Source organism: Capricornis sumatraensis, chromosome 4, assembly GCF_032405125.1.
Source record: "Capricornis sumatraensis isolate serow.1 chromosome 4, serow.2, whole genome shotgun sequence".
Classification (NCBI taxonomy): domain Eukaryota; kingdom Metazoa; phylum Chordata; class Mammalia; order Artiodactyla; family Bovidae; genus Capricornis; species Capricornis sumatraensis.
The window spans coordinates 163,448,718-163,996,633 of record NC_091072.1 but is presented as its reverse complement, the minus strand read 5'-3'; the positions used below and the strand labels follow the sequence as shown (position 1 = coordinate 163,996,633).

Below are 547,916 nucleotides of genomic sequence, written 5' to 3'. Positions count from 1 at the left end.
CCCAGGTTCCCCCCGCGGGAAGTGGGCAGAAGCCCTGGCGTGTGCACCATAGGACAATAAACTCGCTGCGCCCCTCGCGCCCTGTCCTCGCCCCCGCGCCCTGTCCTCGCCCCCGCGCCCTGTCCTCGCCCCCCTTGGGTGTTGCGGAAAGCACCCACCAAGAATTGCACACAGATGGACCAAGGACCGCTGCAAGGAGCCTCGCGGTCCCCTCCTGAGAAGTACAGCTGTTGGGTGATCTGGGCTTGACGCTGGTCAGGGGCCGTTCTGCCAGTGGGAGCCGTCTGCACGCCCCATCCCTGGCTGCTGCTTCAGTTCAGTTCAGTCGCTCAGTCGTGTCCGACTCTTTGCGACCCCATGAATCGCAGCACGCCAGGCCTCCCTGTCCATCACCAACTCCCGGAGTTTACTCAGACTCACGTCCATCGAGTCCGTGATGCCATCCAGCCATCTCATCCTCGGTCGTCCCCTTCTCCTCCTGCCCCCAATCCTTCCCAGCATCAGAGTCTTTTCCAGTGAGTCAACACTTTGCATGAGGTGGCCAAAGTACTGGAGCTTCAGCTTTAGCATCATTCCCTCCAAAGAACACCCAGGGCTGATCTCCTTCAGAATGGACTGGTTGGATCTCCTTGCAGTCCAAGCGACCCTCAAGAGTCTTCTCCAACACCACAGTTCAAAAGCATCAATTCTTAAGCGCTCAGCCTTCTTCACAGTCCAACTCTCACATCCATACATAACCACAGGAAAAACCATAGCCTTGACGGACCTTAGTTGGCAAAGTCATGTCTGCTTGCAGCTTAGATGTGATAAATTCCTGGGGGACTTGGGTTGGGTACTGGGGAGTCAGGGCTGCAAAGAGGGCCCTGAGGCGGGGCTGCCCCACCCTCAGCACTGGCCCTCAGGGAACACGAGGCACAGCTGACACCCGGACGACCTTTTCCCTACATTCGGCTATTTTTAGTTCAAATGCCGCCCTCCTCACGTGAGCCCCGTTGGGCACCCCCAGGCTCCCAGACCTTTGAGAGAGCTTCAGCTTGCAGAAACCCGCTCTGCGTCCCCACTCCTGATTCTCGTCGTGAGGCGGGGGTAGATTGTCGTTGCGCCCCGTATCTGTTCTCAACCCAAATTCGGGAGTGGGTGTCAGGTTCCTGGCGAGGGCGGGTCTTAGGTGGCCTGCCCTGAAGGACGTGCGGACACGGGCCAGAGCGACTGGCCGCACAATCGAACAGGAGCAAACCCTAGCTGTGAGTGGAGTTGCGGGCTAGCTCGGGCCGCCGACCGGGCCCAGGGCTCTGAGCTCGCGTAGGGGTGGGGGTGTGGGGGAAAGGGTGGGTGGAGGCTGGTGCCAAGGTCCCACGTGACACGGCTAGGGGTACGCACACCCCGCCTCACTCCAAACCAGCCCTACTCCGCTTCCGAGGCCACTCACCCCCACCCCCGAGGCCGCCCTTTGCTGTCCTCGGGGTTGCTGAACTTTTCAAGGCCTTGACCCCCTTGCCGACCACCGCACCATTGTGCGAAAGTTCTGAGGCGGTTGGCGAGGCTGAAGGACCGACCTGCGGCCAGGGGTTGGGGGAAACCAGGACACTACGCGGGGCTGGCCCAGGGAGGGAGGTGGGGGCGGGCCAGAAGCGCGGACAATAGGGGGGGGCGGAGCCTCGGCTCGGCGGCTGAGCCTGCCCACGCCCCCTCCTGCCGCCTCCCAGGTGCCAAGCAACCCCCAGGATGGCGGAAGCGCACCAGGCTGTGGCCTTCCAGTTCACTGTGACCCCAGAGGGGGTCGACTTCCAGCTCAGTCGGGAGGTGCTGAAACAGATCTATCTGTCTGGGGTCAGGTCCTGGAAGAAACGCCTGATTCGCATCAAGGTGGGCGCAGGCGGTCCTGGCCTCTATCTCCCAGCAGGTGCAGAATCCAGCCTTCCAGGGAAGCAGAGGCCAGGTGTCAGCTGCTGCCCGTTGTCAAGGTCCTCCTCCCCTCCCTGGGCTGGCAGCTCTGCTGAGTGACAGGCTCCAGCCCTGCAGAGCCCAGAGGGGTGTTCAAGGTGTGGGGGTGGGGGGGAACAGGAGCAGGAGGTGGTCCTGGGGCACAGCAGTCAGGTGCTGCAGGTGTGGGATTTGGAGGAGTGAAAGCGGGCAAAGGCCTCACAGGTCTCCGCTCACCGAGCCCTTCCTGCTCTGTGAGCATGCCTGTTTCTGCCCGCAGAATGGCATCCTCAGGGGCGTGTACCCTGGCAGCCCCACCAGCTGGCTGGTCGTGGCTATGACAACAGTGGGTTCCTCCTACTACAACGTGGACGTTTCCATGGGACTGGTCTATTATATCCAGAGATGGCTTCCTGAGGGGTAAGAAGCAAGGCCATGAGAGAGGGCCGGGTGGGCTCTGCGGCCGGGACTCCTGGGCCTGCAGGACACTAGCCCCTGGAGGCCACAGCACAGCCCTCCCTGGAGGTGGCCGCCGGCTCGGTCCCTGCTTCTGGGAGTTCGCGTGTGAGGCTCTCAGGCGCTCAGTTGTGAGTGTATCCAGGAAGTTTCTCCGCCTCTGGTGCCTACCCCAGATGGCTTTATGTACATCAGGGCTGCAGAATCAGAATTTCCCTGCAGGTGGCATCCAGTGGAGCCGCTGCAGGCCTCTCCTCTTCTCTGACAGACGTCCCTACCGGACCCCATACACCCGGACGCTCCTCAGCATGGCCGTCTTCTCCACGGGCGTCTGGGTGATGGGCATCTTCTTCTTTCGCCAAACCCTGAAACTGCTTCTTTCCTACCACGGTTGGATGTTTGAGATGCACGGCCAGACCAGCCACTTGACCAGAGTCTGGGCTGTGAGTGGGAGCCGGTGGAGGGGTTCAGGCATCTGGTTTGAGACCGCGGGGCCTCACTTTGGGTTCTGAGCTGGAGGGGACAACCAGGCAGGGCCCTGGTGCCCGGCGGGATGGGTCCCGGTTCCGAGGGGCTGGGGCAGCCCCTCCAGCGTTTGCTACTTTCTGCTCTTTCCTACAGCCTCCCCCTCAACATTCTCCACTCTGCATCCTCAGGTCTGCGTCCGCCTTCTGTCTGGCCGACGGCCCATGCTCTACAGCTTCCAGACCTCTCTGCCCAAGCTGCCGGTGCCCAGCGTGCCAGCCACAGTTCATCGGGTGAGGGCCTGGGTGCAGGGCAGGCTGGACTCAAAGAACTCACTCAGACATGAGACTGCCACCTGCAAAGAGTCAGCCTGAGAGGGAGCCGTGAGGCTGGGCTTGGAGGAAGGTCAGGACACAGGCGGCTCCTGCTGCCTGGCCCTCACACTGATGCTGACTTGCCTGGACAGTACCTGGAATCCGTGGAACACTTGTTGGATGATGAGCAATATTATCGCATGGAGACGCTGGCCAAGGAGTTCGAGGAGAAGACTGCCCCCAGACTGCAGAAGTACCTGGTACTCAAGTCCTGGTGGGCAACCAACTACGTGAGTTCTACCTGCTAGGCTTACCCTCACCCGGCCTGTGTGCTGGCTGCTCACACCCCACCCTCTGGCCCGACTTTAACCTCCCATCCACCCCCAGGTGAGCGACTGGTGGGAGGAGTACGTCTACCTGCGGGGCAGGAACCCCCTCATGGTCAACAGCAACTACTACGTCATGGTAAGAGCTCTGTGTTCACTGTGTCCCCACTCTCGCCTCGGGGCAGAACCTGGAGGACAGCTCAGAGCCGCGGTGGTAGTTTCCATGAGCAAGTGGAGGTTCTGGAGTGAGGCCTGAAGCAGAGGGAAGATGGGGGTGCATGTCCTACAACAGCCGTCAGGAGGCTGCTTACAGGTGATGGAAATACTAGGGATCCGGAGAGCCGAGCCGACCCCGCAGCCTGATGCTGTCCCCCGGGCTCCTCTGCCCACTGCCCTGCCCAGCTCGGGCTCTGTCACTTCCTTCCTTGCTCTCCCACTGGCTTTCCAGCCTTGACTTCCCAGCTGTCCTGACAGCAGGGAACTTCCTTAAGTGCGTCTCAAGCAGACCCAGAGTCGCTGCTCTTAGGGCTCAGGTCCCTAACCTGCCGGTCCCTACCCCATGGGAGCGGCCCTCTTCCTGCTCCCAGGCCAAGGCTGCACAACCCACCGGGGGTGCCGCCCAGCCACAGACCTGCTCGCCTTCTCCTCTCCTTCTTCCAAAGCACATTTCAAGTAGGGTGCTGCCATGCCCCTCCTCCACAAAGCTATCTTTCTAGAAACCTATGTGCAGCTTGTCTAGGCCAGAGGTCTTAAGCTGTTCTGTGGTGGCAGAAGCTCTTCCTCCAAGAAAAATAAATAAAATATCAACAGCTCCAAGGGGTTTGGAAAAGAAGCTCAGGTGGAAGCCAGGGCAGGGGGTGACATGACCAGTCATGCGTTTCACCTCTGGTACTTGGCCTCAGAGAGTGTGCAGGATGGACTGGGGAAAGGGGCCGAGACACCCCAGACAGAGGGCCCCCTGTGCACACGCGCCACGGCCTCCCTGCAGGCTCTGCTGTCTCCCTGCAGGACCTCGTGCTTGTCAAGAACACAGACGTGCAGGCTGCCCGCCTGGGAAATGCTGTCCATGCCATGATCACGTATCGCCGTAAACTGGACCGTGAAGAGATCAAGCCTGTGAGTTGTGTTGGGGGTGCGGGCGTGACCGGAAGAGGGGCCGCCATCTGAGCCGTGCTGGGCCTTCCTCCCAGGTGATGGCACTGGGCCTTGTGCCCATGTGCTCCTACCAGATGGAGAGGATGTTCAACACCACTCGCATCCCGGGGAAGCACACAGGTACGGGGTCGCACCCGGGCGCCCGTGCGGGGGCATGGGTGGAGGCCCCTCCCTGCCAGCCGTGGGCCCACCGCGCCAGTGCCTGCTGCCTGGTGCTCCCTGGGCACCCTCAGCATCTTAGGGCCGTGACACTGCGGAAGATAATCAGCTTGTGGCCGATAGTAGACACCTACTGTTCACAGGCACGATGCTACTGCTGGGGCCCTGAGAGGCCAGGACGGAGCCCCGCCCTGCAGAGCTCCCGGCGCACGGGAAGAGTCTCCTGCACCAGAGCAGGAGGGAGCCTAACGGGGCTCCTGCCTTGAGGGGCCTGTAGAGCAGGAGGGCGGGCTTGCCCAGGGCCACCCGAGCGGCGCCTGCATTTCTGGCTCCAGCACAGCCTGTGATTTCCTAGAGCTTCAGGTTCCTTTTCTGTGAAATGCCTCATGGGACTGTGGTTGGCATTAAGTGAGAGACGGGGAAGCTCTGCTCGATGCCCAAAGGTTGGCGGAAGGCAGGCCAGGCGGAGGTCCTCGTGGCCGCCTGGTGTGGGGCTGGGGGCCTTCGGGGAGGCGTGTGGGGCGGGGGCCCTGCTTCTGCCTGAGTCCACCCTGGCCTCTGCCACAGACATGCTCCAGCACCTCCCGGACAGCAGGCACGTGGCCGTCTACCACAAGGGCCGCTTCTTCAAGCTGTGGCTCTACGAGGGCTCCCGCCTGCTCAAGCCTCGGGACCTGGAGATGCAGTTCCAGAGAATCCTGGACGACCCCTCCCCACCCCAGCCCGGGGAGGAGAGGCTGGCAGCCCTCACTGCAGGGGGAAGGTATTGGGGCCCACGCTGGGGCACCAGGAGGAGAGGCGTTCAGTCCCACGTGCCACCCTGGAACTCAGGCAGGAGGCCTGACGGAGGGACGTAGGCCCAGTGTGCCCGGTGTTGACCAGGACCTGCCGTCGTCAGGAACACCGGTGGCAGCAACAGGGAGTCGCTGCTGTGACCTCTAACTGCTGCTGGCTGGATGGGGGTGTGCAGAGGCTGCAGACACAGGTCCTGGGCAGGGCTCTCATCCTGCAGGGGGCCCCGCTCACTCTGCCCTTGTGCCCTCAGAGTGGAGTGGGCGCAGGCACGCCAGGCCTTCTTCAGCTCTGGCAAGAACAAGGCTGCCCTGGATGCCATCGAGCGTGCTGCGTTTTTTGTGGCTCTGGACGAGGAGTCTCACCACTACGACCCAGAGGACGAGGCCAGCCTCAGCCTCTACGGCAAGGCCCTGTTGCACGGCAACTGCTACAACAGGTGCCACGCCCCGGCCCCCCTGCACGCGGGCCCCGGAGCTCCCCCCGCCTCCCCCAACGCCCTTCTCCTCCCACTGCAGGTGGTTCGACAAGTCCTTCACACTCATCTCTTTCAAGAATGGCCAACTGGGGCTCAACACAGAGCATGCGTGGGCAGACGCCCCTATCATAGGGCATCTCTGGGAGGTAACAGGCTCCGGGAGGGGCCCTGCAGCGCAGGCCTGGGGTGGGGTGGCAGGGCAAGGACAGCCTCTCAGCCCGGCCTTCCCCTGCAGTTTGTCCTGGGCACCGACTCCTTCCATCTGGGCTACACAGAGACGGGGCACTGTCTGGGCAAACCCAACCCTGTGCTGCCCCCGCCTCAGCGACTCCAGTGGGACATTCCTGAGCAGGTGTGTGGGCCGAGAAGGGGCAGGGGTGGCTGTGTGAGAGTGGCAAGGGCCTGAGATGCCCTGCAGGCCTCCCCTTTGTCCCAGCCCCACTCTCAGGGGGAAGGTCCGAGTGTCTCTTATGGTCCAGACCGACTCCAGGGAGAACAGAGACCCCAGGACCGTCTGGGGGCTGGAGAAAAACGTGAGGTGTGAGCTCATGTCTGGGAAGCACCTGTCAGTGCCCGCTCCCCCGCAGAGCCCAGCCCCGCCTCTGCGCTGACGCCCCCAGCCTGTCTGTGGCGTCTCCTCCTGAGGACATCGAGGCCTGCCCAGCCTTGCCTTCCTCCGTTACTAACCCTCAGGCCTTCTGGACATGACCCTGGAGTCCTGCCGGAGAGCTCTGCCCCCAGCTGACCTCTCCGTGTCTTGGCAGTGCCAGGCTGTCATCGAGAGTTCCTACCAGGTGGCCAAGGCTCTGGCGGACGACGTGGAGCTGTACTGCTTCCAGTTCCTGCCCTTTGGCAAAGGCCTCATCAAGAAGTGCCGGACCAGCCCTGACGCCTTCGTGCAGATCGCCCTGCAGCTGGCGCACTTCCGGGTAGGAGCCCCGGGCCGCCAAGCGGGCGGGGCGGCACCCGGGCCCACCCCAAGGTTCACCTTCTGTGTTCCCCAGGACAAGGGCAAGTTCTGCCTGACCTACGAAGCCTCGATGACTAGAATGTTCCGCGAGGGCCGGACAGAGACCGTGCGCTCCTGCACCCGTGAGTCCACAGCATTTGTTCAGGCCATGGTGCAGGGGCGCCACCCGGTAAGCCCCCGCGGCCTCGTGCTGAGGCGACCGCTCGGCCTCTGTGGGTTCGGGGCCAGACCCACTCTTCACGGCCCTGTTTCTGCCCCCAGAACGAAGACCTCCGGCGTCTGTTCCGGAAGGCTGCTGAGAAGCACCAGAACATGTACCGCCTGGCCATGACAGGGGCGGGCATCGACAGGCACCTCTTCTGCCTTTACGTGGTCTCCAAGTACCTGGGAGTCGAGTCCCCTTTCCTGGCTGAGGTCAGTGTGGACGGGCGTGTCTGTCCGCAGGCCCGCTCCTGGTGGCTCTGCCTGCCCCACGCCCCTCCCAGGCCTGCGGACTGGCCGCGAGCAGCAGCCTTCCCCTCGTCGAGTGGGTGTCGGCGTGAGGGGGGATGGACGGACCAGCGTGACGTGTCGGGGCGGCAGCGCCCATGAGGGGAGTGCAGAGGCTCGGGGACGGGGGTCCGGGCGGAGGGAGCCTTCAGTGCCCAGACAGCCACTGAGGCCGCGGTGTGGGATGTGGAGCAACAGCTCGGGGTGCGGGTAGAGGCAGGGGCAGGACAGGCAGGTCCTGTGACGGAGGGTTCTGTGCAGATGCTGTGACGGTGAGAACAGACCCCGGGGACCAGGGCCGCGGGCAGGAAGGCCCTGCGTCCGTCCCTTCTGCGTCCTCAGCCAGGACGCCGCAGGCACTGCCTGTCCGCGGGTGTGCAGAGCGTCTGACTGCAGGCCTCCCTGTCGCAGGTGCTCTCAGAACCCTGGCGCCTCTCCACTAGCCAGATCGCTCAATTCCAGATCCGTATGTTCGACCCAAACAAGTACCCCAAACACCTGGGTGCTGGCGGTGGCTTTGGCCCTGTAAGTGCCCTTGAAGGTGGGCAGGTGGGCGGGACCAGGGGACGGGCGTGTCTTTGGAGAGTACAGGGACTCAAGGGGGTCAGACCAGAGGCAAGAGCACAGGCCTGGACCTGCCTGGCATGGGAACAGAATGGGTACCTATAGACCTGTTGGGAGGAAAGCGGATGGGAGCTCACCCCTGCTGGAGTGACCCTGCCTGAAGCTGATGCGCCCTCTGAAGGGGGCTTACAGAGAGTCCAGCTCTCCCACTGAGATTCACACAGGCTAGCTGGTCAGGGAACTGGCGACGCCGTGGAGAGAGGCGGTGCTCTTGAGCCTCCTGAGGGGACGCAAGGCCGTGGGTCCCTTGGTGGGGTCTGCAACCCTGTTTTCCCACGGTTTCCTGGGGGTGGGCCCCTTCCTGTGAACCTTGTGGGCAGAGCAAGGATAACATCAGCTTGGCTTTCAGATCTGCAAGGTCAGCTCACCTCTGCTTCTTTACCCTCCACGCTGCCTCAGGTGGCAGATGATGGCTACGGTGTTTCCTACATGATCGCAGGTGAGAACACCATCTTCTTCCATGTCTCCAGCAAGTTCTCCAGCTCAGAGACGGTGAGTCTGCCCTGCTGCTACTCCGCCTGAGGAGGGTCGGCCCAGGGCGCGTCGGGAAGGACCCTTGCTCCTGTGGCCAGGGGGCGGGGGCTCACCTGGAGGTTGGTCTGAACTCTTAACTTCCACAGAATGCCCAGCGCTTTGGGAACCAGATCCGCCAAGCTCTGCTAGACATCGCCAATCTTTTCCAAGTTCCCAAGGCTGATGGCTAAGGGCTGGAGAGATGCCAGCTGCCCTTCTGTCCCCACAGAGTGGAGGAGGGGGCCTGTGGTCAGCCTTCAGGCACGGGGGTGGCAGCGCATAGGTGCCTAGGCTCCAAGAACATCTCCGGAAACAAGTGCTCCCCAGCGGACACTGCTCCCTGAGGGCTCAGGTGGCAGAGGCAGGGCTGGAGGGAATCTTGATTTTTTTTTCTTGCTAGATGCTAATAAAAATAAGGCTGTATGGTTCTGCTTTAGCCCTTAAGTACCTATGGGTTTTTTGGGGGGTGGGGGACTAGGAGGCCCTTCCCTTGCTCTAGCTCAGGCCAGTGGGGTGGCCAGGGAAGGGCTAGGGCTGGAGACTGTGAGAGGCTTCTGACCTGCTTTAAATACGGGTCTCTGCTGTCCACAGCCACATACGCACTTGGAATAAATTCTTGCTTCAGAACCTCTACCTGTTCCCTGGTGCCACTGTTTGTCTGCTGGAGCTAGGGCCCACCTGCCTCCTCTGCACCGACATGCCCTCTGCACCTCCCTGGGCAGGAGCACAGCTCTGTGCAAGCCTTGGCACAGGAGGAGCTGCAGTCCCAGGCCTGAGTCTGGGTGCCAGGTGGTCGTGTCTGTGAGAGGTCACAGGATGATCTGGAGCAGCAGGCACTCCTTCCTTCAGTCCAGCTTTTTATTAAAATAATATCACCAGTAAACAAAAAAATTAATGTGAAAGTATAAGTGGGTACTCAGTGACCACTGCCGCGAGGCTGAACAAATCTAGATCCCATTGCTCTGCTAGGTGCTGAGAACCAAATGTGCATTAGACACAGTCCTCGGCCTTCTCCTATTAGCCAGTGTCTACCGAGCAGCCGCCGTCTACTTGGCTCTGTGTGGGAGATTCCATGGTGAACAAGGCACCGCGTGCCCACGAGGATGTCACCACTTGGTGAGGCAGGCACGGATCCGGGGACGAAGTGGCTGGCAGGGACACCAGGAGGCTTTTGAGTAATCCATTTAGCAAGAACTTACTGAGCACTCAGTGTGCTAAGCACTGGGACACAGTAGTGAGCGGAACTGGCAAAAACAATCCCTCCCTGTGGGGCTTCAGAGTCTAGTGAGGGAGAAAGGCAATAACCAAGAAGAATGAGCAAATTACATAGTAAGTCAGATGGTAATCAGTGCTAAGGAGAAAAATAAGTGAGGGGAAGGAACAAGGAAGGGATGGGTGGCAATTTCAGACAGAGTGGCAGAGCCAGGCCTTCCCGAGTGGGGCCATTTGACTCAAACCAGCAGGAGAGAAGGGTGCAATCCATGTATATACCTGAGGGCAGAGTATTTCAGGCCAAGAGGGCGGCAAGAGTCAATGCTTCATGGTGGGAGGAGCCTGCTGGGGTAGAGGAACTGTCCCTGAGGCCTGTGGCTGGCGTTAAGTCAGGGGAGGGGCAGGCCAGGCTCTGGCTTCTTGTCATGATGTGGGAGGCCACTGGGGTTTGAGCAGAGGATGATATAATCGGTTGTAAATTTTAATGGGATCACTCTGGCTAACCAGAATAATATTAGAACAAAGTAGGGCACAATACTCTGGCCACCTGATGAGAACTGACTCATGAGAAAAGACCCTGATGCTGGTAAAGATTGAAGAGGGGAGGAGAAGGGGACGACAGAGGATGAGATGGTTGGATGGCATCACCGACTCAGTGGACATGAGTTTGAGCAAGCTCTGGGAGCTGGTGATGGACAGGGACGCCTGGCGCGCTGCAGTCCATGGGGTCGCAGAGAGTGGGACACGGCTGAGCGACTGCGCTGAACTGAGGGCACAGTGAGCATAGGGCAAGCAAGCGCTGCTCCAGGTGACGGTGGGGTTGGGAGAAACTATGGGGCTTAACTAAGGGATGGAAAGCCAAGAGACTAGGGAGCTGGCAAGGGTGGTTCACATTTTATTTGGGTGATTGGGTGATTAAAATTTTTAAGTGTTTGAATCTGGCATGACTGTAAGAAACGTTTGTGAAAATGCCTAAAAATCTTGAAAATATAAATTGAAAGAAAGGAGAGTTAGGCTCCTGATAATAGCTTTGAAGCTTGTCAGAACCCTGAGAGCATGAGATGATTCCCAGGACGAAGAGTCCTAAGCTCTTTTTTTTTTTTTTTTTTTTTCACTTCTAATTTTGTATTGGGCTGAAGTCCATGGGGTCGCTAAGAGTCAGACACGACTGAGCGACTTCACTCTCACTTTTCACTTTCCTGCATTGGAGAAGGAAACGGCAGCCCACTCCAGCGTTCTTGCCTGGAGAATCCCAGGGATGGGGGAGCCTGGCGGGCTGCCGTCTCTGGGGTCGCACAGAGTCAGACACGGCTGATGTGACTTAGCAGCAGCGGCAGTGTAACCAGTTAACAAACAAAACCATGATAGTTTTGGGTGAACAGCAAAGGGACCCGGCCATGCATGTACACAGAGCCTCTTCTGAGTCTTATGAGAAGCTCATAAAAATACAGCTATGCTCACAAAAAGGTGCACTCCGTTTCAGAGCTTTCTTGGGCTTCCAAAAGTGCTTTCACAGACCTTTGCCTCTCAGGTGCCTGCATGATCTACCCTGGGAAACGGTCTGGATTTGGTTGGCCTCTGGGAGACATCAGCTTGCCCAGCCCTGGGAGAACAAGCTGGCTTTTAATTCAGGTTAAATTCAGTCAAAGTTCTTTTATCTCATCTGTTCTTGGTTGAAATAAGAGAAGAAACCACAGTGCTAAACCAGGTGTAAACTTCCCGATAATTACCCACCGGATGCAAGTCTGTATTGGGAACCCACAGATGTATGGATCTGCACCATTAGCTAAGGCTGGCAGCCATAGCACACAAAGCCGGAAATCTCAATGGCTTAGCCCAACTGAAGTTTACCTTTTATTCAGTTGGCTGATAAGCAGACTCTGCTCCATACCATCATTCAAAAATGGGCTGTTAGAGGTCCTGCTTTCCTCAGGTAGCTCTCTAGTTGCCTTGGAAATCAACATCCCTCAGGTCCATGGAGGAGAGAGAAAGAGGGCTCACTCGTAGGAGGCTTTTATGGACTTGGCCTGGTAGTGATACAGAGCATTTCTCCCCATATCCCGCTGGCCAGGACTCACACTGCAACGGAGGCTGGGAAATGTAGTCTAGCTGTGTGCCCAGACTATAAAGAAAGCATTTGCTGAACAGTTAGCCAGTTTCAGATGCACAAGTGCATGGGCAGATAGATGGCTCTGGACTCCCTGGGAGTCCATCCTTCTTGGCATGGTCTTTACAGGGTGTTTCAGACACCCACCTCCACTTCCAGGCCCTCACATTTCAGATCAACTGATTTCTAGTCTCTTACACTCCCCCACAAGAACCCTGAACCCCAACTTCACTCTTCATTTCTTAAGGAGGCAGGCAAATCCACACCTTTGCCTTTACTGAACCTCCTGTCTGGAATCCTGTCCCCTTTCTCAGCCTGGTAAACTCCTTCCCTGAAGCTGTCTTCATTACCCCTCAGTTATTCCTGATCCATGTTTTTCTGGGATGCTATAACAGAAATCAGCTCTAGAAAGTCTCAGGAAATGGTGGAGTGATTGGAAGTGTGCAAGTGGCTCACAGGTAGGAAGGAACAGCCAGAGAACCAGGTTAAGAAGGGGCAGGAACCTGGCAGCCTGGAAAGGGGATGTGGCCCAGACAGAGGACTCAAGAAAGAGACATGTCCTTACTCTGTGCCCAGAACTGTCTGGCTCAACTCTAGATGTATTTCCTACTCTGCTAAGGATCAGAATCCCTGAGAGTGGGTCGCAGGTTTGTCTGAGATCGCAGAGTTCAACGTATTCAAGACTGAAGTTAACAACCTCCTAAACTGCCTTCTCTGCCGCTCCTCCCCATCTGAGCCGGTGGTGTCCGTCTGCAGCTCCTCATCCATGCCTTCTCTCTCCCACATCACCAAGCCTTGTCAAGTCAATCTTCTAAATGGCTCTGACTCTGTACTTCCCTCCACCATGACCACCCCCTCCCCTGTGCCTACCTCCATCATCATGCACCCCAACAGCAACAGCTGCTCCATTTCTACTCTCCCTCCAGCAGCCAGAGAGACCCCTTCACCTTGCCACTCTTAAGCTTACCACCCTCCTAAGGTAACTCTATGTCCTTGGACTGACTTATAGGGGCCACAGTGATCTCTTTAGCCTCCTCTTGACCAGAGCTTTATGTACAGCCTCTCTGGAGTTGAGTAGCACTCTCACTTGGCCTTGCTTGGTGATCTGTGCTTTACTGCCTGGAGGCCAGGGTACCTGGCAGACCGTGGCTGGAACCGGTGCCCACACCTCCCAGATGGGGCCTGAGCTGGGCCCCTGCCTCATCTCCTTGAGCCTCAGCACCCTCTTCTGTGCGGCAGTTGTAACAATGTTGGCAGTGCATGGTAGCTGTGAGAAAAAATATTTGCGCATTCACTACTCACCCAACAGTGGTTACTAGCACTTGCCGTGCCAAATGCCTCCTGTATACTGGAGACACAGTGGTCAAGCAGACTGCCCAGCGTCCTCAGATTTACAATCAGGAGCAAGGGGGGAAACATTCCCATCAGAATGGGGGTGTCCCCTTCTCATCTGAGCTTTGCCGTGCCTCAACCTCAGCCACCCCTCAATCCATGCACGCCGCTCGTTTGAGATGTACCCACTTGAGCAACCAGCCAGGGCAGCCCCTCCCCTTCCGCCCTCAGCGACCGGCCTATGAGACCTCAAGGCCAGGACTTAGGACAGGCCTCAGGCGCGCGTAGGCATGAGCTCGTAGCCCCGCCCGTTCCACTCCAGGAGAGCAGCCAATGAGACCTCAAGGCCGGGACTTGGGACCCGCCTCAGGCACGCATAGGCATGAGCTCGTAGCCCCGCCCCTTCCACTCCAGGAGACAGCCAATGAAAGCTAGAGGTCAGCTCCGGGGGCAGGTCTGGTAACGGAAAGGGGAGGGGCGTCACTCTGAGGAGAGGCCTCATGCCTCAGGCGTCAGAGGCGGGTAGCTGAACAGGACCCGAGCACAGGCAAGTGAGGGTGAGAAAGGCCGGCCCGCCTGGGGGTCCTGTACTCTCCCTTGGTGCCCCAACCCCCAAGCCACGGCATCCCACGCGGTGCTCACCGTCTGACGCCAGACTGAAGGTGTGGCAACTACCAGTTCCTCACCCCGGTCTTCTCACCCTGGGTCACCTCATCCTGAGTCTCCTCATCCTGAGTCTCCTCATCCTGAGTCTCCTCACCCGTGTCTCCTCACCCTGGGTCTCTTCACCCTGTCTTCTCACCCCTCACATCCGGCCCCTCACAGGGTCTCCTCACCCATGTCTCCTCACCCTGGGTCTCTTCACCCCGTCTCCTCGACCCTCGCAGCCGGCCCCTCTCCGAGGTCTCCTCACCTAGGCCCGCCGCTCACCCGCACCTCCTGCAGATCCTCACGTTGCACACCCTGAATTCCATACGCGTGAGCCGCTCACCCATTACCCCACGCCTGGACTCATATCACACAGCTCGAATTCCCACACAGCTCGAATTCCCTCTCATCTGCACACCAGGCGTGGTCCCAGACTCCCCAGGACCACCGCCCAGAGCATCACTCACACATTCTATTCCCATGCTGTTCACACCACCACACACACACACACACACACACACACACACACACCACACAGAAAATCTCTGATCCAAGTACCTCTCTCATCCTCTCACATTTCTCACTCCAGCAAGGTCCCAGATTCCATTAAAGCTCTTCTTAGTGGGCAAGACCCTCAGACCACAAACAGGGCCCCAGGTCCCTGCAATTCTTATGCCTCTGAATTCTCAGTCCCCAGGACCCACGTTCCCTATGCCTCACACCCTAAGGTGGTCCCTCAGTCCCTTCCCAGCCCCACTTTACGTCTGCCCACCTAACCCCTACGGTTGGCTGTTACCCTCATTCCCCTGGGCTTTGGCACTGGCCCAGGTCTTCTCTCCATCCTCAACCTGCTGTCATCCTAGACAACCTCCCAGAAAGGAATGCATGGACCTTAATCCCATGGTCTTCTTCTTCCACTTCAGCTCTTTTCCTGGATCTACTTTCCAGACCTTTCCCTCCTCTGAGATGCAAGCTTACTCTTGCCACAGGCTCCATCCTTCTAGCTGCCTCATGCTCTAGCCCCCAGTCTACCTGCCCCTCAACTCCATGTCCCTTGAAGCCTCTGCTTTGTGTCCACCTCCATCTTACACACTGCTTACTTGTGCCTCCACCACCCACACGTTTCAGCTCCCAGGCCAGTTACCCTTCATCCTGAGGATACTATGCAGCCATGTGATCTCAGTCATACTACCACTGCTTCTCTGCTGCACGTCTGTGTGCCTCTAGTGAGGCACAGAGTTCTGCCAAACCTTCATCCTCCTCAAACCAAGATAGTCTATTCTTGGGTGGGGGGACTCTTATTGCCATCCATAGGCAAGGTAGAAACTTCAACTTTGAACATGGACTACCTGGACACTTGCCTACTACACTGCACCCTTATCTCTTTACGTTCCCTTACCTTCATAGGTTAAGGCGACCCTTTTCCTACCTGGGGTCAGTCCCTGCACCATCCATGACCCTTTCTCCTTAGTCTTCAGCCCAGTGGAGGCTACTCTCTAGTTTCGGTGTGTGGGCTTCTCGTTGCACTGGCTTCACGTGTTGTATAGCATAGGCTCTGGGGCTCTCAGGCTTCAGTAGCTGTGGCACTTGGGGTCTAGAGCATGTGGGCTTCAGCAGTTGTGGTGTGAAGGTTCAGTGGTTGAGGCTCTCGGACTCTATAGAGTGCAGGCTCAGTAGCTGTGGCACATAGGCTTACTTGCCCCCTGGCACATAGAATCTTCCATGACCATGAATCGAACCCATGTCCCCTACATTGGCAGGCAAGCTCTTAACCACTGGACTACTAGGGAAGTCAGGTTGTCTGTCTCTCTTGACTAGAATGAAAACTCCACAAGGGCAAGTTATTATCTGTTTTGTTTGGTGAAATATTCCTAAGCACCTAAAACAATAGCTGATATTCAATAAATATGAATATTTTTTGACTACATGAATTAATTTTCCTCCTTTCCTCCTCTCTTCTGTTGGCTTCAAGTACACACTCACCAGTTCCCTGCATTTCTGACTGCTTATCAGCACCTTTTATGGTCTTGTTTCCTTCTTAAGTGCTGATTTTTTGTTTATTTGGCTGCACTGGGTCATAGTTGCGGCATGTGGGATCTAGTTTCCTGACCAGGGATTGAACCCAGGCCCTCTGCGTTGGGAGTGTGGCATCTTAGCCACTGGACCACCAGGAAAGTCCCAGTGCTGATGTTTTTAAGGGCTTCTTCCTAGTCCATTTTCTCTTTTCCCTTTATATATTCACTGTGAATGATTTCATCTCTTCCCATGATTTAACCACTATCAATTCTTTTATTTTCAGCTTAACCTCTTCCTAGGATTCTAATCCTATTTTTCAGGTGTTTGTTGAATAGCTCTGCTAGGATCCCTGATAAGCACCACACACTCAAGCTGCCCCAAATTGAACTCAGTAGCTTCTCCGTCCCATCCCTTCACCTCCATTGCACCAGTTATCCTGATAGTCATTCTCAAAACTACCCACTGAATTGTCTGAGGCAACTGGGAGAAAATGTAGTGCTATGGAGCTCTATCTCCCAGACAAGACTAAGTTTCAATCTAACATTTCAAACAGTAGAATGATAAAAGCATGAAGGCAAGAGAGAGCATGATGAGTTCAGCTTTCTCAATGACGTGGCTATGATGGCCTTTTTATAGGAGAAGTCTTTGGTGAGAAACTGAGCAAGGACATTTGGCTGAGTGACTATTGCAATTTGTAGAATCTTGCTCTACAAGTTTCTTTTTACCAAACTGACTCCTTGATGACAAGATGGTGTACTTATCTTTTTAATCCTTACTTTTTGTGGTACTGCTTGACATATGGTGAAAGTGAAAGTGAAGTCGCCCAGTCGTGTCCGACTCTTGGCGACCCCATGGACTGTAGCCTACCAGGCTCTTCCCTCCATGGGATTCTCCAGGCAAGAGTACTGGAGCGGGTTACCATTTTCCTTCTCCAGGGGATCTTCCCGACCCAGGGATCGAACTCTGGTCTCCTGCATTCCAGGCAGACGCTTTAACCTCTGAGCCACCAGCTTGACATATGGTAGGTACCCACATTTGCAAAATTATGTATTTAATATGACTGAAGCCTAGGATATATATGAGGATGTGGCTCAATACTGATAAGTGTGAGCTTTTGTGACTTCAAAGGCATTATTTAAACAGAAAATTTGAATGTTGTTGTTTGAATATTTGAAATGTTTGAATGTTTGTTGTTGTCATTCAGTTGCTAAGTCATGTCCGACTCTGCACCCTCATGGACTGTAGCACACCACATTCTTCTGTCCTCCACTGTCTCCTGGAATTTGCTCAAATTCATGTCCATTGAGTCAGTGATGCTAACCGTCTCATCATCTGTCGCCCCCTTCTCTTCCGGCTTCAATCTTTCCCATCACCAGGGTCTTTCTAATGAGTCGGCTGTTTGTATCAGGTGGCCAAATTATTGAAGTTTCACCTTCAACAGTCCTTCCAATGAATAGTCAGGGTTGATTTCCTTTAGAATTGACTAGTTTGATTTCCTTACAGTCCAAGGGACTCTCAAGAGTCTTCTCCAGTACCACAGTTCAAAAACATCCATTTTTCAGCACTCAGCCTTCTCTATGATCCAACTCTTGCATCTGTACATGAATACTGGAAAAACCATACTTTTGACTATGTGGACTTTTGTCAGTAAAGTGAATGTTTACTTTGATTTTAAAAATTAATATTTATTTTTTAAAGTTACTAATCTAAAATTCTAGTTTTCCTTGAGTATTTAAGCTTAGTTTATAAATTTTATTCTAAATGAGATTATTTATTAGATTGTTTATTCTAAATAAGACTATCTTACTCTAAATTTTTAATCTTATTCTAGCTCTAGCATATTTTTAATAATAATTTAATGTTTTTGTTCCATTTGCAAATTTAAATTATAAACTTAATGGATCCTATTTCTTTAAATACCTCAATTGTCTTAATAAATTTTCCTACCTTCTTATATATTCTTATAAAAATCATAAATAAAACTCATAAATAGGGTAAATCTCAAGTTCTCTTAAATATCCTAGTACTCTTATAAACTTACTAAGATTTTTACTTAAAATTAAAGCCATATTTAAACTCACATTTAAACTCATATTTAAAATTCACATTTTAAACTCCAATGACAAAGCTAACCAAATTCTCATAAACATTCAAATGCATATAATATCAGAGTCATGGTACAGGTATCCCTTGCTTTGCAAAGTTCACTTTATACCATTTCACTTTTATGAAAAACCTACAGCAGTACCTGTTTTACTAACAAAGAGAAATCTGAAGCGGATTTTCTCTTGTATGGGAAGAAAAAAAAGGGGAAAAATAGAAGTGGCATCCAGGATTTTGTTTTGCAACAAGTCATATAGAGGCAGTGTGCACCCCACACAGTGAGAGTGGCAACGCCAAGCTCATTCTCCAGGAACTGCACTCTGCTCAGCACCAAGGTGTCACAGCTTGGAGCTTTGTGAGCATCTATGCTTTATCTTGATTTATTTTGTGTATTTGTTAGCGAGATATGTCTTCAGGTAATTACTTCTTTGCCTTATGCCATTTTGGTTTATGAAAGGTTTTGTACAGACACTCTACTTTTGGGCAAGGAGGCAAAACTGTCGTTTTATGCTTTCAATATTTCTTACTTTAATTTCTTTTCTTCTCAGAATTATAATTATTCACCCATATGATTTTTAGGGTTTCATTATCTTATACTTTTCTTTATTTTTAAATTGAAGTATAATTGATTTTCAATGTCATGTTGGTTTCAGGTGTACAGCATAGTGATTCAATTTATGTACATATATTTATATCCATTTTTAGATTGCGTTCCTTATAGGTTATTACAAAAAATTGAGTATAGTTCCCATTGTCTTATACTTTTTAGAGGTGTCTTTCCAGCTTGTTGAGATGTCATTATGATCAGAGGACACTGGCTGGGGTTCAGTAACTCTCTAATAGTCTGCCCGTGGCTTCCAGATCATTACTCTCCTGTTTCTCCTACCTCTGTGCCCCCTCTTCATCAGCATTTTAGGCTGGTTCCTTTGCATCTCCCCAGTCTTGATGTTGAGCCACTTCTCCATCTGTGTTTTCTCCCTTGATCTCACCCATTTTTATGTCTTTAAATATCATCTATATGCTTATGACTCCCACATTTCTATCTCTCCCTTGAATTCATTTATTCAGCTGCCTACTCAGTATTCCCACTTGGATGCCTCATGAGCATATGTTCAAAACTGGATTATTTCTTTCTCATGCAAACTAGCTTCTTCCAGTCTTCCCCTGTCTCAGTTAATGGTACCACCATTTCTGGTTGCCCAATCAAATGCCTTAGGATTGTACCTAACTCCACAATGACTCATCAGTAAATCTTGTCTGCCCTCCCTCGGTCCTCCTTCACGCTACTTCCTTCAGTCCTATGCTGATCTGAGCTGTTATTATCTCATTTCAGTTCAGTTGAGTCTCTAAGTCGTGTCCAACTCTTTGTGACCCCATGGACTGCAGCATGCCAGGCTTCCTTGTCCATCACCAACTCCCAGAGCCTGCTCAAACTCATGTCCATCGAGTCAATGATGCCATCCAACCATCTCATCCTCTGTCATCCCCTTCTCCTCCTGCCTTCAAGTCTTTCCCGGAATCAGGGTCTTTTCCAATGAGTCAGTTCTTCACATCAGGTGACCAAAGTATTGGAGTTTCAGTTTCAGCATCAGTCCTTATAATGAATAGTCAGGACTGATTTCCTTTAGGATTGACTGGTTTGATCTCCTTGCAATTCAAGGGACTTTCAAGACTTTTCTCCAGCACCAGTACCATAGTTTGAAAGCATCAGTTCTTTGGCATTTAGCCTTCTTTATGGTTCAACTCTCACATCTGTACATGACTACTGGAAAAACCATAGCTTTGACTAGACAGAGCTTTGTTGGCAAAGTGATGTCTCTGCTTTTTAATATGCTGTCTAGGTTGGTCATAGCTTTTCTTCCAAGGAGGAAGCATCTTTTAATTTCATGGCTGCAGTCACCATCTGCAGTGATTTTGGAGCCCAAGAAAATAAAGTCTCTCACTGTTTCCATTGTTTCCCCATGAAGTGATGGGACTGGATGCCATGATCTTAGTTTTCTGAATGTTGAGTTTTAAGCCAACTATTTCACTCTCCTCTTTCACTTTCATCAGAAGGCTCTTTAGTTCTTCTTTGCTTTATGCCATAAGGGTAGTGTCATCTGCGTATCTGAGCTTCTTGATATTTCTCCCGGCAATGTTGATTCCAGCTTGTGCTTCATCCAGCCTGGCATTTCACATGATGTACTCTGCATAGAAGTTAAATAAGCAGGGTGACAACATCGTACTCCTTTTCCAATTTGGAACCAGTCTTTTGTTCCATATCCAGTTCTAACTGTTGCTTCTTGACCTGCATACAGATTTCTCAGGAGGCAGGTCAGGTGGTCTGGTATTCCCATCTCTTGAAGAATTTTCCACAGTTTGTTGTGATCTACACAGTCAAAGGCTTTGGTGTAATTAATAAAGCAGAAATAGATGTTTTTCTGGAATTCTGTTGCTTTTTCTATGATGCAGCAGATGTTGGCAATTTGATCTCTGGTTCCTCTGCCTTTTCTAAAACCAGCTTGAACATCTGGAAGTTCACAATTCATGTACTGTTGAAGCCTGGCTTGGAGAATTTTGAGCATTACTCTGCTAGCATGTGAGATGAGTGTAATTGTGTGGTAGTTTGAACATTCTTTGGCATTGTCCTTCTTTGGGATTGGAATGAAAACTGACCTTTTCCAGTCCTGTGGCCACTGCTGAGTTTTCCAAATTTGCTGGCATATTGAATGCAGCACTTTCACAGCATCATCTTTCAGGATTTGAAAGAGCTCAACTGGAATTCCATCACCTCCACTAGCTTGGTTCGTAGTGGTGCTTCCTAAGGCCCACTTGACTTCTCATTCCAGGATGTCTGGCTCTAGGTGAGTGATCACACCATCGTAGTTATCTGGGTCATGAAGATCTTTTTTGTATAGTTCTTCTGTGTATTCTTGCCACCTCTTCTTAATATCTTCTGCTTCTGTTTGGTCCATACTGTTTCTGTTCTTTATTGAGCCCATCTTTGCATGAAACATTCCCTTGGTATCTCTAATTTTCTTGAAAAGATCTCTAGTCTTTACCATCCTATTGTTTTCCTCTATTTCTTTGCATTGATCACTGGGGAAGGCTTTCTTATCTCTCCTTGCTATTCTTTGGAACTCTGCATTCAAATGAGTATATCTTTCCATTTCTCCTTTACCTTTAACTTCTCTTTTCTCAGTTTCTCAGCTATTTTTAAGGCCTCCTCAGACAACCATCTCTCACTTCCATTATTCCAATGACAATCTAGTGATTTATTAACATGTAAATCAGATTATCAACTTCCAGGCTCCCATCTCACTCAAAGAAAAAGTCAAAGTCTTGGCCTATAAGGCCCACCTCAATTTTGCCCCACCATTTTTTGACCTTTTCTACTTAACTATTCATTTCACTCTGTCTATTCCAACTACACCACCCTAGTGGCTCTTCCTCCCACTCATCCAGTAGGCTCCTAGCTCAGGGCCTCTGCTTTTAACTATTTGTTCTGCATGGGATGCACTTTCCCAACATATCTGTATGACTCAGCATCCTCTCGCTTCCTCCAGGTCTCTAGTCAAAATCACTTCAGGAAAGCCTTTCCCTGCACACTTATCTAAAGAGCAGTCACTGCTCTATACATATTCTCTCCCACCTTCCATTTCTGGTTGACTTTTTTTCTTTAGTACTTATCCCTACTTTTATTTATTTCACTTATTAATCTTGTTTATTTGTTTCTTCTCCTCACTAGAATATAAATTCCATGAGACCAAGGATTTTAAAGTTTTGCTCAGCACTTTATCTTCAGAATCTAAAATAATGTTCAATAAATAACTGTTGAATGTATAGATAAAATAATGTTAGTGAAACTTTATAACTTAATGAATTAAGCAAGCAGTCCTGACAACTTAGATATGAATTATGTCATTACCTATTTCTTTGCTTTCATGTAGGTTTTTGTAACCACCCACATGATAGAATTATTTCATTCCATTTTGTACTTATTTTGCTGTTTTGTAAGAAAACTGTAGAGATTTTTTAACTTTCCAGAGTTTTGTGTTAGTTTCATGGATAGTTTTTCATTACATCTCTTGTAAATACACAACTCTTGTAAATTTTAAATAACATCTCATTAAATGTTGGGTCTCTTAAGGCTTTCAGTTATTTGAAACACATATCTTGGAACCAGATGAGAATAGTGGCAGTGAGGAGTTAGATTATGAAGGCTCTTATATCTATAGTAAAGAGGTTATATTTTATCCTGAAAGAAATAGGAGCTATTGAAGAGTTTCAAGCAATATGACATGGTTCGTTTTGCATGTTAAGAAAGGTCACTCAGGGCGTGAACTGGAAAATAGATTGGACATGAGGAAGCTGCAAGCAGGGAGACCAGTTACAATTCTAGGACAATAGTCCAAGTGAAAGATGAAGAGAGCCTGTACCATTAGGTCCAAGCTTCATATTTTCAGCTCCAGCCTATCTCCTGAACTCCAGGCTGTTGTATTCAGCTGCCTATTTGGATCTCCAATTGGAGGCCTGGCTTCCCTCATAGCTCAGTCGGTAAAGAATCCGCCTGCAATGCAAGAGACCTGGGTTCGATTCCTGGGTTGGGAAGATCCCCTGGAGAAGGAAACGGCAATCCACTCCAGTATTCTTGCTGGGAAAATCCCATGGACAGAGAAGCCTGGCGGGCTACAGTCCATGGGCTCGCAAGTCGTACATGACTTAGCGACTAAACCACCACCAATAGGCATCCCATAGTAGCAACACGTTCAGAATAGAGCAGCTGGAAACTCCCCGATGAGCCAACAGTTACGACTCCATGCTCCCCTACAAGGGGCCTGGGTTCATCTCCTGACTGAGGCACTAAGATCCCACTAAGGTCCCACATGCAGCACTGAGCAGCAACTCCGCCTCAAAAAAGTGGAGCACCTGGTTTTCTTCTAATCTGCTCCTCTCCTGGTCTTCCCTATTTCCATTAACAACACCACCACCTTCCAAGTTGTTCTCATCAAAATTAGGGATCATTTTAATTTTTCTCTTCCCACCACTTGCCCCTGAAAACCTTGACATAAGTCCTCTACCCAGTGCTGTTGGCTCATCCTCCACAGATTAACCAGAACACTTCACTTCTCAATATTGATAGTATCACTGAAGTTCAAGTGCTGTTATCTCTAGACCACTTTAGTGCTCTCTTGACTAATAGATCTTCCCACTCTTTCCTCCTCTCAACCTCCTGCAGCAGTCCATTATCCAGACAGCAGCTGAAGTGTGCTGTTACCCTATAACGTAATCACATGATCCCCTGCTCCCTCAACCTCCAGTGGCTTTTCATCACTCTCAAAATAAAAGCAAAGTTCTTGACTATTTAGTTGATTTCATGTCCTATCACTCTCAACAGCTCCATTCTCTATCCCTTAAAACACACTAGGGTGGCTCTCACCTTTTCTTGAGCCATTTCCTCTGTCTAGAACTTTTCCCCTCAATCTTCAGAAGACAACTCCTTTTTATCTTTCAAGTGGCAGCTCAAATGCCACTACATTAGAAAGGACTTCTCTGACTTTACAGGCCAGAGCATCACTCTTCTGAAAAGTCTTCTTTATTACACCATCTTTTTCATTTCTTTGTAGCAGTGACCACAAACTCAAGGTATCTTTATGAATCTGTTAACTTGGCTATTTTCAGTCTCTCCCCCTAGAATGGAAACTCCATGACGGCATCCAGTCTGTTTGAATCCTCAGATACACTACAGTGTCCCCATAACCATAGCAGATGTCTGGCAATTAGTAGACACCCAGTAAAGCTGTAATCAATAGTGGATAATGAAGTGGACCTCTATTAAAGCAGCAGCCTTGGAGAACAGAAAGGAAGAAGGAAGAGACGTCAAAGAGCTGGATCAGGCTGTGATCTCCACAAGAGCAGGGTTCAGTTCAGTGGTGGCTTTCAGGCACAGTCGCCCTGACCCATAGATGATTTAATGTTTATTCCATGAAAAAATGAAATTGGCGAGTTTTAGTGACCCCTTAGTTCAGGAAGGGGCTTTGCTTGTGGCTCAGAGAGTAAAGAATCCACCTGCAAAGGAGGAGACTAGGGTTCAATTCCTGGGTCAGGAAGATCCCCTGGAGAAGGGAATGGCTACCCACTCCAGCATTCTTGCCTGGAGAATTCTATAGACAGAGGAGCCTGGTGGGCTACAGTCCATGAGGTTGCAAAGAGTCAGATGCTACTGACTCTTTAGGTCAGGAAGATAAGAGGAGTTAAAGACAACGTAAGTTTTCTGGCTTGGGTGCCCCGCTGTGAGGAGTGGAGCTAGAATTGAAACACGAACCTGTCTCACTGCATCTCCTCTCTGTGCACTCCCTAGATGGCTGATCCTGACCCTGGGGAGAGAAGCTATGACAACATGCTGAAAATGCTCTCAGACCTGAATAAAGACTTGGAAAAGCTGTTGGAAGAGATGGAAAAAATCTCAGGTAGGATGTTTTCCCAGGCAAGGTACCTTCCTCCTTTCCAAGAGCTCAAATCTTCCTTATACTTCCAAGCTCAAACCAAGTACCTCCTCAATCAGGTCTTCCCTGACTACTCTTCAACTTCTTCACCATGTAGCTACTATACCACAAGATTTTATACTAACCACTGATATTGCCTTGAATTGTTTTCTGATTATTTTTGTGTGTTTGCATCTTATTCCAGCAAATGGACTATTATCTTCTTGAGGGCAGAAATAGTAACTCCTTCTTTTGTAACTGGGCACACAGTACCATGAAGAACTAGTAAATGGTTAGTCGCTCAGTCGTGCCCAACTCTTTGTGACACCATGGACTGTAGCCCGCCAGGCTCCTCTGTCCATGGGATTTCCTGGGCAAGAATACTGGAGTGGATTACCATTTCCTTCTCCAAAAGCAGCAACAGAATTGAACTAATTTCTCCACTTTTGGAAAAGAATGTTAGTCTGTTATTTTATTTAACATGTTTCCAGTAAGCAGTAACTAGCAGTGGTAGTGATACAATTATAATTTCTTTAATTTGTTCTTTACTAGTTCGGAATATATGTAATTCTTAAAATTGTGTTATCCCGTTTTATTAGAGAAAATTACAATGTGAAACAAATTTTAGAGTGCCCAAATACTCTACTTAAATGAAAACAAACTATTTTTAATGCATTATTAGTTTTTAAGTAATCTCCACTTACTACAAGTCTTCAGAAAATTTCTACTTAAAAATGTTCTCAATTTCGTGCCCACATACTTGGAAGTTTTAGATATACCTTTTTAAAAAGTTCTAGAATTCATTTTCCACTATAAGTTGTTTGATTCCTTCAATCTAATTAAATATTGTCTTATTTAACACCATTTACTAAGCACATATATGTGCTTTTTTAAAAATACAAAGTTGAATAAAGATGCTCCTTCTTGAGAAGTGAGTAGGGACCAGTAACAGACATCAAGATGACTAATTATATTTAAACATGTAAATTTAAAGCACATTTTAACTTTATGGTAAAGCTATAATCCAGCAAATGCTAATAATGACGTACACCAAGTACTGGGGAAGGAGCAGAGGAGAGGCAGACTTCTTGGGAAGGCAAGTGAGGCTTTGAACAAAGCAGAGCATTAGAGAAGGAGTAGGGATTGGACAGATGAGGTCGGTCCTGTGAGCAGAGAAGAGGGGCTGTCCAGGAAAAGAAATAGTCAAGGCTGTGTGCCTATGAGGGAAAGATTGGCATAGTCAAGAAGTCCGAGTAGTGCATGAGATTCACAAGGTGGCAGGCCATAAAATAAGAGGCTGAAAGGTGAGAAGAAACATCTTTAATGCAATGCCAAGTTAAAGAGGTCTACCTTTCTTATGTAAGTGATAGGGAATCATTTGGAATTTCGAGGAAGTCAGCTGCCTTTTAGAAAGATAGCTCTGGTAACAGTGTGAGAGATAGTTCAGAAAGAAAAGCCTGGAGCAGGAAGACCAATTAGGCAGGTTTTCCAGAACTAAAGGCTGAAAAGGAGCTAGCCTTAACACAAGCTTGGCACTGAGAACAAGAAGAGTATAGCTGATTTCTGTGAGAGAATGTCTTACTGATTTGTAAGAGCTCTTTCTGTATTAAGACTCTTAGGTACTAGTTCAAAACTGTAGGAAATATTTTTCCCAGTTTGTCATTTTCCTTTAATTTTGTATATGAAGCTTCAGTGAGGAGAAGTCTTATGTAGTAAAAATGTATTTATATTTTCCTTTCTGATTTATTCCCATTGCTTCAATGCTTAGAAAATCTTTCCCTAATTCAAGATCAGTGAAACAGTCACTTATATTTTCCTCTACTTTGTGGTTTTAGTGTGTTGTTTTTTTTTAACATTTAATTCAAAACTATCTGGTGTGCCAAAGGAACCAGGCTTGTACTGCATTTTTATTTAGATTCACTGGAATCTCTCTTTGGTAAATATTCCAACAGTAATTAAGGTGGTAGGTAAGTAAGTTATTCAGTTCAGTTCAGTTCAGTCGCTCAGTCATGTCCGACTCTTTGTCACCCCATGGACTGCAGCACGCCAGGCTTCCCTGTCCATCACCAACTCCCGAAGCTTGCTCAAACTCATGTCCATCGAGTTGGTGATGCCATCCAACCATCTCATCCTGTGTCATCCACTTCTCCTCCTGCCTTCACTCTTTCTCAGCATCAGGGTCTTTTCAAATGAGTCAGCTCTTCACATCAGGTGGCCAAAGTATTGGAGTTTCAGCTTCAGCATCAGTCCTTCCAATGAATAGTCAGGACTGATTTCCTTTAGGATTGACTGGTTGGATCTCCTTGCAGTTCAAGGGACTCTCAAGAGTCTTCTCCAACACCACAATTTAAAAGCATCAATTTTTCAACACTCAGCTTTCTTTGTGGTCCAACTCTTCCATCCATATGTGACTACTGGAGAAACCATAGCTTTGACTAGACGGGCCTTTGTTGGCAAAATAATGTCTCTGCTTTTTAATATGCTGTCTAGGTTGGTCATAGCTTTTCTTCCAAGGAGTAAGTGTCTTTTAATTTCATGGCTGCAGTCACCATCTGCAGCGATTTTGGAGCCCACTGTTTCCATTGTTTCCCCATCTATTTGCCATGAAATGATGGGACCAGATGCCTAGATCTTCATTCTTTGAGTGTTGAGTTTTAAGCCAGCTTTTTCACTCTCCTCTTTCACCTTCATCAAGAGGCTCTTTAGTTCCTCTTTCTGCCATAAGGTGGTGCCATCTGCATATCTGAAGTTACTGATATTTCTCCCTGCAGTCTTGACTCCAGCTTGTGCTTCATCCAGCCCAGCATTTCGCATGATATACTCTGCATAGAAGTTACATAAGCAGAGTGACCATACCCAGCCTTGACATACTCCTTTCCCAATTTGGAACCACTCTGTTGTTCCATGTTGAGTTCTAACTTTGCTTCTTGACCTGGATACAGATTTCTCAGGAAGCAGGTAAGGTGGTCTGATATTCCCAGCTCTTTAAGAATTTTACACAGTTTGTTCTTATCCACACAGTCAAAGGCTTTGGCTTAAGTTATTAAGTAATAATAATTAAGTTGATATTACTAAGGTAATAGTGTTGTATTTAAAAAAATGCTCTCTCACCGTAGAGATGAGGTTGACAGGTATTTATATTGAAACAAGTCACAGAAAAAACTTAGCTTTGATGATTTTTAAAATTTGTCTTTGAAATTTTCTAAGTAAAAACTAAAATTATTTGATACATTCAGCTATTGAATTCAAGCAGCTGCACATCTTGGAAGGCTTTTGTACTTTCTTCCTCAGAGAAATGACACAAATGTAGCCTGCATCTGCTCGGCATGAATGAGGGTTCTGTTGCACATGATTCTACATCCCCTCCCTTTGGTGCTTTTCCGCATCACATTCCTTGAACTGGTATAAGGTCCATTATTTTCCCTTTAGGTTATTCTTTCCTTCATTTTAGTTGCGCATATTTTCCTCTTTTATAACCCTATTTTTATATAAATATTCTGCACAGTTGTCTAATTTGGGGGGCAATCAAATCTTATAAAAACTTGCTTTAGCGATTTATCAGCTGATAAAGTTATGTTTTTATCAACCTATAAGCAACCACAGATTAAATAGTATTAAAATGTTTTGTAAAGTTTACTTTTTATAGTTTCTCAAAGTAAATAATTTGTCCTTGGGCCCATGGATTCAAATCTAATAGTTGAGAACACTAAGATATTTTTCTACCTGAAGCGTAAGCAACAGAACTATTTTGTCATAGTGTCGCTAGGACAGGTTAAGACAAATATTGTTGAAAGAAGTAACATAATTTTAGACCAGGATGAATCTCACAACCTTACCCTTTAGGTTAAATTTAAAATGAAGCCCAACACATAAGTCTTTAGCTTCTGTTGCCCCTGGGAAGGCTCTTGCCCCATTTTTCCAGTGACCACACAGGCCAAACAAAATCACCAAAGAAGCAGTCATCAACTATCAAAAGCACCAACCAGCAAATAAATATAAATGTGCATATTTATACAAATATATATATATATTTTAAACAGTATTAAAAAGCCAAATCCTCTTGACTTCAAGGCTTAAAGTTTCTCTTTCTGATCTCTTTAAGTCAAATCATGACCTAGGATAAATTTCCCAGTACAAATTTGGCTGCACGACTTATGAGAGTGAGCCCTGAGAATGTGACACTTCTCAGGTAGGAGGAGAGATTCTAACTGGGTTTCCCACCCCTGCCCCAAATCTATCCCATCCTATCCTATTAGTTGAGAAGCGATTTCTTTATTACTCATGAAATTTTTTACATGTAGTAGGGCAGAGATAGCTAACTTGTTTTATAATAAGTTAGGTTTTTGGTTTATCACACTAGTTTCATTATTATTAATCAGTAAGCTCCCCTTCATTATTCTTTCTTTCTTTTCCTTTTCACCTTTTCTCACTTGTTTATTCTCCAGATGAAGACTCGATTCATTTAATATTTTATTTGGAATTGTGTTAAATGTATACACTAATATGGAAAGAATGATATCTTTTAAAAAAATGCTTATTTGGCCGGGTCGGGTCGGGTCGGGTCGTAGCTGCGGCATGCAGGATCTCTCATTGTGACCCACAGGCTCTTCCCTGTGGCCTGACGGCTCTCTAGCTGGGTGGCCCATGGGCTGCAGAGCACACAGGCTCCAGGAGTTGCGGCTCAAGGCTTTAGTTGCCGTGCAGCATGTGGAATCTTAATTCCCTGACCAGAGACTGAACCTGTGTCTCCTGCATTGGAAGAAGGCCTCTTAACCACTGAATGACCAGGGAAGTCCTGAATAAGACGTTTTTAACATTAAATATTCTCAGGCAGGCTTCCCTTGTCGCTAAGCTGGTAAGGAATCTGCCTGCAATGCAGGAGACCTGGGTTCAATCCCTGGGTTGGGAAGGCTACCCACTCCAGTATTCTGGCCTGGAGAATTCCATGGACTGTATAGTCCATGGGGTCGCAAAGAGTCGGACGTGACTGAGCAACTTTCACTTCACTTCACTTCACTTCATTCTCAGGTAGAAATGTGGTATTTCTCTCTAATTATTCAAATATTCTTTAACATGTCTCAAAGGATTTTGCAATATTTTTCTCCAGATTTCTTTCCTTCAAGTTTTATTTTTCTAATTTTATTAAGATATAATTGATGTGTAATATTGTATACATTTAGGTTGTATAATATGCGAGGTACCAGGGGATATGTTTATTTGTTCAAACAACAAAAACACATCTGTAGCAGCACCTGCAATTGGTGTCACCTCCTGATTGAGTTTACACAAATCCACTGTCATTCTCTCTAAGATTTGTCTTCTGTCCATGCCCGATAGGCAAGTGGAATGAAACTGTGGTGGGAACTACCTCCTGTGTCTTTCAAGTTGTTAATTGTAGTAATAATCTCTGCAGTCCCTTCAGGAGTGCGGTGTGGCTTTTAGTTTACTTCTTTCACAGGTAGAGGCAGTTCTAGTCACCTCCACGTGGTCTTTCCTGCCAAATAACCCTCACTCTGTGGATTAGGGAGTAAATATGGGGATTCTCCCAGTTGTTGAGTATGTATATTTCAATTATCCATCCTGGAACTGGGGAAATTACCACGGTATGGGTTCAGAAACCCACTGAGCCCACTGTGAGCTAGAGCTCCATGGGTAACCGGGCCTCCGTCTGCTGACTGGTGAACCACTATGCTGGTGGCAATGCTTTGGGTCCCCAGGAATTTGTGTCAGTTCAGATCCAGTATCTAGGAATCCCCAGAAGATCTGATTACTTCCCTTTCCCCAAAGTTCAGTCTTCAGCCATACTATTGTGGGGTCCCTGTTCCAGAAGCAGATGATCATGTAGAGAAGAAAAATAACTGAGCAAGTAGTTACAACAGATTTTGATAAGTGTTAAAATGAAAGGCAAAGGAGAAAAGGAAAGCTATACCCATCTGAATGCAGAGTTCCAAAGAGTACCAAGGAGAGATAAGAAAGTTTTCCTAAATGATCAAAGCAAAGAAATAGAGGAAAACAATAGAATGGGAAACACTGGAGATCTCTTCAAGAAAATTAGAGATACCAAGGGAATGTTTCATGCAAAGTTGGGCTCAATAAAGGACAGAAATAGTATGGACCAAACAGAAGCAGAAGATATTAAGAAGAGGTCGCAAGAATACACAGAAGAACTATGCAAAAAAGATCTTCATGACCCGGATAATCACAATGGTGTGATCACTCACCTAGAGCCAGACATTCTGGAATGAGAAGTCAAGTGGGCCTTAGGAAGCATCACTACAAACCAAGCTAGTGGAGGTGATGGAATTTCAGCTGAGCTCTTTCAAATCCTGAAAGATGATGCTGTGAAAGTGCTGCACTCAATATGTCAGCAAATTTGGAAAACTCAGCAGTGGCCACAGGACTGGAAAAGGTCAGTTTTTATTCCAATCCCAAAGAAGGACAATGCCAAAGAATGTTCAAACTATCACACAATTACACTCATCTCACACACTAGCAAAGTAATTCTCAAAATTCTCCAAGCCAGGCTTCAACAGTACATGAACTGTGAAATTCCAGATGTTCAAGCAGGATTTAGAAAAGGCAAAGAAACCAGAGATCAAATTTCTAACATCTGTTGGTTCATAGAAAAAGCAAAGGAATTCCAGAAAAACATCTACTTCTGCTTTATTAATTACACCAAAGCCTTTGACTGTGTAGATCACAACAAACTGTGGAACATTCTTCAAGAGATGGGAATAGCAGACCACCTCACCTGCCTCCTGAGGAATCTGTATGCAGGTCAAGAAGCAACAGTTAGAACCAGACATGAAACTAAAGACTTGTTCCAAATTGGGAAAGGAGTATGTCAAGGCTGTATCTTGTCACCCTGCTTATTTAACTTCTATGCAGAATACAGCATGCGAAATGCCAGGCTGGATGAAGTACAAGCTGGAGTCAGGACTGCAGGGAGAAATGTCAATAACCTCAGATATGCAGATGACACAACCCTTATGGCAGAAAGCAAAGAACTAAAGAGCCTCTTGATGAAAGTGAAAGAAGAGAATGAAAAAGCTGGCTTCAGACTCAACATCCAAAAAAAGAAGATCATGGTATCTGGTCCCATTACTTCATGGCAAATAGATGGGGAAACAATGGAAACAGTGAGAGACTTTATTTTTATTTTTGTTTTCTTTCCCAAACATTTTATTTTTTTATTTTAATTAATTAATTTTTTTAAATTGGAGGCTAATTACTTTACAGTATTGTAGTGGTTTTTGCCAAACATGGACATGAATCAGCCACAGGTGCACATGTGTTCCCCATCCAGGATCCCCCTCCCACCTCCCTCCCCATCCCATCCCCTAGGGTCATCCCAGTGTACCAGCCCTGGGCACCCTGTCTCATGCATTAAACCTGGACTGCAATCTGCTTCACATATGATAATATACACATTTCAACGCTACCCTATCAAATCATCCCACCCTCAACCTTCTCCCACAGAGTTTAAAGAACTGTTCTTTACATCTGTGTCTCTTTTGCTGTCTCACATATAGGGTCATCATTACCATCTTTCTAAATTCCATATATATACTGTATTGGTGTTTTTCTTTCTGACTTACTTCACTCTGTATAATAGGCTCCAGTGTCATCCACCTCATTAGAACTGATTCAAATGCCTTTTTTAATGGCTGAATAATATTCCATTATGTATATGTGCCACAACTTTCTTATCTATTCATCTGCCGATGGACATCTAGGTTGCTTCCATGTCCTGGCTATTGTAAACAGTGCTGCCATGAACATTGGGGTACACGTGAACAGACTTTATTTTTTGGAGCTCCAAAATCACTGCAGATGGTGACTGCAGCCATGAAATTAAAAGAAGTTTGCTCCTTGGAAGAAAAGCTATGACCAACCTAGACAGCATATTAAAAAGCAGAGACATTATTTTGCCAACAAAGGCCCGTCTAGTCAAAGCTATGGTTTTTCCAGTAGTAATATATGGATATGAGAGTTGGACCACAAAGAAAGCTGAGCATCAAATAATTGATGCTTTTGAACTGTGGTGTTGGAGAAGACTCTTGAGGGTCTCTTGGACTGCAAGGATATCAAACCAGTCAATCCTTAAAGAAATCAGTTCTAACTATTCATTGAAACGACTGATGCTGAGGCTGAAACTACCAATACTTTGGCCACCTGATGCAAAGAGCTGACTCACTTGAAAAGACCCTGATGCTGGGAAGGATTAAAGGCAGGAGGAGAAGGGGATGACTGAGGATGAGGTGGTTTGATTGCATCACCGACTCGATGGACATGAGTTTGAGCAAGCTTCGGGAGTTGGTGATGGACAAGGAAGCCTGGCGTTGTTGCAGTTCATGGGGTCACAAAGAGTCAAACACCACTGAGCAAACGAACTGAACTGAAGGGTGAATAATCTGCATGGAGCTATAAGTAGCCAAAGGTGGAACCTAATTTGATATAAAGAGCCAAGAAAGGCCTCCTAGAGTAAATTGCTTCTCAACTAGGACTAAAATATGAGCATGAGTTAGTTCAATGGAAGAGCAAAGGAGAAAACTGAAGAGTTTCTGAATACAGAAATCAGAGCAGGTTTAACAGGAGATGGGGAAGAGTGAATTCAGTTATGGATAATGCTGAGTTGGGAGTGCCAGATTTATACAGAGGTGGAGATATTCTGCTGCTAGGTCACTTCAGTCGTGTCTGACTCTGTGCAACCCCATAGACGGCAGCCCACCAGGCTCCCCCGTCCCTGGGATTCTCCATGCAAGAACACTGGAGTGGGTTGCCATTTCCTTCTCCTATGCAGGAAAGTGAAAAGTGGAAGTGAAGTCGCTCAGTCGTGTCCAACCCTCAGCGACCCCATGGACTGCAGCCTTCCAGGCTCCTCCGTCCATGGGGTTTTCCAGGCAAGAGTACTGGAGTGGGGTGCCATTGCCTTCTCCGGAGATACTCTATGCACTGTCAAAATAGAATCACAGAGCCAGTGTAAACGGTATAATGCGAGATGGTTGGATGGTATCACTGACATGAGTTTAAGCAAGAGTTTGAGAACATGAACAAGAACATGAGTCTGAGCAAACTCTGGGAGACAGTGAAGAACAGGGAAGCCTGGCGTGCTGCAGTTCACAGGTCGCAAAGGGTCAGACTTGACTTAGCAACTGAACAACACCAATATAAATTGGTGTGGCCATTATGAAAACCAGCTTGGAGGTTTCTCAAAATATTAAAAATACAACTACCATATGATCAACAATTCCTCTTCTGGGTATATATCCAGGAAGTGAAGGGAATGAAATCAGTGTCTCAAAGAGATATCTTCATTTCCATGTTCATTGCAGCTTTATTCACAAATAGCCAAAGTATGTAAACAACCTAGGTGTCTGTTGACGGATGGATACATGAAGGAAATGTGATGCATTTACATACACCCCAGTGGGGTAGTCTTCAGCCTTGAACAGAAGGAAAGCCTGTTGTCTGCGACAACATGGATGATGAATCTGGAGGACGTCTTACTAAGTGGAATAAATAACAGTGTACAGGAAGACCCCCTGGAGGAGGAAATGGAAACCCACCCAAGTATTCTTGCCTGGAGAATCCCATGGTTAGAGGAGCCTAGTGGGCTGCAGTCCACAGGGTTGAAAAGAGTCAGACATGACTACATGCACACACACATTCAATGGCATATGATACATTCATAATTTTGTGCCACCACAAGCTCCATCTAGTTGTGAAACAGAACAGGACCCTATAGCCCCCTGCATGTCCTCAGCCTGCTTTTTGTCTATGGAAAAACGTTAGCCAAAGAATAAGTATAATCAGAGAGGTGAGAACATGCAGAAACAAAGGAAAACAGTCACAGGAGCCTCACCGAGCACAGTCAAAGGCTTTCAGTTCCTCCTCACAGACTTCCTTGGTGGCCCAGGCACTAAAGAATCCGCCTGCGATGCAGGAGACCTGGGTTCGATCCCTTCCCCTTCCAGGGGAAGATCCCCTGGAGAAGGGAACAGTTGCCCACTATTCTTGCCTGGAGAATTCCATGGACAAAGGAGGCTGCCAGGCTACAGCCCATGGGGTCGGAAAGAGTTGGACATGACTGAGCGACTTTCACTTTCGTGAGCTACAGATAATATTCTGAGCCGTATCCTGTGAGCTGCCTCACAGCTACTGAAACCCCCACGAGGTGGAAGAACTTAACTACAGGACGGCCAGACTGCAGCCATGACATAAGCTGCCTCAATCCCAATAATCTGCCTCAAAAAGTGGAGACAAATGGACCCTGAAACTGAAGACTAACTACGCCTAAAGCAGCCAAGATGATGCTGGTCACATCACCGATGCCCAATTTCAAGATGACTGTCAGTGCTGACTGTACTTTTTTGTGTGCAGGTAGCTCTCTGTGTCAATAAAAGCTGTTGCCCACTGACTGTCAGTCAGGAGGCGTTGGCCTTTGGACCGATGTGTGCCCTCCCTCCCCGCTGGATGCTGGCGTCCAGAATAAAGCAAACTTTCCTTCGCGCCAGCTTGGCCTCTTTACTGGCTTTTGGGCAGCAGCAGGCAGACTGCAGTTTCGGTAACAGTTCCACAACATTCTCATCACCCAAAAAAGGTACTTTTTACCTGTGAAGCAATCACTCCCATACCTCTCTGTTCACAACCCCCGGCAACCACCAATCTGTTTCCAGTCTCTATGGATTTCCCTATTCTGGATATGTCATTTAAAGAATCAAATAATATGTAGCATTTTGTTTCTAGCTTTTTTTACCTAACATAGTTATTTTCAAGGTTTACCCATACTGTTGCATATATGAGTACTGTATTCCTTTATATGGCTAAATAATATTTCATGTATTCATCCACTGATGTATATTGAGGTTGTGTCCTACTGTGCCAGGGTCCAGCCCCGGTGGATCCAGGGTGATTCGAAGGTGGGGACGGAGTTGGCATCTTTGGAAAAATACATATTTAATCACAGATATAGAGAGATTAGAAATGGATAGTGTAGTAGGAAGATTAGTGGAGAAAAAGAGGCTGAATAACTTGGATTACGTGGAATGGCATCCATGCTCCAGATGGGAATTCAGCCAGAAAAACGGGAGCAAGAAAGAAGCGACATGAGGGAATCAGTCTTTCCGGAAACTGATCTGATTTCTTTATTTTTGGGTTTGCTTATATACCTTTTGTTACACATAGGGATGAATACAGAGTCACGCGGGGGTCAGCAGTCCTGACCTTTATCAAAATCAGGTGCTTCACATAAATGTATAAAAAAAGGTACATCATCTTCTGGCCATGAGTGAGACCTGCTGACATTTTAGGATCCTTTCTTTCTGATAACCAAAAAACTTATTTCTTCCAAGCGTGTTTTTTCTTAAACCAGGAACCACCCTCCAAATAAAGTTGCATTCCTATAGGGTGAGGGTGTAGTGAGTTACAATCAAGAAAGGAATTTATTTAACCCAAGGTTAACATGATTAGTCTTAAAGGTTAATACTTATTTCTCCTATATGCTTAAAGGTTAATACTTATTTCTTCTATATGTTAGTTATATTCATTATAAGGGTAGGGAACATGGAGATTTAGCAGCAAACATCAGCCCAACAAATGAAAATCCTTTCACCAATGCTCCCCTTAAGATCTATTTAGTCTTAAGATATGATAAAGTTACATTTTTACATTGCAAGGACACAGTGATTTATAACAAAGTACAGTGATCTATTACAAAAGAGAAAATCCATTAACTCAAAAAGTCTAGTATCGCTAACATCAAAAACTACTATATTTCCTTTGCTATATTCCAAATACATTGATTAATATATTCCCAGGTGCCTAAGGATATGGAGGCCTGGTGGCAATCATTGACTCAACAAGAAGAAAAAGCCTTATGCTAATTAAGACTCTCAAAATACTCCAAAATTCTGTGCTGTTTATGGTTAAGAGGTAGTAAACAATCATGTGGCAGGAGTATGGATAATCCTGTCACACAAGCTACTCTGTCAGCAGAGAGGTCTGTCCTGAGACATCCTTGTCCCACCCAGAGCAGGGAATTAGCAGCAATTATTGACACAACAAATGAAAAACCCTTCACCAATATAATTCCTAACCAAGCCATCATACTAATAATTTCTAACTCCCCAAAAGAACTTGCCTTTAGTAAGTCTAAAACATCTCATGCCTCTCAGGTTGGGAGGCTGTAAACAATCACATGTGGCCGGACGAACCTATACAGGCGGGCTAGATAACCTTCAGAGGAGTCCGGAAGCTGAAACACTCTTGTCACGCCCAGGAATTTGTATTGCCTTGGAGCTGCACGTTTACTCCTTCTCCGAGAGAAACGGTTATGGGGGAGAGTCCCCCGTAAAGTCAGAGGCGTAGGTGAGAGCATAAAACAGACTCTGGTTTTGGGGTTAGATGCTCGGGAACAGGGGGTTTCCTGAGGCTTGATCACGCCTTTGCGTATGCCAAGCCTCCTTCCTCATGACCTTTGCCATGGGCGGACTTCCTCACGCTGGCCCCCGGCACTACTGTTTACCTGTTGGGCTTTCCAGGTGGTGCTAGTGCCAGTGCCAGAGAAGGTAATGGCACCCCACTCCAGTATTCTTGCCTGGAAAATCCCATGGACGGAGGAGCCTGGAAGACTGCAGTCCATAGGGTCGCTGAGGGTCGGACACGACTGAGCGACTTCCCTTTCACTTTTCACTTTCATGCATTGGAGAAGGAAATGGCAGCCCACTCCAGTGTTCTTGCCTGGAGAATCCCAGGGACGGCGGAGCCTGGTGGGCTGCTGTCCATGGGGTCACACAGAGTCGGACACGACTGAGGCGACTTAGCAGTGCCAGTGCAGGAGAGATGAGAGACTTGGGTTCAGGCCCCAGGTCAGGGAGGTCCCCTGGGGGAGGGCGTGGGAGCCCACTCCAGGATCTTGCCTGCGTGGGGCCTGGCGGGCTGCAGTCCATGGGGTCACAGAGAGTAGGACACAAGCGACTGAGTACACGCACGCTTAACTGTTGTGCCTGGTGCCCCATGAACACTCCTGCACAGAGTTTGTGTGAGAGCCCACTCTCTATTGTTTGGGATACTTTCTAGGAGGGGAGTTGCTAGGCATGTAATTCTATGTTTAGCTTTCTGAAGAATCTCAAACTGTTTTACACAATGGTGCCTCATTTTACACTCCCACCAGTAATGTACAAGTTTCTAATTTATCCACATCCTGAGCAACACTTGTTATTTTCCAGGTTTTTTTGTTGTTGTTACTGGATTTCTTTTATTGATTTGAAGTAGTTTCTTGTAGTCTAGACATTAACTCATTATCAATTCTAGGATTGTACAATTCTGTCATTTGTATGAAAAATTTGTCCGTGTTGTCCTTAGTTGAAAAAAATATTTCGATAAAAACAAATTCACCAGGACTTCCCAGGTGATCTAGTGATTAGAAATCCGCCTTCCAGTGCAGGGATGCAGGTTTGATCCCTGGTCAGGGAATTAAGATCACATATGCCACAGAGCATCTAAGCCCATGAGTTACAAACAGAGCACCCAGGTGCCGCGACTGCTGAGGCCCGCAGGCTCTGGAGCCCGCGTGCCACGGTGAACACGCCTATGACCCCACAAAGACCCCGAGTGCCACAGCGCCGATGCGGCACAGCCACATAAAGAGAGGCATTTAAACTGATAGAAACTAATTCACCAATGTTCTACCTGATGATCTATGATGCTTACGCAGTCCCTAGGTCGCAGATAATCTGCTAAATTTTTATCCATAAATGTTATTTTATCTTTCATATTTGTCTTTAATTCATAGTGCATATACTTATCTTTTTCACTGATTTTTGGTATTACTTTCATCATATACTAAATTCCATATACACTGAGGTCTATCTCTGAATTTATTTTCTTCCATTGGTCTGTTGTCTGTACCACACAATTTTTTAAAAAATGCTTTAGGGAATTCCCTGGAGGTCCATTGGTTAAGACTCCGCACGTTCATTGCCGACCGTGTAGGTTCAATCCCTTATCAAGGAACTAAGATCCCACAAGCTGCACAGCACAGCTAAATTAATTAATTGATTAAGTTGAATAGGGCTTTATAGGATATCTTGATATCTAATAGGGCATATTTCCCCTTTTAACTGTTGTCTTTTTAAAAGTGACTTGACAGTTGGACCTTATTCTTTCATACACACTTTTATAATTTACAAATACTGATAGTTTTATCTCTTATCTTACACCTCTTATTTCTTTTAAATTCTTAAACTCCATTTACCAGCATCTTCAATACCAGCAATATTATTAGAGGCAGCCTTGTTTGATTACCAAAGGAATTTATCCACAGTTTCCCCATTAAATATAACGTTTGCTGTAAGTTTTTGATATATTACCTTTACTAGGTCAAAATGTCTCCTTCTGTTCCTAATCTGTTAGAGTTTTTATTTTCTAAAATCACCAATAGGTAATAGGTATTAAGTTTTGCTAACTGCTTTTTTGTATTAACTGAGATATTACTATGATTTCCTCCTTTTATTCAGTTCAGTTCAGTCGCTCAGTAGTGGACGACTCTTTGCAACCGCATGGACTGCAGCACACCAGGCCTCCCTGTCCATCACCACCTCCCAGAGTTTACCCAAATTCATGTCCATTGAGTGGGTGATGCCATCCAACCACCTCATCCTCTGTCATCCCCTTCTCCTCCTGCCCTCAATCTTTCCCAGCATCAGAGTCTTTTCAAATGAGTTAGCTCTTTGCATCAGGTGGTCAAAGTCTTGGAGCTTCAGCCTCAGCGTCAGTCCTTCCAGTGAATATTCAGGACTGATTTTTTTTTTTAGGATTGACTGGTTTGATCTCCTTGCAGTCCAAGGGACTCTCAAGAGTCTTTTCCAACACCACAGTTCAAAAGCATCAATTCTTCAATGGTCAGCTTTCTTTATAGTCCAATTCTCACATCCATACATGACTACTGGAAAAAAAAATAGCCTTGACTAGATGGACCTTTGTTGACAAAGTAATGTCTCTGCTTTTTAATACGCTGTCTAGGTTGGTTATAACTTTCCTTCCAAGGAGTAAGCGTGTTTTAATTTCATGGCTGCAATCTTTTATTACTTTTTATTACTGTGTTTAATTAAGCTGATTGATTTTCTGATACTCAACTATCCTTGAATTTCTTTTAAAAATTCTACTTGATCATAACATATTATTTTAACATATTGTTAAATTTGGTTAAACTATATTTAGGATTTCGTGTTTAGTTCCATGTGAGACAGACCTATAATTTTGCTTAATATAATCTTTTCTTTTAAAATAAGCCAGCTTAGGGAAAATTGTGTTTTCATTTTTGCTTGTCTCTATTCTCAGGTTTTCCACTGTGTAACTGAGATGCATCCATCAAATGCTTTCCTTAAAAAGTCATACAGTCAGCCTACCGGTCTTCCCTCTTTTCCTAATTTCTGAAATTACTCATAGCAGATAAGAATTAACTATTCTTCAAAGTTCAGTAGAATTCACCTGAAAAGCCATCTGGGACCTGAGGTTTGAGGAGGTAGACCTTCACCGTTTACATTTTAAAATGTCGATTCCTTTATTTTGCCTGGGATGTGAATTAGCCTGTGGGCTTGTCTTCATCCCTTTACTGCCTAGCTTGACTGGCCTCATCATTCCTGTTCTCTGCTCCTACCTCTGGGACTGTCAAAATAAATCTGCTTACTGCCTCCCTCATTAGTCCTCCCCTCTCCTACACAGATTTTGGAATACTTTATCTTCATCCTTTACTGAACTGAACCCTGTTTCTAGGTGCACATCTTGACCATTTAAAAAAATTTTCTGTGTGAGGACGTGAGCCTACGTACTGGGTGGTCAGAGTGTGTGGCAGAGCCCTGACTAGCCTCTCAGAGATGGCTAGACTGCAGATCTCTTCAAGAAAATTAGGGATGCCAAGGGAACACCTCATGCAAATATGGGCACAATAAAGGACAGAAATGGTATAGACCTAACAGAAGCAGAAGCTATTAAGAAGAGGTGGCAAGAATACACAGAAGAACTATACAAAAAAGATCTTCATGACCCAGGTAACCACAATGGTGTGATCACTCACCTAGAGCCAGATATCCTGGAATGAGAAGTCAAGTGGATCTTAGGAAGCATCACTACAAACAAAGCTAGTGGAAGTGATGAAATTCCAGTTGAGCTATTTCAAATGTTAAAAGATGATGCTATTAAAGGGCTGCACTCAATATGCCAGCAAATTTGGAAAACTCAGCAGTGGCCACAGAACTGGAAAAGGTCAGTTTTCATTCCAATCCCAAAGAAAGGGAATGCCAAAGAATGTTCAGACTACCGCACAACTGCACTCATGTCACACGCTAGCAAAGTAATGTTCAAAATTCTCCAAGCCAGGCTTCAGCAGTACATGAACTGAGAACCTCCAGCTGTTCAAGCTGGATTTAGAAAAGGCAGAGGAACCAGAGATCAAATTGCCAAGAATGTTGGACCATACAAAAAGCAAGAGAATTAAAAAAAAAAAAAACGTTTACTTCTGCTTTATTGACTGTGCCAAAGCCTTTGACTGTGTGGATCACAACAAACTGTGGAACATTCTTCAAGAGATGGGATTACCAGACCACCTGACCTGCCTCCTGAGAAATCTGTATGCAGGTCAAGAAGCAACAGTTAGAACTGGACATGGAACAACAGACTGGTTCCACATTGGGAAAGGAGTAGGACAAGGCTGCATATTGTCACCCTGTTTAATTAACTTCTATGCAGAGTACATCGTGCAAAATGCCAGGGTGGATGAAGCACAACCTGGAATCAAGGCTGCTGGGAGAAATATCAATAACCTCAGATATGCAGATACCACCACGCTTATGGCAGAAAATGAAGAGGAACTGAAGAGCCTCTTGATGAAAGTGAAGGAAGAGAGTGAAAAAGCTGGCTTAAAACTCAACATTCAAAACACTAAAATCATAGCATCCAGTCCCATCACTTCATGGCAAATAGATGGGGAAACAATGGAAACAGACTTTATTTTCTTGGGCTCCAAAATCACTGCAGATGGTAACTGCAGCCATGAAATTAAAAGATGCTTGCTACCTCGAAGAAAATCTATGACCAACCTAGACAGCATGTTAAAAAGCAGAGACATTACTTTGCCAACAAAGGTCCATCTGATGTGAGGGTTGGACTGTGAAGAAAGCTGACTATGGAAGAACTGATGCTTTTGAACTGTGGTGTTGGAGAAGACTCTTGAGGGTCCCTTGGACTGCAAGGAGATCAAACCAGTCAATCCTAAAAAAAAAAAAAAAAAAAAAAAAATCAGTCCTGAGTATTCACTGGAAGGATTGATGCTGAGACTGAAGCTTCAATAATTTGGCCACCTGATGTGAAGAACTGACTTATTGAAAAAGACCCTGATTCTGGGAAAGATTGAAGGCAGGAGGAGAAGGGGATGACAGAGGATGAGATGGCTGGATGGCATCACTGACTCCATGGACATGAGTTTGATCAGGCTCTGGGAGTTGGTGATGGATGGGAATGCCTGCTCTGCTACAGTCCATGCGGTTGCAGAGTCGTACACAACTGAGCGACTGAACTGAACTGAACCAGAGATAGGACCTTGGCTTTGCTACTCTGCTGGCCTTGCCAAAAGCCCTCTGAGAGGGCCTGCCCTCACTACCTGGTCTAAAATAAGGCTTTCCTACCTCATTTCTCTGTCACAGTACATGCTGCTCGTTCCCTTCATAGTTCTGTTCACGAGGAGTAATTGTCTTGTGTGTTTATACCTGCCTCCTCCTGCTGCAGCTAGTAGAGACGCTCCGGAGGGCGGGGGTGCATCCAGCCTTATAGACTGCTGCATCATCAGGGCTGCCTTAGTGAAATGCCAGCACAGGGCACGTGCTCAATAAATACTGACTGAATGGAAACTCAGGAGACACATGTTTCTGAAGGATGATTGGGAGGCTCTCCTATCTGTACTATTTCTCCCTGGGATCCAATTACAGGGGGCTGTGCCCTTGATACGATGTTCTAGTGTCTCACTGAATTGCCTTTTCTGACGTGTGCTTTGGTACTGTGCCCCCAGCTTTCTTTTACCAGTGATTACAATTGTAGACACAGGAGAATGTGTTGTTTTCATTTGTCTGTTTGGCTAGGCTGGCTCTTAGTTTCAGCATGCAGGATCTTTAGTTTCGGCATGGCATGTGAGATCCAGTTCCTTGATCGGGGATCGAACCTGGGCTGCCCACACTGGGAGCGTGGAGTCTTAGCCTCTGGACCACTGGGAAAGTCCCTCGTTGCATTTAAAGTAAGGACGTTGTCAAGGACATTTTCAACTATATTACATACCTCTCATGAAATATACCTATAGGAAAATTCTTTCTTAGGATAAAAGTCTCATCAACAATGGGTTTGTTTTTATTTTACGTTCACTGAATCTTTTAAAAAATAATTTTCAGCATTCTATTTTTAAAAACTTTTTATTTGTTTATTTTTGGCTGTCCTGGATCTCCATTGCTTTGCTTTGGTGCTCTCGTTGTGGCGAGCAGGGGCTGCTCTTGTGGCAGCGCGCAGGCTTCTCACTGTGGCAGCTTCTCTTGTTGCAGCACGCAGGCCAGGTGCGCAGGCTTCAGAGCTGCAGCACGCAGGCTCAGTAGCTGCAGTGTGCAGGCTCTAGAGCGCAGCATCAGTGGTTGTGGGGCGCAAACTTAGTTGTCCCAAGACATGTGGAATCTCCCCAGAGCAGGCTCAAGCCCTGCACTGGCAGGCGGACCCTCATCCACTGCACCACCAAGGAAGCCCGGTCACTAAGTCTTGTAACTGAGCACATTTTCCTCTCTGCTTCGGCCTCAGGAGACTCAGGGCTATAATTTCAGCTGCTCTGTAGGTCTGTAGGAGCTTGTTTTCTGTGAGCTATTTTTTTGGTTTCGTTTTGTTTTACCCACTCTAGTTCTCTGTCCTGAATACCTCAGTTATTTATTTTACAGCAGGAGTTTCTCCTTTCTTGAGCACTTAATATGTGCAAGGCAGTTTACGTACATCATCCGTTTAATCTTCACAGCAAGCCGTGAGATCCGGACATTGTCCGGCCTTGACGTGTGAGGAGACGAGGTCAGTGGTTTACATCTCTGACTCCAGGTCACACGGCCAGTGAGTCGAGAGCCTTGGCCTCAGGCCCATGCTCCACCTGCTGTCCAGGTGGCTGACATGATGGTCTGCGCGCTTCCTGCAGAGTTACCCATGATGCTTGTTAAGATGCAGGTTCCTGGGCACCATTCCCAGCCCACTACGTAAGAGCCTCTTTGAGCTTTGAGAGGGCCCAGCTGTCTACCGTTAACAGGTGTCCCCAGAGACTCTTGCTGCAGAAGCTGGAGGGCCCCTGTGGGGCAGATGGTCACATGCCCTGTCTGCTGAGGCGCACGGCATGCGTCTTCTCTAACTGCTCCCTGACCACACAGCTGCCGCTTTCTGTCGAGCTTCAGGTCTGTCGCGCTGCTCCTCCGTGCTGCGTGCAGACGTGCGTGTGCGTTCGTCGTTAGTCATCTGCCTGTTTTTTTCCTTTTGGCAGCACCATGCAGCTTGCAGGGTCATAGTTCCCTGACCAGGGGCTGAACTTGCACCCTCAGCAGTGAAAGTACAGAATCCCACCCACTGAACTGCCGGGGGATTCCCTGCCTGTCTCTCCCGTGGTTAATTTCCTGAAGGATATAGTTTCCCAAAGTACCCAGCTTTTGTTAGCCCAGCCCGGAGAACTTCTAAGGGGATGTGTTTGCTGCACACAGAGATGACCTCTTATTCTTAGGTCTAAAGGGGAGAACCACACGAGTGGGCGGCTGTGCTCAGAGGGAAGGGGTGAGGTGGGGTCTCTGCACACAGCACTGGATTCGTACTGGAAGCGCAGGGTCATCTGCAGGCCAGGGGCACTGCCCTCAAGTTGCTCTCAGAGGGAAAGAAAGTCAGTCAGTCCAGTGGTGAGCACCAAGGGACACCTGACATGAACACGCAAACCTTCGTGAAAGGAGGAGCCCCTGGGCTGGCCTCAGTGAAAGCAGAGGGGTGCCCTGCTGGAGGTGGGCAGGCATCCCAGGCCCATGAGCATGAGAAAACCCGAGGCTCAGGCCTCACAGGAATGGCAGTGGGCAGCCCTGCCTGAGCATGGGAGCTTGGGTGGAGGAGCACTTCCTGGGAGTCACCCTGCGGCCACTAGCTGTGAACTGCAGATGGGTAAGGACCTGTATTTAACCTTTCCTGACATTTCATGTCATACTGCCATCCAACCTTTTAGTGTTGTGGGCTGGTGTATTCCGAAGTTAAGACTTGGTGAGATTAGGGAAGGTTCGTTCCTGCTCTGGGTAGAGAGGAGATTTAATAGGGGTTGTTATGAGCCCTCTGACACATGGCCGACCCGCTTTCTCTCCTTAGAGTAATTGGGTGGCTCAGCGCATCCTGTCCCAGGATGCTGGGCGTGACCAGAGGCACCCAGCCCTCGCCAGGGGGCCCAGCGCTGCAGCCACCCCTGTGGCCTGACCAGGGCCTGTCTGGCTGTTGCAGTGCAGGCCACGTGGATGGCCTACGACATGGTGGTGATGCGCACCAACCCCGCGCTGGCAGAGTCCATGCGGCGGCTGGAGGACGCCTTCCTCAACTGCAAGGAGGAGATGGAGAAGAAGTGGCAGGAGCTGCTCAGCGAGGCCAAGCGCGCGCAGTAGGCCCCCGGGCAGAGCCGCAGCAACCCCAACTCGTGGCCTGGGCACAGAGCTTGTTTCTCAATAAACTTATTTTCAAGCACCTCGGGATCCTTTCTGTCTCACCCAGCTGCATTCAGGCCCTGTGAGCACACAAGACGGGCGAGACGCGGATGCTCTGTTGAGGCAGAAGAGCTCAGTGCCAGTGGCGCTGAACTGAGAATAAGAGGCCAGAAAAGGAGCCAGACAGGTGGGGCACGGGCAGCATTCAGGCGGGTTTATTTGCCTTCCCACAGTGAGTTCCAAAGCGGACGGGGAGAACGTCGTTACTCAGCTGCATGTCTGGGACGCTGTGCTGGGCACTCGGGTGTGCCCTTAGGTTCCCACGACCCCATTTCAGACAAGAAAAGCCGTGGTGGATGTCTATCCAATCCACACAGCGAGTGAGGGGCTGGTGGGGAGGGGGCAGGCCCCTCCAGGGGCCGAACCAGAGGGAGAGGCGGCACCAAGCTGCAGACGGGCACGAGCTGAGTGGTCCTGGCCGGCCTGGGCAAGGGTCTAGGCAGGGGTTACAGCCAGCAGGACACTCAACAGACAAGGATTCTCAGCCCTGAGGTCAGTCAGACAAAAGAGGGCTTCAGAGCTGTTCCAAGATAGAACCAGCTAGACTCCGGAGGCCTCAGGCCAGGTAGAAAGTCCCAGAGACAAGGGTGCTTTCCTGGGGACTCCTCTGGTCTCCCTTCTCACCCCCTTGAGTGCTGCTTGCCTGACCTGGAGCCCCCGGGTCAGGTCAGGCAGTGGGGTGTTACTGTGAGAGGGGCTCTGCCTGGGGGACGGATGGGTGAGCGGGCTGAGGCTCCAGGCAGCCAGAGAAGGATTAAACAGGAAGCAGCTTGGGTCCGGTGGGAGGTAAGATGCCAGCAACCAGCTCCCAGGCGCTGGGGGCCGGGGCTCTGAGGGGGAGCAGGCACAGAGGAAGGGGAGTCAGGAGGCTCATTAGAACAGAAAAGGAAAGTTGTCCCAGGAACAGCAGCAGAGCGTTCTGCACGGCAGCCTCCTCCCAGGGCGCCTCCCGCCCAGCAGACCCGCCCCAGGGTCTCCCGGGAGAGCAGCCAGTCAGAGGGCAGTCTGCAGTGGGGCCCTGGCAGGCAGAGTCAGGGTGAACGGGCAGAGGACCCCTTTGGTCCCCAGGGGGAAAGGCTGCAGCTCCTTGGCCTGGAACTGGGCGGTCCCCTCGGAGACGGTGAAGGTGGCTGTGACTTGGTGGTTGAGGCAGTAGATGGTGTTGCCCAGCGCCGCGCAGCGCAGCGGGGCGGGGGCGGGCAGGGGTAAGGCGGCGGCCCGGCTCCAGGAGCTCGTCACGGGGTTGTAGCGCATCACCGCGGCGCCCACACCCCGCAGAAGGTCGAAGCGGTACAGGAAGCCCCCCAGAGCCACCATGTCGCCGGACCGCCGGTGGCTGGCACTGTAGGGGCATTCATCCCACGCATCCTTCGTGGGACGGTACCTGAGCAGCCGGTGAAAGAGATGGCCCCCAGTGACGTAGATGTCCCCCTGGCAGGCCACAGCCTCGTGAGCCACGGGGAAGGCGCCCGCAGGGAGGGGCGCGCGGGGGGTCCAGGCGTCTGCGCGCGGGTCGTAGCACTCCATGCTGTACAGACACTCGCCCCCGATGGCGTAGAGCAGCCCGTCCAGCGCCACTAGCTTGAGCTGGGCGCGAGCCTGCTGCATGGGCCGCACCTGGCTCCAGACGTCGGTCAGAGGGTTGTAGCAAAACACTTCGTTGGTGCAGACGGCCTCGGCGCCAGAGCCGCGGATGCCCCCCGCCAGGAACAGGTAGTTGTGCAGAGTGCAGAGGCCGCATCCGCGCAGCGGGGCCTCCTGAGGCACCTTGGTCAGCGGCCGCCACGTGTTCTCTCCGGGGTGGAACACGTGCAGATATGCGGGCGGAGGCAGGGCCGCGGGCCCCACGGCAAGAGCCTCTGCCGCAGGGGAGTCCCGTGTGAGCCCAGAGCGGCTCGCCCCGTAGAGGCCCGGCAGCACCAGGGCCCCCAGCATCGCCGGGCCGCGGCCGGTGCGCAGGCTCACGATGCGCTCCCGGTCAGCCCCACTCAGCTGCCGGTAGAGGTTTGGGTCTCTCAGCACGTGAAGCAGATTGTCGCTCATCCAGGCATAGGTTTCCTGGGCCAAGCCAGGGTCCCCGTGCTGCTGGGCAAAGGCCAGTGCATCCAGGCAACTGCCCAAGTCCAACCATCGCGGCAGAGCCACGGTGGAGGCCCTGGACTTCCGGGGCCCCTCCACCACCCCCCAGCCTCCCGGCCTCTGCAGAAACCCCGTGAGTTTCCGGGCCTCCTCCTGCTTCTCCCCGAGGCCCTGCCCGAAGCCTGAAGGGCGAGGCCCTGCCTCGGACACCCGTCCCTGGGGCTGCCCTGGGGCCGTCCGGCTGGCCTCCTGCTTGGGGCTCTGGGACATTTCACACAAGCTGTGTTTCCGGGGCCGCGGGACTGGCTGGGGGTCCTGCCTTGTAGCCAGAGAGGGTGAAGAGCCAGGCTGGGTCTGCTCTGGGGGCGGCAAGTGGGCCATGGGCTCTGCGGCTCCCCTCAGCAGTGAGTCTGGATATTTCTCCTCGGTTCTGTCCCCTCTCGGGCCTGAAGGGGTGCCTGCAGCAGCAGCCCCCTCAGTCTCAGGGTGACTCTGCTGTGGCTGGGCTCCAGCCTCCTCCAGGCCCCCTGGACCCGCCCTTGTGGCCAGCCCCTCTGTGCCATGCCTGTCCTCCTCTGGGGGAGCAGCCGACTCTCTGATCTCAGAGGGTGAGGCTGCGCCTGGATGGCTGGGACTCTCCAGAGCGGCCCTCAGGGCTCTCCCTTGGGTCCTCTCTGGCCTGGGAAAGGGGTGACTCCTGAGAACCATCGAAATAAGGTTTCCCCAGCTGGTTGAGAGCTGCCCCTGCTGATGGTCCTTGCAGAGAACAACACTGGGCTCCCGAGATGCAAGCCTTGATCCACTAGCAGCCGCGGGGGCTGCAGCTGGTGCGGGGGCAGCAGATGGTGCTGGAGGAGGGGCACCTGTCGGGGGTGCAGGGGTCGGCGCTGGGGAGGAGGACCCCGAAGCAGGACTCTGGCTCACTCCGAGGGGCAAAGAGTCTGAAGGAAAGGAGATCGGAGGAATCGGGGCTCCAGGTACGAGACTGGGGCGGGCATGTGCTGCGGGTGGGGACCCTGGGGGTGGAAAGGTTTTAGGGGTGCATGGCGGGGTCGTGGCCGAGGAGCTAGGGGAGGAGATGTAGCTGCAAATGTCTGCAGAACCACAAGCCACCCGGCCTCGCAGGGACTCTCTCCCTTCTCTAATGCCATGGGCCCCTTGCTGCTTTGTCCCTCCAGGCCCTGAACTGAAGAAAACTTGATCTCCAGAGCCATTAGCCCCAGCCCGTCCCACAGTGCAGGCCTCTGTGGTCCTCTGCACCAGGGACAAGAGAGGGCGTCCCCCCTGGGGCCCCTCTGGTGATAGGCTCACAGGGCCCGGGGCCTGGCTGAAGCTCCCGGTGACCAGGACCTCCCTCCTCACCCAGGGCCAGCCTCCAGTGGCGGCTGGGGACCCCTGAGACTCCCTGGGGGCCAGGGTCGCAGCCTCCTTGTTCTCGCCGGCTGTGGCTGCCGAGTCCAGAGCTAGGCCTTGGGCGGCTTGGGGGCCACTCTCCCCAAGCCCCCTCTCTGAGACACCCATCAAGGGCCTAGTCTGCAGGCTGCACAATGGGGGCGGCTCCTGGGGGAACAGGAGCCCCCGGGAGCCTGCGGGCAGGCTGCTGGCTGCACCCACAGCATCCCACACGCTCACCACAGAGCCCAGAGACAGGGCGTCCAGCTTTGGCCGGCGACAGCCGCTCCGTCCTGAGTCCACCTGCCCCCACCGGCTGCCGGGGCTCTGCCCCCTCGAGGCAGGTGACCCCCGCCCTTGTTGCCAGGGGCGACTGTCCCGTCCTGCCCTGTGGACAGGGGCCTTGCCTCGGGCACCCCCTGCCTCCCCCCGCACCTCCCCTTCTCTGCCAGGATCCCGAGGGGTGAAGTGTATCAGGAGGGGTGCAGATGACCCTTCAGCTTTGCTCCCACCCGGGAGAGCAGAGCCTGACCTGCGAGCCTCCTTCCCTTTACGTTGGAGGGTTTCAGGGGGTCCCAAGGCCCCTCCACTGGCCGCCTCCCCTGCTGGCATCTTAAGGGGAGGGGAGGCTGCAGCAGCCAGACTTCCGCTGCCCAGGGGCTCCTGATCCTGGGCGCCCACTGCAGCTGGACTACCCTGGCCACGTCTTGCAGGGCCTGGCTTTCCCTGCCCTGAGCCGTGACCCTCAACAGCGCCACTGACCTTGTGCTTCGGGGGTAGGGCTGGCCCAGCTGCTCCCACCTGCGAAGGCCGGAGGGCTGGTCCCGGCACTTCCTGGTCCTGCGCGCAGCCAAACCAGTGCAGAGCCAGCGCCGTGGCGGCCACCACGGCCAGGGCCAGCAGGGTCAGCGCGGCGCCCTCCCAGTCTTCGTCCACATCCCCGTCCCAACCCCAGGCGAGGCCGCCAGCCTCTGAGGCGCTCTGGGCCATGGTCTGGGCCGCCGACCCAGCAAGAGGCGCCGGGCAGCAGGCTGGGAGATGCGTGCTGCGCGACACTAGGGCTTCAGGCCCTCCCGGGTGCCGCAGATGGGCCCGAGACGTGCCCCGCCCAGAGGGCTGCCTGGCTAAGGAGGCTGTGCCTGTGGGCGCGCCGCGGACCCGGGAGGGTGGGCCTCCGTCGAGCGGGGGGTCAGAACAACTCCCCGCAGCTCCAGGAGCTCGGGCCTCCCCGACCCTGCCCCTCCCCCGCCCGCCCCCGCCCCTCCCTCTTTCTGCGGGTCCAGGGGTGGATGGCAGTGCCCGTCAGCACTGCCCCGGCAGCCCCCGTCAGCACTGCCCCGGCAGCCCAGCCACTCGTTCTGCCCAACAGACCCTCAGCTCGGGTCCCTCCGCTGAGCTCGGGCCAGTCTCCGGGGCTCTGCCAGGGAAGAGTTACCCACAGGGAGATGTTATCTGTAGCTGCAGCAACACGAGGAGGCCCTGATGAAGTTACCGGGAACCCGAGAAGACCGTTCTGCTCTGCAGGGATGGGGGCATCTCCCTGAGAAGAGGGATGGGGTGGGGATCCTGACCCCCAAGCTCGGCCCACATGCAGATGGGCAGCGGGGAGGGACGCAGGCCTGCAGCCGTGGCCCCACTCCTGGGGACGGGGTGCTCGGGAGAGTGGCTCCCAGTCCCCTCCATCCAGCTGCCTCTGGACCCTCTTGACCCTGAGTTCAGAGATGGGACCGTTGTCAAAAGGCATTTTTAAGCCATCGAGAGTAATGAGTGGACAAAGGAAGGAAGATCCAAAAGTTGTGTTTTCCTCTTTATTGGCCTGGCTCATCGCAACCTTCCAGAGCCTCCTGGGCTCTCTGGGCCATCTCGACTGCCAGAGGCCCCTCTGGCCAGCCCTGGAACCTCCAGGACCCCCCTCCAGCCCCAGCGCCCCATCAGCCTGGTCTCGCCAGCCTCCTCTCACCCCGCCCCTCCCTCCTCTCCAGGACTCAGGCCCCCGCAGCACGTGGCTGCTCAGGGAACAAGCTTTGTCTCCTCCATCTGCTCCTCTCTTCAACCGAGGAGTAAATCTCAGGACAGGTGCCAGCTGGGGCCAGACTCGGAAAGAGCCTGGAGCTCCTGGGACAAGGGCAGGCACCTCGTCACAAGTGCCTGTTCATCGCTGGGGGCAGAGGACTCTCCCTGACGAGGGCAGCGAGAGGGCCAAGGCCTGTCCCTGGCACCCCGCCCGGGCCCTGGTGAGCCTCAGGCGTCTCACCCACCCGTGCTCTCCCACCACCCCCCCGCGCCAGGCGTATTAAGTGACAGTCAGAGGGAGCAAGGGGCCCTGCCTTAAGGTGGACCTCAGCCGGGGGCCCCAGGCTCTGTGTCTGGGTAAGTCTGGGGTCCAGCGACCTTGCAAGGATGGAGATGATCCCAGCATCTGCACCTCAGTACAGGCCATGCAGTACCCACCACACCTCCACCCAGCACCGGAAGATCGTGCCATCATCTGAGCGCCAGGCTGTGGTCAGAGAGCAGACGGGTCCCCTAGCCGGGTCCACCAGGGGTGACTTAGGACACCAGCTTCACGAGGTGCTGAGGCCTGGGATGGGTCCCAGAGGCACAGCTGGCCAAGGAAGGGTCCAGGCCCCTCCCCTGGGGAAAGGAAACACCTGACTTTTCAAAACCCAGATCGAGGCAAGCCCCGCCCTGCAAGGAGAAACTCCCTGTGGGAAAGTGCCTGGAGACGTGTCACCTTCCAAACAGTGGAAGTATTTCCCTCTTCTCTTTCCAGAGAGAGTAAGAGCGCAGCACTGCTGGAAAGATGACAGAACGTCAGAAGCGCACGGGGCCACCCACAGAGAGTGTGACACGCGAGCAACTGTTCTGGTTGTGCCGTCGTGGCTTAACTAGCACAGACTCCCATCGAGGCAAAAGTGAAGACCAAGGAAATGGGCCCCGGGCAAGTCTGGCCTGCAGTGGCCTCCTTAGAGCCCTGTGCCCCATCGCCTCTGCAGCAGGACCCCTGACCTATTCCCTCCAAAGAATAGAGGGGCTTGGGCCTATGGACCCAGAGATCCTGTTTCCTCAGAAATGACACAAAACAGGGATGGAGGAGTCACCTGCCTGCCAGCACGCGTGACCAATGGACACTGAGGGCCTGAGAAGTGGGGAAATCCATCCACGTGTGAGCTGACCCGTGGCAGCGCCCAGCAAGACCCCCCACCGCTGGGTCACTGAGCCCGGACTGCGCTGGATGCCACCCGGCACAGAAGCACCCGGCGCCTTTCTGAAACATGTGCTGGAGGAACGCCTAGTGAGATGGAGACATAACCCCACTGGAGAGCCAGCTGCCCATGGGCGGCTAGTATGCATGAGGCAGCAGAGAGCAGCAGAGCTCACTAAATGCTGGGCTTTCCTATTAGTCAAGAAAGATCGTGTGATCAGAAATTATGTGAACCAGAGAATAGTACCTGATATGCATGCCTGCGTGCTAAGTCGTTTCTGACGCTTTGTGACCCGATAGGCCGTTGCCTGCCAGGCTCCTCTGTCCATGGGATTCTCTGGGCAAGAACACTGAAGTGAGCTGCCATTCCCTTCTCCAGGGGATCTTCCTGACCCAGGGATCGAACCTGTGTCTCTTATGTCCCCGAGTTGGCAGGAGGTTCTTTAACACCAGTGCCACCTGGCAAGCCCATAACATCATATATGTTTATGCTGAGTCAGAGAAGGCGATGGCACCCATTCCACTCCAGTGCTCTTGCCTGGAAAATCCCATGGACGGAGGAGCCTAGAAGGCTGAAGTCCGTGGGGTCGCTGAGGGTCAGACACGACTGAGCGACTTCACTTTCTCTTTTCACTTTCATGCATTGGAGAAGGAAATGGCAACCCACTCCAGTACTCTTGCCTGGAAAACCCCATGGACGGAGGAGCCTAGAAGGCTGAAGTCTGTGGGGTCGCTGAGGGCCAGACACGACTGAGCGACTCCACTTTCACGTTTCACTTTCATCCATTGAAGAAGGAAATGGCACCCCACTCCAGTACTCTTGCCTGGAAAATCCCATGGACGGAGGAGCCTGGAAGGTTGAAGTCCATGGGGTCACTGAGGGTCGGACACAACTGAGTGACTTCACTTTCACTTTCACTTTATGTTAAGAGTATATACATATAAATAAATCTAGAATAACATTTAAGGCTTAGAAAATATAAATCTCAGATTTAACATTCATACCCAACATGGTATACCTCTTAAGGAATCCATGTGAGTGAGGGAAATGTTTATGCAAAAAAAATTAATAAATAAAAGATAACACAATGTTACTTGTAATGGAAAAACTTAAACACATAAGTATTCAACAATATGAGAATGATGAAGAGAACATGTGTTTCCACACACATTTTTTTTTTTCCAGGTCCAGAAAAAAAAAAATGCCCTTCGTATTTGATAGGATTGCACTGGATCCGTAGATTGCCTCGGGCTCTGTGGTCATTTTACCAATATTAATTCTTATAATCAAGCGCACATATCTTTCCATCTGTTTCTGTCAACTTTAATTTCTTTCATCAACATCTAGTTTTCACAATACAGGTCTTTTGTCTCCTTGAAAATGAAAGTGAAGTCGCTCAGTCGTGTCCAACCCTTTGTGACCCCACGGACTGTACCTGCCAGGCTCTTCCATCCGTGGGATTCTCCAGGCAAGATTACCTCAGAAATGACACAAAACAGGGATGGAGGCAGTCACCTGCCTGCCAGCACGCATGGTGCTGGATCTCTGGAGTGGGTTGCCATTTCCTTCTCCAGGGGATCTTCCCAACCCAGGGATCAAACCCGGGTCTCCTGCATTGCAGGCAGACTCTTTACCATCTGAGCCACCCAGGTATTTTATTCTCTTTGATGCAGTGGTAAATGGGATTGTTTCCCTAATTTCTGTTTCTGAGAGTTTGTTGTCAGTGTATAGAAGTGCAACAAACACTGGTCAGAATGGCCACCATCAAAAAGTTAGGCTTCCCTGAGAAGTAAGCCTTCCAGTGGTTAAGAATCTGCCTGCCGATGCAAGGTACATGGATTCAATCCTTGGTCCAGGAAGATCCCACATGACACAGAGCAACTAAGCCTGTGCGCCACAACTACTGAGCCGTGCTCAGGCAAGAGAAGCCTGAGCTCCTTGACAAAGAGCAGCCTCACACTAGAGAAAGCCCTTGCAGACCCAGAGCAGCCAGATATAAACAAATCTTTTTTAAAGAACTCCACAAGCGATCAGTGCTGGAGAGGGTGAGGAGAGAGAACCCTCCTACACTGTTGATGGGAATGTGAACTCATGCAGCCACTACGGAGAAAAGTATGGAGGTGACTTCAAAACTGAAAACAGAGCTACCATATGATCCTGCAGTCCCACCGCCGGGCATATATCTGAAGAAAACTCTAAATCAAAAATATACATGCACCCTGATGTTCACAGGGCTTCCCCGGCGGCTCAGCTGGGAAAGAATCCGCCTGCAATGCGGGAGGCCTGGGCTCGATCCCTGGGTCAGGAAGGTCCCCTGGAGAAAGGAATGGCGACCCACTCCAGTATTCTTGCCTGGAGAATCCCATAGAAAGAGGAGCCTGGTGGGCTACAGTCCATGGGGTCACAAAGAGTCAGACGTGACTAAGCAACTATCACTTCATTTCACTTCACTTCTGATGTTCATGGCAGGCTTCCCAGCTGGCTCAGTGATAAAGAATCCACCTGCCGATGTAAGAGATGCAGATTCATTCCCTGGGTCGGGAAGACCTCCTGGAGAAGGGAGGGGCAACCCACTCCAGTGTTCTTGCCTGGGAAGTCCCTAGGACAGAGGAGCCTGACCGGCGACAGTTTTTGGGGTCACAAAAGCGTTGGACATGACTTAGTGACTAGCCAGCAACAATGTTCGTGGCAACACTGTTTACGATCCCCAAGACATGGAAGCAGCCTCAGTGTCCCCTGACAGAGGATGGATAGAAAGCCGTGGCACACAGATGCAACGCGCTGCTCCTGAGCCATGAACTGAGTAAATGGTGTGACCTGCAGAAACATGGGTGAGCCTAAGGCGCTCCCTGGGGGACCAGTGCTCAGGAAGTGGCACTGCCATGCTGTGGCCCTTGTCGAGGAACTGGAATCCCGAGAGCTGTGCAACGTAGCCGAAAAAAGGATGACAACGCCAAGTGAAGTGAACCACACAGAGAAAGACCAATATCATATGACACTGCTCATATATGGGATCTCTATTTTAAAGTGATGCAAACGAACTTACATATGAAAGAGATTCATCGATGGAGAAACTTCCAGTTACCAAAGGGGAAGGTGGGGGGTTAGGAGTTAGGGGTAATATATACACACCACTATACATAAAGTATATAAACAAAGTGCTGGACACATCAACTAAGTCACCTGTGTTCCTTTTTTGTGACTGAGTGCCATCCCATGGCATGGAAGGGAGGCTCAAAGGAGGGGATGTGTGTGTACATACGGCTTCTTCACAGTGGCACACACAAAAGACCAGCGCAACAGAGTCACGCGGTTATACTCCAATTCAGAACTGATGGGATAAGGAGGGCCCACTGAACAGCGCTGCACGGAGGCCCAGCCAGTCCCTCCTGAGGGAGATCAGCCCCGAATGTTCACTGGAAGACTGACGCTGAAGCTGAGGCCCCAGTACTCTGGCCACCTGATGCAAAGACCTGACTCTTTGGAAAAGACCCTGATGCTGGGAAAGATTGAAAGCAGGAGGAGGGGATGACAGAGGATAAGATGGTTGGATGGCATCACCGACTCGATGGACACGAGTCTGAGCAGGCTCCAGAAGCTGGTGATGGAGAAGGAGGCCTGGCGTGCTGCAGTCCACGGGGCTACAAAGAGTCAACAACACCGAGCGACTCAACAGCAACCATATAGCATGCAAAACTACCCTCAGTGTTCTGTAACAGCCAATAGGGGAAAGAATCTGGGAAACGCACATGCATACGTCAGTATAACCAAGTAACCCTGCTGCTCACTGGAAAATAACACAGTGCTGTACGTCAGTACACTTCAGTTCTTTCTCTTGGGGATGGTTTGGAACACGCCTCCTGTACAATGTCAAGAACCTCCGTCCATAGTTCTTCAGGCACTCTGTCTATCAGATCTAATCCCTTGAATCCACTTGTAACTTCCACTGTATAATTGTAAGGGATTTGATCCAGGTCATACCTGAATGGTCTAGTGGTTTTCCCTACTTTCTTCAACTTAAGTCTGAATTTGGCAATAAGGAGCTCATGATCTGAGCCACAGTCAGCTCCCGGTCTTGTCTTTGCTGACTGTATAGAGCTTCTCCATCTTCGGCTGCAAAGAATATAATCAAATATAATCAGGATTTTGGTGTTGACCATCTGGTGACTTCCATGTGTCGTCTTCTCTTGTGTTGTTGGAAGAGGGTGTTTGCTATAACCAGTGCGTTCTCTTGGCAAAACTCTGTTAGCCTTTGCCCTCCTCCATTTTGTACTCCAAGCTCAAAATTGTCTGTTACTCAGGATGTCTCTTGACTTCCTATTTTTGCATTCCAGTCCCCTATGATGAAAAGGACATCTTTTCTGGTGTTTGTTAGTTCTAGGTCTTGTAGGTCTTCTTAGAACCGTTCTAGTAGGGTAAACCACTAGACCATTCAGGTATGATCTAAATCAAATCCCTTACAATTATACAGTGGAAGTGACAAATAGGTTCAAGGGACTAAATCTATAGACAGAGTGCCCGAAGAACTATGGACAGGGGTTTGCAACATTGTACAGGAAGCAGTGATCAAGACCCCAAGAAGAAGAAATGCAAAAAGGCAAAATGGCTGTCTGAGGAGGCCTTACAAATACCTATGAAAAGAAGAGAAGCTAAAGGCAAAGGAGAAAAGGAAAGATACCCATTTGAATGCAGAGTTCCAATGAATAGCAAGGAGAGATAAGAAAGCCTTCCTCAGAGATCAATGCACAGAAATACAGGAAAACAATAGAATGGGAAAGACTAGAGATCTCTTCAAGAAAATTAGAGATACCAAGGGAACATTTCATGCAAAGATGGGCAAAAATAAAGGACAGAAATGGTAGGGACCTAACAGGAGCAGAAGATATTAAGAAGAGGTGGCAAGAATACACAGAAGAACTGTACAAAAAAAAGATCTTCACAACCCAGATAATCTCGATAGTATGATCACTCACCTAGAGCCCAGACAACTTGAGTGTGAAGTCAAGTGGGCCTTAGAAAGCATCACTACGAACAAAGCTAGTGGAGGTGGTGATTCCAACTGATCTATTTCAAACCCTGAAAGATGATGCTGTGAATGTGCTGCACTCAATATGCCAGCAAGTTTGGAAAACTCAGCAGTGAAAAGAAAAAACAAAACTCATCAGTGGCCACAGGACTGGAAAACTTCAGTTGTCATTCCAATCCCAAAGGAAAAGGCAATGCCATAGAATGTTCAAACTACCACACAATTACACTCCTCTCACATGCCAGCAAGGTAATGCTCAAAATTCTCCAAGCTAGTCTTCAATAGTATGTGAACCGAGATGTTTGAGCTGGATTTGGAAAAGGCAGAGGAACCAGAGATCAAATTGCCAACATCCGCTGGATCATAGAAAAAGCAAGAGAGTTCCAGAAAAACATCTATTTCTGCTTTATTGACTATGTCAAAGCCTTTGACTGTGTGGATCACAACAAACTGTGGAACATTCTTTAAGAGATGAGAATACCAGACCACCTGACCTGCCTCCTGAGAAATCTGTATGCAGGTCAAGAAGCAACAGTTAGAACTGGATATGGAACAATGGACTGGTTCCAAATTGGGAAAGGAGTACAACAAGGCTGTATATTGTCACCCTACTTATTTAACTTCTATGCTAAGTACATCATGCGAAATGCTGGACTAAATGAAGCATAAGCTGAAATAAAGATTGCCAGGAGAAACATCAATATCCTCAGATATGCAGATGACACCACCCTTACGGCAGAAAGTGAAGAGGAACTGAAGAGCCTCTTGATGAAAGTGAAAGAGGAGAGTGACAAAGTTGGCTTAAAGCTCAACAACATTCAAAAAGAGAAGATCATGGCATTCAGTCCCATCACTTCATGGCAAATAGACGAGGAAACAGTGGAAACAGTGACAGACTTTATTTTCTTGGGCTCCAAAATCACTGCAGATGGTGATTGCAGCCATGAAATTAAAAGACACTTGCTCCTTGGAAGAATACCTATGACAAACTTAGACAGCACATTACTTTGCTGCAAAGGGCCATCTAGTCAAGGCTATGGCTTTTCCAGTGATCATGTATGGATGTGAGAGTTGGACCATAAAGAAAGCTGAGCATTGAAGAATTGATGCTTTTGAACTGCGGTGTTGGAGAAGATTCTTGAGAGTCCCTTGGACTGCAAGGCGATCCAAACAGTCCATCCTAAAGGAAATCAGTCCTCAATATTCATTAGAAGGACTGATGCTGAAGTTGAAGCTCCAATACTTTGGCCACCTGATGTGAAGACTGACTCATTAGAAACGACCCTGATTCTGGAAAAGATTGAAGGCGGGAGAAGAAAGGGACGACAGAGGATGAGGTGGTTGGATGGCATCACTGACTTGAAGGACGTGAGTTTGAGCAGGCTCTGGGGGTTCGTGATGGACAGGGAGGCCTGGCGTGCTGCAGTCCATGGGGTCAAAATGAATCCAACATGACTGAACGACTGAACTGAACTGACTTCAATTAAAACACACACACACACACACTCAATGAACTGTCACTTCACATTCACTGCTACTAAATTGCTTCAGTCCTGTCCAAGTCTTTGCAACCCTATGGACTGTATCCCACCAAGCTCCCCTGTCCATGGGATTCTCCAGGCAAGATTATTGGAGTGGGCTGCCACACCCTCCTCCGGGGGTCTTCCCGACCCAGGGATCGAATCTGAGTCTTTTACATCCCCTGCACTGGCAGGCAGGTTCTTTACCACTAACGGCACGTGGGAAGCCTTCACATTTACTAGGACAGCTATAAATTTAAAAGATAGAAGGACTTCCCTGGTGGCCCAAACATTAAGACGTCCATGCTTCCAGTGCGGGGAGCACGGTTTACTCCCTAATCAGGGATCCCGTATGCCACATGATGTGACCAAAAAAAAAAAGATTATTTCCTCAAGGTGACCGGAAGGCAGAAGCCTATAGCTGATGTACAGAAGATAATGAAAAAGGAATCCAAAGAGAACGCTAAGGAAACTTGTCGAACCGTAACAGAACCGGACGAGAGAAGGAGAAAGGGCCCTCTCTGGCGGTTCAGTGGATAAGAGTCCGCCGGCCAACACAGGCAGCACAGACTCAGTCCCGGGTCCTTGAAGACTCCACATCCGTGGGACCACTGAGCCCCTGCTCCAGCTCTGCTGCCGCCTGCGCTCCCCGGGCCGTGAGCCCCAGTCCCGAGGCCTCACTGCCGCCGCTGCAGCCCGCGCCCCGCAAGAGAAACCTCCGCAGTGAGAAGCCTGCCCCCCGCAGCTAGAGGAAGCCTGGGCGCAGTCACAGAGACCCAGCACAACCAAAGAAATAAGCAAAAAAGAAGCAAAATAAGTGAAAAAGGAAAGAACGAGCCGAGAACTATAAAAGCAGCAAGTAAACAACGAACAAGATCTCGAAGCTTATGAAGCTTACTATAAAGTACTGTATTAATGCAAAGCTAGAATTTAGGCTCCTCCCTGTTAAAGGATATACTGGTTTTGGAATGTAGATTGTGGTCATTTATCTGGAACACAGTACACATTATTGAAATGTATTGTGCTTCTAATGAAAAAAGAAAATACCTGAGTTGATGAAGATGTGCAAAAGCTAGAATTCTCATATATTTCTGGTAGGGATGTAAAACTGTTCAACCACGGTGGAAAGCAATTTGTCAGGTCTTCAAAAAGCTAAACACGAAACTACCATATAATCCAGCAACTTTAGGTATATAGGTAAAAGAATTAAAGACAGGTACTTAGAGAAGTATATGTACATAGAGTTTCACAGCAGCATTATTCAAAACAGCTAAAGGAAACAACAGTCCATATGTCCATCAATAGATGGATTTAAAATACTGTGACCTTGTACAGACACTAGCTCAGTCATCAAAGGAAGGGGATCCTGACACAGGCTACAGCATGAATAAACCTTGCAAACGTTATGCACAGTGAAATAGGCCAGACACAAAAGACAAATACAGCATGATTTCACTTAAATGAGGTCCCCAGAGTAGTCAGACTCACAGACACAGAAAGGAGATGAGAGGTTACTGAGGGCTAGGAGAGGGGAGGGGAGTTAGTGTCCAACAGGAACAGAGTTTATCTCGGCGATGATGAAAGTCTGTGTGCAGACTGCGGTGATGGGCACACGGCACCACGAATGCACGTGATGCCCCTGAATCACCCCCCGTCGCTGCTGTGCGGTTGCTCAGTCATGTCTGGCTGTTGCTGACCCCGTGGGCTGCAGCACCAGTCTTCCCTGTCCTTCACTGTCCCCCAGAGTTTGCTCAAACTCATGGCCATTGAGTCGGTGATGCCATCCATCTCATCTTCTGCTGCCCCTCTTACAGATGGTTAAAGTGATAAATATTAACACACCGTCCCCAAACTGTCATTATTCTGCAGCACAGGCCGGCTGTCGATGTTCTGAAGACACGGTGTAAGGTCCCACCAGCGAGGGTGACCGGGAGCACTCATCAGATTATGTATTTGTAGGTTCCTCAAGAGGAACTAAGCATGTCTAGTTTCTCCAAGAAGCAAGAAATGAATCAAAGACTGCCCAGGCCCAGGAACAGCCCTCAGGAGTGTGCCCGCCCATGACGCTCCTGGCAGTAGAACCTCAGCCAAGGCCTGATGTCCCTCGACAGAAGGGCACAGCCCAGACAGCTCTGTTCTCTGCTAAGCCTCCTGAAGAGGAAAGCAACATCTAGGTTCACGATCAACTGAGGATTCCCTTTAAGAATCAATACGCTAACTGTTAACATCAACAACTAATACTTCATAAATAAATAACTAAGAAGAAATAGTTGAGAAAAAATAAAATTATTTTTTATTTAGAAGCATTGAGTTCAAAGCGGCAGAAGAGGAGGGTGCTTCCCACGATACTGATTAAAATGCTGAAGGTGGAAGTCATTGTTGTTGTTCACTTGCTCAGCCGTGTCCGACTCTCTGCGACCCCATGGACGGCAGCACGCCAGGCCTCCCTGCCCATCACCAGCTCCCAGAGCTCACTCAAGCTCATGTCCATTGAGTCGGTGATGCCATCCCACCGTCTCATCCTCTGTCCTCCCCTTCTCCTCCAGACTTCAGTCTTTCTCAGCATCAGGGTCTTTTCAAATGAGTCAGCTCTGCACATCAGGTGGCCAGAGTCCTGGAGCTTCAGGGATGGAACCTGGCTCTCCCGCGCTGCAGGCAGGCTCAGCCATCCGAGCCTCCAGGGCAGCCCCTGTGGAAGTCATACCACAAGCATTTGTTTTAAAATCTGCGACAAGTAAGAACGAAGACAACTGAAAAGAAGCTAAATTTCCTCCTTGCCAAGTATTACGAAAGATTTCACTGATGATAAGCTCTGAACGGTTAGACAAACGGCAATGGCGGTTGGCAGGGTTGGGAGAGCAGAGCAGGTCCAGAGCGCCCTCCGGAGGTGGGTGTCTTGCATGGCATCCTCCAAAACCATAGGTTTAGAGAGGCGCCTCAGAGAGAGCGTTCAAATGTGACCTCAATGTAGAAAATATTTTTCGACTTTTAAAAAAATTTAGTTTACTTTTGATTGGAGGACAATTACTTTGCAATATTGCGGTTTCTGCCATCAATCAACATGAATCAGCCATAGGTCTACGTACACGTCCTCCCTCTTAAAGCACTGTCCCACCTCCTTCCCCGTCCACCCCTGAGGCGCGCGGGTTCCCACTGGCTGTGAGTTCACATAGGGCAGCGTACGTTTCAATACGACTCTCGAGTCACCCCACCCGCTCCCTTCCCCACTGGGACCGGAAGTGCGTTCCGCAGCTCTGCGTTTCCTTTGCCGCCCCACAGACAGGATCGTCAGTGCCAGCTTTCTAGACTCCATATATATGCATTTCTATATATTTGTTCATCTCTTTCTCACTTCCTTCACTCTGTACGTAGTCCTGCAGTGAACACTGGCGTACATGTGTCTTTTTCAATTATGGTTTCCTGAGGGTATGTGCCCAGTAGTGGGATTGCTGGGTCATATGATAGTTTTATTGCTAGTTTTTTTTTAATCAATTAATTTTAATTGGAAGCTAATTACAATATTGTGGCGGTTTTGCCCTACATCGATCGACATGAATCAGCCACGGGTGTACCTGTGTCCCCCATCCTGAAGCCCCTCCCACCTCCCTCCCCACTCCAGCCCGCGGGGCCCTGCTTCATGCATCAAATTTGCACTGCTCATCTATGTCACATACTGTAATATACATGTTTCAATGCTATTCTCTCATGTTGCCCCACCCTTGCCTTCTCCCACAGAGTCTGAAAGTCTGTTCTTTACATCTGTGTCTCTTCTGCTGTCTCGCATACAGGGTCATCGTTACCATCTTTAAATTCCATATATATGCGTTAGTATACTGTATTGGCGTTTCTTTCTGACTTACTTCACTCTGTATAATGGGCTCCAGTTTCATCCACCTCATTAGAACTGACTCAAATGTGTTCTTTTTTATAGCTGAGTAATATCCCATTGTGTATATGTACCACAACTTCCTTGTCTATTCGTCTGCTGATGGACATCTAGGTTGTTCCCATGTCCTGGCTATTATAAACAGTGCTGCGATGAACACTGGGGTACACGTGTCTCTTTCAATTCTGGTTTCCTCAGTGTTTAAGCCCAGCAGTGGGATTGCTGGGTCGTAAGGCAGTTCTATTTGCAGTTTTTTAAGGAATCTCCACACTGTTCTCCATAGTGGCTGTACTAGTTTGCCTTCCCACCAACAGTGTAAGAGGGTTCCCGTTTCTGCACACCCTCTCCAGCATTTACTGTTTGTAGACTTTTGGATCGCAGCCATTCTGACTGGCGTGAGATGGTACCTCATTGTGGTTTTGATTTGCATTTCTCTGATAATGAGTGATGTTGAGCATCTTTTCATGCGTTTGTTAGCCGTCTGTGTGTCTTCTTTGGAGACATGTCTGTTTAGCTCTTTGGCCCATTGTTTGACTGGGTCGTTTATTTCTCCAGTATTGAGCTGCAGGAATTGCTTGTATATTTTGGAGATTAGTCCTTTGTCAGTTGCTTCGTTGGCTATTATTTTCTCCCGTTCTGAAGGCTGTCTTTTCACCTTGCTTACAGTTCCCTTTGTTGTGAAAAACTTTTAATTAGATCCCATTTGTTTATTTTTGTTTTTATTTCCACTACTTTGGGAGGTGGATCATAGGATCTTGCTGTGATTTATGTCAGAGAGTGTTCTGCCTATGTTTTCCTATAAGAGTTTTATACCAACTCTATAAATTTTTAAGTAGCTATTTAAGATTAGATTATATCCATTAATAACTCAAGGCTAGATTATATCTGTTAATATCTGTTAATAATTACATCTGTAATTCATTTGTGACAGTCAACTGTGCCTAATGTCACTGGCTGGTATTGTCTGATAGTTAGTGAAAATGGATTAATTAATCAAGAATGTGGGTGAAGCTCAGCAGCCTAACAGCAACTTTGAGAGCATGGGGCTTCCCTGGCGGCCCAGCAGTTAGGACTCCCTGCTTCCACTGCGGGCAGTGTGGGCTCAACCCCTGGTCACAGAACTAAGACCCCACCTGCTGCCTATGGGGCCAAAGCCCAAGTCCCACGTGGGATGTAAAACGGTGACAGTCAGGACCCTGGAAGAGCCTGGCAGTTTCTTTAAAAACAAACCATCAATAAACAAAAAGAACAGAACACACTCTAACACCATAAACAAAAGTAAACTCAAAATGGATTAAAAACTTAAACGTTAGGCCAGATATTATAAAATTTTTAGACGAAAACATAGGGAGAACACTTTCTGACATAAATTGCATCAAGATCTTTTTTGATCCACCTCCTAGAATAATGAAAATAAAAACAAGTGGGACCTAATTAAACATAAACGCTTTTGCCCACAAAGGAAACCGTAAACAAAAAGGAAAGAAAACCCTCAGAATGGGAGAAAATATTTGCAAACAAAGCAATCAACAAGGGATTAATCTGTAAAACATATAAATAACTCATGGAGATCAATATTAGAAAAAACAACAACAGTTCACAATCAAAAACTGGGCAGAGGATCCAAATAGACATTTTTCCAAAGAAGACACACAGATGGTTATAAAGCACTTGAAAAGATGCTCAGTACCACTAATCATTAGAAAACTGCAAATCAAAACTACAATGAGGCACCGCCTCACGCTGGTGGAATGGCCATCATCAAAAAAATCTACAAACGATAAATGTTGGATCTTACACTGTTGGTGGGAATGCACACAAATATAGCCACTGTGGAGAGCAGTACAGAGGTTCATTTAAAAACTGAAAATAGTACTGCCATATGGACCAGCAGTCCCACTCCTAGGCACAAATCCAGAGAAACGCAGAATTCAAAACGGCACACGCACCCCCAGGTTCATTGTAGGACCATTCACAGCGGCCAGGACGGGAAGCAGCCCAAGCACCCGTCGACGGAGGGATGGATAAAGAAGACATGGCACCCAGACAGCCACACAGGGAGTGCCACTTAGCCATCAAAGAACAAAATAATGGCACTTGCAGCAACATGGAGAGACCTGGAGATGGTCACGCTGAGTGCAGTAAGTCAGACAGAGAAAGATGAATATTGTATGATACTGCTTATGTGTGGAATCTTTAAAAAGGTTACCTATGAACTTATCTACAAAACTAAAAGTTACTGCACATACGTAGAAAATAAGCTTTTGGTTACTGGGCAGGGGGTGAGGCGGGAGGAATAAGCTGGAAGACCGGGATTGCCATGTGTGTGCTGAGTCACTCAGTCATGTTCCACTCTGTGACCCCATGGACTGTAGCCCCCAGGCGCCTCTGTCCATGGGACTCTCCAGGCCAGAATACTGGAGTGGGTTGCCATGCCCTCCTCCAAGGATCTTCCCGACCCAGGGATGGTGCCTGAGTCTCTTACATCTCCGGCACTGGCAGGTGGGTTCTTTACTGCTAGAGCCACCTGGGAAGTGGTAAACGATACTGTGTACACAAGAACCCGCTAAACAGCACAGGGTGCTCTGCTCAGTACTCTGCAATGGCCGATGTGTGCCGGGAGCCACCACGGGAGACCCCACCCACGACAAAGGTCGTGTGGAGGAGACCTGACAGGCAAACACAGATCAGGATTCGAGGGACTCCCTGGACCTGCCCAAGCATCTACTCCAAAACCGGAATCTGTCTGTCGTACTAGTTTATGCCTTTCACCAACTCTTCTGACATTAACAGCAGGCTATCCCCGACCACCTTTCTCTGGAGAAAATCAACTTAGGGCTCTAGCTAATAAGTCTCTTGGGCATGAAAGGAGTATTTCAATTCAAACCCCCCTGTTAGCATTCCAGCTCGCCTGACAGGTTTATCCATACTCTTGCAGCTACACATGTGATTATTCACAGCCTCCCAACTGTGAGAGGCACGGAAGCCTAAAACATTCTAAAATATTAGAGTCTTTCGAAGAGTTAAAAGCTGTTAGAGTAGTGCTGGTGTAGGATTTCACTGTTGAGCCAATGCTTGCTGCTAAGTTCCCATATCTCTTATCCACTGTGCACCTGGGAGTGCAATAGTTAATGTAGTTGGAATGTAAGAAAAACAAGCAGTAGCCTTGGAATTAACCACATCAGACCTTTGAGCTAATTGGGTCTTTCTTTGTTATAACTCGCTGCACCTTTGCTCCGTGCGAATGCAACTCTGTTTAATACTTTCTGAGGCTGACATAGATTAGAAATATAAAGAAAGAACATTTCAAGGGAACATAAGTTTTCTGGTTGAGCAGCCTTCATCAAAAGAGGGTCATAAAATGTCCACAGGCCTCCAAGGCCAGAAGATGATGTACACAACATTGTTTATGGGAAAGTTATGCAGAAAAGAATCCTGGTTTCGATAAAGACAAAACAGATGTAATGTTTGGGCTGACTCTGCATGACTCTGCATCTTTTATTTCCCTCTATGTACAAGTCCAGGTATAAAAGCTTCCCTGAAAACTAAACTGACAGGACCAGTTTCCATGAAAGCCTGGTTCCCCTGTGTCTTTCTTTCTTTCTCTCTCTCTCTCTTACTCTCTTTTTCAGACTGATCCCTTGGAGCACAGAGGCTCTCTGCGTTCACTTTCCTGCCTGGGCTTCTAAGGCCTGAACGGGAAGGCGCTCTGCGTCTTCACTCCCTCGGGAGACCAGGAGGGCGCCCGTGGCCTATGTGAACAGAGCAAGTCCCTTGTCTTGGGACTTCATTGGCTTTCTGTGTAAACAAAGGAATATCAGCCTCTTTCTCTCCTCTGTTTTCTTATCTGCAACATTCTTTCTTTATCTCTCTCTAAATCTCTTCACCGACACCATCTCTCCTGAGGGTACCCCTGGATCCTGCGGGGGCTGGACCCCAGCAGATATGGGAAACGGATCTTTCCCATACAGGATGGATAAAGAATGGATATGTGTATTTGTGTAATACATTCACTTTGCTGTACACCTGAAACTAACACAACATTGTAAATTATACCCCAATAAAACGTTTTTTTTTTTTAATTAAAAAGACAACATACTGAATGGGAGAAAATATTTGCCAATAACATAACCAAGTGGGTAAAAGTCACGCAGTCGTGTCCAACTCTTTGTGATCCCCTTGGCCTATACAGTCCATGGAATTCTGCAGGCCAGAATACTGGAGGGGTAGCCTTTCCCTTCTCCAGGCTTCTTTCCAACCCAAGGATTGAACCCAGGTCCCCTGCATTACAGGCAGGTTCTTTACCACCTGAGCCATAAGCAAGTCCATATAAGTAAGGAATTCATATCCAAAATATATAAACAGCTTGGGCAATATCAAAACAAATTTTAAATAGGCAGGAAAATATTGAATCACTATTATGCTGTACACCTGAAGCTAATATAAGACTGTAAATCCACTAGACGTCAATTTTCTAAAAGAGAAAAGAAAAAATAAGGAAACATATGCAAAAGACCTTCAGAAACAAATAAGATATTCAGATGGCCAGCAGGAGCCTGAACAGACACTCAGCACCATACATCTTCAGTGCAGTCAGTTCAGTCACTCAGTCGTGTCCGACTCTTTGTGACCCCACGAATCGCAGCACGCCAGGCCTCCCTGTCCATCACCAACTCCCGGAGTTCACTCAGACTCACGTCCATTGAGTCCGTGATGCCATCCAGCCATCTCAACCTCTGTTGTCCCCTTCTCCTCCTGCCCCCAATCCCTCCCAGCATCAAAGTCTTTTCCAATGAGTCCACTCTTCGCATGAGGTGGCCAAAGTACTGGAGCTTCAGCTTTAGCATCATTCCTTCCAAAGAACACCCAGGGCTGATCTCCTTCAGAATGGACTGGTTGGATCTCCTTACAGTCCAAGGGACTCTCAAGAGTCTTCTCCAACACCACAGTTCAAAAGCATCAATTCTTCGGCGCTCAGCCTTCTTCACAGTCCAGCTCTCACATCCATACATGACTACTGGAAAAACCATACGCTTGACTAGATGGACTTTAGTCAGCAAAGTAATGTCTCTTCTTTTTAATATGCTATCTAGGTTGGTCATAACTTTCCTTCCAAGGAGTAAGCGTCTTTTAATTTCATAGCTGCAATCACCATCTACAGTGATTTTGGAGCCCCCCAAAATAAAGTCTGACACTGTTTCCACTGTTTCCCCATCTATTTCCCATGAAGTGATGGAACCGGACACCATGATCTTCGTTTTCTGAATGTTGAGCTTTAAGCCAACTTTTTCACTCTCCTCTTTCACTTTCATCAGGAGGCTCTTTAGTTCCTCTTCACTTTCTACCATAAGGGGGTGTCATCTGCATATCTGAGGTTATTGATATTTCTTCCGGCAATCTTGATTTCAGCTTGTGCTTCTTCTAGCCCAGCGTTTCTCATGATGTACTCTGCATATAAGTTAAATACGCAGGGTGACAATATACAGCCTTGACGTACTCCTTTTCCTATTTGGAACCAGTCTGTTGTTTCATGTCCAGTTCTAACTGTTGCTTCCTGACCTGCATATAGGTTTCTCAAGAGGCACATCAGGTGGTCTGGTATTCCCATCTCTTTCGGAATTTTCCAGTTTATTGTGATCCACACAGTCAAAGGCTTTGGCATAGTCAATAGCAGAAGTAGATGTTTTTCTGGAACTCTCTTGCTTTTCATATGATCCAGCGGATGTTGGCAATGTGATCTCTGGTTCCTCTGCCTTTTCTAGAACCAGCTTGAACATCTGGAAGTTCACGGTTCACGTATTGCTGAAGCCCGGCTTGGAGAATTTTGAGCATTACTTTGCTAGCGTATGAGATGAGTGCAATTGTGCGGTAGTTTGAGCATTCTTTGGCATTGCCTTTCTTTGGAATTGGAATGAAAACTGACCTTTTCCAATCCTGTGGCCACTGCTGAGTTTTCCAAATTTGCTGGCATATTGAGTGCAGCACTTTCACAGCATCATCTTTCAGGATTTGAAAGAGCTCAACTGGGATTCCATCACCTCCACTAGCTTTGTGCTTAGTGATAATTTCCAAGGCCCACTTGACTTCATATTCCAGGATGTCTGGCTCTAGATGAGTGACCATACCATCGTGATTATCCGGGTCAAGAAGATCTTTTTTGTACAGTTCTTCTGTGTAGTCTTGCCACCACTTCTTAATATCTTCTGCTTCTGTTAGGTCCCTACCATTTCTGTCCTTTATCGAGTCCATCTTGGCATGAAATGTTCCCTTGGTATCTCTGATTTTCTTGAAGAGATCTCTAGTCTTTCCCATTCTGTTGTTTTCCTCTATTTCTTTGCACTGATCTCTGAGGAAGGCTTTCTTATCTCTTCTTGCTATTCTTTGGAACTCTGCATTCAGATGCTTTTATCTTTCCTTTTCTCCTTTGCTTTTCGCTTCTCTTCTTTTCACAGTTATTTGTAAGGCCTCCTCAGACAGCCATTTTGCTTTTTTGCCTTTCTTTTCCTTGAGGATGATCTTGCTCCCTGTCTCCTGTACAATGTCATGAACCTCCGTCCATAGTTCACCATGCACTCTGTCTGTAAGATCTAGTCCCTTAATTCTATTTCTCACTTCCACTGTATAGTCATAAGGGATTTGATTTGGGTCATACCTGAATGGTCTAGTGGGTTTCCCTACTTTCTTCAATTTCAGTCTGAATTTGGCAATAAGAAGTTCATGGTCTGAGCCACAGTCAGTCCTGGTCTTGTTTTTGCTGACTGTATAGAGCTTCAGCCATGAAATTAAAAGACGCTTACTCCTTGGAAGAAAAGTTATGACCAACCTAGATAGCATATTAAAAAGCAGAGACATTACTTTGCCGACTAAAGTCCGTCTAGTCAAGGCTATGGTTTTTCCTGTGGTCATGTATGGATGTGAGAGTTGGACTGTGAAGATGGCTGAGTGCCGAAGAGTTGATGCTTTTGAACTGTGGTGTTGGAGAAGACTCTTGAGAGTCCCTTGGACTGCAAGGAGATCCAACCAGTCCATTCTGAAGGAGATCAGCCCTGGGGTTTCTTTGGAGGGAATGATGCTAAAGCTGAAGCTCCAGTACTTTGGCCACCTCATGCAAAGAGTGGACTCATTGGAAAAGACTCTGATGCTGGGAGGGATTGGGGGCAGGAGAAGAAGGGGATGACAGAGGGTGAGATGGCAGGTTGGCATCACTGACTCGATGGACGTGAGTCTGAGTGAACTCCGGGAGATGGTGATGGACAGGGAGGCCGGGCATGCTGCGATTCATGGGGTCGCAGAGAGTCGGACATGACTGAGCGACTGAACGGAGCTGAACTGAAGTGATAGCGCTCCTCCATCTTTGGCTGCAGAGAATGCAATCAGCCCGGTTTCCGTGTTGAGCGCCTGGCGACGTCAACATGCATCAGCAGGGAAAGGCAAATCAGACCCACAGTGTCGCCTCCCAGCTGTCAGAATGACTTATCAGAAAGACAAGAAAAAAAAAGACAAGAAACACTGAGAGTGGCGAGAATGTGGAGAAAAAGGAGCCCTCGTGCACTGTTGGTGGAATGTGAATCGGTGCGGCCAGTGTGGGAAACAGTACAGTTTCCTCAAGAAATGAACAATGGAACATATGATGCAGGAGCTACAGTTCGGAGAACCCTGCGGAGGAAACAGAATAACCTATTTTAAAAAATTAGAATTGAAGTATTATTGAAAACTTCAGTGTGCCTCTGTGCAGGCTACCCTTGTGTACTCTCATCTTTTTTATTTGAGAGTTTAACTGTTTTAGTCAGCAGTCCCATTTCATCAGCCTCAAGAAACTAGCCTTCCTCAGCTTCTAAAGAATATTAAGCAGAAAATCTGCAGCTTTTTAAAACAAAAACCTCACAGCTCCTCTTGGTTTTCTGTCTCACTGATTGCTGGATTTTTGTTTATATTGACAGTTTATTAAATACACTATATTTGTACTTTATTTGGTAATTTTTTTAATCATTAATCATTCACACATGGACCTAGTAAAAATGTACTTTATAGAAAACCATCTGCAAAACTGGCATCCCACTCCAGTACTCTTGCCTGGAAAATCCCATGGATGGGAGGAGCCTGGTAGGCTGCAGTCCATGGGGTCGCTAAGAGTCAGACATGACTGAGCGACTTCCCTTTCACTTTTCACTTTCATGCATTGGAGAAGGAAATGGCAACCCACTCCAATGTTCTTGCCTGGAGAATCCCAGGGACAGAGGAGCCTGGTGGGCTGCCGTCTATGGGATCGCACAGAGTCGGACACGACTGAAGCGACTTAGCACTTAGCATCTGCAAAACTAAAATAAAAATTAAAAAGCACATTTTGCCCATGTTACATAAGCTGCTCAAAATATTAGAAACTACTTTACTTAAGGTGATTGTGAAACAAAAGATGGCTTGATTTCATTAAATCTGACAGCAGACCATGACTTCAGGAGTTTTAATGTTGAAATGTGGATGCAAAAATGTCTATTAACTAAATTGTTTCATAGTGTTTGAGAAACAGGACAAAACAAAGCACTATTTTTCCTCTACAGACAGACACGTCTGTGAATCCATTTTCTATACACTTTCTCTCCCACTCATAGAATTATTTGTGCAAACTGACGAGGCAAAAAAATTCCTTAAAAAAAATTTTTTTAAACCTAGCTCCTATTTACAAAACATGCCAAGGGAGAATTTCAAGTGGGTGTTATGCCGTCTATGGGGTCGCACAGAGTCGGACACGACTGAAGTGACTTAGCAACAGCAGCAGCAGCAGCAGCATGGCAGAACTGGTTAAAGGGAAATCCAGTCAAGTGATGGAATGCACCTTCACTTCTGCAAATAGAGGTCTTTCTCCCCTCCTTTCTGAAACACATCTGCAAGGTGCAGGCTGTGAGACAACACACCATGCAAAGGGGAAACCAGGGACTTCTACAACCGCTCTATAGTTCCAGCTCTGGAGGCAATATTGTTTGAGAATTGAGCAGCAAAACCAGAGCCAGCTGTTAAGCAGCCAGAGTACTACAGTAATTGGATACATGGCCATTTCTCTCTTAGCAGGCCTTTGTTCTTCTCTTCCAGAAGTTGTAGATCTATTCAGTTTATCTGTCATCTTAATGAAGCTGCGCCTGCAAGAGTTACGTCATCCAAAGTTCCTCCAGCCGCTGTATCTATATTTGAAATGCACACCTGACCGTGTCAAGATGAGGGTCAGAAGCGGCAGCAGCAGACCCACCAGGCAACACAGGTATGGAGTCAGTTCTGACCAGCTGTCAATTTCGGCCAACAGCATTTTCTTTCTTTGGCTTCCCGGGTGGTGCTAGTGGTAAAGAACCTGCCTGCCAATGCTGGAGATGTTTAAGAGATGTGGGTTCGATTCCTGGGTCAGAAAGATCTCTTGGGGAAGGGCATGGCAACCCACTCCATCTTGCCTGGAGAATCCCATGGACAGAGGAGCCTGGTGGGCTACAGTCCATAGGTTCACAAAGAGTCAGACACGACTGAAGTCACTTATCACGCACACATCACATTTTCTCTCATAAAGCGATCTCTTTTTAGCTTACCAACTGCACAGATTTCTGAGGCTTTGGAGGAGGTCTTTCTAAATTCAGAAAATATAGCTGTCTTTCACTTAGCATAACCACAGGAGGTGGTGATTTTAGTGCCAGAGGCTTAAAGGGGGATGACTGTATAAGGTGATGAGCTGCTGGTCTTGACTGGAACGTCTTCCTGCCACAGCGTTTCTCTCTGGAACCTCATAATCACAACAGCATTTGAAACTCCTTGGAATCCTTGTTCCAGGTCAGCACTTGGTGGTGCTCTCTTTCATTTTTCCAGGACCCTCTCTCATTGACCAACACCTCCAGCTAATTTCCGCCATCTCGGCAGCGGGAGAAGGGCACATTGCCCCACTCACTGAGTGTGCATCGACCAGCGCTTGCATTTTGGCATTATCTGCTTCTGTGCGTCATATTGAATCCTTTAATGTGCTTCAATATGCCTGTGCTGGACTTCAAGTCACTTTCCTCCCCCTGGGCCCGCTGGAAGGTCCCCGGCAAGGGCCACGGCCCTCCAGCTTCCTCGGCACTCCTGGCTGCTAGCTTTCAAAAATAATTTGTTAATTTCTGAGTATTTAACCATTTTTTAAAACATTTTATACTGTTTGCTTAGAATTGTTTTGAATTGTGATCAAATCATGTGTCCTATTATATCTATTTATTCAACTTGTATGGGCTCTTTTTTTAAACTGAAGTATAGTTAGTTTACAATGTGCCAATCTCTCCTTTATAGCAAAGTGACTCAATTACACACATATATTCCTTTTTTGTTGTTACATTCTTTTCCATTATGGTTTAACACAGGATATTGAATATGGCTCCGTGGGCCATCTAGAAGGACCTTGTGTTTATCCACCCTATATATAATAGTTTATATCTACTAATTGTGTGTGCTTTTTTGTGGCCCAGTACATGATTGCTTTTGCATACCACGCGTTTAAATAGAGGCAAAGTTCTCTCTACTCATAGCAATTAAATTGAGCTTGATTTCTTTCTTCTCACACTTGGTTTTGTCTGCAGACTTATTTCCGGAATGGGAGCACTGAAGCCTGGGGAGCGGTTGTGGACCGAGTTCTGGTCCCGGCCCAGCCTGCAGGACGCCTGCCGCTGCCACGGACTCCAGGAGGAGAGGCTGGGGGCGGGGCCGGGTGGGACGGTCAATCCGGTTGCCAGGAGGCGCGACCCGGACACAATGGGGTCTGGGAGTTGGGCCCTGCAGCAGTGGGGACCCAGACACCCCGCCTTGCCTTCCTAGCCAGGAGACACAGGAACAGGCCAGTGCATCCACTTCGGGGCCCCCTCGGGTAACAGGTCCCCCTTATCTCCCCCTCGCCCCGTTATCCTCCCCCAGTGTTCCTAAAACATCTCAGTTCTCCGGAACCCCTGGGAATTCCACTCCCGCAGTGCTGCGTCCAAAGTTGGCGCGCGCACATACACCTCTACTAAACTCATTTTGGGGCTGGGGGACGGGAGATGGCCTCGAAGCTGTCCTTGCCCCGCGCCACTCTGGAGCCAGGAAAGCTGCCATTTGTTTCTCTGGTATCTGGGATACGCGCGGGCCCCGCCCCGGAGTCGGGCCCATCTGGAGGGAACCGGGAGCGCGTCCCCGGAGTCGGGGCGGAGGGGCCGGAGCCGCCACCTTTAGTCCGCAGGTGTTGCCGGCCGCAAGCGCTCCCACCGCGCCATGGGCTCGGACGTCTGGGTCGGCCCGTGGCGGCCGCACCGGCCCCGCGGCCCCATCGGAGCCCTCTACAGCGGCCCGGGGCCCAAGTACAAGCTACCACCCAGCACCGGTACCAGCGGCGGGCCGGGGGCGGGGGGCCGGCGTGGGCTGTCCGGCAAGGTAGCGGCCGGCGCCTGGTGATGCTGGGGCTCCCGGCAGGCTACATCATGCACGACCCGTCGCGGCCCCGCGCCCCGGCCTTCACCTTCGGCGCGCGCCTCCCGGCACAGCAGACATCGTGCAGCCCCGGGCCAGGCCACCTGGTGCCCGCTCGCATGACCGTGCGCGGCCTAGACAGCGCCCCCGCGTACTCCATCTTCGGCCGCCCGAGGCATGCGGCGCCCTTCCTCACTCCCGGACCGGGTCAGGAACCTGGGGCCCTGGCTTCCCGAACGCCTAGTCGCCTCCCCTCGGGAACCGCCCCCGCCACCGCCCCGAGTCCCCCTTGGGCTGCCTAACATTCCAAATTCAGTCCCCCTCCCCGCCCACTTCTGGACCTCCAAGCCTCACCGGGTTTTGACATATCGTGGCTCGGATTCCCCCTAATCCCTGGACTCTGGGCGCGGGTCCCCACTAGGTCCCCAACCCAGTTCTGGCCCACGCCCCGGTCTGCCCCGCAGGCAGGTACTTCCCGGAGCGAGCCGGGAACGCGGCGTACCCCAGCGCGCCTCGGCACACCATCGCTGCCCGAAACTGGGGCCTCCGCCTGGAGTCACAAACCCCAGGTGAGCCCAAGAATGCCCACCCTGGACGGGCAGCGGCGGGGACACCGGCTAGTCCGCAAAGACCCACCCTCACTGGCCCCGCAGGCCCCGGCACCTACACTATGCCCTCGCTCCTGGGCCCGCGCGTAGTCGGCAAAGTCTCGGCGCCGAATTACTCCATCTACGGCCGCAGTGCGGTGGGCAGCTTCTGCGAGGACCTCAGCAAGGTCGGGGAGGTGGGGGGTTGGCGCGGGGCGCGGCGAGGGGTTGGCGATCTGAGGGCCCAGAAGCTGGACACAGCGCCTCTCCTGCCCCCACCCTACGCAGACACCCGGGCCCTGCGCCTACCACGCGGTGAACCCTGGGGTCTACAAGCCCCGGGCCCCCCAGTTCTCGATGCTGCCGCGGACTTCGTTCCCTCAAGGCAACACCTTGAATCCCGGCCCTGCAGCCTACAACGTGGACCAGGTGGTTTGCAGTTTCAGGGTCAAGGGTCGGAGGCGGGTAAAGGGGCCTGGGTCGGGATCGAGGGTCAGAGGGGCGAGTTTTGGGGGCCGGGAGCCCAAGGCCTGCAGACAGCACTAGGCCAGCGACGTCTCCTGGGTCCGCAGCACCGGAAGCCTCGCGGCTGGACCTTCGGGATCCGGCACTCGGACTACTTGGCCCCGATGCTGACCGAGGCGGACGATGACCCGCTGGGCGGGCGCTGCCCCGCAGATGTTTCTTAAAACCTCTGGAGCCAGCAGCGTGTCGGCCTCTTTGTGCTAGCGACGGCGGGCGGGCGGGCGGAGTCCAGGCTCCCGCAGGCCCTCGCGGTTGGTCAGGACAGAAGTGCGTCAGTCGTCCCGCCTCCCCGAGGCGGCGATTGGCCTAGAGCCCCGCACGTCGCGGGGCCCCGCCCCTCCGCGGCTCAGGCTCAGCGATCAGTCCCGTGGCTCTCACCCGCCGCAAGACCAGGCAGACCCGACTGGGATCCGAAAAGAACCGACGAGGGCCACCCAACAGGACAGGGGTCCTGCCCGGGGTCAGGTTGTGAGGCCGAGACCAGGGGTCCAGGTGAAGAGGGAACGGAAAATAAACTGTGAGATGGAGAGGCGTATCCAACTCGGACACTGAGAGGGGGACACAGAAGAGAAAGGGGCCCGGGGTCGGGACATGTGCACTTGGCGTCAGCGACACGGACGCAGGGCGGCGACAGGTACCAGGTGTGTGTTGCAGCCCAGAGTAGTAGCAGCCCCAGTGACCCCAGGCCCCCTGGCCCCATCTGCCCCTCCCGCGCCTGCTGACCAGTCCCGAGGAGGGAGCCAGAGTCCAGGCAGCTGCCGGGGCTGACCCACCTGAAGCAAGGAGATATAAAGGGCTTCTCGTGTACTGACCTGGACTGGGTACGCAGGGCGCGCAAATCCTTATGTGGGGAGGGGTGGCCACCTCACAACACAGAGGTCAGGCCCAGAAATTTCCCGCCCCCAGGATCGCTGCAGAGCCCCACCACTGTCCTTGATACTGAGGATAACCCATTGCTGTCGGAACACCCGCTCTCTGCGGCCACCACCTTACTACCCATGCCTATGGGCCATGCTCTTGGCCATCTGGTGATTGTGGTGCTGACCCCAGCTCTGGCCAAGTCTGGGCAGCAGCTGGCATGGCCAGAAGCCTGGTGCCAATAGCCTGGGGACAAATGCCCTGAGGGCAGAGTCCTGGCACTTGCCCTGGCTGGCTGTGGCTGCAAGGTTAGAAGAAACTTCCTCTCCAGGGCAGAACCTCTGACCTCAAAGAGGCAAGCAACCACCAGCAGGTCCTGACCTAAGCCTGGCCCAGACAGAGCCCCCAAAGGCAGGACCCAGGCTTCTCACTCCCCAGGACAGAACCTGAATCTCCCTTCACGTCAGCCCCCAATAACAGGAGCAAGTTATCCAGCTTCTCCTTCAATTCCCCAGACAGGACTCCCAAGAGAAGAGCTGGGTACTCCTCTCCCTCCAGCCCCCAGGCTTGTGACCCCAGCAATAGGCACCAGGACAGTTTATTTTCCATTCCCTCCTCAGCTGGACACCCACTATACTGCTCAGTTCAGCTTCAGTTCAATTGCTCAGTCGTGTCCAACTCTGTGACCCCATGGACTGCAGCACGGCAGGCTTCCCTGTCCATCACCAAGTCCCGAAGCTTACTCAAAACTCATGTCCATCGAGTCGATGATGCCATCCAACCACTGCATCCTCTGTCATCCCCTTTTCCTCTTGCCTTCAACCTTTCCCAGCATCGGGGTCTTTTCCAATGAGTCAGTTCTTCGCATCAGGTGGCCAAAGTATTGGAGCTTCAGCTTCATCAGTCCTTCCAATGAATATCCAGGACTGTTTTCCTTTAGGATGGACTGGTTTGATCCCCTAGCTGTCTAAGGGACTCCCAAGAGTCGTCTCCAATGCCACAGCTCAAAAGCATCCATTCTTCAGTGCTCAGCTTTCTTTATAGTCCCAACTCTCACATCCATACACAATTACTGGAAAAACCAGTAAATGCTGAACTCCAGCTGAGGCCTAACCAGGGATGGTGAGGAGAAATACAGGGGTGGGGAAGTGGCTCTGCAGGTGTACTCAGCGTCCTTGCCCAGCCTGTGCAAGTTAGCAACAGATGTGATGATAATGCGGTACATGGGGGTACCTTGGATAAGCTGGAGTCCATTCATGAATTCACTGCTACCCAGAAACCAAGGCAGGTACAGGCATCGATCTTGGTTATTGATGGAAAACACAGGCCAGAATCTCTGAAGGATCACTAGGGAGGATATTGATCAGTTACTCATGGGTCACTGGACTTTGGTCAAGACCATCAATGGAAATTTAATAGAAGTCACTAATAGGGACTTGGTTTAAATAACCAATGGGCCTCTGATCAATCATTACTGGCCCATAGGACGTTGATCCATATATTGGATGGGCTACTAGTGAGAACTTATCAGAACCAGTCCTGTCATTGGTCATGATTTTGGACATCTGTCAAGGTTGCTGATGAATCCTTGGTCAGGGTCAATGATGGGGTCACTGATCAGAGGCCACTGAGAGTCACTGGGAGCCCTATTGCAGGGGAGGTTGGCCAGATACAAGGGTTGCGGGGGTGAGTGGGCTGCTGGTGCTGTATTGTGGTCAGGAAGCTGGTTCCTGCAGACGGATTCCTGCACGAAACAAGAGATGCGACAGCCACCATCGACAGCCTGCCATTCATCACAGATGACCTGACCAGGGTTTGCCTCCCGCATGTTAACGACCCCTGACCTATGAACACACAGCCACAGGCGATCTGACCCAAAGCCAGCGTCAGTGTCCCACATCAGAGGATGCCTGACCACCCACTCAAGAGGGTGACTTGACTGATGCACCTGTCATCCCATCACATAGGGCACTTGACCGTCCATGCTCAGGATCCCTCATGACTGATCGGAGTGTCAGCCTCCCCGCATCTCCCAGGAAGCTCCAGGATCTCCATCACCTGCAGACCCCTTAGCCGCCCGCACATGGCCCCCACAGCAGTGGACAGCCGGTCTGCAAAGATGGCAGGCAGGAAGTAGAGAGAGGCCGCAGTCCCTAGCCGGGCACTGGCCCTGGAGCCTGTGTAGCCTCCCCATAGAGGTCCCCGAGTGGCTGTGGCCTCTGTTGGCACGGATCTCTTTATCTCCGCTCGTAACTCGGGTAGCCTGACCCTGTCTTACCCTGCCGCAGCCAGGGTCCAGCCTCCCCGCTCCATTCCCACCGGTGACCCTTATCCGAGCAAGACCGACCTGGTCCGGGTCTGGGGAAACTCTCAGGGCCCTCCCGCCGAACAAGCTCTTCCGGACCCCTACCGCTGAAGTCAGTCACGGCCGCTCCAGGTGTCTCCCGCCCCCTCCCGAGCCTTCTGTAACTCCCTCTCCAGGGGAACCGGCAACCGAGGGTACATCAGGGGCTGCAGTCTGACGACACGCGAGACGCGGAGTGGATCCACGCCGAACCGAGTCTCGGCAGGCTGGCGCGGGGCCGCCGCTCTGACCGCCACGGGCAGCCCGCCGTAGGCCGCGGCCTGGAGTGAGGGAGCGCGGCTGCTCCTGGACGGCCTGGGGTCACCGCGCTCCGGGAGGGGACAAGAAGCGATGTCCCCGCCCCGGCTCAGCCCTACGCCCGGAGACTCCCTCTCTCCCGGGCCCAGCTGCTCACGGCCCGCTGGACACAGCAACGAAGCCCGAGAGGCTTGCAGCCATGCGCGCGCCGGCATGCCGGGCTAGGGAGCGGGGCGGAGACCACACCCGACGACGGGTGATCACATCCGGCGACTGGGGACGGCGCCGAGCGAGCGCGGCCGCGGCGGAAGGGCACGGCCACGGAGGAAGCCCCGCCTCCTACACGTGACTTCCGGCGGGCCTCCGCCTTTGGCGCACGCGCACCGCCCGGCGCCGGCCCGTGCACACGGCCGTCTGCGCGAGCGCGTTGTCGTTGACGCATGCGCGCTGACGTCGAGGTGGGCGGGTGGTCCGCGGTGCCGCCCAAGGCAGTATCTCGAGACTTGCCTCCCCGACCGTGGCGCGCGGTGAGCGGGGGAGCACCTGGAAGACTCGCAGGCGCGTTCCGGGAGGTTGCTGTGAAAGGGGGCTCCCGGAGGAGAGGGGCTGGAAACGTCTGGGTCTGCAGGCCCACCTTATGCACAACTTGGAGCACGTTTTGTAAGGGAGGAAGGTGGTGTGAACAGGCTAAGGGACGTGCCCAAGGTCGTGCAGCCGAGGAACCGTCGGACGGGCAGAGGCCGGACGTGTAGGAGTCTTCGAGAGGATCCTCCCAGGAGCGCCTGAACAGGTGAGGGGGGATTCTAAGACCTCCTCCTGGCAAACCTCCAGAGGCCCGTAAGAAAGGCACGGAGGTCACCGAAGCAGCGGCAGGACATGAGTCCAGAGCTGCCGTCGGGTACCTGGCTGTGAAGAGTTGGCGCGAAGCAAGTAGAAACCTTCTCTAACGGGCTGGCTGCCGGCTGGAAGTGTACGTGCGAGGGGCTGGCGGGGGCTTGGGGCCAGGCGGAGCGCTGCAGACTGCGGTGCGCGTGGCGCAGTTTCCGCGGGGCCGGGGGCCAGAGCACTGTGGCAGGAGTGGCCTCAGGAGAAGGGCTGCAGAAGGGCCAGGGGAGTCGGTCTTGGGAGGGTTGAAGCCAGAAATTCACCCACCTCCTCTTAAGAAATGGATGTTTATTGCAAACAAATAAATATGCCCAAGAATCCGGCTGAGGCGTGTGCATGGGATGCTTTCCGTCAGCTCAAATGCAGGCGACGGCTGAGCGGTTAGAGCTGCCGGGGCCGGGTGGGATGGGATAGACAGGCTCTCAGGCTGAAGAACGAGAGGGACAAGCATGAACTCTTGGTGACGCCTAAGCTGGGGTTTGAGGTTTCAGAGGTGAGGCGGTTGAGCCGGGGTGAGTGCTAGGTGAGCAGCTACTGACAGCAGAGCCTGTGTAGGGCTGGTCCTCCAGGTGGAGTCAGGGATCTCCTGAATGATGGGGGCACTTCTGGCTTCTGACACTCTTGCTCTTTTCCAGAAGCATCAGGTCCATGCTGCTGCTGGCTCGGGCACCCAAAGCTTGGCACAGGCTCTTTCAGCTCAAGCCTCTGGCCCTCCGTGGGACCCCAGGAGGCAAGGCCCAGCATGTGAGATACCAGCCCTTCTCAATGCCAGGCCCTGCAGAGACAGGCAGGCAGGACCAGCCCCAGGGTCCTGGCCTGCGAACCAGGTTGCTTGTCACAGCCTTGATTGGGGCTGGACTGGGTGGGGCCTGGCTGGCCATGAGGGCTGAGAAGGAGCGGTGGCGGCAGCAGCAGCGGACAGAGGCCCTTCGGCAGGCTGCTGTGGGCCAGGGCGACTTCAGCCTGCTGGACCACCGGGGCCAAGTGCGCTGCAAAGCTGACTTCCGGGGCCAGTGGGTGCTGCTGTACTTCGGCTTCACTCACTGCCCTGACATCTGTCCCGACGAGCTGGAGAAGTTGGTGCAGGTGGTGCGGCAGCTGGAGGCGGAGCCCGGCCTGCCCCCGGTGCAGCCCCTCTTCATCACCGTGGACCCCGAACGGGACACCGTGGCCGCCATGGCCCGCTACGTGCAGGACTTCCACCCGAGGCTGCTGGGCCTGACTGGCTCCGCCGAGCAGATCGCCCAGGTGAGCCGCAGCTACCGCGTGTACTACAGTGCCGGCCCCAAGGACGAAGACCAGGACTACATCGTGGACCACTCCATTGCCATCTACCTGCTCAGCCCTGACGGCCTCTTCACCGACTACTACAGCAGGGGCCGGTCGGCCGAGCAGATCACAGACAGCGTGCGGCGCCACATGGCTGCCTTCCGCAGCGTCCTGTGCTGAGCCGGGCCATTAAAGGGCTGTGACGGAGCTGTGTGCGCGTGAGATCTGTACCAGCAGCCCCTGCCGGCCCTGGCGGGCGGGGGGCTGGCGGCCTGGTGGCTGCCTTCTGGGGCGCAGGGGACAGACAACCCTCTCCCCTAAACACGATGGTTCGGTAAAGGGTTTGTTTTAAGGGACTGGGGTGATGGCAACACTTTATTAGGCTGGGCCAGCCAGGAAGCAGACTGCGCGGACGCACACCCGGGCTCCGTGGGGCACGGGCTCCCTGCTCAGGGCTGCGCTGTGGAGGGGGCGGCGTAGGTCTGGAAGCGCTGGTGGGCCCGCTGGCGCGTGAGCAGCCTCAGGGACATGGTGTCCACGGCCGCCTCCAGCCCCGGCTGCTGGGTGATCTCCACTGTGTAGTCGTTGGCCTGTAGGACGCCAAGCGTCAGCAGAGGCCGGGGCCACTTCCCTCCCAGACGCCCGGGCCACTCACCAGCTGTAGGGAGGCCAGCATGGAGCGGCACACTTCGAAGGCAGGCTGGCCTGCCACCAGCTTCGCGAAGGGACACCACTGGTTGAGCTGGCTGAACCGGGAGACCACCTGGTCCCCGTAGGTGTGGATGTCAAAGGGCACGTGCTCCTCCTACGGAGGGGAAGGGAGGGTCCCGGGCTGGCCCAAGGCAGGCGGCAGGGGACGCCTTCCTCCGCCAGGGGCCCGCCCAGCCCGCCTCACCTGCTCCTGGAGCAGCGTCTGGATGGCCTCCTCCCAGCCCCTGACGCGCTGCTTCAGCTCTGTCTCCTGGACGAGCTCCTGCCTCGAGGTGGTGACGAAGACGTCCTGCCTCGAGGTGGTGACGAAGAGCTCCTGGGGGAGGACCGGGGCCAGCAGCTGGGTGCAGCGCCCGCCCCCGCCCCGCCCAGCTGCCCCCACTCTGACCTGGGCCTACCACGTTCCTTTGGACCAGCTCCTCATAGCGCAGAGACGCTGGCATGGCTTCCGTTTCTGCAAAAGTGCGGCCGTGAGCGTCTCTCCCTCCCGTCTTCAGGGCTCCTCAGGCCAGCAGCCCACTCCCAGACCTACCCATGTTTGCCTCTTCCCTGGGCTCTGCCCCTTCGGGCTCTGCGTACTCCTCAGGCTCCAGGAAGTCATCTGCTGAGAAGGGAGCACCCGGGCACAAGGCCAGTTAGGCTGCGGTGGGCGCTGAGCCCTGCCCCAGCCTGCCCCCGGAGGCCCCACCTGCGGCGCCCAGGTCTTCCACCGAGTCCTCCAGGCGGTCCTCCTCCACAGGCCACAGCCCCTGCTCAGCCCTTGGCAGCCACCGCTCAGCCACCTGTGCAGAGACAGCCCGTCAGAGGCACTGCTGTCTCCCACCAGGCCCCGCGGGGTCCACGTGGTGGCCGGTACTTGCCTCCCTCCTCTGCATCTTCCGGAGCGTCTCCAGCTGCTCCTTCACGTGCTTCCAGTACAGAACCTCCATGTCTGCGCACACAAGCCTCATGAGGGGGCTCCCTCATCCTGCCCAGGCCCACCCGAGTCCACTCGGCCTCCAGCCTCCTCAGGCTGAGGGGGGTGGTGCAACGTGGGGTCAGCCTCCCTCACAGAGCCCCAGGCCCCAGGCTCACCTGCGAAGGAAGGGCCCTTTCGCCGGGACCTCCTGCTGTCGGTGTGGTCGGCATCTGCAAGAAGCCCAGGTCAGCAGGGGCCGAGCTGAGGCCCACAGCCGCGCCCGGCCCCGGGCCCCACGCACAGGCAGCCAGGTACCACTGGTGGAAATCCTGCAGCTTGACGGCACCCTTCCTCTTACGCTTCTGTCCTGGCGCCTCCTCCACGTTGGGGGGCACGGAGTAGGGCCTACCTGGGGGCAGACAGGCAGTCCCGGAGCACAGCCACAGCCCAGGGCCATCTCCGTCACAGGCCATGGAGCCCCAACCTCCACTCAAGCCAGGTGAATCCAGCCCCCACCCCCGGTGCCCAGGGGCCATGCCCGCCGCGTTACCTTTCCTGAAGGGCTTAGAATCTGGAGAGTCGAAGGGGTCCAGGCCCTGCCAGGGGTCTGGGGTGTCCTGAGCACAAGCAGACACAGGAGGGTGGAGGACGCGCGCCCTCCCCTAGTTGAGAGCACGGGGAGGGGGCGCCCTGGAGCTGCAGCAGGGAGGCCGAGCGCTGGGGGAGGAAGAGTGCTCGAGAGGCGCACTGCCGAGGGCGCCCCCACCCCCCGCCGGGCTCCAGGCCGCCCGCCCCTCACCTGCAGCCTGGATGCAGGCTCCGGGGCCTCCTTCCGCTCCCGGAGTGTACACCTCCTGGGCTGGGCAGCACTCTGCAAAGGAAAACCAGGGATTCCTCTCCTCCTCCACCCAGGATCCCAGGCCCCCAGCAGCTCTGCTCTGGGGCCAGACATGGGGAACCCTGCAGAAACCCCCTGGGGGCAGGAAGTTCAACGACGAGAAGGTAAAAGGCTAGTAAGAATTTAGGAGATAGGAACTAGACGAGTGGCCGCGAGATACTTCCTCAAAGAGAAAACCAGACGGTGAAGAATCCACCTGCAGCGCGGGAGACCTGGGTTCCATCCCTGGGTCAGGAAGATCCCCTGGAGGAGGGCATGGCGACCCACTCCAGTATCCTTGCCCAGAGAATCCCATAGATGGAGGAGCCTGGCAGGCTGCAGTCCATGGGGTCACAGAGAGTCGGACGTGACAGCAGTTAAGCACAGCAAAAACAACCAATCAAACCTGACAGGCCCGTCCACTCTTGCCAGCCTGGCCTCGAGAGTCAGCTCTGGAGACCAGCGCCATTCTGGGTGGTGCCCCTGGGCACCAGTCCACCCCTGAAGAGCAGCAGCTGCTCTGCTCAGAGAGGGAGCCATGAAAGCTGCTGCTGGAAAGGGCAGGGTGTGGGGCCGGGGCCGGGGCCGGCTGGCGCACAAGAACCAGAGAGCCAGCAGCCCAGGGGACCGCCTGCCCCACGCACGCGCCGTCCCCACCGGGGCTCGCCTGGCTGAGGGCAGGGGCTCAGCAGGCCTCCCTCGGGGTCCCACCTGCTCAGGGCTCCTGGGCTCCGGGGGCTCCATAGGGACCTCAAGTGCTGAGGCCTCAGGGGGCTCCGCCACCCCTTCTGCATCCTCTCCGTCCTCTCCCATGCCCCCACCTCTGGGCGCTGGGCCGTCTGGAGAGGAGCCTGGCAGGGACACGAGACAGTCAGCCTCGGGAGCCAGAAGGCCAGGCAGCGGGGACTGTGCCTGGGGACGAGGGGCCGTCCCTGCCGCAGCGTCACCTGTGGGGAGCAGACAGTGCACGGCACACTCGTGTCACACCGCTGCTCTGTTTGGTTCACTTTAGTTTCTAGTAATTTTCCTCTTTAAATGCTGCCACCTCTGTCTGCTCAGAGAGGAAGCTGGTCTGGGGGCAGCCACTGAACCAAGACAGCACAGCTGGCCAAGGTGGGCCCTGGGCACGGAGGCCTGCCCCCGAGCCTTAGCCCCCCAGGCTGCAGCGCTGGACAGGGTGGGTGCTGAGCGCAGAGGCCCTCCCCAGCCCCCCCGCAGGCCCGCCTGGGAGCTCGCTTCTCACCTGGCTCCTGGGAGGTGCTGAGTGCCGGGCCGGGACTCCCGCACACAGAGACTTCCATGGGCTGCTCCTCAGCCCTTCCAGGCTCTGGGAGAGAGCAGGGATCGATCACTGTCAGCCCTGCTCCTCCTACAAGGTCCCTCCCGGGCCCCACACGGCCAGAACTGGGGACAGGGAACACAGCCCAGCACAGGCCGCGGGCCCTCTGGGGCTGAGCCAGCTGTGGGCAGAGGCCCCGCCCAGCAGGCAGGCCCGAACGGTGGGCGCGAGCCCGCCTCGTCCCCGCCCGAGTCCTCACCCTTCGGGTTCCACGGCTGCAGGGCCTCCATGAGGGACACGCCCAGCGGCTCCAACAGGAATGTGCCTCTGGGGTGCGGTGTGCACGTGTTCACCCTGAAGTCCTTCCGGCTGGCCAGGACCTCCCCCTGACAGCTGGCAAAACATGGGCGCTGCAGAGACCCTTCCCCAGCAACCCCCCGTCCACCCAGCAGGCGCAGCCCCGCACCTGTACAGGGGGTTACTGTTCTTCTCCATCTCGTCCGGGGCGACCAGGGCGTTGGGCAGGAGGGGGATGAGGGTCCCCTGCACAGAGGGCAAGAGTGGGTGAACCGTGGGAACCCATGGGCCATGACAGCATCCTGCACCCCCCATCAGCTAAACGCAGGAGGGGCACTCACACTGAGGACCTGGTCATCCCTGAGATCCACGTTAGCACAGGAGTCAGAGAGATCGTCCAATGCCCGGAACTGTGGGAAGACAGAGGGCTCAGGGGGGCCCGGCTGGCACAGTGGGCACCGCCAGACACCCAGGAAGCCTCACCTTCTGCTCCGCCTCCTGGGGGGCCCTCGAGCTGGCATCCCCAACAGTCCCGTCTTCCGGCGTGGAGGACAGCTGCTTGGCCTGCCTGAGAGAACCAGCGCAGGGGCACCGCAGGTGAGGGCCGCCCGGGCCACACGCACAGCGGACACACGGGCACCCCCTGCATACTCACTTCTTGCCAGAGATGAAGTCGAGAGCCTGGTAGACCAGGGAGTAGAGGTATTCCACCTGGCAACCAGAGCCAGCAGTGAGGACAAGGACGGAGGAGCTCCCAGGGCCCCCACATGACTCGCCCAGCTGCCAAGACGCCCGTGTTCTCTCTGAACTCCTGCCCGTCCGGCTGCCAAAATCCCTGCTCCAACCCAACCGCCACACCTCCCCAGCACTGCCGAACAGCTGGAGCCCCTCCCGTGCCCTCACTCCACACCGCCGCAGCTGCGGCCACCCGAACCCTGCAGCCCGCACCCTCAGCCGCGTCTGACTTCATGAGGCTCGCCAACCAGCCCCCACCTGCAGGAGCGCCGCGGGTCTCTGCCGGCCCATCACGGTGCAGCCATAGCCTGTGGGGCCCCACTGCTAGGGGTGAGCGTTGGGATTCTCCAGATTCTGACCACAAAGCACCCACCAGCAGGATGCAGACACGTACTGCCTAAGCCCCTCCCTCTGGTGACAGCGCCCAACAGGACAGCGTGCCCCAAGGGCACGGATCCCACGCCCCACAAACGAGGCCCAGGAGCGCTCCTAAGCGTCTGTCGCACCGCACTGTGCTCCATACGGTCTCATCACTCGGATCAGCGCCGGTACTGTCCTCATTGTCAACGAGGTGAACCAAGACTCGAGAATCGGAGCAGCCCCACCAGCGATGGGTCTAGGACCCGCACCAGGGACGCAGAAAGCCAGCAAAAAGCCAGACTCCTCAGTCACACATGCCACATTTCAAGGGCCCAGGAAGCTCACGTATCAGATCACAGAAGATTTCCATCAGCTCGGAAGACCAGTAAGACCGCGCTGCCTACAGCCTGCGCTCCCCTCACACCTCCTAGACTTCGCGTTAACATTTCACTGCACCTGCTGGAGGCTCACATCTGCCCACCTACGTATTTGACCACAGGCGCAGCTTATGTTTGTGCTTCCAAAGTTAATTGCCAATATTCCTTCTGGGGACAAATGCAGGACACAAGAATCCGATTTCATGGGCTCATCTGAGACAAAAACCAATGAATTCTCAAACCGTCTTCATAACTCACGCTGCGCAAGGTGGGTCCTTGTGCCAGCTGACCTGCAAGCTGGTGGCTTCCCCTCTCTGTCCGGAGGGGCTCTCAGTACCGAGCTCCTCAACACATTTCTAAACTCTTCCTTCTGCGTGCCTTTCATTCCCCGCCCCCACTAAACTGCCAGTTGAGTGGATCAGTGCTGTGGCCCACTCTCCCCTGCTTCTCCACTGGAGGATGGGCAGGGCAGTGCCACTGGAGGAAAATCTCCAGCATACGCACAGATGCCCTGGCAAATAGCGAGGGGCGCTTCACCTCCACTGGACTACCGGTGCTTTCAACTCGTCTTTTATTTCGCATTTCCCTCAACAGCGTTGATCTTTAGCCACACCTCACTCTCCGAGTTTCTTATACAGTGGCTGGTTCTCAGAAGCTGACTCACGTGCCCTGTGTGAAAGCTGGGGCCTTAGGCGTGGGCCCTGCAAACCCCTGGGCCCGTCTTCTTGGCACCGTCCCGAGAGGTGTCTTTTCTCTCCACGGCAAGCCCGTCAGCCGCACTGCCGACCTGCTTCCCCTCTGCTGTGTTTCATCCACACCCCTCTCCCGGCTCCCCTTTCCCCGCCCCCTCCCATGGTTTCCAACACCGACCGTCACTGAGGATAGTTCAAACATCCAGACATCTACCTCCCTCCCCCAACCTCCACCACCCGGGGACTCTGACTTGGTCAGTGTGGGTGAGACCCAGGCACTGGTGACTCTTTGGACTGGAGCGTGGGTTGAGAGTCACTGACTCAGTTACTGACAATCTCTCTTGTGGGGGGCCATGTGGCATGGCAGGTAGGATCCTAGTCCCCCACCCAGGGAGCAAACCCGTCCCCCGGAAGCGTGGAGTCCTAGCCGCTGGACCACCAGGGAATTCCCAACCCTACTATTGTAAACCCATTCTGTTCTTCTGTGTTAAAAGGGGCAAGGACTTGGAGGAGGAGGTGGGAGGTGCTGCTGGGGCAACTGAGACAGGGCTGAGCCTGCCACCCGCCCCAGCGAGACGGCAGACCTTGGCCCCAGCAGACACCGTCCAGACCGCAGCCAGGCGGGCCCACCTTCTTACTGTAGACGCAAGCAGAGCCCTGGATCAACAGCGCTGCCTCGATGAAGTTCATTGTGGTTTTGCCTTCGTCAAAAGAGATGCAGATCTGGTCGAGCTGCAAGACACAACGAGGGACACTGGGGAGTCTACACACCCTCCCCCTGGCAGTCCACGCAACCCACACCCCACCCAGTGCCAGTGGCCCGAGGTGCCCGTCACCACATGCAGCCCTTCCGAACAGCTCCGGCTCTGCCTGGGGCTTGCCAGCTGTCTGTTTTTTTGGAGGGGAAAGATAGGTCTTTGTGATTTCCCCGACTTCCTGTAACCTCTAAGACCTAGTGTTTTGGAAGACACAGGCCCCTAGAGTGCATGACCCACACACGGCCAGAGCTACACACCAGCTCCTCTCCAGAGGTGCTCGCACTGCGCCCACCCTAGTTGGGGCCAGCTCAGCCAAACTCCAGCAGGAAGACCCCACCTCAGAAGGACGGGGGACCCTCAAGGGTGGGGAAGAGAGAGACAAAATGCTGGGGTCTCAATCCTTCGAGCAGGAAACACTTCCAAGTACGTCATCCCCCTTCCTCTGCAACTCCTGACCCCCAGCCTCACCTGAGACCCAGTTCTCACCACCCCTTAAATCTGTGTCCACCAACCACATGCCAACAATCCCCAAACCCATCTAAACCGGCTCTCTCTAAGGTAAAAAAGAATGTTCTGGCAGCTGTGTGGACAATGAAAGGCGGAGGAAGGCAAAACTAGAGGCAGAGAAACGAGGGCTTCAGGGGACAGAAACGTTTGGGGAAGCGGACATACGAAGCAGGAGGGGGCAGACCAAGCAAGCAGGTTCACCAGGCACTCGCAAGCACCCCGCTCAACGCAGCTCCAGCTAGCACAGTGCTCTGCATTCTCTCAGGAGACTGTGTGCTCAAGCAGAGGTCAGTCGTCAGATCAAGTGTCCACTCAACAGTTATTCTGCACCCACTGTGTGCCAGGCATTCTATTAAGCAAAAGGGAGAGAGAATGAAGATAGTTCCTGCCCAGGCAGAATTTACATTCTAGTGTGGAAAGACCACAAACAAGTTAGAGACCAGCTGAAGATGAACATTCTGAAATACAGAAGGCACTATAACAGAGAACTATTCTAGACACGGCAGGCAGCTGATATTTACACTGAGACATATAGCACGAGAGAGAATCAGTCATAAAAACAACTGGGCAAAAAAATTTCACCATTGAGTACAGAAAACATGTGTGTGTGTGTGTCTGTGTGTGTCTGTGTGTGTGTGTGAAGTAATGAGCCTGGGTGTTGCAGACTGATTGGTTCAAAGAACAGGTGGAGAAGAGCCTAAGTGAAGTCACCCAGTCGTATCCAACTTTTTGAGACCCCGTGGACTGTAGCCTACCATGCTCCTCCGTCCATGGGATTTTACAGGCAAGAACACTGGAGTGGGTGCCATTTCCTTCTCCAGGAGGAGAGCCTAAGACAAGGCTAAGACAGTGAGCAGAGCCAGATTCAGAGAAGGAAGCCTGGCTTCTATCCTGGGAGCAATCGAAAGGGGTATTAGGCAGGGCAGTGCTGCAGCCTGATTCTAAAGTGTCACACTTGCTGCTGGGTGGAACGTGAATTGGATACAGCCAAAAATAAGAGTAGGGAGTCCAAGAATGAAGGTTTAACATGAATGGGAGCCAGCCTGTGGCCTGGATCTGAGAAAATGGAAAAGAGATTAACTGAAGTTCTGGTGACATAGCTGATAGAAACCATGGGAGAGCTCGTGTGCAGCGTCAGGCTTCCCGAGCTCTGAGCTTTCACTTTGAGTAACATTGGTGCTGTGTACCAAGACCAGAAAGGCTGAGCTTTGAGCAGGAAAACAAAGGGCTCTCCTTTAAATTGATGATCAATTCCAAAGAAATGGTGTTTTTAAACTGTGGTGTTGGAGAAGACTCTTGAGAGTCCCTTGGACTGCAAGGAGATCCAACCAGTCCATCCTAAAGGAGATCAGTCCTGAGTGTTCATTGGAAGGACTGATGCTGAAGCTGAAGCTCCAATACTTTGGCCACCTGATTCATAGAGCCGATTCATTACAAAAGACCCCTCCCCAGGAGGAGAAGGCGACCACAGAGGATGTGATGGCTGGATGGCAGCACCGACTCAACGGACCCGAGTTTGAGCAAGCTCCAAGGGACGGTGAAGGACACGGATGCCTGGCATGCTGCAGTCCATGGGGTCACAAAGAGTCAGACACGAATAAGCGACTGAAAAACAACAACAACTCCTTTAACTCTATTAAACCTGAGATGCTGGTGTGACATCTAAGCGAGAACGTCAAGATTAAGAAGCTGGATACGCAAACCAGAATCAGGAAAAAGGCCTGGAATGGAAATATAAACCGAGGGAGGGGGGAGTAAACAAATAAACCCAGCAACTGTTCTCATACAAGTGGTACTTAAAATCATGGAAATAAGTGAAGTGGTTTAGGGGAAATGTGTAAAAAGATGGCTCAGGCCACGCCCTGAGGAGTTCAACAGTGAGACTAGACAGGAGACAAAACCTGTTTCCAAAGAGAGGATGCCATCAACTCATCAAATGCTGCTGAGCTGAACAAGACGACTCTTCTGGTGACCCCTGAATGTGGTGGGAAGGAAGTCGTTATTGATCAGCGCAAGAGCAGTCCAAGAGAGCTAAGCAGTGCAAGTGAAATGCAGAAATGGAGTGGACAGCTCTTTAACGAGGTGTGGACATACTGTCAGATATGAGGGAGGGGTTAAATGCTGAGGGTGGAGCACTGGCTTGGAAGTATAACATAAGATCTCCCTCCTGCATCGTAACCCAGACCTCTGACACAGCCACACATGCACACAAATTCTCTTCTACTCTATTACAGAAAAGTGCTGGTCGCCACTCACTAGATCGATCTCAAGGCTCATTAACAGAAAGCGATCTCTAATGACAGCTCCAGGCTAATCAAGTAAGGGATGATTTCGAGGGCCAAGAGACGGAGCTAGGAAAAAGCGAACGAGCCTGCGCATGAGTGCAGTCAGAGCGCCAGACGGAGGCGGCACACGCCGGAGAGGCGGCAGAGCCCCGCAGCCCCCGCCCCGCGCCACTCCCCGGGGCCGCCCTCACCTCCTCAAGATATTCGCCCAGCTGGGCCGCCACGTCCACCTCCCAGTTCCTGGTGAGGTCGCGGATGGGCAGCAAGAGGTGGGCGAAGCGCGCCTCCACGTCCTCCATGTTCGGGAGGAGCCGGATCGGCCCGGGGACCGCAGCGCCGGCTTCACGACGGGCCGGTGCACTCAGCCCGCCACTACTTCTGGCGCCATTTTGCTGTTCCCGCCCAGGAAGATACGTAGCGCGCAGCGACGCGCGCACAACTTGACGCAGAGCGGCCTCCTCACGCCGGAAAGGGCGCAGGACGCGCCGGAGGCGGGGCGTGAGCGGGGCCGGGGCCCGCGGCTGCGGTGGGCGGGGTGGGGCTTGCAGCTGCGGCCGGCGCGGGGGGGGCGGGGCCGGCGCGGAGGGGCGGGGCCGGGGAGGGGCGCGGCCGGGCGGAGGGGCGGGGCCGGGCGGACCCGGGGATCGTGTCCAGCCCGCCGCGTAGCGGACATGGCGGGCTCTCGGCTCCCGCGGCAGCTCTTTCTCCAGGGCGTGGCCGCCGTCTTCATGTTCGCCTTCGCTTCCCTTTACACGCAGATCCCGGGTGAGGGCGCCGAGAGCCGGGTGCCACCAGGCGGGACCCCCCCCCCCAAGCTGGGTCCTGTGACCCCCTCATCTCCCCGCCCGACACACCGATGTGTAGGGGCAGTGAGGTCCAGGCCCGGATGCATGGGGTCGGGGGCTGCGGTTTGTGTCCTGCGAGCCGCGGGGATGTGGGCCGTGGGCAGGCGTCCAGGGGTCATTTTCAGCACGGTTCTGGGTTCTGACCTCGGCGGGAGGGTCTGGAGGGTCTGCAGGCCTTGACCTGTCGTGAGGGAGAATCTGCGGGTCCCGACCTGGGTTGGGGAGGGCAGATCCGCAGGCCCTGGCTGGTGTGGGGAATCTCGTCTCCGCGGGCCGTTTCCTGGGCCTGCCCTGATGTGCCCTCCCACAGGCCTGTATGGCCCGGAGGGCATACTGCCTGCCCGGAGGACACTGCGGCCCCAGGGAAAGGGCCGCTGGCAGCAGCTGTGGGAGACCCCCACGCTGCTGTGGGAGGCGCCGCTTCTGGGGCTGGACACTGCCCAGGGCCTGGAGCTGCTGAGCCTGCTGGGCACCGTGCTGGCCCTGGGTGCTCTGCTGACGCGTCCACTGCGCCACCCCCTCGTGTACCTGCTGCTCTGGGCCGCCTACCTGTCTGTCTGCCAGGCAAGTGAGGCTGTGCCACTGGGGACCCTCGCCTCCAGCTTCCTCCAGGCCCACCCGCCCTCTCCCCAGCCCGAGCTTCCTGACCGCCCTTCTCCCTGCAGGTGGGCCAGGTGTTTCTTTATTTCCAGTGGTGAGTGAATGTTGGGTCTGGGGCTACAGAAGGCTGGGGGGGTGAGATGGGCTGGGATGTGTTTGTCTCTCCCAGGAGGATCCCCTTAGGGGAGCAGCCTTGATGGGGAGGAGGGCCTCTGTGCTATTTTTTCTCCCCATAGGGATTCCCTGCTGCTGGAGACAGGTTTCCTGGCCGTGCTGGTGGCCCCTCTGGGGCTGCCCCCCAACCACAAGCAGTCCCCCCAGGGCAGGCCAGGAGTGGTCTCCCCCCATGAAGGCCTCCCCTTCTGGCTTGTGCGCTGGTTGCTGTTCCGCCTCATGTTTGCTTCGGGTGTGGTCAAGCTGACTAGCCGTTGCCCCGCATGGTGGGGGCTCACTGGTGAGGGTCCCTCCCTGGATGTGCGGCAGTGTTGGGGGCTCTGCCCAGCCCTGACCGCCCGCCTGTCCCCTGCAGCCCTCACCTACCACTACGAGACTCAGTGCCTGCCCACGCCGGCCGCCTGGTTTGCCCACCACCTGCCCGTCTGGCTGCACAAGCTCAGCGTGGTGGCCACCTTCCTCATCGAGATTGCGGTGCCCCCTCTCTTCTTCGCTCCGGTTCGCCGCCTGCGGTTGGCTGCCTTCTACTCCCAGGTCGATGGGGTCCTTAGCCATCAGAAAGACAAGCAGGATGTGACCTTGCTCTGCACTGCCCAGAGGGCTCCACTGGGGATGGGTGTCTGCTACCGGGCAGTCAGAAGGGCCTGGTGGGCAGAGGAGCTCGTTAGCCTGGGGTGTGAAGGTGTGCCTGTGTGGAGGATGTCTGTTCTGGGTCGGCAGGGGTGGCTGAGGAAGGGCCGTGAGAGGCACGCCAAGCTTGGGTTTTCTGCGGGTGCTGGTGGGAGCCTTCGAGGGGGTAAGCGAAGGCAGGGGAAGTGGAGTGGGAGAGCAGAGGCCAGGAGGCAACTCGGAGAGCACAGGGGCCTGCAGGAGAGCTCGGCGGGGGAGATCTGGAGGGCCCTGGAAGCAGGCTCCGAAGGGCCCGGGGAGGGGGCGGCCCGGGAGCTGAGTCCAGACCGTCTCCAGGTTTTGCTGCAAGCCCTGATTGTCATCACTGGCAACTACAACTTCTTCAACCTGCTCACCCTGGTGCTGGCCACCGCCCTCCTGGATGACACACACCTGGCTGCCAAGTCTAGCACCAGCCGCCGCAAGAGGACGCCCAGCTGTGAGTGTGCGCCTGCCCCAGACTGCCAGCCGTGCCGCCCGCCCAGTGGCCTAGCTCTGCCCCAGCCCCCAGGCCGTAGACCCTCCAGCCCTGCTCCCAGCCGACCCATGACTCTCTTGGCCCACAGCCTGGCCCAAGGCCCTGCTGGCCATGCTGGCCCTGCTGCTGGAGTTGGCCGTCTACGGGCTGCTGGCCTACGGCGTGGTGCACTGCTTCGGCCTGGAGGTGGACTGGGAGCAGCACGTCGTTCGGTCCAGAACCAGTGAGTACCAGCTGGGGGCTCAGAGGCTGGAGGCTGCAGCGTCCCTCCTCACACCCGCTTCTTTCTGCAGCCTTCACCTTCCACCAGTTCTCCCAGTGGCTGAAGATGGTGACCCTCCCCACCATGTGGCTGGGCGCGGCCTCTCTGGCCTGGGAACTGCTGACCGCCCTCTGGAGGTATGTGGTGCAAGAGGGTGGGTGCAGCCGTGCAGGGCGGGCCTGACTGCAGTTCTGTTCTCCGCCCCCAGGTGGGTGCAGGTGCGAGGGTCGCTGCAGAAGCTCTGTGCTGCCGTGCCGCTGTCCGTCCTTGGCACTGCCACGGTTGCTTTGTTCCTGATCAGCCTGGTAGGTAGTCCTTTGGAGCCAGGGGTGGGAGGCAGGAGAAGGCGGGAAGGTCATTGCTGAGTCTCTGCCTGCCTCCAGGTGCCCTATTCCTACATGGAGCCCTCGAGCCATGGGCGCCTCTGGACCGGGGCCCACCGCCTGTTTGGCACCGTGGAGCACCTGCAGCTGGCCAACTCCTACGGCCTTTTCCGCCGAATGACGGGCCTGGGTGGGCGGCCGGAGGTGGTGCTGGAGGGCAGCTATGATGGGCACCAGTGGACGGTGAGGCCCCTGCCCAGGGTGCCTGACGACCCCACAGGCCTGGGTGGGGAGAGAAGGGGGAGCCAGCCATGCTGAAGGGGACCCTGCCCGGCAGGAGATCGAGTTCATGTACAAACCTGGGAACCTGAGCCGGCCGCCCCCCATCGTGGTGCCCCACCAGCCGCGCCTCGACTGGCAGATGTGGTTCGCAGCCCTGGGCCCTCACACGCACAGCCCCTGGTTCACCAGCCTGGTGCTCCGCCTGCTGCAGGGCAAGGCGCCTGGTGAGGCGGAGTGGAGGGGCGGAGCCTGTGGGGCGTCTGGGAGACCTGAGGGGGCGCCTCGGGGAGGGCGGACATTGAGCTGTGCCCCCTGTGCCCTCAGTGATCCGCCTCATCCAGAACCACACGCCCAGTTACCCCTTCCACAAGCAGCCACCCACGTACGTGCGGGCCCAGCGCTACAAGTACTGGTTCTCACATCCTTGGGAGCAGGGGTGAGTCTGGGCGCCAGGAGGGGTGTGGGGGTCTGCGAGCTGGCCCCACCTGAGCCCCCCATGCTATTGCAGCCAGTGGTGGCGACGCCAGTGGGTGGAAGAATTCTTCCCATCCGTGTCCCTCGGGGACCCAGCATTGGACATGCTGCTCGGGCAGTTTGGCCTTCAGGTAGGAAGGAGTCAGGCAGGCTGGGGTGGGCCGCAGGGGTGACTCCGGCCCACAGGGACGACCCCCCGGACCTTCCTCCATCCTGTCCTGCAGGACAAAAGCCCACCCCGGGCCCGCGGCTCCAGCAACACCCTGAGCCAGGCCCTCCACTGGATACGGAAACAGCTGTCTCCCCTGGAGGCCCCCGCCCTGCTCTGGGGGCTCCTAGGGGCTGTGGGGGCCATCAAGGTCATGCAGGCCCTGCTGGGCCCGCAGTCCCTGCCTCGGAGCAAGGAGGAGAAGCACAAGCCAGCCTCCCAGGAGGACTCGGTAGCCGCCAGCAAGCAAGCTTCCCCAGCCCCCAACAGCAGCAGCAGCTCCCAGATCCCCCGGCGGAAGAAGTCGCCGTGATCTGTCAGCCACGCGTCCTGAGAGGGTCAGGGTCGCGCTTGCCTCTGGCTCTCTGCCGCAGGACCGCCCAGCCACTGTGCCTTAGCCAGCTGCCACGCAGACGCAGCTCAGGGTGCTGGCCTGTTGGGGGCGGCAGCCCTTCTGCTTCAAGGGCATCCCCCAACCCCCACCATGTCCGGTCCCAGGACACCCTCTGGCCTGCTCCGCGGCCCAGGAGGCCCATGTGTGACCGGGCCCAGGGTCTGTCCCCAGACGTGGTAATCGGGGACCCTTGCCCTCTGCCCGCACTGCAGGGGTCTGAGTCGGAGCCCTGACCCCGGCTCCTGCGCACGGGTTGGAGGTGGGGTGGGATGAGGCTAACCTGCTGTGGGAAGGAGGGAAGACGCCCCGAGGTCTCCTCTACAGCAGCCTGTCTACACATCCAGATCCGTGAACCAATAAAGGCAACTGTGTCTGACCACATTCCCGCCGCTTCCTTCCCACGGGGAAGCCTGAGGGCGGTCGGCCTCTCTGCCTCTGACAGTGGACACAGCCCACATACAGTCCGGCTGATCGCTGACCAGGCTTCCGGGTGCCTTCTCAGTCTAGTCCTCAACGTTCCCATCTGTGAAATGGACACGACGGCCCGGCCTGGTGCTGCCTGAGCCGCAGTCCAGCATGGGCTGGCCGACCTGTCAGCTCCGCATGTCAAGGCTATGAGATCAGAGCTGCAGTGTGGGGCCTGGGGCCATGTGAAGGTTGGGGAGTTGGCCGGAACACTGGCCCCCCCGCTCCTGCCCCACTTCCTCATCTCGGGGGCAGTGCAGGGTCCGCGCGCTGCATCTCGCTTAGGCTGCATTGGAGGAGAGACAGGAGGTGGGCAGGGCTGGTGTGGACGCCCTGTCAGGGGACTTGCCCAGCCTCCAGCTGAGGGAGATGGCGTGTGGGTGGGGAGAGGGGGGAGGGGCAGAGGCCCTGGGCCAGGGGCAGGGTCAGCGGTTAGTGCCTCTGACCACTCCCAGGAGCAGGTGTTGACGGTTCCGTCGCCCGGGTGTCTGGACGTGGCTCATGAGTAGGAGGCTGCCGGCTCCGTCCTCAGCCTCTGCCCCTCACGCTGTCACCTCCCAGACCTCTGCACAGCCCCCTGATGTGCCCAGCCTCTCCCTGCAAGTCACTGGGTCCCCCTCCAACTGACCCAAGTAGACGGTGCCCCATGCTCAGCCTGTGCCCACAGTCACATGGGCTTAAGGGGTCCTGTAACCTGAGCCTTTGGGTGCTGTCAGACATGACGAGGTGATCTATATGTGAGCTTGGCTTCAGAGTGTTCAGCCCTCTATATCCTCAGCTTCCATGTCTGCGGACTCAACCTCGCTCAGATTGAATATAAAAAATAAAAAAAAGCAGAAAGTTCCAAAAGGGAAAGCTTGAATTTGCTGCATAATCGGCAACTGTCTACGTAGCGTCTTCCTGGTATTAAGTATAAGTAATCTAGAGATGAGTTAGAGTATGTGGGAGGGTGAGTGTAGGCTTATGAAAATACTGCTCCATCTTATGTCAGGGAGCTTGATGCCTGTAGTGGCTGCTGGAAGCAATCCCCCTTGGATGGAGGGGAGACTGTCATATCTTACAACTTTAAGATGTATTGCTTTTCTTAGGCTTCTAAGCTCAGTGTATGAATCTCGTTTGCGGGGGTGGTTTCATGTTCCGTGACAGCTTTGAGATACAATTCACAGGCCATAGAGTTCACCTGCTTAAAGGATTCGGTGGCTCTGAGTAGCTTCACAGGCTTGCACATCCATCGCCATAGTCAATCTTTTATCGTCTCAAGAAGAAACCCCATTCTCCTAGGATGGCATCTTCCGTCCTCTCCTTCCCATGACCTAAAAAAACACTAATCTACCTTTTGTCTTCATGAGTGAAAGTGTTAGTCGCTCAGTTGTGTCCGACTCTTTGAGACCCCCTGTACTGTAGCCCGCCAGGCTCCTCTGTCCCTGGGATTCTCCAAGCAAGAATACTGGAGTGGGTTGCCATGCCCTTCTCAACGGGATCTTCCCAACCAAGGGATTGAACTCGGATCTCCTGCATTTCAAGCAGATTCTTTCTTGTCTGAGCCACATGGGAAGCCCTTTTCCTTCATCAGTTCAGTTGCTCAGTTGTATCCAACTCTTTGCGACCTCATGGACTGCAGCACGCCAGGCTTCCCTGTCCATCACCAACTCCTAGAGCCTGCTCAAACTCGTCCATCAAGCCGGTGATGCCATCCAACCATCTCATCCTCTTTCAACCCTTTCTTCTCCTGTCTTCTGTCTCTTCCAGCATCACGGTCTTGTCTAATGAAGTCAGTTCTTCACATCAGGTGGCCAAAGTATCGGAGCTTCAGCTTCAGCATCCATCCTTCCAATGAATATTCAGGACTGATTTCCCTTAGGATTGATTGGTTTGATCTCCTTGCAGACTCCCTTGGACTCTCAAGAGTCTTCAACACCCCAGTTGAAAAGCATCAATTCTTTAGCGCTGTTTTCTTTGTGGTCTAACTCCCACATCCATACATGACTACTGGAGAAATCATAGCTGACTATAACGACCTTTGGCGGCAAAGTAACATCTCTGCTTTATAATATACTGTCTAGGTTTATCAGCTTGTCTTCCAAGGAGCAAGTGTCTTTTAATTTCATGGCTGCAGTCACCATCTGCAGTGTTTTCAGAGCCCAGGATAATAAAGTCTCTCACTGTTTCCATTGTTTCCCCATCTATGTGCCATGAAGTGATGGGAATGGATGCCATGATCTTAGTTTTTTGAACCTTGAGTTATAACCCAGCTTTTTCACTCTCCTCTTCCACTTTCATCAAGACGCTCTTTAGTTCCTCTTTGCTTCCTGCCAGAATGGTGGTGTCAGCTGCTCATCTGAGGTTACTGACATTTCTCCCTGCAATCTTGATGCCAGCTTGTGGTTCATCCAGCCCAACTTTTCGCATGATGTAATCTGCATTTGTTGAATAAGCAGGGTGACAGTATACAGACTCGCTGTACTCCTTTCCCAATTTGGAACCAGTCTGTTGTTTCATGTCCTGTTCTAACTGTTGCTTCTTGACCTGCATACTGATTTATCAGGAGGCTGGTAAGGTGGTCTGGTATTCCCATCTCTTTAGGAATTTTCCAGTTTGTTGTGATCCACATAGTCAAAGGCTTTTGTGTTATCAATAAAGCAGAAGTAGATGTTTTTCTGGAACTCTTTTGCTTTTTCTATGATCCAACATATGTTGGCAATTTGATCTCTGATTCCTCTGCCTTTTCTAAATCCACCTTGAACATCTGGAAGATCATGTACTGTTCATGTACTGTTGGAAGTCTAGCTTGGAGAATTTTGAGCATTACTTTGCTAGCATGTCAGATGAGTGCAATTGTGCAGTAGTTTGAGCATTCTTTGGCATTGCCTTTCTTTGGAATTGGAATGAAAACTGACCTTTTCCAGTCCTGTGGCCACTGCTGAGTTTTACAAATTTGCCGGCATATTGAGTGCAGCTCTTTCACAGCATCATCTTTCAGGATTTGAAAGAGCTCAGCTGAAATTCCATCACCTCCACTAGCTTTGTTCGTAGTGATGCTTCCTAAGGCCCACTTGACTTCTCATTCCAGGATGGCTGGCTCTAGGTGAGTGATCACACCATTGTGATTATCTGGGTCGTGAAGATCTTTTTTGTGCAGTACTGTGTATCCTTGCCACCTCTTCTTAATATCTTCTGCTTCTGTTAGGTCCATATCATTTCTGTCCTTTATTGAGCCCATCTTTGCATGAAATGTTCCCTTGGTATCTCTAATTTTCTTGAAGAGATCGCTAGTCTTTCCCGTTCTATTGTTTTCCTCTATTTCTTTGCTTTGATCATTTAGGAAAACTTTCTTATTTCTCCTTGGTACTCTTTGGAACTCTGCATTCAGATGGGTATATCTTTCCTTTTCTCCTTTGCCTTTCACATCTCTTCTCAGCTACTTGTAAGGCCTCCTCAGAGAATCATTTTGCCTTTTTGCATTTCTTTCTCTTCTGGATGGTTTTGATCACTGCCTCCTGTACAATGTTACAAACCTGCATCCATAGTTCTTCAGGCACTGTATCAGATCTAATCCCTTGAACCTATTTGTCACTTCCACTGTATAATCATAAGAGATTTGATTTACATCATACCTGAATGGCCTAGTGGTTTTCCCTACTTTCTTCAATTTCAGTCTGAATTTGGCAATAAGGAGTTCATGATCTGAGCCACAGTCAGCTCCCTGTCTTGTCTTTGCTGACTGTATAGAACTTCTCCATCTTTGGCTGCAAAGAATAAAATCAATCTGATTTTGATATTGACCACCTGTTGGTCAGTATCTATTGGCCATCTATTGACCGTCTGGGGATGTCCATGTGTAGAATCTTCTCTTGTGCTGTTGGAAGAGGGCGTTTGCTATGACCAGTGCGTTCTCTTGGCAGAACTCTATTAGCCTGTGCCCTGCTTCATTCTGTACTCCAAGGCCAAACTTGCCTGTTACTCCCTGTATCTCTTGACTTCCTATTTTTGCATTCCAGTCCCCTATGATGAAACAGACATCTTGTTTGGTGTTAGTCCTAGAAGGTCTTGTAGGTCTTCATAGAACCGTTCAACTTCAGCTTCGTCAGCATTACTGGTTGGGGCATAGACTTGGATTACTGTGACACTGAACGGTTTGCCTTGGAAATGAACAGAGATCATTCTGTCGTTTTTGAGATTGCACCCAAGTACTGCATTTCAGACTCTTTTGTTGTTAACTATGAGGGCTATTCAATTCTTCTAAGGGATTCTTTCCCACAGTAGTAAATACAATGGTCATCTGAATTAAATGTTCCCTTCTGGTCTATTTTAGTTCACTGATTCCTAAAATGTCAGTGTTCACTCTTGCCATCTCCTGTTGGACCACTTCTAATTTGCCCTGATTTATGGACCTGACATTCCGGGTTTCTATGCAGCGTTTCTATGCAGACTGATGCACAGCGTCAGTCTTCACTTCCATCACCAGTCACACCCACACTGGGCATTGTTTTTGCTCTGGCTCAGCCTTTCATTCTTTCTGGAGTTATGTCTCCACTCTTCTCCAGAAGCATATTGGGCACCTACCGACCTGGGGAGTTCATCTTTCAATGTCATATCTTTTTGCCTTTTCATACCGTTCATTGGGTTCTCAAGGCAAGAAGGCTGAAGTGGTTTTCCATTTCCTTCTCCAGTGGACCATATTTTGTCTTCATGGAGTTAGCTATTCTGAAACATCACATAAATAGAAGCATACAATTTGTACCCTTACATGTCGGGCTTCTTTGACTTAGCATAGTATTTTCAAGATATATCCATATAGTAGCCTGTGGCAGAATGACCTTCTTTTTTGTGGCCGAATAACATGGCATTGTGTGTTTCTGCCACGTTCTGGTTTATCCACCAACCCATCAGTAGACCCTTGTGTCGTCCTCACATTTTGGCGGTTGTGAGTAATGCTGTGAACATGTGCACAAGCGCCTGGCGAGTCCCTGCGTTCAGCCCTTAGGGTGTATCCCTGGAAATGGAGTTGCAGAAACACATGGTGATTCACATGTTGAGGAAGCACCAGACCTTTATCACAGAAGCTGCACCTCTCCTCCAGCGATGTACCAGAGCCCCAATTTCTTCACGTTGTCACTGATGCCTAGTATTCTCCCTTCACCAATAAAAGCCGTCCTGGTGGGTAAGAAATACGAACACTATCTCAACTGTGATTTTAATTTGCATAAGAAAAGTGAAGTCGCTCAGTCATGTCCAACTTTCTGCGACCCCGTGGACTGTAGCCTGCCAGGCTCCTCCATCCATGGGATTTTCCAGGCAAGAATACTGGAGTGGGTTGCCATTTCTTTCTCCAGAGGATCTTTGCTTTTGCCTAATTGGGCTCCCCTGCTGGTTCAGATGGTAAAGAATCTTTCTGCAATGCAGAAGACCAGGGTTCAGTCCCTCGGTTTGGAAGATCCCTTGGAGAAGGGAATGGCTACCCACTGCAGTACTCTTGCCTAGAGAATCCCATGGACAGAGGAGCCTGAGGGGTTATAGTCCGTGCAGTCACAGAGAGTCAGACACGACTGAGCAGCTAACACTTCTACTGCTACTAGTGGCTGATGAAAGTGAGAGTGAAGTCACCCAGCCTTGTGTGTGGCTGATGACGTCGAGCATATTTTCACGCGCTTATTGCATTTGTATGTCCTCTTTGGAGAAGCGTCTATCCAAGTCCTTTGCCCCTTTTTTTGGTCATGCTGAGTGACATGCCGGATCTCAGTTCCCCAACCAGGGACTGAGCGCATGCTCCGTGCCGTGGAAGCAGCGAGGCCTAACCTTGGGGGCATGCGTCACACTGACTGGATTATCGCAGCTTTATAGTGAGTTTTGAAATTGGGACTTCCTGGTGGCTCAGACGGTAAAGCGTCTGTCTACAATGTGAGAGACCTGGGTTTGATCCCTGGGTTGGGAAGATTCCCTGGAGAAGGAAATGGCAACCCACTCCAGTACTCTTGCCTTGAAAATCCCATGGACGGAGGAGCCTGGTGCAGGCTACTATCCATGGGGTTGCAAAGAGTTGGGCGCGACTGAGGGACTTCACTTTCACTTTTCACTTGAAATTGGAAAGGATGAGTCCTCCAGCTTTATTCTTCTTTTTCAAGATTTTTTGGCTATTTGGGATCCCTTGAGATTTTAGATGTTTTTTATTTCTGAAGATCAATGCCATTGGAATTTTCATAAAGGTTGCCTGGAATCTCTAGATCAGTTTGGTTGTACAGTTGGCCCTTCAGCAATGCTGAGGTTAAAGACGCTGACTCTAACCAGTCAAAAACGCGAGTCTAACCTAGAGTTTGCCCTCCATGTCCGAGGTTCCACATCCACAGATTCAACCTGTGAAGGGTTGCGTAGTGCTGTAATATATATTTAGTGAACTAAAGTCCACATGTAAGTGGTGCCGTTCAGATCTGAGCTGTTCAGGGTAAACTGTGTTGTCTTCTGAATGACAGTGTCCCGGGCCATGTACTTTCACTTTCTCTCTTCTATTTAAATCGAGCAGGTTTTAGCAGTCACTATGAAGGGTTCCATTTATAAATTTTAAATGCCTAACATACTTAACTGCGTTACAAATTTAATTTATTCTTTAACTGTTTAGTCACCTGACCTAACACAATCTTTCCAGGATTCAAAAAAAACCCATAAGTGAATAAACATACAAGTGCAAGGAGCCCATCATTCTCTTGAATGTCCCTTTACCAAGAATAAACTTACTAAGATTGATCAAGGGCAAAAACCTGCTGCAGCCTGGCCTGGTGAGGACGCACAGTGCCTGGACCCCAGGCTGACCTCCAGCTTCAAATGCAGAGTCTAAGTGTGGCCAGAACGTGGGCCCTAGGGCTGCTGGGCAAGCACCGATTTTCTCTCCGTCTTGGCTTCCAAAAGGAGAGGTGGGCAGGGAGGAGCGGTGCCAGCCCCACGCTGACTCCTGGAGAGGCAGGCCCTTCTTGCAGCGGAGGTGCTCCCACACCTCCTCCTTGGTGCCCTGGCCCCTGATGAATCCGTCTTCCTGATTCACGCTGCCTCTGCACCCACACTGCGTCCCACTGACACGAGGCAGCCATGGTACCTCTCACCAGAACCATGTGCTCACCGCAGGTGGGGCCACCCACAGCTGGTCCTTTCCTGCACGCACACCACCTCCAGCCTGCAGCCGGACACCCACCCCTGGGCTCAGCAGTCCCTGATCAAAACTGCGTCCCACACACTGAACGGGGAATTTAGAGACCCAAAGATATCTGCAGAACGGCAAGGAAAGTACTGGTTGCGCTTGTTCCTGCTGCAGTCACGAGCGGGGCTGGTAGGGCCTCCCCACGCTCGCCGTCTGGAGGCCTGTGAGCCCTCAGTCCATCTGCGAGGGCACTGCTGTCTTCCACGGAGCCGGCTCCTGCTCGGCACTTCTGCGCAGCCACGGCCTCCAGGAGCTTGTTGCCCTCCTGGCCCCTCAGCCAAGCGCCAGCCGCCTCTTCCTCATGGCCACCCCTTCCCCCGCCTCCTCATCCAGCCTCAGAGCACAGTGCAGCCGGCCTCGCCTGGCTTGGAGGAGGCGTCGCCGTGCCTCTGGGGCGAAGCCCTGCTTCCTCCGCAACCACATCCCACATCCAAGCCGACACTGTAGCTGCAGGCTCCAGCCTCCGCATTCTGGCCTCGGTCAGAGGCCGTGCCGGGTGAGTTAGGGGATGACAGTGCCGGAGGAGGCACGGGGCAGGGTAGCAAATCCAGGCGCACAAGGGCCTGGTGGTGACAGATGGCTGCCGTTATCACAGGCGGTGCCCGTGGGGGTGGCCAGTGACTCCCCGGGAGGGGCACGCCGTGGGCTCTGGGGCGGCCGTATTGACAGCAGGGCCTCCACTTCGGCCCCGAGGGAGCCCACAGAGGCAGCTTTGGGGTTTCTGCCAAAGGAAGTCACCAGGCCATCTGGTCTCACGTTCTTAAAAGCTATTGAGAACCCCAAAAGAGCTTTTATTTACGAGTGTTGTTATCTGTCAGTATTTACCATTGGAAATTAACCTGAGGAATTCTTTCAATATTTACTCATTAATATTATTTGATGGGGGCTTAGAGGTCAGGACTTCGTGCTTCCACTGCAGGGGTGCAGGTTCGATGCCTGGACGGAGAACTGAGATCCCACACAACACTCAGTGCGGCAAAAAAATAGAAAAAGACCTTCTTGAGTAAAACTGACCTTTTAAGGCAGCGACCTCTCTGGGTGAAAGCAGCAGTGACCTCATGGTCCCCAACAGCCCAGAGTCTCCGGGGCAGCTGGGCAGCCACTAACCATGCCCTCAGGGCTGCGGTCTGGGCAAGTCACAGTTCTGGGCAAGTCACAGAGTCCGGCAAGTCACAGAATGGTCTCTTCCGGTCCAGGCTTGGTCCTGGGTTTCGGGAGCTGGACTCACCGCTGTCCTGCCTTAGGCCATTGGTGCCTGTAGAAGCCACGGCCTTCCTCTAGCACCTGCTTGCTACCCCCGAGAGCGGGCCAGAGTAACTGAGGCCGTGATTATCTGCCCCACTCCTGTGGGCCATGAACCAACAGGTCTCCATTACCAGCAGGCGTTCCCAACTTTCAACCCCAAACAGGCCCGATAACAAACTCTAGATTCCTCTAAGACTCTTGCTTGCAACCACTCTCTTAGAAGAAACTGGCTCGTTTAAAGGGAAATTCAATGGCTCAGCAGTAAATAATCTGCTTGCAATGCAGGAGGAGAATGCAGGAGACTTGGGTTCAACCCCTGGGTCGGGAAGATCCCCTGGAGGAGGAAATGGTAGTCCATTCCTGCATTCTTGCCTGGAGATGCCCACGGGCAGAGGAGCCTGACCAGTGCAGTCTGGAGGTAGAGCCAAGCCTTGCCTCTGCGGGCTCCTCAGTTGCCCAGTGCCCTGAGGCCCCCAGCAAGACCGGCAATCCGTGGGTAGACTAGGACATGAGATCCCTGGCCCCCTTCCCAACCCTGGGGCCTGTTTGGAGACGGCCAGGTTACAGTCTGCAGGGCCACAGAGAGGTGTGGGGACCTAGGGTCCCAGGTGAAGGTGGCCACCCATGCTGTGAACCGTGGAGGCCCCCCTTGGGTGATGACTTTGGGCCCAGACAGTCATAGCATCCCCCGCCCCCAGCTCTGAGGCTCTTGTGTCTCCCCCTCACCTCCTCGGAGACTGGCCTCCTCCCCACTCTCAGGAAGGCAGAGAGGCCCCGCTGCCCACATGCAGTCCAGGCTCAGAGCCCTTGGCCTGCCCCTGCAGAGCGCCCTGCACCTCACAAGCCGCTCTAGGGAAAGGGCCCCCTTGGTGCCCTGCACCTCCCTGCCAGAGTTCACAGTCTGGGAGGGGCCGCAGTGGGGAAGGGGGCCTGAGGCTGGTGCGAGGGAGCCCCGAGCAGGCAGGAGGGCTCCAGGAGGAGTGAGTGGGGAAGGCCTGGGCAGACCGGTTTCCTATGCGTGTGTGTGCGCACATGTGGGCTTCACTCATTGGTTGGCTGCATGCAGGATCTTCTTTGAACCATAACTTGCTCTTTAATTAAGGCACTTGGGCTGCGGCTGCAGCTCAGCCCACGGGCTCCCGAGCGCACCGGTGCGCTTGCTCCGGGCATGTGCACCCAGCCAGGGGTCAGAACCCCACCTCCTACAACCACTGGGCAACCAGCGAAGTCCCAGGCAAAGCCTCCTGCCACGCTTGACCGGTCCTCTCCTGCTGCCAGGGCGCAGGGGGGCTGCAGTGCTCAGGATGGCTTTGAGCGGGACGGGGGGGGGGGGGTCTCATTGGGCAGCAGGGCAGGGAGGCAGGGGGCAGCCCCACCTCCACGGTCACAACCCGTGGACGTTCAAGAAGTGATTGGGTCTTCAGCCCGCAGCACGTGCGTTTGAAATTCCACTTTCCCACTCCCAAAGTTCCTGGAGAAAGGGCCAGTTCCACTGGAAACGGCCCGCAAAGTGGTCTACATCCGACCTGTGAAACATGTGCGCATAGCCTCACTTGGAAAAAGCACCCTGTGGCTATAATCAGGGACCGTGAGATGAGGAGGTCGTCCCGGATCATCTGGGTGCCCACTGAGTGCCATCACAAGCGCCTTTATAGAGAGGGGCGGAGCGGCATACGGAGAGGCAGCAGCGTGAAGGCGGAGAAGACTCGGCCAGCCACGAGCCGCGGGTGCTGGCCGCCACCTGGGAACGGATGCCCTGGAAGAGGCACTGCTGACACCGTGACCTCAGACTTCTGCCTTCCAGGACTTGAGAAGAAACGTGTTCTTTTCAACAAGTCATCAAGTTTATGGCAGTTTGTTACAGCAGACACAGGAAATTAACAGAGTCTGGGCATCCTGTTACACCAGGATGTAACATCCCATCCCAGGATGTAAAGACATCCCATCCCAGAGACCAATTTCGATCATCGGAAGGGCCCAGGAGCCCGCTGCAAAGCCCCTCCCCAGCCCTGTCTGAGCACCAGGAAGGATAACAACTCATGGAAGCACAAATCTGCTGAATCTGTGTGTTCTTGATACACAACAGACAACCTGATTGTGTTCGAAGGATGCTACGGAAGCAGCTCTTACAGACTGACTAAGAGAGAGGTGGGAGCACGTACTTCCCCTTCCTGCACAGGCAGTAACCAAACTGGGCGGGGAGCTTCCTGGTCCCTGGGGTGAGTCTCTCTCCATCTGGTGGAGGGCATTCTCAGACCCGAGACCAGCACGCGGCCAACTGACCATGCTGAGGACAGCGGTGTTCTCCGAAAGCCCCCACCTCTGGAGCACTCTGGCCCCTAAGTCAAACGTGAATCTGATTCAGCCTCCGCTCAGTTATCAGTTAGCAAGAAATACCAAGGAAAACATGAAAAGATCCCAAGAGGGTGCAATCAGCAAAATCCTGACGGGAAGTCCCCAGAGAAATGGGCAGCTTTTCGCAGCGCCGCCGCGTGAGGGCGCACACTTGGCCAAGGAGAGGGCTGCGCCTGGGGGTCTCCTCAAGGGTCGCGTTCATCACGGTTAGCCTGTGCGTTTACCACGGGGTTTCGTGTAGTGTGTTCTAGCCAGCAGATGTTTTTGTTTTCTTTAGGGAGACTGAGCCCAGAGCAGGGGTCCCCCACCTCCAGACTGGTACCCCAGTGAGTGCCCCACCACAACACGCCTCGGTCTCGAGCCGCTTCAGGGTCTTTATTGCCAGCAGGGAGAGGGGCCAGCCGGGCAGGCCGTGCAGGTGGGCCCGTGGGGTCCTCCGGAAGGGCTGCGGCGGTCGACAGTGTTCCGGACAGTGGCTGCGCCCGGGACACCCAGCGGGTGAGGGGGTGGGCGGGCGGTCACCAGCACAGGACGCCAGGACAGTACTTGTCAACGAGCCCCTGGTAGTACGGCCGCAGCGCGGCGACGTCCGGCAGGCTGGAGCTCTTGGTGTAGAGGTCGAACTTGCTGCAGCACAGGGACGGTGGCCATGAAGCCCCCCGAGTCGCCTCCCCAGGCATGACCGTGACCGTGACCGTACCGGCCCGTGAAGCCCCCCGAGCCGCCCCCCTCCCGGGCACGACCGTGGCTGTGACCGTACTTGAATTCCTGTACCCAGGGCAGCATGGCCAGGTCCTGCTCGTTGCACAGCTGCTGGTAGTCGCCGAACTTGTGCCAGGGGTAAAAGGAGTGGAACCGGATGATGTAGAAGGCCTGCGGGGGGCCAGGCCTCAGGCTCCGGGCTGGGGGGCGGCGGGCCGGGCGGGGCTGGACATGAGGGGCGGCGGGGCGGGGCGTGGGGACCGTGGGCGGGGCGGGGCTGGAGGGCGGTGGGCGGGGCTGGGGACGGCGGTCCGGGCGGGGCTGGAGGGCGGTGGGCGGTGGGCGGGGCTGGACGGCGGCGGGGCGGGGCGTGGGGACAGCGGGCGGGGCGGGGCTGGAGGGCGGTGGGCGGGGCTGGGGCGCGGCGGTCCGGGCGGGGCTGGAGGGCGGTGGGCGGGGCTGGAGGGCGGTGGGCGGGGCTGGAGGGCGGTGGGCGGGGGCTGGGGCGGGGCTGGAGGGCGGTGGGCGGGGGCTGGGGCGCGGCGGGCCGGGCGGGGCTGGAGTTGGGGGACAACGGGGCTGGCGGGTGGGGCTCGGGGGGCGGTGGGCCGGGAGGGGCTAGAGGTGGGGCGGTGGGGCTGGCGGGGCGGGGCGTGGAGACGGCGGGCCGGGCGGGGCTGGTGGGCGGGGCTGGAGGGGGCGGGCCGGGCTGGTGGGCGGTGAGCGGTGCGGGGCTGGGGGGACGGCGGACCGGACGGGGGTGGAGGGCGGTGGGCGGTGGGCGGGGCTGGTGGGCGGTGGGCGTGGCGTGGCAGGGGCGGGGCGGGCGTGGCGTGGCAAGGGGCGGGGCGGGCAGGGGGCGGGGCGGGCGGGGCGGGCAGGGGGCGGGGCGGGCAGGGGGCGGGGCGGGCGGGGCGGGCAGGGGGCGGGGCGGGCAGGGGGCGGGGCGGGCAGGGGGCGGGGCGGGCAGGGGGCGGGGCGGGCGGGGCGGGGCTTGACCTTGGCTCGGTCCCCACCCCCCTCCTACCTCCGGTGGGAGGGCGAATTTGTTGAACTTCATCATCCGGTACATGTACTCTGTGGGAGAGGGCGGGTCACCACGGGCACCCAGAGGGGCAGCTCCAGATGGTCCCCGCCGTCCCCGCCCCCAACCGGCCTCACCGTCATGGCCCCAGGACATGAGGACGTTCTCGAGCCCACAGTGAGGCTGGTACATGCCAAGCTCCGTGCTGCAAGGGGGGACGGAAGGGGAGGGGCTCAGGAGCAGAACCCGGAAGGGGGAGGAGGGAGGGGGACCACGGCGAGGGAGGGCAAGGGAGCTGCACCTGTACAGGGGGTGCTGGAGGTCAGGGTTGGCCTGGAAGGTGCAGTCACGGAAGACCACAGAGGCCTGGGGACGGCAGCCGACTGGGAAGGTGTCTCCGACGACTGCCCACTGGGGACGGATGGATGGGCAGCCGTGGGTGGACGTAACTGGCCTGCCCCCCAAGTGGGTGTCCAGAGCCTGGAGCAGAGACTGCCCCGGGCCCTGCCCTGCTGACCGCCCTCCACCCCTCTCCTCACCTGGGGCTCCCCTGCCAGAGCCAGGACCTTCCCCAGGTCGTGCAGGAGCCCGACGAGGTGGAACCAGTCTGAAGGAGAGGGAGGGACAGGGCAGGCTAGTGGGGTGCAGGGGCCGGGGCAGAGGTACAGTTCTGGGGCTGTGGGGGGACGCAGGGCCTACTGGGAGAGGGCCAGACCAACCCTCCTTCCCCAGCACCCGTCAGGGCAGGTGGGGAGCACACCCTTGTCTGGATGGGCCTTCCGGATGCCCTCAGCCGTCTGGAAGGCATGGAAGGAGTTGGGGAAGTCCACGTCGGGGTCTGACTCATCCACCAGCCCGTCCAGCATGTCCACAGCCTCCATGACAGTCATCCTCTTATAGGAGAAGCCCCCAAACTGGGCATGCTGAGCCAGGAAGGGAGAGGTCAGTGTGGTCCCAGGGTCAGCCCTCAGGGCCTTCGTTTAGGAGTCGGCCACCTACCTTCCTCCTGACGAAGTCCACAGTCTGCCGAGTGTGCATAAGCTTGTAGGTGGCAAAGACACGGTCCAGAAGCGGGCCAGACTGCAAGCCAGAGGGTCAGCCAGGCAGCCCGCCAACCCCTGCCCTTAACACCCAGGGGGCCACTGCCTGCCTCTCCCAGGCCCCAAGCTGTGGACAGGATGGCCCCTGGAGCTGTGTGAGGGGCCAGGGCAGGAGAGGTGGGGCCGGGGAACGGTCCTCACCGTGTAGTTTCGGAAGCTGTCCTTGTCTTTGGCTGCTTCTGGCTCCATATCAGGCTGGGAGACCAGGGGAGGGTCTGGGTCCTGGTAGGGTGGGGAGGGGGGTGAACCCATTTCACCAGGAAGTCAGCTCCAAGAGGAAGGGAGGACACGCCATGGGGGCTGGGACTGTTGGATGTGGAGCGGCAGAGAGGCGGTGGGCACCCCAGGGCACCGGCGCGTGGCCTTGGTGAGCCCGAGTCAAGACTTCCAGCCCCGAGTCCTTATCTGCTGAGCGGATGCTGGGGATGTCTGCTCCGAGGGTGATGCTTGGCCGTGGCTACACAGCACCCGCACCGGAGTCTCCTTCTCAGGACGCAGGTCCGCAGGGAACCCAGTGTTTGGGCCCGTGACCTCTGCCCTAGATAGACCACGGCCGGGAGGGAGCCCTTTGACCCAGATGAGTGGGCCGGCAGAAACCCGCTGGGCGCGGGGCACAGGGTTGCCCCGCTTTCCCTGAGCGCTCAGTCTGCGTGGGCCGGGGGTACTCACCGCAGCCACCTTCATCCTGAGAGAGGCACAGCTCCACGGGCCCGCGTGCCCGTATATATGCCCACAGGTTACATAAGTGACCGGACACCACCCAGCCCCTTGGCCTTGGCCCTCGGTAATGAGTGACCATCCACCCTCCTGCTGGCCTCTGAGAGTTAATGTGTCAGCATAGCACCCCCTCCCCCCGCCCCCAGCCAACCTCCACGTCCCTGCAGCAACTAACCTGCCCAGGAGGTTGAGGTCGCCAGACTCCCACCCCTGCCAGGAGCTTTAAACTCCTCCAGGACGCTGCCCCTCCCAGCTCCCTATCTTCCCCAGGCACCTGGGAGTGGGGCGGGGCGGGGCTTGTTTCATAAAACGCTATTTTGACATTTTTGACAGAATATTTATTTATTTGGCCAAGCGGGGTCTTGGCTGCAGGGCTCAGCAGTTGCAGTGCCCTGGCTAGGTGCTCGATGGCGCATGGGGTCTTGGTTCTCCGCCAGGGTCCTTAACCATGAGAGCTCCAGAGAAGTGCCCTTTGACACTCGTCCAGAAGGGATGAAGACTTCATTCATGATTGTGAGACGGGAGAGATGTTCACATGGTCTGCTGGAGCACAGCAAGGTCAGCTGGGGTTTCACAGCCCTGGGCAGGGGTCAAGGGGAAATTCCCAGAGGAGACGTCAAGGGTAGGGGCAGCCTTGCTGAACCGACTTGACAGGGTTCTCTCCAGGGTGGGATTCTTGCTAACACTGGGTGAGGCTCATGGCTCAGAGAGGCTCAGGGGATCTTTGCCAGGCTCTGAGGCTGAGGCTGCATCTCCAGTCAGGGCAGAGATGAACTCACGGCCCGGGTCACTCAAGGGCCAGGCTCGGCAGGACACACAGCAGGGCCTCACAGCCTGGAGCTGATGACGGTGTCATCAGAGAGGGCTGAGGCCAGGGTGCAGTCTGGGCCAGGAGAGGGCAGTGGGCCAGGGGTTCTCCACGCGGCTCCTCCTGCCCTCCTGAGAGTCAGCTGGGGGTGCTTGGCCCCCCATTTAAAACGGCGGAGTGCTCTCAGCCCTGTGAGCCGTGGCGCCTCCAGCACTCCACGGCCAGGCATCCCTCGTTCTCTGTGCTCCTGAGGTCAGTTTCCTCCGCTCCTCCATGGACGTGTCAGTCTCTGGGTGGGGGCTGATGTTTTATTCACTGTTTCTACAAGTGCTCCGCAAATATTTGCTTCAGGGATGGATAGGGGATGCCAGGGGGGAGACTGGACCCATCACCCCAAAGCAGGTTGGTCACTTGGACTGAGGGAAGGAACAAAGGGCCAGCTGGTGGGTCTGGTTGAGGGTGGGAGACAGGACAGGACCGAGAGGCTCTGGCCGGAGTGGGAGCAGCGGGAGGGGGTGGGTGGGGTCCCGGCGGGCGTCCCCCAGGTCTCGAAGCAGGCGGTCGGACAGGCGGCCGGGACATGGCCTGGAGCTTGGAGGCCATGTGGACACCAGTGTGATGCTGTGACCGTGACAGGCGACCCAAGGAAAACGGCCCGAGGCTCAGGGAGCACCTGGGGGGCCGCCTGGCTCAGGGAGCACCTGGGGGGCCGCCTGGCTCAGGAAGCACCTGGGGGGGCGTCGGGCACCATGGCCCTGGGGGCCTGAGGCTCAGGGAGCACCTGGGGGGATGCCGGGCACCACAGCCCTGGGGGCCGCCTGGCTGAGGGAGCACCTGGGGGGGCGCCGGGCACCACGGCCCTGGGGGCCGCCTGGCTCAGGGAGCACCTGGGGGGGCGTCGGGCACCACGGCCCTGGGGGCCGCCTGGCTCAGGGAGCACCTGGGGGGGCGCTGGGCACCACGGCCCTGGGGGCCGCCTGGCTCAGGGAGCACCTGGGGGGGCGTCGGGCACCACGGCCCTGGGGGCCGCCTGGCTCAGGGAGCATCTGGGGGGGCGTCGGGCACCACGGCCCTGGGGGCCTGAGGCTCAGGGAGCACCTGGGGGGATGCCGGGCACCACAGCCCTGGGGGCCGCCTGGCAGGTGGTGTCGCCTCGTGGAGGCGCCGTGTGGGGCCGTGCCCCCTCCCGGCGAGCAGCGGGCACTGCACCGCGGGGACTTTGCCCAGGGCCGGGGCCGCGGCGGGCTTTGCCCAGCTGAGCTCCTAATTCCCCGACCCAGCCTTCCTGGGGCCTCCTCTTCCTCATCCCGGAGCCCGTCTGGCCCTCACGGCCCACCCTCCCTGCCCGCTGTTCCGACACCCCTCAGTGACCACAGGCCTCTCCAGCCCCGGCAAGCGCCTATTCCAGCCTCCGCACGGCATCCAAGCTGCTGTGGCTGCCCTCCGTCCACCCCCCCAGCCGGGCAGGGACCAGCCCAGGCTGACCTCCCGTGGCCTGGCGGAGGGGAGGGGAGCCACGAGCCGGAGGAGTCAGCACGAGGATGGGGAGTGCCCACCCGTGAGGCACCCAGCTCAGGATCTGTGCGTGGGCACTGTGGTGCCCACAGGCCCGGCCCTGCTCCCTGGCTGGGAGTTGGTGGTGCTCCCTTCACTTGGTGGCTGAAAGGGTGACACGGCAAACGTCGACAAATTAAGTGTTGCATGAAAGGTCTGCTGAATCAGGGAGATCGCCCTTCTGAGCCCCTAGACGCAGGCGCCAGGACAGAAGGCCCTAGCTCCCAGCATGTAACTCCTCCCCCAGCCGCCAACCTGCCCACTCCAGACTCCGCCTCTGGCTGACTTGTCCACTGATAGCCGGGGCCTGGTCCCACTGGGTCCCCGCGCTGGGCAGGGGGCGCTCAGGGAGCCCCTGTGGGCTGTGGAGCCCTGGCCCTTGGTCGGCCACCCCTACGCACCTGGAGCTAAGGTTCTCCCAGGTGATTCTGGGAGAACTGCCACCCCCACCCCACTCCCACCCTGCTCTGCCTAGCTCCAGGACCCCTCCACCCTCTCCCCAGTTGCCCTCAGGGAGTGCAGGCAGAGGTCTCTGTTGCTACCCTGGACCCACCTGGAGCAGAACAGCCCAGCCCTAACCCTACCATGTCAGGACAAGTGGCCAACCCAGAGTCCCTCTCTCCCGCAGCCCAGAGGAGGCCTGGTGTGCTCAGGTCCCCGACGTCTGCCCCATGTCCTCGGGCAGACCCTCTCCTCTGTGCCCTGTTCTGGCATCTAATGTTGCCAGCCACCTCCTCTCAGCCCCGACCCCCAAGTGTTACCCTCTCTCAGTGCAGAGCCCCTGGGTGGTCAGACCCCGCTGAGCCCCCACGTGGGCCTCTAAGTCCACAGCGATTGGAGGCTGGTTGCTGCAGAACGTGACGGGGGAGAGTGGGGCAGGGGTGTTTGCTGGTGCCTGCACTGCCCTTCTAAGGGCTTCTCTCTGCAGGCGCTCTGGGCTGGGGGCTCAGCTGCAGCCCTGGGGATGTGGTGCGGCATCCCAGCTGGGACAGGCCTGCCCCCTGGCTCAGCCATAGCTGTGGGGGCTGCTAGGGTCCACGGGGACCGAGTCCCGGGGGCCGGCCGACCCGACGAGCTGCCACAGGCGGTGGCTGAGGTTCTGCACCTGGCAGGTACCCAGCGCACAGCCCACACGCAGGAGCTGGGCTCTAGGCCTGCGGGGACCCAAGTGTCGGCGGGGGCCATTGCGGAGAGGCTGACCCCTGGCAGGGGCCAGGCTGGCACTCTTCTTGGGCTGGAGGGCCTGGTGCAGCTTCCAGACCGCGGGAAGGGCTGCAGGGTGCCGAGGCTGCGAGCCACTGGCAGGTGTCCGGGCTGGGGGCTCCCTGCACAGGGAGACGGAGGAAGTAAACCCAGTGGTCCAGGCTTTCAGGGAAGCCCACAGCTTTCCGCAGCCTGGAGCATGGCCAGGGGAAGCCCACAGCCCCCAAGTCACTGGCCAGCAGGCCAGGGGAAGCCCACCCCACCCCACCCCACCCCCCAGGCTGGAGCACGGCCAGGGGAAGCCCACAGACCCCATGCCATGGGCCAGCAGGCCAGGGGAAGCCCACTGAGCTCAGGGCTGGGGTTCTGGCCCTCAGCCATCTCAGTAGCCCATTCAAGGGCCGGGCAAGCAGCTGCCTGACTTCCCTGGGCTACTCTGCTCAGGACTAAGTTACTCCCTTCCCTTGGGGTGGGGGAATGTGGGCAGGTGTGGGAAGCCCCTTAACCTCCCCTCCCACAGGTGACCCTCCTTCTGAGGGGTCTGCTCTGCCAGTGGGGCAGTGGGCATGCCTTAGAAGAGCAAGCAAAGAAAAAGGAGCCGTCTGCCCTGCGGGGGGTGCCCAGGGCCTGGGGCTGGATTTAGCATGTGAGCCCTAGCAGTCGAAGCGGGTTTCCCCCAGTTCGCGGTCCTGGGGCGGCGGCGGGGTGGGGCCTTCCGGAGCATCTGATTTCCTGCCCCAGCAGCCAGGGTGGTCTGAGACCTGCTCACCTGTGTCGCGTGGGCGGTCGGCTCCGGGCCAGGCCGAGGGACAGCGCGCCTGGGAGCTGTAGGTAGAGGAGGCTGATGCAACCGAGGGTGACCGTCAGGAGCCGGGCCATGCGGGCGGGGCCGGAGGGGGCGGCGAGCCGGGCAGGTGTGGGGGGCGGCCCCAGGCCCGCAATGCTTCCGCGGGCACCTCGGGGCGTAGACTGGAGCCGGTCGGTCAGTTGGCGAGGGTCTCCGGCAGGTGGTGCGGGCGCCTCCTCGTCACTTCGTGCCCAGAGTCTTGCAGGTGCCAGAGCCCCAGCACCTCCCGGGCTAAATAGTCTCCCAGGGGGGCGGAGCCGGACGCGCCGGCTGGGCGGGGTCCCGCCCCTCCCCACCCGGACCCCTACTGGGGCCGCTTCTGGAGACGCCGCGGCGGGCCGGGGACCCCCAGAGCCAGCATCGCCTCCGCCACCTTCCGATGGGAGACCCTGTCCCTGGGCCTGGAGGGGCCGAACTGTCCAGGGTGAAGGAGAGGGTGCTGCGGGGTGTGGTCGCAGAGTGGATCCCGCCCACCGCCCTGGGGCTTGCCCCCAGATTTCTGAGCCAGTGGGAGGCGGAGGCCAGCCAGAGGAGATTCTGAGATCCCCTCCTCAGTAGAGCGCCCAGCAGCTCTGTTCCTGAAATCTCCACCCACGCCCCCGGGGGGCTTCCCCGCTGACTCCGTCAGTAAAGAATCCGCCTACAATGTGGGAGACCTGGGCTCGATCCCTGGGTTGGGAAGATCCCCTGGAGAAGAGAAGGGCTACCCACTCCAGTATTCTGGCCTGGAGAATTCGGTGGGCCATATAGTCCAGGGGATCAGACACGACTGAGCGACTTTCACACATTTCCTCCCATTACTGAAATATTAAATGGTTTCTGCAAGTAATTTAAATAGGTAAGGACTCTTAATTGCCACCCACTGTGGATTCCTTTCCCAGGCCAGGATGGGTGCTGTTGTTTTACTTTCTCGTATGTGCGTTTTTCGGGGGGTCTGTGTCCTGTGTGTGTGCCTTATATACACACACATATCCATGTGCAGGCAAAAACATCTGGAAACATAGAGCTTCAGCTGAAGCTCCAGTGCTGTGGCTACCTGATGCGAAGACCTGACTTGCTGCAAAAGACCCTGATGCTGAGAAAGATTGAAGACTGGAGGACAAGGGGACAACAGAGGATGAGATGTTTACACAGCACCACAGACTTGATGGACATGAATCTTTACAAACTCCTGGAGAGAGTGGGCGACAGAGGAGCCTGGCGTGTTACAGTCCATGAGGTCACAAAAGACAGACACAACTTAGCAGCTGAACGGTAACGACAACAAGCAGAGAGACTGCCACACTTTCCCATGCCTGAGCCCACGCTGACAAGGAGGTCCCTGTGACTTCACTGATCCTTCACTGGGGGACAATTAGGTGATTTCCAGGCTTTCCAAGAGCAAGTACCCTGCTTCGTGAGCTCAAGGATGTGTCCCTACAGGATATATTTGCAGGCATGGGGATTCTGGCTAAAGGTGAGCCCGTGTTTGTGTTGACAGGTGGAGCCAAACTGCTCTCCACAAGGCTGATGCGCCGCCAGCTGATGATGGCCTTGGTGCCAGGGTTCCTCACCCCTTTGTCCGTCTGAGCGGGGACGGTGATCCCATCATGCCCCAGACATTTTTGATCGCCCGTGCATCTGCGTCCGTGTTTCCTCTTCTGTCTTCCCACCCCAATCTTGCCCACGCTGTGAGGTCCTCATAAGTGTCCTGGTCACTCTCCCTGCCTCCTTCTGCACAGGCCGTGGGAGCTCAACAAACACTAGCTGGATGAATAGACTAACAAGTGGTGGCCCCCGCCGCGTTACAAAGCTGGGTTTCTGTCCCGAGGCAGGTAAGGGAGCAGCAGCAGGTATTCTTGTTGCTATTTGTTTACTTTTACCGGAAGGAGGGCGGGTGATGTGATCACATTTACGTTAGAAAAGTGGGCTTCAGCAGGGAAGTCAGCCTGAAGCACCGGCAGGAAGGATGCGGTGGGTGGGTGGATGGGTCAGAGACGCAGAGCAGGGGTGGGGGGCAGACGAGGGGAGAGTGGGGGAGGGGTCGGCTGCCTGGGGGGCCTGCGGGCAGGAATGTCTGGCTGGCCTCCAGTGTCCCGGGCCGGGGGCTGAAGAGAAGGCAGAACTGGAGCGCCATCGGGGGAGTTTTGGAACTGGCGCGTCTGCGGGAGGCGGGGGCGTGCTGGGCATCACTCAGACGGTGCAGAGAGAGGACAGAGCCTGGAGTGGGAGGGGGACAGGCAGAGGCCCTGGGGCGGGCCAGCCCCCCCACCCCCTGCAGTGCGCTGTGCTCCGTGCTGCCAGGACCATCCTTCCAAAACGCAAGTGACCACATCCCTCACCCACCAACAAAGGAGAATTGGTGTGTCCCCTGGCGGGCCAGTGCTTAAGACTCCATGCTTCCAGTGCCAGGGGTGTGGGTTTGATCCCTGCTTGGGGAACTAAGATCCCACAAGCTGTGTGGTGTGGCCCCAAAATTTTCCTTAATTTCTTAAATTTACTGTGCTTATTTTTCAAAAGCTTCTCAATTTACTCATTACTTTTGGTTGCTCCGGGTCTTTGAGGCTGCAAGCGGGCTTTCTCTAGCCGCGCAGCCGAGGCTCCTCTTCCCTGCGGCGGTCTCTCTGGTTGCGGAGCACAGGCTTCCGGCTCAGCGGCCTCATCACTGCGGCAGTCGGGCTCAGTGGTGTGGCGCGCCGGGTTAGTTGTTCCTCCGCGTGTGGAATATTCACAGACCGGGGATCGAACCTGTATCCCCTGCTGTAGCAGGTGGATTCTTATCTACTGCACCACCACCGAAGTCCCCATTTTTTTTTTTTTTTACTAAATAAAGGAAAAAGAAATAAAAATTCCCAGTCTCTACATCAGGCGGAGGAAAGCCTCAGCAGTGTCCGTCTGCATTCTTCCTCTCAAAACACTTGCTGCCACCGAAGGCCTGGGGTCCTGTTTCCCCCACAGCCCCTGGGCAGGTGTCCTCTGGCATCAGGGTGTAGCCTGGGAGCTTAGTTCACCCCACGGCTGCAGACTGGGTCAGAGACCCCTGTGACCCTGCTGCCTCTGCGGGGCACAGCCCCTGGCGCTTGTCGTCCGTGACTGTGCATGTGCCGCTCCCCCAGGGGAAACCCACAGGCCTCCCCCGTGGTGCTCAGTGCAGAGCCACTTCTGGGGATGGCAGGCTGGCCACCTGAGCACTGCTCGGCCGTGGAGACTAACGACGACGCCGCAGCCCAGGGAACCGCAGGAGGCGGCGTGCTGGCGGCCGTGCAGGCATGCTTTGCAGAGTGTCCGTGGGGCAGGAAAAGCCAGGGCGGCTTTGGCTGCATAGACGCGTCTAGTGAGGTTTTGTCTGAGTGTCTTAAGGTGGGAAAGACTGAGCTTGATCCTGATGGTGAAGATCCTAGAGAGGGAAAGATGAGGCAGGGGCACCGGCAGCAAACAGCCAGAGGAGGGTAGGGGGCAGGAGGGGCCGGGCCTCTGTGTAACTGCGGCCGGGGGGGACGGCGGGGGGTGAGGGCCAGACTTGGGGTGAGGCAGGTCTGTTTTCTCTCTGAAGGAGGCCAGCAGGGCCATCTCTGAGACACTGGAGGGGGCACCAGAGGTTTGCGGAAACTGCAGAGTGAAGCGCGCTGGCCAGATGCGGGCTAGCTGGGCGGTAGGGAGAGCAGTGACCTGCAGCTGGGGCCGGGGTGTCACTGTGTGGGGTCACTCTGCACCAGCTGCTGCTACAGGCTGGAGGAGACGGGTGGGCAGGACTGTGCGTGGCTGGGATTTGCCAGCTGGGTACAGTGAAGACAGTTGGGGAGGTGGGGGCGAGGGTGTTGGCAGGGTGACGGGCACTGGAGCCATGCTAGGTGGGGGTGAAAGGACGGAAAGGGAGCCAAGGGGCCCCAAAACGAGAGGGCGCGCCTGCTGCAGGTGGGGAGGCGCAGACCCTCAGGAAGGGAGGAAGCACCCAGAGGGGGACAGGTACAGGGTGCTAGCAAGAAAGCTGAGCAGGGGTATCATGCTCTGGAAGTGACCCTAACCCTACCTTTGACCCTAAAGTGCCTCTGAGAGGGCTCAGGGAGTGGGCTCCTTGCAACAGGGCCCGAGGGTGGGGGAATATAGGGGGCAGGGTCCCCACCGTCTCTGCAGGAGAGCCTGTCCTGGGCTCAGGGGCCAGGCCAGAGGGCTTGCCAGGGACGCTGCCTGCCCATGTGCGAGCTCAGTGGCGTGGCAGTGTGGTGGCCAGGGCCTTTTGGGATAGAAGTGAGGAAAACCAACTTCAGACAGCTGGGGCAGAAAGGAGGGGTTCTCATCCCAGTACTCAATAGCAGCGGAAGAGGCTGTGACAGGCATGTGCCCGGGGCAGGGCGGGGGGCCCAGTGGTCTCCTCTTTCAGCCCTCTCTGGCTTGGGTTTTCGGGGCTCCCACTTGTGAGGGCGGGCAGGACCGTCAGCAGCCTGTTCCTTCACAGGTTCTTAAAGTGCCACACTCATCCAGAAACGAGCTCCCCGTCCCAGCGAGTCAGCGGCAGCCCCGAGGCTCCCCCCACCGCGAGACGCCTCTCCTAGTGTCTGCCCGAGACTCTGAGTCCCTCCTGCCCATCCGTGTGGCATGCAGGGCCTGAGGGTGGGAGGCACTGCTGGGAACCTCAGCAGGGCAGCCTGCTCCCTGCTTTTCACAGCAGGGTGTGTGGCGCGCTTGTTCTGAAGGAGATCAGCCCTGGGATTTCTTTGGAAGGAATGATGCTAAAGCTGAAACTCCAGTACTTTGGCCACCTCATGCGAACAGCTGACTCATTGGAAAAGACTCTGATGCTGGGAGGGATTGGGGGCAGGAGGAGAAGGGGAAGACAGAGGATGAGATGGCTGGATGGCATCACGGACTCGATGGACGTGTGTCTGAGTGAACTCCGGGAGATGGTGATGAACAGGGAGGCCTGGCGTGCTGCGATTCATGGGGTCGCAGAGTCGGACACTGAGCGACTGAACTGAACTGAACTGAACTGATGTTAAGCGTTTCGCCTCACTGAGACCGGGCTCCCGAGTGGGGCCAGAGCCCTCCTCAGGCAGGAAACCCCAAGGGCAGGCCTGACTGGGCCCCCTCCCTTGCCAGGATGGCGGCGTCCGGGACGTCCCAGGGCCCCTCCCAGTCCCGGAGGCCCGTGCGCAGGACTGCGCCTTCCAGTCTTCCTCCGGGCTGACAGCGCGGGCGGGGAGACCCTGGGAGCCGCGCGGACCCGAGACTGAGAGCGCCCGGGGCAGGACCCGAGACCCCACGGCCTGCGAGGGCGCCGCGGCCGCGGGCCGAGCGGGCCTGCGACCCGGAGCCGCCGTCCCTGTCACCGCCTGGGGGCGGGGAGAAGCGGAGCCCCGCCCCCCTGGTGCGCGGCCCAATAAGGGTGCGCCTCTTCGGGCTCCTCCCACCCGGGGCGAGGCCCAATGAGGGCGCGCCGCTCTGGGCCACGCCCTCCCGGGGGCGGGGCGAGGGCGCGCAGGCGCACGGCGCGGCCGGGCGGGCCGGCGGGCTGGGAAGATGGCGGCGCAAAGCCTGGCGGCCGCCGCAAACCTACCCCGGAGCGTCCGGGGCGCGCGGGCCGGGGCCGGGGCCGGGCCATGAGCGCGCCGCCCTCGCGTGCCCGAGCCGCGGAGCCCGCCCGCGCCCCTCGCCATGGCACGGCTCGCGGACTACTTCGTGCTGGTGGCGTTCGGGCCGCACCCGCGCGGTGAGTGCCGGCGCGCGGCCGCGGGCCGAGGGCCGGGGGCCGGGAAGGGGCGGCGGGTCGGCCCCGGGCCCGCCGGGCACTCGCTGCGCCGGGCCTGCCACCCGGGGTCGGGGGTCACGGGGGCCGGCCTCCCCGACGGGGGCCGCGCGGCGTGACGGGGCGGGCGGAGCTCGCCGGCCGCCGTGTCAGGGCAGAGGCGGCCCGGCCGCGCCTCGGCGTCGCCGGGAGGCGGGAGGGCCCCGGGCGGCTCGGCCTGCGCCTCCCAGATGGGTGGGACGGGCTCCCTTCGCGGGGGCCGACCGCCGGACGGCTCTGCCTCCAGGGATACGGGCCGCTCAGTCAGCTGCAAGCCCCTTCTCTGACCCCCGGGGCCGCTGGCCTGGAGCCTGTGGCCCCTGTGCTGTGTCTCAGGCCCAGGAGGCTGGGGGGCGTGCAGACGGGGTTGGGGCTCAGGGACTGCTTCTTGAAGAGGCGGCGTTTGAGCCGGAATTCGGAGGACATCGGCAAGAACTGTGGGGAGGAGAGAGAAGAGCGTTCCTGGCCAAGGGCCTCCCCACCAAGCCTGGGTGAGAGCGCGGCCTGGTGCCCGTGGCCGGGGGCTCCGTGTCTCGGATCACCACCTGTGTCTGAGAACCCTCCAGCCCAGGGGGTAGGAAAAAGCCTGACGATGACATCAGCACCGGCCGTGGAGACGTCGGCGTCGGGGAGCGCACTCGGTGTGCCAGGCCCCGCTCTGCCCCTGCGTGCACGAGTGCGGTTCCTCCTCCCGGCAGCCTGCGGAGGGCTCCGTCGTCGCCCCCATCCGTACACTGCAGACCGGGCAGAGGCTGAGCGCCTGGTCTGAGCCACTACAGAGGGAGTGGGACCCGCGCCCAGGCTCGCCCAGAGCCTCGCTGCGGCTCAGACCCCAGCTGCAGGAGGGCAGGCGCGGCTTTGGGGTGGTGGGGACGGCTGTGCGGTCAGGTTGGGGCTGAGCCTGGAGCCTGAGGGTGGGGTCAAGACCCCCATTCTACCCTGCTTTCCCGACGGCCTGGCTGCCGCTGTCGCCCTCCTTGCCTTGCCTCTCCCGGAGCCTGCGCCTGCTGGGCCCCCATCCTCCTCACTCCCTCTCGCACAGCGCGCCTCTACCCGTCCTGTCCGCCCGACACCCTCGGTGTCAGGGATGGCGTTCTGGGCCAGGACCAGTCGTCCTCGCGTGCAGCCTGCACGTGGAGGCTGTGAGTGTCCCACAGGCCAGACGGAGAGCTGTCTTCTCCAGGACACGTGGGGTGGGGCAGCGAGAAGGCTGTGCCACCTGCGGCAGGGGGTGCACAGGGTCTGGGGCGACCGGGCTGGGTGAGGTGCGGCCCCAGCATGAGGGTCCCAGGACTGCAAAGCAGTGTGGGCTTGGGGGCTGAGGTCGCCGCAGGCTGTGCGGGGAGGCTGAGGAGGCAGAAGCCGGGGGAGGCATGCTGATGGTGGCGGCAGCTGGAGTGCGTGTCAGGGAGAGGAGAGGCAGCCTCGGTGGGCTCCACGACAAGCTGGCTGGAGCCACGCAGGCGGTGGGCACCCGCGGAGTATGTGGCCTCTGAGCGGGACAGGGGAGAACGTTGGTGCCACAGTGCCTGTCGTCCTGAGTGACGGGAAGGAGTGAGTCTTAAGATGTCCCCTGCAGTAGGGCTGGGGGCCGTGGAACCCCCTAACCGCTACCTTCTGGGATTGGAGCTGGCGATCTGCTGGCTGGCCACCTCGCCTCAGGGCCTTCCTTGGCAGGACTGGTCCAGCCTGTGAGGAGCCAGCCCCCAGGCTGCAGCAGAGGCGCGCAGCCTGAGGCCCCGGCCTGGCCTCTTGGTGCCTCTGTGACCTCGGGCCAGTCTTTCGGCCCCTGCGCCGCCGTCTCCTCTTCTGGTGGCGGGATGAGTCACAGAGGCCTCCCCGCCAGCTGCCGTGAGCACGGTGGGGGGGGCACGCACACATGCCACGCTCACACAGGAAGCTCCAGGAAGTGACGGGTGTCTTGTTAACACCGAGCTGCACATGTGTGGACGCTCGTGGCAGTGGGCGCCTTTGCTGGAGCTGGAGGGCCCCTGCCTGCTGGCAGGCCTCGGCCTCGAGCCCAGGGCCACGGGGCCTTTGGGTTCAGTGGAGAGGGTGGGCGTGGTGGGGCCTTGTCCCTGGCTGGCACCTGGACATCTTCCTTGCCTGAGGGAGTATCCTGGTTTTGTGGGGCTACCTGACAACAGGCTCTAGGTAGCAGGGCAGCGAGGGGCTGGGGTGGGACCTTTCCATTCATCTCAGAGGCTGCAGGCTCCTCTGCTGATGAGTTGGGGGCGCTCCTCACTGAGGACCTAGGTTTAGCATATTTTACAACCTGGCCCAGCTCTGGGGACATCACGGGGGCCAGAGAGCCCCCCCATGCCCATTTCCTGGCCATGGTGGTCTAGTCTGAGGAGAGGGCTCTCCAGCCCTGGCCTCACTCCTGACTGCGCTGAGCTGGTCACCTCTCCCCACCCATGGCCCTGCCCCTCTTCTGGAGCAGGTCGGAGCTGTTTGGGCTGGCCGGGGCTGGAAGCCCAAAGGGTCCAAAGCCTCGGGTCAGAGCCAGGCTTGTCTGACCGGCAGGTTGGAGAGGCTGCAGCCCCTCTGCCGAGTCCTGTGCTGTGGCCTCGGGGGAGTGGTGGGGGGCCCTGTGTTGAGGTCTGCGGTGTGGACCAGCAGGAGGGTGCTGTCCTTCCGACGGCTGGGCTGGTTTCTGGGCATGAGCTCTGAGTGGGGGGGTGGCCAAGCAGGCTGCCACCCTTCCGTCGCCTCTGCCCCCAGCACTTGCTGGCCTGGGCTGGCCCGGGCATCGGAGCCTGGCACTGGTGACGGCGTTGCTGGGGATGACAGATGCGCGCTCTGTGCTCCCCCCGCGGGGCTGGCTGTGTGGAGAGCGGCTGCAGGAGGAAGCCCTGCACTGCCTGTGTCCCAGGGGGCCTCTGTCCTTCCTCCAGGCCCCCGAGGCCAGCCCTGCGGGGCCCCGCTGTGCTGTCTGCGTTAGTCCTGTCACGGGTGGGAGGGGGCTCCTCTCTTCTGTCTGCCCGAGGTGGGGCAGGAGCTTCAGCTGCTCGAGGTCCCGTCCGTGGCCTCAGGAGCTGGGGTTGGTGAGGGTGCTGGGCAACGTGGCAAATATCCTCCATCCCCAGAATGCAGGCCCGCAGCTGTGCTGCACCTGGGCCCCTGTTGGCACAGAGTGGAGGTGTGGGCTGGGGTCTCAGAGGAGGGGGAGGGCATCGGGAAGGCCTGTGGCGCGCCCGGTGTGTTTGGGGCTCAGGAAGCTGCCCACACGTCCCCCCAGGAGCCGGTCTGCCCGTGGGGTGGGAGGAGCGGCCGAGGCTGGTTAGCCCGAGGGCCGCGGGTGCAGGATGGAGCTTCTTGGAGGCCTCTCTGGCTGGCAAGTGCCCCAGGAACCCCAGAAGGCAGTGGCTGGGGCGTGGGAGATTCCTGGGTCCCACTGCAGCCCCTGTGTGTGGGCAGGGTTCGGAGAGCTGGCTTGAGGAGGTGATGGTCGTTGGGCTGAGGCCTGAGGGCCAGGTTTGGGGCTGGTGGGGGTCTGCTCACCGCCCCGCCGGCGCCCCAGCCCCCGCTGGCCTTCACCTTTGTCGGTGCAGGGGAGGGCTCTGGGTCTAGGAAAGCCTGCTCTTTGGAGGCAGAGCCTGCTCTGGGAGTTGACGCTCTGCATGATGGGGGCCAGTGGCCGGTTCCTCGGCCTTCTGCCCGGGGAGGGGGCGTGGGGAGCGCCCTCTGCAGGCCGCCTGCCCCCACACCTGGGGGATGCGGGGCCGGGGGGTGGGGTGGTGGTGGCAGGGGCTGGCGTCCTCACCCGCGCACCCCCTCCTCCTGTTGCCTCGTGGCAAGAACTGGGTGAGCCCTGGGTGCGGTTTGGGGCTGCACACAGGCTGGCTCTGGGGGCGTGGATGGGGAGGAGCCCCGCGCAGGGCCCGCTTGAGCCTGGGCTTGTTGAGGGCGGCCCTCAGGGTGGGCCTGGAGGGCCCGGGGTGTGTGTCTGTGTCTGTGTCTGGGTGTGGCAGCAACAGGCACCTGTTCTCCCCACCCTGGCTTGTCTGCCACCTCGGTCGGTGTCAGTGGGGGAGGGGAGGGCAGCAGGAAGCTGAGGTTTTGTGAGTCAGAGTCACAGCTCTGCTCCCTCCCCAGCCAGCAGCCACCTACCTGCTCCCGGCCTTCTTCCTGGAGGGTGGTGGGCTCGAGACTGCAGCCCCGATCGCCGGCCCTCTGGGGTCCTGGGGGGTGCTGGGGTCTGTTTGCCAGCGCCCTCGGGTCCAGGCCCCAGCTGTGTCTGAGGCTTCTGGGCCCGTGTCTTGCAGGCCCGCAGGGGCTGCACGCTTCGGCTTTCCCGCCCGCCCTCTGCCCCTGCTCCTCTGGCGCCTGGGGCGGCAGTCGAGGCTGGTCTGAGCAGATGGCGGCGGAACCTGCTTGAGGGTGGGACGTGAAGGGGGAGGGGTTCTGTCTTTCCTGCTTGAGCTGCTGCCTTGCTGGGTCAGAAACCCCTGTCCATCCTCCTCCAGTTCTGTGAGGAGAGTGGTTCCCTGACTGGGCCCGCATCACGTCTCCAGATTTGGCTCCGTGGAGGGTGGGCAGGAGGGAGGGGTCTCCAACTGGCCCTGCCCATGTGGGCTGGACTGGGAACAGTCCCTTGTGCCTGGAGGGGGTCTCTGGGGAACACGTGGGAGCTAGGAGGCTGGGGGTGCAGGGACATGCCCTTCCCCCAGTCCAGGGGGCCCAGGGCTGCACACAGCCGTGTGGTGTGTGCACGGTGGGTGTGCATGGTGGCCCATGTGGGCAGGGGGCAGAGCTGTGCCCACCAGCTTCAGGGCTCAGGAAAGCCTTCCTGCCCTTCCTGCCAGCCCCAGCCCTCTCTGGCCTTCTTCTGGGACCTTTGCTGGTCCTATCTGCCTCTGAGGCAGCAGGGACACGCAGCAGTTGGGGGCTGCAGGCGCAGGGGTTCCTTCTCGGGCGCCCACATCGGTGTGAGACCTTTGTCGGGCTGGCGGGCGAGGGGAGGCAGGGCTGGGGGCCGAGGGCCTGAGCTGGGGGCCGGCCGTGGGGTCGGGAACAGCTCTCCCCTTCTGGTGCTGGCTTGCTGGGGGGCTCTGACTTGGGGAGTGGGCGTGGGGGGGTGGGGCCTGGGGCCAGGGGCTGAGGGTGGGCGGGTTGAGCTCCCCTTGCTGCCATCCCCTGGGCTAGGGCACCTGCACTCTGTTTTTTGTTTTTTTGAGGCACTCATAGCTTTACTTTTTAAAATTTCCATGTCATTAAATTTTTTTTTATTCGATTATAGTAAATACCTAATGCTGAGTTTTCTGCTGTGGAGGAAAGTGAATTAACTATTCAGACGGTAAAGAATCCGCCTGCAGTGCAGGAGACCCTGGTTCAGTCCCTGGGTTGGGAAGATCCCCTGGAGAAGGGAGCGGCAGCCCACTCCAGCGTTCCAGCCTGGAGACTCCTGGACAGAGGAGCCTGCGGGGCTACGGCCCCTGGGGTTGCAAGGAGTCGACGCAACTGAGCCAGTAACACTACCACAGTTTCGCAGACTCTGCTCGCGAGGGTCACTGCAGGGCGCGGAGCCGCTTGCTGTGCACTGCCGCAGGCCCCGGTTGGCTACCTGTTTCTGTTGGCGGTGTGCAGGCGTCAGTCCCAACCTCCCTGTGTCTATCTGCCCTGCCCCTGGCGGCCGTCAGCTTGGTTTCTACTCTTTGGGGAGGCCCGGGTGCTCTTGGAGACCCCAACCCACAGCCGGGCTCCTCTCCACGCCCCTGGTGGCCCTGGGCTGCAGATTCCTCATGCAGTCATCTTTAGGGACACCGTAGGTCTGGGGGCTGGGGCTGCTCTGCTGCCAGATGAGGGCAGGTGGCAGAGATGGCTCCGCTTGGACCCTCGAGGCTCCTGTTGCGTGGGGTTGTGGGGCTCGGGCGGTGCCCTGACCCCTGCTCTTGTCCTCAGGGAGTGGGGAAGGCCAGGGCCAGATCCTGCAGCGCTTCCCGGAGAAGGACTGGGAGGACAACCCATTCCCTCAGGGCATCGAGCTGGTGAGTGGGGCGCCCCAGAGCGTGGGGCTGAGGGCTGGGGGTGCCGAGGTGGCGGGGCAGACGCTGCGGGCCCCCACAGTGCCTGGCTCTGCTGGGTACAGGGCGACGTCGCTGCCCTGGAGGGTGGGGAGTCCCCGTCACGTCCCTGCCTCACGATGGGGGCCTGTCCCACGTCCCAGGGTCCTTGCCCCTACGGAGCGGCCAGAGGCTCTTCCCTCCTCCTGCGGGCAGGGTGCTGAGCTCCGGGAGGCAAGGCACTTGGGTGGCAGAGCCCGCTGTCCCCTGGTGCTGGGCCTGGCCTGCGGCCCCTTGAGGGCTGGGGGCAGCAGGCGCTGACGGGTGGCCCGCCCTCTCTCCCAGTTCTGCCAGCCCAGCGGGTGGCAGCTGTGTCCTGAGCGGAACCCGCCCACCTTCTTCGTCGCTGTCCTCACCGACATCAACTCCGAGCGGCACTACTGTGCCTGCCTGACCTTCTGGGAGCCTGTGGAGCCCACGCAGGTCAGCACGCCAGGCCACCCTCTGGCTGCGGACGCCCCCCCCCCGCCCACGCACGTCTCTCCCTGTCTGTGTCTGGTCCTCCACCCCACAGAGGCTGCACGTCCCAGCTTGCCAGGCCCGTCTGCGTCACCTGGACCCCTGCCCCCTCCCCACCGGGCTCGGGGGTGTGCGCAGACCCTGGCAGACGGCTTCTGTCCGCAGGAAGGTCCGTGCGCCCAGGATGGCGCCGAGCGGGATGAGGAGGCCGATGAGGGGGGCCCGGGGGCACTGCCCACCCCGACGCCCGGCCCGCCCGGCCAGCTGTTTGCTCCAAAGACGCTGGTGTTGGTGTCACGGCTGGACCACGTGGAGGTGTTCAGGGTGAGGCGGGCAGCTGGCTCCCCAGGTCAGCCGTGGGGTGCTCTCGCTGGCTGGACCGTCATCCCCAGCCTGTGATCCTTGCAGAACAGCCTCGGCCTCATTTACACCATCCACGTAGAGGGTCTGAACGTGGGCCTGGAGAACGTGGTCGGGAACCTGCTGACCTGCGTCATCCCCTTGGCCGGGGGCTCGCAGGTGGGTTGAGGGGCAGGCCGTCGCCTGCAGCCTCAGGCCCACTTCGTGTCCGAGGCCACGGGGTGGGGCCTGGAGGCCCTCGGGGTCCCGCCTGGAGGAGCGCCAGGCCTTGGACGCCCTCCTGTGTCAGGGCCGCTGGCAGCCGCTGCCCCCCGTGGCCCTGCCTGCTTCGTGTCCCGGCTCACGCCTGGCTCCACCCGCACCTGTGTGCTCTGCCTGCGCGCTCCGCGGGTGTGCCTGTCTCTGGCTGTCGGTGCCCCCGTCTGTGCCCCTGTGTGGGGGTGTGTCTAACTGTCTCTCTGCCTGTCTGTCCTGCGCAGCTGGACTCTGGTGAGGATGGAGTGGTACGGACTGTTTGTTTCTTCTGCCCACTCAGGCCCCATCCTCACCCCAGGTCAGAGGCCCAAAGTTTTCTCTGGAGCGCTCCTTGGGCCGGCAGAAGCCGGGCTTGGCCTTTGCCCCTGCCCATCCCTGCCAGTCCCACCTGGGGGTCTCTCCGCCCCCCAGGCTCTCCTGAGGCTGTGGAGCCCGGGGCTGACGCAGGTCTGGTCGGAGCAGCTGAGCCCTGGCCCCTCTCTCTGCAGAGAACCATCTCTTTGGGCGCTGGGGACCGGCAGGTCATTCAGACCCCGCTCAGCGACTCGCTGCCCATCAGCCGCTGCAGCGTGGCCCTGTTGTTCCGCCAGCTGGGTGAGCCTGGCCCCCCGCACAGTGCCCCCTCCGCCCGCCCGGCCAGTGGGCCGAGGCTGCCCTGCACGCCGGGCCCCTGAGCCCATCTCCCCTCAGGCATCACCAACGTGCTGCCCCTGTTCTGCGTCCCCTCAGGCATCACCAACGTGCTGTCCCTGTTCTGCGCGGCGCTCACTGAGCACAAGGTGCTCTTCCTGTCGCGGAGCTACCAGCGGCTCTCGGACGCCTGCCGGGGACTCCTGGCGTTGCTGTTCCCGCTCAGATACAGGTGCCTCCCTCAATGCCGCCCGTGGCCCCTCTGCCCACCCCAGCCCTCGTGGGGCGGCCGCACTGAGCCCCGGCCTGTTGCAGCTTCACCTACGTGCCCATCCTGCCGGCACAGCTCCTGGAGGTGCTCAGCACGCCCACGCCCTTCATCATCGGAGTCAACGCCTCCTTCCAGGCAGAGGCCCAGGAGCTGGTGAGGCCTGCTCGGGGCCTGCCTTGCTGCTCCGGGCCGGGCCGACCCCGGGCCCTGCCGAGCGGCCCGTGGCCCCTGACCTCTTGGTCCCTTTGCTGCACAGCTGGACGTGATTGTTGCTGATCTGGATGGCGGGACGGTGACTGTCCCCGAGTGTGTGCACATTCCTCCCCTGCCTGAGCCACTGCAGAGTCAGACACACAGCATCCTGAGCATGGTGAGGCGGAAGCGGGGCCACGGTGGGGCCGCGCGGTGGGCAGGGGGCCCGATGGTGAGGCGGAAGCGGGGCCGCGGTGGGGCCACGCGGTGGGCCGGGGGCCCGATGGTGAGGCAGAAGTGGGGCTGCGGTGGGGCCGCGCGGTGGGCGGGGGGCCCGGGGCCTGGGGCTGGTGTGCAGCCGGCCCTGGTTCTTGCTGCCTCCACAGGTCCTGGATCCGGAGCTGGAGCTGGCTGATCTCGCCTTCCCTCCACCTTCGACGTCCATTTCCTCCCTGAAGATGCAGGTGGGCGTCACTGCGGCTCTGGGCCCCAGCTGCTGAGCCCTGGAGGAGGGACCATGGCGGGGGGTGTGGGGGCAGGCAGGAGGGCGGGGCGGGCACTCAGCCGCGCACGTGCCCCAGGACAAGGAGCTGCGCGCCGTCTTCCTGCGGCTCTTTGCTCAGCTCCTGCAAGGCTACCGTTGGTGTCTGCACACGGTCCGCATCCACCCGGAGCCCGTCATCCGCTTCCATAAGGTGGGTGCCGGGCGGGGCGCGGGTGGGCAGAGGGGTACCCGAGGGCTGACTTCTTCATGCACCCCAGGCAGCTTTCCTGGGTCAGCGCGGGCTGGTGGAGGATGATTTCCTGATGAAGGTGCTGGAGGGCATGGCCTTCGCAGGCTTCGTGTCAGAACGCGGGGTCCCCTACCGCCCGACGGACCTGTTTGATGAGGTGTGCCCCCACCCCAGCCGGGAGGAGCCCCCCGACCCCATCCTGCCTGAGCCAACCCTCCTGACTCTGCTCCGCACCCAGCTGGTGGCCCATGAAGTCGTTCGGATGCGGGCAGACGAGAACCACCCCCAGCGAGTTCTCCGTCACGTCAAGGAACTGGCCGAGCAGCTGTACAAGAACGTAAGGCGGGCGACGCGAGCCGTGGGCTGGTCTGGCAAGGCCATCTTGCCGCCCCGGCGGGGCCGCTCGCCCACCCTGCCTGTGTGCCCCCAGGAGAACCCGTACCCAGCTGTGGCTATGCACAAGGTGCAGCGGCCAGGCGAGGCCAGCCACCTGCGGCGGGCACCCCGGCCCTTCCCCCGGCTGGACGAGGGCATGGTGCAGTGGATCGTGGACCAGGCCGCCGCCAAGATGCAGGGCGCGCCCCCAGCCGTGAAGGCTGAGAAGAGGACCACTGTGCCCTCGGGGCCGCCCATGAGTGCGTAGCCGGGGGGGGGGAGCGTGCGTGTGGCTGAGAGCTGGTGTGAGGTCAGAGGCGAGCGTGTTGTCTGCTCCCCAGCGGCCATCGTGGAGCGGAGTGGCGGGCTGCATGGCAACAGCGCGCGCCGGCTGGAGGTGGTCCGGAACTGCATCTCCTACGTGTTCGAGGGGAAGATGCTGGAGGCCAAGAAGGTGAGGGGTGCTGGGCGCTCCATGTGGCTGCTCTGGGCCGGGGCGGCAGCTCCCAGAGGAGCCCTGGCCCTCCTCCCATGGGCCACTGGCAGGAGCCAGGCAGGCGAGAAGGGCAGGTGGACGCCAGGTCTGGGTCCCCCTCCCTCCAGCTCAGAGCAGCTGGACGTGGCCTGCAGGGGGGTTTCCTTCAGCATTTAGGTATCAGAACATGTTAAGGGTTTCAGTGGTTTTATTTAGGTATCAGAACATGTTAAGGGTTTCAGTGGTTTTTCTCTGTCTCTGACAGGAAGTAGTGTAGACGTGCGTGCGTCTGTGTGTTTTGTGTGTTCTGATTTGTAGAAGGTGGAGGTCACTTAGCGTTCCACCCTGTGGTGTCCACTGGCGCTTCCGGCCTCAGGACAGCCAGCTGAGTCTGCCTCGTGGGTCGTGGCTGTGTGGTTGTCCGTGAGGCACTTGGTGCTCACACCAGCCCCTCACTGGGTTTCTGATCGTTTCAGAGAGAATGGTAGCAACAGAGGTCCGAGCGTAGCCCTTCTGAGCCCGCGGTGCTGAGCTGGCTGCTGGCACGTGTGTTCTGGACACAGGGCCTGGCCGGCCAGGGGTCGCCTCCCTCAGAGCACCTCGGCACGCTGGCTGAGTCGTGAGCCGCGTGTGGGCAGGGCTGGCTGCACTGGAGCGTCAGTCTCTTTGGGGCAGTGAAGTGCCGAGGCTGGTGCAGACTGGACCTGAGTGGCTTCCAGCCTCCTCAGAGCGGAGAGCCTGTGCTCCGGCCCCCACCTCTGGGCCAGGCCTTCCCTGTGCCTCCCTGCAGACCTGCAGGGGATGGTGGGGGTCTCCACAGGCTGGAGCCCTCCTCCCTGTGGTTTTGTCCGCAGCTGCTCCCAGCTGTGCTGAGGGCCCTGAAGGGGCGCGCGGCCCGCCGCTGCCTTGCCCAGGAGCTGCACCTGCACGTGCAGCAGAGCCGGGCCGTCCTGGACCACCAGCAGTTCGACTTCGTGGTCCGCATGATGAACTGCTGTCTGCAGGTGAGGCCAGGCTCCACAGTCTGCTGGCGAGGATGCCGCAGGGCGGGGGCGGGCAGGGCTTCCCCAACCAGCCTGCAAGGGGGCCTCTTCTGGCAGCGCAGCAGCTGGGAGGCCCTGGTCTGCTGCTGAGGGCGGCCTAGGAGGGCCCCCGTGCAGAGGCCTCCTGCCCTCAGCCTCCTGGCAGCTCTGGGGACAGGTGCAGACAGTCCAGGGACGGCGGGTGGTGCTGCTCTTGGCGGCGGTGCCGGTGGGGGCGCGCTGGGCAGGGTTCCGACGCCCCTGGCTGCTGCAGGACTGCACCTCCCTGGATGAGCACGGCATCGCAGCTGCCTTGCTGCCCCTGGTCACTGCCTTCTGCCGGGTGAGTGCTGGGGTGGCCAGGGCCTTCCCCTGCCCGCTCCGGCTGCCCCCGCTGACTCCCACTTGGCCTCTGCAGAAGCTGAGCCCAGGGGTGACGCAGTTTGCCTACAGCTGCGTGCAGGAACACGTGGTCTGGAGCACGCCGCAGTTCTGGGAGGCCATGTTCTACGGGGACGTGCAGACCCACATCCGGGCCCTTTACCTGGAGGCTGCTGAGGACCGAGACCCCTTCTCGGTGTGTGGGGGCTCCCTGGGCCTGGGGTGGGTGGGCCTGGCTCTCGCTCACCTGTGGCCCTGCGGCAGGCAGGGGAGGCCCCCGTGCAGGACGAGCGCTCTGCCCTGGACGTGGCGTCTGAGCAGAGGCGCCTGTGGCCCACGCTGAGCCGGGAGAAGCAGCAGGAGCTGGTGCAGAAGGAGGAGAGCACCGTCTTCAGCCAGGCCATCCACTACGCCAACCGCATGAGCTACCTGCTTCTGCCCCTGGACAGCAGCAAGAGCCGCCTGCTTCGGGAGCGCCCGGGGCTGGGCGAGCTCGAGAGCGCCAGCAACAGCCTTGTCACCAACAGGTGGGGCCTGGCCTGAGGCGGGGACGGGCGGCGTGAGCCTCAGGCTGGGGCCGGCGCCCACTGTGCCCCTCCCTGGCCAGCATGGCAGGCAGCGTGGCAGAGAGCTATGACACGGAGAGCGGCTTCGAGGACGCAGAGACCTGTGATGTGGCCGGGGCTGTGGTCCGCTTCATCAACCGCTTTGTGGACAAGGTCTGCACAGAGAGTGGGGTCACCAGCGACCACCTCAAGGGGCTGCATGTCATGGTGCCAGGTATGGGGCCTGGGCCTGGAGACACTCCCCTTGGGTGGGCGGGCCCAGGCCCTGGTGTGAGAGCCGCTCTCCCCCAGACATTGTCCAGATGCACATCGAGACCCTGGAGGCCGTGCACAGAGAGAGCAAGAGGCTGCCCCCCATCCAGAAGGTGAGGGGGCGCCGCGGGGGCCGGGCCCAGGACCCGGCTGTGTCCTGACACCGCTCCCCTCCCCAAACAGCCCAAGCTGCTTCGGCCCCGCTTGCTGCCCGGAGAGGAGTGTGTGCTGGACGGCCTTCGTGTCTACCTGTTGCCTGACGGGCGAGAGGAGGGCGCGGGGGGGCCCGGAGGCGGCCCTGCGCTGCTGCCAGCCGAAGGCGCCGTGTTCCTCACCACGTACCGGGTCATCTTCACGGGGATGCCCACCGACCCCCTGGGTGAGCCTCGGGGCCTCTGTGCCCACCCTGCCCTTGCCTCCCCTCTGCTCCCAGGTCCCTGGGCGAGCGGGACTTTCTCGGCCCTCCCTCTCCCGCCTCAGGGGTGGGGGGTCTGTGGAGACGGGCTGTTGTCTATCGCTCCCCGGCTGCCCCATAGCTCTGGTCCCCTGAGGCTCCGTGACCCCCTCCCCTCCCTCTGACTCGGCACCCGGCCTGTTCCAAGTGGGGGAGCAGGTGGTGGTCCGCTCCTTCCCGGTGGCTGCGCTGACCAAGGAGAAGCGCATCAGCGTCCAGACCCCTGTGGACCAGCTCCTGCAGGACGGGCTGCAGCTGCGCTCCTGCACCTTCCAGGTGGGCAGGGGCCTGAGGGCCCCTCGTGCCGTCCGCACGGGCGGCAGTGGCGCCGGCACCGAGCCCTCTGCGGCCCTGATCTGTGCGGGGGCCGCGGCGCCAAGTGCTGGTTGTCGGGACTCACTGTCTCGTGTGTGAGGCTGGGCCCCAGGATCCGGGTCGCGTGTGCTGCGTGAGCACGCCTGACTGAAACCCCTGTGGAGGGGGTGCACACAAAGATTGGGTTGTCCGTCTGCAGCTGCGTGTGGTTTAAGGAGCAGACCCTCCGTTAGCCCTGTGTCCTTGGGGTGCTCCCTCAGGGGTGTCCGTCTCTGGATGCAGAGACGAGACTGATTCTCAACGGTCCCGTGGTAGACCAGCCACCTTCTCCGGGGCCCATCTGGCCATAGGGCTCTCACCCGTCCACCCTGTTAAAAACACTTGCGTTCCAGTGATGCAGCGTGGGCTGTCCCGGAGGCCTGTCTGCCTTGGTGGCTGGGCTCAGGCCCATGGGCCGTCCAGCTTCTGAGGCCCTCCTGTCTGACGCAGCTGCTGAAGATGGCATTTGACGAGGAGGTGGGGTCTGACAGCGCTGAGCTCTTCCGCAAGCAGCTGCACAAGCTGCGGTACCCCCCCGACATCAGAGGCACGTTCGCACTCACCCTGGGTTCTGCCCACACCCCCGGCCGGCCGCCCCGTGCCACCAAGGACAAGGGACCTTCCTTCAGGTAGGGAGCTGGGCCCGAAGGCCAGCACACTGTGTGTGTCCCCTGTTCATCTCATCGTGGTGGCCGGGCTCTCCCACCCCCAGGACCCTATCCAGGAACCTGGTGAAGAACGCCAAGAAGACTATCGGGCGGCAGTATGTCACGCGGAAGAAGTACAACGCCCCCAGCTGGGAGCACCGGGGCCAGCCGCCCCCGGAGGACCAGGAGGATGAGATCTCTGGTGGGGGTGGGGAGCCCTGGGCGGTCTGGGTGAAGGCCTTCCCGTGGAGGGTAGGGGACCTGGAAGGTCTGTGAGTGACGAGCCCTGTGTGCCTGGTCTGCCCCAGTTTCGGAGGAGCTGGAGCCCAGCACACTGACGCCGTCGTCAGCCCTGAAGCCCTCCGACCGCATGACCATGAGCAGCCTGGTGGAGCGGGCGTGCTGCCGGGACTACCAGCGCTTGGGGCTGGGCACACTGAGCAGCAGCCTGAGCCGAGCCAAGTCTGAGCCCTTCCGGATCTCCCCGGTGAACCGCATGTACGCCATCTGCCGCAGGTGAGCCCTGGCGCGGCCCCGGGGCGCTGGCTGCGGGTCCACGGTGGCTGCCGCTGCCCTCACCCGCCGCCGCTGCCTCCTCGCAGCTACCCCGGGCTGTTGATCGTGCCCCAGAGCGTCCAGGACAACGCTCTGCAGCGCGTCTCCCGCTGCTACCGCCAGAACCGCTTTCCGGTGGTCTGCTGGCGCAGCGGGCGCTCCAAGGCTGTGTTGCTGCGCTCTGGAGGCCTGCACGGCAAGGGTGTCGTAGGCCTCTTCAAGGCCCAGAATGCTCCTTCTCCAGGTAGGCGCCCTGCGCCTGCTATGGCCCCGCCCCGGCACCCTCGCCCTGCCTCTCGCCCCGCCCCAGGGCCCCGCCCCCACCTACACCTACCCCCCACCCCCAGGCCAGTCCCAGGCGGACTCCAGCAGCCTGGAACAGGAGAAGTATCTGCAGGCCGTGGTCAGCTCCATGCCGCGATACGCGGATGCATCTGGCCGCAACACGCTCAGCGGCTTCTCCTCCGCCCACATGGGCAGCCATGGTGAGTGCTTGGACTGGAGGACTTGGGGGCAGTGGTGGCATTTATGGAGGGCAGGCCCGTAAGGGGGCAGTGTCAGGGCAGTGGGACCAGGTAAGTGTCCTGAGGCCCTGCTCTGACCACTCCTTCGAGGGTTTGCAGAGGAGGTGGCAGGCCAAGGGCATGCACCAGGGGCCATCCTGGGCCCTGCCATTCGCCCTCAGGGTACAGGTGCCGGGTGACCCGGGAGGTACTCAGTGGTGCGGGAGAGCTTGTGATGCTGTGCACAGGGTCTGGTGTCCTGGAGTGGGAACGCTGCTGGGGTGGTGCCCCGCGTGAGTGCCTGGCAGTGGGAGAGATTCTAGACAGACACCCGTGAGGGCCCCAGGGCCTGCAGGCAGGGGAGGGGTGTGTGCTGGCAGGAGCAGCCTCGCCCAGGGGCCTTGCTCCGAGGCAGTCACCTCTGCATTGCGCTTACCCTCCCCCAGCCCCGTCCCACGCCTGGTTCCCCTCATCGAGGCCCTGTGATGGCCACCTCCTTCCCTGCCCCCGTCTCCCCTCCTGGGCCCTCACGATGCTCTGGCCTCCTCTGGTTTGTTCTCTTGGCCCACTGGGCCTCCCCCAGCTGCCGTGTAACTCCTGTTGCTTCTCTGTGCTTGGGGCCTGGGGATCAGAGCCCTCTCAGTGTGTGCTTGGAGGGCTCCTCTGCCCGCTCGAGGCACAAGGTCTGAGAAGCTGCCCACCCTTGGCCTGACTATGGCCCAGATGCTGGCCGGAGCTGACCTCTGCCTGTTCCTTAGCAGATGGGGTGACAGGGTCCACCTAGGACCTGTGCGTACCCGGAGCTGTCCCGGCGGTTGTGTGTGCAGTCGGCAGAGGTCACATGGGGGTCTCTTCTGTGTGAGACCCCCCACCGCTTACCCTAGCTGGTGCAGGCGTCACACCAGGGGTCGCTTGTCACTCAGGCCTTCCTGATTCCCTCCCTCCCTCCCTCAGACGTGTCTGCGCTTTCCTCTGCTGTGGCTCTAGCTGCCAGACGCACTAGGGTCCTCAAGTGGGCTCGGGGGCTGGCACCGCCTGTGGGCCCAGCCTTCCAGAAGCCCAGGCATCTTCCTTGATTCTTCCTGCTGCCCACTCTTGAGTCCTGTGAGCTCACCACCCACGTCTGCAGCCCTCCCTGCGGTCAGTTGCCCCACCCTGAGGCACAGGACTTGTGTCGGCTGTGGAAACGGGCATTCCCCTGTCCTCGTGGTTAACGGGGATGCCAACCTAGGGAGGACCAGCCTTGGCATCTGCCCTTCTGAAGGGGCACGTACCTTACCCGCGTCGCTTCTCTGCTGGGAACGTCACTTCTAGTTTTCAGTTTTCCGTCCTTCAGTATGTTTTACGGTCGTGCTATCTTGCCTTCCATCCCCTCCAGAGGTTCTGAGCAGCCCGTGAGGCAGCAGGCACCCCTCCGCAGGGCCTCTCGTCCCCTGTGCCTGGGTTTCCCCTAATGGTGCTTGTGGTGTGGCTGCTTGGTGTCCCCCAAGTTCCGGGCAGGGGCCATGCCCTCATTACCTGGGGTGGACAGGGCTCAGCTTACCTCAGCTGTGCCTGGTTCCGGTTCAGAATGTCACAAAGACACAGTGTCCTTGCTGTGGGTGACGGTGCTTCCATCTGCAGCGTGGTAGGCTGCCTTCATGCTCACCTCCCGTGGCCCACACCCCACTCAGGAGAGGCGGGGCTTGGTGCTGGCTTTGGAACCCAGAGGCCAGTGTAGAGCCTCGTCCTGCCAGCTCCCTGCACGTCCAGCCCACGAGCCTTGAGCCTGCCCGTGGCCTGGATTGAACCAGCCTTGGAGGTCCCAGGCTGGGGGCCGCCTCCTCTCTGGGCCGCACTTCGTGGTCACCTCCTGCTGCTGTGTGCCTGGCAGGGAGTGCTGGGCGGCCGCGTCATGAGCAGCCCGGGCAGCGTCCATGGGCTGAGGGTGCAGAGGAGGCCCAGTGTCCGGCCTGTCCCCTCCCCTTTCTAGCTACCGTTGGGTCCTCTGTCCCCTGGTTTGCCCTGGGGGCCCAGAGGGTCTTGGTGCTGACCCCCGCTGTCTCTGGCTCCCCGTGGCTCTCTGAGGCTTTGGGGCAACCCAGCCCTACAGGCAGTCCCCTCAGGCCGCAGTCTCCCCGCCGCTGGGCGCCCCCCAGGCCTGGGGCCAGGCCTGAGCCTTCTCTCTGCTGTACCCTCAGCGCCCAGCCCCAGAGCCAGGGTCACCACGCTGTCCAACCCCATGGCGGCCTCGGCCTCCAGACGGACCGCGCCCCGAGGTACCGTACTGGCCACTCCGGCCGGCTCCCCCGCACCTGGCCCCGATGGTCCCCACGGGACTGAGCGGTCACGGGCACTGACGTCCCCATGTCTGGCACTAACGGCCCTACCTGCAGACTGGTGTAACCCAGCCCTCCCCACAGCCCTGGGCACTAACAGCCTGATGCCCCGAGTCCCGCCCTTGCCCTTCCTGGGAACTCAGCCCTAGGTAAGTGTTGCCCTGGCCCCAGTCTGGCGCTTACCTCGTTTCTCTGTGCAGGTAAATGGGGCAGCGTCCGGGCCAGCGGGCGCAGTGGTGGGCTCAGCACTGATGTGGGCTCCCGGCTAGCAGGTGTGGTCCCCCCCCAGGCCAACGGGGCCCCTGCTGACCCAGGCTTTCTGCGGCCGCAGCGTGCAGCCCTCTATATCATTGGAGACAAAGCCCAGCTGAAGGTGACAGGGATGGGGTCCCAGGGCCGGGAGGGGACGTGAGGCCTGGGCCCGCCTTACCACGGTCGGCCTTTTCCAGGGTGTGCGGCCAGACCCCCTGCAGCAGTGGGAGCTGGTGCCCATTGAGGTGTTCGAGGCACGGCAGGTGAAGGCGAGCTTCAAGAAGCTGCTAAAGGCCTGTGTCCCTGGCTGTCCTGCCACCGAGCCTGGTCCTGCCTCCTTCCTGCGCTCACTGGAAGACTCAGAGTGGCTCATCCAGGTCTCTCCCCTGCTCCAACCCCGCTGTGGGGGATGGCGCTGGGAGGGGTGCAGAAGTCACGGGGAGGGACTGTCCAGTGGCCGCCTGGGTGCTCGGCCCCCCAGTTACCTAGGGCCGCAGGTGGGTGGGGTCTGGACGTGCTCACTGGCTTTGGGAGGAGATCATGGCTGCTTCCCAGTGATGGGAGGTGAACAGAGGTGGAGGCCAGGGCCCGGCCGTGTGGGCGCCCTCTGCTCTGTCCTGGTGGGACTGGGCGTGTCAGGGAGGGCCACTTCTTCAGGCCCAGAAGGCGCTGACCAGGTGGGCGGGAGGAGGGACACACCCCTGCGCCCTTTGGGCCTGTCCAGCCTTCCCACGGCACAGGCTGTCCTCTGGCGGGGGCCTGCACAACCACCTCTTCTGTGGATGTGTGGGGCCTGGGGGCCTGGGAGGTGCTGAGGGGTGTGGGTCCCCGCAGATCCACAAGCTGCTGCAGGTGTCGGTGCTGGTGGTGGAGCTCCTGGATTCGGGCTCCTCCGTCCTGGTGAGCCTGGAGGACGGCTGGGACATTACCACGCAGGTGCGTGGAGGGGGGCGGGGACACCACGCAGGTGCGCAGGGGGCGGGGTCCCCAGGCCCTGCTGACCCTCGGTGCGGCGGGCAGGTGGTGTCCCTGGTGCAGCTGCTGTCGGACCCCTTCTACCGCACCCTGGAGGGCTTCCGTCTGCTGGTGGAGAAGGAGTGGCTGTCCTTCGGCCACCGCTTCAGCCACCGCGGCGCCCACACCCTGGCTGGGCAGAGCAGCGGCTTCACTCCAGTCTTCCTGCAGTTCCTGGACTGTGTGCACCAGGTGAGCGGGCGGCCGTGGCTGGGGGCTGTGCGTGCTGGCCGCTCGCCGCTGACCCTAGATTGCACACAGATCCATCTCCAGTTCCCCATGGAGTTCGAGTTCAGCCCTTTCTACCTCAAGTTCCTTGGCTACCATCACGTGTCTCGCCGCTTCCGGACCTTCCTGCTGGACTCCGACTATGAACGCATTGAGCTGGGTACAGGGGCAGGGCGGGTGGGTACGGGAGGTGGTGGGGGCGGCCCGGGGATGGGTGCTGTCCGCTGGCGGAGGGCGTGGCCTGTAGAAGGGGTGTGGCCCGCGGGTGGGGGCGTGGTCTGCAGTCCGGCGCTGCCCCCCACCCACCCGCCCACAGGACTGCTTTACGAGGAGAAGGGGGATCGCCGGGCCCCGCAGGCCTGCCGCTCGGTGTGGGAGTACGTGGAGCGGCTGAGCAAGCGGACGCCCGTGTTTTACAACTACATGTACGCGCCGGAGGACGCGGAGGTGAGCCAGGCCCCAGGCGAGGTGGCTGGGCCCCTCCACGCCCAGTGCTCACGCCAGGCCCGCCCCCAGGTCCTGCGGCCCTACAGCAACGTGTCCAACCTGAAGGTGTGGGACTTCTACACCGAGGAGACGCTGGCCGAGGGCCCCCCGTACGACTGGGAACTGGCGCAGGGGCCCCCTGAGCCCCCGGAGGAAGAGCGGCCAGATGGGGGTGCCCCCCAGAGCAGGCGCCGGGTGGTGTGGCCCTGCTATGACAGCCGGCCCAGAGCCCAGCCCGACGCCATCTCCCGGCTCCTGGAGGTGCGTGTGGCCCCGGGGACTGGGAGTGGGCTCCCCCCTCCCCCCACTGGCCTGCAGTGCCCACCCTGACTGGTGTCTGCAGGCAGCGGTGACCGAGGCTGTGGGGAACCAACCCTCGCGCCCCCCCACCCCCACCCCAGCCCTGTCTCAGGAAGGTTTGGAGTCACCCAAGGGCAAGTGGGGTTTTCGCAGAACCTGTCTGTCCTCTGAAGACCCCTGCGCTCTCCTTCCCGGCTGTGCACACCTCTGTGTGGACGGTGCTCTGCTGGGTTCCAGCTGCCTGGTGTCTCTTCAGAGAAGCTTGGGGTGGACTTTGAGGCCGCTCTTGTTCTCTGTCTGCCAGACCTGGCGGTGCGCCCTGGAATAGACGGGGCTGTGCGGTGGGCGGCGCCTCCTCGCCCCGCCCTTGGCTGGGTGGCTTCGGGGATATCTGCTGCTTCCTGCGGGGAGAGCGGGCCACGGTGAGGAGCGAGCAGGCGGGAACCAGCACTGGCAGCCTGCCACTCAGGGTTTGGGGGAGCCTGGGTCCTGGCTCTGTGGATGAAGGGGGCTCACAGGCTCAGAGAGCGGACGGTCCTCTCCCCCAACGCTACTTGCGCTCTTGGAGTTGGCGTCCTAGACCAGCGTCTGTGTGGCGTGTCCTGTCTGCTGCCTTCCCTTCTGACTGGTCTGTGTCTTTACAGTTAAGGGGAACGCCTGGTACTCGTGGTTAGGTCTTCTTTTTACCCATTTCTGTCTTTCATTGGACTTTCTGGTATATTTATAATTGTATATTCACGTCTAAGTTTTTCTCTTTATTTAAACATTTTTAAAAAATCGAGTTGGAGGATAATTACAGTGCTGTGTTAGCCTCTGCCACACAACACTGTGAATCCGGCATAAGCATTTGTACTTAATCATTGAAGTGTGATGGGCTCTTCTGGCTCAGAGGGTAAAGAATCCGCCTGCAGTGCAGGAGACCCAGGTTTGATCCCTGAGTCAGGAAGATCCCCTGGGGAAGGAGACGCGGTCCGCTCCAGTGTTCTTGTCCGGAGAATCCCACGGACAGAGGACCGCAGAGTTGGACACAGCTGAGCAACTAACGCTTACACTTTCACACTGACGTGAAGTCGGACTTGCAGCTTGCTGTCCTTTCTTTGCTCTTTTCTTGCTTCTGTTATTTTTCCAGATAGTTGGGCATCATTACTCCAGCTACCAGCACTGTGTGGCTTCTGAGCTGTGCCTTTGGAGTACTGGCAGTGATCGCCAGTGACTGGAGTCACAGGTCTTCTGGGGCTGAGTTGTACCCACACCCTGACCCCCCGCGGAACCGCCCGCTCCTGCCATTTGCCGTCGCCGCCCGTTTTGCTTTCACCTGGAATGTCGGCACTCAGCATGGATTATGTTTAAGTGGCAGCTTTGTTTTGAAGGAATTAGACAAAGGGCTAGCCTGTCTGCCGTGCCCAGTCTGTTTCATTTTTTCCTTGTAGGTCTGCCATTGCGTCATTTCTCTTCAGCCTGAACTTTTCTCTCTTTAATACTATGTATGTATTTTATTTACTTGGCCGCGGGGGCTCAGTACTTGAGGCACAGGGGCACAGTTGCCCTGCAGCACGTAGGATCTTGGTTCCCCGAGCAGGAATTGAACATGTGTCCCCTGCATTGCAAGGCAGGTTCTTAACCGCTGGACCACCAGGGAAGACCCTGAAGAACTTTTAATGTTTCCTGTAAATCAAATCTGCTAGGGATAAACTCCCCCAGCACTTTTTTTTCACTTGAAAATCTCTTTATTGTGCCTTTAAAATTCTTGTCTTTTCACCATTTCTTCTTCTTTGAAGTACTATTAATTTACAGTGTTGTGTTCCAGGTGTGTGATAGAGTGATGCAGACGTATCTGTATTTGAGAGTGTCAGTCGCTCAGTCGTGTCTGACTTTGTGCAACCACATGGACTGTACAGCCTGTCAGGCTCCTCTGTCCGTGGGGTTCTCCTCCAAGCAAGAGTCCTGCAGTGGGTTGCCATTCCCTTGTCCAGGGGATTTCCCCGACCCAGGGATTGAACCTGGGTCTCCTGCCTCACAGGCAGATTCTTTACTGTCTGAGCCACCAGGAAAGCATATGTACGTGTACACATGTGTATGTATATAACATGTGTGTGTCTATATGTAGAGAGTAGATTCTTCTGCATCCTAGGCTTTCACAGGTACTGAGTATGTTCCCTGAGCTGTGCGGGCCCTTGCTGATGGTCTGTTTCATACAGATAGAGTGTGTATGTCAGCCCCAGACCCCTAATCCGCCCCTTCCCCTCATCCCCTCTGGTAACCATGTTTGTTTTCTGTGTCTGTGAGTCTGCTTCTGTTTTGTAAATAAGGTCACTTACATAGCTTTTCAGATTCCGCATGTAAGTGATAGCAGGCGGTATGTTTCTTTCTCTAACTTAATGTTGGTCAGCGGCCATCCCTGGGTCCGTCCACGTTGCAGCGGGTGGCGTTACCCCGTGCTTTTCAGGGCTGGGGCGTCTTCCACTGTGCATACGTGCCGCGCCTCTCTCCGTTCACCTGTTGGTGGGCATTTACGGGGTCTCCATGTAGGCTATTGCAGATGCTGCTGGGGTCAGTCCTGGGGTGCATGTGTCTTTTCGAGTTGGAGGTTTCGTCTTTCCTGGATGTGTGCCCGGGGGTGGGGTCGCGGGGTCGCGTGGCAGCTCTGTTGGAAGGTTTTTAAGGAGCCTCCATACTGTTGTCCGTAGCGGCTGGACCAGTTTCCATCTTGCCACCAGTGGAGCTGGGCTTCCTTTTCCCCACACCCTCGCCAGCATTTATTAGCTGTAGGATTTTTCATGATGGCCTTTCTGACTGGTGTGAGGTGGTACCTTGCTATAGTTTTGATTTGCATTTTTCTAATGTTAATAGTGATATTGAGCAGCTTTTCACGAGCCTATTGGTCATATACGTGTCTTCTTTGGAAAAATGTCTGTTAGGTCTTCGGTTCATTTTTTGATTCATTTTTTGGCTGCACAGCTTTGCTGCAGCGAGTAGGGGCTGCTCCTCCTTGTGGTGAGCAGGCTTCCCACTGTGGCGGCGGCTCCTGCGCGCAGCAGGGGCTCCAGGCGCACAGGCTTCCGCAGGCGCAGCCTGAGGCCCGGTGCTTGTGGCTCTGCGGCTGCGGCAAGTGGGGTCTTCCCAGACGAGGGGCCGAGCCGTGTCCCCTGCGTTGGCAGGTGGGTTCTCAACCACTGGGCACCAGGGAAGTTCTGCCATTCAGATTTTGCTCTGTTTCTCCCAACCTTGTGTATATTATAAACGTGAAATTTTCAAAACTGATGCTCTGTGAAATTTTGAGTGAGGAATTTGTCAGTGAATTTTATGCAGATACCGTCTTTGATTGTCTAAGTGATATATGTACTAATGTCTCAGAAGATGATAGTTCTTCAGAATATAGTTCTGTTCAGATGATGTGAACATTAGATCAACGAAAGCCAAAAAACCCTTAGTGGCTGATTCTGAAATTGGAAGTGAAACGGAAACTTGTGGCACTGGAGGACGCTAAAGAACAGTGGGCCGAGAGCTCTGCTCGGAAACTAGGCAGCTTTCCAGGCGTGTCGTGTGTAACGCTGCGTGTAGTGACCTGCACGGTGAATGAGCAGATTAATGTTCGCCCAGCCACAATACTAAAGTCACTGGCCACAGGTGGTCACTTCTGCAGACAGCGCCCCGGTCAGCAGCGAGCTCACAGGACGGCTTCTCCCGGCCCCAGAGCGCGCCGCGCCTCCCCAGCGAGCTGGCACCTGCGGCGTCTCTCCTCGGTGCCCCACGGCTCTGCGTGGGGTCTCCGGCCTCCATGGGCAGCGCACTCCTGGCTGTTTCGCTCTTTTTGGTGCAGCGGCAGACGGCGTTGTTCCTTCGTTGCTCTCTCTCTGTGCTTTCTTTCTTGAAAGGGTGTTTTCCTCGGATGCAGAACTCTAGGCTCACAGCTTTGGCCCTGGCAGTTTAAAGGTGTCATTCCAGGCTCTCCTGCTGGCGCTGTTTCTGAGTGCTGGCGCTCCCTCTCGCCCGTGTAAAGTGTATGTGACCTCACCCTTTTCCCTGACGACCTCTCAGGCCTCCTGCCCATCTCACTCGCCTCCTTGGGGCTGTCCTGGGTCTCCGCTTTGCTGTGCTTTTCTCCAGCTGTGGAGTGCGGGCTTCTCAGGGCAGCGGCCTTCCTCGCTGACGAGCGCGGCTCTGGCGCACAGGCAGGCTCTGTGCTGGTGGTGCGCGGCCCTGCTTCCTCGGGCGCGTGTGGGCCCTTCCTGGGCCGGGATCGGGGCTGTGTCCCCGCGCGGGTGGCCGGCTCTCTCCGCCCTCGGCCGCCGGGGAGCCCTCTTCATCTCCAGTGTCCGCAGTCTGGCCATCGCGTGGGCTTTTGTGTGTGTTCTGCTTAGAACTCTTTAAGCGTCTTATACGCAGTGGGGGTGATGGTTTTAATCAGATTTACTGGATTTTAGACCATTGTTTCTTTAAACAGTTTACCCTCTGATTGCTCCCTCACTTCTTCTGGGAGGGACTTTCTGGTCCCATAGGTTGTTAAGGCTCTGTGGGTTTTCCTCTGCAGGTTGTGCTGTGCGATTTATATCACCCTGCTCACAAGTCCACCGCCCTGTTCCTCCTTATGGTTAGAATGCTCTGAAGCTTATTAAATGAATTTCTTATTTTAGATATTAATACTTTCCACCTCGAGAGTTTCCAGTTTCTTTATAGTTTTTTTCTCCCTAGAGATTCCCCATCTTCTCAACCGTTAGGTTCATCTTGAAATCGTAAATGTACTTCTAACTGTTTTGAACGTCTTGTATGCTACTTGAGTATCCAGTTTACTGCAGGGTCTGTTTCACCTTCCTCTGATGATGCTTCTTCTCTTCCTGCCTTCAGGCTTGTCTAAGAATTGTTGTGAGCTGGACATTGTTGGAGATCAAGATCTCTTTGTCTTCGTTCAGGGTCGTGGGTTTTCTTCCTGCTGGCACTTAGTGACCTTGTGGGTCAGCTTGGTCTTTTCAGGGGCTGTTCTTACACTTTGGTAGGCAGCTGTTCAATTCAGTTCAATTCAGTCGCTCACTCGTGTCCGACTCTTTGCGACCCCATAAATCGCAGCATGCCAGGCCTCCCTGTCTATCACCAACTCCTGGAGTTCACTCAAACTCACGTCCATCGAGTCCGTGATGCCATCCAGCCATCTCATCCTCGGTCGTCCCCTTCTGCTCCTGCCCCCAATCCCTCCCAGCATCAGAGTCTTTTCCAATGAGTCAGCTCTTCGCATGAGGTGGCCAAAGTACTGGAGCTTCAGCTTTAGCATCATTCCTTCCAAAGAAATCTCAGGGTTGATCTCCTTCAGAATGGACTGGTTGCATCTCCTTGCAGTCCAAGGGACTCTCAAGAGTCTTCTCCAACACCACAGTTCAAAAGCATCCATTCTTCGGTGCTCAGCCTTCTTCACAGTCCAACTCTCACATCCATACATGACCACAGGAAAAACCATAGCCTTGACTAGACGGACCTTAGTCGGCAAAGTAATGTCACTGCTTTTTAATATGCTATCTAGGTTGGTCATAACTTTCCTTCCAAGGAGTAAGCGTCTTTTAATTTCATAGCTGCAGTCACCATCTGCAGTGATTTTGGAGCCCCAAAAAATAAAGTCAGCCACTGTTTCTACTGTTTCCCCATCTATTTCCCATGAAGTGATGGGACCAGAGGCCATGATCTTCCTTTTCTGAATGTTGAGCTTTAAGCCAACTTTTTCACTCTTCTCTTTCACTTTCATCAGGAGGCTTTTTAGTTCCTCTTCACTTTCTGCCATAAGGGTGATGTCATCTGCATAGCTGAGGTTATTGATATTTCTCCCGGCAGTTTTGATTCCAGCTTGTGCTTCCTCCAGCCCAGCGTTTCTCATGATGTACTCTGCATACAAGTTAAATAAGCAGGGTGACAATATACAGCCTTGACGTACTCCTTTTCCTATTTGGAACCAGTCTGTTGTTCCATGTCCGGTTCTAACTGTTGCTTCCTGACCTGCATATAGGTTTCTCAAGAGGCAGGTTAGGTGGTCTGGTATTCCCATCTCTTTCAGAATTTTCCACAGTTTATTGTGATCCACACAGTCAAAGGCTTTGGCATAGTCAATAAAGCAGAAATAGATGTTTTTCTGGAATTCTCTTGCTTTTTCTATGATCCAGCAGATGTTGGCAATTTGATTTCTGGTTCCTCTGCCTTTTCTAAAACCAGCTTGAACATCTGGAAGTTCACGGTTCATGTATTGCTGAAGCCTGGCTTGGAGAATTTTGAGCATTACTTTGCTAGCGTGTAAGATGAGTACAACTGTGCGGTAGTTTGAGCATTCTTTGGCATTGCCTTTCTTTGGGATTGGAATGAAAACTGACCTTTTCCAGTCCTGTGGCCACTGCTGAGTTTTCTAAATTTGCTGGCATATTGAGTGCAGCACTTTCAGAGCATTATCTTTCAGGATTTGAAATAGCTCGACTGAGATTCCATCACCTCCACTAGCTTTGTTCGTAGTGATGCTTCCTAAGGCCCATTGACCTCACATTCCAGGATGTCTGGCTCTAGGTGAGTGATCACACCATTGTGATTATCTGGGTCATGAAGATCTTTTTTGTATAGTTCTTCTGTGTATTCTTGCCACCTCTTCTTAATATCTTCTGCTTCTGTTAGGTTCCTACCATTTCTGTCCTTTATCGAGCCCATCTTTGCTTGAAATGTTCCCTTGGTACCTCTAATTTTCTTGAAGAGATCTCTAGTCTTTCCCATTCTGTTGTTTTCCTCTATTTCTTTGCATTGATCACTGAAGAAGGCTTCCTTATCTCTTCTTGCTATTCTTTGGAACTCTGCAAATCAGATGCTTATATCTTTCCTTTTCTCCTTTGTTTTTCGGTTCTCTTCTTTTCATAGCTATTTGTAAGGCCTCGCCAGGCAGCCATTTTGCTTTTTTGCATTTTTTTTTTCCCATATGATGGTCTTGATCCCTGTCTCCTGTACAATGTCATGAACCTCATTCCATAGTTCATCAGGCACTCTATCTATCAGATCTAGGCCCTTAAATCTATTTCTCACTTCCACTGTATAATCCTAAGGGATTTGATTTAGGTCATATCTTAATGGTCTAGTAGTTTTCCCTACTTTCTTCAATTTCAGTCTGAATTTGGCAATAAGGAGTTCATGATCTGAGCCACAGTCAGCTCCTGGTCTTGTTTTTGCTGACTGTATAGAGCTTCTCCATCTTTGGCTGCAGAGAATATAATCAGTCTGATTTTGGTGTTGACCATCTGGTGATGTCCATGTGTAGAGTCTTCTCTTGTGTTGTTGGAAGAGGGTGTTTGCTATGACCAGTGCGTTCTCTTGGCAAAACTCTATTAGTCTTTGCCCTGCTTCATTTCACATTCCAAGGCCAAATTTGCCTATTACTCCAGGTGTTTCTTGACTTCCTATTTTTGCATTCCAGTCCCCTATAATGAAAAGGACATCTTTTTTGGGTGTTAGTTCTAAAAGGTCTTGTAGGTTTTCATAGAACCGTTCAACTTTAGCTTCTTCAGCGTTACTGGTGGGGGCATACACTTGGATTACCATGATATTTAATGGTTTGCCTTGGAGACGAACAGAGATAATTCTGTCATTTTTGAGATCGCATCCAAGTACTGCATTTGGGACTCTTTTGTTGACCATGATGGCTACTCCATTTCTTCTGAGGGATTCCTGCCCGCAGTAGTAGATATAATGGTCATCTGAGTTAAATTCACCCATTCCAGTCCAGTTTAGTTCGCTGATTCCTAGAATGTCGACGTTCACTCTTGCCATCTCGTTTGACCACTTCCAATTTGCCTCAATTCATGGACCTGACATTCCAGGTTCCTATCCAATATTGCTCTTTACAGCATCAGACCTTGCTTCTATCACCAGTCACATCCACAGCTGGGTATTGTTTTTGCTTTGGCTCCATCCCTTCATTCTTTCTGGAGTTATTTCTCCACTGATCTCCAGTAGCGTATTGGGCACCTACTGACCTGGGGAGTTCCTCCTTCAGTATCCTATCTTTTTGCCTTTTCATACTCTTCATGGGGTTCTCAAGGCAAGAATACTGAAGTGGTTTGCCATTCCCTTCTCCAGTGGACCACATTCTGTCAGCCCTCTCCACCATGCCCGCCCGTCTTGGGTGGCCCCACACGGCGTGGCTTAGTTTCACTGAGTTAGACAAGCTGTGGCCCTAGTGTGATGATTGGCTGGTTGTCTGCGATTGTGGTTTCAGTCTGCCATCTGATGCCCTCTTGCAACACCTACTGTCTTACTGGGGTTTCTCTTACCTTGGACGAGGGGCATCTCCTCACGGCCGCCCCTCCTGACCTTGCACATGGAGTAGCTCCTCTCAGCCCCTGCGCAGCCACCGCTCCTTGGACATGGGGTTGCTCCTCGTAGAGAAGCCTTTCCTCCAGGCCCCACGGACATGGTCTTTTCAGGTTTCAGCGGAAGGTCTGTGCCATCAGCAGGGTGTCCCCGTGGATTCTGCATCTCCCCGCGCCGTGTGGCCTCCAGCGTCCGGATGTAGCTCACAGCTTTTGAGTAGCTGCTCTCTGCCAGGCCTCGCAGGATCTTGCTGCACACGTGGCGCTTGCTCTTGGCTAGAGATGCTCGGGGTGGGGGTGTCTGTGGGGAGAGGGTCGAGCTCCTGCTCCCCCCGCCTCTGCCCTGCCCGCTCGGGCTCCCGTGTGACCCTCTTGGGCCTCAGGCTGCAGCACGGCCCCGTAACCGCTCAGCTCCTCATGCCTGTGTGCCAGGCAGCGCCCTGTTGCTCTTTTGAAGATAGCTTTTTTCCTGGCTCACACGTTTGGAGTCTCTCTTTAGCCGTCTCTCCACGTGCGGGGTTTCTCCACGTGCGGGCTCTGTCCAGCCCCACACCCTTGCGCCTCTTGCTCGTGGATGAGTCACACGCTCGGTGCATCTTTTCTCCGTCTCCTTTCTGCAGCCTTTATCCTTTTGTCTTCACGTGTCCCCTTCTGCAGAACCTTTTACTTCACTGGTTCCCCCCCCGCAGGAGATGCAGCGACTGGAGACTGAGCTGGGCCGACCCCCCGAGCGCTGGAAGGACGCCTGGGATCGGGTGAAGGCGGCCCAGCGCCTCGAGGGCCGGCCAGATGGACGTGTGAGCGGGGCGGGTGTGGGGGGCGGGTGGGCAGGCCTGCGGCCAGGAGGCGGGGAGACCCCCCCTGACCCGGGCCCCTTCCTGCCTGCAGGGCACCCCCAGCTCCCTGCTGGTGTCCAGCGTGCCCCACCACCGCCGCTCGCTGGGTGTGTACCTGCAGGAGGGCCCTGTGGGCTCCACGCTGAGCCTCAGCCTGGACAGCGACCAGAGCAGCGGCTCTTCCGTGTCCAGCTCGCGGCAGGCAGCCCGCCGCAGCACCAGCACCCTCTACAGCCAGTTCCAGACGGCGGAGAGTGAGAACAGGTCTGCGGCCGCCCCCGAACAGGCGCGGCGGGCGCCTTCGGGGGGCTCGCAGGGATTTTTCAGGACTTACTGGTGGGGGAGGCCCTTCCGGTGGCCTCCACGTGAGCTGACCAGGGCTGGGAAGAAGTAGTTGGGCTCAGCCTTTGGGACGCGGAGCTGGTGACCTCAGCCACAGAGGGAAGGGACGGCTGGGGTTGGCACGGGCCCCGCGGGCTGCACCCCCTTTCTGGGCCCGGGGGCCGCTGGCCAGTCGTCGGAGACCTGCCCGGTTGTTGGGACCTGCTGTGCGTGGGATGTTGTTGCCCTGAGGCCCTGGCAAGGCCCTCGCGAGTGTCTGTCTGGGGACCAGGGCTCTGGGCTCAGGTTGGCTTGGGGGCGAGCGCCTGGGTTTTGCTGCCGGCCCTGGCAGGGGTGCAGAGGGCACCGGGGCTGGGCCCTGAGGTGGTCTGGCCGGTCCTGCTGCCAACACAGGTCCTACGAGGGCACCCTGTACAAGAAAGGTGCCTTCATGAAGCCCTGGAAGGCCCGCTGGTTTGTGCTGGACAAGACGAAGCACCAGGTGAGTGCCGGGCGCCCCGGTGGGGTGGGGCGTCGAGGGCCCCGCCCTGACTCGTGCCCCCCCACCGCAGCTGCGCTACTACGACCACCGCGCTGACACGGAGTGCAAGGGCGTCATCGACCTGGCCGAGGTGGAGGCTGTGGCGCCGGGCACGCCCGCCATGGGCGCCCCCAAGACCGTGGACGAGAAGGCTTTCTTTGACGTGAGCTGCGGTGGGAGTGGGGTGGGGCAGCTGCCCACGGGAGGACCGAGAGTCAGCGTCCTTCGTCCGCAGGTGAAGACGACGCGTCGTGTTTACAACTTCTGTGCCCAGGACGTGCCGTCGGCCCAGCAATGGGTGGACCAGATCCAGAGCTGCCTGTCGGACGCCTGAGCGTGGCCCTGCCCCGCAGTCCTGCGTCCAGTTACCGACCACTAGGGGTGGGCAGGGCCCCCCGGCCATGTTTACAGCCCCCACCCTTGACAGTATTGAGGCCCTCCCCCCGCGTGTACAGCCCCCCGCCCCGCCCCGCCCGGCCAGCTCCAGCTCCCTGGAGGCCTGGCTGAGTGCCCGCCGGGAGCAGCACGGTACAGCCCTCGCGGTGGGCTTGTAAATAGTACCCCCCCCCGCCCGTCTGTGCGCTGGCCCTGGCCGGCCGGCCCCAGGCGCCCTCTTCCTAGAACGAGAGTCTATAAAGAGCTAACGACACCGCGTGCCTGCGTCTGTTCCGCCTGCTCTCCCCACCCCCCCCCACCCTGAGCCCGGGCCGCACTGTGGGGGGCGTCGTCAGGGCCTTGTTTGGGGTCTGCTCCCCACCAGGCCTCAGGCAACCCTGGGGCTGGTACAGAGCAGCGACCCCCAGGAAGCTGCCCTGCATCCAGAGGGCTGGGGGTGGCAAGGACGGTGCAGCTCCCTGGCCCCTGGCCAGATGAGAGTACCCGGGCCAGGGGGACGCCAGGAGGGTGGGTGTTTGAGAGGGTAGGGGTACTCGGGCAGACGCAGGGTGGCGGGGCATGGTGCCCTGACGGCATCTGTGCTGGGAACTCTATCCAAATGCCCATCTCTTACTCCCGTGAGTCCTGCCATCTGGCCCTGACCATCCCCACTGCCCTATTCTGGGCTGTAATGGGGGTCACCTGGACTGGGTCTCACTTGCAATGGGTGCCAACCAGTGGCAGGGCGGTGGGAGGTGGGGTGTGGCACTGCAGAGGCCAGGGGCCCCCGAGAGGTCCCGGGTGGAGAGCACAGCACGGTGGGGCACACCACTGTGGGAGGGGGCTCCCGGCCCGGAGATAGCCGTCAGGCTGAGGCCCTGCCCAGCGCTCAACTCCAGGCGGAGCTGCTCTTGGCGCTGACTCAGACGGGCCTGGGGCAGTGGAGGGCCTGCCGCTGAACACCACGCGAGACACAAGGTCTGTAGGTGAGTGACAACCTTTATTGGAGGTGAGGGTCTGAGTGCCGTCAGATCGTCAGGTCATGTGAGCTGACCCTGCAGACCACCCCCCTCGCCCCCCGGACAGCTTGGCGCCCCCCAGCACTGCTGGGGGCACCCCGCCCCACCCCACCCCACCCCACCCCACCCACGGCCCACACCACCAGCGCGCACTGCGGGAGGCCCAGGACACCCTGCCAGGCTGCAGGGGCTTGGGTTTTAAGGCAGTCATTTGCAGCCTGGCACGGCCCGCTCCCAGCTCTGGGCAGCTAGGGACCCGGTCTGGCCAGCCCTGCTCCAGCCCCGCATCTGGCCCCAGAGCCTCGGAGACCCTCTCCTGCGCTAGATAAAAAGTGCAAACACGTGGCTCTTCCTGCATCTGCTAAGAAAAAACTGGTAAAAAACAGGCAGGGAGTCTGTGGAGTCTGGCCTGGCCCTCGGGCTTCTGGGGTCGCAGCCCCGGGTTCCCACAGGCAGAGCCACGGCCAAGGCCTTATTGCTGTGTGAGGGGCTGGACCCCCGTGGCCGCCCAGTCGGGGTCAGGCAGGAGAAATGCAGGCGGGGCTGTCTGGCTGGTTCCAAGTGCCAGCTTTACCAATGCAGCATTTATTTTAAAATTAAATTAAATTAAATTAAAAAGACTGCATCACCAGGTGCTTTTCTGGGCTGGGTGCCAAGACTGCGCAGCAGCGGCGTCACACGGGGCCACTGAGGGCGGCTCCGGAGGGCGGTGGCCCGCCAGCCTGTCTGCGGGGTGGGGGGGTCGCTCAGGGCTGGGCTCCCTGGCCCGGGGTCCCCCAACCCCTCCCCCGGCCTGACCGGCTCACCTGTCTCTTGGCACTGTCCCCAAGGCGGCCGCCATGGACACGGCTGGGCTGGCGGGGGCTGCGGTGGTGACGGCCACCATGGGCCCGGGGGGAACAGCCACGGCCAGCACGGGGGAGATGGCCTGGGGCGCAGGGCCCGTCACGGTGGCCTCAGCGGGGGCAGTGGGCGCCTCGGCAGGGTCCAGGGGCACCGGGCCGGGCGGTGAGCTGGGGGCACAGTCAGCCCTGCGCAGCAGATGGGTTCTGGTTATCCGGGCCCCTATTCTGCCGCCCCAAGTTCCAAACACTCCAGAGACCCCCCCCCACCCCACCCTCGCACAGCCCGCCAGGCAGCCGCCTCCTGCCAGGAGCGCTCACCCAGGACAGCCCGCCCCTGCGCCCCCCGCAGGCCCCCGCCTGCTCGGGAATGACCCTCAGGTGCTCCCACAGCCCACGCCCTTCTGTGGACCATGTGGCCCAGGGCCATTCCCTGGACAGCCACAGGCCACATCTGCCCAGAATGTGCCCACCCACCCCTGGAGACAGGGAGCGCAGGAGGGCGGCCTGGGGCCCAGGAGCACCCACAGCACCCAGCAGCCGCACCCGCTCCCACGGCAGGGCATCGCCCACTGTCTCGCGAGGACTCCGGGGAGGCAGCAAGGGTCGGGGGGGGAGCCTACAGGCAAGCCTGGCTCGTTACCCACAACGGCCCAAAGTGCACCCCCCAACCAAAGGACTTGCTCTCAGAACATCGCCGGGTGGGTTTCGGGGGAAACGGGGGTCAGGAAGGGAAGAAGCTGAGCCGCGGGTCTCCCTGAGCGGCTCGGTGAGAACCAGCCCCTCCTGACGGGCGCCTGCTCCCTCCTGGTTGTGCCCACGGGTGAGCCCAGCACCGGTGGGATCGGCGTCCCCTGGGTCCCAGGAGCTAGTGTGTGCCGAGGCAGAGCTGGGCCCCTATGGACAGGCTGAGCCCAGAACCGAGGAAGAGGATCCGAGGGGGCGGGGAGCCGGGAGCAGCCCCGTCCTCCCTGCCCGCCTGGCGCCCCTCACGCCAACTCAGCTCTGCTTCTCTCCCGGCCCAGAGCCCTGCCGCCCGCATCCCGTCTCAGCACACAGCTCTTGCCACCTGCCCAGCCCGGAGCATCTGTCCGCACGGAGTGGTTGCAGGGCTGAGCTCGCAGGGAGAGCACCTCTGTCAGGGCCTGGGCCGAAGCAGAGCCCCAGACACCCTCGTCCTACTGGTCCAGTGAGACAGACGTGTGTGTGAGGCACCCAGCGATGGTTGTGACTCTGGACTGAGCACCCACCCCCAGGACGGCAGCAGCTCCAGAGCTTCCCCCCCGCCCCCCGGGACCCCCGAAGCCTGGCCATCCCCTCCAGCGAGGCCTGGGGTGGGCTGGCCCCTCGCTACCTCAGTGACCACCCGTGGCTTCCCCTTAGAGGAAGGGGTGTCCCTCCTGTCCAGAGCTGGCCTCTGAGAAGTCACAGGGCCATCAGGACGAGAGGGAGCTCAGGTCCAGGCCTCTGCACGCCCCCGGGAGCCCTCTGGCGCCCGCCCCGCCTACTCACCTGGGGCCCAACACGGACAGCGGGGAGGCCTTCTGGCTGGGACCCACACCGACAGCCTCCGAGGCAGCAGCTGCCTTCTGCTCATCCTCGCGGCTGCTGGCGGCCACCAGGGGTGCCTTCCTGGGGACACATGTGCTCCAGGCACCAACTGCAAGACGGGGCCAGCGATGCCAGGTGAGGACAGAGAGCCGGGGTGGAGCATGCGGGAACTTCAGCCCACGGCCCAGGGACACACCTGTCCCGAACGCCCACCAGTGCCCGTGCAACATGCACACGCGTGTGTGAATTCACAGACGCTGCAAAGAGCTGTCCTCCCCGCAGGCAGGGCCACCACGCAGCCTGGTGGCTTCTAAGTCTGTCTGACAGGAATCAGGGCCAGGCCCTGCACAGGCGCAGGACAAGCACAGGGCAGCACGGTGCGCCCCGCCTTCCGCCCCTGGGAGGCGGTGGGCCAGCCCGGGGGCCTTGCTTGGAGGTGGACCCTCCCCCCACTGACAGGCCCGCTCCAGGCCCACCATCACCCAGGGGGCACGGCTGCCCCACCCCACTCCTCTGCCCCAAGGCGGCCCTCACTCACGGGCTCTCTCTGGGTCCTGGTTCAGGCCAGCCTGGGCATCGCCGTGGCCAGTGTCCACCGGGGAGCTGCACCTCGGCCCTGACTCAGAGCTGTGGACGAGGCCGACACTCAGCCTGAGCCAGGAGACCTGGCTTCAGGCAGCCGGGCCCCTCGCTCCCCCCAGCGCCCGCCTCACCAACAGAAAGGCTGGAAGTCGGCGAACTTGGCCCAGCCTTTCTCCTCTGGAGCAGAGGTGCTGGGGGAGCCGGCTGCCCACACACTGGAACCCACGTCCAGCGCCACTGCTGGGGCCGGGCTGGCAGCCATGGGAGTCGCTGGCCCATCAGGCACAGCCCATGGGGAGCCTGCTGGGGGAGACAGGTGTCCACACCCTTGCCCAGCAGGCAGACCAGCCAGCCCTGCCCTGGGGTCCAGGCGTGACTGACCGTGGAGGCTCCGCAGCAAGGGGGCAGGCGTGCCTCCCCCAGAGTCCCGGGGACACCCACCCCAGCCAGGACAGCGTGGCCGGAGGGTGGCTCTGGGCTCCACCCAGAGACTGTCAGGGGCTAAAGGCGTCTGCTGCAAGGTGGGGTCACCAGACCCTTTGTCTCTGCGTCTCCACCAAGTCCCCCACAGCCCCGTCACCTACCTGCTGAGCCGCCCTCGCACGGCGAGCCTGCCTGAGCTGCGTCCACACCCTCGCCTGCACCCTGGCCTCGGCGCTCTGGGCCGTCCTTCAGGCAGCGCTCTGAGGCGTGGGGGGCCCCGAACCTGGGGGGAGAGGAGTCAGCTGCCCTCCCCAAGCGCTGGGGTGGGGCTGAGGCGGGGCTGAGGTGGGGCAGGGCCGGCGCGTCCGGGCCCACCTGGCTCTGGTCACGCGGGCTGCACGGTGCGTCTCCTCGGCCTCCCAGAGATCGTCGTCCTCGTCGAAGGGCTGGATGTGGTCGCTGCAGCAGGCCTCAAACAGCGCGGCGCCAGGCTGCGAGAGAGTGCACGTGGGCCCCGTGGCCTTGCGCCCACAAAGCCTGGCCGCCTCCGAGAGACCCCACGGACTCACGCTGTCGTCATCGGCATCGACGCTGAAGCTGATCTCTGCGATCCTGTCGAATGGGGCGCTGCAGGGACAGCAGGGACACCGTCACCTCCACCAGAAGGGGCGGGAGGCGGCCCCGTCTGGACCTGAGGGGTGGGGGCGGGGGCGCCACACTGCAGGCTCACAGCCAGGGGCAACCCGCCCGCTGCCCTCCCCGGAGGGCACCTCGAGACCCTGGGGTTACATGTGGGTCCAGCTGAGGAGGTGGTGTGACAGCCTGAGCCGTGCTGACCGCAGGCCAGGGACCTGATCAGGCCAAGCGGCACCCAGCTTCCGCCCACAGGCACTGAGGACGCGGCGGGCACGAGGGAGGCGGGCATAGGCTGCTGGCTCACTTGACACTGTCGTCCTGCTCAGCAAACTCCTCGTCGCTGAAGCCAAACTGGTCCACGAAGGTGGCTGTCATCTGCTGGACCTGGTACTCGGAGAACGCCTGGACGACAGGGCCAGCTGCTCTCAGGAGACGCCCTCAGCGACTTCTCCCAGCTCCTGCCCGCTTGGGTGGGCGCCCAAGGCGGCCACGTCCACAGAGCCAACCACGTCCCCATGGGTCCCATGGATGCAAAGTGCCCGGGGCCCCCTTGGCGGCTCTGGCAGCGCACAGGGTGCGGCGCTGTGGGGACACGGAGGCCTGGCCGCACACACCTGCTGCAGCGACAGCTCGCTGGGGAGGACGCCCTCCATGTCCTCATCGTCACTCGAGGGGTGAAGGTGGTGTGTGCTCACCTGCAACGGCCAGGGCGGGCAGGCGTGAGCGGGCACCCTGCCGCCCCAGCCCTCTGCACAGGCAGCCCCGTGAGCCCAGGCCGGGTGGAACCGCAGGGCCCGCAGAGCTCTGCCCGGAGGCCAGGCCTGCTCACCAGGTCCACCGCGTTCCTGCGGTTGGCCTCCGACAGCGTCTCCTCCACGAAGCTCTCCCAGCGCCCGCGGCAGTCCGCTGGGAGCCCTGTTGGAAGGCCGCGCACTGAGCCCCTGGTTTCTGGAACCCCGTGGCAGCGCGCACCCATCCTGGCCTCACAGGCCCGAGCCCGTGGGTGAATGTTCCCGGGCGCACTGGGCCCCGACGCCCGCCCCCGTCCCCTCCACAGGGCCGTCGGGGGCGCATGCCTCCATGAGAGACACTGACCCAGCCCACCAGGGACTGAGCGCCACGCTGGTATCGGAGGCCCCCCCAGCTGCTGAGCTCACAGCTGTCCCTGGGCTGTGGGGGCCACGGCGGCCACTGTGGAGGTGCCTGGCGGGGCACGGCAGGGCACACGCCAAGGCCGTATGCACGCAAACGACCAGCTGCACATCGGCAAGGCAGCTTCCCGCGCCCCGGCGGGCTCAGGGGCCCCAGGCGGCACGCACAGCCAGCCAGGGCTCCCAGACGGTGCGCGCCTGCTCAGCGTTCCCCAGTGCCCCCTCGCCCCGGGCCGGGCCTGTCCTCAGCCTCCGCCCACAGCCCCTCACTGCCCTCAGAATGCCGCCCTCTGGGCTGCTGCTCTCCCGCCCTCGGGCCTGGCTTGTGTGCACTCGCCCCCGGCGCCCCGAGTGCTCACCCCTGCTGGCACCCACTGCTTCAGAGGTGCTGTCCTCCTGCCCGAGAGGCCAGGCTGCCCACCTTCTCCCATCTGAACCCCTCAGGCCCCCCCCCCAGCTCAGCCCAGGATGCGCTTCTGGGAGCTGAAGAGTGGCGTCCGGGATACACAAGGGGCACACGGCAGCCCCAAGTGAAGAGGCCGCAGACCGTGATGAGAGGGGGCCCCAAAGGGCTCCGGGCTGCTCTTACTAACAGCACAGGGCTCGGCAGGGAACTGACTCAGGCCCAAGGCCCACTGGGCAGGTCACCCCGTGGGAGGCGAGCTGACCGTCCAGCAGCAGGGCCAGTCCCACCCGATGAAGGCCGCAGTGCAGGGGGCACCGCGGGCAGCGACACCCGGGCCTGGAGGCGCTCACCTCGGAAGGCCTCGCTGACCTGGCTCTGCAGGGGGCCCCCCTCCAGGCTCTGCACCACCGCGTTGGCAATCCGGGTGAGGTGGCCCATGTTCCCGCGCCTCATGCCGCCCGCTGCCCTAGGAGAGGGAGCATCAGGTCAGCGGGGCCCCGCGTGGCCCAGCGTCGGCCGCCGCCTCCCACAGGCCTCCTCCCCGCGGAGCTCGCTGAGCCGCATGTGCTCGGCGCCAGTGACCCCGACTCAACTTTGCACAGCCGGAGGCCCGGCACACCAGGGTCGCGTTGGGGCCGCGAGAGCTGCCCGAGGGCGTCCCAAGACCCAGGGAGACTGAGGGCCAACCGGGGACCCAGCAGTGGGCAGCAGCAGGGGTGGCTGTCCCCGCCCTGGCTGGCGGCCACCAGCACACCCACACGGCCCTTCCTCAGCCTCTCATCTGCCCCCTGGGCGGCTGACAGCAGAGGACAGAAAGATGCAGGCTCGGGTCCCCGCGGGCGGCACCTGCTCTGCACCGTGTTCTCTGCTCAGCCCAGCCACAGCCACAGAGGACACCCAGGGTGCTGACTCAGTGGCCCCCCAGCAGGGGAAAGGGGTCACAAGACTGGGAGGAACCAGCCAGAGACGAAGCCGGACGAGGGTGGAGGCCTGTGAGCAAGCTGCTCAGGACACAGGAGAGCTGGGCTGAGGCGTCACACACCTGTCCACTGCTTCCTGGGGCTCAGAGACTCTTCAGTTAACAGCACTGAGCCATTTCTCGACACAGGCACACACACGTGTGCACCAACAAGCGAAACACAGGAGGAGACCCAGCACAGGCCTCCCGAGTCACCACACCCGGGCCCAGCGGAAGCCAGGGTGACCCCACCGTGCCTGGGGCTCCGTGAGGACGGACGGAGATCTGTGGGTTCAGCACAGCAGGACAGGAAGGATGAACCAGCTGAGGTCGCAGAGAGCCCCGCCCAGAGCAGCTCTCAGGAGGGCAGAGTGGGAGCAGAGAGGGCCCTGCAGCCACACCAGGTACCCGGGCAGTCGAGACCTCTGAGCGGCGGGCGACACCACCTGCTCGTTTGAGAGAGGCCCCAGCCGATCAAAGGGACCGGAGGCCAGGAGGGGCAGGGAGGAGGCAGGGACTGGCCTGGGCGCTCTGCCCAGGGTTTGAGGCTTCCGTGAGCGCCACGGCTGGAGGCCAGCACGGGGACCTGAGACGGTGTGGAACACAGGACTGGGGTCTCCGCTGCTGAGCAGGCGAGGGGCCCCAAAGCCGGGCAAGCAGGCCTCAAGGAGCAGGACCCTGAGTGCGGCCTAGCTGCGCCGCCCGCCTGCCCTGCGCCTCAGCCCCGCCAGCAGCACAGCTGCTCCCCCAGCAGTGGGGCCTGTCCTCGGAAACAAACCCTCCATGGCACCCCCCGAGCCCCACGCAGGCCCCAGGGCTCTTACTGAGTGTGGTCGTTGGCTTCCCATGCCTCCAGGATCCTCTGGACCAGGCAACACTTCTGGAACAGCTGGGGACAGGCGGCAGCGGTCAGGTCAGGTCAGCGGGCAGCACGCCCCGTCCGCCCACCCCCGGGGCTGAGTGGGCTCAGCAGGCAGCACGCGGACACGTCAGCCCCAAGCTCCCTGTGGGCACACCTGGCATCAGAGCCCAGCCCTACGGTCCCCACCGCAGCCCCAGGCAGGTGCCGTCCAGGGCCATCCACGAGGGGACACGAGTTCCGGCCCGCCGCCTGCCGCTGGCCACGCCGCTGCTCTCCCTGTTCGGGGCGGAGGCCGCTGGCCCGGGGCTGCCCTGCCCGGGGCCCTTCGCAGCTCCCCCGCCTGCAGAGGCTGTGCTGGTCTCAGCCGCACTTGCACCCACATGCAGCCTCACCATGTGGGAGGGCCCAAGCACCGCCTCCCTGCCCCGTGGCCCTCTCCCCACCGAAGTTGCCTTTGCTGTCGCCCAGGTCAGGCCTGCAGGCATGGCCCCTCAGGACTCTCTCCCAGGCCTCTGGCCACAGACCCAGGGGCCCCTTGCCCCGCCCCCCCGCCCCGGCCTCGCGTCACCTGCAGGAGGGCGGCATGGCTGACTCCTGGGGCCCAGTGTGCACCGCTGGGCTCTTGGCTTGGGGACCACGTGTGCCATGTTCTGCTTTTCCCTCCCCTCCTTAGGGAGCGCCAAGGAGCGCGTAGACCAACTCCCTGCAGGCCTGGCACTGGCCACGCAGGGCTTGCAGCCCCCAGAAGGCCAGCCCTGGGGGTCTCGGGCTATCGGGAAAGCGGGAGAGCCGTGCAGAGCCGCCACTCTCCCCAGAGGCTCACGGCCCCAGGAAACCCCCCCATGAGAATCAAGCCGCGTCTGCTCTTCCCCGGGCACTCCTGCCGCGGCAGACACGTCATCTGGGGGCCGCTCGCCCCCACAGCCCAGAGGAGCCAACACAGGCAGCATCAGGGCTCCTCGGCACCCCTCCTAGGCCCTCCGCCCCCGAGTGCTGGGGTCTCCTGTCTCCTGGTCTCAAAAGCAGAGCAGCCCACCCACGTCATGTGAGGGTTAAGGAGACCACACAAGGCCCACAGCCCCGCCTGTGCACACGGCCTGGGTGGACCTCAGGGCACACAGGATGCAGAGACAGGCGGGACACGGCAACTCACATGACCCCGGCTGGACTTACGTGGGTCACCATGGTGCTCTTGGGGAGGCTGCTGGCAGGCTGGGGGATTGCTGGGTCCCCGCTGGAGGGTGGAGGCTCCAGCGCCCCCTCGGGTCCATTGGCTACGGCCCTGTCCTCCCGGGCAGCGTGGGACAGGATGGCGGCTATGCAGAGCTCCACTTGGAGGTGCAGGAAATTATTCCAAGTGTACTTAAAAAACAGGTCCTGCAGAGACGGGGGACGAGGGACGCACCCAGGCTGTCTCCTGTGGGCGGAGCCTGAGGGGACCCTGTTGTCCGTTCGCCTCCCACACTGGCCCCCTTCCCACACTGGCCCCCTCCCACACTGCCGCCCCCCCCCCCCCCCCCCCGCCTGCTCTGTCCCCCTCCCACTCCACCCTGACATCTGGCTGCAGGGCTTCTAGCAACTTCCGCAAAGAACCACCCACAACCTCTCCCCATCCAGCCCAGGCCGTGCTTCTATCTCTAATCTCTGCTCCTGAGTGCTTCCTGTGGGTTTGTTTTCCCCCCTCCTAAGGGAGAGGCTTGGCCCATGGTGGCTCAGCCTTGTTCCCTCTCGGGTGCGTCTCCATGAAGCTGCGAGTTTCCTGTAAAATCACCTCCGCTACATGATACACGTTTTGCTATGTCATGTGTTTATCATCCTTCTTTTATGATTTTATCTTAGACCCACAAATCACCGGGAGCGTGACCGATTCTCTACCCCCTGGGGGCCATGACTAGGTGCCCGTGTGGACATTCCCCAAGGGGCCTGGGGTGGAAGCCCCTGGGGGCTGAATGGGCAGTGGCTTCCTGCGCGGGGCCTCCTCCAGACCTGCCTGAGGTCAGCAGGCCGCAACGGCGGGGCGGGGGGCGGGCCTTACCCACGCCCCATGGCCACCTCACACCCAGCAGGGCTCACAGCAGCCCACGCCCAGACCCCCTGCTGCCCCCACGGAAGGAAGCCAGGTGCGCAGGGTGGGGAGACGGGGCACACGCTTAGCTGCTCAGCCATGACCAACTCTCTGCGACCCCATGGGCTATATAGTCCACTGGGCTCCTCTGCCCACGGGTTTTCGGATAAGAACACTGGAGTGGGCTGCCACTTCCCACTCCAGGGATCTCTGCAACTCAGGGCCTGAGCTTGTGTCTCTGGTGCCTCCTGGACTAGCAGGTGGGTTCTTCACCACTGCACCACCGGGAAACACAAATTGAAACACAGTGAGGGGGTCCCTGGTGGCCCAGTGGTTAGGAACCTGTCTTCCAACGCAGGGGCCGTGGGCTCCATCCCTGCCCGGGGAGCCAGTAATGACACCCCGTATGCCACGGGGCAGCTGAGTCTGCACCTCGACTACTGAAGCCTGAGCTCTGCGACGAGACGCCACTGCGATGGAAAGCTCGCTCACCGCAACTGGAGGGCGGCCCCCACAGCAGCGGAGACCCAGTGTAGCCGAACACAGAAACAGACTTATTAAAAAACCACAATAGTGAGATGCCACCTGAAACCCGTCAGGATGGCTATTATCAAAAAACAGAAAGCATGTGTAAGTGAGGCTGTGAAGAAATTGCCGGCGTGAATCCCACTGCCTCCAACAGCTGGACGCAGAATCACTACATGCTCCATCGACTCCACCTCTGGGGATGCGGTGAGAGCAGGCGAGAGCACGGGCTCAGGCTGCTTACACACCCACAGTTACAGGAGCATTTCCATGGCTTCTCAAGGCAAGCATACAGAAGTGGCTTGCCATTCCCTTCTCCAGTGGACCACGTTTTGTCAGAACTCTCCACCATGGCCCGTCCATCTTGGGTGGCCCCACATGGCAGGGCTCATAGTTTCACTGAGTTAGACACGGCTGTGGTCCATGAGAGCAGACTGGTTAGTTTCCTGTGATCGTGGTTTTCAGCATGTCTGCCCTCCGATGGATGACGATAAGAGGCGTAGGGAAGCTTCCTGATGGGAGAGACTGACTGAGGGGGAAACTGGCTCTTGTTCTGATAGGCGGGGCCATGCTCAGTAAATCGTTAATCCAACATTCTGTTGATGGCTGTGTTCCTTCCCTGTTATTTAACCCTGGGCCAAACTATGGTGGAGGTAACGAAGATAATGGCGCCTCCTTCAAAAGGCCCCGTGCAGGCACTGCCACACTCAGCGCCCCTCACCCTGCAGCAGGCCAGCGTCGACCCACGCCTCCGCCAGAGACACCTGGACCCTCCCGGGCAAGTCTGGGTCAGTCTTCTGGGGGTCGCTGCCCCTTTCTCCTGGGTCCTGGTGCACCAGGTTCTGCTTGTGCCCTCCAAGAGTCTGTGTCCCAGTCCTGTGTGAGCTCTGGCGGCTCTAGGGTGGGGTTAAGGGAGACCTCCTCCAAGAGGGCTTCTGGAACACCCAGGGCTGCTGCACCCAGGGCCCCTGCCCCTGCGGCAGGCCGCTGCTGACCGTACCTTGCTGTGGATCACAACAAACTGTGGAAAAATCTGAGAGAGATGGGAACACCAGACCACCTGACCTGCCTCTTGAGAAATCTGTATGCAGGTCAGGAAGCAACAGTTAGAATTGGACATGGAACAACAGACTGGTTCCAAATAGGAAAAGAGTACATCAAGGCTGTATATGTATCGACATGGCTGGGGTAAGGAGCAGCGGCTGTGCCTTGCTGAGGCAGCCGTGAAGAGATACTCCACGCCCAAGGTAAGAGAAACCCAAGTAAGATGGTAGGTGCTGTAAGAGGGCATCAGAGGGCAGACACACTGAAACCGTACTCACAGAAAACTAGTCAATCTAATCACACTAGGACCACAGCCTTGTCTAACTCAATGAAACCAAGCCATGCCTACGGGGCAATCCAAAACGGGCGGGTCATGGTGGAGAGGTCTGACAGAATGTGGTCCACTGGAGAAGGGAATGGCAAACCACTTCAGTATTCTTGCCTTGAGAACCCCATGAACAGTACGAAAAGGCAAAATGATAGGATACCGAAAGAGGAACTCCCCAGGTCAGTAGGTGCCCAATATGCTACTGGAGATCAGTGGAGAAATAACTCCAGAAAGAATGAAAGGATGGAGCCAAAGCAAAAACAATATCCAGTTGTGGATGTGACTGGTGATAGAAGCAAGATCCGATGCTACAAAGAGCAATATTGCATAGGAACCTGGAATGTTTGTTAGATCCATGAATCAAGGCAAATTGGAAGTGGTCAAACAGGAGATGGCAAGGGTGAACGTCGACATTCTAGGAATCAGCGAACTAAAATGGACTGGAATGGGTGAATTTAACTCAGATGACAATTGTATCTACTACTGCGGGCAGGAATCCCTCAGAAGAAATGGAGTAGCCATCATGGTCAACAAAAGAGTCCCAAATGCAGTACTTGGATGCAATCTCAAAAATGACAGAATTATCTCTGTTCGTCTCCAAGGCAAACCATTCAATATCACAGTAATCCAAGTCTATGCCCCAACCAGTAACGCTGAAGAAACTGAAGCTGAATGGTTTTATGAAGACCTACAAGACCTTTTAGAATTAACACCCAAAAAAGATGTCCTTTTCATTATAGGGGACTGGAATGCAAAAATAGGAAGTCAAGAAACACCTGGAGTAGCAGGCAAATTTGGCCTTGGAATGTGGAATGAAGCAGGGCAAAGACTAATAGAATTTTGCCAAAAAAATGCGCTGGTCATGGCAAACACCCTCTTCCAACAACACAAGAGAAGACTCTACACATGGACATCACCAGATGGCCAACACCGAAATCAGATTGATTATATTCTTTGCAGCCAAAGATGGAGAAGCTCTATACAGTCAACAAAAACAAGACCAGAAGCTGACTGTGGCTCAGATCATGAACTCCTTATTGCCAAATTCAGACTGAAATTGAAGAAAGTAGGGAAAACTACTAGACCATTAAGATATGACCTAAATCAAATCCCTTATGATTATACAGTGGAAGTGAGAAATAGATTTAAGGACCTAGATCTGATAGACAGAGTGCCTGATGAACTATGGAATGAGGTTTGTGACACTGTACAGGAGACAGGGATCAAGACAATCCCCATGGGAAAGAAATGCAAAAAAGCAAAATGGCTGTCTGAGGAGGCCTTACAAATAGCTGTGAAAAGAAGAGAGGCGAAAAGCAAAGGAGAAAAGGAAAGATATAAGCATCTGAATGCAGAGTTCCAAAGAATAGCAAGAAGAGATAAGAAAGCCTCTTCAGCAATCAATGCAAAGAAATAGAGGAAAACAACAGAATGGGAAAGACTAGAGATCTCTTCAAGAAAATCAGAGATACCAAGGGAACATTTCATGCAAAGATGGGCTTGATAAAGGACAGAAATGGTAGGGACCTAACAGAAACAGAAGATATTAAGAGGAGGTGGGAAGAATACACGGAAGAACTGTATAAAAAAGATCTTCACGACCCAGATAATGATGATGTGATCGCTAATCTAGAGCCAGACATCTTGGAATGTGAAGTCAAGTGGGCCTTAGAAAGCATCACTACGAACAAAGCTAGTGGAGGTGATGGAATTCCAGTTGAGCTATTTCAAATCCTGAAAGATGATGCTGTGAAAGTGCTGCACTCAATATGCCAGCAAATTTGGAAAACTCAGCAGTGGCCACAGGATTGGAAAAGGTCAGTTTTCATTCCAGTCCCAAAGAAAGGCAATGCCAAAGAATGCTCAAACTACCGCACAATTGCACTCATCTCGCATGCTAGTAAAGTAATACTCAAAATTCTCCAAGCCAGCCTTCAGCAATACGTGAACCGTGAACTCCCTGTTGTTCAAGCTGGTTTTAGAAAAGGCAGAGGAGGGCTTCCCTGGCGGCTCAGTGGTAAAGAATCCGCCTGCCAATGCAGGAGACATGGGTTCGAGCCCTGATCTGGGAGGATCCCACATGCTGCTGCGCAACTAAGTCCCTGCACCACAACTGCTGAGCCTGTGGTCTAGAGCCCAGGAGCCGTAACTACTGAGTCCACGTGCTGCACCTACTGAAGCCCCCACATCCTAGAGCCTGTGCCCCACAACAAGAGAAGCCGCTGCAACGAAAAGCTTGTGCACTGCAACTAGGGTAGTCCCCATCACCACAACTCGCAACAACGAACATCTGCAAAAAGACAGCTTCTTGAGGAAAGAACTTATAAACCTCGGAAGAGAGCTAAAAAAAGAAAAAAAGAGAAAAAGCAGAGGAACCAGAGATCAAATTGCCAACATCCGCTGGATCATCAAAGAAGCAAGAGAGTTCCAGAAAAACATCTATTTCTGCTTTATTGACTATGCCAAAGCCTTTGACTGTGTGGACCACAATAAACTGTGGAAAATTCTGAAAGAGATGGGAATCCCAGACCACCCGACCTGCCTCTTGAGAAATCTGTATGCAGGTCAGGAAGCAACAGTTAGAACTGGACATGGAACAACAGACTGCTTCCAAATAGGAAAAGGAGTACGTCAAGGCTGTATATTGTTACCCTGCTTATTTAATGTCTATGCAGAGTACATCATGAGAAATGCTGGACTGGAAGAAACACAAGCTGGAATCAAGATTGCCGGGAGAAATATCAATAACCTCAGCTATGCAGATGACACCACCCTTATGGCAGAAAGTGAAGAGGAGCTAAAAAGCCTCTTGATGAAAGTGAAAGAGGAGAGTGAAAAAGTTGGCTTAAAGCTCAACATTCAGAAAAGGAAGATCATGGCCTCTGGTCCCATCACTTCATGGGAAATAGATGGGGAAACAGTGGAAACAGTGTCAGACTTTATTTTGGGGGCCTCCAAAATCACTGCAGATGGTGACTGCAGCCATGAAATTAAAAGACGCTTACTCCTTGGAAGAAAAGTTATGACCAACCTAGATAGCATATTAAAAAGCAGAGACATTACTTTGCCAACTAAGGTCCATCTGGTCAAGGCTATGGTTTTTCCTTGCTCATGTATGGATGTGAGAGCTGGACTGTGAAGAAGGCTGAGCACCGAAGAATGGATGCTTTTGAACTGTGGTGTTGGAGAAGACTCTTCAGAGTCCCTTGGACTGCAAGGAGATCCAACCAGTCCATTCTGAAGGAGATCAGCCCTGGGATTTCTTTGGAAGGAATGATGCTAAAGCTGAAGCTCCAGTACTTTGGCCACCTCATGCGAAGAGCTGACTCATTTGAAAAGACCCTGATGCTGGGAGGGATTGGGCGCAGGAGGAGAAGGGGACGACAGAGGATGAGATGGCTGGATGGCATCACGGACTCGATGGACGTGAGTCTGAGTGAACTCCGGGAGTTGGAGATGGACAGAGAGGCCTGGTGTGCTGCGATTCATGGGGTCGCTAAGAGTCAGACACGACTGAGCGACTGAACTGAACTGAACTGAACTGAAGGCTATATATTGCCACCCTGCTTGTTTAACTTATATGCAAAGTATATCTTGAGAAATGCTGGGCTGGATGAAGCACAAGTTGGAATCAAGATTGCCGGGAGAAATACCAATAACCTCAGATATGCAGATGACACCACCCTTATGGCAGAAAGTGAAGAAGAACTGAAGAGCCTCTTGATGAAAGTGAAAGAGGAGAATGAAAAGCTGGCTTAAAGCTCAACATTCAGAAAATGAAGATCATGGCATCTGGTCCCATCACTTCATGGCAAATAGATGGGGAAACAGTAGAAACAGTGACAGACTATTTTTTTTGGCTCCAAAATCACTGCGGATGGTGACTGCAGCCGTGAAATTAAAAGACACTTGGCTCCTTGGAAGGAAATTTATGACCAACCTAGATACCACATTAAAAATCAGAGACTTTATTTTGCCAACAAAAGTCCATCTAGTCAAGGCTATGGTTTTTCCTGTGGTCATGTATGGATGTGAGAGTTGGACTATAAAGAAAGCTGAGGGCTGAAGAATCGATGCTTTTGAACTGTGGTGTTGGAGACGACTCTTGAGAGTCCCTTGAACTGCAGGGAGATCCAAGCAGTCCATTCTGAAGGAGATCAGTCCTGAATATTCATTGGAAGGATTGATGCTGAGGCTGAAGGTCCAATACTTTGGCCACCTGATGCGAAGAACTGACTCACTGGAAAAGACCCTGATGCTGGGAAAGATTGAGGGCAGGAGGAGAAGGGGACGACAGAGGATGAGATGGCTAGTTGGCTGGCATCACCCACTGAACGGACACGAGTTTGAGTAGACTCCGGGAGTTGGTGACGGACAGGGAGGCCTGGCATGCTGCAGGCCATCGGGTCGCTGAGAGTCGGACACGACTGAGCAACTGAGCTGGAGCACTGTGTACAGCGGCCACACCGAGGCCCTCTGTGGCAGCCCGGGTATCAGGGCTCCACACTTCCAGTGCGGGGGGCACAGGTCTGAGCCCTGGTCAGGGAGCTGAGATCCCACGTCACGCCTCATGGCCAAGTGAAAAATAAGCATACAAATTTTTTTTAGAAAATGGCCAAAATGTGGAAGCAACCCATTGTCCATCAATGTATGAACGGATACACAGAACGCAGTATGTCCACACAATGTAACGCCATGCGGCCTGAGAGAGGGAAGGAGACGTGGCACGCGCTGCAGCCCGGGCGGACATGCCTGCGCGAGAGCAGCCAGACACGCAAGGAGCACACAGGTCGCAGAGCCACGCACACAGGCCAGGGCCAGCGAGACCCACAGACAGGAGGCAGAAGCACGGGGCTGGGGATGAAATAAGCCAGACACGCAAGGAGCACACAGGCCGCAGAGCCACGCACACAGGCCAGGGCCAGCGAGACCCACAGACAGGAGGCAGAAGCACGGGGCTGGGGATGAAATAAGCCAGACACGCAAGGAGCACACAGGCCGCAGAGCCACGCACACGGGCCTGGGCCAGTCAGACCGCAGAGAGGCGGCAGAAGCGTGGGGCTGGGCAGCGTGGGAGGAGGACGACCGAGCGTGTGACGGTCAGTCTGAGGAGAGGAGCACGGCCTGGCAATGGTGGTGACAGCTGTAGCACAATGTGAGCGATGAGCCACACGGATGACAGCTGTCACAGCGGTGTGTCTCACGTTATATGCGTATGTTCTGCCAGAATCAAATGAAAAGCGGGAGAGAGAGAATCTGCTTTGGGGGAGGGGAGTGGAAATGAGGCCTTTCCCAGCCGCCCTCTGACCCACGTCTGAGCTCCACGGTCACAGCAAAGCCCAGGGACTTCGCCTGAGGCAGGCGGTCCTTCAGGCCCAGTTCCAAGGCGGCTCCTTGTGGGCGGACAAGGAGCGGTTCTTCACGCTGTTTTAGGCTGAAGAGCTACAACATTCTGAGGCAGAATCGAGAAAGGGGAGGCCTGTTTCCCCACCACCTCTGCTTTCAGGGCAGCCCTGTGTGAACCAACACTGAGGCAGGGCCTGGGGGCAGGACGTGTCTCTGCGCAGCCTCCCTTAGGCGGGCCTGGTCTGGGGCTGCGGCCTGGCCCCCGTTCCTGACAGGCGCCCGCGGGCGCACTCACCAGCAGCAGCCCCATGGTGTCGAGCCGGCAGAGCTCCTGGTTGATGCTGGGTGTGCCTGTGTGCAGCAGGGCAGCCACGAGGCGGGCGCTGTGCAGGCGCGCGTTGCCCAGGGGCTCCTCCAGCACGCCGACGGAGGTCAGGATGGCTGCTTTCTGCAAACACAGAAGCACCGCCAGTTCAAGCCTGTGCCCACCTGTGGGCTTCACTTAGCTCGGGAGCCCCGGCTGTGTGACGTGGCCTAGCCGGGGAGGAGCCCTCAAGGTGGTCTGCGGGAGGAGACAGGGAGTTGGTCAGGTGAAGAGCCTCAGCGCTTCCCTCAGGGCTCACAGAGTGGCCCCGGGCGGGCTGCTGCTGCCGGGAGCCCGGGGCACCCTGGTCTCCGCCGGCCAGCCACAGGGGTGTGACCTGAGCTCATAAGGCAGAGGAGCCTGATGACAAAGCTGGCCTTGTGACAGGTCATCCTGCACGCAGTCCACCTTTTCATTAGCTGAATGTTCCAGAATCCCTGCTTTCACAGGCCCCCCTTTCCAGTGGGAAGCAGACCACGAGCAGGTTGGCAAACAGAAGCAGCAGCACAGACGGTGCTGAGCAGGAGACCCAGGGAGAGGCTGGGCGGCCCGCCCGCCCTGCCCACCTGCCCAGCTTCTCCCCGGCTACGCTGAAGGACTGAGGGGGCGAAGAAGTGGGCCTTCCTCAGTGTCGCCAACTCTGCCCAGAGCTGCTCAGTGCAGCTAAGGGTCTCCCTGGGGGCCCCCTAACCCTTGGCTGGGTGTCCCCCACACAGAGGCCAGGCCTACAGTGTATCTGGGCCTTGGGCAACCCCTTATCAGAAGGCAGGAGTCATCTGGGGGTCAGTGAACCGCTCTACTCCCAGGCCTCCCATAAGAGAAGATGGACACTCAGCAGATGGGGCTTGAGTGTGTCCGCTATTGCGGGCAACGCATGCGGTCCTCGCCTTGCCAGCAACCCCACCCACAAGGTCGCCTCTGCTCAGGACACCTACCTTGGGCGGGCTGAGCAGAAGCTGGTGGAAGTCCTTCAGCCGCGGCTCGATGCCTTGCAGGACACCGGGGCTGATGGTGCACGACCTGTCCAGTCCCTGAGAGCAGGAGTCCAGCAAGCCCTCTGACCTGTGGACCAGAAGCGGCTGGACACAGGGACGCCCCCGTCACCCCGCAGCCCTCCTGGCTATGTCCGCTCGTCTCCGGGGGCGCTGCTGACTGCACAGGATGGGGGCTGGCGGGCCACGGCGTCACAGCCCAATGAGCTCGGCTCCCCCCTCACCCGCCTTGAAGCCCTTCCTGCTGACCCCTCCTAACCTGAGACACAGACAGGACTGGCCACACCACCCCTTGGCTTTTTATATAAACACTGTTTCCAGTGTTTAAATACACGAAAGGATAAAAATACCAAAGACAGCTGGCGGCCGGCTCTGCCCAATGGCCCTCCTGTCCCTGTGCTGCAGGCGAGGCCTCCACCAGAGGCCTCCTTCCTGTGCGAAGGGCCCAGCCTCCCTGGGCTCATGCAAATAAAACATCAATATTCTGCTTGCTGAACCAGAGAAAACGATAACATCATAATTCTAGTTTTAGGTACTAAATATGTATTGGGTATCAGAGTGAGAAAGAGAAACTGCCAACAATCTCACCATTGAAATTAAGTCAATTTCTTGTCATTTTCTGGTTTTCTCTTTCTTTAAAAAAAAAAAGAAAAAAAAGGGCACAGGCTGCAGTGAAGCCCCTCCAGAGCAAGGACACGCGGGGACTGCAGTCTCCCTGGGGGTCAGATGTCAGCAGTGCACGTGCCACACGCACACCCGCACCCACACGCTGCAGGGACACACGCGTGGACAAGCACTGCACACTGGAGACGGGGTTCCTTTGGGCTGAGGTGGGAACGTGACTGATGGCGAAGGTCAGAGGAGACTTGGCCACCGCCATAGGGTCTATCTTTCAACGAGAAAAGGATCCCCAGGATTACCTGCGTAACTAAAGATGTTAAAGACGCAGACTGCACACCCCAGGCGCTGCCCTGGGCCTCAGGCCACTGAAGGGGCAGCTCTTCCCTCTCGGGGGACACTCACCCCGCCCGCCTGGGCTCCAGCAAGGTAAGTAACACCTGCGTCCCGCTGACGAGGCAGAGCTCAGTCTGCACTCCATCAAACATGTTCCTCAGCAGCTGCTCCACGCACTCCTGCCTGTAGGACACGATGAGGTCACGGCCCAGTGGGCAGACACACAGACCCCACCCCCACCAAAGGAGCAGCACCCAAACCCCAGAGGGGCCCTACTTGGGGCTCAGGCCAAGCACCCCGGTCCTCAGGACACAGCTGCCCCAGGGCCCACACTTCCTGGACCTGCCAGGAGACCCCCAGAGACCCCTCCCCTGCGGAAGAGGCCCATCAAGGTAACCCTGGGTAGGGGCGAGCTCCTGAGAAGTGATCCGAGGCAGCAGCATCCCCAGCCCCCACCCCCAGGCCCGCAGCGCTGCAGCCCACACTCACGACTCCAGCACCGTGAGGAGGGGGTCTGGCTGCGGAGCCTCCAGCAGCTGGCTGCCCTGCTCCCTGCCCAGCCGGACGATGTCACAGAGCGTCTGGGAAGCGTTGGACTGCCTCTGCAAGATGGGCATGTAGAGCCGCCCTCAGGGCCAGCCTCTGCCCACGGAGTGCAGCCCTGGCCGCCCCTCAAGAGTGTGCACTGGGCCTTGGTGGGCAAGTGCGCCCCGCAGACCCTGCTCCAGGTCTCTGCTTTAGATTAGTAAGTGGCTATTAATACACAGGTTGAGTCCTGTGAGCTAATGAAAACAGGAAAGTTGCTACAGAGAACACAAAGGACTCAGCTTTTCTATGGAAACACGAAGCCTCTGAAAACGCAGATTCTTTGACTCGGGGCGCTTGCCAACCGTGTGGGATGAGGCTACAGAGCAGGTGAGCAGGATCAGAGGAAGACTCAGCTGGAGGCCCCGGGCAGGCAGCACTGCATGCCCAGCCCTGGCGTGCGCAGCACAGGGAACAGGCTGCACGACGCGCTCTGGGGCTCCTTCAGGGCCAACGAGAGCAGCCTGGCGGCCCCAGGCCTGCGGAGGGGCCGGTCGGTGCCCAGCGCTCACCCCAATCTGGAGCCCAGCAACCCTTGCCCACTGCCTGGTCAGACGCGTGGGCAACACGGCCCCACACAGCACAGCCAGGCAGCAGCCAAAGGCGAGACACGAGCCAGCAGCGCCTTCTCCAAAGCACCGAGAATGTGCGCAGCCGTCCCGAGCGGAAGACGCCTCTCGGGCTACACCCGACACCCTCAGGGACACCACAGGAGAAGGGGGGCCACCCCACAGGCTTCCTCCAGGGCTCATGCCCTTGGACTCCCCCTTGGGAGCAAGACGCAGCCAGTGAGGGCCGTCCCCAAGAGGGGTGCCTGGGCCGGAGGAGCAGCTCTGAGCTGCCTGCGGGGCGGGGGGGCAGAGCTGAGGGCAGCCTCGGGCAGCAGCCCTCAAGACACTCAGCCCCGCCGAGCCCCCAGGGGCGGGTGCTGAGATGGTCACAGTCTTGTGAGAGACCCTGGGCAGAGGACCTGTGACCCTGGCCTGTAAAAGCAGAGATGAGACAATACTGTTACAGGGAATCAGCGTTTGGGGTGACCTGTCACTGAGCCACAGATAACTAGCACAACCCTATTCCAACCGGTTTTTTATAATATGCATGCTTCATGTTTTAGAAAAAAGCCGACTAGAAGTCAGTGCCTGATTAAAGGAAGAGGAGGACTCGTCAGTCTGCATCTGAGGATGAGTGGCCTGCCCTCAGACAGTGCGGGCGAGCGCCCGCGGCCGCCCTGAGCCGGGCTCCCACCCCAAGGTGGCTCCGTGAGCCCCTACTCACGTCTTCATCCTGACTCGGATGGATCAGCTCCACGAGTCTCTGAATGGTCTTCTCTTCATTAAGCCACTGAAAGGGAAACGGAGGCATGTCAGTGACTGCTCACATCTGACTGAATGGAAGGGAAGTCCAGGCTCTAGCACAGACACCTCACCGCATCGGCGCGTACCCAGGCCCAGCAGGCACAGGCAGTGGCCGAGTTCTGGAGTGACCCGAAGATGCCAAGAGGAGGGCGGCCCCGTCCACATGCGCCCGTGGTTCACTCGAGCACACGCAACTCTGCTCACAGGACACCCCCGCAGCAGAGCCAGGAGCCCCCTGCCGGGGCCTGGGGGTGCGCTCCCGCACACAGCCCAGCTGCTCCCGGCGGCACTTGGGCCTTCCAGGGCAGCCTGGCTCCTCCACGCACTTCCTTATCCACAACAGGCTCCGCGTGTCCCGGGCAGGGCTCCGCCAGCTTCTAACAGCGCTGGCGCTCGCGCCGTGCTAGCCAAGCCACGAGGGCCAGTACAGCTCGTTCTCGGGGGGCGGCCGCTCCGACAGGAAACGAGCCATGAGCCTAAGAGTGGCGACTGTCGATGCCAGGAGCTGGAGCCTGGCCAGGAGGCTCAACGCTTTACTCACCTTACTTTAAATTACAAACACAGCCTGCCGACCAACAGCTAGCAGTGACCAGCACAGACCTCCGGGCCCCCCGGCTGAGGACCCTCTCTTTTCTGGGAAGCCCAGGGAGCTGTGGGGGCACCTCACTGCAAGAGCGTCAGGACAGACACAGGCACGGGCGGCAGGACCGACAGCAGGCCAACTCCAGTCTGCGCGACCTCTCTACGTGGAGCCCGGAAGGCGAGTGCTTCCTCTCGGGCGGGCGCCTGGGCGCAGGACGAGAGCCCAACAGAGCCCTGGCAGCCCCCTGGAGGGGAGGCGCAAGCAAGGCAGCCCCCTTCTGCTCTGCTCATGAACGGACCGAGGCAAGACAAGAGAAAAGGTGCAGAGGACAGACTCCGCCTCAAACACAAGCCGCCATGAGAACCTCTGAGGGCCCAGCCAGGAGGGGAGGTCCTGCTGGGTGGAAAGCTGGGTGCTGGGCACCTCAGGGCTGCCCCGCCAACCCCCGCCACCCTGTGCCAGGCGCTTAGTCCACACGCAGAGAAGCTGCAGACGGCACACACGGGGAGGAGGGCCCACACACTCACGTGCAGGACTTCCTGCCGGAGCCCCGCAGGCTCCACGCAGCTGACCAGGCGCAGCAGCAGGTCCATGAGGGCTGATGTGCCGATGTGCTTCAACACCAGGCTGATGAACTTGTCCTTCTTCCTCAGGAACGCAATCACCTGCAACCAGATGCACCCTGAGAGGCGAGCAGGGCAGGCCCTGATCCTAGGAAACACTGTCTTCCCCCGAGAACTGCCACAGAAAGATGTATTTCCAGCAACACTGAGCAGAAACAATGGAAAGACGTGGGAAGAGTTATATAAGAAAGATGCCCTCAGTGACAGGCAGAGACCTGAACACAGACAAGTCCAGGAGGCAGTGGGGAGCCTGAGAGGGCCCTGGGCTGGCAGAATTTCCCCCACACTGAGCCTGGGCACCAAGGGGGCCCAAACACCTGAGTGAGAGGGCAGAGTGACCACTCCATGCGCACTGCCCCAGGTCTCCCCAGAAGTGACCAGTGCAGACAGGGCTGACGGTCCCTGACACGAGCCGCAAACCCGGAAAGCTGACAGGTCCCATAGATGGCAGAAGGCACAGGACTGAGGTTTCAGAAAAGGAGGGTGGAGGGGCGGCTGGCGGCTGGCCGAGCACAGATGGCCAGGAGGGGCCCACGCAGAGGCCTCCTTGGCCCCTGAAATAAGGGGCCTGCGAGTTCAGGCCCCTGTACTGAGGCAGACCCAGGGATCTACCAGGGCCATGGGGACACGTGGGAGGCAGGGGGTCCCAACCGTCCTCATTCTGGAAGTGAAGCGGGGAGCAGAGGAAGGAGGAGGAAGAGAGGGAAGAGAGGCGATGGGGAGCGGGGAGACTGGTATTTGAAAAGAGAGAAACAGGAGGCAGCAGAGACGGCTCCAGGAAGACCCCTGAGCACCTACAGACACCGTCACAAGAGCACGTCAGGAACAAGTTTATGCCAAATTCTGTAAATCTGAAAAGATAAATTTCTTTGAGAAACACACTTAAGTAAACTGACCCCAAAAAAAAAAAAAAAGGAGTTCTAGAGGGTCAAAAGAAACAAAATCTATAACTAAAAGCCTCCCCATACAGAAAACTCCAGACTGCAAGGGCTTTACTAGAGAATTCTATCAAACATTTGAAGAAACATATCTCAGTCTTATGCAGGACTCCTCCTGCATAAACAGGGGAACATAAAGTGAGAGAGTATGCCCCATATCATTGTACGAAGACATAAAACCTTGACTCCAAAGCTTGCTGTGGGCACTTTAAGAACAGGCAGTGCTGGGAGGACCCACTATGGCGCACTCTGCTCAGCGCTCTCTAACGGCCCGTGCGGGGAGAGCGCCCGAGTGGACGTCTGCACGCGCACGCTGCTTGGCTGTGCGCCTGAAACCAGCACAACACTCCCAACCAACCATTCCCGATAAAAGCTCTTTTTAAAGGAAATTATACGCCAATCTCACTGATGACAACAGATAAAAAATTCTTTAAAAAAAAAGCAATATGAAAAAAAGTATAATGTATCATTGTCAAGTTGAATGTGTTCCAGAAAATCGACAGTTATCTCAGTAAAGTTTCTCAATAAAAAAGATACTGTTTAGAACAACATGAAAATATAAAGCACCTAAGAATAAACATAACGAAAAATCTGTAAGACTGATACCCTGAGAACGAGGTGACTGAGAGAAATTTAAAAAGCCCCAACTTCTCAGCTTTTTACTACAGTACAAAAGCAGCCACAGGTAATAGGTAAATAAATGAGAGCAGCTGTGCTTCAGAAAATTTTTTTTTTTTTACAAAAACAGGTGGCAGGTTGGTTTTGACCTGTGGGCAGTAATTAGCCAACCCCAATCTATAGGCCACATAAGAGAATATATAACAAGACAGGAGGAGACCCTACACGCGCGCGTCACCAGACGGTCAGCACGAAATCAGACTGATTATATTCTTTGTAGCCAGAGATGGAGAAGCTCTATACAGTCAGCAAAAACAAGACTGGGAGCTGACTGTGGCTCAGACCATGAACTCCTTATTGCCAAATTCAGACTCAAATTGAAGAAAGTAGAGAAAACCACTAGACCATTCAGGTATGAACTAAATCAAATCCCTTATGAATGACTATACAGTGGAAGTGAGAAATAGGTTTAAGGGACTAGATCTGATAGAGTGCCTGATGAACTATGGACGGAGGTTCGTGACACTGTACAGGAGACAGGGATCAAGACCATCCCCATGGGAAAGAAATGCAAAAAAGCAAAATGACTGTCTGGGGAGGCCTTACAAATAGCTGTGAAAAGAAGGGAAGCGGAAAGCAAAGGAGAAAAGGAAAGATATACCCATCTGAATGCAGAGTTCCAAAGAATAGTAAGAAGAGATAAGAAAGCCTTCCTCAGCGATCAACGCAAAGAAATAGAGGAAAACAATAGAATGGGAAAGACTAGAGATCTCTTCAAGAAAATCAGAGATATCAAGGGAACATTTCAAGCAAAGATGGGCAAAAATAAAGGACAGAAATGGTAGGGACCTAACAGAAGCAGAAGATATTAAGAAGAGGTGGCAAGGATACACAGAAGAACTGCACAAAAAAGATCCTCATGACCCAGATAATCACGATGGTGTGATCACTCACCTAGAGCCAGACATCCTGGAATGTGAAGTCAGGTGGGCCTTAGAAAGCATCACTACGAACAAAGCTAGTGGAGGTGATGGAATTCCAGTTGAGCTATTTCAAATCCTGAAAGATGATGCTGTGAAAGTGCTATGCTCAATATGCCAGCAAATCTGGAAAACTCAGCAGTGGCCACAGGACTGGAAAAGGTCAGTGTTCATTCCAATCCCAAAGAAAGGCAATGCCAAAGAATGCTCAGACTACTGCACAATTGCACTCATCTCACATGCTACTAAAGTAATGCTCAAAATTCTCCAAGCCAGGCTTCAGCAAAATGTGAACCGTGAACTTCCAGATGTTCAAGCTGGTTTCAGAAAAGGCAGAGGAACCAGAGATCAAATTGCCAACATCTGCTGGATCATAGAAAAAGCAAGAGAGTTCCAGAAAAACATCTATTTCTGCTTTATTGACTATGCCAAAGCCTTTGACTGTGTGGATCACAATAAACTGTGGAAAATTCCAAAAGAGATGGGAATACCAGACCACCTCACCTGCCTTTAAGAAATCTGTATGCAAGTCAGGAAGCAACAGTTAGAACTGGACATGGAACAACAGACTGGTTCCAAATAAGAAAAGGAGTACGTCAAGGCTGTATATTATCACCCTGCTTATTTAACTTGTATGTAGAGTACATCATGAGAAATGCTGGGCTGGAGGAAGCACAAGCTGGAATCAAGATTGCCGGGAGAACCATCAGTAACTTCAGCTATGCAGATGACACCACCCTTATGGCAGAAAGTGAAGAAGAACTAAAGAGCCTCTTGATGAAAGTGAAAGAGGAGAGTGAAAAGGTTGGCTTAAAGCTCAACATTCAGAAGACGAAGATCATGGCATCTGGTCCCATCATTTCATGGCAAATAGGTGGGGAAACAGTAAAAACAGTGGCTGACTTCATTTTTCTGGGCTCCAAACTCACTGCAGATGGTGACTGCAGCCATGAAATGAAAAGACGCTTACTCCTTGAAAGGAAAGTTATAACCAACCTAAGACAGGATGTTCAAAAGCAGAGACATTACTTTGCCAACTAAGGTCCATCTAGTCAAGGTATGGTTTTTCCTGTGGTCATGTATGGATGTGAGAGTTGGACAACAAAGAAAGCTGAGCGCCGAAGAATTGATGCTTTTGAACTGTGGTGTTGACAGTCCCTTGGACTACAAGGAGATCTAAGCAGTCCATCCTAAAGGAGATCAGTCCTGAATATTCATTGGAAGGACTGATGCTGAAGCTGAATCTCCAATACTTTGGCCACCTGATGCAAAGAGCTGACTCATTTGAAAAGACCCTGATGTTGGGAAAGATTGAGGGCAGGAGAAGGGGACGACAGAGGATGAGATGGTTGGATGGCATCACCAACTCGCTGGTCATGGGTTTGGGTGGACTCTGGGAGTTGGTGATGGACAGGGAGGCCTGGCGTGCTGTGGTCCATGGGGTCACAAGAGTTGGACATGACTGAGCGACTGAACTGAATAGAAAACAACAAAGCTTCTAAAAAATAATACGGAGTATCTTTATGATTTTGAAGTAGATAAAAGTTTAACGGACAAAACAAACAAAAAAACCAACCATAATTAGAGTTAAGACTTGCACTACATGAAAATCAGATCTTCTGTTCATTAAAAAAATACAATTAAGGGAGTAAAAACCAAAAAAGAAAAACCCCAAAAGACCAGCAAACAGAGTAGGAAACGATGCTTGCAACACAAAATCAACAAAGGGAGAAGTCCCTGGCAGCCCAGCAGTTCGAGCTCGAGATTCCACTGCCAAGGGCGTAGGTTCAATCTCCGGTCGGGGAATAAAATCTGGTAAGCTATGTGGCACAGCCGAAAAAAATTCAGAGGACTTGTATCCACAAAATAGACAATTCCTACAAACGAAAAGAAAACAGAGAGGCTGAAAGAAAATGGGCAAGAGATCTCACACAAAAAATATCCAAATGGCCGGTTAATGTATAAAAAGGTGTTCATCCGCAGTAGTCAGCGAAGTGGCGTGACTTAAAGCCACAACGCCACTGTCTGCAACTGCTGCAGAGGCTGCAGTGAGCCGGGGGACCACAGCGAGGCTGGAGAGCAAGGGCAGCAGCAGGGGCCGTGCGCTGCTGCTGGGACTGCAAGCGCCTCAAGCACCTTCGCTTCAGCCACTCACGCTGCCCACCTCACGTGCCACCAGGAGAAAGAAGTCCTCGTGCTTCAGAGACTCACACTGCAGTGCTTACAGAACCGACATGCTGTCTGGGGTTCGTTCTCAAACTCGCACTGGGGACAGTGAGCCGGGGCAGGAGATGAAAGAGCGACACGCCGGCTCCTGGAGCGGGCGCCTGCACACCGCGCGGCCGTTCCGGGACGGGTGCAGTGCGCGGCACGAAAGCGGGCCAGGGCGGTGTGGGGCAGGCGCCTGCGTCACTCCCAGAAGAACCGCGCTCCAGCTGCATGAGGTGAGCTCACCCCACACTCTGCAGGAACCTACAACAGGGCATTCCTTTTATTTTTTGGCTGCACCACGTGGCTTACAGGATCTTAGTTCGCCAACCACGCCACCTACAGTGGAAACAGAGTCCTATCCATTGGACAGAGGAGAACTTCCTTTTATTTGTTCTGAAATAATAAGTGCCCTAGACACAAAGAAGTGATCCCCAAGTGGCACTTGTGGTAAAAAGTCCGCCCATCAATTCAGGAGACGCAGATTCCACCCCTGAGTCAGGAAGATTCCCCAGAGAAGGAGATGGCTACCACTCCAGTATTCCCGCCTGGAAAATCCATGGACAGAGGAGGCTGGCTGTAGTCCATGGGGTTGTAGAGAGCTGGGCACGACTGAGCACATGGGCACGGTATAAACAGACACCCGACACCCACACAGATGCAACAGCAGGAACCCGACGGTCCCAGCACGACCCAGGCCCGACCTGGCCCTCACTGTGGGAGCGGTCAGTGGGAAGATAGGCCGGCCTCGCCTGGGGCCCTGTGCACTCGCGGGAAGGGCGCAAGCGCTGCTCGTCCAGAGCAGGCCAGTGGCCCTCTCTCGGGAAGACAGCTTCCTCACCCACCCCAGCTCCCATAGCAGCAGCCGTGCGGCTCCTGGTGAGTCCCTTGGAGCAGCCCGAACCCGCCTCCACGAGACGGCTGATGGCATGCTCGGCATCAGCCAAGCCTCCCTCCCAAATCGCGCAGGCTGGGCAGACGATTACCTGTTCAGTTTTTCTTGCAATGAGGTTACCAATGGTCTTGCTGAAGAAACTGGCGAGCAGAGGGTTGAGGGGCGGCTCACGGTCCAGGAAGTTGTGAAGAACGCTCAGCAAAGTCTCATCGCCCCCCAGCCTGTCGTTGATTTGTGGCACGTCGCACGTCAGCAGCTCGCAGGCTGTGTTCGGGTATCTGCAGGGGCACAGAGCAACAGCTGGGTGTGAACCGGGCTTCTCCGCTGCTCAGGAAGCTGCCCAACAGCCTTCTCTTGGTCGTCCTTCCCTCTCCGCACCCTGCTCACCCCCACACGTCGACCAGCACAGACCCAGCCTGCTCCCAGACTGAAGAGGCCCCGTGTCGCAGCCTAGGATGCAGCGCCAGGGCGCGTGGTATGCCGGTTAGTATTCAGAAATGCTGTCTCACTGCAGCTCACTGTGGACTACGCTGGCTATCTTGCTGTCCACACTGTTCGCTGAACCCAGGGTAGGCAAAGCGTGAACGGGGAAGCTGGAAGAAAGCTCAAGGAGCCGTAGGAATGGCAGACACATTTATTCCTTCCTGACTGGCATGGCCGTAGCAGCAGACACACGGCGGTCTCTCCTCTTGCTGGTGACCCAGCGGACAGTCATAATGCAGCCTTGACGTAGCCGTAACCCGGCGGCCAGAGCTTTTCAGGTGGAGCTCATGTATGTTTACAGAATACAAGCGGCCCATGGCTGAGTGGGTACATCGTGCCGTGTGTGTGCAGTAAGTGACCTCAGCTGCTACACAGCCATGAGTTTACAAAACCTGGGGGACAGGGCTGGGGTGAGAGAGCCTGACCACTGCCATTTTGGCTAATTGGCTACGTCCCTACAAATATCAATGTCTGTTAAAATGTATTATTCCTTTGATAAAAATGATCGGACACAACACAGTCCTGATCCCAGCATGTATCACCTCGTACCACTGTGCTCCCTGCCTGACCCTCTCACAGACACGGGCCCTGGACAGGCCTACCCAACGCCCTGCAGCACCCAGAGCCCGCCGCCACGCAGTACAGTGGTAAGGCCTGGCGCCACACGAGGCGCGGGACCTGCGGTGTAGCCTCAGGCGTGTGACTGAGTCTCTCTGAGCCTGAGCTGCCACAGCCGAACATGGGGGCCGAGAGCCCACTCCCCGAGGCTGCGCATAAAGCAGAGCAGAGCCTGGCACACAGTCAGCCCTGGGTCAAGGTCAGCCACAGTGACCTTCAGCTCCCGGAAGCCACCCGGAGGGCCCCAAACTAAGGTGCTCACTGTGGGTCAGCTGGAGGGGTCTGGGGTTAAGAGGCTCCAGAGGAAACAGCTGATGGCGCGCACGGCCATCCAGGTGCAGAAGGGGCGGAAGCAGGGCCATCAGCGTGGCTGTGGGGCAGGTGCTCCTGTTAGCCCAGGGGGCAGAGGCCCCACGGGGGCCCCAGATGATGCCTTCAAACTACGGTGCTGGAGAAGACTCTAGAGAGTTCCTGGAGACCAAGGACATCAAACCAGTGAATCATAAAGGATATCAATCCTGAATATTCATTTGAGGGACTGACGATGAAGCTCCAATACTTTGGTCACCTGATGCGAAGAGCTGACTCACTGGAAAAGACCTTGATGCTCGGAAAGATTGAGGCAGGAGGAGAAGGGGACGACAGAGGATGAGATGGTTGGATGGCATCACTGACTTGACATGAGTTTGAGCAAACTCCTGGAGATAGTAAAGGACAAGGAAGCCTAGCGTGCTGCAGTCCACAGGGTCACAAAGAGTCAGACACCACTGAGGGAGGGAACAAACATACACCTCCCCCAAGTTAGGAAGGGCAGGTTCAAACAGTAGCTGACAAAGAAGCGAGGGGTAGTCAAGAAACAATGGTACAGCCCCGGGGCAGGGTCCTCAACGCTGCTCCCTCATCCAGTCGCGCCCTCCTCCTCGCAACCCCAAGGCCTGCAGCACGCCACGCTTCCCTGTCCTTCACCACCTCCCGGAGTTGGCTCAAACTCACGTCCATGGAGTCGGTGATGCCATCCAGCCATCTCATCCTCGGTCGCCCCCTTCTCCTCCTACCTTCAATCTTTCCCAGCATCAGGGACTTTTCCAGTTAGTTGGCTCTTCCCATCAGGTGGCCAAAGTACTGAAGCTTCGGATTCAGCGTCAGTCCTTCCAATGAACATTCAGTCTTCATATCCTCCAGGATTGACTGGTTGGATCTCCTTGCTGTCCAAGGGACTCTCAAGAGTCTTCTCCAACACCATAGTTCAAAGACATCAATTCTGCAGCGCTCAAACACAACTGAGCAACTTCACTCTCACTTTCCACTTTCATGCACTGGAGAAGAAAAATGGCAACCCACTCCAGTGTTCTTGCCTGGAGAATCCCAGGAACAGCGGAGCCTGCTGGGCTGCTGTCTATGGGGTCGCACAGAGTCGGACACAACTGAAATGACTTAGCAGCAGCAGCCTTTTTATTGTCCAGCTCACACAACTTATACATGACTACCGGGAAAACCATAGCTTTGACTAGACGGACCTTTACAGGCAAAGTAATGTCTCTGCTTTTTAATATGCTTTGTAGGTTGGTCACTGCTTTTCTTCCAAGGAGCAAGCATCTTCTGCTAAAGGGATACACACAACAATACCTTTGAGTTCTTCAGCAGAACTAAGCCCCCCCCAGCCACCCCCAGACGGATGACAGTAACTTCAGCCTGAGCCCAAGATTCCTGGAGCTCTGCCCTGTTACCTCACCACCAACCAAAGAGAAGAAAGCACCACATCCCGCAGCCCTCACCTCAAGTTTGCCTATAAGCTTCTCCCCTAAAACTAGTGGGGAGTTTGGGGCTTTTGGGCACTGATGCCAAGCAGGGCCCTCTAGGTCTCCCAGGCAAGGAGGCCTTTTTGTCCCCCATTTCCTTTACTTATTTTTTTCCCCACTTCCTTTAGACAAAGCATCAATTCTTGGCTCAGTAGTAAAGAATCTGCCTGCTGACACAAAAGATGCAGGTTCAATTCCGAGGTTGGAAAGATCCTCTGGAGAAAGAAATGGCAACCCACTCCAGTCTTCTTGCGTGGAAAATTCCACGGACAGAGGAGCCTGGTGGGCTTTAGTCCATGGGGTCCCAAAGAGTCAGACACGACTGAGTGCGCGCACACAGCCTTCTTATAGACAAGACTGCAGCTCCCACGCGCTGCTTTGAGTTCCAAAAGGCAGAACAGCTACTAAGCAGAGGAGCAGCAGCCAGGAAACCACGTGAAGCAGGACTAAAGGGTCCAGAGAGGCCCATAAAAGATTAGGAGACGACCACCCAAGGCTCTGCACACAGACTCTGACCATGTCAGCAACCCCACTCCTTAGAAACTGCAGAATAAAGAATGCAAGACTGTTACGGCTCTGGTCCTTATCACAGACCCCTGCCTGACTACATCATCTCTCCCAACTCACCAGGAAGTGGGGGCACAGTCCCTGAGGCATTAGCCTACTTAGTGTTCCCCTTTTGCCTGGCAAAGTAATAAAGCCATTTCCCTGGTGGCTCAGATGGTAAAGAATCTGCTATAATGCAGGAGACCAGGTTTGATCCCTGGGTTGGGCAGCTCCCCTGGAGAAGGGAATGGCTACCCACTGCAGTATTCTTGCCTGGAGAATCCCATGGACAGAGGAGCCTGGTGGGCTATAGTGCATGGGGTCGCCAAGAGTCGGACACAACTGAGCGACTAACACTTTCACTTTCTTTTCCTTCTCCTCCACAGCTGTGTCTTCATATTTCGGTTTGGCAGTGGGGCACAGAGAGCCAACATTTTGGCAACAGCACAAGCCACCATTCTTGCTTAGCCCCACAGTGAAACACGTTTCCCTGCTCCAGCCTCTGGCGTTCCAGTTTGGCCTCACAGCGCTTCGAGCATAGGAGCCTGTGTTCTCTAACGCTCAGAGAGGCCTGGATGCAAACAGTGGTCCCCAAGCAGGTCCCCACTGCAGCCTGCTGCAATGAAACTCCCTGGTTTTGTTCACTTTGTTTTGTATTTACTTATTACTAATTTTCCCCAAACACTTTGACTATAAAGTTCTCCTGGATTATTGGCGCCACTTCTGAGATCCCCGTCCTGACCCAGGGGATAAAGTCCTGGGAAACTGCAAAGCAACAGAATTAGAAAAGGCCCTAGGATGCCCCTGAGGAAAACTGGGGGCCTGTGGCTTCAGATCTCTCAGCAGCAGGGCTGGAGTCAGGAAGAGAAGGTGTGAGGGAGCCATGTGGACGTCTCCATGAACACAGTCCGCCCTGGGCCTGGAAGCCCCGCGGGGCTCCTCCCTCCGTCAGAGCCGCCACCCCCAACGGCGAGCTGCGAGGGGGACTCAGGACGGGAGTGCACAGGACGCGGCCAAGACAGCTGCAGGGCAGGGCAGAAGAGCGAGCGGTGAGCCCAGACCCCGCACCTTCCCAGGCACAGAGAGGCGCTCAATCCGCAGCGTGAGTCGTCTGGTCTTCTTTAATGAACAGCAATCTTCTGAAGTTCTGACTACCTGATCTTTGTTGGAAAAACTACACATTTTGGCTCCTCACTCGCCTCTTCAGAGGCGTCCCTGAGTGATCTGGGAGTCCTCTCCCCAGGGTTTAAAGTCTTCAGAGAGTCCGCCAAGTAAAACGTAATTCTCAGCTTTTAAGTTGTGCCCTTTTTTTCAGTTGGCAAAGACAACCCTGGAGTCTTCAAAATGACAAGAGAACCATGTCCAGCCTGGATGTGACCCGGCAGAGCCAACCCGGGAGAAAAGGGTGCACTCAGGAGGCTGTCAGAGAACAGAATTAGCCAGGGGCAGCAAGCGAAAGAGAGAAATGCGAACCCCAGGAACACAGGAGGGGCCGCAGCAAGAAAAGCGAACCTCAGGAACACAGGAGGGGCCGCAGCAATCTCCGGGTGAGCAAGAAGAGTCCAGGGCCATCATGGCGGAGGCTCCTGGGCCCTCTGCACGCCTCTCTGTGGCTGCCCGGCTGCTCCCCAGGCGCTCCCCAGGGCTTGGCGTTCTCCTCTGCGCTGCCCTGCAGGACGGGGTGGGGGTGCGGGGAGCCCTTCCTGGGCTGCCGGGCCCAACCCTGCTCCCCACAGGCATGCAGGTCTGTGACTCGAGAAGAGGAAGCCCTCCTCCACCCATCGCCACACCACCGCGCCAGAAACAACAGTGTGAGCTTGGCATCCACCTGCAGACTCTTTATCATCTCATTTCTCAAATGGTCCAAAGCTCAGCAGGCAAACTGCACGGGAACCTTAAGAAAGAGCCAGAAGCATCCTCAGGAATCTCGGGCCAGCTCCCAGCCCTGGGCTGCTGCACAGGGCCTCACCTGCACGGAGCTCCCCTGGCATTAGCAGAGCAGCCGACCACTCAGGGTGGCCCCCTGGGCCCCTCGGCTCAGAGGCACCCCTACATCCCGGACAGGTCTCTGCATAATCCAGCCTGCAGCCAGCAGGCTGACGCGGCCGTCAGGACAGCCACGGGAGCAGTCGTCCGGAGGCTGGGACGAGGGCGCTCCTGCCCGCCGCACTCATGCCCAGCTCACCGGGCGCTGCTGCACAAGCCCACGGAGTGGCTCGACGGAGACCCATGGCTCAGAGCCTGAAACAGGTCCAACCTGTACCCTCGGCACCTCTGAAAACTAATCCTGACCCCACACCCTCCTCCAGCTACTACCTCATCCATCTACCCAGCCTATTTCTCTTTTCAAAAAGGACATTTAATTTTAACTAAAAGCAAACTAATCTTTAATAAGCAAGTTAATTTTAAAATTAACTTTTAAATTAAAAAGGTTCTACTTCTTTTAACCGGTCACATGCACACATGCTATAACCACTCAGCCTGACCAGGCTCCTGAGGAAGAGCCCCCATCCCCACTCGCAGGCCACACTGCTAAGACGGCCACCACAGCCTCCTGGCACCTTCTCTACTATCCACCTCCATGTTTCCAAATAAAACACAAACAGACATCTTCAGCAACTGTAGACATCACGAACCGACCTCCTGTGTGACGCTGGAGCTCTCCCATCATCCGGCCCGTCCGCCCCACTGCCCTCTCCCCGCCTCTATAAAATTATACCACAATTCTTCGTTAAATCCCTATCTGGGGCTGCCCTTTTTGTATACACGTGCAAACACTGTCCCACCTGCTTACTTGTGTGTGTCCCTGCCCAGAGCGGCAGGTTTCCTTGTTGCCTTGTTTGTGCTCCCGACTGCCGATCTCCTCCGACTCTGACTGTAAAGCTCTTCCGGTCTCTACTGCCGTGCTGGGACCCTCCACCCAGAAGCACAACCAGCCAGCCGGTCCTCCCGCCCTCCCACTGCTGCCAGCGCCTCAGACAGGAGAGCCTCGCTCGGGCAGCATCAGGACCCACTCGAGAGCGAAAGAATTAGAGGAATGGGGTCGCTAACGGCGACGCGGAGGTAAGACCAGGCACATCTCAGGAGATGGCCTGACGGGCTCTGACGTGCCACAGTGGCGGCGCCACGCCCCGGCTCCTCCACGAGCAAGCCCCTGCCTCTCTCTGGAGCACTCCAGCCAGACAGGAGTGCAGACGACAGCCCTGACACCCCCGCCCTCATCGGTTCATCTTGCTTTATTTGCCTCCTAAGTCAGCAAAGACATCCTACAGAGGGTCAGAGAGTAACTATTTTAGAAGGCCTATGTTGTCACAGCCAACAGGTCATGGGTGTATCCAACAAGACTTTACTGATGGACAATGAAATGTGAATTTTGCCATTTCCAGGTAAATAAATACAATTTTTTCACTTTTTTCCCAACCATTTTAAAATGTAAAACCATTCTCAGCTGACAGGTCCTACAAAAACAGGATCTGACCTCAGGCCGTAACTCCCTAGTCCGTTCTAAGATGTGACCACACACGCCGACCCCAGTGGGACACGTGAGAAGCTGCGGGCACTCTGTCTGCCCTGACTCCCTGTGCCACCAACCCCTGCTCCCGCACGTCCCCGAGTCTGAGTGGGACCCGAGCGGCACCCTCAGAGTCAGAGGCAAGTGCTGGGTCCTTCCTGCCCCCCGAGGCCCCGCCATTCACACTCCTCTGTCCGCACCCGCACCCAGCCCCAGTCCCAAGTCCTCACTCGGCCCCCTCTGTCATCTCCTAACGTCACGGCTCTGAGACCAGTTGGGACAACGAAGGGCACAGCGTGTTTCCTCCAGGCAGAAGGCCCCATGGTCCAGCAGCCACGCGCCGCCCATCACTGGGGACTGCCCGCTTCACCAGGCCGAGCGCACGCATCGGCCTCTGTCAGGGCTCAGCGGTTTTCCAGCATTTCCCCAAAACGCTTCCACGTGTTGCACTGCTGCTCGCTACATCCCAGGGTGAGGAATCACACGCGGGGATCCCAGACCTTAAACATCACAGACACAACGCCATCTGGCGGCCCTTCTCACACGTCGGGTGGGCTCAACGTTGAGGGTCAGCCGCTCCCTTCAACAGCTCAGGCCCGGCTGTCCTCAAGCCCCATCCGCTACCCACCGAGCGCGGCCGGCCCGGTACGCACTTGAAGCGGGCCCTCTCCTCCAGGTCCAGGGCTGGGTCCTGAGTCACGAGGCCCACCAGCTCCTCCATGCTCTGCCGCCGGCACAGGAAGTCCAGCAGCTTCCGGTTCTGGGCCTTGCACTCCTGCAGGATGTCTTCTCCATCCATCAGCTCCCGCAGCGTCACGCCCTCCTTATCCAGCAGCTTGTCAACGTGCGACGTGGCGCTCAGGTCAAACTTCCAGAACATGGTGCTGGCCACAGAGCTGCAAGCAGAGAAGAAGGTCACGTCCCCCAGCCTGCACACACCGGCCTCAGCCACCCTGCAGCGAGTCCCACGCCCACGCTGGCCTCAGCCACCCTGAGGCGAATCCCAAGCCCACGCTGGCCGGCCCGGGCAGCAGGGGGTGCCCCCATGGGCCACCCCTGCCGCCTCCCCTCGCCGGAGCTCCTGCTCACAGCCCCGGGCCCAAGGCCGCAGAGGCCTGTCCCCGTGTCAGACAGCGAATACCCCTCCACCCAGAGAGTTCACGACTCACAAACCTCCTCCCAGTGTCCCCCTCCCTCCTTAATCAACACTGCCCACCTCTCCCCAGATGTCTCCGAATCATGTACATTATTAATTTTCTGTACACTATCTTTGAAAAAGCTTTCTGGTTGAGGAAAGACGGCCCCTCCTGTGCAGCCAACTCTTAGAGCAGCAGAGCGTTTCCGGGAGCGCATCTCCAGCCTGCAGGCTGACCCCCCAGGGCTCCCCGCTGCTGCGGGCCCATAGGCCAGGAGACCCCTTCCTCTGCTTTCATCATCCCAGTGCCAGGGACCAGGGGCCAGGCAAGCAGAACCCGCCCACATAGCTTAAAGCCCGCCAAAATTATCCAAGCAAGCTGGCCCTAAGCTGCTCCCCCTGCCCAGCCTCGCCTTTCACACGGAAACCCCACAAGGGCCACAGCCTCAGCCCCCCACTCCTGCCTCTTCTGCCTCCTGATCCCGGGGTTCCCTACTTGGCCCCGCTGAGGTCGGGGCCGCCCGTCTCCAGGACCCAGGAGGGCAACAAGCTTTGCTCTCCTGTCTCTCCACCGCCGCCCCCACCTCCCTGCCCCCGGCCCGTCCCTTGCTGGGTGGCCAGGGCTGCCCCTGACGCCCCGCCTCCGCCTGCACACCGAGGTTCTACACTCCCCACCTCGGGCCCCTCACCCAGCAGCCCTCAGGCCGCAGCCCCACTCCGTCTCCAGGCCTGGCTCTCTGTGCCTGGACTATATAAGGTCTGGCCACTCACCAAGTCCCTGTGGCAGTCTGTGAGCCTAGGCTGGTGTGCAGCAAAGTTTTCTGTGTTAGATACAAAATGGAAAACCTAAGCCTGTACTTTTTAAAAATTCAACAATCATTTATCTTTGCGTTGCTGCACTGGGTCTCGGCTGCCTCTCTCTAGTTGCCGGGAGCAGCACTACGCTCCCTTCCGGCCTCCTGCCTCTTCCCTCTGCGGTGTGCCAGCCGCCGCGCGCAGTCAAGAGAGCGGGCTCAGCGGCTGTGTTAGGCTCAGCTGCTCTTCCACAGGTGGGACATTCCCGGACTAGGGATCAACCCTGCGGACCCCGCACTGGCAGGCGGACTCTCATCCACTGTACCACTGGGCAAGTCCTCAAAGTCTGTATCTTTAACCAAGTTAAACCTCTATTTGAGATTACGAATCTTTTCAGTGTTAAATCACTATCTACAAAATCATGATAACAGACGGGGGATTTATCTGATCTAATATTTTTATTTGGAAGAGTAAAGGACTCCCCACACGACAGGAAGCCCTAGTTTGTGTGTGTGAAGCCCACCTCTCAGAACCCCATGACACCGGCCCCTCAGCTGTCCAGCCATGCCCTCCACAGCCTCTTGTCTTTGCTGCATTAAACTCCCTTTCCCAAAACACAGACGTCTTCATGGTCCTCTCACGTCAGCATTAAAGCCTGTCTGGCTCCAAATGCCCACCACTCACCAGGGCACTGTCCCCAGTGTGCCTCCACGTCCTCTGGGGACTCCCTGCTGCCCCCCAACTCCACCCTTGCCACAAGTATGCCATCTCTCTGCCAACACAAAGTGCGCTCTGCCTTCACCCTCTGCACACGCTCCTGTGCTCAGGCCCCTCACTGACGAAGATCCCAGGTGCCCGCCAGACTCAGGTGCAGGCCACTGGGACATTCAGTGCAGGGACTCCATGAGCTAAGTGAGTGAGTGACGTCGCCCAGTCGTGTCCGACTCTCTGCAACCCCATGGACTGCAGCCTACCAGGCTCCTCTGTCCATGGGATTTTCCAGGCAATAGTACTGGAGTGGATTGTCATTTCCTTCTCCAGGGGATCTTCCCAACCCAGGGATCGAACGCAGGTCTCCTGCATTGTAGACAGACGCTTTACCGTCTGAGCCACAAGGGAAATCTCTGCACTCAATTTCCACCTAGGTCCTAACATCTTCCTTATTTCTCTTGTGAGGAGTGCAGATGGGTATCTGCGGTGTTAGTGACAGATTCTAGGGGACGAGAAAAACGATTACTAGACGGACCTTCAGGACAAGATTGCTGCCCCCTCACACAGCAGGTGCCCTCTCTTCTGAAGCCCTACAGAATGACCTGTGCACCTGGATAACACACAATCCAGGGAAGGAGACCCCCACCTAACCTGGGCTTTTTTTCCAAACAAGAACTTGCCAAGCAGGGCAGCTAGAGGTGGTCTGTGTCCTGAAGTCAGCTTGTCCCACATGAACACAGCACACCATTCTCCTAGTTCATGCTGGCTACATCCTGCAGCTCCCTTCTACATATCTGTAAAACATACCTGTATCTTCATATTTAAAGTGTTTCTTTTCTAAACAGCACAGAGTTGATATGGTCTTGCTTTGTTATTCTGTTATTCTTTGCCTTTTAATTAAAGTACTTAGATTATTTAACGTAACATGGTTGGGTTTAAGTAATTTGAAAAAAATATAACACACTTCTATGACCAAAAAAAGACTCTCAATAAATTAGGAATAGAAGGGAGCTTCCTGAACCTGATAAAGGGCATCTACTAAAACCCTACAGCTATCAGCACACTTAATGCGCTGAAGAGACTGAATGTTTTCCTCCTGCGACTGGAGTAAGAAACTAAGCTCTTCTATTCGAGATTCTAGTGAAGACTTGCTCCATCCACGGCAGTGCCAGACGACGGGAAACACATGCAGGTCAAAAAAGAGCAAGCAAGACTGCCCGCACTCACAGATGACACGACTGTGTAAGCAGAGGCGCCTAGAAGCCTGTGTGGAAAAGAGCCACGAGAGTTAATGAGAGTGAGCCTCGCTAGCTTACCAGTTACAAGGTCGATATCCAAAAAGGAGCCGTCTCTCAGCGTACTAGCAATACCCAACTGTCAACGTCTGCTGTGCCATGCTTAGTCGCTCAGCCATGTCCGTCTCTTGGCAGCCCCGTGGACTGCGCCCCGCCAGGCTCCTCTGTCCATGGGTTCTCCAGGCAAGAATACTGGAGTGGGCTGCCAGGCCCTCCTCCAGGGGATCTTCCCAACCCAGGGTTGGAACCCAGGTCTCCTGCACTGCAGACAGATTCTTCACCAGCTGAGCCACCAGGGAAGACCCTGTTAAGACACGGGTCTTTTTTCTTAAACTGGTTTACTGATTCAATGCAATCCCAAATAAATTCTAGCAGATTTTTAAAAATAGAAATGGACAAGTTGCTACTAAAATGTGTATGGGAAAAAACCCAGGAGAACCAAAGCAATTTTGAAAGGAAAGAACAAAGTTGGAGTGCTAACACCGCCTGATTTTAAGGCTTCCTATAAAGTGAGATTACTCAGGAGAGTGTGGGTCTAGTGGTTCAGCAGAACAAAACAGAGAGACCATATGAAGACCAACACACACACGGCCAACAGACTTCAACTAAGTGTACCACAGCAATTTAATGGGGAAAGGATAATCCTTTTTAACAAACAGCTCTGGAAAGTTGAGTATCTATATATAAATCAGACCTCAACCCTTACCTCACATCATCCACGGATCACAGACTTAACCATAAACACCAACACTAAAATCTTTAGAAGAAAATTTAAGGAAAAAATATTTGTAAACTTGCGACACATAAGACACAAGGAAAGCAAACTGTTGTTATTATTATTTATTTATTTATTTTTGCTCAAAAAACAGGAGAAGACACGCTTACAGAAGGAAACGAAATGGTTGGCTGCAACTGCCCTGGCATCTTCGGAAAACAGCAGCAGTACTCCAGAGCAGCGTGAGCAGACAAGCGAGAGGCCTGAGAAGAAGCAAAAGCCCCAGGAGGCTCCTCAGGCGCACAGGATGGAAGACCCAGATGTCTCCTCTCCAAACCCAAGAGAAAGAAATCTTTTTCCAAGAAGGAGCTGGTTGGTAGTGATCTTGAAGAGACAGCTAGCACTGTAAGTCTCCCCAAAAGGAAGAACTCTTTCCCCAAAGGGGAACCAGACAGTGACCCTGAAAAGTCAGGAAACAAGAGTGATCCCAAGAAAAAGAGGACATTCTCTCCCAAAGAGAAGCCACTCAGCAGTGGGCCTGAAGAGGCTGCTACAGCGAGAGCTGTGGCTGCAAGAAAAAGAAACAGCTCTGAGAAGCATCCCAGGAGAATCAGAGCAGACGTTTCCCTAGCGGCCATAAGGCAGAGATGGTTTCCAACCCACCCCACAGCCCAATAAAAAAGAAAACACCCGATACACAGTACTTTATCAAAATTGAAAACTTCTGCTCTTTAAATGATATCATTAAGAAAATACACAGGTAAATCACAGAAAGGGAGAAAGCATTTGTTCTCTATATCTGATAAAGCATTCTTTTTTTAAAAAATAATTTTACTGCTTTTCATTTTTGGCTGTGCTGGGTCTTCACTGCTGTGCAGCGTTTCTCTACTCGTGGAGAGCAGAGGTGTGCAGGCTTGCCACCATGGGGGCCCCGCTCGCTGCAGAGCAGGGGCTCTGGGGCGCTGGGCTCAGCACTGCGGCTCCAGGGCTCTGCAGTCTGGCGCAACAGCTGCGGTGCACGGGCTGAGTTACTCCGCAGCAGAGGGCTCTGCCCGGACCAGGGATAGAACCCATGTCTCCTGCAGTAGCAAGCAAATTCTTTATCACCGAGCCACAAGTCTCTGACAAAGCATTCTTAACGAGAAAATGTGAAGAACTTTTAGAAAGCAGTAATATGAAAAATACTCAACTAAAAAACGGACAGGGCCTTCCCTGGTGGTCCAGTGGGTAAGACTCTGTGCTCACAGTGCAGGGGCCTGGGTCTGGTCCCTGAACAGGGAGCTAGATCCCACACACTGCAACTAAGGGTTCACACGCTGCAACGAAGACTAGTAAAAATGTGTTTTTTTAAATGGACAGAAGATCTGGACACTTTGCAAAGAAAGATTTTAAAATAGCCAATAAGCACATGGAAAACTATCACCACTGTTGTCAGGAAACGTACGTTAAGGGGCGCCACTCGAACAGCTGAGATTAAAATGCTGCCAACACCACGTGTGCACGGATGCAGGGTAGGAACCCCCACACTGTGAGCAGGACTGTACAATGGCACAACCGCCCTGGAGAATTCTTTGCCAGTTTCTTATAAAGTTAAGCATCCACTTACCATGTGACCCAGCAATTCCAATCCCAGGTATTAAGAGAAATGCAACCATAAATCCAAACAAAGACTCCTTGTAAACAAGGTTCACAAATGCCTCATTCACAGTAGCCAAACACTGGATGCAGTCCAAATACCACCGACAGGTGAGAGACAAATGATGCCATTCCCACAACGGAAGACTACTCAGTGAGAGGACCAAGCACCTCTGTGAGGACAGATGAAGTGAAGCACCCTGGTGAGGAAAGAAGCTGGACACGAAAAAGTAAAGCTGAATGATTCCATTCATATGCGACTTTAAGCACAGCAACCGAGCCCATGGTGCCCAGGAGACAAGTGGCTGCTCAGGGTCACAGGCTACAGACGAGAGCGACAAGACGGAGCTGTAGGGGCGATGTCAAAATACTTTGCTTCTTGACCGTGGCGGCATATTCATTAAAACCCACAGAACTACAAACATAACATGGGTCCATTTACTTTACGTAAATTATACCTCATATAATATTATTATCATTCTTTTTTTTTTTTTTGGCTGCACAGCACAGCACGCAGAATCTTAGTTTCCTGACCAAGGATCGAACCAGCGTCCCGTACAGCAGAAGCACGGAGTCCCAAGCAACGGAGCACCAAGCGCACCATGAGCACCCTCAGTGTCATGGCTTGTAATATTATTACATAATGCTTCTGTGATATTATTACATAGTGCTTCTGTGATATTATTAATGTTTCTGTGATATTACATAATGTTTCTGTGATATTGTTACATAATGTTTCTGTGATATTGTTACATAATGTTTCTGTGATATTGTTACATAATGTTTCTGTGATATTATTACATAATGTTTCTGTGATATTATTACATAATGCTTCTGTGATATTATTACATAGTGCTTCTGTGATATTACATAATGTTTCTGTGATATTGTTACATAATGTTTCTGTGATACTGTTACATAATGTTTCTGTAATATTGTTTTTTTTTGTAGTATTGTTAACAGTGGTTAAGAACCTCTTACACTGTTGGTGGGAATGCAAACTAGTACAGCCACTATGGAGAAGAGTGTGGAGATTCCTTAAAAAACTGGAAACAGAACTGCCTTATGACCCAGCAATCCCACTGCTGGGCATACACACCGAGGAAACCAGAATTGAAAGAGACACGTGTGCCCCAATGTTCATCGCAGCACTGTTTATAATAGCCAGGACATGGAAACAACCTAGATGTCCATCAGCAGATGAATGGATAAGAAAGCTGTGGTACATATACACAATGGAGTATTACTCAGCCATTAAAAGGAATACATTTGAATCAGTTCTAATGAGGTGGATGAAACTCGAGCTGATTATACAGAGTGAAGTAAGCCAGAAAGAAAAACACCAATACAGTATACTAACACATACATATGGAAGTTAGAAAGATGGTAACGATAACCCTGTATGCGAGAGAGCAAAAGAGACACAGATGTATACAACAGTCTTTTGGACTCTGGGAGCGGGCAAGGGTGGGATGATTTTGGAGAATGGCATTGAAACATGTATGTTATTATATGTGAAACGAATCACCAGTCCAGGTTCCATGCATGAGACAGGGTGCTCGGGGCTGGTGCACTGGGACGACCCAGAGGGCTGGGATGGGGAGGGAGGTGGGAGGGGGTTCAGGATGGGGAACATGTGTACACCCATGGTGGATTCATGTCAGTGTATGGCAAAACCAATATAATACTGTAAAGTAATGAGCCTCCAATTAAAATTAATACATTTATATTACCAAAAAAAGGTGGGGGGAGAAAGGAAAAAAAAAAAAAGAACCTGCCTGACAATACAGAAGATACAGGTTCAATCTCTGATTCAGGAAGACCCCACGTGCTGCGGGGCTCAGAGTGTGCTGCCGTGAACGAAGCCCTGCACCCAGAGCCCAGGCACGCAGCGCGAGGAGCCGCCGTGAGCCGCCGAGCACGCAGAGCGCGGCCGCACAACAGCAGAGAGGCCCAGAAACCGTTAAAACAAAGACTGAAGGCAAACAGCCACTGACGAAACAGCCATAAAGCTGAGTGCAAGATTTAGAAAGGATTCATAAATTGGAGAGGCTTACTGTAAAATAATCTGCAATTTACAAAAACATCTACAGGATTTCAGTAACAACAACCAAACAGAAAACAGTCTCCCCCAGGGCCCCTTCCGCCTCTCCGCCTGCAGCCTGACCTCAGCCTCAGGCATATCCCACCGGTCTTCATGGAGGCAGAAACCACCTACCACTCCCACCCAGAATCGCTACAAAACTGCTACTAAAATAAGCTTCACATTATCCAGCAACATGATAAGGAACCCTAACATATCCTTTTTCCAAAAAACTGTATTCACTTTGGGCTGTGCTGGGTCTTGCCTGCTGCACAGGCCCCTCTACGTGCAGTGAGCAGGGGCTGCTCCTCAGTGCGGCGTGCGGGCTCCTCACTGTGGTGGCCTCTCTCCTGCGGTGCACAGGCTCCCGGGCACGAGGGCTTCACAGGCGCAGCTCCCGCTCTGACCAGAGGCCCAGGGGAGCCGCACACAATCTTAGCTGTTCCAAGGCACGTGGGATCTTCCCAGGTCAGGGATCAAAGCCGTGTCTCCTGCATTGGCAGGCAGATTCTTTACCACCGAGTCACCAGGGAAGCCCAAGAATCCTAACATATCCTTCAATCACTACTCACATTTTTAAATAAAATAGAGCAGAGGTCAGAATTTGGGGGCATGTCAATCAGGAGAGGAGCGTGTTAGGACAGTCGTCTTACTGAAGGAAAGCAAAGATCCTGTGACGCTTGAAAAGTCAAACACCCATGGCGAAAGGTCTTAAGTTCAAGAAGGCCTCACACACACACGTGCGCGCACACACACACGCGCGCGCGCACACACACACGCACAAAATAGAATGTGTGACTTTTAATCAGGAGTGAAACAAAAATGATCTATCCGACGGAAAATAGAAAAGGAGATATAAAAACAGGGAGGTACCAGTAAAGGGAAATGTGAAACAAAATGGTAGAAGGTAACACTGACAGACAGCACTGTAAACCAGCTGTGGTTCAATAAAAATGAATTTTAAAAAAGAAATTAGTACTAATAATTTTAATAGTAGTATAATATATGGACTAATCAATGCAAAAGAATTTTCTCAGATTTAATGTTTAGAAACAATCTCCAACAAAAGACACACTTTAGGGGCCTTCCCTGGTGGTCCAGTGGTCACGAGACCTGCCTGCAAATCCAGGCGACACAGGTTCGATCCCTGGTCCAAGACCCCACAGGCCGCAAGGCGACTAAGCCTGGGCACCAGAACTTCGGAGCCTGTGCTCCTCAATGAGAAGATCCGTTGTGATGAGAAGACTGCCCCCCACGACTGGAGGGGAGTCCCTCCTCGTCCCAAGCAGAGAGAGCCCACGGGCGGCAACAAAGACCCAATGCAGCCAAAAGTGAATGAATTTAAAAACCGATTTTTTAGAGAAAAGCTCACCTTTGCTCATCTCACCTAAGACATATAAACCAGCACTGTGACTAGACATAAAACTGAATTACTCTAAGTCACTCACTTAGACTGACATCACCCCACTGGCCCATATCGGGACAGCTCTAGGTCATTCAACCAAAAATCTCTGTGTAATAACATTCCTGAGCTTTGGTGGTTACCAAGTACTTTAAGAAACGGGTCATCTCATCAGCAGCATCCGTGAAGAGTTCACAGTGACAGCACCAGTTTAGGTGACCTCATCTCACCGCCCAAGGAACTGGTATAAACTGGTTCCAGAACTGTCACTCAGGTAACAGCTGCACACTTCTTATCCACACACTTCTTGTATCCCGACAACTCTGCGCTGCCCTCCAAAGAGATGCTGGCATCCTCTTACTGGGCCCTTGCCTACCAGAAGACTAACTTTCCTTCCCAAGATGACCCAGAGGCCCGCCACTGACAGCTCATCCTTAGAACAAGGCACTGGCTCATGATTGAGGCTCAGATCATGAGCTCCTTATGGCAAAATTCAGACTTAAAACTGAAGAAAGTAGAGAAAACCACTAGGCCATTCAGCTATGAACTAAATCAAATTCCTTAGGATTATACAGTGGAAGTAGCAAATGGGTTCAAGGGATGAGATCTGATCGACAGAGTGCCTGAAGAACTATGGACAGAGGTTCATAACACGGTACAGGAGGTGGTGACCAAAACCATCCCCAAGAAAAAGAAATGCAACAAGGCAACATGGCTGTCTGAGGAGGCCTTACCAACAGCTGAGGAAAGAAGAGAAGCGAAAGGCAAGGGAGAAAAAGAAAGATATACCCATCTGAACCCAGAGTTCCAACAGCAAAGAGAGAGAAGAAAGCCTTCTCTTCCCTGATGGCTCAAACAGTAACATATCTGCCTGCAATGCAGGAAACCTGGGTTTGATCCCTGGGTCAAGAAGATCCCCTGGAGAAGGTGGCTACCCACTCCAGGGGAGAATTCCATGGACAGAGGAACCTAGTGGGCTACAGTTCATGGGGTCGCAAAGAGTCGGACACGACTGAGAGGCTAACACTTTCACTTTTACTTTCAGTGAACAGTGCAAAGAAACATAGAGAAACAACAGGATGCGAAAGACTAGAGAGCTTTTCAAGGGAATCAGAGAGACCATGGGAACATTCCACGCAAAAATGGGCACAATAAAGGACAGAAACGCTATGGACCTAACAGCAGCAGAAGATACTAAGCAGAGGTAGGAAAAACACACAAAAGAACTCTACGAGAAAGATCTTAATGACCTGGATAACCAGGATGGTGTGATCACTCACCTAGAGCCAGACATTCTGGAGTGTGAAGTCAAGCAGGCCTTAGCAAGCATTACTACCAACCAAACTAGCGGAGGTGACAAAATTCCAGCTGAGCTATTTCAAATCCTAAATGATGATGCTATTAAATTGCTGCACTCAATATACCAGCAAATTTGGAAAAGTCTGTAGTGGCCACAGGACTGGAAAAGGTCAGCTTTCATTCCAATCCCAAAGAAGGGCAATGCCAAAGAATGCTCAGACTACCACACAACTGCGTTCATTTCACATGCTAGCAAAGTAATGCCCAATATCCTTCAAGCGAGCCTTCAACAGTACACGAACTGAGAACTTTCAGAAGTACAAGCTGAATTCAGAAAAGGCAAGAGGAACCAGAGATCAAATTCACAACATCTGCTGGATCACAGAAAAAGCGAAAGAATTCCAGAAAAACATCTACTTCTGCTTCACTGACTATACTAAAGCCTTTGACTATGTTGGTCACCACCAACTATGGAAAATTCTTAAAAAGATGGGAATACCAGACCACCTTACCTGCCTCCTGAGAAACCCATAGAAGCAAAGAAACCAAGAAGCAAAACTTAGAACCGGACATGAAACACTGGACTGGTTCAAAATTTGAAAGGAGTACAACAAGGCTGTATACTGTCACCCTGCTTATTTAATTTATATGCAGAGCACATCATGCAAAATGCCTGGCTGGATGAAGCACAGGCTGGAATCAAGATTGCCAGGAGAAATCTCAGTAACCTCAGGTATGCAGATGACAACACCCTTATGGCAGAAAGTGAAGAGGAACTGAAGAGCCTCTTGATGAAAATTAAAGAGGAGAGTGAAAAAGCTGGCTTAAAACTCAACATTCAAAAAACTAAGATCATGACATCCAGTCCCATCACCTCATGGCAAACAGATAGGGAAAAAAATGGAAACAGTGACAGACTTTGTTTTCTTGAGCTCCAAAATCACTGCAGATGGTGACTGCAGCCATGTAATTAAAAGCTATGCTTGCACCTGGAAGAAAAGCTATGCCAAACCTAGACAGCGTATTAAAAAGCAGAAACATCACTTTGCCAACAAAGGTCTGTATAGTCAAAGCTATGATTTTTCTAGTAGCCATGTACGGATGTGAGAGCTGGACTATAAGGAAAGTGGGGCACCAAAGAACTGATGCTTTCGAACTGGTGCTGGAGAAGATTCCAGACAGACCCTTGGACAGCAAGATCAAACCAGTCAATCCTAAAGGAAATCAACCCTGAATATTAATTGGAAGGACTAGCACTGAAGCTCCAATACTTTGGCCACCTGATGGAAAGAGCTGACTCACGGGAAAAAACTCTGATGCTGGGCAAGATTGAGGACAGGAGAATAAAGGGATAGCAGAGGATGCGATGGTTGGATGGCATCACCAACTCGACGGACACGAGTTTGAGCAAACTGGGAGATAGTGAAGGACAAGGAAGCCTGGCGTGTTGCCGTTCACAGAGTCGCAAGGAGTCGGACATGACTGAGCGACTGAACAACACCTGGCTCGTGACCTGACGTGGTGACTCGAGGTATCTCTGGTTATACCCGAGCTCCAATACTCTACAAGCATTCCTGTCATATCCTGACAACGCCCTCCAGTCTCTCGGGAATGCCAAGCAAAGGATTGCCATTACCTTCCAGACTCTCATCCAAGAGCCAAACGAGGAACTGCAAGTGCTGCTGCTGCTCTTTTTCTGGTCAGTACGACCATCAGACAGAAGGCAGCTTCCAAAGAGAAACGCTGCCCGTGCGACCACGCAGTTCCATGAGCAGAGCCCTTGAGAAGCGGACATTCTGTGGCAGAGACTGTCGCTAAGGGAAAAGGAGGCTCCGGCCACAGGGCAGTCTCAAGCGCCGGCTCTGCTGGGTGACCCGGCCTCTTGTGTGTCGGGTCCTCACCTGAAAACTGGGACAAGGAGCCCCTCCAAAGAGGGCCACTGTGAGGGCGACTCAAGCTGCCCTCTGGGTGAGGAGCCCGGAACAGGACTGGCACAGCCTCTCCTCAGAGGTACCGATGGCAGAGAGGAGGAGACAGAGACACAGGCACCGTGCCACCGAGGCTGGGCTCAGCGGTGGCCGGGGGGGGCACAGCTTGCTCAAGGCAGCGGAGCAGCGCCTCTCCCGGAGCCGGCTTCAGTGGCGTCACACTGGTAGCTGGAGGTGGGCATGAGGGGAGCTCTGCACTGCGGAATCAACAGACGCTGTAAGCGAGGAGGACTCTGACTCTCCCAGAGAGTCAGTAGGTAAACATTTCTCAACACACCACGGAAACCTCACTGGTCTGGAAAAAAATGAGAACGCAAGTCCATGGAGAGCAGCGGATACCTGCGCAATCCATCAGTCCACAAGCAAGAGCACGTCCATACCGGACACAGTCCGCTAGGGGCTGCAGGAGGGAGACCCAGAGAAAGAGAGTGGCTGGTAGGAACCGACGAATAAAAGTCTAAACTCTGAAGTGAAAGAAGAAATAGCCACAAGCATGAAGGTAAGTTTAAATGATTACCAAGAATAGTTTACCTAAGACTACGCTGAACCATCTGGACTCTGGAAATCCAGTCAAAGCCCTGTCAGATGCAGAACTAGCCAGAACCGGCCTCGAGAAGAGGGTGAACACGAGTCTGAGCAAACTCCGGGAGACAGTGAAGGACAGGGAAGCCCAGTGTGCTGCAGTCGCGGTTCTGAAGAGTCGGACATGACTTAGAGACCAAAGAACAAGTCTCTTCCGACTTTTGAAGAGATAGCTTAATTTACTTTTAAAGTTTTATTTATTCACTTAGCTGGCTGCGATTGTCTTAGCTGCGGCACTCGGAATCTTGGCTGCATCGTGAGGGATCTTCCATCACAGCGCGCGGATTCTCAGCGCACTGAGCAGACGCTCGCCACAGTGCATGGGCTTACTTGCTCCGCAGCATGCGGGATCTTTGTCCCAGACCAGGGACTGAACATCTGTCCCCTGTATTGCATGGTGGATTCTTGCCCACTGGACAAGCAGGGAAGTCCTCTTAGCCTAATTTCTAAAGCACTGAAGCACTCACAAGAGGTTATAACTATCGTAATTCATCCAGCATCTAACTGGACTGCAATGGGAGAGCCTTTCAGGCACTTCTGCTCCTGTGGAGGCACAAGCCCTTCCCTCCTTTTCCGGCGCCTGCACGGACTGTGCTCTGACGGTGGCCACGCTCACACCTAAGCCCGAGCCACCTGCTCCGCACGAGTGACTCACCACACGGCACACACATGACTGGCTGTTTTATTTGGATTACACTTTGGCTTAGAGAGACCAAGTCACTTTTCCACAACACAGCACCTCAAAACCAGACACACAAGGGTCAAAGAAACCCCAAAAGTCAGGAGACCATATACACATATTCAAAACTAAAATTTTTATTGTCATCCATCCTTGAATGTCTCCTCATACCGTCTATTTGTATATACCACACAATTAACAAGAATCAAAAACAGTTCTTACCTTCTGTGGAAACTCCTCGTTTAAATTTTATATTTAGGCAAAATATAAAAACATTTGGGACTTTTTCTTGGAGTATATGCAACTTTAAGAAAAAAATTTTCATTCAGTAGATGTAGAATCTCTTCACCTGAAAAATAAGAGAGGAAAAAAAATTTAAGTTCTGCGTCTTTAAAGTCAACTCTCCAAAATGATAGAGAAAAGAAAAACAGAAGTCATTACCTTAACCGAGAATTCAGATTATCAGAACAATTTGTGACCAAGGGTCTAAAACTCCCCTGTCCTTGCTTGCTCTGCGAGACTGGTGCCAGCGCCACACGCCCACCCCCAGCTGGGCAGCCAGCCGATGGGACGGCCGGGGCGCAGGGCTGAGCAGGCCTCTGCGGAGCGGTCCAGGGCCACGCCCGCACTACCAACCCCAACAAACACACATCCTGATCACAAGATGCCTAGACGACGCCCCTCACGATTCCAGAAAAAAGGGGCTCCAAAGGGTTCCAGGTGGGACTGCTAGACACCATTTCCAAACGTCAGCAGCACTCCTCGGAGAAAATCCTGACTTCAAGGTGTGCAGCAAAAACGTGGACCAAGAGCGCCCTGGACTGTTCACTCTGTATTTGCACGAAAGTCATGATTTCACCATCTGAAAAGCATGCTTACGCAACAGGGAGGGATGGCCGCTCTAGAATATAACAGCCTTAAGAGACTGGTCCATCGAATACAACACTTAAGTCTTGTTCGGGTCCAATTAAGATGAACCGAGTTGAAGAGTGCGTTTTTGACGCTGTTGGGGAAATCTAAATACAGGCTGGTACTAGCACTAAGGAATTGATGTGAACCTCTCAGTTGTAGAAATAACATGGTTACTTTGGTTTTAAAAACAAAAACCTCCCTTATCTGGCAGAAAAAATGAAGTATTCATGAGTGAAATGACATTATTTTTTGGATTACTTTTAAAACACTTTACCAAAACACAAGAGCCAAACAAATTTTAAAGGTGTGAGAGAGAAGACCACCACCAACAAAAGAAACCTGGCAAAGTGCTGATCACCGATAAAGCTGGGAAGTGAGCACAAGGGTATCCAGTGTTTTCTGGTGTATTTTTAAATTCCATATAAAAAGAAAAAAAAGTACTTGGAGTTGTGCTAGTAAACCAGCAGTAAGTCAATGTCATACCCTAAAACAGGAAACTAGTTTTTAAAACTGTGAAACAGAACAAAGGACCCTTCCTTTAAAATTGAGTCAGGAGGTCCAAAGGGGAGCCCTCACCCAGCACTGCCGGGTTTCTATCACAGACCCACAAGGAGGAAGGCTTCCCATTTGCCCAGCAACTCAGTCAGTAACAAACCGTCAGCACCCTGAACTCTCATTTCCTCCAAGGGACTTTTGCTCAAGAGTGCCGCGCACCTCCTCCTCTTCCCCTACGTAGTGCCCTCCATCTTCTCAGAGAGACCTGCCCATGGCTTTTGTTACTGCTTGGCTGTCCTGCACTGCTATTCTCAAACTCCCACCCAATTCAGAACTGGCTTTTCAGCACTTCATACAGTTTCAAAATAAAGAAGTGTCTCTATAAGGGCCCTCAGACCCGTTTATTCTGACTCTGAACAGGGTGCTTTCATAACACTGCATCTTCTTGACACATTCTCCTCAGTGTGAGCTGGAGGAAGCCCAACAGCCAGGACATGGTAGGGGGTGCAGCTGGGACATTGGGGGTGCAGCCGGGGAATGGGGGTGCAGCTGAGGAATGAGGGGTGCAGCCAGGACATGGGGGTGCCACTGGGACATGGTGGGGGTGCAGCCGGGACATGAGGGTTGCAGCCAGAACATGTGGGGTGCAGCCAGGGAACAGGGGGTGCAGCCACAGAATGGGGGTGCAGCAGGGATGTGGGGGTACCACCGGGACATGGTGGGGGTGCAGCCAGGACATGAGGAGTGCAGCTGGGAGATGGGGGTGCAGCCGGGACATGGTGGGGGCACAGCCAGGGAATGGGGGGTGCAGCTAGGACATGAGGGGTGCAGCCGGGGAATGGGGGGTGCAGCCAGGACATGAGGGGTGCAGCCAGGAAACAGGGGTGCATCCATGGAATGGGGGGTGCAGCCAGGACATGGGGGTGCCGCCGGGATGTGGTGGGGGGTGCAGCCAGGACATGAGGGTTGCAGTCGGGACATGGGAATGCAGCCGGGGAATGGGGGGTACAGCCGGGACATGGGGGGGTGCAGCTGGGACATGAGGGGTGCAGCTGGGGAATGGGGGGTACAGCTGGGACATGGTTGGGGATGCAGCCGGGGAACTGGGGCGGGGTGTGCAGCCGGGGAACGGGAGACGAGGCTCCTCAGCAGGCAGGGACCCTGAGCACACACCCCATGCTCGCACTGCCTGGCAGCGCCACCCTCTCCCATGCCCTCCCTGCCAAGGCAGGCACACTGTCCTGCTCAGAATCACAGCAGGCTCTCAGATCTTGTCGGCAGCCTGGTTTCCCTGTGACCTCTTTCTCCCAAGCCCTACCCCACCTCCATCCCTAAACATACGTATTCCCTGAGGTCCACACAGGCACCCCGAACTGGACAGGGGGCAGCACTCTCACAGGCCCAGCACGCCCTTCTGGGCCTCCCAATGCCTTCATTCAAGGATCTGTTTTTGACACTTTCGCTTCCAGCGGAGTTGGACCAGATTTACAAATGAAATGGTTCTCAGGACACTGGCTACCTGGCAGGGAAAACAGTGACCCCTCAAGCAGGGAACAGAGGAGCCCGTTAACTGCCCAGCTTCCTGCCTGACAAAGAGTTCTGGGTCACAGCAGAGGAACCAGGTGGGTCCAGCAGTCCCTGAGGGGAAGAAAGAGCGCTGGGAGTCCAGGGGGCAAGGCACGAGCATTGCCAAGCAGAGCACAGAGTGAGACAGAGGCACGGACAGCGCCGAGGATGCGCCTGCTCCGGCCAGGTACTGCTCAGCCCAGGTACTGCTCAGCCCGTGTGTGTGAGAAGAGCAGCCAAGCCAAGGGTTAGCGGAACCATCCTCCAAGTTCACATGGGGTCAGGAAGAGTTGCTCCTCCTCCCCGTCACAGAGGCTATTTTCCCAACTTCAGGGCATTGCACAAATATTCAGAAGACTTCTGCTTCAGTGGTAGGGCAAAATGAGACCTGGACTCAACATTCCTGTGGTCCCACCTGACAAAGCCTAAAAGCCAGACCCACAGAATCTAGCTTAGTTGGTAAAGAATCCGCCTGCAATGCAAGAGACCCTGGTTCGATTCCTGGGTTGGGAAGATCCGCTGGCCAAGGGTACAGCTACCCACTCCAGTCTTCTGACCTGGAGAATTCCATGGACAGAGGAGCCTGGCAGGTTACCGTCCATGGGGTTGCAAAGAATCGGACACAACTGAGTGACTTTCACTTCACTTCACTTCACAGAATTAAACTCCTTCCAAGTAATTTAACAACATTCCAGACAAAGGTCAAGAATATTTATAGAAAACAAAAATACCCAGCATCCAAGGAGATAAAAGTCACAGGATCTTGGCATCCAATCAAAAATGACCAGATATGCAAGGAAGCGGGAAAAACAAACCATGATCCACCCAGAAATGACAGACAGTAAAACTAACAGACAAGGACATTAGACAGTGGTTGTAACTGTATCCCATGTTCAAACACCTGGAGGGAAGACGAGATGTGTTAGAGAGAGACATGGAAGATGTACAAAGCCCCAAAGAGAATCAGAAACATACTCTCAATCCAACAAAAGGCAGAGAGAGAGGACAAGGGCGCTGAGAGCCCACCGCGAGCCGTGACCGTGGGGCACACCGGGGTGCCGGGCGCCGCCTCACTCTCAGCGCACCCCTACTCCCCCTGCCCGCCCTGCACTATTTCCTGACTCACTGCCAGCCTCTGCAGCGGACACCTCGGCACGTGGGCCTTTGCCTGAAACGCCCTCCCTCCACCTTCCTTACCTGGCAAATTCCTATCTGCCCCTCAAGTTCAAAATTCAAAGACAATCACTTTTATCAGGCTTTCTTGAATCCTTCCTCAGCACTGTTACAAGAGAATCAACACACTATAATCTAGTTTTAAGTATTTTTTATCTTCAATCATGAAAAAAAATTAAAATATTAAAAAGTCCAGAGAAAACTACAAAAAATCCATGTACTGAGATCTAATAAATGTTAACTATTTGCTTACGTATGGAGACAGTATTAGTCGCTCAGTCGTGTCCGACCCTGGGTGACTCCATGGACTGCAGCCCACCAGGCTCCTCTGTCCGTGGGATTCTCCAGGCAACAACACTGGAGTGGGGTGCCATTCCCTTCTCCAGGGGACAGCACCAACCCAGGGGTCAAACCTGGGTCCCCCGCACTGTGGGTAGGTCTGAGACACCATGGAGGACCGCTGACATATGCCACCTACTCAAAAAAATGTTTCTAGGAGTTCCCTGGTGGCATGGAGGGTACGAATCTGCACCACAGAGAGCCACCACAGCAAGGCCCTGGGGGGCACCCGCCCCAGCACACAGATGAGAGCGGCAAGCAGTGCCTGCCTGGACCTGCTCTCAGCACTGCGCTCCTGGGAGAACCAAAATCAACGGCGGCAGGCAGGCTCAAGCCGACGCTGAGCCTGTCACTCTGGCTACACCGGGTCCCCGTCGCTGTGCACAGGCCCTCTTGACCAGGGGCGAGTGGGCGCGGCCCTCCGAGTGCGGCGCGCAGGCCTCTTGGTGCGGAGGGGTCTCTCGTCCAGGAGCGCGGGCTCTAGGGTGCAGGAGCTTCAGGACTTGCGGCACACGGGCTCAGGTGCCCCGAGGCACGTGGGACCTTAGCTCCCGGACCAGGAATCGAGCCCGTGCCCTCTGCATAGGCAGGTGGACTCTTAACCACCGGACCACCAGGAAGGCCTCTAGGCCTCTAGGCTGAGACTCTGGAACAGGCAGCTAAGAAGCAGTGCCAAATAGGCAGAAAAACTCCCCAACAGCACGAGGGTGGAAACCAGGGCAATGAACAGAACTGAGTCCAAACAAGGGCACAAAAGCACTAATTTAAGGAACACTGATGCGGGGTGACGCCTGCCCTGAGAAAAGAAGCGACAGGAGCCGCTGCCACGGGGACCTTCTCACTAAGGGCCGGCAGCCCGCGAGCCAAGGATGACTCAGTGCAGGAGGCGATCCGCCGCCAACCCCCGGGCACAAGTGGAACCGCAGAGGCCGCAATCGTGGCAGGACCAGCCCAAGGCCACGAGGTTACCGTCAGCTCTCGAACTGGAACCCAGGCTGTCTGAGAGCAGTCCATGTTCTCAATCTCTACACGACCCCAGATTCTGACCCAGATTCTAGTTGATACAGGGGAAAGGAAGGCATCACAGGAGATGCAGTAGGCCTGAGGCAGACGGAATGGAAGCAAAGGCCCAACCCAGGGCTGGATGGTCCAGGGTGTCACCCAGCGAGCCCTCCGAGCAGAGCGCCCAGGGCCTTCACCGTGACGAGCTGGGGTCAGGCGGTGGCCACCAAGCACAACCTTCTGAGTGTGCTCAACACCAACGAACTGCACCCTTAAAGAGTGGATCTCACAGGACAGGAATTACATCTTAATGAAAAAACACGCACATTCAGTGGGCTGACAGGTAACAGTCAAGTTCCCAGAGGAGAGCAGACCAGAGGTGCTAAGGCCCCAGGAGCCACAGCTCGGCCCCCACAGAGAAGGCAGCTATGCGGTGCCCCCCGAGGAGAGGCTGGGGGGCTGGGAGAGAGCCCACAGGACTGAACTCAGGAGTCAGGATGGTGCTGTGCTCAGCGACGGCTGCCACAAGGAAACCTGCAGGAGCTCTATCTACTCCTTTTAAGTTACTGACCACAAACCTCATGTGCAGAGAACACAGCCCGGCGAGCCTGCTTCCTCTTGGAGCGAGCTTGCCTCTTCTGAGACGACCGGGACAGGCACTGGACAGACGTGAACTCTGCACAACCCCTCGCATCACAAATCGTCTCCCTGCCCAGGACCCCCAGTCACCACAGGTGGGGAGGGATGGGGCGGGTCCAAGTCTCAGCTCCGAGAGGCCCCACGGCCTCTGCTCTTGCCCCCAAGGAGCCCAGTGGCCAGTGCAAAGAAGCCCTTCCAGCCTCCCCAAGGATGACTGAACCCTGGAGAGCCCCGTCTCGCGAGGAGGCCTGGCTCCACACACAGAGCAGACAGGAGCCAGCGCCACCCAAACTGGGCTCAACCCACCATCTCAGGAAAAACAGTCATTTGATTCCTCGCAACCCTTCAACATCCTTACCCCCCTAACTCACAGAAAAAGCACACGGTCTCAAGTGGGAACCCTCCAGTCTTCAGCTCACCAAATCTGCAACCCGAATCACAGTCCCTGCCTCCCGTCATTACAGCACAAAAAGGGCCTTGCTCCCGCCAAGACAAACCACTACACCCGCGCGCTCAACCCTGCCCTTCACACCTCCTGGCCTGTCTCCCCCTAGCTCACTGTGCACGCACAGCCGTGCACACCGCCGCCCCACAGACGCCTCTCTGATCCTGCTTACAGCAATGCTCCCCCGAGGGACGCTGGCTCGCGCCGTCCCCTCCCATCCAGCTCCTGCGCCCACCACGCCACCAGACTGTTCCCATGAAGGAAGTCAGTGACCCCCCAGGACCACCCCCTGGCATCTCCTGGCCTGACACGGTGGAAGTAACACCATGTCGTAGCCTCCCTGACACCACACCCTGCAGGACCCTGCGGCCCCAGAGCTACTCTCTGTCAGCTCCCACTTCTGCTCAGTCCACCAGTGGGCACCTCCCAGCGTCAGTCCTGTCTCCCTCCTTGCCCTCTGCTGCAGAGGTTTAAAAGTGCAGCTCTGAGTTCTGGTTCTAGAAAAACTGGAGCGGCTATATCACACTAATCTCCCTGCTGATAATAAGTATAAACTCTAAACTAAACATAAAAACACCTATTTGAACATACAGAAACATGCAGTAAGTGGAGGGAACACAGTCACTGAAAGACGAGCGAGCCCCACGAGCTCTACATTGGGGAGCTCCTGAGACCGTGTTGACCACAGGAGGAGAGAGGCCCGATTTCAGGGCTACCAGGACGGCTGAAACTGAACAGGAAAATCTAAAAGAGAAGTGCGTGCGTGTGCTCAGGCATGTCCAACTCTATGAGAGCAAAAGTGAAAGTCAGTCAGTCGGGTCCGACTGTGTGTGACCCCATGGACTATAGAGTCCATGGAATTCTCCAGGCCAGAATACTGGAGTGGGTAGCCGCTCCCTTCTCCAGGGGACCTTCCCAACCCAGGGATCAAACCCAGGTCTCCCGCATTACAGGCAGATTCTTTACCAACCAAGTCCAACTCTACGTGATCCCACAGACCTCAGCCCACTAGGTTTCTCTTGTCTGTGGGATTTCCCAGGCAAGAGTACTAGAGTGGGTTGCCGTTCTCTTCCCCAGGGTATCTTCCCAACCCAGGGATCGAACCCACGCATCCTGCATTTGCCAATTCTTTACCACTGAGCCACCAGGGAAGCCCAAGATGAATCAGGTCTGAGGACTGGGTGCGAGACATGCTGACTGCTGTCAGTAACAAGGCACTGAGGTCTGCTAAGACAAGCCTCACGTGTTCTTCCCATGTATATGCGCGTGTGTATGCATGGTAAGACAGTGGTGACTGTGACAGTTAACTGGATGGGGAGGACTCCTTCACAGCGTTTACATTTATCAAATCATCACAACCTACTTTTAATATATTACATTTTTATTTGTCAATTACACCTTGTTGAAGCTGGGGGAAAAAAAAAACTAAGCAGAAAACAGCTGTTGTAAGATAAAAGAGCTAAGCCAAGATTTGGCAGCTGTCCAGCACTGTGGAAACAGAATTCAGAGGTTAAATTTTGCTAAACTAGATGGGTTTTCTATTAAAATCTCAGAAGGGCCATGCCTTAGGAGTAAAACCCATGTTCCAGAGCTAAAAGTCATGCCCTAAAATTTAGAACAAAACCAAAACAGATCTACCCTAGAAAAGCTTTGACAGGATTAAGATCATCTTCCAGTCATTTAACAGCCTGCCGTAACAAACCTCAACACTCTTTAAGGAAAGACAACCTAAAACAAAGTCTCTAGCATACACTACCCACAATGTCCGTTTTGCAATTTAAAAAAATTATTACACAGGCAGAGAAGAAAAATGTTACCCATGATCAAGAGGAAAAACAAGCTACAGGAAGCAAAAATGGCCATATATTGAAACTGGAAGATGAAAACTTCAAAAGAGTAATTATAAATATGTTAAAGGGTTTTAGGAAAATGGAACAAAAGGAATGACAGGTGGAGAATATTAGCAGAGAAATGCAAACTTGAAAGGAGAACCAGAAGGAAACTCTGGAACTGGAAAACTCAGTGAAAGTGAAAGTCGCTCAGTCGTGTCCGATTCTTTGCAACCCCACAGACTGTAGCTTTCCAGGCTCCTCTGTCCGTGGGATTCGCCAGATCAGAATACCAGAGTGGGAAGCCGTTCCCTTCTCCCCAGGACCTTCCCAACCCAGGGATCAAACCCAGGTCTCCCACACTGCAGGCAGATGCTTTACTCTCTGAGCCACTAAGGACGCCTGAAACACAAGCATCTGAAATTAACATGCCGCGGGATGGAATTAATAACAGAATGGGCACAAAGAAGAAACGCAGTGAGCTTGACGACAGACAAAAAGAAACTATACAACGTAAACAAAGAGAGAAACGAATGCGAAAATACCAACACATTCAAAGCCTGTGGGATGGTATCAAAGAGTCTAAAACAGATACCACCAGAGTTCCAAGAGAAGAAGGATTAGGAAGTAAAAGAAACATTTAAGAGGCAATGGCCAAAAAGTTTCCAAAGGTGATTAAATACATCAACTCACAGATCCAAGCAGGATAAATATAGAAACACCACACCTAGAAAATAATACTCAAATGGGAAAAAAAGCTTTTAAGAATTTATTTAATAAAAATAAATACATATCTTAAACACAGAAGGAAAAAGGATATCAGGTAAACAGAAGTAAGAATGACAGCTGACTCATCAGAAACAACAGAGGCTAGAAGACAGTGGAGTACGGACTTCCCCGGCGGCCCAGTGGTCAAGACTTCACATTCCAACGCAAGGGTCAGGTTTGATCCCTGGTGGGAGGCGCTAAGATCCTGCATGCTTTGTGGACAAAAAACAGAACAGAAACCCATAAAACAGAAACAATATTGTAACAAATTCAATAAAGACTTAAAAAATGGTCCACATTAAAAAAAAAAATCTTAGGAAAAAACCACAATGGAATAATTTTTTCAAAGCACTTAAAGAAAAAAGCTGTCAACCTGGAATTCTATATTCAGCAAAAATACCTCTCAAAGCTGAAGGGTAAGTAAAGACTTCTTCAGACCAACAAAAATGGAGTGATTCTGTCCCCAGCACATCCACAACATAAGAAATACTAAAGAAAGTACTTTAAGCCAAAGGAAAATGATCCTTTATAGAAATCCAATCCACAAAAAGGAATGAAAAGCTTCCCAACTCATTCTTTGAGACCACTATTACACAGATATCAAAACAAAAAATATCATATGGGGAAAAAAGTCATACACAAATATGTCTCATGAATATATGTATGATATGTGCAAAAAAAAAACCTTAACAAAACTCCAGTGAACAAAAATCCAGCCACTGTGCTTTGTTTTTGTTTTTTTGGCGGGGGGCCCATGCCTGGCGGCGTGCAGGATCTTAAGTTTCTTAGTTCCTCAACCAGGGAATTCCCCCCATACCTCCACACTAAGGGCATTTATCCAAAAATGCAAAGTTACTTTAACATCTGAAAATTAATTAATACAACACATTACACTGATGGGGCTTCCCTGGTGGCTCAGATGGTAAAAGAATCTGCCTGCAATGTGGGAGACCCAGGTTTGATCCCTGGCTTGGAAAGATTCCCTGGAGAAGGGAATGGCGACCCATTCCAGTATTCTTGCCTGGAGAATTCCACGGACAGAGGAGCCTGGCAGGGTACAGTCCATAGATTGCAAAGAGTGGGACTTGACTGAGCGACTAACACTTTCACTTTCATTACACTGATAAGATAAAGGACAGACACTAAATAATCATCCCAACAAATGCAGAAAAGGCACTGGACAAAATCCAACACCCTTTCATGGTAAAAACATCCCCTAAAACAAACTAGAGGGCAACCTCCTCAACCACTGAAGACCCGAGGGACCCACTATCACCACTTCCATTCCACATTATAGCAGAGGTCCTAGATGGTGCTACAAAGAAAAAGAAACAAAAAGCACAGTAATTGGAAAGGAAAAGAAAACTGCCTCTACTCTTATGCAGACAGAATGCAAGCCTGCCATGCACACTGACGAATGAGTAGACTGGGAGGGGCTGCAGGGAGCGTGGCCAGCACGCACGGACCAGCTGTGCTCCTGCACATGAGTAAGTGACTGAGAAATAAAATAAAGACATTTCAAATAAGGTCAAAACTACCAAGTACTTACAAACATACTGAATGAAAAAAGTGATCTTTCACACCAAAAATTACAAAATGTTGCTGAGGAAAATTAAGGAAAATTTAAATAAATGGAGAGATGCACCATGTGCACAGAAGACGCAGTTAATAACTCGATTCTAAACTTGATCTGGACTTCCCCAGTGGCTCAGTGGTGGAGAATTCTCCTGAAATGCAGGAGACTTGGGTTCGATCCCTCGGTTGGGAAGATCCCCTGGAGAAGGGAATGGCATCCCACCCCAGTATTCTTGCCTGGAGAACCCCATGGACAGAGGAGCCTGGCAGGCTATAGTCCATGGGACTGCGAAATAGCTGGACATGACTTAGACTAAACACCACCACCACCCATCTAGAGATTCCATGTGATCCCAACCAAACTCCCAGAAAAAATTCACGGCCAAATTGAAGAGCTTATTCTAAAACTGGCAAGACAATTTCGTAGAGGAATAAAGGTGAAAGTCTTATACGGCCTGAGTTCCAAACTGACGGTAAAATCACAGCCCTTAAGACAGCATGGTGTTGGCACAGGATAAAAAATAGACCAATGGAACATAATAGAAAGCCCAGAAATAAACCTGCATACACATATTCAATTAATTCATAACAAAGGTTCCAATGCAATTTAATGAAGATGGTCTTTTCAACAAAGGATACTAGAATGATTATCTAATTCACATGGGGAAAATGTACCCTTTTCCACTTCACACACAAAAGACACAAGATGGATCATTCATAAAGGAGATCAGTATTTGCCTGGAGATAGAGGGGCAAAAAAGGCTGGCAGGAGGGATCCCAAAGGGACGTGAGGAAATTTGGGAAATGATGGACACATTCACTATCTTGACTGTGGCGATGATTTCACAGCTATGTGCATATGTCAAGAGCTATCAACTTTCACACTTTAAACGCGTGCAGTTTAGGGGATTCCCCGGTGGCCCAGCGGTTGAGAATCTGCCTGGCAATGCAGGAGGCACAGGCTCCACCCCTGTGGAGGAGCCAGGACCCCACAGGCCACAGGGTGACTAAGCCCACTCACAGCACCACCACTGAGCCTGCACGCGCTGCAGCCCACAGGGCGACCAGCAGAGCCCGTGTGCCGCAACTGAGGCCTGTCGCAGCCAAACAGATAAATTTTTTCCAGAAAAAAAGAGAATCAGGGAAACTACAAAATAAGAAGAAACCTTAAGCCCTAGTCTCCTCTCCTCCCACTCCCTCACTGTGTCTGTATCCACATCATAAAAGACTGACGACCAGAATTTTTTTAATTGCAAAAACTAAATAATAAAGACAATCCAACAAAAAGCGGACAGAAGACTGGACACTTAACAAGACTTAACAAGAGAGGCACAAACGGCCGGAAAGCACGTGAAAAGTCCCTCACCACTGTTTCGCTTTATTTATTTATTTAGTTTTGGCTGTGCTGGGTCTTCCTTGCGATGCGGGCTCTTCTCTAGTTGCAGTAAGCAGGGGCTACCCTAGCACCTCACTGCGGTGGCTCCTCTTGCTCCACAGCGCAGGCTCCACAGGGCACACAGGCTCAGAGGCGCAGCTCCGGGCTCCACAGCGCAGGCTCCACAGGGCACACGGGCTCAGAGGCGCAGCTCCGGGCTCCACAGTGCAGGCTCCACAGGGCACACGGGCTCAGAGGCGCAGCTCCGGGCCCCACAACGCAGGCTCCACAGGGCACACGGGCTCAGAGGTGCAGCTCCGGGCCCCACAGCGCAGGCTCCACAGGGCACACGGGCTCAGAGGCGCAGCTCCGGGCCCCACAACGCAGGCTCCACAGGGCACACGGGCTCAGAGGCGCAGCTCCGGGCCCCACAGCGCAGGCTCCACAGGGCACACGGGCTCAGAGGCGCAGCTCTGGGCTCCACAGCGCAGGCTCCACAGCTGTAGTGTACGGGCTTAGGTTGCTCCACAGCATGTGGGATCTTCCCTGATCAGGGATCGAACCTGCGTCTCCTGCACTGGCAGGGAGATTCTTCACCACTGACCCACCAGGGAAGCCCCACCGTCATTACTAAAACCATAATGAAACACCACTACCACCTGAGTTAAAATAAAATTTTAAAAAATGATAATATCAACTGTTGGCATGGATGTGGAGAAACTAGAACTCTCATACATTACTGACGGGAGTATAAGATGGTACCAGTTTGGAAAACTCGCAGTTTCTAAAAAGATTAAACATAAATCTATTCTATGACCTAGCAATTCCATTCCCACACATTTATCCCAAAGAAATAATACATATATCCACAAAAGAATGTAAATAAACTTAGTGACTAGTTACAACAGCCAAAAGGTGAAACCAACCCAAATATCAATAAGAAAAGCACAACTACAGATAAAAGAATCAAAATCATTATATTCAAAAATATACTGAGCAAAAGAAGACAGACACAGAGATTTCTCTGGTGGTCCAATGGCTAAGACTCCGCACCCCCAATGCGGGCAGCCTGGGCTCCACCCCTGGTCAGGGAACTGGAGCACACGTGCCGCAGCTGAGTTTGCACGCTGCCAACAAAAGATCTGGCACACCTCAACCAAGACCCGGCACAGCCAAACAAACCCACAGAGACGTGGAAGGCTGTGTGTCATACTTTCTGGCTCCATTTACATGATGCTGAAGGACCTGCAAAATTACTCTAAAAAATAGGAATCGGAATCAGGAACTGTTACCTTTCAATTCTGAAGGATGGCTTTAACAACTAAAAAGGCACACAAAGGAGCTGCACCCCTCCCAACATCTTGTCTCTCCCTCTGGTATTCACATGTCGATGGCACTCCCCAACTCAACCTGCAGCCTGGGTCCCCTCACAACCCAGAGTCAACGGACTACAAGGAAGAGACGACTGGAAGGCCAACGTTTTAACCAAGGCTCTGAGTGTCTCTCCCCTTTACTCTGGCCACACAGCGGTCTTATCCAGGTTCCTGGAGGAGGTCCAGGATCTTTGCATGTGCTGCCCCCTCAGTCCAGAAGGCTCTTCTTGCCTTCCAGGGTTTAGCTGACATTCAGTTCAGTCACTCACTCGTGTCCGACTCTTTGCGACCCCATGAATCGCAGCACGCCAGGCCTCCCTGTCCATCACCAACTCCCAGAGTTCACCCAAACTCTTGTCCATCGAGTCAGGGATGCCATCCAGCCATCTCATTCTCTGTCGTCCCCTTCTCCTCCTGCCCCTAATCCCTCCCAGCATCAGAGTCTTTTCCAATGAGTCAACTCTTCACATGAGGTGGCCAAAGTACTGGAGCTTCAGCTTCAGCATCATTCCTTCCAAAGACATTAGAGAAGCCAAAACGGAAGGGACACGAAGAAGAGGTGAACAGCTGAGAGTACCAGTGAGAACTCAGGCCCTGAGAAGCCAAGGGCAGGGCAGGAAGAGGCCATGGCGGGAGGTGAGCGAGTGACAGCCGCTCAGTCGTGTCCAGCTCTGTACATTCCACGGGATTCTCTGGGCCAGAATACTGGAGGGGGCAGCGTTCCCCTTCTCCAGGGGATTGTCCCCAGGGATCGAGCCCAGGTCTCCTGCATTGCAGGTGGCTTCTTTACCAGCTGAGACACAAGGGAAGGGGGGAGATGACAGGTGTATAAGCGAGTAACAGGCTGGAGAAGACCCTATGGACCAGGCAGGTGGACACAGGGAGAGAACGGGGCGGGGCAGAGCGAAACGCAGGAGCTACGTGGAAGCCACAGACTGGGCGAGCTGGTGGCGACAGGCCAGGGGGTCAGCAGCGAGGTGGGAGCAGTCAGGGACAAGTCTGCGGACGATGCAGGGCGTTAGGCTGTGAAGACACAAAGTGGAAGGGGGGTTGTATGGACCTCACAGTGATGGTGTGAGGACATTCACGGGGCCTGGAAAGTGCATAAGGGCCGCCCCAGGTGTGAAGGAGAGGTGGTGGGGAAGAAACAGGGCAGTGACAGAGAAGTCGCTCCGTCGTGTCCGACTCTTTGCGACCCGTGGACTGTAGCCTACCAGGCTCCTCCGTCCACGGGATTCTCCAGGCAAGAGCACCAGAGTGGGTTGCCATGAAGGAGTCAGCAGATGACAGACGGAGAGACAGGCGACTGGAGAAACGGGAAGGGCACAGTGAGGGAGGAGGAGGCAGTGAGTGGGGAAGGGCACAGACGACAGGGGGCTCCGGCGAGGGGAGCGCCCCGCGGCCGGGCGGGGGAGGCGGGGCGGGCCCTGAGCGGGACTCAGCCCCGGGGCACTGACGGGGCGCCCGGCCGGCAAGCGGGGTGCGGACTGCGGGGGCCCTGGCGGCCCGGGGGAAGGAAGGGCAGAAACGCGCAACTGCCTGACGAGGGGGAGAGTCTCCAGGGGGTCGCTGACGGCGGGGGGCGCTGGGCGGCGGGCGCCGGCGGGCGAGGGCTGCTGCCCTGGCGCTCAGGGCGGCGCAGGGGCGGGCGCCGGCGGGCGAGGGCTGCTGCCCTGGCGCTCAGGGCGGCGGAAGGGCGGGCGCCGGCGGGCGGTCCCCGCAGGCGGGCGCTGACGGCACGGCAGGCGGCGGCGGACACGTGGAGAGGACGCGGACGGGGCGGGCGCCAACGGCGGGCGCGGGCCCGGCGGACCCCGGCCGCGGGGCGCGGACAGGCCGGGCCTCACGGCGGCGGCTGCCATGGGGACCCCGGGGCGCGGGCCCCGCCGGCCCTCAGCCGCAGCCGCACTCACCTGCCCCGCGGGCCGGGCGTCGCGGCGGCTCCTCGGAGGCCCGGGTGGAGGCCAGGGACCGGGCGGAGGCGAAGCCCGGGCGGCCTGCGGTAGGCCGCGCGCACATGGGCCCGGCCGGGCTACGCGCCCACAGACACTGCGCCCACAGATCCGGCGCGGCCTGCCGGCGCCTCAGGACCGGCTCAGGCCGCGGGCCGCGCGCTGGTCGCTCCAAAATGGCGGTGGCGGCGGCCGGCCGCGCGCACGCCGGGGGCGGGGCCTCGTCTCGGGGCGGGGCGGGGCCTCCGTGTGGGTGTGGCGTGTGTGGGCGGGGCCGCGCGTGGTGGGCGTGACCGCGGGGTCGGAAGGGCCTCAAGAGGTGGGGGGGCGTGGCTTTCCCTTCCTCTGGTCCCTCTACGTAAACATCTCTTCCTCTGTCGTCCCCTTTCTCCTCCTGCCTTCAATCTTTCCCAGCATCAGGGTCTTTTCCAATAAGTCGGCTCTTCGCATCAGGTGACCAAAGTATTGGAGTTTCAGCCTCAACATCAGTCCTTCCAATGAACACCCAGGACTGATCTCCTTTAGAATGGACTGGTTGGATCTCCTTGCAGTCCAAGGGACTCTCAAGAGTCTTCTCCAACACCACAGTTCAAAGGCATCAATTCTTTGGCCCTCAGCCTTCTTTATAGTCCAACTCTCACATCCGTACATGACTACTGGAAAAACCATAGCTTTGACTAGACAGACCTTTGTCAGTAAAGTGATTTCTCTGTTTTTTAGTATGTTGTCTAGGTTTGTCATAGCTTTCCTTCGAAGGAGCGTTTCTTTTCACTTCAAAATGAATCTGATCCCTGAGCTATGCCGAGCCTTGTCAGCAGAGGGTGCTGGAGAGGTTGCCAGAGAAGGTTTGCTACAGGGCCGCTCCGCTGGCGTCAAGCACCGCTTCCCCGGGGTCCCACATTTGCCTAGACAGCTCCTCCAGAACATCTCTCCCAGGTAGACCGCACGGTGGATCTCGGGCAAGCTCTGTAGGGTGATCGTTCAGGAAATGGGGGTTAAAAGCGTCAATCTTACAACCGAGAATAGATTATAAGCCCTGCAAGCGAAGACCGCCCCCGCCCCCACCTCGGAGGCTGGAGGTGCACTAGGCAGTTTCAGAATAGGGGCCGGCGCTTGCGATGCTCGGGCTGGTTGTCCTCCTGTGAGAGCCGGCAACCCTCAGTCTGATCATGATGCTCTTCTGCGGTCAGCTAGGACCCCCTCCTCTCCCACCCACCCTGAGTTCCAGTCCCTCCACTTCTAACTGGAGCCCCCCTCCCCGAAGTCCTAGTCTTAGAACAGTCTCTGCCACCAAATTCACAGCAGCAACCTCCCAGCGGGCTCCCGGCTGCTACCCTGCCATACTTGGTGGAGGCCAGCTTGTCATAGTCAGCATAGCACCTAGTGGAAGCAAGTTCAACTGCTTCCCTCTCCCAGGGGCTCCCGTCTCACGCAGCATGAAAGCCAGTCCTTGCTGCCACCCACAGGTCCTACGCAGTCGGGTCTCATTTGTGCTCTGCCCCTTGTTCATTTAGCGCCAAACCATGACACCCTCCTGCCACAGGCCATTGTCTGTGCAACCTGTCACGCCTTCCAACTGTCCTCATGTTAACTGACCTCCTACATCTTATTCCATCGTCTCCTTCTCTCTGAGGACTTCCCTGGCCTACCTGCTTAAAATCTCAAACCTCCATACACACATGCACGTGTACACACATGCACGCACACGGGCACACTCACACCCCCTTTCCCGGCTTGGATTTTCCTCCTTGTATCAGTAGCTGGGGTTCAATAAGGAGACAGAGACCACACAGTGACTTCAGAGAACGTTTGATATAAACACTACTGATAGTGAGATTAATTATAAAGAATGCTATATTCAAGAAAGGACAGAACATGCCCTGCTCAGTGCTCCCAGGACCCAGCTCCATTATTACAGAGCAGCAGAGGAAACTGGGTCTGGATTTGAGGCAGTAAGTAGAAAGTGAACAAGTCTAACCTTCTGGAAAGTCAGCTTCTGTATGCAGTCTCAAACACACCTGAACCTCCTATCAACAAGAAACAAGGCTCTATTTTCACCTGACGAGGTGCATCCACTCTTACCGTAAGTGAAGAAGCCTCACTTTCCCCTGAGGGAGAGTGTCTGTGCAGTCCCAGCAGTCACCACACCACCACCGAGTGTCCACTCATCCCTCCTCAGATGGTCACTGCCCCACCGAGTACTCTCTTATGCTCTCCGAACTAAATAGCAATCTTAACTTTTGATAACTTGTGTATTTTTTAACTAAATCTATTGTTCAGTGTATGTATTCAGTTTAGTTCACTCTCTCAGCCATGTCCAACTCTTTGTGATCCCATGTACAGCAGCACACCAGGCCTCCCTGTCCATCACCAACTCCCAGAGCTTGCTCAAACTCATGTCCATTGAGTCGGTGATGCCATCCAGCCATCTCATCCTCTGTCGTCCCCTGCTCCTCCTGCCCCCAATCCCTCCCAGCATCGGGGTCTTTTCTAATGAGTCAGTTCACATCAGGTGGCCAAAGTATTGGAGCTTCACCTTCAGCATCAGTCCTTCCAATGAATATTCAGGACTAATTTCCTTTAGAATTCACTGGTTTGATCTTGCAATGCAAGGGACTCTCAAGAGTTCTCCAACACCATAATTCAAAACCAACAATTCTTCAGCGCTCAGCCTTCTTTATGGTCCACCTCTCACATCCATACACGACTACTGGGAAAACCATGGCTTTGACTAGACGGACCTTTCTTGGCAAACTAACGTCTCTGCTTTTAATTATGCTGTCTAGGTTGGTCATAGCTTTTCTTCCAAGCAGCATCTTTTAATTTAATGGCTGCAGTCACCATCTGCAGTGATTTTGGAGCCCCAAGAAATAAAGTCAGTCCCTGTTTCAGTTGTTTCCCCATCTATTTCCCATGAAGTGATGGGACCAGATGCCATGATCTTCGTTTTCTGAATGTTGAGCTTTAAGCCAACTTTTTCACTCTCCTCTTTCACTTTCATCAAGAGGCTCTTTAGTTCTTCATATTCTGCCATAAGGGTGGTGTCATCTACATATTTGAGGTTATTGATATTTCTCTCAGGAATCTTCATTCCAGCTTGTGCTTCATCCAGCCCAACATTTCACATGATGTGCTGTGCATAATACTTTGGCCACCTCATGCAAAGATTTGACTCATTGGAAAAGACCCTGATGCTGGGAGGGATTGAGGGCAGGAGGAGAAGGGGACGACCGAGGATGAGATGGCTGGATGGCATCACCGACTCGACGGACCTGAGTTTGAGTGAACTCCGGGAGTTGGTGATGGACAGGGAGGCCTGGCATTCTGCGATTCATCGGGTCGCAAAGAGTCGAACACAACTGAGCGACTGAACTGAACTGAACTGTTGTTCCATATCTGGTTCTAACTGTTACTTCTTGCCCTGAATACAGATTTCTCAGGAGGCAGGCAAGGTGGTCTGGTATACCCATCTTTTGAAGAATTTCCCACAGATTGTTGTGATATACACAGTAAAGGCTTTAGCATAGTCAATGAATCAGATGTTTTTCTGGAATTCTCTTGCTTTTTCTACAGTCAAACGGATGTTGGCACTTTGATCTCTGGTTCCTCTGCCTTTTCTAAATCCAGCTTGATCATCTGGAAGTTCTTGGTTCACATACCGTTGAAGCCTAACTTGAATAATTTTGAGTATTACTTTGCTAGTGTTTGAGAGGTGAAGCCTAACTTGAATAATTTTGAGTATTACTTTGCTAGTGTGTGAGAGGAGTGCAATTGTACCATAGCTTGAACATTCTTTGGCATTGCCTTTCTTTGGGATTGGAATGAAAACTGACCTTCTCCAGTCCTGCTGCCACTGCTGAGTTTTCCAAATCTGCTGGCATATTGAGTGAAGCACTTTAACGGCATCATTTTTCAGGATTTGAAATAGCTCAGCTGGAATTCCATCACCTCCACTTGTTCACAGTGATGCTTCCTAAGGCCCACCTGACTTTGCACTCCAGGATGTCTGGCTCTAGGTGAGTGATCACAGCATCATGGTTATCTAGGTCATTAACATTTTTTTTGTGTAGTTCTTCTGTGTAGTTTTACCACCTCTTTTTAATAACTTCTGCTTTTGTTAGGTCCATACCATCTCTGTCCTTTATTGTGCCCATCTTTGCATGAAATATTCCCTTAGTATCTCTAATTTTCTTGAAGAGATCTCTAGTCTTTTCCATGCTATTATTTTCCTTATTTCTTTGCATTGATCACCTAGGAAGGCTTTCGTGTCTGTCCTTGCTACTTTTTGGAACTCTGCATTCAGATGGCTGTATCTTTCCTTTTCTCCTTTGCCTTTCGCTTTTCTTCTTTTCTCAGCTATTTGTAAGGCCTCCCCAGACAGCCATTTTGCCTTTTGCAAAATACGTATGTACTATCCCAACTCATGTAACATTTCTCATTGAAGTAGAGTTGATTTACAGTATTGTGTTAGTTTCTGATGCACAGCAAAGGGAATCCGCGACACGTGCACATTCAGCCACTCTTTTTAGATTTCCTTCCCGTCTCGGTCACCGCAGAGCAGTGAGCGAAGTCCCCTGTGCTGCACAGCAGGTTCTCGCTCGTTATCTGCTTTATATGCAGTATCACTACTGTGTGTATGTCCATTCCAACACTGTGTATTTCTTAAAAATGGAAAACAGAGAAAAGGCAACAGTTTATATATTATATATGCAAAGAGAAAACACGCTAAGCTACTACAGTCCTTGTTTCTGAAACTGGTCACAAGATGTAGTTGATAGTTACGGCTTTTCCATAGAACTCTCTTCCCATAGTGTACACAGAACAGCTAGTGCAAAGCCAGGCCGAATCCAGAATTTCTGGACAGAAGGACCAAATAAAATTAACTCTTATCACTATAAATACCAAAAGCAAAATTATTCACCAATCAATTAGAAAAAGTGAAACCCTGATATGAAATAAACGTGCCCCTGGAGCACGGTCAGAGCAGGAAGAACCACGGCCTGTCCTGCTCTCCGCAAGAGCCCAGTGGAGCGGCAGCTCACAGACGGGAGTAACGGGAAACTGATGCCCGCGTGCTCAGTTGCTCAGTCCTGTCTGACTCTCTGCGACCCCGTGGACTGCAGCCCGCCAGGCTCCTCTGTCCATGGGGTTATCCCAGCAAGAATACTGCAGTGGGTTGCCCTTTCCTCCTCCAGGGGAATATTCCCGACCCAGGGATCAAACCTGAGTCTCCTGCATTGACAGGCAGATTCTTTACCACTGAGACACCTGGGACTCCCCAGATGAGAAAACTAAAATCAAACAGGACCAACACAGAGACACCCACACCTGTATACACCATAGCCAAATGCCTGGATGTCAAAGACAAAGAAATCCATGAAAACCGCAAGAGGAAAATGACCCCCATCACACCCACGGGAAGGATGACACAGTTAAATAGCTGACTTCTCACAAGAGACGATGGAGGCCACAGGCAGTGAAATGACGCGTGCAAAGTGTCGAAAGAAAAACGAAACAAACAAGAAAAGTGTCAAAGGAAAGACAAAACCTGCCAATGAATAAACTTTATACTCAGCAATACCATCCTTCAGAAATGAAGGCTGGAGAGAAAAATGAAAATGAGATAAAGATAGTCCCAGTAAACAAAACAGGCCATTTATCGGGAAGAGATTTGCCTTATCAGAAACACTAAAGAAAGTTCATCAAACTGAAAGAAAATGAAAAGAAAAAGAAAGTTCTTCAAGCTGTTCTCTCAAATCAATAGGAGTGAAGGAAAAAAAAATTTAAGACAGGAAAAAAAAAAAACAAACCAGGAGTGAAGAACCAAATTCAACAACTTATAAAAAGACTTACCAACCAAGATCAGTGGGGTTTATCCCAAGAATGCAAAGTTGGTTTAGCATCTAAAATTCAATTAATGTAACACACTATATTAATAGAAAAGAGAATAAAACCCACAAGATTGTCACAATAGCTGCAGAAGAGGCATTTTACTAAATTTAACACACATTCGTGATAAAGACTCTCAACAGACGAGGACCAGACGGGAAATTCATCAACTTCATTAAAGGAAAAAACCTATAGCTAGCATCAAACTTAATGGTGAAAGGTGTTATGCTTTTTAAAGACTGGAAATGAGCCAAGGATGTCTGCACTTGCCACCTCAGTTCTGCACTGTAGGATTCTGCATGCAAGCAGCTGGGAAGTCACCAATCTCTGCTGAGAAGTAAGGGGCTAAACAAACTCAAAAATTAGCAACTCTTCTTGGGTCTGTAAGAGAAGGGAGGACACAGCCATCCACTCTTCCCAAGGTAGGAGAGACGGGCAGGTGAATACAAGTCGTCACAGTCTGCAAACATTCATGAGAGAAACTGACTTGAAACTCTGTGTGGGGAGGTGGGACTGAACTGTAATTTATGAATTTCTGGAGGCTCACCATAGCAGGTCTGAGAGTTAAAAACACCACGGGGACTTGGTCCTAAGGGAGTCCATACAAAACCGTGAGGTTTACCCCTGGAGCATGACCAGGTCCCCAAGTAAACATCGCAGCAAAGTCCCCTCAAGCTTTCTGCCAGGGGAGGGAGGGAACCATTCCCAACGTCCTGAGCACTCTGTTTTTCCTAACAAGGCTGCCTTCAAGGAAATCTTGTTAGCCAGAGCCTGACCTGCTGGGGTGTTATCAGAGCCTAACTGACCTCAGAAAGGGAAATGTGCAGCTCCAGCCTCCCCTGGGCATCCTGGCCCAACCAAGGGGAGATATAAAATGGAGAAACACTTGTGAAGTTCCCATGCAGAGGCACAGGCTCAGGAAGAGACTGGGGGCTCTGGCCCCAGGGAAGAGGGTTTCCTCTCCCCTCCCCGCCCCGGACATTGCTAACGCTTGTTGTGAGCGGGTCCTTTCACCCAGGACACCATGTCTGGCTGCCACAAAATAATGACAAGCCAAATCACACAATCAGACGGCAAAAGACACAAGCTGAAGGGACGAAGCACGGTTCAGAGCCAGACGTGGCGGAGAGATTGGAGTCATCAGACTAGCCATGATGTTCACAGGAAAAGGGTACAAGGTAAAATCAACAGAGGCAAAGGGCTCATGGGGCCAAGCCTGGGCAAGACCACGTGCCAGCTTCCAGGGTCCTCCTGGACTTAGACCAGAGAAGCTTAATTGTCCCAGGGATTCATGACAAAGGGTGTGACGCGTTGCCAACCAGGGAAGTTCATTAGAAACTCAGCACCCACGGTTTTAGCAGGAGCTTATATTTGTTTGCTAAGGCCGCTGTAACAGATACAAACCTGGGGAGCTGAACAACAGAAATCTGTTCTCTCACAGTGTAGGAGGCCAGGAGTCTGAAATCAAGGTGTCAGCAGGCTTGGTTCCTTCCGGAGGCTTTGAGGGACAAACCACCTCACACCTCTGCTAACTTCTGGTTGCTGCCAGCAACGCATATAGGTTTATCACTGAAGTCCCCATCTCTATCTACGTACCTACTTATGACTGTCCAGTCATTGCTGCACGTGGGCTTTCTTCGGTTCCGGAGAGCAGGGGCTACTCTTCCGGGTGGTCCAGGGGTTGAGAATCTTGCTGTGCTCCGCAGCAGCAGAGCTGCCCCCACTTGCCGCAACGAGAGAGAAAGTCTGTGCACAGCAATGAACACCCAGGACAGCCAAAAAACAATGGAAAAGAATTTAAATTAAAAAAAGTAATAAAAAGGCTGACAACATCAAATGCTGGCAAGGATGTGGAAAAACTGGAGCCTTCATACATTGCTAGTGGTAACATCAAATGGTAAAGCCTCTTTGGAAAATAGTTTGACAGTTTCTTATAAACTGAACATACAGCCCAGAAAAGGTGGAGAAGGAGGAGCTGTGATAATGTGATAACTGGAGTCCACTGGAGGAGCTTGGAGGCTTCTCAAAGGTTGGGCTGTGACAGTCTTTGATTGGCTTGGATGTCCTTGTGGGGAGGGAAGTTTTCTGCTTCCGGTTAGAGAAAAAGTAGAGACACCTGTCTTCCTGTTTCTTGTAACTGATGGTGAACCACGAGCATGGGAACGCTCCCAACCAGAGCATTCTGGCTATCCTGGCTCCAACTTCAACTGAAATCTCTTTAAATAACTCCACTGAGAGTGGATTATGAAAATGTCGTGTATCCAGACAGTGAACTACTAGCCATATAAGGGAACAAATTACTGATATTCACAACAACATGAATGAACTTCAGAAATACTATGCTAAGTTATGACCAACCTAGACAGCATATTAAAAAGCAGAGACATTGCCAACAAAGGTCCATCTATTCAAGGCTATGGTTTTTCCAGTGGTCAGGTATGGATGTGAGAGTTGGACTATAAAGAAAGCTGAGGGTTGAAGAATTGATGCTTTTGAACTGTGGTGTCGGAGAAGACTCTTGAGAGTCCCCTGGACTGCAAGGAGATCCAACCAGTCCATCCTAAGGGAGATCAGCCTGGGTGTTCATTCAGTTCAGTTCAGTTCAGTTCAGTCACTCAGTCGTGTCTGACTTTCTGCGACCCCATGAATCGCAGCACGCCAGGCCTCCCTGTCCATCACCAACTCCCGGAGTTCACTCAGACTCACATCCATCGAGTCCGTGATGCCATCCAGCCATCTCATCCTCGGTCGTCCCCTTCTTCTCCTGCCCCCAATCCCTCCCAGCATCAGAGTCTTTTCCAATGAGTCAACTCTTCACATGAGGTGTTCGAAGTACTGGAGCTTCAGCTTTAGCATCATTCCTTCCAAAGAAATCCCAGGGCCGATCTCCTTCAGAATGGACTGGTTGGATCTCCTTGCAGTCCAAGGGACTCTCAAGAGTCTTCTCCAACACCACAGTTCAAACGCATCAACTCTTCGGTGCTCAGCCTTCTTCACAGTCCAACTCTCACATCCATACATGACCACAGGAAAAACCATAGCCTTGACTAGGTGGACCTTAGTTGGCAATGTAATGTCTCTGCTTTCGAATATATTATCTAGGTTGCTCATAACTTTTCTTCCAAGGAGTAAGCGTCTTTTAATTTCATGGCTGCAGTCACCATCTGCAGTGATTTTGGAGCCCCCAAAAATAAAGTCTGACACTGTTTCCACTGTTTCCCCATCTATTTCCCATGAAGTGATGGGAGTAGATGCCATGATCTTCCTTTTCTGAATGTTGAGCTTTAAGCCAACTTTTTCACTCTCCTCTTTCACTTTCATCAAGAGGCTTTTTAGCTCCTCTTCACTTTCTGCCATAAGGGTGGTGTCATCTGCATATCTGAGGTTATTGATATTTCTCCTGGCAATCTTGATTCCAGCTTGTGTTTCTTCCAGTCCAGCGTTTCTCATGATGTACTCTGCATAGACATTAAATAAGCAGGGTAACAATATACAGCCTTGACGTACTCCTTTTCCTATTTGGAACCAGTCTGTTGTTCCGTGTCCAGTTCTAACTGTTCATTGGAAGGACTGATATTGATGCTGAAACTCCAATACTTTGGCCACATGATGTGAAGAGCTGACTCGTTTGAAAAGACCCTGGTCCTGGGAAAGATTGAGGGCAGGAGGAGAAGGGGACAACAGAGGATGAGATGGTTGGATGGCATCACCTACTCAATGGACATGAGTTTGGGTAAACTCCGGGAGTTGGTAATGGATAGGGAGGCCTGGTGTGCTGCGGTCCATGGGGTCGCAAAGAGTCGGACACGATTGAGTGACTGAACTGACTGAACTGAACTGAAGTGCAAGAAACCAAACAGAAAGGCTGCATATTATATGTAGCAGTTTCCTGTGTGCCTGGTAAGTCGCTTCAGTCCTGTCTGACGCTTTGTGACTCTATGGATTGTCGCCCGCCACGTTCCTCTGTCCATAGGATTCTCCAGGCAAAAATACAGGGGTGGGTTGCCATGCCCTTCTCCAGGGGATCTTCCCCATCCAGGGATCAACCCAAGTCTCCTATGTCTCCTGCGTTGGCAATCGGGTTTTTTTGTTTACCACAAGCACCAGCTGGGAAGCTATAGGGCTGTTGCAACAAATTAAGACAAATTTAGTGGCTTAAACAATACACACGTACAGTTCTGGAAGCCAGAAGTCTGAGTTGCATCTTATGGGGCTTAAATCAAGGTGTCAGCAGAGCTGCATTCCTTCTGGAGGTTTGAGGGGAGAATCATTCCCTCGCCTGGTTCTAGCTTCTGGAGGCTGCCTGAATTCCTTGGTTCATGGTCCCTTCCTCCGTCTTCAAAGCCAGAAGTGTGGCAACTACCAGTTTCTGATTCCCTAATCACATTTCCTTTTCTGACTCATTTTGTCCCATGGACTCTAGGCAGAGGTGTTATATCACTTGTTGTTGTCTAGTGTTTAAGCTGTGTCCAAGTCTTTTGCAACCCCATGGACTCGAGCCTGCCATGGATCCTCTATCCACAGAATTTCCCAGGCAAGAATGCTGGAGTGAGTTATCCTTTCCTTCTCCCAGGGGATCTTCCTGATCACTTGTAGGCCAAGGCAATTAATAGCTAGCAGGTCTCCACTAATCTCTTTTCCACTGCCAGTGCCGTAAGAGGTCATGTGTTCCAGAGGTAAGTCAAGAAGAGCCACCTGACTCTCCCATCGGTCTATGAACAGTGAAAAATCTACTGAAGACTTGGGAGTTGTTACTCTGACCTAGTCTATCCTAGGCTAAGTGTGGAGCTTTCCTTAAAAATAAAAAAAAATAAAATATATAGCGTGTCAGTTAAATTATTGTCTCAGCGCCAACCTCGCCCTTCCATGATCCTGCGTGTGAAGGGGGTGGGGGGATGAGACTCTGGGCCCACATTTTGAGGGGCAAGGGATGGTGATGCCGTAGAGGACGAGGGGGCTTGCCATCTGCCCCCAGCCACACTTCCCCACCGCAGCCGAAAATAAAACGGCACTGCTGGCTGGAGTTATGCGTTATACACAGAGTTCGGTTTGGACAGACGGGTCTTGTCCAACAGGGGCCCAGAAATATCTGGAAGAGCGGTGGGCCCAAGAGGCGAGGAGGGCACTTGCGGGGGTCTCCCAGCACCAGCTATCCGGGCTAAAGAAACCAAAAGTGCCCCAGAGGTCACACACGGACCCTCTGCAAATCCGCACACCAGGAGGCGACCATGGGGACAAAACTTAAGGGAGATCAGGACAGCCGGTAGAGTGGGAGGTCGGTAACGACGAAACCCGGCCGAGAAAGGCGCTCGCCAGGCTCAACCAGGCGGGGACACTCCGCGCCGCCCGGGGCAGCTCCCCCTCCCTGGCTCAGCTTCCCCGATCACTCCTCCCACCGGAAGTCCCTCCAGCCTCGGGCCGCTCTGGCCCGCGCGGGCGCGTCTCGCTGGTCGTCTTGGCGCCTCTCCGCCGCACGGCGCTCCTCCAGCCGCCAGGGGCGTGCGAGATCGCGCCTGGGCCGTTCTGGCCCGCGATGGCCGCTCGACTGCTCGGCCGCGAGTTGCGGACGCGCCCGGGCGGCTGCCGCTGGTCGGTTCCCTGGGCAACGCCTCGGGCCGTTTCCCGGGCAACGCTGGGCGGTGCCGGTAGCCGGGGCTATGGACCTGGGGGCCGGGGCCGGCGCCGGGCCGCAGCGGGCTCGCGGCCGCCTCGGCGCGCCGTCGTCCGGGATGCGGGCCCCGGGGACGCCCTGGGCACGCTTCTCGGCCTGGCTGGAGTGCGTGTGCGTGGTCACCTTCGACCTGGAGCTGGGCCAGGCGCTGGAGGTGAGGGGGCCGCGGGTCGGGGCCGGGGCGGCCGCGGAGGGCGGGTCCTGCGCTGTCGCTGGAGGCGGATGCGGCTCAGGCGTTGCCGAGGGGCCTGGGAATCCCACTCCCCGTGAGATACCCTCCGGTTCTTCCCCTTCTGGAACCCTGCACTGGTCCCCTCCTGAAACACTCCCCCCAAGCAGAGGGGAAAATGTGAAGTTGCCAAGACCTCCCATCGGGATGGAGGAGAGGGGAGCCCTGCATTTCTGATCCCCAAAGTGGCACACTTGATTCCTCCCCAGGAAAAGCCTATCTCCCCCCCAATCCCCGGCCTTTCCCACACTATGACACCTTCTCCCCTCAGTTACTCCAGCCAGAATCCCAGAGGTCACCCTTGACTCCTCCCCTCCCTCCACGCCACATCCTGGGAGGATGCAAGGCTGACAGCTCCACCTGCGGCGCCGCTCCAGATTCGTCAATCTCAAGTCCAGTATCTGTGGTCTCTTGCTTAAGCCTTTGGGCTCCTCCTTGTTCACTTAGAACCTGATCCGGACCCCTGGTGGGTCACATCCAGCCCCCGGAGTCATCTTTCTGTGCACTGACTGCACCCAGCCCACCCAGCCTAGGGGATCCGCCCTGCCTTAGAGACTCTTTCCCACCCCCACCCACATGGCTGTCGAGGACAACGTGACAGACGCGGGGAGGAAGGCCTTCTGTAGTGGAGCAGGCCTGGCGGGATGGTCTTCTCTGTGCCCTGAAGGCCAGACGCAGACCGTGGAGCTGACCAGGGCTGGGGAGGCTTAGGAGGGAGGCTCCTGCACGCTGTCTGAGGCAGCTTTCTGAGAACCCAGGAGGTGGTGGATCCCGTGACTGTAGCTGGCTGAGGTGAGCCTGGTCAGCCGTCATGGGAAAGCCAGCATCAGGGTGAAGGGCTGTTTTCCAAGCCCTTGCTGAACTCCACGAGGCTGTGGGAAGCTCAAGTCCTAATGGGCAGAGGGCTGACACTACCCGGCTCGCTGTGGAGACCCATTCACCACACCTGTCCCCTCATGGTGCACCAGCCTAACTTGATGCAGGAACCTGAGACCAGAGAGGTCAGGTGATCTGCCCAGTATCACAGAGTCCATTTTCCTGCTGGTGCCCAAATTGTTCCCAATGAAAACACGAGGGAAGGGAGTCTACTGTTTCCTTAAGGCATTCTTATGTATGATTTTCTAGAACTTAACCATTCAAGCAAGAGCAGTTAAAGGCTCTATGTGCTGGGCTTCCGAGCTTTGCTGGGGCTGTATAACTCTTGGGGTGTTGGGGGGCCAGTGCATCTGTGCAGGGATCGGGTAGGGCAGCCCCCCGGTGCTCACCGGTTTGCGTCTTGTCTTTCTTCTCTGCCCTGGAGATTGTGGGGAGGATCAGGGGTCATTTCAGCTGAATCCACAGTCAGTCACGGAGCACCTGCTCTGCACTTACCTGTTTATTCTGGGCTTGGCCTGGCTGAGCACCACAGAGGCTCTGGCACTGTGCTCGGCGCTGGGGCAGGATGGAAGACCCGGGAACTGCCCTCCGGGCGCTCGTGGGTCACGGAGACTTCCATGGGCAGACGCAGCTCAGAGGAAGGAGCAGCGCTTGGCCAGATCTTGGAGGATGAGAAGGAGGCATCCAGACCTGGGAGGGGGGCTGTTTCAAGTAACCCCTCCCCCCAGAAGCCAGCAAAAGCAAAGGCAAGGAGCCAGCCATTCAGTCACTCAATAAATCCAGTATCAGTTGACTGCCACCAGCCAGGCGCCACGATCCTGGTGCTGGACATGAGGACCCAGAGCTGGGTGCGATCCTGGGGCCTGCCCACCGGGAGTTCACGTCCTGTGCTAGAGACACAGCGTCAGTGGCTCAGGCCCCACCCCGAGCAGGCAGCATGTGTGTCGTGTCCCACGCTCGTGGTTGCTCTGGAGCCTGCAGGCAGGCAGGGGTCAGACATGCGGGGAGGGCGGGCAGGGGCCCAGCTCTGCTGCCTCGGGCCTTGGCAGCGCTCGTCTCTGCAGCCCTGCCAGCCATGAAACCCGTGCAGTGATCTACGGGCGACGGCTCAGGGGGTCCTGGCTCTGCCGGGTGTCCGCGTCCCCTGGCTGGCCACAGCTCCCACACCGCACAGTCTCACGACTCTTTCAGTCTCCGAAACTGCCGAGGGCTCGAGGGGCTTTTTATGTGGGTCGCATCGATCAACATTCTCAACTGAAAAATTAAAAATGCATATTAATCCATTTTAGAACAAGAGATACCATGTATATTAATACAGCTATTAATATTCCCACCAAAACAACCATATTTGCAGAAACAAGTTGAGTGAGGAGAATGGCATGATTTGATACTTTTACATCCCTTTTCATGTCTGGCCAAATGGAAGGCAGCTAGAGAGACCCCCGGGCCTTGAAGACCCCCACGCCAGCTTCAGTCAGTGCCCCTGACGCCCTGCGTCACAGCCTCGGTGGGAAGGAGAGATTGAGGAGGCGGCCTCGGCTCGGGGAGCCTGGAGCGCCCACACCGCACGTGCAGAAGCGTTTTCCGAGAGGCGCCCCTCCAGCAAGGCGAGGCTGCCGTGTTTGTCTTCCTCAGGAGGCCTGGGTTACGGCAGCACCGCCCCTGAGCCCTGAGGCTCGGGTGGAAAGGATGAGGCCCCGTGGCTCCAGGGGACGTGGCTTACCATGCGACAGGCTCCATACCCTTTGCCCACCGCTGTGGGTCTGCCCTGTTTGTCCCCTCGCTCAAGCGTGGCCTTCCCTCTGGCCTCTGCTCCCAGCTCCTAAACTCTGAACGCGGAGCCCTGGGCAGGGCTGCAAGCCTGCTCAGACGCTGCGAGACTCCTGTGCCTGCAGACCAGACTCAGACCCCTGACCCCAGCCCTGAGAGCCTGGTGTATCCTGCCCCGGCCGGCAGGAACCTGCCTTTCCTCTGCCCTTCTCAACAGGCATGCAGGGGCCCGGCCCGCGTGGCCCTTCGGCCCCTGCCTCTCTGGGTGCTGTCCCCAGGCACCTCTGTGGGCCTGCCCCACAAACAGTGTTTGGCCAACTCCCCTCCCACCTCTTCCCAGGAGGTTCAGTGGTAAAGAATCTGCCTGCCAAGCAGGAGATGCAGGTTCCATCCCTGGGTTGGAAAGAGCCCCTGAAGAAGGAAATGGCAGCCCACTCCAGTGTCCCTGCCTGGGAAATCCCATGGACAGAGGAGCCTGGCGGGCTGCAGTCGGTGGGGTCACAGAGTCGGTCGCGACTCACTCACTAAAGCAGCAGCCGCAGCAGCAGCCTCCCTCCTCTCTGCCCCTCCTTCTTGCTGCCACCTTAGCTGACATCTCGTGGTTTCTACGTGACCCACCTGTTCCACTGTCCTTTAGAGACATGTTTTCACACTCTCCATATATATAAGCCCCTGAGTTGTTGGGGGTTCAGTTCCAGGCCATTGTAGTAAAGCCAGTCACACAGATTTCCTGGCTTCCCAGCACATATAAAAGTTATGGCTACACTAGCTTCCTGGTGACACGACTGAGCGACTTCATTTTCACTTTTCACTTTCATGCACTGGAGAAGGAAATGGCAACCCACTCCAGTGTTCTTGCCTGGAGAATCCCAGGGACGGGAGAGCCTGTTGGGCTGCCGTCTATGGGGTCGCACAGAGTTGGACACGACTGAAGCAACTTAGCAGCAGCAGCAGCAGCAGCAGCTTCCCTGGTGGCTCAGACAGTAAAGAATCCACCTGCAATGCAGGAGACCCGGGTTCTTTCCCTGGGTTGGGAACATCCCCTGGAGAAGGGAATGGCAATCCATTCCAGTATCCCTGCCTGGAGAATCCCACGGACAGAGGAGCCTGGCGGGCTGCAGTCCGTGGGGTCGCAGAGTCAGACACGACTGAGCGACTAACACTACCTCTCCTACGCTGGACTTGTATAATGAGAGTGCAAGAAATGGCACTGTATCTAAAAAACAACGTATGTTCCTTTATTTCAAAATGCTTTCCTGCTGAAAAATGCTACCATCTGAGCCTTCAGTAAGTCATCTTTTTGCAACAGTAATATCAAACACATAGATCACAGTCAATGAAACAAATACAGTGATGAAAAAGTTTTGAGATATTGTGGAAGTTATGTGGATGACACAGAAGTGTGATGTGAGAAAATGGCACCCGTAGAATTGCTAAACCCTTAATTTGTAAAATAGTCATGACATCCAGAAGCGCAATAAAGCAAAGTGTAATAAAACGAGACATGCCTGTACGGTATCTGGTCAGGGTCTACCCCCTGCCGGGGCTCCGAGGCAAAAGTGCCCGGGACATAGTCCCGGGCCTCTGGACACTCAGTGGCTGCAGAGGAGACAATAGGCCCAGAGCAAACAGAGACAGAAGCTATATGGTTGTGTCAGTGGGAGTCCCAGGGCCCAGCACTCACCATCTGGGCTTCAGGGCACAGCCCAGAAGAAGCCTAGTTTCAGCCAAAACCCAAGTCCTCCTCTGCCTGGGAGTTTGGCACAGAGTGAGTGAGAAGGGGGCCACGCACACCGGCCCCCTCGGCTCCTGGCCCACTGCAGGCAGCCACTGGAGCCAGCCTGCTGCTCTGAGCACAGGCTAGGGCAGTGGCGATGTCCAAGGTCCAGCTGCACTCTGGGGGCTGCCTGCCGTTTCTCTCGTCCCGCAAGGAGATCCATTCAGACCCGCTGCCTGAGCACAGGGCTGCCGGCCGGACAGGCAAGCCTCAACCTGCTTGGCTCCCCTCGAGCGTGGCCTGTCTCCCAGATATAGCCTGGCCAGCTGGTCGTGCTCCCTGGACACTTCTGGGGCTTGGGTACCCCACAGGTCGTGCTCCAAACCGGGAGCAGGCTGGAAGTTCCTGGACCCCTCACTAGTGGGGGTTGGAGTGAAGATGCTCAGAGGCAAGGGTGTCAGCGTCAGGCACCACCTAGTGAAGCTGGAACGAGGAGGCTGGCTACCTGCGCCAGCAGGCGGGGAGGGAAGGGTGCAGCCAAGCCCCTCTGGGTGGGCGGGGCAGACACGGAGGCCAGCAGGGCCTGCCCCCCTCCAAGTGAGGGGGCGTCTCGGGGATGGGCGGTTGGTCCATGGAGACGGAGAGGCCAGTCTGAGCAAGTGGCCGTGAGGGTGAGGATGTGGGCAGGGAGTTGAGCTCGGTCAGGGTGTGCTGGCCAAGAAACGGGAGTGGTCCCGTGCTGCAGGGGCTGGGGCGCTGGGGGGGCGGGGGTGGAGCCCCAGAGAGGGGCCGGGTCAGCAGGGAGTCAGAAGGGGTGGAGGGGGTGCAGCCCAGCGCCGAGCCAGCCCAGCCTGTGCCACCAAGCGGTCTGTGTCCCCCGCAGCTGGTGTACCCCAGCGACTTCCAGCTCACGGACAAGGAGGTGGGTCCCAGCCCTCTCGGGAGCAGAGCTCGCCTGGAGAGCAGACCCTCACCGGGTTTCTGTGTTTCAGAAAAGCAGCATCTGCTACCTGTCCTTTCCCGACTCCCACTCAGGTAGGCCACCCCGCCACCTCTCCCTGCCCTGCCCTGGGCGTCGCTCTGGGACCGGCCTGGCCCGCACCGCCTGGAGCCCCGGCCCCGCTTCCTCTGGGGAGATATTCTGAGTCCTGCGTGGCCGCCAGGCTCCCTGGCTCCTGTGGAAAGAGGAGTCTGGGCAGAGGGACCCGCGGGGTCTGGTCTTCACCCCAGCAGAGGGGCCACCGGGTCCTGGCCTCAGCCCCTCCCAGGGGCTCGCGTGTGCGGCCAGCCTGTTTTCCGTCCCAGGCAGGCTCAGCCAGGCCACACGGAGGTCCTGCCACCCCCCAGTGGGGTTCCTCGGTGCCCACGCTGCGGGGCTGTCTGTGAGCGTGTCTGTGTGCTGAGGTTAAACCCCGAGGTACAGGAGTCGGCACAGGGGCCTCTGTGGGGAGATGCAGGGGCCCTGGCCTCCCCCCTCTGATCCCCCAGGGGCTGGCAGGAGAGACTCCAGCTGGACCCAGCGTGACGGGTCTTCTCTTCCCCAGGCTGCCTTGGGGACACACAGTTCAGCTTTCGTATCCGTCAGTGTGGAGGGCAGAGGCGCCCCGGGCACGCGGGTGAGAAGCGCGGCGACAGTGGGGCCCCCGCGTCACTTCAGGTGAGCGGCTACCCCCTCCCCTCCACCACGGGCCAGGATCAGGCCGGGAGCTGCCCCTTCAGGCCGCCTGGCCCACCCCCCAGTCGGCAGGGTCTCCAACTGCCGCAGACTGAGCCTGGCCCCCGGCCTCAAGGGGGGGCTGGCCAGCCCTTCTGAGGCTCTGCAGGTGTCCCTGGAGCTGGTCCTGTACACCAGGGCAGGGCTCACGGTGCAGGCCTGCAGGCCTCCCGAGCCCCAAACCGCTGCCCGGGTCTGCAGAGATGTCCCTGGAGAGGTTCCCAGGTTCCCAGAGCCGAGGTTCACAGGCCAGCTGGGGGCTGGGGAGAGCGTGCCGCGGCCTGGGCGGGGGTCCACGGGGGCCGCAGGGAGCGTGGGCGGGGGTGCGGCCTGGCTGACACCCCTCCTTCCAGAGGGAGCCTGCACACTACTTTGGCTACGTGTACTTCAGGCAGGTGAAGGACAGCTCCGTGAAGCGGGGCTACTTCCAGAAGGTGAGCCCCGGGGTGGCTCCTCTGGGAGCTGGGGGCAGCCGCCGTCAGAAGGGACTGACGGCCTTGGGGTCCGGAGCCTCCAGGAGCACACCCTCCTCTGCAGCCCCGGGCACTTGGTGCCGGGCTGAGCCCACCACCACCCAGGCCGGGGTGTGGGCTCTGTGGAGGCCCTGCCTCGCCCTGCCCGGCCCGCAGCTTTGTCCGGCCCAGGCTCCCTGCCCCTCCCCGAACTGGGATGTGGGTGGGGCGCCTCATCACCGTCTCGATGACTTCAGTCTTGAGCTCAGGAACCAGAGCAGAAGGCGCTTGAATCCCGGGGAGACCCTCCCAGAATCTTGGCCGCATGCCTTTCCCAAAGGCCTGGGCTCCAGCTCGCTCTGCTGTGGTGGTGGTCTTCTAGTGACCTGAAGTCCCTCGTCAGGCTGTTCCTGAGACAGCCATCCTAGAAAGCCGGTGGGACGCCCTGCCCCGGCAGCCCTGGAGAGCCGGGCCCCAGGGCCCCTGCGGGGTCCCCACAGGCTGGGGCGGCGTCTCACCGGCCCCGGGGTCCCTGCAGTCGCTGGTGCTGCTGTCCCGCCTGCCCTTCGTCCGGCTGTTCCAGGCGCTGCTGGGCCTGGTGGCCCCCGAGTTCTTCGACAAGCTGGCGCCCTGCCTGGAAGCAGGTGAGCGGCCAGCAGGTGGGGCGGGGCCGCTGAGTCCACCTGGCTGTGGCTCCCGGTGGCTCTGCTGGGCAGCTTCCTCCAGGCCCGGCCTCTGACGCCAGCCGCCTGTGTCCACAGTCTGCAACGAGATCGACCAGTGGCCGGCCCCCGCACCGGGGCGGACCCTGAGCCTGCCCGTCATGGGAGTCGTCCTCCAGGTGGGGGCTGGCAGCCGGCACGGGGGCCCCTGTGCCTGTGGCCCTCCCGCCGCAGCTGCCCCTCGGTCCACAGGTGCACATCCCATCGAGAGCGGACACGCCTGAGCCCGGGCCTCCGGAGCCCAGCGGCCACGAGGTGGGCCCCCCCCCACGCCCCCCTGCTGCAATGCTGCCCCGGGCCGGGCCTCCCAGCTCCCCTGCTGGGGTCCTGGGGCCGGCCACAGCACAGACAAAGCCCATGACCCAGTCGGGGGCGGGGTGGCCTTGCCCACTCCTGGGCGCTGGGCAAGGGGAGACCTGTGGGTAGGGATGCAGCCCGAGAACCCCTCTGAGGGGGGCGCGGGCCACTTGGTGCTCTGGGGCAGCAGCCTCAGCCTCAGCCTGGCTCCTCACCCCTCGCAGACCCTGCTGCCAGCCCCGGTGGTCCTCCCCAGTGTCCACGAGCTGGACCTGTTCAGGTGAGCCCTGCACACCCCCCCCCCCCGCCCCCGCAGACGGTGAGTGGGCCCCGGAGGTTCAGGCCCATCTGGGCGGGGCTGCCAGGGGCACTGCCGGTCAGGAGCTGGCCCCCCGGCCAGTTCTGAGAGGGAGACTCGAGCAGACAAGGAGCTAGGTGCCCAGGGTCTGCACCTGGAGGATCCGAGCCCCATGGGCAGGCTGCGCAGGGCCGGCAGCGATGGTGCTAGGAGGTGCCGTGGGGGGAGGCCGTGCTCCCTAGGGGGTTGGCGGGGGACCCCACCTTTGGAGACCCGCCGCACCCAGCGGGAGCCAGGGATGCTGGCCTCAAGCCTGGGGGCCTCAGGGGCGGCCTGGATGCGCCCTCAGCAGGTTCCCATGACTCCACCGTTTCCCTCTGGTGTGAGTCCGGCGTCCACTCGGAGCAGGGCCCGCCCGGACCTGTGGCGGCAGGTGGTTGGGGCTGGGGAGCCCCTCGCCTGGCCAACACCCCCGCCGGCCCCCCGCCCCCTCCAGGTGCTTCCGGCCTGTGCTGGCCCACGTGCAGCTGCTGTGGGAGCTGATGCTCCTCGGGGAGCCCCTGCTGGTCCTGGCGCCCTCGCCCGCCGTGTCCTCAGAAATGGTCCTGGCGCTGACCAGGTGGGCTGGGCGGCCGCGCGGGGGGCAGGGGCCCAGGGCTGGCCCCGCGTGCTCACTGCCCCGAGGGCCCCCACCTCCGCAGCTGCCTGCAGCCCCTCAAGTTCTGCTGCGATTACCGCCCCTACTTCACCATCCATGACAGCGAGTTCAAGGAGTTCACCACGCGCACGCAGGCCCCGTAAGTGCTGTCCTCGGTGCCCCCCCCCGCCCCCCGCCCCCCGCCCCCCAACCTTGCCTCCTTCCCTCCCTCTTTCTCTCTCTCTCTCTCTAGACCAAACGTGGTCCTGGGAGTCACAAACCCTTTCTTTATCAAAACACTTCAGCACTGGCCCCACATTCTCCGAGTTGGGGAGCCCAAGACGTCAGGTGAGGCTGTCCCAGCCTCCACCCAGGGCCCCTGGGGACGTGCGTGGGGCCTGGTGGGCTCTGAGCCTGCAGAGACAGAGCTGAGGCCCTGAGGCCCGGCCGTGGGGTGTGTCTCGTAGGGGACCTTCCCAAGCAGGTCAAACTGAAGAAGCCCTCGAGGCTGAAGACCCTGGACACGAAGCCAGGTCCGTGTTCCTCTTCTCCTCCCGGGACCCAGAGACAGGCCTTGGGGGCGGGCAGGGGCGGGCAGTGGGGCTGGCACAGCCAGAGGGGGTGCCCCCACCCCCAGAGCAGAGCACGTGGCCCTCTGCCCTCCCCAGGCCTCTACACCGCATACACGGCCCACCTCCACCGAGACAAGGCCCTGTTCAGACGGCTGCTGAAGGTACCGCTGGGGGTGGGGTGCTCCCCGTGGGAGGGGGACCCAGGCCTGGCGCTTCGGCTCAGCCCTGGCGACCCCCAGGGCCTGCAGAAGAAGCGACCGTCAGATGTGCAGACGGCGGTGCTGAGGCGGCACCTCTTGGAGCTCACTCAGAGCTTCATCATCCCTCTGGTGAGGCCAGCACGGGGCGGGGGACGGGGGATGGGGGACAGGGGCGGGCTGTGGCCCAGACTCACTGCCCTCCCGCCCCCAGGAGCACTACATGGCCAGCCTCATGCCGCTGCAGAAGGGCATCGTGCCCTGGAAGGTGTGGTCCCAGGGGGGCTGAGGGTTCTCAGTCAGGGCCAGGGGTGTGCCTGGGAAGTGCCCCGGGGAGACTCCTAAGCGGCCCAGGTGTGCCCCTGTGAGGCTGGTCCTCCAGCACTGGCTCACTCGCTGCTGTTGCAGACTCCTCCCCAGATCCGCCCCTTCCGCCAGGATGACTTCCTGCACAGCCTGGAGCGATCGGGGCCCCAGCTCACCTGTGTCCTCAAGGGCGACTGGCTGGGCCTTTACAGGTGGGCGGCCCGTCGGCGGCTGTGGGCTCCCGCGGCCGGTGGGCGCGCGCACCCACCTGTCAGCCCACGGGAGCCCACAGCCGCCGCCCCCCTGCCCCGACAGGCGGTTTTTCAAGTCCCCCCATTTTGACGGGTGGTATCGGCAGCGGCGCAGGGAGATGGCCCAGAAGCTTGAGGCCCTTCACCTCGAGGCCATCTGTGAGGCGGTGAGGGGGTGCTGGGGGAGGGGGCTTGGCGGGGAGGCCGCTGCCAGAGTTGGGGGCCTTGGAGACAGACAGCCCATCGTCCGCGCAGAACATCGAGCTCTGGATGAAGGACAAGTCCGAGGTGGAGGTCGTGGATCTGATCCTGAAACTTCGGGAGAGGCTGGTGAGACGCTGCGCGGCCCTGCCCGCCCTCGGCCAGCCGGCCGTGCAGGCTGCCTGCCCCTGAGCCCCGCTGTCCCTGTAGGTTCGGGCACAGGGCCACCAGCTGCCCGTGAAGGAGGCGACCCTGAAGCGGGCACGGCTGTACATCGACACGGCCATCGGCTCCCTGCCCAAGGACCTGCAGGCCGTCCTGTGCCCTCCCTAGGACGGTGCCCGTGGGCTGCGGCCAGAGTCTGGCCGAGCTGCTTTCCTCCCCCGCCCCCCCACAAGTTCCCTGATGCCCCCCACCTGGCACTACCGCCGTCCAGCAGTAAAGGTGGCATTCGGAGCCGTAGCCTGGACCCTGACTGTTGGCGGCTCGTGTGCTAGCTGAGCTCACCTCCCCCTGGGCCCCACCTGCCTACTCCAGGGTCTTAGGCTGGTGGGGGTGGCACGCTGTGAGCCCTCACCGATCTGATCTGGGCCAAGGCCACCCACCCCCTCCAGACGCCCATCTGCCTGTACCCTGCAGGCCCAGGCATTGCCTTTGGTACGTCCTTTAGACCCACCAGGATGCCCGGCTCAGGACAGAAGACAGAAAGAGGTGGCTGCCAGGCAGACGCCTCCCTCACACAGGCGCCCCCGCCCCCCTTCTTGCCTGGAGGGGAGTCTTGGCTCCAGTCCTCGCCTGGGAGGGAGAAGCTGCTTCGCGCAGAGGAGTGCTGGCCTGTGGCTCGTGGGGCTTCTGCCAGGCCCCAGGTGCTGCCAGGCGGGTCCCGGGCCCTGTCTCGGTTCCATTCGAGGGACACCCCGCTGGACACCCCTCCCGCCACTCTGCCCTGCCCTGCCCCAGCTCACAGGCACTCCAGTGGCCCCCATGTGTCCATCTGCTCCTGCAGGCAGAAGAGGGTCTTAGACTCTAGCCGAATCCGGCCCCTGCAGCTAGAGCCCTCCAGAGTTTCAGGGCCCCAGGCTCCTTGGCAAGGACTGAGAGGCCCCCGAAGTGGCCCATGTGCCCGTGGGACACCTTGGAGCACTGGACCCAGGCCCGGCCAGAACTGTCAGCTGCACCCCAGGGGAGCTTGCTCAGCCGGAGGTGGGTGGGGCGGAGCGAGGCTTGGACCCAGAGCTGCAGGCCTTCGGGAGGTCCCAGCGAAACGGCCCCGGAGGCTGCACCTGAGAGGCCCCCAGGGCCTTGGCGGGCAGCACAGGTGCAAGCGGGGGGCCTCCTGTCTCCTCTGGAGCCCCCCAGGCCGGGCCGCACCACCACTGCTCCCCAGCTGGGGGGTTGCCCCCAGATGGCGGCAGCACTGGCCTCGGAACCACCAGTGTCGGCTCGTCCACCCTGAGTGCCGCCTCCGGTGGCCTGGCGTGTGGCTGCAGGCGGAGGAGAGTGAGGCCTTCGAGAGAGGGGGACCTCGTGGACCCCCCCGCAGCCTGCCCGCTCTGGGACAGGGCTGCCAGGTGCAGGGTGCCACGCCGCCACTGCAGCATGTTGCCCTTCTCCTCCCTCTGTTTTCGGAGGGTCACGGGCCTGTGCTGGAGGGCAGCCTCGCTCGTGATCCTTCCAGGGCTGGGCTGCAAGGGGGTGCCACGGTGTCCTCAACCACCCAGACTTCTGCCTCCACCAGTGCCAGCGGTGGGCACCGCCAGAAGCCCCTGGATGCCGGCGCCCTCCCTCCAGCACCGCTTGAGTCCGCGCTGCGGGCACTCACAGCAGCTTGTTCCCCTGGTGGGGGGTGCGGGGGAGGGCCGCCTGGCAGGGTGGGCATCTCTGCCCAGGGTGGACTCCAACACTGGCAGCCTCTGGGCACAGCACAGCCTGGCATGGAGTCCTGCCAGCTCCATCCTACCCCCTATCAAAGCTCCCTGGTTCTCTCGAAGGATCAGGTCAGCCCTGGCTGGGACAGACGGTGAGGAGGGAGGAAAGGTCAGGAGAGTCAAAGGAGGCCGGCGCCCCACCGACCAGAGCTCTGTGCACAGCAGGGCCTGCATGGGCAGGAAGCAGTGGTCCCCGGGGGCTCCGCGGTCAGTCAGTGTGGGAGGCCGCTTTCTTCGAGAGGTTGTGTGTGGGTCTGGAGTGGTGGCCGGGGATGGGCGTGGGACAGTGGGCTGATCCAGGGGCAGGAAGGACAGTCGTCACCCCCAAGCTTCCTGCACGCTATTTAAAGCCTCGCTTTTAGTCTGGGATGGGGGCCTTCCCACATCTTTGGTATTAAAGTGTCTTTCTGTGACACATGCTTGTCTTTCAACTTCCTCTTTGGATGAAAAGTTGGCATTCCTATGAGATTCTGGTAACTTGAGGGCTCTCTTGGTGGGGCGTGGATGGGCCTTGGTGTGGATGGTTCAGGGCTGAAAGGGTGAAGGTGTGGCCTTGCTGGTTGGGAGCATGTCACAGAAAGAAGTCATGTGGGACCCTCTCCAACAGCTTCATCCTAGTGGGGGGTTTTGAGCACTGGAAGCAGGTCCCACCCAGGGTGGAGGAAGCCGGCTGTCTGCAGGCAAGGGGAAGTTGGATGGCAGCTCCCCCAGAAAGGGAGGGGGGCCCAAGTGTGGGAGTTAGGGTTAGGGCTGGGAAATGGCCTCACACTTCCCTGGGTCCCCAGCAGCCGCTCACCACACCAGGGCTTGTGATCAGAGAGTGTCCATGAGGGAGCGGGAGGACACAGGAGAGCTGACCTCCTGGGGCGGGGGGCTCCCCACCTCTGCTCAAGTTGGGTGGGAAGCGGCCAGGGGCATCAGGATCAGGGGGGATGGGGCCGGAGGGGCCAAACGTGGGGCAAGCTCTTGACTGGAACTGGACTCCCCAGGGAGGGGCCGTGTCTGGCCACCCACCTCCGAGCACTGAAGGCCAGTCGATGGATCCTGGGTTCGAGCTAGGGGGGAGGGTGGCTGGAAGCCAAGGACCCCTCTTCCCCCCAAGGAGATGTGGGGACAAAGCCCTGCAGGCCCCAGCCCTGCAAAGGACCGCTGTGACCGGCCTGTTCCCAGTCTGTTCCCCAGTCTGAGGGTTGGGGCAGGGGTTTCGGGCACTCCTCCAGAGCCCAGATTTGGGTTCCGAGGCTGAGCCTGAATCAGGCCAAACCTCCCAGGCGCCACGCGGAGTCCACCCACTGAAGTCGCTGGGCGTCGGGGGCGCAGGGGGCCGTGTAGGAAGCGCGGGGTGCGCCCCGCCCGGCGGCCCTCCCCCTCCCCTCCCCCTCCCCTCCCCTCCCCCTCTCCTCCCCTCCCCCTCTCCCTCCCTCTCCCAGCGAGCCCTCCCCTCCCCCTCCCCCGCCGGGGGCGGGGCCGCTGCTCCCGCGCGCTCCGGCCCCTCCTCGGCCACACAAAGGCCCGTCTCCATGGCAGCCGCGCGGGCCACAGCGCTGCGCCGATCGCGGCCCGGGCGCCATCGAGCCTCCGCAGCAAACGAGCAGGTACGGGGACGGGGCCCCGCTCCCGCGGACGGCCGGGCCGGGGGCGGGCTTCATCGTCAGCGCCGCTTGGCCCTGGCCTGCGGCGCTCGGGACGCGGGGACCCGGGAGGCAGCCGCCCCGCGGAGGGCGACCCGGGCCTCGGCCGCTGTCGGTCCGTCCGGGCAGCCGGCGTAGGGCCCCTCCCGCCTCGCGCTCTTCCAGGCGGTGGGCGAGGCTCGCGGCGCCAGTGGTGGCCCGGCCAAGGGTCGCAAGCGGGGCGCCGCGCCCTCTCCCGCCGCCCGCGCCCCTCCGGAGACGCTGTGGTTCCCGACCCTCCGTACTCTTGCCCCCCAGCCCTCTGGCCACCGAGATCCGTGCACAGGGCGGAGGTCGGCCCTAGCCCTGCAAGAGTCCCAGGCCTGCGCCCACCCAGCCTCGTTCCGGGGTGGCCGAGCCGGAGCTCTCCCGAGGGGCTGGGCCCGCGGTCAGACCTTAGCGGCTCCCACACCCCCGGGCCTGGTGAGGAGGGCATGAGCCAGGGCCACCCTGGGCGCCCCTGTCTGCACCTGCCTGGGTGGAAGGCGGGTGCAGGTTCCGGGCTGGGAGGAGGACGGCCTGGCACCGGGCGAGTCCTGGCGGCCCGGCCGCTTCACTGCGCGGCTGGCTCCTGCGGTTCCGGTGCTTGTTGTCTGAGGTTTGGGTGGACACTCTGGGACCCAGAAAGTCTCTGTACTCGCTGCCCGGACCCTGCCCCTCTGTGTGCCTCCGCCTGCGGGAAGCCCTCCTAGATGGGCCTTTCCCACCATTCTGTGCTCAGGTTGCTTGTAAGATTTGAGGAGGGTCCTTGAGCTCAAGGGCTTCAGAGCTTCCTGCCACGTCACTGGGCTCCTCTTCCCAGCCAGCTTGGAGAAAGGAAGGTCTCAATGGGCCCTGGGGCTGTGGCGGGGGGTCAGGACTGGGGGTGAAGCTCGACGGGAGAACAAGGCCCCCAGAGGCGGGGGCTCAGCCGGACCCCATACCTGGACGTCACCCTGGCATAGAGTGGGGAGCCCCAGAGTTGGGCAGCTGGGGCAGGGGCTGCCGGTGCTCTGCCCTGAGGCGAGGGTCCCTAGGAGGGCACGGTCAGCATCGGCCTGGCCGAGCCGCTGAGTGTGTTTTGTGGCGTGTCAGCTTTTAGGGATTCTCGGAGAAGATTGAAAGCAAGCAGGTGCTCTCAGCAGACCTGAGCTTGTCACCTCTTCCCAGCACACCTAGCGGTGGCCCACTTTCATCCGAGTGTGGGGGGAGGCTTGAGGTCTGGCCTGGGGCTCCTCGCCCCAAGAGAGGAGGGAAGTTGCAGAGAAAAACAAGGGTTTGGAATTCAAGTCCCCCCTCCTCCGCCGGCCGCCTGCCAAGAAGGAATTATTTTGGATTATCCAGCCGTGTCCAGTCACCCAAGGGGGAGGCTGCAGCCGTGGGAGAGAGATCCACTTCCGGGGCCATGGGTTGAGAGCCCCAGGAGGGAGGGACAGGCAAGTCTGGGCAGCTCCAGCACCTTCCACGGCTGAGCAGCCGGTCAGGGGCGGGGTGGGAGGGGCTGTGTCACCCGGGCCTGGAGAACGCCCCAGCAGGCCTGTCGAGCCAGCCTGGGGTGCGCCCGGGTTCTCTGGGGGAGGCCTTGGGCCAGGAGGGATCCTGGACCTCTGGTCTCAGGGCCCCAGGGCAGCCACCCCGCCCAGAGACCCCCCTTCACCTCTGGAGGGCTCAGCACCATGCCCCAGGCCCTGTGAGGCTGCCTCCTGCGCTGGGTCCGGGGACACACCTTGGGCTTGTTACTCACACCTGGCGGTCGTCCGGTGTGTCCCAGGGTGGCAGGGCAAGCAGGGGCGTGACCTGGGCTGCCTGGAGTGGGTGGGGCGCTGGGGTTCCCCAGGGCTGAATCTGAGACCATTCTCCCGCCTCCTGACTGGCCCACTGACGAGGCACACTTGCCTGAAGCCCCTCCGACCGCCCAGCCCCCACCTCCACGTCCCCACCTGTCAGTCCGTCCCACCGGCGAGGGGTTCCCCAGGGAAGGGGCCCCGCGAGGAGCTGTCTGGACTGCTACCCGTCACGTGACCTGTGGGGTCCCTGCGGGCTTGCCCGCAGCCGCACCCCCAGCGGCCCCTGGAGAGTCCGCACTGGGAGGCAAAGCAAGGAGCTGGGCTGGAGGGCTGCAGCCCAGGGGCCTGGCTGCAGCCCAGGCGAGTGGAGCAGAAGAGATTGGATTGGAAGGCTGGTGGGGGGCAGTGGCGGCAGCCTGGGGCGGTTCCGTATGGCATATGCCCCTCTGCCCCCGGGACAGCTTGGTTACAGGCTGTGAGCCATCCCGGGCGAGCGTCGTGCTCTCTTCCCTGCCTTGGTCTCACATCGCAGGGGCCGGGCTGGTGGTGCCTGGGAACGCTGGGCGTGGGACCGGCTGTCGCTTCGGCACCTCCCCACGTGGCCCCTGGTCTGGTCTGGGCAGATCCGCGCTGCGATGCCAGGCCCTCTGTCCCGGGGCTGTCCTGTGAGCAGGAAGTTGTCATTCACGTCAGGTCTCAGGCCTTTTTGCTGCAGCAACAGGCACAGCCCCCTGCCTTGGCTTCCTGGATGGGGGGATAGGGTTTTCCTCTTTGCTGAGACCCTCTTGTGTCCAGAGCCTGCTCTGGGGTGGGAAGCAGTCCTGGGCGGAGAGGAGCGATCAGACCTGTCGAAAGCCGAACCCGGCTGGTCTTCCAGCCTCGACCCAGCTCACTGAGGTGGGCGCAGTTTCACAGGGACCAGTCTCTGGTTCTTGTGGGGGCTGGACAAGTCCCTCCCCCTGAGGCTAATGGCTATTTGTGTTTGGGGCCTTTAAACGTCTTTGGTTTCAAGTTACAGGACAGACTGGGCTGCTGGTGGCCCGTAATTGGTGGGGGGCGCCGGGCTGTGGAGGGCTGGGGGGGCACTCCGTTTCCCTCTTCTGCCCCTGCCGCATGTGGCCCCTTCGTGGTTTTTCCCTTCCCTGGTTTCATATCCTCTTGTGGGTTTCTGCTTCCCTCTGTCCCAGAGGCTTTGAGGGCCTCGGTCCCCCAGCTGACCAGGCAGGAGCCCTGCCCTCTCCTGGGCACCCCCGCCAGACCAGGGCACAGCTGCTCGTCTGAAGGGCAGGGCAGGGCCTCCTGGCCTGCCTGCAGCGCCGAGCCTGGGGCCCCAGGACTCGGCTGGCCTCCGTGGTATTCACACGCCCATACAGTGGCGGGACCCAGACCCTCAGGTGCAGCCTGGAGCGACTGTGCGCGCGCCCGCAGCTCTGCCCCTCTGGTCCCGGGGAGGAGCCCAGGGCTGCCCCCTCCCCTGGCGCTGGGGCCCTGTTCCTGCCCTCGGGGCCTCTCTGGAGCCCCTCTGCAGCTCCATGCAGCCTCACTCGGAGACCGGCCCCCCATCACTGGCAACTCTCCACCCTGTGGGCTGGCTGCGCTGGGCAGAGGAGGTGTGGTCCTGGGGTGGGGCGGGGCACCTGGGAGAGGGCTCGGCCTGGGGCCCACGTCCCTAGCCCCTGAGATCACGAGACCTCTAAAATGGGGTGCATCCTGGTGCTAGATGAGTCCGGGCCTGGGCACGCAGGGAGCGAGTGAGGCCTTTGGGTGTCACCCAGGTGCTGACCCTGGTGCTGGCATCAGCCCTGCCCTGGACTTGACTCTTCTGGGTGTGGAGACAAGGCCGCTCGGCGCAGGTGGCCAGCAGATCCCCTGGGGGTGCGGGAGGAGGGGCACTGGGATGAGCTCAGATCTCTGTGCCTGATGCGGGCCAGCTGAAGCCCCCGCTCAGGAAGAGGAAGAAAGAGGGAAGAGGTTTGATGTCAGCTCTGCAGACGGCCACCTGTGTCAACACAGCGTCTGGGCAAGGGCCTCTGCCCCCAAGGCCGGGACAGTTCCGGCCACCGGCCTTCTGCCCGGGTCTGGGGCCGCTGGGCCAGCCTGCTGCGTTGCAGAGCAGGGCCCTGTGGGGTCCTGCCCCTCCCCCCTCCCCAGGCTTTTTCAGAGCTGGGCTTGCTTTGGAGAAGGGGCAGGCCCAGGACACTGCTGTGGGAGGCCAGTGCCCGCCCTGGGAAGGTGGCCACTGCCCTGCGCACACCCCGCGATGGGAGAAGCAGTCTCCAAGCCTCCCTGGGCGAGGGCAGGTGGTCGCATGGCCCCCAGCTCCCCCTTAGCCTTTGAGTCTCTCCCCAGGCTGGCCAGCGGACGTGAGGGGCCAGACCTCCCCTGTCCTGGCATCAGGCCAGATCTGGGGGCCACCGTGGCCATCTCAGGACCCAGGAAGGGAGGTCAGGATGAGGGACAGGAGGCCCAGGATGAGCCAGCGGGGGAGACTGGCCACGCTTCCTGCAGGGTGGGTGGCAGCTCCTGGCTGAACCGAGCCGGCCCTGAGCTGGGGTGGGTGCGGGGCCTGGCCCCAGGGCCTCGGGGCCACTTCCAGGGTGTGCCATCACAGGGAGGCCAGGTGTCCCCCCCCAGTCCTGGCCACCCCGCTGCCCCTTGGCACCTGCGGAGTCCCCTCTCAGCACCCAGCCTCAGCCTGAGCTGGGGCGTTTCCTCGCTGGAAACTCCCGGCGCCTTTGCCCTCTCAGAGCCTGACCCTGAGCCCACCCATTCCCCCCCCCACCCACAGCTGGACTCCAGACCCTCCCAGCCCTGCGAGGCCCCGCCCCCGTGGCCCCTGCAGCCAGCGCAGAGGGCCCAGCCCCCCCTTCCCACGCAGGGTGCCCGGGGCCCGCTCCAGGCCTCTCTGCCCTTCTGGGTGCCCTGGGCAACGCTGAGCTGGGGCTGCCCGAGATGCCCCCAGCCCGAGTGGTCAGGTCTGGGGCTCTTCGCCCCGCACACACCCTGGGTGGAGGGCCAGGACCCCCGAGGCAGGGACCCCTGAGGCATCCCAGATGTGTGCCTGCACGAGAGTGCTCACAGATATGTTGGGGGTGGCTGGCACGCCGGCCTGGCGCAGTGCCCCAGGCTAATTGTGGGGTTCGGCGTGATGTAGGAGGCGGGGTTGGGGCAGCCGCCGTGGAACTGACAGACTGACAGGCAGATTACAGGCCTCGCCTGCTCCTTGCTCACTGGGCCCTCACCCATCCGCCCCCAAGCCTTGCTCCCGCCCCTGCACAGGGCCTGGGAAGGGGCCTGGGCCTGGGCCAGGGCCAGCTGCAGCCGCCATAAGCCTCAGGCAGCCCAGCCAGCCCACCCCACCAGCTGCGGGGGCCAGCCTGGAAAGGGGGCGGGCATCAGACGTCAGAGTCAGTGGCCATGCCTGCCGCGGCGAGCCCCGCGCCCTCTTCACGGCTCCAGCCTCCCTGCTTGCTGGGGGGATGGGGGTGCAGCGCCTCACTTTGGAGCCCCTTGGGAGCCAGGGCGGCTGGGCCTCCCTGACTCTGCGCTCCAAGGCCCTGCAGCACCCTCCCTCCGCCAGCCAGCCCAGCCCACACTGCGCCTCCTATGCCGTGTCTTCCTGTCCCTCTCAGCCTGGCCGTGACCGGCTGCCCACGGGCGAGGGGTCTCTGGGGGTGTCTACATTCACCCGAGGGCCAGTGCTGCGCATCTGTGCACGAGGTGTGGCCTGAGGCCGCAGTGGGCCAGGGCCGACCAGCTGCTGGGAGCGCGCGAGGCCTCCTGACCCTGGGGTGGGGAGGCTCGTCTCCATGTCCCCGGCACACAGCAAGCGTTTGGGGGCTTCGGGCTGAGCAGATGGGGCAGGTCGGCGGGCCCATCTGGGGGTCCCCGTGAGCACAGGGAAACTGACAGAGGCATTAAGCTGCAAGGTGTTCTGGGAGGCGCGGCTCTGCAGAGGAGGGATGTGGGCAAGCCTGAGGGGGAATCAGGGCCCAACAGAGTCCAGGTGCGACATGGGCGGCTGGCACTCAGAAGGGCTGCCAGGAGGGCAGGCCATGCAGCACGGTCTAGCCCGTGGGCACCAGGCCCCACTAAACCCCACCTTCTGCCCCGAGGGCCCGGGAGGCTCAGGAGGCGGTGGGCTGCTGGCGGGCCGGCTTCTATTCTTGAATAACAGTTCATTGAAACGGTGTTCCCCTAAGCCTTCTCTCCACAGGCTCAGGGTCCGGCGGTGGTCTCTGGGTGAGGCAGTGACTGGGGCCTGTTGCCAACAGCATGGGATCAGTCCCGGGCAGCATCCACCCTGCGGCTTTGCCCAGGGAGCTGCAGAGGTGCCTGAGGGTCAGGGTGGGACACAAGACCCCAGTGAGGGTGACAGACAAAGGCAGAGGGGTGCTCTGCACCTCCTCACCTTGGCCTTGGGTCTTGGGCCTTTGACCTCTGGCCACTGGGCAGGGGTGACTTTCCTGCTGGGCCCCAGAGCCCCAGCTGCAGGGGAGGCTGCCCAGTCTCCCTCAGGCCCCGCTGGGAGAAGAGCGGCTGGGAGCCGGGCTGGTGGGGAGGGGGAGGTGACACCCTACACCTGGGAAGGTCCCTTGGGAGGCTCTCCCGGCGCTGACGCAAGGCTCCGGCTAGACGTCAGCCAGGCCCCGGCCCGCCCCGGCCCGCCCCCGCTCGGAGGTGTCTGCCGATCGCTCGGCCTTTGCCCGGTGAGTCTGGTTGGGGTGGGGTGGGGCGTCACGCAGGCGGCACTGGGGCCGCAGTGGTAACTGGCGGACAGCGGAGCGCGGGGGCTTGGGCCCGGGGCCGGCGGGGCTGCCCACCGCGCCCTGGCCGGCGGAGGACAGCCTGACTCCCGCCAGGCTCCTTGGGGACGGGTCCCTGGGACCACGTGGCCGCCACTGCCGTCATCGCAACTGGAGGTCAGTCTGCCCGCGACCGCGCGCCCAGGGGCCCCGGGGAGCCCCGTTAGAGGCCCCTGTGCGGCCCTGGGGGCGCGGGGTGCAGGCTGGGCCTCGGGAGGGGTAGTCCGCGGGCGCCGCGCCGGCTCCGGGCCGCCTTGGGTAGCGAGAACGGGCCGCCCCTCCCCATTGGGGCCGCGCCCGCCTCCCCGACTGAACTCTGACCAGGGCCCCAGGGCGCTCGGCGGGCCGGCCGGTACTCCTCGCCCTGGCCTGGGTGCCGCGACGCTACCCTCCCCTAGCGCGCGCCCACTCCCCGCTCTTGTTTTGAAAACAGCGGAGGCTCCGATTTGCCGGCGTAGCGCCGGTTTTGTCTCCTCTGATTTGTTTCGCGCTCCGGGCTAATTGCAAATTTGCATTTTCGTCGCGGGAGCGGAGCGCAGGCGGGTCTCCCGCCGCCTGCTGCCCGGCGGGGGAGGGGCGGCGCTCCTGGCCGGACCGCAGCCCTCGCTACCTCCCGGCCTAGGGTCGGGGGAGTGACTCGCGGCCCCGCGCTCTCCGCCAGGGGTTGATTCCTCCACTCCCTCGGTCCTGGGGTCCTGAGTGCCCGCCGCGCGGTGCTAAGGCTGCCCCCCAACCCCCACCATCTCGGAGTGACCCCACCTGGGCCTGAGCCTCTGTCTGAACGGCCTCTTCTCCCTGTCGGCCGAGCCTGGGTCCCCTGCCCGAGCCCACAGGCTGCCAAGGGCCAGCCCCCCGCCCCCTCCCTCCCCCCTCCCTCCCCCCTCCCTCCCCCCTCCGCAGATCTGGCGGCTCTGCGTGGTTCTGACCTCAGCGCTGAGACGTCGCTGCCTCAGTTTTGCTGATGATAGTGACAGGGAGGGCCAGCCTGCGCCCCAGGGCCCTCCTCCTGGGGGCCAGGGCTGCAGGGGGCCCTAGCCTGGGGTGGGATCCCTGCCCTGCCCAGTGGGCACCTCCTGTTTGCCTTTTCCTGGCGGGGGAGCAGGGCGTGAGGCTGCTGCCTAGGAGAAAGGAACCCAAGGAGGGAGCCTGGGGGCGGGGCGGGGGTGGGGTGGCCCGCTGGGCGCGGCTCCTCTGCTCCCCAGGCGGTGGGTGTGTGCGGAGAGGCCCTGTCCCCTCCGGTGCTCAGGCTGGGGGAACACCCACTGGGGGGGGGGGCTTGGGGACCAGCCCAGGGCGCGGGCACGTGCACGTCCAGCCTCCTCCACCATGTGTCGCCCCCCGTCGTGGTTCACAGGGCTGAGACCCGGAGGCGCCCACTGGGCCAGATCCTGTGTTTAGACCTTGCTCACCGGCCCATCAGTGAAAACCGTGGGCCATGGTGTGTGAGAGATGGTCCTGCAGGGCTGGGTCAGGCTGGCTGTCTCCGGCTTCTGGGGGGGGGGGGGGGGATAGGCGTTTTCCAGGGGGACGGCAAAAGCAGAGGCACAGTGGCATCATGATGTCACCCTGAATCCCTCCTCCAGGCACAGATTCACTTACACCTCCCAGCCTCACACTGTGGTTGGGGCTGTCATTACCCCCGTGTCCCTCACAGGGAAACTGAGTCTCAGTGTAACTTTGTCCATAGCCCATATAACCCTGGGTCGAAGGGATTCGGCAGTGGCACTGAGTGTGTGTGATTGTGGCGGGGGTCACCAGGACCTCGCACCTGTGGGCGTTCAGGAGAGGGGCCTTCACCTGAGACGGCAGGAGTGAGTGGAGCTGCCAGTTGGAGGCAGGGTGGACATGATGGGGCAGCTGGGGGCCAAGAGGAAGGGAGGTGTCCAGGTCCTTCAGAAGGGAATGTGGGCTGCGGGCGCCTGCTTTCGGGAGGAGAAATCTGGGGACTGCCTCCAGGAGAGTCTGAGAGGGGGTCCATCTCAGTGGGTCCCTTGGTGCAGGTCCGTCAGGTGAGGTCGCGGCTGGGTGTGTGGGCTTAGAAAGAGGGGGTCCCTTGGAAGAGGCCAGCCTCCCTTGGCCTCGCCTCCAGCACACGTGCAGCACCCCCTCCCAGGAATCTGGACAGGTGGAGGGCTGGGGCTGGGGACTCAGCCATGCCAGGCAGAGGGAGCAGGCACGGGGCACACGGAAGGCAGCGTGATGTCCCTTCAGGGGCAGGCCTGCATGCTCCGGCCCCAGGGCTGTGGATCCCGCCTTCAGCCTCGAGGCCAGGCCTGGCCCGGCCCGGCCCTCTCTTAGGCTCCACCGGCCGGACGCCCTTTGGTTTGGCCCTGACTTTGCCTGTGGAGTGGACTTTGCCCCTTTCACAAAGGCTGCCTAGGTACCTTCACCCCCACACCTGGAGCCTCAAGCTCCTGTTTCTGGTTAACCGTTCCCCGCTTAGCTGGGGGCTGAGGACGCCAGCGGGATTTCCTGCCCTAAGTGCGTAGGTGTGGCGCCCCCCACCCGCAGGCCTTGCCCCTGCTGGTCTCCCTCAGAGCTGCTGGGGGTCCTTCCAGCCCTGGGCCCTCCTCACAGTGTTGGTCCCCACATTTGGGGGCTGTCTGGCACAGGAATGAGGTGCCTGGGGGCATGCTGCTGGCAAGCCAGACAGGGAGCCCGTGGTCTGTGGCTGTGATGGGGTGGGATTCAGTAGACCAGTGGCACGTGCATACTCAATATAATCTTGCGAAAACATTTTCAAAAAGTGGCAAATACTGCTTTACTGTCTCAGCCCCCTCCTCCCTGCCTCAAGGCTCACCATGACTTTCAGTTTGGATGTCGTCTTCTACAACTTCTCAATTAAACTCCTGTGTGTCTGTATCAACCCCCATGGGTGGAGAGGCCTGGAATTCTGCACCACAACTGTCCTCAACAGGTCTGGGCTCTGTCGGGGTCCACATGGACCACCCATCTTCACCAGCACCGTGGGTTCTCAGGGTCCTCCGGTTGCATACTTCGGCGCTGAGAAGTATCCTTGACCAGGCCCTCCCTGCGGGTACACAGGCGTGTTTATCCAGGAGGAGAGGATACAATCGCAGCTTGCTGAGTGCTACAATGTGACAGGCTTTTCAGGCCCACATCTTTTAGTTCTTACAGACCGCTGGGGTTTCACAGATGGGGAAATGTGGCTCAGAGAAGTTAAGTAACTTGCACAAGGTCGGACATCTAGTGAGGAGAATCGTGGAGTTGTGTGTGCACGTTTTTTCAGAAAACAATTTTACTTTTAATCAAAGTGATGTACCTTGCAGGATCTTAGTTCCCCCAACAGAGGACTGAACCCAGCCCCTCGTCAATGAAAGTGCAGAGCCCTAATCACTAGACAGCCAGGGAATTCCCTTCTCTGCCTCTTTGAGCAGAGGCTGGAGGGGCATGCCTGCATACACACCAAGTGGACCTGTGTGCCCGGGGGTGCTGGGCTTGGGGCTGGGAGGCCAGTGTCTGGGCGGGGCTGAAGGTGGGGTGGAGAAGGCAGGAGGCTGAGAGTTTCCTCCAGGATGGCAGAGGCCAGCTGGGGCCCCATGGGCTGCTCCTCGCTCCCCAGGCGTGGAGGCAGGGGCCAGGCTTGTCGTGAGACCACCATCTCTCCTTTGCTTTTTAGAGAATCTCAATGTCAGCCTGGTGCAGAGACTGAGACAGACCACTGAAGCCTGGGTGAGTGGGGGCTAGGGCAAGCTGGGGAAGGTAGTGGGGGCCACAGCCACGCAGTGACAGAGTGACGTGTCCCCACAGGTCTTGTCTGGCCAGGCCCAGCGGGCACATATCTGCCCAAAACCAGGTGCCCTGCTGTGGGGGCTGGCAGGCTCACGTGGGAGGGTGGGCTCTGCAGGGAGCCAGGAGCGCAGCTGGGCACTGACCGCAGCGCTGCCTTCTGGGAATCGGGCCTGGAGCGAGGGGCACATGTCCAGACGGCTTCCGGGCCGGCAGCAGGCTGGAGCTGTGGACTTCTTGGAAGTGCACCTCCGGACTTCGGCCAGGAAGAGGCGTCTGGTGCCCCTGAGGAAATCCCCGCTGCCCCGGTGAGCAAGCAGGGGTCCTGGGCTGCCTTCAAAACAGGAAGCGCCCGTTCCGGGAACACCAGCCGCAGGGAGCTTTGCCGGCTGCGCCTGGCGCCTCCGGTGCGGCGGCCTGAGCATGGCTCCTGGTCAGGTGGGTCACCCTTTGCTCCTGGGCCTGGCCAGGCAGGTCACCTGAGGCTTTTGTTTGTCCAGGAAGTGGAGGGAGCTGCCGCCTGGAGTCCTAGTCCCTCCTGTGACACAGTACAACCCGCGCTTGCGAGAGGGTCTCACTCTGCCCACTGCCCAGAGGGCTCCTAGGGGTGGCAGGGAGCCCAGGTCTGGCCGCGGCTCCTGGGGGTGGCAGGGAGCCCAACATCTGGGCCCCTGGGAGTCAGCAGCAGGATCTGGTCCTCTGGGTGAGGGCACACAGCGCCTTCACCCCTCACGTCTGGTGTGGCAGGCCCGGGGCCCCTGCTCCCAGGCGCTCAGTCAAGTGGGCACTAACCAGAGGACGACCAGAGCATTCGGTCCAGGCTCTGTGACCCGCCCATCTCCTGGGCCCGAGGGAGAGGAGCGTATGGGGGAGTGGGCGTTGTGCCGGATCGGTCGGTTGTGGGTTCAAGTCCTCCGCGCGCTTGCCGATGGGCAGAGGGGCCTGGACACGGATCAGTCGGAGACCGGGGCCCCTGCTCCCAGGGGCGGCTCATGCTCAGGCCGCAGCTCCGCCCCCGCCGGCCGGCCCGCCCCCGCCCCCGCCCGCCCGCCCGCTCGCTCCCTCCCTGGGCTCCGGGAACATTCCATTCATTCCGCGGCCGGCCGTGGCCGGAGCCGCAGCCGGAGCCAAGGCCGAGCGGGGCCGGGGTCGCGGCGGCGGCGACGCGGGGACGCGGGTGAGCGGGGCCGGGCGGGGGGACGCGCCAGTAGAGGCCCCGGACGCCCCACCACCCGCGCAGCGCCGCCGAGCGGACTTTGGGCCCAGACGGGCCGGCCAGCGGGGCGGGGCAGCCGGGGCTCGGGGCGGCGGGGGCGGGGCGGCGGGGCGGGGCCTCCGGGCAGGCCGCCCGGCCCCGGGCCTGGGGGGCAGCACCGCAGGCGCCCGAGCGTCCGGCCCCGCGCGGCCCGGGACTGGCGGGTGGCCCAGCCCCGCGCCTGGGGGCCTCCGGGGCGTCCTGTCCCCCGACTCTGCGCTGGTGGGGCCCCTGCCCCGGGCGGGCCTGCGGAATCTTCCCTCTCCTCCCCAGCCTCTCCGCGCGGCCCGGTCACCCTGGCTGCCCCGCCCTCCTCCTCGGGCCACCTCCGCCCCCTTCCCAGGTCCCTGCCGTCTCCCCTGCTGGACACCGTCCCGCCGGCCTGTGGATGGCTCCTCTCCCAGCAGCTTGTCAGGAGGCCCAGGCGGGAGCGCTTCAGAGCAGGGCGTCCTGCGCGGGGGGGGGGGGGGGGGGTCCGCTGTCCCACCGGGGGCCCCCCTCCCTGGCCGGGACCCGCCGGCGCCCCCCGGTGGCTCTGGAATGAGGAGGCTTTGTCACCTGGTTCTTGGCTACGCCTCCTCCGGGGGCTCGCGGGACTCGTGGGCCGTGGTGGAGACAGGAACAAAGGGATGGAGACCAGCCACAGCCTGGCTGGGGGGCTTCCTAGTGCCCCAGGGACGCTGGGGCGGGGGTGCTGCGGGGAAGGCAGCCACAGCCTGGGGTGGGGGTGGGGGATCCTAGTGGTTCAGGGAAAGAAGGAAGTCGGATTGCTTCTGTGTAATAGTCACAGGTCCATGAGAGGAAGCCAGTCAACATAGCTTTGGCCAAAGCCAGTGTCCCAGAGAAACCTCTCCCTGGCCACGGAGCAGACAGCTTTCTCTCTCCCGGAGGAGGCCTGGGCAGGAAGGGCTGTTGCAGGGAAGGACAAAAGTAGTTGTTTCTTGAGTGAATAAGAGTGTGTCCAGGGAGGTGGTGTCGAAGGTGGCTGCAGCGGCCATTGTGGGCAATCTGGGAGGCCAGGGCCCCTTGTTACCTCTGCCATCCGGGCCAGTCTGCACTTGGCCCTGTGGGCACAGACAGGGCTGCCCTAAATGTCTTGCCAGGCTCAGAGACCCTCGGGGCAGATGTCAGGGGTCCAGGGATGAGGGCTGGGACACAGATTGGGAGAGGGCAGCCCGAGGCGGTGGAGGCAGAGACTCTCAAGATTGTAATCAGGGTCCCCAAGGTGAGGACATGCTGGACCACCCCAAACCAGGAGAGGCCGGCACGTTGGCAACCCTGAGCTCAGCCCTCATGCACACAGACACGGGAACAGGCCTGCATACCCACACAGGGGTGTGTGCTCAAGTAGATCCCTGCACACTGACGTGGCCTGCTGCAGCCCACACGCAGCACCACTCTCAGACTCTGGGGTCCCCTTCTCAGAGACCTGAGGGTCTCCCCAGCAGGGCACAGGCAGGGTGCCTGGACTGCCGTGGCCCTGGGGGGTGGGGGTGGGAGTCAGGGAGGCGGGCCAGGCTACAGTCCCCGCAGTTCCGCTGTTTCCGGTCGGATCCCACTGTGTGCTGAGAGTCAGGCGCAGAACAGGTGTGTGGTCCTGTTTGCATGTTCAGGGCCTGTCGGCTTGGGTCTTGTGGGGAGTGTGGTCTGGAGGTGGTGCCTCTCAGATCACCCGCGCTGTGGGGTCATGGGACATGAGTGCCTGGGAGCCTTTCTGGAGGAGGTGCTCTGTTGTCTCAAGGTGAGCCTGAAGGTGCTCTGGTAACCTGGGGGCGAAGGCCAGGGCACAGTCCTCTAGGGGCGGCTGGCCACACCCAGGCCTGGAGCTGCAGCGCTGGTAGCCTGACCCATCAGAGGTTAGGTCACAGGGTGGTCCTCTTGAGGAGGCTTGGGAGATGGTCTCCTTGGAGTTGAGAGTGGGTGTGTCTGGCCAGAGGGGCGGGAAGGCAGGGAAGGGAGTGGGCCTTGGGCTGGGCATCAGGAACAGAGTGGGTGGGTCCTCCAGGCCCGCACAGCCCTGACCCTCCTCTCTTCTCACAGGGTGCAGGGGCAATGGCGCTGCAGCTCTGGGCCCTGGCCCTCCTGGGCCTGGCAGGCACGAGCGCGAGTCTGCGGCCCCGCAAGCTAGACTTCTTCCGCAGCGAGACGGAGCTGAACCACCTGGTGGTGGACGAGGCGTCGGGCATGGTGTACGTGGGCGCGGTGAACACACTCTACCAGCTGAGTGCCGACCTGCAGCTGGAGCAGCGGGCGGCCACGGGCCCGGCCCTGGACAACAAGAAGTGCACGCCTCCCATCGAGGTAAGCCAGTGCCACGAGGCCGTGCTGACTGACAACGTCAACCAGCTGCTGCTGCTGGATCCTCCCCGGAGCCGCCTGGTGGAGTGTGGCAGCCTCTTCAAGGGCATCTGTGCGCTGCGTGCCCTGGGCAACATCTCCATGCGCCTCTTCTACGAAGATGGCAGCGGCGAGAAGTCCTTTGTGGCCAGCAATGACGAGAGCGTGGCAACTGTGGGCCTGGTGAGCGCCGCGGACCCTGGCGGTGAGCGCCTGCTGTTCGTGGGCAAGGGCAACGGGCCGCACGACAATGGAGTCATTGTGAGCACCCGCCTCCTGGACCGGACGGAGGGCCGGGAGGCCTTCGAGGCCTACACGGACCACGCCACCTACAAGGCCGGCTACATGTCCTCCAACACACAGCAGTTCGTGGCCGCCTTTGAGGACGGCCCCTACGTCTTCTTCGTCTTCAACCAGCAGGACAAGCACCCATCCCGGAACCGCACGCTGCTGGCGCGCATGTGCAAGCAGGACCCTTTCTACTACTCCTACCTGGAGATGGACCTGCGCTGCCTGGACGCCGGTGACGCCCAGGCCCCCGCCTTCGGCACCTGCCTGGCGGCCTCGGTGGACCGGCCGGGCTCCGGTGGGGTGCTGTACGCCGTCTTCAGCACGGACGGCCGGGGCGGCAGGGGACCTCGGACCGGCCTCTGCCTGTTCCCACTGGACGAGGTCCACCGCAGGATGGAGGCCAACCGCGATGCCTGCTACACGGGCGCACGAGAGGTGGCCCGCGACACCTTCTACAAGCCCTTCCACGGCGACATCCAGTGTGGTGGACACGGGCCGGTATGTGGCCTCAGCATTCTCACAGGGGCTTGGGCCACACGCGGTGGGTCTGTGCGTGGCCCTGCTTGACACATGTCCACATGCCTCCCTATGGTGAGGGCCATGTGTGTGTGCGTGCAGTGTCTCCACGGGCAGGTCAGCATGAACACCCACATGGGTGCCTCTTCTCCCAGGTGTCGGGTACACCGGGGGTGGGGGCTTGGAGCAGTGAGCACCCAGGGGTGCTTGTGTGCCCGGGCTGGTTCTGGGGCATGTGTGGGGCCCTGAGTGCTTGGGGCCATCGCAGGGGAGAGGCCTCGGGCAGGCGTTGACGCCGTGGTCCGCAGGGTGCCAGCGAGAGTTTCCTGTGTGGCTCGGAGCACTTGCCCTACCCTCTGGGCAGCCACGATGGCCTCTCGGCCAAGGCCGTGCTGCACCGTGGAGGCCTGAACCTGACGGCCGTGACCGTGACCACCGAGAACGGCCACACCATCGCCTTTCTGGGCACCTCGGATGGCCGGGTCCTCAAGGTGAGGCCCAGGGCTGGGGCAAGGTGGCTCCCGGAGGGGTCCTCAGTGCACAAGACAGCCCCGCCCTCACCATGCGCCTGCCCCCGTGCCCGCAGGTGTACTTTGCCCCGGATGGCAGCTCCACCGAGTACGGCGCCGTCCTCGTGGAGATCAACAAGAGGATCAAGAGAGGCCTGGTGCTGGCCGCAGACCAGGCCAGCCTGTACGCCATGACCCAGGACAAGGTGGGCCCTGGGCCCTGCAGCGGGGCCTGGCGGCGTGGCAGGGACGGCCCTCTTCTCGGGCCCCGACCACGTCTCTGAGCACCTTTCCCGCCTTTGAAACTTGCTGTCTCTTCTGTATCTGTCTGGCCCATCTGACCAGAGGATCAGTGCTCAAAGTAGGCCTTCCCCAACGGCAAGCTGGGCTGAGGGGCCACTCCTGTGAGCTCAGATGGCCCAAGTCCCACAGCCTCTTGGGGGCTGATGCAATGGGCACCAGGGAGGTGCCATAACCAAGGGCTCCTTGGAACCCGGCGCCAGCTGATCCCGGGCGAGGTCTAGTCTCCTGGGCTGCCCGGAGCCATCCCTGCTCAGTCTTGTGTCGGTGTTGAGGCTCCTATATCTTAGCGGGTAAAGGTGGGGTTGAGCCGGTGGTCCCAGGCGTCGGTGTCTGGGGGGGTCCTCTCTGGCTGGAGGCCGTCCGTAGTCACGCTCGCTGCCTGGTGCCCTCAGGTGTTCCGGCTTCTCGTGCAGGAGTGTGCAAGCTTCTCCAGCTGCGCTCACTGCCATAGCTCACAGGACCCCTACTGCGGCTGGTGCGTCGTTGAGGGCCGGTGAGTGCCTGGGTCTCGACCCCACCCAGAATCTGGGTGTGCAGCCCCGCCCCGGCCTGGGGGCTGATGGGCACCAGGCTAAGACTGCCCCCCACCCTCGCAGCTGCACCAGGAAGGCGGAGTGCCCCCGGGCGGACGAGAGCGGCCACTGGCTGTGGAGCCGCAACGAGTCCTGCGTGGCCATCACCGGGGCCCAGCCGCAGAACATGAGCCGCCAGGCCCAGGGGGAGGTGAGTGGCGGGGGGTGGGGGCAAGGCCGCCCCTCATCCAGGCTGTGGGGATGGCTGGGGGCCACACAGGGCTGTGCTCCTGGCTGTGGGGATGGCCGGGGGCCACACAGGGCTGTGCTCCTGGCTGTGGGGATGGCCGGGGGCCACACAGTGCCCTGCTCCTGGCTGTGGGGATGGCCGCCCCTCACCCAGGCTGTGGGGATGGCTGGGGGCCACACAGGGCTGTGCTCCTGGCTGTGGGGATGGCCGCCCCTCACCCAGGCTGTGGGGATGGCTGAGGGCCACACAGGGCTGTGCTCCTGGCTGTGGGGATGGCTGGGGCCCACACAGGGCCATGCTCCTGGCTGTGGGGATGGCTGCCCCTCACCCAGGCTGTGGGGATGGCTGGGGGCTACACAGGGCTGTGCTCCTGGCTGTGGGTGCTAAGCCTGGGCACAGGAACTCTGTCCTTTGCGTGGTCCCCTTTGACCTGGGGCGCCCCTGAGAATCCAGGGCAGACCCAGGCCCTGTCCCTGGAGTGACCCAAGGGGGTCCCATTCAGGGGAAGTGGAGTTGAGTTCTAGAGAGCTTTCCAGGGGGCAGGGGTCCACATTCAGGAGGGCGGCCAGAGAGCAAACCAGGGGACAGGTAGCATCTGGCTGGGAGGTGGCCCGCTCGCCAGGTCGGGACGGAAGAGTCCTGGCGTGAGCGGCGCGGCCTTTCCCCAGGTGCAGCTGACCATCAGCCCCCTCCCGGCCTTGAGTGACGACGACACGCTGCTGTGCCTCTTTGGAGGATCGCCGCCGCACCCCGCACGGCTGCAGGAGGGCACCGTGGTCTGCAACTCGCCGAGCAGGAGCAGCCTCCCTCGCACGCCGCCCGGCCAGGGTGAGGCATCTGCTGCTGCCTGCCAAGCCTGGCCCCAAGTGCCCACTGACACCCCAGGCTGCCCACCCCTGACTGGCCCCGGGTGCTCACTGAGACCCCAGGGCCATACCCTGGCTGGGTGGCATGCAAGCAATGTGTGATGGGCACCTGCCCCGCCCCCACCCCCCGCCCCAGCCAGCTTAGATGGGTGAGGCCGTCCCTGGAGGCCAGGCCTGGCGCCGAGCTTGTCCCCTGAGCACATGGGGTGGTGGAAGCCGGCTCACGGGTGAAGGCAGGGCCTGTGCAGTGACATGGCCAGGACCTGGCAAGCACTCTGCCCTAGACGCCAGGGAATCACGGCCCTCGACGCCCACAGGGACAGAAAGATGGCTAGCGGTTCAGGGCGGGGGGCAGGCAGCACGACACCAGAGCTGGGATCTGACGGAGGCCTGGCTGAGCCCTTGGGGTCAGTTCCAGCCAGGATCTCTGCACTTGGTGTCCTGTGGGAGACTGACGCAAGGCTGGCCTGGGACCACGGGAGGCCCGGTTCTAGCCTCCCGTCCCCCACGGGCCAGCCTAGCCCACGGCCCCACCCAACGCTGTCCCTCCGCAGATCATGTGGCCGTAACCATCCGGCTCCACTTCAAACGCGGCAACGTCTTCCTGACTTCCCACCAGTATCCCTTCTACGACTGCCGGGAGGCCATGAGCCTGCAGGAGAACCTGCCGTGAGTGGCTCCCCCGCCCACCCCTGGCCCCCGTGCGGCCCCCATGCCCCTCACCGCCCCCTCTTCCAGGTGCATCTCCTGCTCCAGCAATCGCTGGACCTGCCAGTGGGCACTGCTCGAGCACGCATGTCAGCAGGCCTCTCCAGGCCCCGAGGACGGTGTCGTTGGCGCCCATATGGTGAGGGCCTGGGGCCGCCGGGGGCCCAGCTGCTCGGCCGTGGCCCGGCAGATCCTGACCGCTCCCCCTCCCCAGGAGGACGACTGCCCCCAGTTCCTGAACCCCAGCCCGCTGGTCATCCCCGTGAACCACGAGACGGATGTGACCTTCCAGGGCAAGAACCTGGACACGGTGCAGGTGAGGGTGCTGCGGGGCCCAGGCCTGGGGGTGGGGCTTACTCCGGGCCTGGCCCCTGCAGACTGGAAACCATCCCCGCTTGGCGCTCAAGGCCCAGTGTGTGGGGGAGGCAGAGAGATCTGGGAGGATGGGCGGCGTTTGGACGGGCCGTGCGCGTTCAAAACCCGGGCAGCGAGTGCTGCTCAGGAGGGAGCAGTCAGTGGGCCCAGGCGGGGACCGCGCTGTGGCAGAGTGTTCCTTGGGTGGGGACGCCTCAGTGGCCTGGGAGCTGTGTGGTGCAGCGGGCTCTGGGGCCCAGGGCGGGGTGGGGTGGCCCGGCCGGGGTGTCCTGACTGGCCCGTCTGGCAGGGCTCCCCACTGCTTGTGGGCAGTGACCTCCTCAAGTTTGAGGCGTCAGTCAGCACCCAGGAGCCAGGAACCTTCTCCTTTCGGACCCCAAAGGTATGCCTCCCTGGGTGGGTGGGCCGGGTTGGTGGACCCCATGGAGGCGGCCAATTCCCTCCGCGGCTTGATGGCATCACCGACTGAATGGATACGGGTCTGAGCGGGCTTCAGGAGGCGGTGAAGGACAGGGAGGCCTGGCGTGCTGACCCCCACGGGGTCGCACAGAGTTGGACACGACTGTGCAACTGAACAGCAACAAGCTTGAGGGGTGCGGGGGTCAGGCCCACCACTCCACCCTGCTGAGGAAGCAGGCGGCAGGCAGGCACAGCCCCGGGGTGTCCCCGTGTCCCCCGGCTCCCTGGAATGGGAATCACCCTCCGCCGTGCGGGGACACGTGGTCCTGGCTGTCTGGGACCTCGTGGGAGCAGGGGGTGCAGTGTGTCCCCGTGTGCCCCTAGCTGACCCACGACGCCAACGAGACGCTGCCCCTGCACCTGTACGTCAAGTCGTCCGGCAAGAATGTTGACAGCCGGCTCCAAGGTGGGCGGGCGGGCGGCTGGGCAGGCGGGCGGGCAGGCAGGCGCGGGAAGCAGGACGGCCCTGCCGACGGCCGGCTTCTCCCTCCGCAGTGACCCTCTACAACTGCTCCTTCGGGCGCAGTGACTGCAGCCTGTGCCTGGCCGCTGACCCCGCCTACCGCTGCGTGTGGTGCAGCGGGCAGAGCCGCTGTGTGTACGAGGCTCTGTGCAGCAACGCTACCTCCGAGTGCCCGCCGCCTGTCGTCACCAGGGTGAGCCCCCCACCCCCCCACCCACAGGAGAGCTCCAGCTCTGCTGCCCCGGGACCCTCGGGTCAGCCAGGCTCTGCCAATTTCAGATCCAGCCTGAGACCGGTCCACTGGGCGGAGGCATCCGCGTCACCATCCTTGGGTCAAACCTGGGGGTCAGAGCAGACGACGTGAAGAGGGTCACCGTGGCTGGCCAGAACTGTGCCTTTGAGCCAGAACGGTACTCCGTGTCCACGCGGTGAGTGGGCAGTCCATGACCTGGACTCCCAGGGCTGGGCTAGGTCCTGTCCTGTGGGGCCAGAGGACTGGGGGGCATGGAGAGGGAAGACGTGGTTCAGGTGTGCGTGGGTGCCCAGGCCCTGCACACCCACAGAGTGTGCCCACCTGCCTGCCACCCACGCAGGATTGTGTGCACCATCGAGGCTGCAGAGGCACCCTTGACAGGCGGTGTCGAGGTGGACATCAACGGAAAGCTCGGCCATTCACCTCCCCATGCCCAGTTCACCTACCAGGTAAGTACCTGGCAGGTCAGCACAGATGTGGGCAGGGTCTGGGGGCCTCCTGACGGCGGCTGTGGCCCAGGGGAGGCCGAGCTGGGTGGAGGGCCTGCGTCCCCACCCAGCCCTGAGCCAGGCGCCCTGCCCCTCTTCCAGCAGCCCCAGCCCCGCAGTGTGGAGCCCAAGCAGGGGCCGCAGGCGGGCGGCACCACGCTGACCATCAGTGGCACCCACCTGGACACAGGCTCTGAGGAAGACGTGAGAGTGACCCTCAATGGCGTCCCTTGTAACGTGTGGGTGTCACCCACGGGTCGCCAAATACTGGTCTCCCCTGGTCCTGGGGACAGGGTGAGGGCCCTCCGGCCATGACCCTGTGTCCATCCTGGAGGAGGTAGCCCCAGGCAGACCCACTGGCCTGGGGCTGGGGTGGTCCCCGGGTGGGGCTGACGCTGACTGGCTCTCACACCCTCAGGACACAGTTTGGGGCCCAGCTTCAGTGTGTCACTGGCCCCCAGGCGGTTCCGGGAGAGCTGGCCCTGAAGATTTACTATGGGGGCTCCGAAGTGCCCAGTCCTGGTATCACCTTCACCTACCGTGAGAATCCAGTACTGCGGGCCTTCGAGCCGCTGCGGAGCTTTGTCAGGTGTGACGGGGGCCCCTTGGTAGCAGGTGCCCCCTACACCCACCCCGTCCAACTGTTTCCCAGGTGCTCTCTGCCCTCCACCCTCAGGATTGGCAGATGCTGGTCTGGGTGACAGGAGGCCTCCAACACTCCCCCTTGTCCCCCCAGGTCCCTTCCCCCTAGACACCCAGGTGGACAGCCTCCCTGCCCTCTCACAGTGCAGGATGGCAGTGCTCTGGGCACACCTGCTGCAAGGCAGGTCTGTGCTCACCCTGGCCTGCAAGTATATCCCAGGGTGTGGTGGGTGGGGTCAGGGACGGAGCCTCGCAGGGCACTTGCCTTGCCCGGTGTGCCGCTCTGGCACTGTCTCCTCCCTGTCCCTCAGCGGTGGCCGGAGCATCAACGTCACAGGACAAGGTTTCAGCCTGATCCAGAGGTTCGCCATGGTCGTCATAGCTGAGCCGTTGCAGTCCTGGAGGCAGCGGCGGGAGACCGGGCCGCTGCATTCAGTGACGGTCAGTCCTGGTGCCTGCTGCGGGTACAAGCCAGGGCTGGAGGCCCGCTGTGCCAGGTGGCCTAAAGGTCCCGCCTCGGCCCTCAGGTCGTGGGCACGGAGTACGTGTTCCACAACGACTCCAAGGTCGTGTTCCTGTCCCCGGCCGTCCCTGAGGAGCCCGAGGCCTACAACCTCACCGCGCTCATCCGGATGGACGGGCACCAGGCCCTGCTCAGGACGGAGGCTGGTGCCTTTGAGTACGTTGCCGACCCCACCTTCGAGAACTTCACCGGGGGTGTCAAGAAGCAAGTCAACAAGCTCATTCACGCGCGGGTGAGGACCAGCACGGCCCCGGCGGGCAGGTCCTGAGCGGTGCGGGCAGGGAGCAGCCCCAGGCCTGGCCTGAGCCGTTCAGGGCCTCCCTGATGCCCTCCTGGTCACTGTGACGACCCCCACCCCAGGGCACCAACCTGAACAAGGCCATGACCATTCACGAGGCTGAAGCCTTTGTGGGTGCCGAGCGCTGCGTCATGAAGACGCTGACGGAGACGGACCTGTACTGCGAGCCCCCGGAGGTGCAGCCCCCTCCCAAGCGGAGGCAGAAGCGAGACACAGCCCACAACCTGCCGGAGTTCATTGTGCGTGTGGGGGGCCGCAGGCTGGGGTGTGCATGGGGGGGTGTCTTTGGTGTGGCCCCCCGGTCCTTGCTGAGTCCCTCCCCACGCAGGTGAAGTTTGGCTCACGGGAGTGGGTGCTGGGCCGAGTAGAGTACGACACGCGCGCAAGTGACGTGCCCCTCAGCCTCATCCTGCCGCTGGTCATCGGGCCCATGGTGGCTGTCATTGCTGTATCTGTCTACTGCTACTGGTGAGCCCGCGCCCGCCCCTCGGGCACACCCACCGGCCGGCACCACCCAGGCCGGTCCCAGGAGCTTCCCTGTGCCCCCAGGAGGAAGAGCCAGCAGGCGGAGCGCGAGTACGAGAAGATCAAGTCCCAGCTGGAGGGCCTGGAGGAAAGTGTGCGGGACCGCTGCAAAAAGGAGTTCACCGGTAGGGGCTCTGGGGCGGGTCCCAGGAGAGGAGGGCTCAGGGGCCGGATCCCAGGGGAGGGGGGCTCGGGGGTGGGTCCTGGGAGAGGGGGAGCTTGGGGGGCGGGTCCCGGGAGATGGGGGGTTCGGGGGTGGGTCCCGGGAGAGGGGGAGCTCGGGGGGGGGCGGGTCCCGGGGGAGGAGGGTTCGGGGGGGGGGGGCGGGCCCGGGAGAGGGGGGCTCGGGGGGCGGGTCCCGGGAGAGGAGGGCTCAGGGGCCGTATCCCAGGGGAGGGGGGCTCGGGGGTGGGTCCCGGGAGAGGGGAGCTTGGGGGGCGGGTCCCGGGAGATGGGGGGTTCTGGGGTGGGTCCCAGGGGAGGGGGGCTCGGGGGCGGGTCCCGGGAGAGGGGGAGCTCGGGGTGGGGGGGCGGGCGGCCGGGGATGGCCATGCGTGACTTACCCCGACCCCCTTGCAGACCTGATGATTGAGATGGAGGATCAGACCAACGACGTGCACGAGGCAGGCATCCCCGTGTTGGACTACAAGACCTACACCGACCGCGTCTTCTTCCTGCCCTCCAAGGACGGCGACAAGGACGTGATGATCACGGGCAAGCTGGACATCCCCGAGTCTCGGCGGCCAGTGGTGGAGCAGGCGCTCTACCAGTTCTCCAACCTGCTCAACAGCAAGTGCTTCCTCATCAACGTGAGCGGGGCCTTTGGGTGGGGGCGGGGCCTTTGGGTGGGGGCGGGGCCTCTGGAGGGGCGGGGCTCTGACCGGCCTGCCCTTCAGTTCATCCACACCCTGGAGAACCAGCGGGAGTTCTCCGCCCGCGCCAAGGTCTACTTTGCGTCGCTGCTGACCGTGGCGCTGCACGGGAAGCTGGAGTACTACACAGATATCATGCGCACGCTCTTCCTAGAGCTCATGGAGCAGTACGTGGTGGCCAAGAACCCCAAGCTGATGCTGCGCAGGTGTGTGGGGCAGGGCGGGGGCCCGCCTCGGGGGCCTGGGGTAGGGGTGCAGCGGGGCGCACAGGTTTGTCCAGGCACCTGGACAAGTGAGTAGGGTAGTGAGTAAGGCGGAAGGAGGCGTTGCTCCTGTGTGGTCAGCACTGTCCCATGGGGTGGAAGATGAAATGCCCTCCCTGAGGGCCCTGGGAGATTGGTCACTGCAGGAGATGGAGACCCGGGACGTGGACGGAGTCTGGGCTGCTGCACCTGGCCCGGGTACCTGGAAGAGCCAGCTGGTCCTCAGGACACTAGCAGGTCCCTTGTACAAAGCCTTTCTGCACCTTCAGGTCTGAGACAGTGGTGGAAAGAATGCTGTCTAATTGGATGTCTATCTGCCTGTACCAGTATCTCAAGGTGGGTCCCACCCAGCTCTGCCCGGGGTGGGGGAAGGGCGAGGTCCCAGGGGGTGCTGGAACCCTCCAGTGTCCACCTTCCTGGGGCCCAGCTCCATCTGGATGGGTCTGCTTCCCACCCTGGTGCGGTCAGTCCCACCCCTGGTTCAGCCACCTTACTTTGCTCCAGGATAGTGCAGGGGAGCCGCTGTACAAGCTCTTTAAGGCTATCAAGCATCAGGTGGAGAAGGGGCCGGTGGACGCCGTGCAGAAGAAAGCCAAGTACACCCTAAACGACACGGGGCTGTTGGGGGACGACGTGGAGTACACACCCCTGGTGAGCCCCCAGGGCTGGGTTCTGGGCCAGCCTCAAGACCAGAAACTGGACACCACTTGCTTCCTTCATGGACTTACATTAGCACCCGTACCTTGTGTTGGGCCCACCCCTGCCCAGGGAGGGGTCTGGGTCCTGGATCCCTGGAGAGGGGCTCTAGGGGCCACAGCCCCAGGCCAGCTGCCTCCTGGGTTCCCAGGCTGCTGCAGGCATGTGTGGGGCCCAGCGCACCAAGCGTGTGGTGGTAACTGTGTACAGGGAAGTGGTGCTTGGCGTGTGCTCCTGTGATTACCTGTGTGTTGTGATAGCTGCACGTGAGCAGCCCCCTGCTGTCTGTCCTGCTGAGCCACAGTGCAGGTGAAGATGAGGCCCCGGGTACTGTCGGGGCTCAGGATGCTCTGCCCCTTGACCTCCACCAGAGAGGTTGCCATCAGGAGGAGGCCCAAACCTGCTTCCAGTCTGGGGCGAGCGAGGGTGAGGGCCCCTCCCCAGCTGTTGCTCTGTTCTGTGCAGACGGTGAGCGTGATCGTCCAGGATGAAGGGGTCGATGCAGTTCCGGTCAAGGTCCTCAACTGTGACACCATCTCCCAGGTCAAGGAGAAGATCATCGACCAGGTGTACCGCACACAGCCTTGCTCCCGCTGGCCCAAGGCTGACAGTGTGGTCCTCGGTAAGCTCCATCCCTGGAGGCTTGGCTCTGTGCCTAGAGAAGCTGGGTCGGCCGGGCCGTGGGGGTGGCAAGAGGGAGGCCGGGCCGCGTGGGCTGGGCTGGGGTTCCTGGAGCTGGGCTGTGTCCTCCCACAGAGTGGCGTCCTGGATCCACAGCCCAGATCCTGTCAGACCTGGACCTGACCTCTCAGCGGGAGGGCCGGTGGCGGCGTGTCAACACGCTGATGCACTACAACGTGAGTGTGGCAGCAGGGAGGGCCCGCGGAGGGTGGGGTGTAGAGCTGGCCCTCACGTCTCTGCTCCCCAGGTCCGGGACGGAGCCACTCTCATCCTGTCCAAGGTGGGGGTCTCCCAGCAGCCCGAGGACAGCCAGCAGGACCTGCCTGGGGAGCGTGAGTCCCTTCCCCTTGTCCAGCCCCTCCTGGCCCCTGAGGACCTGAGCCCGGTGCTGGGACCCCGGCCCTGGGCTCTGGCCTTCGTCCCTCAGCAGCCGCTCCCACAGGCCACGCCCTCCTGGAGGAGGAGAATCGGGTGTGGCACCTGGTGCGGCCCACGGACGAGGTGGACGAAGGCAAGTGCAAGCGCGGCAGCGTGAAGGAGAAGGAGCGCACCAAGGCCATCACCGAGATCTACCTGACCCGCCTGCTCTCCGTCAAGGTGGGCCTCGCAGGGCGTGTGGGCGGCAGGCCTGGCCCTCCCTCCCCTCGCCACCCGGACGAGCTGACCCCGCCCCACCCCGCAGGGCACGCTGCAGCAGTTCGTGGACAACTTCTTCCACAGCGTGCTGGCGCCCGGGAACGCGGTGCCGCCGGCGGTCAAGTACTTCTTCGACTTCCTGGACGAGCAGGCAGAGAAGCACGACATCAGGGATGAGGACACCGTCCACATCTGGAAGACCAACAGGTGGGGGTCTGCCCGCCCCGCTTGCCTGCCTGCTCCCGGAGGCGCCTCCTCACGCCCTGTTGTTCTGCCTCAGTTTACCGCTCCGCTTCTGGGTAAACATCCTCAAGAACCCCCACTTCATCTTCGACGTGCACGTCCACGAGGTGGTGGACGCCTCCCTGTCGGTCATCGCGCAGACCTTCATGGACGCCTGCACACGCACAGAGCACAAGCTGAGCCGCGTGCGTGCAGCTGCGGGCCGCCCGGCGGGGTGGGGCCCTGGACCTGGGGGGCGTCAGGGAAGCAGGCGGCGGCGGGATGAGGGGGTCAGTTCAGGCGTGGGTTTGCACGTGAGGCTGGAGGTCAGGAGGCAGGCCGGTGCCTGTCCCTGGCGTGATGGGAGGGGCCCTCTGGCAGTCAGGGACTCTGTCGTCCTTCCCCTTCCACATGTAAGAGTGAGTTTTACTGTAAATTACAAAACAACAAAGACACCGTCAGGTCTGTGGCCAGGCGGGGCAGCTACCCTGTGGGAGCCCTTCCCCCGCACACCCTTCCTCCTCTGGGTGTCGTGGCCTGGGTGTCACTGGGCTCCAATCCCCACAGGACTCTCCCAGCAACAAGCTCCTCTACGCCAAGGAGATCTCCACCTACAAGAAGATGGTGGAGGAGTGAGTCCCGCACCCGCCTGCCAGGCCAGACCCCGCCTGCCCACCCCCAGCGCCCACCCAGCCCCTGGGTGGTGCCTGTGATCAGGAGGAGGGCCCAACCTCTGGGGACCACTGCCCCCACTTCCAGCGCCCCCACCGGCGTAACTCTCTCTCCCCCACAGCTACTACAAGGGGATCCGACAGATGGTGCAGGTCAGCGACCAGGACATGAACACACACCTGGCAGAGATTTCCCGGGTAAGGGGGGCACAGGGAACACAGGGGGGGACCCCCACACCCCAGGATTAGCCCCCTGCCCCACCCTGAAGGCCCCGCGGGGGGCAGGCAGGAGTCAGCCCTGGGGGCAGGTGATGTGCCCGCAGGACCCAGAAAGGCGCTGGGACACATGGCGCGCTGGGACACGTGGCGCGCTGGGGCAGCCCTGAGCCAGCCCCGCCAGCCCAGGGCCCGCGTGGATGGGAAGCTGTCTGTGCCTGGCACGCTGTGTGTCTGAGTGTTGTGATGGGATTGGAGGGGGCCCTTCGTATCTGCCCAACCCCTGGGGTACGGCTTCTGGCCCCTATGGGTCATGCAGCCCCTGCCCCGGCCCTTCAGGCACACACGGACTCCCTGAACACCCTCGTGGCCTTGCACCAGCTCTACCAGTACACGCAGAAGTACTATGACGAGGTAGGGGGCCCGGCCTCCCCGGGGATGGCAGCGCTCATCAGGCGCCCCCTCCCCTGGGCTGTGATCTGACATCACCTGCACCCCCTCCCCCAACCAAGATTATCAACGCCCTGGAGGAGGACCCCGCTGCCCAGAAGATGCAGCTGGCCTTCCGGCTCCAGCAGATCGCAGCTGCGCTTGAGAACAAGGTCACGGACCTCTGATCTCCAACCTCCAGCATCACGGTCTGGGACACAGGTGTGTGACGCGCAGTGCCAGGCGCTAGGCAGCCCTGGGGGACGGGGCTGAGTGGGCAGGGCTCACCCCTTCTCTCTCCGGCAGAGGAGCAGCCCCGGGCTTCCGAGTGTGTGTGGCGGGGGACTGCCCCCCCTCAGCGTTTGTAGCCACGTTAGCCTCTTTCCCTGAGCAATAGAGCCGGGCGCCGCCAACACCAGCTCCCTCTCTAAGAACCAGCATCCAGTGTCTCCTGAGTGATTCGAAAAACGTGCCTTACGCCCCGGTGCCACGCTGGGCTGCTGGGGGCAGTCAGGCCTCAGTCCCCTCCCCGAGCACCAGCAGCCGCCTCAGACACCTGGCTTTGGCCTCCAGCGGCGGAGCTTGAGTGCCTGCGGCCTCCGGGACCCAGTGCCCAGACTGTGTGCCTCCGCCCCGCCCGGACGGAGGCAGAGAAGCGGTACGATGCCTCCCTGGCCTCGCAGGCCTGCCCTGCGGGGTGCCGGCACTCCGGGGACTCCGTGCTGCAGGCCCCACCTCAAAGGTCAAGCTGGACGTCAGACGTCGAGGCCCAGGCGGCCAGAAGGGCCCCAGCAGACGGGGGTTCCTGGTCTCGGCCTGTCAGACAGGCTGACCCGGAGGCCCTGCCCAGGTCTGGGGGGCCAGGAGCGGGTCTGCCAGGACCACCCCAACCCTTTTTGTAAATCTTGTGAATTGTAAATTGAATACAGTTGTTTTTTTCATCCTGCTGGTTGGCTGGGTTCTTCTTGGAGCTGCCGGTCTGCCATCCCTGCACAGCTGCCCTGTCCCCGATCTGCCTGTGGTCTCACTTCCCATGCATTCTCTGTGGCCCCAGAAGCCCGCCTCTTGCTGTGCCTGTGGGGCCTCGGTCCCTGTCTTCCCTGCAGCCCCAGCGGGACAGGATGCTGGTCAGACCGGGCTGTGCAGCCCCAGCGGGACAGGATGCTGGTCAGACCAGCCGTGAGCTCTGGGCTGTGGAGAGGAGCTGGTCCCAGAGACCCTAAAAGCAAGACGTCCGCCCAGTGGGGGAGGGGCTGCCTGGGCGCCCTCTGGTGGTAGGGGCAGGCATGGCGTGAGCGCGGGGGAGCTGTTTCCTCCTTGCTGAGGTGGGGTGCCCCACAGCGTGGTCCAGCCAGCACACGTTTGCTCAGCCCCTACTGCATACACGCGGGTGGGCACGGTGGTTCCTGGAGAGAGGCTCTGTGTCCCTGCTGCTCAAGGCTGTGGGTCCTTTAGGGTTGGCACCTCCCGGGTGCCCTAGACCAGCCCAGGATGACTCAGCACATACGCAGAGCTCAAGGGCCTGTGTACCCAAAAGCATGAGGCCCCTTTGTTAGTGCAGGGGGGGGACTGCCCCAGAGGCCTCCCTGGGGGCAGGGGCTCACTCCCAATCACACGTTGCATACAGCACAGGAACCAGGTGGTGTACCAGCCTGCGGCCATCAAGCACACGTGCCGTGAGCACAGGCGTGCACATGCACACACGCAGCATCAGTGTGTCAGGGCCCTCACGTGTTCATTCAACACGTCCTGGGCACTAGCTACACAGCAGTAAAGGGGGCAGAAAGGGTCTTCCCTGAGGGGGCCCATGTGGTCCAAGAATACCGACCCCAGCAGGAAAGGGATTTAGTGGCTTCATAAAAACAAGTGAAGGGCCCAGCTTCGGATCCAGTTCCTTCCAGGTGCTCTCTTGTCTTTGGGGTCCATCCGTCTGACCTGCTTTCCGGCATGTGCGGCTTTATTCCCAGGATCTGGAGGCTACTGGCAGGCCCCCCGGCCTGTGTCTCCACCGGGTGTAACCACTGCAGCTGAGCGGTCTCAGCAGGTTCGGTTTTTGATCATGAGGCACTTCTGGACAGGCCGCTGATCTCAAGCCACATGAAACGAGAGTGGGTATCTCCCACGTGGAAGGCACACAACTGGCACCCCTACCCCGAGGAGCACCGACACGGCTCTGCACTAGGTCAGGAAGGCAGAACAAGACACTGCTAGACTGGAGCAGGGGGCACAATTTGGAAGTGCTAACCTGAGGATGGGGGAGGCTAGAGGGAGCAGGGGCCTGGAGGCCTGGCTCTTAGACGGGACTGAAGCAGGCACTTCTGCCTCCTCCCCACTGGTAGTTGGGCGTGAAATGGGGAGAGGGGGTGAGACTGCCTTCTGCTGCAGGTCCAACAGGAGGGGTGCTCTCCCCCTTGGAGGACAGGCGGGTGAATGGATCCAGAGGCCGTTCTTTCATGGGGCCAGTGGAGAAACTGGGCGTGGATGCTGGGTGCGTGGGGGTGGGCTGGCTGGCCTGGAGGGGTCAGGAGACTGGCAAACCGAGGAGTTCCGTCCCTCTGCGCTTCCCGTTTTCCTCCCAATGCAGTGGGAACCAGGAGAGGCAAAGACCGAGGGGTGACCAGCAACCTCGAAGACTTTTCCTTCCAAGCTACCGAGAACAGCCAGCCCAGGACCACACCCTGCTTGATTGTTAGGAGCATGACACACCCTCTAAGTCACGGGGCCCCCGTGACAGGGCCAGATAGCATTTTAGGAGGTTCGTCTGACCTCCCTAAAGGTTTCTTCCCTTCAGGGGGACGTGCAGCCAGTCAGAAGACCGGCGTGGGGCAGAGGAGGGGGTGGTCTGGACGTGTGGAGAGGAGACAGTAGGCACGGCATGCGGGATCTTGGTATGCCCCGCCCACCCCCCACCCCCCACCCCGTGAGTCACAATAGAGAGTGGAAAGGGGCCAGGGGTGCGGTCGGGTCGGCGGCCCAGGGCTCACGCGGGCTCATCTCTGCCAGCCCCACCCTGCCCTCCTCACGCGGGCAGCGCCTGCCGCTCCTGTCTGCCCTTGCTCCATGCCAGCCCTGCTCCAGGCTCCGGCCAGGGCGACCCTGAAAACACAGCACAGTAAGGGACAAAAACTGCGGATCCTGTCGGAGGACAGAATCCCCACTCGCGTTTGGGATTCCGGGGGAAAGAGGGCGACGGGAGAAGGCCAGGCGGGGCTCCCTTAGTCGACAGACCTCTTGGCCCCCTTGGAGGAGGGAGGACCCGGCGCCTGCCCCACCCCGCCGGGCCGGGGCCGCCGGTCGCCATGGGAACGCGGCCCGCCCCACGCGGCCTCGGCGCAGACAAAGGCCGCCCCTCCCTGCGGCGCGCGGCCGGTTCCCACGGCCCGCCGCTCCCCTCCCTCCTTGCTTTAGCTGAAGCTCCATTAACTCCACACAAAACCTCAGTCACTTCGCCCGGCCGGAAAGGTGTCCCCATCGCGGGGCCCCGAGGAAGCGGGGGTAGGGCCAGAGGCTGGGGGCGGGGACACCAGCGTCTTCACCGCATCCCGCGCTCCCGGCGCCCAGAGAGGAACTGGGGCCCGCGCGCTGGGAGTGGGACCGGCGCCCTTCTTACGCTTGGGCTCCCTGCAGGACCCGGATTCGCCAGGCACAACTGTTCGTTTGCCTGGGACTGTGTTGACATGTTTTAATTTGGTTATCAATATTTGAATATCAGGAGGTTTCACATAAATTTTTGCTTGTTTCATAAAAGGGGAAGGTTGGGCCACCCAGCCTGAGGTCGCACTCTCTTGGGAGGGGCAGCCGAGCGCCGGCCCCCGCCCCCCGCTTCCCCAGGGTGCGGGTCAGGGGGCTGACTCCCCAGAGGTGCTCTATCCCAACCCTGGTCACTTCAAACAGAAGCCTCCGCTCCCGCCCAGAGCTCCAGACAGAATCTGAAATAGGCCCAGCCCCTTCAGTGACAGCAGCCCGTGCAAACTGCACCTTCCAAGGGCAGAGAGGAAATGCCCTGCGCGGGGTGGAGTTCGCAGTTCGAGACCCCGCAGTACCTGGGAAAGTCAGAGTGGGCTTCCTGGAAGAGGTCACAGCTGAGGGGGCTACTTCAGCAGGAGGACGGGTACCAGGCCCCAAAGAGGGCCCAGGTGAGGAGAGATTCCTGAGTCCAGCCCTCCCATTCCCCCCGGCGCCGCCGCTGTCCCTGGTCCTGAGGGCGGGTCTCCGGGCCGGCCCGGCAGTTGCGCTTCCCCCAGGGTGCGGCTGAGCCCGGCCCAGGAGCCGCCTCTGCAGAAGGCCTCACCAGGTCGGGGAAGCTTTACTAGGAAGCGAACCACACGGCCAAGGCCGGATGGCCAAACGGGAAGGGAAGCGAGGCTGACCCAGAGTCCAAGGCGCCGCCATCGGCCCACGCGGAAGGGACCCTACCCAACCAAATGCCTAGCTTTTATTGGGGGTATGTAAATATTCATTTACATATTTATCTGAAAAATATGTATATGAATATAAATATATGTATGTCCCATGGTTCGCCCTGGCTTCTCTGATTTAGAGGATTCTGCCTTCATTCCAGGAGGAGCCCGCTGGGGGAGGGGAGGGGTGCAAGGCCCGGATGAGGAGCCGGGGGAGGAGGGGTGCCCGCCCCGAGCAGGCTGGAGCGGGGAGAAGCAGGATTCAGAGCAGGCGGGTGGCGGAGTGCGGGCGAAGGCAGGTGGGCAGGGGTGGCGCCCTGGGTGCGGGCACAGGAGGGTGCGGGGAGCCGAGCCCGGGAGGTGGCAGCGGCCCGGCCCGGGCGGTGCCGCGCCGAGGACAGACGCGGCGAGCTTGGGGGAGGCGCGCGGTCCCCGGGAGGAGGCCGCGGGGGGAGCCAGGAGCCGTTTCACGGCCGCCGCCCTCCCCTCCCCGGGAAGGCCGCTTTCCGCCCAGCCGCCGCCCAGGGCCGGCTGGAAGCCGCGCATCCGTCTGCGGGAACCCCCTCCCTGGCCCCGCCCCGCCCCGCCCCGCCCCGCCTCCCGCAGCCGGCTGGGGCTCCGCGGGGCGCCGGGAGCGGGGCGGGGCGCGCGCCGAGCTGCGGCCGCTCCGGACATGTCGGGCCCGCGCGCCGGCTTCTACCGGCTGGAGCTGAACAAGACGCTGTGGGAGGTGCCGCAGCGGCTGCAGGGGCTGCGCCCGGTGGGCTCGGGCGCCTACGGCTCAGTCTGGTAGGGGCGGGCTGGGGCGGGCTGGGGCGGGAGGGGGGGGGTCTCCGCGCGCGCCCCTCCCCCCCGTGCGGGGTTCCGACGCGGGGAGGGGCTGGCCCTGCCTCCACCCCCGGGCCTTACGCGGATCCGAGGAATGAATGTGGGGTGGGGGCGCGAGGGAAACTTTCCCGGCGCCTCTCCCTGGCCGAGGAAGGGGCATCCCTCTGCCCCTCCAGCCCAGGGAGTCCTCCTCCGGGTCTGAATCTGCGGCGTCACAGCTGGCGAAAGGGCCGGTCTCCGTGGCCCTGGATGTCTGAGCAGGCATATGGGGTTCCCCTGTCAAGGGTCAGGCAACCCTGGGCTCCGATAGATACCCCCGCCCCAGGGTGGGTAGTTTTGCTTGAAAAAGAAGAGCCCTGCTTGGGGCTGGGGCGCCAAGATCCCTGCCTAAGAATGACCTCCAGCTCCTCCGTGGGCCCTGTCCCCTCCCCCGTTTTCCAAGGGGTCTCAGACTCCGAATGGGGTTCAGGCCTGATCAGAGAAGGCTACCATCCCCCACAGTCTTTAGGGGGTCTACACCCCTCCCCATTTTTGCCCCAACCAAGAGAGACCCTGGGGCCTAGACAGGAGGGAGCATGGGCCTGGGGAGGCCTCTGGACCTGGTGGGGCGGGTCGGGGCTTGCAGACTGTACTTGGAGCTTCAGTGTTGACAGTGAGGCCAGTTGTGGGTGTGGATGTTGAAGGGTGCCCCCCCAATCCAGAACCGGTGAGGTGCCAGGTGTCTGGGGGGGGGGGGCATCGGTATAGGCAGGCAGGCCCCCGGGGGAGAGTTGTTGCTGTAGGACGTGGCAGAAGACTCCAAGTGGGACTCTTCAGATCACTCCCAGGGCCCCGCGCTGGAGCCTGGAGAAGGGGTTTGGGGTCTCCTGGGCCTCAGGCCTCATGCTGTCGCTGGCCAGTCATCGGGAACCCCAGGCCACTCCAGCCGCTCCAGCCAGGGGGCCCTGGCTTCCCCCTAAGGCCTCAGTGGCAGGAGAGGGTGTGTGTGTGTGGCCCCTGGGGGGGCTGACAGAGCCCTGCTGGAAGTGGGCCCCCAGGCAGGTGTCACTCCTGGGCTCCCTCCCTCCTCAGATGAGGCTGATGGCCTGGCGTCAATCCCCACAGTCCTCTGCTGACCCTGCAGACAGAAAAGGGTCTGCTCCCCTCCCCTGTGAGGGGCAACTCCCCCTGACTCCCACCCCAGAGCGGCTTTCCTCCACCATCGCCCACGAGCATCCCACCTGCTGCAGGAGACTCCTTGCGTGGGCGTGGAGGGGTGGGTGGCTGCACAGGACAGCTCGCTGGAGGGAAGGAGGATCCTGAGACAGCGGTGGAGCAGGAGGGCGGAGGGCACACCGAGCAGCTGGGCACGGAGGCTGCAGGTCTGGGCCTCCGGGGAGTGGGGCTGCAGGAGGGGAAGCGCTCTGGGGGCCCAGACGCCACCCTCTGGGGACATTCCCTACTGTCTAGCCTCTCACTGCCACAGACGGGGATGCAACACACGCCTTTGGTCAGGTTCTCCTCCACGTGTTGAACATTCCGGGGCTTTGGGTGTGGCTTTGGGACCCCTCAGGGGCCTCCCAGCCCCCGTGGCCCACAGGGAGCTGGAGGAACATCCACTCTGGCAACAGGCTTCTGGCTGCTTCCCTGGGGTGGCATTTCCACCCTGAGTTGGAGGCAGGAGTCAGGAGAAATTCAGGTGGGCTCGGGAGGCCGGAAGTCAGGGGGTCAGTGGAAGGGGACCTGCCTCTGGAGGAAGAAGCAAGACCCCAGGAGGGGGCCTTCCCTGGTGGTCCAGTGGCTAAGATGCCCTCCGTCCAATGCGGGGAGGCCAGAGATCAATCCCTGGTCAGGGGACTAGATCCCACATGCCTCAACTAGGACCTAGCACAGCCAAACAAATATTTTTTAAAAAGAAGACCCCAGGAGGGAGGGGAGAGCCTGGGAGCGAGTGGGGTCTCATGCCTGTGCCGGTGGCCTTCTGGCCAGTGACCGAGGCAGGGCCTGACGCGCGGCCTTGCAGCTCGGCCTACGACACACGGCTGCGCCAGAGGGTGGCGGTTAAGAAGCTGTCGCGGCCCTTCCAGTCTCTGATCCACGCGCGGAGGACCTACCGCGAGCTGCGGCTGCTCAAACACCTGAAGCACGAGAACGTGAGCGGGGCGGGCGGGCGGGCGGGCGAGCGGGGCGGGGCGCGCGGCGCGCGGGGCCGCGGAGCTCTGACTCCCCGCGCCCCCAGGTCATCGGGCTGCTGGACGTGTTCACGCCGGCCACCTCCCTCGAGGATTTCAGCGAAGTGTGAGCGGCGTCGGCGGGGCGCGGGGGCGGCGGGGCGCGGGGGCGGCGGGGGCGGCAGGGGCGGCAGGGGCGGCGGGGGCGGCGGGGCGGGGACGCGGGGGCGGGGGCGGGGCGGCGCGGGGGCGCGGGGCTCATTCCCGGCCGCACCCAGGTACCTGGTGACCACGCTGATGGGCGCCGACCTGAACAACATCGTCAAGTGCCAGGCGCTGAGTGACGAGCACGTCCAGTTCCTCGTGTACCAGCTGCTGCGCGGGCTAAAGGTGGGCGCGGAGCGGGAGCGGGAGGCGGCGCGGGGGCCAGCGCCTGACGCCCCGCCGTCTCCCCCTCGCAGTACATCCACTCGGCCGGGATCATCCACCGGGTAGGTGCGGTGCGCGGAGGCGGCGGTGGTCCTGCGCCAGGGACTCTGCCGGCCTCTCACCGCGCCCGCCCGCCCCGCAGGACCTGAAGCCCAGCAACGTGGCCGTGAACGAGGACTGCGAGCTGCGGGTGAGCGCCCGGGGCAGGGGCTGGGAGGCGGCTGCGGGGAGGTGGAGACCCTCGGGGCTGAAGCCGGGGTCGCCGTAGATCCTGGACTTCGGACTGGCGCGCCAGGCGGACGAGGAGATGACTGGCTACGTGGCCACGCGGTGGTACAGGGCCCCCGAGATCATGCTAAACTGGATGCACTACAGCCAGACAGGTGACCGCGGCCCCGCGGGGCGCGGCCTGCGGGGGTGGGCGGGGCCGGAGGCCCGGGGCCTTGGGGACAGGCCAGGCGCTCAGGACCAGACCTTCAGAGAGGCAGGGCACCGCGGCTCCTGGGCTGACCCTTGCCCTGCCCAGGGCGCCGTCAGGAGGGGCCCTGGATGTGACCGTGGGGCCGTGGGCCCAGCCCCCAGCTCTCTGGGGCGGGGCTTGGGGTGGGCAGGCTGATGGCGACACCTTCTGCTTCAGTGGACATCTGGTCCGTGGGCTGCATCATGGCTGAGCTGCTCCAGGGAAAGGCTCTCTTCCCCGGAAGTGACTGTATCCTTGGTTCAGGTTGGGGAGGAAGGCTGGGCCTCCCATTGCAGGGTGGGGGTCTAGGGATGTGGGCTCTGGCGCTTTCTGGCCAGTCTTGCCTCCTCTGCCCCACACCATGCCACTTTGGTCTCACTGTCCTCAGCGGCAGGAGAGCAGGGTCTGGGCAGTGACCCCAGGTCTGGGGTCTGGGATCCCAGGAGAGTCCATACCTGGCCATTGGACCTTTCCTGAGCCAGGCAGACATCGACCAGCTGAAGCGTATCATGGAGGTGGTGGGCACACCCAGCCCTGAGGTTCTAGCAAAGATATCCTCAGAACATGTGAGTTGTTGGTCACCAGCCCCTCTGCTGACCTGGTGGAGGGGGGCTGTGGGACTAGATGGGGCCCCATGGGGGGAGCACGGGTCACAGTGGAACAGACCCTAAGGCGGGCACGGCCCCCTTCAGGGAGACCTGGGGAGACACTCCTGGCGTGAGGGACAGGGCGGGTGAAGCCTGGGCACCTGCAGCGTCCTGGCTACGGACCGTGGCATGGCACCACACCTGGGCCTGCCGGCCTGTGGGGCCAGGCGAGGTGCTGGAGCCCCCAGATCCTAGAGGGGAGGTCTTTGTTCCACGCATGCCCTTGACCAGGCATGTTGGAGAGAAAGGCTGGGGGCCTGTCCCATCAAGCCCCTGCCTGGCTTAGGGCCGGGGGCGGGGAGGCCGTGCACAGCCCCTCAGACCCTTCCGTGGGCACCTAGGCCCGGACCTACATCCAGTCCCTGCCCCCCATGCCCCAGAAGGACCTCAGGAGCATCTTCCGCGGAGCCAACCCCCTGGGTGAGGACCGGCTGGGGGCCTGGGTGGGGCTCCACGCTTGGCCCCGGGGGTGGAGCTGACCTGGCACCCCCCACCTCTGCAGCTGTGGACCTCCTGGGCAGGATGCTGGTGCTGGACAGTGACCAGAGGGTCAGCGCGGCCGAGGCCCTGGCACATGCTTACTTCAGCCAGTACCACGACCCGGAGGACGAGCCAGAGGCGGAGCCCTACGACGAGAGTGTGGAGGCCAAGGAGCGCACGGTGGAGGAGTGGAAGGGTGGGGCCGCGTCCCCGAGGCTGGCCCTGGCCATTCTCAGCAGGGGCTCCTGTTCCTCCGAGAGGGTCTGGGTGGGGGGACATCTACCCCCCCAACACTGGGGCGGGCGGGGGCAGCTAGAGCTAGGCCTGGCTGAGTCTACCAGAAACCTGGGGGCTGCACAGGGCAGGCCCAGGAAGAGGGGGTGCTCCCAGGGGGTGGGGGCCTGGGCCGCTGGGGGCCTGAGTGCACACTTCCCCCATCCCTGCACAGAGCTCACCTACCAGGAAGTCGTCAGCTTCAAGCCCCCGGAGCCCCCACAGCCACTGGGCAGCCTGGACGTTGAGCAGTGATGGAATGCTGCCGCCAGCCTCCCCACTGGGGCTCGAGCGGAGGCCTGAGCCCACCTGCCGCCAGCCCCGGCCTGCCAGGCCCCTGTGGGGGGCGCCTGCCTCGACGCCACCACAGCCAGTGGCACCCAGCCCTGGCCTGGGACCCCCGTCCTCATGCTGCGCCTTCTGGGGAACCTGCGCGTGTGTGGACGCCCGCACGGGCGTGAGCCGCGGGTGTGGGAGCCCAGGCAGAGCATCCTGCACGCCCTTGTCCTCCTGCCCCCTCCAGAGGTCCCCTTTAGGGCCTCCCTGGGGGGACCTGGGTGCCAGAAGAGCGCTCCCTGGGCAGTGTGTCCCAGACCTGGACCCCAGAGAGCTGGCTCTGTGGGGGCGGGGGTACATACACTGGGGCTGGAGCTTCCCTGAGACAAAGGAGGGCCTAAATGATGGCTGGAGCTGTTCGGTCTGGAAGTGAGGGGCTCCCTTCAAAAGTGCTGAAGCTCACAGGGTCTTCCGTGGGGGCGCGGGAGTGGGGCGGCTGCCTGGGCCACGTGTCTGCCCGTGCTGTAGGCGGCGCATGTCCTGGAATCCATGTCAGAGCAAACTGAGGCATGTGTGTCTGAGGGCTCCTGAGAGCCGCGGTGTGACCAGCCGCAGGCCCAAGTCGGGGTGACTGTACCGTTGCCTCCCCTGCCTTCAGTCCTCGAGGTGGGTGGGGCGCAAGGCTTTGTTAAGAGCCTGCTGGGCAGCGTGCAAGGGGCTCAGGTGGCCACGGGCATCTCTGTGAGCAAATCTCCTTTCCCCATGGACGTGGGAGCTGCAGAAGGTTCCCGAGGCGTGGGGGTCCGGGCCCACTGAGGGGCTGGCAGGCTTGGGAGCTCCGGCCTCGAGGAGGTGGTCGTGAGTTTGGACGTGGATCCTGGCCCTGAGTGGATGGAAACCTCTGCCCGTCCTCTGGTTCTGTTGCCAGGACCTGGGGTGCCCTAGTCTGTGGGTCCGCCCTGTCCTCTGTCCTTCCAGAGCGGAGGGGACCCAGCGACCTCTGGGACAGGCCCCTGCTCCAGATGTGTTGGGGGTGTGGGCCCGCCGTCAAGGCGCTTCCCTGCCAGGTGGTGACCTCTCACCCTGCAGGACCAGGGAGGTCTGAGTGTCAAGTGCCTGCACGGGAGTTTTGCAATAAAGGGGGTCCTGCCCCCCACTTGGCTTGTGTCTCAGGCTCCAGTTCCTGCTGCCCCTCCTGCCTGTAGAGCAGGGCCGTGTCCCGCCGGTCCCTGAGGGCCAGAGGGCTCTGAGGTGGACAGAACAGGATGTCCACTCAATCAATCCGCTGCCCTCAGAGCTTCACTGCGCAGCGTCAGGTCCAGACCCAGACCTGCCCCTCACTCTGGTCAGGGAGCATGCAGGGTAGGGGAACAAAAGGCCTGCCTTCCCCAGGGCCAGGGAGAAACTTTCCTTTCTTTCCAGGTCAAGGAGGGCTGCCCACTGAGTGATCAGCCCCTGCTGCTCCCTGCAGCTCAGGCTGGGAAGGCCCAGGCCCCACTGGGGACCAGGCAGAGTGTCCCTAGTCTGGGGACATCCCGTGCCTTTGCCCCGGGCCTTGGGAGGGCTGTGGGGCTCATTGGGGAGCTGGGCCTGCAGAGAGGCCTGGTCAGCGTGGCTGCTTGGCCTCAAGTCTGGGAGGACCCCCGGAGACCAGGCTGGGCCGAGTCCTGGGGGCAGGGCAGGAGCAGCAGAACCCTTCTGGAGCCCTGTACCTCAATGCCCGGAGTCAGGGGGCTTCCTGGAGGAGGCAGGTGGGGTACCACAGGGCACGAGGGGCACGGGCAAACGTGATTGTGGCTCCAGGGATCCCAGGCTGCGGCCATGGACCAGCCTGCAGCTCCCGAGCACCGGCTCGCTGTGGTGGAGCAGGTATAAAGCTGCTCGGGCCAGCGAGCTGCAGGGTTGCTGATCAATGGCGTAGGGCGCAGAAGGTGGCTGGGGCCCCCGGGCATCTTGTAACCCCGCTGTGTCTCAGGCCTGGGTCACTGGGCTGGGGGAGGGGATGGAGGGGGCTCTGATGCATGAAACGATAATGCCCCCTTCTAAAGGTAAGTGGGTGCCCCTTCGCCTTGGGGGTCGGACGTACCTTCCTGAGGCGAGTGAGCCGCTCTGGCTGTGTTTTGAAGAGTAAACCTGGGGCCTGGGCTGGATGGGGCGGGACCTGCAGGGCGGCTTGCACGTCTCTGGGCAGTCTCCCCAGCCAGGTGGGGGGCCTGCAGGACCACCCTCTGCTCCAGCGTGGTAGGTGCCCTGAGTTTGGGAGAGGGAATCAGCTTCTTCACAGGGAAAGGGGGATAGAGGCAAGACGGGTGGAACGGAGCTGGCGGTGGGAGGGTCAGCCCAGGGTGAAGGGGCATCCTGGGGTGGGCAGTTGGTGCTCCAGTGCTCAGGTCAGGTCAGGTGCCTCAGGGTGGGAGTTCTCTGGTGCGGGGAGGAAGTTGGCGGGACTGCTGGACGGTGATTTGGGGATGGGGGTAGAAGCTGACAAGCTCAGGCGGTCAGGACGGGCTAGCGCCCCGGGGCGCGGCGGGAAGGAGGAAACACGAGACCCACGGGCTTCCCGCAGAGACACCGCGCGCTCGGCCCGGCGAGTCCAGCCCGAGGGCGGAGCGCGGAGGCAGGCCGGTCCCGGAGCCGCGTCGGCTCCGGGGCCCGGGGCTGCCCTGAGCGGCGGCGCTCCCCTCCCCCGCCTCCGGCCTCCCGGGCGGCGCCGCCTCAGGTTTCCGGAGGGGCCGCAGGGCAGCGGCGCGGGGCCGGGGGGAGGGCGGGGGCGTCACGTGCGCCCGGGCCCCGGGCCGGTTGGTCATCCCGCAGGGGAGGGGCCGCGGGCGGCCCAGGCGGGGGCCGGGGTCGGAGCTCCGGACGGGACAGCCAGGGGCCGGGTTCCCCGGCGGCGGCGGCGGCGGCGGCGGCGGCCCGGGGTGCGCGCCGGGTCACCCCGTGGATTCCGGGTCCCCGGCACTCGAGGCACGGTGTCCGCGGCGGGGGCGGTGCCCGGCCAGCCATGAGCTCCCCGTCGCCCGCCCGCAAGGGCTTTTATCGCCAGGAGGTGACCAAGACGGCCTGGGAGGTGCGCGTCGTGTACCAGGATCTCCAGCCCGTGGGCTCCGGCGCCTACGGCGCCGTGTGGTGAGTGCAGGCCGGGCGGGGCGGCCGGGGGTGGGGTGTCCCGGCCCCTCGCTGAGCTGTGCGCCCCGCAGCTCGGCGGTGGACAGCCGCACGGGCGCCAAGGTGGCCATCAAGAAGCTGTACCGGCCCTTTCAGTCCGAGCTGTTCGCCAAGCGCGCCTACCGCGAGCTGCGCCTGCTGAAGCACATGCGCCACGAGAACGTGAGTCGCGCCGCCCGGACCCCCCCGCGGCCGCCGCGCTCCGCTCACCCCCCGCCGGCTCCAGACGCCCCGCCCGGGAGACCCCTGGGCTGCTCTTCGGGGTGGCGGGGCGGGGGCCATGGGTCGGGCCGTGTCCCTGAGCGTGCGGGGTCGAGAGGACGGCTTCCTGGTTTCTCGAGCGCTCCGCCTGGGCCAGTCCCGCGGCCGCCGCTGGCTCTTCGGCCCAGGGCCTGCTTGGGGATGGCCCAGGCCGCGGGGCTCCAGCCCTGCTCGCTGGCAACCTTGACTTGAGCCCCGGGGACCTCAGCGGGTAGGAGGGGTTTTCCTGGAAGGTCCCCCTCCACGCGCTGGCCGGCTGCCCCCTCCCTGCTTCTCCAGCTCCTCTCCTTACCCCAGTCTGCCTCCTGAGCCCCAGCCCTGGGGCTGCGGCAGCTGGGAACGCGGAGGAAGGCAGAATCAAGAGTTGTCAGTTCTCTCAGAGCCCCTGGGTCTCTGACGGTGAAGGAGTTCAGTGAGCTGTGTATGGAGGGCACTGGGCACCCACGGGCACACAGACCCTTCCTGTGACGCCCACGCCCACAGTGTGAGGAAGGGCCGGCCACCACCGGGGAGGGGTCTCCTCTGTTTCCAGACCTGCCCACAGGAGACCCCACGAGGCTGCCGCGAGCCTCTGCCTGCACAGTGCGGGCCGCAGAGGGCCCTTCCGCTTCTCGTCCGTGCAGTTCCTTCTGTGACCCTGAAAGCTGCCCGCTTCCCCGCCCGCAAGCCTCTCCTGCCCAGTCTGAGGGTGACCTGGGTGCCCAGACCCTGGCCAGTCAGGCGGGCTGGCACCTCCTGGTCCCCACGTCCACCAGGAAACTCCCCTCAGCTCCAGGGCCCACCCACTCAGCGCCTCGGGTGGGTCCTGCTCTCATTCCCGGGTGGAATCCCCTTTGTGAAGGATACCCGCCAAGCGCCAGCATTGCTACCTGCAGGCCACACCTGCTCACATGCGGGACTCGTCCACGTGAGGACCGACCCTCTGCCAGTGCCTTCCTGTGGTCCCTTCCCTCCCAGCCATGCTCCCCGCCCTGCCCCGGCCTGTCCACTCTCTCCCTGGGCTCCTGCCCTGTGGCCTCCCAGCCCTGTCCTTTCTCGGGCCTCCCCACTGCCGCTGCTCTCTGCCTTCCCCCAGACCTCCTGACCCACAGCAGCTGCCCCCCTTAGCTGGGAGGCTCTGCTTTTCATGACCCTGTGTTCCTGGGAAGAAACGGTCTCCGAGAGGCTGAGGCGTGTCCCAGTCCTGCCCGTTCTGTGCCCACCTCCGCCCCTTTACCCCAGCCCCTCACCTCCAGCACTGGCCTCCCTGTGCAAGGCAGAGGCCTGGAAGTTTCCATCAATCTGACACGCCTCCCCCGAACCTCCGGGATCCTTGCTGAAACCACCTCCTGACACTTCTCCTGCCTCTGGCTCCTCTCTGAGTGTCCCCGCCTCTTCACCCGGCTCTGGCCCTGGAGGCTGCGGCAGTCACGGAGGCATCCCTCCGCCTCGTGTCCACTGTGTCCCTGCACTGCAGCCAAGGCTGCACCCAGCGGCATGCCCGCCTAGCGCCCTGCGGCGGCTCCTGGGATCCCGGCAGCCCTCACTTGGTGTCGCGGGCCTGCTCAGTTTTCTCGGCTTCTCCTTGGCAGCTCCCTGGCCTGGTTCTTGGCCACCTGGCCTCTCTCCCGTGTTCCTCAAGTGCTCCGAGCCCTCTGTCTCCTGCCTCGGCCACCACTCGTGTGGCCTCTGCCAGGCCTGCCCCCTGCCAGCACGCCCACCTGTCCCTCCAGCCGCTTGGATGTGCAGGCTTCACGGGGTCCCTGGAGGCCCGGGTGCCAGCTGTCACACTGCCCATGTGCTCTGTCACCCCCTGAGTGGAGGCCTGCGGGGCTGTGAGTTTGCTCCTAGTGCTGCCTGCCTGGACCCGTCTGGCAGAGGCGTGGTCCCTGCTGAGGGCTGGCTGCTCCCATGCTGGTCCTGGGTCTTCAGTAGGGACAGGAAGAGCGGGGAGGACAGGCCAAGGGCTGAGCTCCTTCGATGGCTGGGGGCTGCCCCGGACTTGAGGCTGCCCCTCCCCCAGAGGGTGCCCGCAGTCTCCCTCCAGAAATAGCCTTTGTCTGTGGGCATGTGTGCCAGAGCAAGGTAGAGCTGCCAGTGGGCAGAGCTGGGCCCATGGGCAGCTGCAGGGGGCTCTCCTGCAGTGGGTGCCTGAGCCCCCGCCCACCCGGTGCTTGGCCTCCTCCCCAGGTGATTGGGCTGCTGGACGTGTTCACACCCGACGAGACACTGGATGACTTCACGGACTTGTGAGTGCCAGCCCGGGGCTGGCCGGTTAGGGCGCTGGTGTTGGGTGACTCCTGGGTGTCAACTTCAGGTTTGGGGTTGGCGGGGGCCCCTTGAGGCGGGCCTCACCCTGCAGCCTGGCCAGGGGTCTGCCACATGCCCCTGGTGCGGCGGGGTGGACCTGGGCCTCCTCCAGTGCCAGAGGTGTGAGTCTTGGCCCCAGGGGCTGTCAGCGGTCCCGTGCTCCGGGACGTGGGCCCTGAGGCTGTGCCTGTAACTGGAGCTGCTGACCTTTGCCGGCGGGAGGGGAGGGGCGCAGGGGGCCCACTGCTGACTGTTCTGCCGTGCATGCCGCGTGACTGCCCAGGTGGCTACCCCTGGACTCACGCTCCCCTCGGCTAGGAGCCCGGGGCCCAGCCGAGCAAGAGCAGAAGAGATGGGCTCCTCGCTGCCCAGCCTTGCGGAGGTCAAGGACGCATACAGACTGGCCTGGCTTCCTGGTGGGGTGCTTGGGGTGTCTCCCCGTCTCCCCATCCTGTCCAGCTTGCCCCCTGTCCAGAGGCACCACTCTGCTTTTTTTCGCCCCCCTCCCCTGCCTCAAACCTCGGTCTCCCTGGTTACCCTTCGGAAACGCCAAAGCACAGTCCTCACCTGCCTGGTGTCGCGGGGCCCGCGGGGTGGGGCCCGGGGCAGCGCCGTGGGAGGCGGGGACTGCGTGCCGCAGGGTGACGGGGCCCCGTGCGGCCCTGAGCGTCTCTGCCCCATCGTGCGCCGTAGCTACCTGGTGATGCCGTTCATGGGCACCGACCTGGGAAAGCTCATGAAGCACGAGAAGCTGAGCGAAGACCGGGTGCAGTTCCTCGTCTACCAGACGCTCAAGGGGCTGAAGGTGGGACACGGGGCTGCTGGGCTGGGAGGGGCCCCGCGCGGGCCGGAGTGTGGGCTCCTAAGCCGACGGCCACTGACCGCTCTCTGTCCCCACAGTACATCCACGCTGCCGGCGTCATCCATAGGGTGAGTCCTGGCCCGGGGGGAGGTGCCTCTCCTGGCTGTGGGTGCAAGGGGCTCTGTCATGTAGCTGCCGGTCCCACCGAGGGAGTACCCCATCTGCACACAGCCTGGGGCGGGTAACCCACCCTTCCTGGAAGGGCTGTGGGGAGGCCAGCCATGCCCCCACGTTCAGGCGCTGCTCGGGCCCTGGGTCTGCTGGGTGGCACTGCGCTGACACCCCCCTTTGTCCCCAGGACCTGAAGCCCAGCAACCTGGCTGTGAACGAGGACTGTGAGCTGAAGGTGTGTGGGGCCGGGCACTTGGGGCCCCCCTGCACCTGCCCATCCGCCTGCTGGGCCCCTGCTCTCAGGCCCGGAGGTGGGCCGGCCCAGGCCCACACGGACGGACCAGACCCCAGCCTTCTGGGTCGTGGCCGGGTTCCTAGGGCGGCACTCGGTGGGGTGGCCCGGGCACATGCCTATACCCGCTTGAGGAGAAGTGGGGCGGAGTGGGTCTGCACAGAGGCACTGGCCGGGCTGGGGCAGCTGCAGGGGCGGAGCGTGGGGGAGGTGACCCCCGGGGGCCTGTTACTGAGGGTTGGGGGCAGGCGCAGCCCATTGGGCTGGGGGCCCTGGCTGTGACGGGGGGCCCTGCGGGCAGGGTTAGGGGCACGTGGCTGAGACCTCAGCCCCAGAGGGTTGGCTCACGGCCCCACTGTGCCCGGGCCCCTTGGGGTCTTCTGGACCACAGTCGGCCCACCCGCTCCCCAGGGACCGCTCTGCTCCCCACCCCCTCTGACTCTGGCTGTAGATCCTGGACTTCGGCCTGGCCCGGCAGGCAGACAGCGAGATGACCGGCTACGTGGTGACCCGGTGGTACCGCGCGCCCGAGGTCATCTTGAACTGGATGCGCTACACGCAGACGGGTGAGGAGCTGCCCGCCCGCTCCCTGCTCCCCAGGGGGCCGTGGCGAGGCTTGGAGCTGGGCGGGGGGCTGGGCGGGGGGGGTGGCAGGCCAGATGGGTCCGGTGCCCACGACCCCTCCACCGCCCTCCCGTCTGTGTGTGCCCCCTCCCCAGCCCGCGGAGCCCTCATACAGGGGCTTCTGTCTCAGTGGACATCTGGTCCGTGGGCTGCATCATGGCTGAGATGATCACAGGGAAGACGCTCTTCAAAGGCAACGACCGTATCCTACACCGAGGGGCGGACTGGGGCTTACCCTGCACCTGGGGCTGGGTTTGAGGGGCTTACCCTGCAGCTGGGGGGACATCTGCCGGGAGCAGGTGGGTGGGCGAGCCCCGTCTCTGGCCCACTCTGTGTTCCTGACCTTGGCCAAGACCTGGACCAGCTGAAGGAGATCATGAAGGTGACAGGGACGCCTCCCGCAGAGTTTGTGCAGAGGCTGCAAAGTGACGAGGTCAGCCGGGGGCCGGGCGGGGGCTGGGGACGGGCCCGGGACTGGCCCCGCATGCTCTCCTCCCGCGCAGGCCAAGAACTACATGAAGGGCCTCCCTGAGCTGGAGAAGAAAGATTTTGCCTCCGTCCTGACCAACGCGAGCCCCCTGGGTAGGTGGCGCTGGGGTGGGCATGGGTCCCGGGCCTGGGACGCTGCCCTTGGCCGGCCTGAACTGCCCTCCCCGCAGCCGTGAGCCTCCTGGAGAAAATGCTGGTGCTGGACGCAGAGCAGCGAGTGACGGCGGCCGAGGCGCTGGCCCATCCCTACTTTGAGTCACTGCACGACACGGAGGACGAGCCCCAGGCCCAGAAGTACGATGAGTCCTTTGATGACGTGGACCGCACCCTGGACGAGTGGAAGCGTGAGTGGAGGCCCCGGGTCAGCTGTGCGGGTGGCCAGGCTCAGGGTCCCGGGCCCCCCCCTGCCCTGGATGCAGGTTCAGCGAGGAGTGCAGCAGGAGGTCAGAAGGCAGATCCAGGCACTGGGTCTCTCCTGGCGCCTGGAGTGGCCAGCATGCCCATCCACGTCTAGGCCAGGGCCCGGGCTGACCTGGAGCCCCTTAGAACCCCTCCCCAGGCCTCTGTTCGTACGTCTTGGATCTCCTGGCCTTTTTGCCTCTTTGAGGATCTCTCCTACCATGCAGCCATACAGCACCCTTGTCCTGCTGGGAGGGTCAGGTCCGTGCCAGGAAGCCTGTCTGCCCTCCACCTTCAGCACCCCGGCCCGTCCCCTCCAGCCCACTGAGCACCCCCACCTGCGCTCTGCGCTCCAGGCTTTGCACCAGCTGTCCTCTCAGACCGAGGGCCCTGCTGGTCTCTGAGGGCTGCCTGCCCCTGCTCAGCCCGAGGCTGGGCTCAGGGACGCCTGCCTGGTCCCCAGCTTCCCCTCTGCCGGGTCCCTGACGCCCCACGCTGGATGGGGCCTCAACCCGCATGTGGTGTCTCCGTGGCTTTGGGCCCCCAGAGAGAGAGGGACACAGCAGTAGGGCCGCTGGAGCTGTGGGCCTGGTGGGTGCTGTCCGAGACCCCATCCCGGCCAAGCCTCAGGCCAGCGCTGTGGTCCTGGACGTGGAGGAGCGGGCAGAGCTGGGCGGCTGTGCTGCTCACACCAAGCTCCTTAGAGTCCCTGGGTCCTCAGTGCCACCAGTGGGGGCTCCACCCTTGTCTGTGCTGTTTTGTGCTCGTAAGTTTTCGGTTGCTAAAAAAAGACCAGAAAACCGAAACCCGTGGGCCACAGGATCCTGTCTGTGGTTATCGCCCCAAACTGTAGTAAAAGCAAAAGCTTTTACTACAGACCCTGTTTGCGGTTAAGTCCCTGGTCAGGAATTCAAGCTCATCACTTCCTGTCTCCCTGGGAAAGGCCATTCTTCCAGCGAGGGCTTTTCCACACGGACCTCCCCCGTGTGGCCTGGCCCCTCCCTCATGAGGGTCAGAGGGACAGCCTGGGAGGCACCCCACAGTGCTGCTCACTGGGCAAACCACACAGACCACGCGTTGTCGAGCCTCTGAATGGGGCTCTGGGAGCCCCAGTGGTCCCCCAGATGGGCGCTGTCCTGGCCTGGTGAGTGTGGGCACGCTGGGGGAGGCGGACAGCGCCCCCTCCCTTGGGACTGCCCGCTCGGGGCATGGTGCAGGGAACATGGGGACTGGTGAGGAAGCCCGAGATGCAGGTGGTCAGTGGGAATTTGACTCTTGTTTGAGGCTTCATAGATGTTCTGGATTCAGAAGCTGGAATGCCCTGGTGGGACTCTGCGTAGCTCCACTCGAGTGAACACATTGGTTTATGTTCCTGCAACATCCTCTGTTCACTGAGGCAGGCTGTGGGGCCAAAGCCACTCTAGGGGCCGTGGGTTTGCGCTGGCTACAGGAGTCCCATCAGGGTGGACAGTCCCTGTGGACGGACACGAGTGGACTCGCACGTGTGGGACCAAGGAGCTGCCTTGGTGCCTAAGCCCTGGCAGTCAGTAAGATCTCTGACTGTAATTTAGGGGGGCAGTGAGCCCCTAGGTCAGTGACCTGTGCTCTGGGCCCAGTTTTCCCCATCCCCACCCCGAGTGGAATCTCAGGAGCTATCGCTGGTCCGGGCAGGCGCTTGGTCTTGGTTGCTGGCGCCCGCCCTTGGTGTGCCCGTGGACCTGTCTGATGGGTGGTGGGCTCCTTCTCCCGTGATTCTGTCCTGGCCTCAGGTGTCACATATAAAGAGGTGCTCAGCTTCAAGCCTCCCCGGCAGCTGGGGGCCAAGGCCTCCAAGGAGACAGCCTTGTGAAGACTCCTGGGCCCTGGCTGGAGCTCCACCTGGACGGGAGATCCCATCTGCCACTGTGACCTTGGCTGAGGCTGGATTCCCCATGCTCCACGGAACCTCTCTTGGAAGCCTGTTCCTCTGCTCACAGACCCCATCTCAGCCTAACCTCGGAGGAGCATCTGGACTTTCTGGATAGGATGCCCACCTGACCTGGGGCTGGCCTCTGACCCTGCCAGCAGCAGTCCCCGCCCCCAGGATGCACCAGAAGCTTTAGAGCCAGTGGGGTGGGACGGGGCTTGGGATCAAGTCCTGACCCTGCCTTCTCTGACCTGTGCTGAAAAGGAAGGACAGGATGCCGACTCAGGGATGCGTCTCCTGGGGGCGTCCGTGTGGACACTTCCTCGCCCCCAGCCTGGAATGTACGTTGGCCACATGGTGGCCCCTCGGCTGGATGAAATAAACCCTTTTGTAGGTCTCGCTCTGCTTCACCTCCTCATTCCTGGGCTGGAGCTCCAGCTTTAGGTTTTTGTTTGGAGTAAGGAGGCTGGTCTGGGAGTTTCTCCCCACCCTGAGCCACTGGGCCTGGGCAACCTTTCCTTCCCAGGTCACAAAGCTGACCCCCCCCCCAACCTGTGTCAGTGAGCCTCAAGCCTGGAGCCCCCAAGTTAGGGCTTGGCCCCGCCCTTTTGTCCTTGTGTAGTTGCTCCGCCTGTCCGACTCCTTGAGACCCCATGGACTGTAGCCAGGCTCCTCTGTCCATGGCATTCTCCAGGCAAAAACACCGGAGTGGGTTGCCGTTTCCTTCCTCTTGGGTTGCTGTTTCCTTCCTCTAAGCTTAGGCCCTGGAGCCAGATGCAGGGCAGGGCCTGATGGGGGTGAGGGGGGTCAAGGTCCAACTCAGGTGTCAACTCTGGGGTCCCCGCACTCTCTAAGGCCAGGTTCTTGGGGTGGCAGGGTCACGCAAGACGCTCGCGGCTTCTCAGGGGCCTCTGAGACGCCTGTGCTGTAGCAGAGGGTGGTTTCCGTGTTCCTATTCCTGTCGCAGGCCCGGCCATCCCCAGCCAGCGCTGGCGAGCCCGCGGAGCCCTCTGCTGGCCGTTGCAGAAGACTTGCCCATGGACCAGGGGCCATCCTGGGGCTCCTCCCGACTGTTTCCCTCGGCAGGAGCGCGCAAGGCGGGATTAGCCCGTCTTCCTTCTCCCGGCCTCGCGCACAGCTGGTTCAGCCGAATATACGGTCAAGACAAGTTGCCACAGTGGATACCGCCCGTCTCAACCTAGGCCCGCCGGCGCCCGTGACGCAGGCATTCAGCCATCTCCGCGGGGCGGCCGGCCGCTGACCACGCCTCGCGACCACGTGCGCCGCTTCCGAGCTGCTCTGATTGGCTCCGGGGCGGGCACGCCTTCCGGAGCCCCGTGGCGGCCGGGGGCCCACGCGGGCAGGCACCCGGGCCGGGGCGGGGGTATTTCGAGCGAGGCTGCGGGCCGCGGGGCAGTGCCAGGGCCTCCCTCTACGGCTGCCCCGCCGTGGGGGTCGTCCCCGTACAGCTGGGGCGACCAAGGACCGGAGTGAGCACGCCCGCCCAGGGCCCCACCCCCAGAGCCCGGGGCCCCCGCCCCGCCTCCTGGTCTCCCGCCGCGGAGACCAGCCCTCGCAGGCCCAGCCATCTCGCCCCAACCCGAGACAGGCTTAGAACGTCTGCCCTCCAGGCCCAGGCCCGGTCCACGGGCTCAGTCCCCCGAAGCCGGGTTTGAGGCCGGGGGCTCCTTGTTTCCTCCTGTCTCTGACCCTCCTGTTCTTGGCTGGGCCCGCGGTCCTTCACGCTCATCCCTCCCTCGCCCGGACCCCACTCTGTTGGCCCCCTCCCTGGCCTTCCCCACGCGGTGGCGCTCCTGTTCGGCTTCTCAGCCACAGCCCTGACACCCCGAGTCTCGGCCGGGGGTCTTCCTGGAGCTTCTTCAATCGGACACTTCTTGCGCTTCGAGGGCAGCGCTGCGCTGCAGCCCCGGCCGGCCTGAGTCCTGGCCCCCATCCCGGGGCGAGGCTGTCTCATTGCCTCGTTCCCTCGGACGCTCAGCCTCGCGCTCCTTCCCTTCTCCCTGAGCCCTCGCTGCGGGTCCTCGGGCAAAGCGGGGCGGCGAGGGACAACCGCTGTGTCTGAGCCGCGGCGCGAGGTCTGGGCGGGCCTGGAGGAGGCCCGGGGCGGGGGGCGCGGACCCGCGTGGCGCCGCCGCGACAGCCCGCGGAGCTTAGGCACCCTGGCCGTCCCGCTTCCCACCGGGCCGCTCGGACTCCCGCAGGGGTGCGAGGCTGGGGAGAGGGAGCCGCTGCTGGCGGGAAGGGAGGCGCGCGGAGCCCTAGGGGCTCAGTCCTGGGCCCGCCCTGCTGCGTCGTCGGGGCGGGGACTGGGGCAGCCGGAGGCGGGCGCAAGGCAGGCCCGCGTGGGACAAGCTGGAAGCCAGGGCTCGGGAGCTCCCCGGGCGACCCTGGCCTGGCTCTGTAGCCACCTGGGGCTGGGGCCTCCTTCCTGTCCGGGCTTCCTGAGATTCCGCCCAGGCTCCGGTGGCGCCCCTGCTGCTCCCTGGGGTTGCCACGAGGGGCAGGCGGCGCACTGACCTGCCTGTGAGCGGGAGCGTTGGGTCCTGCCGACCCTGAGTGGCCCACAGTGACCCCGGGCGGGCCATGGGGACCGCACTTGTGTACCACGAGGACATGACGGCCGCCCAGCTGCTCTGGGACGAGTAAGTGGGGTCTGGCAGAGGGAGAGGAGGGGGGTGAAGACAGAGGCTCCGGACGCTGAGTGCTCTGTCCACTCAGCCCTGAGTGTGAGATCGAGTGTCCTGAGCGCCTGACCACTGCCCTGGAGCGCCTGCAGCAGCATGGTCTGGAGCAAAGGTGTCTGCGGCTGGTAGCTCGAGAGGCCTCGGAGGCGGAGCTGGGCCTGGTGCACAGGTCAGGTGGGGGGCGGGCCGTGGCCCTGGGAGGCGGGGCCTGCCCCGAACTGCGGTGCAGGCACACAGAGCCTCCCACCAAGCCTCAGTTTCCCTATCGGGTGGGTAGGCTCGCGAGCAATGAGGCGGGCACTCCTTCTGTCCTCTACCTGCTCCTCCTGGCGACCCTGCCTTGCCTGCCTGCCTCTTTGCAGCCCCGAGTACGTGGCGCTGTTGCGGGAGACCCAGGCCTTGGGCACCAGGGAGCTCCAGGCCCTGTCCAAGCAGTATGATGCTGTCTATCTCCATCCGGTGCGTGCCCTGGCTAACCCACCCACCCAGTTACACATCTGGTACTTGTGCCTGTTCGTGGCCCATGCTCCCGTGTGCTGTGCCCTGTTGGCTGCCGCTGCAGGTACCCGGGACTGGCCTGGCCAGTTCTGCTCACTGCTTGGTGCCCTGTAACCTGGCACCGGCCTTGGTAGAGCCTGGGAGGGGTGGGGAGCAGGGGGCTGACCTAGACCCTTGCCCCCGCAGAGTACCTTCCACTGTGCCCGGCTGGCCGCGGGGGCCGCGCTGCAGCTGGTGGACGCCGTGCTGACAGGAGCTGTGCGCAACGGGCTCGCTCTGGTGAGGTGAGCGTGGCCCCCCACCCCTGACCTGCGGGGGCCCTGTGAAGGCACAATGACCCGACCTGCCCCACGCTCACCCCCAGGCCTCCTGGGCACCACAGCCAGAGGACTACTGCCAACGGATTCTGCGTGTTTAACAATGTAGCCGTAGCAGCCAAACACGCCCAGCAGAAGCACGGGTTGCACAGGTTTGTGCCAGTCTGGCTGCAGCGTAAGGCTCAGGCCAGATGGGACGTGGGGACAGAGGGGCCCCTTCCCATCCTGGGCCTGGCTCCTGGCCAGGAGTGGGAGGCCCGGCCCCTCAGCAACCCCAGAACTGTCTGTCCCAGGATCCTTATCGTTGACTGGGATATCCATCATGGTCAGGGCATCCAATATATCTTCGAGGATGACCCCAGGTAAGCGGGGGCCTCCCTGCTACCCCCCTTTTCAGAATGAGCACAGCCTGAGAGGGGAGACATGGCTGTGTGCTCGGAGGCTAGGGGGCGGGGGTCAGGGTTCTGCCAGGAGCTCTGAGGCTGAGGGGGGCCTAACCTCTGACCTCTGACCCTGGCTGGCTGTGCAGCGTCCTTTACTTCTCCTGGCACCGCTACGAGCATGGGCACTTCTGGCCGTGTCTGCGGGAGTCAGATGCTGATGCTGTCGGGCGGGGACGTGGCCTCGGCTTCACTGTCAACCTGCCCTGGAACCAGGTACTGGCTCCCGCTGAACCCCCCCAGGCCATTACCCAGCCTACGCTCCCCTATCCCGTGTGTAGCCTAGGGCGTCTGGCCAGAACCACCCCTAGAAGCCGGGCCTGGGGTTGAAGACCCTGCAGTCGTCCCTGGCAGGGCTGCTCTGACGTCCCTTGGCTGCAGGTTGGGATGGGAAATGCTGACTACGTGGCTGCCTTCCTGCACGTGCTGCTGCCCCTGGCCTTTGAGGTGACTCTCGGGGGGGGGGGGGGGGGCGGGTGGAGGCAGGAGGGGAGGGGGATTCAGTACCCAGAGCACCCCCTCTCCCCACCAGAGTGGAATAGGTTAGGAGGCTGGGGGTTAGGAGGGTCTCTCTGGAGGGGCCTCCCCTCTGCCTCTGCTCCAGCTTCTTTTCTGCCCCTTCCCACTGGGCCTTGCCTGCAGTTCGACCCTGAGCTGGTCCTAGTCTCTGCAGGATTCGACTCAGCCATTGGCGATCCTGAGGTGAGGGCCTGGCCGGGCTGCCAAGTGAGGGCCTGGGGACTTCTGGGGTCCCAGGCCAGGCCCGCCTCACGCCCAGGTCTGGCTGCAGGGGCAGATGCTGGCCACACCGGAGTGCTTCTCCCACCTCACACAGCTGCTGCAGGTGCTGGCTGGCGGCCGGGTCTGCGCCGTGCTGGAGGTGACCGCGGCAAGGGGGAGGGCGCCTAGGCCGGAGGCCGGGGTGCCATCAGAGGTTGCTGCCATGCGGGGCGGGGCTCCTGCCTGGGGCCGTGACCCTCCTGCCCTGTCGTGTTTCTGCTTCCTCCTCCTCCCAGGGCGGCTACCACCTGGAGTCCCTCTCCCAGTCTGTGTGCATGATGGTGCGAGCGCTGCTGGGCGACCCTGCCCTGCCCTTGTCAGGGCCCATGGAGCCCCACAGCAGGTGCGGGGCCGGGAGGAGGGAGGGTGGGAGGGGCCGGGAGGAGGGAGGGTGGGAAGGGCCGGGGTGGGAGGGTGGGAAGGGCCGGGGTGGGAGGCTGGGAAGGGCCGGGGTGGGAGGCTGGGCCTCATGATCCTGCTTCTCCTCGCAGCGCTCTGGAGTCCCTCCAGTGTGTGCGGGCAGCCCAGGCCCCTCACTGGGTGAGCCTCCAGCAGCAAGGTCAGCCTGACTTGGGTTGGCAGGTGGGATGGTGCCTCAGGCTCCCGTAGGTGGCTATGACTCTGAACCACCCTGTACCCCTAGGTGCCGCCCCTGTACTGAGCTCCAGCACCCGCTGCCCAGAGGGGAGGCCCTCACCACTGCCGCCAGGGGAGCCCGAATTCAAGGCAGTGGTGACCCAGGCCGCAGCTGCTCTGAGCTCGCTCCTGGATCAGTTGCGCCTCCACCCCACACCCCCTGTCCGTGTGGCTGTTGCCCTGACTGCACCAGTCACAGGCCTGGCCCTGCCCCCGGGTGTCCTCTGTGAGGAGGGGTCACTGCTGCAGGAGGAGATGCAGGCCTGGGCCAGGTGGGCAGGGTGGGCCTGCGGGGAGGGACCAGGTCATGTCTGCACGTGTCTGTGACTCAGCTGTGGCCTGCGTGTCACGGCGTCTCCTTGTGTTCCCCTGGTTTGTCTACCACAGGCCACATGAGGCCCTGGCCCAGGACGAGGCCCTCATTGCGCTCGGGAAGGTCCTATACCTCTTGGACAGGATCCTGGATGGGCAGGTGGGGGCACCTGGGAGTCAGGGCAGGGCTGGGTGGTACAGAACCATGTCGACGTGAGTGTTTCTTTGTGCCCAGGATCCTTCCCAGAACAGCCCCCAGGGACAGAGTTCAGGAGCACCCCTCAGTTCCCTCAAGGAAATTCTCTTGGCAGAGAGGTGAAGGGGATGACTTGTAGTTTTAAGCATCTTATTTTAAGAAAAGGAGTGAAGCAGTTGAAGCAGTTTGACCTCAAATTGCACAGATGATACTCCGTAGCCAGGGGCAAAGAAGGGACTCCCAGCTTGGGAGTTGCCCTTTACACCTGTTACCACCCCACAGGTGAGCAGTGGCACGGCAGCCACCCCAGTCCCTGCTGCAGCTGCCACCCTGGATGTGGCTGTTCGGTATGGCCTGTCCCACGGAGCCCAGAGGTAAGTCCCTTCCTGGTTGGTCCAAGGCTCCAAGGCAGGGCTCGTGGGCTGGCTGCGTGGGAAGGGCTCTGGGAATGGGCTCCAGGTATGGCGTGTGCAACTCATCCAGGAGCCAACTCTCCCTCCAGGCTGCTCTGTGTGGCCGTGGGAAAGCTGGATCGGCCCCCAGATCTCACCGATGACGGGTATGACTCTCGGGTCATATGTACCTCCGGTTTCACAAGTGGGTGGGTGAGCATATCACCCTGGATTCCTGGGTGACAGGTGGGCGGGGCCTTCTGCAGCTGGAATTCCAGAAGGGCCCCCTGGGAGCAGTGCCAGGCGGGTCTCCAGCACGGAGGGTCAGCAGTCCTAGCATCTCTGCCCCTGAGCTGTTCCTCATCTGTCTGGGCTCTGGAGGGTGGGCGGCATCTCACACACAAGCACGTATATCCATATACTTGCTCTCCCCTGGAAGGAGGAATCTATGGCTGAACATTGGGGGCGAGGAGGCAACTGCCCCGTCCATGTTCCATGTCTCTGTGCCACTGCCGGTGGTGAGTGGGGGGGGCTCACAGGGCAGGGCAGCTGCTGCTCACTAGCACCGGCATGAGGGCCAGACTCCGGGCCTTTACCTGCCCTTCCTGGCGGGGCTGTGGGTGTGGGTGCCTGCCCACCCAAGATTGGGAGGTGGGGTGACCCGAGCTGGCCAGAGTTCCCTGGATGATGGTCTGGGCTATGCCGCTGTCACTCCCACAGACAACTGGTGGGTTCCTGAGCTGTGTCCTGGCCCTGGTGCTGCCCCTGGCCTACAGCTTCCAGCCTGACCTGGTGCTGGTGGCGCTGGGGCCGGGCCATGGCCTGCGGGACCCCCAGGCTGCACTCCTGGCTGCACTGCTTCGGGGCCCGGCAGGCGGCCGAGTCTTCGCCCTTGTGGATGAGGTGAGCTGGGTGGGGTGGACCTGCTGTGGGATGGGAGGTGGGGAGAAACACGTGACTCACGGCTTCCACCTCTGCTGCTGGCCCAGGAATCCACACCCCAGCTTGCGACAGTCCTGGCCAGGGTGCTGAACGGGGAGGCACCCCCCAGCCTGGGCCCCTTCTCCATGGCCGCCCCAGAGGACACGCAGGCCCTGATGTACCTGAGAGGGCGGCTGGAGCCAAGGTGGAAGATGCTGCAGGTGGCTGGTGAGGCTGCGGGGCCAGGCTCAGGCTGAATGCGTGGGGCCTTGGGCGACAGCTGCCTTCGGGCTCTGCGGGGAGAGGGGCTCATGTCCCGGGGAGCGGAGTGCTACGCTGAACCAGCTCATGGCCCTGTCAAGCAGTTGTGCCCCGCTTCTCAGCGCCTCCTTGAGTGCTGTGACCTGGCAGCTTGAAGTCGGCCACGGTGGGAGTATCTGCACCGTGGAAGAGACACTACGCACCAGTCCCGCGGGAGCCTGTTGTTAGCCGTGCGCGAGCACGTCTCTGCGCGAGGCCTTTGACCTGAGGGCCAGGCTGTGGGCCTGCCCAGGACACGGGCTCAGGGGCTCGGGACCCCTGCTCCGGCGCCAGCCTCTATACGGACGAGCCCTCCCCGGCTCCCTCCTCCCAGCCGTCAGTAAAAGTAGGTTAACCCAGAGTCTGACTCCGCCTCTTTATTGAGCGCCGTGTCGAGTGGACTCGGTCGGTTCTGGCTGAGTTTCCCTACCGGCGGGGATGAGGACCCAGGCCGGAAGTGCTGGTGGACGGGGCCGCCAGGCTCCGCCCCTGCGCGCGGGCCGCCCGGCGCCCCCCTCCCCCGGGTGACGCAGTTCCGGCGCGCTCGCGCCTGCTATCCGGCTAGTCGCGCGGCGGTGACGCGTTTGCGGCGCCGCCGCGCGCGCCCTTCTCCGGCTGAGGGGACCCTGAGAAGGCGGGTCAGGCCGCGCGCGCCTTCCTCCGGCTGAGGGAGCCGGGCCCGCTCTCCGTCCTCTGCGGCGCCTCTGCAGGTCGTCGCTTTTCCGGGGCCCCGAGAAGGCGAGTCCGGCCGCGCGCGAGGCACTGTCGTGAGGCGGAGGCATGGCCAGCGTCCCGCAGCTGGTGGATGACCTGTGTGAGGTCCTCCTGCCGGCCGCCAAGGCTCCCTCGGGCCCGCGCCGCTGGAGCCGCGGGAAGGCCAAGCGGGGCCTCAAGAGGGTGGCTTATGACGCCCTGTTCACGGGCCTGTTTCAGGAGGAGGGTCGCGGGCTGCAGCCCGGCCTCCCGAGGCTGCCGGTGAGGAACAGGATCCTCATGCTGTCCTTCGACCTGCGGGTGGGCGGCCTGGGCGCCGAGGCCGACCGCCTGGAGGAGCTGGTGCAGGGGCTGGAGGCCGCGCCGCGCCAGCCGCTGGCGGAGCTGGGCGCGGTCCTGGAGCTGCTGGTGCGGCTGGCGGGCAGCGGGCCCCCGCGAGTGCGGCGGCGCCGGCGGGGCGTCTTCCTGCACAGCCGGCCGGTCGGGAGAGCCCTTCCCTACGGCGGCTACGACTGCGCTGACTTGAGCGAGTTGGAGGCGGACGTGCGGTCGCTCATCTCCGGAGAGGAGTCTCTGTGCCGAGACCTGGTCCGCAAGACGCGGCAGGTGATGGAGGCGGCACCGGGCACAGGACTGCCCGCCGTCGGGCTCTTTTCGTACGGCGACCCCTGCGGGGACAGGTTTGAAAGGGACACCCGCGTCTCGCTCTTCGGAGCCCTGGTGCACAGCCGCACGGCCGACCTGGACGTCCGCTTGGACCTGCCCCCGGTGCCGGACAGCGCAGACCTCTCCGGACTGGCCATCAAGGTAGAGTGTTTGCTTCCTGTCTGCGGCTCCTCGGGCTTGGGAAGCGCCTCGTTTGACCCTCCTTCAACTGGGGCAAAGGGAGGACAGCCCGAGTCCAGCAGTGGCGGTTGAGCTTTGGGGTGGGGCTGCTGGTGCGGATTCCCAGCGGCCCCCTCTCCGCAGGCCCGAGTCACATGCCAGTGTTTTCTTGTATTTGCCATTCAGTCATTTCCCCTGCCTTCCAGTTGATGTTTAAATTCCCTGGTGGCTCAGAGGGTAGAGAATCCACCTGCAGTGCAGGAGACCCGGCTTCAATCCCTGTGTCGGAAGATCCCGCCGGAGAAGTATCCCACTCCAGTATTCTTGCCTGGAGAATTCTATGGACAGAGGAGGGCTACAGCCCTTGGGGTTGCAAAGAGTCAGAGGTGGCCGAGCACAGCATGCTTGCTAAGTCACTTCAGTCCTGTCCAATTCTTTGCAACCCCTTTGGATTGTAGCCCACCAGGCTCCTCTGTCCATGGAATTCTCCAGGCAAGAATACTGGAGTGGGTAGCCATTCCCTTCTCCAAGGAATCCTCCCGACCTGGGGGTTGAACCCTCATAGCTTACTTCGGGACTGGCAGGCTGGTTCTACAGCATAGCGCGCAAAATGAAGTAAGTCTGATTCCTCCCTGTGTACTCAAGTACTCAGTAGCCATAGGTGCCAAAAGTCATTTCTCCTGGCTATTTGCGCAGTGTTATGTGCTTTTTTCTGGATGGAGTGGGACTTTTCAGACCTTGTTAACCGCCCTTTGCCTTTGCCTTTTGTAGCTTTGCTGAAAGGATGTGGTGCTATTGTTCAGTTGTTCCTTTAGTGGGAGACATTTACAGTCTCCAACCATAATGCTGTGGCAAGCGCCCTGGGAGAAGCGAATTTTTTCTGTGTCTATGTGATTTTTTTTTTTTATGCTGGGTTCCCCAAAATGGAATTTCCGGATCAGAGACATGTTATGGAAAATGTCATTGTAAGTTATGTTGAGGCTCATAAGCCTCAATAAGCTTGTGTGAACTTGGAAATTGATAATGAATAAATTTAATTTCTTAAATGACTCACTGGGGGCAAAAGCATGGTGTAGTAACTTGTGTGCTTGAGAAAAAGAGAAGAAATGTTCTGCCGGATCTTTCCCATAGAGTGAACGGGAGTATGTGGAAGGGTTCCTGGAACTCTTCTCACACTGGGGTGGAATCCAAACACCATGCCGCAGGTGAAGTCCTTTTCTCACGGGCTCCAGGTCCCTCCGAGCGTGGATCAGTCGGAAGATGAAGGGTTCCAGTCAGCATCCAATCTGACTCCTGACTCCCAGTCTGAGCCGGGCGTGACGCCAGACATTGACCTGTGGGACGCTGTACTCACCTACGAGGCCAGCAAGCGGAGATGCTGGGAGCAAGTTGGATGGTTTGTGAGCTTTTGCCCTAAATGCGAACCTTGTCTCTCCCCTGCCCTCTAATGTGGCCTTTACTCAGCCCATATTGGGGACTTGGAAGTTTCAGTCAAGCTGTGTGCAAGTTGTCTGCCCTGAGAGTTGAGAGAACCACCAGGAGAAACCTAGAGAAGTTTGCACTGAGCCAGTAACGGCTGCGGCTCACATCCTTGCCATGGCGGCTCCTGGTCGAGGTGGCAGGCTCTGTGGTTGGTGCCAGGCACGGGGTGCTGCTGAGGGAGTGCTTCTCACACCTGGGAGGCCTGAGGGTGGTGCTCCCCTGAGGGAAGCCTGTCATCACAGTGTTCCCTGATGGGTGCTCTGATGCCGGGTCTTTCAGCCCATGGCGTGCTGGCATCTCAACGCCTCCCAGAGTGGGGGTAGAGGACCCATCTCCCACGTTTGGGCACCTGTTCTCTGCTGACAGGTCTGTGGGATGCCAGCGTGGGGAGCACTGAGGGAGAGAGGCGGGGTCTGCAGGGAGCCGAGTGCCTTCCGTCGCAGCCTTGGCTCCTGCGGGGCCGCCCCGGGGCGAGCATGTGCTCGGGGTGTTGTGTGGGCCCTGCTCCTGCTGGAGGGGCTTTCCTGGCGTGCGCATCTTCCCCCAGGCGGGGCCCGCTCCCGCTCCCGCGCACCGCCGGCACTGGTGGCTGTCTAGTCCTGCAGGAGCGCCTTTGCCCTGTGACTTCCTGTTTGGTCTGTACCTGTCTTGTGTGTACAGAGCAGACCTCACCACCTGCTGCCTGCGAAGCCCTCGCAAGTTTGCACACTGGCCATCAAGCAGCACTGCTTTCTTTTGTGAATGCTCACTAGTGGATTCCTCTGCCAGTTCCCGATTTTCTTGGCTCAGTTTCTCAGATCACTCTTTAGTAGGGGACATGATTGCTCAGCTGGTCAATGTTCTTGTCCCCTTTTGTGAATGTACTTAATCTCTTCAGTGTCCCCCTGAAGCAGAACTGACCCCACAGCTCCAGAGTGAGGACTGATTCTTGGTGTCCCTTCAAGGAAGATGGTGGCCAGTATGTTAGCCTGTGCCCCCACAGGAGACACTGGCCACCCCGCAGCTCTCCCACTGCCTCTTCTGATGTAACCGGATGCCCCTGCCCCTGAAGCCCGTTGCTCAAGTTCGTTTGGAGAATGTTGGGAATCTGTTGCAGTTGGATCCCAGCCACTTGCTAGTTTCTTGCCAGGAACTCTGACAAATGGGCAGTCAAAGCTTCCTTGGCAGCCACAGCCCTTGATTGTGAACTCTGACCTTGCCTGAGGCCCCCCAGAGGACCCCCGCCCCGGTGCTTCACCCTGCCAGCCAGCTTGGGTCCCCCTGTTGCTGGCACCTCAGCCCCTGTCACCCTTTCTGGGGAAGTGGTCTTGTGATGTTCAGGACCAGGTTCTCCTTGGGGACGAGTGTGAATGTGGTGTTTCCTTCCCGGGTCCTCGTCTTTCAGCTCTCAGTGACCCCGGGAGAGTGGCCAGAGGCCGATGCCTGCGTGGGCACTGGGGTGGCACCCGCAGCACTGGAGCCTCAGGGTCCCTGGAGCTCCAGAGGCTCCTCTTCCCCTCCAGCTCTCCGTGCCCCGAGGAGCGCGGCTGCTGTCGTGGCCTGGCTGGCCCCCCCGCTGATCTGGACACTTAGGACTGGCCCGCCTGCTTTTCCTGCCTGCCGGGCCATCCTCCGCTTGGCCAGCGCCGCCTTCAAGGGATGGCGATTGGAGAGCGCTGTTCCACCCGCCACCCCTCAGCCCTGCCCACTGGGACTAGCCACGGGCCCCTGCCCTCACCCTGTGCTGAGCCCAGAGCACCTGGCCCCTTTCTCCTCCCTTCTCTAGGCTTCCATGCAGGCCGCTCCCACTCCCGGGGACACTGCTCTGGGCGTGGCCTTGCTCCCCTGGCCTTCCTGACCAGCATCTCCGTTCCCTGGGTCCCTTCAGGGCCCCTGTCCTTGGCGGCACATCACGCCTCCTCGCAGCCTGTGTCTCGTAGCGGCGCCGGCCCTGTGAGGCTGGGCTCGTCCGCCTGACTGCTCTGGCCCTGCTCTTGCTGAATGCGGGAAAGGGCGCCTTATGGTGCACTGTCCATCAAGGAGCATTTTTGGTCTTAGCAAGTTCTAAGATTTTTCCTGGGCTCCTTTTATTAAGAATCTACTTCCAGTGGGCTTTAAAAAGCAGCTGTTTCAGGCTTTCAGGAGTTGGTGCTTTCCAAAGGAGTGTCTAATAAATGGTGCTGTCTCTTTGGCCCCTCTTGAACAGTGTGACCAGGCTGCTAAACCCTGTTCTTGAACTTCCTGCAGAACCCCCGTAGGCAGAGGCCCTAGGGCAGGCGTGTGCCTCTTTTCTCCTAGAATTTCAGGGAACTTTTGGCTCTGTACGATCTTTGTGCTTTCTTGGGCAGAGGGTGATGACGTCCTATGACATGAAGTCTAGCATCTTAATCCTTTTGACGTTTCCATCAGTGGCGTTAAGCACATCCATGTTAGGTGACCATCAGCACCATCCTCTCCAGAACTTTTTCATCCTCCCAAACTGAGACTGTCTCCATCACACCCTCACTCTCCACACTGTCCTCCCGCCCTGGGCCTCCACATCTCCTTTCTGGGTCTGTGACTTTGGGGACCCCACAGGAGTGGGGTCATGCAGCACTTGTCCAGGTGCATGACTGGGTAATCACTCAGCCGTACGCCCTCAGGGTTCCTCCGTGTTGCAGCATCTGTCAGAATTCCTTCCTCCTGAAGGCTGGGTTAATGTTCCTCTGCGTGGACAGACCAGGTCTTTATCCAGTCCTCTGCTGACGGACACTTGTGCGGTTGTGACTGTGCTGCTCCGGGCCCGGGTGTTGTTTCCCACGTAGAGGTCATCGCAGGCGAGAGGACTGCCATGTGCCCCGTGGGTGCGGGCTGGGTGGGGACACTTCCTTCGCAGTGCTGTCTGATGGGCCTGCTGACCGCAGACGGGGGCAGTGGAGAGTCTCATCTGGCCTTAGGCACCTCACGCCATTGAGTTGCTCTTTGTCCTGCCCTCTGCTCACCTAAGCTCGCTGCTGCTCTGTCCCCACAGCCCCCCTGGCCACCGCGAGGAGCCCTACCTCACTGAGGCGGGCAGGGACGCCTTTGACAGGTTCTGCCGGCTCCGCCAAGGGGAGCTGCAGGTGCTGGGCGGGAGCCTCCTGCAGGCCCCGCAGCCCGTCCTAGTGAAGGAGTGCGAGCTGGTGAAGGACGCGCTCAACGTCCTGATCGGAGTCGTGTCCGCCACGTTCTCCCTCTGCCAGGTAAGGAGGCGAGGTGTGGCCAGGAAGCCGTCTTGGCAGCCTCCCTGGGGATGGTCTTCTTGTTTCAGTTTGAAACTGGTTTCCCCACATGAATGGGATCACGAAGTGTTTGTCCTTTGTGTCTGACTTACTTCATTCAGCATAATGAGCTCAAGGTTCAATCATGGTGTAGCCTGTGTTAGAATTTCCTTCCTTTTTAAGGCTAGAAAGTATTCTACATGTATGTCGTTGTTGAGTCACGCAGTCACGCCCGGCTGTTTGCGACCCCATGGACTGCAGCCTTCCAGGCTTCCCTGCCCTTCACTGTCTCCCATTGTCTGCTCAGATTCATGTCCGTTGACCCAGGGATGCCATCCAGCCACCTCATCCTCTGCCGCCCTCTTCTGCTTGTACTCTGTCTCTCCCAGCACCAGGGTCTTTTCCAGTGAGTCACTCTTCACATCAGTGGCCAAAGGATTGGAGCTTCGGCTTCAGCATCAGTCCTTCCAATGAATGTCCAGGGTTGATTTCCTTTAGGATGGACTGGTTGGATCGCCTTGCTGCCCAACGGACTCGCGAGTCTTCTCCAGCACCACAGTTTGAAGGCATCAGTTCTTTGGCCCTCAGCCTTTTTTACTGTCCCGCTCCTATATCCATCCATGACTGATGGAAAAACCATAGCTCTGACTCTTCGGACCTTTGTAGGCAAAACGATGTCCCTGCTTTTTAATACACTGACTAGGTGTGTCATAGCTTTCCTTCCAAGGAGTAAGCGTCTTTTAATTTCATGACTGCAGTCACCATCTGCAGCAATCTTGGAGCCCAAAAAAATAAAGTCTGTCACTGCTTCCACTTTTTCTGCCCCTATTTGCCATGAAGTGATGCCATAATCTTAGTTTTTTTTAATGTTCAGTTTTAAGCCAAGTTTTAACTTTTTCACACTCATCAAGAGGCTCTTTCTGCCATTAGAATGGTATCATCTGCATATATGAGGTTGTTGATATTTCTCCCGGCAGTCATGATTCCAGCTTGTGCTTCATCCAGCCTGGCATTTTGCACGATGTACTCTGCATACAAGTTAAGTAATCAGGGTGACAATATACAGCCTTGACGTACTCCTTTCCTGGTTTTGAACCAGTCTGTTTTTCCATGTCTGGCTCTAACTGCTGCTTCTTGACCTGCACACAGGTTTCTCAGGAGGCAGGTCAGGTGGTCTGGTATTCCCACCTCTTTAGGAATTTTCCACAGTTTGTTAATGATCCACATAGTCAGGCTTTAGCCTAGTCAACGAAGCAGAAGGAGATGTTTTTCTGGAACTTTCTTGCTTTTCTATGATCCAGTGTATGTTGGTGATTTGCTCTCTGGTTCCTCCCCCTTTTCTAAACCCAGCTTGTACATCTGGAAGTTCTCCGTTCACGTATGTCTGAAGCCTCACTTGAAGGATTTTATGCATAACCTTACCAGCATGCAAAGTTAGCACAATTATACGGCGGTTTGAACATTCTTTGGCATTGCCCTTCTTTGGAATTAGAGTGAAAACTGACCTTTTCCCGTCCTGTGGCCACTGCTGAGTTTTCCTAATTTGTTGACATATTGAGTGCAGTACTTTAACAGCATCATCTTTTAAGATTTGAAACAGCTCAGCCGGAATTTTGTTACCTCCAATAGCTTTGTTTGTAGTGATGCTTCCTAAGGCCCACTTGACTTCAGGCTCCAAGATGTCAGACTCTCGGTGAGTGACCACACCATTGTGGTTATCTGGGTCATTAAGACCTTTTTTTGTACAGTTCTTTAGTGTATTCTTGCCACCTCTTTTTAATCTCATCTGCTTCTGTTAGGTCTTTGCCCTTCTGTCCTTAATCGTGCCCATGCTTGCATGAAATGTTCACTTGACATCTCCAGTTTTCTTGAGGAGATCTCTAGTCTTTCCTATTCTGTTGTTTTCCTCTGCTTCTTTGCACTGTTCATTTAAGAAACCGCTCTTATCTCTGCTCACTGTTCCCTGGAACTCGGCATTCAGTTGGGTGTGTCTCTGCCTCTCTCCCGTGCTACGTGTATAAAGACCGCAGTTTGTTAGCTATTTATCAGCCGATGGACGCTTGGGCGGATCTCAGCTGCTGACGGTTTGAACAGTGCTGTTGTGAACATGGGTGCATTTGCTTCTTCAGGGTATATTCCTGGGAGTGGACTTGCCGGGTCCTGTGGTGATTGTTTGGTTTGATTATTTGGCTGCACCAGGTCTGTGGTGGCACACGGGATCTTTAATTGTGGCATGCAGGGCCTTTTTAGTTGCAGCCTGTGGGATCTAGTTCCCTGACCAGGGAGCGAACCCGGGCCCCCTGCATTGTCGTGCCCCAGTAATTCTGCTCACTTTCGGAGCAGCCAGCGAACTGTTTCTCGCCTTGGCTGTGCCCTTTTCCGCTCCCTCCAGCAGTGTGTGTTACTCAGGGGCTCCGGTTTGCTACATCCTTACCAGTACTCGCTCTCCCCCCACTCCTTTCTTGGTAAATAATAGCTGTCCCAGTGGGTGTGAAGTGGCGTCTCATTATAGTTTTTTTCCCTAAAATCCAAATGCTTAAGTTTTCTATTTTTTAATTGGAGGATAATTGCTTTTTGGTGTTGTGTTGGTTTCTGCCGTACAACAATGAGAATCAGTCATGACTATATGTATGTATATATATGTGTATATACATGTATATGTGTGTGTGTGTATATATCTATATATGTATTGGAGAAGGCAGTGGCAACCCACTCCAGTGTTCTTGCCTGGAGAATCCCAGGGGCAGGGGAGCCTGGTGGGCTGCCGTCTATCGGGTTGCACAGAGTCGGACACGACTGAAGCGGCTTGGTGGCAGCAGCATGTGTACGTGTATATGTATATCCCCCCCCATGGAGTCTCCCTCCCACCGCTTGCCCTCACTTCTCCCCCGACTCAGGCTGTCACAGAGCGCCAGGCTGGGCTCCGTGTGTAACATGGCAGCGTCCCACTGTCCTGTCCTGCGTGCTCAGTCATGTCTGACTCTCTGAGACGCCGTGGCTGTAACCTCCCAGGCTCCACTGTCCATGGGGTTTCCCAGGCAAGAACAGCGGAGGGGGTTGCCATTTGCTACTCCAGGGGATCTTCCTGACCCAGGGATTGAACCCGCATCTCTGGCATCTGCTGCACTGGCAGGTGAACTCTTCACCAGTAATGCCGCCCACTGGATAGCTGTTTATACTGGTAGTGTACACTGGCAGGTGAACTCTTCACCAGTAACGCCGCCCACTGGATAGCTGTTTATACTGGTAGTGTATCTGTGTCTCATTGTAATTTGGATTTCCATTTCCATCATGGGCACTGCTCCTGAGCACTTCTTCACTGGCACATCCCTTTCGGAAGACAGGCTGTTAGTTTTCGTCCTTCGCCTCTTGTTTTGGTCAGAGAACGGAAGCGTGCTCCCCACTGTTCTGGATGCTGGCAGCGCGAGTGCGGCGCCCACAGTGAGCGCCTCAGCCTGCAGACTGCTGCCTCCTGCTGTGCCCTCACCGCCCTTGCCCCTTGTTGAGTTGGGCCCTTGAGTGGTAGGAGTTCTTGATGCATTCTGCATATTAATCCCTTACCAGATATATGATTTGCAAATGTTTTCTCTCATTCTGTAGGTTGTCTTTTCACACTCTTGATAGTATCCTTTGAAGTACAAAGTTTAATTTTGGTGAAGTCCAGGTTACTTTCTTCCTTTTGTTCCTATACTTTTGGTGTCATATCTAAGAAATCACCAAACCCAAGGCCTCTGTGTTTCCACCCAAGAGTGGCACAGTGCTAGCTCTGTTCTTTCTAAATAGTTTCGTGTCTTCGTTTCTCCTGGCTGCACTGGGTCCTCATGGCTCTGCTCGGGCTCTCCCTGGCTGCAGCGAGCAGGGCCTCCTCTTCACTGTGGTGCTCAGGCTCCTCGGTGCGGCGGCCTCTCTCGTTGCAGAGCGTGGGCTGTAGGCGCTTTAATCTTTTGCGTGCGGATATTCTGTTTGCCCAGCGCCCTTTGTTGAAAAGGCCCTTCTCTCTGCACTGTGTGCTCTCGATACCCTGACGCATCACTGACCACGTGTGACTGTCTGTTTCTGGGCTCTGCTCTCTCCATTGATCTTCATGTTTGTCCTGATCCCACTCCTATGATGTGTTTTGGTGGCCACACCCCTCATCTTGCAGGATCTCTGTTCCCTGACCAGGGATTGATTCCCGTCCACGGCAGTGAAATCTGGAATCTAACCACTAGGCAACCAGGGACGTCCCCCAGTTCTACATTGTTTTGATGACTAAAACTTTGTAGGAAGTTTTGACCTTGGGAGGTATGAGTTCTCCACCATTTTTTTTTTTTTAAAGATTGTTGTGGTTATTTGGGGCCCTTTGCAATTCATTCCAATTCCAAACAAAGGCAATGCAAAAGAATGCTCAAACTACCGCACAACTGCACTCATCTCACATGCTAGTAAAGTAATGCTCAAAATTCTCCAAGCCAGACTTCAGCAATGAAGAGCTGGTTCGTCAGTGAACCGTGAACTCCCTGATGTTCAAGATGGTTTTAGAAAAGGCAGAGGAACCAGAGATCAAATTGCCAACATCCGCTGGATCATGGAAAAAGCAAGAGAGTTCCAGAAAAACATCTATTTCTGCTTTATTGACTATGCCAAAGCCTTTGACTCTGTGGATCACAATCAACTGTGGACAATTCTGAAAGAGATGGGAATACCAGACCACCTGACCTGCCTCTTGAGAAGCCTGTATGCAGGTCAGGAAGCAACAGTTAGAACTGGACATGGAACAACAGACTGGTTCCAAATGGGAAAAGGAGTACGTCAAGGCTGTATATTGTCCCCCTGCTTATTTAACTTCTATGCAGAGTACATCATGAGGAATGCTGGACTGGAAGAAACACAAGCTGGAATCAAGATTGCCGGGAGAAATATCAATAACCTCAGATATGCAGATGACACCACCCTTATGGCAGAAAGTGAAGAGGAACTAAAAAGCCTCTTGAGGAAAGTGAAAGAGGAGAGTAAAAAAGTTGGCTTAAAGCTCAACATTCAGAAAACGAAGATCATGGCATCTGGTCCCATCACTTCATGGGAAATAGATGGAGAAACAGTGGAAACAGTGTCAGACTATTTTTCTGGGCTCCAAAATCACTGCAGATGGTGACTGCAGCCATGAAATTAAAAGATGCTTACTCCTTGGAAGAAAAGTGATGAGTAACCTAAATAGTATATTCAAAAGCAGAGACATTACTTTGCCGACTAAGGTCCGTCTAGTCACAGCTATGGTTTTTCCAGTGGTCATGTACGGATGCGAGAGTTGGACTGTGAAGAAAGCTGAGCACCAAAGAATTGATGCTTTTGAACTGTGGTGTTGGAGAAGACTCTTGAGCATCCCTTGGACTGCAAGGAGATCCAACCAGTCCATTCTGAAGGAGATCAACCCTGGGATTTCTTTGGAAGGAATGATGCTAAAGCTGAAACTCCAGTACTTTGGACACTTCATGTGAAGAGTTGACTCATTGGAAAAGACTCTGATGCTGGGAGGGATTGGGGGCAGGGGGAGAAGGGGACGACAGAGGATGAGATGGCTGGGTGGCATCACGGACTCGATGGACGTGAGTCTGAGTGAATTCCGGGAGATGGTGATGGACAGGGAGGCCTGGCGTGCTGCGATTCATGGGGTCGCAAAGAGTCGGACACGACTGAGCAACTGAACTGAACTGAACTGATGGATTTTAGGATGAGTTTTTCTATTTCTGCTAAAAGCATCGTTGGGATAATGATATGGGTGGCACTGAATCCACAGGTTGCTTTGGGTGAATCGTTATTTCAATATCTTTTTTATCTGTCTGGCTGTATTGAGTGTTAGTTGCAGCATGGCGGGTCTTTGTTACAGCTTGTGGGGTCTTTCATTTCTGCTAGTGGGCTTCGTTGCCCATGGCATGGGGGATCTTAGTTCCTGGACCAGGGATTGAACCTGTGCCCCCTGCAGTGAAAGCATGGAGTGCTGGGGAGTCCCTGGGTGTATTATCCAGACATTATTAGATACTCCAGTTCATGAACATAGGATATCTTTGCATATATTTAGGTCTTTAATTTCTCTCAGCAGTGTTTTCTAGTTTTCACTTTAACAAGTCTTTTGCCTCCTCAGTTAGGTTTACTCTAGTACTTTATTCTTATATTGCACTTGTAAATGGAATTATTTCTTACTTTCCTTTTTTGGATTGTTCATTGCAAGTGTATGGAAATACAAATGATTTTTGTATGTTGATTTTGTATCCTGGTACTTTGCCAAATTCGTTTAACAGCTCTAACACGTTTTGTGGACTCTTTAGCATTTTCTGAATATGAGATCATGTCCCCTGCAAACAGGTCATTTTACTTCTGCCTTTCCAGTCTGCATATTAACATTTCTCCTTGCCTAACTGCTGTGTCTGGGACTTCAGTGTTACACTGAAGTGGTGAAAGCACGCGTCCTTGCCTTGTTCCTCCTCATCACTGAGAGAAGCTTTCCGTCTCTCCTGAGTGTAATGCGAGCTGTGGAGTTTTCACACACAGTCTTTATCCCGTTGAGCCACTTCCATTCTTTTCCTAGTTTTTTGAGTGCTTTTAATTGTGAAAAGGTATTGTTCAGGTGCTCAGTCATATCTGACTCTTTGCAACCTCGTGGACTGCAGCATCCCAGGCTTCCCTGTCCTTCACCATCTCCGGCAGCTTGCGAAAACTCATGTCCATTGAGTCAGTGATGCCATCCAACCATCTCCTCCTCTGTCGTCCCCTTCTTCTCTTGCCTTCAGTCCTTCCCAGCATCAGGATCTTTTCTAGTAAGTCGACTCTTTGTATCAGGTGACCAAAGTATTGGAGCTTCAGCTTCAGCATCAGTCCTTCCAGTGAGTATTCAGGATGGATTTCCTTTAGGATGGAGTTGACTTCTGTCAAATGCTGATTTTGCATCAGCTGACATGGTCATATGTATGATTTTTCCCTCATTCTATTAATGTATATTACATTGATTTTTGTATGCTGAGCTACCCTTGCATTCCTGAGATAAAACCCACTTGGTCATAGTGTATTATCCTTTAACATGCTGCTAGATTCAGTTTGTTAATACCTTCTCAAAGATTGTTGTGTCTGTGTTCATAAGGGATGTTGGACTGTAGTCTTCTCCTTGTAATGTCTGTATGTTGCTTTGGCATCAGAACAATACTGGCCTCTTAGAATTAGGAAGTATTCCTCCTCTTTAAGTTTTGGAAGAGTTTAATAACAATTGGTGTTCTTTTTTAAAAATTTACTTATTTGGTGCCCTGGGTCTTGGTTGTAGCACGCAGAATCTTTGATCTTAGTTTCGGCATGTGGGATCTAGTTTCCTGACCAGGAATCGAACCCAGGCTCCCTGCATTGGGAGTGAGGAGTCTTAGCCACTGAACCACCAGAGACATCCCAACAACTGGTGTTCTTTAATGGGTAGAATTTACCAGTGAAGCCATCTGGCGTTGGACTTCTCTTTTTTGGGTTTTTGTTTCTTTAGATCTTTAAGTTCACGTGACATCGACGTTTACCATATTAACCTGTGGGAGCTGTCATGTCCTGTCAGTGGCAGCCTGCTGGCAGAAGGCTTTCTGTCTCCTGTGCCCTCTCTGTGTGTCTGGGTTTGGGGCTCCCGGTCTAGGGGTGCTCGGGGCAGTGCCAAGGTTGGGTGCCTGGGTGCAATGGGAGGCAGCACCACCCTGAGTGCCCCACCCCAGGGACTTCCCTTTTGTCCCTTCCAGCCAGCTCAGACCTTCACGGTGAAGCGGGGCGTCCATGTCTCAGGAGCGTCCCCCGAGAGCATCAGCAGCCTCCTCTCCGAGGTGGCCGAGTGCGGGACGCACTACGCGCGCCTCAGCCACTTCTCCCTGCAGCCCGCGCTGGACTCCTCCTGCAGCAAGGGCCTCGTGTTCCAGGTGCGGCCCCGCCTCACGCTGCTGCGGGTCCCCGGGTGCTGTACGCAGGCCTGCCCCAGGGCCTCTGCGCCAGGCCGCACTCTCCTCAGTGACGTCAGAGTCTGTCAGTTGCCCTTTGGGAATGGTGGCCGGGGACCACATCTTTCCTGGCCCATCACTGCATGGAAACCTGGGAGGGTGTGTTGGGGCCGTGAGAGCGTGGGAGGCAGCTGTGGCTAGTGCTGGGGGCCGGGGGCCGGGGGCAGGCCAGTGGTGTGGAGGGAGCACGTGCTGCCTGGTCCCCGCCGGGCCCCTGGTGCGGGACTGAGCCAGGTCTGCCTGAAAGCCTTGTCGTCAGTGCAAACGCTGGGCAGGTCCCCAGGACAGTGGGCAGCTGTGTGGGGGGCTGTGCAGCCTGAGAGAGAGCGCAGGCACCGGGCCAGGCCCTTTGCACTCGGGCATCGCAGCAGGGCTTCTGGGGTGATGTGACGAGGTTCGGGTTCTAGGATGGGCCAGAGCGGGGCTGGGAAGGCAGAGGAAAACCCAGACAGGACTACTGTGTTGACTGGGATGGAGGGCAGGGCAGCGGTCTCCTGGGTGCCTGACGTTTGCGCTGGAGCGCTCCGGCAGACCTCCTGGAAGTATGTGAGCCGCGCTGGGGCCATGCTCCTGGGCACCACCCCGGATACCAGTGTCCTTGGGACCCCAGTGGCCTGAGTGGCCAGAGACCCTCTGGGGCTTGGCGTCTGTGCACACAGCCCAGCTGCCTGGCATCTGCAAGGTCCAGATTCCTGGTGCAGCTGGCCTGGGGGGCTTACAGTGGGCTCGGGCTTCTGGCCGGGCTGGGTGTCTGCATGTGACCCGTACATGCCCATTCCTTGGGAAACGGAGTCCCAGGCTTGGGGGTGGAGGCCCAACTTTTTCCCACACCCAGGTATTTCTCTGGTTCTGAGCTTGGTGGCCATGTCCCTGTGCCTGGCCGCCCTCCTTCTAGCCCCTGCCCCACAGGCCTTCACCAGCGGCCTGAGGCGGTACCTGCAGTACTACCGCGCTTGCGTGCTCTCCACCCCGCCCACCCTGAGCCTCCTGACCATCGGCTTTCTCTTCAAGAAGCTGGGACGGCAGCTCAGGTAAGCCTCGGCGTGCGACTTGGTGGCTGGTGAGGCAGGCATGGGCCATGCTGGGTGGTGGGCGGCCTTCTGGTTGGCGTCTGGATGGCCCTTGACCAAGCTGAGTTCATGAGGTGCCCACCAGCAGGCCCAGCCCAGGATCAGGCTCCTACCCGACAGGCACACAGGGGCCCTACAGACAGACCTGGCACCTGCGCTCAGGAGCTGGCCAGTGAACATGGGCAGAGTGCCATCTGGAGAAGGCAGAGTGGAGGGCTAGGGGTTGGGGGGTGGGTTCAGTGGAGAGGAGTTCCTGCAGGCTGAGGGGAGGAGTGTGGAGGCCCCAGGGCTGGAGAAGGGGCGTGAGGGGGAGGCTGAGCCTGGAGGGGTCTGGAGGGCGTGATGGGAGCATAGCCTGGAGTGGGGTAGCGAGGCAGGGGGCCCAAGGGGACTTGGTAGCCGTCGAGGATGGCGGAGGAGGTGACCTGGGGGAGGCGGTGGGTGCAGGAGGGGCTCTTAGGGGTGAGCAGCAGGAGCAGGGGAGGGCCGTGGACTCAGAGTCTCGGCCAGACCTGGGAAGGAGGTGGGGCTGCATGGGGTTCCTGGGAGGGGCCTGACAGGCAGCTCAAAGCTGAGCTTCTTGAGGTGCAGGCGGTTTTAAAGCCGGACTATGCGGACAGGCAGGGGAGGGCCTGGGTCTTCTGCCCACCTGGTCTCCCCGCCTCTGTGTGCAGGTACCTGGCTGAGCTCTGTGGCGTTGGTGCCATGCTCCAAGGCTCCGGTGGCGGAGAGCCCAGGGCTGCCTTCCCCACGGTGAGGGCTGGCGGGCTCCGGGGCGGGCAGGGCCCCCCCCTGCTGCGTGTGGCGTGGCTGAGCCCCCCTTGCTGTCTGCAGGGTGTGAGGCTGCTCTCCTACCTCTACCAGGAGGCCCTGGACAACTGCAGCAACGAGCACTACCCAGTCCTGCTGTCTCTGCTCAAGACCAGCTGCGAGCCCTACACGCGGTGGGGCGGGGCGGGAGCGGGGCAGGCTCTGGGGGGGTGGGCTTGGACTGCAGCCCCCCACTCCCAGGGCGGAGCTCTCTACCCTGTTGATGTCCTGCGCAGCTCACCCCCCCTTTCCACACGCGTGCAGGTTCATCCACGACTGGGTCTACAGTGGGGTCTTCAGAGATGTTTATGGCGAGTTCATGATCCAGGTGAACCACGAGTACTTGGGCTTCAGAGGTAGGTGGGGGCTGCTGCTGGGCGGGGACACTGCTGTCGGCCGGGTCAGGGCCGCACTGGTCGCAGGCCTGAGCGGCCGTCCCACGTGCAGACAGGTTTTACTGGACCCACGGCTACGTGCTCATTTCCAAAGAGGCGGAGGACTGCGTCCCCATGTTCCTGAGCCACATTGCCCATGATGTGTACGTCTGTGGGAAGACCATCAATCTGCTGAAGCTCTGCTGCCCCCAGGTGAGGGGCAGAGCGGCCGGCCTCCGCCAGCCCCACGCTGCCTGCCCATCTGCCCTCAGCCCAGGTCCATAGTGTTCCAGCTCAGGTTGGGTGACCTCAACCTCAGTCCCCTTGAGAGTTTCATGAGCGGCTCTGTTGAGTTTCTAGTGCCCCTTCAAAGATGGGAGGAGAGCTGAAGGCCTTTCAGAGGCCAAAGGGGCAGTGGGCTCCTCCTGCTCCCCCACCTTGGAAACTGTCCCAGAGGGATGGGAAGGGCTGTGTTGGCAGGAGGATGGACCCAGGGGTCATGTGAGGGGTCCCAGGGCTTGGCCGTGCCCTGGAGCAGAGGCCTGAGCTGGTGTCCATGCAGCCAAGGCTCCTGGAAGATGGCCAGTGGCAGTGGGTGGGATGGGCGGCCCCTGCAGGAGGTGCTCTCTGGTGTCCGGCCAGGCTGGCGGGTGTGGACTGGGGGTCCTGGCAGTGCGACAGCCAGGTGCAGGCCAGAGCGGGGGCAGCGGCCGGCCGAGTGCAGGGCTGAGAGGAGCAGGCTGGAGCGGCCAGGATGGGCTCAGGGCTGCTGAGGGGGCTACAGTATCCATGAGCCCCCAGGAGCTGCCCAGGTGTTGGCTGTGGGGGGCGGGGCTATATGTGGGCGGGGCTGACCTCAGGGAGGCCCTGTGGGTGTGTCTGGGCCTTCCCACCTTTTCCTGGAGCCTTACTTGTGGGAGCCAGGCCTGGCCTCTGCTGCAGGGCGGCCTGGCCCTGGGCGGAGACCCACACCTGCTGTTCTGGAGCCGTGGAGGGTGTCAGCGGGGCGCACAGCACTCCTGAGGCAGGCTGTCCACATGGGTCGCCAGCAGGAGGCGAGGCGGGCTGTGTCCGCGAGCCCCTGGGCTCACGCGCCGCCCCCCACCCAGCACTACCTCTGCTGCTCGGATGTCCCGGTCCCGCGCATCTCCGTGGTCTTCTCCCTCGAGGAGCTGAAGGACATCGAGAAGGACTGCGCCACCTACGTGGGCCGCATGGAGAGGGTGGCGCGCCACAGCTCGGTCAGCAAGGAGGAAAAGGTGAGGGCACCACAGCCTGGCCTTCCCTGGCACCCCCCTCCTCTCCTCCCGGGGTGGGCTGGGCGCTAGGCAGCCCCACCCTGGCTGGGCTGTGGCTCCTGGCCTTAGTGGCTCCCTTGAGCCCCCGTCCTGCTCAGAAGGGTCAGGTGCACTGAGGCCCGAGCTTTGAGGGTCCTGTGTCCTGGGGAGGGGTTGATGCACAGTCTTGGCACCTGTGGGCAGCAGGAAGCTGTGGGCAGGGCAGACCTCTGAGAACCAGTCGGGTGGAGGGGCGAACCCTGGGGGTGCAGGGGGCTGGCCTCTGTGGGAGGGCCAGGGTGGGCATGAAGGCTGGGGTCTTGGCCCCGGATCGCTCTGAGAGAAGGTGTCACCTGCCTGGGGACCAGCTTCACTGCCTTGCAGGACGGGCACTGCACCCCCAGACCCGGTCTGAGCAGACCCCTCTCCCTGACTGTCCCAGGCGTGGGGGGTGAAAGGTCAGACGCATCAGTCACTGGTGGTCTTTTTCAGGAATTACGGATGGAAATGGCAAAGCAAGAATTAATTGTCCAGGCCCGGGAGGCGGCGTCCAGGGTCCTGCAGGCACTCAGCGGTGCGTGTGGCTCACCTGCCCCTCCATGTCGAGGAGCCTCCTGCGGGGGCTCCTCACCACGGACCCTGGCTGTCTTGTTCCAGATCGGCAAATGTCAGAGCGGATGGTCTCGGACGCCCGGAAGCGAGAGCAGTTCCAGAGGCTGAAGGAGCAGTTTGTGAAGGACCAGGAGGTGGGGGGGCTGGCCCGGGGCAGGGGGGTGGGCTTGAGGGGTCGGCTTCACTAGCAGGGCGCCTGTGGGGTGTTCTGCAGCGACGCCGGGCAGCCAGGCAGGAGGAGCTGGACGAGGACTTCAGCTATGCCCGCGAGCTCCGGGACCGGGAGAGGAGGCTGAGGGCCCTGGAGGAGCAGCTGGAGAGGAAGGCCAGGTGGGTGGCTGGGGGCACCATGGCCGTGCCGGCTCAGCCTTCTGGAAGTCGTGGCTGGTTCGGCCTTTGTGATGGTCGGTTGCCTTTTTGTCAGTACCCGGGCACCTTTCAGGCAGGGAGCAGTGGCGGTCTGAGCTCGCTCTTCTTGCAGTCGCTGTCTGTGGACTGGGGTCCAGGCTCGGTCCACGCTGTGCTCGCATCCTGTCTCTCTGTTTCCTTGAAGTTAAACTGCCTGTTTCTTAAATCTGCCTTTAAACCTGTTAGCAGCCTGACTGACAGACAGGGATTAACCCAGCACGGCGTCCGGGAGCATCTTGTGCTCTGGCGTGCCTCCTCCCTCCCTGCATTTCCTGAGCTGCCAGCACAGCTGGCGCCTCAGAAGGAGCCCCGCTCTTTCCTCGGCCGGTCAGTGGTCCTGACCCTGAGGCTGTTCACGGAGCGCGACAGAGCCAGTCAGTGCTGAGTGCACGCATGTCCGTGTGCATCCGTGCTGACTCGAGTATGTACACACGCGTGCATGATTGACGTTGTTCTCTCATTTACATTTGGAGGAAACGAGCTGTGGAGGGAGTGTCCCTGGCCTGTGGCAGCCGAATTAGACAGGGCCAGGCTGGGCTTGCGACCAGCTCCGTGTTGGTGAGAGAGCCAGCATCACTGGCTGTGACGTGGCCAGCTTGGAATTAAGTGAGGCGTTCCCACTGCCTCGTGCCGTTGGCATCACCTCTTGAGCTGGCGCGGCAGTGTGAGAACCACCTTCAGGGAGGAGCGAGGCCACGCCTCAGAGGGTTCGGGCCCCCGGCCTGCACTGCTCACTGTGCTTCAGGCTGTGGGGGAGCTCGTCTGGGGCTCACTTTCAGTGACTGCACTGTGCCTGCCCGCCAGGGGCTCCCATCTGGGGGGAGAGGCAGAAAGACCTGCCCAGTGAGGCCCTGCAGGTGTTGTGGGGGCTCCAAGGGGCCAGCTGCCCACCTAGGAAAGGTGCTCGGGGGTAGGCTTCCCATAGGGGGCCCCCGCACGGGGCACTGGCTGGACAGTGGGGTGACTGGTGGCCCATGCTGTCTGGGTGGCTGCAGGCAGGCGCTGGTGGATCATTACAGCAAGTTGTCTGCAGAGGCAGCTCGTCGGGAGCAGAGGGCACTGTGGAAGGTCCGGAGGCACCGGCTGGCCAGCGCGCGGCTTCGTTTTCTCCTGGAAGATGAGAAGCACATTCAGGTGTTGCCACTCGTCACCCAGGAGCTCTTCTCTGGGCTCTTAGGGACTCAGGAGCCCTGAAGTCACACACAGACCCACTGCGTGCCCACTGCGGGGTTTGGGTAACGCTGTCACTAGGTGCCCAGAGGGGCATGACCAGGAGAGGCTGGGCTGCCCTCAGGTGACATGGGCGGTGCCACATGCCAGCCAGGCTCTGGGCAGCTGCTGCGGAGCCCCGCTGCATCGGTGCGCCTGCAGGCGTGGTGCTGGGGCTGGGGCTCTCACCCCCCAAAGCTGCCTCTTCACGTTCTGCTGGTTCCATTTCAGGGGATGATAGAGGCTGTGGCTGAGGGGAGGCCCCTACAGCAGCCGGCCGCGCTCCCTGGTGCCTGCTCCCAGACAAGTGCCCACTCATGGGCAGGGGACCAGGTAGGACCCAGGCCATGGAGGGTGGGCTCTGAGTTGGCTGCCCTAGGCCTGGCATGTGTCCCCACTGTCCTGTTTCATGGGCTTGAGTGTTGGGTACAGAACTGAACCTGGGGGACAGAAGCAGACACCAGGGGGAACCCATGTGCGTTTGTGTTTCAGGCTTCCTTTCTGGGCCCTGTGCCCTGCGACAGAGGCGGCAGCTGTGACCCCGGGCGAGAGGAGCCGCGGGAGGCGGCCCCGGCTGGCCCTCATGGGCAGAGTGTGCTCACGCTGCAGCCTCTCGAGTCTCCAGGAGCCGAGGCCTATCGCGCAGCGCCCGGGGCAGGCTTGCTGTGGGGGCAGGCAGAGGAGCCGGGGCCATTCTCCGTGGGCCTCAGCCTCCGAGACTTCCTGCCCGCGGCCCAGGGGGCTGAGCCTGGGATCGGCGGCGCAGCCCCCGTCCTGGAGGAGGCGCTGCAGACCATCGGCTCCAACCTGCCTCCCATGGCTCCGTCCACAGCAGTGGACTTGGCGCCTGTTGGGCCACAGGAGTATGACTTCAGAACCATCCTGAGGCCCGCTGTGGCCGCCCCAGGTTCCTCAGGGGCGCTCCAGACTGCAGGAGGCAGCCCGGGCAGCAGGGGGCAGCAGCCGCAGGAGGACACTCAGGTGCCGCTGGACACGTGTGGCCCTGACCCCCCACAGCACCCCTCCCCCCAGGAGGAGGTGGCAGAGCCTGGTGTTCCCAGAGGGGTCTGTGCTCCTGGAATGACCCCCTCCCGGCCACGGTGGAAAGTCCATGGACACGTGTCTGACGCCAGCATCAGGGTGGGGGAGAATGTGTGGGACGTGGCCCCCTCTCGACCACGGTGGAATGTCCACGGACATGTGTCTGACGCCAGCATCAGGGTGGGGGAGAATGTGTGGGACGTGGCCCCCTCCCGGCCACGGTGGAATGTTCACGGACACGTGTCTCAGTCCAGTGTGATGCTGGGGGTGCTCTCAGGGGAAGCCGAGCCCAATTTGTCCAGGCCCCCATTGGGCCCGCCTGACCCTGGGCCCCAGTTGGGCCTCAGCTTGGGAGCCCAGGGACTTGCCCAGGAACACATGCCACGGCTGCCTGCAGAGACAGCCTCAGGCAGCTCCAGCGCACAGGTGGCCGGACCAGGCCCTGGCCACGGGGAGGAGGGTGGCCCCCAGGCTTCACTGTCTGCTGAGGCTGAACCTGCTGCTCTGGGAGACAGCACCCCGGAGGAGCCAGGTCAGTGGGACCCAGAGCTGTCCTGCCCCTGGGGGCGTCTGTGAGCCCAGGACGGGGAGGACCGGTGTGGGGGGGGGGGGGCGGGTGTTTGGCCCTGACCCTCTCTCCTGCCCCGTTTCTTCTGCTCAGGCCTGGGGATGAGCGAGGACTCCAGGGACCTCTCTCCCGGCTCACAGGTCAGGGGTTGGGGGGTGTGCTGGGCCTTTTGTGGGCAGGCACAGCTCTGTCCTGGGACTGGGCAGGGCGGGTGCGGTCTGCCTCCTGGTCCCTCCTCTCAGATGAGGGAAGGAGGCGGGTCCCTCGAGGCTGGGTTATCTTAGGAGGATGCAGATGTCCAGAGCAGCCCAGACCCTGGCGAGGCGGCAGCCCAGCTCTGGGACCGGGAACAGGCCTACCTGGCGGGCCTGGCGGGGCACTACCGCCTGGAGCAGTACCCGGACAGCTACGAGGCCATGTGTGAGTGGGCCCGCCACGGTGGGCAGGCAGGAGGCAGCCTGGCCCCATGTTCCTGGCGCGTAACTGCAGTCTGTCACCCCGCAGCGGAGCCTCCCGTGGCCCGCCTCCTGCACCACGGGCTTCCCCGAGCCTTCGCCCTCCCCGAGGACGCCCGGGTCCCGTCAGATGCAGACGAGAGCGCCGTGCAGCTGAGCGAGCTGCTGCCGCTGCCCGTGCTCATGAAGCACTCTGTTACCGCCCCGCTAGCTGCCCAGTGAGCACCGCCTGACCCTCTGCTCCCTCCCCGGCCCGGCTCCGCCCCCCGACAGTCAGTAACTCCAGGCCCCTCCCGCCAGCGTCTCCCTGGTGAACAAGGCCGTGGTCGACTACTTCTTCGTGGAGCTGAACCTCGGGGCACACTTCGAGGCGCTAAGGCACTTCCTGCTGATGGAGGACGGGGAGTTCGCCCAGTCCCTCAGCGACCTGCTCTTTGAGAAGGTGAGCTCGGGCGGGCCAGGCGCCAGAGGGGCGGCGGGCAGGCTCTGGACGCTTTGGGACGCTGTGTCCTGTGTCCTGTCCCTGCAGCTTGGGGCAGGCCAGACGCCCGGGGAGCTTCTCAGCCCCCTGGTGCTCAACTCGGTGCTGAGCAAGGCCCTGCAATACAGCCTGCACGGCGACAGCCCGCACGCCGCCAACCTCTCCTTCGCCCTCAAGTTCTTGCCCGAGACGTTCGCCCCCAACGCCCCGGACGTGCTGAGCTGCCTGGAGCTCAGGTACAAGGTCAGCAGCGCCCCCTGGCGCGGGCGGTGGGGGTGGTCCCGGGACGCAGCTGTACTGAGCCGGCCTCCCTGGCAGGTCGACTGGCCTCTCAACATCGTGGTCACCGAGGGCTGCCTGAGCAGGTACGGCGGCATCTTCTCCTTCCTGCTGCAGCTGAAGCTCATGATGTGGACGCTCAAGGATGTCTGCTTCCACCTCAAGCGCACAGGTGAGCCTGGGGGGCCCGAGGGGCCCGCTGCGCCCACGGCGGCACTCACCCCTACCCTCCCCGCACCCTCCCCCCCCAGCGCGGGTGAGCCAGGCGGCCGGCTCGGCGCAGTTCCGCCAGCTGCAGCTTTTCAAGCACGAGATGCAGCACTTCGTCAAGGTCACCCAGGGCTACATCGCCAACCAGATCCTGCACGTCAGCTGGTGCGAGTTCCAGGCCAGGCTGGCCTCGGTGGGCGACCTGGAGGAGATACAGCGCGCCCACGCCGAGTACCTGCACAAGGCGGTCTTCAGGTGAGCTGCGGCCTGCCCCCGCGCGGCCCTGGCTCGGGCGCACCCACCGCAGCCCCCGCCTCCCCCAGGGGCCTGCTGACGGAGAAGGCGGCGCCGGTCATGAACGTCATCCACAGCGTCTTCAGCCTGGTCCTCAAGTTCCGCAGCCAGCTCATCTCCCAGCCCTGGGGCCCGGCCGGCGGCCCGCGCGGCCCCGAGCACCCCAACTTTGCCCTCATGCAGCAGTCCTACAGCGCCTTCAAGTACTACTCCCGCTTCCTCTTCAAAGGTGACCCCCCCCCGGGGCGGGGGCGGGGGCGGGGGCGGGGGCGGGGCTACGCCGCTCACTGAACCCGCCCCTTCCCCCGCCCCGCTCCTCACAGTGGTGAGCAAGCTGGTGAACCGCGGCTACCAGCCCCACCTGGAGGACTTCCTGCTGCGCATCAACTTCAACAACTACTACCAGGACGCCTGAGCCCCGGCTCGGCCGCAATAAACGTGTGCCCGCCCTCCAGCCTCTGTCTCCGGGGCGGGCGGGGGCGGAGCAACCACGCGGGGCCACTGACGAGGCTGCCGGTTTATTGGGGGGCCGGGCCCCACCCCCACCCCCGCCAGGTGGGTGGGGGCCGCGCGGTGCGGGCGTGGGGCATGTCATGGGGAGCAGAGCCTGGGGCAGGGGTGGCGAGTCGGCGTCGGGCGGAGACGGGTCAGGTCCTGACTGGACGTCTCCACCGTCACGGAGAGACGGGAGCGGGGGCCGCCTCGTGGACTCAAGGGCTCGGCCCCGGGGTCTCCTGCGCGGAGTCCCCAGGGCGGTTACGAGGATCATGTCACGCACAGCTCTGCCGCCCAGAGTGGGGGCTTGCTGCTGTAGGAGCGCCGCCGGCCGGCCGCCCCGCCGGTCTCCGCGGCCACCTCGGTGGCCTCCGCGGCCGCCTCGGGCTCGGCAGCCTCTGCCTCCCCGCTGTAAGGGGTCTCCAGCAGCTTCAGCACCTGCCGCACCTGCAGGGGGGTGGAGAGCGAGGGGGGCTGTTGGGGACCGGCCTCCTCTGCAACCAGCGAAGGGCGGGCAGGGAGGTTGGGGCGGGGGGCTGGTGGAGGGGGGGGCAGGCGGCCCTTGCCTCCGCGAAGTCACCGCTCTCCGCAGCTTCAATGGCGCCCTGTGCAATGTAGTTCCTCAGCACGTACTTGGGGTTGTTGGCGCGCATGACACGTGTGCGCTCGGCCTGCCAGGTGGCCGCGTCGCCGCTGGCCTCCCGGTCCTTCTCCAGCCGGGCCCTACAACCCACTGGGCGTCAGCCGCGTAGCCCGGCCCGCGTTGGGGTCGGCGTGGGGGAGGGGAGGGGCACCGGGGGGAGGGCAGGGGGCACCTGTAGTCGTGGAGCCACGCGGCCCAGCGGCTCCTGTTCTTGCTGTGCAGCTCGGCCTCGCTCAGCTGCTCTAGCCGCGACTGCTGCTCCACGCGCTCCAGCTCCCGAGCCAGGCTCGCCCGCGTGCCAATGAGCGCCAGGAGCTGCGGGTTTGACTGCGCCAGCATGAGCATCATGGCCAGCTGCCTGCGCGGAGCGGGCGCGTGAGGGGCCCCAGGCCGGCCCTCCCGGCCTGCCACACTGCTGTGCTCGGCCCCGCCAGGGCGGAGCCCGGGTCCGGTGGGTGGGGCAGATGGGGGAACGTGACAGGCCCGTCCCCTGGTGTTGACCCCGCCCATGGAGAACACAGCTGGATGCTCCACCTGGGGAGGGGGCAGGGCAGCCCCTGACACCCTCTTCTCAGTCACCCTGGCTCTGTGCTCAGCAGGTCCTGCCGGCTCAGCCTCCCTCACACTGCTGCACTAGATTCCTGCTGGGCACCAAACTTGATGGGTTGAGTGTGGGCCCCACCCCCAGGACACAGCGGTGTGGAGAGCCTGCGGGGCCTGGAGACTGCGGGCCACAGCCAGGCTCTTCCTGGAGCCTCCCTGGAGCAGAAGCCACCATGCCTGACCCTGTGCTGCCTGGCCCCCATCCAGCATCAGCATCGTGTCCTTTCCTCTGGCTGGCGGGCCTCAGGGCTACAGAGCCAGGGTCTGACCACCCATGGGTTTATTCTAAGTATTCCTCCCTTTTCTGGAAACAAATTCCCGGGAAGCAAGACCCAAGCACGCACCGGGGATCCATCTGGGGTCGGAAGGCGAGCCTCAGCTCCTCCAGGGAGGCACACTGTGCAGTCAGCGCGGCCAGGAACTCATCCAGGTCTGGGGACTCCGGCGCAGCTGGGAAAGAGCTCAGCAGGTAGAAGGAGTTTGTGAAGTCAGCCCCTGGAACACAAAGCTGCTCAGGGCACCGCCCTGTCACCAGACGAGCACACGTGTTCATCCGGCACATGTGTGTGGAGCCCTGCTGGGTGTCAGGCCAGAGGTTCCTGACCCCCCTCACCCCCAGCCTGTTCTGTGCCCCAACTTGGTCCCCACTCTGAACCTGACAAGTCACGCCATCTTCCAAGGCCTCTAAGCCCAGTCTCTTCATTGGTGACCTGCATAAACAGTCCAGGCACTGAGGCGGCCCTGGCCCCCATCACTGTCTGTGCCTTCAGCGCTGCACGCTCTGGGAGCTGCAAGGTTGAGCCAGCAGAGGGTACGAGCTAACAAGTGTGTCACGTGCTGTCCTTGGCCTGGCTGGCTACATCAGTGTCACCATAACCCCTAAGGAAACGGGCAAAACCAGACAGAACAGGAGTGGGGAACCAGAATAGTGTACACAAAAAACCACCTAAACACGAGCGTGGCGACAGAAAACAAGGGGCAAAAACTGCAAGATGCCACAGCGAAGCGGCCGATTCTTCCTCATCTGCAGCCCCGTGGAAAGTGAATGGACTAGGGCGCTGCCTGGCCCCGTGGTCAGCACTGCGCATTCACTGTCACGGGCATGGGGTCAACCCCTGGTTGGGGAACTAAGACCTTGAGAGGACCCCCCCCACCCCAGCCAAAGTAAATGGATTAATGTCACTATTCAAAGAGCAAAGACCAGCAGGATGGATACAAAACACGGTCCAATGACAGGAAGACACTGAAGACACTGAAGCTGAAGGTGAAAAGATGGAAGAAACACACCACACGAACAGTAACGTCCAGAGCTGGCTGGCTGTGCTGACACCAGAGAAGTAGACTTTCTGTGAGCACTCGACAGGGAGGAGCGTGGGATTTGGGTGAGTCGGTCCAGCAAGAAGAGACGACAGTCAAACGAGAGCCCCACGCACAGAGCAGGCACTCAGACTGAAGGGCAAGCGCATGTTTCGGCTGTGCTGGGTCCTCCCTGTGGTTTGTGGGGCTTCTCTAGATGCGCAGGGGCTGAGCTGTCCTGCCGCACGTGACCTTAGCTTCCCGACAAAGGACCAAACCCATGACCCCTGCACTGGAAGAAAGATTCTTAACCACTGGACCACCGGGGGAGTCCCTGGATCCATGGTAGAGAAACTGTACTCCAATGGACAACAACAACAGAACACAACTGAAGGGCAGAGTCTAGCACTTTTGTAGGAGCCGGGATATCAGCACCTGACCCCTGGACAGAAGGTCAACAAGGAAACACCACCAAACCCAGCTCTCCACCCAAGCTCACAGCTTCTCCAGGACAGACCAGGTGTCGGGCCATAAAATTAGTCTTAGTACCCTGAGAACACTGGTGTATTCTGCAACCACAATGGAAAGAAGCTAGAAGTCACAAATGGAAGGAAAATTAGTGAAATGGTTGGATGCTACCATCGACTCAATGGACCTGAGTTTGAGCAAACTGGGATAGGGAAGCCTGGCTTGCTGCAGTCCATGGGGTTGCAAAGAGTCAGAAACAATTTAGCAACTGAATAACAATGTTCAAATTAATCAACTATTGGGTCTAAAAAGAAATCACAAGGGAAATGAGAAAACACTTGGAGGTATGAACCAAAAGCAGCAGTGCTCAGAGGAAAGTTTATAGTTATGTATGTCTGAACTAAAAGAACAGCACTCTTACCACCAGAAAAAAAAATGTAACTGTATGTGGTGACGGTTTCATGTTGCACGCCTGAGACTTGTAAGATGCTACACATTAGTTACTTCTCAGTAAAAACATTTCAAATCAGCAGCCTAATCTTATACCTAAGGAACCAGGAAAAGAACAAACAAGCAAAGAACAGAAAGGAAGAGGAAAGCAGAGCTAACTAGAGAAGAGAAGCGGGAGAGTGAGGCCACAATCGGCTCTCCAAGATCAGGAGAACTGACAAAGTTTCAGCTAAGCCAATAGAAAATGGACTTTATTGACTACACCAAAACCTCTGACTGTGTGGATCACAATAAACTGGAAAATTCTTAAAAAGATGGGGATACCAGACCACCTGACCTGCTTCCTGAGAACAACAGTTAGAACTGGACAAGGAACAACAGACTGGTTCCAAATTGGGAAAGGAGTACATCAAGGCTGTATATTGTCATCCTGCTTATTTAACTTCTATGCAGAGTACATCATGAGAAACGCTGGGCTGGATGAAGCACAAGCTGGAATCAAGACTGGCAGGAGAAATATCAATAACCTCAGATATGCAGATGACACCACCCTTATGTCAGAAAGTGAAGAGGAACTGAAGAGACTCTTGATGAAAGTGACAGAGAGTGAAAAAGTTGGCTTAAAGCTCAACATTCAGAAAATGAAGATCATGACATCTGGTCCCATCACTTCATGGGAAATAGATGGGGAAACAATGGAAACAGTGAGATACTTCATTTTGGGGGCTCCAAAATCGCTGCAGATGGAGATTGCAGCCATGAAATTAAAATGCTTGCTCCTGGGAAGAAAAGCTATGACCAACCTAGACAGCATATCAAAAAGCAGAAGTATTACTTTGCCAACAAAGGTCCATCTAGTCAAAGCTATGGTTTTTCCAGTGGTCATGTATGGATGTGAGAGTTGGACCATAAAGAAGGCTGACTGCTGAAGAACTGATGCTTTCGAACTATGGTGTTGGAGAAGACTCTTGAGAGTCCCTTGGACTGCAAGGAGATCAAACCAATCACTCCTAAAGGAAATCAGTCCTGATTCATTGGAAGTACTGATGCTGAGGCTGAAGCTCCAACACTTTGGCCACCTGATGCGAAGAACTGACACATCGGAAAAGCCCCTGATGCTGGAGGGATTGGGGGCGGGAGGAGAGGGGACGACAGAGGAGGAGATGGTCGGATGGCATCACCGACTCGATGGTCATGAGTTTGAGCAAGCTTTGAGAGTTAGTGATGGACAGGGAGGCCTGGCGTGCTGCAGTCCATGGGGGTCACAAAGAGTCGGACATGACTGAACTCACTAAGTGAAAGCAATAAAAAAAGAAAATAAGTAACAGTGATGATATCATTGCTGATTAGACAGAAATAAAAGATTAAGAAGACACTATGAATAATAATTCAGATAACTTAGACAACAGATTCCTAAAAAACATAAATTACCAGAACTGACTCAGGAAGAAAAAGAAAATCTCAGTAGTCCCATAGCAAGTAAAGAGATTGTAAACTTCCTGACATATGAAACGTCAGGACAAGAGGGCTTCATGGTGAAGTCTACCAAACATGTAAAGAAGAGTTAACACCAATCCTTAGACTCTTCTAAAAAACAGGAGGAAACATTTTCTAACTCATTTCATGAAACCAGCACTGTCTTGATACCAAAGCCAAACAAAGGTACGATGAGAAAAGAAAGTCACAGACCAGTGTCCCTTGTAAGTACAGACGTAAGGAACCTCAGCAAAATACTAGAAGGACCAAGTATGCAGGGTTTACCCAGCATGCAAGGGGTGTCTGTGAGTCCCCTCCCAGCCTCAGGGGGATGGTGTTTGGAGACGGGGCCTTTGGGAGGTGGGTATGAGGGTGCAACCCTTCCAGCAGCTCCGTGTTCCTGCTCCCCACTTTGCCCTGTGAGGACGCAGCCAGCAGATGGCACCCCGAGGCTGGACGTCCAGCCACCAGGCTGTGAGAAGCAGTTTAAACAGAGACAGCACAGGGACAAAGAAGTAAGCCTGCGTGGTCACCTCGACTGACGCACAGTGTGAAAACGGGCAGCAGTGGACGGGAGGGAGTGTGCTCTACGGAGGGGAGCCAGTGTGACCTGGCCTGTGGCTCACAGCACACTCGTGTGAAGGCTGCTTTCCCCAAGGCGCCCGGCCGGCCACTTCCATTGGGCAGCACTGGGCCTCCGAGCCGGATCAGCCAGGAAGTCACGTACGCCTTGCAAAGGCAGTCCCAGAGGATGGGAGACGGGGATCCAGACAGCCGCGGCCCATGACAGGCCGCACCCGCTCACCGGTCAGGTGCATGGTCTCCAGGAGCTGGGCCACCAGGGCGCCATCCCCCTCCTGCTCTGTCTGCACGAGGCCCAGCTTCCGGCGCATCTTCTGCAGGTAGTGCTGGCCGAACTCAGCGTCGAACTCCTGTGCCAGGATGGCCTCAGCCAGCTCGAGGGGCAGCGCGGGGTCCAGGGCCTCGGCCAGCTTCTGCAGGTTCCACTTGCACACCTCGGGCTGCTTGCTGTATGAGTAGCGCCCGGCGGCGTCGGAGGCGTTGCACACGTGATCAGGGTCGTACCTGCCGCACGGGCAAGAGTGGGTGGTGCCTAAAGGGACCCACCGAGGGACCCGGGTGGACACCGCTGTCCTGCCCTGTCCCACGGGGCCCTTCAGCCTCACCTGCCCCTTCAGCCCACTTTCTACCCAAGAGTGGAGAGTGCTGGTTAAACGCTTCTGTGCTAAAGCCCTCTGGGGGATTCCTGCTCTGGGAATGGCTAGCTGACCAGGCCTTGCTAAGGATCAAACACTGAACAGAACCTTCACGAAAACAGCCATGCGGGCCTGTGATGCCCGTGCTGATGACATGTGGCTCCCCAGGGGCCGATGGCAGGCAGCGGGACGCCCACCTGTCCAGGAAGCCGAAGGGCCCGTAGTCGATGGTGAGCCCCACGATGCTCATGTTGTCTGTGTTGAGCACGCCGTGGCAGAAGCCCACACACTGCCACTCAGCCACCAGCCGGGCCGTGCGCCGGGTCACCTGCAACAGGACAGCCGCCGCTGTGCCCGCTGGCCCGGCCCCTCCGCGCGACTCCCGGGGCCTGCCCAGCGTCCTGCCCTGACTTGGGAAGAACGCCCACACACCACCGTCTCTTCGGTTTGGTTCAGTCGCTCAGTCACGTCCGACTCTGCGACCCCATGAGCTGCAGCGCGCCGGGCCTCCCTGTCCATTGTCTCTTACATACTCACTATTGTGGCTTTTACCCAAGCCAGAGAAATCAGGGAACCCTGACGTTCTCACGATACAGGCCCCCACATGCGAAGACCATGTCGAAAGAAGGAAGCAAGTCACCACGTTATCAGGCAAACCTGCCCCAGGTCCAGCCTCACCCGGGGCTGCAGGGGACGAGGCTCCACCAGCCCACCTGGGCAGCCAGGGCCCAGCGCCGGCCCTGCCGCCCCACACCCAGCCAGGGAGAGCCCTGCGAGCTGCAGGTGCGCCCGACGGCCCTGTGGCCCGCTGAGCAGCCCACCTGCAGTGTGCCTTCTGAAGCCGCAGGCACTGTCTGCACTGGACGGCACCACACTCGGCTTCACTGACCAAGAGGCCAGGCTCAGGCCGCCACCTTGGGTGTGAGCGGAGCCTCAAGCCTCCCTGGCACTGCCCGCATGACAGATGGGAAGACACTGACTGAAGGGTCTGGGGAGGGGCCAGGCTGCCCCAGTATGTCTCTGCACATGGCCCCCGGGTGTAGGTGGGGCATGCTGCTCTGTGCCCACTTGCAGGAGCGCCTGCACGGCCCCTGGGACCACGCTTGAGAGTTCTGGGGTGCATTCAGCCCTGAGCCAGGACAGTCAGCGTGTCCCCCAATCAAGAGGCTTAGGGGTATGTGCTGGGGGTGGCTGTGTGCACAGGCCCCACGTGGGAGACCCAGCACCTGCCAGCCCTGACCCCCCCCAGATCTCTGCATGGCTCCTCGAGGCTGCTCAAATGGGGGTCAGTCCCAGGACCCTGACCCTCAGCATCAGAGAAGCTAGCCCTGGGCCAAGCCAGTGGGTGGTGATGAGGGTTTGGAACAGGAGGGGCCTCGGAGGGCAGGACCCCCAGCGCCCACCCTCGGGGGCGGCCCTGACTGACCTCCCGGAAGAAGGAGGCATGTCTCTGCACATGGTCTCCAGGGTGAGAGGCCTGGATCTCGGGGTAGAAGGTGCTGATGACGTAGTCGAGCATCTGCAGGCGGATGTCATCCCTCCCCACGCTGGGGCCCGCCCGGCCCGTGTGCTCGTCTCTGGGCTTGAAGATCTCGAAGGATCCGAACCTGGAGGGGAGACCCACGTTGATCACAGGTTAAACATGACGCCTCCCCTCTTGAGTGAGGCAGGAAGGGGGTTGCTGCCAGCGCCCGTGGCCAGAGCAGGGGTCGGGGGGGACAAACCATACAAACACGGCTGATCTTCAGGGACACAGGCTGATACAGGGCACCTCCCAGGGCACGTGGGGTGGGACAGCCACGGCCGCCCTGCGGGGATGAGGTGATCCGTGCTGTCTCACGGAGGGAGGAGGCCTGTACTGGGGTGAGCTGGGGTCAGCAGTGGGGCAGCTACACCCCCAGGGGGCAGGGCAACGTCCAGAGCCAGGTTTGCTGGTCACACGGGCCGACTACCAGCAGTTTGTGGGTGGAGGCCAGGGGTGCTGCCCCACCACCTACGCGACACAGACCAGCCCTCAGCAGACCGTCTGGTCTTGCCCTGGGGGCCCAGCACCTCCACCCCAGAGACAAAGGCGAAGCCAGAGACGGCCGAGCCATGGGGTTGGCTGGTACCGAGCACTTGATTCCAGGCAGCTTGGTAGCCGCGAGGACACACAGGCCTGGCAGCAGGAGGCCTCCACTCGGCAGATGGGGCCCCGGGAGCGGGTGTGCTGGGCGTCGCAGGCCCTCGCCCAACCAGGCGGGGGAGGCTGCTTTCCCCGCGCCTGAGGCAGCCCCTGGTCACAGACCCCAGCCCCTGGCCTGGGGACGTGAGTGCGCGGGCCTTACCTGAGGAACGTGGGGGCCAGGCGCAGCACCACGGCGCACGGCTCGGGCCGCGGGTTCCCGTCGTAGAAGGCGTCACGCACGACAGTGGACTGGGAGGAGACGCAGGAGCCGGCCCGCGTGGTGGGGATGCCCAGGTGGAACATGGCCTCACTGCACAGGAACTCACGGATGCTGGAGCGCAGCACCTTGCGGCCATCCGCCTGTCTGAGGTCAAGCACAGAGGTCACTGCCGGGCACCAGCAACACAGGCGCAGCTGCAGGCCAAAGGGACAGGAGGAAAACAGCTATTGGCTCCTAAAACCAGCCCAGGGGCAGCTCTGACGGCACCATGGAGCGAGTCTGTTTTGAATGACCCCAGATGCTATGCCCCTAACGTCCTGCAGGTCTAGGCCCACAGCACGGGTGCCCGGCCTGCCGCGGGAGCCAAGTCCACGCTGAGACAGGGAGAGCCACCCCTGGGTCACACGCACACTTGTAACTCTACAGTTCTGTGTCTAAGCGTTTACTTTGTGAAAAAAATGCAACAACACAGACACAGTACCGTCTGCAGCGGGGGGAGGACTTCGGTCCACCTTGGGCAGCTCGGAATGACTCGGACGTTCTCTTCTTATCCTAAACTGACATAATCATTGTTTTAAATGGACTTTATTTTCCTAGGCAGTGTTAGGCTCTCAGCAAAACCGATCAGAAGGCAGAGATTTCTCATATATCCCCCAGCATCAACATTCCTCCCTGACAGGACATCCGTCAGTCAGTGAACCCACACTGACATGTCACCACCCCCAGAACCCATGTTTACATCAGGGTTCCCCCTTGGTGTTGCCCATCCTGTGGGTCTGGACAACTGCCCAGACAGGGACCCACTGTGGCTACAGGGTCACACAGAGAAGTTTCACTGCCCAAAGTCCTCTGTGCTGCACCGAGCCATCTCTCGCCTCCCAACCCCTGGTCTTTTCACTGTCTCCAGAGTTGCCTCTTCCAGGATGTCATAGTGTCACAGACTTGGAATCATACTGTGTGACCTTTTCAGACTGACTTTCTTCACATATGCATCCAAGCTTCCAACATGTTCTTTAATGGCCTGATGGCTCATTTCTTTTTTTCCTTTCTATTCTTTTGCTGAATAACATTCCATTGTCTGTTCTATCTCTTCACCTTGAAGGACATCGTGGTGGGTTCTGAGTTTTGGCAATTAGGAATACAGTTGCTGTGAATATCCGTACACAGAGTTCCACGTGGACACGGTTTTACCTCCTCTGGGTAAACACTACATCGTATGACTGCTGGACCACGCGGTGACAACATGCTTGGCTTGGTAAGAGACCACCAGTCCTCCCAAGCAGCCTGACCATTCTGCACTCCCAGGAGCGATGATGTGCTTTCCTGTTGCTCCATGCCCTTCCTAGCATTTTGTGTTGTCAGTGTCCTGGAACTGGCCGTTCTCACGGGTGTAGTGGTGTCTCACGGTTTTAATTTGCATTTTCCCGATGACACATGATGTGAAATATCTTTCCATGTGCTTAGACGCCATCTCTGCATCTTCTTTGGGGAGGTGTCTAACAAAGTCTTTGCCCCATTTTAAAATAAGTTTGTTTTATTGTTGTTGAGTTTTAAGAGCTCTTTGTATGTTTTGGATGACAGACATTTATCAGATGTGTCTTCGGCAGAGATTTTCTCCCAGTCTGTGGCTTGCCGTTCTCCTGACACTTTCACAGAAGTTTTACATTTAATAAAGGCCAGCCTATCACTTATTTCATGGGTCCTGTCTTCTGTGTGGTATCTGAAAAGCCATTTCCATACCTGAGGTCACTCAGATTCTCTGTTATATCTTCTAGGAGTTTCACAGTTTGCATTTTGTGTGTAGGTCTGTCATCTATTCTCAGTTAATTTTTGTAGAGGGCGTCAGGTCTGTGCCTAGATTCTCTCTCTTTTTTTTTAATGTGGACTTCCAGTTGTTCCAGTTCAGTTCAGTCGCTCAGTCATGTCCGACTCTTTGCGACCCCATGGACCACAGCACGCCAGGCCTCCCTGTCCATCACCAACTCCTAGAGTTCACCCAAACCCATGTCCATTGAATTGGTGATGCCATCCAACCATCTCATCCTGTCGTCCCCTTCTCCTTCTGCCCTCAGTCTTTCCCAGCATCAGGGTCTTTTCAAATGAGTCAACTCTTCGCATCAGGTGGCCAAAGTACCGGAGTTTCAGCTTCAGAATCAGTCCTTCCAATGAACACCCAAGACGGATCTCCTTGCAGTCCAAGGGACCCTCAAGAGTCTTCTCCAACACCACAGTTCAAAAGCATCAATTCTTCGGCACCCAGCTTTCTTTACAGTCCAACTCTTACATCCATACATGACCACTGGAAAAACCACAGCCTTGACTAGATGGACCTTTGTTGACAATGTAACGTTTGTTTTTTAATATGCTGTCTAGGTTGGTCATAACTTTCCTTCCAAGGAGTAAGCATCTTTTAATTTCATGGCTGCAGTCACCATCTACAGTGATGCTGGAGCCCCCAAAAATAAAGTCTGACACTGTGTCCACTGTTTCCCCATCTATTTCCCATGAAGTGATGGGAGTAGATGCCATGATCTTCCTTTTCTGAATGTTGAGCTTTAAGCCAACCTTTTCACTCTCCTCTTTCACTTTCATCAAGAGGCTTTTTAGCTCCTCTTCACTTTCTGCCATAAAGGTGGTGTCATCTGCATATCTGAGGTTCTTGATATTTCTCCCAGCAATCTTGATTCCAGCTTGTGTTTCTTCCAGTCCAGCATTTCTCATGCTGTACTCTGCATAGAAGTTAAATAAGCAGGGGGACAATATACAGCCTTGACGTACTCCTTTTCTTATTTGGAACCAGTCTGTTGTTCCATGTCCAGTTCTAACTGTTGCTTCCTGACCTGCATACAGGCTTCTCAAGAGGCAGGTCAGGTGGTCTGGTATTCCCATCTCTTTCAGAATTGTCCACAGTTGATTGTGATCCACAGAGTCAAAGGCTTTGGCATAGTCAATAAAGCAGAAATAGATGTTTTTCTGGAACTCTCTTGCTTTTTTGATGATCCAGCAGATGTTGGCAATTTGATCTCTGGTTCCTCTGCCTTTTCTAAAACCAGCTTGAACATCTGCAAGTTCGCGGTTCACATATTGCTGAAGCCTGGCTTGGAGAATTTTAAGCATTACTTTACTAGCGTGTGAGATGAGTGCAGTTGTGTGGTAGTTTGAGCATTCTTTGGTATTGCCTTTCTTTGGGATTGGAAAGTTATTCCAGTAAAACCTGTTGAAAATACTATCATTGCTCTATCGGATTGCCTTTGCCCCTTTGTCAAAGACCCATGTTTATGCAGGTCTATTTCTGGGCTCTCTGCTCTGTTCCACTGATCTATCCATTCTTTGGGCAAAACTACACCCTCTTGAGTACCACAGCTTTACAGTCAGTCTTGAAGTGGGCTGCCAGTCCTGACTTTGTTCGTCTCCCTCAATATTGAGCTATTCTGGGTTTTCTGCCTCTTGATAAAAATTTTAGAATCATTTTGTCAATTTCTACAAGATAACTTACTGAGACTTTAATTGCGGTTGCACTGAATCTATAGACTGAGTTGGGAAGAACTGACATATTGGCAATATTAAATCTTCCTATCCATGAACATGGAACATCTTTCCACTGATTTATTTATTTTTGTATCAGTCTTGTACTTTTCCTCATAGAGATCTTTTGTTAGATTCCCACCTAAGTATTTCATTTTCAGCAATGCTAATGTAAACAGTGTTTTTAATTTCAAATTCCACTAACTGCTCTGAGCTCATTTTGGTCCATTCTTTGAGATTTTCTGCATAGATGTCCATTTGCAAACAAAGACAGTTTTTTATTTTTTCCAGCTCAATGTGTATGCCTTTGATTTTCGTACCCTGTTGCATTAGCGAGGACCTCCAGGGCTGCTGAGAGGCAGTGTTGAGATGGAACGCCCTTGCCTTGTTTAGGACCTTAGTGGGAAAGCTCTGAGGTTCTCGTGATGAAGTAGCTGCAGGTTTTCTCATGCTGACAATTTAGCTATAGGTTTTCTGTAGAAACTCTAATAAAGCTGAGGAAGTTCCTCTCTGTGTCTGATTTCTCATGAAGAGTGTTAGAGTCTGTCAGATGCCTTTTCCACTTCAACTAACACATGACTTTCCTTCTTTAGCCTGCTGATCTGATGGGGCACATCGACTGATTTTTGAATGCTGAACGAGCCCTGCATACTTGGAATAAATCCCTTTGGTGGTGATGTATGATTCTTTTCCTACACTGCTGGATTCTGTTTGCAGTGTTCTGTTGAGGAATGCTTTGTCTGTGTCCATGAGGGGTCTGGTCTACCGTTTTCTCGTGCTGCCTTTGTCTAGATTTGGTGTCAGGGCCATGCTGGACTCAGGATGAGTCAGGGACTAGTTCCTCTGCTCCCATTCTCTGAAGAGAGTGGCGTAATTTTGTCCTTAAATGTTTGGTAGAATTCACCAGCGAACTCATCTGGGCCTGATGCTTTCTGTTTTGGAAGGCTACTAATTGATTCAATTTCTTTAATATATATAGGTCTATTCAGATTGTCTATTTTTTCTTGTGAGTTTTGGCAAATTTTGTCTTTCAAGGAATTGGTCGTTTTCAACTAGGCTAGCAAATTTGTGAACGTAGTAGTTCAAAGTCTTTTAATTTCCTTTTAATGTCTATACGAATTGTATGATCTTCCCTCTTTGATTCCTGGTATTTGTAATTGCGTCCTTTCTTTCCCAGTTAGCCTGGCTAGAGGCTTATTGATTTTACAGATATTTTCAAAGAGAAAGCTTCTGATTTCACTGATTTCTCCTCTGTTTATTTCCTATTTCAATTTCATTGATTTCTGCTCATTCTTCTTATTTTTTGTTTACTTTGGAAAGCAGCTATGCTCGCCACTATACCACCAACACATACAACGTTTTCTTTGCTTCCTTTGGACTGGATCTGCTCTTTTCTTTGTGGCTTCCTAGCGGACGCTTGAATGCTGGTTTTAGGTCTCTTCTCTTCACTAACACACACACTCAGTCACTGCTATAAATACAGAAGCTCTGCTTTCACTGTGCCCCACACATTTGATATTGTCACTTTCATTTAGTTCAAAACATTTAAAAATTTCTCTTGGGATGGTGGCTCAGATGGTAAAGAATCTGCCTGCAATGCTAGAGACTCAGGTTCGATCCCTGGGTTGGGAAGATCCCCTAGAGAAGGGAATGGCTACCCACTCCAGTATTCTTGCCTGGAGAATTCCACAGACAGAGGAGCCTGGTGGGTTACAGTCCATGGAGCTGGAAAGTCAGACATGACGGAAACAACTGACATGCATTATTTAGAAGTATGTTGCATAACCTCCAAGAATTTGGGGGTTTCCAGTGATCTGTTGGGAGAAGGCAATGACAACCCACTCCAGTACTCTTGCCTGGAAAATCCCATGGATGGAGGAGCCTGGTGGGCAGCAGTCCATGGGGTCGCCAAGAAGCAGACACAGCTGAGCGACCTCACATTCAATTTTCACTTTCCACTTTCATGCCTTGGAGAAGGAAATGGCAACCCACTCATGTTCTTGCCTGGAGAATCCCAGGACAGGGGAGCCTGGTGGGCTGCCGTCTATGGGGTCGCAGAGCTGGAGATAACTGAAGCGACTTAGCAGCAGCAGTGATCTGTTATTGATTTCTACTTTGATTCCATTGTGGCCTGAGAACAGACACTGTATAATTTCTATTTTAAAAAATTTGTTTAGGTGTGTTTTATGGCTTAGAATGTGGTTTATCTGGATAAATGTTCCATGTGGGCCTGAGAATATGTATTCCGTTGTGAGATGAAGTAGGCCTAGATGTTCATTGCATCCAGTTGACCGATGGTGTTAACTGAGCTCAAAAGTGTCTTTATCAATTTTCTGCCTGTTGGCTCTGTCCATTTCTGATAGAGGGGTGTTGAAGTCTCAACTATGATAGCAGGTTCCTCTACGCCTCTCTGAAGTTGTCAGTTTCTGCCAAATGGCACTCTGATGCTGCTGTTTGACACATATACCTTAAGGACGGGCTTCCCTGATAGCTCAGTTGATAAAGAATCCGCCTGCAATGCAGGAGACCTTGGTTTGATCCCTGGGTCAGGAAGATCTGCTGGAGAAGGAAAAGGCTACCCACTCCAGTATTCTGGGCTGGAGAAGTCCATGGACTGTATCGTCCATGGGCTCACGAAGAGTCGGACACGACTAAGCGACTTTCACTCACTCCCTTTAAGGACTGTTGTGCCACGCTGGCCCCCGCTTTATCCCTAGTAACTTTCCTTACTCCAAAGTCCACTCTTGCTGGAATTAATACGGCCCCTCCGGCTTGTTTTTGGATTAGTGGTAGCATGGCACACTAGTATCCATTTACTTTTCATCTACACCTTTCCATATTTAAAGTGGATTTCTTATGGACGACATGTAAGACTTTTTAAAAATTCTTTTGACAGTATCTTGTGTTTTAATTAGTGCATTTAGATCAAAATGTTTAGACCAGAGTGTTTTCCTTTGACTCCTTTTCTTCCTTTTTCTTTCCCCTTCCTTGCTCCTTCCCCCCCCCACCCCATCTTTTGTGGTTTTAGTTGAGCATTTTGTGACTATATTTTCTCCTTTGCCACTAGTTTTCTCCTGGCATATCAGTGAAACTTTTTTGTGTTTTGTTTTCTTACTCTTTGAAAAATGGCTGCCCTGGAGTTTGTAATACACGTTCACAACTAATGTAACTCTACTTTCCAGCACACTGTACTACTCCATAGCGAGTATGAGTACTTTTTAATACCAAAGATAATCCCAACCCCTTCCTCCCGTCCCTCATGCCATTTGGTGTCACCAATCTCACTCACATATGATCAAACGCATTGCCTCCACTACCCTGAGCTGTCTCCCGCTGTGTCAGTGAAGATGAAGAGTGAAGCTTTTCCTCTGCACGCACTGCCTTCTCCTGTGCTCTTCCTGTGATTATGTGGATTCAAGCTCCTGACCTGTATCTCTGTCATTCTCTACATCTTTCAGCATTTTTTGCAAAACAGATCTAACGGTAACAATTTCCCTCAACTCTTCTTTGAGGTAGTCTGTCTCCTTCACTGCTAAGGGATAATTTCACAGGGCACAGAGTCCTAGGCGGGTGAATTTTCTCCCCTTACTGCGCTCTCCTTTGCTCGCCTGGCTTTTGAGAGGTCAGCTGTCATTCTAATCTCTGCTCCTCTGTACGTGAAGGGTGTCCTTCCTCTAGCTTTTTTCACTTTTTTCCTTTATTTTTGCTTTTCTGTAGATTGAAAATTATAAGCTTAGGTGTCGTGTTGGTTTGTTTTTGGAGGGGGGTCAGGCAGACATTTACCTTGCTTGGTGTACTCTGAGCTTCTCGCATCTGTTTGGTACCTGGTGTTAATTTGGGGAAATGCTCGGTCACCACAGTAAGTGTGTCTTCCATCCCCTTTTTCTCTCCTGGCATCCTGCTGCATGCTGCCTGCCTCGTTTGCAGCCCTGCAGTTCTTGCGACAGTGTTTGGGCTTTTCAGTTTTTCCTTTGCATCTTTGTAGGTTTCTCCTGAGATATCCTCAAGCTCAGAGATTTTTCCTCATCTGTGTCCAGTCTAGTAATATGTCCGTCAGAGGCATTCTTCATTTTTGTTAGTGTTTTTACTAGAAATCTCTAGCACTTCCTTCTGGTCTTTCTCAGAACTCCCATCTCGCTGCCCGCGTCGCCCATCTGTTCTTGCACGCTGCCTACTTTATCCGTTAGAGCCTCTGACATATTCGTCACAGTCATGCCAAGCCTTCGGCCTGCTAGTTCCAACACCTCTGCCATGTCTGCGGCTAATTCTGATGCTGGCCCTGTCGCTTCCAACTGTGTTTTCTGCCTTTCAGTACGTTTTATAATTTTTTCTTGATAGCCAGGCATGATGTTCAGGGCAAAGAGAACAGCTATAAGCTGGCCTCTGGGCTGAGAACATCCACAGGCGCTGTTCAGCCTCCCCTACGCCAGAGGCTGGAGCCGGGCCCTTCCCCTTCCCCAGGTCAGTCAGGCTCTGATAAGACCCCAGCAGGTCAGCCTCGGGTTAATTAGCTCCCCGAGGGCAAGCTTGCTAAGAACACGGTGCTCCTGTGAACTTCAAACGGCTCCACTTCCCCACTCCTGCCAGAAGCACAAAGGGATTTTCCACCAGCATTCACTGTGAGGACCTAGTGGAGCTCCAGGAGATAAAACTCAGCGAAGCGCAGGGGCCCCTTGTGACTGGGGCCCTTGGGGTTTTAACTGGCTTGTCCGCACTCAGCCTCCAGCAAATCATCACTCGCAGGGCAAGTGTTCCTGGAGACTCCTGCTCTGGTGATGCACAATTCTCTGGCTTTGCCTGTCAGTCTCTCCAGTCGGGGCCGGGGCAGGGGTGGGCAGCGATTTGCCCTCTGACCTCCCTTTTCTTGCAGATCCAAGAAGACCTGTTGATTTTTCAGTGTGTTCAGCTTTTCACCCATTAGAACGGAGTGACGATATCGAAGGTTTCTTACTCTGTGTTTTTTTAAATGACAAGAAAGTCACAGCAGTGCACGGGAACAGCCGGCCTGCATGAGCCAGGTCCTTGGCCCTCCTTGTAAGGCAAGGGGGCTGGACACCTCGACCTCTAAGAGCCCCCACCCAGCAAGCAACCACAACAAAGTGAGTTTGGATCTCTGCCCTTCAGAGTTGGGCCTGGTGCCCTGGCCTGGCCCAGGGCACAGAAGCATCCAAGCACTCCCCCAGTGGGAGGGCACTTAGAAAATTCTCTAGGAAAAAAAACCTCTGGGCTCACTTCCGTCTCACCTGCCAAAGGACAAGGACGCTGCATGAAGGTGCCTGGGATGCACCCCTACCCACGTCCTCTGCAGGGAAGAGGCCGGCATGAGCTCGAGGTGCTGGGGCATATGCCTAGAGTGGGGCCAGCGGTCAGCAGAGACCTCCGTGGGCCTCCACGTGGCGTGGGGACCACCTCGGCCTCCTGCCTCCCCCTCACCCAGGAGGGGCTTATCCCAGGTGCGACTGACACCTCTAGAAACCAGGCCTGACGGTCACCCCAAGGCTGTCTGCAGGCTGACCGCACCTGCCTCTGGTTGGTGAGACTCAGCTGCATTCCACTCACCCCCTTGTGGTCTGCAATCTGTCCTCAAATGGCACTCCACCCCCGCCCTGGCCTCTTCAGCAGAAAGCCAGCACTGTTTAAGCTGCTTGTGGATCTGGTAAGAAATGATCCAGAAACAGACCAACTGCCTCCTCGCCCAGGGCGAGGTACCCCAAGCAGAAGCCAGAACCGTAGAATGATCACACAGCAAGGGCACAGGGCCTTCCCTAACCCTGCCCCACACACAGGGACACGTGGCAAGCACCGCTGCACCTGCTGTCCCTCCACCCCCAGCTCACACCTGGGGATGCCAGCAGCTGCTGGCCTAACCCACTCACACCACTTCAGATGCCAGCCTCAAGTGTTGCTGAGGCTGGGGACCCCAGGAAACGCTGGGGCTGGTAGGTGGGCACAAGTCTGTGAACAGTCAGACAGCCCCTTTCTTTTAAAGGACTTCAGGTCTGGAAACACTGACTTACAACTCAAGTCTTCAAACATTAAAAGCAACTTCCAGCAGCATGTTACTCTCAAAAAAATGATTTTAAAACAAAAACAAATAGTCAAAATGAACACAGGAAGTTGAAAGATGCTCATACAGTGTGCAAGCCCCAGTGTGAGACGTTTACACATGACCGAAGGTGCAGACAACTCTGAGCAGGTTGTTCCAGGACCGTGGTTGGGGGTGCCAGGCTGAACTTAGGACGTCTCAGACACAGAACGGTTTGAAGACTAGGTTGTGAGGTGGAGCTGCTACAGAAGTGGGGGTGGGGGGGCGGGTTCAGTACCTGGACAGAGGGGAGGCCAGAGCTCATGGGAGGGGCCAGACAACAGCCACACCTTCAGAATGTCTTTGAACATAAAACTCCAAGTTAGGTGTAGTTCTTCTGGCCATTCAACAGGCATTTACCAGTATGGGCGACGGATATGAACTTTTTTGTGTTAAAGAGCAGAACAGACTGTCAGCCGCGGGCATACAGCAGAGGCAGGACAGCTGGGCACCCTGCTGGGTAGGGATCCGGACCCAGGCCGGCAGCGCGAGCCCCCGGAGGAGCACGGACAGCGCCCACCTCACTGCGCCCTCAGAGCAGGGCTGGCCCCAAGTGCTCGGAGGAAGTAGGCATCCGCGGTGCCAAGTGTGTGGGAGGCAAGCCGACGGCCCGGTCAGCATTCAGACGAAGCCTTGAGTGCCGGAGCGCTGGCAGCCCCGCGGGGCACGCGGTAAACACGAGCGCGTCACGCGCAGAACTGGCTCCGAAGTCGGTGGGTCGTTTATCAGAACAGAGCACGGGCAGCGGCCAGCGCGGCGGGATCAGACGCTCAGCCCGACCCGAAAGGCCAGCCCGACCCGAAAGGCCAGTCCAACCCGAAAGGCCGCAGGGCCGCACCGCGCCAGGCGGGGGCGCGGGGGCGCTCGCGGGCGGCCAGGAGCCGCGCACAGCTCCGTCCTTAGGCCTCGGCCCGGGCGCGCCTGCACAGCTCGCTCTAGGGTCCCGGGCCACACGCCTCACCCGCGGGCGCACCCCCAAACACACCTGGAGAAGGGCGTGGGCCCCGCGCCCTTGAGCTGCAGCTCCCAGCGCTCGCCGGCCTCGGTGCACACCTCGCCCAGGTACATGGCGGCGCCGTCGCCCAGCTGCCCGGCGAACTGGCCGAACTGGTGGCCGCAGTAGCAGTGCGCGGCGGGCTCGGCGCCCGGCAGCAGCGCGTTGCCGCTGAAGAAGAGCGCAGCCTCGGCCTCGCGCGCCTCGCGGGCGGCGGCGTCGGCGGCGGGCGGCGCGTCCAGGCCCAGCAGCGCCAGCGCGGGCTCCGACAGCGCCACGACGCGCGGCCGCTGCAGGGGCTCGGGCCGCGCGCGGCTGAAGCAGGCGCCGGGCACTGGCCGCGGCGCGGACGGGGCGCCCTCCGGGCCGGGCGGCGGCGTCTCCACCGGCAGCGCGCGCAGGGCGCGGTTGTCGAAGCGCAGCCCGGCCAGCCAGCGGGGCGCGGGCTCCATGGCGCCGGCCAACGCGGAGCAGCGGGCGGACGGCGGGCGGCGGCCGAGGGGCGGCGGCCGGGCGGGGGCTACCGCGAGAGAGGCCGCTAGCGCTGCGCGGAGCGCGGCCATCGGAGGCGCCTCAGCGGCGGAAGCTCCCCGCCCCGAAAGGAAGTCCCGCCGCCCCGGAAGCCCCGCCGCCCCGACAGGAAGTCCCGCCCCGGGCTCGCCTCCCGGTTGCCCGGGCCGCGCCTGATTGACAGGGATGCTGCAGTCCGTGGGGTCGCACAGAGTCGGACACGCCTGGGCCGAACGGGACGCCCGCGGAAGCCTGGCTCTGACTGGTCGCGCCGTCCGCCCGCCTCCTTCCCAGGTCCTGCCTGGGGGACCGCGAGGTCCCAGCCGGACCCGGGGGGAGCGCGCGGCGGGGACTGCCCCGCGCCACAGCGGCTGGTCATGGAGGTCCGCCCTGGGGGGCTCCGGCCCGTCCGGACTGAGCACTCCGGGCCGGTGACCATGACGAGTGACGGCCCCAGGGGACCCTCGGGGTGCCCCCCAGTTCTGCATGAAGCAGGACTAGCTTTGTTGGGGTCTGGCCCTTGACTGTCCTTTGCCCAGCGCGCACGGGAAAGGTGGGAAAGACAGCGGCGCTGGTCCAGATCTGGCCGGAAGTCAGGGGTCAGGTTCGGGCCAGGAAGGCCCCGGGGTGAAGCCGAAGCCGGGGGCGCGGCCGCTTCCTCCTCTGGCGGGCCGGCGCCTCTCCTCCTCCTGCCGGTCGCCTCCCCTCCCGCTGCCCTCCGCCGGCCGGGAGCCGGCGCCCCGCTGTCCCGCTGCCCCTCCGCCCTCCGCCCCTCCGCTTGCCTGTTCAGCCTCCCTCGGGTCACCCCATGCTTTTCCTTGAGCTTCTCTCTGAAATAAGCAGGCTCTTACTCTCTCCCACGCTCTGGGAGGCCAGCAGCTGTGCTGATACGGGCTGCAGTTTCCCCAGAAACACCCCCCCCCCTCCCCCCCGGCCCCTGGACGCCCAGGAGGCTGGGGCTAGCGCGGGGTGGGGAAGGCCAAGCCTGGCCTCGAAGGGCCCGCCCTAGGTGAGGAGTTGGGGTCAGTGTGCAGTGTGACTCCGGAGTCCAGTTCAGAAGAGCCTTGCCTGGAGAGGGTGGTCCTCGGAGGGGTTCCAAAGCACCCCCCCCGACCCGAGCCCAGAGCAAAACCTGAGACCTGGACAAACTCCAGAGCGCCCTCCTGTCTGGGCTGCTCTGTCCAGAAGCCCGGATCCACATCTGACATGGGGGGCGGCCCGGAACTGCCTCCTGGGTTCACTGCACAGTTCCTAGACCTCGTGTGACCCCCCGCTCTGCCCTGCCGGTTCCACTCCATCCAGCTTTGGTCCCCCTCCCTGAGAGAAGCAAGGATGCTACGGTCTGCCTGGATGTCGGGGACAACGCGGTGAGGGTCTCACGGCTGCTTGGCGCCCAGAGCTGCCTCCTACAGCCCGACAGCTTCCCTTCCCCCTGGGCCCACCTGGGGTCTTCTCACCTGGCCTGCGGGCAGAGTCCTCTGTGCCCAGCCTCCTTCCTAACTGCCTGAGAGACCAGCCTGAGCTCCCCCTCTTCCTGGCCCGCCTCCTGCCCCCGCCCTCGGCCCTGCCCTGCCCACACTCTGGGACCTGGTGGGCCTGGGTTTTGAGAGCCTGTGGGTGCCAGGCTCTGTGTCCTGCTGGCCGCGCACAGCAGAGGGAACATCGGGTTGGTTCCAGTGGTCCCAGCAGGTCAACTCGGGAGCGGCAGTGGCTCTCCCCGCCCTGCAGCCTTGACTCTGCCTGCCCGTTTGGCCGCCCGGCCTCTGGACCGTCCTAGTCCGTCTTGTACAGGTGGGTCCACGCGGCCCTGCTGTGTGGGGCTGAACAGGCCCCTTTCTGGCCTCTCTCTGTGGAAACTCAGCTGACAGGCAGGTGCGCTGAGTGAGGCCGGGCCCTCCTAGGCCTGTGGGCCTGGGTGCACACGCACAGCCCCCCCGTTGTTGGTGCCCCTGTGTGGCCCTGACTGCACCCCCATTATGGACCCTGGCCCCCTGGGCCCCCAGACCCCTGGGAGCACCGTCCTTTACCAGAGCACACAGGCTGGCAGCGGTAGGCCGAGAAGATGGGTCTCTGGGGCCTCAGCCTTCTCCCCAGCCCCCAGCCTGGAAAGCATGTCAGCAAAACGGGGTGCTTGTGGGCAGGGGGGTATCAGCAGAGCCCCCAGCCCCCCAGGCACTCACCTGCGGCCAAGGACAGGCTAAGGGGCGGCCAGTAAAACTGGTCCAGGAGGTCCACACGGTCATCGCAGCAGGCCTGCAGCATGTGGCTGTCTGTGTCCGGCAGGTCCGCTGGCAGCGTGGTGAGCAAGCTGGGCTGGGAGGCCAGGCCCCCCGAGTGCTCCGGCCCCAGCCAGGGGTCACCCGTGGGGGGCCCCCAGGCTCAGGGGTCACCCGTGGGGGGCCCCCAGGCTCAGGGGTCACCCGTGGGGGGCCCCCAGGCTCAGGGGTCACCCGTGGGGGGGCCCAGGCTTAGGGGTCACCCGTGGGGGGCCCCAGGCTCAGGCCTGCCGCGCTGGCCACCCCTGGCCTGTGTTCTCCGACGAGGTCATGGGACCCAGTCTCTAGTTCTGCCGGCGCCTCTCAGAGTCCAGCGCCCCCTGCCCCCGAGTCACCACTGGCCGTGCCCCCCTCGCAGAGGAGCCGAGTCGGGGCAGGGAGGCCAGCACCTCCTGTGTGAATGCCTGGGTGGACGCACAGGCCCCTCTCCCGGGGTCTGGTCAGTCCACTCTCCTCCAAGTACTTGTCATATATTTGAAAGATGAAACCTTGTTGCTTTTCTGCTTGTCAATGTAATACAGACTTGCATTGGATACATTAAAATTCCCAGGGTGAAGATTCAAAGTAGCTCTCCAGGCCTCCGCTTGGCTTATTTTATACCTAACTCGTGTCTGGTGTTGTGGTTCCTCCTGGCCTTTGGGCCCCAGAAGCTGACACCTGAGCATGGTCTCTGGGCAGGGGGGGCCTGGCCTTGGCCTTCCCTCCCAACCTCCGACGCTGACATCTCGTCCTCACCAGCGTGACACACAAACTGTCTCTACACCCTCAGGCTGCCGGCTGCACCCTGGAAGGGGGCGCAGGCTCCCTAGCAGGCTGACACACATGCCACAGGGATCTGAGAGCGGCCCCTCCCCGGGAGACGCGGCCAGGAGGGCTCAGAGCTCTCGGGGGACCAGGGTCCGAGAAGGGCCTGCAGGTGACCCGGCAGGTGACCCAGCAGGTAACTCACGACCTGGTCACTGTTCCTTCACCCTCAGGCCTCCTCCTCCTCTGGAAGAGGCTGCCTCCGCCCTGGATTCCTCCCACTGCCGTTCCACTGCCCCGGTGGGTCCCACCCAGCCCTCACCGCCTGCCTTGGCTTTCCTGCCCAGCTGTCCCCCAACTTGGGGCTGGAGGGACCCCGCAGGGTCCTCATGGGCAGCAAGAGGCCTGCAGGATGCAGACTGGTGGGATGAAGGGTCAGAGTCCACTTGGTCCCTCCTGCTCCCCACTCTGGGCCAGGCCTTGAGGGTCCCAGCCCCATTGCCTGCACCAGTGGAGAGACCTCTGGCAGGGGGAGGCCCAGTAGCCCTGGGGGCCCCCGGCTCACTGTGCCCTCCGGCCACTCTTACCGGCCTTCGACACTGCCCCTCTGAGCTGGCCTGGGGCAGAAGCGCCCCGTCATGTAGCTGAGCACGTGTTCCCGGGGGAAGGCTCCTCTCTGCTCTGGGCTTCCTGGGCAGATCTGAGCTGCAGGTCCCGGCCCACCTCCTCCTAGATGGGCTGGGCTGGGCGGCACTGCAGGGTGTGCCGCAGGGTCAGGGCAGGGCCCCATGGCAGTGCGGAGGGGGCGGTTGGGAGCCACCAGCACGCTGGTGCCTCCCCGACCCACCTGTCACTGGCGCCCCCTTCCCACACATTTCACAAGACGGCTTCCAAAATTAGATTTTATTTCAGTTTCTAAGAGACGGGTATAGGAGCATGTGAGTGACAACAACCTGGTCCAGCCCGTGGTGTGGACTTCACCTCATCTGGACACTGAGTCGACACACACACAATCAGACGTGGCCGTGGGCCCCAGACGCTACGCAGGAGACACGCAGACAGGCGGCGACGAGGCAAGTGCTGTGTGGGGCCCGACTGGGCCCAACTGGGTCCCGTGCAAGGCGGACGCCCTGCTGGCAGCCACCATCTGTCCAGAGGGCAAAGGGCGACCCCAGGTCCCTCCGCCAGCCGTACAGGAAGCAAGGTCAGCCACCAAGAGGGTGGAGTCCTGGGCCCAGGACCCCAGCAGCTGGAGGCAGGCACGGGGCTGGCCTGGCTGCCCACATGCTCATCTTCCCAGGACTGAGACTCAAGAAAAAGACGTTCTCTGTCCCAACCAGGTTTAAGGCTAGTATTTCCTGACATTTGCTTCAGTTTAAGTTAAAATTACCTGAGTAAAAAAGTTTCAGACATTTTTAAAAGCCCCAAACACACATTCTCTGCAGGCAGAGCTGCTGCTGGCGCTTCCTGGGGGCCTGAGCCTAGCGGAGTCGCTCCCAGGGGACACCCCAAGGCTGCACGGCCCAGCCCGCCCTGGGAGCGGCCTAACCCCCGTGAGACACCCCCGCCGCCCGCCTCGGAGAGAAGGCACGGAGAGGAAGGGGCTGGTTGGACTCCCGAGCCCCGTCCCCGCCCCGGCTAGTCCTGCCCGTGAGCCTCCTAACAGCCCACGGGGGCGGGGCGGGGCAGGGCGGAGGGGCTGCGGGTAGGCCGGAGCTCAGACAGTGAACCGATTCTTTTATTTGGGCGGGCTGGGGGCGGGCGGGCGAGGCTGGGCCGGAACCCCGGCGGGGGGGCCCCTCCGCAAGGACGCGCCGGCTCCGTCTGTCCTGCTACTTGTGCGGCCAGGCGTCGGAGAGCCTCTGCAGGCAGTGCCGGGCGGCGGGCAGGGCCAGGAGCAGGCTGGCGGCGCGGCGCCCTGTCCAGTAGAGGCCGTAGCCCAGGAGGCCCAGGAAGGCGGCCTTCACGGCCAGGCGGGACACTCTGCCCGAGGCGGACGGCGGGGGCACGCTGGGGAGGGAGGGCGGGCTGGGCAGGCTGGGGGGGGCGGTCCCAGCCCCCAGCCCGGCTCTGTGGGGGGGCGCAGCACTCACGTCATGATCTCCTGGATGTTGAGGTCGGTGGTCCAGTTCTTCTCGATGCCGGGGACGTGGCCCATGCCCACGACGCCCACCACCACGGAGGGGACGCACTTCCTGGGCTCGGCTGGGGTGAGAGGCGCGTGAGCACCCGAGCACCCCCGCCCCCCACGGGGCCCCGCGCCTGCGGGCCCTGTGCTCACCGTCGGAGGCGCGCGGCAGCTCCAGGCGGCGGGCGGCCTGGCGCAGCATGTAGGTCAGGTAGACGTCGCGCTCGGACACGATGGCGCGGTGCAGGTCGGGGAACTCGCCCACCATCTCCGCCATCATCTGCTCCAGCAAGTCCTTCTGCTTGCAGCGCTCCACGTCGTCCTTGCTGGGGGGGAGGCGGCCGGCGCTGGGCGGCAGGCCCAGGGCGGGGATCCCCCCACACCGGGACGCCCAGGGACTCGGGGAGCAGGCCTCACGGCGGGGCGGGCCGGGCCAGCCTCACAGGGGCGGTCACTGTGGGCCACACCCGGCTGCTGGCCGCGTCCCCAGCTGGGAGGGCCGAGCAGACCTACCTGATGGGGTCCGACAGGAAGCACAGGCCCCAGGCCAACTTGACCTTTTGCCAGAGGGAGAGGGCGGCGATGGCCCGCTTGAAGGTGACGGGGATGGGCCGGTCGCCCAGGTGGAACTTGCAGAACGGAACCCTGCTGGCCTGGGTGGAGGCGGGATGGTGCGGTGTCGGTGGGGGACCCCGGGGCGGCTCCCGAGCCCCAGAGCCCCAGCCCCAGGTCGTGCCCGGGCCCACCTCCTTGAAGGCCTCCCTGAACTCGCCGCCGGGGGCCACGCCCAGCTGCTCGGTGATGTGGGCGGACACCTTCAGCAGCAGCATCTGCATCAGCCCCGAGGCAACGCCGTTCTGCGGGTGCGGGTGCGCGTGCGCGTCAGCCGGGCGGAGCCTGGCGCTGGGGCTGGGCGGGGCTGGCCTCGCGCAGGCCGCCAGGGGGCGTGTCTACCACGCAGGCTCAGGCCGCGGCAGACCCGCGGCCCCACGGAGCCCCCTGCCCTCGGCCCTCCGCCCCAGACACAAGTCCCCTGCCCACACCTCCCTTGGTGCTGTGTCCCTGGGGAGGGACACGCAGTGGGGGTCTCGGCTTCGGGGTCCAGGACACACTGAAGCCCCCTCCCCACCCAAATGCCCTGCCAGCGCCCCGGGCTTCCCCGGGGCCGGAGCAGCTCCCGCCTCGGGGCTGGAGGCCAGCCGGCTATCCTCCGGCCCCTCGGGCAGAGCCCCGGGCCCGGCCCGCCCGGCGGCCGCACCTGCCTGACGGCCTGCTGCAGCTTCTCCAGGCTGATCTCCTTGGCCTCGCGCAGCAGCGTGCGCTCGTCCATCTTCAGCATGGACACGCGGTACTGGCACAGCTCCACCACCACCACGTCAGGCTGCACCTCCCGGATGGTCTGCCGCGGACACGCCGGCTCAGGGGCCAGCCCGCCCCAGAGCCCCGCCCCGGACGCGCCCGCCCCGCAGCGACCCCACCCCCGGCTCGGCCGCTGCGCACACAGCTCAGCACATGAAGCCCAGCAAGGGAAAGGGCGGCAGGTCTGCCTGCCCTGCGGCCTCACCTTCACCACGTCCCGCTTGCTGTCGTCGCTGAAGTGGGCCGTGCCCACCACGTACACCCGGCTCCCGTCCTCGGCCACCAGCTCAGTCACCGTGCGCGGCAGATTGGGCCGCTCTCGCCGCCTCTTCAGCTTCATCTCCAGCAGCAGGTTGAACGCGTCCACGTCGGCTGCGGGACAGCGAGGCCCAGCTCAGGTTCGCCCGCCCACATGGGGGTCCCTCCCAGTCTCGAGCTGCTGGTCCTCACCCACCAGGATGAGCGTTGGGGTAGGAGCCCCAGGCTGCCGAGGGGCCCAGGAGAGGCTGCGACTCTGAAGCCCCCAGCCCACCAAGACCTTGCCCAAGCCCCACCCCACAGGGACCCTGGGGAGCACGCACACAGGTTCTGGGGGTCTCCGGGGAGCACCCTGGGCACTGCCTCTGAGGCCCCTGAAGTCACGACGGGCTCTGTGTCGGCCTGCGGAGGGAGGAAGCGCTGAGGTTGTGCTGCCCCCGGGCTGTGGGACCGCAGGCCATGTGCCCCCAACATGCTCCCAGTGGCGCCTGGCGCGGCCTTCAGCTGGCCAGCAACACAGTGGGAAAACTGGTGAGGTGCCTCTGGGCACAGGAGCTGGCGTGACCCCGGGAGCCCCCGCACCCGCCACCGGGCCTCTGACCTCGCGGGGCGGCTGCTCCTCCGGCTCCTCCATGGCTGGCAGCGGCTCTGGCACCGACGCGTGAAGCCTGAGGAAACAGGGGCCGTGTCCTCACCTGGGGCCCAGGGCTGGGCACGGGGCTCAGTGTGCCAGGGGCTCCGGCATCTGGAACGACCTGTGGGCAGGCCCTGGGCCCTGGGCATGGAGTGGGGATGCCAGGGCAGCGAGCCTGGAGTTGCCCACAGGGGGGACACACCCGCTCCGCTTCCCCAGCAGGGGCACACCCCATGGGGGAGTTGGCTAGACCTGGGTGCTTCCGTTTTGACTTAGGAACAAAAACACAATTTATAACATTCCCTAAAAGAGTGACACCAAGCGGCGGGAGAGAGTCTGTGTTGAGCTGGCGCGGGAGGCCACGTGGCCACAGCCCTGCTCTCACGGGCGGTGACGCACGCGTCCCAGCAGCGCTGGCACGGGTGTGAGCCTCACACGGGTGTGAGCACAGACGCAGGAGGAATCCAGCATCCTTCTAAGAAGCTGACTGAGAAACCAAGTCCCCCGGGTCATCCATGAGCCTCTGCACTGCTCCTACCAGAGGGCAGCTGGGGGCTGGAGCCCAGGGAGGCTGTTCTCACCTGAGGACACCAGGGGTCGGGGCGGTGGGGATGTCGGGGCAGGGTGGGGCACTGGGGGCAGGTGGGGGTGTTGGGGGTCAGGAATGGGGTGGGTGGGGTGTCAGGGGGCAGGGTGGGGGCATCAGGGGGCAGGGTGGGGCATCAGGGGACAGGGTGGGGGTGTTGGGGGTCAGGAATGGGGTGGGTGGGGTGTCAGGGGACAGGGTGGGGGCATCAGGGGGCAGGGTGGGGTTGTCAGGGCAGGGTGGGGGTGTCAGGGGACAGGGTGGGGGTCAGGGTGGGGGTGCTGGGGGGTCAGGGACGGGGTGGGGGTTCAGGGGCTGGAGCGTGGCCTTCTGTCCCTCCTCACTGAGGACAGAAGCAGTGCCTGGCGCACAGCCGTCACCTGGGCCTCCCCAGGTGCCGCTGGGAACAAATCAGAAACTGAGAGAGCCTCGGTTCCAGCTGAGTTTAGAGCTGGGGTCCTGCAGGGCACCCCCAGGCTGAGCCCACTGGAGGGTCTGACAGGTGGCGGGACCGCCACACAAGGAGCAGCTCGGACCTGGTTTTGGTGCTGTTGTGGGCTCTCGCGTCTGTGCGGCCACACGTGAACCGCAGGGTGTGCCTGGGAGGTCCACACAGGCAGCAGGACATGCCCAAGGCCCTGTCAGCTTGTTTCACAACAAAGAGAAAACAGAGATGATGGAATAAACACGACACGAGATCCAGTTCCTCCCCCTCGTGCACCAGGCCCAACTCTCATCTGGGCTCCGCTCCCAGCCCCGCTCGGAGAGCCAGCGTCCCGGCCGGGGGCTCCTGGGAATGAAGTCAGGGGAAGGGTCCCGAGAGGGATGGACAGGCCCCGACTGAGGAGCGGCAGGCAGAGCCGGGGGCCTCTGTGGGGGGTGGGAGGCCAGCGTGGGGTCTGAGCGGGCCGGGCCCCAGCGCCCCCCACCCGGAGCAGCTGCTGCGCTGGGGCGCCTGGTCCCCATGGAGGGCGGCGCACTGGCCTCACCAGCCCCAGGGCCGCCTCCTTCCCACTTCACAGACCAAAGGCCCGACAGGAACAGAAACAGGAAGCTGCGTCCGCGGGCGCCCGGCTTGGCCCGCCCTCCTCTCAGGTTCCTGAGCTGGCGCAGGAGAGCCCATGGGTCCCCTTCACACGAGGTGCCAGAGCAGCAGAGAAGCTTCTTCAGGAAACGTCCCTGCTGTCCCGGGAAGCTTGTGTGACAGCCGGCGGGAAGCAGGCCAGCGAGCCTCAGTCTCCCTCCCCCGGGCCTGGGGGCCACAGTCTGATCGGCCTCCCAGACCCACCCTCTGTCCCTGGGGGCAGACGGGCCGTGAGCCCCCAGACAGCTGGGCCACGACCACAGCACCCGGACCCAGGACCCGGGGGTGCCCCCGGGCGGGTGCCTGGCCTGGGAGGGAGCAGGCGGAAAGAGCCAGGAGCCCGTGATTCCGAGAGCATCTCTGCTTCTCTCACTTCACAGTGTCCGGTTTCCTGGAACCTCAGTCAGGGCCCCCGGTGGACCCCTCCAGAACCAGTTCAGAGGGTCATCGACCCTCCTCCCACCACCACGCACCCTCAGATCTTTACAGCCGGGACCGACCACTTGGCTGCCTAGAGCGGAGCAAGGGCCCAGGCTCCACCTCCTCACACCGCAGGTGCGTTTCTGGATCTCTGGAAGACAGGTCCTGGCAGCCCATCCCAGCAGACCTCAGGCTCCGTGCCCAGGAGACCCCAGGCTCTATGCCCAGCCCCAGGGAGCCCGCGCCAGGCTTGCGCCCAGCAACCCTGACACCAACGCAGAGCCCTTGGGGAGCCGGCGCAAAGCAGACCTTTCTGCCTGATCCAGGGACTTTCCCCGCACCCCAACAGCTGTCACTGCTGAGCTGGACTCAGGGAGCACGGCCTGGGGAGGCCTCCTGAGCTGGGTGGCCCGAGGCCGGTCCTCTGGCAAACAGGCAGCTGGGCTGTCAGCAACAGCGCGGCGGGGGACGTCCGCAGGGCTGGCCGCTCTCAGACCACCACCTGGCACAGCGTGGCCAGACGCTTAACTCTGGCCTCCAGGGCCGCGGTGGTTCGAGCAGCCACCCAGCCGTCCCACGATGGGGACACGATGTGCCGCACTCAGATGGCACGTCGGCGTCCTTCCCTGGGGCAGGACGACCAGCTGCCCGACTTCAGGAGGCGCCTCCGCAGAAGGGGCGTGGCCGTGATCTGGCTCCACCCACACACTTCCGGGGAAACAGACTCCAAATGCCAGGCAGCCCCCCTGACCCCCAAGAGGACCCAACTTGCCGGGTTGACCAGAGATCGCACCGGCTCACAGGCAGGGAGAGCCCCGCCTGCATTGGGGACCGCCAGGGAACATGTCGGGTGCTCTTGATGGACGCGGTGTTAGCGCAGCAAACAGCCTGCTGAGTGCCGCGCACAGCACAGACCAAGGACAGCAGGCTGCGCCGGCTGCGAGGCAGGCCACGGGCCGCCGTCTCCTCTCCAGGGTCCCACTGATATGGACTGGGCTGTGGCCCCTCTAATTCATATTTTGAAGCCCTGAGCCCAATGGGATGAAATTAGGAGGCAGGGGCTCCAGGAGATGACTCGGATGAGGTAGGGTCACAAGGCTGGGCCCCAGGATAGCGCTAGAGCCTTCCTGGGATGAGCCCCGGGAGGGCTGGTCTGGGAGGGTATGGCGAGAAGGCAGCTGTCTGGGGCCAGGAAGAGCTCCTCCCAGCAACCAAGGCAGCCAGCACCTTGGTCTTGAATTTTGTCCCCAGGACTGTGAGGAAACTGTCCCTTCAGCCCCAATGGTGGTGTTCTGTAACGATCACACTCAGTCATTCCCTCCCATCTGCCTCTAAAAATCAGGAAGCCAGAAACGCCTCCCAGACCCCAGCCTGGCATCCCCTTGCTGGCCAAGAGCTGACCAGCGCCAGATGGAGTTTCCGGAAAAACCAGCTCCCCATCAGCCCGCTAGGCCTGCCTGCTCAGAAGGTTGGGGATCCCAAACTGGACAGACAACAGGCTGCAGAGGAGAACGACTGAGTGGGAAGCAGCAGAGTGCGGCCTGAAGCCACACGCCTACACCCCCACTTCTGAAGCCACCGGAAACGCCCCTGGGTCTGGCAGGCCGTTTCACGGAGCTGTGGCAAAGGTCAGGATATGGGTAAAGGGTCAAGTCACACCTGAGCTGGAGGCCTAGCACACCTGGCCAACCCTCCTGGAACCTGGACTCTGCCCAGTGGGGTCCCCATGCTGACCTCCATGGGGGCACGGGGTGGAAGGGGGGGCCTTCCTGCCCACCACGCTGGGCCCTCTCCTGGCGGTTTTGCCCGAGGCCTGACACCGCAGCATCACCGCCATCCTGCAAGGCTGCCCAGTGGCGCCAAGGTCAGGGGGCTCCCTCCCAGTCACACAACAAGGGGGCGGGCACGACAGCCAGGGAGAGCCCGGAGACAGTGCCTCCTTCACGGGGGCGCCGCGAGCCGGTGGCCTTACACCCTCCTCTCCAGGGAACCCCGAAAGCCCAGAGGACGTCAGCTGGAGGCCACCCATCTCTGGATGCGGTGGTCCTGACACCCGAAGTCCGCCGAGGACTTCCTTGCTGCTCTCCATGAGCCTGGGTTTTCTTTCTCGGGACAGTTTTCACAGAGACGCATGTGAGAACTTTGCGGCACGTAAGTTACATCTCAATAAAGCTGCTCCCAGAATCGAGGCGAGTAGAGCGCGCCGGGCCTCGGAGTCTGGGCTCTGGGGCTCCATATGGCAGCCCCGACTCCTCGGCCTGAAGGGCAGAGGCCGCCGGCGCCGCGAAGGCCCCAGGGCCCCCTCCGAGGCCGCGCCGCCGCCCCTGCGGAGCCGGGCCGCCCGCTCGGACCGCCGCGGACCCCGGCCCCGACCCCGACCCCGACCCGGCCCGGTCCCCGCCCCCGGCCCGCAGCGCCCGAGCGCCCTCGCCGTCGCCCTCAGCACCGCGCGCCCCGCGGAGGCCGGCGCTGACCCTCCGGCCCGGGGCCGCGCGCCGCGGGCTGACCGGCCCGGCCTGGACCGCCCCCGCCGCCGCCCCCGCCCCGCGCGCCCCGCGCGCCCCCCGCCCGGGACCGAGCCGCGCGGCGTACCGGGCTGGGCGGCGCTCCTCAGCCGGCCTCCATGCGGCGCGGCGCCCACCGGACGGGGCGGGCCGGAGCTGCGGGGCGGGGCGGCCAGACGGGCCGCGGCCGGGCCGGGGCGGGGCGGCGGCGGCGCGCGGTTTGCCGGGAAGCGTAGTCCGACGCGCCGTCTGCCTGCGCTTGCAGCGGGCCTGACCCGCGCCTGCGAACTACAGTTCTCAGGGGGTTGCGCGCGACTGGGCGAGGACTTCACTTCCCAGGAGGCCGCGCGCGAAGAAGTACCACCCGACCCCTCCTCCCGAGCCAAGCTCCGAGGGCTAAGCGGCGGCTCAGGACGTGGGTTCGAGTCCCAGGCCTGCCGCCGTAGTGGGGAGGCCTTGTGAAGCGCCCCAAAATTCTTTGGCCGCAGCTCCCTGTCAGTAAAAGGGAGTGGATGTTCGTGCGGCCTGCTATAATGCAGAACCATCAATGCAACGCTAGGGGCAGAGTGCAGACCGCAGATCGCGCCCGTGCGGGTGCCTGGGCGCCCTCTCGGCCTGGCGGGTGGGTTCTGGGGAGGTGCGGGCGGGGGCAGGGCGGACGGGGTTGGGGGCGCGCAGCCGGACGGGGAGCCCAGAGTGAGGCCGGCCCCATCCGCCTTGCCTGGTCTGCTCCAGGAGGGGGGTACGCCCCGCCCTGGCGCCCCTGCGGGTCCCGGGCTCCCCCGTTCTGAGTTGAGACGCCCCGTCTAGCCTTGAGCAGGGTGGGCTCCTGGCCGGCAGGCTGAGCTGTCAGGAGCGGCTCCGGGCTGACCCTTACCTTGCAGGCTCCTGGCCCACAGCCCAGGCCCAGCCTCTCTGTCCGGTTGGCAGGGCACAGTTGGCTCCGCCCGCCCAGCCGCCTTGGCCCCCCACACAGCAGAGCTGGAGCGCTGCCCTTCACTCCAGGCCTTCGCCGCTGGAGAGCCGGCCTGGCTGAGACGGCCCTGCTGGGCTGGTGTGACGGATGCGGGCCCGGGCTCCCGTTCTGGCTGTCCTGGGTGCGATCCGAGGTTCTCCTGATGCCCCTCCTCCTGGGAGAGGGAGGGCGCCCCCAACTGCCCTGCCCAGGACTGGAGGGGAAGAGCAAGGAGGCAGTTGTGGACCGTGTGTCCTGGACCGCGTGTCATGGGCCGACGGCTCCCGTGGGGGGCCCTCTGCCCGCTCCCCCGAGGTGCACCCCCGGCCCCGAAGGGGGAGGTCGGCCTCAGTGGGACTCTGACTCCCTCTGTTCCCCAGCCAACCAGGGCAACCGGCCAGTTCACACCCCCAGGCCTTGGAGGAGCCTGGGCCCGAACCGTCCTGCCGGCCTTGGCTCAGGGACGGGGCTGGAGAGAGCAGTCCTGCCAAAGACACGGCCCAGGGCTCAGAGGCCGGGGCGCCCCGCCCTGCCTTGCCCCCTGTGCACAGTGTGTGAGCACGCCCGCGGGGGCTGGCACGCCTCTGCTCTGAGCGAGGCCCTGCCTGGGCGCGAGCAGGCGGAGAGCAGGCTGCCCTCCAGCCCTCAGGGGTGGGTGGGTCCTGATGTCAGGGTGGCTTGGGTTCCCGGGTGGGCACAGCTGGTCTCCCGGGGAGGGAGCACCTTGGCCCTGGTGCTGGGGTCACCATCACCACAGAGCTGCGTGGGCTGTGGGACTGGCCCAGCCTGCGTGGGTCCTGGGTCTCTTCCCCGGAAGCGTGGAGATGGTGCCAGCCTGAGGGGCAGGGGCCGCGTGCCCTGGGGCGCTGGGTGGGGGAGAGCAGCTGGTACAGGTAGTGCTCTCTGGGGCAGGGCTGGGAGCCCTGCTGCTTGCCGTCCGGGGCCGTGCTGACCCTAGAGAAGCCGGCCCTCCCAGAGCTGGCCAGTTCCTAGAGGCGGCAAACAGCTTCCCAGGCCAGGAGGATGCCTGGGGCATGGCTCCCTGTCCTTCTCGGCCTTGTGTGTGTCCTGCTGCCGCCCTCGGTGTCCCCCAGGCTGGGCACCCAGCAGCCAGGGGCAGCCCCCTGCCCAAGCCCCCAGAGCACTCACGCGGCCCGTCCTGAGCCTGCTCACCCTGCCTCACATGTGCCATCCCCGTGGAGACCCCAGGACCCACACGTCCCCCCGCCTGGTTCCTGCCTAGGCCTGGGGCCCTCCGCTCGGGAGCTGTCTGCGCAGTGGCGGCCTCCCCTGATCTCGGGCCTCACCGTCCCCGAGTGATGATGGAAACCCACTAGGATGCCACCCCTGGCAACAGATCACCCGCAGTGCGCGCAGGAGGGCCGCTCCAGAGAGGGCCTGCCCGGGGTCTTCCTGTCGGCCCTCCACACGGTACAGCAGGTGGTCCCACTCTAATCCCTGCTGAGCCCCCTCATGATTGTAGCCCCGGGGCTCCTGGCCCAGCTGCCCCAGCCACCTGCCTTCAGACCCCCAGGGTCTCCTGCCAGGGCCTGGGAGGCTCGTGACTCCTTGGTGCATGCGTGGGACCGGCCGCACCCCCACCTGCATTCCGAAAGCCCCCTGCCCCGAGTCCCCGCAACACGGGCGCCTCCTCCAGGAAGCCCTCCTGAGTGCCGCCAGCCCTCGCTGTTGCCTCGGGGGGGCCTGGCAGCCCTGCCCTCAGGCATCCACTGGGGGGCGGCTTCCCTGGGGACCACTCTGTCTCCACCGAGCTGGGGACTCACCCGGGCCGGCTCAGCTGTGGCGGGGCCCCCGGAGGGCAGCGGGCGTCTCCCGGTGCCCTGCCCCCACCCCCACCCCCCACACCCCCACCCCGAGCAGGGAGTCGGAGTCCCAGCGGGAGCACAGGCCTCTGGCGGGACGGAGCACTCAGACTCAGGGGTATCAGAATAATCTTTATTGATATGCTGGGTACCTTGTTAACACTGTCACGATGTCACCGTGGCTGAGGTAACAGGGAGCCCCGCCCACGCCAGCCCGCGGCTCCCACAGACCGCCGGGGTCCCTTGGGCGGGGGCCGGGGGGGGGGAGTGGGGGGCTGGTGGCCTGGAGGGGACATGGTTATTGCGTTGGATTCCTGCCCTCACCAGCCTCACCCCACGCTCACTCACGCACACGCTCCACACTTGCCGGCTCACGCACACACCCGCTGGCATGCTGGCACCTTGCTCTCTGGACGCACGCTTGCACAGTCACACGCACGACATCCTTTGATTTAAAGGCATCCGAAGCCGCCAGATAATAAACGTACTCGCTAGTTACAGTAACCATAGTAAAATAAAGGAGAGGTGTCGGGGTATGAGGAGAAAGTGCATGTTGACCTTTGACTGGAGCGGCCCCGGCCCCTCCCACCAGGGCGCCCATCCCTGCAGGGGCGGCCCGAGGCTGAGGTGCCACCCCACCCCCCGCGCCCCCCTGAGTCATCCTGCCACCTCCCGGCCCCTCACAGGCCAGCATCCCAGGCCCCAAACAGAATCAACTAAAAAAATAAATTCTTCATCTCACAGCGGAGCGCCTGATGTTGGGGGGAGGGGGCGGCTCTGGGCCTTTGGGCGCGGGGCTCCACGGGGTCCTGGCCAGCCCCGGACCCAGCCAGCACCCTGATGCAATCCAGGGGGCCGGGGAGGGGAAAGGTGCTGAGCCCCGTGGCATGCGGGCGGGAGGCCGGGGCGCGTGGGCAGTGCCGGGCAAAGCGAGGCTGCCTCTGCCTGGGGCGCGGTCATGCAGCCGCGCGGGCAGCCCCGGCCCTCAGAACTCCACGGTACTCACTACTGTCCTCGGCTCGTCGAAGGTGGCGATGAGAATCTGCTGCGGCGGAGGGATGGTGATGAGGCTGCCCACGTCCTGGGGGGCTCTGGGGGCCCCGTCCTCCTCTTCCCGGGCCTCGTACAGGGTGCTGATGTGCAGCAGCGGGTGGGTGGCGTTGCGGCTCAGGATGGCGAGGGGGTCAGGCTTGCCCAGGCTGGCTGGCGACAGAGGGGCGGTGGCAGGGGCGGCGGGGGGCGAGCAGACGTGAAACGGGCCCCCGGGGGGCAGCACGCCCCGGGCTGGCTCTGCTGAGTACAGGGCCTCCTCCTCCGGGAGCGGCGCGTCTGCAAACAGCCCAGAGCAGAGGGCGTCTGCAGGCCCCGCCCCCTGCGCGCCCTGCCCGCGCCCCTCCTGGGGCGCCGACGCTCCCCAGCACCCGGGCCTGCCTGGTCGGACCCTGGCTGCCCCGGGAGCAGGGGCGCCAGTTTCCAGAACCTTCTCCAGGAGCTGAGCAACCTCACCGTGTGCCCCAGGGCCCTTCATCGCGGCTGCTTCCCGGGGCCCTGGGGCGAGGGAGCCGCCTGGGGTCATGCCCTTGCTCCCCTGTCTGTCCCCATTTCCACCCGGATGGCACAATCCTTAGCCCGCTCACGGCCCCCCGCCCCCGCCCTGCCGGCCCCTACCTGCCGCGGGCACCGCTGTCAGGCCCAGCCCGCATTCGTCCGCCTGGGACAGGAAGCCGCCTTCTTGACTCCGGGAGGCCGGCAGCGCGGCGGGCACGGCCTCGGCCTTGGCCTTTTTGGTGCCCAGGATGTAGGGGTGCACGTCCAGGGAGAAGTGGCGGGCATGCTTCTTGTCGGCCGCGGGCCCCGCGTCGCCCCCGCCGCCCTTGTAGTGGTGCGCGGCGCGCGCGCCCGCGTCCAGCAGCGGCGCGATCAGGGTGTCCGTGGCCGTCTTGCGGCGCACGGGCTTGGGCTTCTCGGCCTTGCTGTTCTCCACGCGCATGATGGCCAGCGGCTCCTTGAAGGGCTGGGGCAGCGGGTTGCTGCTGGGAATCCACTTCATCTTCTTGCGGGGCCGCTTGACCACGGGCGGCTCGGCCTCGCCGTCGGGCTCGGCGGGGTTGGCGCTGGGGTCCACGGTCTGCACGCCCGCGTCGCGCACGGTGGGCGTGGCGTCGTGGTTGGACTGCGCGAGCGCCGCCAGCAGCTGCCGCACCACGTTGTCGTACATGAGGTCGCTCTCGTTGGTGATGAAGTCCAGCCGGTTGAGCGACTTGATGTGGTCCCGGTTCTCATTGCAGAACATGGCCAGGATGTTGATGTCGCAGAACTGGGAGCGGCGCCACTGCCGGCGCGTCTTGATGCCCACCTTGTGCAGCTTGTCGAAGACAAAGTTGCTCTTCCGGAAGATGAAGAGGTGCGTGAGGTTGACCAGGATGACGAGGTTCATGGCGCAGAGGAGCACGACGTCCACGCCCGCCACGATGCGCTGCAGCTGCACCGACGGCAGCTTGCAGCTGACGCGCACGGCCGGGCCGCCCCCCGGGGCGGCGCCCAGCGCGCAGGTGAACTCGTTCTGCTTCTGCGTGGCGTAGTAGGTGCACAGGTAGGAGATGGGCGCCACGCTGAGCAGCAGGATGAGCAGGTGCCGCGCCAGGTAGAGCTTGGCCAGGAAGTTGCTGCGGCCGCGGCGCTCCAGGTACTTCTCGAACAGGTTCTGCTCGGGGCTCTTCTCCTTCTCCGCGTTCTCGATGATCTCGCGCCGCTCCCGCTCCGTGATGCCCGGGCCCTTGGACTGGATCTGCTTCTCGATCTTGGGCGCGCGGCCCTCGGCCGCGCGGTGGTAGCAGTTGTCGATCTCCTGCAGCAGGAAGTTGAGCTCGGAGGTGAGGCGCGTGGACGCCAGGAACTCCCAGCCCAGCGCGGGCACGTACATGATCGCCGCGAAGGCCAGCAGCGAGTAGGGCAGCAGCTTGTGCTCGAACAGCGACGGCCACAGGCTGGCGTCCACGCCGGGCAGCGCGTCCCGCAGCTCCGTCCAGCAGTAGCCGCGGGCATACAGCGCCTGGTCGCGGGTGAAGTTGTGCGGCGTGTAGCAGTAAATGGGCTCCTCTGGGGGCAGAGAGGAGAAGGCGCTGGGGCATCGCACCCCTCCCGGCCTGCCGCGCCGCGCCGGAGCCCCCTCCTACACCACCTCCCGCCCTGCACCCCCCCCCCCACACACACACCGCAGTCACCTTTGCCTTGGGGGTGGAGGGTACAGCCCTGCTCACCTGGGGGGCAGAGATCTGCACTTGGAACCTCAGGCCTCCCTCCAGGTGCCACCACCCCCAGCACACAGGGCAGAGTCCAGAGCCAGGGGCGCAGGCCACACAGCCCGGGGCCTGGCACCACCACCCATCCTGAGAAGGGCAGGTGTCTTGGGCGAGTCCTCCCTGGCCAGAGGTTACAGGGGCATGACTGAAGAAAAGTGGAAGCGGTGCTGCCTGCCTGTGAGAGGTGAGGGGCGTCCTCCCAAGACCCACTGTCCTGGGGAAGGGCAGGCCTGAGGTCCCTGGACACTGAGTCCCACTCCAGGGATCAGACAGGAAGGAGCATCACCCAGACCCCAGGGTCCACCCAACACGCGAGGGTGATAGCTCCACCCCGAGCGCAGGAAGCCCCAAATGCAGGGAGAACTTTTCCCCAGGTGAGGACAGGCGCAGACCACAGCAGGAGGCGTGGCCCCCAGCCCGGGCCTCCCAGAGGGCAGGTCTTGGCCGCCTCAGCGCCGTCCTCAGGGCAGGGTGGTCTGAGCCCTGAAGGCCGGGTCACTGCACTATCAGGCTGGGCTCCAGCCGGGGTGTGCCCTCTTGCAGGTGCTGGCACCCGGGGCCCCTCGCCTAGAGGGCAGCATCCTGCTGGCAGGAGGCGTGCGCCCCAACCTGGACACAGCAGGCACCCCCCTCCCCTCAGCTGAAGAGCCCCAGGGCGGGCCGTTCAGTCCCCCTCTGCCCCTGCTTAAGCCTCTCAGACCAGGAGATGCAGACCAGAAGCAGTGGGGACCCGCGTGCTCGTCTGTCTGTGCAGGCCCCCCACCCCCAGGCCTGCTGCACGAAGCCGGCCCTTGACTGGGGAGGCAGCTGGTCACTGCCAGTGACTCGCAGGGGCCAAGGGGCTGGCTACCCCACAGACACGAACACCCTTGTAGGCGCCTTGGCCCAGCCCACAGAGGCTGCCTCCCTCTCACATGCGCAGCCTCAGACCACCGCTGCCCCATCTCAGCCTGGCGCCATCCTGGAGGCCTCGGGCCTCAGCATCGCCAGAGCAGGGCCCACAGCTCATTCTGGGCATGTGGACCTTGGACTGCACCTGGTGGGCGCTGGAGAGTCAGGGGCCTGGGGGCAGGAGGAGCGCGGGCTAGCGGGCTCAGGGATGGTGCTGAGGCGGGGGCTCTGGGGGTGGGGGCGGGTCAGGACACAGGTTTGGGGCCTGGTGGTGACTCAGGCTCCGAGAGCATGGGGAAGGTGCAGGAGCCCCCTTGCAGTTGAGAAAACAGCATTTCAGTCACTTACTTTTGTCCTTACAGCCAACTCCAGGCCAGGAGATGCTCTCCACTGGGGGAAAGGGACCCTGGGGGGCGGTCCCCCAGTCCAGGCCCCAGCCAGGCCCCGGGGGACGGGGAGACCTCTCCTGTGGCCGTGGCGCTGCAGGCACAGGGGAGCTGAGCCCCTCCGTGCACCAAGGCAGGGCCCCCACCCCGGGTCCTCTCATGCCCGCCACCAGCCCTGCCTGCCGGGAGGGAGGGGAGGGGGCTCCAGCTCAGGGGAGGCCCAGCCCAGCGCCCAATCTCTGTCCTTCCCCCTCCCTCCTGCTCCTGCGAAGCAGACCCCACCCAGCAGGGACCATGTGTGGCACGCACGCGTCTCAGTGACCCTGCCCTGGAGGAGCAGCGGCCACGTGTCCTGACTCGACCCGCAGGGGCCAGGGACCTGGGCTGGACTCTGGCGGGGGGGGGGGGGGTGCGGAAACTGCTGGGCCACAGAGCCTGAGCACTGGGCACTCAGGCACGGCGGTGTCTGCACAGGTGTATTCCGGGGACCCGAGACACAGCCAGCTCTCAAAGCGCACCATTCCGGAGGATGGCACCGTGGGCCAGGGTCCTCCCAGCCCCTGGGGGCGCCCTAGTATCCTTGGAGACCCTGCCCACCTGCGGGCACCTCGGAGACATTGCAGGTTTGGCTCCAGATGCCTTGATAAAGCAAGTCACACATTTTTTCCCAGTGCATGTAGAAGTGTTTATACACTGTAGTCTATGTCTGCATACTATATGCATGTCTGAAAAGCAACGTACATCCCTTAAGAACACTTTATTGCTAAAAAAAATGTTCTGCATCATCGGAGCCTTCAGTGAGTCGTAACCATTTTGCAATAGTAACATCAAAGATCACTGCGCACAGATCACCTTAACAAATATATTAATAATGAAAAATTTGAAATATTGTGAGAATTGCAAAAATGCAGCACAGACGTGAATTGAGCAAATGCTATTGGATAAATGACTTGATACAGTGTTGTCATAAACCTTCAAATTGTGAGAAACGCAGTATCTGCAAAGCACAGTGAAACCAGAGCTGGCTGTATTTGGCTGTTTAGGAGAAGGCAGGTGTTGGTCCCCTCTGCCCAGAGCCCACGTGACGTCTGGAGAACCCGTTCTGTGCTGCGTGCTCAGTCGTGTCCGACTCTTTGCGACCCCGTGGACTACAGCCCTCCAGGCTCCTCTGTCCATGGGATTCTCCAGGCAAGCATACTGGAGTGGGTTGCCATGCCCTCCTCCAGGAGATCTTCCCCACCCAGGGAGCCAACCTGCATCTCCTGTGTCTCCTGCGCTGGCAGGCAGATTCTTTGCTACGGAGCCATCGGAAAAGCCCCTGGAGAACCTGGTGACCCTCCAACTCCCCTCCTAGTGGTCCTCTTGCTCAGCTATGCCCCTGGCTGTCCCCTCCGTCCGTCACAGAGCAGGTCTAAAGGGTGGGCGGCATCTGCGGAGCCATGCGGGTCTCCCCACCATCAGCTGCCCTCCAGGCGGGGGACGCGCACAGGCCTTGGTGTAGGGAGGTCCCGTCTGGCCGGCTCCTCACCATGAGCCGGACATCCAGCATGCACTCACCCAGTCTCCAACAGGCAGATAGGGTGGACCCCCCCCCCACACACACACCAGGGCAGCAAGTGAGGGTCTGGGCACTGGGTCCCAAGGCCCAGCTGGGCCCCGGTGGGTGGGACAAGGATCCTTCTGGCTGCAGCAGGACACCCCCCACCCCCGGGCTCAAACCCTGCAGAGGGTGGTGACTCGGTGCCGAGGGGACAGGTCGCGAGGGACCGGGAATGTCTGAGCGTGTGGGTGTGGGCGCGCCCTGCCCGGGGGTCGGAGGAGGCAGCCTGAGCAACGTCCGCCCTGGTCACAGGGACCCCTGAAGGAGAGGCCTTCGAGAAAGCTGTCTGTCTGCATTCCTCAGGGAGAGCTGCTCCACCTTGCTACCCCAGGGCCCTCTCAGCCGCGGGCTGAGGGGTGCCCAGAGGCCTCCCTGGACATCTGGACCCTGTGACCGCTTGCCAGCCAGACCCGGGGTGGGGGTGCTCTCTCCTGTCTCCCACCCACCTACCCCGTGGCCCCCCGGGAGGATGGTGGCCCCAGGACCCCACCCCTCCCCCCGCCCCGCTTCACCTGGGGTCACTTCTCCTCAGAAGGCCCTCAGCGCCCCGACACTGAGTCCAAGCAGGACATCTGCAGACCTGAGCCTCTGACCGCTCGTCACGTGCACACCGCCGTGGTCCCTGCCCTCTCCTCCCCACATCAGCCTCCCAGGCTCAGCCTCCTGCTGAGGCCAGGGTGGTCCACTGCCCCCACTGCCTGCTCCTCCAGGCCCTGCCTGCTTGGTGGGCCTCTTCCCAAGACCGACCCAGGCTCCCAGTGGCCGGAGCATCCCTGGGCCCTGGACTCGAATCTGCCCACTTCACAGGGTCTTCACACCTGGCTAGGACCCCGCCCAGCAGCGGTCTTCGGTGTTCCCAGGTCTCATCACCTGCAGCCTCCTTTCCCGGCCCCCACCTGGCCACTCCTCCTCCTCTCAGACCCTGCCCACTCCCCCTCCTGGTCTCCCCTCTTCCAGGCCAGACCCCATGTCTCCTCAATGCCTAGACCGCAGCACCCCTCCACCCAGTGTGAACCAAGGGAAGGTAACATCAATCCAGCGAGGAGAAACATGGGGAGGTAGCCCCAGCGCCCCGCAACACCTGCACGGGCTCTGCGGGGCGACCCGGGGCACCGCACCCACTGCGGGCCCCAGCGAGGAGGCCCGCGGCGGCTGGATCAGCCAGGGATACCCCAGAGTGCCTCTGCCCTTTCCGCCACTAGCCTCTGGCCTCACCTGCGAAGTTCTTGGTGAAGACCAGGGTGACCAGCAGGATAGGGACGAGCACGGTGCCGATGGTGACCACGCGGTCAAACGGCAGCTCCAGCTTGAGCTGCAGTAGCAGCGCGGCCAGCGCGCCCGCCTTGTCGTCCTGCGCGCCGGGCAGGATCAGCTCGCGCAGCTTCTCCCCGGCCAGCAGCGCCGTCGCCATGTCCGTGGACGGCTCCAGGAGGTGGTGCATGGGGGGCGCGGAGGACCCGGGGCGCGGGGCCCGCGGCGGGGGCGGGGGGCGCTCCGCCGCCGCCCCCCGGGCAGGGGTCGGGCCGCCCGGGCCGGCGCGGGCTGCGGGAGGCGCAGGGGCCGCCGCCCCCGCCTCGGCTGCAGCCCCGGCGCGTCCTTCCGGCGGGGGCGGCGGCGGGACCCCCGCCCCCAGCGGCGGGCGGCGGCTGCGGTCCCGCCGCAGGGAGGGGGCTGTTTACCTGCGGCGACTCGCGGCGTAGCTCCGCCTCCCACCCCCCACCCCCGCACGCAGATGCGGCGCCGGCGATGACTTAGCAAAAAATATTTAAATGAAATAAAATGAATGAACAATGACTGGTCCCTCCGCCTGCTCAGGGTGGGAAAGAGGGAAAGGCCGAGCGGGTGGGGTGGTTCCCCTCTCCCGGGGCGCTGGGGCGGCGGCACGCGGGCGAAACGCGGGAAGACCTGCGGCGTCCCGGGCTCCCCTCTTCCAGCCCCGCGTCCGGGGAGCCACCCGACCGGCGGAGAGGGGTTCGCCGCCCGCCTCCCGGAGTCCCTCTCCGCTCCCTACCGATGCCTGGCCGCCACGGTGGGCGCTTAGGCCCCCACCCACCCGGGGTGTTACGGACACAGAGGAGGGGGCTGGCACCCCTCCCCGCTCGGGGAGCGGGCAGGTGGACGCTACGGGGCGTCTCCTCCCGGCCCCTCCACTGCAGCCGGCGTCCCCAGCGCCCACACCCCGACCCATGGCCTGGGTGAGCGTCTCCTTTCCCCTCGCGACACTTCCACGTGGCCCCAAGGCCTCTCCAGCCCGGCACCTATCACCCCACCACTCTATCACCCCGTCCCTTTGCCACTGTCAAACGCATTCTCCAGACCGGCCTCCTGGCACAGGCTCCAGGGTCCCTGCCACCTTCCTGACCTTCATCCCCCTCCACTCGGACCCTGCGGTACCCACCCTCAGGCACCGCTCCTGCACACCCTCCTGGGTTGTCTTTCCAGCAGAGCCCAGCCGCACCCCCATGCCCACTGCCTGCGAGACTCACTTTCTCATTCCACTCCTTCATGGCAGGAACCCACGCCATTGTAAGAGGATGCACGCGTGGTCTTTGTGAAATATGTACCGCAGCTGAACTTTCAGCTGCATTCAGTAATTCATCCAAGCATGCTGTGAACACCAGTATCTGCAGGCCTTGGGTCACTGCGGTGAGCTAATTCCCTACCTTCTGCCCAGAGGTTCAGAGAAAGGGTTTATCCTGTTCAAGACTTAACTTCACAGTTTTTAAAAACAAAACACAAAACCTTTCTTATGTGCCTGTGCTTTTAAAGATTTACTAATATTCCCAAATGACACCTGCCCCTGGCTTCCAAGTCATCTCACTCATCTGCTGCTCACTGAGGGAGCTCGGCTGCCTGTTTTCAAATAACGCCCCCACCCCACCCCACCCCCCACCCCCCGCCCCCAAGCCTGACACCTCCCGTCAGGGGCTGACCCTTCCCCACAGCAGCACACTTTCGTGACTGGCTCTGCACGATCCAGAGGTTGGCAGGTCCCCGCGCCCGCCTTTCCCCATGACGACTCAGGTAGTCACGGCCTTTCCTCTTCCGTGTACATCTGCAGGATGGGGGCAGTGGAAGCCTGGGCTGAGCTGAGCCACCCTGCTGGTGAACAGGGCACACCATCTTCCATGTCTCTCCTGCAATGTCTGGTTGGTTCTGCAGCTACTTCCTAGACACATCCTAGCAGTTCCACTGTAAAGGGACCCAATCTCCAGTGTAGCTTATCATTTATTCAGGTCTGTACTGGGTCTTCATTGCTGCATGGGGATCCTTTCTAGTTGCAGCGGCTTTTCTTGTTGCAGACCTCAGGCTCTAGAGCGTGGGCTCAGCTGCCGCGTGGCCTGTGGGATCCTCCTGAACCAGGGATTGAACCCGTGTCCCCTGCATTGGTAGGAAGATTCTCAACCACTGACCCACCAGAGAAGTCCCTCTGGTTTACTTTATAGTCAGCCTGGTGCAGCGAACTCTGGCCTCGTGGGCTCTGAGTGGGCATGTGGCCGTGGCACATGGCGGAGTTGCCACTGGAGCACAGTGGGTGAGTGACGGGACCCCGTGGGCACTGTGGAAACGCTGGCCCACGCCTTCCCACGGGACAGAGGGCACAGCTGCAGCCGGCGGCCCCGCGCCTACACCCACGTGGCAGCAGCCCCTCTGATGCCGTCATCCCAGAAGGCCTGGATGTGGAGGTGACGCCCAGACCCGGGCTCTGAGCTCCCCGTCCGACCCTGCTTGCACAGAGGTGGATAACAGGCTGCGCCCTCCCCAGGCCCATCCGGCCCAGAGTGGGGGGCCGCCCTCCCCAAACCCAGCCTCTGGGGCGGGACGGTGTTGCAGGGGGCAGACTGCCCTTTCCCACTGAGACATCCACACACACGGTGCTGACGACCCATGGGGTCTGAAGAGCCGACACGGCGGAATGACCCAGCGCAGCACAGGGCTGACTGTGCTTGCTGTGTGTGCGCTCAGTCTTGTCCGACTCTTTGTGACGCCATGGGCAGTGGCCCGCCAGGCTCCTCTATCCACAGGATTTCTCAGGCAAGAATACTGGAGGGGGTGGTCACTTCTCTCTCCAAAACATTAACATGTGGCTTCTGACACATGAAAGACTTCGAGGAATTGACGGATGTTGCTACAGCAAGACGTTCTCATCTCTATTTAGGTGATGTTTTATCAGTTCTTGCATCAACGAAGATGAAAAATAGGGAAAAGCGTGACTCTGTGCTGTCTCGTTCTGGCCCCAAGTAGTGTTCTCCCAGGAAGACAGGTGGCTTGTTAATAACGTGTTTCCAAATCAGTTTTACTTCCATGTTATGAAAACCTGCAATGTCTGCGTATTGTGTTGAGTATGTAGCTAATAATCCTGAGAACACAGAGGAAGTTCTGGCTCCCAGGTTCGGATTCATAGTCTCACAGATTAGGACAAATGAGGCCCTTGATGCACGGCAGATACAGTGAGTGCCCTATACACGAGCCTTCAGGCGGTGAACGTGCAGAGCCGTGGGCTCACGCTCACACGTCCGGTCCCGTTGGTTCATGTGTCTGGCGTGCACTGTCACTGCACGCATCCTCTGCAAGTGGCTGTGCTTTTGTGCACTTCACTTTGCAGCACTATATAGAGTACAGTGGTGCAGCACCTTTATTTCAAGGCCAGGATATCCGGAAGCAAGTGGAAAAACAGTGGTGAGGTAGCTAGTACTGCTAAGAAGTGCCAAGAAACAATGACGGAAACAAAAGTGGAAATAACTGAGTGGAGCAAGGTGAAAAGATGGTCGACGTGGCTCGCTCTCCTAACGTGAGCCATTCTGCCATCGGCATGATTCTGAAGAGCAAGGACAAGCTCATGGAGCGTGTGGAGGTCTGCTGTGCACACGGTGCTGCGCATAACGTTGCAGAGGCGTGGGAAAGCTACTGAGGAGACGGAGAAGCTTCTCAGCATGTGGCCGCAGGACCAGCATCTGCGTCTAGCCCCACTCAGCTTCAGTTCAGTTCAGTTCAGTTCAGTCGCTCAGTCGTGTCCGACTCTTTGCGACCCCATGAATCGCAGCACGCCAGGCCTCCCTGTTCATCACCATCTCCCGGAGTTCACTCAGACTCACGTCCATCGAGTCCGTGATGCCATCCAACCATCTCATCCTCGGTCGTCCTCTTCTCCTCCTGCCCCTAATCCCTCCCAGCATTAGAGTCTTTTCCAGTGAGTCAACTCTTCGCATGAGGTGGCCAAAGTACTGGAGTCTCAGCTTCAGCATCATTCCTTCCAAAGAAATCCCAGGGTTGATCTTCAGAATGGACTGGTTGGATCTCCTTGCAGTCCAGGGGACTCTCAAGAGTCTTCTCCAACACCACAGTGCAAAAGCATCAATTCTTCAGCGCTCAGCCTTCTTCACAGTCCAACTCTCACATCCATACATGACCACAGGAAAAACCATAGCCTTGACTAGACGGACCTTAGTCGGCAAAGAATGTCTCTGCTTTTTAATATGCTGTCTAGGTTGGTCATAACTTTTCTTCCAAGGAGTAAGCGTCTTTTAATTTCATGGCTGCAGTCACCATCTGGATTGATTTTGGAGCCCAGAAAAAAAAGTCTGACACTGTTTCCCCATCTATTTCCCATGAAGTGATGGGACCGGATGCCACGATCTTCGTTTTCTGAAAGTTGAGCTTTAAGCCAACTTTTTCGCTCTCCTCTTTCACTTTCATCAAGAGGCTTTTTAGCTCCTCTTCACTTTCTGCCATAAGGGTGGTGTCATCTGCATAGCTGAGGTTTATTGATATTTCTCCAGGCAATCTTGATTCCAGCTTGTGTTTCTTCCAGTCCAGCGTTTCTACTCTGCATATAAGTTAAATAAGCAGGGTGACAATATACTGCCTTGATGTACTCCTTTTCCTATTTGGAACCAGTCTGTTGTTCCATGTCCAGTTCTAACTGTTGCTTCCTGACCTGCATACAGATGTCTCAAGAGGCAGGTCAGGTGGTCTGGTATTCCCATCTCTTTCAGAATTTCCCAGTTTATTGTGATCCACACAGTCAAAAGCTTTGGCATAGTCAATAAAGCAGAAATAGATGTTTTTCTGGAACTCTCTTGCTTTTTCCATGATCCAGCGGATGTTGGCAATTTGATCTCTGGTTCCTCTGCCTTTTCTAAAACCAGCTTGAACATCAGGGAGTTCACGGTTCACGTTTTAAGAGAGAGCTAAAAGCCTGTGTGAAGACCTGAAGACCCACAGGGGAGAATCGGAAGGTATATCCTTTAATGCCAGCCATGGCTGATTTCACGGGTTCAAGGCTAGAGCCAGCGTCAACCTTCACAACGTAAAAGTGGGTGAGATATGGTAGCTGCTGGGAATTTCCTGACCTGCTTTGAGAAATTATTGATGAAGGGGCATATTTACCAGAGCAGGTTTTTAAACTGGATGAGACAGGACTGTACCAGAAGAGGATGCCAGGCTGAAATTACATCGGTAAGGAGGAAAAGCTGATGGCAGGCTATAAAGCAGCAAAGTACAGGCTGACTCTGCGGGTTGGTGGCAATGCTTCCGGTAACATGAAGCTGAAGCCTCTCTTAAATTTACCACTCAGAGAGCCCACGAGCCCTGAAAAACATAGCCAAGGGCTCTCTTCCTGTTGTGTGGAAAAGTAACCCCAAAGCCTGGTTACGGCCCGTTTTCCTGGACGGGTTTTCCCACTTTATCCCAGAGGCAGAGACATACTGTATGGAGAAGGACGTCCCATTCAACATTCGCTGCTGACAATGCTCCAGGCCACCCCGGCTCATGGACAATTGTCATCCCAACGTCGAAGCAGTGCATGTCACTCGTCCAACCTATGGACCAGGGAGACCTTTATTGACTTTCAAGAAGTATTACTTCTGTCAGACTTTTCATCAGGAAGTAAAGGCAACTGATGCACCAGGAGCGACCTGTGACAGTTTTGGAAGGACTGCAACATCTACAGGGCCGTGAACACACTGACTGTGCCTGGCGTGAGGCTGATGGCCATTACCACGAGTGGGCTTTCAAAGACCCTCTGCCTCTAGTTCACAATTTTTGTGGGTTTGAGAAGGTGGATGAAGAGTCCAAAGAGACCTTCAGCAGCTCAGTGACCCTCAGAGAGACGCCAGGGCTGATCTGCAAGAGGACGGCTTCACTCAGCTCCTTGCTGCGCAACATGGGGCTCTCATTAAGGAAGACCTGAGGGAACCGAGGCCCAGAGAAAGGAGGGGGAGAGGCAGGAGGAGGAGGGACTGACAAACTTGAGAGTGTCAGCCTGCAGGAAGTGGCAGAGCATGCTCTGTGGGAGGAGACACTGTTCTTGTTTGTGGCAGCCGTTCAGAATTACAGGGCTGTGCAGGGCTACTGTGTCATCTATGTCGATAAAAAAAGAGCTCTGACCCAGACATCACTGGATCATTTCTTCCAGGCGATAGACTTTGATCCAGCATGGAACCAGCGCCTGTGCCATCGACGTCAGATGTGAGTGGCACTGCGGCCCGTCTCAGGCGGCTGGCACTCCTTCAGCTCAGCATCTCTCACCTCATCTTCCTCCTCATTGGTGACTCTTCCTGCCTGTTCCTGCGGTGCCAGTCCCTGTACGCTGGCTCTCATCCTGTTTTTTATATGCTATTTGTATGCAAAGTACTATAAAGCTATTACAGCCCAGTACCACACAGTCAATTGTGTTAGCTGGGTACCCAGGCAAACACCGTTCAGCTTATGGAACGGCTGTCAGAACAGGGCTTGTCCACATGCAGGCGACTGAATGCACTCATCTGGAGCAGCAGCAAACGCCGGGCAGGACAGGCCAGGCTGAGTCTCGCTGCAGTGACCACACCCGTCTCAACGCACAACGCAGCAGAGGGCCGCTTCAACCTCAACTTGGGTGGTACGTAGGCTGGGAGCTCTGCCCTGGTCAGCACCCCTCACTCTGGCAAGAGGCAGCCACTGCCAGGGGTGGGGGCACAGGCATCTCTGGAGGGAGTGGAGCTGTGAGCTGCTGCACTCAAACCCAGCGGCACTTTGTTGGAAGAGGGCTTGGCCGGCCCCAGCCCACCGTGTGCCCGGGAGGAACAGACCCTCTGTGATGGCCTCGATTTTCAACTGAGCCCCTTCTGCGCTGGGGTGTGGTTCTGTGGAGGGAGCAAGAACATGATGCTTCCAGCTGTGAAGGGACAGCTGGCTGGGGTCATCGTCAAGTGGACAAAGGTGAGCGTCAAATCACAATGGCGTTTCGATTCTGCTGGAGACACCGGAAAGGCCGCCATGAAAAGGGAACACCTACAGCGTGCTGGGGAGGAGCAGCGCTCTAAACGAGCTCCTGGCCGCCCAGGTCCTCAGCGCCGAGCGCGGACTGCTCTCTAGCTGCGGCGCCCAGCCTGCGCACTGCGCTGGCTCCTCTCGGGGCATGCGGGCCCCAGGGCTTGTGGGCTCTAGAGCAGGAGCCCAACAGCTGAGGCGCGGGGCTAAGCTCTTCACAGCATGTGCTGTCTTCCCAGGTCGGGGATCAAACCCACGTCTCCTGCATTGGGCCCCACCACTGGGGCCCCAGTGGGTGCCAGGCTGGACCACCGGGACCTGAACTTTCCCACCTGTGAGCTGGGATGAAGGCACGTCCTGTGCTCACAGCTGTCAATAAGGGACAGGGCCCTTCTGGGACTGGGGGTGGCAGCAGCCGTCTCAGGGTGTGTGCACCAGGGTCCTGGGACGGCTGTGGGAACTCCGGTGTGGACATTCCCTGCCTCATCCCTCCTGCCACAGACTCCACACTCCACCTTTGCAGAATTCATGGGAAGGTCTCCGTGGCCCTGCCTAGTTGCACCAGGAAGTGGGTTGGCAGGATGCCTGCGCCCCCTGCCCGAGCAGCCTGCCTTCGGGCAGAGCCGGCATGGGACGGGGAAGTGGCTCAAGGGCCTGGAGGACACGTGAAAGCCTGGCCATCCCCCAACACCTACACATCTGAGGCACACGCCTCACAGGTATCCCACTCGAGCGTTTATTTTGGTGACAGCTGCAGGACTGCCCGGGGCAGGGGCAGGCAGGTGTGCAGCTGCCCGCAGGGGGAGCGGCTGTCAGACCAGGGGCCCCACACCCGCAGCCAAGGCTGGAGTCCAGGCAGCCTGCATCCCAGACAGCGCCCCTCAGGGGTGGAGCTGGCCTCTGGCCGCCCTTTCTCAACAGGGCTCTGCTGGACAGGGATGGGCAGCCTCACACCCAGCCACGGCTGCAGACGCAGAGAGGCAGGGGCCAGTGGGTGGAGCTCCCCGTGGGGGCTCAGGTGCCCACGTGACCACTGCGGAGGGGCTGGCGGCCGCCCCGCTTCCCAAGGTGGCTTTACGAGGGACACTGAAGTTTCTTATGAAGCTGTGCGAGGGAAAGGGACGCAGACTGGAGATGTCAGCCCAGGGCCAGATGGAGGCTGGCTGCTGCAGCCCAGGAGACATGGCGCTCACTTCTGCAGCGGCTGCAGCTCAGGTGGCAGGTTGCACCCCGTGTAGACGCCGTTGGTGATGCTGTACTCTAGCAAAGCCCCAAAGCACGGGTCCTGCGGGCACATCATGAAGCGGGCTGGCTCTCACCGCCGTCCTGTGCCCCCAGGACCCGCCCCCCGAGCCCCCGGTCATGACTCACTCTGACAAGGACGTGAGGGTTTCCCAGGACGATCAGCAAGGCTTTGGGTCTGGTGATTGCAACATTAAATCTTTTTGAGTTGGACAAGAATCCCAAAAAATATCTATCATCTTCAAATCTATCTTCATTTGACCGCACCTACAAAACAGAAATGAATAAAAACAGCATTTAAAAACTTTTGGCGTGCAAAGGACTTCGACATATAAACCATTTAGAAATGTTGCGCGTCAGCGTGTCTTCATCTTGCAGTGCGAGGGCACAGGCCTCACCGCACTGAGTGCTCCCCAGGGGCGGCCTCACGTGTGGGCCCAAGAAGCGCTGCTGCTTCTGCTGCCTGAACTCCCTGGTCTGCCTGCAGTTAGCAGTGGCGCACTGGTCACTGTGGGGATTTTCAGAAGAGCAGCAGACTCCTCGGGGCCCAGCTGCCCTCTTTCTGACCCCGCCTCCCCCTCCTCTCCATCCCGGGCTCCCCTCTCCAAATTTAGGCACTTCTTCCTGGGGTTCAGTACTTGTTTTGTTTTCTTAAAGAACGCCCTGAAGGTAAGTGCTCGAGGGGAGGGACAGGGCACCTACAGTGGAGATGATAATGACCAGGTATTCCTGCCCTTGAAACTCCTCCACCGATCCAACCTTTATATCCATCAGATCAACGTTTCGCAAAAGAATTTTGATTTTCTCTACCTTTGAAAGAGATAAGATCAAAGATAAAATTTCACAAATCTGACCATTTCTTTATATGTTAACAGGAAGAGCCAAATGGTAACCAGTGAGCATCAGGGCCTTTCAACTCCTAATCACGTTTCGTCACCTCTCAGTTGCTCACAGCACACGCCCTGATCTCAGATGGGGGTGCGCCGGTGGGTGCTGCCAGGAGTGGGGTTTCGCATCAGACACGAGGGCGCCTTGTGCTGCCAACAGCGGGGTGGCTCCAGGGCGCCTCCCAGGGTGGGCAGAGCCCCTCAGGGGACCCCACCCCCAGGGGCCTGAGGGCCACCACAGGGAAGCCAGGAAGAAGAGGGCGGGGCAGGACTGGGTGGGGGCCTGGGGCAGAGGGGTGGAGATCGCCAGGTGGTGCTGGACAGAAGCTAGGCTCTCTGTCAGGAGAGGAGGCTGGAGGGCAGGGACTAGGGGCCGCTCCTGCGCGCCCAGAGGACAGGCCTTCTCAAGGCGTGTGCCCACCGAGTCTGGGGCATAGGAGCAGCAGCTGTCCAGATAAGAGCGGGGGAGTGGCAGAGAGGGCGGGACCCTGCAGACACGACTGCGCAGAGGACCTGGAGCAGCCCACACCTGCTTCCGGTAGGGCGTGATGACGCCAATTTCGCCAGCGGACACCTGGGTTGAGACGCTCCTGGCCAGCAGGCAGCAGTAGCGCATGACCTGCACGGCCTCGGCAGGGTTGAACCATGACGGGCTTCGTCCCTCTCGAGCTTCGTTGCCCTGAGTCACCAGGAAGATAAGAGAATAGCTGGTTCATCAGAAAATGTCATTTTCTTGACAAGGGAAGTCCTAACGATCAGAAGCCTGTGCGCCACAAGCAGAGAGCAGCCTGCAGTCGCCGCAACTAGAAAAAAGCTCATTCAGAGCAACGAAGACCCAGCACAGCCTACATAAGAAAAACTTAGCAAAAAAGAGTATTTATTAAAAAGTAACGTTACGTTCAGGCCTGTGCTTTTCACATCACAGAGCTCCACGTGCACATCTCCATGGCAGGGCACCTGGTGGGCTTTAGTTTCCGTTTCCTTCTACACAACCTTCTGCATGTTGGCAAATTCCTTCCACACAGATTTTGTCATGAATAAGCTTCTTGTGACCCTTGCTTCTTCCTTCAGGATGCCCCCCTTTAATGTCCCCCTCACTGGTTTTATTCCCCACTCACCAGGAGCGCTGCAGTCCATGGGGTCACAAAGAGTCAGACACAATTTAGTGACTGAACACCGCCGCCACCACCAGCAGCAGCAGGAGGGAGCCGGCCCACCACAGGCCCTCAGGAAACGCCTGGTAACAGCTGGATTCAACAAGACCCACGCACAAACACGCGTACACCCTCCTGCTGAGCCGGCCCGAAGCTTACCCGCACTCCGTGGAAGACGAGGGGGAAGCCCTTCCTGGGCAGCTTCTCCCAGCCCAGCAGGGAGGTCACCACAGTGGGGTCCGCACACACCTCCAGCTCTCGGTGGTAGAACAGTCTGGACGGCAGGGCCAGCAGGGCCGAGTGCGACCTGTAGTTCTTCACGAGCTTTGTCACCTAGGGGGGAGGTGGGGCAGGGCCTGGGCCAGAGCCCGCAGGCGCCCTGCAGCTGCTGCCGGGGAGCAGGGCCCTGCACCCCCACCCCCTGCACCCGCACCCACCGCCCTGTCAGCTCCTCCTGCCTCAGAGGCACTCAGGACACCTCCACCAGGAGACAGGGCCCCTGTGGGCGCTGCAGGCTGCCTCCAAGGTGCACCCTGATCCAGGCCATGGGAGCCTGCTCTCGGATCTGCTGCGGTGGGTGCTGGGTCTCTGAGGCCGGCCAGGACCTTGTTGAGAGCCACCGGGGATGGAGCACCAGGACATGAGGCAAGGACAACTGTGTTTCCTGCCTCAACTGTCCAGGAAGTTCACTCCAGCCTTTCCTTTTCCTGGGGTGGGAAGGCCAAAGGCCCAGGACTCTCCTGCTGACACACTTCTACTCAGTCATCCTGACGGGTCCAGCCTCTGAGACGCTTGTCAAAACCCCAAACCCGACTCAGCAGCACGACTTCCCCCTCAGCCAGGCTGGGCCCGCTGCGCTGGCCTGGACCCCTGCCTGCCACCTCGGCCACCCTGGGCCCACGTGCCTGCCCTGCCCTCTGGCAGAAAGGGCCTGGAATGGGGAACAGAGCCCAGGCCTTGCCCTGACCATCGCCCATGATCCCTGTCCCTGGTTTTCTGTTCCAAGTCCAGAGGGGAACCTCCTCTTGCCTGTGCACGGGGGAGTCCAGGTGCTGAGGCTCCCGAAATGCAGATGCCAAGGTCTGTGCCTTGATGCTGAGCAGCCAAGAACCAGGAACCTGCATTCCACCTGGCACCTCAGGAGACCGCAGACACGCTGCCTGCTCCTCCAGGTAAACTTACAAAGCTCCTTCCCATATCCCATAGCGTCACGGTCTGCAGTGGTCCTACTGACGGGCTGGAGCTGCTGGGAAGGGCTGACCGCTCAGGAAGCCCCTCAAGGGGGCCAGGAAGCAGTTCCTGAGTTCCTAGGACAGTGGGTTTGAAGGCACCTCAGGGGCACCTAGGTGGTGGCCTCTGCCCCCAGCTGCAACTCAGGGACACAGAGAGGTGAACTCCCCATCGGCCCCTCGGGTCTAGCCTGACTGAAGCGCATGTGGGTCTGAGCTCACCAACAAGGGGTTGTAGGCGCCACAGGCCCCAAAAGCATCCTCGTCACGCAGGTACGCTGGTCGGGACATTAGTCTCTCCAGCATGGAGACGTTCAGCCCATATGCCATGGCAAGTCTGGACTTGATGACTGGTCCCAGCTGCATGGGGTCTCCAGCCAGGACGATCTACAGCAGAAACGGGCAACTCTCAGCGCACGCCTCACAGGCGAGGAAGGCAGACACAGCTGCCCGGGCCCCTGGTGTTCGGAGGGGCAGGGCCTGAGGCCTCACCTGGCCGCTGACGTCCGAGACCAGCCCCAGGGGGATGAGGCACTCGGGCTCGCTCGCCTGGCCCGCTTCATCCACAAACACGTGCGTGAAGTGTCCAACTCTGCAGCAGACGCGTCCCAGGGTCACTCCTGCTCGAGTGTCCTGCCCGCAAGGCCAGCCTTGCCTCGTGGCCTGGGCGCCTGGGCCCCTCCAGCTCTCCCCTACACCGCACACCGCCCTGCCTCCGCCCAGGAAGCCCCCAGCCTTGAGCTCCCACCTCAAGCCTATCTGATAGAAGAGCCCCGCGCTGCTGCACGTGGTGATGACCACCCTGAAGCGAGAGGCCTTCCAGACGTCCTCCCCGTCTCTGCAGTATGGCCTGATGGCCTCTGCGATGGTCTGCGGGGGACAGGCAACCCTTAAGGTTACTGAGTGATTCTTTAAACTGGACATAATCACAAAGCAGAACGGAATTCTCAACAATAAGCCTGTCCTGCTGCCCCTTTTTAGTTGGACTATGTAATGGTGTAAGATTGTTCTTTTAAATCAAAACATCTTATATTTTCTTATCAACATAATCCACGTCTTACAGATGCTAGAACTGTGAATATAACAAGAGAATCCTGCAGATCCTTCCCCAAAACAACTGCATGTGCTTTCTAATCTCTTTTGCTAACCAAACTGGAAACCTTTATAGCAAACCAACAGAACAGAACCAAAAAGCAAGTACACATCTGGGGGAGGCGAGCAGGAAAGTCATTGCCTCACAGAGCGGGGGCTGCCCGGCCGCCACGGGACACCAGCGCGGCAGCCGCCCTTCTGTGCCCTCTGGTGGGGCACACGGGGCCAGGGAGGGTGCTCACCTCCTCGAGCCTGCAGGTGGCATTCACGCGGACCATGGTGCCCCGACGCAGCACTTGACTCTCGTGCAGCCGCAAGCACACAAGGTCGGCCGCGCTGTTGGAGGGTGCGCACACCAGGACCCGGCTGTCCGGCAGAGCATGGAAGACCTTCCCCAGGACACATGGAAGGTAAAGGGGGAATGGTCAGCAGCCAGCACCAAGCCCCCCAACGAGAGCTCATAGGTCACCCCTCGTGGCCAGAGCCCGGCCCAGCCATCATGTCTCCCGGGCCCTGCACTGCCCGGGCGCGACCCTGGGAAACCTTGCACCAGCTCTGGGTGCCTGTGGGTCAAGCTGGGCCCCGGCGATACAGGACCCTGAGCACAGCCTCTCTTCCCACAGACTCAGTTTCAGTCTAGACGGAGGCACCGGAAACGCCTGCAGTTGACTGTTCTGAAATGAAGCCACTCCTTTCTGAACTGAGGACACCAGCTCTCAGAAGCCCTACAGCCACACAGCAAACTGCTACAGGTAAAGCAAATGAGATTTTCTAAGCCGTTTCCCATGCTCTGATCCCAAGGTCTGCATCAACACGTTCTGACGCCAGGAGCACAAGGCTACATCTCCCACGACACTGCCTGGCCGTTACCTGCAGGATGGCCTCTATGATGGTCACCGTCTTCCCCGTCCCCGGAGGCCCGAAGAGCACGTAGGGGATCGGGCGGCAGTCTCCGCTCAGGATCCTCCTCACCGCCAGCTTCTGGTTCTCATTGAGCATGGGGTTGAAAAACTCCTTTTCTCTCCCCTTTGGCGATCTGCTGACTGAGTCAGGGAGAGACAGTCAGTGGGTCACAGGCAGGGCCCTTCAAGACCCACTCAGCATCACTCACCAGGACAGCTGGCTGATTGCAAAAGCCCAGGCCACTCACCCCGCCCCACTTCACTTGGACAGTGTCACCAAGGTGTCAGATGTTGTGGTTAACAGGTGGACAAGAACAGCCACCATCAAGGCCAGAGCGTGTGTCCCCCAGCAGCCCCAGACGTCTCCCCTCCAGGCCTGCAGGAGCCAGCTTGGTCCCAGACTCACCCAGCTTGCTGATCTCTGTGGTGAAGGCCCGCGGCGCTGGTATGTCCTGGACATCTGCCTGGTGCTCTTCTGGGGCATGCTTAGTTTGGTCCTTCACAGCTTTTCCATTCTAGAAAAAAATCACACCAAAAAAATTGCTTGAAAAGAAAGCTTTGTGTTCACGCAGGCTTAAAGTGTGAATGTAAACCATCATCAAATGCTTGTTTTATTGACTTAACAGTTCTCTGCATAGATCACAGGTCATCCCTTTCAGATGTAATGAGAATGCAGAATATCTAATAAAAACTGCTAAAAGGACTATATTCTCCTTGAGTCCAGGATGTACACGCTCCTTGTACAGCCTGCTCATCTGCGAGGAGAACCCGCAAGGGCTGACCGCAGGCATGGCCCTTGCTCCCCGGGACCCCAGGTCCTCTGTGTGTGTGAAGAGGCCCTGTGAGCTCGGCAAGGACTTGGCCCCAGGCAGACCCTCACCTGCCCCTTGGGTACGAGGCGGCCCTGGGGCTGCTCCCTCGTTTACTGGGTCAGGATCGTGCTGAGGAACTGGTTTTGCACATAAACTGGTTTTTAAACATAAACTGAATCTGACCTGGACCAACAGAACTATTTTTCAAATTTCTCATTATAATCAACGTGGTAATAAACAGCTCTGCACATATATGATTGTGCAATCACCTGACTACTTTCACAGTGTAAATTCCCAAAGTAAAATTTCTATACAGGTTTTCACACTGAAAAGTTTTTATCTTTTACCAAATTTTAGTCCAAGAGATCACAGCAATCCACCCTCCCAACATTATCTCAGTTTTACAGAAAACTAACACACAGTAAGGAGTGGGCCTCCGAAGCATGTCGCTGGGCGGGTCTGGACACACACACACCCGTGAACCCATCACCACAAAAAAGCAAGTCTGCCTCTCAATCTGCAAGCACCCCCATACACCCTCCTGCTGTTGCAGACTGACGTGCACATTCCAGAATGTTCTATTCATAGAAGCGCACAGACGCAGGCTTTCTGACACCTCCACGTGGTGCAACAGGAGGTCTGGAGACCCCTTTGGGCTGTGTGTACGCAGACGTTACCCTCCTTCTTGATGAGAAGACACTCATGGTGAGAACAAACTGAGTGCTGGCCTGCCGTCCGCGGATGGACAGGGACTGTTTCTGGGTCTGGGCCACTGCCAGGGAGGCTGCTGTGCACGCGCTCCCACTGCCCCCGGGGAGACGCCTGCACTGCGCGCTGCGGGCCATCTCCTGCTCAGGCACTCATGCCCTGTGTCCAGGCCGGTCTGTGTTCCCACCGGCGAGTGCAGTGAGGCTCCCTTGTGCCAGAGTGTAGCCACGTTAACAGGCGTGTGGTGGGGTCTCACTGTGGCTGTGTGTTTCCCTAACAACTAACACTGAGCATCTTCTCACAGTCTTGTCACCTGTACATGGTTCATCTGTACACCGTCTGCTCAGGTATTGGCTCATTAAAACTTTTTCACTATTGAATTTGGAAACTCTTCAACATGCAGTCTCGACACAACTGCTGTACCAGACGCCGTGACTTGCAGCCCGCCGCTCGCCTTCTCACTGCCTGTCTCCTTGGTTTACTCATCTGGCTGCGCTGGGCCCTGGTCGTGGCGTGACCCGCAGCCCGCCGCTCGCCTTCTCACTGCCTGTCTCCTTGGTTTACTTGCGCGGCTGCACTGGGCCCTGGTCGTGGCGTGACTCGCAGCCCGCCGCTCGCCTTCTCACTGTCCTGAGTGTCTTTCTTTGGTTTACTTGCTCGGCTGCGCTGGGCCCTGGTCGTGGTGTGGAGCTCCTAGCTGCAGCACGCGGAGTCTTCGCCCCTGACTAGGGGTCTAGCCCAGGCCCCCTTCATTGGGAGCGTAGAGTCTTAACCACTGGACCACCAGGAAAGTCCTGTGCAAGGCTTTTTGTGTTCTTTTTTTTGTTTAACAGTGAGAACAAAATAACTTACTGGAATATGAAGATCAGAGCTGAATGAGTGTACCACTAATGGCGAAAAGGGGGTATTTTCACAGAAGCAGTATTTTTCCCAATCCCATCTCCATTTGAAGTCGATCAAAACACACCACTGGCCATTTAGTGAAAACGCTGCCTTCTCCATGAGGCAGACACGGGCTCTGGCTCTGGGCTCCCCGGCCTGGGGCTCTGAAGGCTGGTGGCGGGGGCTGGGGTGACCGCAGTGGCTGCTTCTCGTTTCTCCTCTCAGGAATCACTGCTCAAGGTCTGAACCTGCTGCTTCACATATTCTGTCTGATGTTCAGTCGTTTAGCCGGGAAGGTGAATCCACTCCCTGCAATTCTACCCTGGCTGGGCGCTTTGTCTGCAAGCTGGCTAATCTGTAACTGGACACCGCTCTGTATTTCAAGCGCTAAGATTCGGCTCATCAGGACTGACCCACCACAGCAGCAGTGCTTCCCGAGAATCGGGCAGTGGGATGGGCCAGGAAACGAGGTGAGAACACAGTTTTGCAGATGACATTGCACCTTTGTTCAGTGAAGACCTCTTTCTATTTTTCGGAGCAAAACTGAGTTCAACTACCAGTTACATAGCAGATGATTTTAATGGAAACTTTTAGAGAATTTTCTGTGGTTGTGTAGGCATTCTAAAGCTATAAGTTCTCCATTTTTGGAGAGGGGCTACAAGGTAGTAAAAAGGTTTATATATGTCAGATATAACTTAAAAATTTGTATTTACTATCAAGTCAAAGCATGCTCAAAAAAGCAAATTCCAACAGCACAGAATTATAAGTTACAAGCTGTAACCTGTGGCATGAAGGGTTTTTCTTATTAATGGAAATACAATGATAAATAAAACCACTTCTATTTTAGTCTTGAAAATAAAATGTAGAGCCTAGAACAATACCTGGCACATAATACCAGATATTTATGGACCTACTGATTGTACATTAGAAGATACCCTTGTAACTTGCACAAAGATCACAAAAGAATGATGTTCCTGGTGTGCAGTGCTTTCGGAAGTCTTCTATGCATGTGTAACGATAAAAACGTGCCTGAGTGTACACAAAAACCATGTAACTTAAAAATAAAACTACAGAGCAAGGATTAATAAAACTAAAAACTGGTTCTTTGAGAAGATAAACAAAATTGACAAACCACTAGCCAGACTCATCAAGAAAAAAAGGGAGAAAAATGAAATCAACAAAATTAGAAATGAAAAAGAAGAGGTCATAACAGACAACAGAAATACAAAGGATCGTAAGAGAATATTATGAGCAACTATATGCTAGTAAAATGGACAACCTAGAGGAAATAGACAGGTACTGAGAGAAGATCGACCTCCCAAGACTGAACCAGGAAGAAACAGAAATCATGAGCAACCCAATTACAAACACTGAAATCGAAACAGTGATCAAAAATCTCCCAAAAAACAAAACCCCAGGGCCAATGGCTTCACAGGGCAATTCTATCAAACATTTAGAGAAGAGCTAATGCCTATTTTTCTCAAATTCTTCCAAAAAATTGCAGAGGAAGGAATACTTCCAAACTCATTCTATGAGGCCACAATTACCCTGATACTAAAACCAGGTAAAGACAAGACAAAAAAAGAGAATTACAGGCCAGTATCATTGATGAACATAGATGCAAAAATTCTCAACAAATTCTAGCAAACAGAATTTTTAAACAGAACACATTAAAAAGCTCATATCCCATGATCAAGTTGGGTTTATTTCAGGGATGCAAGATTCTTCAATATATGCACACCAATCAATGTGATATACCATATCAACAAATTGAAAGATAAAAACCATCTGTATCTCAATAGATACAGAAAAAGCCTTTGACAAAATTCAGCACCCATTTATGATAAAAATGCTCCAGAAAATGGGCACAGAAGGAACCTACTTCAACATGGTAAAGGCCATATATGAAAAGCCCACAGCGAACATTATTCTCTATGGTGAAAAACTAAAACCACTCCCTGTAAGATCAGGAACCAGACAAGGGTGTCCACTCTCACCACAGTTATTCAGAACAGTCCTGGAAGTCCTACCCAAGACAACTGGAGAAGAAGAAGAAATGAAAGGATCCAGATGGGAGAAGAAGTCAAAGCTTCTGCTTCTCTGTCACACATGAACGAGAATCAGCCGAAGGCACCGCCCTGTCCCCTCCTCCCGTCTCCCGCCCCGCCCCACCCACCCCTTTCCCCTCCTCCCGTCTCCTGCTCCACCCCACCCTCCCGCCTGCGGCAGAGCCCCTGATTCAGTCCTGAGTCATGCAGCGAATTCCCACTGCCTGTCTATCTCACTATGGTTTGTGAATTTCCATGCTAGTCTCTCCATACATCTCCCCTTCTCCCTCCTCCCCTCCCACCGTGTCCGTAGGTCTGTTCTCTCTCTCTGTTTCTCCACTGCTGCCCAGAAAATAAATTCATCAGTGTCATCTCTTCAGATCCCATGTATACGTGTCAGTATATGATATTTATCTTTCTTCACTCTGTATAATAGGCCCTAGTTTCATCCACCTCATCAGAACAGATTCAAATGCGTTCCTCTTAACGGCTGAGTAGTATTCCATGTACATATGTACCACAGCTTCTTTATCCATTCATCTGTCAACGGACATCTAAGTTGCTTCCATGTTGCAGCTATCGTAGATAGTGCTGGAATGAACACTGGGATTCATGTGTCTTTTTCAGTTTTTATTTCCTCAGGATATATACCTAGGAGTGGGATTGCTGGGTCATATGGTGGCTCAGAGGTTAAAGCGTCTGTCTACAAGGCGGGAGACGTGGGTTCGATCCCTGGGTCGGGAAGATCCCCTGGAGAAGGAAATGGCAACCCACTCCAGTATTCTTGCCTGGAGACTCCCATGGAGAAGCCTGGTGGGCTACAGTCCACGGGGTCGCAAAGAGTTGGACACGACTGAGCGACTTAACTTTCACTTCCATGGTGGTTTTATAAGGAGTTTTTTAAGAAGTCTCCATACCATCTTTCATCATTTTACATTCCCATCAGCAATGCAAGATTGTTCCCTTTTCTCCACACCCTCTCCAGCATTAATTGTTTGTAAACCTTCTGATGATGCCTATTCTGACTGGTGTGAGGTGCTACCTCATCGTGGTTTTGATTTGCATTTCTCTAATAATGACTGATGTTGAGCATCTTTTCATGTGCTTGTTAGCCATCTGTATATCTTCTTTGGAGAAATGTCTCTTCGAATCCCTTTCCCACCTTTTGATTCGGTTGTTTGCTTTTCTGGTATTGAGTTGTATGAGCTGCTTGTGTCTTTTGGAAATTTATTGTTTATCACTTGTTTCCTTTGCTAATATCTTCTCTGATTCTGAGGGTTGTCTTTTCACCTTGTTTGTGGTTTCCTTTGCTGTGCAAAAGCTTTTAAGTTTAATTAGGTCCCACTTGTTTATTTTTGTTTATATTTCCATTACTCTAGGAGGTGGTCACAGAAGATCTTGCTTTGATTTATGTCATCAAATGTTCTGCCTATGTTCTCCACGAAGAGTTTAATAGTTTCTGGTCTTATGTTTAGGTCTTTAATCCATTTTGAGTTTATCTTTATGTATGGTGTTAGGTTATAGCTCTACATAGTCAGCATAAATAAGACCAGGAGTTGACTGTGGCTCAGATCACAAACTCCTTATTGCCAAATTCAAACTTAAATTGAAGAAAGTAGGGAAAACCACTAGGACATTCAGGTCTGACCTAAATCAAATCCCTTACAATTATACACTGGAAGTGACAAATAGATTCAAGGGATTAGAGCTGACACACAGAGTGCCTGAAGAACGACAGAGAGAGGTTCATGACGTTGTACAGGAGGCAGGGATCAAGACCATCCCCAAGGGGAAAAACGCAGAAAGGCAAAGTGGTTGTCTGAGGAGGTCTTACAAATAGCTGTGAAAAGAAGAGAAGCTAACGGTAAAGGAGAAAAGGAAAGATATACCCATTTGAATGCAGAGTTCCAAAGAATAGCAAGGATAGATAAGAAAGCCTTCCTCAGTGATCACTGCACAGAAATACAGGAAAACAATAGAATGGGAAAGACTAGAGATCTCTTCAAGAAAATTTAGAGATACCAAGGGAAGATTTCATGCAAAGATGGGCTCAATAAAGGACAGAAATGGTAGGGACCTAACAGAAGCAGAAGATATTAAGAAGAGGTAGCAAGGATACACAGAACTGTACAAAAAAAAGATCTTCACGACCCAGATAATCACAATGCTGTGATCACTCATCTAGAGCCAGACATCTTGGAATGTGATGTCAATGGGCCTTAGAAAGCATCACTACAAACAAAGCTAGTGGAGGTGATGGAATTCCAGTTGAGCTGTTTCCAATCCTAAAAGATGCTGCTGCAAAAGTGCTGCACTCAATATGCAAGCAAATTTGGAAAACCCAGCAGTGGCCACAGGACTGGAAAAGGTCAATTTTCATTCCAATTCCAAAGAAAGGCAATGCCAAAGAATGCTCAAACTACCACACAACTGCACTCATCTTACATGCTAGTAAAGTAATGCTCAAAATTCTCCAATGTGGGCTTCAACAGTACATGAACCATTAACTTTCAGATGCTCAAGCTGGATTTAGAAAAGGCACAGGAACCAGAGATCAAATTGCCAACATTCACTGGATCATGGAAAAACCAAGAAAGTTCCAGAAAAACATCTATTTCTGCTTTATTGACTATGCCAAAGCCTTTGACTGTACAGATCACAACAAACTGGAAAATTCTTAAAGAGGTGGGAATACCAGACCACCTGACCTACCTCCTGAGAAATCTGTATGCAGGTCAGGAAGCAACAGTTAGAACTGGACATGGAACAACAGACTGGTTCCAAATAGGAAAAGGAGTACGCCAAGGCTTTATATTGTTACCCTGCTTGTTTAACTTCTATGCAGAGTACATCATGAGAAACGCTGGGCTGAAAGAAGCACAAGCTGGAATCAAGATTACTGGGAGAAATATCCATAGCCTCAGATGTGCAGATAACACCACCCTTATGGCAGAAAGTGAAGAAGAACTAAAGGGCCTCTTGATGAAAGTGAAAGAGGAGAGTGAAAAAGTTGTCTTAAAGCTCAGCACTCAGAAAACGAAGATCATGGCATCCGGTCCCATCACTTCATGGGAAATAGATGGGGAAACAGTGGAAACAGTGACAGATTTTTTTTTTGTGGGCTCCAAAATCACCGCAGATGGTAATTGCAGCCAAGAAATTAAAAGACATTTACTCCTTGGAAGGAAAGTTATGACCATCCTAGACAGCATATTAAAAAGCAGAGACATTACTTTGCCAACAAAGGTCCATCTAGTAAAAGTGATGGTTTTTCCAGGGGCCATGTACGGATGTGAGAGTTGGACTATAAGTACAGCTGAGTGTCAAAGAACTGATGCTTTTGAACTGTGGTGTTGGAGAAGACTCTTGAGAGTCCCTTGGACTGCAAGGAGATCAAACCAGTCCATCGTAAAGGAGATCAGTCCTGGATAGTCATTGGAAGGACTGATGCTGAAGCTGAAACTCCAGTACTTTGGCCACCTGATGCAAAGAGCTGACTCATTTGAAAAGATCCTAATGCTGGGAAAGATTGGAGGTGGGAGGAGAAGGGGATGACAGAGGATGAGATGGTTGGATGGCATCACCGACTCGGTAGACACACATTTGAGTAAGCTCCGGGAGTTGGTGGTGGACAGGGAGGCCTGGCGTGCTGCAGTCCATGGGGTTGCAAAGAGTTGGACATGACTGAGCGACTGAACTGAACTGATTTCCTTCATCAGTGTCTTATAGTTTTCTGTATACAGGTCTTTTTTCACGTTAGCTAAGTTTATTCCTAGATATTAATTCTTTTTGTTGCAATGGTGAATGGGATTGATTCCTTAATTTCTCTTTCAGAGAAAGAGCTATGAACCTATGGACACAGTGGGAAGAGTTGAGGGAGAAGGGGAGATGTACGGAGAGAGTAACATGGAAATTCACAATACCATACGTAAGATAAGATAGCCAACGGGAATTTGCTGTATGACTGAGGGAACTCAAACAGGGCCCTGCGACAGGCGGGAGGGTGGGTGGGGGAGGGAGATGGGAGGGAGGGAACATGAGTGTGCCTATGGTTGATTCTTGTTTATGAATGACAGTAAACCACAAAATTCTGTACAGCAATTAGCTTTCAATTAAAAAATTAAAGAGTAAATAAAAACAAATGAACAAACAAAAAAATAAAACTACGTGCTCACACAATATATCCTTATCTTCCTTTTCCCTACTTAGTATATTGCAGCTGTCATCACCCTACATGTAAAGGTGCACAGACTTTACACAGTGACTAGCTGTACTTTCATCGCGATGTGGGGTTATTTGTGAACTACACTCCCCATACTCCCCTGATGCGCCAGTAAACTGAGAGGAAACTGTTACCTATTTACACATATCTAAGCAGTACCTTGGAGGTAGACTGTCCGTCACTTTTGGTGTCTTGTGCATGGGTCCAATTCCATGTCACCTGGGGAGGCTGTAAGATGATTTCTTCTGGAAACAACACTTTTAAAACAAGACAGCATGAGAAGGCAGATATTACTGAGAAGCTGAGAAAGGTGAGTAGAGAAGACATACACGTCTGTGTGACCCTCTGCCCCCTGCTCCGGGTCTGCTGCTCAGCCGCAGCGTAATGCCAGCACCGCACGTTCTTTGCAACCATGCCATGCTCGTGTTCATTTGTAGTGCACACACGAGTTATATTAAGAAGGGAAGGCAGAGTACAACCATTTCATTGTTAATAATTCAAGCGTGCTATTTCTACATACTTGAAATTGTCAGAAAACACTGAACCTCCCCAGCAGAAAAAACACTGGCTCTCAGAATTTCCATTCACTTCTAATGTATGGCTGAAGAAACTGACTTACACAAAATTCTACAGGAAGCTTCTAAAATACTCCAGGAAGATATACCACCATCATCCCCCAAAAGTAGTACCTTTTACCCCCAAGTGGATGACCTGTTCAAGTGCAAAGTGGCACCGTCTGCTGGTGGTCCTGCGGAGGAGAAAGCAACACAGGTCAGCACCGGGCGCCTCAGTAGACGGGCGCCCAGAGCCCCAGCTGGGCAGCACACCAGCCCGCCAGCCATGAGGCCGCCACCAGCATGCCAAGAGTTCGTCAGGAAAACCTCCAACGTGTCAGGGTAGCAGGGATGCGTTCCCTTCTGGGACTATCTCTGCTTTAATGTATAAAGTGAACAAGGAGAAAAAAAAGAAAACAGAGCCTGTGACGTGTCAGAGAGATAGTAACAGTGCTGCATCAGTAGGAAAGTGTTAGGTTGGTGAAAAAGTAATTTTGGTTTTGCACTGTTGCACTTTGCCATTTGATTCTGGAATACATTCTTAAATAAATGCAGATATGTTATACATCATTTTAATGAACATTTCTCACTTTATGTCTTTTTTGTTACTGACTTACTACTTCTTTATTTGAGATTATGGAAATAATGTTTGACAAAAAGCACATTTGAGCAACTTTTTTATTCAAGTTCAGAATGGGTCATAAAGCAGCAGAGATAACTCACAACATCAACAGCTCACTTGGTCTAGGAATGTTAACGAATGCACAGTGCACTCATGGTTCAAGAAGTTTTACAAAGGAGATGAGAGCCTTGAAGACAGGGAGCACAGTGGCTGGCCATCAGAAGCTGACAACGACCAGCTGAGAGCAATCATCGAAGCGGATCCTCTTACAACTACACGAGAAGCTGCCAAAGAACCCAATGGCGACCATTCTAGGGTTGTTCAGCACTCGGAGCAAATTGGAAAAGCGAAAAAACTTGGTAAGTGGGTGCCTTATGAGCTGACTGAAAATCAAAATCATCATTCTACGCAACAACAGACCATTTCCCGGTCAGACTGTGATATGTGACAAAAGGTAGATTTTATATGACAACCAGCAATGACCAGCTCAGTGGCTGGGCCAAGAAGCTCCAAAGCAATTCCCAAAGCCAAACTCACACCAAGAAAGGTCATGGTGACTGTTCTGTCATCTGCTGCCCGTCTGATCCACTACAGCTTTCCAAATCCTGGCTAAATCACTACATCTGAGAAGTATGCTCAGCAAATGGGTGAGATGCACTAGAAACTGCAATGCCTGCAGCTGCTACTGGCCAACAGAAAGGGCCCAATTCTCCACGACAACGCCCTCATATGTCATGCAACCAATGCTGCAAAAGTTGAAGGAATTGGGCTGTAAAGTTTTGCCTCATCTGCCATTTTCACCAGACCTCTTGCCAACCAACTGCGTCTTCTTCAAGCATCCTGGTAACTTTTGGCAGGGAAAACACTTCCACAACCAAGAGGAAGCAGAAAATGCTTTCCAAGAGTTCATCAAATCCCGAAGAACGGATTTTTGCACTACAGGAATAAACAAACTTACTTCTCGCTGGCAAACATGTATTGATTGTAATGGTTCCTATTTCGACTAATAAAGATGTGTTTGCGTCTAGTCATAATGATTCAAAATTCACAGTCTGAAACTGCAATCATGTTTGCACCCATCTAGTAACTTTCAGCTTTCCAAGTGGATCTGTGGTTAAGTCTGCCTTGCAATGCAGGGGACACTGGTTCGATCCCTGGCCCAGGAAGATCCCACCTGTCGTGGGGCAACTAGGTCCATGCACAACTACTGAGCCCTTGAGCCTAGAGCCTGTGCTCTACGGAGAAGCCACCGCAGTGAGGCGTCTGCAGCACCCCAACCAGAGAGCGGCCCCCATTCGCCCCAACCAGAGAAAGCCTGAGCTCAGCAGCAAAGGCCCAGCACAGCCAAAAATAAGTAAAAATACTTTTTTAAAGGGAAGTAACTGATGGTGAAGATTCACTCTTATGAAATTTATTCAAAACAGTTAAAAGATACACTGAGGCATGTTAAAAATTTTAAGAGTTTATTAGAGCAAAAACTGATCACAATCAGGCAGTCAGGCAGTCCAAACCGCAGACACAAAGGAGCATGGGGAGCTGCTCAAACAGAAGGCTTTAACAGGCAGGAAGGAGCGGGCGTGAGCAAGGGGCTGAGGCCGAAAGGGCACGCGACAAGCGAGAATGGGAGGGGACCTGAATGAAGTGTACGACTCAGCCAGTCTGCTGGGCCCTGGAGACTAACTCAGTCCTGTAGACCAGCCCTGCTCCAAGTGAAGCGAGATGCCTGCTGCCCCTGAAGTGGGCCAAAAGGGCCCATCACGCCATCCTGAGAGTCTCAACAGGCTCTCTGTAGAAACTGACAGGCTGAATCTAAAATCCCCAGGGAATGCCAACATGTAGGACAGCGCCCTTCTGCACAAGAGGGACTCACTGGGGGCTGTCCCCTCGACTCTCTGACCCGCCACGAGGGCATCAGGAAGGGACTCTGGGGTGTGGCTGCGAGACAGACACGTGCATCCGTGGAGCAGGACAGAGAGCTTCCACAGGCACAGGCCAACTGGCTTTCAAAGAGGTGAAAAGGTCACTCACTAGACGAAGGACAGTCTGTCTTTTCAACAAACGGTGCTGGGACAGCTGGACGCCCTCTGCCCCTGGTCAACCTATACCTTGCATCATCCGTAAAAAGGAAATAGATCATAAATACAAAACTTCAAGCTGTAAAATTTCTATTATAGGAGAAAACCCTTATGACCTTGAGTTTGGGAGACTTCTTAAACGTGTCACCGAAGGTATTGCCCATCAGAGAAAAACTGGTACACTGAACGTCATCAAAATTAAGAATTTCTGCTATTTAAAAGGCACTGCTAGAAACAATGAGAACACAAGCCGCAGTCAGAGAAAACACTTCCAAAAAACACACCTCATGAAGGACTTGCACTAAGAATGTGTGAACAATTCTCCAGATGAACAGAAATAAAGCAAATGATGGAGGCTATGACTCACAGACAGGAGCAGGCGCTCTCACCAAGACCAAGTGATGCCAGCAAGTGTTGGTCATCAGAGCAAGGACCGCTGAGACCACAGGAGCTGCACAGCTCACACCACCACGAGCAGCAGCAAGACCAACCATCCAGGGGCTGCGAGCTTCTGGGGCAGGTGGAGCCTCACACATGCTGGTGGGCACACAGGCAGTGCAGCCACTGGAGGAGGGCCTGGCAGTGTCTCTGGATGCCCAGTGTACACCAGCTGCTGTACACAGCTGTGGCACTGCCAGGCGCTTACCCAAGAGAAGGGAAAATGCCTGTCCACACAGACCCTCAGGCATGATGCTCACAGCAGCTCCGTCTGTGACGGCCACGATCAGGAAAAAAGCCAGCGTCCAACCACAGGTGCCTGGATTAGTGAGCTAGGGTATGATCTTATAAGGGAATATTACTCATAAAAAGGAATGAATTCATGCAAAAGTAAGGCTGAATCTCAAGATAATTAGCTTTGTGAAAGATGCCAGGCAAAAAGAGAGTAGGTCCTGTATGTTTCCAATTAACATAAACTCTATGAAATGAAAACGAGCCTCTGGATACTGGGCCCTGGGGCACAGACAAGGCACGACAGGGCACCAGGAAACACCTGCAGAGCCAGACCCACCGGGGTCTTCACTGCAAGATGGATCCAACGGGCATGCAAACGTCAAAATCGTGAAACTGTACACTTCAAACAGGAAAAGCATTTTATGATCACTGTATCTCAGTAAACCTACTTTTTTAAGGAGGAAAAATGCTTGCAAAGGAGCGTAAGGGAGGACCATCTGTGCATCAAGAGGCCTGGCCTCCTGGTTCTGTCTCACTTGCTGCACTGCTGTGTCGTCCATTCTCATTTTTCAAAACAAGTAGGAAATACAGATTTTCTCAAGTGTGAAATGATCTGATTTTGAGTAACTTAATTTGTTGCTGTTGTTCAGTCACTAAGTTATGTCCAACTCCTTGAAAACCCATGGACTGCAGAATGCCAGGCTTCCCTGTCCTAAAATCTGTTACTGTTTCCACTGTTTCCCCATCAATCTGGCATGAAGTGATGGGACCGGATGCCATGATCATCGTTTTCTGAATGTGAGATTGAAGCCAACTTTTTCATTCTCCTCTTTCACTTTCATCAAGAGGCTCTTCAGTTCCTCTTTGCTTTCTGCTGTAAGGGTAGCGTGATCTGCGTATCTGAGATTATTGATATTTCTCCTGGCAATCTTGATTCCAGACTGTGCTTCATCCAGTCCAGCGTTTCTCATGATGTACTCAGCATATAAGTTAAATAAGCAGGGTGACAAGATACAGCTTTGACGTACTCCTTTTCCTATTTGTAACCAGTCTGTGAGGAACTCCGCCCATGGCAAAGGTCGTGAGGAAGGAGGCTTCGGCATACGCAAAGGCGGGATCGAGCCTCAGGAAACCCCGTTCCCGAGCATCTACCCCCGAAACCAGACTGCCTACTTTACTCATGCTCTCACCTACTCCTCTGACTTTACGGGGGGCTCTCCCCCATCACCATTTCTCTCGGAGAAGGAGTTACCTTGCAGCTCCAGTTAATAAAATTCCTGGGCATGACAAGAGTGTTTCAACTTACAAACTCCTCTGAAGTTTCTCTAGCCTGCTGAGCGGGTTCGTCCGGCCGCATGTGATTGTTTACAGCCTCCCAACCATGACAGGCACGAGATGCTTTAAACTTTCTATATACAGACTCTTTTGAAAAGTTAGAAAATTATTAGTATAGTATAGTGGGTTGATTAGGAATTATATTGGTGAAGGGTTTTTCATTTACTGTGCCAATAATTACTGCTAATTCCCTGCCCTGGGTGTGACAAGGGTGTCTCAGGTCAAACCTCTCTGCTGGCAAACTAGCTTGTGTGACAGGATTATCCATACTCCTGCCAAGCACATGATTGTTTACTACCTCTCAACCATAAACAGCACAGAGTTTGGAGTATTTTGAAAGTCTTAATTAGCATAGGGCTTTTCTCATTGTTGAGTCAATGACTGCTGCCAGGCCTCCATATCGTTAGGCACCTGGGAATATATTAATCAATGTATTTGGAATATAGCAAAGGAAATACAGTAGTTTTTGATGTTAGCAATACTAGACTTTTTGAGTTAATGAATTTTTTCTTTTGTTATAGATCACTGTACTTTATTATAAATCACTGTGTCCTTGCTATGTAAAAATGTAACTTTATCACTATCTTAAGATTAAATAGATCTTAAGGGGAATACTGGTGAAGGGTTTTCATTTGTTGAGCCAATATTTGCTGCTGAATCTCCATATTCCTTGCCCTTATAATGAATATAACTAGCATATAGGAGAAATAAGTATTAACCTTTAAGATTAATCATGTTAAACTTTAGACTGAGTAAATTCCTTTCTTGATTGTAACCCCCTACACCCTCACCCTATAGGAATGCAACTTTACTTGGAGGGTGGCTCTTGGTTTAAGAAAAAATCACCCCTGGAAAAAATAAGTTTTCTGGTTGACTGACCGTTATCAGAAAGGGCCATAAAATGTCAGCAGGCCTCATGGCCAGAAGATGATGTAAAACCCATAAGACCTTTGTATAATTTTATATGAAGCACCTGATTGTGACAAGGGTCAGGTCTGCTGACCCCCACGTGACTATGTAGTCATCCCTATGTATAACAAAAAGTATATAAGCAAACCTGAAAAATAAAGAAATGGGGTCAGTTTCTGCAAAGACTGATTCTCCCGTGTCGTTCTTTCCCCTTCTGGCTGAATTCCCATCTGGTACAATGGCACCCCACTCCAGTACTCTTGCCTGGAAAATCCCATGGATGGAGGAGCCTGGTAGGCTGCAGTCCATGGGGTCGCTAAGAGTCGGACACGACTGAGCGACTTCACTTTCACTTTTCACTTTCATACATTGGAGAAGGAAATGGCAACCCACTCCAGTGTTCTCACCTGGAGAATCCCAGGGATGGGGGAGCCTGGTGGGCTTCCGTCTATGGGGTCACACAGAGTCGGACACGACTGAAGTGACTTAGCAGCAGCAGCAGCAGCAGCACGTGGGTACTCACAAAGCCTGCTAATTTTGCCTGGGCTTCTAAGATCGGACCAGGGAGGCCTCAGTGCCTCCTCTCCTTCGGGAGAACGGAAAGACACCTGTGGCCTACGTAGGTGGTGACTGGCATTCCACGTAAACCAAGTTATTCAGCCTCTTTTTCTCCACTAATATTTCCTACTACACTATCCGTTTCTAATCTCTCTATATATCTGTAATTAAATACATTTTTTCCTAGGACGCCTACTCTGTCTCCCCTTCGAATTACCCTGGATCCACCGGGGCTGGACCCCTGCAGTTCCATGTCCAGTTCTAACTGTTGCTTCCTGACCCGCATTCAGATTTCTTAGGAGACAGGAAAGGTGGTCTGGTATTCCCATCTCTTTCAGAATTTTCCACAGTTTGTTGCGATCCACACAGTCAGGCTTTCGCGTAGTAAATAAAGCAGAAGTAGATGCTTTTCTGGAACTCACTTGCTTTTTCCATAATCCAATAGATGTCGGGAATTTGATCTCTGGTTCCTCTGCCTTTTCTAAATTCAGCTTGAATATCTGGAATTTCTCAGTTCATGTACCACTGAAACCTCACTTGGAGAATTTTGAGCATTACTTTGCTTGCATGTGAGATGAGTGCAATTGTGCAATAGTTAGAACATTCTTTGGCATTGCCTTTCTTTGGGATTGGAATGAAAACTGACCTCTTCCAGTCCTGTGGCCACTGCTGGGTTTTCCAAATTTGCTGGGATATTGACTGCAGCACTTTTACAGCATCATCTTTTAGGATCTGAAATAGCTCAGTTGGAATTCTATCACCTCCACTAGCTTTGTTCGTAGTGATGCTTCCTAAGGCCCATTGACATCACATTCCAGGATGTCTGGCTCTAGGTGAGTGATTACGCCATCATAGTTACCTGGGTCATGAAGATCTTTTTTGTATAGTTCTTGGGTGTATTCTTGCCACCTCTTCTTAATATCTTCTGCTTCTGTTAGGTCCCTACCATTTCTGTGCTTTATTGAGCCCATCTTTGCATGAAATGTTCCCTTGGTATCTCTAATTTTCTTGAAGAGATCTCTAGTCTTTCCCATTCTATTGTTTTCCTGTATTTCTGTGCAGTGATCACTGAGGAAGGCTTTCTTATTTCTCCTTGCTATTCTTTGGAACTCTGCATTCAAATGGGTTTATCTTTCCTTTTCTCTTTTGCCTTTAGCTTCTCTTCTTTTCACAGCTGTTTGTAAGGCCTCCTCAGACAACCACTTTGCCTTTCTGCATTTCTTTTTCTTGGGGATGGTCTTGATCCCTGCCTCCTGTACAACATCATGAACCTCCATCCCTAGTTCTTCAGGCACTCTATTAGATCTAATTCCTTGAATGTATTTCTCACCTCCAGTGTATAATCATAAGGGATTTGATTTAGGTCATACCTGAATGTTCTAGTGGTTTTCCCTACTTTCCTCAATTTCAGTCTGAAGTCAGCAATAAGGAATTCATGATCTGAGCCACAGTCAGCTCCCGGTCTTGTTTTTGCTGACTATACAGAGTTTCTCTATCTTTGGCTGCAAAGAATATAATCAATCTGATTTCGGTATTGATCATCTGGTGATGTCCATGCATAGAGTCTTCTCTTGTGTTACTGAAAAAGGGTGTTTGCTATGACCAGTGCATTCTCTTGGCAAAACTCTGTTAGCCTTTGCCCTGCTTCATTTTGTACTCCAAGGCCAAACTTGCCTGTTACTCCAAGTATCTCTTGACTTCCTACTTTTGCATTCCAGTCCCCTATGATGAAAAGCACGTTTTTTGGGGGGCGTTAGTCCTAGAAGGTCTTGTAGGTCTTCATAGAACTGTTCAACTTCAGCTTCTTCACCATTAGTGGTTGGGGCATAGACTTGGATTACTGTGATAATGAATGATTTGCCTTGGAAATGAACACAGATCCTTCTGTTGTTTTTGAGATTGCACCCAAGTACTGCATTTCAGACTCTTTTGTTGACTATGAGGGCTACTCCATTTCTTCTAAGGGATTCTTGCCCACGGTAGTAGATATAATGGTCATCTGAATTAAATTAGCCCATTCCAGTCCTTTTTAGTTCACTGATTCCTAAAATGTCAGTGTTCACTTTTGCCATCTCCTGTTTGACCACTTCCAGTTTCCCTTGATTTCGGATCTAACACTCCAGGTTCCTATGCAATACTGTTCTTTAGAGCATCAGACTTTACTTCCATCACCAGTCACATCCCAAACTGGGCTTTGTTTTTGCTCTGGCTCCGTCTCTTCATTCTTTCTGGATCTTACCTGCCTCCTGAGAAACCTGTATGCAGGTTAAGAAGCAACAGTTACAACTGGACATGGAACAACAGACTGGTTCAAAATAGGGAAAGGAGTACATCAAGGCTGTATATTGTCACTTTGCTTGTTTAACTTACCTGCAGAGTACATAATGAGAAACGCTGGGCTGGATGAGACCCAAGCTGGAATCAAGATTGCCGGGAGAAATATCAATAACCTCAGATATACAGATGACACTACCCTTATGGCAGAAAGCAAAGAGGAACTGAAGAGCCTCTTGATGAAAGTGAAAGACAGTGAAGAAGTTGGCTTAAAACTCAGCATTCAGAAAACTAAGATCATGGCATCACTTCATGGCAAACAGATGGTGAAACAATGCAAACAGTGACAGACTTTATTTTTGGGGGCTCAAAAATCACTACAGATGGTGACTGCAGCCATGAAATTAAAAGATGCTTACTCCTGGAAGGAGAGTTAAGACCAACATAGACAGCATATTAAAAAGCAGAGATGCTAACTCTGCCGACAAGTCCATCTAGTCAAAGCTATGGTTTTTCCAGTGGTCATGTATGGATGTGAGAGTTGGACTATAAAGAAAGCTGAGCACCAAAGAACTAATGCTTTTGAACTGTGTGTTGGAGAAGATTCTTGAGAGTCTCTTGGACTGCAAGGAGATCAAACCAGTGAATCCCAAAGGAAATCAGTCCTGAATATTCATTGGAAGGACTGATGTTGAAGCAGAAGCTCCAGTACTTTGGCCACCTGATACAAAGAACTGACTCACTGGAAAAGACCCTGATGCTGGGAAAGATTGAAGGCAGGAGGAGAAGGGGACGACAGAGGATGAGATGGTTGGATGGCACCACTGACTCCATGGACATGAGTTTGAGCAAGCTCTGGGAGTTGGTGATGGACAGGGAGGCCTGGCGTGCTGCGGTCCATGGGGCCGCAAAGAGTCAGACACAAATGAGCGACTGAGCTGAACTCAACTTGCCATGAAGTGATGGGACAGGATGCCACAATCTTAGTTTTTTAAATGTTGAGTTTTAAGCCAGTTTTTTCATTCTCCTCGTTCACACTCATCAAGAGGCTCTTTAGTTCCTCTTTATTCTCTGCCATTAGAGTGTTATCATCTGCATATCTAAGGTTGTTGGTATTTCTGCAGGCAATCTTGATTCCAGCTTGTGATTCTTCCAGTTCTGCATTTCGCATGAGGTACTCTTTATACACATTAAATAAGCAGGGTGACAATATATAGCCTTGACGTACTCCTTTCTCAATTTTGAACTAGTCCATTGTTTCATGTCTGGTTCTAACTGTTGCTTTTTGACCTGCACAGAGGTTTTTCAGGAGACAGGTAAGGTGGTCTGGTATTCCTATCTCTTTAGGAATATTCCAGTTTGTTATAATCCACAGAGTCAAAGGTTTTAGCGTAGTCAAAGAAACAGATGTTTTTCTTCAACTCCCTTGCTTTCTCCAAGATCCAACAAATATCTGCAATTTGATCTCTGTTTCCTTTGCCTCTCTGAAACCCAGCTTGTACATCTTGGAAGTTGTCGGTTCATGTACTGCTGAAGCCTAGATTGAAGGATTTTGTGAAATGAGTGCAACTGTACAGTAGTTTGAACATTCTTTGATATTGCTCTTCTTTGGGGCAGTAACTTAATGTAAACCATCAAAAAATTATCTGGGAGAAAAAAAAGAAATAAACCAAAAGAAAATAAATAAAAGAATAAAAAAGGGGGAAAAAAGAACAACAAAAAAAAGGAAACAAAAACTTATCTGGCGCGAGCAGAACCTCTGTGCGGAGAAGTGCCCCCAGGCTTTCTCACTCACTTATGGTGGCCGCCCGGCCCACTTCGCGCCCCACCTGGACGATGCTGAGTCAAGAAGCCGCCCAGGGTCCTGAGCCTCTTCCTGCTCCCTCTCTCTCCTGGGCTCAGATCCGACAGCACTCCCACCCACCCTCCCGTCTGTGTCCACCAGTCGGCTTCCTCCTACACCAGCTGCAGCTATGTTGCCTCTGCCCCCCAGCCTGCCCCCCACTCAGATCCACATCCTCTCCTTCCTCTGTGAGCATCCCACCTCCTGTGTCAGAGCAACAAGCCCTCAGACACCCCCATTCACCAGCACTCCGCCCGCTGTACCAGCTCAGCACCAAGGAGGATGTGCCCCTGCCCCAGGGACCATGGCCTCCAGACCGCGTCCAAAGCCGCGTCCCCACGAGTCTCTTGTGCTCCTGGTCAGCACACAAACAAGGGAGGACCCTGTGCCTCGGGCGCCTCCTCACTCACTGGCCTCTTTGTCCTGTCTGTTCTGCTTTCACAGGCAAACACCCCTCAAGAGGCCGACTCCACACCTGCACCATCCATTCAGCCTCAAGACGTTTCCATCTGGCTGCATTCCAAACACCGAGAGCTCTTACATCAGATGTGAAAAGCATGCAAGCGTGCTCAGTCGCACAGTCTTGTCTGACTCTGTGACCCCGTGGACTGCAGCCTGCCAGGCTTCTCTGTCCATGAAATCTCCCAGGCAACAATACTGGAGTGGGTTGCCATTCCCTTCTCCAGGGGATCTTCCTGACCCAAAGATCGAACCTGCATCTTCTCCATTTGCGGGCAGACTCTTTACAACTGAGCCACCAGGGAAGACCAGACATGAGAAGCACTCATGTACAAAAGCTCGGGTACATTCCACTATCAAAACTACCACCTCTTGCTACTCAAAAGACACTTTAAGAGGTGAGAAATCAAGTAACAAACTCACAGAAGTTATCCGTAATGCACGAATCTAAGAAGGTCTATACAAAAAATACAGAGAGAACTCCTACAAATAATAGAAATCAAATTACTCAATAAAAGACATGAGCAAGTGTTTAACAGATGAAAGAACCTTACGGCCAACAAATAGGGAGATCCCTAACCTCAGACATTATCAGAGAAACATACCTCACGACCATAGAGGAAACAGCAGACACCTACAAGGCTGGCACCAATTCAGACGTTTCCCAAAACCAGGTTTCAGGAGGGTGACCTTGGGGGTCGCTTTTCCCAGCACGTGTAGCACTGGAACATGAACAGCCCCCCACTGCGACCCCCATCCTAAGTGTGCAGCCAAGGAAACCTGGGGGAGTGTGTGTGCGCGAGGAGAGAGTGGGCATCCACAGCAGCTCGGCTGGCACACAGACGGGGCAGAGCACATGGGGGCACGAGCGTGCCAAAAACCTGGCGTGCGAAGCTCATGTCAGCGCACACCCAGCTCCAGAGGCCACAGGCTGCGAGTGCAGAGCAGCCTCAGGCAACACACACACTTTCCTGTGTGCGTGTGCGTGCGCGTGCGCATGTGCACAGATACAGACTATTCTTTTAAAAAGCGAAGAGAAACACAAAATCCCAGCTAACAGTGGGGGGCTTGGTGGAGGCAGGGAAGAGGTGGCTTGTGACACGTTGATGAGGGGTGAGAGGGAGCAGTGGCGGTGGTGACCGAGAGTGCGGATTCTCCCTTCAGGTCCAAGAAGGAACGGATGTGCAAATGCTTGCAGCTCGGTCTGTTACAAACGTGCACCGACCAAGCTGTGACCATACAGACGGGCAGGAGCACCACCTGCAGCACCCATACCGCACTGAGGCGTCAAGGGGTCGAGCGAAGGGGAGAAGCCCCCCGCCCAGCAGGGAGAGTCCCTGAAGCATTACCTGTTGTATGTAAATTCCACATCCATAGGTTCAGAGTTATACGCTTGTTCAAATTCTGGATTAAGTTTAAGAGTTACATCTTCTTCATGTATCTAAAGAGAAAAATGTTTTACTTCTCATCTTTATGTTTGCTTTAGACAATCCTCTACTCATAGTCACAACTCATCATCAAAATCCATCCTGTAGATCAGAGCTAAAATCTGGTATCTGAAATGTGTGCAAAAATATTGGAAAGACTGCTTCAGCATGCTGCTGCCCCCCCCCCCCCGCCCCCCGCCGCACTAGCACAGCTGCCGCCTTCTCCCCCTCCGCACTCTCCTCGGGGCTCAGACAGCGCATGCTGGAGGCAGGCTGCCACCTCCAAAGCAGACAGTGGGTGACCACTAACAGCAGGGTGTGCTGACCACAAAAATGCCTCATGGACAACATTCCAAAACCCCCCTCCAACAGGACAGGGAACCATTCAGGGACCCTCCAGCCAAAACTAGATCCTACATAACAATCTGAGATGAGCAGGATGGAAAATCCCGAGCTGAGGAGGAGCTGAGAGGACAGGAGCAGCAGGCAGTGGGGTCTCTCCCAAGAGCTGGGGGCTGTGACATGAGGGCAACTCTGCCCCTGCTCTTGGCAGAAGCAAACGCAGGCACAGGTCCCTAGTTTCCCCACAGGTTAAGACAAATGAAAATAAATCTGTAACCAAAGACCACCAAGCAGACAAGGAATCAAGCCACAAACAGTGAGTGTCGACCTGCACAGTCGTCAACAGATCAAGGCCCCCAGGGCATCATGCACTGACGCTGTCGTTTACGGAAACTTCAAAAACCATGGAACAAAAAACCTGGCAAGACCAAGATAAGCAAGCGTGGGATAACACGAGGGAACACAACAGGGTGGGCTTACAGAGCTAGAGTCAGGAGGAAGAGGGAAGTGCTCCGCGTGCTCCCCCGGATGGGCAGGCCCTCTTGAGGCGGCAGCCGGGGGAGGCCAGTGCCAGCGCAGTCCAAGGAGGTTCCCAGAAGCACCATGCCACCTGCCACACCATCTGGGGGCTCTCGAGGGCCTTGGTTCCTTCAAGGTACCCAGGCCATGGCGCCAGCCAAGGAGTTCCAGAGAACTGAGAGAAGCAATGGACTGAGACCCAAGACAGCCCTAGCTTCACCTGGCAGCCCAGCACTCAGGCGCGGTGGCCCATGGACGGTCCTGCAGCAGGATCAGCAGGGGCGCCCTCACACCCTGGGGCCGGCACTTGCAGCTCCAGCTCTGGACTCTCCAGCTGGTGGTGCTGGCCGTTCCCCAACCAGCCTAGGGGTAGGGCCGTGGGGGTCTCACCCCTGACATCTCTGGCCCTGCTTCTGCTGAGGGTTTAGGCCACAGAATGGCCCCTAGGGGCATGACCAGTCTACCCTCTGGGACACATTCAGAACACTCACATCTGAGTAAATGCAACCCTTCCGTGTGATACCCATGTGATACCCTGATATCCACGTGATAACAGGTGAGCATGCTGTTCATGGCTGAAAGTGATAGGATTTCTTCAGTTAAAAAATTCTCTTTATGCATCACACTTATTTAAATATTCACTTGATCCCTGATTTTCCAAAATGCCGTCAACACCCAGGGGATCTGCTCCTCCATCCCCGAGGCAGGTGGGTCACCTCTGTGAGTGGTCTGCTGGGCCGGCCCCACATGGACTGACTAACAGCGGCCTCTCACCTCAATCACGTAGCCGATGTATTCAATCACGTGTCCATTGTACTCTTGGGTTTTTAAAATCAGTTTATCACCTAGTTAAAAAACACATTACCACATATAAAACTACAAACTCAATAAACTTTGCTGCTGTTATACTGTAAAATAAAACACTCTGAAGAAGTGGAATAAGCGAAAAAACATTATGGGGTCAATGGCTTAAAATCACGTCAATGTGCTGAGAGAGATACCCAAAGCAAAGGCAACTCGTGTGATGACAGCACTGCCAGTTAAAATATTCTATTCCGTGACTGTGTTCAATGTCTGCCAGTCCACCGAGGAAAACGCGACACGTAACTACCCACCTGCATACAGAGAAGGCCTACTTTCAGCCAATCCTGGGACCTCCAGAACTAGCAGATCCCCGTTTCTTTTCAAAGTGACCCCACTCATATTATACTCCTTCAGTTCTATTTCTGCATGAATCTCCTCCAGCCAGAGCAAAGTTGAAAACTTCTCCTTGTAGTTTGACATGTTTAAAAGCTGGAAAACAAGGCAGCCTGTTAGTGAAAGCAGAGCAACACTCCACACACATCCATGTGAGGAAGCCAACGGAGTTGACTAGCCAGGCTTCAAACGCTGGTGACCGGCAAGTGCAGGGCGGCAGCCTTGAGACAGGGAGCCATCTGAGTGAGCCCCACAACCACCCAGCTCCTACCCGGACAGAGCTGCCAGGTTCAGCACAGAGTGAGCCCAGGCAGCCTTGCAGTCTGTGTGCTGAGGCGGTGGGGCTGCGGGTCCCAGGAGGCTGAATGCCAGGGAAAAGGTGCAGTGCAGTGATCTGGAGCTTCCCAGGGGCCCGTGAGCACATGAGTGTGAGAAGCTATGCCAGACGGGACAGACGCGTGGGGCGGGAGCGGTGAGGGGCTGAGGCTGACACCAGGGCGGCCGGCCTGTGCAGCAGGGCTGAGCTGCGCAGGGCACGGCAGTGAGTAGCATCTCTGGCCTCCACCCACTGGAGGCTGCAGGCATGCTCAGTCGTGACAACCTAAAGTGTCTCTTGGGGGAAAGTTCGCCTGCTGAGCGCCACTGGGTTGGAAAGAACAATTCCCAGAGCTCACACAGGGCTGAGGTGCTGCGGGCCTCCTAGCCTAAACAGAAAGGCCTGAGATACAGGGGCACTGGGTGCGGGACTCAGAAGGGAAGAGCCCTAAGTAAAAACCACTCTGCTCTAACGAGGCTTCAATGGAGCTGACTAGCCAGGCTTCAATAAAAGAAGGCTGAAAGCACCCAACCACTCCCAGCTAACCCAACTGCATCCCAGAACAAAGTTCAAAGCTACTTCCAGGAATAGAAGTACCAACAAAGTAGAATGCAGAATGTTTGTTTAGCATCCAGACAAAGACGACCAGGCACAGAAATAAGCAGAAGCCACAATCTGTAACCAGGAGAAAAACCTAGCCACGGAACAATAAAAATGACCCCCGGGAGTGAGTCAGACAGAGAAGGAGAAATAGCCCTTATATGCAGAGTCTATAAAGAAAGGCTACAAACGAACTTATTTACAAAACAGAAAGCGACTGACAGATTCAGAGAAGGAACTTCGGTTACCAGCAGGAAGAATGGGGGGAAGGGATAGTTAGAGTGCTTGGGAGGGGCATGTACACACTGCTGTAAGTTGGATAACCAACAAGGACCGGCTGTAGAGCGCAGGGACTCTGCTCGAGGCCCAGGACGGGAGGGGAGTCTGGGGGAGAATGGATCCATGTATACGCATGGCTGAGTCCCTTCGATGTTCACCTGGAGCTATCACAGCACCTCTGATCAGCTAAACTCCAATACAAAATAAAAGGTGCAAAAGGAAGACAACCAACCAACCAACCAACCAACCCTGGGACAGAATCAGTGCACAGGATCATAACACAGTTCTTTTACATATTTATATGTTTTATATATTTAACTATATACGTTCAAAACGTGGAGGGAAAAGACGGAAGTGAAGAGAAAGTTGAGGAAAGATGAAGCATGTTAAGTAGAGAAGTTAAAGTGAAAATGTTAGCCACTCAGTCATGTCCGACTCTATGCGACTGCATGGACTGTAGGCCACTAGGCTCCTCTGTCCATGGGACTCTCCAGGCAAGGATACTGGAGTGGGCTGCCGTTCCCTTCTCCAGGGGATCTTCTGCACCCAGGGATCCAACCTGAGTTTCCTGTATTCTCCTCCTGCATTGCGGGTAGATTCTTTACCACCTGAGCCCCAGGGAAGCCCATTAAATAGAGATACAGAAGATGTAAAAGACCCTCGCTGAACTTGTGGAGGCAATGACTGCAGTGTCTGGAGAGGTTACATGCTGCAGAAGAAACATCAGTGAACTTGAAGACAGCCACAGCAACTACTCAGAATGCAGCCCAGAGGGGAAAGACAGCGAGAAGCGAAGGGAGCAGCCGGCAGCTTGGGCTAGCTCATGTGGCCGCACGTGCCCGTCCCAGGAGCCTGGCGAGCAGGGCAGAAGGAACACATGAAGCCGGAATGGCCGAGAACCTTGAAATCTGAGAACTCCAAGTTCAGGTTATCCAATAAGCTCAAGAACCCAAGCCAAGAAATGTGAAGAACTTACAGCAAGGCACACTGAGAACCAAATGCCTTAAAACTAGTGAAAACCCTAAAAGGAGGTAAGGGAAAATACAAAAGAATAAAGGTGAGAAGGAAAGCAGGGCCTCCTGGCCCAGAGGGCCCCTCCCAGACAGGGCAAGGAGACAGGGGGCACCCCAGGAGGGGCCACACTGTGGGGAGAGGTTACAGGGCACAGAAGCGCTGAGTGACAGGTGCACTATCTCGGTTCTGTGACGTTACCACTGCTGAAAGGAGCCACTTTCTCCTGGGAACTGCACTCCTGAGGAGGTCCTGTTCTGGCGCCCAGGCCAGGTCACAGGAGGCCCACAGGACAGTCCTGGACGCTGTACGAGCACCGCCCTGGGATCCGCTTCTCAGCCCAGGTTTGCTTTGAGCTACTTTAGGGCTGGTTTGCTGCTCCGGCCTCAGCTCAGGCCGACAGGCGTCACTGCAGCCACCCACGGCCTCACCCATGGGGGCTGTTCCCTCCCTGTGGTCCGCCCGCCTCAGGTGCTGTCTGCTGCCGGTGCCCTTGTGGCACCCTCACTGCAGGAGGACACAGGGCCCAGCAGACAGAGGCTCCGTCCGTCTGTCTGTCTGCCCCAGTGTCAGGCATGCTCCTAGCTGCCACACAGCCATGGGCTCAAGCTCTCCTTTGACACATGGCCCTGGAGCCTGTCCTCGCCCCTTGCCTCGAATCAACACAGGCCAGGCCTCACTCCACTCACCCTCTCCTCAGCCAACAGACCCCCAGGTTCTTGGGAAGACGCCTCCTGCAGACAGGGCCGCGCTCCCCTCCTCCCTGCCAGCACGGCAGACATCTCTGCTCCCCCTGCACACACACAGGCTCCAGCCCTGCCGGGGCTCACTCAGCACTGCCCTGCCCTCGGCCTTCCAGCCCTTCTCCACCCGTCACAGCACACAGGCTGGGAGCAGGCCTCCTCCAGCAGGCGTGAGGAAGCCCGAGCACACACAGCGCTGCGAAGGTGAGGAGGGGCCGTCCTGGCAGGGGAGGCCCAAGGCTCGGGGTTGGGGGGCTGCCCCCTCCCCTCCTCGCTGCTCTGCGCGGCTGCAGGCCTTCCTAGTGCTCAGAGCTCCGCCAGGAGTGGAGAGCTGCTAAGGCTCAGCCACACAGGAGAAAGGCCAGGTGGGGAGAGGGCATTCCCAGAGCCCTGGTGCATGTAAGTCCATAAGACCATGAGGATGGATGTCTCCAGAGGGACCCAGCGATGGTCTCCACACTCATATTCTGACACTCCCAGCTCCCGGGGTGAAAACCAGCCCACATGAGCTCTGAATTCGACAAGGGTTCATCCTGAGCTTGTCAGAAAACAGCGCGAGTGTGGAGAAGAATCAGTGCTTCGCATAAGACACGTTCCTTACCTCCGCAAGCAGCGGCTGGAAGGTCAGGATGTCGATTTTCTGTTCCACACACTTTTTAAGCCTGTCTGGTATCGGATACTGCGGGAGGAAGCTGGGAAGTTGTCGTCGCGAGTTCCTTACGAAAGAGAGTCTCAAGTTAAAAACAATCCGTCCTCACAAGGCACTTTCTACCAGATGTCTTTACTTAAGACATCCTCACCAAAACCCACTGATACCTGGGCTCTGGCCTCGGTCCTCAGTTGGTAAAGTGTCACTCCGCTTCGGGACCCGCTCTCCGGGCCTGTCCTCCTGTAAGCAGGAGCAGAGCTGCTCTGCCTGCAACAGAACAGGCCCAATGCCCAGGCACCTCCAGGAACCAGGGAATTCAGAGACATTGTTTCTAAGCTTCCAATGAGCTCAACTGTCCTTTTCCTTCCAGTTCCATGGAGACTCTGACAGGTGCACTGAAGACATTGAAGGTGTGCAGTATAATGACCTGACTCACACGCACCAGGAAGCAATGACCACTCACCGTCTCATGCAAACAGAGGTGAAGAAACAGAAAACAACATTTCTTCCGTGTGATGACAACCCCCAGGTCTTACTGTTAACGACCTTCGTGTGAACACTCAGCAGTGCTGACTCCATTTGTCACGCTGTATGCCGCATGCCCAGGACTTACTCATCTGGTTAACAGCAGTCTGCACCTCTGACCTCCTTCATTCAACTTCCCTCCCCTAAACCAAACTGGTGACCACAAATCTGATCTCCTTTTCTATGACTTTGTTTTTGATGTATAACTGACCTACAACACAATTAGTTCCTATTAAGCAACAGAGTGATTTGATTTTTCTGTACATTTCAAGAAGGATGATCATAGCATAGTTAAGATGTGTCCTGCAAAAATATTATTACATTGTTACTGACTACACTCCCCCCATTGGGGATAGCTACCTATCCATCCACCCACGCATCTATCCACACATCCATCTATCTATCCCTCCCATCCATCCACCCACCTCTCCACCCAGCCAGCCTCCATCCATCCATTTCCACCTTCCATCCATCTACCCATCAATCCGTCCATCCATCTATGGTTATTTAAGCTGCTTAAGTACAAACACATGTAAAGAGCCCTGCATTGTCACTCCCCTTGCCTCATAATTATCATGCTTGACTTCATACTAGACATCTTTTGTGTGTCCCTTATTTACTGGGCTTCCCAGTTGGCACAAGTGGTGAAGAACTCGCCTGCCAGTGCAGGAGACATAGAGACGTGGGGTCAGTCCCTGGGTCAGGAAGACCCCCTGGAGAAGGGTATGCACACCCACTCCAGTATTCTTGCCTGGAGACTCCCAAGGCAGAGGAGCCCAGTGGGCTGCAGTACATAGGGTCACAAAGAGTCGGATACAACTGAGCACCAACACTGTCACTTAACTTTGTTGTGGGTACATATGATTTTACTACTCTTGCCTTTTAACCTTATTACTAGCTTTATACAAGGCTGTTTTTACAACCTTTACTATATATTTTTATTTTTCCTACGAGTTTTCTTTCATAACTTTCCCACTTTCTTTTCTGGCCTTTTCTTTTTTGCTAAAAAAAAAAAAAAAAAAGTCCCCTTAAAGTTTCTTGTAAGGCTGGTTTGGTGATGCTGAATTCTTTTAGTTTTTGCTTGTCTGTAAAGCTTTTGATCTCTTCATCAAATCTGAATGAGAGCCTTGCTGGGTCGTGTTCCTGGGTGTTGGTTTTTCCCTTTCATCCTTTTAAATATATCCTGCCACTCCTATCTGGCCTGCAGATTCTGAGAAGTCAGTTGACTGTCTTGCAGAAGTTCCCTTGTGCCTGCTGCTGCTGCTGCTAAGTTGCTTCAGTCATATCCGACTCTGTGCGACCCCATAGACAGCAGCCCACCAGGCTCCCCCGTCCCTGGGATTCTCCAGGCAAGAACACTGGAGTGGGTTGCCATTTCCTTCTCCAATGCATGAAAGTGAAAAGTGAAAGTGAAGTCGCTCAGTCGTGTCCAACTCTTAGCGACCCCATGGACTGCAGCCCACCAGGCTCCTCCATCCATGGGATTTTCCAGGCGAGGGCACTGGAGTGGGGCGCCACTGCCTAGCATGCTGCTTTTAATATTCTGCCTCTACCTTTCCCCAGGTTAATTATAGCATGTCTTGCTACATTCCTCCTGGGGCTGATCCTGTCTGTGGCTCCCTGTGCTTCCTGGACCTGGACGTCTGTTTTCTTTTCGGGGTCAGGAAGCTTTCCGCTGCCGTGTCTCCACTTGTGCTCTCTGCCCCTGCCTCTCTCTTCTCCCTGTGGGGCCCCTATCCTGTGAGTGTCTACACACCTGACGTTGTCCTGGTGTTCTCTTAATCTATCCTCATTTCTTTTTACTCCTTTCTCTTTCTTCTGTTCCACCTCAGTGATTTCTACCACCCTGTCTCCCAAGCTTGCTGATTCGTTCCTCCATATCATCTAATCCACTTCCGATTTCTTCTAGGGCATTTTCCATTTCAGTTACTTCAGTCTTCATCTGTTTGGTTCTTTACATTTTCTAACTCTGTTGAAGACTTCTCACTTCTCGCTGCACTCATGCATTCTCCTCCCAAGTTCCTTGATCTCTGCCATCATTACCCTGAAACCTCTCCTTCAGGAGGCTTGTCTCCACGTCCCTCAGCTCTTCTGGAGTTTCACTGTTGCTGTATTGGGAACACACCCCTCTGTCACCTTGCTAACACTGTTTATTTCTGGCTGCACTGGGTCCTCGCTGCTGCCTGCAGGCTCTCTCTGTGGTGAGTGGGGGCTACTCTCCACTGTGGCACGAGGGCTTCTCTTTGCAGGGGCCTCCCTCGTTAAGGAGCACAGACTGGGGCACACAGGTTTCAGTCGCTGCAGCTCGCAGGCTTAGTAGTTATGGCTCACAGGCTTAATTGCTCCTTGGCAAGTGGGATCTTCCCAGACCAGAGACTGAACCCATGTCTCCTGCAGTGGCAGGCGGATTCTTAACCACTAGAGCACCAGGGAGGGCCTCCTCGGTCACCTTGCGCCCAGCTTGCTGTTTTTATTCTGCGTATCGGGGCGGGGTGTGGTTACGTTTCCTGACCTTGGGAAAGTGGCCTTTTGTAGGTGTCCTATGCACCCAGCAGCATACTCCCCTCTGAGCACCAGAGCTGCATGCTGCAGAGCTACATGTGCCCTCCATGTGGGCTGACTGCTGTGAGTGGTGGGTGAGGCTGCCCCTGGGCTGGCTGCTCCCAGGCCCTGCCTTGTGTGGAGGCTGCTGGCCACTAGTGGCTGGAGCTGGGTCTTGGAGGGCTTAAAGCAGCCTGTCTGCTGGTGGGGTGGGCAGATGCAGACGCTGGCAGTTCCAAAGGAGCCAGGCCATCAGGACAGGCACTCTGGGTCACTACTTTGATGGTGGGAAACAGATGTTTGTTTTAGGCATGCTCCTGAACACGAACAATGTGTTAACATTCAAAGTGGAAAAACTGACCAGGGGATTAAATACATGTGCTCCTGCTCTATTTCACTTTTCCAGTTAAGTCAACTTGTAATGAGAAAGCTGCTTGGAGCACCACTGAAGACAGCTGGAGGCTCTAGAAAGCTCCTGTAACTGGAGCCCAGCCCTGAGGACCCACCGCTTGCAGACCATGTGACTTCTTGCTCCTGTGCTCAGCTTCCATCCCTAGAGCCACCCAACCTGACCACTGTTCACACACCTAGTGACTGTTACTGCTTATTCATCACTACTGACTGTTCAGAGCCAGGAACTGTACACTTAATCCTCATAACTGGGACTTCCCAATAGTCCAGCAGTTAAGAATCCACCTGCCAATCCAAGGGACATGGGTTTGATCCCTGCCCTGGGAACTAAGATCTCACATGCTGTGGGGCAACTAAACCCACATGCCACTACTGGGCGCACGTGCTGCAACTACGGAAGTCAGTGCGCCCTAGGGTCCACGAGAAGCCACTGCAAGGTGAGCCCTCAGACATATCACAGCAACTAGAGAAAAGCCCACGTGCAGCAACCAAAAGCCAGTACACCAAGAGAAAGACCCAGCCCAGCGGAAAGAAAGGTCCTCACGATCACAGGCAGGGCGGGGGCGGGATCATCGCTTCACAGAGAGCAAGTCAGAGGGGCTGAGACACTGGGCGGGGACGACGCAGCTCCCTGTGCATGCTGGGAGTCACACTGGGCGGGGACAACACGGCTCCCTGTGCACGCTGGGAGTCAATAGTGCTCCAACCCAAGGCCGACAGCACACAACACTCCAACGGTCCTTCCTTCAGCCAACAACTGGAGTCGAAGTCCACATCTTATCTTTAACTGTTCCCAGGTAGGGTGTAAGCAGAAACTCAGGGTTTCCCATTACAGAAAAGTAGCACCCATCATCCCAGGGGCTTGGGGCAGCAGCTGAGGCCACAGACCCACAGGACTAAGTTGTGAAAACCCTCCAGTCTATAGGTCATGAATTTTGGCACCAAACTTAAAAAAGCAAAATCTGCTTTTGAGAGCTTCTGGGGTCTATTACTGCAGATGAGAAAAGGTGAACATAAAGCACTTTCCAGATGCCCCAGTTAGTGGCTGGGTGGCCGCCAACCCCCAGCCACATGTAGATAGGTTACAGGTTTTTTGTTTTTTTTAATTTCACTTTTGAAAGCTGTCATATCTTCAAAAGGCCTTCAAGCAGCCAAGTGACCCTCAAGCTGCCCTTGATAAGTGACACTCGGGTGCTCTGGACAGCCCACAGAGGCTATGCCAGCCACGTCTCACTGACTCCTTGCTGGGTGCCCATGTGTGACACAGGCTCTCTTGGAAGGTGGGTGGCTGTGCTGTTGGGAACATGAAGGGTGGCAGCAGCTGAGGCAAAGGGTCAAGTCCTATCCTGCTCTGAGAGTCACCCTGAGACTAGCTGGGGTCACAGGCCCCCCACCTGGTCCTCACAGTGTGCCCCCAGGACAATGATGTAAGAGGCTGGACCATAGCTATACCCCTTTATCTGGATGTCTGCCTCCCTTCAACAACAGCAATCGTCTGTGTCCCTCACACCACGAGCCCAAGATCTGGGCATGCTTTTTCATTTCTGCTCATGGTACCTTTTCTGTGTGGTCACAACGACTGTGGTTTTGGTGGAAGCTAACACCTGGGAACTTTTAGACTTCTTCCACGAGAAGGGTTCGCGGACAGCTATTAGTGACTCCTCCTCACTAACAACATTTACTTCAAGGTATCGCCCGATTATGAAACTGGAGAAGCAAAGCAGAAGGAGCTCCCTGCAGCGGCCAGAATTCCTGGAAAAACAAGACACAATTTAGTGTGTGTTGTAAGTTAAGACAGGCCGATCTAACACAACCTCCCTTTTCACTCAGGTTAAGTCACAGAGCTGGCAGACTAGTCACCCTGAGCCTTTATGATTCTTTTACAGGGAAAAAAGGGATCCTGTGCAATAAGCAATGTAACATTTTCCCAAGATAAAATCAGTTCAGTTCAGTCACGCAGTCGTGTCCAACTCTTTGCGACCCCATGAATCACAGTATGCCAGGCCTCCCTGTCCATCACCAACTCCCGGAGTCCACACAAACCCATGTCCATCAAGTCGGTGATGCCATCCAACCATCTCATCCTCTGTCGTCCCCTTCTCCTCTGCCCTCAATCTTTCCCAGCATCAGGGTCTTTTCCAGTGAGTCAGCTCTTCACATGAGGTGGTCAAAGTATTGGAGTTTCAGCTTCGACATCAGTCAGTCCTTCCAATGAACACCCAGGACTGATCTCCTTTAGGATGGATTGGTTAGATCTCCGTGCAGTCCAAGGGACTCTCAAGAGTCTTCTCCAACAACACAGTTCAAAAGCATCAATTCTTTGGTGCTCAGCTTTCTTTACAGTCCAACTCTCACATCCATACATGACCACTGGAAAAACCATAGCCTTGACTAGATGGACCTTTGTTGACAAAGTAATGTCTCTGCTTTTTAATATGCTGTCTAGGTTGGTCATCACTTTTCTTCCAAAGAGTAAGTGTCTTTTAATTTCATGGCTGCAATCACCATCTGCAGTGATTTTGGAGCCCAGAAAAAAAAGTCAGCCACTGTTTCCCCATCTATTTGCCATGAAGTGATGGGACTGGATGCCATGATCTTAGTTTTCTGAACGTTGAGCTTTAAGCCTACTTTTTTACTCTCGTCTTTCATTTTCATCAAGAGGCTCTTTAGTTCTTCTTCACTTTCTGCCATAAGGGTGGTGTCATCTGCATAGCTGAGGTTATTGATATTTCTCCCAGCAATCTTGATTCCAGCTTGCAGCCCAGCGTTTCTCATGATGCCACTCTGCAGGTAAGTTAAATAAGCAGGGTGACAATATACAACCTTAAGGCACTCCTTTTCCTATTTGGTACCAGTCTGTTGTTCCATGTCCAGTTCTAACTGTTGCTTCCTGACCTGCATACAGATTTCTCAAGAGGCAGGTCGGGTGGTCTGGTATTCCCATCTCTTTCAGAATTGTCCAGTTTATTGTGATCCACACAGTCAAAGGCTTTGGCATAGTCAATGAAGCAGAAATAGATGTTTTTCTGGAACTCTCTTGCTTTTTCCATGATCCAGCGGATGTTGGCAATTTGATCTCTGGTTCCTCTGCCTTTCTAAAACCAGCTTGAACATCTGCAAGTTCGCAGTTCACGTATTACTGAAGCCTGACTTGGAGAATTTTAAGCATTACTTTACTAGCGTGTGAGATGAGTGCAATTGTGTGGTAGTTTGAGCATTCTTTGGCATTGCCTTTCTTTGGGATTGGAATGAAAACTGACCTTTTCCAGTCCTGTGGCCACTGCTGAGTTTTCCAAATTTGCTGGCATATTGAGTGCAGCACTTTCACAGCATCATCTTTTAGGATTTGAAATAGCTCATCAGGAATTCTATCACCTCCCCTAGCTTTGTTCGTAGTGATGCTTTCTAAGGCCCACTTGACTTCATATTCCAGGATGTCTGGCTCTAGGTGAGTGATCACACCATCGTGATTATCTGGGTCATGAAGATTTTTGTACAGTTCTCCTGTGTATTGTTGCCACCTCTTCTTACTACCTTCTGCTAGGTCCCTACCATTTCTGTGCTTTATTGAGCCCATCTTTGCATGAAATGTTCCCTTGGTATCTCTAATTTTCTTGAAGAGATCTCTAGTCTTTCCCATTCTGTCGTTTTCCTCTATTTCTTTGCATTGATCGCTGAGGAAGGCTTTCTTATCTCTTCTTGCTATTTGCTGGAACTCTGCATTCAGATGCTTATATCTGTCCTTTTCTCCTTTGCTTTTCGCCTCTCTTCTTTTCAGAGCTATTTGTAAGGCCTCCCCAGACAGCCATTTTGCTTTTTTGCATTTTTTTTCCGTGGGGATGGTCTTGATCCCTGTCTCCTGTACAATGTCACAAACCTCTATCCATAGTTCATCAGGCACTCTGTCTATCAGATCTAGGCCCTTAAATCTATTTCTCACTTCCACTGTATAGTCATAAAGGATTTGATTCAGGTCATACCTGAATGGTCTAGTGGTTTTCTCCACTTTCTTCAATTTCAGTCTGAATTTGGCAATAAGGAGTTCATGGTCTGAGCCACAGTCAGCTCCCGGTCTTGTTTTTGCTGACTGTATAGAGCTTCTCCATCTTTGGCTGCAAAGAATATAATCAATTTGATTTCAGTGTTGACCATCTGGTGATGTCCATGTGTAGAGTCTTGTGTTGTTGGAAGAGAGTGTTTGCTATGACCAGTGTGTTCTCTTGGCAAAACTCTATTAGCCTTTGCCCTGCTTCATTCTGTATCCAAGGCCAAAATTGCCTGTTACTCCAGGTGTCTCTTGACTTCCTACTTTTGCATTCCAGTCCCCTATAATGAAAAGGACATCTTTTTTGAGTGTTAGTTCTAGGTCTTATAGGTCTTCATGGAACTGTTCAACTTCAGCTTCTTCAGCATCACTGGTCAGGGCACAGATATGGATTTCTGTGATATTGAATGGTTTGCCTTAGAAATGAACAGATCATTCTGTTGACTTTGAGACTGCATCCAAGTACTGCATTTCAGACTCTTCTGTTGACTGTGATGGCTACTCCATTTCTTCTAAGGGATTCCTGCCCACAGTAGTAGATATAATGGTCATCTGATTTAAATTCACCCATTCCAGTCCATCTTAGTTCATCGACTCCTAAAATGTCAATGTTCACTCTTGAAGTGCAGCCGAGAGGAGCTACCCCATGTCCAAGGTCAGGGCGGCAGCCAAGAGGAGCTATCCCATGTCCAAGTTAAGGAGCAGCGGCTGCGCTTTGCTGGAGCAGCTGTGAAGATACACGGCACGTCCAAGGTAAGAGAAACCCCAGTAAGACAGCAGGCACTGAAAGAGGGCATCAGAGGGCAGACAGACGGAAACCACAACCACAGACTACTGGCCAATCTAATCACACGGACCACAGCCTTGTCTAACTCAGTGAAACTAAGCCATGCCGTATGGGGCCACCCAAGACAGATGGGTCACGGTGGAGAGGTCTGACGGAATGTGGTCCACTGGAGAAAGGAATGGCAAACCACTTCAGTAGTCTTGCCTTGAGAACCCCATGAACAGTGTAAGATAAAATTACAAACCTGAGATAGTACTGTCTGTGATTCTCAGACTTAAGAATAGGAAACACATGTCCAGTGTTTCCAAGAGTGGTCCGAGCTGTGCTACACAAGACGCCATCTCCCTCTGCCTGCAGCCCACCTCCCTCTGCTGCTCGAGGCTCGGCCACATCACACGGCTACACAGGCACCAGCACTGACTGCTCACTCGAGGACCGCCCTCTGTGCAGTGTCACCCTCAGCCTGAAGCAAGACGCTGATCTAATCAGAACCACCCTAGGACCAATGTAGAACCAGCAGGTGTAGATGAGATGAGACAGGGAAGAAAGGCTGCACCCAAGCTCCTAGCTGGCAGGTGACTGGGGAGTAAGAGCCCAGCGTTCTGGACACAGGGGAGGAGGCAAGAGGGGAAGGGCCCGCAAGGGCTCAGGAGCCGCCGTCTGGCCAGCTTGCCCGGGGGGGAGGGGCGGGGCAGGAAGGGCACAGGGCACACTGAAGGGAGGCAGGGGGAGCAGCAGTAGGAGGCTGGGGCACCGGCTCCCGGGCGGGGCTGAGCGGCTCATGTCCCCCACCAGTCAGGAGTCAGGGCCGGGTACAAGCGCCTCAGTGAGTACCCCGACTCGGCCCCTGGACTGGACCACTTTTCTCCAGTGCTTGTCCTTGTGATTTTGTGCCACCAAAATAACCACCAATCCTTTTCACAACATCCCACCCAGAAGGACCACATGTGAAACAGAACAAGATGCCTGTGCACGTGTCCTAAGGTCAACTCTGTCCACACCTTCCAGCCACGTACTTTGCATCACATGTGATCACGATTCGAGTTTCTCCCCCTGCAGGGATGAGCCCATTGGGTTTGGACTCTGTCACCTGCTTCTGTGATACGTTCTTCTCCTTTACTCCATTTTCTCCTTTACAGGCACAGTCACCTAGGAGATGAAATTTAAAACCAAAATTAGGCCAAAGTTGAGCTGTTCTGACCGCAGTGGTGTTGATGGAAGGGTCTAGCACACACAGTGACCAACAGGCAAAGGTGCACAGGCAGGCTCTCCCCAGTTTAGAATCGTTCAGAGGAAGCAGCTCGTCTGAAGCACACTGGGCGATCTCCAGCTGTCGGCCGCGAGTTACCAGAGTAGGGTCCAGACCAAGAGCTAGCAGTGTAGCCACTGCCACCCACCCGCCCAGACCCTGGAGCAGCTGCGCCGGCTCCTGGCCTGAAGGTGCTGGTGCGGTTGATCCGACAGTAACAGCTGAGATGGCTACCTGAAGAGACTTCTTTGCTGTTCACCGAACTGCTCTCCAGGGTCTGCCAGGCTGTGCTTTCCCTGAAGCTGTCTAGCGAGTTAATATTTTCATCTGCAAAATCCTTCTCCTTCTCAGGTACACAAATAGGAGACACTTCGGGGCACACCTGGGTTTCATCCAGCATTTGAAATCTGAACTGTTTAGCTTTATCCCAGCCACCCAGCTTGCAACTGACTAAGTTTTGAGGAACATCTCCTTTATTCCTGCAAAAGGAAAATTAGCTGTGAAGAGAGACAGGATTTTTAAAGCTAAAACACTATTACCTTAAAACAGAATTCAATGTAACAAGAGAATGACAATTGAAAATACTTCTAATTGAGTGTAAGTGAAAAGGCTACTTCAGGGCGAAAATTTAGAAAGATACACATAAAGCGAAAAACAAACAGGCAAAGTAAAGTTCACTCTACAGAAATTCTTCAATCACAGCTTAAAACCCAATGGTGTAATTTTAAGTGGCAAACTTACTCTATCAAGATCACCATATTTTGGCTTTCTCCTTCTTTCAGAGTTCCAAAATTTGTCATCCTTGTGACTTCAATATCACCTTTGTTTTTGAGCAAAAGGGCTCCACAGGCCTCTTCGGCGGTCTCAGTGGCAGGAGAGAAGTCCCTGGAGAAAGCACCATAGGACGCTGTCAGGTCAGCAGGCAGGGGTGTCCGGAGGCCCTGCCCTACAGGATGGCACCAGCCACAGGGGGCAGGACACGGAGCCAAGCCCCAGAGAGGTGACATGGAAGGACACCCTGAGGACCTCTGGGCAGAACAGCCGGTCACCCTCACGAAGAAACCACAAGCCTGCTGACTCCAGAGGAGAGGAGCCCCCGCAGTGACCCTGAGGGTCTGAGAGCAGGCCGCCTCCACCAGAGTGTCCCAGAGACCCAAGCCCCCTGCACCCAGAGGGAAGGGCGTTCAGCGCTCCTCCTCAGACCCTCCCCTCGGCTGCAGGGAGGCGCTTGGCTTGTCAGGGACCCATTTCATTGGGAAAAAGAGTCTGGCTTCAGAGTATCTGAAACTAAAGAAGAATTTTTATCTTCAGAAAATGAGCAGATGCTGCCCTCCCCTGAGGAGGGGCCATCCGTTCCCTCTGTGCTGACACGGCTGTGATGTGCAGGTGCTGCGTCCACCACTCACTCGCAGCTCCTTCCCATCCCTGACCCACCCCGTGCCACTTGGAAACGGGCTCCTTCACACCTGCCCCTGTCCACACACCGGCAACATCCTTGACCTCAGCCTGCCCGCCCCCTCAGATCCGTTTCAGTCACACACACCCTCCCATCTTCCTCGCTCCCTGTCTTCCCCTCCTTGGTCACACAGCCAGCGCTGCCGAGCCTCCCCCCAGCCCAGCGTGCTGTGGGGGTGGTCATCTGTCCTACAGCCGGCCAAGCACCCAGGGGCTGTGGAGAACAGGCTAATGGGCTCAACCCACCCAGAGCCTGGGGGTGGGCCTGGGAGACTGCCACAGGCTGGGCCTGGAGGGGGGCAGGCCCTGCCTCGCACACAGCGCTGCTGCTGGCCTTCGGGCCCTGGAGTGGGCGGGTGACAGTGGGTCTGAGGGCAGGGCAGCATCCTTGACGTGGGGCTACAGCCTGAAGGCAGGACCAGCTCGGGAGGAAGCAGAGCCAGGGCAGTGGCACAGGGCACGGCGCACGTGCTGGGCCGACGGGCTCCCTGTGAGGACAGCTGCTCCCGGCAGACCGAGGGGCCTCAGGGGAACATGCCTGGTCGTCTCCCTCCTGGGACCAGCTCCCCTCCCTGGATGGAGCAGAGGCCACTGCAGCTGGGGCCCGAAAGAGGCTTGCCTGAAGCTTGCCACCCACAGCCAGGGAGCCCCTGCCCACGCCCCCACCTACCCGATTTGGCAGATGTGAGTCCTCTGGAGACAGAGAGCTGCAGGGCAGGCTAAGGGAAGTGCTGGGGAGAGGCAGACAGGTGGAGCAGTAGGGACCCAGAGTCCTTCTGATGGACACACTGGCCCTGAGGGCGTGCTGGCAGCTGTTTCTCCTGGATGGTCAGCTGGGCCAGTCCCAACCACCCTCCCACAGCCCACCCCTGCCAGCAGCCAGCAGGAACCCAGTTAACTGCAGTATAAAGAGGACGGTCAGGGAATCATGTGTCTCAACAACCTGAGGTCTCCTGAGAGCAGCACGAGGTTCTGAGCCACTATGACACCCGTGTGGGCAGGGCCTCGGCTCCTGCTCCAGGCAGCTGGTGGCCACCACAATCACATGGCAAGGGTGGTCCTCACACCCCTGGGCCCGTCAGACAGGCTGAAGCCAGAACTCCTGAGCTTCCCTGCTGGTAGGGGTGAGGGCAATGTGTCTCACACGCTTCACTGATTTGCAGATGGGCCGAGTCATTCTCCAAAAGGAGAGCAAGCCCCATGGAGCAGGAAGAGGTGGCCACCAGGTGGTTTGGACATGGCAGAGCCGCCTGCCATGTCCCCTGCTCTGCCCACAGCCTACCCACAGCACACCTTCCTGGCCAGGCCGGTAGCCCACTTCTCCCGAGACAGGCTCCCTGCCCTGCGGCTCACAGACCCTCCTCCCACACATGACCTGCTCCTGTAGGATAGGGGCAGTCCTAAGGGACTGCACTAGGGACAAAGTGCTCCTAGGGGAGCACTAGGGACAAAGAGCAGAGGCGGGCAGGACGCAGGGCAGTGCTGCTGCTCAAACCTGAGCTCAGGAAGGCCTGGAGTGCTCATAAACATGTGTCGGAGGTGGAACGTCACTGGGACACAGAGAGAAGAATACGGATACAGCAAATTCAGTAACTCTAAAAATTTGCCGTGTATAACATGTTCTACGAAACACCAATGTGTAAAAGCATACAACTCACAAAACCCAGGAAAACATGAAGATCATTAGCATGAGACTGAGGCCACTTTTCACTCAGCCTTCAGCCAACCATGAAGAGCCCTCAGTGCCTAGGATGTCTCCCTGCAACCTGCCGGCTCAGGGGATCCTGTTTTGTTGAGCCAACGCTCAGCCGTACCCTGGGCCCGCCCGCCTCCTCACCACGTCTGCACCGGAGTCATGCACAGTGCCCTCCACACATAGCAGGACTGGCTGCTCTCCACCACCACCGTGCTGACCAGATCGTGCCTGCGCGGCGTGTAGCCTTCCGGAAGCTTCAGGGAGTCCAAGGTGAAGAAGATGCAATCATCGATCACCCCGTTCCTCCCACAGAGGCTGGACACGCAGACCTGCAAGCACAACACGGGCTGGCAGCGCGTGCGCAGTGGGGCAGAAACCAGCACCGGGAGGGCGGGGCTGCCGTGGCCAGGGAGGCACGGGCTGGTCTCTGGGGAGAAGCAACGCCCCGGACAGTGCCGGCCAGGCAGAAGCCCGGAGGCGAGGCGGCGGGAGCAGCCCAGGGCACACTCGGCCTCCTCTCACAAACCCGATTCCCTCCTCTGCTCCAGCCCTGACTCCCCAGACCACAGCTCTGCTAGCAGCACAGGCAGAGGCCACACCCGCTCCCCGGGCCCCACCATCAGCCACTTGGACACTGAGTACCCCCGTGACCTAGAATTTAACTGTGCCAGCATGCCGGCCGGCCTCCAGTCGTCATGGTAAGAAGTCAGGGTCTTCTCTGGCCAAGACGGACTGTCACTTGACCTGACCTCCTGGTGCATCCAGGACCCATGGACACTCGAGGCCCGGTACCTACCCGGTCCACGCGCTTGTACCTCAGCGGCTTCACCGAGATGGCCTCACTGCTCCATGTGCCTGGCCGGATCCAGTACTCGGCCTCCACCCAGTCTCCCTTGCAGGGCTCGAAACCTCCAAGGCAGGGAAACCAGGCAAGTTACTTGGTGACATTGAAACATTAAAGTGTACAAAAGACTCTGAAGTTACCTTTCAGAGCATTGTTATTACATGTATATATAAAGTATATATTATGTATGTTAATTATATATAACTACCGCACAATTGCACTCATCTCACACGCTAGTAAAGTAATGCTCAAAATGATCCAAGCCAGGCTTCAGCAATATGTGAACCGCGAACTTGCAGATGTTCAAGCTGGTTTTAGAAAAGGCAGAGGAACCAGAGATCAAATTGCCAACATCCGCTGGATCATCGAAAAAGCAAAAGAGTTCCAGAAAAACATCTATTTCTGCTTTATTGACTATGCCAAAGCCTTTGACCGTGTGGATCACAATAAACTATGGACAATTCTGAAAGAGATGGGAATACCAGACCACCCGACCTGCCTCTTGAGAAATCTGTATGCAGGTCAGGAAGCAACAGTTAGAGCTGGACATGGAACAACAGACTGGTACCAAATAGGAAAAGGAGTACGTCAAGGCTGTATATTGTCACCCTGCTTATTTAACTTACCTGCAGAGTACATCGTGAGAAATGCTGGACTGGAAGAAACACAAGATGGAATCAAGATTGCCGGGAGAAATATCAATAACCTCAGCTATGCAGATGACACCACCCTTATGGCAGAAAGTGAAGAGGAACTAAAAAGCCTCTTGATGAAAGTGAAAGAGGAGAGTGAAAAAGTTGGCTTAAAGCTCAACATTCAGAAAACGAAGATCATGGCATCCGGTCCCATCACTTCATGGCAAATAGATGGGGAAACAGTGGAAACAGCGTCAGACTTTATTCTTTTGGGCTCCAAAATCACTGCAGATGGTGACTGCTGCCATGAAATTAAGATGCTTACTCCTTGGAAGAAAAGTTATGACCAACCTAGATAGCATATTCAAAAGCAGAGACATTACTTTGCCGACTAAGGTCCATCTAGTCAAGGCTACGGTTTTTCCTGTGGTCATGTATGGATGTGAGAGTTGGACTGTGAAGAAGGCTGAGTGCCGAAGAATGGATGCTTTTGAACTGTGGTGTTGGAGAAGACTCTTGAGTCCCTTGGACTGCAAGGAGATCCAACCAGTCCATTCTGAGGAGATCAACCCTGGGATTTCTTTGGAAGGAATGATGCTAAAGCTGAAACTCCAGTACTTTGGCCACCTGATGCGAAGAGTTGACTCATTGGAAAAGACTGATGCTGGGAGGGATTGGGGGCAGGAGGAGAAGGGGATGACAGAGGATGAGATGGCTGGATGTCATCACGGACTTGATGAATGTGAGTCTGAGTGAACTCTGGGAGATGGTGATGGACAGGGAGGCCTGGTGTGCTGCGATTCATGGGGTCGCAAAGAGTCGGACACGACTGAGCGACTGAACTGAACTGAAATGATACACTGTATGTAATCATACGTAATACATAATTATATGTAATCGTATGCTATATAATATAAAAGTATATACATTATGTTATACATATATAGCAATTATACATACATGCATATATAGCATCAGAGAAGGCAATGGCACCCCACTCCAGTACTCTTGCCTGGAAAATCCATGGATGAAGGAGCCTGGTGGGCTGCAGTCCATGGGGTCGCTAAGAGTCGGACACAACTGAGTGACTTCCCTTTCACTTTTCACTTTCATGCATTGGAAATGCATGAAATGGCAGCCCACTCCAGTGTTCCTGCCTGGAAAATCGCAGGGACGGGGAGCCTGGTGGGCTGTCATCTATGGGGTCGCACAGAGTCGGACAGGACTGAAGCGCCTCAGCAGCAGCAGCAGCGTATACAGCATACATATAACCAAACACTGTGGTTGACAACTGCGAGGTGAGCTCCAGGAGGCACGGGCGTTCATGGCGCTCCTCTGCCAGCTCCATCAGACACTAGGAGCGGCCCCCCATCCTCCTCATCAGGGACACGTGGGCACGTGGAGACACAGGGAGGTGTGTTCACACTCGAGGCCTGGGCAGCTGCGTCCGCCCCAGCTCAGGCAGGGGAGCCCTCGGTGTCCCCTCAGCAGAGAGTGGGGAATTACAGGACCAGGGACGTGAGGCAGCAGCTGAGCCGCTGCGGTATGTGGTGGAGCTATACCTGCTGATAACCGTTTGGTTCTTTTGTAATAAACATTTTTATTAAGCTGAGAAGACAACAGTGCCTAATAACATACTGAGTTTGTTTCTCAAGAAAGCTGATGATAAGCACAGAGCAGCCCAAACGTCTACGGACATTGCTTCTCACACAGGGGCCACCGAGCATGGCACAGGCAGCACAAACCCACAGGAGACACAGCTTCTGGGCGCCAGCTTCCAGGTCGGTGAGTTTTTTAGGAGGATGATGCCCAGAAGCACAAGTTAACACACCACTGAGAAATCTTTACTTGTTGTTTCGTAAGCCATGCCTTCATTTATCAAATAATTGATACAATTTTGCTAATTTTTAATTCTATATCTCCCAACACACACAAGAAGTGAAGCAATAACTACTACTGTGCTAGCTGTATAAAAGTTATTTTAAAGAGAAAAACAGTGAAGCAAATCATAAACTAGTTCATTTTTTTGCCCCATCAGAATCATGGAATCAAAGTAAAGATTCTGGAAGACTATTCTGTTGAAGGAGATACATCTGACGTTATTGCGAATGCTACTGTAGTTCAGTTTAAAAACCCAACACTGGAAAAAGATTATTTGCTTTTACCATGACAACACACATGAGTGCAAGTTCTGATGGAATTGTAACAGCAACAAGATCCGTGCGCACTGAGAAACCTGTGGGGCAGCAACGTACAGGAACCACCATGTGCCCACAGGCCCAGGTCTCCCCCACGCTGTGCTGGTCAGTGAGTGAGAGGACAGGCTGCAGCCACGGAGACTGACAGACGCGTGCAGGCAACTCAGCCTCAGAGCCCCGAGGCAAAGACAGTGTTAAAGTGAACAGACCGTGCAGCCTAGTGGCCTGCTCCTCTTGGCTGCCCCGCAGTCTGAATTTTACAAATGGTTGAACCTCTGAAGAAGTGCTTTGTAAATCAACCCTACAATGGTGCTCCTTCCACTTTTTACAGGTGAGAGCTCCAAATTTTGGTTACACTTTGTTCAAAATCAGTTGGCAATTTTTAATTAAAGTACTCAGTAAATGTGGACGCAAACAATCTTTGGGTTTACGGAATCCCTAGGTGGTCCGGTGATTAGGACTCAGTGCTCTCACTGGTGAGGCCTGGGTTCAACCCCTGGTTGTGGAACAAGATTTCACAAGCTGTGCATCACGGCAGGGTGGGGGTGGGGCAGGGTGGGGGTTGAGCGGGAGATGGAACAAAAGAAAAAAAAAACCTTCAGTTTTAAGACTTTTGTGAACTGCAGTTATTGAGAATATAGCCTGTAAACACGACATGGTGACGCTCGCTCCCATAGAAGCGCAGAGAACCTGAAGCAGTAAGACCCTGTGTGATGGCTCAGCTCAGACCTGAACACCTGGACATGACGCCTACTGCCTGTGTGAGGAGCCTTTCAATCGAGCTCTTTTAGTTTGATAAACTGATATTCAGCAATGAATAAGTTAAAACCATCAAGGCCTACAACAAGTTTACAGCTTCCAAATTTGCTGCAAGATTAAAAAAAAAATCACAGAGATGACTTATTTGATAGACTTTAGCTCATGAAAATATCTGAACACCTTTGTGCTTACAGAGGTAAACTAATACTTCTGAAGCATCTGGGCTAAAAGAGTTAGGATGTTCCAGTAGGAAAAAACCCAGACTTGTTAATGACTCACATTCACCAGAGTTTGCTTTGAGCTTACTAGTATTTCCTTAATTATAAGGTGGCTCAGTGGTAAAGAATCCACCTGCAATGTAGGAGATGGGGGTTCAATCCCTCATCTGGGAAGATCACCAGCAGAAGGGAATGGCAACCCACTCCAGCATTCTAGCCCGGGAAATCACATGGACAGAGGAGCCTGGTGGGCTACACTCCACGGGGGTCGCAAAGAGTTGAACATGACTTAGCAACTGAGCATACAAAAGCCTACAAGGAGAGCCCATCAAAGGTGCCTACAATTTCAAGTTCATCGACCATAAAATGCAGCTTTGAGGAAGACTCTAGGCCCCTGTATGAAAAAATGAAGCTAAGATAACACTGAAAAATGTACGTTCCTCAGAACAATACCAGTGACATGGCATTAGGGCTGCTAAGAAGTGAGAAGATGTTAATACACACGAAGAATATAATGGCTACACAAGATTAGATTGCTTTGCTATTCTTTAACATGCCCAGGTATCGTTTTCTCTTTTTTAGAAGGAATTTAAGCACTGCAAATAGTTTTTGAATAACAGTAAAGGCCCACCAATAAAATAAAATAAATGTGCTAATTGAGATATATATACACACACACACACACACACACATTTAAAAATGATTTTCTCTTAACCAACCTGAATGTCCCTCTAACTTCTCCACTGTGTGCCGGTTTGGCCACTCACTTGCCTGGTGCCCTGGTTTGGTCACAGTAGAGGAGTGAAGCCACAGGCAGGCCGCCACAGCATAGGGGTGCCGAGCCCAACCTCACTCCCACACCCTCCATCTGCTGACGCTCCCCCAAGGTTAATCCCAACCAGATGGCAGAGGGCAAAGCTGGCTGGTTCACACACGGCAGGCCTAGGGTCAGAGCAGGAGGAGACCTGAGTCAACGGGTCCAGCCTTGAGGTGGGGCCGCAGGTCAGAGGTCTGGGCTAAGCCCCAGGAAGCAGGAAACAGGTATGGGGTCGAGGCTTTCAGGGCAACACTCTGAGGACCTCAGGGATGCTGGTAGATGAAAACTGGTCTCTGGACTGGACACATCGGTCACTGAAGAGTCATCCAGATGGGGGCAGGGGCCCTTGACTGCACAGCCCAGCAGGGTGTGCAGCTTAGGCCGCCCCCCCAGGTTCCTCTGAGTGCTGCCTGAGGATGAAGCATGTGTAGGACTGTGTCTCCTCAGGAGGGGAGCAAGGGCCCACTCGTCTGGGTCTCCTCCTGCCTTGCTCCCTGCCCACCACTGGAGATAGCAGGCACACAATAGTTGTTCAAAAAATGATGCTGACAAATGATTTCTTTAGGCATAAAAACAGAATCTTAGATCAGCTAATGTGTGCGTGTTCAGTCTTTCAGTCGAGTCTGTCTCTGCCGACTCCATGAACTGTATAGCCTGTCAGGCTTCTCTGTCCCTGGGATTTTCTGTCCCTGGGATTTTCCAAGCTAGAATATTAGAGTGGGTTGCCATTTTCTACTCCAGGGGATCTTCCCAACCCAGGGATCAAACCTGGTCTCTTGTGTCTCTGATATTGGAAACTGGATTCTTTACCACTGTGCCATCTAGGAAGATCAACTAAAACCAGATTAAAGATGTCCTCTCGGGAAAGTACCAGGTTATCCCCAAGTCCTATTTTACACTGGACACACCTAAATAAAGAGATCACAGTACCTCTGAGCATCTGTGACGTTGTTGTCTTAGATCAGGAGCAACAATTATGGAAAAGGAACAGCCACCCAGGAGTTGGCAACTGCACGACAAACGGCACAGAGCGAGGGGCAGTGTGTCGCCAGCGCCAGAGCCTGAGCTCACTGCCGCTCCCCCGGCAAGCCTTCTCCCAGAGGGAGCCCAGACGTGGTCTTTTCAGTGATGCGAGCAGTTACCTCAACCCTATTCATGAACATTTTTTAAAAACCATAAAAACGAATTGTAAATGTGAGGGAGACCTGCCCAGCACACCTTCACACACACTCTCCAGGGAGAAGTACGTGGTCTGGCTGATGTAGCCCACGCGGTCCATCAGCGAGGTCACACAGCCGATCAGCACCCGGGGGCTGGGGTCAGACAGCCCCCCACCGTGGCTCTTGCTGTCATCGTCCCATTTATCCGAGACAGCTTCCACCTGCAAGACAGACAAACCACCACTTAGGACATGCTGAGGACCACAAAGAAAGCCAAATACTGGCCAAGACCCCTTATGAACACTGTGGCAAAAATCCCAATGAGACAGGCAAACCGAATGCAGCCGCATGGTAAGGGGCTGCACATCGTGATGGAGAGGGGTTCATCCCAGAACACAACCATGGCTCAACAAATGCAAACCAGTCACTACCATCCAGCAATCTGGCAGAACAAATGAAAAATTATACACAATAATCTCAGTTGGTGCAGAAAAGGCATCTGATAAAATCCAACACCTTCTTTATGATAAAAATACTCAATTAACTAGGAAGACACTGGAACTTCCTCAGTACTATAAAGACCACATATGACCCAGTGCTCCCATGACACTCAGTGGTGAGACTGAAAGGTTTTCCCCAGGATAAGGAAAAGGCAAGGATGAGTGCTTTCACCACTTCTGTTCAACAGAATACTGGAAGTCCCAGCCAAAGCAATTAGCCAAGAAGAAGAAATTTTAATATCCAGATTGGAAAGGAAGAGGTGAAACTATTTATTTGAAGTTAATATAAGAGCTGACTCATTGGAAAAGACCCTGATGCAGGGAAAGATTGAATGAAGGAGAAGGGGACAACACAGGACAAGATGGTTGCATGGCATCACCAACTCAGTGACATGAATTTGAGCAGGCTCTGGTGGATGAAGGACAGGGAAGCCTGGTATGCTGCAGTCCATGGGGTCGCAAAGAGTCGAACACAACAGAGGCTGAACAACACCACATGATCTAATACGGGCTTCCCTGAAGACTTAGATGCCTGCAATGCAGGAGACCTGGGTTTGATCCTTGGGGTCGGGAATATCCTCTAGAGAAGGGAATGGGGCTACCCACTCCAGTATTCTTGCCTGGAGAATTCCATGGAAAAAGAGCCTGGCGGGCTACTGTCCACAGGGTTGCAAAGAGTCAGACATTACTGAGCAAGATCTTACATCCAGAAAATGCTAAACAATCTACAAAACACCTGTTAGAGCCAATAAACAAATTCAGCAAAGTTACAGGATACAAAAATCAACATATAAAAATCAGCTGTATTTCTATTTACCTGTAATAAATGATCCAAAAAAAAAAAAACGGAGAAAACAATTCCATTTATGATAGCATCAAAAAAGAATCAAATACTTAAGAATTTAACCAAGAAGGTGAAAGACTTGAACACTGAAACTGCAAATGTGACTGGAAGAAGCTAGTGTTACTCACTCAGTCGTGTTGACTCTTCGCGACCCTGTGGACAGGAGTCCGCCAGGCTCCTCCATCTATGGGATTCTCTGGGCAAGAATACTGGAGTAGGTTGCCATTTCCTTCTCCAGGGGATCTTCCTGACCGAGGGATCGAGCTCAGGTCTCCCACATTTGCAGGCAGGCTCTTTACCGGCTGAGCCACCAGGGAAGCCCTCCCCAGGAAAGAAGGCAGAGAAGACACAAACAAGTGGAAACACACCTCACACCCATGGATTAACACGAAGACATCAAGACTGCCCAAAGTGACCGATGGAGTCAGTGCAATCTCTGTCAAAATCCCAATGATGGTTTTTGAAGAAACAGAAAAACCCATCCGAAAATTCGTATGGAATCTCAAGGGACCTTGAATAGCCAAAACAATCTAGAAAAGGATGGACAAACTTGGAAAACTCACCTTTTTTTATTTCAAAACTTACTACCAAGCTACAATAATTAAAAGACTGTAGAGACATACAAAACACCAATCAAACAAAATAAGGAGCCCAGAAATAAACCCTCACATATATGGTCAAATGACTCTCAACAAAGGTGCCAGACCATTCAAAGGAGAAAAGGTTTTCCATGTGGTGTAATCTTCTCAAGGAATGGTGCTGGGAAAACTGGATCCCAGCACGTAAAAGACGAAGTCAAACTCTCATCCAACACCATATTCAGTAACTAACTAAAAAGTGGGTCAAAGATTTAAATTTAAAAGCTAACCCTATAAAACTCTTAGAAGAAAGCATAGGAGAAAAACTTCATGATCTTGGGATATTTTTTAAATGTGACATCAGGCACAGGCTATTAAAAATGATAAATTGGACTTCATCAGAATTGAAAACTTCGGTGCATCAAAGGATATTATTGAGAGAAGTGAAGAGGCTTCCCTGCTGGTCCAGTAGCTATGACTCTGCCTTGCAATGTGAGGACGCTGGTACGATTCTGGCCTGGGAAGATCCCATATGCTGCTGAAGAGCAACTAAGCCCCTGCACTGCAACTACTGAAGGCCAAGTGCCCTGGAGCCCACGCTCTGCCACAAGAGAAGCCAGAGCACCGTGACTAGAGAGTGGCCCCTGCTCGCCAAAACCAGAGAAAAGCCTGCGCACAGAAACAAAGCCCCAGTGCAGCCGAAATGAATAAACTTAAAAGAAAAAGTGAAAAAGCCACAGATTAGGAGGAAAAATGTGTAAATCACACATCTGATAAGGGATTAGTATCAGAATATATAAAGAAGTTTTACAATTCGATAAGAAAATAACTTGATTAAAATATAAGCAAAGGAACTGAAAAGACATTTCTCTGAAGATACATGTTGTTATAATTGACCTATAAACACATGAAAAGATGTTCAGTGTTACTATTAGAAAAACGTAAATCAAAACCACAGTAAGACACATTCACTAGGGTTCAGTTCAGTTGCTCAGTTGTGTCCAACTCTTTGTGACCCCATGTGACCCCATGAACTGCAGCATGCCAGGCCTCCCTGTCCATCACCAACTCCCAGAGTCCGGACAAACCCATGTCCATCGAGTCGGTGATGCCATCCAACCATCTCATCCTCTGTCGTCCCCTTCTCCTTCTGCCCCCAATCCCTCCCAGCATCAGGGTCTTTTCAAATTAGTCAGCTCTTTGCATCAGGTGGTCAAAGTTCTGGAGTTTCAGCTTCAACATCAGTCCCTCCAATGAACACTCAGGACTGATCTCCTTTAGGATGGACTGGTTGGATCTCCTTGCAGTGCAAGGGACTCTCAAGAGTCTTCTCCAACACCACAGTTCAAAAGCATCAATTCTTTGGCGCTCAGCTTTCTTTATAGTCCAACTCTCACATCCATACATGACCACTGGAAAAACCATAGCCTTGACTAGACAAACGTTTGTCGGCAAAGCAATGTCTCTGCTTTTTAATATTCTGTCTAGGTTGGTCACAATTTTCCTTCCAAGGAGCAAGCGTCTTTTAATTTCATGGCTGCAATCACCATCTGCAGTGACTCTGGAGCCCAGAAAAATAAAGTCAGCCACTATGTCCACTGTTTCCTCATCTATTTGCCATGAAGTGATGAGACTGGATGCCATGATCTTAGTTTTCTGAACGTTGAGCTTTAAGCCAACTTTTTCACTCTCCTCTTTCACTTTCATCAAGAGGCTTTTTAGTTCTTCTTCACTTTCTGACATAAGGGTGGTGTCATCTGCATAGCTGAGGTTATTGATATTTCTCTCGGCAATCTTGATTCCAGCTTGTGCTTCCTCCAGCCCAGCGTTTCTCATGATGTACTCTGCATAGAAGTTAAATAAGCAGGGTGACAATATACAGCCTTAATGTACTCGTTTTCCTATTTGGTACCAGTCTGTTGTTCCATGTCCAGTACTAACTGTTGCTTCCTGACCTGCATACAGGTTTCTCAAGAGGCAGGTCAGATGGTCTGGTATTCCCATCTCTTTCAGAATTTTCCAGTTTATTGTGATCCACACGGTCAAAGGCTTTGGCATAGTCAATGAAGCAGAAATAGATGTTTTTCTGGAACTCTCTTGCTTTTTCCATGATCCAGCGGATGTTGGCAATTTGATCTCTGGTTCCTCTGCCTTTTCTAAAACCAGCTTGAACATCCGCAAGTTCACAGTTCACGTATTGCTGAAGCCTGACTTGGAGAATTTTAAGCATTACTTTATTAGCATGTGAGATGAGTGCAATTGTGCAGTAGTCTGAGCATTCTTTGGCATTGTCTTTCTTTGGGATTGGAATGAAAACTGACCTTTTCCAGTCCTGTGGCCACTGCTGAGTTTTCCAACTTTGCTGGCATATTGAGTGCAGTACTTTCACAGCATCATCTTTTAGGATTTGAAATAGCTCAACTGCAATTCCATTACCTCCACTAGCTTGATTTGCAGCGATGCTTCCTTAAAGCCCACTGACATCACATTCCAGGATGTCTGGCTCTAGATGAGTGATCACACCATCGTGATTATCTGGGTCATGGAGATCTTTTTTGTACAGTTCTTCTGTGTATCCTTGCCACCTCTTCTTAATATCTTCTGCTTCTGTTAGGTCCCTTCCATTTCTGTCCTTTATTGAGCCCATCTTTGCATGAAATGTTCCCTTGGTATCTCTAATTTTCTTGAAGAGATCTCTAGTCTTTCCCATTCTATTGTTTTCCTCTATTTCTTTGCAGTGATCGCTGAGGAAGGCCTTCTTATCTCTCCTTGCTATTCTTTGGAACTCTGCATTCAAATGGGTTTATCTTTCCTTTTCTCACTAGTGTGGTTACTATCAAAAAAAAAGGAAAATAATTCACATTGGTGGAGACATGGAGAAAGTGGAACTCTGTGCTGTTGGTGGGAATGTAAAATGGCGCAGCCACTGGGGAAAATTTGGTGGGTTCTCCAGAAGTTAAATATAGGGTTACCTTACATGCATGCTTAGTCTCTCAGTCATGTCCAACTCTTTGAAACCCCATACACTGTAGCTCCCCAGGTTTCTCTGTTCATGGAATTTGCCAGGCAAGAAGACTGGAGTGGGTTGCCATTTCCTACTCCAGGGGATATTTCTGATCCAGGGATCGAACCCATATCTCTGTCTCCTGCAATGGCAGACAGATTCTTTACTACTGAACTACCTGGGAAGCCCATAGGATTACCATATGACCATTCAATTCTACTGCAAGGTACAGACTCCAGAGTTGAAAACAGGGACTCAAAAGGTACTTTCCACAGCAGAATTATCCACAACAGCCAAAAGGTAGAGACAACCCAGGTGTCCATCAACAGGGGAGTGGAGAAACAAAATACAGTCTATACATACAATAGAATGTTATTTAACCATAAAAAGGAATGAATAGCTGATACTTGGTACGTGGATGTACTCTGAAAATATTATATTAAGTCCAATAAGGCAGATACAAAAGGACTAATACATGATTCCACTTACATGAAGCATCCCAGGATAGTCAAACTCATAGAGACAGAAAGTAGAACAATAGGTTATTATTTAGTGGGTATAGAGTTCTTATTTGGAATGATGAGAAGTTGTAAAAGTAGTCCTATGGGTGCACAACAACATGATGTACTTAGTGCCACTGAATGGCATCAAGAAACTTTAAATGGTTAACAATTTCATGTTATACACATTTTACCATGATAAAAAAAAACCTAAACAAAAAAATGAGCAAATAAATCCAGAGGCTAGTAGAAATGAGCCAATTCCACAACTTTCACAGTGGAAGTCAGTTACTCCTACCTAGTGTTGGTACATCAAGTGATACAGGCCTCTTCCAGCAGAGCTAAAAACAAGCAAGGAAGCACTCTGTCTGAAGAGTCAAGAGTTCAGGTGGAGCATGAGCAGAAGGTGCTGTTCCCCAGGGGCGGCATGCTCCAGCCCAGAGCAACTCCACAGGCCCTTCTGCCCTAATAGAGATGGTTTATGTTGGAAGCATCCAATTTGGCGCCACCAGTCATGTTTAGTACTTAAAATGTAGTTCATGAAACTGAGGAGTTAATTCTAAATTTTACTTAATTTTAATAAATCTAAATAGCGACATATGGTTGGTAGATGGTATGTCATGACCATTTAAAAAAGTAGTTGAACTCAGTAAGTTTAGCAGATACCAAATTATATACCAAAAATCAACAGATTTCCTATAAGGGAAGAAAAAGATTGAAAACACAAAAGAAAATCATATTGATAATGAAACAAAATCAATACAATTCTCAAAAACTTAAGAAGGAATCTGCAGAACATAAGTGATCAAAAACACACAAAGGAAGGCTTAAATAAGTGGACATAATCTGTAGCTGGTGAAAACTCGCTCTGGTCCGTGTCACTTGACCTAAGCGGATCCATGTACTCTGCGCTGGTCCAGGTGAGTCTGAGCCAAGGAGGAGAAACAGCAGGATGACTCTAGTGTTCATCCAGAAGAAGGGGAAAGCCAGAGAAGCCCATCCACAGACAGGAAGAGGGAAACCAGCCTGCCACCCAAGGATGTGACTGTGCCACAGGGGCCAAGTGAAGGCATCAGGACCGACAGGGTCCCAGATAGGTGGGATTCTGGGACCTTCCAACTCAGTAGGAAAGACTGCACCACTCAGCGGATGACTGGCGAGCTACCAGGAAAGAAATGTCTGGTTCCTTCTTTCAGTCCACACAGCCAGTAAGTTCCAGGGAAATTAGACATTTAAATGTAAATAAACAATTTTTCAGAAGAAAACCTGAGTTCTCATGTCTGAACTGAGAAGTGTGAAAAGCCTCTCTAAGGATTCACATAAAGCCCTGGAGCCACAAGGAATAGACAGACCCATTAACTATGTGGAATGAAACTTAATTCTGTAATGTAGAAAGTTTAATTTTAAATAGCTGAACCCAACAAACAAAATGTATAAAGGACACTAAAATAACTCAAAGGAAAAAAATGTGAATATTTAGTCTATTTTAAGGCTTAAATGCAAATTAAAACAATAAGCTCACTTATCAAAGTGACTGGTGAAGATTTCCGAGATGCCTAAGTCCATACCCTTGCCAATATGGGTAACTAAAGTCTCTCATCCTGCTCCTGAGTATAATTAGCACGAAGTTCTTGAAGGATAATTTGACGATAACCATTAAAATGTTAAACATGCATACCCTCTAACTAACATCAGGAAATCAGAGAGCAATAATACTATTTTTTTTAAAGAAAAATTTGCTGCATAGTAGAGTTCATTAATTATCTTTGCTAACTGGATAACAAAGGGTCCAAATACCTATCATTTGTAACAATAGCTTTTTAAATGACTAGAAGAATAGATAATGAAGTGGTAACACTGATTTCCTCCATGGCATAAAACTATAGGTTGTCTCTAAGAGGAGGATGGTGGGCCTTACCCGGATTGCTTTCAGTCCATTTGACACCTTATTTTCTTCCACAACTGCAATAACTTCCTGTCCGACATTTAGAAGCACTTTGCTAGTCACAGCCTCATTGGAGAAGTAGATCAAATCATCAATCATGCCATAATCACTGCAGTACCTTGTCACGACACCCTGGACAGTTTTCAACCTGGTGTCACCTGAGACAGGTAAAGAGAGAGGTTACATTGACCACAAAGCAAGTGCACACTACAGTTGAGTCTCCCAGGGAACAGTGGAGCTCAGAGCATCCTTGTGGCTAGAAGCCCTGTGGGCTGAGAACCTCCCTGAAGAACAGAGTGCTCAGAACGTAGGGTTTTGGAGGCAGACTTCCTAGGTTACTCCAAAGGGCACAGGTGGTAGGCACCATGGGGAGAGCTCTGACTCTAGAGCCAGGTTGCCTGGGTCGGATGCCCAGCTCTTGCCCTGCCATCTGTGGAACCCTGGGCTAGGTCTGTGCCTGTCCTCATCTGTAAAATGGAGACAGTCACAGTCCAAGAGAGCTGTGTGAAGGTTATTACATGACAGAATGTGCAAGGCACAGACCTCTGAGTTGCTGGCACAGGATGGGGGCTGCTTTAGAGCAGCAGTGGGGGAGTCACTACTGTGCACTCTTATCACCACTATTGTCTTTCTCATCACCAACACTACCAGCAGCAGGGCTAGGAGATTCTGTATTATTTCATCATACCAGAAATGGCTTCCAAGATGGCCCAGTGGTAAAAGAAACTAGCAGCAATGCCGGAGACCCAGGTTCAATTCCTTCTCAGGAACATCCCCTGGAGGAGGAAATGGCAAGCCACTCTAGTATTCTGGCCTGGAGAATCCCATTGACAGAGGAGCCTGTGGGCTATAGTCCACTGGGTTGCAAAGAGTGGGACACAACTGAGCACTCAATCCTAGGCAGGCACTGCTGGAAGATTCTGGGCCTGGGGGGCAAGTCTGGGGCAGAGCAGGCCTTCCCTCATCCACTCAGAGACCTGGGCCTGGAACTCCCGCTCCTTCTCAGACACAGAAGACACCTGAGTGCGCCCTGGCCCAGCTGGAAGCCCACTGAGGCCGAGCTGCAATCCTACTGCTGCTGAGACGCTGCACTGATAGACAAGGCCAGGCCTGGATGGGTGAAGCGACCTGCTCCAGGCCGCAGGTTGCTGAAGAGGCAAAACGCCAGCTGCAGACGGCTAATAGCACGTTGAGACAACAAGTAGCTCCATGACTGACGTTCTGGCTTCTCTCGCTGAGAATTTCGTGTTTTGGGAGGTTACAGAAAGCAACTACAGACTCACTACCCAGCGCTCAAGTCTTGGACAGAAAGAGGGGTTGGGAGAAAATACCAAGAACCTTGGGGACTGTGTAATTCCGGGTTCCAGAATCAGAAGTACTGCCTGGACTTCAGGAAAGGCGTTCGATAACAATTTCAAGAGCAAGACCCCATGGGACTAAAAGGGCAGTTTAGGATAGCCGGGGTCACCCTTTCCAGAGCCGTGAATGCACACAACTGCTGGGACACTGACAGAGAAAGAGCGGGAACCTGTTGAGGGTCTCGTGTCAGGGCGCTTGCAGCGCGTGAAAAAACCAAGCGGAAAGGAGACACAGATCCTACGCTGGGAAGAGATCGCCATGAAAGAGACACGCCTCAGCTTAGAGGGAGAAGACAGCACAAAGGTGACGTCGGGGTCTCTCAGACCCTGGTCTGGTCACGCAGAGGCCCTGGACCCGGCTCGGGCCACTCCCCACCCCCACCCTCAGCGCAGGCGCGGGAACCAGGCCTCGGAGCTCCGGGGCTACTACTAGGTTACCGGCCGCCCCGGCCCGGGCAGCGCCCACTAAGGCTGGGCCGCCTCAGGGCCCTCCCCGCGAGGCACCTTCCGCGAGCTCGGACCCCAGCGGCCCGGCCTCCTCCTCTGGGCAGTCCGCCTTCCTCCAGAAGAAGGACACCACCTTGGCCGCGAGGCGCAGCATGGCCTGGCCGCCCCGCCTCAGCGCCGCAGCCTGACGTGCCCGCACGCGGCACGCCGCTCCTGCCGCCAATGCGCTGCGACGCTCGCGCCAGCGCGCCCTGGAGCTTGGCCAATAGGGTTGCGGCGCCTGTGGCGCTCGGCCAATGTGGGTGCCGCGCGCGGAGACTGTTAGCTGCGAGTGGCGGGCGGTTGCGACCGTTAGTGCGCCCTGTGGGAGTGACGTCACGCCTGTGCTGGTGGGTGGGGCCCGGAGCAGGTCGGCCGGGCTTCGTGCGGGCAAGGTGGCTGTGCTTGCCTCCTGGACGGGAGCCGGCCGAACGTTTGGCTGCTCGTTGCTGTTAGGTGTAGCTTTGGCAAATGTGCCATATCAAGTTGGAGAAGTCCCCTCTGCCCACTTTCCTGAGAGTTCTTACGGTGCTTGGGTGGGGAGTTTTCTCAAATGCTTTTCCTGTGTCTAGTGAAATGACGTCTTGTTTCTCTATTTTAGCGTGTTAATGAGAGTGAATTACGTTGATTGAATTTTCAAATGTTAACCCACCGTGCTTTCCTGGGAAGCTCAACTTGGTCATGGTGTATTGTCTGTTTTGTGTATTGATCCAGCTTGGTAATTTTGTGCCTGAGTGATGAGGAATTTTTCATTTATTGAGGTGTGTGGCCGTCCTCTGGGCTTATACCTGATTTGGCTTGAACTCTGTGCTAACTGGAACAGCCTGCCTCGTGGCCTATCAAACATATTGTATATCTGTTTTAACAAATTCAACTTTTGTATTGGTTAAAGGGCTGTTACCAATATTCAGCAATATTGCATAAACTTTGGTAATTTTAAGGGATTGTCCGTTTTAGCCAATGTGGCAAATTGTTGGCATATTTTGTTCATGGCATTTCCTTACTATCCTTTTACTGTCTCCGTGATCCACTGTGAACCATCTCTCATTCCTGACTTTGGTAATTAATGTCTGTCCTCTTGTTTGTCTTCATCAGTCTAGCTACGTGTTTATCAATTTCATCTTTTCAAAAAATACCTTTTGGTTTCACTGACTTTTTTTCTATTCATTATTTCTTGCCTTCTCTTCCTCCTCCTTCTCCCCCTTCCACTCCTCTTCCCCTTCCCTCCCCCTTCTTCTTCTAGTTTGATTTGTGCTTTTCTAACTTTTTAAGTTGGAAAATTAGATATTGAATTTTGGAATGGCACTTTCTTCATTTTTAACATAAGCATTTAAGACCATATATTACTTTAAGTGTCAATTAGTTGCATATGCAATTTTTTTTACAAAGTTTTTGTTTACTTTTGACTAAGCTGGGTCTTTGTTGATGTGCTTTGGCTTTCTCTTGTTGTGGCAAGCAGGCTTCTCATTGCGGTGGCTTCTCTTGTCGTGGAACACAGGCTTGTGGCTGAGTTGTTCAGTGGACAAAACTCTTGCTCTCTGTTTTCTGTCTCAGGTGAGGCAGCTGCACCTCTCGGGCCAGGAACCTTCCAGTCCCCTGAACTCCTGCACCCCTCATCTCACGTTATTCAGACAGCACGTCTGCTTGACTTTTCAGTCTATCAAGAATCTGGTGGCTTCTGACCACGCCCGCGGCTCCCCCTCCGTCCTGCCAACACCTGCTCTCACCTACGGTCCCAGGGCCTGTGCGCCATCCAGCTGGACGCTCACTCTTCTGCCCAGCAAGTGCATCTCAGAGTCCAAGCCACGGCTGTCTCCACGTCCTCAGGTGCCTCGTGCCTGGGCACCTCACCTGCACCTTGCCCCACAGGGTCCCTGTGCCCACCTCCCTCCAGCCTTGCCACCTCCATGCCTCTGCACCTGGGGCACCTCTGCTCCCCTACCCTCCTCACCACTGCCCCCCCTCAGTGAGGCCCACCCTAACTCCCCTGAGTAGCCCCCCACGCCCTCCCTGGACTTATGTGCCATCACAGGGGAAGTCAGTTGCGTCCCCACAGAACACACCCCTTTATCCCGTGTGCCTGTCCCGCATTAGGCTTTGGACTCCACACGGGAAGGGCCGTGGCCTGTCCTACCTATCCTGCAAGTGTGCGCTGGATAGCAGGGTAAATGTTGAACCATGAGCAGGGCCTCGGCAGCACAGAGGGAGAGAGGGCACTTTAGGGACAGAGTTCGTGCGAGGGATGGGGCTTGTTCTAGAGACTGGTGTTGCTGCCGGAGATGGGGAGGTTCTTCCCAGGACACTTGGGAGGCGTTTGTCCCACCATCTCTAATTCCAGAGTGCTTATTTGTGTTTCCACAACTTTGGAAATGCACAGACATGGTGAAACCTTCGAGCAAGGAGAGAAGCGAAGAGTTCCACTGGTTGACAGTCTCCCTGCTAATTGCGCTTATTGCTTTAAAAGGCAGTCACTAAAGAGGTTTGGGAGGTTTTCAATGTTTAAAATCCCTTCTTGACCTCACAGTTTGTGAAAATTAATTCTAATACTTTTTGATTGGTTGAAAAACTGAGACACTGAGCATCCCGTGATGGGAACTGAAGCCTTTGCTTGGGCGTGATGTGGGCTTGTGGTCTGAGGGGCCAGCTCTGTGGAACGCTTTGGCTCCTGAGAATACAAGAGACTGACGTTGTGACTGTGGGGCACCGGAGTCTCTGTGTACCGACCGACCTAGGGGCTCATCTTCTGACATCACATCTTTTTGTCTTTTCATGCTGTTCATGGGTTCTCAAGGCAAAAGGACGGGACCATGTTTTGTCAGAACTCTCCACCATGACCTGGTCCGTCTTGGGTGGCCCTGCACAGCATGGCTCATAGCTTCATTGAGTTACACAAGGCTGTGGTCCACGTGATCATTTGGGTTAGTTTTCTGTGACTGTGGTTTTTGTTCTGGAGCGCATTGACCGTGTGTGAAGTTCACAAGCAATGGCAAATAGGGAAGGCTAAAGGACAGTGAGGAGTATTGATACTTTGCAGCTTCTGAGCAGGTTGATGACCCTGACTCTGGGAAAGATTGAGGGCAGGACGAGAAGGGGGCCACAGAGGATGAGATGGTTGGATGGTATCACCGACTCAATGGACGTGAATTTGAGCAAACTCCTTGAGATAGTGAAGGACAGGGAATCCTGGCGTGCTGCAGTCCATGGGGTTGCAAAAAGTCAGACATGACTGAGTGACTGAACAGTAACACCCAGAGTCTGGGCAAAACGCATGCCCGTCCTTTCCCTCTCCGTGGTGAGCAGAAATAAAGGGAACAGCGGGACCCACGTGGCTCACAGGGACCCTTGGGTCAGAATCTCGAACAGTTTAAGGGCCAGGCCAGCCACGTGGAGCGCAAATAGCACTGCGTGTGACCTTGTGAAGGGCCTTTCTCTTGTGATGGCAGGGATGGAAAAGGGCTTCCAGAAAGGACGGAGAGTAAGGCTTTGGATAAAACCGTGCTGGTTTCCAAACGAGTCAAGCACTCGGCTGTCCAGCCTTCCAGGATCCTCAGCTTGGTGCAGTTCTGCACTCGGGCATACTCTTTCTCCCGAGAGGCCCACTCTGGTGCCCACAGCCTGCCTGCCACAGGGGAACCAGAAGAGGCCCCCTGCTCCTGGCAGATGCAGGAGCGCAGGACGGAGTGGAGCTCTGGGCCAGCAGTTACACAACAACCGGGAACCTTCCAGGACCCTCGCTCTGTGCCCTCATTGAAATGCAGGAGGCAGTCCGGCTTCCCTGGCTTAAGTGCAGTTCTGCCGGGCTTTTGTTCCATCTGTGAATAGTTCTCACTGGACGCCAAGGCACAGTGACTCAGTAACAGGAGCCCATCACCCAGAGACCAGTGCTCCCACCACCAGAATCACCACGGAGGTAAGTGCGTGGACAGCTGAGAACCCCTTGGGTGGGGTACATCTGTGATCTCTTGTCTGGTCACCACCCGGGACCTGGGGTAGCCGGCACATCAAGGGATTTGTGGATGCAGCTGCCAGTGGACAGTGAGATGTTGCGGGGGGAGCCCCAGTTCAGCAAGGTGCCTAAGTCCCTCCATGAATCTGGAGTGGTCAGGGTGGTTTTACTGGGAGAGTGATTCTATTCGCTTCGAAATTAAGTGCTGGTTTTCTTCTTTAGATTCACAGTACTTCCATATGTATGATATTTCTTTTATTGAAAACAAGTATTTAAAAAACTTTAAAAATACTTTTTAGAACACTTATTTTTGGCTGTGCTGGGTCTTGGTGGCTGCACGGGCTTTTTCCAGCTGTGGCGCCTGGGGACTGCTCTGTAGCTGCGGTGTGGGCTTCTCGTTGCAGTGACTGCCCTTGTTGGGGCGCACAGGCTCCATGGGTGTGGCTCATGGGCATAACTGCCCCTTGGCGTGTGAGATTGTCCCGGAGCAGGGGCCAGATCTGGCATGTGGACCCTGTACCAGTGAGCCATCAGGGAAGCCCAGACAAGTGTTTACTAAAAGTCACTTCTTTGGGAGGTTTTCAGAGTGATCAAAGTGTAATTCGTAATCTTATCGCACATAAGGACGGGGCTGCGTGGTGAGTGCTGTGCTGCGGCTGCTCACGCCAGCTTTGGCTCCAGCCGGCCCATGGCCCGTGAGGAGCAGTGCCGGGAGGGCCTGACCTACGACCGGATGCCCCCGCTGGAGCGCGGGAGGCCAGACGCCGTGGGCTACGCCCCGGACACCAAGCCTGGCGACCTTCAGCTGTCGTCGAGGCTGCCCCCGTGCTTCAGCCGCAAGACGTGGGTCTTCTCTGTGCTGATGGGGGTGAGTGCTCCCCACCAAGGGGCCCCTGCCTGCGTGTGGCTCCCGGGGCCCGGGCCACTGCTGCGTCTGAGAGCCTCACGGGTGTGACGTGCTCACTTGCTCGTGTGCTTTCGATTCTTTCCCTGGTGGCCGCTGTGTTCCGGCCAGGTTGGGACAGTCTGGGGCCCACGCTGCCCGTCAGTCAGGTCCCCTGTTGGGCCAGGGTGGCCTGCACGACCGTCACCTCCTGGGGGCTCTGCAGAGATGGGGAGGAGGGGCTCCGCTCTCAGGACTGGCCTCTGGCAGGGTGAACAGCGGAATGGGGTCCTGAGGCAGGAGGCCAGGGCCATGGGACAGTGAAGACCGAGGGGCAGGGCCAGCAGGGAGCTGGGGGCAGGCCCGGTGGACCTTGCCTGGGGTCCTGGGACATCCCTTTTCTGACAGCTTGCGTAGGCACTTGGACAATAGAGAGAGCCATTTTGGCCTGAGCAAGCACAGCCACCTGGGCTGGCCGCTGGCCCAGCTCTCTGTGGGCAGGACCTTGGGGCTCTGTGTGCCCAGGCCAAGACCCAGGATCCAGGCTGGGCACTTGCCCCTCCCTGGGCCCAGGCCCTACAGGCTGGCCCCGCAGCACCCCGGTGGTCCTACCTGCCCTCCCCCACACCGCGACCCTACCCCACTGAGACTGGAACCCCCCGCTATGTGTGTCTCAGAGGAGTCTCCTCCCCCTGCCCCCGTGTGGACGCCAGCAGCTAGTCAGCCTCCTCTCATTCGCGGGGGCTGGGGCTCTGTGCCTTTGGCCGCAGCGCGTGGTCCTGCTGTCTGCTCCTCCCTTGGGGATGTACCAAGGTCCCCCCTGTCCCCGCACCCTCAGGCCCCGTGCTCCTACTCCATGGTGCACGAGGCCCCCTATCCAGACCCCGGGTCTGAGAGGCCTCCACCTGAGACCTCCAGCCCACGGCCTTCCCTGTGGGGTGGATTTCCACCTCCGCCTCCTGGAGCAGGACAGGGCTGTGCACTGGGCGCTGTCCCCAGGCCCACTGCACCCATTGAGGTGAGGGCGTCTGGGAAGCGGCACTGCCGCTTCTTGCTTTTGGATTTGACAGCCTCCCGTCCCCCTAGTGAGTGTTGAGGCCCACAGCCTGAGCCTGGGGGGGTGGGCAGCTGCTGTCCTTCAGGAGGGCGTCAGGTCCAGCAGGATCCAGGCGTGGGTGCTGTTAAGACGTGGACAGAGGGCAGGCTGTCCAGCCACCTGAGCTTCAGGCCCGCTGGCGCCTCCTGTGCTCGTGCTGTCCCGCAGAGCTGCCTGCTTGTGACCTCGGGGTTTTCTCTCTACCTGGGAAACGTGTTTCCTTTGGAGATGGACTACCTACGCTGCGCTGCAGGCTCGGTGAGTAGCGGCCCTGTGTCGGCACCGAGCTCTTGACTCTGAGATCGACCCGTAGCTGTTGCTCACTTCTCATTCAAAAAATCCTCTCTATTCTCTGGCTTCTGCCACTTCTGAAACGGATGAATGAAGCCAGCCTGCCTTCCTCCACCAACTCCAGGGTGAGAAGCGGCCCTTCGAGTCCTCACAGGTGGCTGCGTGCTGCTCTGGGCCGTCCCACGAGCCGGCAGGGAACCCCCTCCATGGTTTGGGGGGCTGCACCTGCCCGCCCTAGAGCTTGTGCCTGCTCTGGACTCAGAGTGCTGAGGCCCAGGGGAGAAACAACTGCACGGAGAGACAACCAGTGACCTCTGGCCAGCTCGAGCACGGGGCATGTTCCCTGGGGTCTTGCGGGGGGGGCCCTCGCCCACCTGCTCCAGCCCTGTCAGCACTCCCAAGTGTCTGAAAACTCGAGACCGACATTTCCTTCCCCTGTACCCGCGAAGGGTGCCCAGCCTCTGCTCTCTTAACGAAAACCTGTTGAAAGAATTCCACTCACCTGCTGCCCTTCTCTTTAGAACCTCCTAGGTGGCCCTTGCTCTTCACCACTGGAGCAGCCCTGTTTGGGGGTCACAGTGACCTCTGACCCAGATGGCTCCAGGGCCACACTGACCTAGACAGATGTCCCAGCAGAATCATCAGGGGTGATGGGGTGGGGGTGGGTCACGTGGTCCCACTGGCTCCTCCCCTGGCCCAGCCCCCATCCACCTCCTGCCAGGCTCTGCCCCCGCTGCTCCCTCCAAGGCTGGGGGACCCGGGGCTGCAGCGACACTGGCGTGACCCCCAGCCCCTCCCTGCTGCCCAGGCTCCCTTTTTCATTGTCCTCGGCCCTTGGGAGGCCGCAGTGGGAGCCCCCGACAAGGACCCCAAGGGGCCCAGGGTCTCCTGGGTAGTTCTTAGCAAGCCGTGCCTGGTCTCGGGTGGTAGGAGACTACATCTGCTCCAGGCGCATCTGGCTAGGAGTCTTCACCTTCAGGTGTCTTTCCGTCATCAGAACAGTTAAAGCTGTTCCCAGAAGAATTATTTCGAAAGACCCAGAACCCTCCAGCTTTGAGCGAGACCCCTGGGCAGAGAGGACATGCCTCGGGCCCTGCAGGTTTTTAGAACACAGAGCGGCCAGCGGGATGCTCACCCACTCTCTCTTTTCAGTGCATCCCCTCAGCCATCGTGAGCTTTGCCGTCTCGAGGAGAAACGTTAGCGCGGTGAGTCCAGCCTTCCGTCTGCATAGCTTGAGGGCGGCACCGGAGGCCCCAGACTGCAGGGTGTGCTGGGGGGACGGGCCCAGGCTGCCCTTGGGGCACCCCCTTCTTCCTGCCCCCATGAGGACAGACGGGCCGAGCTCACAGGCACCCCCGCTGATGCTGAGTGCCTGTCCTCAGGAAGGGTGGTCAGTGCCCAGGAGTGAGGTCGAGCCGCACACAGAGGTGAAGGAAAGCCTCCCGTCTTGTCTTCCAGATCCCCAACTTCCAGATGCTGTTCGTGGCCACGTTTGCCGTCACCACCACCTGCCTGATCTGGTTCGGCTGTAAGCTTGTCCTGAACCCGTCAGCAGTAGATGTGAGTCCGCAGAGAGCCATGCAGTCTCCCACGGCCGCAGGCTCCGAGGGCTCGGCTCCTGCCGAGTCTGCTCAGCCCCGTGGGCCTGGGGCGAGTGTCGGCGAGCTGTCTGCTGGGCAGCTACATAGGGGATGTGTACCGTGGCTCTCGAGTCTGAGAATCCCACCTATGCTGCTGAAGAAAAGCACTGTCTTCAGCGCTTTCATTGGTGTCAGTGGATGGATTCACTGATTTTTTGTGTCTCTTTCACGACAGTTCTTAAACGTTCAGTTCAGTCACTAAGTTGTATCCAACTCTTTGCAACCCCATGGACTGCAGCACGCCAGGCCTCCCTGTCCATCACCAACCCCTAGAGCCTGCTCAAACTCATGTCCATTGAGTCGGTGATGCCATCCAACCATCTCATCCTCTGTTGTCCCCTTCTCCTCCCACCTTCAATCTTTCCCAGCATCAGGGTCTTTCCCAATGAGTCTTAAACAGGGTCTTAAACATTAGCAGTACATAATAGTGTATGTTGTTAAATGTGTGATGCTGCTGACTAAAGTCTCATTATTACTTTATTTTCTGCTAAGAAAAATGGAAGAGCCTTGTTATTTAAATCACAAGAAAGCAGAGAAGGATCTCGAGGAAACAGGACCTGATTAGAGATGCCACTGCTCTGTGTGTAACAGTGAATGCGTGTCTTTAAGATCAGGAAAAGGGTGCGGAGGCCAGAGACACCCTGGCCAGGCGTCTGGGCGAGAAGGTGACAGATGCTCGGGTCTGATAGGAGCCTGTCTGCTGCCTGTTCTGCAGGAGACGATTCTCTGCTTTCTCGACGTTTGGTCATTAAGTGCACGTAGCAAGGTTGTTGGGTGTGAAAATCCACGTAAAACAATTATTTATGCCAGAAACAGATATTGCTGAAAATGTTACTGAAATACAGGTATTACTTTATGAAATACAGTATCAGGTTCCTGGGCATAAATGCAGCAGAAGGTCTGGAGACTGTAAGAAGCTGCAAAGCCTCACTGTAACTGCGATGCTTCTTCACTAAGGAAACCCTGTGTGGAGGTGCCGCCAGCCTGTGGGCCCACAGGCAGGCCCCAGCAGGTCCAGGTGGTGCCGAGGGCCGGGGCGCAGCCCCCTTGAAGTTCAGGTGGGGATCTCCCCACCACTGCACAGCTGCCCTGCCACGAGAGGATTTCCAGGCAAAGGCCTGGAATTTTTAGGTCCTTTCGGAAGAGGTGCAGACCTCAGAGACACTCACACGGTGACCAGGCAGCGTGCTCCTAGCAGCCCTGTTGATGGTGGCAGAAATCCCAGACCAGAACATAATCCAGCATCCGTCACCCAGGACGGTGCCTCCCACACAGAGTGGATGGAGAGACTGAAGATGAGCGAAGCTTCGCACACACATTCTCCTCCTACCTGGTGGCCTCCCCCGGGCTGGGCCCCAGTGCCCACTGTTAACCAGACCCATGGGCCCCTGCACCTCCAAGGTCCAGCCAGGCCATGTAGAGGATGTGACGCTCAGACACCTGAACACATGGAAGGACCCCAGGACCATGAGGTCAGGACCCCCAGTATCCAAACAGGGTCACATACAGTGAAACAGGAAGCCCAAAAGCTCCCCCGTGAGGCCACCAGGGTGAAGGGGCTGCTCCCCTCCCCCTTCTCCCTGCCGAGCAGGAGCTGGACTTGCCCCTCCCCAGGGGGAAGCCACGCGGAGCTCCAGCAGAGCCTCTGCTGCCTCCGTCCCCACACTCCCTGCCCAGGCTGCTCGCTGTCCTCCTGGGCGCTGCCTTCTTAGGGAAGGGCCCAGCTCTATGGCCTCCAACTCTCCCCTCACCAAACGAGGCCAGCGTGGCATGTCTCCGTGGGCTCCTTGGATGCCCAGAGGGGCCATGAACCCAGCTGACACAGCAGGGTCCATCCTCCCTGCGGCCGGAGGCCGCCCGGTCATGCAGCCTTCCCTGCACGTGGCATCTCCAGCCACTGCGTTGTCCCATCTGATGACTGTGGTGTGGCTTCCAGTTGCTACAGGTCACCCTCTGATCACTGCCACTTCTGAAGCCCTCTTCCCAGGCGGGCACCCTCCTGGGCTTCCTTTCTGTCTGCTGGCTGCTCCCGTCCTCAGCTTGTCCTGAGTTGGGTCTCTCCGTGGTCAGCGGCTCGGGCTGCCCCACGTGTGTCAGCCGCACCCCCACCCCCATGGGCTGCTTGGCGGCCGAGGCGAAGCCAGGCTTGTCAGTGTGGCTTCATGACTTCAGCTGTCTTCCTTCTTCAGAGTCGACTGCTCTTAGTTCCAATATATTAGAGGATAAGTTTGCTGAGCTCCTCAAAAAGTACAGCTGAGATTCTATTGCGATCAGTTGAAGTTTATAGAGTAACCTTGTGAGAACTAACAGCTTTGTTGTGTGACGTCACCCACCAGGGGCACAGACTGTCTCCCGCTCACAGCATCAGCCCTGTATCAGGGTCAGAATGTTCCTGTATTGGTTAGACAGTCCTACATAATTCACGGGCGTGTTGCTAGTGCACAGAGAAGCTTCTGATTTTCCTTTTTTCCCTTTATTTTCAAGTATTAGAGACTCAGAAGAACTTGCATGCACAGTGCAGAGCATTCCTGGGTGTCCTTTATCTAGTTGCCCCAGTGACAGCATCTTACGTTGTCACATCAACTGACGGCATGTGTTAATTTAGCCTTTGTTGAAATTGGAGCCGTTTTTAGAAATGGATTCTCTTAAGTGGACTCTGTCCAGAGGCGGTGCTGGACCCCCGTCCTCCGAGCTTTCCTGCTGGTTGTGCTGGTTGCTCTGTGTAGGTCTCTGTGTCACCCACACAGAACAGTTTAAGCACCCTGCTCAGGCGACCCCTCCAGTTCCTTTGTTTTCAGGGCTTTGGCCAGGACTTCTGGCTCCTTGGGCCTGTGTCTTTTTCCCAGTTTTAAATGGGCTGGATCTAAGCTCTCTGTGCGGTTTCCTCTTCTTCCTCTCCGGCTGTGCCGCCTGCAGACTCGCCAGTTGCCTTGAGGGCTCGCCCATCGTGGGGCGTGGGCTTGGTTGCTCTGCGGCACGTGGGAGTTCAGTTCCCCAGCTGGGGAGCGAACCCGCATCCCCTTCCGTGGAAGGCAGCCTCTTAGCCACTGGCGTGCTAGGGCAGCCCCTCCACTAAGTGTTTTATACATAACTCACCAAGTGAAAATCTTGTCTTCAGCTCCCGGTTTGCTGTGAGTTTTCTGTTTTAAAATTACAAACCTGTGCTGCTGGTTCTTGGACTCTGAGGTGCTCTGTCCTCACTTAGTTTATTAAATGCACCAATTTTTCTGGTGTTGAAACTTTCCTTCCTGAGATTAGCTTTACCTCATCATAGTGTATTATTTTCAGTGTTTTGATGGGCTGACCAGCCAGTCTGGTGGTTAGGGTTGTTCATCAAGTTTCCTGAGTGAAATGGACCTATATTTCCTTTGTCTGGTTTTAGAACCAAGGTTTTCCTGTCTCATAAAATGAACGCAGAAGCTCTTACCTCTTTTTTGCTTTTTTGCAACATCTTGACATGGTGAGAAGTCACTGCTTTTGGAAAGTCTGATCGAACTCACCTGTAAAGTCATCTCCATGAAGACTGTTGATGAGGGGACATCTTTCATTATTAGTATTAAAGTTTTCTGTCTGCCGTGGGGCAGCTCAGTCAGTGCACCGCAACTACTGAGCCTGCGTGTTCTAGAGCCTGAGAGCCGCACCAAGAGAAGCCACCGCAATGAGAAGTCTGAGCACCGCAGCTAGAGAGCCCCCTCTTGACTCCCCTAGAGAAAGCCCACGCACAGCAGGGAGGACCCAGCAGAGCAAGAAACAGAAAAGAACCAAACTCCAGCCCGGGCACTAAAAGTGCCAAGTCCTAATCACCGACCGCCAGGGAATTCCTGATGGGTTGGTTTTATCAGTTCAGTCCGGTCGCTCAGTCGTATATGACTCTTTGCGACCCCGTGGACTTCAGCACATCACTTGTCCATCACCAACTCCCAGTTCAGTTCAGTTCAGTTCAGTTGCTCAATCGTGTCCGACTCTTTGCGACCCCATGAACTGCAGCACGCCAGGCCTCCCTGTCCATCACCAACTCCCGGAGTTTACCCAAACCCATGTCCACTGAGTCGGTGATGCCATCCAACCATCTCATCCTCTGTCATCCCCTTCTCCTCCTGCCCTCAATCCCTCCCAGCATCAGGGTCTTTTCAAATGAGTCAGCTGTTTGCATCAGGGGGCCGAAATATTGGAGTTTCAGCTTTAGCATCAGTCCTTCCAGTGAATATTCAGGACTGATTTCCTTTAGGATGGACTGGTTGGATCTCCTTGCAGTCCAAGGGACTCTCAAGAGTCTTCTCCAACAACACAGTTCAAAAGCATCAATTCTTCGGTGCTCAGCTTTCTTTATAGTCCAATTCTCACATCCATCATGATTATTGGAAAAACCATAGCCTTGAATAGACGGACCTTTGTTGGCAAAGTAATGTGTCTGCTTTTTAATATGCTGTCTGGGTTGGTCATAACTTTGCTTCCAAAGAGTAAGTGTCTTTTAATTTCTTGGCTGCAGTCACCATCTGCAGTGATTTTGGAGCCCAGAAAATAAAGTCAGCCACTCTTTCTACTGTTTCCCCATCTATTTCCCATGAAGTGATGGGACCAGATGCTATGATCTTCATTTTCTGAATATTGAGTTTTAAGCAAACTTTTTCACTCTCCTCTTTCACTTTCATGAAGCGGCTCTTCAGTTCCTCTTCGCTTTCTGCCATAAGGGTGGTGTCATCTGCGTATCTGAGGTTATTGCTATTTTTCCCAGCAGTCTTGATTCCAGCTTGTGTTTCATCCAGCTCGGCATTTCGCATGATGTACTCTGCATATAAGTTAAATAAGCAGGGTGACAATATACAGCCTTGATGTACTCCTTTCCCGATTTGGAACCAGTCTGTTTTACCATGTCCAGTTCTAACTGTTGCTTCTTGACCTGCATACACGTATCTCAGGAGGCAGGTCAGGTGGTCTGGTATTCCCATTTCTTGAAGAATGTTCCACAGTTTGTTGTGATCCACACAGTCAAAGGCTTTGGCATAGTCAATAAAGCAGAAGTAGATGTTTTTCTGGAACTCTCTTGCTTTTTCTATGATCCAGCGGATGTTGGCAATTTGATCTCTGGTTCCCCTGCCTTTTCTCAATCCAGCTTTAACATCTGGAAGTTCATGGTTCACGTACTGTGGAAGCCTGACTTGGAGGATTTGGTCATTACTTTGCTAGCGTGTGAGACGAGTGCAGTTGTGAGGTAGTTTGCACATTCTTTGCATTGCCTTTCTTTGGGATTGGAATGAAAACTGACCTTTTCCAGTCCTGTGGCCACTGCTGAGTTTTCCAAATTGGCTGGCATCTTGAGTGTATCACTTTACTACAAGAGTTATTCCAGGTATCTCTTGACTTCCTACTTTTGCATTCCAGTCCCCTATAATGAAAAGGACATCTTTTGGGGGTGTTAGTTCTAGAAGGTCTTGTAGGTCTTCATAGAACCGTTCAACTTCAGCTTCAGCATCACTGGTCGGGGCATAGACTTGCATCACTGTGATGTTGCATGGTTTACCTTGGAAATGAACAGAGATCATTCTGTCATCTTTGAGACTGCACTCACGTAGTGCATTTTGGACTCTTGTTGACTATGAAGCCTACTCCATTTCTTCTAAGGGATTCTTGCCCACAGTAGTAGATGTTATGGTTTTATATCACTCAGTTAAATTGACTTGTTGGGTATTGTGTGAATTTAAGCACAGGCGTGGATTCTTGTAACCGTCAACAGTCAGGATGTGGGTCAGCCTGTGACCCCCAACAGCCTGGTGTTTTCCACCTGAGGCAGCTACACACACAACTGCTGTGAACATGGGCAGGCTTTGGTGTAAATGTAAGTTTTCATTTCTTTAGGGTAAATACCCCGGAGGGACCAACTGCCGGGGAAGCTTGAGGTCAGGGTTGGCAGACTACAGCATAAGGTCAGCTCCAGCCTGTGAGCCAACAGTGGTTTAAGAACAAAAATCCACAACCAAGAAGGAAGAGACTTGCCTGGTATCTGACTTTGGACAGGAAATGTGGCCCAGACTTCAGAGAGGCCACTAAGCCCTTTCATGGGACTGTCTGTGTTCCCTGGATGAAAGCGGAGAAGCCAAGGTTATAAATCTGTATGTTTTCCTTGGGCAGATCAACTTCAATCTGATTCTGCTGCTGCTGCTGGAGCTCTTCATGGCGGCCACGGTGATCATCTCTGCACGGTCCGGCGAGGCGCACTGCAAGCAGAAGGTGGGTCCAGCCTGCGGCAAGGCTGCACCACAACCCAGCTGCAGCGCGAGGGGTCGATGGCCCCGGGGAGGCACACAGGGATGCAGACCATCCCCTCCCTCGTCTGATGCCGACCGAGCACCTTCCCCACCCCGAGCAGTGCCACAGACAGAGCCAAGTCCACCCGAAATACCGCCTTGTAAGCTAGGACTCCAGCAACCACACATTTCCGTGCGCAAAGAGAAAGTCCATGCTTGAGCTTCTGCTCTCAAGCCGGAAGATCCAGGAGCCTCACCCAGAAGCTCCCATTTCAGACCGTCCCCGGAGCGATGGCCTGGGCATGGCCGCCCCTGTAACGGGGCTTGTTTCTTTACAGGGTTCCATCTCTGAGAGCAGCAGCGTTCTGTATGAAGTGACATTTCCTGCTCGGGTCCTGAAATCCTACTCTGTAAGAAAGGCCTTTCCCCCTCTTCTTTGCTTCGTGGAGTGGTGGGGGCAGGGAGTGCGTGATAAATACGGGACGGGCATGTCCGCGGCCACAGGCGCCGTGCTGGTCGGCAGTGCACCCATTACTCTCAAAGTGTGTCCACAGATCACATGTTAGTTGTGTTTTAAGCCCTTTCCAAAATCTTTTAGTCCACTGGTTGTATTACTGAAAGGCCTGTTAAAAACCTCCCAGCCTGAGTACAGATTACGGATCTGTCTCTGTAATTCTGTAGCTTTTCACCATAGAGTTCTGGAGCCTGGTTTTAGTAGACACAACTTTAGAATCCCTTCCTTCTGCCTGTCCCTCCACCCGCCTCCCCGCGTCTCTTTTTAAACCATTACAAGCCACTCTCCATAGTCACGGCTCCTGCCAGGACAGTGGCGCGTTATTTGCGCGAGCTGCCTCCTGTCCCTGTCTCCCGCCGAGTCTTCCCCTCTCCTTCCAGCCCTTTCTTTCCTCACGTCTGGGTGGCCTCTGTGCAGCGTGTAGGGGCCGTGCAGACGGAGCCAGGCCACCCGGAGCACGACTCCTGCCGCCTTCGTATTTACGTATTTCTCTGTGTTTTTCCTATTTTCTGTGCCTTTTCCCACTTTCCTTTGAATTGGTGGAAGTTCCCTCCTTCCTTTTCCCCAGATTTGGGTTGGAATGCGCATTTTCAATATCCCTTTGGAGATAATCCTCCATGTCACTGCATGGAGGGGGCGCCCTGCTCCTCGGCCCTGAGCTCGCAGGAGCCTCCCCACCTGCCTCCCGGGGCCCTGGGTAGCCGCCCCCGCCCCAGGCGATGCTGACCCTCGCTGTCTGCCCGCCCCCAGGTCATCGAGGTGGTTGCGGGGGTCTCGGCCATCCTCGGGGGGGTCATTGCTCTGAACGTGGACAACGCCGTCTCGGGCCCGCACTTCTCGGCCACGTTCTCCTGGATCTTAGTGGCCGTGAGTACGCCGGGTGGTGCCCGTGGGGGTGGCCAGCTTCTGAGCTCAGCTTTGGGCAGTCAGGCAGGGTCGCGGTGGGAGGGCCGGGGGCACCCAGGCTGTTTGGGACCAAGGAATAAATGAGTCAGGCTGTTAGCTTAGCTGATTTGTTTGTTTGAATTATTTTCCCAGGAAAATACTTGCTTTATCATGCTATATAATTCTGCAGTGCACAGCATCCACATTGTTCACATTTTGGAATGGCACACGTGCGTCGTTTTACACCGACGGCAGCTACAGCACAGGCTCAGTCGGGCAAGTGCTTGCTGCTCGGTCGCTGCTGTAGACGGGGACTTTCACCCTTGTATAAGCAGGTCTCAGTTGGCTCACATAGTTTAATGCTGTTCGCCACTGAAACTGGAAAGCACCCTGTGGAGCACCTGGCCCCCGGCCCAGCCACCCTGCGTCTGTGCTGCGCCGGGGTGCCTGGATCCCAGTCCGCTTGCGGCAATTACCGGGTCCCCTGTGCCCCGAGTCTGCCTGCGTCGTGTGACGCCCCAGCCGCACAATCCCCTGCACCCTGTTCTCCCACGCCGGCCGTGTGGCCACTGCCTTCACTGCTGTGGCCACGTGGATGGCTGGCTGGGGTTTGGGCACACCTGGGCTCAGCAGGCTGTGTGGGCGGGGACGGCGAGGGCGCCGGCACCTGGCGGGGTGGCTGGGTGTCCAGAAGGCGGGCCCGGGGGTTGGCGGCCTCGAGGAAGTTCTGCCCCTGAACTTCCCCCTGCCTGGGTCCTGGCTCCTTCAAATGAGTGGAACAGGCCTTGATTACTAACAAAGCGGCAGGGACGCTGGCCCAGTAGAGGCGCCCCTGTGGTCGAGGCATGATGTGCAGTGGCAGTGTCTCTAGGGCCCAAGTCTGACGGCCTGCCCTGCTGATGGCCCAGAAATGCCAGGGGTGAGGGCCAGCTGAGGGGACCCAGCAGACGAGAAGGCACAGGCGAGGGCCAGCTGAGGGTCCCCGCAGAGAGAAGCACGAAGCTCCGTCCTCACCTGGACCCTGAGCCGTGAGCAGACCCAGCTGGACCAGGACATGGTGGGCGCGACTGCAGCTGGACGCAGACCCTGCCTGGCACGCAGCGGCTGTTGAGTCCCTGCCACAGCCCCGGCGCGACGCTGAGTTGGGAGGGAACAGGAGACAGGCGCTTGGTGTTTGGCGGGGCGCACACCCCCCCCGGCCGGCCCCCAGCCTCTGTGGCGCTGAGCGGCGGGGGCGCAGGGAGCCTCTGCCCTCCAGCCCCAGCGGCCGGCTCTCCCGGCCACCAGGATGGCCTGAATGAGCAAGGGAGGGCACGTGTGGGGCCAGACACGGGCTGTCAGCTCTGAGGCCTTCTCTTTCCTCCTCTCTCAGTGTTTCCCCAGCGCCATTGCCAGCCACGTGACGGCGGAGTGTCCCAGCAGGGCTCTGGTAGGTGACGCCCGGCTGGGCCCAGGGGCCTCCTGAGCAGCCCGCTGGCCTGAGCGGGGTGGGGCGAGCACCGAGGGGCATCTGCAGGGCCTGCAGGAGGGCTGGGCGACTGTCTGTGGAAATAAGCAGCCGCGGCAGGTCTGGCGTGAGGGTCGGGAGAGATTCCCGGGACTCAGCAGAGGCAGCGTCCTGCCCCGGCGTGGATATTGAATGCCAACGGTTGCCAAATCCAGTTTGAATGCCCCGAGGCGTGAGTGTCCGAGCTCGGCTGACTCCTGGGGCCACGTGGCTTGTTTTGGGAGGTCAGGGGAGCAGGTTGGAGGGCATGGGGAGGAGGCCATAGACCATTAAGTGCTGTTTTATGAAGAGAGTGAATTGTGTGTCAGTTGAGAAAACAGCACCCAGTGCGTTTTGACTCAAGGGGCACACTGAGCACGGAGACTCAGCAGACACCCCCTGCCAGCCCAGGCCGTGCAGGGCCCTGATCCATGCTGGCGGGCGCCGGCCTCCCTGGCGCCCGCCCCGCTTCCCACCAGGTGGAGGTGCTGATCGCCGTGTGCAGCCTGGCGGCCCCACTGCTCTTCACGGCCTCTGGGTACCTGTCCTTCAGCATCATGAGAATCATGGATGTTTTCAAAGACTACCCGCCAGCCTTCAAGGTCTGTGTGCTTTTGTTTTAATTAAACCCTTAGAGACACGGTGCCGCTGAGCTGCTGCCCAGGTTGGGAATGCCTGCCTTCACAGGCATGTCTCATTTTCTCAGCCCTTTCTACATTCGTGTTTTAGAGTCGCATTCATGCAGTCTCATGAGAGACCCCATTGGTTCCTGGGTAAGCTGACGGGAGTGAGAACCTCCTCTTTAAGGAGATTCTTGGGGGTCCAGTGTCCCCCTCACAGGCTCGGGCATCAGCCAAGGTTAGTCTCAGATGCCCTGGATGATCCCAGTAAGATAGTGTTCTGAGAAATTTCAAACATATCAGAAGAGTTGAAAGGTTACTGCAGTCACCACTGAGGTTCTCTGGTGGTTTGTGTCCGTGTGTGTGTGTGTGTGTGTGCTGACGGGTGGGCAGAGCACGCACAGGCATTGTTTTCTGGAAGCATCTGAAAGGGAGTGGCAGACGCCTGAGGTGGCCCTTGGCCTTCGATCCTCTGCACATCAGCAGTGAGGCCAGTCCATGCGCAGCTGAGGCGGCCGGCGTACCAGCTCACAGCACAGCATCCCCTCGGACTGTCCTGAGAAGCCGCTCTGAGGGCAGCGGTCCTCGGAACAGTGAGGCTCACCCTTGCACTCTGGTGTCTTCAGGTCTGGGCAGACCCCGCTCCCCGCCAGGCGCTGGCCTTTTGGAGTGCAGGCCTGTTGCCTGGGAGACGGCCCCTGTGGGTCTGTGTGCTGCCGTGTCGGCAGGAGTGAGTCCAGGAGCGCTGGCGCTGCCGGCGGGCTTCCTGGGAGCTGCAGCCCCTTGAGGGAAGGAAGTCCCAGTGCCAGCGCCTGTGGGTCAGCGCTGCAGCAGCTCGCTGCCTGGGCCACAGATGGGGCCAGGGTGTGCCCCTGTGTCTGCCCAAGAATCCGCCCCCCACGCCTGGGGCACATGCGCTGGCCGCTGTCCACAGCATGCTGCATCCCTGTTCTCTGGGCTCCCAGACGCCAGCCCATCAGCCTCTCCCAGCAGGTGCTCGGGATGGCCCGGCTCACCTGGTCCAGGTGATATCATTCCTGTGGGGGTATCATCACTCCTAAGCCCGGTCAGTGGACAGAGCTGAGAAACGTGTGTACTTACAGGTCCTGAATGTATATTGGTATCTCCAGTTCAAAATTTTACATGTTAGGGTTCCCCCAGCCTCTGCTATTTTGTATTTGCCTTATTTTTCTCTTAGTCCAGAGACCTTGTTTCCTGGTAGTACTGACTGTGGTTCAGTTCAGTTCAGTTCAGTCGCTCAGTCGTGTCTGACTCTTTGCGACCCCATGAATCGCAGCACGCCAGGCCTCCCTGTCCATCACCAACTCCCGGAGTTCACTCAGACTCACATCCATCGAGTCCGTGATGCCATCCAGCCATCTCATCCTCGGTCGTCCCCTTCTCCTCCTGCCCCCAATCCCTCCCAGCATCAAAGTCTTTTCCAATGAGTCAACTCTTCGCATCAGGTGGCCAAAGTACTGGAGTTTCAGCTTCAGCATCATTCCTTCCAAAGAAATCCCAGGGTTGATCTCCTTCAGAATGGACTGGTTGGATCTCCCTGCAGTCCAAGGGACTCTCAAGAGTCTTCTCCAACACCACAGTTCAAAAGCATCCATTCTTCGGCGCTCAGCCTCCTTCACAGTCCAACTCTCACATCCATACATGACCACAGGAAAAACCATAGCCTTGACTAGACGGACCTTAGTCAGCAAAGTAATGTTTCTGCTTTTGAATATACTATCTAGGTTGGTCATCACTTTTCTTCCAAGGAGTAAGCGTCTTTTAATTTCATGGCAGCAATCACCATCTGCAGTGATTTTGGAGCCCCAAAAAATAAAGCCTGACACTGTTGCCACTGTTTCCCCGTCTGTTTCCCATGAAGTTATGGGACCGGATGCCATGATCTTCGTTTTCTGAATGTTGAGCTTTAAGCCAATTTTTTCACTCTCCTCTTTCACTTTCCTCAAGAGGCTTTTTAGTTCCTCTTCACTTTCTGCCATAAGGGTGGTGTCATCTGCATATCTGAGGTTATTGATATTTCTTCCGGCAATCTTGATTCCAGCCTGTGTTTCTTCCAGTCCAGCGTTTCTCATGATGTACTCTGCATAGAAGTTAAATAAGCAGGGTGACAATATACAGCCTTGACGTACTCGTTTTCCTATTTGGAACCAGTCTGTTGTTCCATGTCCAGTTCTAACTGTTGCTTCCTGACCTGCATACAGATTTCTCAAGAGGCAGGTCAGGTGGTCTGGTATTCCCATCTCTTTCAGAATTTTCCACAGTTTGTTGTGATCGACACAGTCAAAGGCTTTGGCATAGTCAATAAAGCAGAAATAGATGTTTTTCTGGAACTCTCTTGCTTTTTCCATGATTTCAGCAGATGTTGGCAATTTGGTCTCTGGTTCCTCTGCCTTTTCTAAAACCAGCTTGAACATCAGGGAGTTCACAGTTCACGTATTGCTGGAGTCTGGCTTGGAGAATTTTGAGCAATACTTTACTAGCGTGTAAGATGAGTGCAATTGTGCGGTAGTTTGAGCATTCTTTGGCACTGCCTTTCTTTGGGATTGGAATGAAAACTGACCTTTTCCAGGCCTGTGGCCACTGCTGAGTTTTCCAAATTTGCTGGCATATTGAGTGCAGCACTTTCACAGCATCATCTCTCAGGATTTGGAACAGCTCAACTGGAATTCCATCACCTCCACTAGCTTTGTTCATAGTGATGCTTTCTAAGGCCCACTTGACTTCACATTCCAGAATATCTGACTCTAGATGAGTGATCACATCATCATGATTATCCGGGTCATGAAGATCTTTTTTGTACAGTTCTTCTGTGTATTCTTGCCACCTCTTCTTAATATCTTCTGCTTCTGTCAGGTCCATACCATTTCTGTCCTTTATCGAGCCCATCTTTGCATGAAATGTTCCCTTGGTATCTCTAATTTTCTTGAAGAGATCTCTAGTCTTTCCCATTCTGTTCTTTTCCTCTATTTCTTTGCACTGATCGCTGAAGAAGGCTTTCTTATCTCTTCTTGCTATTCTTTGGAACTCTGCATTCAGATGCCTATATCTTTCCTTTTCTCCTTTGCTTTTCGCCTCTCTTCTTTTCACAGCTATTTGTAAGGCTTCCCCAGAGAGCCATTTTGCTTTTTTGCATTTCTTTTCCATGGGGATGGTCTTGATCCCTGTCTCCTGTACAATGTCATGAACCTCATTCCATAGTTTATCAGGCTAGACCATTTAGGTATGACCTAAATCAAATCCCTTATGATTATACAGTGGAAGTGAGAAATAGATTTAAGGGCCTAGATCTGATAGATAGAGTGCCTGATGAACTATGGAATGAGGTTCGTGACATTGTACAGGAGACAGGGATCAAGACCATCCCCATGGAAAAGAAATGCAAAAAAGCAAAATGGCTGTCTGGGGAGGCCTTACAAATAGCTGTGAAAAGAAGAGAAGCAAAAAGCAAAGGAAAGAAGGAAAGATATACCCATCTGAATGCAGAGTTCCAAAGAATAGCAAGAAGAGATAAGAAAGCCGCCTTCAGCAATCAATGCAAAGAAATAGAGGAAAAGAACAGAATGGGAAAGACTAGAGATCTCTTCAAGAAAATTAGAGATACCAAGGGAACATTTCATGCAAAGATGGGCTCGATAAAGGACAGAAATGGTCTGGACCTGACAGAAGCAGAAGATATTAAGAAGAGGTGGCTGTGGTTACTGCCCCCTTTATCTGACCGCACACACACATGCGCAGAGTGACGGCCGTTCCCACCAGCCGTGCCTGCTGGGCAAGCTGACAGCTCCTCCACTCACTCGTTCCGGGAAGGAATCCTCTCTGGGTGGCCCTGCTGCACAGCTAAGTTTAATGGTTTCTGTTTGTATTCAGTTTGGGGCTTTGGTGCTTTTTTCCCTCTTGTTAGGACTTTTGAATATATAAAACTTTTACATGGTTCAAAAGTCAAAATCAACCCGAAGGCAAACTGAGAGGGGCTGTGGTCCCATCCACGGCCTCCCACTGCTCCCACAGGCAACTGTGTGTGTCTTTCGTTTCCTTCCTTCCTAGGGAACAGGCCACTCTAATCATACCTCTGTGCCTTGCCTTTCTTTTTTTAAACTTAATTCATCCTGGTGCTTCCTCATCTCCCAGAGGACAGATGCATTTATGGTTTAGTTGGATGTTGGCAAATCCCCTGGGAGGCTTCTGTTTTTCCTCCACTAGCGGTATGAGAGCACCTATGCCCCATAGCCCGGGAGGGGTGTCCCCCGGGGCCTGTGACACGGCTGAGAGCTGGCGCCTCGAGGGGGCCAAAGCACGTGTCTGAACGCGCGGGTCAGTGAGGCCCTTTCCTCTGTCCTGGGCTCTGCCTTTCCCCTACAAGCTCGCCTGTGTCTCTCTCCCGTTTCCAGCGGGCTTTGATAACGCCGTCAACACAGGAAGCCCAGTCCTCCGTCAGACACGGAAGATGCAAACCGCGGCCTCAGCTGGGCAGCTGCTCCGTTCTGCTTGCTGGTCTGTCTCGCGTGGAAGTTCTGTTGGTGTTTTACACAGTTAAATTTGTCCATGTTTTCCTTCATTGCTTCTGGATTTTGAGTCACAATTAGGAAGGCTCACACTCGTGTTTCTGCTGGAGTTTAGCCTGGAGCTTGGCGCGAGGAGTGGGCCCGGTCGGACTTTACTCGACTGGCTTGTCCGTGAATAAAAGGTTCAGCTCCTCTTATTAGAAAGCCCCTCTTTTTCTCAGTCATCTGAGACTGAGCTTCTGTCTGTCTGGGTCTCTTTCTGCCCTGACTGTCCTCTCGCAGCCAATCAATCTGTGCTGCTCTGCCCACCCCAGAGGTTGGCACCAGGGCGTCACCACCTGGCTGGCTTGATGACGGCTGCCCTGCATCTCGGGGCTTCCTTGCTTCCGTCATTGTTTGTTCTTTTATATGAATTTTATCTTTTAGATTTTTAAGAAACACTTATTCATTTTGAGCTGCGTCGGGTCTCGGTTGCAGCGTGTGGGGTCCTTCCTTGCAGCCCGTGCGTCTCTCTCGTTGGGGCCTGCGGGCTCTCAAGTGCAGACTCGGTGGTTGTGGCACTGGGGCTGAGTTGCCCTGCGGCAGGTGGGATCTTAGTTCCCCAGGCAGGGATCAATCCAATGGCCTCTGCCTTGGGAGGCAGATTCTTAACCACTGGGCTACCAGAAAGTTCCTATGTGCATTTTAGAGTCCCCCTGCCTGACTCGTGTTGCGTTTTTAAAAAAGCTGGACTCACCCTTAAGTGTGCAGGTTAACTTGAGAGATGGTGAGTTTTTTTTTTCTTTGTCTTAATGTTTGGTTGCTTTGCGTTTCTGAGGCTGGAAGGTCACCCTGCAGTGTGAGGAGGGAGCCAGTGGTCTGTGGGTGTCTCTACAGACCCTAGGCCTCCCGATGTGTGGGTGGCAGCCCCTTCCCCAAGGTGTGCCACGCCCTGCTCCTATGGTACCGGGCGGACACCTCCTCCCAGTAAGTCCAGGCCCCCCAGCTTCTGCTGGAGCTGGCCTGCTGGTCTTTCTTTGGAGCCCGTGTCCCTGTTTTTCCTCCAGCTCTGGGCTTCCACTGGCGTCTCACACAGAGCTCGCCTTTGCCTCCCTGGGCACTCTCCGGGAAGCCACAGATGGTTTCAGTGGCTCCTCTCTGGACCTGCTGGGGGGCCTGGAGGACGAGCCGGGCGGCACCGTCGGGGGCCTGGCTGCCTCTGTGTCATGTTTGTGCAGGTCTTCCATTAAGAAGGACGGCAGAGCTCAGACCAGAACTGAGCTCCTCAGCTCTGGCTCACTGAGACTGGGATCACTGCCCCAGCTGGTAGGGCCCCCAGGAATGGGAAGCTGGAACCACTCCAGCCCAGGGCTCGGGGTCTCTGCTCTGGGAGCCTCCCGGCCGAGGGGCTGTGCAGTGGGTGGGGGCGGCTGGGGGGCAGGGCTTGCGGCCTGCCGTCCCGTCCCACCCTCCACCCCCATCTCCCACTCACCTCTTGCCCCCAGCAATCCTACGACGCGCTGCTGCTGCTGCTGATGCTGGAGCTGCTGCTGCAGGCGGGCCTCAACACAGCCACCGTCGTCCAGTGTGTGCGCTTCAAGGTGGGCGCCTCCTGGAACACCACGGGTGCACCGCCCAGCCCGCAGGAGCGCCCGGCAGCCGGGGATGTGAGTGACCTCTGAGCCCCTCTGGAGGGGAGGGGAAGGGGGGGCCTGCCTTCCTGGGACCCTGGGCAAAGCGACGCCACCCAGGCTGACTTCTTTCAAGACCTGTTGGGTCACTTTCTCTTTAAAACAAAGAAAAATCTTGAAAAGGTGCAATACGTTTATACACTTTTTAAGCTAGCCAGGCAAACACAAGTCTATTGCTGAAAAGATATTATGGGCTGAATGCTCCCAGTCTTACTCTTATAAGTGAGCTGAGAGCTTGGCAGGCATCTTCTGGAACACAGAGCTCTCCCTTCTGCAGCCCGCCGGGAAGGGGAGCCCGCCCCCCCCACTGCAGGCGTTTGTCCAGGGCCCGAGGCGGCGGCTCTGGGGACTCACGGCAGCCCTTCCACGAGGCTCACGGCCGCTGCACTCCACCCAGGCCCTGCCCCTCGTCCCCGCAAGTGGACGCTCCTCCCTGGGTGCTGTCTGCTGCGGCTTTTGCTGGGCACACCCGCCCGCTGTCCCCCGGGTGGCATCATGCTCTGGGCACCTGAGGAGGCCTCTCTGGGTGAACTGGACACGCCTCCTGCCCAGCTGCTACCTGGGCCCACCCAGCTTACTTACTGGCTGTGCAGCACATCCCAGCAGGGACCAGGGCCCTTCCGGAAAAACTGGGTTTAAGTGTAGAAAGAGGTCAGAAACACAGGCCCGTGGGTTTCTCACGGGGACACCGCGAGTCGAGTGGGGGCTGCCCTGCGCTCCGCACAGCGCCTCCTGGACATGCCCAGCACCGCCAGCCCCCAGCTTCACCTCCTGGACGCTCCTCAGGTGGTGTCATTTGGTGGTCCTTTTCACGTGGCTGCGGTCAGTCTCCCACAGGCACGTCTGTGTCCCCGGGCCCCACGTGAGGTTCACCTGGTTCTATATCAGGATGTCAAGGGTACAGCGTCAAGCCAGTGGGTCCTCTTAGCTGGTTCCAGAGCTGCCGGTTCTGGGGCTCAGGAGGGCCGATCTGGGCAGCGGTCCGCCCTGTTTGGTGACCACTGGCTGCTTCAGACGCCCTCCCTCCCAGGGGTCACGGCCCTGGAGCTGCCTTCACAGCCTCCAGGGCCAAGTCCAGCCTCGCGGTGGCAGGGGCATCTGTCTCCTCCCCCAGGAAGAGCTGGCGGGACTTACCGCTGCACCCTGGAAAGTATCATTGCCCGTCTGCAGCACTTACTGAGCACCTACTGTGTGCCGAGGCTGCTCTGCCGGGTGCAGGATGTGGGCATGCAGGAAGAGGCCTCACGAGGCAGGTGTGGGTGCCAGCCCAGCCCCTGCAGAGGACAGGGTGGGGGACGTCTGGGAGAGTAGAGGGGCCAGAGAGGGGCTCGGCCTCCCCTGCTTCCCGCACGGGGCTGGGTGGCCCCGGACAAACACGCTGTCCCATCTCAGGTGCAGGTGGCCAGAAGCCCCCTGAAGGAGTTCGACAAGGAGAAAGCGTGGAGAGCCGTCGTGGTGCAGATGGCCCAGTGACCGCGCAGGGGGTGCCGAGGCAGGGCAGCCTGACGCCAGCTGCCTGTGAGCTGCAGCCCTGCCTGTCCCTCCCCTTCTTGCGGGCGCCGGGTTCAAGGTGGAGTTCTCTCATTTCTGTGGTTTAATTTTGAAATAGGCAAATGCTGACTGCTTTGTGCTTACTGAGGGGGGATCAGTTCACTGCTGCCGAGGTGGCCTGGCCGTAGGAGCCGCGGCACGGGGCCCCTGGTGAGGAAGGGCCGGGCCGGAGCCGAGCCCTGCCGGCGCTGACCCCTGGGCAGCCCCGGGCTCCAGGCTGCAGGTGTGCTCGCCGCGCCGGGCCTGGCCTCCCTGCCCTGCTTTGCTTTGCACCTGCTGTGTGCCCTGCCCTGCGTGGACCTTACCCATCTCCGCGCCTCCTATCCTCCAGGCGAGGAGGCAGCCTGCCAAGCCTCGAATCCCCCCCAAGGGGGCAGAGCTGCTTCCTGCCTGCCCGCAGAGCCCACGGGGCTGCACCCTCAGAGCTACAGGCGCGGGCAGCCCCGACTCGACCCGTGGTGTCCCCATGAGAAACCCACGGGCCTGTGTTTCTGACCTCTTTTTACACTTAAACCCAGTTCTTCCGGAAGGGCCCTGGTCCATGTTGGGCTGTCCTGCACAGCCAGTAGAGACCCAGCTCAGTGCTGGTCAGCATGTTCTTGTCCTGAAGCCTCTGTCAACAACTCAGAAGTCCACCCTGACCACTGTGGCAGCTCGGTGTTCTCCGGGTGGGCCACTGTCCACGGCCCTGAAAATGGACGGGCCGCATCTCTGTGCCTTGATGGCCTCGTGTCCCAGGCAGGCCAGGCAGACACAGGCCTTGGTCAAGTCCCCAGACAAGCACGGGAACATTGAGGGGCTGCCTGCACACGAGCAGACCCCACCCACATGCAGCCCGTGGGGGCCACCTCCCCTCCCCAGCTCCTCGGGCTGGAGAAAGCCACAGGGATAGCGGGGGTGACACGGCTGTCTCTAGGGGCCAGGAAGCTGGAGCCTGAGAGCTGGCGTGAGCCCCTGGGGGCTGGGCACAGGCACTCCGCACTCCAGAGAGCTCGGGACATTCGCACGAGTGGGGTTTACAGCTGCGTAGTCCTGTCTGTCATTGTGCGTTTGTGTGATATAATGTAGTACTGCCTGAGCAATAAATGCTAACACGTCGTTGTGGCCAGTGGCCTATTTCACTTTGGGTCGCCCTGCGTCTCTGTGCTCAGGTTCTGAAACGACTGAGGTAAAGCATGGGGAGAGGGGTGCTTTTAATTCATGACTTGCCATAGCCCTGAGCCAGTCTGCAGGTGGGATGGCTGGAGACTGGAAAGGCACTGGCGCCTCCCCCCAGAGGCCCCTCCCCCACAGAATGGGCACAGAGCCTCGCTTTTCAGTTATCTTGGGAAGTTAAGTGCAAAATAAAGATGTTTAAACCAAATAAAGATGACATATAGATTTTGAAACGTTACCAGGAGCAAGGCACTGTTGGGGTAGGTGGATCTTTCCTGTTCACCCCTCCCTCTACAAAGATGCTGGACCAGAGAGGCTGGACATCTGGATGGCCGGGATGCTGGCTGGTGCTCGGAACTCCCGGGGCGGCACCTCAGGCCCCACGAGTGACCCAGCGAAGACGGCACAGCTCCTGGAGGGCTGGGGTCGTCTTCCCGAGAAACACTGGATGTTAAGCGGGGCGGAGCCTGACCTGGATGGTCGGCTTATCCTGCAAGGGCGGGGTCCCAGGTGTGTGACCTTCGGGTCTTTATGACTTGGGGGCGCTCTGACTGCCAAGGCGGGTCTGTGTGACCCCGACACCGCGCGAGGCGGGATAGCGTGACCCCGGGCTGGGCGCATGCCACTCGTGGGCCCTCCTCCCCGCGGACACCATGCTCCGTGCCCCGCGCCCCAGTCCCCACCCCGGCCGCGGCCGCGTCTCAGACTGCAGCCCCCGCCCGGAGCGCCGCTTAGGTGCCCTCAACCGTGGCCTGCGGGACCCCACGCCCCCGACGCCCACCGCGCGCCGCCGCGCCCGGAGCCGCCCCCGCCGCCGCCCCCACCGCACCCCGCCGCCCCGGCGTCCGCGAAGCCCCACGCCCCGCGCCGGCAGCGGCGCCCCGCCTGCGTGGCTCCGCCGCTGGCGCCCCCGGGCTGCACAATGCGCCGCGCCGCTGGGGTCCGTCGCCCGGGGCAACCGCAGGACGCGAGACAGCGCGACGGGGGCCGGGGGCACGCAGACAGGCCCGGGTGAGCAGTGAGCCCGCCTCCCTCCGAACCCTAGGCCTGGGCCCGCCGTCTGCCCTACCCCGCCCCCGCCCCCGGGATTCCAGACCACTCCCGTGGAGCCCCAGACCTACCCTTCCTTTAGAACTCCAGGCCCGCCCAGCCCTCCACCTCTGAACCCCGCCCTTGGGGGCCCGGACCTGCGTCTCCCCAACCCAATCCTGCCCCCCAACCCCCAGACTCCCCCAAACCCCAGACTCCCCAACCCCAGACTTCCCCCTCCACTGCAGCCCTGCCCTTCAACCCCAGACACCCCGCCAGACTCCTCCATCCCAGCCCTGCCCCCGAAAACCTGACTCCCCCAACCCCAGACCCCCCCAACCCCAGGACCCCCAACCCCAGAGGCCCCCAATCCCAGACTTCTCCCTCCACCTCAGCCCTGTTCCCCAACCCCAGCCCTGCCCACGCAACCCCAGAATCCCTCCTCCACCCCAGACTCCCCCCTGCTCACACCTCCCCTTCCTGCCCCCCTCCACCCAGTCTATGCTCCCTCCTTCCATCCTGCGCTTATACCCCTTTGCAGGGGCCCAGGTGGTGGAAGGGAGCAAGGACGAGGTGCCGGAGGCCAAGGTTGAAGCAGGGATGGAGCCAGGTGAACCGAACAGGCTGCCATCCGAGCCCACGTCGTTGGAAGGGGAGCGAGGAGCAGAATCTAGTCAGTATTGTCCTGCGCCCCTCGCCCTGGGTTTCCTGAAAGTGACTGTCAAGTTCAGGCTCTGGATGCCTCCATCTGTTCTATTGATCTATCTGCCTATCCTAACATCAAACCACCTGCTTTAATTCCAGTAACTTCATAAGTCACTATTTCTCTATTTTTTCCTTCAAGATGTGTTCAGGGTTTCTTGGACTTTTGCATTTTTAAAATCAATTGTTAATTTACCCCTCCCCCAACACACACACACACACACACACACACACACACACACACAGACGAGTCCTGCTGCGTGATTCCACTGAATATATAGATTAGATGGAAAGAGAATTAATATCTTAGTATTCAGTATCCCGATCATGAACATCAACTCTTTCAGTCTTGTCGGCAAGGTTCCCACTTTTAGTCACAAGCATGTACCACCTCTTGGTTAGAATCACTCCCAGATAGTGCACGCTTAACACTGCTGTGGATGGCGTTTTTGAGTTCCATTTTCTAATTGTCTCTCAGTTCAGTTCAGTCGCTCAGTCGTGTCTGACTCTTTGCGACCCCATGAACCGCAGCATGCCAGGCCTCCCTGTCCATCACCAACTCCTGGAGTTCACTCAAACTCACATCCATCGAGTTGGTGATGCCATCCAGCCATCTCATCCTCTGTCGTCCCCTTCTCCTGCCCCCAATCCCTCCCAACATCAGTGTCTTTTCCAATGAGTCAACTCTTCTCAAGAGGTGGCCAAAGTACTGGAGTTTCAGCTTTACCGTTAGTCTTTCCAAAGAACACCCAGGACTGATCTCCTTTACAATGGACTGGTTGGATCTCCTTGCAGTCCAAGGGACTCTCAAGAGTCTTCTCCAACACCACAGTTCAAAAGCATCAATTCTTTGGCGCTCAGCCTTCTTCGCAGTCCAACTCTCACATCCATACATGAGCAAGGAAAAACCATAGCCTTGACTAAACAGACGTTTGTTGGCAAAGTAATGTCTCTGCTTTTGAATATGCTGTCTAAGTTGGTCATCACTTTCCTTCCAAGGAGTAAACATCTTTTAATTTCATGGCTGCAGTCACCATCTGCAGTGATTTTGGAGCCCAAAAAAATAAAGTCTGACACTGTTTCCACTGTTTCCCCATCTATTTCCCGTGACGTGATGGTTATACAGATACGGTTGAGTTCATTTTCCTGCCTTGGTGGTTGGTGACCTTAGTAAATATACTTACTGATTCTAACAATTAAATGTGTTACATACACAGTCATCACCTGCAGACCTTTTCAGTCTTTATGCCTCTTATTTCCTTTTCTTGCACTACTGCATGGGCTAGCGCTTTGAGTATAATGTTGAGCAGATGTGATATAGTGGACATCTTTTTTTGTTTCTGAACTCCAGAGGAAAGTGTTCAGTGTTTCACCATGAAGTATGATGTTGCTATAAGTTTTTTTAAAAGCAAAACAAAAAGCCAGGATTTACTTTTCCATATTTCTTTAGCTGTCAGATTTTCTTTGGCAAATTTATTAAAAATACTAATTTTCATTTTAGAACTGAATTTATATTTCTATAACAGAAGTCCTAAATGGATCCAGGTTCACCAGGATACCTTCCTCTAAGCCCCACTGGTTAATATTTTCCCTTTAAAGTGTACAAGTAGTATGTTCTAAGTTGTCATTCACAAAAATTATGAATTAAACACCCATAAATTCTTGCTGCTATAAGTTTGAAAGGAAGTTCCCTTTTATTCCTGGTTTACTGAGAGTTTTAAAATGAACAGTTGTTACATTTAATCATGTTTTCTTCTGCATATTTTTATTTACTGTATCAATGGATTATGTTATGGATTTTCAAATATTAGCAACCTTTGTATTCTTAGAACTCTAATCATAATTTTGTTTGTATTCTAATGCCTTGGTGGGCCATATTTTAATTACTGTACAGTCCTCATCATTTCCACTTGATTTCTCCTTTGAGCCATGCTTTATTTTTAAAGTGTGCTGCTTATTTTTGGGGGCTCCATAATCACTGCAGATGGTGACTGCAGCCATGAAATTAAAAGACGGTTACTCCTTGGAAGAAAAGTTATGACCAACATAGACAGCATATTAAAAAGCAGAGACATTACTTTGCCGACAAAGGTCCGTCTAGTCAAAGCTATGGTTTTTCCTGTGGTCATGTATGGATGTGAGAGTTGGACTATAAAGAAAGCTGAGCTCCGAAGCATTGATGCTTTTGAACTGTGGTGTTGGAGAAGGCCCTTGAGAGTCCCTTGGACTGCAAGGAGATACAACCAGTTCATCCGAAAGGAAATCAGTCCTGAATATTCACTGGATGGACTGATGCTGAAGCTGAAATTCCAATACTTTGGCCACCTGATGCGAAGAGCCGACTCATTGGAAGAGACCCTGATGCTGGGAAAGATTGAAGGCAGGAGGAGAAGGGGACGACAGAGGATGAGATGGCTGGATGGCATCACCGACTCAATGGACATGAGTTTGAGTAAACTGCGGGAGGTGGAGGTGGACAGGAAGGCCTGGCAGGCTGCGGACGGTGGGGTCACAGAGTCAGACGTGACTGAGCGACTGAACTGAACTGAATTTTTGAACATTTAGAAAAATTTCTAGTTACCATTTTGTTATTAATTTCTAGTTTCCTTCAGTGGTAAAGAATTTAATCTGTATCATTTTGAGCCACTGAAGTTTGCGGAGGCCCTGTGGCCCAGTATGTGATCTGTGTTGGAAGAGGTGTGTGAAGAGACAGTGTGTCCTCAGCCGTGGATTTGATTTCTGGGTGTCATTTACGGCTGACTGATTCAAATCTGCTATATTGTAATGACTCTTGGTCTACGCTTTCCTTTTCTGAGCGTGTGCTAAGTCGCTTCAGTCCTGTCTGACTCTTTGCATCTCTGTGGACTGTAGCTCACCAGGCTCCTCTGTCCACGCGATCCTCCAGGCAAGAACGCTGGCCTGGGTTGCCACGCCTTCTTCCAGCAGATCCTTCTGACCCCGGGCTCGGACTCCTGTCTCACGTCTGCTGCCTCCAGTTCAGTCAGTTCAGTCGCTCAGTCGTGTCCGACTCTCTGCGACCCCATGAACCGCAGCACGCCAGGCCTCCCTGTCCATCACCATCTCCCGGAGTTCACTCAGACTCACATCCATCGAGTCCATGATGCCATCCAGCCATCTCATCCTCTGTCATCCCCTTCTCCTCCTGCCCCCAATCGCTCCCAAAATCAGAGTCTTTTCCAATGAGTCAACTCTTCTCAAGAGGTGGCCAAAGTACTGGAGTTTCAGCTTTAGCATCATTCCTTCCAAAGAAATCCCAGGGCTGATCTCCTTCAGAATGGACTGGTTGGATCTCCTTGCAGTCCAAGGGACTCTCAAGGGCCTTCTCCAACACCACAGTTCAAAAGCATCAGTTCTTCGGCACTCAGCCTTCTTCATAGTCCAACTCACATCCATACATGACCACTGGAAAAACCACAGCCTTGACTAGACAGACCTTAGTCGGCAAAGTAATGTCTCTGCTTTTGAATATGCTGTCTAGGTTGGTCATCACTTTTCTTCCAAGGATTAAGTGTCTTTTAATTTCATGGCTGCAGTCACCATCTGCAGTGATTTTGGAGCCCAAAAGAATAAAGTCTGACACTGTTTCCACTGTTTCCCCGTCTATTTCCCATGGAGTGATGGGACCGGTTGCCGTGATCTTCATTTTCTGAATGTTGAGCTTTAAGCCATTGACAGGCGGGTTTTTTACTACTAGCGCCACCTGGGCAGCCCTTCCTTTACTGAGACAAATGGTTCATTGAAGTGTCTCAATATGAATTTGAATTTTCTATGTCTTTTAAAAAAAAATCTCTGTCCACTTGTGTTTTCATATATTTGAAGACTTATTATTAAGTGTGTACGTTTGGAAGTTTATGAAATGTCTCTGAGGGCCGGCTGAGTGCCACGGGGGGCTGAACACAGGGATCAGACTGGTGTCTCCTGAGTCTGAATGTAACTGGTTTGGTCTTGCCTTTGCCTTCACGTGTGTTTTTCTTTTACAGAATTAAAACAAGGAGTTTCCCAAGACTTGGTTTCTTCCCCCAGATTGGACAGATTCAAAATAGCAAAACAACTAACGGACAAGGCAATCAAGGTAAATACTCTCTGGGGCTCAGTGGGGACGGGTTCTCTTCAAGAATGGGATTCATTTTGGAGTTTGTAGAGCGAGTCCGTAGCCTGTGACGTGCCCTGCAGCTGAGGTATGCCCCTAGTCCTGGCCTCAGCGTGAGGCTTGTGCCAGAGTTCCTTTATATTACACCCTTACTTTTGAACTAAGTGATACTTTTAAAATGCAAAAAGTGTAGACACGTACACGGTAGAAATCTCTCGTGCAACCACGTGGCCATTGTGTCCCCCTCATGTGACTGCAGCTGTGGACACACGTCTCAGACAAGGGACAGACTCGTAGTGACGCACAAACCATCCCACCCTCGGCCCAGGCCCCCAAGTGACGTGGCGAGAGCACTTGTATGTAAGAGGAGCTCTGGTGCTCGTATGGGCCCCGGGGACACCCATCCACCTCCCCAAGGGAGAGGCCCACCGTTCGTCAGAATGGGAGCATTTGGGGGGAATAGTGAACTCCTGGAGGTGGTGCTGGACAGGGAGGCCTGGCATGCTGCGACTCATGGGGTCGCGAAGAGTCGGGCACGACTGAGCGACTGAATGGAACTGAACTGAAGGAAGGGCAAGCATTCTTCAGATGATTCCACAGCTTCCACTCTGAGAACGGGATTCTCTTCTTTCTCATGCGCTCGCCGCGCTCAGGCCAGGACCGTGGGGAAGCACGAGGGATCCAACAGACGGTGACATGTGGAGACGCGCTCGGCCCTTGATGTCCTTCCGGAGCACAGCGCACGTGAGAGTGCACCGGCCGCAAGTGCGCAGCTGGAGCTGTGATGGGCAAGATGCGCCTGGAGAGAAGCACAGAGCACGAGGCACACGTGGCCCGCGTCGGCCGGCGCGGCCGCCACAGAGCACGGCCGCCCTCTCGGGAGCCGCCGCTTGCCCTAGTTATTCCCAAATCCTGGCAACCACGGATGAACTTTCTGTGCTTCCTATCACTGTCCTTACTGGGGTTTCCTATAAATAGAATTTAACCTTTAGCTTTAACTTCAGATTTTCTTTTGCGACCTTAAAACATATAAACGTTTAGGGCTACAAATATCCCTCTAAGTACTGCTTTAGTTGCATTTCAGTAGATTTCATTTCGTAGTATTTTTGATGAGATAGAGTTCAAGGTATTTAACAGTTTGGACTATTTTCATTGATAGTGGGTTACTTAAAAGTGTGGTTCTTAATTTCTAGACTGGTAGATTATTAAAATCCTAAAGACGATGCTGTGAAAGTGCTGCACTCATTGCATCAGCAAGTCTGGAAAGCTCCGCAGTGGCCACAGGACTGGAAAAGGTCCGTTTTCATTCCAGTCCCAAAGAAGGGCAATGCCGAAGAAGCTCAACCTACTACACAGTTGTGCTCATTTCACATGCTAGCAAGGTTATGCTCAAAATCCTTCCAACTAGGCTTCAGCAATATGTGAACTGAGAACTTCCAGATGTACAAGCTGGGTTTAGAAAAGGTAGAGGAACCAGAGATCAAATTTCCAACGTTTGCTGGATCATAGAGAAAGCAAGGAAATTCCAGAAAAACATCTATTTCTGCTTTATTGTCTATAATAAGCCTCTGACTGTGTGAATCACAGCAAACTATGAAAAATTCTTAAAGAGAAGGGAATACCAGACCACTTTACCTGCTTCCTGAGAAACCTGTATGCAGGTCAAGAAGCAGAAGTTAGAACTGGACATGAAACAATGGACTGGTTCAAAATTGGGAAGGAGTACATCAAGGCTGTATGTTGTCACCCTGCTTACTTACATGCAGAGTACATCATGCAAAATGCCTGACTGGATGAATCACAAGCTGGAATCAAGACTGCTGGGAGAAATATCAATAGCCTCAGATTTGCAGGTGACACCACCTTAGGCAGAAAGCAAAGAGGAGCTGAAGAGCTTCTTTATGAAAGAGGAGAGTGAAAAAGTTGGCTTAAACCTCAACATTCAGAAAACGAAGATCATGGCATCCAGCTCCATCACTTTAGTTGGGGAAACAATGGAAACAGTAAGAGACTTTATTTTGGAGGGCTTCAAAATCACTGCAGATGGTGACTGCAGCCATGAAATGAAAAGACACTTGCTCCTTGGAAGGAAAGCTCTGACAAACCTAGATAGTATATTAAAAAGCAGAGACATTACTTTGCCGACAAAGGTCCATATAGTCAAAGCTACAGTTTTTCCAGTAGTCGTGTACAGATGTGAGAGTTGGACCATAAAGAAGGCTGAGTGCCAAAGAACTGATGCTTTTGAAAACTTGGACAGCATAGAGATCAAACCAGTCAATACTAAAGGAAATCAACCGTGAATATTTGTTGGAAGGACTGATGCTGAAGATGAAACTCTAATACTTTGGCCACCTGATGTGAAGAACTGACTCACTGGAAGAGACCCTGATGCTGGGAACCACTGAAGGCAAAAGGAGAAGGGGACAACAGAAGATGGGGTGATTAGATAACATCACCGACTCAATGGACATGAATTTGAGCAAGCTCTGGGAGACAGTGGAGGACAGAGGAGCCTGGCGTGCTGCAGTCCTTGGCGTCGCAAAGAGTCGGACGTGGCTAAGCAGTCGACTGGACAACAATAAAGAAGGTTGTTTCTGGTTATTTTGTTACTGATTTCTGGTTTGATTAGCTGTGGTTGAGAATGTAATTGGTATAATATATTTCTGTGGAAATATATTCAGACCTGCTTTCTGCCCAGCGTTTTGTTAATTTATATAGATGTTGGTGTACAGTGCGCTGTTCACAGTCATCAGGGAAGAGGTTTTCATTTGAGTTCTTCAAGTCCTCCAGACTTGAGGGGTTTGTTTTCATTTTTGTTTTGTCTCTGTGTTCCTTAATTTACTGAGAGAAGCATGTTAAATTTCCTGGTGTAACTGTGGAATTGTCTGCTTGTGCTTCTCCCAGTTTTTGCTGTATGTAATTTATAGTTCTGTTAATGGGTGCAGACAAATGTATTATGCCAAGTGGAATGTTTGCTTCACGTTGTGCAGTGCTTTTCTTTACTTTAGTGATGTATATTTGTCGCAAAGCTTTCTCTGCTTCGCACTTGGATCATTTTATTCTCTACCTATCTGTAGGCTTGTACTTTTCATTTTCTCTTGTGAAGAGCATAGATTGAGATAAGAAAAAGATGTAGTCTGGCACTTCCTACCTTTTCGCTGGAGCATTTTGTGTGTTTGTCCATAATTACAGTGCTGGCATACTCCCGAGGGGTCTCATCCGTTCGGTTTCTGCTCTTTTTTCCTCTCCTTCCCTGCCTCCTTGTGGACTGACTCCTTTCAGAACTGCGTGTTCCCTCTCGTGGTAGAAGTCCTCCGTGTTGCCCTTTTCTAGTTCCCTTCTGTTCTGTACTCTGTTGGCTTGTTACAGCCAGTCCAGTTTTCTGGAGTCGTTCAGTCTGACGCTAGCTCAGCAGAGAGCCTGGGGATGTGGGCAGGGAGTCTTGCCGGAGCTGTGGGCGCCGAGACTGCTGCTGTCGTCACCCCTGCCCCTCCTCACCACGGCCCCTGTCGTGGTGCACGGCCCTCGCCCTGCAGCGGGGCAGGCCAGGCTCCGGACCCATGTTCTGAGCAGAAGGAGCCCCGCGGTCCCCTGAGGGGGCACTGGAGCTGGGCTGCCAGCGTCTGGCCACAAGCCCGCACGTCCTTGGCAGGTGGTCCTGGCCCTCCCGCCAGTGCTGTGTGACGGACCACCACGCCCTTAGCTGCTTAGACGCACCCACATGCTCTCTCCCGGCTCCTGTGGGCCAGGGTCCAGGCCGGGCCCTCTGCTCAGTGTCTGTCGAGGCACCGAGCTGGCGGGTCGCATCTGGAGGCCCACAGCGGGAGGAGCCCCTCGGAGCTCTCTCAGCTTGTCGGCAGGACTGGTTTCCCTGAGACTGTAGAGCATGCGGCACCTTCAGAGCCAGCAGTGGGGAGAGGCCGTCCCTGCTGTTCTCCATTTCTGGCCCTCTTTTCAGGGGCACCCCTGATTAGGCCAGGCCCACCCAGGGTCACCTGCCTTTCAAATTCAGAGTCTAATTAGGGACCCTGTGAGTCTGAGCCGCCTCCCGCTCCTGCCCCTGCCCCGTCCTGCTCTCACAAGCTCATGAGGCCCTAGGCTCACTGCTGCCCACGGCCCTGGTCCCTGCCGCTGCCCACGAGATGTGTTCAGCTGGGTCCTCAGCAGCGTGGGCGCCGGGCTCCAGCATGACCGTCCCTCTCCTTGCTCAACTGTCCGCTGGGAAGCAAAGGGCTGTCTGCCTCTGCCTGGCCCCAGGCAGCTGGCTCATCCCCACTGTAGTGGGTGGGGTCCCCCGTCCCTGGCGCCGGCCCTGGGTGGGGGCGCCGCCCCTCTGGCCCCTCCCGGGCATCTGACTGCCCCCCGACCCCTCCTCAAACCTCAAGCACCTCCTCGTCCCCAAGTGTGCGGGACAGTCACCTTTGCACAGGAAAGAAAGACAGCGCACAGATCCCGGGCCCGCCCCGAGGCCCGCCTTTCAGACCTCGACCTGCCCCGAGCTGAGTCTGAGCCTCCAGAAGCCCCAGGGTCCTGCCTGTGCCTCCTCTGGGTGAGTGTGAGCGCCTGTGTGTGCAAGGCCCCCACACCCGGGGCCGTGGGCACAGAGCAGACGTGGGCCTGCCTGGGGGCAGCCTGCCCCACCCTGGCAGCTGCCCTGATTCTCAGAGTGGAATGGAGCATCTTCCCACCAGGACCATCCCTCATCCTGACTGCAGACTCCTCTTACAGGGACAGGCTTAACTCGTTTTCCATTCTTTAATTTCAAATACACTTGCAATTTGAGGAAAAGAAGATCTTCTCCATCTGCGGACACTACCCAGTGATCCGGACCGCCCTGCGGAGGAAGGGCTGGGTGGAAAAGAAGTTCCACTTTCTGACCAATCTCGTGCCAAGCGTTGACGGCGACGGGGAAGGGGTGCTGGGTAGAGTATCGGCGTGTGTGTTCTGCGTGAAATGCGTGTGTCTGTCACGGAGACCCAGAGTGCGTGGGTTCCATGTGGAGCTGCGGGCCCTGTGCTGTGGCTCTCCCCGGGGGAGGGGCTGGCCTCTCGGCCCCGCCCCAGGCGTCCAGGCGGCGACGAGCCCTTTCAAACCCTGGTTCTGGTCACTTCCAGGTGTCGCCCCATCCACGTCCAGGCCTCCCCATGCCCGGACGTTGTCCGCTGTCCGTCGGCAGCCTGGCCCTCGAAGGCCTTCTGGGCCCAGCTCCCTCCTGGCCCCTGCCTGGCCCCCTGCCGCATTTGCTCCGCCTCGTCCTCCCCGAGCCCAGCCAGGCCTGTGCCCCCTCCCCACAGAGCCTGCACCCCCTTGGCTCCAGGGACTCCACTCGGCCTGCACGCAGTTCACGGCCCAGGTCCGTTCAGTGGACGCTCGGGGGGCACCACGGCCCAAGCCTGACTTAGCCGGGCTCCTCATGGGACCCGTGGGGGCGCTGCTCTGCCCTGGGCCCAGTGGTGGGCCTGGCTGTGGTCAGTGACTCTCTGATTTCCTGTATGTTGTGTTTGCAGAAAACAAACGTGCTGAAGGCAAAGAGAATCAAGATGTGGCTTTGGAGAAAGCAGACAACGTCTACGATGTGATGGTAGGTCCCGTGGGCTCGTGGGCAGCCTCGGCCAGGCTCTCACCTCCTCCTCTGTGCCACACCCTGGGAGGCAGGGGTGGCGGCAAAGCCCCAGTCACACCCAGCTTGGAGGACGCACCTTTGTACACATACCCTGTGTGTCCACGTGGGCCTCCCCGTGTGCCCTTTGTGTGTCCATGTGGGCCTCCCCGTGTGCCCGTGTCTGTGTGTCCACGTGGGCCTCCCCATGTGCCCGTGTCTGTGCGTCCATGTGGGCCTCCCCATGTGCCCGTGTCTGTGCGTCCACGTGGGCCTCCCTGTGTGCCCTTTGTGTATCCACGTGTGCCTCCCCGTGTGCCCGTGTCTGTGCATCCATGTGGGCCTCCCCGTGTGCCCGTGTCTGTGTGTCCACATGTGTGCCTCCCTGTATGCCCCGTGTCTGTGCTCCCGTGTGAGCAGATGAGCTGAGCCTGCCCTCTGTGGAGACCTTGAGGGTCGGGGTTGCACAGCCCCCAGGCAGCGATGGTGGAGGTGCAGTCTGCTGCACCTAGGACTGGGCTCCTAGGCCTCGATGCTGGCTGGGCAGAGCTGGCGGTGGACAGGGAGGCAGTTGCGTGGGGTTGTGGGAGGCTGCTGGCAGGTAACGGAGGGTCACTGAGACTCAAGGGAAGAAAGGAAAGTTAAAACCAGTCCAGAAAGCGTGCACTGTGAGAATGGGATGCATCGACCACACTGACGTACAGAGCTGCCGGCTCCCAGAAAACCCTGTGAACAGAACAAAGACCAGTCCCTCGGGGAGAAATGTGCAGGGCATGTGACTGCCCAGATCTGCTGCTCAGAGTACGTGAAGCGCCCGCCCACCAGAAGAGAATGTTGATCGAATGGAAAGCGGGCAAGGGCCTGACAGGCCAGTGGGCACATCATGCCTGTTCCTGGCACGGATCCCTTTCTGCGAATCAACCACGAGGCTGGGGAGGTGCTGTGGGTCGGGGGTGTGGGGAGCCTGGGGGGCAGGAGTGTTACCTCTGGACTGGAGGCGGGCCTCCACTCGGGCTCCTGGGTGGCCCCCATGCTCTCTATACATCCATCTGCGATGCTTCATCACGCCCTGTAACAGATGAGATTTACTTGGGCAAGTGGCTTCAGGAGCTGCCACGTCACTCTGAGAGCATGAGGAAGGACCAAGGGCTTGAGCCCGAGTCCAGGGACCCGGGTCCGGTGAGGTTTGGAAGTGGCGTTGGCAGCCTGGCCCCAGTAGGGGCCCCGGCCTGCCCCCCCGGCCCGCGGCCCCGGCCCGCCCTCGGCAGCAGCGCTGTGTGATGCTGTGCGGGAGGAGCCATCCTGCCGGAACACCGGGCTCAAGATGGGCTGACCTGAGCCATGGGCATCAGGTGGTCCTGACATGCTGTCTGCGGACGTGACCCAAAGGGTCTTCTCCAAGGTTTTCAGGTCATGTCCAAGGGCAGGATCGTGGAGAATCTTTTCCCCTCCTCATATCTCTTTGGTTAGAATTTTTGACCAAGCAGAAGAGCGCAGACACCAAGGACTCCCAGTCTTGCTTCAGCCGAGGTCCTGGGCTCTTGCACCCTGATGGCTCGGGGCGGCAGAGGAGCCTGTGTCCTGGCAGCCGGGGAGGGGGCTCTCCTGGGGCCGCGGCCAGTGTGTCCCGGAGCGAGCACCTGCGGGGTGGGCAGCATAGACCCCGCTTGCCGCCCCTGCCGCCTGGAGTCCGAGCCCCCCGTCCCCTCGCGTGGGAAGCCCTGTGCGGTCACAGCGGCTCCACACGGGCCGGCGGGAGGCCCTCAAGGAACATGAGAGGCTGCCGTCAGGACTGGAGCTGCATGGAAACCACACGTGCTTCTCAACCTAAACCCTGAGCCCTTCGCCTTGGGCCTGCCCTACCCTCAGAGACATGAGCCTTGGACGCTGGGTACTGATAAAGGTTTCTTCTTGCCAGTCCAGGTTGGTACAAAACGAAACGCCCTACTTCCTTTGGACAATCAAAAGGGACGTCATCGACTATCACAGCCTGAGCTGCGACCAGATGCTAAACCACTATGGGAAGACTGCGTCCTTCACCACCAAGGTGAGTGGGGGGACTTGGGCAGGCTCCAGGCAGGGGGGTAGCGCCCTGCCTCCTGAAATGCCAGCACCTCCAGAGCTGGGCAGCCCCATGCGGCGCCGGTCACCTCGCGGCTCCTCCCCAGGACTGGAAGCTCCTGGCCTGGCCAGAGGCTGCCTGGCATCTGTGTCAGAGACGCTTGGCACTGCTCCTCGCAAACCTCCCCAGAGCCTCTGCGTCTCCCACCGTGTCCCTGGGTGGGCCAAAGGCCACAGAATCACTCTCCTCTGGGCTGCAGGATAAGCCCCTGACAGGGCCAGTGACCGCTGCCCCCGCAGCCTGGCCTGGGCCCTGGGCCCTGGGCCCTGGAGCGGCTCTGGGTCCGTGGGGTGGCGGGGTGGGCCACCCTCACCTGCGCTGTGACTTCCAGCTGTTGGGGGCACTGCCACCCACTTCTCACCCTCACTCGCTTTCAGCCACCAGCCACCCCAGGCAGCCACTCCCCATGTACCCTGAAGGCTGAGGCTGGGGTGGGGCCAGCCGGGACAGACAGGCCTGCACCTGCCCCTCGGCAGCAGGGGGGCCATCCCCTCAACAGTCAGAGAGGACACGGGGAGTGGGACGAGGCCCCTGGCTGCCTGCGGGGCTCCCCCCAGGCGTCCTCACCAGGCCTCAGGCCACTGGTGTGCTTCTGGGCTGGGGGCTGCCTGCAGGGGTGCAGTGGGCCTGGGCTCCCTGCAGAGACCCCAGGCAGTGATGGCCTCATGGCTCCGGGGCGGGGGCCCGTTTCCCTAGACGGGCTGCCTGGCTGGGGCTGCCCAACCACGAGTGTGGCGTCAGGCAGGCGCAGTGTTGGGAGAGGGCACACTGTAGACCGGGGCATTCCCTTCTCCGCCCCTCCTGGCTGGAGCCCGAGCATGCAGGGACGGGGGGTGGATGCGGCACACTCTGCCCTGGGCACTCCCAGACGGCCCTGTCCATCCGCGGGCCTGCTGCAGCCGCCGCTGACGACAGGGTGAGCCGAGGCCCTGGCCAGCTCGCCGGGTAACCTGGGTGTTTGGCCAGTTGGCTGGGGGGCGGAGAAGCCGGGGGCCAGGGAGGATCTGCTCCCCAAGGTGCCCACTGAAGCCGGCGCCACCCGGCCAGACCCACGGGCTCTCAGACTGGCCGAGCGGGCCTGGCGCAAACTGCGGGCCTGACGTGCCACTGTCTCCGGAGATCGGGCTGTGTGTGAGCATGCGGAGCCTGCCATGGTATGTCCAGGCCAACCCCGACACCTTCTTCCCGCGCTGCTACAGCCTCTGCACCGAGAGCGAGAAGCAAGAGTTCCTGGGTGAGTGGGGCCGGGAGACCTGGTGCCTCTCTGTGGCCTGGACCCCGCCCGCAGGACAGGCCTCAGGACTGGAGGTGGGCCAGGCCCGGTTCCATCTCAACCCTCAGCTCTGTCTCTGGGCTGGGGACAAAGGCTGCTTCCTGGTTGGACCTGCCCAGGGGCACAGGAGAGAGAAGGACAGGACTGGGCAGGCAGGGGGTTGCGCTGGGGTGCCAGTGTCTCCTGAGCACCCATCTGGGGGCCGTGGAGATGCGGCCGCTGTCCAGCACACTACCCTGCCCCCGGCCCCCAGGAGTGAGTGGCCGGATGCAGGCCAGGCAGGGTCAGTGGGGGACAGTGGGCGGGGCCTTGTGAGAGCAGGTGTGGGCAGAGACCCAGGAGGGGTGCGAGGGCGGCAGGCGGGGAGCTCCTGGCCCCGAGCAGGCAGTGCGCCTGCGGGCCTTGGGCTCAGGGCTGTCCATGCATCAGGACAGGAAGGGGGCGAGGGGCGCTCCACTTCTGGGTGTCTCCAGGGTGGCCAGAGCTGCTGAGGGGGGCCTCCCCTGAGGTGTGGAAGGAAGGGGTTTGCTTGAGAAACTGCGGGGATATCTTACAGACCTCCGGGTGGTCTGAGCTCAGAAGCAGAGGTTTTGTGGCGCCCTCATCAGGAGCGCTGTTGGAGGCGTTACGTCGGGGTGGGGAACAGCCGCTGCTGCCCCTGCATGGTGACAGGCATCCAGAGCCAGCCCCGGGCCCAAGCCTGAGTTTGGGGGACCCTGAGCCACCCGCACTTAGAGCTGTGGACCCAGCTTCCAGGGAGGCCCCTCTTGTGAGGGGGAGAGCACCGCTGCTGTCCGCAGAGGGCGCTCCTGGAAGGATCCGTCTGTGCAGGGCTGAGGACGTTGGGCAGGCAGAGGTGCTGAGGGTGTCCCCGGACCGCAGCCCGGGTAGCACAGGAGACCGGCAGCAGAGGGGGTGCCCGGCTCCGCCTCTGGGCCCGCGGGCAGGTGGATGCGTGGCCGCGGGGGAGGTCCCGGCTGTGAGAGTCCGCTCTGCAGAGGCTGGGGGACGAGGTGGGACGGACGAGGTGTGGGCGAGGTTTGGGCGAGGGGGCAGTGGGGAGAGCTTGGCCCCCCAGAGGGCCACGAGGCAGGAGCCCGGCTCCGCACCTCCGGGCAGGACGTCGGGGCTGAGCGTGGCTGGCGCGCCGAGGGCCCGTCCCCGGCTCAGGCAGAGGGGCGCGGCCTTGTGTGCTTGCAGAGGACTTCCGGCGCACGGTGGCCTCCAGCATCCTGAAGTGGGTGGTCAGCCAGCAGAGCAGCAGGAGCAAGCCAAGGAGCAGGCGGGAGGAGGCCCGCCACTGCGGGGCGAGCGGGAAAGGTGTGCGGGTGGGCGGGGCGGCGGGGCGGGGGCGGGGCTCCCGGGACGCGGCGGCGGCTCTGCCCCGCCCCCAGTCTCAGCCCGCAGAATCCGACGGGAATGGCACTCCTGGCTCACGTCGGAGGCGTGGCCCACTGTGGGATTAGGCCTACAAGACTCAAATTTAAGTCTTTTTTGGTTGTTATTCACTTGAATAGAACAGTTTCAGAGCAAGACGGGAGCAGGAGGCCCAGAGATAGCACATGTACCCTCTGCCCTGCCCCCCCCCACTATCAACATCCCCCCAGACAGTACATTCCTTGTAACCGATGAACCCACAGTGACACGTCATCATCAAAGTCCACAGTCTACGCCAGAGCTTCCTCTTGGTTTGGACAAATGTACTATCACACGTATCCACCAACATAGTATTGTTCAGAGCAGTTCACTGCCCTAAAAATCTGCTCAGTGGTAAAGAATCTGCCTGCCAACGCAGGAGACATGGGTTCCATGCCTGGGTCAGGAAGATCCCCCGGAGAAGGAAAGGGTAACCCGCTACAGTATTCTTGCTTGGGAAAGCCCATGGACAGAGAGGCCTGGTGCGCGACAGTCCATGGGGTTGCAAAGAGTCAGACATGGCTGAGCAACTAAACAGCAATAAAAAGTCCTCCACGGTCAGCCTGTTCACTCCTTCTTCAGCCCTGACAGCTGATCCTTTTATTGCCACCACAGCTCTGCATTTTCCAAGATGTCACAGAGCTGGAATCATAAACTACATGTGATTCAGTCTTCTCTCCTTAGTAACGTGCGTTTAAGGTTCCTCCGTGTCTTTTCATGACCCAGGAGCTCATTTCTCTTTAGCACTGAATAACATTCCCCAGTCTGGATGGACAGTTTGTTCCCCGAGTCATCTACTGATGCCTTGGGCATCCAAGGGCATCTTGGTTGCTTCTGAGTCTTGGCCATTGGCATCAAAGCTGCATACAGAGTTTTGTGCAGCCCTACGTTTTCAACTCACCTGGCAAATACCAAGGAGCATGACCGCTGGATAACATGCCAAGAGCGTGTTTCTTCGTTTGGTGAGAAACTAACTGCCAAACTGCTCCAGAGTGGTCGCTGCCCCGTTTTGCGTTCCCACCTGCAACGATGCGAGCCCCTCTTGCTCCTCGTGCTCACCAGCATCTGGTGCTGTCACTGTTCTGCACCTGATGGGGGCGTAGTGAGGTGAAGTCGCTCAGTCGTGTCCGACTCTTTGCGACCCGTGGGCTGTAGCCCACCAAGCTCCTCCGTCCATGGGATTCTCCAGGCAAGAGTACTGGAGTGGGTTAGTGTCTAATTGTTTTAACTTGCATTCCTCTGACAACACACGGTGGTGAATGTCTTTCAATATACTTATTTATCATCTGTATGTATTCTTTGGTGAGAATTTTTTCAGCCTCCCTCCATTTTTAAGTTGGGGTATTTGTGTTTCACTGAGGACCAAGTGTGTGCTCAGAAGCAGAGGTTTTGTGGCAAGCTCATCAGAAGTGTGGTTTCTCTTCCATCAAGGGGCTGGGAGTCCAGTTGGAGGGGGAGGGGCAGAGAGGGGTGGGCACAGCGTAGTGGGAGGGCAGCTTCCAGAGGGGAAAGGTTACCTGCCCAGACCCACGTGTGGCATCCAGGGTGACTACCCAGAGGCGTGGGACCCCTCACCATGAGGCCTTGAGGTGCAGACAGGTGGGGTGGCCTTTGCCAGTGGTACCCCTAGGGTGCCACTCCATGGGGCAGTGGCCCAGGCTCCACGGGGGCAGGCGGCAGGGGTGGGCGGTGGCCCGGGCTTAGGCCTCCACGGGGGCGGGAGGAGGTCAGGGCTCTCAGTGCCTTGCTTGGGTTTCAGTTCCCGAGGGTGCAGGACCGAGGCTCATGGGCCTGTCGGGGCAGTTCGTGGATGTCGCGTGCAAGGTGTGCGAGGCCTACCTGGGACGGCTGGAGCACGAGGACATCGACCTCACCGAGGACAGCACCAGGGACCTCACAGAGGGCGAGTGGAACGATCTGATCCAGCAGTACTACTCGCTCATCCGGTAAGACGCCTGTTGGCGGGCTCCGGGGCGATGTGAGGGTCGCCCAGAGGGCTCCGGGCGGACTTCAGGGCGTCTGGCGAGGTCTGGCCTCTGGGGCATCTGGGATGCTTTTCTGGGTGTTGGGGTGCGCAGGCCCCAGTAAAATGGCGCCCGGGGTGCCTGTGGGCACTGCTGCCTCCAGCACCTTCCACACCCTTCGTGTCCTTGGTGTCACTCACGCCTGCAGCAGCGTGGGGGCCCCTTCACGGCCAGGCTGCCCGCTGGGCTTGGGCGGTCGGGACTAGCCAGCCATTGTTAGGCCCAGGCCTCCTGACTCCACGATTTCCAATTGCCGCTCGATACCCCCGGACCTGCTGCTCAGGGGCGCGAGCTGTTTTGACGGCTGACAGAGGGGAGCTGCGGCAGAGGCAGGCCAGCACCCTTGGGGAGCGGCGGTCGGCCAAGAGAACAAGGCAGGAAAGCCGCCCTCGTTCTGGAAGGTCTGCCTGCGGCCCGCATGCGCCGTCCCAGGGCTATTTCTGCTGCTTTAGCCCTCCTGCCCTTCTTTTGGGTCGAGTGTTTCCTTTCTTTTCTATGGGCTATGGATGCAGTGCAGGGCATGCCGTGCGCTGACGGCATTTGTCCCGCGGGGTGAAAGTGTGCGAGGCCACAGCGCCTTCGAGTCCCAGCGCCCCCACCCGTGTGGCTGTGGAAGTGCACCTCCACGGGGTCACGCAGACGTGACTTCTGCTCAACACGAGACCTGGTCACGCAGACGTGACTTCTGCTCAGCTCGAGACCTGGTCACGCAGACGTGACTTCTGCTCAGCTCGAGACCTGTGAGATTTACCCGCCGGTTAGTTAGCGCCGAGTCCCGTTCCATCCCCTGACCGCAGGGTGCTCGCTCCTGCTCCTGCTCCTGCCGCGGAGGGGCAGTCAGACACCAGTTACCGCCAGGCTTAGACGATTTCCAGACTGGTTCTGCAGCTCCACGAGCCAGCGGCAGTGTGGGTGCATCACCCACCCCCCACGACGTCGACACACACCGTCACACTCTGGTCTCCCTCCTCGGTCGTCTCCTGTGCTCTCGCTTTGCGCTTCTCTGATGACTGGTGAACCCAGGTTCATGTGCTTATCGGCCATTTGGACCTCTTTTCTCATGACCTGCCTATTCTAATCTTTTGATCTTCAAGGAGAAAGAAGTGAGTGCTCTGTTTATAAACCTGATTTATCGCCTTTGTTGGAGATGTGTACTAAGTGTGCCGTCTCCTAGTGCATGACTTGTCTTTTTACCTCTTAATGGTATTTTTTGATGAGGTCCACTGTTAATTTTTCCCTATAATGGTAAGGCCTTTAGAGTCCTGGTTAACCGAACAGTGTCTACTCCACATCATGAAGATGCTGCTTTATGATTTCTTCTACGTGCTGTGGTCTTCCCTGGTGGCTTAGATCGTAAAAAATCTGTCTTCAGTGCAGAAGACTCAGGTTTGATCCCTGAGTAGGGTGGATCCCCTGGAGAAGGGAATGGCTATCCACTCCACCATTATTTTTGCCTGGAGAATTCCATGCACAGAGGGGCCTGGCAGACTACAGTTCATGGGTTCGCAAAGACTTGGACAGAACTGAGTAACTAACAATCAGTTCAGTTCAGTTCAGTCTCTCAGTCATGTCCAACTCTTTGCAACCCCGTGGGCTGCAGCACACCAGGCCTCCCTGTCCACCACCAACTCCCGGAGTTTACTCAAACTCATGTCCGATGAGTCGGTGATACCATCCAACCATCTCATCCTCTGTCATCCCCTTCTCCACCTGCACTCAATCCCTCCCAGCATCAGGGTCTTTTCCAATGAGTCTGTTCTTCACATCAGGTGGCCAAAGTATTGGAGCTTCAGCTTCAGCATCAGTCCTTCCAGTGAATTTTCAGGACTGATTTCCTTTAGGATGGACTGGTTGGATCTCCTTGTAGTCCAAGGGACTCCCAAGAGTCTTCTCCAACACCACAGTTCAAAAGTATCAATTCTTCAGCCCTCAGCTTTCTTTATAGTCCAACTCTCACATCCATACATGACCAATGGAAAAACCATAGCCTTGACTAGATGGACCTTTGTTGGCAAAATAATGTCTCTGCTTTTTAATATGCTATCTAGGTTGGTCATAACTTTTCTTCCAAGGAGTAAGCGTCTTTTAATTTCATGGCTGCAGTCACCATCTCCAGTGATTTTGGAGCCCCCCAAAAATAAAGTCTGTCACTGTTTCCACTGTTTCCCCATCTATTTGCCATGAAGTGATGGGACCAGATGCCATGATCTTAGTTTCCTGAATGTTGAGTTTCAAGCAAACTCTTTCACTCTCCTCTTTCACTTTCGTCAAAAGGCTCTTTAGTTCTTTGCTTTCTGCCATAAGGGTGGTGTCATCTGCATATCTGAGGTTATTGATATTTCTCCTGGCCATCTTGATTCCAGCTTGTGCTTCTTCCAGCCCAGCGTTTCTCATGATGTACTCTGCATAGAAGTTAAAGAAGCAGGGTGACAATATGCAGCCTTGTCCTACTCCTTTCCCGATTTGGAACCAGTCTGTTGTTCCATGTCCAGTTCTAACGGTTGCTTCTTGACCTGCATACAGATTTCTCAGGAGGCAGGTGAGGTGGTCTGGTGTTCCCATCTCTTTCAGAATTTTCCACAGTTTATTGTGATCCACACAGTCAAAGGCTTTGGCATAGTCAACAATACATGCTTTACTGTTTTTCCTTTCACTTTTAGGCTTTTGTGATTAATCTTAATTTCTGTGTGAGGTAAGAGATAAGCATTAAGGTTCCTTTTTGTATAGAATGGACATGAATTTTGCTCGAACTGGCTTTTGGCCCCGATGAGCCCTGGTCTGTTTTGGTGTCTGTCTCATGCACACTTGAATACAACGTGTATCTGCGTTGCTAGGTGGTGTGTTCTTAAAAAATATCAGTGAAGTCAGGTTAGTTATTTAAACCTAAACTCTTGCCGATTATTTTACCTGCTTGTTCTCTGAGTTACTATGAGAGCTGAGTTTAAACCTCTGATTGTATTTGAGACATTAATAGACATAAAGAGGATATTTCACAATAAGGTGATTCCATCAAAGGAATCAACACAATCTGGAGTGGAATGTAGTGGATACCGTGACAGAATATGTAAAACAAATAATCGCAGAATTAAAAAGAAAGTAGAAATGAAACTGATTTTTGTGTGCTGACTTTATATTCTGCTACTTTGCTGAGTTTACTTATTAGCTGCTCGACTTTGGGGAGAGTTTGAGAAGAACTGGTAGAAACCGTCCTTTAGCCGTTTGGTTGGCCTCACCAGGGAAGCCGCCGTCTCTAGAGCGTCTTTTGCTGGGAGGGCTTTAGCTGCTGATTCACCCCCTGGGTGAGTACGCGTGCTTGGTCGCTCAGGCGTGTCCGACTCTGTGTGACCCCACGGACTGTAGCTCACCAGACTCCTCCGTCCATGGGATTCTCCAGGCAAGAATACTGGAGTGGGTTGCCATGGTCTTCTCCAGGGGATCCTCCTGACCCGGGGATCGAACCCGCGTCTCTTGTGTCTCCTGCATTTGCAGGTGGGATATTTACCACTGGGCTTCCGTGGTGGCTCAACTGGTAAAGAATCCGCCTGCAATGTGGGAAACCTGGGTTTGATCCCTGGGTTGGGAAGATCCCCTGGAGAAGGGAAAGGCTACCCACTCCAGTATTCTGGCCTGGAGAATCCCATGGACTGTATAGGGTCCAAAAGGGTCGGACACGACTGAGTGACTGCCGCTCCCTTAGCTCACTGCTGGCGCCGCCTGGGAGGCCCTTGGCGAGGGTAGGGCCTTCATGTTTTCTGTGTCCACATGATTTAGTTCTGTCAGGTTCGATGTTTCTCAGAATTGGTGTAATTCATCCAGGTTATCCAGTTTGTTCCTGTACAACTGTCCATAATACTCTTTTATGACCTTTTTTATTTTTGTAAAATCAATAGCAATGTCCCCGGTGTCATTTTTGCCTTTAGTAATTTGAGTTTTCTCTGTCTTTCTCTTAGTCCTCCTAGCTAAAAGTCCATCTGATTTGTTGATCTAGCCAACTCTTGGTTTTATCACTTTCTCTATGGCTTTTCTATTTTGGTTAATTCTGCTCTAGTCTTTATTATTTTCTTCCTTCTGCTAGCTTTGCGTTTAGTTTTTTTTTTCTTTCTAGTTTCTTAAATTGTAAAATTAGATTATTGATTTGAGACTTTTCTCGTTTTTTAATGTAAGCGTTAGTTGCTCAGTTGTGTCTGACTCTTCGTGACCCCATGGACTGTACCCCGCCAGGCTCCTCTGTCCATAGAAATCTCCAGGCAAGAGTACTGGAGTGGCTTGCCATTCCCTTATCCATTTTAATGTAAACCTTATAGCTGTATGTTTTCCCGTTTGTACTATTTTTGCTGCACCTCATAAGTTTTGGGCACCAAGGAAGCCCAAGACTAATCTACAGACTCGTTGTAACCCCAATCAAAACCCATGCAGGGCTTCGCCTGCCCTGGGGGGAAACGATAGAAGGAGCTGACAAACTGAATCTGAAATTTATTTGGAAATACCCTGGTGGCTCAGCGGTAAGGGATCTCCCTGCCAGTGCAGGAACGGAGGTTCGATCCCTGGGTCAGGAAGATTCCTGTGGAGTAAGAAGTGGTAATGCACTCCAGCATTCTTGCCTGGAAAACCCCATGGACAGAGCAGCCTGGCGGGCTACAGTCCAGGGGGTCACAGAGAGTCAGACACGACTGAGCGGCTGCACAGCAACAGCAGCAGACGATGCACAAAAAACCAAAAGCACTGCAGTCAGGAAAAACAAAGCTAAGGCTTAGGCCCCATATTTGAAGACCAGCTGTAAATCCACAACAAGTAAGACAGCGTGGTGTTGCAGTGAGGTAGGTGAGTAGGCCCGACATAGCCCCTCACACATCTGAGCGCTTACGTTCCAAGTGTCGCTGGGTTCAGTGAGCAAGGGTCAGTCTCTCCTTTAAATGGTATCTGAGCAATTAACATCCTTATGAAAAGACAGAGTGCCTTGAATCCTGCCTCAAAATGTACACAATTAATGTGAGATGTGGCATGTAAAAGTTTTGAAAATTAACAAAACATTGGAGTATATCTTCATGACAGCAAGCAAGGCAAACATTTCTCAAGTAGTTCACCAAAAGCACTAACCGTAATTTAAAAGTTGATAAATTGTCCTTTATTGACATTAAGAACTTGGTTTATCAAAAAACACCACAAAGAGAATGAAAAGACAAGCCATAGACGTGAGGAACATATTTACAGCACAGATGTCCAACAGAGGCCCCAGAGCCAGGATACGGAAGAAATGCTCATGCAGAGACATCACTTTGCTGACAAAGGTCTGTCGGGTCAAGGCTGTGGTTTTCCCCATAGGCATGTGTGGATGTGAGAGCTGGACCATCATGAAGCTTGAGCCCCGAAGAACTGATGCTTTTGAACTGTGGTGTTGCGGAAGACTCTTGAGAGTCCCTTGAACTGCAAGGAGATCCAACCAGTCCATCCTAAAGGAAATCAACCCTGAATATTCATTGGAAAGACGGATGCTGAAGCTGAAGCTTCAATACTTTGGTCACCCGATGCTAAGAGCCGACTCACTGGAAAAGCCCCTGATGCTGGGAAAGATTGAGGGCAGGAGGGGAAAAGGTGACAGAGGATGAGATGGCTGGATGGCATCACTGATTCGATGGACGAGTTTGAGCAGATAGTAGAGGACAGGGAAGCCTGGCGTGCTGCAGCCCCTGGGGTCACAAACAGCTGGACACGACGGAATGACGGAACAACAACAAATCCCCGTAAACCAGTGAGAACAGCCCCTCTGGACACGTCACAGAAAAAGACACCAAATTGTCAATCAGCACATGACGAGACAGCATCGCTGGACTCGTGGTCAAGAGATGCCACTGTACACCAACCAGAATGGCTGAAAGCTCAGCCAAGATGCGCAGTGGCTAGAGCCTTATCCGCTGCGGGATGGGGAATGGGGAGTGGAAACCTGTGCAGCCTGTCTAGAAAAGCCTTGGGCGCGTCTTACCCCTTTAGGTGCCTACATGCCCTGTGACACAGCTCTGCTGCGCTTGGGCATTTGTCTGAAGGGAAATGAAAACACACCTTTGGAGAAACTTCATTCCTAACCTAGAAACCACCAGTTCAGTTCAGTCACTCAGTTGTGTCCAACTCTCTGCGATCCCATGGACCTCAGCACGCCAGACTTCCCTGTCCATCACCAACTCCCAGAGCTTGCTCAAACTCGTGTCCGTCAAGTCGGTGATGCCATCCAACCATCTCATCCTCTGTCATCCCCTTCTGCATCTGCCTTCCATCTTTCCCAGCATCAGGGTCTTTTCCAATGAGTCACTTTTTCGCATCAGATGGCCAGAGTATTGAAGTTTCAGCTTCAGCATCAGTCCTTCCAATGAATATTCAGGACCGATTTCCTTTAGGATGGACTGGTTGGATCTCCTTGCAGTCCAAGGGACTCTCAAGAGTCTTCTCCAACACCACAGTTCGAAAGCATTAATCCTTCGGCGCTCAGCTTTCTTTATAGTCCAACTCTCACATCCATACATGACTACTGGAAAACCATAGCTTTGACTAGACGGACCTTTGTTGGCAACGTAATGTCTCTGCTTTTTAATATGCTGTCTAGGAACCAACAGTGTAAGGGACTTGCTGCTGATGCCTGCAATACCACATGCTACTGAGCAAGGCACCCCCTGGTATGAAGTTCAAGGCTAGGAGGCGTCCACACGGGAGGAGGCAGAAGGGTCGAGTACCCGCGGTCTCCAGGGCAACCTCTTGAGGGGCTGCAAGTGATCGCATCTGGGTCTCATTGCCTCTCCGTGAGCACCTGTGTAAGAAAGGGCCGCCCTTGGCCCGCAGTCCCAGGAGCAGCCAGAAGGTGGCAGCAGCGTACCCCCACACCCGCCGCCGAGCGCGGCACCTGCCGGACTGTGGAGCAGGCTAGGGAACCCGGGGCAGTCAGCCTGCTCAGTACTCCTTTCCTTCCATGTTGAGGCGACCACGTGAGGTCCACCCACGTGGTGTGCGTGTCATCAGGACCAGAAGGGCAGGTGCGGGCCCTTTCTTACCGTCGGCATCTGAGGGGACAGTGCTTGTTCTTGGTGACTATGGGGTGTCTGGGCCTAGAGCTTGGCCAGGTTCCCACCATGGGCTGGACGCCCCCTTCCTCGCACTCCCTGCCCTCGGGGGGAGGTGACAGTCTTCCTTCTGTGATGCACAAACTACCTCCTGCCCAGGGGCCACGGCGAGAGACTGAGGCTCGGGGTGCTCTGGGGAGAGACCGTGGGGACCCTCCCGAGGAATGACCAGCCCCGTCTTCCTTCTGAGCCCCGTCAAGTCTGCATGCATGTCACCAGCGTCCGCTGGGCCCCTGGGCGGCTCTGCCCCTGGCCAGCAGGGTGGGCTTTGGGGGACCTGCCTCGTTTGACGCAACGTCAGGTCTGGCCTCTGCTGCCGGATGGGAGGGCTCAGGACCACAGGGGACTCACACCTGCTTCCACCGGGTCTGGTCTTCACCCTGGGGTCAGGCAGAGCGTGTGCACCGCCAAGGCAGGCCAGGGCTCCCTTTCAGTGTGTCCTGTTAGAGCCAGGGAGGCGAGGCGCCATCTGACCCGTCACCCGCATCCCTTGCACCAGCGAGCCTCCTGCTTCCTCACCCGCGACCGTGGCTCCTCGCTGTGGGGGCCTCTCCCGCACCACTGGGGACCCCACATCACTTCCCCCTCCCAGTTGCCCTCCTCTCCCCTGTAGGGTGGCTACAACATTGCGCACACACCTGCATGTCCCAGAAAGTTCCTTCCCCACGCCAGGGCGTCACGGGGGCGCAGCAGGCGGGAGCCCAGCAGCCTAGGCTGCAGTCCATCCTTGCAGGGGGCGTGTTGTGGCCAGGGCGGGGGGGGTGGGGGGGGCGGGTCCATGATGCAAGCACTAACCCCACGCAGACACTATGCCATCCGCCGCCCTCACCCACCTGTTGAGGTGTCTTCCTGAGCCGGCCCCGTGGCTACCGTGAGCTCGTGGCCGTGAGCCAGTCTGACTGACAGTAAAGCCCACGGGACACTAAGCTGGGCCCTGGTCCTCTGCCACGGGGAGCTTGGCTTCCCCATGCGGGCCTGCAGCGCCCACCCTGACGTGGGGGTCCCCAGCACAGGGACCCTGGCTTTCGGCTCCCAGCACCTTGTCTGGGCCCAGGCACAGCACCCAGGGGTGTCCCTGCAGTCTGATCCTCAAGTAGGCGGTCCCCCCCTCCCTGCAGGCCACGTTCCCAGGCGGCCCTCGGGTGGGCAGGGGCACATTCCAAGGCCGCCTCCCACCCTTCCCTCGGGGCGGCCGCCCTCAAGACCTGACGGGCTTCTGGATCTTGCTTTGTAGTGGCGAGGCCTTCATCCCCAGTTCCAGGAATCACTTTTCCCAGTGCCAGGCTCTGCTGAACAAAATCACCTCTGTGAACCCTCAGACCGAGATCGACGGGCTTCGGAACATCTGGATCATCAAGCCTGCGGCCAAGTCCCGCGGCCGAGGTGAGTCTCAGCCAGGCGCCTGTGTGGACAGCCAGCCTGGGGGCGGGGGCTGGGTGCTGGGCTCCCTGCGGGCGCCAGACTCACTGGTCCCAGGTAGCAGGTGTCCCAAGACCCTGCTCATCACAGCTTCTGTTCTGTTTTGCCAAGTAATTAAGATTAATTAGAACATTCCATCGCTGCTAGACTAGAGGGAGATCCCTGTGTCCAGCATCTGGGGGGCCTGGTCCTTGGGTGGTCCTGAAACCCCGGGAGGTGCCCGTCCTGCGCCCCTCGTGAACCCTGGCCCTGGTGACCCCTGTCTCCAGCTTCTCACTTCTTCCTGTGTCACAGCTGTGACCGCGTCCTCTTCTTTATCCCTATTGGTAATGTGGGTTCTTCATTTAAAGTAGAGTTTGAAGGTGATTTTCTAATCTTACAAGCGCTCTCAAAGAACCATCTTTCAGTTGCATTTTTTTCTGTCTTCCTGTGAGGGATTATTCCCCTGGGTGCTGACTGAAATGCTGAGCTTATTTATTCCCGAATGTCCTTCTGCAGCTTAGAAATCTTCAGGCTGTGGAGATGCCTTCACAGCACCACCTTGCCTGCGTCCTCTTGTTCAGGTCACGGGATGTCCTCTCTCGCCTAAAAAAGAGACATTACCTGATGTCTAGCTAAGTGGATATTACCTTTTGTTTGCATATTCTATTTGCCCCTCGGGTTATTTGAGGAGTTTTATCATTGTAAATTCATAAGCATTTACTTATGTGATTTTTAAAAATCTTTATTGGTGATAATGTGTGACATTCCTACATTCAGTCCTGAACATCTCCCATCCTGACGCCTTCTCTTTCTTGGGCTTCCGCCTGCTCTCAGCCTGCACCCCTGGGCCGGGGCAGGGCCCCCCGGCTCTGTCCTGAGCCCAGACTTTCCTCGTGCTGGCCACACTGCCCCCTCAGGGACGCTCCACAGGCTGCTCAGACCCTGCCGGTCAGAACTGAATGAGCCTGTTCTGCCTGGTCACTGGCTGTGCCCCAGCCCCTTCCCCTACCCTGGTGCCCCCCGACCCCTGCCCCGCCCCACAGCCCTGCGCCCCACACCCTATCTCCCAGCCCGGTGCCCCCATCCTGGTGTCCCCACCCCCTCCGCCCCACCCAAGTACCGCCACCCCCGACCCCTGTTCCAGTGCCCCCACCCCTGACCTCAACCCCTGACCCCACCCCGATGCCTCTGGTCCCTGACCCTACCCGTGACCCCCACCCCGATGCCCCCGCTCCCTGACCCCTGACCCTGACCCCCACCCTGTGCCCCTGCTCTTCTCGGTCCAGGACAATGTCAGGGATCTGCAGCTTCATGCTGGACTCTGGTTTCAGGATGGCAAGGTTTCAACCTGCCGTCACAGAAGAGCCAGGTCTCTGTTCTGTGAGGAAAGCTCCCTCCTGTCCTTTGCCCCTGGCCTTGCAGGTGGCATCCCCCACCCACCCCAAGAGCCAGACTGTGCCCATATCACGGCAGCTGCCTCACGGCCAGTCACGTCTCCTCACGCTTGTCCATCACAGGAGGCAGGGAGGATGGGGGGCGGTACTTTGCCTCGCCACGCAGTTCAGCTTCAGCAGTGTCCCAGCAAGGAAAGCAAGCGAGGGCTTGCGGCCTGTCGGCGACTTTAAACGCCGCAGCCCAGGGACCCCAACCCCCTCCTCCCCGACCGCCCCGTCTGTCCGATCACCCTGGGTGTGAGCCTCCTGGGCCCTCGGAGCCCCTGGAACAGCCCAGCGCTGCCTGCTGGTTTCCCTGAGGCCACAGGCCACCCGCCCCCGGCTCCCCGCCGCCACCCCCGCCCCCCACCTCACCCCCGCCCCCCGCGCCCCGCTCCCCCCACCCCGTCCAGGGCTCTGCCAGCTGCCGCCTCCTCACAGGGCCTCTGTCTGCAACTCTGCCCTCCTTGACCTCACGTCTTCTCTGAAGCCCCGGGCTGGCCTCGCGGGGCGTGAGCAAGGGGGCTGCCCTGGCTGCGGCCTTGACCGCGAGGGCAGGGCCCCTGCGCCGTGCCCCTGGGGGTCCATGGGCAGCACGCTGGGGCTCGGGGCTGAGCGGTGGCCTCTTGCAGACATAGTGTGCATGAACCACGTGGAGGAGATCCTGGAGCTGGTGGCTGCAGACCAGCCACCCGCCAAGGACAACAAGTGGGTGGTGCAGAAGTACATCGAGACGCCGCTGCTCGTCTATGACACCAAATTCGACATCCGGCAGTGGTTCCTGGTCACCGACTGGAACCCACTGACCATCTGGTTCTACAAGGAGAGCTATCTGCGCTTCTCAACGCAGCGCTTCTCCCTGGACAAACTGGACAGGTTGGTGGGGTCAGCTTGGCACTATTCAGGGCGGGTTCCCACCAGCACCAGAGTGCCAGGCTGGTCTCATGTGTCTGGTGGGGCACTGGGTCCTGGCTGGGGCCAGGGAGGTTCTGCAACCTCCCTCTGCAAGGGGCGGGTTCTGGCCCCCTGCCCATCAAAGCCAGGGCCCTGCATCCCCAGGAGGCATGTATGTTCTCCAGGAAATCCTAAAAGCGCCGTCTGCCACGTGCTTGGGGGCACCGGCTGGCATGGAGCCACACTCTGTGGTGGCTGCCACTGCCCCTCTGCTGGGGAAGCTGAGGGGCCAACCGTGCTCTTGCGCTGACCCTCGTGGGCCGCGCTCGGGGTGCACACCCTGCTTCTTGTATCTGTCTTATGGGTCACAGGCGGGCCCCCCAGCCAGAACCAAGTGGCAAAGGATGCGCTCAAATGAAAATGACTGACAGGATGCATGTATGTTACAATCTCGTATAGATGCTATTCAGCTTAAATCTTATTTAGGACAAGGCCAGGGTGTAAATGAATCCGCTGAAATTTTCGGCTTGTGAATCTCTCTCTCTTGGGGGCGCCAGCCCTCCCCCAGCAGCAGGAGGGAAACAGCTCCTAGGGTGAGACTTGCCGGCGGCCCCTCGTTGGTGGCCCGGGGCTGGTGGGCTTCTACGCAGACCTCCCCTCCCCCAACGGGGCCCCCCCAGGTTGAACAGGAGAAGGGGACCCCTTAGGGACCCACCTGTAGCCGCCCTACGCTAGTGGGCAGTGTCTGTGGGAGGGGCTGGGGTGGTGTTTCAGGCGGGGCTTTGGGCGGAGTAGGGGCGGGGCCTCGGGTCGGCGCCTCCGGTCGGGGCGGGGCCTCGGGCGGAGTCGGGGCGGGGCCTCGGGTCTGGGGCGGGGCCTCCGCGTCTCTGCCCGCGGGAAGGAGAGGGGACTGAGCAGCTGACACCTGACCCCAGCCTTGCCCCGCAGCGCCATCCACCTGTGCAACAACTCTATCCAGAAGCACCTGAAGAACGACAAGGACCGCAGCCCCCTGCTGCCCTGTCACAACATGTGGACCAGCACCCGATTCCAGGAGTACCTGCAGAAGAGGGGCCACGGGGCCGTGTGGAGCAGCGTCATCTACCCGTCCATGAAGAGGGCCATCACCAACACCATGAAGGTAGCTCAGGGCCACGTGGAGCCGCGCAAGAACAGCTTCGAGCTGTACGGCGCTGACTTCATTCTCGGGCGCGACTTCAGGCCCTGGCTGATCGAGATCAACTCCAGCCCCACCATGCACGCGTCCACGCCTGTCACAGCGCAGCTGTGCGCGCAGGTGCAAGAGGACACCATCAAGGTGGTGGTGGACCGCAAGGCCGACCGAAACTGCGACATCGGCAACTTCGAGCTGCTATGGAAACAGGTGCGGGGGGTCAGGCACCTCTCCCGCTGGGCACCTCGGGGTGGTCTCTCCGCTCATCCCGGGGGGTCTCACGCGGCCCAGCTGGCCTTTGCCATTGTTGCAACCTCTCATCCCCAGGCACCTCCTCCTCTGTGGTACCAGGCAGGACAGGGGTCCCTCTAGGCCATTCCTCTTCTCTCCTGAGGTGTCCTCCCTCCTCCTGGGGTGAAGATCCAGCCTTCCTTCGTGGGTCTTTCCAGGGGGCTGCTCCCCTGGGGAGCCCTCCTGCAGGCGGGGCAGCAAGACCCTGCGACCTGGCCTCCCTGGGGTGCGGGGACCCAGGGTCAGGGTTAGAGTTAGGGAAGTGTGGCTGGGGCTACTCCCTGAGGCCTCAGACCTGACTGAAGACTGGGAAAGGGCCTGCCGGCTCCCCTGACCTCGCCCTCCTGTCCCCAGCCTGCAGTGGAGCTGCCCACGTTCCAGGGCTCCGACTTGCTCGTGGAAGGCGTGGGCATGAGGAAAGCCAGGAAACAGATGCCAGTGACCCCCAGCTTTGACTTTGTGCCTCCGCTCTCGGACATCCATCCGCTGAAACAGAGATGCCCCTCAGCCATGCTGGACCTGGCCCGGGGACCCCCACCCATGGCCCTGCACCAGGAGTTGAACCTGAAAGATGGGAAGGTACCTCCTTGCACCTTGCCTGTGCACTTACACAGACTGGTGGAGAGGAGTGCTAAAGCCAAGAGTGGCCACAGGGCGTCTGGCGGGAAGGTCGAGCTCCCCTCCTGCACCTCTCAGCACTCAGACAGTAAGGCCCCCCGCCCCGCTCTCGCCAAGGCCGAATCCGACAGACGCTCGGATCCAGACTCATTACACGTGCACCCACTGCCCTCCGTGCTTCCGAGTGTGAAGACAGCGGACGGTGCTCCGTTTCAGCCACCCAGACCACCAGGTACAGTGCGGAGCTTGCGCCTGTGCAAGCCTGGGGTCCGTATCTTCCAGGGCAGGGCAGGGCCTCTGGTCTGGGCACTGGCCTGAGCTCGGAGCACCTGGGCCTGGTCAGGTTGTCAGGACAATGGGGGCCTGCTGCAGCAGTTCCGGGGCCCTCTGAACACCAAGTGCCCTGCACAGGACCAGCTGGGCGACAGCCTTTGCCCCTCTGCCTGGGGGATGCGGTGTCAGTGAGGGGCTGCGTTGGAGATTTGAATAACGCCGCCTGCTGGGGGCAGGTGGTGGCCGGCACAGGGCCCCGTGCTGTTTTCTGAAGCTTCTGATGGAACAGACCACGTGTGGCCCAGGAGCCTGGCCTGGGGGTGGGCTTCGAGCACAGGTAGACAGATGTGGGCAGTCCCAGGTCTCTAGGGGTGGGCTGTCTGCAGCCCAGAGCTGTTCCCAGCGGTTCTGGCGCCCACATGTGGCCGAGAGAGTAACTGCAGCCATGGCCCCGCCTGCTCCGTCCCAGGTGCACCCCCTCCACAGACTCACCAGGACACTTGCGCCGGCTGTGTTCCCGCCACCCAGCTGGGTTCTCAGTGTGTCTGTCTCTCTCTCCCCGGCACTGACAGCCTCTCGGCCATCTGTCTGTCTCCCTGCAGATCGTAAACTCTCAGGGGCCGCGTTCTTGCTGCTCCCCCACCCCCCGGGCTGTGCTGGACAGTTCGCACATGCTCAGTACACGCGCGAATCGCCCCCTAGGATCACCAGCTCCAGGCACGAGGAGCCAGTGCTTTCAGAGCTGGCAGGGCCCTCGGAGGCCACGTCCAGTCTCACCCGCTTTCCTCACTCCGTGTCCAGTCTGGCACCGAGGTCCGTCAGCCCTGCCACTTGGCAACTCACCTCTCCGTGAGGGCAGTTCCCACTTTTTTTCTGTAATACACTGTGCTTCCTCCAGGCATCTTCCTAGGAGTGAGTGTCAACTAGACACACACACCTTCAGCCTAAAAAGCAGTGTTAGCTGCTGTAGCAAAGTCCCTCAAAGTTGGTGGCTCAGACCACATTTTTTCGGAAGACCAGAGGTCCAAAACCGCGGTGTTGGCAGGGCCAGGCTCTTGGAGCCTGGAGAGCCTGCTGCCTCTTCCAGCTTCTGGCGGCCACTGGCAGTCCTTGCTCCTTGGCTTACGGACACATCACGCCAGTCTCTGCCTTGCTTCACACGGTGCTCTTTCTGTGTGTCGCTCTGTCCAGAGTTCTCGCTCTTTCAAAAGGACAGCAGTTGTTGGGTTGGGTCTCACCCTCCTCTGATGTGACCTCATTTTACCCTGATTGCATCTTCAAATAGGTCAATTCCAAGAGTCCAGGTGGCCGTGAACTTAGGGGGCGGGTACAGTGGGCACTGAAAGCACGGCCAGAGGGACCGCGTGTTGACCACGGTCGTGCTGAGCCTCGGCTCCCTTTGGTGCCAACACTTGGTGCTGACGGGGGTCTTGTTCGCCTCCGGAGGAGGTGATGGTGTGCCTTTGCTTTCTTCTGTTTACTAACAAAAGGGCTTGTTTTCAGACACACACCAGCCATCTAGGTCTCCTCTCCTGCAGAGCGGGTCTCGGTCTGATTGTCCTTAGGATCGCAGATCTTTCTTGCTGGTGTAATCTACTCTCGGATTCTCCTCCTTTTTCAGTTGATTTGTGTGGCAAACACTGTCTCGCACGTTGTGACTTGTCTTTTCGCTCCTCGATGGTAACTTTGGATATAAAGCCACGGTGTTGTTGTACTTCAGTTGCTTAGTCGTGTCCAGTTCTTTGTGATCCCGTGGACTGCAGTCTGCCAGGCTCCTCTGTCCATGGAATTCTCCCAGGCAAGAATACTGCAGTGGGTAGCCATTCCTCCTCCAGGGGATCCTCCTGACCCAGGGATCAGACTTGAATCTCCTGCACTGGCAAGCTGTTTCTTTACCACTGAGCCACCATGGAAGCAAAAGTCAGCTTAACTTTTAATGAAGTCCAGTTGGTCAAGCTTTTCCTCCAGGTGGTGGTTTTTGCGGCTCGGCTCCTTACCCCGAGGCCGTGAAGACCTCCTCTTCTGGGAGCACTGTTGTGGCTCATACATTTCCTCTCTTGAGTGCTCGGGAGGCAGGTGGTGGGAGAGGGAGACCCCAGTTCACCACCGCCCCCCCACCCCCCCACCCCCGCGCCGCTCACCTGCAGGCCCTTCTGGGCTCTTGGTCGGCTCCACTGGTTGGTTTGTCTGCCCTGTAGCTTTGCCGAATGTCTTCATGCTGGTCAGACAAGTCCTATAACCTTGCTTCCCTTCCTTGAAAATGACTGGGCTATTCTTGATCCCCTATGCTTCCATTCAAGTTACAGGATTAGGTTGTCAAGCTCTACCAACATAATTTTTGCAGTTAAAATTTTTTTAATGTTTATTGATATTAAAGCCATCAGTTCGGTGAGAACTGACTTCTTTACGTTATTGAGTCTTCGAATCTATGAATGTGATATACCTACTTATAAATAAATCCTTTAATGCCTTTCATAAGCTCTTAGATGTCTTTGCCATGGTATTGCGCTTTTTCCTGTTGGATTTAGACTTACATATATTTTATTTTGTATTCTATTTTAAATAGTATCAAACTTAAAAATATTTTCCTACAAATTGTGGCTGGTTGACAAAGAAGAAATTGATTTTTGTGAGTGGATTTTTTTTGAAAATCCGACTATCTGGCTATCATTTCTATGAGTTCATTAATATATTTGAAAATTGTATTTGTAACATAGACAATTATATCGGCTAGTGAGTTTTCCTTTTCCCTGCAACCATCGTAGCTTCCATGTCTTTTTCTTATTTCATTGACTGTAGGACCGTGCTCACCCATTCACTTTTCTCGTCCCATTGGGTCTTAGGCGCACGCGTCCTGATTAATAGTGCTTCTTGGTTCATGACGTAGTTGCATGGTTCGTCCTCGCATGGCCTACTTTTATTTAGACCATTTTGATAGTGTAATTAGAACTTGCACACAGGTTTTAATTTGGGTTTTAATGTGGCCAAAGTTATCAATCTTTCTTTTAGTCAGTGTTATTTTGACTCAAGGAATTTTTCCTTACCTTGAGGTTTAAAACTTTATTTACCTACATTTACTACTAACAGTTTCAAATTTTGTTTTTGACATACAAGCCCTAATCCATCTGGAGTTGACTTTTGTATATGTTGTGAGGAAAGAATCAAATTTTATTTTTGTCTGTGTAGATAATTTTTCAATTATTTATCGAAAAACTCATTTCTATCTTCTTGTGAAAGTAGTGTTGCACGTGTGTATGTGGGTGTGTATTCCTGGGGTCTCTGCTCTGTCCCACGGATGAATTTGCCGCCCTGCCCCAGGGCCACACTTGTCCGTGTTTTCCGGTGGGACAAGTTTCCTCTCTGCTCGTCTTTGCAAGAATCTTGGTCGTTCTTGACCTCATTCTCTTCTATATAAATGTCATAATTGTTTTATCAAGTCCAACAAAAATCCTGTTGAGATTTTTGTTGGGTTTGCATTGAATTCCTAGATCAATTTGGGGGAAATGGATAAATTAATGAAATCGCGTCTTGTGTTCATGAACAGAACATGTCTCTCCGTTGACTTAGATCTTTGTTTTCTATTTTTTAATGTTTATTTCCATTCATTTGCTTATTTGGCTGTGGGGTCTTAGTTGCAGCGCGCAGGATTTTTCAGTTGCGGCATGGGACATCTAGTTCCCTGACCAGGGACTGAACTGAGCCCCTGCATTGCGAGCTCAGAGTCTTAGCCATTGCACCGCTGGTAAAGTCCCTAGATCTTCTTTAAATTTTAGAATTTCCGCATCAGAGAGTATATACATCGTCCATTTGATTTTTTGTTACTTGATATTCAGATACTACTGCACACAGTGCCATCTCTCTATATAAATTTTCTCACTGTTTCTTGCTCACGCATAGGATGAAATTGATTTCTGTATTTTAATTTTCTATCTGCACATTTCTAAACTCTGCTGTTATTTCTGAAAATTTGCGTGTTTCTTCTTTGAGTTTCTATGTATAATTGTTCTACTTAAATAATTATATCATATGCAAGTTCAGTTCAGTTCAGTCACTCAGTCGTGTCTAACTCTTTGCGACTCCATGAACCGCAGCACGCCAGGCCTCCCTGTCCATTACTAACTCCCAGAGTCCACCCAAACCCATGACCGTTAAGTCGGTGATGCCATCCAACCGTCTCATCCTCTGTCGTCCCCTTCTCCTCCTGCCCTCAATCTTTCCTAGCATCAGGGTCTTTTCAAATGAGTCAGCTTTTTGCATCAGGTGGCCAAAGTATTGGAGCTTCAGCTTCAGCATCAGTCCTTCCAAAGAACACCCAGGACTGACCTCCTTTAGGATGGACTGGCTGGATCTCCTTGCAGTCCAAGGGACTCCCAAGAGTCTTCTCCAACACCACACTTCAAAAGCATCAATTCTTTGGTGCTCAGCTTTCTTTATAGTCCACCTCTCACATCACATGACCACTGGAAAAACCATAGCCTTGACTGGACAGACCTTTGTTGGCAAAGTAATGTCTCTGCTTTTTAATATGCTGTCTAGGTTGATCATAACTTTCCTTCCAAAGAGTAAGCATCTTTTAATTTCATGGCTGCAATCACCATCTGCAGTGATTTTGGAGCCCAGAAAAATAAAGTCAGCCATTGTTTCCACTGTTTCCCCATCTATTTGCCATGAAGTGATGGGACCAGATACCAGTTTTCTGAATGTTGAGCTTTAAGCCAACATTTTCACTCTCCTCTTTCACTTTCATCAAGAGGCTTTTTAGCTCCTCTTCATTTTCTGCCATAAGGGTGGTGTCATCTGCATATCTGAGGTTATTGATATTTCTCGCGGCAATCTTGATTCCAGCTTGTGTTTCTTCCAGTCCAGCGTTTCTCATGATGTACTCTGCATAAAAGTTAAATAAGCAGGGTGACAATATACAGCCTTAATGTACTCGTTTTCCTATTTGGAACCAGTCTGTTGTTCCATGTCCAGTTCTAATTGTTACTTCCTGGCCTGCATACAGGCTTCTCAAGAGGCAGGTCAGGTGGTCTGGCATTCGCATCTCTTTCAGAATTCTCCACAGTTTATTGTGATCCACACAGTCAAAGGCTTTGGCATAGGCAATAAGGCAGAAACAGATGTTTTTCTGGAACTCTCTTGCTTTTTCCATGATCCAGCGGATGTTGGGAATTTGATCTCTGGTTCCTCTGCCTTTTCTAAAACCAGCTTGAACATCTGGAAGTTCACAGTTCAGTATTACTGAAGCCTGGCTTGGATAATTTTGAGCATTACTTTACTAGCGTGTGAGATGAGTGCAGCTGTGTGGTAGTTTGAGCATCCTTTGGCATTGCCTTTCTTTGGGATTGGAATAGCTTTGTATTAATGTCTCCCACCTCAATCTTTTTGCCCCTAATATCTTGTCTTATTGTACCTCTAGGACTTCCTACATAATATTTAGCACCATTGTTGAATTCCTGATTTTAAAGGGAATGTTTCTAACATTTTCTCATTTATAATGACATTTTCTGTAAGTCTTAACAAAGCTATAGATGTGATATATAGATATAAATGTATGCATACTCCAGCATGTTAAAGTATTTTATTTCTAATCTTTATGAAGAATGTTTACTGTGAGTGTGTAATGAATTGTCTCAATTTTTTTGCATCTATGAGGTTATAAGTTTTTTCTTCTTATTAGGATTAAAATGGTAAATAACATCAACAGGTTTTCCTTTTTCTAAGAAGTTGCCTATAGCACCTAACATCAATCAATTTTTTAATGTTAAACCAACCTTGCATTCCAGGAATGATCCTAACTTGGTCTGATGTTGAGTTTGACATATAGGGCTGGTTTTGCTTTCTTGCATGTAGTTGAAATTGGTTCTCAACTACAGTTTACTTACATTTTTTCTAGTTCAGACTATTACAAATAGTGCTGTTGTGAACAATCCTGAATTTGATGAACATGTATTCATCTTTCTGTAGGAATGGAATTGCTGGGTCAGGCATTCAGCTTTGGTTGGCACTCCCAAGGAATTTCCCCGGAGTGTATGAGTCTTCCAGTTACTCCGCAGTCTTCCAACAGTAGATATTCTCTGTCCTTTCATTTTAGCCACTCTAAGATTTGGCACTTTCACTGCTGTGGGCCCAGGTTTGATCCCTGTGGCACTCCACTCCAGTACTCTTGCCTGGAAAATCCCATGGCCAGAGGGGCCTGGTGGGCTGCAGTCCATGGGGTTGCAAGGAGTCAGACACGACTGCGTGACTTCACTTTCATTTTTCACTTTCATACATTGGAGAAGGAAATGGCAACACACTCCAGTGTTCTTGCCTGGAGAATCCCAGGGATGGGGGAGCCTGGTGGGCTGCCGTCTCTGGGGCCGCACAGAGTCAGACACGACTGAAGTGACTTAGCAGCAGCAGCAGGGAAATAAGATCTTGCAAACTGCCTTCATAGTCAAGAAACAAATTTTAGCACCTTTTAATATTGACAGTGCAGCTCAACATACTCTTGAAAAGGATCTTTTTGTATTTGATTTGACAGATTTTTCTGTAACCTATTCCTACTGACTTGTAGGAGTTCTGTATATATTCTGGATACAAGTCCTTTGATGGGTATATATGTTGGTATATATATTAAAGATGTCTTTTCTCATTCTGTGATTTGCCTTTCAGTCTCTTAATAGTATCTTTTCATGCACATAAATTAATTGCAGTATACTCCAATATGTTGTCTTTATGATTAGCAATTATGTTTTCTGTTTGTGAAATCTTTGCCTACCTCAAAATCATAAAAAATAGTCACTTCTGTTTTCATCGTCAAGTTGTATGGTTTCACCTTTCACATTTAGAGGTGTATTCCACCTGGAACTGTTTCTGTGTGCTGTGACGTAGGAATCAGGACTCCCGGGTTTTGTATAGACTTTCAGCTGACGCCGTGTGAGCGCTGCGTCCGTCATGCTGGTTGTGTTGTTCTGGCTTCGGAGTCTACCCTGTCCCAGCTGTCTGCTTTCCTATCTTTATCAGCTCAGGTCTCTGCAGCAATGATGTCGCAGAACAGACACACCTCCTCCCCAGCCTCAGCGGTGTTTCTTCAGCAAGCACCTGCTTCTCCCACACCTTCAGGTCAGCTGCAGGGGTGCTGGGCTCCACCAGGGAGGCTGAGCCGGGCTCCAGGCTGCGCAGCGAGCTCTGATCCACCCCACGTGTCTCCCCTCCTGGGCGAGCAGCTCCCCTGGGTGTCGTCTTCACAAGGCAGATGGTATCCGCTTGAGAGTTCGAGTCAGGCACATCTGCCCAGTGACTGAGGAAGGGCACTCCTCAGAGGGAGAGGGGGAGCGGGCATGGTCAAATGCGCCGCAGGCCGCCTTCGGGCCGTCAGGATTCACCCTCCTTTTGCGAAGAGCACCACGCGCCACCGCCCCTCCAACAGCCTCCCCAGCCACAGAGGCAGGCTCCGAGGCCGGGATCTCGGGATTCCACACCACCCTTCTTCACCTGGACACTCGTGAGCCAGAGACAAGCCTTCCAGGCCGGGAGTCGCGTTCCCCTCCCCGTGAGCGTGGCTGTTGCTTGGATGCTGGCACAAGACACGTGACTCCCGGGTCAGAGACGAAGGCTCAGCACTCCTGGTGACCGCAACTCCAGCCTGTCTGGGGCAGTCCTGCAGAGTGATGACCATGGCCAGGAGGCTGGCGCACACACGGGGCCTGCATCACGGCTGGGAACGGTGAACTTGGCCCACTCGCTGCTTTTTCAGGAAGCAGTAAGAAGCCTGGGAGGAGATGCCACCTCACCTGAGACGCGGCCCCGGTGAAGGCTGCTCAGGGCCTTGCTCGGCCAGACGCACCTCCAAGGAGAGCACAAAAGACCGAGGGCCCTCTCCCAACCAGAGGCGCCTGCGTGCACGCGTGCATGTGTGCGCGCACACACACGCATGCACACACGCACACCCCAGAGTGGGCCCTGCACAGGGCGTCGAGTGCACCCGAATCACCCCACAAGACGCCACGGCCCCTTCTGTCGGGGAAGGGGACTCTGTGCCACGATTAAACCCCTTGATCCATTTTCCGCGAGGCTTGGCTCTGCCCCTTCTCCCCATCGTCGTCCACTCCCGTGTTTGGTTTCAAGACGTATCTTTCTCTCTGTCCGCCTGGGACTCCGGTACCAATCCATGCTCACCCCCCGACCCCCGACCCCAGGAGCCTCCTGCCCTGCCTGCCCCTTCTGAGTGCCTGGCAGAGCGCGAGGCAGCCGCCGTCGGCTTGGTGGGGGCTGCGCCCCTGTCGGTCCATCTCCCTGCAAGTGTCTCCCTTTTGTCTGTGGCTGGAGAGCGGATGAGAGCCAGGCTCCCCAGCGAGGCTCTGCCGGCTCCGCGGTGCTCCGCCCCCTGGATTCTGCCGCCGCCTCCTGGCGGGCCGCCTCCCCGTACTCAGGTCCCTAGGCTCGGCCACCACACGGAGGGGCAGGACACCACTGCTGCCCTGACCCTGGCCCTCTCTCTCCCGGGGCCCACTTGGGTCCAAGGAGGCGACTCTGCTGGGCTTAGGCGCCTCCTGCCCGTCGTAGGAGTCAAGCTTTCTCCTGCAGCCGCTCGGAACGAGCATCCTCCGGGACTGCTCGGGGTGCACCCATCCTCGAGAGTCGCTCCAGAGAGGCGCCTGGCTGTGCCCACAGGGCACACGTGGCCCCCTGACGTTTGCCTCGGTGTCAGTCCCGCTGGGAGGGGAAGGCGTCAACCTCCTGCAGCCCCCCGGCCTCCACCAGCTGGTTCCCAAGCCCACAGCACCTATTAGATGCTGTTGAGAGGACCTCCGCGTGTGTCCGGGCGGGTCTGCGCTGCTGGGACGGCGCGGGGTGGAGCTCGAGTGAAGCGAGTCATCAGGTCACGCCGCTGCGGAGGAGGCGGGCAGGCGGCCAAGCTGCACTTGCTTCCAGGCTACCGGCCGGGCTCCCGCCAGAACTGCAGGATGCTCACCCCGCGTCGCTGGCTGCCTGGGGCGTGTTTGTCTCGCGACAGCCAGGCAGCCGGGCCAGCATGGTCAGCCTCCACCCCCGGTCCGTGGGTGGCAGCAGGTCACGGGCTAGGCCCGGCCAGCAGCAGGGGACATCGCTCTGCACAGTGGCTGTCTGGGCCCTCGGGTTCCCATGTGTGTGTTAGGGTCAGCCTGTCAATCGCAGGAGTAACAAAACAGAGAGACGCAGAGAAGGAAGGAGCGCTCAGGCACTCAGTTGCGGGCGACTGTGACTGCATGGTCTGTAGCCTGCCAGGCTTTTCTGTCCATGGAATTTTCCAGGCAAGAATACTGGAGTGGGTGGGCTTTTCCTACTCCAGGGGGTCTTCCAGACCCAGGAATCGAACCGTGTCTCCTGCCCTGAAGGCGCATCCTTTACTGTTCAACCACCCGAGAAGCCCAGGGAAGGCTGGGGGAGGGGGGAGCTGCCAGGATTTTGACTGGGGTCGCCTTGAATCTGCAGAGGGGAGAACGGATGTCTTTCTCACACTGAGTCTTTCGAGTCAGATCAGATGTACTCCTTTTAATGAGGCTGCCTTTCACGCTCTCTGGACCATGCTTGGTGGTTTTTCAGGGCAGCAGTCTGGCACACCTCCCATCGCATTTCTTTTCTGGCTGCTTGATGCTTTCAGTGCCGCGGAGCAGGGGCCTGGAGAGCAGGGACAGTTCTCTCTGGAAGGCCTCCTGTGCCCCTTCCCACTCTGTCCTCCCAGCGTGGGGTGGCCGCTCTCTGACTTCCATCAGCCTAGGCTGTCCAGCCACGCGTGGACCCCCCAGAACACGCTCACCCGTGCCGGCCTCTCTGGCCTTGGGGGTACCCGGACTTCTCATTACAGCGGCTTCTCTCGTTGCGGAACACGGGCTGTAGACATGCAGGCGTCAGCAGGTGTGGTGCACAGGCTGGTTGCTCCGCAGCATGTGGGATCTTCCCAGACCAGGGATCAAACCCATATCCCCTGCACTGGCAGCTGGATTCTTATGCACTGTACCACTAGAGAAGTCCCACGCTTAAGTCTGAATCCGTGCAGCTTTGAAGTAAGTTTTGAAAAGCAGTAGCTAAATTCTCTGATGCTGTTTCCTGCCCAGGATCTCCCGGACTGTTCTGTCTTCTGAATTTCCTTTTACATTTTAGAATCAGCTTGCAGATTACTACAGAGACAGCCTTGAGGGAATTTGACTGCAGTCGTGACAAATCTTTCCTTCTTTTGCCTTTTCATACTGTTCATGGGGTTCTCAAGGCAAGAATAGTGAAGTGGTTTGCCATTCCCTTCTCCAGTGGGCCATATTTGTCAGAACTCTCCACCGTGACCCGTCCGTCTTGGGTGGCCCCACACGGCATTGCTCATAGTTTCACTGATTTAGACAAGGCTGTGGTCCATGTGCGGAGAAGGCAATGGCAATCCACTCCAGTACTCTTGCCTGGAAACTCCCATGGATGGAGGAACCTGGTAGGCTGCAGTCCATGGGGTCGCGAAGAGTTGGACACGACTGAGTGACTTCACTTTCAACTTTCACGTGAATGCATTGGAGAAGGAAATGGCAACCCACTCCAGTTCTCTCGCCTGGAGAATCCCAGGGACGGAGGAACCTGGTGGGCTGCCGTCTATGGGGTTGCACAGAGTCGGACACGACTGAAGCGACTTAGCAGCAGCAGCAGCAGCAGTGGTCCATGTGATCAGTTTGGTTAGTTTTCTGTGATTGTAGTTTTTCATTCTGTCTGCCCTCTGATGGATGAGGATAAGAGGCTTGTGGAAGCTTCCTGATGGACGCACTGGCTGAGGGGGAAACTGGGTCTTGTTCTGATGGGCGGGGCCATGCTCAGTTCACTTCAGTTCAGTTGCCCAGTCGTGTCTGACTCTTTGCAACCTCATGGACCGCAGCACACCAGGCTTCCCTCTCCATCACCAACTCCCAGAGCTTGCTCAAACTTAAGCCCATCGAGTCAGTGATGCCATCCAACCATCTCATCCTCTGTTGTCCCCTACTCCTGCCTTCAATCTTTCCCAGCATCAGAGTTTTTTCCAGTGAGTCAGTTCTTCATATCAGGTGGCCAAACTATTGGAGTTTCAGCTTCAGCATCAGTCCTTCCAATGAATATTCAGGACTGACTTCCTTTAGGATGGACTGGTTGGATCTCCTTGCAGACCAAGGGACTCTCAAGAGTCTTCTCCAACACCACAGTTCAGAAGCATCAATTCTTCAGCGCTCAGCTTTCTTTATAGTCCAACTCTCACATCTGTACATGACCACAGGAAAAACCATAGCTTTGACTATATGGACCTTTGTCTGTAAAGTAATTCTTCTGCTTTTTAATATGCTGTCAAAGTTGGTCATAACTTTTCTTCCAAGGAGCAAGGGTCTTTTAATTTCATGGCTGCAATCACCATCTGCAGTGATTTTGGAGCCCCCCAAAATAAAGTCTGTCACTGTTTCCATTGTTTCCCCGTCTATTTGCCATAAAGTGATGGGACTGGATGCCGTGATCTTCATTTTTTGAATGTTGAGTTTTAAGCCAACTTCTTCACACTCTCCTTTAATTTTCACCAAGAGGATCTTTAGCTCTTCTTCGCTTTGTGCCATAAAGGGTAGTGTCATCTGTGTATCTGAGGTTATTGATATTTCTTCCGGCAATCTTAATTCCAGCTTGTGCTTCATCCAGCCCAGCGTTTCTCATGATGTACTCTTCATATAAGTTAAATAATCAGGGTGACAGTATACAGCCTTGATGTATTCCTTTCCCAATTTGGAACCAGTCTGTTATTCCATGTCCCGTTCTAACTGTTGCTTCTTGACCTGAATACAGATTTCTCAGGAGGCAGGTGAGGTGGTCTGGTATTCCCACCTCTTCAATAATTTTCCATAGTTTGTTGTGATCCACACAGTCAACGGCTTTGGCATAGTCCATAAAGCAGAAGTATACGTTTTTCTGGAACTCTCTTGCTTTTTCTGTGATCCAGCAGATGTTGGCAATTTGATCTCTGGTTCCTCTGCCTTTTCTAAATCAAGCTTGAACATATGGAAATTCTTGGTTCATGTACTGTTGAAGCCTGGCTTGGAGAATTTTGAGCATTACTTTGCTATGGTGTGAGATGAGTGTGGTTGTGCAGTAGTTTGAGCATTCTTTGACATTACCTTTCTTTGGGATTGGAATGAAAACTGACCTTTTCCAGTCCTGTGGCCACTGCTGAGTTTTCCAAATTTGCTGGCATGTTGAGTGCAGCACTTTAACAGCATCATCTTTTAAGATTTGAAATAGCTCAGCTGGAATTCCATCACCTCCACTAGCTTTGTTCATAGTGATGCTTCCTAAGGCCCACTTGACTTCAGGCTGCAGGATGTCTGGCTCTAGGGGAGTGATCACACCATCGTGGTTATCTTGGTCATGAAGATCTTTTTTGTACAGTTCTTCTGTGTATTCTTGCCACCTCTTCTTAATATCTTCTGCTTCTGTTAGGTCCCTACCGTTTCTGTCCTTTATTGTGCCCACCTTTGCATGAAATGTTCCCTTGGTATCTCTAATTTTCTTGAAGAGATTTCTAGTCTTTCCCATTCTGTGTTTTCCTCTGTGTTTCCAAATTTCTTTGCACTGGGGAAGGCTTTCTTATCTCTCCTTGCTATGGAGCCATGCTCAGTAAGTCTAATCCAATTTTCTGTTGATGGGCGGGACTGTGTTCCTTGTTGTTTGACCTGAGGCCAAACTATGGTGGAGGCAATGAAGACAATGGCGCCTCCTTCAAAAGGTCCCATGCAGGCACTGCCACACTCAGCGCCCCCGACCCTGCAGCAGGCCGGCGCCGACCCACGCCTCCCCAGAGACGCCTGGACCCTCCCGGGCAAGTCTGGGTCAGTCTCTTGTGGGGTCGCTGCTCCTTTCTCCTGGGTCCTGGTGTGTACCAGGTTCTGTGTGTGCCCTCCAAGAGTCTGTGCCCCCAGTCCTGTGTAAGCTCTGTAATCAAATCCCATTGACCTCCAAACTCAAATTCCCTGGATGTTCTCAGTCCTTTTGCCAGACCCCCAGGTTGGGAAATCTGTTGTGGGTCCTAGAACTGTTTTACCAGTGTGAGAATTTATTTGGTATAACTGTTCTGCAGTTTGTGGGTCGTCTGCTTGGCAGCTCTTTGGTGGAGTTAATGGCGACCTCCTCCAAGAGGGCTTATGCCACAGGCTGTGTGACCCAGGTCTGCTGCACCCAGGGCCCCTGCCCCTGCGGCAGGCCGCTGCTGAGCCGCACCTTTGCAGGAGACACTCAGACACTCAGAGGCAGGTCTGGTTCAGTCTCTGTGAGGTCTCTGGGTCCTGGTGTGCACAAGGTTTTTGTCTGAGCCCTTCAAGCATCTCTGGCGGGTGTGCGGTTTGATTCTAAATGCGATTTTGCCCCTTCTACCTTCTTGCTGGGGCTTCTTCTTTGCCCTTGGATATGGGATATCTTTTTTTTTGGTGGGATCTCCTGTCGACAATTGTTCAGCAGCGAGTTGTAATTTTGGAGTTCTCACAAGAGAAGATGAGCGCACATCCTTCTACTCCATCAATGAACAGTATGAAAGGGCAAAAAGATATGACACTGAAAGAGGAACTCCCCACATCGGTAGGTGCCCAATATGCTACTGGAGGTCAGTGGAGAAATAACTCCAGAAAGAATGAAGGGATGGAGCCAAAGCAAAAACAATGCCCAATTGTGGATGTGACTGGTGATGGAAGCAAGGTCCAATGCTGTAAAGAGCAGTATTGCATAGGAACCTGGAATGTTAGGTTCATGAATCAAGGCAAATTGGAAATGGTCAAACAGGAGATGGCAAGACTAAACATCAACATTTTAGGAATCAGTGAACTAAAATGGACTGGAATGGGTGAGTTTAACTCAGATGACCATTGTATCTACTACTGCAGGCAGGAATCCCTCAGAAGAAATGGAGTAGCCATCATTGTCAACAGAAGAGTCCCAAATGCAGTACTTGGATGCAATCTCAAAAACGACAGAATGATCTCTGTTCGTTTCCAAGGCAAACCATTCATTATCACAGTTATCCAAGTCTATGCCCCAACCAGTAACTCTGAAGAAGCTGAAGTTGAACAGTTCTATGAAGACCTACAAGACCTTCTAGAACTAACACCCCCAAAAGATGTCCTTTTCATCATAGGGGACTGGAATGCAAAAGTAGGAAGTCAAGAAACACCTGGAGTAACAGGCAAATTTAGCCTTGGAATACGGAATAAAGCAGGGCAAAGGCTAATAGAGTTTGGCCAAGAGAACACACTGGTGATAGCAAACACCCTCTTCCAACAACACAAGAGAAGACTCTACACATGGACATCACCAGATGGTCGACACCGAAATCAGATTGATTATATTCTTTGCAGCCAAAGATGGAGAAGCACTATACAGTCAGCAAAAACAAGACCGGGAGCTGACTGTGGCTCAGATCATGAACTCCTTATTGCCAAATTCAGACTGAAATTAAAGAAAGTGGAGAAAAACAATAGACCATTCAGGTATGAAAGTGAAAGTGAAGTCGCTCAGTCATGTCCAATTCTTTGCGACCCCGTGGACTGTAGACCACCAGGCTCCTCCGTCCATGGGATTCTCCAGGCAACAATACTGGAGTGGGTTGCTATTTCCTTCTCCAGGGGATCTTCCCGACCCTGGATGGTGCACTCTTTGCAAACTCTTTTATAGACTGTGACCTGCCAGGCTTTCCTGTCAAGGAGGGGGTTTTCCAGGCAAGAATACTGGAGCATATTGGCCAATACTGGTGGCCATACCCTTCTAGAGCGCTGTATTTCCTGCTGCCCTAGCCACCAACCCCCCTGAGTACCTGGTGCTGCCAGAACCCCTGTGACCCAAGCAGCGGCACCACCTCCGCACCTGGCCCTCACAGGGGCAAACCCAAATCCTCCAGGGCAGCCTCAGGAGCAAACCCCAGTGGATGACACACATGCAGAGGTGGAAATAAAACCACAGTTGAAACCCAGGGGCAGTGTGGCTAAGGAAGAAAGACCCAAAACCTTCCCACCAGCTGGGCAAGCTGCAGATTAAATCCACACGATCAGCTAGGCAGACTCTGTGTCTGGAATATAAAAAAGGTCACTGAGAGCTCCCACACAAGAAAATGCACTAGTTCTGATGCCTGTGAACATTGGAAGCAAGAACACAGAGGACTAGGGCCAGATTAGAATCTGAGCAGCCCCCGCAGCAGGTCCAGGGATCAGCAGGGTGTTGGAGGGCATCCTAGGAGGTGAGGTGGACTGTGACTCCCTGCAAGGGAAAGGACTCTGACAGCACTGACTCAAGAAAAACATTTACTATTCTTATGTTTTGACTTGTTCTGTAGGTTCTTTTGGATTTTTTTTCTTTTTTTTTCCCCTTTTCCCCCGTCTCTGTTGTAGTTGTTAATTCTATTGGCACTATGAAATCTAAGCTTTTGAGCTTTTTTTTTCTTTTTTTTCTCAGTCACATTTTTTACTGTTGTTATAAACCTCTGCCTCTATATTGGGCTTTTGCAGTTCTGGGGAGTTGGGTTTGTTGTTTTTTTTTTTTCTCCTTTTCTCTTTTTTTAAATTTTAATTTTTTTAACCTACTATTATTTTTTCTACATTTATTCCTTTGTTTGCCTTTCCTACTGTTCTTTCCCCCTTGCAGTTAATCTTTATATATGTAAATCTTCTTAATCTACCCCTATTTAAACTTGCATATCCTTTCTGTTCTTTCTTTCCTTTCGTCTCAACATATTTGTTAGTTTTGTTTCCATTGCTCTATTCCCCACTCAGTACCTTGCTTTTGTTCTGTTTTCCAGTTTCTGCTTTAGTTAGTTTTGGTCTTAGCTGGTAAATATACTTTTTGATTTCCTTTGTTTGCTGGGTCAATCAGTTGTACTTTAGTTTCGTTGGACTGTTTTGACGTTGCTCATGGGTGTATATGTGTACGTGTATATTCCATTATTTTAATTATCATCTGCCTGATTTTGTAGCTGCTGTTTGTCTGGAGTTCATCTTTGGTTTCTTGTTTTTGGATATTTACTTTAATCTCACTTAATGCCATAACAAACCACTTGTGGAATCTTCGTTCCTGACCTTAGATCAAGCCCTGAGCCTTTGGAGTGGGAGCACTGACTCCAAGACCCTGGATGACCAGAGAACTGACCCCAGGGAGGATCAGATAGTGAGAACTCACACAAGGGAAACCACTGGAATACGAGACCCGGCATCACCCAGCCACCAGCAGCACCCTGTGCAGGACACGCATCTAAACACCAAACAAAATAAAAATGCAAACCCAACCATCAGCAGACAGGATTAGCACCTCACTCAGCCTTGCCCATCAGAGGAAAAGCAAGGAAGCGAAAACTCAGCCCCAATCTCACCCTATACGAAGCTCACACAAACCGCTGGACCAACCTCAGAAGGGCAGACACCAAAAGGTAGAAAGAATTCAGCCTTGAAGCCTGGGAAAAGGAGACCTCAAACACAATAATTTTTAAAAATAATAATGAAAAGGCAGAGAAATACTACACAAATGAGGGAACAAACTAGAAACACAGGAGTCCAAATAAATGAAGAGGAAATAGGCAAACTACCTGAAAAAGAATTCAGAATAATGATAGTAAAGATGATCAAAAACCTTGAAAGCAAAATGGAGAAAATGCAAGAATCAATTAACAAAGACCTGGAAGAATTAAAGAATAAACATGCAGAGACAAACAGCACAATTACTGAAATTAAAAATACTCTAGAAGGAATCAATAGCAGAATATCCGAAGCAGAACGAATCAGTGAGCTGGAAGATAAAGTGGTAGAAATGACTTCTGAAGAGCAGAATAAAGTAAAAAGAATGAAAAGAGCTGAGGGTAGTCTCAGAGACCTCTGGGACAATATCAAACGCACCAACATTCGAATTATAGGGGTCCCAGAAGGAGAAGAGAAAAAGAAAGGGTGTGAGAAAATTTTTGAAGAGATTATAGTTGAAAATTTCCCCAACGTGGGAAAGGAAATAGTCAATCAAGTCCAAGAGGCACAAACAGTCCCATTCAGGATAAACCCAAGGAGAAACACGCCAAGACACATGCTAATCAAGATAACAGACTAAACACAAAGAAAGAATATTAAAAGCAGCAAGGGTGAAGCAACAAGTACATACAAGGGAAACTCCATAGGCTTAACAGCTGGTCTTTCAGCAGAAACTCTGCAGGCCAGAAGGGAATGGCAGGGTATATTTAAAGTACTGAAAGGGAAAATTCTACAACCAAGATTACTGTACCTGGCAAGGATCTCATTCAAAATGACGGAGAAATAAAAAGCTTTTCAGACAAGCAAAAGTTCAGAGAATTCAGTATCACCAAACCAGCTTTACAACAAATGTTGAAGAGACTTATATAATCAAGAAATACGAGAGAAGAAAAAAGATCTATAACATCAATCCCCCATAATTAAGAAAATGGCAATAGGAACATACATATCAATAATTGCTTTAAATGTAAATGGATTAAATGCTGAAACCAAAAGACACAGACTGGCTGAATGGATACAAAAACAAGACCCATACATATGCTGTCTACAAGAAACCCACTTCAGACCTAAAGACACATATAGACTGAAAGTGAGAGGATAGAAAAATATATTCCATGCAAATGGGAAGCAAAGGAAAGCTGGAGTAGCAATCCTCATATCAGACAAAATAGACCTTAAATAAGATTACAAGAGATAAGAATGGACACTACATAATGATCAAGGGATCAATCCAAGAGGAAGACATAACAATTGTAAATATCTATGCACCCAACATGGAAGCAGCTCAATACATATGACAGACGCTAACAGACGTAAAAGGAGGAATCAACAGTAACACAATAACAGTAGGAGACTTTAAGACCCCGCTCCCACCAACGGACAGATCATCAAAGCAGAAAATGAATAAGGAAACACGTCTTAAGTGATACATTAGATGAGGTGGATCTCATTGATATCTTCGGGACATCCCATCAAATGCAGACGAATTCACCTTCTTCTCAAGGGCACATGGAACATTCTCCAGGATAGACCACCTCTTGGGTCACAAATCGAACCTCAGTAAATTTAAGAAAACTGAAATCGTATCAGGCATCTTCTCTGACCACGCCGTGAGACTAGATATCAATCACAGGAAAAAACTAAGAAACACAAACACACGGAGGTTCAACAACACGTTTCTAAATAACTGACGTGTCACTGAAGAAATCAAAAGGGAAATAAAAAAATTTCTAGAAGCAAATGACCATGAAAACACGACAACTCAAAACTGATGGGATGTAGCAAAAGCAGTCCTAAGAGGGAAGCTTATAGCAACACAATCCCACCCCAAGAAACAAGAAAAACATCAAACAGACAGACTAACTTTACACCTAACACAACGCGGAAAAGAAGAACAAAAATCCCAAAATTAGTAGAAGGAAAGAAATCATAAAGATCCAAGCAGAAATAAATGAAAAAGAAATGAAAGAAACAATAGTAGAGATCAATAAAACTAAAATCTGGTTCTTTGAGAAGATAAACAAAATTGACAAACCCTTAGCCAGACTCATCAAGAGAAAAAGAGAGAAGAATCAAATCAACAAAATTAGAAACGAAGGAGAGGTTACAACAGACAGTGCAGAAATACAAAGGATGATAAGAGACTATTGTGAACAGCTATATGGCAATAAAATGGATAACCTGGAAGAAATGGACAGATTCTTAGATAAGTTCAGTCTTCCAAGACTGAACCAGGAAGAATTGAATATTATGAATAAGCCACTTACAAGTATTGAAATTGAAGCTGTGATCAAAAGTCTCCCCAAAAACCAAAGCCCAGGACCAGATGGCTTCACAAGAGAATTCTATCAAGCATCCTTCTGAAACTCTTTCAAAAAATTGCAGAGGAAGGAACACTTCCAAACTCATTCTACGAGGCCACCATCACCCTGATACCAAACCCAGACAAAGACAACACACAAACAAGAAAACTACAGGCCAATGTCACTGGTGAACAGAGATGCCAAAATCCTCAACAAAATTTTAGCAAACAGAATTCAGCAACACATCAAAAAGCTCAGACAGCATGATCAGTTGGGTTTACTTCAGAAATACAAGGATTCCTCAATATACACAAATCAATCAATGTGATACACCAGAGTAACAAATTGAAAGATAAAAACCATATAATTATCTCAATAGATGCAGAAAAAGCCTTTGACAAAATTCAGCACCCATTTATGATTAAAACTCTTCAAAAATGGGCATAGAAGAAACCTACCTCAACATAGTAACGGCCATATATGATAAGCCTACAGCAAACATTACTGTCAGTGGTGAAAAACTGAAAGCATCGCCCCTAAGATCAGGAACAAGACAAGGGTGTCCACTTTCTCCACTGTTATTCAACATAGTTCTGGAAGTCTTAGCTACAGCAATCAGAGAAGAAAAAGAAATAAAAGGAATCCAGATCGGAAAAGAAGTAAAGCGCTCACTGTTTGCAGATGGCATGATACTGTACATAGAAAACCCTAAAGATAGTATCGGAAAATTACTAGAGCTAATCAGTGAATTTAGCAAAGTTGCAGGATACAAAATCAATACACAGAAATCACTTGCATCTCTAATACTAACAATGAAAAATCGGAAAAAGAAATTAAGGAATCAGTCCCATTCACCGTTGCAACAAAAAGAATTAAATATCTAGGAATAAACTTACCTAAGGAGACAAAAGAACTGTATACAGAAAATTATAAGACACTGATGAAAGAAATCAAAGATGATATAAGCAGATGGAAAGGTATTCCATGTTCCTGGGTAGGAAGAATCAATATTGTGAAAATGACTATACTACCAAATGCAATCCACAGATTCAATGCACTCTCTATCAAATTACCAATGGCATTTTTCACAGAACTAGAACAAAAAATTCCACAATTCATACAGAAACACAAAAGACCCCAAATAGCCAAGGCAGTCTTGAGAAAGAAGAATGGAGCTGGAGGAATCAAGCTTCCTGACTTCAGGTTATACTACAAAGCTACAGTCATCAAGACAGTATGGTACTGGCACAAAAATGGAAATATAGACCAATGGAACAAGATAGAAAGCCCAGAAATAAACCCATGCACCTATGGGCACCTTCTTTTTGACAAAAGAGGCAAGAATATACAATGGGGCAAGGACAGCCCCTTCAATAAATGGCACTGAGAAAACTGGACAGCTACACGTAAAAGAATGAAATTAGAACACTTCCTAACACTGTACACATAGCTAAACTCAAAATGGATTAAAGACCTAAATGTAAGACCAGAAGTTATAAAACTCTTAGGGGAAAACATAGGCAGAACACTCAATGACAGAAATCAAAGCTTGATCCTCTATGACCCACCTCCTAGAGCAATGGAAATAAAACCAAAAGTAAACAAGTGGGACCTGATTAAACTTGAAAGGTTTTGCACAGCAAAGGAAACGATAAGCAAGGTGAAAAGACAAGCCTCAGAATGGGAGAAAATAATAGCAACTGAAACAACTGACAGGGGATTAATTTCCAAAATATACAAGCAGCTCATACAACTCAATGCCAGGAAAACAAACAGCCCAATCAAAAAGTGGGGAAAAGACCTAAACAGACATTTCTCCAAAGAAGACATGCAGGTGGCTAACAAACACATGAAAAGATGCTCAACATCACTCATTATTAGAGAAATGCAAATCAAAACCACAGTGAGATACCACCTCACACCGGTCAGAATGGCCATCATCAAAAAGTCTACAGACAATAAATGCTGGAGAGGGCGTGGAGAAAAGGGAATGGTCTTGCACTGTTGGTGGGAATGTAAATTGATACAGCCGCTATGGAAGATGATACGGAGATTCCTTAAAGAACTAAGAAAAACCACCATATGACCCAGCAATCCCACTCCTAGGCATATACCCTGAGGAAACCAGGGTTGAAAAAGACACATGTATCCCATTGTTCATTGCAGCACCATTTACAATAGCTAGAACATGGAAGCAACCTAGATGCCCATCGAGGGATGAATGGATAAAGAAGTCGTGGTGCACATACACAATGGAGTATTACTCAGCCATAAAAAAGAACACATTTGAGTCAGTTCTAATGAGGTGGATGAACCTAGAATCTATTATACAGAGTGAAGTGAGTCAGAGAGAGAAAGATAAATACCATATTCTAACGCACATATACAGAATCTAGAAACATGGTTCTGAAGAATTTATTTACAGGGCAACAGTGGAGAAACAGACAGAGAACAGACTTATGGAGATGGAGAGAGGGGAGGAGAGGGTGAGATGTGCAGAAAGAGTAACATGGAAACTTACATTACTGTATGTAAGATAGACAGCCAATGGGAATTTGCTATATGGCTCAGGAAACTCAAACAGGGCTCTGTATCAACCTAGAGGGGTGGGATGGGGAGGCAGATGGGAGGGAGGTTCAAAAGGCAGGGGATATATGTACACCTATGGCTGATACATGTTGAGGTTTGACAGAAAACAGTAAAATTCTGTAAAGCAGTTATCCTTCAACAACAACAAAAAAGGCAGAGGAACCAGAGATTAAATTGCCAACACCCATTGGATCATAGGAAAAGCAAGAGAGTTCCAGAAAAACATCTACTTCTGCTTTATTGACTATGTCTAATCCTTTGACTACTTGGATCACAACAAATTGTGAAAAATTCTTAGAGATGGGAATACCAGACCACCTCACCTGCCTCCTGAGGAATCTGTATGCAGGTCAAGAAGCAACAGTTAGAACTGGACATGGAACAACAGACTGGTTCCAAATTGGGAAAGGAGTATGTCAAGGCTGTATCTTGTCACCCTGCTTATTTAACTTCTATGCAGAATACAGCATGTGAAATGCCAGGCTGGATGAAGTACAAGCTAGAGTCAGGACTGCAGGGAGAAATATCAATAACCTCAGATACACAGAAGGCACCACCCTTATGGCAGAAAGTGAAGAAGAACTAAAGAGCCTCTTGATGAAAGTGAAAGAGAAAAGTGAGAAAGTTGACTTAAAACTCAACATTCAGAAAACGAAGATCATGGCATCTGGTCCCATCACTTCATGGCAAATAGATGGGAAAACAATGGAAACAGTGAGAGACTATTTTTCTGGGCTCCAAAATCACTGCAGATGGTGCTTGCAGCCATAAAATTAAAAGACACTTGTTTCTTGAAAGAAAAGTTATGACCAACCTAGACAGCATATTAAAAAGCAGAGACATTACTTTACTGACAAAGGTCCGTCTAGTCAAAGCTCTGGTTTTTCCAGTAGTCATGTGTGGATGTGAGAGTTGGACCATGAAGAAAGCTGAGTGCCGAAGAATTGATGCTTTTGAACTGTGGTGTTGGAGAAGACTCTTGAGAGTCCCCTGGACTGCGAAGAGATCCAACCAGTCCATCCTAAGGGAAATCAGTCCTGAATATTCATTGAAAGGACTGATGTTGAAGCTGAAACTCCAATCCTTTGGCCACCTGATGCAAAGAACTGAGTCATTGAAAAAGACCCCGATACTGGGATTGAAGACAGAAGGAGAAGAGGACGACAGAGGATGAGATGGGTGGATAGCATCATTGACTCGATGGGCATGAATTTGAGCAAACTCCAGGAGCTGGTGATGGACGGGGAAGCGTGGTGTGCTGCAGTCCATGGGGTCACAAAGAGTTGGACACGACTGAGCGACTGAACTGAACTGACCATGTCAAATCTACTGATCATTTTAAGGAGAACTGACAGCCTCATGATTCTGAGACTCCCAATCTACCCACTTGATCTATCTTGACATTTATTTACATACTATATTCTTTAGTTTTCCTAAGCAATATTTTTAGGGTGGATTTTTTTCTCATCAAATGAATTCCTATGTATCAGATGTATTTTCTATACTTTTATACATGTATTTTTTATCAATTGACTTTGCTACTTTAATAAATGGTGGGTTTTAATCTTTTTCTCTTCTCTTGGTGAGAACGTTTACTGTCCGTGACACCAGCTTTGTGGTCAGCTGTGGCCGCCAGGTCTCACGTATGGTCCTCAGGCGTCACCCACCTGCCAGCTGAGTGCTTGCCTCCCTCTCCCCACCGCCCAGGGCTCCCTCCTGGCAGCCACCTTTCTCTCTGTTCCTGTGAGTTTGAGTTATTTAAGATTCTACATATGAATGATATAAATGGTGTTTTAAAATTTATTTCCCAATTATTTGTGCCAATGTGTCAACACCCCCGCAGCTCTTGCACGCTGCCCCTGCAGCCCACCTCCTGCAGGGCTCCCCAGCAGCGTCCATCTGCCTCCCTTTCCAGTCTGTCCACCTTGTCCTGGTTCCTGCCCCCCTGTACTGAGGGGAGCAGGCAGGAGTCCACTAACGAGGCCGGAGTAAGGTTCCCACAAACACACGCTCTCAAACAGAGGACACTGCTTGTTGGCTGGGGGTGGTTTTCTTTTCTCTGTTTATCATCCATGACACAGGAGCTGCACCATTCCCCCTGAATCTCCGGAGATGGTCGTGTCACTCTGCTCGTATGAGTGGCATCCATCCCCGCAGGACTGGGAGGCGGACCTTGTCTTCCTTCGTCATCTCTCAAAGTCTGCAGAATGAGAGGTGTTTCACTTTATTTCTAGCATCGCCACCCCCACTGCCATCAGGGAGTGTCGCCGGGGTCTGCGGCTGTTTCCAGCTTCTCGGAGAACCAGCCTGCGGCTTTGCTGAACCTCCGCTTTGCTCCCCTAGCTCTGGCGCCTGCGGTTTTATTTGTCTCCCTACAGAGGTATATGCATGGGCTTCCCGTGTGGCTCAGCTGGTAAAGAATCCGCCCATGGTGCGGGGGACCTGGGTTCCATCCCTGGCTTGGGAAGATCCCCTGGAGAAGGGAACGGCTACCCGCTCCAGTAGTCTGGCCTGGAGAATTCCATGGACTGTATAGTCCATGGGGTTTCGAAGAGTCAGACGCAACTGAGCGACTTTCACTCACTTGGTGTGTGCACATATACATATTTAATTGGGGTGTAATTGCTTTAAGACGTTGGTCTCTGCTGTACAAGGAGGTGACTCAGCCATGTGTATGCTCGTGTCCCCTCCCTCATGGACCTCCCTCCCCCCGCCCCGTCCCACTCCTCTCGGTCACCAAAGAGCAGTGAGCTGAGCCCCTGTGCTGCACAGCAGCTTCCCACCGGCTATTTAATGTTTCCAAATCAAGCAACCAACAGTGGATTAATCTCCAAAATATACAAACAGCTCATGCAGCTCAACATTAAAAAATAAACAAGCAAGCAACCCAACCAAAAAATGGGCAGAAGGCCTAAGTATTTAGAAGTTGGTTGGATCTTAATATTTGGCATTTCTTCTTTTCAATACATGACAGGCAAGTCAAGGATGGCAATTACCCTTTATTTTCTACTTTAACTGTATCTGAAAATTTTTTAAATGTAGTGTTTGGGGTATTATTCAGATCAATATTTTCTAATTTTCAGTACAATTCTTTGATCTCTAGGTCATTTAGAAGTCGCTTTCAATACATTCACATCAGATTTTGTAAGCAGCCTGGATTTTTCTTGTCGGCATAATCGTGTTCTGACAAGAGCTGGGTCGCTGCAGCACCAGGCCTTCGCTGTGGGGCGTTGTGTTGGTGAAGACAGCGTGCTCCGCGCTTGTCGAGTACCGCAAGTGCGGCCGGGTCGTTCAGTGTGGCGTCCACACGTTTTATGCTCTTTCTGCTTTTTCTTATCTGCATGTCCCAAGTATAATGACGACCTGTGGGGACCCATCAGCTTCTTTTTTTTTTTTTTTTTTTTGAGGTTTTTTTTTTTTTTTCTTTACCATCAGCTTCTTATAATCCTGACAACTGTTGCTCTGCACTTCTTCAGACTCTGTTATTAATTTTATTTTGGCTAGAATTTTCTTGGGTGTATCTTTTCCTTTCAGTCACTCCCTGATCTTGGGTCTTACATATTTCTCTGCATAAAATCTGATTTTTTTTTTTTTTGAGTGAAAGTGGGTTTATTCTGGGAGAGGCACACCCAGTAAACAGAATGCAGTCCCATCTCAGAAGCCAGAGCACCGAAACCCTGAGTCCAAACTGGCCACTCTCCTAACCGGCGCATTTCACATTACGTCCTGTGAGATCGTCTGTGTACACAGACGGCATGGATTGTGCACACAGATTGCTCCAGAACAATAAACACCTGCTTGCCCACACATTTCTGAGGGCCAGGGATCCGAGAGGGCCCTAACCTTGTGGTCCAAGCCCCAGGTCTCACGTGAGGTTCGGTCAAGGCCGTGGCCGAGGCTGGGTCACGTGAAGGCTTGACTCGGGGGCGGGGGGTCCGATTTCCGAGGGTTCGCTCACCCGGACGAGGGCTGGAGGCCTCGTCCTCGCCTCACGGACCCTCCAAAGGGCCGCTTGAGTGCCCTCACGGCGGGTGGAGCATCTGCAGAACAAGAAATTCCAGACAGGCCCTGGAGTCACATCTTCTGTGGCTCAGCCTGAGAAGTCACACTGGGTCACTTCTACCATGTTCTGCTGGCCACAAGCCCAGCCTGATGTGACGTGAGGGGTCTGCCCGGGCCGGGGCGCAGGAGGCGGGGCTCCCCCGGGCGCCTTGGAGCCTCCCGCTCTCAGGACCTATCAGCTGACTGCGTCTGGTGTCTGTTTACCCTTCTCCAGCTCATGCTCCTCTTTCTCTTTGCCTTCTTTTCATTAATGCTTTTGCCATTTCAGTTTCTCCTCCTCCGGGTTTGGAGGTCACACACTGTTTCTGGGCTTTTAGCTGTTGCATAGAAATGACTGGGTTAATGCATGCTGAGGTTAACGTCTAAAGTTCCGAAAATCCTACTTTTATTCCCGCCCAGACAAGGCAGAGAACCTGCCTGCCAGCGCAGGAGACGTAAGAGACACAGGTTCACTCCCTGGGTCGGGAAGATCCCTCGGAGGAGGGCATGCCAACCCACTCCAGTGTTCTTGCCTGGAGACTCCCGTGGACAGGGGAGCCTGGCGGGCTGCAGTCCATGGGGTTGCAAAGAGTTGGACATGATGGAGCGACTTAGCAGCAGCAGGACAATACAGTGACCTTCAGGCTTGGAGACATTAGTACTGTGTGTTCAGACCACACAGCGGCTCTCCGCCCTACACCCTCCCCAGGTCTCAGACTGCCCCCACGGAAGCTCTCATCTCTCCTCTGTTTCGGACTCTCACCTTGACAGAGACAGGCTCTCTGCAGTGGGCGCCCAGCGGGGCCCTCTCAGCACCTTTCTCCTTGGCTGTCGCCGCTGCTCTCAGAGATACTCGGACAAGTGCACGGCTTTCCAGAAGCGAACTGTCTTACTTGCCTGCAAAATTTCCGACTGTTTTAAGGACGGGTCTGGGTATGGGGTTTTATTTGTATTTATTCAAACTGGAAATCTCCAAGCTTTATTAATCGGCACACTCGTGTCTTTAGTGGTTTATGAGAAGCGCTCGGCCTTTAACCCTTTGAGTGCCGCCTCCGTCCCGCCGCCTCTCTGTGCCTTGGGAGCTCGGGGGTGCTTGACCCCCTTCTCCACCCACCTCCTGTGTCCCTTCACCTCCCAGTAGCCTTCCGGTTTCCTGCGGGGCCACCCGCGTAGGCTCCTCCTCTGCCTTCCAGATCATTCTGTCCTCAGAGTCTAGAGCGCTGTGAGCCCCGTCCACTGAAAGGCTTTAGTTATTATAGACTCATTTTTTAGAAACGCTACTTTTTAATACATTTGGCCTTTCTTTATAATTCCTTTCCTTTGCCTGAAATCTCTACATCGCATTGAAATCATGTCGTGTTCTGTGTCTGATAATTTTATCAGCTTGTGAGGTCTTAGGTCACGTTCTGTTTCTGCCGGCACTCTCACATTTTATTAGGGACAAATCGTTTTCTTTAAGAAATGGATTGCGGCGAGTCTCTGCATTTCTTCCAGGATGCGGGCACGTCCCCTCAGAGAGCCTGTGTGCCCCGGCGGAACCCCATCCTCGAGCCCTCATCTTCCATCTCCTGAGCAAGGCCGCCGGCATCACTTTAAGCTCATAGTCTGAGGCTTGGTGCCCTCCGCACCCCGCCCCAAGCCCAGGGATGAGAACTTGTCACCAGGCCTGTTTCCTGTTTGGGACTAGCTCGGGGCAATCTCCCTGGGATTTCCAACCCCCCTGCTCAGCACCAAGAACACGCTCCCTGGGGCTGGGAAGGTGTGTTTTGGGCTCGCCCACGGTGTAATCTTTTGGGGTTGCCACTTTCTGAGGGGCAGGGTGTCTCTCACCCTCGTGGGGGTGGTCTTCTGCCCCCCACACCCCTGAAGCCTTGGAACCTCGAGCCCGGGTGGTCCTGGCCCACAGGGCTAACCCTGCAGACTTCGCCTGATTGCTTCTTGCTTTTCGTCTTTTGTTGCTTTTAAGAAGGTGTTTTTCCTGTTTCATAGTCAGTTCAGTCCAGTCGCCCAGTCGTGTCCGACTCTGCGACCCCGTGGACTGCAGCACGCCAGGCCTCCCTGTCCATCACCAACTCCCGGAGATTACTCAAACTCACGTCCATCAAGTCCGTGATGCCATCCAACCATCTCATCCTCTGTCGTCCCCTTACCCTCCTGCCTTCAATCTTTCCCACCGTCAGAGTCTTTTCCAAAGAGTCAGTTCAGGTTGCTGTTTTTTCCCAAAAGGACTCATCGGATCCAGAACACCAGCTCCTGAGTGGACACCCCCACTTTGGGCCCTCCACGCGCTCCCCTCACGCCCCCTCATTCACCCCAGGATGTGCAGCGCAGGGCTCTCCTGTGTCTCAGTGCTGCCCCCCTGCCAGCCCCTAACGGACAGCGCACCGCCCCTCTGCCCTGAGGGCTTGGCCCTTCCCGGGTCTGGCCTGGCCAGCCCACCCCCGTTAGGCCTGGACTGCACAGACCTGCCCCTTGGCCTCTGAGCCTGCTCCTCTGAAGACGGGGCCCCCGCACACCCCGAGGGACAGGCTAGCTCCCGTCCCTGGGGAGGCCCCGTCCCTGGGGAGGCCCCATTCCTGGGCTCAGGCTCAGCGCTGCTCCAGGCTCCGGGAAGTGGCGGGCTGCTTTGCATAGGAACCGGGCGGCCCCTCCCACCCCGCCTGCCCCTGGGGAGAAGTTACTCAGCCAGGCTACCAGCAGGGCTGCTGGTGGCTCCGGCTGGTGTGGCAGCTCAGCCCATGGCACCCCTGGGCTGGGCCCGAGGCCAGGAGAGCCTGGGGAAGCCCCCACGCCCTCGCCAGCCCACACGCAGGCTGCAGCCCGCCTGGAGCCGGCCTTGGCCCGGTAGCCCCAGGCTGAGTCACGGCAGGCGCGCTGGGGAGGGGTGAGTGCGCAGTGCGGGTCCCTGAGAAAGATCACAGATGCGGCTGCTGAGAGCAAGGACAGAGGCTGCGGGAGCCTCGCCCCTTGGCTCGCGTGTTGCAGGGGGGGGGGGGGGCGGGGGGAGGCCGGCGTCCAGCTTCTTGGAGGGCACTGACCCCACCTGCTGGCTGGCTCACGCCCCTGGTCTGTTGGAGGAACTGGAGAAATCCTGGAGAAACACCAGCACTCAGTGGGGCTCCAGGTGCCCAGGCTCTGCAGGGTGGGGCCGGAGGAGCGTGTCCTTCTGGAGGTCGTGGCCGCTGTCGGAGTGGCAGGGGAGGAGGCAGGATGGGGGTGGAGAGCCAAGGTCCCGCAGCCCCGTCCTGTGCCCACAGGGCCCTGGGGCCAACACCCGCGTGGCCAGCAGGCGTCCTCGGCCGGGCCTGCTAAGCGGGCCCTGCTCCCGAGGCTGGGCCCCAGGTGGGCTTTGGGGGGAGGCTCGTGGGTGCCAATGGGACTGTGCGCTCCAGCCATCTAGAGTGTGCTCATAACCTCCTAGGGGAGTCCCCGGGTTTGCTCACTGCCCCTAACTGGGACTCCTCTCCTGGGGCGGAGAAGATGAGCACAGGCCCCAGGGCCTCGCCCCCTGGCCTCGAGTGGAGGTCCCGGCTTTTCTGGGAGCGGGAAGCGAGTGGGCTTGGAAGCCAGCTGGGACTGACCTCCGGGGAGACCAGCGCCTCACACGGGGTGAGGGCTGCCCTGAGTGGGGCGAGTCCTAGGGGGGCACGCCCTGGGGCACAGAGTCTCAGAGATCCGTGAGTGTGCCCAGAGACGAGGTGCTGGGGCAGGGCCAGTGGGCCTGGTCTAGCGTGGCGGACGCCACTTCGCGGACTCACCGGAGCAGTCTGGAAGTTGGTGGGTGGCCTCGGGGGCGCGATAAGGCGCGGGCAGGCAGGGCCTGGTAGGTGGGCGTGGCCGGGGCTGGGTGGGTGCGATCCGGGCGGAGGGCGCCGTCCCCGGCGGTGGCGGGCTCAGTCTCAGGGCCCTCCTCACCCTCTCTCTCTGCTGCAGGGTTGCCAAGGGCCCTCCCAGCGCCCTGCCTGGTGTGCCGTGGCTCGCTGCTGCCCGCCGGTCCCTGCAAGCGCTGCCACTCCTTCTGTGCCGCCATCCTGCAGGGCGCCTCCTTCGTGCCCCTTGGCGACGAGCCGGGCAGCGGCCTGTGGACCCCGTGACGCCGAGCACCGTGGCCAGAGCGACGCGCCCGGAGCGACGCGCCCGGGCCCTGCGGCCTCCAGAACGTGGCTTGTTCCTTTGAAATCCTCCACGTAGATGCGGGACCTTGTATACAGAGCTATTTTAGCGAGCCTGTGCGCCCTCACCTTGGTATTTCTTCTGGAGCCTGGGCCCTGGCCGGCTGCCTGCACCCCAAGCCCACCTGCACCCCGGGCCCCGCTGCACCCCACCCTGTGCCACGTCCCCACGCCTCGCTCCCAGTCCGCACCCCTGCCCTGGGGGAGGCGGACCCTGCCCTGGGTGCCCCTGCCCAGGCGCCCTCCTCACTGGAGGGCGCCCTGTCCCCAGAGGCCCCTTGTTCACTCATTGATTCAACAAAAGCCTGGCTGTGCTGCTCCAGGTTCTCTGCACCCGAGCGTCTCCTTCCAACCCGGTGCTGAACGAGGGGGTGAAGGGGCGCCCGCACTAGGTCAGACCCCTCAGAGTCCACCGCAGGTGGCCTTTCGGGCCCCCGGGCCGTCCGTGGGCCGTGCAGGCTGCAGAGACCAGAGGCGGGTGAACCTCCGAAGCATCTCAGCTCAGGCTGGGGCGTCCCAGCCACCCGCGCCTGCAGGGGCTGGGGAGCCCCAGAGGACAAGGCCCCATCCCCACCACGCTTCTCCCCATGAAGCCACATGGTGGCTCCATTTCTGACCCCCTGCAGCCCCTCGGTACTGGCACGGCGTGCTCCGGACCCCAGGGGTGTTGGCCGGCAGGGGGGCCAGGACCGGGCCACGTGGGGCCTCCTCACTCCAGGAAGGGCCGGTGCCCATGGAGTCCCTGGGTGCACAGTCCCCACCTTCCCCCAGGTGAGAAAGCAGGTGGCAGCCTCGGGCTTTCACCGGCCTCAGGCTGGTCCTGCCCGCTCGGCCTGGTGGACAGTGGGCACACAACCCGTGGCCCTCCTGACCGGAGCCATCCGGCTGACCCAGGGAGCTCTGGCAGCCTGACTCAGAGGGGACCAGGCCAGGGACAGCGGGGGAACTAGCGCCTGGACTTCCTGGCCACCCCAGACGCCCCGGCCAACAGCTGACCTCACCCCACAGGAGACCACAGGTGAACACTGCCCAGACGGCTCCACCCGCCATCGGCTCTGCCTCCCAGCGGCGGGGGAGGGCAGCCCACAGCTGCTTCGGGCTGGGGCAGGGAGGCTGCGCAGTGGACTCTGGCTTCTGGGTGGGGTGGGGGCACAGGTGGCGGGGACCGTGGTCCTGGGTGATGTTTGCCGGCGGGCCCCACGCCGGGTTTCCCGTGTTGGTTCCTGCCTCTTGAGGCTCGAGTCCACAGCCCGTCTCAGGTCAGACGAGGGGGCGACAGGCAGGCGAGCAGCCAGGGCAGCCCTGGGGGTGCCCAGGGAGCCCGCCCAGGGGTGCTGCCAGCTGGGTCTGCTCCCCTCCACACGCGCGGCGCCCTGTTGGGGTTCCAAGCAGATCCCCAGCTCCCTGGGCCCTGGTGGGGGTCTCTGGGCTCTCCAGCAACTCCCTCTTTTCCATGCCTCTGACTCAAGGGACATGCCCTCGGGGCCAGAGGTGCTCAGACCTGCCAGCCAGTGCAGGAGGCAGGCTGGACCCGGGGAGAAGACCAAGGACCCCTGAGCCACACCTCAGCCGAGGCCTGGGGGCAGGCAGGGCGCTGTGAGCGCCTGCGTGGAGGCCTCTCTGCAGAGGACCCAAATGCAGAAGGGGCAGAGCGCACTCCCTGCACAAGTCAGGCCCCAGGCAGCCTCGGGGGAGTGCTCTCTAGGTGTGGACAGTGAAGCGAGGGCTCAGCAGAGTGGAGCAGCCTCTCACACCCAGAGGAGGGATGGGCACTCAGGACTGGAGGGGTGTCCCAGGCTTGTGGGAGCTGGGGCTGGTGCCAGGGACGGCTCCCACCTCTCTGCCAGCCCCGCTGAGCTCGACGACCCGGGCACGAGCCACCTTCCATCCCTTGACTTTGGGACGGAGGCCTGAGAGAAGCGGGGGACACCGAGGAGCCGTGGGGGGTGCAGGGCGGCTCCCCGAGCCCACAGGCCCACAGTCAGCCTTGCCCCAGCTGCCAGCCCCAGGGGCACCCAGCCGTTGGAGACCCCGGAGCCCCACAGTTCCAGGATGTCTCCTCTGACAGCCTGGAAACTCCAGGGCGTCTGGCCAGGGGCCAAAGCCCGCAGGCGGAAGTTGTGGGCTGTGGCTGTGGCCAGCCCACTGGGAGGGGGAGTGTCTGCCCCAGGAGCGAGCTCACTCCAGCTGAGCCGCAGGCCGGGAAGGCGAGGCACAGTCGCCACGGGCCGCCCCTCGCGCCCTCACTTGGCGGGCACCTTCCTGCGGCCAGATGCTGGCCGGGCACGCCGTCGCCTTGCTCTGCCTGACCTGGGGCGCCTACCAGAGCCTGGCTGTCCCCAGGGTCACGGAATGCGGCCTCTCCTGTCCCCAGGTGAGCCTGCCCCTCCTGGACTCTCCTCTGAGCAGCCTGGCCCACCTACACATGCTACTCAGAGTGACCAGCAAGGGGCCCGGGGCCCGGGGTGGTGGGTGGTCAGAGGCCCGCGGCTCCCCAAGGTGGTGGCCCAACCTATGGCGCCAGTCACGGGAAGCGTTTGCCAGGAGCGCGTGGGGCACTGAGGCCCCATGAGTGTCCTTTCCCGGGGAGCTGTGCAGCGGCAGCCCGAGGCCCCTCTTGTGTTCACAAGGCCGTTTCATCATCCGGGGTGCAGGCTGGGGTGGTGTCCGGGCTTGTGTGGACACCCACCTAAGGAAATGCCATGGGCACCGAGCTCATTCTGGGCAGACAGGTGCCGTGGGGCAAGGATGTGGCTCGGAACATGGTGTCCCGGGACTTTCACTGTCCCCACAGTGCCCTAGCCAGCAGCACCTGTCCTCGGAGGTCCCCCAGCTCAAGACTGGGGAGGCTAGCCACTGCAACGGGCTGGGGAGCCCCAGGCATGGGCCCTCCTCCAGGTGGGGGTCAGCGGGGACCCAGGGAGACACAGGGCAAGCAGGCTCAGGGAGCAGTGGCAGCTGGCGAGAGAGCTCGGGGGACCCTGGGGCACACAGTCAGTGTGCCAGGCACACTCTCCAGGGCATGGCGTGCGTCCAGCAGAGGGTCATGGAGGGACAGGGCGGGCTCAGGGGGCCAGGGGTCAGGCAGAGCCTCAGAAGCAGGACTCAGGTCCTGGGTGCAGGGACCCATGGTGGGTCCTTCTGGCTCCTGGTGGGACTGGTGGGTGCAGAGGGGACAGCCGGGCTGAAGTAGGGGTGGGGCCTGGACCCGCCCGCGGGGATGGTGGAAGGGTGGGCAGCTTCGGGAGCACTGCAAGGTGGAGCTGAGGACTGGGTCCCAGACCTCAGGGAAGGAAGAAGCCAGGATGAATCTTAAGACGCTGCTGTAGCGCCTGGGCCCAGGCTGGAGGCGTTCTCTGGCTCAGGGGGCAAGTTTTCAGGGAGGAAACTCTGAAATGTGGGAATTTTGAAATATGGGGTTTGAGAAGCCCACCAGACTACGGAGAACTGGTGCTGGGACAGCAGGGTGTGGGGGTGGAGTCAGGGCGAGGCTGCAGGGGTGTGACCGGCCCCCCTCCGTGGGATGGGCCCGGACGGTGCAGGAGGGGCTGTCGAGGGGAGAGGCCAGAGGAGACCCCCACCCCGCCACGGGCCCCCACCACGGAGAGGGCGCGGCCGGGCACCGCCTTGGCACCCAGCTGGGGCGGCGGGATCAAGGGCGGGGGGCTGGTGGCGGGGGGGGGGGGGGGGGGGGGGAAGCGGGGGGGGGCGGTGAAGAGCACGGACACAGCCAGAAAGGCCCGGGGAGGGGCCCCGGGGGAGGGGCCCGGGGGTGGGATCTGGGGGAGGGGTTGGGAGAGGGGCCGCTGGAAGAGGGGCTGGAAGAGGGGCTGGGGGAGGGCCGGGGGGGGGGGCCCGGGGGAGGGGTCAGGAAGCCCAGGATTGGGGGCTACCTCGGGTGCCTCTGGAGACCCCCCACTTACACGGAGACCCCCGCAGCGCTGTGGGCCTTGACAGCCTTCAGGCAGGGCAGGGCCAGGAAGGCGGGGACAGGCACAGCTGAGCACAGGGCGCCTGGGGGTGGGGGCGGGGGGCGGTCAGGGCCCCTCCTCAAGCACCTAGGACCTTGTCCTCCCCACCCGATGGGGCGGCAGGGTGAGGACCAGGCCCGCTGGTCCCCTCCCCACAGACCCCGCCCTTGCCGACCCACCTGGGAAGCCCCGAGAAGCCCAACAGCGGAAACCCCCGCGGGTGGGGGGTAGGGCGGGGCAGCCGCTTCTCCGTCCCCGCCGCCCCCTCCCCCCCCACAAAGGACGAAGACCGGCCCTCTCCCGCGTCCGCCACCCCCAGCTCCCCTGGGCGCCACTGTCCACCGGTGCTCTCTGACCTTGACCTTTGCCCCTGCTGGTCCCTGGGCAGGGAGAGGGGTTCTGGGCACCCAAGGTCCAAGCACCAGACCTCACCCAACCCCACCAGTAACCCGGGGCAGCAGCTCTGTGGTCCTCAGGCACAGGGCGGTCTCCAGAAGCGGGCCGTGCCCCAGGGCCAGGACATAGGTGCGCCTCAACTTCTCCACTCCCTGGAGCCCCGCCAGCTTGGGAGGGGGTGGACTCAGGCCACAGGTGCAGGGTGCCGGCTGGCTCCAAGCCTCGGGGCTGTGGGAGGCGTGGGGTGGCCAGGCGAGGCTGTGGCCCAGGCCCACTGCCCCCTTGCCTTGCTGGGCCTGCCCTGTGCCGCCCACTGGCCCCTGGGCCCGCTGGACTGGCTGTCTCACCCTCCACCCATCTGTTTGGTCAGGTTCTGGGCGAGGCACCCAGGCGGGTGCAGCCCCTTTGCCCAGCCGACGCCCCTGCTGCCCCTGGTCACCTTCCTCAGCCCGAGCACCACGGGCAGGCCCCTGGGGTCACCTCAGTGGGGTTCGTGCGGCTGGGGGCTGAAGGCCTTATTGTCTCAGAGGGATGTCGTGATCAGAAGACCGGGTGATGAGGGGTGATGGTTAAAAGGCTGGGGCAGACAAGGTGCCTGGGCAGGGAGAGGGGACCCAGAGTGTGGGGCTCAGCCAAGAGTGACCCGGTCACCCAGATATTAACATCCGGGGTCACTGGGAGAAGCTCGATGCCATCCTCGCAGCTTTTCTATAAACCTGAGATTACTCCAAAGTGAAGACTATTTAGGAAGAGGTGTAGCGCTGGAGATGGACCCCCCAAGAGTGCCTGCCCCTCAGACCCAGGGAAGAGAGGCAGACCTCTGCCCCCCACCCCGTGCTGGCAAAGAGCCCCCAGCTGTTGGAGCGCTGTGCCCGTGAGGGGCCCCCCACCTTCCCGAGCCCCTTCATCTCCCACTCTGACCCGAGGCGGCACTGCCTGGCCTTAGCCGGGTCCTTGCTGCCTGCTGTCTCCCCGCCCGGCCCCACGCCAGCAGCTCCGGGCGGTCCTGCGGTGCCTGGAGCGCCACGTGTGTCGGAGTGGGCCTGAAGGTCCAGGGGCGCAGGGCGCCGGGGTGGGGCGCTGGGGTGACACGAGGCGGCCCGCTGGCCTCTCACTCCCTCTCCGTGTTCTGTCCGCAGGGCTTCGCCTGCAAGAGCCGCGTGAACCGTGAGTACATCTCAGGAGGAGGACGCGCGGCCCTTCCGGTCCCCGCTGACACCCCCTCCTGCCTCACCGGGCAGAGTGCCCTCCCATCCCTGCCGCCGCCTGGGGCAGGAGGGCACAGCCCCCCTCCACGCCCAACTGCAGGCTTGTTGGACGTGGGAGTTGCGGTTTCCTATGCTATTGGAATTTGCTGCTTTGTGAAGTGGCCCCGCCAGTCTCCACCTCACCAGCAATACATGGAAACCTCCACTTTCTCATCACAGGCTCCATTTTTGCCTACCGTAATACAATATTCTATTTTAAAAATAGCTTTATTGTCTTTGCAGACACTTTATATTTTGTTTTAAAAGGGGCTTAAGGGACGCAGTGGAGGAGGGCATGGCAACCCACTCCAGTATTCTTGCCTGGCGAATCCTATGGACAGAGGAGCCTGGCAGGCTACAGTCAATAGGGTCGCAAAGAGTTCGATGTGACTGAAGCGACTTTAGCACACATGCGTGCAGGGATAAATAATAAATAATAAGAAGAAGAATGATAAAGCTACCACCAAAGCCCTCCTAGAGAAATAAATGCTGTTTATTTTAGGAAGACACAGTTCTAGACATCTTTGTAGGCAAATATACAGTTCCTGGATAAACAGATGACAAAGATTTTATAAAAGTGAAATTACTTTATTCTATTTAAAATCAGTATTTTATTTAATTTGACTTTAATAGGAAAAACCAAAGAAATGGCTAAACGTTAATTGAATGCTTCTTCACCTCGAGGGGGGTTACTTCTCAAGGACCCCCAAGGTTAAGGTGTGAGATGAGACAGGACGCGGACCCGTGAGCCGACATGTGCCCCCGCCCAGGCAGGCCCCTGTCACTGGTGCGTCTGACCGCAGTCAGTGGTCGTGGAGTTGAACGGCATCCGGTCACAGCCTGTGCCTGGACCCTCCCTGAGGGTGAGAAGCCTGAGGCGCCCCCAAGCTAGTGTTTCTGCTGAGGGGCCTGCAGGCTCCTCCCCCCTGGGCTGGGCCCTTTCCTGGATCCCTGTGAGCTTCCGACCCAATGACGCGGTTGTCTGGTAACCTCGGAGCGTTTCCCGCCCGCCTGAGCATGGGCCTCCTCTCTGATGACGCCACCTCTGCCCGCGTCGCCGGCTCCCTCCGTCTCTGTCTTTCTCCGGGCCTTTTGCTGTGAGCATTCCAGGCCAGCGCGCCTCCCGGTCTGCGCTTGTTTGCCCCGAGATGCGCTGTCTGGCCCCTGTGCCCCTGTCTCCTCTGAGCCCGCTGCACTGTGACCACCGGGCTGGGCCACGTGTCCCTGCCACCGTGTCCCTCGCGGTGGGCCTCCCCTCCGTCCCGCCACGGCGCTTTCTCCCCTCCCACGTGCTGCCTTCCCGGTCCCCTCCTTCCCTCCCTCTCTCTCCTCCTCTCGGAGCTGTTTTAATGTTGTCTACATCGTCTGGGACGTTCTTTCAGTCTTGGTCAAACGTGGGCAGCTGCCTCTGGACCCCCTTCTCACTCACTGACCCCAAATCCATGGTGTTTCCCCCGCGGACCTGCTGTGTGCAAGGGCCAGATGTCCGGAGGGCCCCAGACATGCTGGGGGGACTCGGCCGGGCAGGTCCTGGGGGTGGTGGGGGTGCGGGGAGGGGCCCTCGGCTTCTAGGGGACCTGGGGGCTGTCACGGGCTCTCTCCCTCCCCCTCCCTTCCCTCGTACCCCAGTGGGATCCGTGATAATGCAGGACCCCACCCGGCCTCCTTCTCTCCAGATGGGGGTGCAGAGGGGGCTCGCCACGGATTCCCGGGCTTTGTCCCCCCAGCAGGGCTGCTGGGGGTGGGGTCACCAGGCAGGGGCACAGCTCGGGTCTGGGCGACGCTCCGGCCTGGCCCACGTGCTCGGCCCGCTGGGGGGCAGTTCTCTGGCTCGGCGACCTCTGAGGGTTCTGGCAGGTATGGGGGGTACTTTGTGAGACACACTCCCGTCTCCGTTTGTGTGTCTCTAACAACACTGAGACCTGTGTGGGCTCCTCCCGGGGCAACGACGGTCACCCCGCGTCACAGACAGCTCTTCCCACTGTCCCTCCTCCTCAGCCTCGGGCTGAGAGTCACACGCTTCGGTTTCGATGCAGTAGTATTCACACGCCTCCCCTTTCAGGGTTTCGTGAATTGGGGGGATCTTTTAAGAAGTCTTCCCCATTCTGAGGTCATGGCGACTTCCTCCCTGTACTTCCTCTATTTCTATACTAAAGTTTTGTTTCTCAGACTCAGGTCTTTGATTCACCGAGCTCTTGTTTCTGTGTGCTCTGAGGCAAGAGCCCGACTGTGCTCTTCGCTGCCTGGAAATCCCGCAGTGGCCACACCAAGTGCCGGACGCCTCCACCCCCACCCCACCCGTCTTCAGATGTCCACGCTGTGCGGGCGGTTCCCCGACGGCCTCTACTCCTGGGTGAGGCCACCCTGAGTCCTGGGGGCCCTCCCTACACACCCCATGCTGTGGACCTGCATACTGAGCCCCTGGATGGATAGATTTAAGCTGGACGCTGACTTCTGCTTGAGTTCTTTCCTAAATTGTCCTGGGACATGGCAGCGTCATTGAGGCAGCCCTAAATCCACATACAAGAGCAAGGAGGGCATAAAACAGAAGCGGGGTCCACACTCCAGACCCCAGAGACAGGCCCAAGGGCCCCAGGTGGGAGGAGCAGCAGAAAGCAGAGGGGAGTCTGAACCCAGCAGGCAGTGAGCACCACTGGGGAGCACCCAGCACCTGCTCAGGGACCCCCTGGGAGGCGGCCCTGCACAGAGAAGCTACAAGAGGCTTGAGGACAGCAGCGGCAAGAGCAACTGCAGGCGGATGAGGCCGAGCGGAAGGAAGAGCTAGGAAGTTCAGTTCAGTTCAGTTCAGTTCAGTTCAGTCGCTCAGTCGTGTCCGACTCTTTGCGACCCCGTGAATCGCAGCACACCAGGCCTCCCTGTCCATCACCAACTCCCAGAGTTCACTCAAACTCATGTCCATTGAGTCAGTGATGCCATCCAGCCATCTCATCCTCTGTCGTCCCTTTCTTCTCCTGCCCCCAATCCCTCCCAGCATCAGAGTCTTTTCCAATGAGTCAACTCGTCTCAAGAGGTGGCCAAAGTACTGGAGTTTCAGCTTTAGCATCACTCCTTCCAAAGAAATCCCAGGGCTGATCTCCTTCAGAATGGACTGGTTGGATCTCCTTGATGGTCTTGATCCCTGTCTCCTGTACAATGTAACGAACCTCATTCCATAGTTCATCAGGCACTCTGTCTATCACATTTAGGCCCTTAAATCTATTTCTCACTTCCACTGTATAATCATAAGGGATTTGATTTAAGTCATACCTGAATGGTCTAGCGGTCTTCCCTACTTTCTTCAATTTCAGTCTGAATTTGGTAATAAGGAGTTCATGATCTGAGCCACAGTCAGCTCCTGGTCTTGTTTTTTGTTGACTGTATAGAGCTTCTCCATCTTTGGCTGCAAAGAATATAATCAGTCTGATTTTGGTGTTGACCATCTGGTGATGTCCATGTGTAGAGTCTTCTCTTGTGTTGTTGGAAGAGGGTGTTTGCTATGACCAGTGCATTTTCTTGGCAAAACTATTAGTCTTTCCCTGCTTCATTCTGTATTCCAAGGCCAAATTTGCCTGTTACTCCAGGTGTTTCTTGACTTCCTACTTTTGCATTCCAGTCCCCTATAATGAAAAGGACATCTTTTTTGGGTGTTAGTTCTAAAAGGTCTTGTAGATCTTCACAGAGCTGGGAAACCAGACCGCAAAGCACGTCCACCCAACAGCGACAGCAGAGGGCGCTGTGTGCAGCAAGGAAAGCAGAGCCCAGCCTGTGGCTGAAAGCTCAGAAACCGTTCAGGGAACCGTGGCCAAGGGGGCCTATGGGCACAAGCTCAGGCGAGCTATGATAATAAAAAGAGAATGAGGGACAGAATGAGGTCCCGACAGGCAAAGGCAGTGCACCAGAACACCCCAAAACCCACAACTGCCGCTGTTCATTTCAAAGTGGCTTAAAATAGCCAGTTCAGTTCAGTAGCTCAGTCATGTTCAGGCTCCCTGCCACCCCATGGACTGCAGCACGCCAGGCCTCCCCGTCCATCACCGAATCCTGGACCTTACTCAAACGCATCTCCATGGGGTCCATGATGCCATCCAACCATCTCAGCCTCTGTCGTCCCCTTCTCCTGCCTTCAGTCTTTCCCAGCATCAGGGTCTCTTCAGATGAGTCAGTTCTTCACATCAAGTGGCCAAAGTATTGGAGCTTCAGCCTCAGCATCTGTCCTTCCAATGAATATTCAGGACTGATTTCCTCTAGGATGGACTGGTTTGATCCCCTTGCCATCCAAGGGACTCTCAAGAGTCTTCTCCAACACCACAGTTTAAAAGCATCAATTCTTCGGGGCTCAGCCTTCTTTTTGGTCCAACTCTCACATCCATGCATAACTACCGGAAAAACCATAGCCTTGACTAGACAGACCTTTGTTGGCAAAGTAGTCTCTGCTTTTTAATATGCTGTCTAGGTTAATCAGAGCTTTTCTTCAAAGGAGCAAGCATCTTTTAATTTCATGGCTGCAGTCACCATCTGCAGTGATTTTGGAGCCCAAGAAAATAAAGTATGTCACTATTTCCATTGTTTCCCCATACATTTGCCATGAAATGATGGGACCAGATGCCATGACCTTCGGTTTTTGAATGTTGACTTTTAAGCCAGCTTTCTCACTCTCCTCTTTCACTTTCATCAGGAGGCTCTTTAGTTCTTCTTCGATTTCTGCCATAAGGAGGGTGTCATCTGCATATCTGAGGTTGTTGATATTTCTCCCGGCAATCTTGATTCCAGCTTGTGCTTCCTCCAGTCCAGCATTTCACATGTTGTACACTGTATATAAGTTAAATAAGCAGGGTGACAATATACAGCTTTGACGTACTCCTTTTCCAATTTGGAACCAGTCCATTGCTTCATGTCCGGTTCTAACCATTGCTTCTTGACCTGCATACAAGTTTCAAAGGAGGTAGGTGAGGTGGTCTCGTATTCCCATCTCTTGAAGAATTTTCCACAGATTGTTGTGATCCACACAGTCAAAGGCTTTAGCATAGTCAATAAAGCAGAAGTAGATGTTTTTCTGGAATTCTGTTGCTTTTCATATGATCCAACAGATATTGGCAATTTGATCTCTGGTTCCTTTGCCTTTTCTAAATCCAGCTTGAACATTGGGAAGTTCTCAGTTCACGTATTGTTGAAGCCTGGCTTGGAAAATTTTGAGCATTACTTTGCTAGCATGTGAGATGAGTGGAATTGTGCAGTAGTTTGAGCATTCTTTGGCATTGCCTTTCTTTGGGGTTGGAATGAAAACTGACCTTTTCCAGTCCCGTGGCCACTGCTGAGTTTTCCAAATTTGCTGGCACTTTAACAGCATCATCTTCTAGGATTTGAAAGAGCTCAGCTGGAATTCCATCACCTCCAGTAGCTTTGTTCGTAGTGATGCCTCCTAAGGCCCACTTGATTTTGCATTCCAGGATGTCTGGCTCTAGGTGAGTGATCACATCATCATGATTATCTGGGTCGTGAAGATCTTTTTTGTACAGTTCTTCCGTGTATTCTTGCCACCTCTTCTTAATATCTTCTGCTTCTGTTGGGTCCATACCATTTCTGTCCCTTATTGAGCCCATCTTTGCATGAAATGTTAGACGACTCAAGAAAGTTGATAAAGATGTGAAAGAACAATAGGAACAAAAGTTAGGAAATTTCAGAAATGAGGTGACAACACTTGGGCTTAAAAATAAAGGGAATATCACTGCAGAAATGACGACTATGTTAGAAGTAGTGAATAGACCCAATATTAAATGCCTTGAGAGAAATAGAAGGTGAAAAGGGGATTTTTTTTAAAATCAGAAAGAAGTGTCATATTGTGTTTGAGTAGACTCCAGGTGGTGGACAGGGAGGCCTGGCATGCTGTGGTTCATGGCGTTGCAAAGAGTCAGCCATGACTGAGCGACTGAACTGAACTGAGCTGTTAGTACAGGGAACTATATTTAATATTCTGTGATAAACCACAATGAAAAAGAAAGCTTTTTAAAAAAATAATGTATCTATATGTATAACAGAATCACTTTGCTATACAGCAGAAATTAACACAACATTGTAAATCAACTATATTTCAATTAAAACGAGAATACAAGGGACTTCCGTGATGGCACAGTGGACAAGAATCCAATGCAGGGTTCAATCCCTGGTCCCGGAAGATCCCACGCGCCTCAGAGCAGCGAAGCCCGCGCACCACAGTTCCTGAGCCGGCGCCCTGGATCCCGGGTGGCGCGGCTCCCGAGCCGGCGCCCTGAGGCCCGGGCAGCACGGCTCCCGAGCCGGCGCGCTGGAGCCCAGGCAGGCGTGGCTCCCGAGCCGGCGCGCTGGGGCCCGGGCAGGCGCTGCTCCCGAGCCGGCGCCCTGGAGCCCGGGCAGGTGCTGCAAGTGCTGAGCCCTCGTGCCCTGGAGCCCGGGCTCCACAACCAGAGAACCCAGAGCACCGAGCAGCCCACACACCGCAGCAAAGAGGAAGCCCCACTCACCACACTGAGAGGAAAGTCCGTGCACAGTCACGAGGATTCCATGCGACCAAAAATAAGTGAAGAAATGAAAATGTTTAGAAAAGAATACAAGTAAGGTTGGAAAAGAGAAAGAGTCAGAAGAGATGAAATGCCGAGTCAATAACAGAAGATGCCGCAGATAGACAGAGAAAGTCCAGAGTGCGGGCGCCGTGGGCCCCTGGAGAAAGCCGAGCCGCAGAGCAGAGGCGCAGAGCTGCAGCTCCGGGACAGCAGACAGCCCCAACACGAGGCGTCGAACTGGAGAGGAACAGCCCCGAAGACGCAACGTGAGAACCCACTCAAGCAAAATGGGTGGATGTTAAAGTGAAAAATCTTTGGGCCTCTAAGCAAAAAGAACTTAGCAATTCAAAATGGAAAGGAAAATACATCAGATCTCTCAAAGAGCTACATTTTACCCCCGAAGAGGACGGACACCAAAACCACAGCGCTTCGTTTCATGACTATAGACACAGTTCCGCGTCATGATCGTGAAACTCGCTAAGAGGCCAGACCTTAATTAATCCAACCACAAAACAGAAACAACAATTATGGGACCTGATATGGCTGCTGTTGCTCCAACAGCAACGATGACAGCAGATATATGCAGTGAACCAGCACGCTGTACTCCTTAAGTTTACACAATGCCATGCATCAAACATATCTCCATGAAAGGACACTGGCTCAGGCTGGGACTCAGGGGCTCTTGTCCCAAGGGCCACTCCTAGGGAAGGAGCATCAGCCACGAGGCCCCGGGAGGGGTCGGACGGGAAACGGGGTGAAAATCTAACACAGGGCTGTTTGCAACACTGAGAACACGAGTGGAAGGGGAGGCGGTGTGGTATTCACAGCCGAGCGCCCGACCATGGAGATGGGCTGGTCATGAGCACCAGGAGAGACAGGGACGAGTCTGTGCAGACAGGTTTCCGCCCTCTCCAGCCCGCCTAGCGGGGAGTGCTGTGGCCCAGACACAGTGTCGGGGGCACAGTTTCACGGTGCTCTCCCCGGTGTTCTGAGCGCCGAGCCTGGAAGAAAGGAGGTGCTGAGGCCCTGTGCAGAAAGCGCAGTGGACCTCTGCTCGGAGTTGGCAAGCAGCAGGACTGCCCGAGGCTCCACTCTAAACCCACGGTGGCCCTGTGGAGGCTCCTGGACCATCGGTGGCGTGTGTCTCTTCCAGCCCTCCCTCTGGGTGCTCTGTTTATCTCTCACGCGTCTGCTCCAGGGAGTTCCCTGGCCATCCAGCAGTCAGGGCTCTGCCTTTCCCTGCTGGGGGCCGGGGTTTGTCCCTGGGAGAGAACCTAAGATGCCACAGGCCACGCAGTGTGGCCAAAAATAAAAGTCTGCTCCGTGCCCCTGAGAAATGGCTGTTGGCTGTCCCCGGGCCGAGGATTCAGGCAACTCCCCTCAGACCGGGTTCCCTTTGTTTCTCGGTGAACCAGGAGTGACCTGTGACTATCGGGACCATTTCTAAGTCGTGGACTGAAGTTCCTTGGATCTGCCTGGGTGCAGACCAGCGCTTGGAGCCCGCAGAGGCTGCAGGCTCTCCAGGAAGCTCCCTGTCCCTGCCCTCCCGCCGGGCCCAGGGTGGGAGGAGGCAGCAGGTTTCTCCGGATCCCGTCAATGAGACGGGGCAGCCCTGGGCCTCCTGGTCTGGCCGAGCCTCAGCATCCCGCACCCCCCCCCGCCCCGCTTCCTCAGCTCTCACGGGTTCGGGGAAGTTTTTTTCACATGTATGTTTTCACACATATATGTAAGTTGTCTATGCCTATGTTTCCCACATGTATGTGTTTACAGGTATGTTCCACGTGTTTTACATGTATGTTTTCACGTGTATGATTTTACATGTGAGTTTTTAACATGTACTTTTTTCCCTCCAGCACTGTTAGCTGTTCTCAGTAGAGCCGGTCCAGACAGCACAGGCTCCTGTGGGATGCAGAAGGAAACCCCGACGGGCTTTCAGACGCACGGGAGCCCTTCCCTCTCCTCCTGCCCCGCCAACGCGCAGTTAGATCCCCTCCGTATCTTACCAGCTCCTGTGTTCACGATTCCCTTTGTAACCCACTTCTTCCTTCTGAGTTCCTATTTCTCCTTTTTAAGACGCAGGCGAGGTGTTAGGCCTTCTCTTAGTATGCCTCTGGTTTACTGTGATGGCTTTAAACCTTCAAACGAGATCAAATGTATTCACTTCCCCTTAATCTTTATGAAGAATTTGGGGTTCACAATGCCTTCCACACGGTCACAGTGAGGTTGCTGTGCACAGCCTGTGGGGCCTTAGTTCCTGAACTAAGGACTGAACCCATGCCCAGGCAGTGCAAGCGCTGTGCCCTAACCACTCAACCAGCAGGGAAGTCCGTCACATCACCTTCTCCTATACACCTTCTGTGCTGTGACCTTAACTGGGGACAGGAGCCTGTCCTTACTTTTATACAAGCAACTTCATGGCACCCGCGGTCGCCCTTCCCTTCTGTGGCTCCACCCTTTTTCCTTCTGACTCTGATCCTTTTCTTGACTGGCTGCAACAGGTCCTTGTATTTCTCCAGAAAAGGTCAAAAGACGCCGCCTTCTCATTTTCTGCACAGAGGAGGACGTTTCCACACATACGAGGGACAGCCTAGATGAGAGAGAGTTCTGAAGCTCCAGGCTCCGAGGATGCGCCTCTCAGCAAGGAAACGTCAGGCCTGGGGACACAGCTCTCCTCACCCTACCCCCACCTTGCCGGACTAACCCCCCACTCCCAGGCTTGACCAGGAGCCCCTGGAGCCAGACCAGGACTCGGCCGCCTCCTGCAGGCAGCCTCTGCTCCGATTCCAGCCACAGCCCTTGGGAACTGTCCCCCCAGGAAGCTCTGAATCGCCCATGTGACCCCACACTTCGGGTTCATCAGCCCCAAGGCAACAGCAGGCTGGGTGTGTGGTGGGGGCCAGGCCGGGGCAGGGGACCATTCCCAGCTCTGACCAGCGGGGAGGATTTTACCCCCGTTTAGAACTGCCAGCACACATGGATAGGAAAAGGCAGACCAACTACTCGCTTACTTTGGCCACCTGCTGTGAAGAGCCGACTCACTGGAAAAGACCCTGATGCTGGGAAAGATTGAGGGCAGGAGGAGAAGGGGACGACAGAGGATGAGATGATTAGCTAGCATCACCGACTCAATGGACATGGGTTTGAGCAAACTCAGGAAGACAGTGAAGGACAGGGAAGGCTGGCGTGCCGCAGTCCATGGGTCGCAAAGAGCTGGACACAATTTAGTGACTGAACAGCAACAGCTACCTGCTGGCTTTATTATTTCTAAACCTCTATCATCTGGGGCGGTGGAACCCGCAGCCCCATCCCCTCCACGTGGAGGACAGGCAGACGTGCTGCTGGTTTCCTCGTTGCTGAATTTGGAAAGTTCTTACAGGTTCTGAACACACGTTCCTTAACAGGTGCATGATTTGCAAATATCCTGTCTCTGACTTGTCTTTTTACTCTTTACTGGGGTCTTTCAAAGAGCAGAAGTTGGAAAGCTTGATGGAATCCAACTTGCCCGTTTCTTCTCTTACGAGTCACAGTTTCAGTATTCTGTGTCAGAGAATTTAGCCTCACCTAAGGTCACAGCTGCCATTCATGGCAGACAGATGGGGAGACAGTGGACACAGTGGCCGACTTTATTTTTCTGGGCTCCAGAATCACTGTGGATGGTGATTGCAGCCATGAAATTAAAAGACGCTTGCTCCTTGGAAGGAAAGCTATGATCAACCTAGACAGCATGTTAAAAAGCAGAGACATGACTTTGCCAACAAAGGCCCGTCTAGTCAAGGCTATGGTTTTTCCAGTGGTCATGTGTGGATGTGAGAGTTGGACTATAAAGAAAGCTGAGTGCAGAAGAATGATGCTTTTGAACTGTGGTGTTGGAGAAGACTCTTGAGAGTCCCTTGGTCTGCAAGGAGATCCAACCAGTCCATCCTAAAGGAGGTCAGTCCTGGCTGTTCATTGGAAGGACTGATGCTGAAGCTGAAACTCCAATACTTTGGCCACCTGATGCAAAGAACTGACTCATTTGAAAAGACCCTGATGCTGGGAAAGATTGAAGGCAGGAGGAGAAGGGGATGACAGAGGATGAGATGGTTGTATGGCATCACCGACACAATGGACATGGGTTTGGGTGGACTCCGGGAGTTGGTGATGGACAGGGAGGCCTGGCGTGCTGCAGTCCATGGGGTCGCAAAGAGTCAGATGTGACTGAGTGACTGAACTGAATTGAACTGAAGGTCATAGAGATTATTGAAAATAGGTTTCTTTTTGAAAGTTTGGTAGTTTAGGTTTTGCACTGAGTCTGACAATCCACTTTACATTCTGTGAGAGCTGTGGTCTAGAGCCCATTGTTTTCCAGTGGACACAGAGCTGAGCACCATTTGCTGGAAGGACCGTGCATTCCCCGCTGGACTCGCAGCATGGTTGCCAAGAGTCAGGCACGCAGGCCTGAGCAGGGGTGGGACGCTAGGCTGGTGGGTTTTGTCTCTCAGTCCTGGGGAGTCTTTCCTATCATCATCTCACTCGCATGGCTCCCAAAAGAAGTCTGCCTCTCCCGTGCCTTGGTTCCGCTGTGCCTCACGTGTCTTTCCCTCTGGTAGCTTTGCAGTTTTCTCTTTACTCTGGCTTTGAACAGACTGACTGTGGTGTGCTTATAATTTCTTCATGTTTCTTATCTTTCACTGGGCTTCTTGGATCTGTGAGTATATAGTCCTCACCAAGCTTGAAAATACGGTAGACTGTGATTTTCACCTGGCTCACAGACGGCTCAGCGGTACAGGATCCACCTGCCGGTGCAGGAGATATGAGAGGCATGGGTTCAGTCCCTCGGGCAGGAAGATCCCCTGGAGGAGGAAACGGCACCGCACTCCAGTGCTCTTGCCTGGAGCCCATGGGATCGCAGAGGCAGTGCTGTGTGGCTGAGCACAGAGGCACACTGGATATACACTTTTATCGTCACAAATATTCTTGAGTCTTTTAGGGAATACAGTCAACTTACTTGGAAACAGGTTAATCTTTCTGGGGTCTCTCTTTCAAGATCTGTTAGACGAGATCAGAGCAGCGCTCCACCCATGGCTAGTTATTTCTCTTACAGAAACAAGACCCTTGTGTCCGCTGCACCAGGGCCCCGTGAGGCCCTGGGTCTGTGGTCTGGCTGGGAGCAGGGACAGCCCAGACCCACGGGCCGACAAGACTCTGTCCCCAGGGCCCCTCTGGCTTCTTCTCTTCCTGCAGCTCCTCAGTCCACGCGGGCATCCCGCTCTGCCAAACACTCACCCTGCTCTCTGCATCGCGGTCCTCCCGTGCTCATCCTGCAAACTCTGGCCACGTCCGGCCATTTGCCTCTGCCCAGATCTGCCCCACTTCTTCTCTTGGGGAGGCACCTTGAACGCCGTTACCCCATCCCCGCCACCTGGCAGCACCCTCGGGACAGTGGGCATGGTGAGGCTCCCGGGTTGCCCCCTCCATGGGCATCGCCGTCCTGGCTTCCTTGCACCCAGTGTCTTGAGATCGCACTTCGCCTGCTGTCCAGGCTGAGCGCCGTGACTCCATCTTGACCTCAGCGGGGCCCACAGCTCTGGTTTCTTTCCCAGGAACATTTCAGACCTCACAGTTTCTGCTGCCTCTCTGAATCATGTCTGATCTGGTCAGGTCGGGGCTCCGCTGAGCGACGGGCCAGCTCTTCTGGCTGGGTCTCAGCAGTGGCGCCTCAGCCCCCTTCTCCAAGGTCTGGGAGCCCAGCCACCATGGCCACGGGGACCCCTCACTCCGGCTCCTTGTGCCACGGGGGGAGACGGCCTTGGGTGCACCCTCTGCCCTTCCCCCACCCTCGTGCATTCAACCGGTCACCCTGGTCCCCGTGTCCCCCTCCCCCTGAAGCACAGGAAGGGCCTTGGCACCTTCGTCCTTCGCTTCCCCTTGGCCGTAAGCCTGAGGGCGGGTCTTCCTGCCACGCTGCTTGGGGTGTGCCTGCACCCTGGCCACCGCTGAGCACACATACCATCTGACACGTCACCTGGCCGGAACGCCAGGCCCTGAGTGCCAGAGGGAACCTGGGCTGCCAGCTCCGCGGGGTGCAGGGCTCTCCGGGGCATGGTGGAGCCCGTGGAACTAACCCCATTGACCTTGAAGCATCTGCCTGAAGATTGGGCAGAGCCAAGACCGAAAACACCGCTCAGCCCCGGAGCCTGAAAGCGAGACCCCCGCTGCCTGCACGGCGCCCGGTCCGGCCCCCGCTTCCAGGGCCCTGACCAAGGCCATTGGGGCTAAGCCATCTGTGCCAGTGCTGCTGCCTGCCTACGGACAGGGCTTTAGGCGGCAGTGGCCTCGGGCCCAGGCCCGGGTGCCCCCCGCAGACCTGTGCTGCTGCTCATCCTTGGAACCCATGGGGCCAGCCGGCACGCCTGGCGGGGGGGCCTCCTCTGCCTCTTTGCTGGCCAGGTGGGGGCCCTACTCCTGGGCCCAGCAGACAGCTCTGCACATGGCTCAGGTGGGCCCACCACTCTTCCAGGGCCTGGCTCTCTGACGGCACTGGGGAGAGTAGGGAGGACCGCCCCCCCATTTTGTGCAGCAGAGACCCAGAGCCACTCCCCACCCGGCCACCCACAGGCAATAGCCCAGGCACCAGCAACCCTGGCACTTAGCCTCCCTCTCCCCCAACAGGAAATATTTTCAACAGCTTCTGCCGGCAGCCCCCCGTGTCCATGCCCAGGTCCGTCCTGGGGTCCCTGGCGCTCTCCACTGCCATGAAGTGCTCCCCACCTGACGGCTGCTCCCTGCTCCTGCGCGTCAATGCCTCCCTCGCGCTGCACGGTGACTGTGACGGGGTCACTCCTGGGTCATGGGGGGGCTCAGGGCTCCTTTTCTTCCCATGTCAACCTGACGGCAGGCTAGGGTGGGGCAGAGAGACCCTGCTCACTGCCTTCACAGGGGACAGCATGGTCTGACAGGCCACGGACCCTCTCTCCACAGAGAGCCTGCAGGGCCTGGAGGTCTGCTCCACGAGCCTGGATACCCAGGAGACGCAGTGCCAGGCTGTGCAGGTGTCCAGGGCCTCCCGCCAGCAGGCAGGGCAGCAGGTGAGGCCAGTGTCTGACCCGGACCCGCCAGTCCAGCCCCAAGCCTGTGCCCGGCAGCACAGCTGTCCCCTGGCCAGTTCTCGCCACCCTCCCCGCTCCACAGCCCATCCCGGCCCATGGACGGGGCGCCCCTCCTCCCCTACCCCAGACTCTGGGCTCCAGCTGTACGAGGTGGAGCTGGCCTGGCCAGGGGTAGGGGGCCAACACCCAGGTCCACAGCTCACCCCGCCCCTGCCCAGCTCCAGGTGCGCTTTGACTGCTTCGAGGTGGCCGTGGCCCAGACCCTCTACGTCACCCTGAGGACTGTCCCCCACTTCTGCGGGGTCCAGCTGGGCCAGCAATACCACATGGAAGGTAGGGACCAGGGAGCTGGCGTGGGCACTGCCCTCCAGCCTCCTGGAGGGAGTGGTGACTGCCGTGGGGCAGGTGTCACCCAGGCAGCAGGTAGGTCATGCGGGACAGGTCCCAGCAAGTGTATTTTAATTCTGGGTTGCTGTCTCCCTGGAGGGGTGGGCTTCTGGAAACCACACCAGCAGAGGCCCGGCTGGGGGTGGCCCCTGGGGCAGAGTGGGCTGGGCCCAGCACTTCCCTTGTCATTCACAGACTGCAGAGAGGAGGACGTGGGGAAGAATGTGCCTGACTGCTTCGGTGAGGTCCCTCCCCAGGTGGGACCCCGGCCCCGCTGCCCCTGGGAAGACCCTTGGGTGGTGGTGGGCACCCGCAGGCCTCCTACCGGGCTCTTCTGGGAACTCACAATGGTCCTCAGGCAGGCAACTTCCAAGACGCCTGGGTCTGGCAGGAGTCACCACATGCAGGCTGTCAGGACAGCTGGAGCCCTGTGCCTGGTGACCTCTGGCCCCAGCGTGACCCCTCCTCCTGCCCTCCTACAGCTGAGAAGCTCTCCTACTGGGTGGACCGCAGCCGCAAGGTCATTCTAGTACAGGTGCCAGAGTCGGGGGGCCCTGACTACTACGTGCGGCTCTGTCTGAAGCGGTTCACCTGCGAGGACGCGGGCGCCCCAGTGCGGGTGAGCCCCAGCCCCGCTCACAGCTCCAGCCCCGCCCCCTGTCCTCCCCTGCCACCTTGCCCACAGCCCCGGCCCCGCCCACCAGGCCCCGTCCACCAGCTGTCCCACCTGCTGCCCTGCCCACAGCCCTGGCCCCGCCCACAGCCCTGGCCCCGCCCGCCCTCTGTCCTCCCCTCCCGCCCCGCCCCGCCCACCAGGCCCCACCCGTTCCTGTCGCCCCCGCCTACGCTCCTTCCCTCTGTTGCAGGTAACAGGGAACAGGGTCTCCCGGAGGGTCTCTCTACCCTACAGCCAAGAGTTGTCGTGTCTGTGCCTTGAGGTCAGTAAGGGTGCGGCCTTGACACGCGAGAGTGGACGAGAGGATGGGCCGATTCTGTGCTGATCCCAGCCCCTTCCGTAGGTCTGGTCGGCGACCCCTGATGCGGTGCGAATCCAGACCTGCCCTTTCAAAAATGGTGAGTGCCCTGAGGTGCTCGGGAGAGCGAGGAGGGAGGGGTGGGAGATGGCGAGTCAGGGGTCCCCAAGGATGGGGGCTGCTGGTCCAGCGCGCAGGGCTGACGCAAGGAGGGCTGAGAGTAGCGGGGAGGGCCAGCCTCAGCGCCTGAGACAGCTTCAGGCAGCAGGTCGTCAGAGCTGTGTTCTGGGCAAGCCCTCCAGGTGGTGGAAGCCCTGCGTGGATGCAAGCGTCCATGCCAGGCAGCGCACAAGCACACGCGGGCGCCATGGCCTGGCCACCTGGGAGAGCCAAGGCCACAGCGGGAAGGGGAGGGGGTCCTCCCCGAGGATAAGGGGTGTTCATCGGCGGGGCACACAAGCGAACTGGGTGGGGCCTAGGTCTAGAGCCACGGGAAAAGACACCTGCCCAGGACCCAGCCTGCCCATCGCCGAGCAGGTGCTGGGTCCGGTGGCCTGTCAGCAGCTGGGACAGTGTCCCTCTGACTCCAGCCCTGGGGGAGGGTCCCTGCAGTCACGGAGAGCCTCCGGGACGCCATCCACTACCACCCGGGGAGCCAGGCGCTGAGCTGGGAGCCCGCCTGCCCCATGAGAGGCCGTGTGAGTCTGTGCTGGCAGCCAGGGCCAGGGGCCCACTGCCTCGAGCTGAAGCATTCAGGCCGGCCAGCCCGCGGCAGGGTGAGTGTCCCCCAGGCAGTGATGGGGGCGGAGATGGATGGCCAGAGCCCTGACGTGAGCTCCCCCCAGGTGCAGTACCCGCTCGTGGACACACAGCCCCAGCTCTGCCTGAAGGTGAGTGGGCTGGACCACAGCTTGCCTCGTGCCCTCCCGGGGCTGGCGGAGGGATCTGAGGAGCCAGACAAGGGACCCACGGCATTGGGGCAGGGGACCCACAGCCAAATGTCTCCCTCTGCCTTGCCCAGCCCCAGGGTCCAGCCACCTAGCAGCCCCTCTAACCCCTCCTGGGCCAACAGTGGGGGGTGGGGGTTTGTGACCAGTCCCAGAGGGCCGTGAAGGAGGCCTGCCTGTCGCTGGGCACACAGCCACACCCTGTCCCTCGGCCTCCCGGCAGTTCTCCACGAGCCTGGGTTTCCAAGTGAGGTGCCCTTTCAAGCAGCCAAGGTTCCCAGGTGAGCCCTCCAGGGGACGGGGGCCTCCAGGGGAAGGGGGCCTCCAAGGGGCGGGGCCCTCAAGGGGACCAGGGCCCTCTGAGGGGCAGGGCCCCAACAAGGGGGCGGGGCCCTCCAGGGGGCAGGCGGGAGGCCCTTGCAGTGTGGCCATAGCCAAGATGGTCAGCGGTGGGTGGGCGCTGGGCCTCACCCCTGCCCCCACAGCCTGGAAGATGGCCGTCCAGCCTTCGCCTGCTCCGGGCCACCTCCGGGTGGCCTTCTTCTCGTCCAGCCCCTCCCGCTTCCAGGTGTGCCTGTGCCACCAGGGGAAGACATGGCCCCCCGCCTGCCGCCGACTGCTCCAGGCCACCCCCGTCCCTGCGGCCTCTGTGAGCCAGGTGGGGCAGGCGACCCCGGGGGTGGGGCTGACCCCCGGCCTTCCTGCAGTCAGAGCTAGTCCCCGCGAGGGCGGAGGGCGGCGAGCACGACAGCGGCCTGGAGGAGCCTGGTCTGTGCCCCACTGCCTGTGACCGGCCCCTCCCCCGCCAGGGTGACTCTGCAGGGGACCCTGCAGTGGCCTTTGTGGACATTCCTGGGGGCGAGGCCTGTGCACCCAGCACCTGCATCCAGGTAGGTGTACCGCCCTGCCCAGCCTCCGCCCACCTCCCAGGAGCTGCCCAGGGCCCTGGGCTGCTCTGGGAGGTCCCTTCAGCCCCACAGCCTCTCCGGATGGTGCTTCTGGGGAAGGAGGGGGCGTGCAGGGTGGGCGACAGGCTGTGCTGACCTGCTCTCTCTGCCCTGCCCCTGCCCGCAGGGCAGGAGGACCGATGTCCAGTTCTCCGTCCCCCAGCAGCTCTGCGGCCTCCAGTGTGGTGAGTGAGCGGGCCAGGCCTCAGCGGGGACTGGGGCTGGGAGGACAGGCACTCAGGGGCAGTCGGGGGCCAAGAGCTGGACCCCAGACTGGCCTGTAGCAGCCCCGTCTCCCACGGTCAGGATGCGGGGGCACTCTGCACAGGAGGTGGAGGACAGAGGGGCCCCCGCCTCAGCGTCAGGCCAGGCTTCTGAGCCTCGACTTGGGGGGTCAAGGCTCCTCCAGGGCCTCGCACTGGGTCAGGGGTGTTGTGCCCTCCTCTCTGAGTGTCCACCACACTGACCTGGGCTCTTCCAACTGCCCAGAAACTCGAAGTCCCCGGCCCACCTGTCGCCCACCCAGGAGTCCCAGACTCCTGGACTTCAGACTTGGCAGGATCTAGAGGGAACCCTAAACCTACGGGGCCTCGGTGTGGCCCAGGGGGTGACTCCTGCCTGAGGGCCAGGGGTAGGGGGCAGTGAGTGGCACAAGGGCAGTGGGAGTGAGGAGCAAGCACACTCATCTTCAAGTGCAAACCTCTGCCAGTGCTGAAAAGCAGACAGAAAGAGGGGTGCCTGGGAATCCAGCGCTCTCACCACCCCGTCCACTGATGGGCAACTGGGCCGGTCTCGAATGGCCTCTGGGCGCAGCTGAGTCTCAGCAATGCCAGGGCGCCCCAGTCCCGCCCACCTCCCCTGGCAACTGCTCCAGGGCCTGCATCCACTTCTCCCCTTACCCCACCCCACCACAGCCCCCACCTCCCCGCCCCAGCAGATCGAAGGGGCGATGGTCACCCCTGAGAGCCTTGTGTCTGGACCAGGGCTCCAGTATTTGCCAGTCAGATGGCATGGTGGGTGGCCTGGGGCTATGACTGGAGTGCCATGCCGGGTGAGTCCCAGGGTCTTGTGATCAGTGAGAGCACCTGGGCCCAGCTGGAGTCGGGGAACCTGGCAGGATACTGGTCCTGAGGTCAGGGTAAACTCCCCCAAAGATGGACGTTTGCCTGCTGACCGGGCACTGGCTTGGCAGGACTGGGCAAGGGGCCCTGAGAGGGTGGGGTCTCATCCCCTCTCCTGCTTTCCACCTCATAGTCGGAGGTGGGCTAGGGGGGCATGTGAAAAGTGAACGTTGAAGTGTTAGTCGCTCAGTCGTGTCTGACTCTTTGCGACCCCATGGACTGCTGCCTGCCAGGCTCCTCTGTGCATGGGATTCTCCAGGCCAGGATACTGGAGTGGGCTGTCATTCCCTTCTCCAGGGGATCTTCCTGACCCAGGGATCGGACCTAGGTCTCCTGCACTGCAGGTGGACTCTTTACCCTCTGAGCCACCAGATGGTTGAGGGGGGGGTCTATGCCCCCACACAAGGCTTTCTTGAGCCAGCCCCCCATTCCTTTCTCCCCAGCTGCCACCCAGGGGACAGCAGCCTGAGGCCAAGTATCTCACCAAGAAGACACGGGTGCCAGGTCCAACTGCAGGGATCCGGCAAGGGGCCAGCTCACATCTAGACACCCCAGGCCTCTGTCGTGAAGGCTCGGCCTCAGGGCATGCACTGAGGGTCCTCACCTGGCCCCAGACTAGGGGCCTGTGTACCTCTTGGGTCTCCAAAGGCCTGCAGCTACTCGGGCCCTTGGACGATGCCAGGACTTTGGGTCAGATGAAGGACCTCCAGCTCCTCCTGAACCCTGAGTGGGGCCAACAGAGTGGCTCCATGGGCAGCCCCTTCCCCAGATGGTCCAGCCCCTGATGCATCTGTCTCAGCCTGGCCCAGGCTCCCTCTGGACCACCTGGGGTCAGGGCCAGCATCCCTGGCCCTGAGCACGAGGTTCTCTGGAGTGCAGGGTGTGACCCCACCCTTCCTGGAACTGACCAGGTCTGGGGGGCCAGGTCACCCACACACGTGCTGGGGCCCAGAATAGGCCTTCACCGGCCCCCACCCTTCAAAGAGTCTGCTAAGGACCTGAGCACCCACCACCCCAGCACCCAGCCTTCACCCTTGCCCCCAGAGCTGGACCACCTTCCACTCCCAGGCCCCTAGCCAGGACAGTGCGGTGAGGGACGGCCACTCCGTTGGCCTCAGGGGCCAGCTGCCAGGACGAGCCATTCTCAGACGCTCTGCACCCCCTGAGGTCACCACGCGCCACCTGTGCTCAGGAGCCACAGGGCGCCCTCGGCCCTGCCAGCGTCATTTCTGTGTCCCAGGCCAGCGGTCGCCCAGCAGTCGGCCGGCTGGGCCTGCCCTCACGGGACCCGCATGCCAGCTCACAAGGACCCCCGGGCCGCCCCTGCCGGGCCGCTGTCTGGAGTCACCTTCACCTGACTCAGGGCACACGGGGCACGCCCGGGCCGGGCCCCGCCCCTGGCCTACGCTGGGCTGCGCCTGCACATGCGCACCTCCCTCCCCGCCCGGCCTGGGCTCTGCCTCGTTAGTGGAACACAGGCCCCTGGACGCCTCGTCATCGCTCCCTTAGTGGGAGCTGCTGCCCGAGCCGACAAGAGGGGTCGGCGGAGCCCACATGCCCCCTCACTGAGAAACTCTTGTCTGACTGGCTCGCCGCTTCCCTTGAGGACAGGGAAGGGGTCGGCAGGGCCAGGGAGCCCTCGTGGGGACTGGGGGACCACGGGGCCGCGTGTCTCCCCTGAGGCGGGATGGAGGCCGTGACTGCAGCTGGACCCCCGCCCGCGGTTCGAGAGGGGCTGTCGCACCCCCAGCCCGCAGATCCTGGTCCCCCACCTCGGCCAGGCCTGGCCCTCAGCGGCTGTGCTCTGGGCTCACGCACGTACTCCTGCCGTGCTCTGGAGACCCCTGTCCGCCCCAAGTGCCCCCTCTGCATCAAGGCACAGAAGGAGGTGGGGACCAAGGTCCCCACGCCACAAGTTCCGGCTTCTCACACCTGGCCTGTCTCGGGGTCCCTGCCTGTGCACAGAGACTGCGGCCCTGATCCAGCGCCTGCCTCAGGAGGAATCCTTGACCTGGAGGGGTGGGGAGGTGGGTTGGCTGGCGGGGTTTGGGGGCCGGGTGTTGGAAACTGAACAGATGCAGGCTCCTCCACTTCGCAGCAGCCCTGGCCATCCCACAGTGGGGAACTGGAAGCCCAGACAAGGGGAACGACTGCGCTCCTCTCCAGGACTAAGGACCTGCCTGGCCACAGGGCTGGGGTGGGGAGGGGTGCTCCAGAGTCCCAGCTGCCCCGCTGTCCAGGATGTGCTGCCCTCCCATGGTGGTGGCGCTCAGCCCAGGGCTCTGAGCTGGGCCGTCCACGCGCACCCGGATCCCCATGGCCCGACAGGCACGCTCCCGTGGCCAGTGAGAGGCCGCTCCTTCAGCAGGACCTCCCCTCCCCAGCCCGGCCACACCTCTGCAGGAGAGCACCAATGCGGTCAGGCCCCAGAGCCAAGGATGACGGGTTCCCTCCCTGCCCTCCAGAGCTCACAGGTAACCCGGGTCTGTGTGCCTCACCCATTCATCCCCTCATCCCCCCAGCAGTCCCTGAGCACCTGCTGGGCGCTGCCCTCTCCCAACACCAGGAGCACACAGCACCGGCTCCGGGGCTGCAGACCACGTCTGCTCTGCCCTGAACTGCGGGGCCCCAGGTCAGGAGTCTCAGCCCTAAAGCCCGGGCAAACAGCCATCAGTCACCTACCTGGAGCTGACCTCTGCATGGGGAAGACAGCTCACAAACAGCTGAGCCTGTCACTTATGTGAGTGCCTGGTGTGAGAAGGTGGAGGCCAAGAAAGCAAACAGGAAGTGCGTGTGTGTGGAGGGGTGCCATTTAGAGCAGAGTGGTCCCCAGTGTGACCAAAGAAATGGGTGATACCTCGGAGTTGCTCGGATTCAACGTTCTTGGTGGTTCGAGGGGTGTCCTAGTTTGCAGGAACGGTAGCTTGTGTAGAGGGAGTGGGCTGCTGTTGTGAGCTGTCTTCTGCAGTGAGGAGTGTGGAGCGGCTTGTCTTTGCCTGCTCTCTGCGCCCGGAGGTCAAGCCAAGGCCAGGGTTTGGGTGTCCAGCTGGAGTCGCCAGAGGAAGAGGGGGCAGCGGGGCAGGCAGGGCTGGGCGCTGAGTCCTGGCAGTGGGGCCTCCGGACAGCAGTGCCCACGGTTCGGGGGCATCTCTGGAGGCAGGTGTGCACCCAGCCCCCAGCAACAGGTGCCCCCTTTCCCCTCTTCCGGTCAGAAAGCGAAGGGCGGTCGTTCCTGAAGAACCTTCATGAGTACAACTGCCAGTAAGATTTTGATGATTTTAATTCTTTTAAAATGGATGCTTATTACGTTGAGACGACTGACCCTTTTTTTCCTAAAACTCTTCATTTGCACGTCTAAACATATTTTTCCATGCTTCCCTGGGCGCCACTGACACAGCCTCGGGGTAGGGCACAGAGGGTGGTGGGGCGGGTGTGAACACGGGCCCTACTGGGGAGAGGGCTGCAGGCTGGGCGGCCCCCCCCCACCCCGGGCCGGAGGATGCAGCGTCTGGGCGCGGGGCGTGCGGGAAGGGGCTGGGGGCGCGCGGCAGGCTGCGAGGTCCGAGGACCGTCCAGCGAGCGCGGACTGAGGGGGAGTGGGACTTGGGAGACGCCAGGGACTCATGACTGCTGTCGGGTAGGGACACTGGGGGCCCGTCTGGCCCTAGGGCGTGTGCGCAGCCGTGACCCCTGGGGAGGGCGTGTGCCCAGCCGTTGGGAAACAGGCGCTGGGTCACGCAGCTCACCGGGTGGGCGCACCTGCCTCTCCGCCGGGAAGTGGCACCTGGCGCCTTGGGCGAGCGGCCCTTGTAGCTCCGACCTGCGCGGACGCGGGCTCAGCCGTCGGGAGGACCAGGGGTGGGGGGCAGAGTCGGCCGCCACTGATAGCCGCAACCTCAAGTTCTGGTTTCCGCCGGGGCGTGGGGGGCGCTGGCGGCCTGCGGGGGAGCAGGTGGGGAGGGGAGCAGCTGCGGGGCGGGCCCTCGGGACGAGGCTGGGGCTTGGGCGGCCCTGGAAGGCGAGGGGAAAGGGGCGCGGCTGCTGCGGGAAGCGGGCCGCGAAGCTCCGGGAGCCGGGCGGGGCGGGGAACTCAGGAGGGTCTGCGGAGTCTCCGGCGCTTCTGCGCCGAGCCCGCGTCTCCCGCCGCCCCCGCAGCGCGGCGGCTTTCCCTGAGCCGAGCGTGTGTGAGGACGCCTCCCTCGCCTTGGGCTGCATGTGTCTGTCACGCCTCTGACCCTCCCAGGAGGGAGCGCAGGACACGCGATCAGCTCCCGGGCGCGCGCGCCAGGCGTGCGTCCCGAGGCCCGAGCGTGCCGCAGTGCCCTCGCCCGCGGGAGAACGCGTGCCAAGAAGAAAACCCCGGCGCGCGTAAACACTGCCTGAAACATATGTTTTTAAAATATCTTGTATGTCTCACTTTAATTATTAAATGGTAAAATTGACGTTTTGATTGAAGTTTTATTTTATATTGGAGTATAGTTTATTTACAATGTTGTGTTAGCTTCAGGTGTACCGCAGAATGTTATTTATCCTCCCCCCGCCCCCCATTAAAGACTGACTTTTTGATTTCGGTGCACAGGTTTCTGAATTTTAACACATTTGGATGGCTGTCACTGGCACAGGACACACAGTTCCATCACCCCCAAATTGCCCCTGCCATAGCTTTGGGGCACACTTCTCCCCACCCGTAGCCCCTGGCAACCACTGATATTCTCCAGGATGGTATGATGTTCTCCATGGAGGGACTCAGGCAGAAGGCAGCTGGGACTGGTCTCTCTCCCTCTGTAACACCTTTGAGGCTCATCGGGGAGGTTGCGTGAGTCACCAGCTGGTTCCTTTCGTGATGCAGTCATATTTCATGGCGCAGATCACCACGGTTCACCCACTGAAAGACGTCTGGGTTGTTTTCAGCTGTTACAAATAAAGCCTCTATCCGTATTGGTGTACAGGTTTCCGTGTGAATACACATTTCCATTTCTCCAGGTTAGATGCCTGGGCAGGGTTGCTGTATCTGGCAGTAAGTATACAGCTACCTGGGTAAGGAACTGAGAAAGCACCTCCCGGAGTGGCCACATGGCTCCGCCTTCCCAGCATCAGCACTGGAGTGTTCCAGCTGCCGCAGTCCTCGACAGCACTTGGTGTTGTCAGCATTTCTTCCTCGCTGTGTTTCGTCGCCCAGTCACGCCCAACTCTTTGCAGCCTCACGGACTGCAGCTCTCTGTCGATGGAACTCTGCCCTTTCCTCCTTCGGGGGCTCTTCCCAGCCCAGGGATCCAACCCGAGCCCTCTGCATTGTCAGGTGGATTCCTTACCACGCAGCCATCAGGGAAACCCATTTCTTCTCTAGTTATCTGTTACCATTTCCTCAGCAGGCTTTTGCAGCCCCGCAGTCTCTCTCCTTTCTTCAGGGACTCCAGCAGCACAAATCCAGCCCGGCTGTCACGGCCCCATGGGTCCCTGAGACCGTTCGTTAACGTCTCTATTTCTTAGACTAGTTTCTACTGATATATCAAGTTCAATGATTCTTTCCTCTGTTATCTCCACTCTGCTAGCAAAACCACCCAGTAAGTTTCGTTTTGCCTCACTTACTGAATTTTTCAGTTCCGAAATTTCCATTTGCTTCTTCGTATCTTTCTATTTCCTTGCTGAGTCATTCTGTTAATATTTTGTCAAGGCTGTTTACAGTTTCTGGTTAAAAGCTGGTTTAGAGTCCCAATCAGATAATCCAAATTATCTGTGGCAGCCCATCACGTGTGTCTATTGTCTTTTCTTGTGTGAGTGGGGATTTTACATTCTTCGGACACCTGGTGACTTCAGCTTCTACCCCCGACATCTGAGTGTTGCGGGCCTCCCCCTGCCCGTGGAGAGTGCTGGTTTCCTATGGGCTCTGGTTCCACTGTTCCGTGATATTCAGTGTTTGCTGTTCTAATCAGGTCTGTCCCCGTGTGCATGCCTCACACTTAGTCTGAGACCTGGGTGGAGGTCTGCTGGTCAGATCAGTTTTCCAGTCATTTCGCACATTAATTAGGGTCAGATCCACGCACACTCAGGCTAGTGGCAAGAGCAGGAGTTCAAGACTTTAAAGCTTCTGGTGTCATTTCCCTAAATGTCTTCCTCTCCATTATTTTCCTGGTACTTTCCACTTACCTGAAGGTTCCCTTTTCCTCCACCAGAAACCTTCCATTTCTGCATTTGTGACGCATTTGGGGCCAAATGGCAAGAGGTCATAGAGGAAGAAAGCTGCTAATGACTGAGTTCAGCAAGGTTCCAGCCCCCAAAATCAACATACAAAATCCAACCGCATTTCCATGGATTAGCAACGAACAAGCCAAAGAGGAAATTGAGAAAACAATTTCATTTACAATAGCATCGAAAAAAAAAAAAATGAAATGGATAGGAGTAAGTTTAACAAAAGGAGGCAAGACTTGTACATGTAAATCTCATAGCATTTCGAAGAGAGGTTGAGAAGGTCTAGATAAGCAGGGAGACATTCAGTGTTCATGGGGGTGGTTCAGTCGCAAAGTCGTGTCTGACTCTGCGACCTCACGAACTGCAGCACGCCAGCCTGCCCTGTCCTTCACTGTCTCCCAGAGTTTGTGGGGGAAGACTCAGTATTGATAAGATACCAATACTCCCCAAATGGATTAACAGATTGAGTGCAATCCCTGGGCTTCTCAGGTGGCGCTAGTGGTAAAGAATCTGTCTGCCAATGCAGGAGACGTGGGTTCGATCCCTGGGTTGGGAAGATCCCCTGGAGGAGGGCATGACAACCCACTCCAGTGTTCCTGCCTGGGAAATTCCATGGACAGAGGCATGCACTGGTGGGCTCCAGTCCCTGGGGTCACAGAAGAGTCAGCCGTGGCCGCGCACACACACATCCAATCCCTATCAGAAGGTTAGCAGATTTAAGGGGGCCAGAAATTAACAATCTGACCATAAACGTGTGTGGAAATGTAAAGAACACAGAAC

The 547,916-nt window shown here is 56.4% G+C and overlaps 25 protein-coding genes and 1 pseudogene across 61 annotated transcripts in view; 16 read left to right on the top strand and 10 right to left on the bottom strand.

Moving 5' to 3' along the window:
• The window catches only part of CHKB (choline kinase beta), a 3,272-nt gene extending 3,223 nt beyond the window's left edge, over positions 1 to 49 (top strand). The window contains exon 11 of one of the 2 annotated variants that reach the window (XM_068970688.1): positions 1 to 49. This exon is cut by the window's left edge and continues 210 nt beyond it. The gene's annotated coding sequence lies outside the window, so the exon portion shown is untranslated. The other variant, XM_068970689.1, reaches the window with a different exon arrangement.
• A 1,565-nt stretch (positions 50 to 1,614) lies between these two features.
• CPT1B (carnitine palmitoyltransferase 1B) lies at positions 1,615 to 9,167 on the top strand. 2 transcript variants are annotated; one of them, XM_068970713.1, is made up of 18 exons: positions 1,615 to 1,866; positions 2,204 to 2,343; positions 2,648 to 2,822; positions 3,036 to 3,137; positions 3,311 to 3,448; positions 3,546 to 3,623; positions 4,493 to 4,600; positions 4,675 to 4,759; positions 5,366 to 5,561; positions 5,844 to 6,029; positions 6,109 to 6,214; positions 6,304 to 6,420; positions 6,833 to 6,997; positions 7,073 to 7,207; positions 7,300 to 7,452; positions 7,939 to 8,052; positions 8,551 to 8,643; positions 8,772 to 9,167. In XM_068970713.1, the coding sequence occupies exons 1-18, from the start codon at positions 1,726 to 1,728 to the stop codon at positions 8,853 to 8,855; spliced, it is 2,316 nt and encodes a 771-aa protein (XP_068826814.1). In that variant the 5' UTR covers positions 1,615 to 1,725; the 3' UTR covers positions 8,856 to 9,167. The 2 variants fall into 2 exon arrangements, with proteins under 2 accessions (XP_068826814.1, XP_068826815.1); XM_068970714.1 differs by lacking the exon at positions 3,036 to 3,137.
• Positions 9,168 to 24,422: 15,255 nt separating this feature from the next.
• SYCE3 (synaptonemal complex central element protein 3) lies at positions 24,423 to 45,233 on the top strand. Its single transcript, XM_068969765.1, has 2 exons — positions 24,423 to 24,531; positions 45,076 to 45,233. The coding sequence occupies exons 1-2, from the start codon at positions 24,423 to 24,425 to the stop codon at positions 45,231 to 45,233; spliced, it is 267 nt and encodes an 88-aa protein (XP_068825866.1).
• Positions 45,234 to 46,325: 1,092 nt separating this feature from the next.
• On the bottom strand, positions 46,326 to 49,793 carry KLHDC7B (kelch domain containing 7B). The gene has a single exon (XM_068971574.1). The coding sequence runs from the start codon at positions 49,791 to 49,793 to the stop codon at positions 46,326 to 46,328; it is 3,468 nt and encodes a 1,155-aa protein (XP_068827675.1).
• A 21,483-nt stretch (positions 49,794 to 71,276) lies between these two features.
• LOC138078836 (mitochondrial fission factor-like) lies at positions 71,277 to 73,690 on the bottom strand (annotated as a pseudogene).
• Positions 73,689 to 78,269, top strand: CIMAP1B (ciliary microtubule associated protein 1B). The gene is made up of 7 exons (XM_068971572.1): positions 73,689 to 73,797; positions 73,887 to 74,090; positions 74,348 to 74,452; positions 74,537 to 74,658; positions 74,759 to 74,899; positions 75,043 to 75,130; positions 78,142 to 78,269. The coding sequence occupies exons 1-7, from the start codon at positions 73,689 to 73,691 to the stop codon at positions 78,267 to 78,269; spliced, it is 897 nt and encodes a 298-aa protein (XP_068827673.1).
• Positions 78,270 to 78,991: 722 nt separating this feature from the next.
• Positions 78,992 to 80,789, top strand: SCO2 (synthesis of cytochrome C oxidase 2). The gene is made up of 2 exons (XM_068971571.1): positions 78,992 to 79,245; positions 79,976 to 80,789. Exon 2 carries the CDS (start codon positions 79,989 to 79,991, stop codon positions 80,787 to 80,789), a length of 801 nt encoding a protein of 266 aa, XP_068827672.1. The 5' UTR covers positions 78,992 to 79,245; positions 79,976 to 79,988.
• NCAPH2 (non-SMC condensin II complex subunit H2) lies at positions 79,668 to 90,768 on the bottom strand. 7 transcript variants are annotated; one of them, XM_068969700.1, is made up of 20 exons: positions 90,577 to 90,768; positions 87,466 to 87,567; positions 85,327 to 85,382; positions 85,155 to 85,239; positions 85,013 to 85,081; positions 84,841 to 84,917; positions 84,634 to 84,767; positions 84,339 to 84,422; positions 83,807 to 84,042; positions 83,018 to 83,089; positions 82,769 to 82,835; positions 82,520 to 82,627; positions 82,395 to 82,448; positions 82,181 to 82,251; positions 82,009 to 82,102; positions 81,853 to 81,924; positions 81,719 to 81,774; positions 81,505 to 81,636; positions 81,265 to 81,414; positions 79,668 to 81,199 (listed from the first exon to the last, which is right to left on the bottom strand). In XM_068969700.1, exons 1-20 carry the CDS (start codon positions 90,682 to 90,684, stop codon positions 81,059 to 81,061), a joined length of 1,968 nt encoding a protein of 655 aa, XP_068825801.1. In that variant the 5' UTR covers positions 90,685 to 90,768; the 3' UTR covers positions 79,668 to 81,058. The 7 variants fall into 7 exon arrangements, with proteins under 7 accessions (XP_068825801.1, XP_068825803.1, XP_068825802.1 ...); XM_068969702.1 differs by having other exon boundaries at positions 81,505 to 81,609; positions 83,807 to 83,946; XM_068969701.1 differs by having other exon boundaries at positions 81,853 to 81,921; positions 83,807 to 83,946.
• Positions 90,769 to 91,048: 280 nt separating this feature from the next.
• LMF2 (lipase maturation factor 2) lies at positions 91,049 to 95,147 on the top strand. Of its 4 annotated transcripts, none has more exons than XM_068970442.1 (14): positions 91,049 to 91,150; positions 91,541 to 91,794; positions 91,896 to 91,924; positions 92,067 to 92,284; positions 92,360 to 92,502; positions 92,971 to 93,112; positions 93,240 to 93,374; positions 93,445 to 93,550; positions 93,622 to 93,718; positions 93,797 to 93,979; positions 94,074 to 94,242; positions 94,343 to 94,454; positions 94,527 to 94,623; positions 94,717 to 95,147. In XM_068970442.1, the coding sequence occupies exons 1-14, from the start codon at positions 91,057 to 91,059 to the stop codon at positions 95,011 to 95,013; spliced, it is 2,076 nt and encodes a 691-aa protein (XP_068826543.1). In that variant the 5' UTR covers positions 91,049 to 91,056; the 3' UTR covers positions 95,014 to 95,147. The 4 variants fall into 4 exon arrangements, with proteins under 4 accessions (XP_068826543.1, XP_068826542.1, XP_068826541.1 ...); XM_068970441.1 differs by having other exon boundaries at positions 92,360 to 92,538; XM_068970440.1 differs by having other exon boundaries at positions 92,360 to 93,112.
• A 10,696-nt stretch (positions 95,148 to 105,843) lies between these two features.
• On the bottom strand, positions 105,844 to 109,891 carry MIOX (myo-inositol oxygenase). 3 transcript variants are annotated; one of them, XM_068970374.1, is made up of 10 exons: positions 109,841 to 109,891; positions 109,313 to 109,393; positions 109,071 to 109,151; positions 108,832 to 108,994; positions 108,611 to 108,678; positions 108,373 to 108,482; positions 108,209 to 108,276; positions 108,075 to 108,124; positions 107,106 to 107,218; positions 105,844 to 106,972 (listed from the first exon to the last, which is right to left on the bottom strand). In XM_068970374.1, exons 1-10 carry the CDS (start codon positions 109,853 to 109,855, stop codon positions 106,864 to 106,866), a joined length of 858 nt encoding a protein of 285 aa, XP_068826475.1. In that variant the 5' UTR covers positions 109,856 to 109,891; the 3' UTR covers positions 105,844 to 106,863. The 3 variants fall into 3 exon arrangements, with proteins under 3 accessions (XP_068826475.1, XP_068826476.1, XP_068826474.1); XM_068970375.1 differs by lacking the exon at positions 109,841 to 109,891 and having other exon boundaries at positions 107,106 to 107,173; positions 109,313 to 109,833; XM_068970373.1 differs by lacking the exon at positions 109,841 to 109,891 and having other exon boundaries at positions 109,313 to 109,830.
• Positions 109,892 to 113,171: 3,280 nt separating this feature from the next.
• ADM2 (adrenomedullin 2) lies at positions 113,172 to 114,332 on the bottom strand. The gene is made up of 2 exons (XM_068969753.1): positions 114,223 to 114,332; positions 113,172 to 113,575 (listed from the first exon to the last, which is right to left on the bottom strand). The coding sequence occupies exons 1-2, from the start codon at positions 114,330 to 114,332 to the stop codon at positions 113,257 to 113,259; spliced, it is 429 nt and encodes a 142-aa protein (XP_068825854.1). The 3' UTR covers positions 113,172 to 113,256.
• Positions 114,333 to 119,931: 5,599 nt separating this feature from the next.
• Positions 119,932 to 149,861, top strand: SBF1 (SET binding factor 1). 2 transcript variants are annotated; one of them, XM_068970379.1, is made up of 41 exons: positions 119,932 to 119,986; positions 125,966 to 126,051; positions 126,412 to 126,549; positions 126,751 to 126,909; positions 126,994 to 127,104; positions 127,689 to 127,794; positions 127,930 to 128,062; positions 128,146 to 128,254; positions 128,358 to 128,471; positions 128,680 to 128,757; positions 128,875 to 128,988; positions 129,056 to 129,184; positions 129,266 to 129,364; positions 129,458 to 129,662; positions 129,744 to 129,856; positions 130,732 to 130,881; positions 131,174 to 131,242; positions 131,318 to 131,476; positions 131,545 to 131,807; positions 131,888 to 132,060; positions 132,138 to 132,211; positions 132,282 to 132,477; positions 132,701 to 132,828; positions 133,357 to 133,535; positions 133,619 to 133,755; positions 133,862 to 134,069; positions 134,156 to 134,352; positions 134,456 to 134,593; positions 136,792 to 136,869; positions 137,130 to 137,302; positions 137,379 to 137,558; positions 138,016 to 138,117; positions 138,202 to 138,387; positions 138,457 to 138,583; positions 138,740 to 138,870; positions 138,940 to 139,170; positions 148,220 to 148,327; positions 148,419 to 148,630; positions 149,102 to 149,189; positions 149,260 to 149,391; positions 149,464 to 149,861. In XM_068970379.1, exons 1-41 carry the CDS (start codon positions 119,932 to 119,934, stop codon positions 149,560 to 149,562), a joined length of 5,667 nt encoding a protein of 1,888 aa, XP_068826480.1. In that variant the 3' UTR covers positions 149,563 to 149,861. The 2 variants fall into 2 exon arrangements, with proteins under 2 accessions (XP_068826480.1, XP_068826481.1); XM_068970380.1 differs by lacking the exon at positions 136,792 to 136,869.
• A 937-nt stretch (positions 149,862 to 150,798) lies between these two features.
• On the bottom strand, positions 150,799 to 200,060 carry PPP6R2 (protein phosphatase 6 regulatory subunit 2). Of its 5 annotated transcripts, none has more exons than XM_068970967.1 (24): positions 199,935 to 200,047; positions 189,351 to 189,633; positions 186,047 to 186,289; positions 178,528 to 178,714; positions 172,702 to 172,839; positions 171,512 to 171,577; positions 170,141 to 170,253; positions 169,721 to 169,834; positions 168,641 to 168,767; positions 167,637 to 167,789; positions 159,207 to 159,410; positions 157,996 to 158,060; positions 156,564 to 156,679; positions 155,486 to 155,571; positions 155,271 to 155,351; positions 154,961 to 155,058; positions 154,590 to 154,647; positions 154,396 to 154,511; positions 154,182 to 154,303; positions 153,729 to 153,900; positions 153,554 to 153,642; positions 152,977 to 153,124; positions 151,429 to 151,653; positions 150,799 to 151,348 (listed from the first exon to the last, which is right to left on the bottom strand). In XM_068970967.1, exons 3-24 carry the CDS (start codon positions 186,271 to 186,273, stop codon positions 151,297 to 151,299), a joined length of 2,757 nt encoding a protein of 918 aa, XP_068827068.1. In that variant the 5' UTR covers positions 186,274 to 186,289; positions 189,351 to 189,633; positions 199,935 to 200,047; the 3' UTR covers positions 150,799 to 151,296. The 5 variants fall into 5 exon arrangements, with proteins under 5 accessions (XP_068827068.1, XP_068827070.1, XP_068827069.1 ...); XM_068970969.1 differs by having other exon boundaries at positions 153,729 to 153,897; XM_068970968.1 differs by lacking the exon at positions 189,351 to 189,633 and having other exon boundaries at positions 199,935 to 200,060.
• A 26,698-nt stretch (positions 200,061 to 226,758) lies between these two features.
• Positions 226,759 to 237,496, top strand: DENND6B (DENN domain containing 6B). 8 transcript variants are annotated; one of them, XM_068970111.1, is made up of 20 exons: positions 226,759 to 226,869; positions 232,191 to 232,229; positions 232,300 to 232,342; positions 232,852 to 232,964; positions 233,375 to 233,455; positions 234,012 to 234,117; positions 234,235 to 234,314; positions 234,388 to 234,450; positions 234,717 to 234,772; positions 235,287 to 235,409; positions 235,492 to 235,587; positions 235,681 to 235,775; positions 235,895 to 235,960; positions 236,096 to 236,160; positions 236,239 to 236,328; positions 236,411 to 236,464; positions 236,605 to 236,714; positions 236,818 to 236,920; positions 237,009 to 237,083; positions 237,165 to 237,413. In XM_068970111.1, exons 1-20 carry the CDS (start codon positions 226,774 to 226,776, stop codon positions 237,285 to 237,287), a joined length of 1,677 nt encoding a protein of 558 aa, XP_068826212.1. In that variant the 5' UTR covers positions 226,759 to 226,773; the 3' UTR covers positions 237,288 to 237,413. The 8 variants fall into 8 exon arrangements, 7 of the variants coding, with proteins under 7 accessions (XP_068826212.1, XP_068826208.1, XP_068826206.1 ...); XM_068970107.1 differs by having other exon boundaries at positions 236,096 to 236,328; positions 236,818 to 237,083; positions 237,165 to 237,496; XM_068970105.1 differs by having other exon boundaries at positions 235,895 to 236,160; positions 236,818 to 237,083; positions 237,165 to 237,496.
• A 2,925-nt stretch (positions 237,497 to 240,421) lies between these two features.
• PLXNB2 (plexin B2) lies at positions 240,422 to 268,064 on the top strand. Its single transcript, XM_068971849.1, has 38 exons — positions 240,422 to 240,477; positions 250,764 to 250,816; positions 254,169 to 255,254; positions 255,581 to 255,763; positions 255,859 to 255,987; positions 256,477 to 256,577; positions 256,681 to 256,807; positions 257,515 to 257,674; positions 258,267 to 258,381; positions 258,451 to 258,559; positions 258,635 to 258,736; positions 259,085 to 259,177; positions 259,579 to 259,660; positions 259,750 to 259,910; positions 259,997 to 260,145; positions 260,311 to 260,419; positions 260,561 to 260,697; positions 260,877 to 261,047; positions 261,412 to 261,541; positions 261,628 to 261,855; positions 261,984 to 262,160; positions 262,250 to 262,389; positions 262,471 to 262,571; positions 263,026 to 263,255; positions 263,343 to 263,524; positions 263,851 to 263,917; positions 264,086 to 264,232; positions 264,743 to 264,899; positions 265,034 to 265,134; positions 265,206 to 265,290; positions 265,401 to 265,555; positions 265,641 to 265,801; positions 265,875 to 266,022; positions 266,384 to 266,448; positions 266,610 to 266,685; positions 267,043 to 267,117; positions 267,216 to 267,354; positions 267,439 to 268,064. The coding sequence occupies exons 3-37, from the start codon at positions 254,181 to 254,183 to the stop codon at positions 267,318 to 267,320; spliced, it is 5,532 nt and encodes a 1,843-aa protein (XP_068827950.1). The 5' UTR covers positions 240,422 to 240,477; positions 250,764 to 250,816; positions 254,169 to 254,180; the 3' UTR covers positions 267,321 to 267,354; positions 267,439 to 268,064.
• A 4,141-nt stretch (positions 268,065 to 272,205) lies between these two features.
• MAPK11 (mitogen-activated protein kinase 11) lies at positions 272,206 to 277,212 on the top strand. Of its 2 annotated transcripts, XM_068969687.1 has the most exons (12): positions 272,206 to 272,321; positions 274,363 to 274,492; positions 274,579 to 274,637; positions 274,789 to 274,900; positions 274,972 to 275,001; positions 275,082 to 275,129; positions 275,208 to 275,322; positions 275,577 to 275,648; positions 275,886 to 275,965; positions 276,388 to 276,466; positions 276,549 to 276,722; positions 276,975 to 277,212. In XM_068969687.1, exons 1-12 carry the CDS (start codon positions 272,206 to 272,208, stop codon positions 277,052 to 277,054), a joined length of 1,095 nt encoding a protein of 364 aa, XP_068825788.1. In that variant the 3' UTR covers positions 277,055 to 277,212. The 2 variants fall into 2 exon arrangements, with proteins under 2 accessions (XP_068825788.1, XP_068825789.1); XM_068969688.1 differs by lacking the exon at positions 274,972 to 275,001.
• A 2,793-nt stretch (positions 277,213 to 280,005) lies between these two features.
• MAPK12 (mitogen-activated protein kinase 12) lies at positions 280,006 to 287,806 on the top strand. Of its 6 annotated transcripts, XM_068971191.1 has the most exons (12): positions 280,006 to 280,204; positions 280,276 to 280,405; positions 282,674 to 282,732; positions 283,487 to 283,598; positions 283,694 to 283,723; positions 283,954 to 284,001; positions 284,510 to 284,624; positions 284,813 to 284,884; positions 285,036 to 285,115; positions 285,186 to 285,264; positions 285,342 to 285,515; positions 287,340 to 287,806. In XM_068971191.1, exons 1-12 carry the CDS (start codon positions 280,080 to 280,082, stop codon positions 287,417 to 287,419), a joined length of 1,104 nt encoding a protein of 367 aa, XP_068827292.1. In that variant the 5' UTR covers positions 280,006 to 280,079; the 3' UTR covers positions 287,420 to 287,806. The 6 variants fall into 6 exon arrangements, with proteins under 6 accessions (XP_068827292.1, XP_068827294.1, XP_068827290.1 ...); XM_068971193.1 differs by lacking the exon at positions 283,694 to 283,723; XM_068971189.1 differs by having other exon boundaries at positions 285,342 to 287,806.
• Positions 287,807 to 290,068: 2,262 nt separating this feature from the next.
• Positions 290,069 to 295,158, top strand: HDAC10 (histone deacetylase 10). 3 transcript variants are annotated; one of them, XM_068971184.1, is made up of 20 exons: positions 290,069 to 290,139; positions 290,216 to 290,350; positions 290,544 to 290,640; positions 290,866 to 290,963; positions 291,044 to 291,148; positions 291,290 to 291,358; positions 291,526 to 291,652; positions 291,818 to 291,883; positions 292,079 to 292,138; positions 292,227 to 292,316; positions 292,453 to 292,559; positions 292,708 to 292,790; positions 292,860 to 293,124; positions 293,240 to 293,324; positions 293,643 to 293,734; positions 293,863 to 293,919; positions 294,192 to 294,270; positions 294,473 to 294,655; positions 294,742 to 294,901; positions 295,057 to 295,138. In XM_068971184.1, exons 1-20 carry the CDS (start codon positions 290,081 to 290,083, stop codon positions 295,065 to 295,067), a joined length of 2,028 nt encoding a protein of 675 aa, XP_068827285.1. In that variant the 5' UTR covers positions 290,069 to 290,080; the 3' UTR covers positions 295,068 to 295,138. The 3 variants fall into 3 exon arrangements, with proteins under 3 accessions (XP_068827285.1, XP_068827284.1, XP_068827286.1); XM_068971183.1 differs by having other exon boundaries at positions 294,742 to 295,158; XM_068971185.1 differs by lacking the exon at positions 292,079 to 292,138 and having other exon boundaries at positions 294,742 to 295,158.
• Positions 295,159 to 295,608: 450 nt separating this feature from the next.
• On the top strand, positions 295,609 to 318,818 carry TUBGCP6 (tubulin gamma complex component 6). Of its 3 annotated transcripts, none has more exons than XM_068969861.1 (25): positions 295,609 to 296,494; positions 297,745 to 297,908; positions 300,984 to 301,194; positions 308,952 to 309,125; positions 310,113 to 310,234; positions 310,948 to 311,026; positions 311,108 to 311,217; positions 311,348 to 311,439; positions 311,531 to 311,670; positions 312,567 to 312,716; positions 313,227 to 313,308; positions 313,392 to 313,480; positions 313,561 to 313,676; positions 314,750 to 314,888; positions 315,195 to 315,296; positions 315,456 to 316,536; positions 316,666 to 316,712; positions 316,857 to 316,992; positions 317,077 to 317,245; positions 317,328 to 317,469; positions 317,557 to 317,751; positions 317,827 to 317,959; positions 318,039 to 318,252; positions 318,369 to 318,520; positions 318,615 to 318,818. In XM_068969861.1, exons 1-25 carry the CDS (start codon positions 295,754 to 295,756, stop codon positions 318,704 to 318,706), a joined length of 4,872 nt encoding a protein of 1,623 aa, XP_068825962.1. In that variant the 5' UTR covers positions 295,609 to 295,753; the 3' UTR covers positions 318,707 to 318,818. The 3 variants fall into 3 exon arrangements, 2 of the variants coding, with proteins under 2 accessions (XP_068825962.1, XP_068825961.1); XM_068969860.1 differs by having other exon boundaries at positions 318,321 to 318,520; XR_011144814.1 differs by lacking the exons at positions 318,369 to 318,520; positions 318,615 to 318,818 and having other exon boundaries at positions 317,557 to 317,744; positions 318,039 to 318,166.
• Positions 318,819 to 318,926: 108 nt separating this feature from the next.
• SELENOO (selenoprotein O) lies at positions 318,927 to 338,493 on the bottom strand. The gene is made up of 9 exons (XM_068970273.1): positions 337,922 to 338,493; positions 327,267 to 327,470; positions 326,366 to 326,546; positions 325,137 to 325,267; positions 324,528 to 324,808; positions 320,377 to 320,527; positions 319,602 to 319,787; positions 319,353 to 319,509; positions 318,927 to 319,233 (listed from the first exon to the last, which is right to left on the bottom strand). The coding sequence occupies exons 1-9, from the start codon at positions 338,491 to 338,493 to the stop codon at positions 319,048 to 319,050; spliced, it is 2,049 nt and encodes a 682-aa protein (XP_068826374.1). The 3' UTR covers positions 318,927 to 319,047.
• Positions 338,494 to 342,396: 3,903 nt separating this feature from the next.
• On the bottom strand, positions 342,397 to 350,538 carry TRABD (TraB domain containing). Of its 2 annotated transcripts, XM_068970710.1 has the most exons (12): positions 350,522 to 350,538; positions 347,415 to 347,607; positions 346,962 to 347,070; positions 345,807 to 345,873; positions 345,529 to 345,607; positions 345,153 to 345,319; positions 344,847 to 344,987; positions 344,335 to 344,445; positions 344,102 to 344,289; positions 343,742 to 343,914; positions 343,554 to 343,665; positions 342,397 to 343,470 (listed from the first exon to the last, which is right to left on the bottom strand). In XM_068970710.1, the coding sequence occupies exons 3-12, from the start codon at positions 347,051 to 347,053 to the stop codon at positions 343,293 to 343,295; spliced, it is 1,308 nt and encodes a 435-aa protein (XP_068826811.1). In that variant the 5' UTR covers positions 347,054 to 347,070; positions 347,415 to 347,607; positions 350,522 to 350,538; the 3' UTR covers positions 342,397 to 343,292. The 2 variants fall into 2 exon arrangements, with proteins under 2 accessions (XP_068826811.1, XP_068826810.1); XM_068970709.1 differs by lacking the exon at positions 350,522 to 350,538 and having other exon boundaries at positions 344,102 to 344,241; positions 347,415 to 347,431.
• Positions 350,539 to 354,196: 3,658 nt separating this feature from the next.
• Positions 354,197 to 360,831, bottom strand: PANX2 (pannexin 2). The gene is made up of 3 exons (XM_068971996.1): positions 360,606 to 360,831; positions 354,880 to 356,310; positions 354,197 to 354,540 (listed from the first exon to the last, which is right to left on the bottom strand). The coding sequence occupies exons 1-3, from the start codon at positions 360,829 to 360,831 to the stop codon at positions 354,197 to 354,199; spliced, it is 2,001 nt and encodes a 666-aa protein (XP_068828097.1).
• Positions 360,832 to 368,802: 7,971 nt separating this feature from the next.
• MOV10L1 (Mov10 like RNA helicase 1) lies at positions 368,803 to 429,872 on the bottom strand. The gene is made up of 26 exons (XM_068971570.1): positions 429,776 to 429,872; positions 427,887 to 428,071; positions 420,601 to 420,763; positions 414,708 to 414,820; positions 414,053 to 414,240; positions 411,502 to 411,645; positions 410,995 to 411,239; positions 410,528 to 410,660; positions 406,237 to 406,431; positions 401,155 to 401,269; positions 397,523 to 397,700; positions 397,182 to 397,252; positions 395,469 to 395,560; positions 383,508 to 383,566; positions 382,978 to 383,075; positions 374,553 to 374,661; positions 374,115 to 374,287; positions 373,487 to 373,633; positions 372,901 to 373,022; positions 372,645 to 372,744; positions 372,375 to 372,539; positions 371,083 to 371,256; positions 370,299 to 370,448; positions 369,585 to 369,692; positions 369,012 to 369,149; positions 368,803 to 368,925 (listed from the first exon to the last, which is right to left on the bottom strand). Exons 1-26 carry the CDS (start codon positions 429,870 to 429,872, stop codon positions 368,830 to 368,832), a joined length of 3,558 nt encoding a protein of 1,185 aa, XP_068827671.1. The 3' UTR covers positions 368,803 to 368,829.
• Positions 429,873 to 434,418: 4,546 nt separating this feature from the next.
• Positions 434,419 to 455,030, top strand: MLC1 (modulator of VRAC current 1). The gene is made up of 12 exons (XM_068971600.1): positions 434,419 to 434,571; positions 435,851 to 435,940; positions 437,126 to 437,179; positions 437,433 to 437,534; positions 443,744 to 443,842; positions 444,065 to 444,067; positions 444,198 to 444,269; positions 445,124 to 445,240; positions 446,631 to 446,687; positions 447,224 to 447,346; positions 453,372 to 453,533; positions 454,956 to 455,030. The coding sequence occupies exons 1-12, from the start codon at positions 434,437 to 434,439 to the stop codon at positions 455,028 to 455,030; spliced, it is 1,089 nt and encodes a 362-aa protein (XP_068827701.1). The 5' UTR covers positions 434,419 to 434,436.
• Positions 455,031 to 456,916: 1,886 nt separating this feature from the next.
• On the top strand, positions 456,917 to 517,255 carry TTLL8 (tubulin tyrosine ligase like 8). The gene is made up of 16 exons (XM_068971569.1): positions 456,917 to 457,274; positions 457,834 to 457,902; positions 461,996 to 462,087; positions 466,892 to 467,030; positions 467,616 to 467,689; positions 469,626 to 469,754; positions 470,949 to 471,063; positions 472,303 to 472,434; positions 474,278 to 474,464; positions 482,883 to 483,031; positions 485,115 to 485,358; positions 486,325 to 486,760; positions 487,196 to 487,691; positions 487,803 to 487,916; positions 488,335 to 488,532; positions 517,095 to 517,255. Exons 1-16 carry the CDS (start codon positions 456,917 to 456,919, stop codon positions 517,253 to 517,255), a joined length of 3,093 nt encoding a protein of 1,030 aa, XP_068827670.1.
• A 2,350-nt stretch (positions 517,256 to 519,605) lies between these two features.
• On the top strand, positions 519,606 to 542,305 carry IL17REL (interleukin 17 receptor E like). Its single transcript, XM_068971568.1, has 17 exons — positions 519,606 to 519,707; positions 522,840 to 522,867; positions 536,135 to 536,284; positions 536,444 to 536,550; positions 536,790 to 536,904; positions 537,154 to 537,198; positions 537,441 to 537,577; positions 537,825 to 537,896; positions 537,978 to 538,032; positions 538,545 to 538,708; positions 538,778 to 538,822; positions 539,103 to 539,160; positions 539,365 to 539,528; positions 539,689 to 539,769; positions 539,954 to 540,011; positions 541,596 to 541,719; positions 542,188 to 542,305. Exons 1-17 carry the CDS (start codon positions 519,606 to 519,608, stop codon positions 542,303 to 542,305), a joined length of 1,623 nt encoding a protein of 540 aa, XP_068827669.1.
• Positions 542,306 to 547,916: the final 5,611 nt, after the last annotated feature.

Excerpts from the sequence above, each read along its gene's own strand:
- KLHDC7B (XM_068971574.1), bottom strand. The coding sequence starts at position 49,793 with ATGGCCCAGAGCGCCTCAGAGGCTGGCGGCCTCGCCTGGGGTTGGGAC.
- LMF2 (XM_068970440.1), top strand. The coding sequence starts at position 91,057 with ATGGCGGGCTCTCGGCTCCCGCGGCAGCTCTTTCTCCAGGGCGTGGCC. Across the intron at positions 93,719-93,796 it reads CTTTGTTCCTGATCAGCCTG|GTGCCCTATTCCTACATGGA; the intron begins GTAGGTAGTCCT and ends GCCTGCCTCCAG. Across the intron at positions 94,624-94,716 it reads TCGGGCAGTTTGGCCTTCAG|GACAAAAGCCCACCCCGGGC; the intron begins GTAGGAAGGAGT and ends CCTGTCCTGCAG.
- ADM2 (XM_068969753.1), bottom strand. The coding sequence starts at position 114,332 with ATGGCCCGGCTCCTGACGGTCACCCTCGGTTGCATCAGCCTCCTCTAC. Across the intron at positions 113,576-114,222 it reads CGACCGCCCACGCGACACAG|GGAGCCCCCAGCCCGGACAC; the intron begins GTGAGCAGGTCT and ends CTCCCTGTGCAG.
- MIOX (XM_068970373.1), bottom strand. The coding sequence starts at position 109,423 with ATGGGTTCACCCCCCTCCCCACCCTACCAGGACCCAGACCCTCCCCTG. Across the intron at positions 108,125-108,208 it reads CATGTCCTGGGGCCATGACG|AGTACATGTACCGGATGATG; the intron begins GTGAGGCCGGTT and ends CCTCTCCCACAG. Across the intron at positions 106,973-107,105 it reads CCCTGGGTACAGGAATTCAA|CAAGTTCGACCTCTACACCA; the intron begins GTACGGTCACAG and ends CCTGTGCTGCAG.
- DENND6B (XM_068970104.1), top strand. The coding sequence starts at position 226,774 with ATGCGGGCCCCGGGGACGCCCTGGGCACGCTTCTCGGCCTGGCTGGAG. Across the intron at positions 232,230-232,299 it reads TCCAGCTCACGGACAAGGAG|AAAAGCAGCATCTGCTACCT; the intron begins GTGGGTCCCAGC and ends TCTGTGTTTCAG. Across the intron at positions 233,456-234,011 it reads AGCGGGGCTACTTCCAGAAG|TCGCTGGTGCTGCTGTCCCG; the intron begins GTGAGCCCCGGG and ends GGGTCCCTGCAG.
- MLC1 (XM_068971600.1), top strand. The coding sequence starts at position 434,437 with ATGCCCCCGCTGGAGCGCGGGAGGCCAGACGCCGTGGGCTACGCCCCG. Across the intron at positions 434,572-435,850 it reads TCTTCTCTGTGCTGATGGGG|AGCTGCCTGCTTGTGACCTC; the intron begins GTGAGTGCTCCC and ends GCTGTCCCGCAG. Across the intron at positions 437,535-443,743 it reads TGAACCCGTCAGCAGTAGAT|ATCAACTTCAATCTGATTCT; the intron begins GTGAGTCCGCAG and ends TTCCTTGGGCAG.
- SBF1 (XM_068970379.1), top strand. The coding sequence starts at position 119,932 with ATGGCACGGCTCGCGGACTACTTCGTGCTGGTGGCGTTCGGGCCGCAC. Across the intron at positions 119,987-125,965 it reads GTTCGGGCCGCACCCGCGCG|GGAGTGGGGAAGGCCAGGGC; the intron begins GTGAGTGCCGGC and ends TCTTGTCCTCAG. Across the intron at positions 138,388-138,456 it reads TCCTGGACTGTGTGCACCAG|ATCCATCTCCAGTTCCCCAT; the intron begins GTGAGCGGGCGG and ends GATTGCACACAG.
- PLXNB2 (XM_068971849.1), top strand. The coding sequence starts at position 254,181 with ATGGCGCTGCAGCTCTGGGCCCTGGCCCTCCTGGGCCTGGCAGGCACG. Across the intron at positions 259,661-259,749 it reads TGTTGACAGCCGGCTCCAAG|TGACCCTCTACAACTGCTCC; the intron begins GTGGGCGGGCGG and ends CTCCCTCCGCAG. Across the intron at positions 261,542-261,627 it reads GGCCGCTGCATTCAGTGACG|GTCGTGGGCACGGAGTACGT; the intron begins GTCAGTCCTGGT and ends CTCGGCCCTCAG.
- CPT1B (XM_068970713.1), top strand. The coding sequence starts at position 1,726 with ATGGCGGAAGCGCACCAGGCTGTGGCCTTCCAGTTCACTGTGACCCCA. Across the intron at positions 4,760-5,365 it reads CATCCCGGGGAAGCACACAG|ACATGCTCCAGCACCTCCCG; the intron begins GTACGGGGTCGC and ends CCTCTGCCACAG. Across the intron at positions 6,030-6,108 it reads CACGGCAACTGCTACAACAG|GTGGTTCGACAAGTCCTTCA; the intron begins GTGCCACGCCCC and ends CTCCCACTGCAG.
- NCAPH2 (XM_068969697.1), bottom strand. The coding sequence starts at position 90,684 with ATGGAGGACGTGGAGGCGCGCTTCGCCCACCTCTTGCTGCCCATCCGC. Across the intron at positions 85,240-85,326 it reads GACTTCATCTCTGGCAAGAA|GCAGGCCAAGCAGCTGTCCT; the intron begins GTGAGTATGCAG and ends TGGTTCTCTCAG. Across the intron at positions 84,423-84,633 it reads GCAGCCGTGGAACCCGAAGG|AGCCTGGAAGGGCTGAGGAG; the intron begins GTGAGGACTCGG and ends GCTCTCTCCCAG.
- CIMAP1B (XM_068971572.1), top strand. The coding sequence starts at position 73,689 with ATGGGCTCGGACGTCTGGGTCGGCCCGTGGCGGCCGCACCGGCCCCGC. Across the intron at positions 73,798-73,886 it reads CAAGCTACCACCCAGCACCG|GCTACATCATGCACGACCCG; the intron begins GTACCAGCGGCG and ends GGCTCCCGGCAG. Across the intron at positions 74,900-75,042 it reads CAGCCTACAACGTGGACCAG|CACCGGAAGCCTCGCGGCTG; the intron begins GTGGTTTGCAGT and ends CTGGGTCCGCAG.
- TUBGCP6 (XM_068969860.1), top strand. The coding sequence starts at position 295,754 with ATGGCCAGCGTCCCGCAGCTGGTGGATGACCTGTGTGAGGTCCTCCTG. Across the intron at positions 297,909-300,983 it reads TGCTGGGAGCAAGTTGGATG|CCCCCCTGGCCACCGCGAGG; the intron begins GTTTGTGAGCTT and ends CTGTCCCCACAG. Across the intron at positions 316,537-316,665 it reads CAGCACCCCGGAGGAGCCAG|GCCTGGGGATGAGCGAGGAC; the intron begins GTCAGTGGGACC and ends TCTTCTGCTCAG.
- SCO2 (XM_068971571.1), top strand. The coding sequence starts at position 79,989 with ATGCTGCTGCTGGCTCGGGCACCCAAAGCTTGGCACAGGCTCTTTCAG.
- PANX2 (XM_068971996.1), bottom strand. The coding sequence starts at position 360,831 with ATGCACCACCTCCTGGAGCCGTCCACGGACATGGCGACGGCGCTGCTG. Across the intron at positions 356,311-360,605 it reads CTTCACCAAGAACTTCGCAG|AGGAGCCCATTTACTGCTAC; the intron begins GTGAGGCCAGAG and ends CTCTGCCCCCAG. Across the intron at positions 354,541-354,879 it reads GACAGCGGTGCCCGCGGCAG|ACGCGCCGCTCCCGGAGGAG; the intron begins GTAGGGGCCGGC and ends GGCTGTTTGCAG.
- SYCE3 (XM_068969765.1), top strand. The coding sequence starts at position 24,423 with ATGGCTGATCCTGACCCTGGGGAGAGAAGCTATGACAACATGCTGAAA. Across the intron at positions 24,532-45,075 it reads AGAGATGGAAAAAATCTCAG|TGCAGGCCACGTGGATGGCC; the intron begins GTAGGATGTTTT and ends TGGCTGTTGCAG.
- PPP6R2 (XM_068970968.1), bottom strand. The coding sequence starts at position 186,273 with ATGTTCTGGAAGTTTGACCTGAGCGCCACGTCGCACGTTGACAAGCTG. Across the intron at positions 178,715-186,046 it reads GAGGAGAGGGCCCGCTTCAA|ATACCCGAACACAGCCTGCG; the intron begins GTGCGTACCGGG and ends GTGCCCCTGCAG. Across the intron at positions 154,648-154,960 it reads GAGCAGGACGACAGTGTCAA|CGCCCCATTCGACAGGATCG; the intron begins GTGAGCCAGCAG and ends CTGTCCCTGCAG.
- HDAC10 (XM_068971183.1), top strand. The coding sequence starts at position 290,081 with ATGGGGACCGCACTTGTGTACCACGAGGACATGACGGCCGCCCAGCTG. Across the intron at positions 290,641-290,865 it reads ATGCTGTCTATCTCCATCCG|AGTACCTTCCACTGTGCCCG; the intron begins GTGCGTGCCCTG and ends TTGCCCCCGCAG. Across the intron at positions 291,653-291,817 it reads TCAACCTGCCCTGGAACCAG|GTTGGGATGGGAAATGCTGA; the intron begins GTACTGGCTCCC and ends CCTTGGCTGCAG.
- IL17REL (XM_068971568.1), top strand. The coding sequence starts at position 519,606 with ATGCTGGCCGGGCACGCCGTCGCCTTGCTCTGCCTGACCTGGGGCGCC. Across the intron at positions 540,012-541,595 it reads GCTCTGCGGCCTCCAGTGTG|GCCTGCAGCTACTCGGGCCC; the intron begins GTGAGTGAGCGG and ends GGGTCTCCAAAG. Across the intron at positions 541,720-542,187 it reads GGCAGCCCCTTCCCCAGATG|GCCAGCGGTCGCCCAGCAGT; the intron begins GTCCAGCCCCTG and ends TCTGTGTCCCAG.
- MOV10L1 (XM_068971570.1), bottom strand. The coding sequence starts at position 429,872 with ATGCTGCGCCTCGCGGCCAAGGTGGTGTCCTTCTTCTGGAGGAAGGCG. Across the intron at positions 383,076-383,507 it reads CATCCACTTGGGGGTAAAAG|TGTTGTTTCCAGAAGAAATC; the intron begins GTACTACTTTTG and ends TTGTTTTAAAAG. Across the intron at positions 374,288-374,552 it reads CACAGAGATCAGCAAGCTGG|TCAGCAGATCGCCAAAGGGG; the intron begins GTGAGTCTGGGA and ends TCCCTGACTCAG.
- TRABD (XM_068970710.1), bottom strand. The coding sequence starts at position 347,053 with ATGTCCTGCTGCCTGTGTGGACCTCCCAGGCACACCCTGCGGTTCACG. Across the intron at positions 344,290-344,334 it reads TCAGGGAGGCCTTCAAGGAG|CCGCCCCGGGGTCCCCCACC; the intron begins GTGGGCCCGGGC and ends GGGGCTCGGGAG. Across the intron at positions 343,471-343,553 it reads AACATCCAGGAGATCATGAC|CGTGCCCCCGCCGTCCGCCT; the intron begins GTGAGTGCTGCG and ends CTCCCTCCCCAG.
- MAPK12 (XM_068971186.1), top strand. The coding sequence starts at position 283,146 with ATGGGCTCCTCGCTGCCCAGCCTTGCGGAGGTCAAGGACGCATACAGA. Across the intron at positions 284,002-284,509 it reads ACGAGGACTGTGAGCTGAAG|ATCCTGGACTTCGGCCTGGC; the intron begins GTGTGTGGGGCC and ends CTCTGGCTGTAG. Across the intron at positions 285,265-285,341 it reads GACCAACGCGAGCCCCCTGG|CCGTGAGCCTCCTGGAGAAA; the intron begins GTAGGTGGCGCT and ends CCCTCCCCGCAG.
- TTLL8 (XM_068971569.1), top strand. The coding sequence starts at position 456,917 with ATGCTCCGTGCCCCGCGCCCCAGTCCCCACCCCGGCCGCGGCCGCGTC. Across the intron at positions 467,031-467,615 it reads CGACGGGGAAGGGGTGCTGG|AAAACAAACGTGCTGAAGGC; the intron begins GTAGAGTATCGG and ends TTGTGTTTGCAG. Across the intron at positions 488,533-517,094 it reads CTTTCCTCACTCCGTGTCCA|GGTTGCCAAGGGCCCTCCCA; the intron begins GTCTGGCACCGA and ends TCTCTGCTGCAG.
- MAPK11 (XM_068969687.1), top strand. The coding sequence starts at position 272,206 with ATGTCGGGCCCGCGCGCCGGCTTCTACCGGCTGGAGCTGAACAAGACG. Across the intron at positions 274,638-274,788 it reads CTCGAGGATTTCAGCGAAGT|GTACCTGGTGACCACGCTGA; the intron begins GTGAGCGGCGTC and ends GGCCGCACCCAG. Across the intron at positions 275,323-275,576 it reads GATGCACTACAGCCAGACAG|TGGACATCTGGTCCGTGGGC; the intron begins GTGACCGCGGCC and ends CTTCTGCTTCAG.